This window comes from Artemia franciscana, chromosome 14 (assembly GCF_032884065.1).
Source record: "Artemia franciscana chromosome 14, ASM3288406v1, whole genome shotgun sequence".
Taxonomy (NCBI): Eukaryota; Metazoa; Arthropoda; class Branchiopoda; order Anostraca; family Artemiidae; genus Artemia; species Artemia franciscana.
Window position 1 is genome coordinate 39,822,216 of NC_088876.1, and position 416,426 is coordinate 40,238,641.

General features: G+C 35.7%; 6 protein-coding genes across 10 annotated transcripts in view; 2 read left to right on the plus strand and 4 right to left on the minus strand.

The window, feature by feature from the left end:
* LOC136035701 (lysine-specific demethylase 5D-like) overlaps positions 1-63,332 on the minus strand; it is a 122,858-nt gene extending 59,526 nt beyond the window's left edge. Inside the window, exons 1-12 of one of the 2 annotated variants that reach the window (XM_065717646.1) lie at positions 63,017-63,332; positions 53,519-53,735; positions 51,455-51,618; positions 47,404-47,544; positions 41,875-41,937; positions 38,933-39,059; positions 36,220-36,371; positions 27,780-27,935; positions 21,709-21,890; positions 16,890-17,044; positions 12,006-12,133; positions 10,442-10,636 (exon numbers count right to left, since the gene is read on the minus strand). In XM_065717646.1, the coding sequence (XP_065573718.1) occupies positions 10,442-10,636; positions 12,006-12,133; positions 16,890-17,044; positions 21,709-21,890; positions 27,780-27,935; positions 36,220-36,371; positions 38,933-39,059; positions 41,875-41,937; positions 47,404-47,544; positions 51,455-51,618; positions 53,519-53,735; positions 63,017-63,172 (1,836 nt within the window). In that variant the 5' untranslated portion in view covers positions 63,173-63,332. The remainder of the gene's footprint in view (positions 1-10,441; positions 10,637-12,005; positions 12,134-16,889; positions 17,045-21,708; positions 21,891-27,779; positions 27,936-36,219; positions 36,372-38,932; positions 39,060-41,874; positions 41,938-47,403; positions 47,545-51,454; positions 51,619-53,518; positions 53,736-63,016) is intronic. The other variant, XM_065717647.1, reaches the window with a different exon arrangement.
* LOC136035702 (lysine-specific demethylase 5B-like) lies at positions 878-10,147 on the minus strand. The gene is made up of 4 exons (XM_065717648.1): positions 10,088-10,147; positions 6,603-6,784; positions 5,196-5,317; positions 878-1,048 (listed from the first exon to the last, which is right to left on the minus strand). Exons 1-4 carry the CDS (start codon positions 10,130-10,132, stop codon positions 894-896), a joined length of 504 nt encoding a protein of 167 aa, XP_065573720.1. The 5' UTR covers positions 10,133-10,147; the 3' UTR covers positions 878-893.
* Positions 63,333-73,789: 10,457 nt separating the features above from the next.
* LOC136035703 (DNA polymerase zeta catalytic subunit-like) lies at positions 73,790-207,599 on the plus strand. Of its 2 annotated transcripts, none has more exons than XR_010619499.1 (21): positions 73,790-74,007; positions 91,702-92,109; positions 99,533-99,676; positions 103,874-103,969; positions 106,921-107,114; positions 112,339-112,534; positions 117,369-121,966; positions 128,626-128,791; positions 138,138-138,312; positions 141,201-141,342; positions 142,959-143,089; positions 144,806-144,919; positions 162,154-162,331; positions 165,745-165,888; positions 168,823-168,966; positions 170,373-170,591; positions 177,774-177,964; positions 183,383-183,610; positions 195,760-195,824; positions 204,338-204,518; positions 207,408-207,599. XR_010619499.1 is itself a non-coding variant. In XM_065717649.1 (21 exons), exons 1-21 carry the CDS (start codon positions 73,869-73,871, stop codon positions 207,546-207,548), a joined length of 7,998 nt encoding a protein of 2,665 aa, XP_065573721.1. In that variant the 5' UTR covers positions 73,790-73,868; the 3' UTR covers positions 207,549-207,599. The 2 variants fall into 2 exon arrangements, 1 of the variants encoding a protein (XP_065573721.1); XM_065717649.1 differs by having other exon boundaries at positions 204,334-204,518.
* A 10,657-nt stretch (positions 207,600-218,256) lies between these two features.
* Positions 218,257-306,863, plus strand: LOC136035705 (apoptosis-linked gene 2-interacting protein X 1-like). 3 transcript variants are annotated; one of them, XM_065717651.1, is made up of 16 exons: positions 218,257-218,560; positions 237,033-237,151; positions 240,342-240,469; positions 245,377-245,533; positions 252,255-252,379; positions 257,205-257,306; positions 258,324-258,561; positions 268,126-268,249; positions 272,068-272,245; positions 276,116-276,243; positions 284,234-284,606; positions 287,969-288,142; positions 292,685-292,876; positions 297,264-297,588; positions 297,631-297,762; positions 303,374-306,863. In XM_065717651.1, exons 1-16 carry the CDS (start codon positions 218,355-218,357, stop codon positions 303,433-303,435), a joined length of 2,763 nt encoding a protein of 920 aa, XP_065573723.1. In that variant the 5' UTR covers positions 218,257-218,354; the 3' UTR covers positions 303,436-306,863. The 3 variants fall into 3 exon arrangements, with proteins under 3 accessions (XP_065573723.1, XP_065573722.1, XP_065573724.1); XM_065717650.1 differs by having other exon boundaries at positions 297,264-297,762; XM_065717652.1 differs by having other exon boundaries at positions 218,258-218,560; positions 297,264-297,642.
* Positions 306,864-316,480: 9,617 nt separating this feature from the next.
* On the minus strand, positions 316,481-329,390 carry LOC136035706 (uncharacterized). Its single transcript, XM_065717654.1, has 3 exons — positions 328,948-329,390; positions 324,493-324,662; positions 316,481-316,736 (listed from the first exon to the last, which is right to left on the minus strand). The coding sequence occupies exons 1-3, from the start codon at positions 329,267-329,269 to the stop codon at positions 316,584-316,586; spliced, it is 645 nt and encodes a 214-aa protein (XP_065573726.1). The 5' UTR covers positions 329,270-329,390; the 3' UTR covers positions 316,481-316,583.
* A 9,527-nt stretch (positions 329,391-338,917) lies between these two features.
* On the minus strand, positions 338,918-409,014 carry LOC136035707 (UBX domain-containing protein 6-like). The gene is made up of 8 exons (XM_065717655.1): positions 408,918-409,014; positions 383,500-383,800; positions 379,947-380,113; positions 367,185-367,315; positions 358,574-358,822; positions 353,618-353,775; positions 346,060-346,189; positions 338,918-340,057 (listed from the first exon to the last, which is right to left on the minus strand). The coding sequence occupies exons 2-8, from the start codon at positions 383,715-383,717 to the stop codon at positions 339,812-339,814; spliced, it is 1,299 nt and encodes a 432-aa protein (XP_065573727.1). The 5' UTR covers positions 383,718-383,800; positions 408,918-409,014; the 3' UTR covers positions 338,918-339,811.
* Between the last annotated feature and the right edge of the window lie 7,412 nt (positions 409,015-416,426).

Here is a 416,426-nt window from a genome sequence, read left to right on the forward strand (position 1 = left end):
AGGACAAAGGTCAAACATACTATTTTTAAAAAATCGAGAAAAAAAAAATAAAGAAATAAGTAATAAAGGGGGGAGCAGGGAAGAAACAAAATTGAAAAGGCTCAAGTATCAAATAAACTACTAAACTGCACGGCTCAATCATACAGATTAAAAATTAGACGAGAAAAAGGGGCAACAGGACGGAAAAAAGGAAGAAACTAAATTTCGAAAGCTAAATAACCAGACTAAACCTTAAAAACTAGAATAGAAAAAGGGGCAATAGGATGGAAAAAAGGAGGATATTAAATTTAGAAAGCTAATCAAATAAACAGCATGTGCACAGAACGACTATCGATTTTCAAAACTAAACCGAATAAAAAAGGAAGGAGAACAAATGGGAAGAATAAAAGAAAGATAAGGGAGGATAGGATAAAAGATACCAGGACTGGAAATATTAAAGGAAGTTTATATGCACAGGTAAACCATATTGATCTTCAACAGAAAAAAAAGAATATAAAGAAATTAAGATAGAAATAGATTAGTTAGAGACGGTGGTACAGAAAGAATAAAACACTGGACTTTACGGTCCTTAAGGGAGGTACTGGTCACCGTTTCATGGCCCTTCAGGCAGGAAGTGCAATGGAGGTTTTGGGGGTCATTATTCCTATACTTCCCACACACCCTTCCTGTTTACCGAGCCCAGATTTCTTCAGGTGCCAATTTAGAGCTGAGTCAACTCTGGCTGGGCTTACAGACTCACGCCAGCGACCTTCATTCCAAACCAGATAACCAGCGTCACCAGGACTCGAACCCCTGTCCTCTCGGACAAACGATTTCGAATCGAGCGAGCAAGTCACTCGTGTTAATGTGACATGTTAATAAGCAGAGAAAGATTAAAATTTGAAACTGATAGCTTACGGTACGTTAGAGACTAATGTCGCTAATTGCTTGAAAACTTTAGCACATTTTTCCACTTGCAATAATTGTTGTCTGCAATTTTGTACATCTTCAGTTTCTGGAAATTTCTTAGCCTTTATCTCGTCAACAAGCGAAGTAAACTCCAACAGACCTAAAAAAAAAAAAAAAAAAAAAAAAAAAAAAAAAAAAAAAAAAAAAAAAAAAGACAAGATATCACACTCCTGCAAACTAAGAGGCAACAAATTTTCTCCAAAAAACGGAAGACATAGAAATAAAGGACTTAACTCTGAAAACATAAACGCCTAATTTAGGGTATTAGGGTGGGGAGGGGGCGAAGGAAGGATATTTCGATTAAATATCATAGTAGCAACTCTCTTCTCTATTTAATTAGTTTTTAGTAAACAGTTTGAAATTAATTAAACTATTTTAAAATAATTAATAAGCGAAACTTTCTGGAATTACCAATTCCATATTACAATCAAATTACAAATACCAGTTCCTAAACATCTTTGAAAGTAGTTTACTCAACTACTTTCTTAGTCTGGAAAGCATCTCCCTACGTTCCCTAGGCCCTTACAAAGGGATTTACAATTGAATAACTAACGTTTTATTCTTCTTGTCAGGGGACAATTTTTCTTTCCACTGATCAGTCAATATTTGCAAAGAAAACGATTTTTATCTACATGGAGCTTCGAACAACGAATCAAATGGACTGTCTATATCTCGTCGATCTCGTTATGGAACGTTATATATCATTTAATCAATACAAGTTTCACTGCGTCTAGTTGACAACCTTAAACTTTGTTTCTCGTCAGCTGCTCCTGAGAGCCTAGAATATTATTTTCAAATGGAAATACGGAATTACTATTTTTAAATGGCAAAATTTTCAAAGATTCGCACCTCAAACATCTATTATATAAATTCCAGCGATATTCAGCAAATTAAATTTAATTTAATTCAGCGATATTCAGCACAATATTAAATTCGGTGATATTAACATACTGTCTACACTATGTTCTTCACTCTAAAGCGGCCGAGTTATCTAAGCATAAAACCAATTTTTGCGAATAAAATTCTATACTTTACTGGGAAAGAATAAAATTTTTGCGAATATAATTCTATGAAAGAAAATTCGCCGAGTTTTTGCTCCTACTGACGCATCTTAGACATTATCTTTCGCAAAACCAAACGTGTAATTGCCAATTGATTTACTCGTAAAGTTGCCAAAAGGAACACCCAAAAAGATATTTGGCAGGATTTATGAATATAGAGACTCAATTAGGACTAGAGTAGAAGTCTTTGACGTCAAACGCCCAAAGCCCTAATTTTCCCTTTAAAAGATATGGCTGTGTCAAGGACATGCTTTTAGTAAACCATCCTACCGCAAATGCGGTTTCGCTTATGCTTTCTTTTCAGATCAGCCCTTCAAAATATATTTTTTTTCAAATAAGCAGTTCAAAATAGAAGAAACAAATATAAATAGAAAAAACAAAAATAGAAGAAATAGAAGAAACAAAATAGAAAGCAGTTTCGCTTATGCTTTCTTTTCAGGTCAGCCCTTCAAAATAGATTTTTTTTTCAAATCAGCGGTTCAAAATAGAAGAAACAAAAATAGAAGAAATAAAATAGAAAGCGGTTTCGCTTATGCTTTCTTTTCAGATCAGCCCTTTAAAATGGTTTTTTTTTTTTTTAAATCAGCAGTTCAAAATAGAAGAAATAATTGAAAATCAGAGCCGTATCTAGTTGGAGGGTTCATGATTTGAATCCACCCAATGTCTGACTCGTAAAAACGCAACAAAAATGCATATGAAAAATTTTTGGTCCAATACATAGTTCTTCTATGTATTGTATTCATAAAATGTTGCAATCATTCAAAAAATGTTGAAATGTTCAGTTAACAATGTTGAGTCTCCTCAAGTCTCGAGGCGTGTTTTCCCGAGTCTTCACCGAGGAAGGATGGCGACCAGTGAGTCAATTTTTTAGTTGCAGAAGGTATATAAAATAATCAAATCTGTAAAAAAAAAAAATGATAAAAACGTACGAAAAATACTGTTTGAAATACTCGAATATTTTACTTTAAATTGACCTAAAAATAGCCGTTTGTATAACGAATAGAACAAACTAAGGAAGTTAGAACTTCCTACCCTACACATTGCATTGATTCAGGACAACAGGCATATTACTGTTGAACTGATGGCTGAATATGTGGATGCAAGGGTTTGAATTTTCCTTTGCAATATTCAGAATAAGCTGCAGTACAAGAAAAGTTCCACCAGACAGGTTCCCAGATGACTTACAAACAAGAGGGATTCTGAGACGAATTAGCCTTAGCACTTCCACAAAAGAAACAAATCCGAAAAACAAAAACAATAAAAAGGAACCTGGTTTCAAATAAGTCAAGAACAAAATTCAGTCAACGAGATGTGCTCTGAGGATAGCCCACAAAAACAGACCAATCAGCCAATTTTAGACCAATCAACAGACCAATTTTAGACCAATCAACAGACCAATTTTAGACCAATCAACAGACCAATCAGCCAATCAGACCAATCAACAGACCAATTTTAGACCAATCAACAGACCAATCAGCCAATCAGACCAATCAACAGACCAATTTTAGACCAATCAACAGACCAATCAGCCAATCAGACCAATCAACAGACCAATTTTAGACCAATCAACAGACCAATCAGCCAATCAGACCAATCAACAGACCAATTTGACCAATCAACAGTCTGATTTGTAAAAAAGCAACCAAAAATGCATGTAAATAGATACTTAATATATTGCTGTTTTCTTTTGTATCCCCGCCCCAAAAAATCCTGAATACGCACTTGAAACCAGGTTTCAACAACCCCCAATGTTAATTATAATTATGAGGTAATTAGTCAATCCTCTTGCCATGTTTTTATTTTTAGTAATGAACAATTGATAATAGAACAGAATAAAACTGTTAATACCTTCTAAAGAAATTTTTGGGAAAGCTCCCATCATATATTATTTTTTGATATTAATTTAATTATGAATTTCAATCACTCTTACGGTAAATTCAGTCTTCGGCAATTGTGCAATATAAGCATAAAGTGTTATTATGTTGATTATTATAACAATTATCATTCTTCTTACAAAATTGCGTGCTGATTTTTTTGTTTTTTTCTTTTTTAGTTTTTTTCTTTTTTTTTTTAGTTGTTTTTTTTTGGTCTTTTTAGTTTTTATTAGTTTTTTTCCTTTTTTTTTCTTTTTAGTGTTTTTTTAGTTTTTTATCTTTTTTTTATCTTTTTTTATTTTTTTTTATTTTTTTCTATTTTTTTCCTTATTTTTTAATAGAAGATAGTGTAACAGACGGATAGACGGAGAGACTCTACATATATATATGTATATATATATATATATATATATATATATATATATATATATATATATATATATATATATATATATATATATATATACGAAGGGCATATCTTACACTTTTCCCAAACTCGTTCACAAGCTAGTAGAAACCGCAAATGAAAAATCAAAATAGAGCAAGTAACTATTGCTTTCACTACCACCAGATTGTTTGAGGGTTCCCTTAATTATTCAGTGTTTCCTCAAATTTTTTTATAAGACAATCCAGTTCTCCAAAATCTCGCCAAAAACTAACATGATTTACATTTTGTGGTAATTACGTTAATACGTTGTACGTTTTGATTTTCGCTAATTACGTTAAAATTAATTCATCCTTTTACGAAAGATTTTGATATAAATTCCGGAGAATCGAATTTTCTTATAGAGTTTTGGGGAAATTCTCCAATTTTCTTTTGGGGAAACATAGGAAGCCTCTGCGAAGAATTTGTTTGTGGTTTAATCCAGTTAAGAGTTTTTTTTTGTATTTAGTATTTTTTTTTCAATTTCAGCAGAAATCATGGTAAAAATTGAGGAAAATAGAATATTGTATAAAACTTAAAATTTTTCAGATTATCACCACTGTTTTCTAAATATGAAACGTCGGTGGAAATATCTGGGGCATGTACTTCGTATGGATGAATCCCGGATCCCAAAAGCGACGTTCCAGAGACGACCCGAAGGAAGAAGAAGAGGCAGGCCGCGCAATACACCCAGGCGTACTTATCAGACGGATCTGCGAAACATAAATGCTTCCCTTCAACCGACGTGGAAGATGTTCTTGCTGCGACGCAAGAGGGATGACTAGCGGTTGTAGATGTCCTGGGCTCCTCTGGAGGCACAGGAGGATCTAAGGTCTAACATAAGGTTTCTAAATATACCTTAAAACAGAAACGAAAAAAAAAACTAACTAAATTTTGGTATTTTCTTCTGACACAAATCCAGGTATTTTTGAGTCCAGACTGCAAAAGATTTGGCACGTTTTTCCACTTTTTCCATCATCTCCGGAAATTCATCTAACTTGTACCGGTATCTGTAAAAGAATTCAAAAAGTGAAAATGGAAGAAAAAAATCTGATAAAATATGCACCAAATAGATAAAAAAAAGGTGAAGAATACTGCATTGGACTTTACAGTCCCTACCGGCGGTGCTGATCTCCGTTTCTAGGCCCTTCAGCCAGGAAGTGCAATGGGGGGTTGGAGGCCACCAAATAGACACGTATATTAAAATTACACAAACGAGCATGAATAAAAAAAACAGAACGCCGAACCACTTTAAGATAACAATATAATTATATCATATTATATGGAATACAACCCAAATAAAATGTGTAAATTAAATAAAATTAAAAAAACTTAACTAATAAAACAAACTGGTACTCATAATTTACACTAACATGGACAAAACTCGGCGAGGACTCTATGGCTAATAGAAACACAATTTCTCTGTCGCTGTTAAACAGGCACGTACGGAAGGATTTTTCTCGGGAAGGAGGGAATAATAAAAAATATTTTATATGATAATTCAAGAACTCAGAAATGCAACCCCCGTCCCTTTCAACATGCGCACGTACCGGTTCCACAAGTCAAAACCTACTGTTTTCTTTACTCTTCGTTTAACAACAGTAATAAATGTCAAGGAAACAATTTAAAACTAACAGGGTCGCGACTCTAGGAAAATAAAAGAATTTGTAAAATTACGTAAACTACGGTAAACTTAACGTTTTAAACTTGAGTTTTGAATTACGAATAACAGCACAGGTGCATCTAATAAATTAGTTTGATTTCAAAAATAATAGTTTGGTACAACAACTGTTACATTGCACACAGGTCAAACCCTTCAATAGGGAGGGGGAGCGGGCAGAGGTTCTCTATATAATAGAAATTAACTATCAAAAACCTGCTTTCGATAATAAGTCAATCCATTGCCTGCTGAGAGGGGGGAGGGACTAAGAAAAGAGTAGTATTTTAGGGACATTTCTACTTGAAATTAAGTTTTATCGGACTAAGCACAGGGAGAATACCCTCAAAGTATTTTCAGACTAAGCACAGGGGGAATTTAACCCCCCCCCCCAAGTTCAGGCGTGATGACAGTAGACATAGAAAAATATGGCTTGAATATATGAAAAAACTTATGTTTCTCTTTCTAATAAATTCCAAGGATCATTAAATGTCAATGTTTATCCTTGAGGTTGTTTCTGTCTATGATCCGTGTTTTTTTTTGTTTTTTTTTTTTTTTTTTTTTTTTTTTTTTTTTGTAATTCACGTCAGTGGTTTTTGTCGCTAATTCTATAGTCCATTGTAGGAAAAGAAGCTTACTTGAGTCTATGATTATTAGAAGGACATTGGCAGAGTGATTTGAAATGCTTGAGGCAGGTAAGTTTGCAGGGGTCACACGAACAAGCCACAGCTGAGAGGTAGCAGGTAGTTTTGCAGACATCACACTGGCGTTCGTCATCAGGGAGCAGCTCAAATTGGACAAATTCACAATCCTTGACTCCCTACAAGAAAGCCAAATGAACTCGTTAAATTAAATAGCAGTCAAGCTATACTGCATCTAAATATGGATTGTTATTTATGACTTCACACTTTAATATGAAAGCCTGTCATAGAGCAGATACATTGTAGTAAATATAGCAGCTGCACTAACAAAAAGCAGTTACACATTTATATATGGACTTTTATTTATGACTTCACACTTTAATGTGAAATCCTGTCGTAGAGCAGACACATTGTAATAAATAGCAGCTGCACTAACAAAAAGCAGCCGCATATTTAAAAATGGATTGTTATTTATGACTTCACACTTTAATGCGAAATCCTGTCGTAGAGCAGATACACTGTAGTAATTATAGCAGATACACTAACAAAAAGCAGCTGCACATTTAAATATAGATTGTTATTTATGACTTTACACTTTAATGCTAAATCCTGTCGTAGAGCAGATATATTGTAGTAATTATAGCAGCTGCACTAACAAGAAGCAGCTGCACATCTAAATAAGGATTGTTATTTATGACTTTAATGCGAAATCATGTGGTAAGGCAGATACATTGTAGTAAATATAGCAGCTGCACTAACAAAAAGCAGCTGCACATCTAAATATGGATTGTTATTTATGACTTTAATGCGAAATCATGTCGTAAAGCAGATACATTGTAGTAAATACAGCAGCTCTACTAATAAAAGCTCGCAACAAATACTGAACAGCACTGGAAATCATATGAGAATAAAATTAAAGTACAGGGAAAGTAAAAAAAAAATTAATATTTCGAATACACAAAGCCTTAGTTCGCATGGGGGGAAATTGAAAAATAATTGCCAAAAAATTGAACTTTAGGCTTGCCCCAATTCAGGAAAAATCCTTTAGTCTAATCTAGGGTTTTAGCTTGATTTTATACAAATCAAAATACATGAAGTACCTCTAAAATTTACCCAAGTCATTGAAATGATAGCAATTGTACTAACAGAAGATGTACAAAAAAAATGATTCTCTTCCACCATTTAATATATAAACAAGAACGAGAAAGAGAATTTTTTTTTTTTTTTTTTTTTTTAACGAAAGCTCGTACTTTCGAAGGCAGTAAAGTGGATTTGTAATATTTAAGGCCTAAATATGTAAAGCTCCTTTACTTCCGTTATTTCAGCTTATTTAGACTGGGAGGAGGAGGGGGGTAGTGATTTGTGATCAAATAAGCGTTTTATACAAAATCAAGGGAATTGAAATAGGTTGGAAATTTAACCAAGTCATTGTTTAGAGTATGCAATAAATTCATGCCGGTTGAACAAAACATGTCATAACTTCTTTACTCTTCAATCAATCAACATTTTCAAACACTCATTGAGTTTTATTATAATTTTATAATTATATCATATTATATAGATACAACCAATATCAATTTTATGACTAGCATTATTATCATTTCACTACTATCACTACTATCATTAGGCACATACGTCAGTATAAGTTATTTAGTTAAAATGTAAGCACCATTATTTTTTACTTGATAAAATATGGTAAATTTTACGTGTGGGTAATTTTAAATATGGTAAATTTTACGCGTCTTTGCAGGGAGTTGACTTCAATATGAAGAAAAATGCTTCCGAAAGCCATCATATTTTAGTAAAAGTATAAAGTGATTATGCTTTGTCACATGCAGCTGTACCGACATAAGGGTGAGTGAGGAGGATGTTTTCCAGGGGTGTAATTTGCTATGGGACAGAGGGCTCTAACTTTACCCCCCCCCCACATCCATTCAAAAAAAACTGAATGGATGTGTTGAGAGTCGTTTGCACGGTTCAAAAGTAGCAATTCTAACATGCCAGAGCACTAAAAAAGTTTGAAGATGACGAATTGGAGTTTCTGCTTAATGAAGACGCATCATAAATACAAGAAGAACTTGAACAAACACTTGAAGTCACTTATAAAATGATTTCCCGTCGTTTAAAAGCAATGATTGTCAAAGATTGTCCTTTTTGGCCAACCATCTATGGCTAAACGGAAAGCAGGTCGTCCGCGGTTAGGGTGTGAGGATGTCGTAAAGAAATATTTGAAGGAAATAGGAAGTTCTTGGGTGGGTGTAGAGAGGGAGGCTTTGAACAGATCAGAATGGAGTGGGAGTGTGCGTAGTTGTGTTGGCCTTAGGTAGCTTGGTGCTGTGATTATCCTTTTTAGCCAACCATCTATGGCTAAAGGGAAGGCAGGACGTCCGCGTTTAGGGTGGGAGGATGTCGTAAAGAAATATTTAAAGGAAATAGGAAGTTCTTGGGTGGGTGTAGAGGGAAGCTTTGAACAGATCAGGATGGAGTGGGAGTGTGCGTAGTTGTGTTGGCCACAGGTAGCTTGGTGCTGCGATTATCCTTTTTGGCCAACCATCTATGGCTAAAGGGAAAGCAGGTCGTCCGCGGTTAGGGTGGGAGGATGCCGTAAAAAATGTTTAAGGAAAATATGAAGTTCTTGGGTGGGTGTAGAGAGGGAAGCTTTGAACAGATCAGGATGGAGTGGGAGTGTGCGTAGTTGTATTGGCCACAGGTAGCTTGGTGCTGCGATTATCCTTTTTGGCCAATCATCTATGGCTAAAGGGAAAGCAGGTCGTCCGCGGTTAGGGTGGGATGATGTCGTAAAGAAATATTTAAGGAAAATAGGAAGTTCTTGGGTGGGTGTACAGAGGGAGGCTTTGAACAGATCACGATGGAGTGGGAGTGTGCGTAGTTGTGTTGGCCTCAGGTAGCTTGGTGCTACCCACCCTTTTCTCTCTTTTCTTTACACCATTGAGAAAATAATATGAATTTTCGCTTTAGCAATTTCGAAAATCTGAATTATTATTATTCATTAACATTCCTAACAGAACAGGTGAATATTTAGAATAACAAATAAAAAATGTACCTACGCTTTCAACTGACAACGCGGAACGGCTTAAAAATTAACTGAACGGCTCAGAGATCCATATAAAAGATACATGCAAAAAATTGTATTTAAACAGAAAATGTAAGAATGTATGCGAAGAATAGCGAAAAGATTCGTTAAAAGCCTAAGAAAACACAACCAGGGAAAAACCATTTGGAGTTCAGAGATTTCGAGGAGGGGGAATGTCATAAGCAGGGTTGGCACCACGGTCACTTTCTAATGTGCTACAATTGCCCAAATTTGCGCGCTACACAGCGATTTTTGACTATACAGTCAAAAATTGACTGTAGCAGTGCTAAAATTGAACTTAGTTACTACAGGTGGGAACCCTGATCACAAGGCCCTTGCCTCCTCAAGAAACATACCCATCATACATACCCATATACCCAATACATACCCATTCTTCGAGAGATTTCCTCAGATCAGTTTCTGTCTCAATCATTCGTTTAATATCCTTAAAACAGCAGTTGCAAAAAAATAAGTCATGTCTGCTATATACACACAGAACCAAAACCTAATGAAACATTTGTGAGAACGAAAAATACATACATACATACCCATATACCCAATACATACCCATTCTTCGAGAGATTTCCTCAGATCAGTTTCTGTCTCAATCATTCGTTTAATATCCTTAAAACAGCAGTTGCAAAAAAATAAGTCATGTCTGCTATATACACACAGAACCAAAACCTAATGAAACATTTGTGAGAACGAAAAATACATACATACATACCCATACAATACATACCCATTCTTCGAGAGATTTCCTCAGATCAGTTTCTGTCTCAATCATTCGTTTAATATCCTTAAGACATGCTGAGGCCACTGACAAATCCAAATCATTAGCCTTTGCTGACATGTTGCATACTAGCTCATCATGGGAGAATACGCAATACCTTCGGACTGAGGAGTAATGCTCAATGGAATTTCGACCCCATTCAAGCTGCAGAACAAACAATCATTTACTAGGATGCCATAGTAACAGAAGTTAGTTATGAAATTGTTTAAAATACGAAAAAACAGGTTGCAAAAAAGGTTTTTTGAGGGGGGGAGGAGAAAGGGCTTACTCAGGATGTGTTGGGGGGGGGGGGGGGGGTTAAAAAGTTAAAAACGTTTTTATGAGTCAGACAAAATTTTCAGAGGGGGAAGAGGTTCAAGCCCTGAACCCCCCATACCCCCAGGATACGGCCTTGTGGAGGAGTCATGTAAATTTCTTCGGACTGAGGAGTAGTGAGAAATGAAATTTCGGCCTTATTCAAGCAACTGAACAGGCATAAATCATTTGCTGCAATGCTATAAGTATAATTTTTTCCTCAGTATCGTTAAATTTTAGCTTAAATAGATACAAGCCCTCTAGCATAAAAGACCTTATTCTGGGAAGGGGACATTTAATATTGATTAATAGAAGGGCAGGTAAGGTATACGAAACAACTTTTTGAAACTACGACTAAAAATACCAGATGGAATTTTCTTTCTTTTTTTTTTTTTTTTTTTTTTTTTGACTGTAAATTTCTACAGCCAGGTTAGAGCCTTTAGCCTAGTGTTTAAACTTGTAAGAGAAAATAATTCAATTCCAAAGAAAATTTATAGAAAAAAAGTTTAATAGAAAATTCGTTGAAAAGTTGTTTATTTGTCTGACAAAAATAGCGCAGGAAACCAAGTGATCTTTTTTTTTTATAATGGTTCATGGCAGTTGTCAGAAGACAGCTTGTCAGTTTTCATAATTTTGACATAATTTGTCAGCATGAAATAACTTGTCAGTACGATAGTTGTCCTAATTTTCTCTTGGTCCTAAGTTGTCCAGAAAGTCACCAGCAATTTTTTTTGATAAATCATAAAATTTCACGCTTTACAGAAAAGGGTTCATGCCCAGATGAAATAGGAAGCACCGTGAAGACAAGAGAAAAGAATACGGAGAACAAAAAGAGTCAAAGCATCTACACAAGTTCACTAAATTTCCAATAAATTATCAGCTAAATCAACCTGATTAAAATATATATATATATATATATATATATATATATATATATATATATATATATATATATATATATATATATATATATATAAACTATATGATATCTTTGACCGTGTGTTGATTTGTGCTACTGCTCGCTGTTCCAACTTTCTTTGCTGGACTTTTATTCTTGGAAGGAAGCAATGACGCAAATTACAGTAGAAATTGAAATGAGCATGGGGAGATAGGGCAATGAAAGGGTAGGAAGGGAAAGAAAAAGATTCGTAAACTTAAGACAAATAGTGCGAAAGCTTCGCATAGGAAAATGTTATGCTTAAAAGGAAAACATACTTACCCATTCTGGCAAGCAGAAATTCACAGCTTCAGCAAAATTATATCCTTGATTAAATCCAGAATGGTAAGACCTTGGAAATGTTATCACGAATTCTCCAGCCTGCTGATCAGTTCGGAAAATTGGCACACCTAAAAAGAACAAACAATTATGTCAAGGGGAATAAATATCATATGAAGCTAGACATCAGAAACCAATCAATCCATTCTTATTTGGAATTCTATTTCCCTACATTCTTCATTGTCTCTTCCGTAGCGATCTGTTTTGTTCTTTATTTTTTTCGGTTCTCTTCACATTTCTATCTTTGATGTTTTTTTGTTTTTTCTTTCGGATACACAAATTTTACTTGACCCAGCAAGCTAGGTCGATAACACTTCTCCTTTATGTGCGTTTGCGGGCAACTGCTTTTAGATTTGTAATGTCACAGAACTAAATTTCTAAAAAACAGAATATTTATAAGAAAAACAAATTCTAAAACAAGAGCTAAAAGGTCATATGGCACTTGTGACGAGGTCGGAAGAGCAAAGAGCTCATATGGCATGAGCTTTAGCAAAATTCTAAGAATCAATAGATTGCTTTGAAAGGAAAATCAGAGGCTTAATGCCGGTCGGGATTTAAAATAAGAGCTCTGAGTCACGAGGTCCTTCTAAATATCAAAATTCATTAAGACCCGATCACCCACTCGTAAGTTATAAATAACTCAATTTTTCTAACTTTTCCTCTCCCTTCAGCCCCCCCCCCCCACAGATGGTCGAATTGGGAAAAACGACTTTATCAAGTCAATTTGTGCAGTTCCCTGACACGCCAACCAATTATCATCGTCCTAGCACGTCCAGAAGCACCAAACTCGCTAAAGCACTGATGTCAGTCACCTATCTTGGACTTGTGCTTATTCTTTCCACCAAGTTTCATCCTGATCTCTCCACTTTAAGCGTATTCCAAGATTCCCCCCCCCCTAATGACACTGGATCCGATCGGTATTTAAAATAAGAGATCTGAGTTTCGAGGTCCTCCTAAATATGAAATTTCATTGAGATACGATTACTCTTTCGTAAGTTAAAAATACCTCGTTTTTTAGAATTAAAAAAGAGAGCAGATCCGTTCCGGTTATGTCAATCCCGTATCTAGGACTTGTGATTATTTTTCCCACCAAGTTTCATCCCGATCCCTCCACTCTAAGCGTTTTCCAAGATTTTAGGTTCCACCCCCCCCCACCTTCCCCTTCATCGGATCCGGTCGGGATTTAAAATTAGGCTCTGACACATGATATCCTTCCAAACATCAAATTTCATTAAGATGCGATCACTCCTTCGTAAGTTAAAAATACCTCATTTTTCTAATTTTTCAGAACTAACCCTCCCCTTCCCAACTCCCCCAAAGAGAGCGGATCCGTTCCGGTTATGTCAATCGCGCATCTGGGATTTTTGATTATTTTTCCCACCAAGTTTCATCCCGACTAATCCACTCTAAGCGTTTTCCAAGATTTTAGGTTCCCCTTCAATTCCCCCCAATGTCACCGGATCTAGTCGGGATTTGAAACAAGAGCTCTGAGACACGATATCCTTCCAAACTTCAAATTTTAATTAAGATCCGATCACTCCTTCGTAAGTTGAAAATACCTCATTTTTTCTAATTTTTCAGAATTAAAGCTCCCCCCAGCTCCCCAAAACAGAGCAGATCCGTTCCGGTTATGTCAATCATGTATCTAGGACTTCTGCTCATTTTTCCCACCAAGTTTTATCCCGATTCTCCACTCTAAGCGTTTTCCAAGATTTTAGGTTCCCCCCTCAATTCCCCCCAATGTCACCGGATCTGGTCGGGATTTAAAATAAGAGCTCTTAGACAAGATATCCTTCCAAACAACAAATTTCATTAATGACGAATCCACCTTTATTTCTTGGAATGAGAATAGCCCATAACGATGCATAGTCCATCTAGCGGTAACAATTTTACTTGTTCAAGCAGGTTTACATTATTTTCAACAGAAAAATTTAAAGCAATTTAAAAAATCTGGCATGGTGAGTAAATAGATCTGAAGCTAATGAACAATACGATAAAAATACCTTGTCTATTTGGTTGAAATAGTAGCTTCAGCAAAGTCGCAAAATTCTATGTTTTTAAAAAAACATTTTCTTTAAAAATAAAAACTGAAGCAAATTAAAAAAAAATCAATGCGGTGAATTTATAAAGCTTAATTTCAGCTATCGAATAATACCAAAATCTTCATCTTTCGTTGAAACATGAAGACGGTACACGATCTATTTAAAAACAATCAAAAACATGCATGGTAAGCATAAATCTTAATATAGGAATATGCTTAAGTATTACTTTGTAAAATACTTCTGGGCATTATTTGAATCAGTATAATAGACGTACTTATGGTCCTTCTTCTCTCAGTTCAACCCTATTTAATCCTCAACTTCACACTTCTCAGAATAACCCCTGAAAATTTTCGATCATGGCCTTCTTTTTATTCTTTGTCTTTTTCCTCTTCGCTCTACCGTATTTAAAGCTTCTTCTTAAAGAACTCAGGATAACCTACACACCATTTTAGGTAACTCCTAATTTCTTATGGTAATTCTCATGGTTGTCTTTTCATTCCTAGCCTCTTTCCTCCTCGTTCTATCCTAATTAAAGCCTCTCCTTAAAACACTCCTCAGGATAATCCCAATACGATTTTGGGTGATTCCTAAATTCTTATGGTAATTCTCATGGTGTTTCTTTTTCATTCTTAGCCTCTTTCTTCCTTGTTCTACCCTATTTAAGCGTTTATTCTAGTTTTTTCTCTATTCAGCCTTATTTAAAGACTCGCACTTCTTCTTAGAGCACTCCACAAAATAACCCCTGGAGTCTTTTTCAAACTCTTCTTGAGTTATCCCCTAACAATGCCGGGTGATTTCTATATTTTCGCGGTAATTCTCATGGTTGTTTTGTTCTTCTAAGTCTAGGCTATATCACAAAATCATTCTTTTTGATCCTTATCCACCAATTAGTGCATCTACATTTGTAAGATTAAATCCTTAATTATTTTGAGCGAACATCTAAGCTATTCAAGCCACTTCTTCAAACTTATGAGTAGTGGATTTTAAGGCCTTTGTTTTATCCTGAAATTGATAAGCATCGACTTAAGTTTTAAATTTGAAGGTAACTTTTCGTGGATGAGCTTTATCTTCTTTTTTCAACTTTTTTTTTTCCATTTAATACCTCTAGTAACTTAAGTAGAACTAGTCACAAACAGGAAGAATAGTGAATTCACGGTTGATTTGCGGGTTCGATCCAGACCATACACACGAGAATGGGGATACCCTTAGCGCTCACAATTTCTCTTCCTTGGAATCTTGAGATTTTTTTGGGATCTTCTGGAATTCCTTAAATCTCCTTGGAATCTTTTGGAATTTCCAAATGAGATACTAAGGCATAGAAAGGAGCTTCTTGCGCATGACTCCTCTCTCTTGGAGTCTTCAGATTCTTTTTTTTTAGGAATCTTCTGAAATTCCTGTAATTTCCTTAGAATCTTTCGGAATCTCCAAACCTGACATTTAAGCATGGGGAGTTTCTTTGTGCTCGCGACTCCTCTTTCTTGGTATCTTGAGACTTTCTTGGAATCTCCTGGAATTCCTATGTCATATCACATTTGTACCATACAAAAAAAAAAAAAAAAAAAAAAAAAAAAAAAAAAAAAAAAAATCGCAGAAAGAAATATATTTTCTTTCTTCACCAAAGAAATATTAAGAATCTTTCAAGGTTGCCAAAGATTTTCCTTGTCGGCCAACCGTCTAGGGCCAAACAAAAAGCAGGTCGTTCCCACACTGGGTTGGGGGTGCTTCCAAGAAAAATCTAAGGAAAATGGGAACTTCCTCCTCTGTGAATCTTGAACGTCTCCTCCGATCAAGCTCAAACCAATTTCTCGAACATCCTGGAAAGCCCACTTTCCTAGCCAATCCCCAATATTCACTTCTATCATGCTTTGGAATTCACTTCCCAAAACTTTAACAAATCTCGAGAGCTTCTCATTCCTTAAAATAAAATTCTTAAAACATTTTGAAATTTTTCGCCTGTACTAATTTCCAAATTTATTTTAATTGTTTTGGGTCTCTATGATTTATTCACTCTGTTTGTCTACTTTCGTTTTTAATAATATCCTTAAACGTTTATACCCTTTAAAGTTTTTACAATTTTCTTAAAATAATTTTGTTATTAATTTTTATTAATTATATTAATTTTTCATTAATTTAATAATTAAAACTAAAAAATTTTACAAAACAAATTGTGTAGTCCTCTTGTTTTTTTCTGTTTTGACAATCTACCCCCCCCCCCCTCATTTCCTCTATGCTGATGACTCTAGGAATTTTTTACCCTACACATCAAATTAGGGATTGGTGTATGTCAATTCATTAATTTATTACAAGACAGTCACCTTCTAAATTTTTTTTATGTTAAAGTATAAAAGGTGTGAGCAATGTACAATTATTAATTTTTTTTTAAATTGAATTGTATTAAATTTAATGCAGTTTTACGAGTTTCTCATCCCTTAAAATATAAACCTTACAACATATTGAACTTTCCCTCCCATATTAATTTTCACATTTATTTTGATTTAGTGTCTTTATGAATTATTAGTTGTGTTTGTTCACTTTCGTGTTATACGTTACCATCTATACATCCATCTTTTTTTATACATACTTGCTTTATCTGCTTGTTTTTTGTTTTTTTCAACTTTTTTTTCTCTTCTTTGTTTCGTTTTACGGCTTACACAAGCTATGCTTTTGAGTCGAAGCTAAGTAACTTGTTTTTTTTAAATTAATATATTGATTGAAATTGAATTTTAAATTAATAAATTGATTGAAATTGATTAATTTAACTTGAAAAATGAAAAGCTTGACTCACCTTTGTCAATCAAATTGTTAGGGTTAACTTGAGTCACAAGTTGGTGCAACAAGTCCGGCTGATTTGTAAACAGTTCTGGTGCCAATTTCTTCACGGATTCTTCAAAAAGCTCAGCTTCCCCACCAGGAACACCGTACCATGTTTTTGGCTCACCCCTAAAAAAAATAATATTGAGTGAACACAAATCAAATTCTATTGGAAAGGATAGAGCAAAACAAGGGGTAACGGCAGTTACCCCTTGTTTTGGCAGGGGTAACGGCAGGACTACGAAATAACACTGTTGTTGCTATGGAATGGAGTGAGGTTAGTAGTTGATTGAGTTGTAAAAAAAAAGTTCAAAGAATTATTAACAACCTCTTTAACAACCTCTTTTAGTCTTAGATAGAAAACTACGAAATAACACTGTTGTTGCTATGGAATGGAGTGAGGTTAGTAGTTGATTGAGTTATAAAAAAAAAGTTCAAAGAATTATTAACAACCTCTTTAACAACCTCTTTTAGTCTTAGATAGAAAACTACGAAATAACACTGTTGTTGCTATGGAATGGAGTGAGGTTAGTAGTTGATTGAGTTGTAAAAAAAAAGTTCAAAGAACATTGGAACTTTATGGAAGGGGTAGAAAAGGGGTTGAGCACGGCTGTGTAAGGTGCCTCAGGTGGCCTGGTGGTGCAGTTAGTAGTAATAGTAAGTCATAATCTTAGAAAGCCAAAATTCGACAGGAAGGGTGACAGTAATTAAAACATAGTCTAGTTAATTTGACGCAGAAACATCGTAGGGACATGACCAAAAAAAGAAAACAAAATGAAAATAAAATTATAAGATCCAATTTAAATTTTTGAACAAAACAATTAAAGCAATAAGAAACACAATTCAAAAACACTAATACAAACAAACAATGATTGGGCCGAAAAATCAAATATTAGTCATTTAAATGCTGTATAATCCCTCCCCCCCCCTCTTTATGTTGAACTTGATTTGATTTTTAAAGCCTCTTTCATATGAAGCCCATGCCTTTCTTTTGCAGACAGACCTAAGATACTTTAATATATAATTCTAAGATTCTATATCTAGGATATCATCGGAAACCAGACTAAAATCGCCCTGGCGCATGAGTATATATATATATATATATATAAATATATATATATATAAGCAGAACGTAAACACGTATTTAAGCAGAACGCAGAACGTACTTCATATTCATTTCAGCTTTAAGTGTTTCAATACTGAATATTAATCAATCAACCAAAAGAAATATATGAGCGTAAACAATTCCATACTAAAGATTCATTAATCACCTGAAACAAAACAAAAAAAAGTTAAAAAAAAGTAAAAAAAAAATAACAAGATTAAAATCTCAATATTAAAGATAATCAGTTGACTGGTAAGAAAAAAAAATACACAAAAACAGAAAAAAAGAGACTTAAAAAATAAGGATTTCTAGCCTTGTTATTTCAAAATGGAGCATTAAATACTGACTGAATATAAGAAAAAAGAAAAAAAGAAAAAGTAGGAAAGCCGTAAAATGAAAAAGTATCTTTACTGTTGTCAACATAAAAAATGGATAACTTGGCAAATGGCTTCAAAGAAATAAGAGCACAAATAATAACGTTAATATTCAGAATAGAAAGCTTCAAAAACAACACGAAGAAACAGTGTTATGCAAACAATAGGAGGAGAAGGACAAGAGCAGACCTAGGGTCTAAAAAGTGTAAGAACAGGGTAAGACTGTATTCTTGGTTGCTGAAGTAGAAGAGTAAATGAGACAGAAGATACTAATGATATGCTATTGGTTGACTAGTACGACTCAAAATGACATCATTTAATGGACTTAATGAATACGCTCCACTGATATGCAAAAAGAAATATCAAGAAACATACCAACATAATTGATATGCTCCATAGATGTTCCATTGATGTGACAACGAAACATCGAGAAACCACTGATGTACCAACGAAGCGTCAAAAAACATAACGACATAGTTGATATGCTCCACAGACATTCCACTACAGTGCCAACGAAGCACAGAGAAAACAAACCAACATAGTTGACATGCTCCACAGATGTTCCATTGATATGCCAACGAAGCGTCGAAAAACATACCCATATTAATTGATATGCTCCACAGGCATTCCATTGATGTACCAGCGAAGCGTCAAGAAACATACCAATATAGTTGTCATGCTCCACAAATATTCCATTAATGTGCCAACAAAACGTCGAGAAATATAACTACATGAGTGATATGGTCCTCAGGTATTCCATTGATGTAACCAACAGATTGTCAAGAAAGATACCAATGTAGTTGATATGCTCCACAGATGATCCATTATGTGCCAAGAAAACGTCGAGAAATATAACTACATAATTGACATGTTCCACAGGTGTTCCACAGATGTACCAACGAAACTCCAAGAAAGATAAGAGCATAGTTGATATGCTCCACAGATGCTCCATTATGTGCCAACGAAACGTCGAAAAACATACCCATATTAATTGATATGCTCCATAGGCATTCCATTGATGTACCAGCGAAGCGTCAAGAAACATACCAATATAGTTGATATGCTCCACAAATATTCCATTAATGTGCCCACGAAACGTCGAGAAATATAACTACATGATTGATATGCTCCACAGGTATCCCATTGATGTAACCAACGGATTGTCAAGAAAGATACCAACGTAGTTGATATGCTCCACAAATGCTCCATTATGTGCCAACAAAACGTCGAGAAATATAAGTACATAATTGACATGCTCCACAGGTGTTCCACAGATGTACCAACGAAACTCCAAGAAAGATAACAACATAGTTGATATGCTCCACAGATGCTCCATTATGTGCCAACGAAACGTCGAAAAACATACCCATATTAATTGATATGCTCCATAGGCATTCCATTGATGTACCAGCGAAGCGTCAAGAAACATACCAATATAGTTAATATGCTCCACAAATATTCCATTAATGTGCCAACGAAACGTCGAGAAATATAACTACATGATTGATATGCTCCACAGGTATTCCATTGATGTAACCAACGGATTGTCAAGAAATATACCAACGTAGTTAATATGCTCCACAGATGCTCCATTATTTGCCAACAAAACGTCGAGAAATATAAGTACATAATTGATATGCTCCACAGGTGTTCCACAAATTTACCAACGAAACGCCAAGAAAGATACCAACATAGTTGATAAGCTCTACAGATGCTCCATTATGTGCCAACAAAACGTCGAGAAATATAACTACATAATTGACATCCTCCACAGGTGTTCCATAGATGTACCAACGAAACGCCAAGAAAGATACCAACATAGTTGATAAGCTCTACAGATGCTCCATTATGTGCCAACAAAACGTCGAGAAATATAACTACATAATTGACATGCTCCACAGGTGTTCCATAGATGTACCAACGAAACGCCAAGAAAGATACCAACATAGTTGATATGCTCCACAGATGCTCAATTATGTGCCAACAAAACGTCGAGAAATATAACTACATAATTGATATGCTCTACAGGTGTTCCACAAATGTACCAACGAAACGCCAAGAAAGATACCAACATAGTTGATAAGCTCTACAGATGCTCCATTATGTGCCAACAAAACGTCGAGAAATATAACTACATAATTGACATGCTCCACAGGTGTTCCATAAATGTACCAACGAAACGCCAAGAAAGATACCAACATAGTTGATAAGCTCTACAGATGCTCCATTATGTGCCAACAAAACGTCGAGAAATATAACTACATAATTGACATGCTCCACAGGTGTTCCATAGATGTACCAACGAAACGCCAAGAAAGATACCAACATAGTTGATAAGCTCTACAGATGCTCAATTATGTGCCAACAAAACGTCGAGAAATATAACTACATAATTGATATGCTCCACAGGTGTTCCACAAATTTACCAACGAAACGCCAAGAAAGATACCAACATAGTTGATAAGCTCTACAGATGCTCCATTATGTGCCAACAAAACGTCGAGAAATATAACTACATAATTGACATGCTCCACAGGTGTTCCATAGATGTACCAACGAAACGCCAAGAAAGATACCAACATAGTTGATAAGCTCTACAGATGCTCCATTATGTGCCAACAAAACGTCGAGAAATATAACTACATAATTGATATGCTCTACAGGTGTTCCACAAATGTACCAACGAAACGCCAAGAAAGATACCAACATAGTTGATAAGCTCTACAGATGCTCCATTATGTGCCAACAAAACGTCGAGAAATATAACTACATAATTGACATCCTCCACAGGTGTTCCATAGATGTACCAACGAAACGCCAAGAAAGATACCAACATAGTTGATAAGCTCTACAGATGCTCCATTATGTGCCAACAAAACGTCGAGAAATATAACTACATAATTGACATCCTCCACGGGTGTTCCATAGATGTACCAACGAAACGCCAAGATACCAACATAGTTGATAAGCTCTACAGATGCTCCATTATGTGCCAACAAAACGTCGAGAAATATAACTACATAATTGACATGCTCCACAGGTGTTCCACAAATGTACCAACGAAACGCCAAGAAAGATACCAACATAGTTGATATGCTCCACAGATGCTCCATTATGTGCCAACGAAACGTCGAGAAATATAACTACACAATTAATATGCTCCATAGATATTCCACTGGTGTGTCAACGAAAACATCGAGAAACATACAACCATGCAACCATTGGACTTACATAGCAACATATCTCATGATACAAATATATCCAATGCATTCATGATTAAAAAAGTAGAAAAGATTAATGAAGACAGTACTTACCAATGCAAATAGTTAATTGAATAGCTCCAATGATCTTCATTGTGCCAGCAAAACGTGGAGAAGCACATACCGACGTACATCCACGGGACTTTCATACCCGATATATCTGCATCAATACAACTCAAAACCGAGCCATCTAACACTGGCATGTTGTTCAAATTCCAGCCAGATTTGACGTATTGCTAAGAGAGCAATGACTACATTAGACAAATTAGAAGGTAATAAAACTAAATATAAACAAATAAATTGAACATTATAATAAAACTAAATATAAATAATAATTAGAGTTGAAAGTGACAGGAACATGGCAACGACTCAATAGCTAATTAGATGTGTTCTGCTTAGACAAACTAAAAAAATTAAAAATAAATAAAAAAAAAGGATTAATCATCCTCTTTTTTTCTTCTTTTCTCAATTTTCTCCTTCCATTTTCATTTTACCTCTAATTATTTTATAACTAGTTATATTAGTAAGTTATATTATAATTGTCTAAAAATAAATTTATTCAACCTAAACACAGCGTGAATTTAGCAATGCAAGACAAAAGAATTTCGCTTTGATCTGAACTTAGCTTAATTCTAAAAAAAAAGACAACAAAAAAGAGCTGAGAAATGGAAAAAAGAAGATAAAGGCAGCATGAACAAAGACAACAAATTCTTTTCTTATTAGTGTAAATGGAAACTAAAAAATATCTTCAAGAAAATTAGAAACTGCCAAGAGACATTCTTTTTAGAGAGAATAAAACAGTCAACTTCTTTAACTAGATTAGCGATCAAAGAAGGGGTGGGATTTTTTATTTAAAATGGGTAAAAATAGGGATATCTATGTTTAAGACTAAACCTTGGAAGTGTAGCGTGGGCGCCATATCATCACAGCGAAAACCTTAAATTGCATCATAAAATTAGGTATCAACTGGTCACATTTCAAAAGGCCTAGTTGTTTTATAGGAGGTGAGGGTGACGTGTCATTATTAATGTCCCTAGATTAGGTTAACATTGATTCAACTTTAATTTAAATTTTAACTTTATTTTAATTTTGTGCACTGAGTGGGTTGGTGCGCTGGATTCGAGGTCCTTTGTCTGAGAGGACGCGGGTTCGAATCCCAGTGTACCCATTTCTTCAGTTTGGGACGGGGGTCAGTGGCGTGACTCTGTAAGCTTAGCCAGAGTCGACCCAGCTCTAAATGGGTACCTGGAGAATTCTGGGGAAGGTAAACAGGAAGGGTGTGCGAAAGCATAGGATTGCTGGCCCCCAAACCCCCATTGCACTTCCTGGCTGAAGGGCCAAGAAACGGAGATCAGCGCCGCCGGTAGGGACTGAAAAGTCTAATGCCGTATCCTTCACCTTTTTTTTACATTAAAATGAAGCTATATTATTCCGTTTGACTCAAATTCCCATTGAAACATCGTTCGTGCCACCATGACCTAAACATCAGCAAAGATAGATGGATAGATTCCAGATACCTTACAGAGTGTCGTCTCCAGTCGGCTGGATCTAATCCAGGGTCAGTCTATTTCGAGCATCATGATTAATGACATGACGGATTAATGTTAAAATCTTGTTTGATGTGTCTTGTTTTGCTTCTATTTGTGGTGGTAAGAACGGTCCGCAAGTACCAGCCACTAACGCCTGTAGATTTTTTCACTTCTTGTCCTGTTTTTTCTGTTTCAGAATCATAGATTACACTGATTCGTTTTGTTCAGCCTCATTAAACTGCCTTTTCCAGAGTAGGGAGATAAGGTAAGCGTAGGCTAGGGTTTGAGAGGAATTGAATTTTGTTCAAGTAACCACGGTTCAAATCACTCGATGAGATACAAGTATTCCTGGTTCTTTCTTGGTTCGTTCTTGAGTTGGATCAAAGTTGAAAAACAAGTTCCTCAAGCCACAAATTTGGTTCATCATTTTTATAGTTACGGATTTTCATAGACATACTGCAAATTCTGCAAGCATAACTGAGTCTGAAACATATACATAGCTACTAACAAGCCTATGACATTAATTTAGTAATTAAAGTAACTAATTAAATATTTTTTTTTTTACTTTAGGCCTTTTATTGCTAGGTGACCAGTGGCCCATGTAGCGCAGCCACCAATCTCCTGATTCTCTACCTTTGTTTGGTAACGCAATGCGTCCTTGGGAGCAAATCATCTGACGCTTCCGTGAATTTTATCAATTAAATTAACTAAAGCATTTTAGAAATTGATTATTGCTTGGAAAAAATCCAAGCTCAATTGCAAAATGTACAGGAATGATGGTCAGTTTTGTTTATATTTCTATTCTATATTTTTGATTTTTACTGCATAAAACGCACCATGTGTTCAGGGCTGTGGGCACGGACAGACTTAAATTTTCCTAAATTTCTGAACAATGCTTATTTCAATTGTAAAATAAAATTGCCCCCAATGAAGAAAGAAAAAGAAAGAAAAAAAAGAAAAAAAAGAAAAAAAGAAAAAAAAAGTGTACGTATCTGTCTGTCTTTAATCACTATTTCGAGCTATTCAATTTATGTGAAACAGCTAATTCTACAAAAAAAAACTATAAACGATCATTAGGCGTGCCTGTTGACTCCAGAAAGTCTTACTAAGAGAATCTTAGGTTTACCTCCCACGCGAGTAGCGATCCATTCGAAGTAATTATATTTAATTATTGTCAGCGCATATCTCATGATAGTCAACGTATAACAGAAATAAATCAACCACCAAGTATCTTCCTCCTGAAAAGTGACATGTTCCACTAAGTTAAGTACACTAAACATACTAATTAGTAACACCTAACAAAAACAATAAATAAACAGACTAGAAACTTTTACCATATCTTCTTCTGCATCATTTCTTGAATTTTCGATCACGTATTTAGTTTAGGATCTTCTTCATGTAAAAATGGGGGTGGTCCGGGATTCGAGCCTCAGACTTCTCGCACCCTAGGCGAGAATCATACCACTAAACAAGGAAGACACACTTAAGAACAACAATCATTTGGTTTATCAGCAAATAAAATTCTTCTCAACTATCTCGTTCGCTCGCCCCCCCCCCCCCAGATGGTCGAATCAGGGAAGCGACTATCTGGTCTGGCCCCTGGTACACTTGCCAAATTTCGTCGTCCTAGCTTATCAAAAAGTGCCCGAACTAGCAAAACTAGGACCGACAGACAGACAGACCGACGGACAGAATCGCGATTGGTAGGGGAGAGTCGGGTAAGACGGACCAGGGGGCAAGACGGACCTTTTGTCATTGCTCGACTTGAGCGTCACCTTTTTATCACTTGTAGAGCTAGAAACAACTGCCATCTAGTGGCAAGTTTCGGAGCGAAGTCTGAGAGTTGAAGCCAATCTTGTCTTCGAGAAAAATATTTTTATTCGTTTTCACATTCTCGAAACCGGCTTTTGAGGTAAATGTTTTTCTTTTCTGGTGTTTCTAATGTTCTGTTTTATACTGTGGTAATTTTTCTTACAAATATGGAGGTCTAGGAGAGTGTGTGAGACATTAATTTTTTTCATTGCAGCGCCATCTTATGTTATAATTTTTAACTATTCCGAAAAAGCAGGTTTAGGGTAAGATGGACCACAGAGACAGCGGGTAAGACGGACCGGTCCGTCTTGCCCCCTATCATCTGGGATCTTTTTCGAAGTTATTATTTTTTACGTATTTTGTGAATATTGTGTTGCATTTATTGTTCCCGCATGTCAATTAGAAATATATTAAGCTGTCTCTCTTTTGCAGAATGGGAAAGTATACTAGGAAAACCACCCGCGGTCTCCACGACCAGGACTTACTGAGAGCAGCTGCTATGCGAGTTAAATCTGGTTCGCCGCTTCGCAAAGTTTCGAAAGAGGTTGGTTTGCCACGAAGCACAGTGCGAAGAGCAGTTGCAAAACTCGACGCAGCAGAAGATCCCCAATCAGTGGAGTTGGCAACTATCTTCAACTTTAAAAGTGTGTTCTCAGCAAACGAAGATATACTTCTGAAGGACTATATGATCACGGCACAGCACATGCATCATGGACTTACGAAAAAGGAAGCAGGTCAGCTTGCATATGAATATGCCCAGGCCAAAGGGAAGAATATGCCGAAGAACTGGACTGAAAATAAGTGTGCAGGAAAAGACTGGATGAATAGCTTTATGAGTCGTGTTGGGCTTTCCCTAAGGTCCTCCGAAGTGACAAGCCTTGCCAGAGCCACCAGCTTCAACAGGACGAATGTCAGCGAATTCTTCAATAATTTAGAAGAGCTGCTTATAAAGCACAAGTATCCGCCGAATAGAATATATAATCTTGACGAGACTGGAGTAACCACCGTTCAGAAGACACCAAAGGTGGTTGCAGAAAAGGGATCAAAGCAAGTTGGACGCATTACTTCGGCTGAGCGAGGGACGCTGGTAACAGTCGTAGGGTGTATCAACGCAGCCGGCCAGTCGATAGCCCCTTTCTTTGTCTTTCCACGAGTGAACTGGCTTCAAAGTTTTCTCAATGGCACGCCCCCTGGAAGCACAGGAAAATGCCAGCCGTCTGGATGGATGACAGCCGAAATCTTCCCGGATATGATACGCCATCTGATCTCCCAAACCAGTTGCTCGCCCACAAATCGACTTCTGCTGATTATGGATAACCATGATTCGCACGTCTCATTGAGCGTGGTTAATCTTTGCAGAGAAAACGGCATTGACGTCTTAACGCTTCCGCCACATTGCAGTCACAAGCTGCAGCCTCTTGATGTTGCTGTTTATGGGCCATTCAAGCGATACTACAATGAAGCAGTTAACTCGTGGATGATTTCGAACCCAAACAGGAGGATTACCATTTATGAAATCGGAATATTCGTTGGAATCGCTTTTCCAAGAGCTTTCGTCATGGAAAACGTACTAAGCGGGTTCCAAAAAACAGGAATATACCCTTTCAATAGGAACGTTTTCCAAGATCACGACTTTCTCAGCGCCTTTGTGACAGACCGACCAGCACCAGAGACGTCTCCCATGACAGGCCAGTCTGCAGTTCCATCAACCAGCCCTGGTGACGAGAGCTTGAATAACGACGTGCTGCCAACTACCAGTAGCTCAGTGATTTCTGCGACTATGCCAGTGACTCCAGAGTCGGTTCGTCCTCACCCTAAGGCGAGTTTCTATGCAAGAGACGGAAAAACGTCTAGGAAAAGAACAAAGTCCAAAATTCTGACGAACACACCTGAAAAAAAACAGACTGGAAGAAGAATTTGAGTTGAAAAGAAAAAAAATCAGAAAAGAAAGCTGAAAGAAAACGGCCTGAAAAGAGAAACCTCTCCAAACAGCCTGGGAACGGGGAAGACAGCTTCGATGAACATGGATGATGAAAGTGATGACAGCTTGCATTTGGATGGGTCAGAGGAGGAGGAGTTTCTTGATGGAACCGAACCAAAAAGTGGGGATTTCTTGGTTGTGAAAGTGCCGACCAAGAAGAGCTTCAGGAATTATGTTGGAGTTGTGTGTGATTGTGAATCTGATGGTTTCCAAGTTCAGTTTTGGAAGCGATTAGCTCCATCGAGCAAATTCACGGCAACTGAAGAGATGAGCTTCGTGCGAAAAGAAGAGGTCATCATGAAGCTGCCAAAACCGACCCCTTCGGGCGGAACGACGAGACAGTCGGCTCAGTTCGTTTTTCACGTAGATTTGGCCTCGTACAGTGTTTAAATATAGTTATTTGCTAACTTTTTACTTTTTTACTTACTACTAGTATTTTAAGTATTCGAAATAAAATTGTTTAGAGACAATCAATCTTTTTGAGCAATTGGGTCCGTCTTGCCCAAAGGGCTGGTCCGTCTTATCCTATGGGGTGGGCAAGATGGACCTTTTGACCAACTTCAGTTTTTTTTTTTTATCTGGGCCCGGAAATACGGCTGATTTATGTGTGAAGAAGGTTTCTTTACGTAACTCAATGTTTTGGGGACAAGTTAGACACCTTTCGTCAGTCGTTGCTTGTTTCCAACCTCTTCCGCAGACGAAAAACCAAAATGGGGTCCGTCTTACCCGACTCTCCCCTATATGTCACTTGGTAAATACCAAGTGCCATAAAAACAATAATTAAACACACTAGAAACTTTTACCATATCTTCTTCTGCAAGATTTCTTGAATTTTTGGTCGGGAAACCTGATCCCATATCCATTGTGTGCAAGTCAGCTCCATATTCGACCACGACATCTTCATCAATTGATGAAACAAGTCTCCAATATTCCTTTTCAATAAATTCAGAGGGAACAACCTGATAGAATACAAAGGAAATAATATTATTATTACTAACCTCATATCTCAACCGTAATAGTTCCTTATAACACAGCACATACCATTTATATTAGCAAAAAAATCTCACTAATCTCAAAAATTCCGTCACTAAACTTGATTCATCCAACTGAAAAATCAATATTAATCTCACATCTCGACCAGTGGCGACTCTCTTCCGCCCAGGGTAAAATCGTGATTAGCACCCCCCCCTCCCCATCTCCCAGAAAATTTTTAGAAAAAGTCTGATCGAAATTTTGAGCCAGCCAGTTGGCTCAGCACAGTCGAAAGGTTCAATAGCTATGCCTTTAGTTATTACATGACCCCCACGGCCCCTGGAGAAGGGCTGTAAGTCATACAATTTGGCCATTGTTATCTATAGCCTAGTATTTGTTATCGGGAAATATAAGAAGATTTTCGGAGGGATTTTCTGCAAGGAGTATTTTCCAGAAGAAACTTTGCAGGAGAGGGGGTGGTGGATTTCCCGGTGTGACTTGAAATAATGATCTGAAGTTAAAAAAGATGACAAGTTTTTTTTTTTCAACTGAAATTAAGAAGCCATATGAAAACTTAAAACGGGAAGAAGTTATTATATTACACGAGGGAGCTGCCCCTTCCTCGCCCCTCGCTCTTTACACTAAGGTTATAAATTTTGTCACAATTCTTTAATGACGACGCGTAAAACATGACTCGTTGAATTTGAACGAGAAGTATTTTTAAAGAACTTTTAAGATTTTAGCGTTAAGAGCGAGGGGTTGAGGAAGAAGCAGCTCCTCTCATGCAAGGAATAATTTCTGTCCGTTTTAAGTTTTAATGCTACACCTTGTTTTCATTTGATAAAGCTTTTTTATTCAATCTCTGCTAAGACAGTGTTATCCAAACTGGATTCACCATTTAGTCAACCATTTAGTACTGTGAGCTTGATTTAATTAAAAAAGTATTGAATGATCTATTCATCAATACTTATCATCCAAAATGTGTAACAAATCTCACATCTCAAATAAAACAATGCGTCAGTCAACAATAACCCCTAATTTTTACCACCGACTAATACTCAACAACTAAAAATATTCAAAACCCAAAACAGAGAAAAACCGCTAATTTTTACCACCTACTAATACTCAACTACTAAAAATGTCCAATACCCAAAACCTTGAAAAACCTCTAATTTTTACCACCTGCTAATACCCAGCTACTAAAAATGTCCAAAACCCAAAACCCAAAACCTCGAAAACCCCTAATTTTTACCACCTACTAGTACCCAACTACAAAAATGTCCAAAACCCAAAACAAACCCAAAACATGGAGCACCTGACGTTCCTGTGCTAAAGTTTGGCATTTTGGCTAATAAAACACCTTATTCTTAAACCATAAAGTCCCTACCAGGATAGTTAAAAATTTGCATCGCCTGTAAAGTGTATACTAACGCCAAAAACCACCAAAATAGTGTGCCACGACACTCAAGCCACCATCCATATCTGATGAGCCACATTAATTACAAGCCTTGTCGGAATGCAGAGATTCCTACAAGTCACCAAGATGCATGGGGGGAGGGGGATCAATTATTCAGGAATCACATCAGGGAAAGGCAAGCATCAGAACTAAGCAAGTGATATATGCTAAACTCTATTTTGAAAAAATTAGGAGAATTAGCAAAAATAAGCTAAAAACACATGGCACTAAACAGCCTTATGTACCAAGGACAGTGCAAATCAAACCTGATTGTTGAATTGGTTAACTGGTAACTTAAACAACCCTAAATCTTAAAAGTAGGAGAGATAGGGAATTCAATTTTTAGCAGAAAGGCCAAATACAGTTATGGAGTTTTGGTAGTAGTTACTACAAAAAAAAGGAACGCGATTAAAAAATCCGTAAAAAAGTTATTTTTTCAAAATTTCAAAATAAACAGCTTCTAACACCCCAAAACACTGGGGAATCGAAATTTAAAAATGTACTTAAAACGTACTTGAAATTAAAATGTACTTTTTTATTATGAAAAATGTAATTACTTATTGGCACAATTATCGAAAACTATTATCACCCATACATCTGAAGGAAAAGTGGAATAAAAATAAAACTGAAAAAAAAACTGAAGAACTCCAAAGCCATCTGGAAACAGTGAAAAGTGTTACCCTGTCTGAAAACACTCCACAATGGTGATAAAGGTAAATTCATCAATCTTGGAAATCTTGCAAAAATCCAACGGCAAGGATACTAGTTATTTAAACAATGGAGAAATTTTAATCAAAAATAAAACGATATAACAGCTTCATAACCAAGGCAGAGTGACATCTACTAAGAAGCTTTTAGTTTAATAAGGATACAGATGGCAGTAGGCACTACCATTTTCCGCTAGATTTTAGAATACCCTTCATACCAACAATAGAAACTACTCAAGCCCTCTAGAAAATGTTAATTATTAAAGTTACGACCAAAGCTCAGCATGCCTTTCTCAGCTGAAAAAAAAAAATAGAAAAAGGAAGACAAATAGATGTAGAGACAGAGATAAAGGGAAGGAGGGCAAAAGCGAGAGGAGGGAGGGGGTAAATGGAGAAAGGTCTAGGGGGAGGAAAAGGGAGACACAGAGAGAAGGAAGGGCAGGGGGAGAAGAAAAGAGGAAAAGAGAAAGGGAGAGAGAGGAATTCTGCAAGTTTCAAAATGTGACCTCACACGTCTAGGCGTCACAAAGGTTCTTGAAAAGCCAGTCCGTACGGTTTACAGGGAAAAGTATATGAAAAGACTTTGCTTATTATTTTAATTAGTTTTATGTTTTGAATACTTTAAAAGTTGTGGAAAAACTAAGCTTTTCCTGTAAGCAACAAAAAAAAGAGGAATAATGATGCTTGGAGTTTATTAAATTACAGAAACTGTATTTATTATTTGATCATTGTTTGATTAATATTGAAATATATTATAGAAATTAATAAAAACATAAAATATAGTACATATTAATTTTGTGAAATGAACTGATACTAAAACCATAGGATTATAAAACCCATCTCTGTAATTATTACTTTTTTGTCAGAAACTAAGATCAGACACTTATTACTGCCTTAACTTCACCAATTCCACAAACCAATTTAATTATTCATTTTATTACACTGAAAAATTTCAAGTGTCACCAAATGTCAGATGGCGCTGATGGTTTTCGTTTGTTGACACTAACGCTAGTTCCCACTTTTATAAGTTACCCACATTCTTACCCAAAATTACCCAAAATGTTACACAAAATGCTCAGCTGGTCTTGTAGCTACAGGGCAACTCTAGAACACTAATTTTACCCTGTGTTTCCTGGGGATGGCTCAGTGTAAAAGTGTTCCAAGTTTAAAACTACCACAAATTTACGACCAATAAACAAAAGAAACTGAAAACATATAGAAATTACAATAAATAAGGAGGTTTTTTGGGAGGGACTACAAAAGAAGTTTTGTTTGGAGAGGGAGGGGGTACAAAAAACTTTTGCGAATGCATACAAAATTGTTTATATTCATTTTCGTTACGTTTTTTCGAGTCGGAAAAACATTGGGGAGGGGGGTTAAACCCCTAACCCGTTCTACTCTGGATACGGCCTTGCTCCTAGCTATAGCTCCTAGAGCGACCTTTTTCGTGCAACTTACTATTTGAAATAGGGTCAGTCAGACTCAAGAAACTGATATCGTCCATTTTTGTCGAGCCTTTCTCTTAAAGCTGAGTTAAAAATTCCATTCTATAACATAAATTATTTTCATTTTTTTATTCTTTAATTTAATCTATGCTATATATTGGCCGAAAAGAAAGACCTACTTTTGTCAAACACTTATTACTGCCGTAATGTCACCAATTACACTAACTAAATTAAATATTCCTTTTATTACAATAAAAATGCGAAGAGTCGCCAAATGTTAGATGGTGTAAATGGTTTTTGCTTATCAACGCTAACGCTAGTTCTCACTTTTACAAGTTATCCACATTCTTCCGGCCAACCTACAGACACAGCCTATATAGACACCAGTTGTGCTGAGTCGTATCTTGTCCATTGAAGGATTTCAACACACATCTTTTAGACTAGGCGTTAACCTCCGGCGCTCCCACAGCCAATCAGCGTGGAAAGATCTTGGCTCTATTCCGGGAGTGCCTCTATTCCGCAAATCAGGACGGACAGATCTTGGCTCTATTCCTATGTCGCGAAGATAGCTTTTCTTAGCTTGAGAAAGATGATGTTTAAATATATGCTAGTGAATATATCAAACTGTATTGTTTGTGAAAACCATACGACTTCTCATTCATCAGTAAATACAATTATAAAGTTGAAAACAATCATTTCTTTTTCGGTCACTTTGAATTCTGTAATATTATATACTGATTGTAATATATTTTAGAGTTTTAGGGAGGAGAAATTCAAAATTTCATTTAAAGATTATAGTAAATTGAAATCTTATTTTGAACAAAATGAAAATATGCTTAATATAAATAACGCATTTCAATGGCTGGGAGTTATATTGAGTCTAATGTTTCGAGAATATGACATTATTTTGCGCTTATAATTTGATAACGCTGTCAATTTGGGAATCCGCAAAACCTTCACAATCAATAAATTACGCGGAGAGTAAGAGGAAAATATATGGAAAGTCGTAAAATCTGAAAATTTTTAAATTTTTGGAAATGAAAATTTTTCAAATAAAAATTTTGGAATTTTTAGTGTTTTTCAATTGCAAATTGTGTATTGTATGTCACCGTTTTTGAAGTTTTTTATTCACACATATATTATTTAAATTAAATTATACTCGTTCGCTTAAAAGTCTTTTTTATTATTCTGGTTTCTTTCGTATATTTGCTTGTCTTGTATTTTGCGAAGTGTTTAATTGTTGGCTTTATTGTTTTATTATTATTTTTTCTTTTACTGCTCCGTCTTCTCGCTTTCGTATGACAGCTATGAAAATTCTTTTATCCTTGAATATCAATATATACTCTATTCAAACGATTTTCTCTTTCAAAATGCAAGTGGAAAGGGGCGGGGGGAGGCACCCCCATCCATCTCTCCTTATTGGCGCCGATACTTTTATCTGTCTTGACTATAACGTCACAAAAGTAAAGAATTCGAAGGGTTTTTCTGTTCTGAAGGGTTTCTAAAAATCTTAAAAATTCCAATGGCATGCACCCCATTTTATCAGTCCTTCAATTGCAAATTTTTATGGCACGCACTCCATTTTATCAGTTCTTCAATTGCAGATCTTTAATAGCATGCACCCCATTTTATTAGTCCTTCAATTGCAAATTTTTAATGCCATGCACCCCATTTTATCAGTCCAACGTATATCTACAGGGCACACCTGATATGATTGGTGTATTTTGAAGTAGGGAGTTTCCAACTCCGCTGGTCAATTTGAATAAATGGAGATGCTGGATTTTGCTGTCAAATCGTTACGAGGTCAAAATCAAGAATTAAAGTTTCAGTTTCTTAGTCTCAGCTGATGATAACTGCAATTTCTGGAATTTTTCCTTGCTCATATTTTGACAACGCTGTCAATTTGGGAATGCGTCAAGATCTTTACAAACAATGAACTACACGGAGTTATTGAAAAATCCCTCCCCCTCAGGAGGAGAGGAAAAATTATGATGACACACTTTTTAAAGACGATCTAAAAAAACGCTGTTCTCTTCCCTCCGATTAAAGTAACTTTGTTCTCTATTTTACAATGCGCAGTCAATAATTCTGGTGTCATTCCCGTACTCCCCCCCCCCTCGGAGAATTTTTCCCAGTTTTTTCACGTAAATACCCAAAAAAGGCATTTTACAATGAAAAGATATTTTTCAAATTTAGGAAGGGGGACATAGACCCATGCCTGCATAGGTGTTCTGAGTGAGAAAAAACTCAACAAATGACAATGTGACGCGAACGACATTTTTCTCATTCAGTCCAAAATCCAAATATATGGTTCATCTATAAAGTTAAACATGAGATTTTTTAAGTATTTAATTTTTAGTATTTAATTTTTTAAGTATTTTTTTATTGTTTATAATGCTGATTGACACTTTTTAGATTGCAGGCATTCATTAGATTTGATCGATTCCATTCGGCGGTTTGTAAAACCAACAAAGGTTCGTCAAGTCAATACCTCATCCCCTGTGGGATTGGTTCGACGTACTCAATCCCGAAATAAATTAAAAAATGTAGGGGATAAAATTATTTGCTCTAAAAAATGTATTGTCTTATAGACTTACTATTTTCTCTTCTTCGTGATTTAAATAATTCTAACAACTTGCGTTATTTAAACTAGTTTCAAACAAAGTATTTCTTTATATTTGGATTTGCCCCCCAACCACGCATTTCACTCCCGACCGAAGGCATCAAATCGGGAGATTGGCACTAGCACAACATAGACCATTGGTCAGCATGCGATAAAGATTTTTTTTTCAAAGTTTACGTTTCATGCTGTACAAATAATTAGCATATTAAGCAACAACTTTAGTTAGTGCGTTATTAAGCGGATTATTACTACTTACATTTTCCCTTGTGTGAAATGTCTGAATAAAGTAACTGTTATACCTTCAATCAAAAATTCAACTAATCCTACACATATGAATTTTACGCAAAAGGTGAATGCAATTTCATGAAACAGTTATCAAAAAATAAAACAAAAAAGAACAAGACCAATTTCAGATCACCAGGAAACCAAGATGATTTTTGAAAAAGGTCCATCTTCACCAATTCTTCATTAATCTCAGTAGGCTTAAATTTAATTTCTCAAAGTCAAAGGATTCCCGAACCTTTTTTCTTACGCCTCAAAAGTGCATTCCACAGTTTTACTACGTCAGGGCTGCTCCTAAAGTTCTATTACCGTCCTGGTAAGGACGGTAATAGAACTGCCCTTACAGAGCAAACTCTGCCCTTAGAGCGAACTGCCCTTACAGAGCAAAACTCTGCCCTTAGAGCGAACTGCCCTTACAGAGCAAAACTCTGACACCCCCTCCCATTCTTTAAGGTTTTATACTTCATTTTTCTGCCCTCATCTTAAATATACTGCTCTAGTTTGGTACCCTTGCATTTCCCAGAATTTAGATGAAACTGAATCCATCCGAATAAAATCCGTGCAAATAATTTTCAAAGAAAGTTAAGTTTCGAAACAAAGCTAAGTTAGAATTAATGAACCTAAGCAATTAATGAACCATGTTTGTACTTAAAAGCGAAATTTTCATAAATAGATTCACAGTACAAAGGAGATCCAAGGGAGGTGTTTTGAGCCTCACAACTTTGTTAACTTTTAGAGGTTTTAAAGAATTAAGAAATATTCGTCTAAAATTAGAAATATTTTTACCTAAAGTAAAAAAAAAACATGCGAACTCAAAGCAATTATAGGAAAAATCGATGGAGGGATTCTTTACTAAGTATGTTTCAAAAATATTAAGTCTTCGAGGAAAAGAAAATTCAGAACGACATTCCTTGCTCAAACAGATCTTAAAGCAGAAAATCACCCAGTGGTCACCGCATTTCCCACAAAACCCACAATAGCTGTTTTAACAGGTGAAAAAAGATCTCAAAGCTCAAATAGATCTTGAAACAGATAATGGCCCAGCGGTCATCGGATTTCCCATAAAACCCACAGCGGCAGTTTTAAAGTCTACTCTTAAGAGATGAAAAAATTAAACGTCTTAGTATTTAAAGTAAAATAGAAACCGCTCTAAATCATACAGCATAAAGCAAAAAAATATTCGTAGCATTTTCCTGAAATGACCACTTAAACTTAACAAGAATTATAGAAAACAAAATTTATGCTCGTTTTTTGAACTAGCAAAGGTTCTCACAACTTTAGAATACCCCTCAATATTATATTAAAAATATACAAGAAAAAAAACTTTACATTTCAGTATAAATGTCTAAGCATCAGTTTTTAATTAAACTCTGTGAACTCTTCTGTTTGAGGTGTTAGTTTGCAGGACATTTTAGAACTAACTTTATTTGGACCAATTTAAAAAATGTTTAATAAGTTAGAAATTGAAGCATCTAATAAAAATACGAATTAATAAATTATAAATTAGGATATTAATTTGTATTGCAGATATAAACCAATTAATGAAAATACTCAAAATTAAAATAAAAAAAAAAGCTTACTGGTAAGAAGAAAAAAATGCGTTTTTCTTTAACAACACACTACTTTTTCATGCAGTTTTTAAACACATTTTTGAAGCTCACAATCCTAAAGAATCAAGCCAAATATTCCATTAGTTTACTCTTTACTTTAAAACTCATCGTAGAGTGAAACATTATTTGAGGTAAAAATACCACTTACATGTACAGGCAGTCTGAAGAAATCAGCCTTAAATTGATCGGCCATCTGCCCAAAGGACTGGAGGGTGTACTCCTTTTGAGCCTGTTCAAAACCAAATGCTTCCGTAGGCTTGCTCACTTCTTCCTCAAGACATTTAGGACAACGCCAGTCACCTGGATAATAACCATAGAATAATAACGTGCTAGCCAAACTATCTAATTTTGGGAAGAACGGGAAGGTACAAAATATGATTTTCAAATGACGAGAATTATATAAAAGAAGAGATATTTACAACAATACACGACCAATAAAGCTAAAATGAACATTTTTTAAAACAATCCCAGCATCCTTACTTCAGCGAAGTTCAACCAGGATTGATAAATAAATTGAGATGAAACGAGGCAATTCATTGAAACGAAAGCGAATGATCCAAAACACGTTTTTAATGCCAGCCTTGCTTTTTTGGCTGCTGATTTCATAGGTCTATTTGTGATAGGCTCTATGTTAATATCTATTGATTTTTCATAATATTTTGTAAGACCGTTTTTAATCAAATGTGTGTAAAAAAACATTAAGTGAATATTCTCTCAAGTCCCTATTTAAGGAAATACTATTATTAATTTTAAGTCTGATTTCAATTGCTTCTTGAACTACTTGCTTTACGCCTAAATCATTGCTAATAAGGCGGAGTCTTCAAAAAGTATTTTGTGGCTGCTTTTTGTGGACTTTCAAACACATGGCTGCTTAAGCAGAATCAAAAACAAAAATGTTAGAATTTAGAGCTTTGATGACGTCATCTTTATGCTGTTATAGGCTGTTCTCTAAATTCTGGTATTTACGAAGGATAATTATTTAATAGACTGACTCCTGAAGATCCTTCAGCATAAACTATCAAATTGCTTCAGAAATTATAAAATACCACCACCACTTAATAGCCTGGCTGACAGGACCTAGTCTGAACTCGAAATATAAACCCGAATTATCCGGGTCCTGGAATCCAGATAGCTACCAGAGAGCATGACTGACATGCAAGAGCAGAAATTGGCACTAGTGTCGACCAAAAACAAACAATAGTTAAGAGCTCATATGGCACTTGTGACGAAATCAAAAAAGCCAAGAGCTCATATGGTATGAGCTCTAACAAAATTCTAAGAATCAATAGATTGACTTAAAAGGAAAATCAGAGGCTTAATGCCGGTCAGGATTTAAAATAAGAGCTCTGAGTCACGATGTCCTTCTAAATATCAAAATTCATTAAGATCCAATCACCCACTCGTAAGTTATAAATACCTAATTTTTCCTCTCCCTTTAGCCCCCAAATGGTTGAATCTGGGAAAACGACTTTATCAAGTCAATTTGTGCAGCTCCCTGACACGCCTACCAATTTCATCGTCCTAGTACGTCCAGAAGCACCGAACTCGCCAAAAAAATTAACTCCACCAAAGAGAGCGGATCCAGTCCGGTTACGTCAATCACGTATCTACGACATTTATAAGCGTTTTCCAAGATTTCCGGTTTCCCCCTCCTGCTCCCCCATCTGGTTGGGATTTGAAATAAGAGCTCTGAAACATGAGTTCCTTCTAAATATCAAATTTCATTAAGATAAGGTCACTCATTCTTAAGTTAAAAATACCTAAATTTTTCTGATTTTTCCAAATTATCAACCCCCAGCTGCCTCAGCGAGAACGATTCCGTACCAATTATGTCAATCTCGTATCTATAACTTGTACTTATTCTTCCCAATAAGTTTCATCCCGATCTTTCCAATCTAAAGGTTTTCCAAGATTTCTGTTTTCCCCCTCCAACCCTCTATGCCCCCGGATCCGATTCGAATTGAAAATGGAGCATCTGAGACATAAGATTCTTCTATATTTCAAGTTTCACTAGGAGTTGCCTAAACTTGCAAAACCGGGACTGACAGACAGACGGACAGAATTTGCGATTGCTATATGTCACTTGGTTAATACCAAGTGACATAAAAAAAAACGCCAATATTATCTTGCGTATAGCGTCTTTTGAAATATTTTATAATCTTTGCAATCGCTTCTCTGTCAGAGACTGAGATGAGTAAAACATGTCAGAGACTGAGATAAGAAAATAGACTAAAAATAGTCTAAAACAGTAGACTAGTTTTACTAATTCTACTGTTTAAATTAACTTTTACTATTACTACACTGAAGGAAGTACAAAGAAAACCGAAACACTCAATGGCGCTGGTGTTTGGTGGTTTACAATTGGAGGTTTACAATTTAAAAAAGGAAGTCCTAAGTCCACCTAAATAAATAGATTTTCAGACAAATAGCTAATCTTCAGGAATAATTCATTGAAGTATGTGATAGAAACTTGGATGGAGAAGCAGGGGGAAGAGATGAAGTATCCCATAAGCCTCTTCAACCTAGCTAATAGTCAAAGGTTTATTTCGCAACCCCTTCCGCTGTGAGTGGACATGGTCAATGAATTAGCAAAACTTGGGAAGAAGAGATGAGGACACACAAACTTAAAGACAATCTTGAGGTTTCCAATCTTAAAAATAATTCTGTCTAATTCTTTTATATTCTAGATAGAAGTCCGTAAGAGAAACTTGAATACAGAGGGAGGAGAGGGTGATCTCCTAAACCTCTTCTAAATGGCTAATATACCAAATATTTAGGTCCCAATCTCTTCCCCTGAGTGAAGATAGGCTATGAAAACTAGCGAGAAATGCCAGTAGAAAGATACAGTCACCTAAGTTTACCTTTGGGTATTTCGCTAAGGGGTGGCACCAAGCAAAAAGTGTGATACGAGTCATCACAGCCGTCGCAAAGCAGCATACTGGCTTCAGAATCTCCCCGACTGCAGTGTTGGCACACGTATTTCTCCAACTGAAAATAAATATTTGTATCAAGTATAGAGCAGGAAGTAGTTGATCCATTTTTGCTGCAACTTAAGTTTTGTGTACAGATTTTTTTATATATAATGAAAAAAAAATCAACAAAGCAACAGCACAAACACGTAAAAAAAAAGAAAGACAGAAGCAGAAAAGGAAGACTGTTTTCTTACATTAGTAATTAATTTAGATCAGTACTTGAATCAGGCCTTAACCCTACTCATCCATACAATCACATAGGTCAAACAGCATAGCCATACACAATCAACCATAAAGAATAATCCATGGACAGGCAGTCGTGTCGTAAGTAAGTATAAGTCGTCATTTACCAAATATTAAAAAAAAGACAAATAATTCAGGTAACAACCATATATGGTTTACAGCATTTTAATTTTTAATCAGAAAAAAATTGACAGATATTCCTAATAATAACTAATGTTATTGTGTTAACAAAAATTAACTATATAAACTAAAACGAACAGATTTTTTTTCTTTTTTTAACGTTACTTCCATTTCAGAACAAAGAACTTTCGCAATTCACGGACAAACTTTTCCTGTTTTTCAAAATTGTCCATTTGGCGAATAATTCTTTACCAGAATCAGTCAAAGGCCGGCTTAAAAAAGTTCGCTTGGTTCCTCTTCTCTTTTCCTCACTGGGACACGAGTGTACACAAAACGGTGTACTTTTACCAAGATTCGGCAGCCTTACTGGATAACTATAGAAATCAGAAATATCTATGAAGATGAGATCGATGACAGACTTCGAGTTGTCTTTATAATAATTCTTTTTTTTAATAAATTTTTTGCATAAAAGAAAAATCTACAGAAATACTCCATATTTATTCTTTCATACCTTTTTTTTTGTTTTTTTTTTACAGAAATCCTCAATATAAAATCTTAATTCTTTTTAAAGGAATAAATTGCCTGAATAAAAATTATAGCGACAAGTATTATTGCTTACCGTTTGACACATTAATAAATAAATAATTAAAAAAAAGAGGCAGAAATTGAATTTAATAAAGCAAGTTGTTTTCATGGAAATTATAAAAGCAGCAGAAGTATGAATAATAAAGATTTTTAGTACCGTAACGTGAGGGTACGGAGTCGTTTAGAATAGGGGAAATGTATCAGAGTACATTTTAGTATGGAAGGGAGTTTTCAGGTTAGTGATGGCGCCTGGGAAAAAAATTCATAATTTAAAAAAAAAAAGATTCTAATAAAACTTGATATAAAATCGAATATTTTCTTTTAAAGTGGTAGATTGCCTTGAATAAAAAAAGAGGCAGAGATTGAATTAAAGAAAGCAAGTTGTTTTCATGGAAGTTCTTAAAGCAACAGATGTTAATAAATATTTTTAGTAGCGTGACGTGGGGGCAGCACGGAGTCGTTTAGATCAGGCGAGATGTATCAGAGTGTATTTTAGGTAGGTAGGGAGTTTTCAGGTAGTTTTCAGGAGTTTTCAGGTAGTTTTCAGGGAGTTTTCTTAGGAAGGGAGTTTTCAGGTAGGTGATAGCGCCTGGGAAAAAAATTCCATTTCTTTTTTGTAAAAAGAATTCTAAAAAAAACTCAATATAAAATCGAACATTTTCTTTTAAAGCAGTAAATTGCCTGAATAAAAAAGAGGCAGAAATTGAATTTAAGAAAGCAAGTTGTTTTCATGGAAGTTGTAAAAGCAATAAATTTAGGAATATTAAGGCTTTTTAGTACCGCGACGGGGGGGGGAGAGGAAGTACTAGAGACACGGGACCACTTGGCAAGCATGAGAACTTCCAGGTGGGTAGAAGCCACTGTCTTTTAGAGCAGGGAAAATGTATCAAGAGTATGTTTTATTATGGAGTTATTCAAGTCTTTTTAATCGTTAGTATTATCTAATATCAAAGAAAAACATTATTCCCTTTTTTTTATGAATTTTACAGGATAAAAGGGGTAATTTCCAAGGATTTGCAGGGTAAAAATCTAAGGCACTTTTTTTGGTGCTACAATTTCAGCAAATATAAAAAATAGATTTAATTGATTTGGCCTTTGAATGGTACAATAATTAAACAAATCAATAGAAGATTGAAATGAAGTTTCAAGGAACAAAAAAGAAGGGCGGGTAGGTTTTTTTTTTTTTTTTTTTTTTTTTTTTTTTTTTTTTTTTTTTTTTTTTTTTTTTTTTTTTTTTTTTTTTAGCTTGAATCGATTATTTGGGCTTATCAAGTGAGAAAAAAAAAATAAGAAGTTTAAAGGCACCAAGAATATATAAAAAAAAAAAAAAATAACGATCAAACAGTACTAGAAGAAAAAATATATCATTTTCCGGTCTGCATTATCATTTTGCCTTAAAAAAGGACATTTTCTCTTTTTCAGCCTGCTACTATATGCGAAAGAGAGAGAAAAAAGAGAAGCTAGAGAGGGAAAGGAGGAGCGAAAAAGCAGGTATGCCAATTAACTAAAATATAGGGAGAATTCATTTTTCAAAATCTAAGTGAAGGGACAAAATTCCTTTATCTAAACCTAGTTGGGGGGGGGGAATAATTTTGTGTTCTTTTTTAACAAAAATGTGAAAAGAAAGGCATTTTCAATGAATATATCAAAAAAGGGTTATTTTTCAAAATCCGTCTGGGAAATAGAGGGAAGGTGGGAGAAACGTGAAGAGGTAAGTCTTACTTAAGGTAAGTTACTTTTTCTGACAGCTACTACATAAATGCAACTTGACAGAATCAACTTGACTGTGAAATAGGCATCCACAGTCATCAAATATTAAAAAAAATAATACGACTACAGATGTCTCAAAAAAGAATTACCACTAGATGGTAGCAGTTACTTACAGGATCATGAATCTCGAAGCCTTTGGAAGTCCGCAAACGGGCACCAAATATCCCCTCGTCTTCCTGCCAATAAAACATTGTGTCCAATAATTAGTGCAACACACAAGAAAAAAAAATAGAAAAACCAAGCTGTAAAAAAGCAAAAATAAAATACCAACAAAAGGTACAAAAGCAAAAGCTTTTCTAAAAGAAATACAAACTACAAGGACTTGTCAAAATAGGTGTTTTTTGCCAATCAAATGCTTGGAAGAAAATGTGCTTCTTATTTGGAAATCATCCCCTCTCCTTGAAGTGTGTCAATAAATATGCAAGAAACAGTGGTGTAGGCAGGGAAGAGGGAAGTAATCCATAAAATAAAACAAACTCTTTTCTTCAGAAGAGACTGCAAATTACATGTAACAACATAACCTTCTTTAAACCTGGGTTTTAAAGGGTTTTAAACCTGGGTTGACCTGGGTAATGATACTGAGCTGACTGTATCGGCAAAATTATTTTAAGCGTCGAATCATTTTTTTTTCTGGCGACCCACTAGGAAATTTGTTATCTAGTTAAACTAGGTATCAGTCAGGTTATCCTGAAAGTGGATAAAAAAACATGACAGTATTACCACATCAATTTTTTTTACTGGACTTAAAATATAAAGCATTTTAGAAAAATCAGTTACAGATTCGCCTCCCTCACTTCGTCCTCTAACCTGCGGTCGATATTTTAAAATATTTCTCTAATTTTTAAGTTTCTTGTCTTTTTCAAATTTAAATAGGTTAGCAGCTGGTTTTGTATTAAATCAGGAGTTGAGCGTTCTATCACCCTTTATATGGATAATTTTGATGGATTTTGTCTTGAGGAGCGCAGGAAAGGCAACGGGAGACCACGGAATCAACTGGAGGGGAAAAAACTCTCCTGGACTTAGATTATGTTGATGATTTAAGCATCCTAGATGAAAGTGTGAGCAAAACGAATGAAATTTAGGGGTTATGCGAGTTCAGGGTGCTTAAAAATTAATGTTAAGAAGATTCAATCACTAAGGCTAGGAATAAGTGAAGATGAAAATGTGAAGTTGTGTAACGAAAAGATTGATCAGGTGGGTAGCTTCACTTACCTTGGTAGTATTGTTAGTATAGATGGTGGGAGCAGTGAAGATGTTAAATGTAAAATAGCCAAAGATCAGGGTGTTTTTTCACAGTTTAAAAAAAGTTTGGAATAACAGAAAGATCAGTCTGCAAACCAAGATTAGAATAGTGGAAGGTACTGTGACGATATTGGTCAAATATGCCTCTGAAGCATGGGTGCTCCAAAAAGCGGATGAAGATCTGCTAGATGTTTTCCAGAGAAACTGCCTACGGATTGTTCTGGATACCCGGCTAACTGACCGTGTTTCAAACAGTAGGCTGTACGAAAAATGGGGTTCAATCCCGCTTTCTAGGGCTATAATGAAATAAAGGTTGCGATGGCCAGGGCACGTTCTGCAGATGAAGGATGACAGATTGCCAAAGATAATCCTTTTCAGCCAACCGTCTAGGGCTGAGCGGAAAGCCGGTCGTCCTCGTCCGGGTGGAAGGTTGTCATAAAGAAAGATTTAAAAGAAACGGGAACTTCCTGGGAGGGTGTGAAGAGGAAGGCTTTGAATAGATTGGTATGGAGGCTTGGTGCGGCGGTGAGTTGTTAGCAGTAGTAGTAGTAGCAGTAAAATACAATGAAATAGATACAATATCTTTAATATACATAATATACCTTCATTAATGTCCATAATTTTGTTATTTTTGCTTACCTCATAATTAACATTTATCCATTTTATATATTTGAATATAATATTTCAGGTTTCTCATTATTTTCCATTGTGTTCAATATCAACACTCCACAATTTTATTTATTAAAATATTAGTTGTTTGGGTTCAAATTTGACTTTAATCCCAAATAGATTTGAAATATAGAAGTCCCCTTAGTTCTAGCTTTAGCGTGCAGCTCCCGAACATTAGCGTATTTCAATGCATAGATTAGGTAAATCGAGTTTAAAAGGAGCCAAAGGCCACATACCCAGTCCCAAAAGGAATTGGAACTAGAAACCTGAACAGTTCATTTTAATGTTCATTCTTGGGAATCAGTGGCGTGTTGATTCCATTTTGAAAAAGGTTTATTTATTTTACTTATGGTATGCTATACATCTGAAAATATCAATTTTTTGACAAGCATGCAGCAGTAACTTGCGCCAAAAGGACAAGATGCTAAAACCGTTGGATTTATTAAGCCTCAGATCAACTCATCCACCGAACAAGAATTATAATATTATGTTGCTTATTATATAATATTACTTATTATATATAAGATTGAATTTTCAATCGAGGGAAATACAATCACATTGCCCTTGGTAAGCTTTATTCTACTTTTTCCGATCATTCTGTTCTTTACCTTTCTGGGCTTTACCCTATATTTAAGAAAAAAGATATTAGCGATATTCGATCCTCTTATTTCCGTTTCTGTAAATTTCTTCTCTATCTTCCTCTGTGGTATAGGAATCGAAAGATAATCAAAAAGTTCCATCTTCTGAACATTACTGAGAAGCTGACTGATCTACACAAAAAGCTCTCAGAAACGGCGTATCGGCGTTTGTCGCCTCACCACGGTCTGATCCGTTTGTATGATTAATGTCTATTGTTGACTCTCGTTTTTTTTGTATCACTTTTTTTTTTTTTTTTTTTTTTTTTTTTTTTTTTTTTTTTTTTTTTTTTTTCAAGTTTTTACTCCACTATTTATCTTTTTGATGTAAGTGGGTTAGAAATAAATATTATTATATATATATATATATATATATATATATATATATATATATATATATATATATATATATATATATATATATATGTATATATATATATATATATGTATATATATGATATTATTTGAACTTTTAAATTATTATTTACTTGGACTTTTTCTCACGGAAGGATCTAAACTTACATAAAATAAAGATAAATTGTCTGTTATTTCAACATTCAACAAAATTTTCAACAAAAGTTTTATTTTCAAAAACCATGTAGACCGAATTTAAAATTTTAATTCGATATGTGGATAGAACTGCCTATGGAGGGAGCAATAGTAAAATTTCCAAGTATATCCTAACTAAAAAATTCGGAATTTTTAACTAATCCTAATCAAAATCATAACACGGACTCTGAACTGACCAACTACTAATATTTACAACTAATTTGTCCAAGAAACATCACAGATGATTAGAAAAAGAATAAATAAAGAAGTAAAAATAGTAAATAAAAAGAGAAACAAAGGGAAGGTTTAAAAACGATATAGAATGTGACGTATGCAAAGACGGTGAAAATGAAATCGGATTTTTCGAATTGGCTACGTGAAAATCTAAATCAAATACAATTGATCAAAACTAGGAAAAATCTAAGATTCAATCTTAAAATGAAAAAAAAATCTATACGAGGCTATGAATTTTTGGAAAACTATATGTCTTTCCGTTCGCCTGCGAGTCCAAGGGACTTGTCGGTCATGTGTCAATCCTAAAACCCGCTAGTCCGCCTGAGACTCTAGGCGGCCGAGCCTTTTAGGCTTAGGTTCGCCCGTGGGTACAAGCAAATTCAGTCCCCCATTTTGAATACAAGTCCAGTGGATATTGTCTGTCATGAGTCAACCCAAAAATGTTTATAATCCCTTAGTTCTATGGCTAATCTATCTTAGTTCTGAACTAGGATGGATGATAGACTATCTATCGATAAGTGAAATGACATCATTTTTATACATTCCTGAAAAAGGCTTATGCCAGTTCTGCCTCTTACTCAGACTATCTGTCTTGGCAACTTGATTTTAAAACCCAAATTAAAAAAAAAACCCTAAACAAAAAAAAAACGAAAGGAAAACTCACATTTAAACAAAATCCAATATGGTAAAACACTAAAAATATTTTTTTTTCGGATTAAAAAGATTTTGTATTAGATAGACAAAATGTTTTATCTCAATATCCTTCATACTCTATGATATAAAAATAAGATATAAGATAAGATAAATAAAAAATAAATGTCATACAGAAAGGTATGAACAAGAAATACCTGAGAAGAAAAGTATGTTCAAGAAGCACCTAAGTAGAAAATTTGTAAAATTGTGTAACAATATGCTTATCGGATTTGTAACATACACAAAAATACAAAGTAATCAGACAGTTGCACAAAAAAAAGATAAATATTATTTTTAAAAATGTCAGAAAGAAAAGTATTTATAAGAGAACTTACATCAAAAATTGTCAGAAGTTCACATAATACATTTTTGGACATTTCTCATAGCAGAAAACACAGGTCAAACTTCAAAGCAATGGTAAACTAAGCTACCCCAACCCGTCAATAATAGTGATTCTACTAAAGGTCAATATTATGCAAAAATGATACATGTGATTTCTTTCTTTAATATATATATACATGCTAGATCTGCTCTCTTTGGGGGAGTTAGGGGGTGGGGTTCAGTGCTTTGGCGAGTTTGGTGCTTCTGGACGTTCTAGGACGATGAAAATTGGTAGGCGTGTCAAAGAACTGCACAAATTGACTTGATAAAGTCGTTTTCCCCGATTCGACCATCTGAGGGGCTGAAGGGAGAGGAAAACTTATAAAAATGAAGTATTTTTAACTTACGAGTGGGTGATCGGATCTCAATGAATTTTGATGATTAGAAGGACTTCGTGACTCTGAGCTCTTATTTTAAATCCCGACCGGCATTAAGCCTCTGATTTTCCTTTTAAAGCAATCTATTTATTCTTAGAATTTTGCTAGAGCTCAGACCATATGAGCTTTTGGCTCTTCCGACCACGTCACAACTGTCATGTGAGCTCTTAGCTGTTGTTTTAATGGTCATTGAACCTTGTAGGAGATACTACTTTAATGTTTTTTTTTATTAAAATTTTGAATTAAAATTGAATAGTTACAGACTCTACAACCAAACACTATATACAATTCTAGGGCTAGACGGAAAGCAGGTCGTCCCCGTCTGATTATATATATATATATATATATATATATATATATATATATATATATATATATATATATATATATACATAAATCAGTCACCCATCTCAAATATTCCCAAAACCAAAAGGTACACAGGGGAGTAGCCCATGACTTCGCCAACTCAAATAAACATCCAAACCAAATCCAGAGACATCAACTTTATGGGAAGCCAAAAAAAAGAACAAAATAAAAAAACTCAATTATTAGCTACAAATTCTTTAGCCTTTTTTGGGAGATACCAAACAAATTTCCTATTTTGACTTCCCAACCTCATTAGAAAAATATTCTGAGACCTATAGCCAACACCAATGAAGGGCAAAAAAACAACCAAAATAATACCACATTTTTGTTAGCAACAATCTTTATTTAGGCAAGAGCATAATATTCTTTAATTGTGATTGCAAGGACAAAGCTTGATGCTGTGCAAGGACAACTTTAAGGACAATGACCTATAAAGCAATAGTCACATATAGCAAACACCAATGAAGGGTAGAAAAAGACAAAACAAAATCAGTACCATGTCTTTTGCTGATATTCTGCTTCGCCTCTGAGGTTTAGACTGTGCAGGTGGTTTTACAGCCATTCGCGAGGGTATCCTGTGAGGCGTGTAGTCTTTTTCCTTCTTTGTTGGTGAACTAGTAGGTGTGTCATCCAGTTTCTGAAGAAAAATAAATAGTCACAAAATAGAACAAGGAAGTCAAATATTATTAAAATTAAACAATTATAGAATCAACTGATATAATTAGTAATTTGAACAGAACAAGGCAAAAGTCTTTCATGAGGCCAACTACATGGAATGTGCCTTATTTGGAAAATATATCTCATTAAAAATGTTAGTCAGTGGGTGATTGTATTAAACGAAAACACAAATAGTGAAGATGATCATTCAACAAGCACAAGGACTTAAAGGACATTTTCAGCAGCCAAAAAAAGATCCTAACTACTACCTGGGCCTTCTTTAAACACATACGGTAACAGCAGTGACCTGCTCACTGCCCTTGTCAAGATTCCCGTGCATTTCCAAGTCAATATTTAATCAACGCTGTATATTATATTTTGGACAAATGAAAAATAAATGACAAAAAACCTTTAAATTTTAGCAGCAACTTGAATCCTAATATTTACCAAAGGCAAACCCTCTTTATAAGAAAAAAAAGATTCCCGGGAATAGATTAAACCAATATATATTATCTTTACTTTTTTTTTGCTTGTCATTTTGCGCTTTGCTTTACTTCGCTTTACGTTTTTATTCGTTTTTTAACGTCTTTGTTTGTGGTTGCATTAAACAAAACATAAATAGTGTAAATAATGAAGATGGTCATTCAACGAGCACAAGCACTCAAAGGACACTTTCAGCAGCCAAAAAAAGATCCTAACTACTACCTGGGCCTTCTTTAAACACATAAGGTAACAGCAGTGACCTGCTCACTGCCCTTAACAAGATTCCCGTGCATTTCCGAGTCTTGACACTCTTACCAAGTAAAAAAAAAATCGTAGTGTGATGATTCATCTCAGTTTTGGGTGAGTTACTTCCTTTTTTTTACATTTTATTTCGTTGAAGACTGTTAGTAGTCATACAGCCAAAATATTTATTTAACGCTGTATGTTATATTTCGGACAAAGCAAACCTTTAAATTTTAGCGGCGATTTGAATCCTAACGTTTACCAGAGGCAAACCCCCTTAAAAAAAGATTCCCAGGAATAGATTAAACCAATATATATTATCTTTGCTTTTTTTTGCTTGTCATTTTGCGCTTTGCTTTACTTCGCTTAACATTTTTATTTGTTTTTTAACGTTTTTGCTTACGTGCGAATCTGCGATTCATGCATTGCTGTTCGGTTTATAATAGGATCAGCATATTAACAAAACTTTTCTTTCCAGAAAACAAGCTAACATTTAGAGAAAAATAAGAAGACTATAGAAAACGCCTTCTTAGGGCATAATGCTAACATTAGATTGGCAGTCAATTTCTAATGTAGGTGGTTATTAGCGCTGGGGGGGGGGAATAAATAAGTAAACTCAAGCAGAATTTCATTAAAGTTCATGCTGCCACTCTAAAATAGAATTCCTTTCGTAACCTGGAAATAATAGACTGTAGCAAAATAAAGACAAAGTTCCCCAAATGTATTCAGAGTCCCTCGAATGGGTTCATCTTCCTTTCCCTTGCAAAAGTGACAAGAAAAACAAACAATAAAATAACAGAGCTTTACAGTTGAAATTCTGTACAGAAGTTCAAATTGGAAATATACTTCAACAACTACAACCAAGGCAGGTGAAACCATGGTGGTTCACCCTTATTATATTACTCTTTGATCAGATAATTGCAGGTTCAGCTATTAGAGATCAGCTGATAAATCCCTGCTAAAATCTATGCTTATACTACCAGAAAAGGGGTCCCAAATGACAATGGATTGAATTTACAGCTGGTCAAACAGAAAAATCAGCTAACTGTAAGTTCAGTTGATGAATCCCTGTTATAATCTCTGCTTATACTACCAGAAAAGGGGTCCCAAATGGCAAAGGATTGAATTTACAGCTGGTCAAACAGAATAATCAGCTAACTGTAAGTTCAGTTATTATAGTTCAGTTGATGAATCCCTGTTATAATCTCTGCTTATACTACCAGAAAAGGGGTCCCAAATGGCAAAGGATTGAATTTACAGCTGGTCAAACAGAATAATCAGCTAACTGTAAGTTTAGTTATTATAGTTCAGTTGATGAATCCCTGTTATAATCTCTGCTTATACTACCAGAAAAGGGGTCCCAAATGGCAATGGACTGAATTTACAGCTGGTCAAACAGAATAATCAGCTAACTGTAAGTTCAGTTATTATAGTTCAGTTGATGAATCCCTGTTATAATCTCTGCTTATACTACCAGAAAAGGGGTCCCAAATGGCAAAGGATTGAATTTACAGCTGGTCAAACAGAATAATCAGCTAACTGTAAGTTCAGTTATTATAGTTCAGTTGATGAATTCCTGTTATAATCTCTGCTTATACTACCAGAAAAGGGGTCCCAAATGGCAAAGGATTGAATTTACAGCCGGTCAAACAGAATGATCAGCTGTTATAGATAAGCTGACAAACCCCTGCTATAATCTCTGCTTATACTACCAGAAAAGGGATCCCAAATGGCAATGGATTGAATTTGCAGCTGGTCAAAGATAATAGGAAACTCAAGAAAGTTGGACCTATAGCAATTTAGTATGAGAAGATAGGGGTTAAAACTACTTATGCAACTGACAGCTGATACCAACCTGAAGCCTACAGCCAGTAGTTGATGATTTTTTTTTTCTCAACAATATTGCAAAATTTCCCATTGTCTTTGAGCTAATCAAGGAATAACAAGGCTTTTATTGGAAATGGATGTATATGAGACAACATCAATCATGCAAACCAAAACTAATGCAATACACAAACATGTCAAAAGCCGAGTTTTCATTCACTTATCCAGTCTTAGTTTCTTTACATTTACTTTGTTTAGCTCATTTGCTCTAAAGGAGCATCCAGGAAAAAAGAAGAGGAGTAAGAAAGAGATGACAAAAAAGAGAAGAGAGGTATGAAGAGGAAATACTAAAAAAAGGAAATCAGGTAGAAGTTCATTCTTATCTTTTTCGAATAAAATTTAGAAAAAGCAAAAAAGAAAACAGTACATCTTATTATCTGAAGAAGATGACATAAATTTTGTCTTACTAATGTCACCATGCATTTTCACAAAACATGAAATTTAGGGATAATTATTCTTAGTTTTTAGCCTTTAAGAAAATGGTGATATATTCTCCAATTACTTTTCTTTCCAGGAGGACCAAAGATGAGGAAAGAATAAGAAGAATATTTCAGAAAGAAGAGAAAAGTAACAAAAAAGAAAAGATATATTTCAAATAAATTGGAGAAGATTGCAAAATCAGGAAAGAAGTAAGGGAAATGTGAAAGAAGAAATGACAAAAAGAGAAGAGGCGGATGCAGAATGAGAAGAAGAAGGAGCAAGAGAAGATAGAAAAACCTTATAACAATGATCTGGTAGAAACCTTAGATTGACCGACAAATAATAAATAATGTAAATGTTAAGAACAAGACAGTTCATAGAAAAAAAAAACATTATATCATAAAATATCAGATTAGGCTATTTTAAGCTATGATGAAATATAATATATTTCATCATATTTATTATGCTCCCTTGAATTAACCCTCTTGCCATTATGGATGAGATAGAAGACGTGAAAAAAGTTGCACTATCAAGATTTTTAATTCAGGTACACCACAAAGCTCAATCCTTCTAATGTGAGTGGTCTGAAGAGCATTCCCTTTCCTGGCAAAGGCGTGTGTCAGGGACGAGTTTCAGACCCGTTCAGCTTAACATGTGCAACAGATGAATTACAAGTTTAGCTGAAAAGAATTAATTGCTGAAAAGATGCAAGACTGATCCAAACCTTCTGATAGAGGTAAGAAAGTTTAAATAAGTCTTGAAAATTTACCATGAATTTGATACAAAAATATTCTCAGCAAACAAAACGGTGCTATACTGGAACCAAATAGTTATGGCTTACCATAATTCAGCTTACTTACCACATGCTTAGGAATATGCTTCCCACTCTTAAATATATCATAAGGGTAAAGTATCCTTTCATAGTGATGCTTTAGTACACTGCCCAGGCATCGACTGGTGACATACCCCATCTTATGACCAATGGCTGACCATTTCCTTTCTTTACTTATTACTTCCATTCCTCCTTTAAAGAAAATAAAAGCGTCATTATTATCATTATAAGAGCTCACAAAAGTGAGTGAAGGCTCATGCCACAAAGGCCAAATCTAAGAAAAAAACCACAAGCTGAGGACCAGTCCAACAAAAAATGATGGCATTAAAAACAGATACCACTAGTGAATATACCTGCAACAGCACAACAGTACATGGAGAATTTTGATTGGCAAGAATCCGACCTGACACCCTCCTCCCCGCCCAAAGATGTCATAGAGAAATTTGAAGAAAATTCGAAAATATTGTTAGGCATTGCCATATTTGTGGTTATTCAACTGTTAGTACCAAAACACAGTTTGTTTTGCATTTCTAAAAATCATTTCAGTAATCTGCAATTTGATTAAAATTGACACTAACATTTCAAGAAGTAGCAGAAAAAGACAAATGATGAAAGATATGAAGAGGAATGAAAACTAATACCAAAACAAATGTTTATAGTTAAAAAAAAGTCTGTGAAGATTAATCTTAGGAAAAAAGAAATAATTCACTTAGCTTTATCTTAATTTTACAAGACCATTTGATTTTGCATCTAATATAGCTACCTTCTTTTTTACTACCCCTCCCAACTTTAAGTTAAGCAAGTGTCTCTATACCCACAAGATTCATTGAACTTCCTCAGCAGACCAAAACCTGGTACTTCCATAATAAACTAAAAAAGATAAGCCTACAAGCATTTCATAACCATACAAACTCAATACAATTAATAATTTTTGTGTGTTGAATCCTAGTACTCTGCCACCTGTAATATGTCTCTTAAGATTCCAACAAGATTTGCCCAAAGGAAAAGAAACCCTGCTTAAGTATAGTGTAAAATATTTTTTACACTTTCCTTCTGCCAAAAAAGAAAAAAAAACATACAGTAAATACAAGAGAAGGTTGCCCTCTCCCCCTGTGACTTGGGTGCAGTTTTACTTATATTATCTGTTCTTAAACCATAGACTAACTTCTTTTTGGACCAAATTGTGAAGAGTATAAAAGTCCAATGCCTTTTTCTCCACAACTGGTATTTTCAATATACATCCTTGAAGCTCCCAGAATCTGTTAATTGTTCCTCTATATCCACAAGCCCAGGGTTGCCACCCCTAGTGATTTATCACAATTTTTAATCATTTCTGATATTACCTAAACAAAATAATCACTGAATCAGTAGATAAGTCATTAAATTATTGAAGAAAATCACTAAATGAACGAAAAAATCACTAAAATCTAATGATTTTTCATCAGATGGCAACCCTGCACAAGACTCATTGGACTTCCTCAGCAGACCAAAATCTGGTACTCATCATAATAAACTCAAAAAGATGAACCTGCAAGAATGTCATAACCATACAATCTCAATACAATTAATCATTTTTGGATGTAGAATCCTAACACTCTGCCACTTGTAGTATATAAGATTCCCTCAAGATTTGCAATCATTTTTCAGACTTGATTCTCAGCCACCTATAAAATATCTTTCAAGATGTCTTCAAGACTTACCCAAAGGAATAGACACCCTCCTAAAGTACAGGGTAAAATCTTTTATACATTTTTTATGCTCCCCTTCCTTCAATGGATTTTTTTAACCAAGTTGATTTTAATTCATACAAGTTGATTTAATTGATTTAATCTATATATGTGGTGATTCCAGGAGAAGGTTCCCTCTCCCCCTATGACTTATATGCAGTTTCACTTATATTTACACAAATTCTTTGAACAATAAGAGAAAAACCTTCCCCATGGTTTGGGTGCAGTATTAATGACATTTTCATAGATTCTTCCAGTAAAAAAGGTCAACAGGATCTTACTCATCCTTCCCTCACCACCACTCCAGATGCATGGATCAACCAATGTACATTTAAGACTTTCAATCACTAAAACTATAGACTAACCTTCCTTTTGGACCAATTTGTGAAGAGTATACAAGTCCAATGCCTTTTTCTCCACAACTGGTATTTTCAATGTAGACCCTTGAAGCTCCCAGAATCTGGCAATTTGATCAAGGAAATTCAATTTGACACGGGTTAGTGCCTCTAATTCATTGAGCCTTTGAATCCTAGGTGTAAATCTAAAACTATCCACATCAATTGCAAATGGTGGCTGCCATTCCTGAGAAAGAGCAAAATTTGAAGAGTCAAGGATATTAACAGACTATATTTAGGCTTAGTTCTGATAGAAGATGGTAAGCTTTGCCATATAAAAATAACAATCCAATGTTTCTATACAAATCCTGGCTGACATATCTTATTGAAAAAGACAGTCTCTAAAATCTTCTTCAAACCAAAATATCCCTTTGAAATTACCAACCTAACAATAGGACATAAATGAGAAACTTTGTATTATTTTCATGTCTATGTTTCTAGTGCATATTTTTGATGCTTTTTTTGCACTCTTGTGGTTTTAGTACTTCAATATAAAATGGCACCATTCCATTCATTTCATAATTGAGATTCAGCATCATCCATCTACTTAATAGCATTTTTTTTTCGCCTTTCTTTTTAGAATGAAAAATACATCGAAAATTGGTGGAAAACTATTTATCAACACAAGAGTGTTTTGCTGGATTAGGATAAGAAGAATAGAGTTTAACTCTCTTCTATTAATAAATTTAACTCTATTTTTATTAAAGAGCAGGGGACACTATAGAGGATGGAAACCTTAGGCTGGTATCACAGAAAAAAACATGTGATCTATACTAGCTTCTTTTTCTGTTTATTATTGAAAATGTCAGCTTTGAACTCTTTCATAGGACCAGGATTCTCCCCTCCCCAACCCCCTTTTTCTGGTGACATGAATTCAGCAGAGCATTCCAGGTTTGAAAAAAGTTACAAATCAACTTTTTTGTTCCAACTGATGTCCAATACTTGATTTGTTCCAATAGCTGATTAAAATATATGGAAAATAATATTATATATAAAAAAGCAAAGATGGATACAATTGAGTTATGAAGATTATGTCCTTAGGCTAATGAGGCTTTAATGACTTCAGAACCATTCTTGGTGGGTATGACCTCTAGGAAACTTATTAAAGTAAAGCTACTATGTTTTACAACCTAAAATTCACCCCAAATCAAAAAATAGTCATCAGAATTGTAATGAGAGAATGCCTTCAAAATATAAAAGCTGCACATAGCATCTATACTTATATAGATACAAAATATAAAACTCTGCACATAGAATCTATACTTTCTAAAAATTTACAGAAAAAACTTTAAGTGATGAGACTTTAATCTAACTCTGTGGTGATGGTACTGATTTAAGTACAACCACAGCTTTTGGCACTATTCTTCAAATGGTCAAAGCTATGTACATGGAAAGCATAAAACCTTCCAGTGTCTTTCTATTGCTCTGTAGAGCAACTTTTCTAATTTCCAGCATGTTAGACAGATATAAAATCTGTAGTTGAGCTATACAGGTCAGTAAATTAACTTTTTCATCATGGTGTCTGTTCTTTGTTTAAAAATGGCCAAGAAATGAGGTCATTGCACTCAAAATTACGCCAATCTGCAGATTGAAATCTTTGCTGACAATATGAAACTACTTGATCTAGTTCCATCACATCTTTGTGACACTCTTTTTTGTTTTTGCAAAAAAAGGGCATCCCTCCAGTGGACTTACCACAATAATAGACATACTAACTCCAAATTGCTTGCAAAATCTAACCATTTCCATGCAGTAAAAGTAGATGATACTGTCATTGTGAATGTAAACCTACTGATAGACCATAGAGACAAAAACTCTGAAACAAAGTTTGCTCTAACATTCAGAAATTAGGTGAATGTTTGAGTAAAATTAGAGCTTTGTACCTTTATTGTATTCAGCTGGGAGACTTTAATTTTAACTTTATGAAAAGTGATAATGGTTCTGCTTCTTAGTCTCATTCCAAATGAAAGTGGTTGTCTACCCAAATCTGCTGATTTCACATATGTACACCCCTCAGAATCAGTGTCTAACCTTGATCATGTGCTTGTTTCTGGTAATATTGCCTGTTTTGCAATAAGTATAATTGTACTTAATGATTTTGTAGTATCTGATCATTTACCTTTGGCTTTTAGTATTGTGGATCTATTTAACCATGCAAAGTAAATCCCAAGAATCTAAATGTGTACTGCAGTGGAATGGAATAAGGTTGATATACTCTAGTACCAGCATTGCATTGATAATCTTTTCACAAAGATAAAAATACCATTTGAGCTCCTCCACAATTTAGTTCCATATTCAATTAATGATTTTCTCTTAATTCAAATATACATGCATCACTTATATCACATGCCTTATGATAAGCAGAAAAATATTTTGTCCCTTGCACTGAAGTACAAGTTGGATCCAAAGTGAAGGGCTGCTATCATAATTCTTTACTTGTTGATGCTTGTAATAAGGCCTAATTTTGGCCTTATTATCCAAAAACTTAAATCTAGGTTATCAATACCTTTAATAATACAGAACATGTTGATTAGGTCACCATGACGCTGTCCACAATTTAATGACAGAATACCAGGCCTAAACAGTTGCTCTTTGTAGGGAAGATGCTGAAGGTAAGGAATCATCCTTGACACCCTCCTTTGTAGCTTTTCTATGCAACACTCATCCGTTGCATTCAGTGGAAAGCAGACAGTGTTATAAACTTAAAGTTTATCCAAGTATCTGGATAGACTGCAGCTGTCCCAGAACTGGTGTTGTAAATAAGATCTGTTTATCCATCAAACAGCATTTTCAAAAGAGCTGGAGAAACATAGAGCTACTATTTGTTCCAATTTTTCTGAAAAGATTATTAATAGCCCAGGATGTTTGTGAAAAAATTTAACATACAAACAAAAACAAATGTCCAACCAATCATCTAATATCCCTCCCAAACTATGGGGACAACATTTCATAATAGTTTTCAGAACCTGACCCACTAATAGAAAATCACACTTAAACAGGTACTTTTGAAAGGGGTCAAATCAATGTTTACTGTAACTGTTTCTGATATTCATGTCATAATCCATAAAATCAAAAAGTCTCTCTCAAGAGGTATATATCACATATGTGCTAAAGACCTCTTATATAGAACCCCTACACTTCTTTCCCACCTTGCTCTACTTTTCTAAATGGTGTTTGCAAAAGGAATAGTTTCTCCTTCATTTTTAAACAAAGAAATTAATATAGAGATAACAAATGCATCTATGGCCAGTAAAGGAAAACAAAGAGAACAAAAAATTCAACAAATATCTTGCCTGTATTCAAGGGATCTTCAACATACAGAAAAAAAAACTAGAAACTAAAACAATATAACTAAAAAATATGTATATAGCTAAAACAGACAAACTAAAAGCTGGCAAGTGTATATGTGAGTAATTGTAAATTTTAGTAGGTCTATTTTAGTTTTTCTCTAAACATTGAAGATGCCTTGTTAAATACAGGCTTAAAATTTGTTTGATTTTTTTGTTCTCTTTGTCTTCCTTTACTGGCCATAAATCCATTTATCATCTATATTCATTTCCTTGTCTTGTCATGTTATAAACAACAAGTAGAACAATAGAAATTTTTTTTTAAATAAGACAGAGGAATGCAACTTTAAATGAATCTTTTGACCCTATATCCAAGGGTCATCATCAACAAATAAATGAAAAAGAAAAATGAAGAATACAAAAGAGTTCATATTAAAATATGATGTTTAAAACTAAAATATTTTCTCAAAACAATCCTAGCATCATTACTTCAGGAAAGTTCAACCTGGACTGGTACATCAAGTGAAGTGAAAAAGACAATTCAATCTTAGAATTAAAAACCCTCTTCAAGACAGTTCATGAGAATTTTGGGAACATAAAAGACAAGCTTGTTCAAATAACTCCCCAAAGCAACACAAGATCACACAGTCTGCAATTGGAGCCTATGAAGATTGCAACATTTAATTCTTACCATCATTCATTCATACTGCAGCATTATGAACTAACCCGCTTGTTTATGCTTATATTGCTTGTGCTTATACATTGCTTGCTTGTGCTTATATTTATAACATTGCTTGCTTGTGCTTATATTTTGTATTTGTTCTAGGTGCTTGGGTTTATAATAAACTATAAATAGTCAAATGCTACATGGTGTCAGACGTCATGGAGATCACCCACCCGTCAATAAACTGGAATGCAGACAACCTCAACTCAGAATGGACCGCATTCAAAAACCATGCAAAGCTTATGTGCCAAGGCCCCCTTGCTGACAAGTCTGAGAATGTAGCATGTGCCTACCTCTTAATCTGGGTTGGTGCACAAGGCAGAGAAATCTTCAGCACTTTTGAGCTTGCGGATGAAGAGAAGGACAAAATCGAGATCTACTTCAAGAAGTTTAGAGACTATGCTGCCCCCAAAAAGAATCAAGTGTTCTCCCACTATGTTTTTCAGAAAAGAGACCAGAACAACACAGAAAGTACTGACAAATACATAACAGAGCTCAAGATTCTAGTTAAACCATGCGGATACTTAAGTGAAAGTGAGATGGTAAGAGACAAAATAGTTAGTGGAGTCAGAAATCCTAAACTACGTGAAAAACTATTAGCCGTCGGTGACAGCCTTACTCTGGCCCAAGCTGTCACAATATGTTGAGCTCACGAGTCAACCCAAGCACAACTAAAGACATTCGAACAAAAGGAAATAAAACAAGAAGTGGATGCTGTTGCAAAGAGTCGCTCCAGCTTCTCACTTAAAAAGACAGAGTGCTACTTTTGTGGCGGAAATTACTCACCCCAGCATGTGTGTCCTGCAAAAGGGAAAACATGTGCCAAGTGTAAAAAACAAAACCATTTTGCAAAAGTCTGCAAAAGTAAGGCGGTGAATATCGTTGGAAATGAGGCCACAAACACTCCAGCATTCACCAGTGACCTGTACAACCAGGAAGAAACAGAGGTGTTCCTGTATGCCATCAACAAGGACTCCAGCAAGGATGAAATCTTTGCTGAGATTTCTGTTTGTGGGCAGATCCACATTGATTTCAAGATCGATACGGGTGCTCAGGTCAACATCCTGCCTTCACAGTACCTGGACAAGCTGTCGCCAAAGCCAAAGCTGCTGAAAGCCACGCAACGCCTCACCAGCTACTGTGGATCGACAATACCCTATGTAGGAGTCTGCAATATTCCTTGTCACTACAAAAATGGGCCTACACAGCAACTCACCTTTTATGTGGTTGAGTCAAACACCACACCTATAATTGGGTTTAAAGCAAGCAAAGACATGAACCTGATCAAGCTTGTTCTGAACATTGAAAAATCACCAGTCAGTGAATATAGTGATGTTTTCAAGGGTATAGGCAAACTCGAAACAGAGTGTGAAATATACTTAAAAGACAATGCAACACCCACAGTACATCCAGCTAGGAAAATACCGCTAGCCTTAAAGCAGAAGCTCAAGACCGAGTTGGAGCGCCTAGAAAGTCTCGATATCATCAAAAAGGTCAGTGAGCCAACAGACTGGGTTAATGCCATGGTCATGGTGGAGAAAAAAGATGGTGGTGTGAGACTATGCATCGATCCTGTTGACCTGAACAAGGCGATAAAACGCCCCTACTATCCGGTCCCATCTTTCGACGATGCCGTTGCTGAACTGGATGGAGCGGCAGTATTCAGCAGGCTTGATGCCCGCTCAGGCTACTGGATACTCCCACTTTCCACGCGATCCTCCTACTATACAACCTTCAGCACTATCTACAGCCGATACAGATGGAAGAGATACCCATTCGGCCTAGTGTCTGCACAAGACGAGTTCCAGAGAAAAATGGAAGAGGCGTTTGAAGGATTGGAAGGTATCAGAATACTTGTAGATGATATTCTGGTATATGGAAAGAACCGCGAGGAGCACGACCAGAGACTATCCGCCGTTCTTAGAAGAGCCAGAAAAAAAGGAATCCGCTTCAACAGTGAAAAATGCGAATTTTCCAAAGACAAAGTCAAGTACTTTGGACATATCATTAGCAGAGACGGGATAAAACCAGACCCAGAAAAGATTAGGGCTATACAAGACATGCCAAGCCCACAGTCTAAAGAAGAGCTACAGACACTATTAGGAATGCTCAACTTCCTATCGAAATACATACCCGACCTATCCTCGAAAAATAAGCCACTGAGAGATCTTACTAAAGCCACCGATTTCAGATGGGAAACCGATCACGAAGCAAGTATGAAAGAGATCAAGAGCTGCATTTCAGAAAATCTAGCTTTCTTCGACCATAAATGCAAAGTAGTCGAACTCAAGGTTGACGCTTCAAAGCATGGACTTGGAGCTGAGCTCTCCTCAAATGGGAAGATCGTAGGATTTGCATCTAGGGCTCTTAGCACGACTGAACAGAACTATTCTCAACTAGAGAAGGAACTGTATGCGATCGTGTTTGGGTGCAAACACTTCCATCACTACATCTATGGAAGAAAATCCATCGTGACAACAGATCATCGCCCATTAGAGACCATCTTATCAAGACCACTCCATACGGCACCAGCACGACTACAGCGAATGATGATTCAGATCCAGCCATACGACATCAAAGTACACTATAGCCCGGGGTCAGATATCCCAGTCCCAGATGCACTCTCTCGACTACACCTGCCAGACGTTGATACCAAAATGCAGAATGACATCGAAGTTTTTGTGCATACAGTGATGAAATCCTTGCCAGTGAGCGAATCCAAACTAGACGAAATACGCCGCGAGACAGAAAAAGACACTCAACTCAAGGCAGTCAAAGAACTCATACTCAAAGGATGGCCCGGTACACGCCAGTCGTGCCGAACAGATGCCGTTCGATTCTGGAATATCAAAGACAAACTAGCAATCCACGATGGGTTAGTTTTGAAAGGTCAACGAATCATCGTACCCCATCCTCTCAGAACCAACATAATTCATCAGCTACACTCAGCACACCTTGGGATCGACAAAACCAAACAGCGCGCCCGGATGATTGTGTACTGGCCAGGGATGAACGCTGACATTGAGTCCTTCGTCCAAAAATGTGAAACATGTGCTAAATTTGCAGCAAATAATCAAAAGGAACCGTTGATTAGCAACCAGCCGCCCTCACTCCCATGGCAACACATTGGCATTGACCTTTTCGACTGGAACAAGACCTGCTATCTCATCACTGCCGACTATTATAGCAGATACTTTGAAATAGACAAATTGTCAAGTCAGACATCAACCGCAATCATCGACAAACTGAAAGCCAACTTTGCACGTTTCGGAATCCCTCAGCTGATAACTTCAGACAACGGCTCACAACTTTTCTCACAAGAGTTCTGAGATTTTGCGCAAGAGTGGGGAATTAGTCTGAAAACCTCCAGCCCCATCTATCCGAGATCAAACGGTCTGGTGGAGAAATCAGTACAAACCTGCAAACGGATACTAACCAAAGCGAAAGAAAGTGGAAACGACCCACATATTGCACTTCTAGAATATAGAAACAGCCCAGTTGACGGCCATGCCTCACCTGCTCAACTCCTCATGAGCCGCCAGCTACAGTCAGTCCTACCATCAACATACAACCAGCTAAAACCAAGAGTCACCCCCCTTCAGACCTTCCTACAACACAGATTGAAGGAACAGGAAAGACAGAAACGCTATCACGATAAGACTGCAAAACCGCTACGTGAACCTCAACTGGAAGACCAAGTTTTTATCCAGAAGAAAACAAACAGCCCCTGGACCAAAGCGAAAATCATATCATGCCATGAGAACCCCAGATCATACGTAGTGGAGACAGAAGACGGTTCCAGGCTGCGACGAAATAGAGTCCATATCTCCCGCCATTCCTTTCCCGTAGCCAAGGAAGAGGTCAGAATCCAGCCCACCACACAGGACAAAAGCAATGATATATCCCATCCCATCTTAACCGAATCATCCCAGCCAATCCGCACAGACATCGAAACCTCGCCAAGAGAAGAAGATGAACCTTCTGACCCACCCCTTGTCGCACCAACCATCGTTCCTACGCCTGAAAATGCTGCTCCCGACTGCCCAGCCACAGGGACTAAATCCCCTACCACTACATCAAAGGTGATGCCGCACACCCGCAGCGGCAGAGTGGTTAGGCCACCTAAAAGGCCGGATTTGTAGGCAGACTGCCTTTCATGAAAAGAAGGGAGATGCAGCATTATGAACTAACCCGCTTGTTTATGCTTATATTGCTTGTGCTTATACATTGCTTGCTTGTGCTTATATTTATAACATTGCTTGCTTGTGCTTATATTTTGTATTTGTTCTAGGTGCTTGGGTTTATAATAAACTATAAATAGTCAAATGCTAAACATACCCCAGGTCATCAGGATCTAGAACAAACTACCATTCCCAGTCAAAAAGATGAAATCACTGGAAGCCTTCTCTAATAGCCTAAACATACCATATCTCAATACTTTCAATGTAGGACAACTTTAAATGGCAATCATGCTGCAGTCAATCCACTCTTTGCCCTGCCATAACATTATTTTTTTAAAGGGTGTCAGTTATGTGAAAATTTTGTATTGAGAGGCATGATGAATAAAATTACTTATTTATTTTACAATTCATTGAAATGGAATAAAAAGAAAAACATTTACAAACAAGCTCTTAAAGCCAGCAGCCAGCTTAGCAGCCAGCAGCCTTTTTAGCAGCCAGCTTAGAAGGTCTGTCAATGACAGTGTTTCATTTGTTTTGCTGAGGATGGCCCTTGGATATAGGGTCAAAATATTTATTTGAAGTAGCCTTAAACTGTCTTATATTTAAAAAAAAAATTCCCTTTTGTTCTACTTGCTGTTTATGATGGAAAGGCAGTGTGGTCTTCATTGCTATTTTTGTCATGTCATGGCTGACTAGTTTGGCTTTAGCTCTTTTATCCTTCTTAATTGGCTATCTTATTCTAATCCCTAAAACCAATAAACCTTTAAATGAGTGTTCATCATACCAGCCAATAACAGTAGCTACAACATTTGTAAAATTTTTGAGCAGTTGATTGATAATTGTTATCCCCTCATACCAAGTTGGGCTCCAAAAAGGAATAGGGTGTGCTCATGCACTGTTATCCACTTTGATTGATGCTGATAGACTGGGAGAGCTATTTGTTCTAGGGAGCCATGATGTCAGTCATGCTTTTGATAATTCATGTGTATATCCTCATTGAACTGTATAAATGGAGGGTCAGTACTTGTATTATTTGTACTTTGTATGATATGTATGCCCATTTAACTCTTGATCTGCCTGACAGAACAATTATAGAGATCAAATCAAATTATAGTCCTATCAGTATTTTTTTATTCTAGGAATTCCATCAGAAGAGACCATAGGCCAGAATGTTGCCAACTATTTTTCAAAATCTATGGGGAATAACCCTCCCAATCAGTGCTCCTGACCTACTGGATTGAGTGAAACTAGTAAATGAGTAATAAATAAAACTTACAGCTGGTGGCTTTATTTTGCAAATTCCATATTTTTCAGCAACAGGCCTGATTTTGGTAATATAGGCCAAAGCATCCTTGAACTCTTCAGCAGAAGGTAAAAATACTGGAGCTTCTGGAGGAGGTTTGAAACCAAACTCAATAGACTGTGAAGCCATGTCAAACTAAAATCATCAAAAGAGGGCTAACAATTCCTTGATAAAAGAGGTTTTCTGGTCAGCTGTAGGAAAAAAATAAACAAATGAATAAAGTAAACAAACAACTATTTTCAATGGCCTATCGTTTCGTCTTTTCTTTCCTGAAACGCTGGCTGAAGACGAAAAGAAGATTTGGAGAGGTATTACACTGAATAATAAGACGAAGGAAATTGATTTACATAAGGGACGTAATCATATTTATGATTGGTGGACTTTGATTTCCCAGACTAATTGGCATACTCATATGATTCTTTCTAATGGAAAGTAGGGCCATAGAACTGTTGTATATAAATTACGTAAAAACATAAGTGTTGACGGTAATATGCTTGATTTTTTTTTTTTTTTTTTAATTGTCAAGTGGTCGGTTTTTTGTAGGTGTTTTATGGAAAAACCAAATAATGAAGTAAACAAAATTTGTTGGGATATATTAACAAAGATTTAAGGCATAATTGTCACGTTTTCCATTGATAACCAAAAATTATTGTTTTTGGTCATTCATCTGGGGGTCGAAAAAACAGCAGGTCGTCCCAAAGTTGGTTGGCTAGAGGTCACAAGAAAAGGATTTGAAATTAGTTAAAGCCAAGCTTGGCCATGTACCTTGAAATAATGATTCCAAAAAAGTCGATTCGTCTGGCATGAACTACCCCCACCAGCCCAGGGACTGTTAGATGCCTGAGATACCAGCCCTGTACAGAATGTAAGTAATAATATAGAATCATTTAAGTCACTAATTAGTTCCCATGAACCCGCTGAATCATCGTCCTATTAATCCCTCGCAATGAAATTCTGAACACAACATAAGATATTATATACCAAAGCACTTCCATATCCATAGTGGACAAGGTGGTTCTCAATGTGAATCACTTCCGTAAGGAAGCACTCAACCGAAGAAAGCATCAAGTAAGTCAAGATTTCTCCACTTTTATAACAAACGTTGACCCAATACCAAAACAAAAACAATGAGCTAAAAACTTTGATTAAAGTAAGTGATTATGATGTTATACTTTTGAATGAGGCGTGTCCCAATAATTTAAGGAACCAGTTCCTAGATTCAAATATCAGTTTACAAGGCTATCATACGGTATCCAACCTTTCATCTAATTATCACTGTCGTGGAACACTTGCACTGGTAAAAACTTTTACATTTTCACCCCAATTGACAACTTGCACTGGATTCCCCTATGCCGAAACTGTTTTCTTAAATATTTCATTTTCATTTACTGGGAATAAAAGCCACCCTCCCCTCGGAATTGTCTGTGTATATAGAAGTCCACCTCCGCTACAACCAGAGGAAACAATTGGAAAGCTAGCAAAGCTCGTCTCCAAGATAACAGACACCCAACAAGGTGATCTACTAAGAGCGGACAACTTCAACCTGCCTAACTTAACCTGAAAAGATAAATTTCCATTCGCCCCATCTGGTCCTACGAGCACAATCATTGACATTATTTATGATGCCTTTCTATACCAAGTCGTCGACCAGACGACGCGTTTCAAAGATGAACAACAGTCAATACTTCTCGACTTCGTATTTCGTGGGAGATCAGAAGCTCTCCAGTCCACCTAATACGTGCCCCCAATTGGGAAGAGTGATCATGTTGCGATATATATCAGAAAAAAATTCCTGAGGACAAGAAATTGCTACATAAGGAACACATTCACTAATTATGAGACGATTAGAATTGATCTTGGCAGCATCGCTTGGGACCATGTCTTCTCCGGCTTTTAACAGCAATGGCAGTGGTTTAAATGTTTACTTATAAACAAAGCAAATAAGTACACTTCAAGCAAAATTGTCACCAAACCAAACACTTCCAACAATGACAATAGAGACTAAGGGGAAAACCAACCGTAAAAGCAAATATTGAAAAAGGAAAATCCCCCTTAAATGGAGAGAGAGACTCCGAAAGGCAGAACTAAATTAAAAATTGACAGGGGCCTTGCAAATAAGCTTTGTCTCTAAACTTACTGATAAAGTAAAGCAAACCCAAAGAAGTCTCGGCAGTACCTCTCTAGCCAAGACCGTAAGAGACGCTGTAAGAACTGATAGCAGAGCAAGATGGAGAAGTTACAAACACTAACAGGCTCAGTAACTTAATGAACATGCAATTTTATATCTGAGTTTTCACCACTGAACTTGATATGCCCGTTACCATCCCCGCTAAACTATGATATAAAAGCCTCAATGGAAAGTAACACAACATTGTCTACAGATGTCCTTAAACGTTTCTGAAAGTTAAATACTAACAAGTCACAAGAACCTGATATTATACACCCCAGACTGCTAAAAGAAGTTGCAGCAGTGATAACAAAACCCCTCACGAGAATCTTCCAGGCATCACTTACCACTAAAGAGCTAACAGCAGACTGAAAAGTAGCCAACGTAACGTGTTCGAAAAAGTTGATCGTATCAAGTCTGATAATTATTGACCTATTGGCATAACTTCAGCTGTTTTTAAGATACTTGAACGCACATTCAATGATCAAATTCTTAAAAATTTAACCACCAAAAAGACTTGTCACCAAGTCACATGTATTTCAGTCAGAAAGTCAATCGAAATGAACCTATTACAATCATACAAAGTAATTACAAATCGGATTAACCAAAGCCGTCCAGTCGACCTACTACAACTAGATCCTGCCAAGGCCTTCGCAAAAGTAACCATAGTCGACTGCGCTCAAAATTATTTGTTGTCGTCATTCATCCATCCTTGATAGACTGGCTAATAAATTTTATTACCAACTGCATCTAAAAAATCCGTTTATTTGAGATAGTTAGCCAGCCAATCTACTCTCATGAGGCCATAGTGGGGTACCAAAGGAAACTGTACTAGGCCCAACCTTTTTTTTATGTACATCAACGATACTTTCAGTCATTGGATAATAATTAGCATTTGCTCTGCTCTTTGATGATGCCGAACGTTTTGACATTACAAACCCACATAACATCCAACACGACCTAAAGAGGCTACAGGATTGGACTCAAGATTCGCTTCTCCAGTTAAACCAAATGCTGTTTTTTGGATCTTCGCACCAACAACATAATGGCATGGCTACACGCTCAATTTCAAATCTTATCACTAAAACAAGGAAGCAACTAGAAAATAGATCAAAACTAAAGGACCTTGGTATTATAGTTGACGACAAGTTGAATTTTCACTGCGGCATACAGCAAGTTGTTTCCCAAGCAAATCTCATCCTTGACCTTTTGAAAAGGAAAATCAGTAGCCGAGAGGCATAATTATATTAAAAAATTTTTAAGAATCATGTTAGACCTTATCTCAATTTTTCATGTGTCTTGTTGGTCCGTCTTAACGTATAGATGCAAGGCTCATCAAAAATGTTCAGAGTTCAGCAAGGAAGTCCATCAAAAGCTTAAAATCGGCGTCATGTAATGCCAGCATGTCTGAGGCTTAAGATCAGCCTCAAGTAACTCTCTCTACCCGTCCTTGTCTTCAGAAACATGCTAATCAATGTTTCGATCTAATGTGATTGTATTACTTGTGTAAGACCGTTCGATTTCACTTTTATTACCGTTAATAATAATCAAAACTATTTATTAGAAAAATATTTTTCTTCATAAAATTCAAATTCTGAGATAGTTGTTGTAAATAGCATTATAGTCTTTTTTCTTAATAATTTATTTTGATTTATGAATCAAGCATGTCAATAGCTTCATTTCTCATTTCATTAGATAATTTCCAGCTGTTCTGCTACCTAGCAAAGCGCGTAATTTTTCAATCATATTGTTTGCATTCATGTAAATCTTGGTTCCTTTCTAAGGTTTTATAACATCAAAGTTATTTTTAATCACTTTTAACCTTCTTCTGTAGATTTTTACGAACTTAGACTTTTTTTCTGATTCACTAGATCTCACACCTTTCATCTTTTCTCCGTATCTTTGTTCAAGCGTTCCTGATTCAACTATTGCCCGTTTTAAATACTGATACTTGTCTAAATAAAAACTAGGCATTTCAAAATAGGATATCTTTGGAATATAGTCCTTATTGATTTCTCTCAAAAGTTCCTTATTTGTCCCAGAATTAACAAGAGCAATGAAATTTGGCTTATTCGGGGTAAAATAGATTGACCTGAGTAAACTTGATTGCTTGCTTGTAAAATTAATGAGTTGCTTTAATATTGACCGAGTCGTTCATTTATTGAGCGTTCATTTAAATGATTAGTATCATTTTCATACAATTTATCAGTAATCATATTTGTATTTTTACCTTCTGCTTCAACGATTGGAGCACCCAACATTTCAGCTTAGTTACGAAATCCAGCTTGCTCTAAGGACTGTTCGTGATCTATATTTCTTTGTGTTTGTCAACTTTCATTATACTTACTAATAAAATTAGTGACTATTCATTATACTCACTAAAAACTCAAATTACTCAACTCTATAGGATCCATGTACAAAATGAAAGTTTTTATTGAATAACTTTCGTGAGTTCTTTTTCGTAAACACCACCAATAACGAGTTTGCCAGTTTTACCGGACAGTTCATACGTTATAGGGGTTGTATATTTCACTGTAGCTATTTGAAATACTTCAGTTGTATAATTTGGTCGGCTGTATCAAAAGCACCCTTATTTAGAATTTCTAACCAAATCACCAGCATTGAATTTGCTTATGGATGGTTTTAGAACTTCTAAATCAGCAAATATCATGAAAAGAGAAATCACCAATGCAGCAGCACAAAAAAAAAGAAAAAAAAAAAAAAAAAAAAAAAAAAAAAAAAAAAAAAAAAAAAGAGAGACAGAAGGAGAAAAGGAAGACTGTTTTCCTAAATTAGTGATTAATATAGACCAGCACTTGAATGAGGCCTTAACCCTACTCATCCATACAATCACATAGGTCAAACAGCATAGCCACACACAATCAACCATAAAGAATAATCCATGGACAGGCAGTCATGTCGTCAATAAGTATAAGTCGTCATTTACCAAACAATAGAAAAAATAATATGGACAAATAATTCAGAGGCAACACCCAACATAAGGGCTCATCAGGAGAATACACTGGCCTATATAGGGTTTCGCCACTCTAAATTCTCTACCCAGCACAGTGTTGTGGCTACCACAGAATATCCATGGCATCCCCGCGTCAGGTATCACCCCCAAAATACATGCCTATGAAAAAAAAAACAGCAAATGTAAAACAACCAAGTAAAACCAAAACAAGCTTATCCTGTTAATATATCCCTCCCTTTAGCAACAATAGGTAAACTAAATATTATAAAATTTACCAAATCACAAATATTAACACATTGCAAAAAACCTGAATATATTAGTGTAGACATTTTTTCATTTTTTTTTACTCGCTTCTATTGGTTTCATTTTGATGGATCGATGATAAGAATAGTTATAATTGTCAACGAAAGAGGGTAATGCATCTATCCAATGTTTTGTGTTGTTATGAGTACTATATTTCCTTAATTATTTCTACTTTAGCATAAATGAGAATAGCATTAACGTGCAACTAATGTATTGTAATTGAAGCAAAAGATATCAATTATAACTGATAATTACTAGAAAAAAATATTTATAACAATATATTTATAAATTATTTTTATAATTTTTATAGCGTGTTCTTGATCATCATCTTCTTCTTATTGTTTGGATTAATATGGGGACGCATTTGCACAATCACATCACCAAAACCAGGTTCCAGGCCCTGGAGTGTGTTTCTACAGCTAGGCTCCCTCTCTGTATGCCGTATTACCAAGCTGAGGTCAAAACCACTGCGCCACTACGGAACATAAGAAAGTTTTCAAACATAGTTGCAAGACCTATCGTCGAATATGGATGCGGGCCGGCATTCATATTTAGCAATATATCTTGCGTAAGCTTATAAAATAGACTGATTGAACTGTATGTATGACATGGTTGAATATAAATACGGACATCTATTACCGCAAAGAGCTGTTTTTGATCGGAATTTCTATTAATCCTCTTTATATAGATAAACACCATGCGATCACTGCCCTCTATCTAAAATATGGTTGAACGTTGGAAAAAAATTAAAGCAAAATTTGTAGTGTTTAATCCTCTACAATATTTATTTAGTAGTAGTATTAATTTATTAACCAAAGGAAATAACACAGACAAAATCAATCGGTAGCACACCAAAAGCGTTGCTTGCGAGGGTGTGTTACTAACAAAAAAGAACAAAAATAGAAGAAAAAAAAGAAAAAGAAAAAAAACAAAAAAACAATGAGTTAATCTAAAATGAGCAGAAAGGTGAAACCGTGTACCGAGAAAAAAAAATTACATAAATAATTCATACACAATCAAACAACATAATATCATGATCCCGAAGCAAAAAAAAGAAAACAAAAAAAAACAAAAAAAACAATAAACAATTATTTTCAATACTAAATCGATCAATCTCAATCTATTTCAAAGGTATACCTACCAAGAAACCCCACACGCAGCACAGCTTTAAATTGATTAATGGGCAATTCTTTAATACTTGGAACAAGCTTATTCCATAGCCTAGCCCCTCTATAAATAATTGAAAAAGCAGTCCTACTTGAAACTAGGCGAGGAACCTCAATATCTCCACTTGTTCGAGTTCTGTGATCATGAATATTAGAACTATCCCGAAAAAATCCTGTAAAACATTCTGGAACGCACCCATAATGGTACTTATACATAAAAACCAGTGTATAAAAATCACGCAATCCGGCTGCAGGCATTATATTTATCATACTGTCCATTGACCTGACCGAATCCCGGTTCCCTATTCCACAAAGTGATCTAATGGCATTATTCTGCAGTACGCAGATTGGGCGAAGTATTGAGGGGAATGTCCCAAGCCATACAGACGAGCAATACAAAATATACGGATGAATCAGAGAAAAATATAATAACCGTATAACATTTGAAGGAAATAAATGTTTTAGTTTACGGATAATCCCTAAATTCCGCGATAATATTCTACTTATAGCTTTTACATGGCACTTAAATGATAAAATTTCGTCAATAATAATCCCAAGGTACTTAACGGAACTTGACCGCTTAACTATTCCCTTCGGTGTAGCTATTTCCATAATCCAAGGATAATAATTTGGAGACCGTGAAAAGATAACAAAATTTGACTTATTTATATTTAGGTCAAGCCGGTTTATCTTCAACCTAAGACATGTCATAGTCATTGCTGCATTAATTGTTGAGGTAAGTTGTTGTTCAGTTGAGGCAACACACATCAATGTCGCATCATCAGCAAATAAGGGTGTAGTGATCCTGGTTCCCGAAGGTGCGGGATCCACTATATCCCCTATTCTAGAAGTAGCTACAACAGCATTTGGCAGATCATTTATAAAAATCAAAAAAAGAGTAGGCCCTAACACAGAACCCTGGGGTATACCAAATTTAACAAGACTCTTACTTGAAGAAAATCCATTAATGTGAACATAATGCTCTCTGTTTTGGAGATAATCACAAAGCAAAGCTAAAGTAGCCCCTCTTAGTCCATAAAATTCACATTTTCGAAGTAGTAATTGGTGGTCAACAGTGTCAAATGCCTTAACCAAATCAAGAAACAGACCAGCTACTCTAAGCTGATTATCAAGAGCTCCATTGATTACCGAAGTTATATATGATAATGCCATCTCTGTGGTTCTCCCTTTCCTGAAGCCAAATCGAATTGGATTTAACAGATTATGCAGTTCCAAATGATCATAAACTCTAGCGTTAATACACTTTTCTAGAACAAGTGAAATAACATGTAAGACTGAGATAGGCCGACAATTTCCAAGATCATTCTTATTACTACCTTTAAAAACAAGGGTAATCTTAGCAATTTTCAAGAAATCAGGAAACGTTCCCCGTTTCAAGCACAAATTAATGAGAGAAGTAAGAACATCAGCAACAGAAGGAAACGCTATTTTTAACACCAGAAGATTGAGTGAATCACTACCTGTCGATGTATTTTTCATCCCAAAGATAATTTTCTCTACTTCATCACGAGAGAAGGGTCTCACATACATAGAAATATCAATTGGAGTCTGAAGAAAAAACTCCAAGGGAGGATCATTAGCAGAAGATACTATACGGGAAGATAAATCTACGCCAATATTAGCAAAATGTTTGGAAACAGCATTACATATCTCTTCGGGTTCCTTCGTTGGTAGCCATTCTGCATTACTACTTCATCGGGAATAATAGAGTTCTTTGTCGATATCACACTTTTAATTATTTTCCATATTTTTGAAGGGTTACCACAAGTCTCAGTGAATTTATTTACGAAATATTTTTTTTTACATATCTCAGTAATTTATTCAGGGCATTTCTATAATTTTTATAAATTCTTAAGCAAATCGGATCATTTCCATTATTTATGGAATTCTTATAAAGTTTATCTCTTTTACTAATACAGCGCAACAAGCTAGGCGACATCCATGGTTTCTTAGGATTTTTTTTTCCTTGATGACGAACGAACCATTATACATGTTTTCGTCACTAACAAAATTTGTTTATGGTAAAATCTTTGAAAACTCATATTTATATTATCCGTAAGGTCTATTAAATTATTCCAATCAACTTCTGCAATTGCCTGCTTAAATTTTTCAAGGTTACTCTGGCTAAACACGTGCATTGGACTCTTAGGAATTATTGGTGCTGGCTTTTGGGGAATACAGAGATCAAATCTTGTTGAAATCCCAAAATGATCGGATACATCTGTAATAATAACTCTTGGAGCTGAAAAAAACAAATTTGAAAAAATATTGTCAATTAGCTTTGATGATGAGGTGGTTACTCGTGTGCATATATTTATAGTTGGAATCAAACCATAGGACATACAAAGCTGCAAAAAATCCATAGAAACACTCGCATCAAGCTGATATAGGTCAATATTAAAATCCCGAGCATCATAAATGGATGTGAACTAGTTGCTAGTTTCTCCAGCTGCTTATCCAAAAGATCCATAAAGATTGGTATGGAGCCAGATGGCGGCCTATACAATATAATAACAAATGAATCTTTAGGTTTCAGCCTAAGTTGAAAAATAAATGGTTCAAAAACCATTTCCTGGTATACTACTAAGTCATTTCTTACCAAAACCTCAATATCGCTCCGAATATATGCACCGTTTCCTCCATGTTGTGGAAACTGTCGATTCCTATTGTAGAATTTATATCCTGGTATATTTAAAAGAGCGGAGTTGTGGTCATTCATCCAGGTTTCAGTATTGGAATGCGAATAGGAAACCTACAGAAACCAAGAAATTTACAAAAAAGTCCGAAGCATCAATTTTTGGGATCACGAACACTCAACGATATTGAAGGTTATTCTACGGCTGACTATCTCAAATTCTAGAGTTAAATCCTTAAAAATAATTGAACTATCTCTGCATTTGTTAAAAGTTTCAACTTGATAATCGAGGCCGTTTCTCAAATATTACTGATGCATCCTTTTGATAATTTGCATGCCCATAGCATGTTTTGATTTAGTTCAAAATTCCCCTCAACGTTCCTCAAAAATATTACTGACTTAATACCCTAGCCTGACCCTTATGCACTTTTTATAGCTTGCTTGCAAATAGTGTGTTTCTATTTAGTTCAATATCTCGCCTAGTATTCTTCAAAATCTTCAGGTTCTTAACTTGAGACCATTTGAAGACCAAGATTCAAAAATACGTCCTCCAGTTACGCATTCTACGTGTAAGCACAAGACCATTCGCATAGCTTCCAAATATTTCCCCAAGGACTGTGGGGGTCAAATCATCCCCAGAGGCACAACAATTTGACTTTTCAGTGACTTTTCTATTTATTGCTAACATGGAAGCAATGCCTTTAGCGTACCGCATTGTCATAACAAATAGCTTCAAGTCATGTCTAACGTCTAGACTTTTTTAGAGGCCTCTTACCCCTATGATGGACTTTCAGCTCATGTTTACCTCCATCCTTGTGAAATGTACCATTTATTAGGCAAAAAGGTATTTGTCTCTTCCATGTCTATTCTGGTCTCAAGGTAAAGTTAAACTAAAGCTTTTCGTCAAGTTCCACAGGAAATGCATTATGTTGGCTTTAAATTGATACTTTATGGCCTATAATACAGAGCTTTAGTAAACAGCTTTAACATTGAAACTTTAACTATTGCACTGACGCTTCCATGAACTCCGTGATGTAATAATGTCTATTACCAAGTAATTTAAAAATCCTTTTTCAACTCAAATTACTCAGATCTTTTCTGATTTTTAAGCTACGAATGCTATTAATATTAAATAGAATTTTTTCAACTTCGCAATTGGCTTGTGTTACGGAGTGAAATTGTTCTACGCTGCAGTGTTCGCAAGGCTTACTAACTTCATTGAACAAATGTGAAAGACATTCTTAGCCAATGTGAAATCGACATTCGATGATGATGGAAGCCAAAACATTCTTTCGTTGAGCAAATCGGGCTGAAATCACATGTTGGTGTACATATTTGATTTCATCTGCCTCTAGTCTTTGTGAGATTGGGCCACATTATTGGAATAAGTCAATTGGACGTTTGCATCTTATGGTTTTGACATGCCGAACGAATTTCGCTTAAAATTTGCCAGACTCAAAGAAGTTTGGCAGCATTCAGAGATTGCTATTTTAAAATCAAAACATGTGACTTTTGGACTTCTAGAATTTGATAGGATATAAAAAACAAGATTTAGCAACATGATATCTGTTAGAATAGTGAATGTGGACTATTATCTTGCCCGACCGCTACCTGATGTAGATTTATCGTATAATGTCTTCAGAGGCTTTGAAATTCCTCTTGTTCCAATTATTAGGATTTTTGGCGTGACATTGTCAGGTTTGTCTAATGCAGAATTTAATTAAATACAACAAAACTAATATAAATATTAAAAGTCTAGAAGTGCTTCTTTTGAAATAAACCTTGTAATGAAAAATGGCAGCCTAGTAGGGTACCATTCAATTCCCTAATTGGTACTCTTCTCAAAAATAATATTTGTTGCTCTTGAAATGTATCCTTCCAGGGGAAGGTTAGGGCTGTTCAGGAGAAAACATGAAATAACAGCAATATTATTTTCAAAAACTAAAGCCAATAAAAAAGTGGTTTTAAACTCAAAATTAAGGTATTAAAAAATTGAATGCATAAAAGGCCCTATACCTAGGCTATCTGAATTTTGCCAAAACACCAATTTACCTTAATTTTGGGTTGGAATTGCAGCTAGTATTACTTTAATATGACTTTAAGCCATAGCCCAGGTCAATTAAGTTTTTTTTTCTATATTAGGTGCACAAATTATTAAAATTCTATCAATCTGGATTGAGTAAACATTTGAGGCTGAAAGCATTTTTCTTACCTAACCTAACTTAAGCAGAAGATCTATTTTTCAAGGCTTCACATATGGATCACAAAGAATTAATAAGTCACCACAATATATTGACCCCTTGAAAAGGAAGAAAGAGATGTTTGGCACTTCAAAGTACATTGCTGTGGTAGGGATCTATTAGGATTGATTCACCCAACTTGACTACTATGTTTTCCAAGATAGCAAAAAGCCTCTAATCTAGAATTTACCAAAAGTTTCTTTAATAACAGGGTTAGAGAAGCTAGAAATACCAACGGGGAGTCATATTTTAATTTGTACTCCTCCCTCAACCATTTATTCTGTATTTGCTCCAGCACCCCACCCACTCCTGGTGTCCAAAATATGACCCAAAGCTGTGCAAAAAAAACTGAAAGAAAACACTAGAACTAGGATATTCTTAATTTGGGCTATATATTTGCACATTAATGGGGGTTGGGTGGTTAAGCATTGCAGAGCTGCATGCATAATATGACCTAACCTAGCCAAAATACCAACTAAATATTTTTTCAAATATAGCTACAATATACTTTTCCACTGAGTTGAAGCTAATTGTCTCTGTTCACAAGCAGCAATAAACCAGTTATTGTCTGATTTGATTGATGCAAATTCTCAAGTGTGTACTGGCTAACAGATAAGTACACATTTTTAGATAATACAAGGGTCAATTTTTTCAAATGTCAAGTCAGCTCTCAACAGATGTTATATGAGTGACAGAGAGCAAGGATGCAATTTGGGTGACTGCACAACTCTCATACTACACACTTTGCCTTTGTTTACATCCAGGCCTCAGTCAGCATTGTGCTGCAGCCAAATAATCATGCCCACCTTTATTGTTTCTCTCACCAAATGTTAACTTGGATTTGTTTCCTATAGGCTGTAGTGCTCCAGAAATCCACCAGAGAATGAATTGTGTGTATAAGGAAAACTTCATGAGCAATGGTAATGTGGTGAATGGTGTAAAAAGTTTAATGATAGCCAAAATAATGTGCAAAATGAAAGGGGCAAAGGATACAAGTCCACTGTGTCAGATGACCTTGTTGAATAAATTGAGATAATGGTTAAAGAGGTCCATGAATTCACCATAACCGCTTTCTCTAAGGAATTTCTGGAAGTTCATGGTTTATATTGCCCTGTATTGCTACTGTATGATTAGGTTACAGCAAACTTTGTCCACTTTTGGTCCCAAAAGATGGATTTTTCAAATGGCATCAGCAACAGAGATTTTTCAACATTATTATATTGTATCAGATTAACAACACTTTTTGACTACTGAGGTCCCTGCGTCAGCCCTGCAGTGCATTGCTGCAGCATGATTTGATATCTGGGTCCTGTATTACCAAGCTAAAGTCAAACCCACTGCACCATCACATGACTTCAACACTATTACCATGAAGGAGATATCTTTTTGAAGGCAATCATAACTGGATATGAAGCCTGGATTCAATACAACACACCAGAAACAAAACAACAATCACAGCAATGAATACATTCAAATTCACAAAACAAACGTTCAACAACAAAAAGTCCATGGCTACTGTTTTTTTGGGGCCAAAAAGTGTGCTGGTTATGAAACCTGGAACCACAATCACTCCAGCTGTTTATTGTGAAGTTTTGCATTAATTGCATTAAGTTACTCAAGACAAATAAAGAGGAAAGATGATAAATGGATTTGTTCTGATCCATGATGATGCTTGTCTAAACACTTCTGGTGGAACTCAATTCCACCATGTTTGTGAACATTTTCAGTGGGACATTTTGGGGATCAGCAATAGTACTAGCTTTGCACCCAACACAGAGCAATCAGTGCAAGTTAGGGACCATCTTTGATTTGTATGGGGTGTAAACTGATGCATCACACATGTATGGGAGTGTGAAATGCTGGGCTATGATTATGAATAAGGGGTTGAAGGAAGTTTTGTCCTGTGTTTTAGGGGGAAGGAAACCAGTCAGTCTGGTAGACTCACAGATGAGATTGGTGTTTCTGCTTGAGGGGTATCTCTGACTTGTTGATTTTTGGTGACTGAGGTTGGTTAAAGAATACCCTTTATGTGGTGCCTGTTCCTTCTGTAGGGGGCTTCTTTTTTCTCTAAACATGTAGTATCAACATGTAGCATCTCAACAAGTAGGATCTCTGGTTCACATATTGTCTCTTGATTATGTCTACCTGTTAGAATTTGCCATGGATTTGACCCTCAATTGATTGTCTAAATTTTCAGCTTCTTGTTTTCTATTTGTTTCAGCTGTCTCACTCAAAGTACTTGCTTTGTTGTGACATATTGTTTATTCATTTTTTTGGGGACTGACTGTGGCACACAATCTTTGGTTGTTGTTACTACTGACCTCAGATTTCTGCTCTTTAGTAAATTCAGATGGGTAGGCCAAACTGATAAAGGAGTGTCCTTGTATTCCGGTAGTGCTTACTCAATATCATTTGCCATGAAATTTGCTTTGTTAAGTAATTTTTGGCTGCCCATATAGATTTTTGTCAATTGGTTTGACTGGGGAAAACTTAGCAAGGAAGTGATCAGCAACATTTTTCAATCCAATATGAATTTCTGGAAAAGTGAGGATGTATATTGTTGCTAAAAGTCAATTAAAAGGACACAAGATATTCCATGGTATGTATATTAATTTTTCAAATAGGGTTCAAATTGATATGTATGCGCATCCCACTCTGTCAACTTCAAGTTATTGGCTGAGTTGGTTGAAAGTACTAAGAAAGTGTTTTTCTTCTTCATAAGAAATTTGTTGTGAAGATCTTAACCAATTTTCTGCCATGGTGGGCAAGGAACACCATTTGGTATTTATGGCTGTTTCTTTTGGAACTCTTGTATTTGGCACATTTCATAGCACTTAAGGTATGTTCCTTGGTATTCTTTGTCATTCCTGGCCAAGCTTGCTGATTGATCTTTTTAGTACCTGGATATGATGATTGTATGCATTTGAGGCTGTTCTTTCAGGAATGTTTGGGCATGACTAGGTGATCTCCTTTATGTATAATTTGGTCTATGACTGTTAGGAGGAGGGCCAACCACTTTGGATTGTTTTGGCAACGTCAGTTGTTGTCTCTTGTTGAAGTCTTTCAAGTATATCATTACTTACGGATGGGAACAAAATGATGGAATATGGCTATGATTCAATCTATTTTGGTTTTTTGCATCCTTTTCAATAATATACAAATGTGACAAAGTGTCAGCAATGGAAATATCCTTGCTAAGGCTGAACATTATTATAAGAATAGGCTGTTGGATACAGTAGCATGTATTGCAGTACTGAAGATGAGTTTCATATTGGGCCATGATGAGTTTCATATTAACCATGATTTTTGGCAGTGATGGTGCTAGTGCTATTGCATTCAGCTGAAAAGAATGATAGATAATTCCTTCTCAATCCGATTGAAGTTCTTTTTGGCAGTGTTCAATGAGTGTGATGTAAAAGAGATTGGTTTTCTGTTTTGAGTGAGAGTAACTGCAAGGGCAAATTTAAAATTGTCAACTTGTAGCTGAATTTTCCTTGTTGTCAAATCAAAAAATCACAGTGACCTGCAAAAAGGTTTCTTTGGTTCATTTTAAAGATGTACTGTGTGATTGTTATCACTTAAGCTGTCATTGTTTTGCCAAGTGGGGGAGTGGCTGATTCAATGATGATGGATTGGGAATGTATATTGCTGGGTAATTCAATGTTTCCAATATAGTAAAGAGTTCATCTTTGGTAGATAATTTTGTCATTTTTCTCAATGCACAAACCTTTTGTAAGTTTCGATGGATACCATTTTCCAATTTTATGTGTTCAGGGCATGGTGTACTGTTGCACCAAAAACGTAATTTTGAGGGTTGAATAAAACGTAATTTTGAGGCAGTAAACCCACTCAGTGATCGGATCTCCAACATTGAAAGAGACATGGCATCTAAGTGTTCTGTTGCTGATGTCGATAGCAGAATTTCTAAACTAGTCGCGGAGGGAAAGGTTGGTACTGACCTAGAGGACCAAGTCCTAAAAGTGATGAGGCAGGATAGGGACAGACAACGCAGGAAACTGAACCTCATCGCTTACGGTGTCTCACCTACAGACGATGATACAAACTTTGTGATCCAGCACCTAGCCTCAGATTATAGTCTCCCGGCGTCAAAATTCTGAACCTGAAAAGACTCGGTGCAAACAACCCACCCACCCAGCAAGTCCCAGACCGCCCTCCCCCGATTCTTTTTAGTGTTACGGACATTGCCACCAAGGTAAAGATCTTGAAAAAATCCGTCGAGCTGAAAGCAGACATACAGTTCCACAGCGATGAGTCCCGAGAGGACAGAGCTAAACGTAAGAGCGCTACAGAGGAACTTAAAAGACGGATTGCAAATGGTGAGACTGACCTCGGAGTACGGAACGGCAAAGTCGTTTCAAAAAACGGTCAGCGAGCTCCACCCCCAGCATTGGGGGCGATGGAGCACTAGATGCACAGCCAGACGAAAGACATGTAAATAGTAGTTTAGTGTCATTTAACAGTGTATTATATAGTAGTTCCATATCAGCTCAAGAACATGCCAAATCTGACACTAGCTGCGTTCTTTCTGTTGAATCGGAATACAACTCGCCAGATTCTTATTCAACTGACGCAGCATCTAGCGAAGCAGACGAAAGTCCGTCATCCAACGATGACGTGCTAGTTCCAGCGGGCTCAGGAAGAAGAAGAAGCAGACAGAAACAAGTGATGAAAGTGTTGTCAACAAACATTGACTCCTTGCCAAACAAGCTGAATGAGCTAAAAGTGTTGCTGGCTCACGAAGATATAGACGTTGTGTGCTTAAGTGAAATTTGCCCAAAAAACTCTCAAAATAGACTGGAGGATAGCCATATTCAGATACCAGGATACACAGTCATTTCGAATCTGGACAGACCCAATGTGAGGAGAGGAGTTGCCATATACATCAAGTCAGCCTTGAAGGTAAATAACATTGACCTTTTCACAAGTGCCAATTATTTTTGGGTAGAGTCTATCCTGGTTGAATTGACAGTAGGGTCTGAAAAGTTTAGAATTGGCGTGATTTACCGTAGCCCTTCCTCCCCCAGCTCCGAAGAATCATTTCAGTATGTGGCAAATATTATAAATGAAATGACAATATGTAACCCCAAAAATGTCATCATCGCAGGAGACTTTAACATGCCGGACACCAGGTGGGTCGATGGTTTAGGCTTTACTCTTCAAAACAACTATACCAATCCAACTCTTGAAGCCTTTGCTGATAACCTGCTGGTCCAGACAGTTGAGTTCCCTACCAGACATAGAGATCATCAAACTCCATCTCTCCTTGATCTCGTTCTGTCAAACAACCCCGAAAAAATTATGTCAACAGCAAACTTACCCCCCCTTGGAGCAAGCGACCATCTTTGTATCCTGAGTGCAATAATCTTGAATCAGATACCAACCAACAAAATCAAACGAACGTTTGTTGATTACAAGAAAATACGCCAGGACCTACAAGAGATTGAATGGGAAAACTCCTTGCAACAAGACACTGAAGCATCCTAGGAGCTTTTCAAGGACATACTACTGAGTCTTGAGTTGAAGCATACGAAAACTTACTTCTCAGAACGTCCCAGAACCCTTCCGTATATGTCACCACAGCTAAAAAAAGTCATTAATAAGAAAAAGAAAGCTTGGAAAAAGTATAAAAATTGTGAGAGTGCAGCCCATCTAGAGCAGTACAAAAAGGCCAGGAACAAACTGAGAAATGCGACCAGAAAAGCAACCATAAGATATGAGGAGTCGATAGCACTAGAGGCAAAAACCAATCCAAAAAAGTTTTGGAGATATGTCACTTCAAACAACCCAAGCCGCAGGTCGATCCATCATTTTACCTCCAGCGATGGAACCAAAATAACCGACCCATTGGTAATGGCAGATACCCTCAATCAATGCTTCTCGTCAAATTTCTCCAAAGACCCTGGATGCCCCCCACCGGATATGCCAACCACCCACATCAAACACCCTATGCCACCGATCCAGTTCACAGCTTGTGATACTTACAAGCGCCTAAAAACTTTGGACCCATCCAAGGCAAAGGGACCCGATGGCATCCATCCTAGGTTGCTGAAGGAGACCGCAGCTGAAATAGCGGAACCCCTGACAAGAATATTCCAGATGTCAATAGCTTCCAAAACTATTCCCTCTGACTGGAAAACAGCAAATGTCATGCCAGTTTTCAAAAAAGGACAGAAAGATAAACCACAGAATTACAGACCCATCAGCCTGACTTCTGTCCCATCAAAAGTCATGGAAGGCGTCTTAAATGATGCAATCGTTGCACATCTGGAAACTAACAGCCTGTTATATGATGGACAACATGGTTTCAGGAAGGGTCGCTCTGTGGAGACAAACCTAATTCAATCATATGACATAATCACCAAGATGATTGAGGAAGGCCTTCCAGTTGACGTACTCTTGCTGGACCAAGCCAAAGCTTTCGAGAAGGTAGTACACTCGTACCTGGAAAGGAAACTAGAGTTCTATCAACTCCACCAAGATGTAAGGGAATGGATTATCCAGTTTCTCAAGGATAGAATACAGAGGGTGATGATGTATGATGAGGAGGGGAATCAAATCATGTCAAACCCAACTCCAGTGCTCAGCGGAGTTCCGCAAGGAACTAAACTGGGACCTACCCTCTTCAACATGTTCATCAATGACTCAGCCCAGTCAGTGCAAAATGACCTTAAACTGTTTGCAGACGACTCGAAATTGTTTGGCCCAGTCGCAAACAACCAACAGTGCGCAGCTCTGCAGGCAGATCTGCACACCCTCAACAACTGGTCCTCTTCCTGGTCCCTCGAGTTTAATGCTGAAAAGTGCAAAGTCCTACATCTTGGCCCTAAGAACCCAGGAATGACATATACAATGACAGATCGTACTGGGAAGCTCATAACTTTGGAAACTGTCACCGAAGAAAGAGACCTTGGGGTCATTGTTGATGACAAAATGAAATTCCATAGTCAGAGCAAATACCTAGCTGCAAAAGGCAACAGGTCCCTTGGTCTCATCAGACGTAATATCACCAGTAGATCTCCCAGGACAATCAGGAAGCTATATACAGGACTGGTCAGACCGCAACTTGAGTACGGAGTCTCTCTTGCCGTTCCCCACTATGTCGTGGACAAGAAGATCCTTGAGAGCGTTCAGCGGAGGGCTACAAAACTACCAACCAAATGTAAGAACCTCTCGTACCCTGAACGCCTCAAGAAACTCAAGCTCCCAACCCTGACGTACAGGAGGAAACGCGGAGATGCAATCCTGACCCACAAGCTGCTGGAGAATGGTGTCACACCAGGGCTTTTTAATAAGTCGCTCTCTAGCCACACCCGGGGCCACACCAAGAAGCTCCAGCAACAAAGAAGCTCACGGAGAGAACGTTCCAACTTCTTCTCAACTCGTGCTGTTCCACTGTGGAATTCCCTTAGTGAAGAAACAGTTCAGTCCAAAACTGTTGACAACTTCAAAAAAGCAATTGACCGAGACTGGGCAGCGATGGAGTGGAAACTACACTGGGAGGCCAGTGGATCTACTCAACGGAACTAGACAACGCACTTCCACCTCCATCACTCAACCGGCGAATCTACAGGATGTTCACCCAACCTTATTCGCCGGCCAGTGCGATTTAAGGTAATTTAAGGATAAATAAAAAACATCAAAACTTTAAGGAATAAACATCAAGATATGTCAATTAAAGTGACAATACATGGTCATTTCTTTTTTTAGTGAAGCGCACATTATGTTCTGGTCTTGAGAAGGCATGGGAGTTATTTGTCCTGTGCATTTTAATTTTTGATCATTTTGAGTTTGTCTTGACTATTTATTGTAATTGCATAAGAGCAACACTTTGGTTTTGTTGTAGTTTTTTTTTGTTCCTAGTACTCCGATTTCAGCTTTGTCCTAGAAAGTGGTAAGGGTCTAGCCTCTGCGGTTTTTACAGAAAGTGTGGACCTTAGGCTGGATTGATGAATATGATTTTGCATTTTTGAAAGCTTCATAGAAATCTTGCCTTGGGCCAAAAAGGATGGTTTTTGCTTGTTTTTGAGCCAGAGCCTATAGTCTTTGAAGTGAAGTAGAGTTTTATAGCCTATGTCAGAGAGAACTATCTGAAGTTATAACCATAGAAAAGAGCTTGGTGAGTACCAAGAGGAGCGTTATCCTCTATAGTCCCTGTACTCCCTTTTGAAACTTTCTCTCTTCCACAGTGATAGGATCACTCCTGTGCGCCAGTCTTTTGGGAGGATCTCCGAGTCTCGTATTGCATTGAATCGCATTTGTAGCCATAACAGGGTAGTGCCACCACAGTTTATAAGCGGCTCCACAGAGATTCACAAATACAAGGAGGTTTATGGTTTTCTATTTATTCTCAGCATTTTGAGTTTCTACCACTGACATTAAGCAACTACGGCTTAATGTCAGCTTTAACGAGTTTATTATAGATCACAGGCTGAGGGATGGCAGGAGTTGCTACAGATGGAGAGGGAGGGTACGTATAAAGCAAAGATGAAAAGTTATTGTTTCACCTTGAAAGGTCGGACGCTATGTCTTTGCTTAACACCCTGTCCACAGATAGTAATTTTCCTATTAATTGAGCACACTAGCCCGAGAGGTTGTGTAAGTGTTTGTACAATGCTCCAACGTCCTTCTTTGTGGCAGCTTCTTGTAGCTCCTCAGCTTCTGTCTCGATAAGTCTTCATATACCCCTTCAGTCTGGCCTACCTTCGAAGTGTAACGATGTCGACAGCCTCCTGTGACAGCCAAAGCGTTTTGAACTGAACTTGCAAGCCGAGAGTTGTTCTAGCTGCGTTGGTGACTCCAGTTTTAAACGAGTCTCACATGGCTTCAATATCTTTATAACGGTTTTTAGTCTCAATTGTGTGTGTACTGCTCTTTGATCGCAGTAGTATTATGACTGTGGAGATTTAGCGTTGCAATGCGCTCGTCGACCTTCTGAAATTTCAGCTTAAGACGAATTTTTGCAACTACACATTGGCGGTCAATATTGCCTAGGCCAGCACCATGAAACGAGCGGCAATTAGAAACTGACATAGACCATGGCCAAGAGATGATGATCTGATCAATATTTTGTTTGTGACTCTGTTGTTGCTATGCCAAGTGTACTGATGAAGTCGCAGTCTTTCGAAAACTGTGTTGGAGATAAGCTAATGGGGGTTACACGTTGCATGGTGTCTTTTCGTATGCCTGTGGGATCACTAGTGATAACATTGAAGTCCCCAAGAAGAACATTGTCATCAGCCTCGTTTGTTGTTTCCTAGCATACGACAGCAACAAAATCTTACATAATGGTGTCTCAGGTGGCTGCGAAGAGACGCTCTGATATGGTGTTATGGGATATAAGTGCATTTCTAGCTCTCTTATGAAGAACCAGACCAACATTTCCTTGTTTTACCAGTACCCAACCGAATTAGACTGTAATAGTCACTGTTGCAGTTGTTCTCCTATAGAGGATCCTCCCACGATGGTGTTCTGCTTCACCATGCAATTTAACCCATTGCTGGGAGAAGGTTTGTGACTCGCCGGACTTGCCCACACGCCGGTGGGCCCTGCTGAGTGTACATTCGAGGGGTTTTCTTCCTCCTCCGTCTGTATTTACGACCCCGGGTGAGAGTGTTCCAGTTTCTATTATAGACCCCCAGAGACTAGGCCCTCCTTGGTCCGCGCCTCCTACTGTAGGTACCCAACATATCTGTTGGACATTCCCCTATTCGCCACCTGGGTAAGCGCTGAGTGGCCAGGGGGAGGCTTCTACTGAGAAGGTGACTCAGTAGGTACTTGTGTATGCCAAAGCTAACTAGCATGTTACAAATCACTTACTTAATATATATATATATATATATATATATATATATATATATATATATATATATATATATATATATATATATATATATATATATATATATAGAAAAAAAATATAGCTAACGGTAAAATTTAAACTTCACATAATCTCAGTCACATAAATAGGTGAAAACACAATCACAATCACATAAATAGGCGAGTCAGCATTGAATCGTACAGCTTGTTGAGAGATCGCATAGAAACTCTAATCGATAACTTTATTTGATGTAATTGGTAATCAGTGCTCTGTTATTTTTGACGCTCGACGGGAGATAACATTTCCCACTAGGGTGATGTATATCAGATTGTGGAGAAAACAGCATTGAAAAGTTTTGGAATAATAAAACGATTGAATGACCTCTTTTATTTGACAGTTTTCCCATGAGCCTATCGAATAGATCTACAGACTGAATTGGTCAACATCTAGTGGATATAAGCGTCTGGCTGTAAGTGATACCATGGTATTTAAGAGACTGGGACTGCTGGATTCTAATAATATCGACTTCCGGCAGATTAGCATCTGCCGGATTAGTGCTGTTAAAAAAAAAAAATTCTGTTTTTAAAACGTTGACCCGTAGTCCTATTCTTCTGTATTGGGTAACTAGGAGGTGAAAATTCTCTTGTAAACCCCTTAGCGTGCTGCTTTGGAGCAACGAACTGTCTGCATATGAAATAAAACTGAGATCCACGGCCTCTATAAATTTTTTTTCTCAAATAACTTTAGTTACGGAATAAATTGCAGAACTGCTAATGATGGGGCTTAGAGCAGACCCTTGTCTAACTCCCTTAGAAAGCTCAATTGGTTCAGAAAGCTTTTGCTCATGGTGTCCAGCTATTTTTTCCTGCCCCAAAACAAGACGGGTTTGTGTGTGGGAGTACCAATCACGGAGAGCTAGGACAATGCTGGGATCTACACTTGAATATAAGAGGCAGCACAGTTTTTATGAGTGGACGATTTAGTCCAAAACAGCAGTTTGACGCTGCAGATAAACAGTGTTTTTTGACCAGATATGTAGTTGTTATTATTCTCTTTAGTTGCTGATGGGCGTGTCCTCAGCCCAATCCATTCCTGAATCCAAGGTATTTGTCTCCCATTAGAGCATGTGAAATAATATGGGGCTGCAGCACTTTCTCAAAAACATTGCTGATAACCCACGAAACTGTGATTAGCCTGTAGCTTTTACAAAGCAGTGAATCTTACTTCTTTTTCAGAATATTCTATTTGTGGCCACCGATATTCTATTTGTGGAAAGTTGGCAGGTGTGTCGTTTTGTAAGTGCCTCGTAGTGATCCCATTGAGCCCTGGAGACTTGTTGTTTTTCAATGTTTCTATAATTGTTTCAACATGACTGCACTGTTGTATTAGAAATATTAGCCATTTAGAAATAATGACCGCAATGCATCGGGGTTTTGAGCTACCTGCTTTTCTTTCTAGCTTAGATCTGAAAGTGGAGTCCAGCTCTTTGGGTGGTGGCGCAAACATATGCTTGTAATGGTTTACCTAACTTTCATCGGAACTGAGAATTTGCACATCATCGTCAGCCCTTTTGATTGAAATTGCTTCCACAGGATGTTTGGGTAATTCTTTGGGTAATTCTAAATACAGTTGAATTCTTTTTTCGCATATCATAAGCACTGAAAAGGCAGTCCAGAGTGGGGCTTTTCACAATCCTTCCACAATTGGCACCAGAATTTGGATCTCTTCTTTATGAACTTGACAATTGGGATATCCCATCCCTTGCTGCGAGTGTTGAGATACATTTTTGCCACTGGTACTGGCTGATTCCGCCACTTCATCGGGTGTATGATTTCGGAGCAAAAGATAGTCAGAGGAAGCAGAGCAACCATGAGCAAGCAGGTGGAAAGGTACTTTAATCTTAGATAGAATCGAGTCAAGGACGTTTTTGTGCAAGGACTGATCTACTCTGTGCCAATCACTTTCAAACAGTTCGTGGTAACGAGCTGTAGTAAGGAGCGACCCGGTTCAATAGTAACTAAAACTCTAAAAACTGGAATTTGATACCAATAGCTGCATCAAAAGAATCACATTTTAATGCGGATCTTAAATATATAAGGTTCATAAAGTTTAGTCTTACCCATCAAAAGTTACGAGCCTGAGAAAATTTGCCTTATTTTAAAAAATAGGGGGAAACACCCGCTAAAAGTCATAGAATCTTAACGAAAATCACACCATCAGATTCAGCGTATCAGTGAACCCTATTATAGAAGTTTCAAGCTCCTATTTACAAAAATGTGGAATTTTGTATTTTTTGCCAGAAGGCAGATCACAGATGCGTGTTTATTTTTTTTTTCCAGGGGTGATCGTATCGACCCAGTGGTCCTAGAATGTTGCGAGAGGGCTCATTCTAACGGAAATGAAAAGTTCTAGTGGCCTTTTTAAGTGACCAAAAAATTGGTTGGGGTTAGGGGTTGACAAGAGGGGGATATATTGGGGGAACTTTCCATCAAGGAATTTGTCATGGGGAAGAAAATTTCCATGAAGGGAGCGCAGGATTTTCTAGCATTATTTAAAAAAAAACAAAGAAAAAATAAATATGAAAAAGTTTTTTCAACTGGAAATAAGGAGCAGCATTAAAACTTAAAACGAACAGAAATTATTATGCATATGAGCTCACCTCCTCCTAATACCTCGCTCTTTACGCTAAAGTATTTTTAGTAATTTCAACCATTTATTCTACGGCTTTTGTGATTCAGCGGCCATTCTTAATGAATTGGGACAAAATTTAAGCTTTAGCGTATAGAGCGAGGTACTTCTCTCTCGCTCGCTTTCTCTCTCTCTTTCGCTAATACATATCAGACAGTCAGACAGTCATCCCTACTAGCTTATGCCCACCGCTTAGAGTACGGATGCTTAAAGCCGTTGAATGGTTAGACTGTTTCCTTAGCGGCAATCAATTGCTAAACATATACCAACAATGTAGTTCCTTTCTTTTGCCCATGTTCACCGCTTGAGGTACGGATGCCTTCAAGCCGAGGCTAGTTAGACCCGTTGTTCTAGCGCTAGGCCATTGCTATAGGCACATACCAACACCATATTCCTCTTTCATGGGGTATTTCATTGAGCCTATGTTTGCCGCGCTTAAAGCACGAATCCTTAAAGCCGTCAATGGTTAGACCATTGCTCAAGTGGTAGTAACCATCCGCTTCACACATACCAACAATATACTCATTCTCATTTGGGGTTCCCATCTAGCCCATGTCTACTCGACTTTTTGTAGTCAATTACAGACAGTTGAAATTTTTGTTTCTGGCCCAAATCCCTTGGCTTATAAATGCAAGTTCACTTGCATAAGAGTCGAGGCAGATTGCAGGAGGCCTTTGTAGGCCTTGAATTGGACTCGTTATTTCCATTCATATTCATTTCTTTGGCGGGGTAATCAGTTGTAAATAGATTGCCAAATTTGTCAATATGCTGCTTCCCCCTTTCTGCGACCGTGAATTAACCTGAGAGAGAACCTCCAACAGGTTGAACCCAACCCACCGTGAATTAGCATGAGAGGGTTGACTCTAGTTCAGCGTTGTCGAGTGATAGCCATGAGAGGAAAATTTTCAAGTAATTTAACCCGTAGTCAACCTGCGTGTGTTCCCCAGCGAGAACCTCCAACAGGTACGACTCTAGTTTGGCATTTGTGAAGGGACACACATGCACGGAAAGGTGTAGCATAAATGGCAGACAGTAACAACGGCAATCAAAGGGATAAAATTAACCCTTGACTGGGCTGCCCACTTAATTCAACAATCTGTCTTGGCTTTTTTCTACAATTGACCATGACTTCCACTTTTCCCACAACTATTCCCTCTTTTTTAAATTCAAAAAATGGGGTTAACCCCGTCATATATGTAATAAAAACATGATAATACAAAAGTTCGTTACCTAAGCTAATTTATAAGTTACGTATATCTTTTACTAATAAAAACATTCGTAAAAAATTAAGAGTTCTAGCTGCCTTTTTAAGTAACCGAAATATCGGAGGGCAACTAGGCTTCCTCCCCCGCTCTTTTTTTCTCAAAATCATTCGATCAAAACTATGAAAAAGCCATTTAGCAAAAAAAAAAAAAAAAAAAAAAAAAAAAAAAAAAAAAAAAAAAAAATGCAAACTTCGTTTTAATTATTCTTCTGCGGAGAGCCAAAATCAAAACATGCATAGATTAAAAAACGTTCAGAAAATAGATAAACAAACAAGTTTTTTTCAAGTGAAAGTAAGGAGTGACATTAAAACTTAAAACGAACAGGAATTACTTCGCATGTGAAAGGGGCTGCTTCCTCATTAACGCCCCGCTCTTTACGCTAAAGTTTTTTACTGTTTTAGGAGAAGAGTTAGATGAGTTAGTAGAAAGAGTCAAACTTTAGCGTAAACAGCGGGGTGTTGATGAGAAAGCAGCCCTTTTCATATACAAAGTAATTTCTGTTCCTTCTAAGTTTTAAATTCGCTCATTACTTTCTTAAAAAAAACTTGTTTTTTTTATTAAATATGTACCTTGATCGAATGGGGAACACTTGGATCAAAAATGGTACTAATAAGCTAATTTCATCTACATTGGTGCTCAGAGTGCACAACTGCTTTTATCCCTGTCGGGGTTGAAAATTCACAAAAAAGCGAGTGATATCTGATGTGGCTCAGGATTCGCTCTGAATAAAAGTAAAGGACTGGAATTTTGGGACTGGAGTCATAGTGTCATGCAGGCAAACTTAAGTAAAGTGAAAAAACGGTGATCATCTAAAAGTTGACAATTAAAGTCTCCACAGATAACAACTTGTTATCTATGGGGAAAGCAAAGAAAGTAACATTTTTTATTAGTAACATTTATCTGTTTCTTAAAACAGAGGCCTTAAGGCCTCTGTTTTCTGCAAAACCTGCAATTTCTTGGCAAGCCCACAGCTGTAATTCTTCAATATGAAAGAACAAGATCTTTATTCCATTGAATTTTTTAGTCCAGATCTTCCATTCACTGGGTCAGAATTTATGATTTTTCTTCGGGAATGGTCTAAAAATTGGTTTAAAAATGGGAACATTTTGCTCTTTTGCTTATTTTTTTGCGGATTTTCAGCGTATTTTTCAAAAAACAAAAACAGCAACATTACAAAGCACAAATTTGGAAAATATAGTTCAGTATATGGGTAAAGCTAAATATCTCTTATGAAAGAACAGACAAATTGTCGTCCTACTTTGAAACATTCGAGGGGGCGCTGACTTCCAGACACCTGGTATACATCTTAGAAGTCCATGTATGCCGCACAGTTTCGCCACGCTTGGCACACTCCACTAAACGCTTGACACAGTTCTGCCACATTTGGCACCCGCTAGGTGATGTACATGACTTCCGAGAGAGAAAGAGAGCAACCCCTCTGAAACATTAAAACCATAAGACGTTAGAAAATGAACAAGTCAAAAACTTATACAGGATACCGCAGAAAATGAATGAGCCAAAAATTTATACAGGAAACATAAACCTTGAAATGCAAAAAGCACAAAAGTAGAATTTTGGAAAGACATGAAAAGTAGAACAGCAAATGCCAAAGGCACCTTTGCTGAACGTGGGAAATTCCTATGAGAAACACAGAACAGGAAATAGGCTAAAAATTATTTAATATTGATTCAAGATGACAGCAATAAGCATATATAAAAACATCGAGGAATTAAGAACAACAAAAGTAGAAGAATGTATGGAGTGTATTTCTCAGAGGCAATGTTTAAAAAGAAGGAAATGAGAAAATTAGGACTATTAGACTTCATTCTTAGACATCTTTGTTTCTCAGAGCTGTATTTCTTCTTGGGAGGCTACTTGTTAAAGGTGAAATTGTTTATTATTTTTTTTAAAAAAGTTTAATTCTATTAAAATTCAATTCATTAAAATGAGATGTTGCTATAAAATTTCTCGAAAGCTTTAGGAATTTCATTAGATGTGTGAAGCAAGAAACTTTAAACATATCAGGCTTAAAATTGATTCCCAAAATATCTTTCAAGTGTAAGTTTAACACAATGTTTGCTTATCCAAATAATTTTTACAATTGTGTAGACAAGAGGACGAAAGTTGGTATCAAATTGACGCTACACTTTGAAAAATTAAGCTTTAAGCCATTAATTTGTCCCTTCTGATAAGTACTTTATCCTTATTAGAAAGATTTATACATGAGAATGACAAAAAATATAAAAAATTATTTATTTTTTTTCATATATGAAAGGATTCATTGCTTAAAACAAGAATAGACTACCTTCAGTTTTCGCAGTGGTGTCATTTGCCCTCCCGCTCCCTGGAATGTCTATGCCCCTTCCGACCAGATTTTTAGAAATACATTTTTTCTACGTCTCCGTCGAAAAATACCATTTTTTGGTATTCGGTCTTTGAAAATTGTTTTTTGTATTTGCTCTTTGGTATTTGATTGTCTTTGAAAAATGCTCTGTACAGGGAGTGTGCAACAAATCCCAGGTGAACTCCATGAAATCAGGATGAATACCTTGAACCGATTGGCGGGGTCAGCCGACAGGTCTACTGTTAGGAATTTGAGCTCGAATATGCTGCCCGTTTGACCCTTCACTGGACGCAGCTGAATGCGATCATCTGCCACCTCCTATTGCCAGGGAAACTTACAAGGCTTTTGTCTTGACTCGAGTACAATTAATTACTTTGGTGGACTTCAGAGATGTTTTCGTCTGTTGTTGTAGGCTTAGGACGTCTCGTCTACAAGATTTACCGTATATCAAGCTGGTGTGGCTACGTTTAAATTAAGCTCCCCAAAGCAGTGGTAAACGATGGTGCAGAGTCCCAAGTCACCTTTAATTTGTGTTGGCGTAACGCCTTTCAAAACAATTATTCGATGGCAGAGTATCCAACTCATCTTTAATTTGTGTCGACGTAATGCCTAACAAAACAAATATTCGTTGGCAGTTTGATAATCGACTTTATCCATTTCATAAAAACTCTCACATCAGCTTATTGGAACAATTCTAATACAACCACTTATCATCCAAATTGGCTGAAATTTTTTGTAAGCTACTGTATTTTGGTACAGTGTCTGCTGGTGAGTAAATCACTTTGCTTGGCCTTTTTGATAAGTTCTGTCATCTTTGAATTAAGGCTAGTAACTTCTCAGACAAACCTTGTGACAAATTGTGTAAAATTTAGAGCCGGTTAAAAGAGCGAAAGGTTAAAATCTAGCTGATTCATTCTCATTTTTAAGCCAGTAGAAAGAACGAAAGTTTTTGATTGACAAGAATTTTAACATGTATTCTTTCTTTTGCTCTTTCATTAAACCATTTTTGTGTTGCAGGTCAAAAAGCATGCCTTCACGTTCATGGAGTGTTTCCATATTTTTACATCCCCTACGACCAGCGGCTAAAAGACTCAGTATCTGTAGCCAACTCTATAGACATCACTGTGAACAATGCAGTTGGGAAGAGACTAGCAAATACACAACATGTTCACAATATAACCACCGTATCTGGTATTCCCATGTATGGGTATTATGATTGTGAATATCAATTTTTGAAGGTTTTCTTCTATAACCCAGTCATGGCAAAGAAAGCAGGCGAATTGCTCTTAGGTGGCAATATTAATGGGATTGTGATCCAACCACACGAGGCACATGTACCTTATATTCTGCAATTTTTCATGGATTATAATTTGCAAGGGATGAACCTACTGCACCTCGCCCACTTCAAGTTTAGAAGAAAACCAGGTTTGTACATTAACTGTTGTTTTAATACGTAAGAAGCAGTTTAAATTCAGCAGGCAAGTTTTCACATTCAGGCACTTAAGCAAATATATATATATATATATATATATATATATATATATATATATATATATATATATATATATATACATATATACATATATGTATATATATATATATATATATATATATATATATATATATATATATATATGTATATATATATATATATATATATATATATATATATATATATATATATATGTATATATATATATATATATATATATATATACATATATATATATATATATATATATATATATATATATATATATACATATATGTATATATATATATATATATATATATATATATATATATATATATATATATATACATATATACATATATGTATATATATATATATATACATATATACATATATGTATATATATATATATATATATATATATATATACATATATATATATATATATATATATATATATATATATATATATATATACATATATGTATATATGTATATATATATATATATATATATATATATATATATATATATATATATATATATATATATATATATATATATATATATATATATATATATATATATATATATATATATATATATATATATATATATATATATATATATGTATATATATATATATATATATATATATATATATATATATATATATACATATATATATATATATATATTATATGTACTAGCCGTAGAAGCAGATTCAGATTAGTAAGAACCAGATTCAATATAAAGTTGGATTTTCAATGTATTTTATGCTATTAAGAAAGTAGAATTCCGAGAGAGAACAGTATGAATATATCTTTTTCATCAAGTTTTTATTTGACAAGACATACTAGAAAAAAATGAGTGGTGCATTTAAACTATTAAAAGTTGACTAGCAGCAATGATACAAAGACAAGAGCACCAAACATACCAGTAGGAATTAAAAGAAGATCTCGACTATGCCTTGAAGGGGATCAGATGTATGCAAGATATTAATTGAGCAAATTCAAATTGGAGGAGCAGTTATGTTTTGCTGTAAAACTTAATATAATTTATATACATAGACTTCAAGCAGCTTTAAATGGAATAATGAAATATGTTGAGGACAATAACTTGAACCAGTATGAGGAAAATTAGTGATATATTGTTGTAATTATGAAAGAAAATGCTTCCAAATCGAAAATATTTTTTTTTGTATTTTCAGTAGGCTACCGTTCCTCTCTTTAGGGATATTCCCGAAGTAGAAATAATCTTTGGATTTGTTACTTAGTCTGTAGTTAGCTGTGAGAGTGTTAGGACTGAAAATGAATGGGTTTATGAAAAGTAAAATCATGAAAAATCTTGTGATTATGGAAAAATGTCTGAATCTAAATGATCGTTATCAGCTATTTCTGCCAAAGAAAATAGTTTCTCAAAGAATGCTTGATGATATTATGAAAGATGAATCTGTGACTTCGAATTATTGTGTGATGATTATGAATCGTGGCCCCAACACATATACTCAATTTATTGTCATACTAATCGAAACAAAAATGATATTGTGTATTTTCTTTTGAACAACTACATTAAAATCCAATGAGGAACAATAATAAATCGACAATTTAGAACATCCTATTCAAACAGATGCAGTTAATTTGAGTTGTGATGTCACTCGATCACTTCTCCTCTTTCTCTAGGAAAGAACACTCTCTTTTTTGATCGTAAGTCAGTTTCGTTTCGGTGGTGATGGGATCAACACTGAAAAAATGTTCTGTACATGTTCACTATGCATATATATACTAGGCAGCTGGTCATCATGTGACAATTGTACAATTGTTGATGAGTACGATGAAAAGTGTAGATTATGCAATCCGTGTAAATTGCAGAGAGGAAATGCAGTACAAATTAAAGACTATAATCCCTGTCTTGGAGAGATTTGCGACTCTAGCACTAGAGGAGTCCTGTGCTCTAATTGTCACTATGATAAATGTGATCGGTGGGAGAATATCTATCCCGGTGTGATTGGAAAGAACCCTAAACGAGATTCTAGTTTATTTCTAAGAGATTGGCGTCGTTGTGGTTTTAAATTGCTTTGGAAAAAAGAATCAGGTCTACGCCTCAGCTACTGGAATAACAAGAAAATATGGTTTCTATGTCATCGCTATGAAGACAATAGTTGCCGTGATTATAAGCCTACTGATTTTTATTTGGCTGTTACAGAAAGTGATTCTCCATTTTAAAACACCGTTTATGATATTGCTTCAAATAAAAAATTGAAACACGTGAATTTTACAATATGAATGGAAAATTACCATTGTTTTAATTTAATTAAAAGAAAAACGCACACGGTTACAACACATCTTGGCTTATAAAAAATATTTGAGCAGTTAAGAAACTTGGTTTTAGTTTTTATAAAAAGGAACACAAATGGTTAAAATACATCTTACTTTATTAAAAATCTTTGAGCATTCAAGAAACCTGGGTTTAAACTTTCAGAAATAAGAACTCACACGTTTAAAATACATCTCATTTATAAACAATACTTGATCATTTAAGAAACTTGGAGTTTTGGTTGTGGTAGAAAAACGACCGCCAACGGTTAAAATACATCTTATTGCATTAAGAATATTTGACCATTTGAGAAACATGGGTTTTAGTTTTCAGAAATAACAACGCACATAGTTAAAAATACATTTGATTTTATTAATACTATTTGTGTAGCTAATAAACTTGGGTTTGAGTTTTGAAAAATAAAGACGCAGTTCAGGGTGCTAGAATAGGTTTGAAAATTATTTGTTAAGAAGACTAAGTCACTAAGCCTAGGAATAAGCCAAGGTGGACAGTTTCACCTACCTTGGTAGTATTATTAGTAAAGATGGTGGAAGCAGTGAAGATGTTAAAAGTAGAATAACCAAGGTTCAGGGTATTTTTTTCACAGTTAAAAAAAGTTTGAAAGAAAAGGAAGATAAGTCTGCAAACCAAGATTAGAATATTGGAAGGCACAGTTAAAATAAGAGAATATTGGAAGGTACAGTGGTGAAAGTGTTCAAATTCGCCTCTGAAGCATGGGCACTCTGAAAAGCGGAATTAGATATACTAGATGTTTTGCAGAGAAATTGCCTATAAATTGTTCTGGGTATCCAGCTGACTGATTGTATTTCAATTAGAAGGCTGTACGAAAAATGTGGTTAAGTCCCGCTTTCTTGGGCTATAATGAAAGAAACCTTGAGATAGCTAGGATACGTTCTGGGGATGAAGGAAAACAGATTGTCGAAGGTTGTCCTTTTCGGCCAACCGTCTAGGGCTAAATTGAAATCAGATCGTCCTTATCTGGGTGGGAGGATGTCATAAAGAAAGATTTAAAGGAAATGGGAACTTTCTGGGAGGTTGTAAACAGGTAGGCTTTGAATAGATTGAAATAGAGGAGGAACGTGCCTAGCTGTGTTGGCCTCGGGTGGTCTGGGACTGCGTTGAGTTTTTAGTAGTAGCAGTAGTATATGGTTAACGTACATTTTGATTTTATAAAAAATATTTTTTTTATTAAATATATTAATTTGTTAACGAACTACGGTTTTAGTTTTCATATAAAGCAACGCATACGGTTAAAAACATTCGATTCTATTAAGAATATTTGATCATTTAAAAAACTTGGGTTTTAGTTTTCAGGAATAAGAACGCACTTGATTGAAATACATAGGATTTTATTAATAATTTTCGATTATTAAGAACCTATGGGTTCTAGTTTTCGTATAAAAGAAATGCAATTTGCTAAAATATCTCATTGTATTAAAAATATTTGAGAATTTAAGAAACTTGGTTTTTAGTTTTCAGGAATATGAATACAAACGATTAAAATGCATCTCATTTCATTAAAAATATTTGAGTATGTAAGAAACTTGCGTTTTAGTTTTGAAAAATATTAACGCATATGGTAAAATACCTCTGATTTTATTAATAGTATTTGATCCATATGAGAAACTTGGGGCTTAGTTTTCATATAAAAACAACTCATATGATTAAAATACATATTTCTTATTAAAAATATTTCAATATTTTATAAACTTGTGTTTTAGATTTCAGAAATAAGAAAACACACGGTTAAAATACATCTGATTTTATAAAAAATGTTGTCGATCATTTAAGAAACTTGGTTTAGTTTGTCATTGTTTAGAATGTATTTTGCTTTTATAAGAATTATTATTTTTGTTTTGCAATAATTATTTTTTGTTTTGTAATAATAATTTGTAGTTTTTTACGATGCCTTTTTATTTTGTAAGAATTATTTTTTGTTTTGTAAGAAGTATTTTGAATATTGTAAAAAGAATTTGTTATCTCTTAGGATGTATTTGTCACACCAATATTAACCAATACTTTTCAATAGGCTTTATTCTATCATTTCCCTCATATGGGCTGTTGTATCATCACTTAAGATATATACACTTTATTTATTTCGACTTTATGTATATCCTATTACTAAGCAATCGTTTTCAAAAGGCTTTTTTGTATCATTTCCCTCATTGCGCTGTCGTATCAGCGCTTAAAATGTATTCAGCTTTATTAATATTGTCCTTATGAATAACCCCAATACTAAGTATGCAACTTTATTAGTTTCGACTGTATGCATTCTCCAATACTAAGCAATACTAAGTCCCAAAAAATCCTAAGTAAAAAGAGAAAACAATGTCACTATAAATATTATTTTTCTAATAGAAAAAATCATGACTAACATATTTATATAATTTTGTATTTCGAAAATATCACTATTATTTTTTTGTTTTAAGTACATTTTGTGTTGTTTTAAGTCATGAAAAAAAGCAGAAAAATTTCTAACTAAAGAAAATTTTGGGGAGAGTTGTGGGGGGGGATCAGAGCCCTGGAAGGGGACGTGGGGCACAGCAGGGGAACTCGGGGACCCAAAATTATGCGCAAGCCCGGTAATGCAAAACAGATATGCTCAGGACCATTATATTATAAAAGTGATACCTGACCGGTTGTAGCCATAATCAATTATCAGTAATCAATAATCGGCTCGACACCATTAAAATACAGTAAGATCTCATCCAATTGTTTATTTAATCTATATCAAAACTTCATTTATTAAAAATTACGTCTCTTTACGTATTGAACTACATACTTGGCAAACGAAACTCAGATAATAATTGTTCCCAAGTATTCTTGTCAACCGGAAGTTGTGATACACAAAATGTATCGTAGGAATGATGACAGTACATGGCACTTGTATCAATGTCATTGTTTCCTTGAGAAAATAGGCCTATATTGTTTCCGGAAAATTTTAAATATCCTAGAAGTTTTTAGCTGAATACAAGGGACTAGCAACTCCATATAGTTGGGAAGTACATGCCGCTCAAACTTTATAAGGGACCCCGGGTACATGGTGCTTAAACTGCATGTTTGTATCAGTTGAATTATTTCGTCGAGAAAATATGCATATGTTTTTACCAGAAAATGTTAAATCCCTCCTAGATTTTTTAGGTTTATACGAGGGACTAGCAACTCCGATAGCACATTGGGATAGGGCTAAAAACATAGCCCTCGTATCCCTTCCATTGAAGGGATACGAGGGGTTTTTGACTTCAATGGCACACCGGAACAGGGCTCCGGTTAAACCCATCGAAGGGATACTGCTAAAGCTGCTACCCATTCAGCTCAATGACCCGTGTGTTTAAGTCACATATTAGGCCTATTACAGAATGTTGATTGGTCGCTTTTTGCTGGGGCACATAAAGATCGTCTGGTCTATCCTAGGATCTAAAACAGTGCCTCAGGTGTGAGCTCTAGTACCAACTGGGTAGCGTTCAATATATCAGTGTGAGGTTTGATATGGCGCCAGTGGCTTTTTTCTACAAGCGTGTCCACGGTCCTCCCTCTGACGAGTTTTTTCTATTTGTGGTGTTGTTTGCCAATATAATATAATCACGCAGAAACATGCTTCAATCGGGTTACCTGGAAGAATAGACAGCCCGCACTGAGCACTTGAATAAGAGCTTAATAAGACGAGGCTCTTTCGTTTGGAATGGTATCACAAGGGATTTTATCCCTGAAAACCTGCATAAAGGGTTTGACGAGTGACATATTAGACCCTAGGTTGTTATAAGCCTGGCGTCATGAATTTTGTCATAAAAAGTCCATGTGAAGAGATAAGAGTGCCCCCTTACGTTCCACTTCAGATCCAGTACTGCATTGAAGTGCTGGACTCCCGTTTCATAGGAAGGGCTTATTAGCCTTCCAATTAATTCAATTAATGTAAGTTCCTCCGTTTATTATTAATATTTTCCGCTTTCGTTACTTGTTTTCCTCTTTTTTTTTCAAAAGCACCCAATCTTTTAGGATTTACAATTACCATCTTCATGTAACGACCACACACTTTTCTATCATCCTATTTTTCGAGCAGCTACCTCCGCCTTGGGTGCCTTTAACTTGAGAAACCATCTTACAGAATTATGATTTTGTTTGTGGAGAGTCTTTAGCTCATTATAATACAGTGCCCTCTGAAGGATTGCTATTCTATATTTTAGATGGGTTTCTGAAATGCATCATCATGTATATATTTCCAATCTTTTCATTTGTTTTAAATAAGAAGAGTTTGTGGGGTCCATGAAGGTTTTTGGTGAGGCGAACTGCTTCCTTGACGTAGTAATGACATAAATTTCTCTACTACAACATCTACGTGGCCAAGCTGGACATTTTCTTCGTATTCACTGCTAAATGCTTGAAGCAAGCTGTATAGCTTAAAGTATCTTTGCACAATGTACCCCCTTTGTTCTATCGTAGACCATTGGGAAAGAGGGAGACTAAGAAGTCGCTGAAGCAAGTGCTTCAATTAATTTTTTTTCTTTGTGGTCACATAAATTCTAGTCATAGGCCTATTTGTCGACCGTGTCCAACGGTCGACACGACCGTGTCGACACGGTCCCATTTGTGACCGTGCTTCCAGAAACCCACAACCGATTTGACATCATTTTCAAGTTATGCTGAGGTTTCTGGTCACCAGGTTTTTTATTCCATGAAGTAGGAGGGGGAGTTGGGATGCCATTAGTACCTGGCGTTTCAGGGTCTAGAGCATTTGAGAGTTTGACTTAGGAATATTAAATGCCTTTAACTGTGAACTTCAGCCCGCGGGAATGATATCGTAAGGCGTAAAGCTAGTGACAATTCACTCAAAATATGTTTTGCTATATTGAATTTGATATATTGGTTTGCCCCATCTACCAGGTTCGACAAATTTATAATGTACCCCCCTCCCAAAAAACACCTTATTCTTCTTTGAAAGACATAAACATCAAACAGTATGACCACAGACGGTCAAGTACTTCGTAATATTTATCTGCTTTCTAACCGTTAGAGGACCGTAAAATTATTCTTTTTTAGGTGAGTGTCAAGTAACGTCGTCCGCCCCGAACACTTCTTCGTCCGACGTAATCACAGAGCTAAAAAAGGGCATCGAAGAAGACACGGAGGAACTAGTTCTAACTCTTGACCCTACAACTGTATGGAACAAAGAAAATATTCCCGGTATGTCCTTCAGTTTTATTTCCATAGTATGTATGAAATGCAAGATGGTAGAAAATATTGTACTTGATTAACACGTACAGTCGTGATAGCGTTAAATAAGCTTATCTGATTCCTTGTGACTCTACGTGATTGTAAAGGAGACATGGGGTAAAGGACAGGGGCCGAGTCAGGGGCCCTTGCCTTCAAAATTGCATCCCCTCTCGGAAATATCAACTCTGTATCTGCTCGAAGTCAATTGGTCATCTCCTTTATCGTTTCCTGAAAGTTATAAATTATTATACTCATTCATTCCTTAGTCACGCCCTTTTGATAATACGTATTCACATAACGTGTTTTAATCTAGTTTAACACTCCGTCAACATTCTCTAAAAGGTCTAACGGAATGCCTTCGTCTTTTTGGAAAGTTAAGGTCATACATGTCCACCTTTTTCAATAACATATACTGTATATAAACAATGGACAAATTGCCCAACTTACAGCCCTTGCCCCGAGGGTTGTGGGGGAGCGTGTGAAATCTCTAAAGACATAGTTACTGAACCTTTCACCGGTGATTAACAAAAGAGCTGTCTCAAAATTTTGACGGATGTGTTTTGGGAAAAGATGGGCGTGGGGGGTAGGGGATATTGTTTCCCTTCAATCAATTTTGACTCTTAAAAAGGGCACTAGAATTACCGTCTTCCAATCGAATGAGACCCCTCTGAAGTGTATACGACCACAAATTCCATAAAATCCTTGTATGCCCCTGTGGCATAGCTTATAACCCTTGCCTCTGGGATCTCTGGGTTGTGTCCACCTCTGAATGTATTTTAAGCAGCCTAGACCAAAGGAACAAAATGTCCAAGTTTTCGTCTAATTAACATGAAGGTCACTTGAAGAAGTCCGTTGGCCGAGTAGACCCCGATGCAGAAAAAAATTGATTGCATCGACTCAGGGTTCCCTAAAAAAGGCCCAGGATTTTGTGTCTCTGTTTGGGTTGGTACTTACACGTCATATAGACTGGGACAACGGGATCTAAATGAGGTCACAAATTTGGATGTATTAATTTGCCATATCGAAAAAAGTGCTTTAACCCTTTCACTGCTCCGTTAAATATACGCAAAAGCAATTGATGCCCATACGCTCCGAGCTAGTATTTTCGTGGCTTGTTTTTGTATTTTACTGCTCAACTCGACTATTTGCGCCTTGTGATATAACATGTATGTTATATCATAGTAACATGTACGTTTAAACTGCTAAGTTAGCATTGCGGAAGAGAATCATTTACAGTTCACTGTTCTATATATTCGCTTAATTTCACACGAAAAGAAATTATTAATTTTATGTAAGGTGTTGTACGCACAAATTTTTGAAATAAATTTTCTGTGTATTTGTGTAATTATTCTTCATTTCACTCCCTTAGCGAATAATCTAATTAAAAAAAAGAAATTAATTGTTAACTACTAAACACGAACAAACTCGCCTCATGTTCATCAAACTGCTCTACACGAATATATTCGCACCACAGAAATTATTGCGCACAGCGAGCACGAAATATCAAATAGCTATGCGCAATCAAAGGGTTAAGAAAAAATAAATAGACAGAACTCTTTTTTTATAGGTGATGTGCAATTATTTACTTACTATGAATTACAAAAAAACAGAACATAAAAATAATTTTTCAGAGTCGAAGGCCTCGACCGAGTCCGTTGATTTTTGAATCAAAAAGGAATAGTTGTGGGCATCAAGTCATGGCTAATTGTAGAAAAAGCCAAGACAGTTAGTCCAATTGAGTGAGAAGCAAACCTGGCAATAATTCCCCCTTATTAGGATTGTATAAAAAGGAGGTTAGTTCATTTGTTAATAGATATGTCTATTGTACGTCCATGCATCATTGCTAGGACGTCAACTCCGAGTCAACTCTCATTCTGCGCTCAGTTGACATCAGAGTCAACTCTATTAGGCGTTGCCTATAGTAAAGAGGCATATTCTTTCAACGTACCTTTTTTTTACAAGTGTCATTTCTTAATGAAGGGGTGGCCGTAGGAACTTTGGAGGGGGTTCATACGATTGAAAATTCAAAGCTCTAGTTTTGTTTTTAAAAGTCAAAAGGGATTGCAGGTCAAAGAAAATTTAGGGAAATGTAGAGGGGGAATTTGAAATATTTAAAATAATACAAAGCCCATAAAGATTGTCAAAAGGGTGGACTACCAATATCTTAGGAATGGCGTATAAAGTTAAAGTATAAGTTTAAAGTAATTGTATAAATATTAAAGTAAGTGTATAAAGTTAAAACTTCCAGGGTATGATTATGTTAACGTTCAACAGATCAAAAGGCAATATGTGCATACTACTACTTCTATTGCTACTTTTACTACTACTACTAAGGCTAAGGGTATGAAGTTGAAAATTTCAGGAAATATTGACAGAAAAGTTGAACTAAATCAAAACATCCTCTGTGCATGCAGGTTGTCAATAGGCGTATCTCAAGAATTGTTAGCAGTACTACTAGTACTATACTACTACTACTACTAATACTACTATACTACTACTACTGCTACAACTGCTACTACTGCTACTACTACTACTACTAATGCTACTACTACTACTACTGCTACTACTACTACTACTACTACTACTACTACTACTGCTACTACTACTACTGCTACTACTACTACTACTACTAATACTACTACTACTACTACTACTACTTCTATTATCCTCAGCCTTAGTAGTAGCCGTAATACAAGTACCAGTTGTAGTAGCAGTGGTAATGTTGGTGGTGGTAGGAATTGTAGTAGCAGTATTAATGTTATTAGCAAGTATATATTGCCTTTTTGTCAGTTGGTCATCCCCCTCATCATTCATTGAAAGTTTCAGTTTAATACCGTATGTTATTCGCGAGATGCGCCCTTTTGACAACCCACCTGGACTTAGTGTTGATCTAGGTCAACACTACTTTGATCATTCCTTGAAAGCTTCATTTGAATACCCGTGGCGTCTTTGGACACCAAAGGTCAAACATTCCGCCCTTTCCTGATAATAAAAACTATATGTAAACAATGAGCGAATTACACAACTTACAACCCTTTCCCCAAAGGCTAGGGGGGCTCGCCCCAAGAGGTATCGTCATTGGACCTTTAAACTACGCTTAACCAAAAAGCAATCTCAGAATTTTGATTGGATGTGTTTGGGGGAAAAAAATTTTGTTGGAGGATGACTGGTTGTCCCTCAATTACTTATAATTCTTAAAAAGGGCACCAGAACTTTCACAACAGCGTTTTTGCGTTGCCTATGAAATAGCAAAATTAAAAAAAGACAACGAAACATTCAAAATATACTTTCGTTTAGATTTTTAAGTTTGGCTATGTGATTTTGCTCTGTAATGCTGGATGGCATCTATATATTTATATATATATATATATATATATATATATATATATATATATATATATATATATATATATATATATATATATATATATATATATATATATATATATATATATATATATATATATATATATACTGGAATTAAACCTCTGATAAGATTCCTTTACCCTTTGAGCCTGCCACGTTGCATAATATCCCATTTTTTTTTATACCGTTGAGTTCCCAAACGGGATTTTCAAAAATAAGTAATTTTTTAAATTAATAATTTTTTTATCAGTAAGTTGTTAGCAACTCCAGAGAGTCGTTCCCTTGACCCTCATTTGTTTTTTGTTTTTTTTTCATTTCAGATTTATTCCCTTTAAGTACGGGGATTCTATGAATGTTTCATTTTTCTGTTCGTTTAGCTCAGACATGACAAGATTGGACTGAGGATTTTGTTTATCTTTTTTTAGTTTAAGGTGTTTTGGCTTGCTTGCGAAGTTAGACGCCCAAAACTTCTGGATAGTATTTGAAACTTCCTTTTACAACTATTTGAAACTTTAACTATCCGTCATTTTCCATTATGAAAATAAAACTACTTATTTGGTGACGTACAAACAACTGAAAATTTAGGTCTTGTTTTCAAAACATTTCTTTGAGATGGTGGCTGATCTACTAAATATTATAGACCGTTTTAATGACACTGCTGATGTAACCTTTTACAAATTTGATCGGGCTGTATGTGTTAAGCCATCCCAAAAGAATCCTCTGAAATGTAAAACTGAGCTTATTTTTCTTTTGTCTATTTTTTATATCCAAACTATTATTTGTTTCTTTGCTCTTTTATAGAGTCAATGTATTTGGAAGGCGCAAAGTCAGCCTCTTCGTGTGATATTGAGATAGATGTCATCGCTTCAGACATCCTGAATCAGCTACAGTTGACAGGTAAAAGCTGTAACCGGTTTCCTTTTTTCTCATCAGTGTTTTAAATATGGTACGTACGTATTTACATATTATATATTTTTATTCACATTACAAGGACACTGATCTTCGCTAGGTCTCTGGTACTCGACATACAGCAGGCTTATACATAAGTGATTCTCGCTGTTGCTTGTTTTCTAACCGCAGATTAATATGAATTTTTCCAGTTTGTTCTCCAGTAATTATTTGCCTTTAATTATCTTGTTGCATAATTCAGTTTTTCGGTTGTAAAACATTGTGAATCTCGCTCGTTGCGTGTCTTATTTGTTTTCGATATGAACCTCGCTTTGGTTTGTATTTTAAACGCAGAATTCATTGTTTCTCATTTGCAACTTTTTGTGATCCTTTCTGTCGCGTGTCTTCTAACCGCAGATTTTGTTGTGCTTCATTTTCGTTCATCATTACCCGAGACAATTTTTAGATGCCAATATTGTTAATGACAATAATTAATTGGAAGTGGAATGGAAAAGGTGAAAAGAGAGTAAACAATGTAACGGGGTGAGGAAAAGGGAGGAAGTTTATCTTGTGAACATACTAAGAAAATTCAATAGGAAGAATAGAAAGGTAAGCCCAAAATTTAATAGACGCGCTGCTTCATGATTATAATATCAGAAAACGACACGGAAAGTGCCCCATTAGGTACAATAGCCCCGGCTGAGATCCCTAAACACGCCATAGAAAGAGTTGCTATGTAAACTAATTTTAGCAAAGCTAAAAAATACCAGTTAGTCAATTTACTCACGGAGTTCCCCGATGTGCTGGCAGATCGGATTGGAAAAACGGATGCGTCGTGCATAAATACCGGTAAAGTAAAGTAGACCTATAAAACCCATATCGAATCCTGAAGGCGAAACGACAAGCAATGAAAAAAGAATTAGGCCGAATACTAAATTCGGTCGTATCGGTCCCAAACTAACTGTATTTATCTGAAATTCTAATGTGCAAGTTTCACCTTAATGCCCTTAGTCGTTCTTTCGATACTGCTGATGCGCCCTTTTGGATGTTCTGATTTTATGCTAAAGTTTGACTCTTTCTATCAGTTCTACTTTCAAAAAAAATAATAATAAATAACCTTAGCGTAAAGAGCGGGACGTTGATGAAGGAACAGCCCCTTTCATACACAGAGTAATTTCTGTTCGTTTTAAATTTTAATGTCGCTCCTTACTTTCAGTTAAAAAAAACTAGTTTTTTTTTAATTTAATTTCTGAACGTTTTTGAATTAATGCATATTTGATTTTGGCTCTCTGCAAATAAATAATTAAAACAAAATTTGCGTATTAATTTTGTTGCTAAATGTTTAGTTTTGATCAGACGATTTTGAGAAAAAAGGTGGGAGAGGAGGCCTAGTTGCCCTCCAATTTTTCGGTTACTTAAAAAGGGAAGTTGAATTTTTAATTTTTAACGAACGTTTTTATTTGTAAAAAATATGCGTAACTTGCAAATTAACTTACGTAACGAAGTTTTATATTCGTATATTTTTATTATGTATATAAGGGGGTTTGCCCCCTCGTTAATACCTCGCTCTTTACACTAAAGCTTTAATTTTGTCCCAATTCTTTAAAATTGACCCCTGAATCACAAAGGCTGTAGAATAAATAGTTGAAATTACTAAAAATACTTTAGCGTAAAGAGCGAGGTATTTAGGAAGAGATGAACCCCCCATATGCATAATAATCTATGTTCGTCTTAATTTTTAATGCTGGTCCTTACTTTCAGTGGAATGAACTTTTTCATATTTATTTTTTCATTGTTTTTTTTTTAAATAATGCTAGAAAATCCTGGGCCCCCTTCATGGAATTTCTCTTCTCCCATGACAAATCCCTCCAAGGGAAGATCCTCCCACGTAGCCCCCTCCCCTCAACCCCCAACCAAAAAATCCCCCTGAAAAGGTCTATACAATTCCAAATAACCATTACTGTATGTAAACGCTGGTCAAAGTTTGTAACTTTCAGCCCCTCCCCCGGGGACTGTGGGGGAGTAAGTCAGCCCAAAAACATAGTTATTATGTTTTTCGACTATGCTGAACAAAATGGCTGTCTCAGAATTTTGATCCGTTGACATTGCGAAAAAATGAGCGTGGGAGGGGGACTAGGTGCCAATATATGTATTATTAATATATTATATATATACATATATTAATATATATATATATATATATATATATATATATATATATATATATATATATATATATATATATATAGCCTATATGTATATATATATATATATATATATATATATATATATATATATATATATATATATATATATATATATATATATATATATATATGTATATATATATATATATATATACATATATATATATATTAATATATATATATATATATATATATATATTAATATATATATATATATATTAATATATATATATATATATATATATATATATATATATATATATATATATATATATATTAATATATATATATATATATATATATATATATATATATATATATATATATAATATATATATAATATATATATTATATATATATATATATATATATATATATATATATATATATATATATATATATATATATATATATATATATATATATATATATATATATATATATATATATATATATATATATATATTATATAGTAGGATATTCATGCTACAGTCTTAATGATAGTCTCTTTTCTCTTAAGTCGATTGTACATTGATGGGTCTGAAATAATCATTCTGAATATGAGAAAATTTGAGAAAACATAAGAAATCTTTCGTCCAGTGCCTTGATTTTCATGACTTAAATCTCTGCTTTCCCAGCTTCAATAATTAATTGCATGACCCCGGAATACTTGCTCCCAACTTATGTCTTTGATTTAATACCTTACTTTATCATTTCCTTTATAAATTGCTAATTTTCATCTTTATTTTTCAGATGGGGTTGATATGAATCCAGGACTTTCTGTTCTATGGGAAGAAGAGACTAAGAGAAGAGAGAATCTAGGCTTAAGCAGCATTGTTCAATTACCTTCTTCTCCTGAACGGCCTATTGACCGATTTTTTAAAACTAAGAGCGATAAAGAATATCTTTTGCAACTTAAACAGAAGCTAGATGATCGTATAATCCCAGTAAGTACAATTTAGCTGTCCTGACAAATGAAAACGTCATAAAAAAATGAAACAATTGAAAAAGTCGAAAATTTTCAAGTACACTACAAAGGGGCAAAAACAACAATTAAAAGGGCAAAAATTAACCTTGACTTGATGCCCACTTAGTTGGACTATCTGCCTTGGCCTTTTCTACGATTAGCCATGACTTGACTTGCCCACAACTATTCCATTTTTAATTCAAAAAACTGAAAATTTTATTAAAAACTATTCCATTTTTCATTCAAAAAAGCGGAGATAGGGTTTTGTCAGAGGAGCAGTGTTTGATCAGGTCAATTTTTTTCCTGATATTTAACGTTATTTTACCCCTAAATTCTACCAGTTCAAGATTAGAATTTTAAGAAAAACTGGGTTTTGTTAGCTCCCTTCTCTCGCTCGGGCTTTTGAACTTAAAGAAATGACCTTCTTAGATTGTAAAAACGGCCTCTTAACCCAAGAATCTTCTTTTTGTTATTATTTTTGCGTATGGTTATTTCTTAGGTAGAGGCTACTTCCTTTCAAAATTTGCCACCGATGGGAAACGAAAAGCAACAAGCTTAAGGACTCATCTCCCAGGGATATCAATGCACGATTTTTTTTGGGGGGAGGGGTGTGAACATTTTTCGGACCCATCAATGTACAATCGACGACTTGAGAGAACAGAGAATTTCATTAAGACTGTAGCATGAATATACTGATATGTTTACACCTAAAAAGTAGCTTTTGCTTGTGCCCTCACTGGAAGGCGCCATTGAAGATCAACTCTATTTGTCACTATGATATATATGCGGACACAAGCTAAATTTCCAAGACAAATTTTTCAAGGTGTTGATACGTGGTGACGACACCTTGGAACTCACCCCTCTTCACCTTAAAACACCCCCTCTCCCCCTTAGTTGCGCCCGTGACTGGACTTTGGTAGAGGATGTACACTCTTGAAGTCACCATACATTTAAAACATTGGCGCACCATATGTATTGACAAGTGTTGACAACAAATATACTGTGAGTTCATTTTACTCACCTGTGCTGCTCTCTCCATGATGGACAGACCTAGCTGGTGACTTCGCCCCCAAAGACTGAACAAGCAAAAATTACTTGAGGAAATCTGATGCTATTGTCTGGACAAGTAGCGCATAAAATATATACATATATATATATATATGAATATATATATATATATATATACATATATATATATATATATATATATATATATATATATATATATATATATATATATATATATATATATATATATATATTGGCCGATAGATGATATTTTTCCCCATATCTGACAATGACACTGACCCTGATATCGACCCGATAATGTCCGTCGGCCGATATATCGGTTAGGCCCTACATTTAATCTTGTTTGGAGAAAAGGCTATCGGTATTTCCTCCTCCTTTACGGAATTCCATAAGACCTAGTAGATCATATCAAGCATATGTACTCTAAATTTAGGAGTCGTGTAATGACTAGTGAAGGTCGACAGCTTCTAAACATCCGCAGGAGTCCTTAAAGAATGCATCTTGTACCCAGAACTGTTTAACCTTTTCCTCACAGCGGTTTTATCCTTAGTAGAATAGACTTTTTTTCAGAAATTCTAAAAAAAATTAGCGTAAAGAGCGAGATTATTGAGGGGGGGAGCGACCCCTCTCATATACATAATAATTTCTGTTTGTTTCAAGTTTTGGAGTTGCTCCTTTCTTTTGTTTGGAAACTTTTTTTATTTAGTATTAATTAGAGTCCGGTTACGTGTCCAAGGAGGACTGAAAGGAAGAAACTAACAATATCTGAAATAATGACACCGGATTCTTTTTAAATCACTTTTTCCCACGATTGAGGAAATTCCTGCCGTGTATAGTACTGAATGATCCCACTAAGTAGTGCCAGCTCCCGTCTATTATTTTTTCCTTGATTGGGAACAATTTTTGAACATCCAAATCTGAGATAGTGCTCTGAAGAAAACTGGAAAGATTATTAGTAAAGGTTATGCCCAACCACCGCAAAGAATCAACGAAAGGCATAGAGAAAGTATCTAAAAGTAAAATAATTAAGAGGAGACGAAGAAGTTGAAGCGAAAGAAAGGAACTCGCACTTTTCTACGTTTAACGAAAGGCCAATCCCGAAAAAAGTATTAGAAACAGAAGATGTCATTTTGAAGGGACCAGTCCTTGTACGACTAATCAGGAGTAAATTATCAGAATACACAAGATAAGAAACATCTGAAACGTCAAAGAAATACTTAGACAAAAAGAAGATCTTACTTAGAGAAGAAACATTTAGAGAAGAAGAAGCTTAGAGAAGATTTTCGCAAGTACGATAGAACGGCAAATTTTAGAAAGTTTAGGTGACAAAAACGCCACCTTGTCTTACACCTCTTTTAACTTTAATAAAAGTAGTTGGAGAAGATTTCAAACTAAGGAAAGAACTAGAATACCATTACTGCAGAAGCAAAATAACTGAAAAATTAACATCTGAAATTTAAAGGGAATAAAAAGCTTGGAATAGATTACACTGCCAAATGCTTTTGAAAGATATAAAGCACAAATATAAATTACTTTACTCTTAGAACTATTCACGAGAAGAAAAAAAATTCTAGAACACGATGAAGATGCTGACAACTCACCCCAGGTCAAAATACCACACGGGAAACTCTCAGGAACACCGGATGTGCACTTTCCCTTTACATGTTTCGCTGTTTGTAGGGCTTTTAGGAATTTAAAGTCTGAAAAAATAACTGATACTAATTAAATAATGATAGTAATTAAAACAAATCTTTTCAAAACAGAAGATCTTAGTTTCCGGGTTTCATTTATGCATTGATGGTAATGTCTGGTCGTTTATAGTTTGAGGACTAAAGTTTGAGGTCATTTATATTCGTTTAGGGCTTTATTTCTACCTTACGCAGGTTTTGGCTCTTTACTTTGAAAAACATCCCTCTAAAAAACTTTTTTTTTTAAATTTCTGTTCGAATTTGATTGCCAAAATTCGATTACAGAAAAATGTTATAAATATGTTTTGTAGTTTTTGTTTCAGATTTTCTGCTTAAGAATTAAAAGAATCACGTTCTGATCTAATACTTCAGTTGAAAAGGGTTATCTGAGCGGTATTTTTTATTGTATTCAACAAAACTATTGCGTAATGTAGTTACGCAAGTACTTACTTGAACTTGTTTCAGTACACAAGCTCTTCTCTTCAGCTCTCCCTGGTGCTATGATATGGCAGACAGTTGAGTGCCTCAATCTATACAATCTATATTTACAATCTATATTAGTGGAATCAGACTTTAAATTCCTAAAAGTCCTACAAACAGCGGACCATTTAAAGGGAATTGCATGTTGCTACGAAATGCGGATAGAGAAAAAAGATTTTCAGACGAAAAAAAATAGAAGACAAGGCTTCTGCCAGATAGATGGTGGTATGGTATTACCAGAGGAATAATTATTCTCTAATTTTACGGAATTAATCAGTTTTCGCCATTCACTTTTATTAACAGGAAAATCCATGGTGCGGTACCTTACTGACGTAGGATACTTCTTGTAATCCGCTTTTTTGTTTGTTTCAAATGCACAACACACCCCGTTTGTGGGTGGCCACAATCGTTCTAAACTCTAAACCAGAATTTAACTTTGTTTTTCATTGCCTAAAAATTGGCAGTGAAAAATTGATTAATTCCGCAAAATTTGAGAATTATCATTCCTCTGGTGATCATTCCTCTGGAACTTCCTCTGGTGATACCATGATCTGGTTCAAACACCAAGTCGATTTTTGAATACCAACAGTGATAAATTCTGACGGGACAGATGTACATTCTGCTTCTTTCAGACAAGATGCTATTTCTTTAAAATACGAATTTAACTCAGACGTCCTGTCAGATCCCAACTATTGAAGCTGCAATAAATGATAGAGTATACGTTTAAGAGATAGCAGGGATGTAAGCTTTGATAATTATAAGGAGATATCTGATTTTCCAATTGTACCTCGAAAAAGATTTAAATTTCGTTTTGAATCTGAAATCTATTGGACCTCAAGAAAGAGAAAGAAGCACAGATATTGGTAGGTGGTTATTATCATTTTTATCATCATGGGTAGTTACAATCAAAGAAAAGATGTATAAAGAGCACACGTGTTTATATATGTGTTTTTATCTCTCTCTTCCTTTCTTTCACTATCTCTTTCTCTCTTCCTCTCTCTCTCTCTCTCTCTTTCTCTCTCTCTCTCCCTCTAAGCTTATGTGTCTGACCGGATGTTTACTTGTCCCCGTGACTGTCTTTGTGTGTCTGATTCTGTTTATTTGCATGTGTTTTTTTCTCTCTCTCTGTGTGTGCTTATGTGTTTGAGTGGTTGTTTACTTGTTTCTCTTTGTGTGTCTAACTGTGTGTGTTTGTATTTGGTCGTCTTTCTCATATTCCGTTATGGGGTCATACACGAGTTTTACATGGTTTCAGCTACAATTGCACCATCCATTTGATTATGGTTATTATTGGGTTCATTGACTGTGTCTGTTGGTATGCAATCAATAGTAGTAATAATGTCCGCATGTGCTTTGTTTTCCTTCAATTCGTCTTTATATTCCTTGGCGATATTGCCTACCATTTCTCTTTTCACTTTGCTTTTGATTCCGCTGTCTTTTTTTCCCGGCAAATCTTATCGACTTTGCAGAAAACGGCATTGTCGTTCCGATTTGCGCAGAAGAGAGCAGGATCGGATAAAAAATTTGCATCGATATTGGATGATCCTTAAATTGTTGGTTAAAGGTGCTATGAGCACCTGCATTTCCCACAAGTGTCCTGCTGCAATTCCTTCAGATTCTTACACAAAGCGTGCCTGTGCTCCGTTCTTCGCTAACCTGTTTGGGATCGGAAATGGCTAATGAATGGTATTGACAGTGGACACAATAGCAGCACGATTTTTCAACAAATCTTTTTCCTAACCCCCTACCCAAAGACTTATCAATAGGCGTTTCCTGTTGAGTCTCAAAATCGGACTCTTATCCCAGCTACGATTAATATGACGTATATCTTTTTTATGACGTCATATTTTTAATGACGTATAAACATATGACCTATATCTGGCATAAGATTTTTTTTAACCCCCTCCTCTTGAACAATTTTACAAAGGCTGATCTTTAATTTACTACAGTTTCTTCTTAAGAGTTATAAAGATGAAAAATTGTACTGAAAAAATTTTTCTTTTTCAGGATATTATACGCCCTCCAGTAGGCTTAAAAGGACAAGAAGTGGCATTTCCTGTTGAGTCTCAAAATCAGACTCTTACCCCAGCTACGATTGTAGACGTTCATATCGAAGGTGAACTGTCACGGTCCTTTGGGCTGATCGATACATCACAACCTTCACAGACAAGCAGTTTCTACAAGAAATCACAAGAAATATCCTGTAAGAGTTTTTACTATAAGTTTTCTATGCAATATACTTTACTTGTTAAATTGAGTACGGTTAGAGAACAAAAATGGTACACTTACTCCCGCCATTTAACCTTGCCAAATTAACCAAACACTTGAAAAACTATAGGTTCTATCACTATCTTAGCTCTATGATCTACCTTAGTTCTGCTGCCCTAGCAATGATGCATGGACGGATAATAGATAGACATATCTATTAACAAATGAACTAACATCATTTTTATACAATCCTAATAAGGTGGGGGAATTAATGCCAGGTTTGCTTCTCACTCAATTCGACTGTCTGTCTTGGCTTTTTCAATAATTAGCCATGACTTGATGGCCATAACTCTTCAATTTTAATTCAAAAATCAACGGCAAGCTTTTAGAACAAAAGTAGGCCTGGTTTATTTGGTGCATTGCACCAGAATCGTAAAATGGTTTTTAATCTCTGCTTGGAAGACCAAAGGGCATAACAAACCTTCAAAACCTCTCGTCCCTCCAATATTCAACCTTTTAACCATGTTCGTTCTTTTTTAAGCCGATCTATATAGTATTATTACCAGCACATCTTCCCGTCATTTTTTTTAAGTAAAAAAGTGAACTCGTTGCACCTTGTTTGGATCAGAATCATACGGGAATTCAATAATATATATGGTTGGTAGCAGAAAGAGGGATTGTGCCCACTCAACCCCCTCGACATATTAAAGATCCTGGTTTTGATTGGAATTCGGTAGATACCTAAAACGAAGGAGACCAATAATGTTTTTTTAGGATGTTTTCATGTAAGTGCTTATCTGGCAAATCACTCTTGATAGACAGGACCAAATTGTTTCTATCATAAATTGCATCGGGAAATAAAAATAGGTGGTATGTTTGGGGACAAAATAATGGAGACTTATTTTGCAAATTTGCTTTTTTTTTTAAAAATAACGAATATTGGGTTATTTGATATGTTCTTTGTTAGGCTATGAAGGTGATTTTTATCATAGAAAACTCTATTTTGCTACGAGGAATAGCGAAGTAAGTTTTTTTGAACCAGAAGGAACTGTCTATTTTTCAACGAACAATTTTTTTTTTGAAATTTGTAAACTGTTCAAGGGTACCATTTCAAAGGGTTACACAAGTATTTACAAAGATTACAGGTCGACAAGGGTTAGCCATTTTAAAATTGTTCAAGGGTCAACAACTGCGTTGTTTAATCGACGATAGAGAGAAAGATGGTTTTATTAATATAAATTAACAAAACAAGCAAATGGCCCGAAACAAAGCTTGTTTTGCGCTGACAACCCCAGTACACATACAAATAAAAACAATACGAAAAAGGATAGGGAAATGAAAAAAGGAAAGAAAAAAAAAAACTAAAGCCTTGATCTGGCAACACATTTGTCGCTGAGCAAATTTTCCTGCTACCCTTCAAATTGCTTGGGCAACTTATATCTAGTATATTTTTTGGACTTTCCGTATATGTAGTTCTGGGTATTGATAGATTTTTAAGCAGGTCTTTCTTTTTTTGTGAAAGATCGTGTCGATTAACTTAATGGTATTTATTAGAACTTTATAATATGTTTCTTTTAAATAATCTGTTTTTGGGCTTCACGCTGCATTTTGATGAGCTGCCTAGATGAGCAAGAAATCGTGAATCACATGGTAGAAGACGTGCTGAGGACGTGGGATCGAATCCCACTGATGTTAGATTTTTTCCAAGCTTCCATTATTGCTATGAAGTTCACAAGCCTAAGTACACTTTTGAGAACTTGATTGCTTATAAATAGACGGACGTTAACACAAAATGAAATTTTTTCTGATGGTGTTAATTTTTTGACAACATTTGGTGAACCCAGTTTTGTTCAAAGAAAATCTGGGAAACCTTAAAAACTTTTGGGATATTGGAAGTTCTGGTCTAATTTCTATAACTTCTGAATTACTTTTATTATTTTAAATCAGATTAACAATAATAAAGAAATAACTCACTTTCAATTTCCAACTATACTAACGAGTAGATTTTTTTCTGCTACCCTGAGAAATCGAGATTCTTTGATACTAAAAACTGAACCATTTCCAAGTGTACTATCGATTAATTTTTTTTTCTGCTACCCTGAGAATCTAGATTCGTTAATACTAAAAATTGAACAATTTCCAAGTGTACTAACGAGTAGATTTTTTTCTGCTACCCTGGGAAATCGAGATTTTTTAATGCTAAAAATTGAACCAAGGGATCGCCACGATTTTTTTTAATTAGGTCATTTTTAAAAGAACCTTATTAAATAATATGTTTTTAACATTTTTATTTTGCCTTTTTTTATGTATCGTTTTATTTACAACCCACCGTGCAACAAATAAAAAGTAGTAATACATTAGAACAAAGAAAAGTAGATCCTGGCGTCAAAAACAACGAGAAATTGTAAAAATCTAAAAAATGGCATTTTGCCACCCATTGCCAGATCGCTTACAGCATATATTGAGCATTAAGATGCTCGTTAATATGATAGACTATATTTTCTTATGGGGAACGCATTATTGAAAACTCTGTCCATTTTTAACAGTGTGGTTTACCTTTTCAAAATATTGATTATTAAGAAAAAAAATAAATCACTATAATAATCACGATGACTGGAAAGAACTAAGGTTAATATATTAACTATTTAATATATAATGCAATTAGTTCCTGGAAATAAGATATAACACTTCAACATCTTCAAGATACAAATCTATAAATAAATAAATAAGATATAAATAATCAGATATAAAATAACATATATAAATAAGATACAACATCTTCAAGATACAATACTGTTCATTGTACTCAAGATACAAAATTACAACACTTCTTTTTTATTTTTCAATCTTGTAAATATAGCAAAAGTGTTTACATATTTTGTTTTCAGTAAAGCGCAAGTGACTTTAGAACTTTTACGGTTAGGAGATAGGAAAGGGGGAGAATAGCTAAGGCTCAGGGTGTTTTATCACAGTTAAAAAAAGGTTGGAATAATAGGAAGATAAGTCTGTAGAACAAGATTAGAATATTGGAAGCTACAGTTATGACAATGGTCAAAGACGGCTCTGAAGCATGGGCGCTCTGAAAAGCGGATGATAATTTACTAGATGCTTTTCATGGAAATTGCCTACGGATTGTTCTGGGTACCCAGCTGACTGACCGTTTTTTAAACAGTAGGTTGTACGAAAAATGTGGTTCAATCTCGCTTTCTAGGGTTATAATGAAAGAATGGTTGAGATGGCTAGGCCACGTTCTGCGAACCTGCGATTGTCCTTTTTAGCCTACCGTGTGGGGCTACACGGAGAGCAGGTCGTTCTCGTCCTGGTTTGGAGGATGTCATAAATAAAGATTTAAAAGAAATGGGAACTTCCTGGGAGATGTTAAAGAGGTAGGCCTTGAACAGATTAGGTTGGAGGAGGAGCGTGCGTAGCTGTGTTGGCCTCAGGTAGCTTAGTGCTGCAGTGAGTTATTAGTAGTAGTAGTAGTAGTTATGTTTCCTCGTTCTAGGATTTATTTTTTCGTATACATCGGCATATGTACCTTAATGTTTGACATAATCATTTATTGTAATATCTGTCATTTATTCGTTAATAGTAGTTTCTGGTCGTCTTAAATTTTTTGTTCTTGTAAGAGTTTATTTCTGCTTTAGTATGGCTCTTTGCCTTTCTATGAAAACTTATTTTTTGATTTCTCTAAAATACCTTCTGTTCGTTTTTGATGGCAAATTTCTATTTTTAGTTAATATAATGAAGATTTATCTTGTTTTTCATGTCTTATTTTTAAGAACAAAGACATATGATTCGAATGTATTAGTGTCTTTTGATTCATCTCAACATTCTCCTCAATATTCCCTGTGTATTTCAACTTAAGGCCATTAGCCATTCTGGAGATATAGCAGATATTCCTTTTTGATAAGTGGAATGCACATAGTTGTATTTCGATTAAGTTCAACATTCCCCTCAATATTCTCTGAAAGTTTCAGCTTAATGCTCGGAAACTATTGCTTGGATATTGCAGACATGGAATTTTCACAACCCGTAGTCATTTCTGAGATCAGTATCGATGCTCCAAGATGTGCCCTTTTGACAACTTGGATGCACCTAGTGTCTGTTGATCCAGCGCAACATCCCCCTCAATATTCCTTAAAATTTTCAGCTTGATAAAATAGGTCATTCGTGAGATATTGCAGGGAAGCCTTTTTGACAACCTTGATGCAGTGTGCCATATCGATTTCCGATATGGATTTATCCATATCGATTGTAATAGTAGAATTATCTATTGTAATATCGATGTCTTTATCGATTGTAATAGTAGAAGTTGCAGCAGTACTTGCAGTCACAGTTGTAATCGCAGTAGTAGTAGCAGTAATAGTTCTAGTATTCACAGTCTTGACTAGTAGTAGATGTAGCTTTTAATTGTCGCATTTATAGTCTTAAGTTGTCGCACTCGCAGTCGCAAGCAGTCGCAGTCAGCTGTGACTCCGTATAAGAGACTTAATGGCATTTTACAAGAGAGCAGTGGCTTTTAAGGAATTATCGATATTTATAAGTGTGAAATTTATAGGTGAGAGAAACTGGATTTCCGTGGAACTTTTTATTTTTAGCGTGACCAGGTTTCTGCAGCAGCATAATAAAAGACACATCTACAAACATGTCAATTTTAAAATAAGACCGGTTGAACACTTATGTAAACTCTATCTGCTTTTACATGTCATTAACTTGCAGTTTGCGCTAAATAATGCAGTTCTATATGGTATAATATAAATATAAGGTATAACTTTAATATTTTTGTATAATAGTTTAAAGAATTATAAGCCTCTTTAAATTTTCAGTTGATCAGAGTGACCTTGATTGCATCGACTTACTTGAACAACTCCAAGAAGAAGCTACAGAAACACATTTAATGCCTCAAGCAAGCCAAAATAATGAAATTGATGATGATAGCATATTGAGATCACAAATTCCTGACTTGAAACCAAATAAAATTGAGCAAGATTCTTCTGATGATGAGGTCATCACTATGACCCAAACTCATTGGGCTGATGATAGTTTCATGGTTTCTCAGTTAGATAATTCTGAAATTACTTCAGGCCAGAGACAGGGTGAAATTGAGTCCGAAAGTGAGGATGAAATCTTTGGGCCCTCTGACGAAAGTGATGAAGATAAGGAATCAAAAGCCGCTGATGGGCATTCGAACAAGTATGAAGAACTTGATTTAGCTGAACAAAAAAGTGAAGAAATAGAAAACATGAATAAAGAATTTAAAGAAGAAGAAACATACATGTCGCCAAAATATCACTTTAACTCTGGAAGGCTTGACATTCAAGGCGGATCACATGTTGCCCATATCGATCCTGACCAAAGGCAGAACGAAATTATGTCCATAAGTGAGGATGAAATCATCAAATGCTCTGACGAAAGTGATGAAAATGAGAAATTATTTGCTCTTGATGGGCAATGGGACACTTCTGATGAGCCTGATTCAGTGGAACTAAAAACAGAAGAACATGATAAAAAGAGGAAGGAATTCAATGAAAAAGAACATTATCTTTCGCAACAAGCTGATTTGGACCCCGAAATGCTTAACACTGAATGTGATCCTTATCCTGTACACGGACCAAGAAAATGCAAACACAGCATTTCTTATCATTTTTCAAACGGCAAAGAAGTGTCTTGTAGAAGTCTACTGATCAAAAATGGGAGTCCTGGAAAACTCGAGACTCGATTTGTAAACTTGCGCTCATTGGATGGTTATTTCGATTCAAGTAGCTCAGATGATGACTATGATTCGGAAAAGGGCTCAGAAGCGCCATTTGTGCCTGGAATTTTGAGTCGATCTCGACTTTTTGTTAAAAAACGGACTGAAGACAGTTCGGTTGAAGAACTACTAGACACAAGTCCTGAAATATCTACAATGAAAAAGACTTCACTGAAGCACCCTTCTTTCAGGTCTAGAAAAAATGAAATTTATTCCTCTCAGACCTCTGATCCATCCAACATAAAATCTGCCAACGTATTAGCTAGTAAAAAGAGCTCTGAACGCGATTCTTGCTCGGGTGTTAGGTTAAGAGAAACGAGGAGATCCTATATGCCAATCAGCCTAGCAAATCCTACCAATAGGGAAGAAAGTACGAGTCCAGAAATGTCACCTTGCAAACGTAAATTTGCCCAAATAAAAAGAAGCAAAGGTGCTAGTCGGAACAAAAAGTTTGATAAGATTCCTTTAGTTGATATCAGTTTAAATGATGAAAGCTTGATGGCTGATGAAATGGCTGACGAAGAGGGTTTGAATTTAAACTATGATGCAGTGAACGAGATTGAAAGCTTATCAAGGTCTTACAGCTCTGGCGGACGTAGCCAGCTTACCAGAAGTGCAAATAATAGGAAATCGCTGAAAGGACCTCAAAATCAGTTCACCGCCATGAAGGGAGGCTCACTAATAAAAGGGAACAAGTGCATAAAAAGCCCTGCCACAAGATCTGAAGTGTTAGAATTAAGCTTTAGAGGGACACAATTGAAAAAAAGTAGGGGAAATGAATTGTCGTACACTTTTCCTCTTGACTCTTTTCCTATGGAAACAACATGTGAGAGCTGTGAAGATGGAACAAGTTCTTTAATAAAAGGGATGAAAGAAAGGAGTTTTGGCCCAGAATTGTCTCCTCATAAAACTTCTGAAGGTGGTTTGATCACTCGAAGGATTCTTAGAGAAAGGAAAAAGGTTTCACAGAGTTTTAGCACCACAAAGAAACATTATGAATTACGTTCAAGGGGGCCATTAGTCTCTGGTGCTGAAAAATCTCAGAATTCCACTGAAACAAAACAGGAAACTGTAAAAGGAAATCTTCGTTCGTGCTCTGTAATTTTGAATGACATTAAAAGTGAGCTACAACGTTACAATGCCGATAAAAAAGTTGTGGTGACACTACGGGATGACCGTGATGATTTCAAGAATTGTGAAGAATCTGTTGCAAAATTTAATCAGACTAGTCGTGTACCTGATACCAAAGAATCTGACAATAAGCCAGATGTTATACGTAATACTAATGTTTCTAAATTAAATGAAGTAACTTCTAACCTGAGTGTCTTTTCCTCAAGTTGCGAAGTAAATTCCACAGGCTCTGTTATTCATCCTTTACCCGGAATTTACAAAAGAATCGAAAGAACCGGATCGGAATCGAAATTAGAATCGGGATTTACAAAAGTAGAAAGGCACACGAATAACTTAACCAAAGATATCCAAATAGAGAATGTGAATGAATCCGAACGTAGATGGATGATATCACCTAGCTCATATAAAAATTTGTCTTTAGTTCCAAATTCGTCCCGAAAAAATTATATAAATGAGGAAAGCCCTATAGGTAGCTCTGAGATAATGGGATCAATAGCCCCAAAAATGGCTGGTTACAACATACAAAATGATATAGCTGAAGGTGTTTCTTGTGTAGATACAGAATTTTCAGAGGACACTAAAACATTTAAAAAATGCTCCCAACAAAGTGCATCAGAGTCAGCTAGTACAGACTTACCCTGTTCTCAAAACGCTATGATTGAAGTTGGTACCACACCATCCACCCCTTCAGTAGTAGATATACTTTCTGATGCTTTTATTTTTGAGGAAGGGGATAGTGAAGAACTCGAAGAGGGCATAGAAAATAAAAATAAAGCAGCTTTGTCCCCAGCATCTACTCAGCTAAGTGGTGGTTTTATACGTTATGACCCTTACTCATCGCCTCCCCTCCAACCAGAAAATATCACTTTTTCTATTAGCTCTGTTTCACAAAATTTATCCGACATTGCTGGAAGCTTCGATACGTATCCTAGTGATGATCTACCGGTAATACCCTGTGGACAGCAAATAGTTTCCTTTGATGGGCTAACACAATCTTCTGCCAAGTCTTTAAGTGATCCATCTAGTCAACGGGAAGAAGAAATCGAGGAAACAAGTAAAGATGGCAGCTCTTCAACCATAATTGGAACTGACACTGAATTCAGTGTCCGATCTGACGTTGAAGATGATTCTAGATGTATTGGTCTGAGCATTCCAAAGCAACGCCAAGATAGTCGTAGTATAAACGATCATGGTAATGAAGAGATGCGACAGAAAGTAACTTTGCAGTTGTCAAAGCCGCCATGCTATGCTGATGTAGAAGCGACGCTAAGGGATTTTCAGTTAGAAGAAGTAACCTACACTCGGCCGTTTTGGGGCAACCTTGATGATTCTAAAATTGAACCTACACGAGAGATCGCAGGAACGCTGCTGCGTGTTGATTCAAACGCGGTTGATCAATTGCCCAATTTTTCATCGAAATACAACGCCTTAGCTAAATTACGTGAACAGTATTTGCTAAATTTTGATAGTGAGAAAGAGAGGGATTTTGTACTAAGATCTTTAACCGAATCTGAAAGTGTTTTAATTACACCACTTAATTTACCTCCTGCTTATGAAGAGGTTAACAGTTGGCTTATAAACCTGAAACCCAGCACGAAAAAAGTGAATGATGATACTTTTAGTTATAATGAAAGTGAAGAAACAAAGAATGCCACTGCTTCAGTCGAAGACAGCTTGGCAGCTACACCGCTGGCAAATACACCAGTAGCACCGGAAAAACCTAACGCAGAATATCCACCAACTTTTCTAGCTTTCTCGCCGGATGTGCCGCAATACAGTGCAAGTCCGGCTGGTAAACGTCCTAAGTCCGATAAAATTTTTTTGCCAGAGATTAAGGGTAACCCTGCCTTGAATTTTTTGCGTAGAAGGAGTGACAGTCTCGAAGTGTCTGAACTACATGCACCCGGTACTATTCCAGAAGTTGGTTTGAGTGAAACAAGGGAGAGCACTCCGCAGGCAAGTAGAAAAAGACGATTGTCTAGAGATTATATGATAGGGAAGAATTCCATTCTCAAGCGGAAACGGTTAACTCTTCAGGGAATAAAAAGTTCAACAGACCTGACAATTAGTCCTATTCCTACACCTTCCAGCCCGTTGTCACCTGTTTTGCGACGTATGTTGTATAAACGAACAGCAAATGTTTCTCAATCACAAATACGTGATCCAGCGTTACAGAACTCTTTTGGATTCAAAGTTAAGTTTCAGAATCTACAAGATATCAAATCTGGTCGACAGTATTCGCATTTGACAACGATGGCCTTGGAAATATTTGTGTTGACACGCATTCATATGAAACCCAACCCTGAGGTTGATGAAGTGAGTGGTGTATTCTATTCGATATTGAACGATGTCCCATTCTCTTTCCAAAGACCCCAACGAGCGTCTGGATGCATACTTGTTTCAGGTTCTGGATCCCTACACTCCCTCGGGATTGATGATAAAGATTTAGAAGCTAGATATGCCAGCAATGAGTTGGAGTTAATGAATATGCTCGTCGAATGTGTCATGGAGTGGAATCCTGATATTGTCGTTGGCTATGAGGTAAAATAATCGAAATTTTATAATTTAAAGTTAATGCAAAGAGCCAGATTTGGTTTAGGATGGGTTTTACAATATGGAGTATTTATTCTCCTCCCCTAACTAAGAAAACCTCGAGGGAAATTTTTTTTGTGTTGTAAAAAAAACATACAGTTTAAATGCTATCTCTGTAATATCAGGCCCTTCCCCCATTTGTATGGAAATGCATGGGTTTTAGGTTGAAATCAAATTGAGGGTAAATTCATCTTAGGCATTCTTTATGGTCGTTATGAATAAAGGTGATAGACTTTTTTGTATTTACAAAATCTATAATTTATTGGCAACTATTCAACCCAGCCTATTTTAATTTATGAACTTATTTATTTTAATTTACTTAATTTAATTTATTTTAATTTGTTATTTAATTTATATTTTTTATTAATTAGTTGCTTGATTCTAACGCGAGAATGTTTTGGATGTTTTTTTTTCCAAGAGGCAAACTTGAGTTTGCCAAAATCTTAGCCGTATAGCTCTAAAGATTGTTCAAGGCACTTCTTTTCCAGCCCATATATATATATATATATATATTTATATATAATCCCCTCTTAGCGTGGAGGATTTAAGATCCAATTATTTTATGGTATAGGTTTTTATTCCTTGTACTGACTCTTATATTTATTTGTCATTGCTAACATGATTCTCTTTTCTTGAAATTGGAGCTAGTATAACCAGTGCCGATCTTTGGCCTGATTGAAGTGTTGTAAAATTTTTGAAAAATTAGATCTTAGCCATATACCTTAGCCTTATATATATATATATATATATATATATATATATATATATATATATATATATATATATATATATATATATATATAATCTCCTCTGAGCGTGGAGGATTTGAGATCCAATTATTTTATGGTACAGGTTTTTATTCCTTGTACTGGCTCTTATATTTATTTGTCTTTACTAACTTGATTCTCTATCGTTGAAATTAGAGCTAGTGTAACCAGTGCCGATCTTTGGCCTGATTGAAGTGTTGTAAAATTTTTGAAAAATCAGATCTTAAATGTTTCAAAATCAAGAAGCTAAACCTTTTTAGTATCCCATGGCTGTGACATTTGAAATAATTGTTGAAATTACATGGGGCAAAGGTGAATCTGCCCCTAGATTTTGGAAAATTCTTTTTTTGAATTGTGGAATTAGGAAAATTTGTTCCGATATTTCTAAGAACTTTCTACGGTTTCAAAACGGTTTGAAATCAATGATATTCAAACCGTTGAAATCAACGATGTTCAAACCGTTGAAATCAACGGTTTAAACATCATAATTTAACTCAAGGTTTCCAAATCATTTAATAAAGTATCTGTAACATGAATTAGAGCAAATTAAAGCCATTGGGAATTTGATGGACTGTTTTCTAGACGAATAACTTCTGACCTTCTTAACCATGGGGATAGATACTCAGAGATGTCTAATGTTCGAGATACCTTATCGAGTCTCCTTCGAGTCTGTTATTCTCTTTTTTCTAGTATCAGTGTCTCCATTTGAACTTTGCTGAGGTTCTGGATTTCCCGCCCGTGGTACATCTGGTTTTCAAAAATTTTTGATATCGTCTATTATGTCCTCAAAAGAATCAGCAAACTCGCTAAGACCAGTTCCAAGGGTGCCTTTGACATCACCTAATGTGGTGCCGATCATACCTGCCTCCTCGTCGAATTTAGTTTTCGCCCCATCCAAGTCTATCTCTTCACAACCTCACTTCGATGTCCTAATATATCATCGAGATGGATGCCTATTTGTTCTGAATATACAAAACACAAAAATAAATAGTGAATATTTCATTGTTTCAAGTTGCACTGCTAATCAACAGCAGGTTGCCGAAGATGATGTGTACCATTACATTTGGAGGAAGACGTGATATTTTGATGATGTGCCCAATTTTTGTTGCTAGACCGAAAACCTTGGTAAAAATACATGACTGCACCAGGTTTGGTATTCCCTAAGAGAGCTAGAATTAATTTTGCAAAACAGATCTTCCGTCCAAAAAAGTAAAACTATATTTCTTAATCTTAGCCTCAGAATTAGCCCCGATTACAAACTTTGGAATAGTAAGAGACGGACTCTTTGGAATAGTAAAAGACAGATTTCAAAGAACCGGGCAGCTAATTGAATGTTTTTTTTTTAGTGGGGGAGGTTTCGGGGGTGTCGACGACGTTATTTTTAGCTTTTTTTACATAAAGAGAAGATTGGAGTGGTGTCGACGAAATTTTTGTGATTTCCTCTATTCAAAGAAGTAAAGAAAAAAAAAACCTGCTTTATGAGTCTGCTGATTTTTTTTAAGTGGAGGGGGTTGCGGGAGTGTCGAAGACGTAATTTTTAGGGTTTTTTTTTTACATAAAAACAGAGAAGCTGGGAGTGGTGTCGTCGATATTCTTATGATTTCCTCTATTCAAAAAAAGAAAAAAAGGCTTCATGAGTCTGCTGCTCTTTAGGGGGCCTCCCCATGGCCGCTAAGCGTTTCCTCAGGTGGCGGTGGGGGAGTGCCTTACAGATATATAGGGTACCTCCATAGGATGTACGGACCAAGGGGGGACCTTGTCCCTGGGGATCCATAATAGAAACCTTGGCACCCTTGTCAGGGGCCATAAATACAGGTAGAGGAGAAGAATGCCCCTCAAATGTACACTTAACAGGGCCTAGCCGCGTGCACACACGTCTCTTGAGTTACAAGCCTTCTCCCTGTTATAAGTTAAATTGTATGGTGACGCAGAACACCATCGTGTTAGGATCCTCTATATGAGGGCAAATGTGGCAGGGCGTAAATTCCAGATCTGTGGATAACGACCCCTGTAAAGGGCTGCCTCGACCCTTTTGGGGTATCTGCAAGACTGGGGGCCTTGCGGTTAACTCTATTCTCACTTGAGTAGTGGCGCCCCTCGAGGAAATTATAGCCTAGAAAACGACACAGCATTCGCACATGATTCTGATCAATCGATAATTCTTCTGGGGTTGATTTGTTTTGACGGGCATTTTTGGGCTGAAAAACCTCTTCTTAGCTAATTTATCTACTATGGGTTGCCTCCCCATAGTAGCATAATATTTGTAGGCATGAATATATAATGAATTGGAGGTAATAGGCTTGAGACTGTCTGTGCAGCATTTCGACTCTTGTCGATAGAAGAACATCGCCAAGTGCTGAAGACCTTGTTGTGGCCAAGGGGCGCCCAGGATTGCACAAAGCTTCTGTTCATAATGGAGGTCCCAGGGACCTCTTTCTGTCCGGTTCTAAGCCGGCTTTAGCGCTTCAGTGTAGACTTTAGAAGATACGTTGACCCCCGCCCTGCACTGATATCCAGGATCATTGCTTTTCCAGAGGCCAACATAATTTCGATAATTTAAAGAAAATGAAATTGAAACTTCAAATGTAACGACGGTTAAAAATGACTATCGTATCGGCATTTTGACTGACGAATTCAGACGATTTGAACTGAACTTGTTAGGAGTTTCAGAAACTCATATCCCAGGGGCAGGAAGCATGAAATTAGGTGACATAGAATTTGTTTACTCAGGCAGGAAAACTGGGGTACGTAGACAGGGAGTAGGGCTCATGATAAATAAGGAAGCTGCTAAGTCTTGTTTAGGCTGGGAAGGTATTAATAAAAGAATGCTAATTGCTCATTTTATGACTAAAAAGTTCAGGGTATCAGCTATAGTAGTATACGCCCCTGTAGAACCGGTTGACAGAGATACTAGTGACTCAGAAGGATTTTTCTTAGACAGGGTCCTAAGTAGAAATATGGTGATTTTACTGGGAAATTTTAATGCCCAGGTCGGTAGAAATAGGGATAGATGGTATCCTAGCTTAGGTAAATTTGATGTAAGAAAAGAAAACAGCGGTGGCTACAGATTTTTGCAATTTTGCAGGTATTACAATTTAGTTATAATTCATACGTTGTTTGGTCATAAAATGACCCATAAGTTAATATGGGATTCACGTGATGGTAAAATAGCAAACTTTATTGATTATTTATAGTAAACCAAAGACTGGCAGGATCAATATAAGATACTAGGGTATATACGAGTGTTGTTATTGATGTTAAAAGTAAAGATCACCATCTAGGAGCGTCTAGGGCCAATTTTTAGCTGAAATTTCGGAAGGGTAATTACCTCTCGGGACGTTATGATGCTGGTAGCCTCCGGGATGAAACATTTAGGGAAACTTTCCAGGAACAGTTGAATGCTAAACGCGAGAGTTTAAAATTTGACAATATGGAAGGTGGTTGGAATAATTTTAGAGAAACAATTTGTGAAGTCGCTGATAGTGTCTTAGGGAAGAAACTTAGGACTGCCACTAGAAATATTAGTGAAAAAGCTTTATGTTTAGTAGAGAGGAGAAGGGGCTTGCACATTAATTATCTGAGGGATATATTATATGAAAATAATTAAAGATCATATGGAATGTAAAGAAAGTGAAGAAAGTATTAAAATATTAAATAAGGAGATGTGAACTGGAGGCCATGGATAAAATTGCTGAGGATCTCGAAGATGCCGCTAGACGCCATAATAGTAAAATATTGTACTGGCATGTTAATAAATTGAGAGGGAGTAGTCAATACCAGACAAATACATTAAAGCGATTAGTGCTATGTACGAGAATAACACTGCTACGGTTAAGGCAGGAAATGAGGTTAGCAACTGGTTTTGTATTAAATCAGGAATTAAGAAGGTTTGTGTTCTTTCCCCTTTTATATGGATTAAATAAAAAAAAAAAAAACTCAAGAGAGGATTACTTAATATCCTTTGTGAGTAAGCCAATACAGTGGTTGAGGGTGTTTCTAATAATATAGATAAGTCTTTTATAGTAACCCTTTATTCCTGTATGATATTTTTTTTAATATTTATTCTATATTGATTTGATATAATGAAATTTGTTTTTGTTACTTTGTATAGTGAATTTAAAAATGCTTAATTGCAATTGTTGATTTAATTGTTACAATTGCAAACTGTAATGTTAAATGATAGATATAGAAGATGTGCCAAGAATAAAAATTTCAGTAAATTTGACTTTAGTCATTGTTTTGTTGTAAAGTAGATAATTTTTGTCGATTTGTTGCTGAAATTTTTACTTTGTCAAGTCTTCATTTTTAACTTGATGTTATAGTTTGACATTAAGTCTTAATTAATGACTAATTTAGATTTTATCAGTTAGTTCAAATGTGAAAAAGAGGAAAAATTCAAAGGAATGGGGACGTAGCTTCTGTATTTTGAAATAGCTTTTTCGGTTTAGTATTCCTTTGACTTGCCTTAACAACACTAGGATGAAGTAAAATTGTTGTAGAATGAAGTAAAGTAATTGAATAAGTAAAAGTTGAATAAAGTAAAAAGTAAAATTGTGTATAGAATAAAGTAAAAGATGGCTTGTTCTTATTTACAACATTTAATTTGCTCTTCTCGATTGTAACGTAGACTTTTGTGCCAGGCTCAAAATTTTATCTGCCTTAGTAGTAACCCGAATTGGGAGAACATGAATTTTTCAGGTCATTGTCATTTTAACTTACCTTAACAACAATCAATTTAAATTAGTGTGTGATGGAGTATCCTGTAATATGCTCACCATCACAGTAACCTGGGTTGTTCGAACAATATTTATTTGTGTGTCAGTCCTTGTGGGGTTTCGGGCATTCTCAACCAATTATGATCATGGATAGAAACGCTTGTAGGATTTGACTTTGGGTGGGGCTGGTGGATGGAACTTCGATATATTAATGTAACAGAAAATCCAAAAAAGCATATAGAGAGAAAATGGTTAACATTCCCGGATCTCTCATTTGTGAGAAAGTTTTTTTTTTTTACTTTCCATAATACTAAGCTGAAGTCATATAATTTTAATGATGGAATACTGTTATTCTTGTATTTCAGACCGAAATGCTCAGCTGGGGATATATATTACAAAAGGGGGGAAATACTTGGCCTTTAAACTGTATAATTTTTTTTTTAATTCCATAATGCATATTCTGTGGATTACTTTTAATTTACTAATGGCTAGTAATATTATTACTACGACTCATTTTTTCAGTTTTTTTTAGCAACAAAGTTTTTTTTTTACTTTCCATAATCCTAAGCTAGAATCATGTAATTTTGATGACGGAACCCTTTTTTTCTTCTGTTTTAGATCGAAATGCTAAGCTGGGGATATATATTACAAAATGGGGGAAATGCTTGGCCTAAAACTGGATAAAAAAGTTAATAATTTAATAACGCCTATTTTGTTAATTAATTTCAGTTTAATAATGATTAGTAATATTATTTATTATAATAAAGTTACTGTGACTTATTTTTTTCAGGTTGTTTCTTCCTGAAAAGTTTTTTTTACTTTCCATCACCCTAAGCTGAAATCTTGTAATTTTAATGATGGAATACTGTTATTTTTCTATTTTAGACCGAAAAGCTAAGCTAGGGATATATATTACAAAGGGGGGAAATACTTGACCTTTAAACTGTATAAAAAAATTTCATAGAGCATATTCTGTGGATTAATTTTAATTTACTAATGGTTAGTAATATTATTACTACGAAAAATTTTTTCAGTTTTTTTTAGCAACAAAGTTTTTTACTTTTCCATAATCCTAAGCTAGAATCATGTAATTTTAATGATGGACTCTTTTATTCTTTTGTTTTAGATCGAAATGCTAAGCTGGGGATATATACTACAAAGAGGGAAAATACTTGGCCTAGAACTAGATAAAAAATTTTCCAGACTATCGGAAGAGCCTAGCAAGAGACCCAACGTTGAAAATACTGCTATGCACAATGAAAGACAGGAACCCGAATGGGAAAGCTATTCTGGTAATTCCCTAGTAATTGTAATAGTAATCTGGTAATTGGCATAGAACTAGATAAAAAAATTTCCAGACTAATTAAAGAGCCTAGCAAGAGACCTAACGTTGACAATACTGCTATGTACAAAGAAAGACAGGAACCCTAATGGGAAAGCTATTCTGGTAATCCCGTAGTAATTGTAATAGTAAGTTGGTAATTGGCCTAGAACTAGATAAAAGAATTTCCAGACTAATTGAAGAGCCTAGCAAGAGACCTAACGTTGACAATACTGCTATGTACAAAGAAAGACAGGAACCCGAATGGGAAAGTTATTCTGGTAATTCCCTAGTACTTGTAATAGTAATCTGGTAATTGGCCTAGAACTAGATAAAAAAAAATTTCCAGACTAATTGAAGAGCCTTAGCAAGAGACCTAACGTTGACAATACTGCTATGCACAAAGAAAGACAGGAACCCGAATGGGAAAGCTATTTTGGTAATTCCTTCACATAAAAAAAAAAAAAAAAAAAACAGTTTTCAGTTGCTATATCTATGGATAAGTTGGGGATTATATAGAATTTCAAATTATTCTAGAATTTCAGATATTCAAAGTCCCAAAGTCCATTTATTTTTGGTATCTCTCTGATAAAGCCTGATTGATGAGATAAATAACGACCTTTAGTAATTAAATAACTCTCCCTTAAGTAAATAAAAAAAATTTTTAAATACAGCATGCTTTCCTCATACTCTCTGAAGTAAATAATGATTTTGTTTTATTCATCTCACACGGTTTCTTTAACCTCGCAAATTAAATAATGATTCCTTCAATCCAGCACAACTTTCTCAACCTCTTAGAAGAAAATAACGATTTTTTTATTCAATCTCACACGATTTCCTTAACCTTCCAAATTAAATAACGATTTTTTTAATTTAGCACGATTTCCTCAAACTCTCAGAAGTAAATAACACATTTTTTCAATTCAGCAGGTCTTCTTCAACCTCTCTTAATCAAATTAAATAAAAAAAACTAATTTTTTTAGCTGAAAGTAAGGAGCGACATTAAAACTTAAAACGAACAGAAATTACTCCGTATATGAAATGGGTTGTCCCCTCCGCAATCCCTCGCTCTTTACGCTAAAGCTTTTAATTGTTTTAAAAAGTAGAATTGTGGCAAAGAGTCAAACTTTAGCGTAAAGAGCGAGGGATTGCGGAGGGGACAACCCATTTTATATACGGAGTAATTTCTGTTCGTTTTAAGTTTTAATGTCGCTCCTTACTTTCAGCTAAAAAAATTAGTTTTTTTTTTATTTAATTTCTGAACGTTTTTGAATTAATGCATGTTTGGTTTTGGCTCTCTGCACATAAATTATTAAAATGAAATTTGTATATTAATCCTTTTTTTGGCTAAATGGCTTTCTCTTAATTTTAATCAGACGATTTTGAGAAATAAGGGGTGGAGAAGGAGGCCTAGTTGCCCTCCAATTTTTCGGTTGCTTAAAAAGGCAACTAGAACTTTTAATTTTTAACGAACGTTTTTATTAGTAAAAAATATACGTAACTTATAAATTAGCAACTTACGTAACAAACTTTCATAATCTTATATTTTTATTATGTATACAAGGGGGTTTGTATCCTCGTTAATACCTCGCTCTTTTCACTAAATCTTAAGTTTTAGCCCAATTCTTTAAGAATGACCCCTGAATCAGAAAGGCCGTAGAATAAATAGTTGAAATTACTAAAAATACTTTAGCATAAAGAGCGAGGTATTTATCTCCTCCTAAATACCTCGCTCTTTATGCTAAAGTATTTTTAGAACCCCTCATATGCGTAATAATCTCTGTTCGTTTTAAGTTTCAATGCTACTCCTTCCTTTCATTTGAAAAAATGTTTTCATGTTTATTTTTCATTGTTTTCTTATAATAATGCTATAAAATCATGCGCCCTTTTCCTTGAATTTTTCTTCCCCCCATGACAGATTCCTCCAAGGAAAGATCCTCCAACATAGCCCCCTCCCCTCAGCCCCGCCCCCCAAACAAAATAAAATCCCCCTGAAAACGTCTGTACACTTCCCAATAACCATTGCTATATGTAAACACTGGTCAAAGTTTGTAACTTGCAGCCCCTCCCCCAGGGATTGTGGGGGAGTAAATCATCCCCAAATACATAGTTATTATGGTTTTCGACTATGCTGAACAAAATGGCTATCTCAAAATTTTGATCCGTTGACTTTGGGAAAAAAATGAGCGTGGGAGGGGGCCTAGATACTCTCCAATTTTTTTGGTCACTTAAAAAGGGCACTAGAACTTTTCATTTCCGTTAGAATGAGAACTCTTGCGAAATTCTAGGACCACTTTGTCGAAAATTTTATACGAATTCTTCTATCCATTGCAACCTTCTCAACTCAATTGCAACTGAACCACCGTGTAACTGAATTCGAAGCAACTGAACCCTCTTGCAACTGGACTCCCATGTAACTGAACCATTGTCCAACTGGATCCTCGTGTAACTGAACTCAATTGCAACTGAACCACCGTGTAACTGAATTCGAAGCAACTGAACTCTCTTGCAACTGAACTCCCATGTAACTGAACCATTGTCCAACTGAATCCTCGTGTAACTGAATTCGAAGCAACTGAACTCTCTTGCAACTGAACTCCCATGTAACTGAACCATTGTCCAACTGAATCCTCGTGTAACTGAACTCAATTGCAACTGAACCACCGTGTAACTGAATTCGAAGCAACTGAACCCTCTTGCAACTGGACTCCCATGTAACTGAACCATTGTCCAACTGAATCCTCGTGTAACTGAACTCAATTGCAACTGAACCACCGTGTAACTGAATTCAAAGCAACTGAACTCTCTTGCAACTGAACTCCCATGTATCTGAACCATTGTCCAACTGAATCCTCGAGTAACTGAACTCAATTGCAACTGAACCACCGTGTAACTGAATTCGAAGCAACTGAACCCTCTTGCAACTGAACTCCCATGTAACTGAACCATTGTCCAACTGAATCCTCGTGTAACTGAACTCAATTACAACTGAACCACCGTGTAACTGAATTCGAAGCAACTGAACCCTCTTGCAACTGAACTCCCATGTAACTGAACCATTGTCCAACTGAATCCTCGTGTAACTGAACTCAATTGCAACTGAACCACCGTGTAACTAAATTCGAAGCAACTGAACCCTCTTGCAACTGAACTCCCATGTAACTGAACCATTGTCCAACTGAATCCTCGTGTAACTGAAGTCAATTGCAACTGAACCACCGTGTAACTGAATTCGAAGCAACTGAACCCTCTTGCAACTGAACTCCCATGTAACTGAGCCATTGTCCAACTGAATCCTCGTGTAACTGAACTCTTGTGCAACTGAACTACCTTACTCAGTTTTTCAGTATTCTACAAGTACGATCCCATATCATAGGGTAAAACACATGTTAGAATCTTTACTTGTTCAACCTTGTTGGAATTGTTTGCTTTTTACAGGTATGATATAAATGCCTGTCAAGAACATACATAAAAAAGTTGAGTTTTTTGTTTCAATGAAGAAAATCAGACGTCACAAACCATTAAAGCCAGATTTATTTCTCCTTTTCATGCCTGTTATTGGGGTTCCCTTCAACATTTCACTGTCTACAGGCTTAGGCGTTTACCCACCCGTGCCCCGGATAACATCCCTCTCCCTGAAAATATCCTCTCGTTAAAAATACTTCCGTGGAAAATCCCCCCCACCCATCAGCTGGTTGGTTTCAATCAATTTTGACTTAAAAAAGAACTAGAACTCTCAATTTTTGATTGAAAGAGCATCCTCCAAAGTTTATATGACCATGAGGCGGAGGTAAGGCTGAGGGAAGGGCAGTCCCCCGCCTATACAGAATAAATTCTGCTCGTTTTGAGGTTTAATATTGATATTTACTTTCATAATAACAGCGTAGACCAGACATATTCGTAGAAATCAAGAGGGTTTAAATATCACTTACACATTTTCGATGTGTTTCTTAAAGTTTTTTGTCTTCCTCCCCCGGAGAAAATATTGTACCCCCATCCAAACAAAAGCCCTGAATACGGCCCTGGGGATTACACATCAATTTCTACCTCCACTCTCCTTTTTTCTCTTTCTAGGAACTAATTCTGTATTTACCTGAAGGCTCAATGAGAGTGGAGATGTTTTGGTGTGAAAATGCCCTCTTTAAGGCATCTTCCTCCCTCCCAAACTATCCAAAATATTTTTGAGGTCTATACAAATTTCACTGTCTAAGGTAAATATCTTGTTGTTTTACAATTCCAAACATTTGCATATAAGTGCTATAAAACTCTACAATGGGGTTTTCTATGATTGTTTTGTAGGTAGAGAGGGAGGGGGATACCTGAAACGGCTCATTTTCATACCAAAACGTCCCAACTCTCAATGAGCCTTCAGATAAAAGCATAATTAGTTTTAAGGGAGAAACGAGGGGAAGGTGGCGGTAGAAATTGACATAAAATTCCCAGGGACCTATCCAAGTCCAAAACTTTTGTTTGGGGGGGTTAATTCTTTTAGCTGGGTGGGGGCAAAAAAACTAACAAACATCAAAATGTGAAATTGATATTTAATCCCTGTTGATTTCTAGGGAGGTTTCTGGTCAGAAATTCGACTAGAAATGCAGGGTTCTAGTTGTTTTTATAAGTCAAAAGTGACTGGAAACCAACAAGCTGCGGGAGAGGTGGTCGTGGGTATTTTCCACGAGGAGAGGGTTTTGTTTTGGGGGGGGATTTTCCAACAGTGACAGGGTGGAAACACAAAACATAAACAGACATAAGAAAAGGAGGAATAGATCCGGCTTTAATGGTTTGTGAAATTTGATTTTCTTTGTCTTTGTGACAAGAAATAGAGCTTTTTTGTGAATCATCTTGACAGGCTTTTATGCCATGACTTGAAAAAACAAACAAATCCAACAAGGTTGAGCATGTAAAGATTCTAATTTGTATTTTACCCAATGATATACTGAAAAACCGAGTACGGTGGTTTAGCTGCACGAGGGTTCAGTTACACGAAAGTTTAGTTGAACGGGGGGTTCAGTTAAACGGAAAAGGGTAAAGGTAAAGAATACAGCATTGGAATTTACAGTCCCTACCTACCGGCGGTGTTGATCTCCGTTTCTTGGCCCTTCAGCCAGGAAATGCAATGGGGGGCTGGGGGCCAACCATCCTGTGCTTTTGCACACCCATCCTGTTTACCTTCCCCAGATTTCCCCAGGTACCCATTCAGAGCTGAGCTTACAGAGTCACGCCACTGACCCCCGTCCTAAACCAAATAATTGGGCAAACTAGGATTCGAACCCTCGCCCTCTCGGACATAGGATCCTAAATCCAGTCTGCCAATCCACTCGGCTAGGACGGCCTTTTTCAGTTAAACAAGGATTCAACTAATGGGGCTGAGTTGCACAGGGGTCAGTTAAAGGGGGCTTGAGTTGTACGATGGTTCAGTTGCATGGGGTGCAGTTCTACTGGGGTTAAGTTACATGGGGGTTCAGTGCACGGGGTTTAGTTTCACGATGGTTCAGTTGCAAGAGGTTCAGATACACGGTGGTTCACTTACACGCCCATCTTCTCAACTTTTCTTAAGTTACTAGCGATAAAGACCTGCAGTTGCATCATACAAACAAAAAGGAAGATAATGCAATGAAATAACAGAAGAGAACTAATCTATATATTATTACTAATAATTGTTATTATTACAATATTATTGCAATTAACACTAATAGTCATCTCCAGCGAAACAAAAAAGTAGAATAATGCTAAAATCTAAATGAAGACAAAAAATGAGCAAATTATACTGTTGCTTTTGTAGTCTCTAATAATTTTAGCTTTCTCGTTTTTATCGTAAGTCAGAGTTTTATTTTACTCCATTTTCTGTGTCACTTATGGCAGCTATTAACTATATAGCCAAAATATCCTAATAGTTCAATTCTGCAGTTCACTGTCTACCGCAAGTTTCATCACCGCATTACCATCTTAATTGTTTCTATCTTAAGTACACACATTTTCAAAACCACACTTAACCTCTGGCATTGCCATTGCTTCTTGTAATGTAATTAAATAAAAAAAAACTAGTTTTTTTTAACTGAAAGTAAGGAGCGACATTAAAACTCAAAACGAATATAAATTACTCCGTATATGAAATGGATTGTCCCCTCCGCAATCCCTCGCTCTTTACGCTAAAGCTTTTAATTGTTTTAAAAAGCAGAATTGTGGCACAGAGTCAAACTTTAGCGTAAAGTTTCCATAGGTCCTAGAATATTTTGATAGAGCTCATCCGAAAGGATATTAAAAGTTCTACTGCCATTTTTAAGTGACAAAAAAGATCGGAGGGCAACCTAGCCCCCTCCGCCGCCCCTTTTTTCCAAAGTCGTCCGATCAAAATTTTGAGATAGCTATTTTGCTCTTTATAGTTCATAGGACCAATAACTATGCCTTTTGGTATAACTTGACCCCCCCCCCCACAGCCCCAGGGGATGGTCTTTAAGTCTTAAAATTTGCCCATTTTTTACACATAGCATTTGTTATTGCAAAGTATGTATACATTTTCGTGTAGGGTGCTATTCCACGGGGAATTTTAAATGGGGAGGGAAATTTCCAGGGGGTGAAATTGTCAGGGGAAATTATACACATGATGAATTTGCCAGGATTCCCGTAAAAATTCTTTTAAATGTCTTGCTTTCTCTTTTCCGTCTCGATTTTACGCGTGGAGTTGTTAAGGGTAATAGTCCAAGATAAATTTTCACCGGGATTGAATTGTCCAGATGATATTTCCGTTGGGAGGGGGGTTTCTCCGTGGAGGTGAGGCCAGATTTTCTGGCATTATTAAGAACGATCAGACATTAAATTAAGAAAAACCAAAGTTTTTTCAACTGAAAGTAAAGAGGACCATTAAAACTTAAAACGAACAGGAATTACTACGTATATGAATGGAATTGCCCCCTTCTCAACACCTCGCTTTTACGCTAAATTTTGATTTCTGTACCAATTCTTTAAGAACGACTCCTGAAACACAAGGGTCGTAGAACAATAGAAGGCTTTTTTTAAAGCACTAAAAAACTTTATCATAAAGAGCGAGGTGTTGAGGAGGGGACAGTCCCCTTCATACGTGATTTTTAATTTAATCTAAGATTTAATCTCTTAGATTTTTAATCTAAGAGTAAAAATTGGTGGGTGCATCCTCTACTCTTCCTAAATCTATAGAATTAATTAGGGTAATAAAATTATCATGCTAAATAATTGGTTCCTATAGAAATTAAGCTAATACATCGTATTGCTGCACTCGCTCTCATCGATTTTCTAAGCGGGTTTAATTAAAGTTTTTTTTAAAACATTTGACACTTTTCCTTTTTCAAAGAGGGTGTTTTTCTAAGGTATTCTGCTTTTACACTTTCGCTGCGTATGACGTGCTTACTGTTAACCATATCTAGGTTAGTGAAGAATCTATTCTGAAGATCTTTTTGTTAGGATCACCTCTTCTTGAATCAGCTAGAAGAGGTGTTAGAATCACTTAGAAGAAGTGTTAGGATTACCTATAAGGAGATATTACGTCATATCTTCGTCCTCATTTATTTGTAATTTAAGTGTCCTAACATTCAAAGGAGAAATTCACGGTAATGCAAACAGGAAAATCATAAAATATTTAAATTTTACCTCTTCATCCTCTTTTCAAACGGTTCGTGGTAACGAACTGTTGCTAAGAAGCGACACAGCTCAATAGTAACCGAAACTCTAAAAAAATAGAATTTAATATCAATAGATATATCAAAAGAATTGGATTGTTATACTGATTTCAAATATACGACGTTCATTAAGTTAATTATTACCCACCAAAAGCTACGCACCTGAGAAAATTTGCCGATTTTCGAAAGGGGGTAGAAACGCCCCCTAAAAGTCAGGTGATCTTCATGAAAATCACATCATCAGATTCAGCGTATCTGAGAACCATATTTTAGAAGTTTCAAGGTCCCATCTTCAAAATATGGAATTTGGTATTTTTGCCGAAAGAGTGATCACGAATGCGTTTTTTTAAGGGTTATCGCATCGAACCAATAGCCCTAGAATATCGAAAAAAGGGCTCGTTTGAACGGAAATTGAAATTTCTAGTGCCCTTTTTAAGTGACCAAAAAGATTGGGACTATCCCCGTTCTCACCCCCTTTTTTCCTCAAAGTCGTCCAATCAAAATTTTGAGATAGCCATTTCGTTCAGCATAGCTGAAAGGCCCAATAAATATGCCTTTGGAGATAACATGATCCCCCACAGTCCCTGGGGAAAGGTCTTCAAGCTATAAATTTTGCCCATTGTTTACGTATAGTATAGTATTTGTAGGAGGCATGTATACTTTTTTCGGGTAAAGAGGGGGTGGCGAATTTTCTGCTTGGTGGATTTTCCAGTGTAAAATTTTCCATGGGGAGAGAATTATTTGGGGGTGAACTTTCCAGGGGAAGTTTTACATTGGGAGAATTTACCAGAATTCCTATATGAATTTCTTTTTATTAATCTTGCTCTCTCTTTGCCGACTTAATTTAGCATGTGAAGATGTTAAGGAGAATTGTCCGGGAGGGGGTTACCAGTCTGGAGTTTTCTAGAGTATCTTTCCAAAGGAGGGAGGATTTTTCACGGGCAAAAATTTGCCATAGGGGAGCTCTCCACGGGATGAATTCTCCAGGGGGAATTTTCGGCGGGAGCAATTTTCTACTGGGGCGTGGGTTATTTGCGGGAAAAATTTTCTACAGAGGAGGCGATCTTCGGAATGGTTTTACAAACAATCTCTTCAAATGATAGTTTTTTTCATATAACAATGCTCTAAGAAAAAAAAAATCCCCTGGAACGGCCGCAGGAAATTCTTTGGAAGGAATTCTTAGCTAGAATGGAATAGTCTGAGAGGAATATTTCTGGCGGGGGGGGGGGTTACGTGGAATTAGTCTCAATGATTGGATTGTTCCTGGTGAGATGGTATGTTCCTTAGAGGGGGAATCGGATTCCTTGGCATTATTTAAAAATGATTACAAATTGAATTAAAAGTTTTTTTCAACATTAAAGCTTAAAATTAGCAGAAGTTGTTACTGATATGAGGGGGCTGCCCTTTCCTTAATACCTTGCTCTTTTCGCTAAAGTTTGACTCTCTGTCCCATTTCTTTAAGAACGACTCCTGAAACACATGGGCCGCTAAATTGGAATAATAAGCTTTTTTAAATATTCTAAAAAAAAGATTCTGTGTGGAATTTAGGGCATTTAGAAGACACAGGGAAGGGAGTTCCTCTGCTAAGAGGGATTTCTTTCCTTGCACCCCTTTCTTCTGGCCATTCCTTAACAATTTGTTAAGTTGTTTACTGATTTCTTTTAGGAATACAAATTCAAGGTCGAATAGTTTTAAACTTGTGGCGACTGCTAAAGGATGAATTGCCAGTCCAGAGCTATACGTATGAAAATATGGCTTTTCACATACTGCACCAAAGAGTCCCTAGCTACTCGTTTAAACAGCTATCGGATTGGTGGAAGTCAGGATCAGCCAAGTTCAGGTGAGTCTCAGAAGTTTTATTGCCTTTCTCCCATGTAATGGGGGGGGGGGAGCGGGTAGGTTATTTATTTCGTTCTGTTGTTGTTAATTTATTTTATTATTAATAGATTTTAGTTAGTCTATTTTGTTTCATCTATTTTTTTCGGTGTAATTAATCTGTTGAGGCCTAAAAGCGAAATTTTTCAGTTTTGGAAGCTCACTTAAAAAAAATAAAAACGTGACTAAATGACGAAAAAACAAAAAAAAAAAAAACAAAAAAAAAAAAACTAAATGACGATTCCATTCTTTTGCTAAGGATGTCGCGTTTTTCACTTGTTCAAAGACTGAAAAATATCGGTTATGCTGAGGTGGTAGGAGGGGGTTAAAATTGCTTTTAAAGTCTGTTCTAAGTTGATCTTGGACGGCTATCAGCTTGGACTGCTATCAAACAAACCTACAATGATACTGCCTATGAAACGCTTGGTATGAAAAAGTCGCCAAAGGATTAATGAATCTCAGTCGAATTTTGGGATATGATCGAGAAGAGGGTTGACAGGAAGAAATCTCTTCTCAACACACTTTGCCCTAATGTGAGTTACCCCTTGAACTAGAGTATGCTATGCTTGATAAGACTGTAAAGAAGAGCGTCCGCGCTGATAAACGTGATAACCTTCGACAGAAAGCTCAGAAGTCTGAAGAAGCTGCTAGATGGGGAGGATCTCGGTCAGTGTGTTGCATCACCAATGAGATAACTGTGAAAACGTCCGAATATAGAGGGACCGTCAAAGAATATTCTGGACGACATCTTACTGACCCTGATAAAGTAAATGAAGCCTAGACGACCAAAAATTGCTAAATAGATCACCACCTGCTGATCCTCCGGATATGTTAGACACGCCATTTTCAAATCTAGTTGTCAATAACGAAGCACTCTCTGGTGGGGAGATATTAAAGGCGGTTAGTAAGCTGAAGTCTGAAAAGTTCCCTGGGGAAGACCGAATTGCAGCTGAAATGATTAAATGCTCAGTTGTTGTATGTGTCTGTGTGGACCACATCATTCTCTATAATTTGTAGAACGGTAAAAATTCACAAGGATTGGACAAAAAGCACTCTCGTCAAAACATTCAAAAAAAGGCGACGATTTAAAGTGCGAAAACTAGTGAAGTATCAGCCTTGTAAAATATTGGCAAACTATTGCAACGACCTAGCAAACTATTGGCGACTATACTCCTTAACAGAACCAAACCGGCCATCTCCGGGAAGAGCAGTGTGGACCGATCGTGCGCAGATCTTGCATTTACTCTCAGAAGGCTGCAAGAAGAAGCAAATGAATGAGCAATAAGCTGTATTTGGTCTTCATTGACTTTGAGAAAGCTTTCGAATCGGTAGATTGCCAAACGCTCTGGAAGGTTCTCTGATACTACAGTATTCCTTACAAGCTCATCCGAATCATTGAAGCCATAGGGACAGAATGCTGCATGAAGACAAGTGACGGGGGTACATGTTACTTTCGCATCATGACAGGAGTGAATCAAGGTTGGTTGCTTTCACCACTGCTATTTATCCTCATGGTTGATTATATTCTCCGAACCTGCGACGGACATTGAATCCAGTTCGATAGTAAGAGACACTGAGATGTTGATTTCGCTGATGATATCAGCCTCTTAGAATCCTGCAAACAAAAGCTCCATCATTACCTTAACCAAGTCAAAGACGCTGCCGAATTTTTAGGCCTTAATAAAAATGCCGACAAAACAAAAGTATGGCGAACATTGGATCTCAACTCTGCCTACGGTGTAATAACTAGACGATAGAGCACGTCGTGGAGTTCAAGTACTTAGGATTTACCATCTACACTTCTGGATCATGTCCTCAAGAAGTCAAGCTAAGAATCGGCCAGGCTAATGCACCTCTCGGGAAACTGTCTTAATTTTGGTGCAGCCAGAAGTACTCTCTCTGACTGAAGTTGAGGCTGTTCAACAGCAACGTCCTTTCAACATCTCAGCGTCCTTTCTCATAAAGCAAGAGAACGCTACTCTACGACAGAAGAAATGTCACCAACTGATAACCAAACTTATCAAAGATAGGAAGTGGCGATACCTTGGTCATATGGTCAGCATGCCCAAAACTGGACTACCAAAGATCGTCCTTCAGTGGTTGACACGTGGTACTAGAAGAAGAGGACGCCCCAAAAATATCCTACGACTCAGCTACTAGGCTGACCTCACAAATCTCAATGCCTCAGTACAAACCGGATGGGAAGATATCTGGGTGGACGCGAGTGATTAGTGATGACTGGCGATTCTTCTTGGATGTCCTAAGCGCCTGTGGAGGCACAGGAGGATCTAAGATCTAAGGTAAGATGATGAAGGTAAAATAACAATACATCTGATGAAACATCACTCACACAAAAAAAAATCTGGGAAATGATAGGTCAGTATTATAGAGGGAAAAAAATGGGTACAAATATTTGTTGGTTTGCCACTTTTATCCACTCATTGTCCCTCTTATCCCCCTCATTATTATCATTAGCCAACAGCTACAGCCAATTGAAACCACAGAAAAATCCCAGAGGTCCCACCGCTTGGAGTTAAATTGAAAGAAAATTATCAGAATGGAAAAATGATCTAATTGATACAGCTTCCAAGGAGCGAATATCCCTTCTTATTTAAAGGTAGTTACTGCCATGTCATCTATTTTATTGCTTGGATTTCCCAGGACACTAGACTTACGAGGCTGCTATCCTGACTTTAGGTGCTTTTAAGTCCCAAAGTGAACGAACTGCTACCCGATTTTAGATCCGAAGATTACTGAACCGATTACCAACGGACTCTATTTTTGCCGAAACCATTTTAATCGCAAAATATATCGTTTTCTTCCATTTCTGATGTAAATCTTTACATTTTTCAGGTATTATGTTATTGAGTATTTTGTAAGACGATCCAAGGGCTCTATAGATTTGATTGAGCAGTTAAATTTGATTGGTCGAACGAGTGAGCTTGCCCGCCTGTTTGGGATTCAATTTTACGAAGTATTTTCAAGAGGATCTCAGGTGAGCTCAAAGTTAAAGCTTTTCGTTTTTTTAGTAATATTTTTTAGATGGATCTTTGTTTTTTTTGCTTTTGTTTTTTCGGATGGATCAGTTGAACCCAAAGTCAAAGAGTTTTTTTTCTGGATGCCTCTCTTCTTTCTTTGCAAATGATTTTTATTAAAAATATATAGATTTAGTCCTTGATGTCTTCTAAAGATAAGATCCTTTGCTTTATATTTCCCTGTAATAGTTTCTAATCGTTGACAATATATGAAGAAGCCCGTATAGGTGACCGAATGCATGGTATGCCTATAAAATAGTATATTTTACAAAAAAAAAAAAAAAAAAAAAAAAAAAAAAAAAAAAAAAAAAAAAAAAAAAAAAAAAAAAAAAAAAAAAAAAAAAAAACGTGGGTCCATGGACACAAAATAAAAGCCAAAAGAAAACAAAACACAAAGACAATTTACAAAATCAATTAGGTAATTTAGTTAACGAATGAAAGAATAAAAAGCAACATTAAGACACTAATATAAACATAATCATCATGTAACATTCTCATAGTGGGCCGCTCGAATGCCTACACGGATAAACCATGCCAGATTCCTAATACTAACAAAACACCCTTTTCCCAACAATTTATTTCCACCCAAAATATAGGTGACCACCGCTTTTGAGGGACGTGTTAATCATTCCGTTCACGTTAAATTCATGTTATATGGGGTCCATTTCAAAGTGCTATTAGTCAGCACCTAGGAAGGGTTTGTTGGCTGTGTGAAAAAGATGTATCTGGTACTATTCATATGTCAGTTGAATAATAATAGCATGTCTTTTAGGGGTGATTATCTTCATTCATGGGGAACTGGCGTATCCGACATATTACCGGGAGACCAGTGGTTTTGCCACTGGTTTCTGGCACGTGCCAGGCTTTATAAATATAAATATAAAACGGTTTTATTTTCAAACGCCCTACAGGTTCATGTCGATCAGCGGCAGTTCTTGTCATAATAAGGCGCATATAAAACGTATGAAAATTAAAGCTATAGCCATCGTCGCACAAAATTTTACATCGATCGAAATATCACAGATTAAACTAAACAGTCAAACGAAGTCAAACGAATAATGAACTAAAGCCATAATATACAATTATTAACGAGTGGGTGCAGAATTAAAAATCTTGACGAACGAGGGAACAAAACTACTTGCGCACAGCATATGCCGTGCTGGTACGTTTTCTGAGCCGTCCAACAGATTTAATATTATATAAATAACTGATGTATTGGAAACTCAGAATTCTTATGTATGCTGTGCATGACATAATATAAGAAAATGATTATTTGATGCCAAACGTGACATCATATAAGAAAATGCTTATATGATGCCATTAGAAATGCTTATATGATGTGGTAATATAGTACATGACGTCATTTTCAAAAAAAAATAAGGCTCTTAACGAATTTTCTCAGACTTTTGGCCTATCTAGTTTAATTAATACGAGAATATCCCAAGATACCAATTTTCCCGAAACAATGTGGAGCAGTTTTCGAGAAATAGCACATAAATATATAAATACATATACAATTATTGCTCGTTAATAAAGATAACATTGTAGTGTTCAATAATCTTTTTTTTCTATTAAGTGGCGTGTAGAGTCATTAATGCTGCGTTTGGCTAAGGCTGCTAACATGATCTCAGTGTCTCCCAGTATAGAACAAAGGGCACGTATGAAAGCACCTGAATTTCTACCGCTGATATTAGAACCACAATCAAGGTAAGATTTTGCATATTTTAAACAAAAGAGAATGAAAGAATTACAAAAGTGGAAACTACCGCTACGCAGTTTCAAAAAAAAAGTTGACAAAAAGAAAAAAAAAAAGACGCGAACGCCGTCTAATGTTTGGCATTTCTTTGTTTCTTTAAGCTTTCCCAATCGTTTTTGTTATAGAAACCAAGACCAAAGACTTATTACTACTGCAGTTTTGCCAATTACACGAATTTTGCAAATTAAACTAACTTTTTTTGTACGCTAAATGGTGTTGATTTTTTCGTCGACACTACTACCAGTTTTTATTTTTGTACGTTAACCTTACTCTTTGATGGCTAAACAGTTACACATTCGTGCTTGCTCAACTATATCCCCTAAAAGACCTATATTCTAAACTGGCCCTACACCATTGGGTGCAGTCTCTCATCCTCTAAAAAAGTTGGGTTCTGCTGATGTCCCCTTCTCTACAACCGCTTTTTAATCTAGCCTTGAATTACTTTTGCACCTACTGGTGCAAAATCCTTGCATTACTGGCCCTACACCATGGGTGCAGTCTCTCATCCTCTAAAAAAGTTGGGTTCTACTGATGTCCCCTTCTCTACAACTGCTTATTAATCTAGCCTTGCATTACTTTCTGTCATCCCTATAAAATGTTCCGCATTCTTCTCCTTTATAGCATGAAACTCATTTATTGAGACTCTTACTTCATATTTTTCGTTTTATTTCTTAGACTTAATTTAAAATAATTTTTAGCGTAAGAATATTTTAACACCAAAAAACAAATAATAAAATAGAAAGTTGACTCAACAGCTAGGCACAAAAGCTCTTCGTACGTGATTTTTTTCACAGTTTTTCCTCATATTTTTTGAGGCATACTCCAACAAGCGTAGGAAACTGATAAGAGAGGGGTATTTGGCGTAACAAGATTTAAAAACTACTAGCGCCACTGACATTACAGCGTCACCATTCAAATACCGAACGTTCGTATTCGTCGTTTGTGTTGTGTGCATTTTCTTTGTCCTCTTTTTTGAACTATATTCTTTTTTATGGACTTCACCAGCTTTGCCTCTCTTAGACTTCCTCTTTTCCATTAGACCAAAGATTTTCGAGCGACAATCTGGACAGCACAGCCTCCTTATCAAGGCCTTTGTCGTCTGAACTTTCTGATGCCAGAAACAATCCAACAACACACATCGTGAGGAAGGTGGCTCTTGCCCATCCGCACCATGTGACCCCTCAGTGATCCCCATGTTACCGACCATGTGACGCCATCATTTACTTGTGATTGCCGTCCTGGCTGAGTGGTTGGCGCGCTGGCGAGGAAATTTTTTGTCCAAGGGGCACGGATTCAATCCCAGTTGTGACCAGTTATTTAGTTTGGGACGGGGGTCAGTGGCGTGACTCTGTAAGCTCAGCCAGAGTCGACCCAGCTATAGATGGGTACCTGGACAAATCTGGGGAAGGTAAGCAGGAAGGGTGTGTGAAAGCACAGGATGGTTGGCCCCTAACCCCCCATTGCACATCCTGGCTGAAGGGCCGCGAAACGGAGATCAGCACCGCTGTTTCGGACCTTAAGGGTCTAGTGCCGTCTTACTTACTTACTTTTTACTTACTTGTGATTGCCTGTCTGTGGTTTATATGTTCTAGTGCTACTTATATTTAATTGTTTCTTCTTTATTTTAAGACTATATATGATTTAACTTACAACCATTAATTTTATAGGTTTTACGTAGATCCTGTTCTTGTTCTGGATTTTCAGTCTTTGTACCCTTCTGTGATTATTGCACATAATTATTGTTTCTCAACTTGTATTGGCAGATTACAAAACCTTGGAGAGTAAGTTGTCTTCAATTTCTTGCATATATAATAACCTATGTCGCGTGACGTTATAAAATAGGTTCCTCAAGCGAAAAAACAAAGCTGCTTCCAGCATAAAGCAGCGTTGCCGACGTTTTGACATAAACAGTACCAGACAAATTTTGAAAAAGTAACTGAGTCAAAAAGGAGCCAGTAAATCGAAAGGTGGGGGGGGGTTACGTGGACCCCGAAGTTTTGTCATCTGATCGTTGGAATATTTTAAACAAAATGGTTATCTCAAAATTTTGATCGGATGTATTTGGAGAAAACAGAGTGGGCGGGTATATGCCCATTGATAACTTTTGATGACTCCCTTATATATATTATATTATTATATATATTATATTATATTATATTATCCCTTATATCTCCCTTATATATAAATTTCATACAAGGGCATAAATGGATGGAAAAATAATTTATATATAAATTTAGATATTTATATATAATAGCATTCGGTTTCACAAAAATAGTGAATTCTATAAAATATAAAATTGCATATAATGGCATAAATTTTGGCGAAAAAATGAATCAAATAGGAAGTTAACAACGATGTATATCTTATTTTAATAATTACTTAATTTAATTAACGAATTAACGATTAACGAATTTAATTAACGATGTAACTATCTGTAAAATTACATCGAGAAACCCGATACTATTCTGACTTCCATGAGGGGAATTTTTAGTCTTACTATTACTAAGCTTGAAGTCAAACTATTGCAGAAATTTGACTAAAAATTGTATTCTGTCCTCAAAAAAATCTTAATATATTGTTATTTAGTATCTACAGCATTCTAAAGTACTATGAAAGGAAATCAGTCCAATGTATTTTTGCTAAGCCCACCCTGTTTTATCTCGTGGCTGGAGGACCTAGTTAAAACTTGAAACTTTCAGGTTTTCTTTGCTTTCTTTTAAATAGGGGGGGGGATAAGGAGACATTGAATAAATTATATATTTGTTTCCTCGTGTCGTTATAAAATAGTTTATGTTTTGATTTTTTTTTCTTTTGTTTGCCTCTCGTCTATTAGGCTAATTATTAGCTCCATAAATGTGATTATTATTAGCTCTATTATTAGCTCTATAAGTGTGATTATTCTGTTGTCCTAACAATGGCCTATAATAGACCTGCTGTACGTTGATAAAAAAAAAATCCGAAAAAGAAGTTTTTCATAGAAAAGTAAAGGCCATTTTAAACTTTTCAAGTTAAAACTTCTTTGAAAAAGAAGTTTTTCAAAGAAAATTAAAGGCCATTTTAAACTTAAGATCAGATCAGCAGATACAAATACCTGTTAAAATTCAAACTCAAAGCGACCAAAAATAATTATTAAAGAATAAATGAAACCCAAAACGAAGAGAAATTAAATAATCAATCATAGCAAAAAACATACAAAAAGGAATAATATAAATGAATAAATAAATCTTATAGCGAGTAATGCTTAAATTGAATATGCAAGTCAAGCTTAAAAACCAAAAAAATATTTGCTATAGAAGCATAAATGAAATTCAAAAAGAACAGAAATTAAATAAACAATCAAAGCAAACAAACATACAATAGATACTAATGCAAATGAATAAATAAATCTTAAAACGAGTGAAACTTAAATTGAATATGCAAATCAAGCTTGAAACGAAAAGAAATCGTCTTGACAAAACCCACTTACGGATTCTATCACTATTTTCAGACATGATTTTTTGTCAAGTTTTTTTTTTTAGAGTAAAAGGCTCTTAAAAAATTGGAAGTTTTTCTGTCAACGTTATAAGATATTTCGAAAAACTTTTCTGCAGGAAGGAGTACAAAAACTCTTACACTGCTTTGTAAAATACCAAGTCTGATGTGTTATTGTCGTTGCCTCTTCAAAATAAGTTAGTTCCATCCGCTTTTTTGTATATAATACCTCACCCAGACACGTACCCAGGAAGGGGTATGCCATGCTCCCCACCTTCCCCCCAAAATATCCAGACTTTCAAGAGTTATTTTGATTTTTTGAAACATTTGTTGCTCACCTGTTTATTGGGTACTCGAAGAGCTCATAAACACCCCCCCCCCATAAATGTAATTCCCCATCCAATGAACATCTGTCTTGCGACAATAACGAAGAATGATTCCCCCATCCAATGTTTCTGTTAGGCTAATGTTTCATTAGTGTTCTGTATTTATATGTGTTGCTTCTAAATGCGAATCCAGTATTATACGAGGGGGTGCATGCTCTAGCTTCGGTGGTATATTAGCTAGCTCTCGATGGTTGATGGTCTATTAGCTATTAGCTAGCCAATTAGCTAGCCTTGTATCTGATATTTTCTCTATTGCCTTGCTTAGGGCAGGAACGAGCTCCATTAGCAGATATTTCTTAGGCTCTCCTTTCTGGATCTCCTTTCTTAAGAAGCTGTATTTCTTCCATTTTCTTTGCCATTGGCCTGTAGCCGATACCTTATTACACAGAAAAACTATTATCGAGTTAAAAAATTTATAAAAATTTTTGAATATGTCTATAGGAACATCGTCCTGCGACCCCTGCAACAGGGGCTTCTTTTAGATTTCCAAACTCTCATCTAATCTCCTCATAATTCGCCTTCTCCATTAAGTCATAATCTAGTTTCTTCATAGGATAAAGATCAGCTCCTGGAGTCTCACTAACTCTTGCATTCCTAAACATTTTCAAACAAGAGTTTGGGCTTTCTTCCTTTCTCACTGTAAAAGTCTAAAATCTAATGCGTCATTAGTGCTTTACTGAAAACTATATGTGTCTTGAACAGTCTTGGAAAGTATAAACAAGATCAAGTTGAATATTTGATATATAATGATATTGATTTTGAAAGATCCATCAGCTCAAGATTTTATTTTACTGTAATTTTATTTTCATTTTCAATGCTGTATGAACTGGAAAAGATAGCTGAAAGGTCATCAGCTCAAAATTTTACTTTAATTTTAATTTCTATTTTCAATATTAAGTGCAGAAGACAATATTTGTAATATAATTTGTTTTCAGTAAAGTGCCAATGACGCTGTAGGTTTTACACTTTCACGATGAGAGAAGGAGGCAACACCTAAACTTTTGTTTGTGGTTATTTTTGTTCGTTTCAAGCTTGATTTTCATATTCAATTTATGTTTTAATCTTTTTAAGATTTATTTATTCGTTTTGATTAGTATCTATTATATGTTTGTTTGCATTGATTGTTAATTTTATTTCTGTTAGTTTTGGGTTTAATTTATGCTTCAATAGCAGAATGTCTTTTTTCATTTGAAGCTTGGTTTGCATAATCAATTTAAGCATTACTCTCTTTAAGATTTACTTGTTCATTTATATTATTAACTGTTGTTAGTTTTTTGCTATGATTGTTTACTTAATTCTGTTCGTTTTGGGTTTCATTTATTCTTTAGTAGTAATTTCTGGTCGTTTTAAGTTTGAATTTTAACAGGTATTGGCTGATTTTAAGTTTAAAATGGCCATTACTTTTCTTTGGAAAACTTTTTTTTCCGAAAGTTTTTTTTTTTTAATTTATTCTTGTCCTTTTTGATTGCAAAAGGTTTCAAGTTTTTAAAAATTCCTTATTTCAAAACCAAACGTTTTTTACAGCATCAAATGGTCATCAAAGTATCAAAACTAGTATCAAAGTAACAATATCAAAGTAAAGAAACTATCAAAGTAAACAAGGTATCGTAGTAGTAACAAGGTAAAGTAATAATGCATTAAAATAATATTGCATTAAGTAATTTTTGGAAGTCGAATTGTCAGACTTTTACATACCTTGGAGGATGGCCAATTGAACTTGGAAAATATAAAGGTAATCGGTGCAGTACTGTCATCGGAAGAGGGCGAAAAACGTGTCCCACTAGATTTAGAACCTTTGTCAAATTAGGCCCTCCCCCGAAGATTTTGCTCACTGACGCCCTTGTCCTATTGGGCCTCCCCCAAGATTTTGCTCTAGATCCTCCCCTGTGCATCTTTCTTAGAACAAACTTCGCACAAACATTATTTTATGTTCAGTTCTGTTAACGCTTGATGTCGGTAACAGTACTTTGTTTGGTTGCACTCTTCCCCTATTATCGCAAAGATAATTGCACCTCTTTACATATACTTATTATATCACAGGCAACGCAATAGCACAACCCGAGTAAAAAGTGACGTGGGCACAATGTTCTGTTAATTTTTTTCGCCAAGGTACTTCGTATAGAAGGTGCTTTCGTAAAGACTTCAAAAGGAGCTCATTTGACTAGAAATTGAAAGTTCTAGTGCCCTTTTTAAGAGTCAAAAGTAATTGGAGGGTGACCAAGGGCAAACAAGGTAAAGTAATAATGATAGTAATAATGGTAAAGTAACTATAACTTTTAATTTCCAATCAAATGAGCCCTCTTTGAAGTCTATACAAGCATTCTTTCTACAAGAACCATATTTGCCCCAAGGGCATAACTTTTAACGCCCGTCTCCGGTCACCTGGGGGGTTGTGTAACCCTGGAGTTTGTGTTATACGGTTTTTGAGCTAGTTTAAAAAAATAGCTACCTCAAAATTTTTATCGTATGTATTTGGGAAAAGGGGCGTGGGTGGGGGGGGCTAGCTGCCCTCTGATCACTTTTGCATCTTAGAAAGTGAACTAAAACTTCAATTTCCAAGTAAATGAGCCCTCCCTGAAGTTTATTAAATACGAGTATCCCTTCCATAAGAACCTTATATGTACCCAGGCCATAACTTACATTGCCTTCCCGCGGGCCCTGGGTGGTTTTGTCGACACCATAGTTTTGTTATCTGGCCTTTCAACCATTTTTAACAAAATTAAATAAAAAAACAAGTTTTTTAAAATGAAAGTAAGAAGGAAAATTAAAACTTAAAACGAACAGAAATTACTCCGCACAAGAAAGGGGCTTTTCCTCCTCAACGCCCCACTTAAAAAGGGCACTAGAACTTTTAATTTCCGTCAGAATAAGCGAGCCCTCTTGCGACATTCTAGGACCACTCGGTCGATGCGATCACCCCTGGGGAAAAAAACAACAAATAAACACGGATTCGTGATCTGTCTTCTGGCAAAAAATGCGAAATTCCACATTTTTTTAGATAGGCGCTTGAAACTTCTACAGTAAGGTTCTGTGAGACGCTGAATATGATGGTGTGATTTTCGTTAAGATTGTATGAGTTTTAGGGGATGTTTCCCCCTATTTTCTAAAAAGAGGCAAATTTTTTCAGGCTCGTATCTTTTGATGGGTATAAATGATCTTGATGAAACTTATATATTTAAAATCAGCATTAAAATGCGATTCTTTTGATGTAACTATTGGTATCAAAATTCCATTTTTTGGAGTTTCGGTTACTATTGAGCCGGGTCGCTCCTTACTACGGTTCGTTACCACGAACTGTTTGAAAGTTTGACTCTTTCTCTTAACTCTACCTTTTAAAACAGTAAAAAACTTTAATGTAAAGAGCAGGGCGTTGAGGAGGAAAAGTCCCTTTCGTATACGGAGTAATTTCTGTTCCTTTTAAGTTTTATTGTCGCTCCTTACTTTCATTTAAAAAATTTGTTTTTTTGTTTAATTTCTGGACGTTCTTGAATTAATGCATGTTTTGATCTTGGCTCTACGCACATAAATAATTAAAACGAAATTTGCATATTAATTTTTTTCGCTAAATGGCTTTTTCATAGTTTTAATCGGAAGATCTTGATGAGAAAGGAGCGAGGGAGGAGGCCTAGTTGTCCTCCAATTTTTTGATTACTTAAAAAGGCATTAACTTTACATTTTTTACGAGCGTTTTCATAAGTAAAAAATATACGTAACTTTCGAATTAACTTACGTAGCGAACTTCTGTATTCGTATGTTCTTTTTGCGTATATGAGGGGGCTCGCCCCTCGTCGATACCTCGATCTTTACACTAAAGTTTAAATTTTGTCCAAATTCCTTACGTATGACCCCTGAATCACAAGGCCGTAGAAGAAGTAGTTGTACTTACTAAAAAAAAAATTAGCGTAAAGAGCGAGGTATTACAAGGAGGTAAACCCCTCATATGCGTTATAATGTCTGTTCGTTTTCAGTTTTGATGCTGCTCCTCACTTTCAGTAGAAAGAAAAAACTTTTCATATTTATTTTTCTTTTTTTTTAAATAATGCTAGAAAATCCTGCGCCCCCTCCATTGAACGTCTCTTCCCCCATGAGAAGTTCCTCCATGGAAAAATCCTCCCACGTAACCCCTCCCCTCAGCTCTCCCACCAACCTAAAATAGACTTGTCAATTGTCTCTTGACAATTATCTCTTGACAATCCCAAGCAAACTTGGTGGGTTGTAGCACCTTTCTCATATATGTAAATATTTTACCTTTAACACCTGACCTGACCTCTGTGTGAGAGAGAGGGAGGATAGGTGTTTCATAGTTATGTTAGATCAGCCTAATTATTATGTGAGCTTATGGAATTTGTACAATAAATCTGGTCAACAGCTATAGTTACTGTATTGGCTATACTTCGATTTCAGAGAGGGAAAGATATTTATCTTATTTTAGTAGACTCAAACTATCAGTAAAATTACATCGAGAAAACCGGTACTATTCTGACTCACATGGGGGGAATTTTTGGTCTTACTATTACTAAGCTTGAAGTCAAACAATTGCAGACATTTGACTAAAAAGTGTATTCTGTCCTCAAAGAATTCTAATATAGTGTCATTTAGGATCTACAGCATTGGAAAGTACTATGAAAGGAAATCAGTCCAATGTGTTTTTGCTAAGCCCACCCTGTTTTATCTCGTGGCTGGAGGACCTAGTTAAAACTTGAAACTTTCAGGTTTTTTCGCTTTCTTTTAAATGGGGGGGGGGGAGGAAAAGGAGACATTGAATAAATTATATGTTTATTTCCTTGTGTCGTTATAAAATAGTTTACGTTGTGATTTTTTTTCTTTTGTTTGCCTCTCGTCTATTAGTCCAATTATTAGCTCTATAAATGTCGTTATTATTAACTCTATTTTTAGCTCATAGATGTGAATATCATGTTGTCATAACAAAGGCCTATAATAGACCTGCTGTACATTGATGAAAAAAAATCCGAAAAAGAAGTTTTTCAAAGAAAAGTAAAGGCCATTTTAAACTTAAGATCAGCAGATACAAATACCTGTTAAAATTCAAACTCAAAGCGACCAGAAATTATTATTAAAGAATAAATGAAACCCAAAACGAAGAGAAATTAAATAATCAATCATAGCAAAAACATACAAAAAGGAATAATATAAATGAATAAATAAATCTTATAGCGAGTAATACTTAAATTGAATAGCAAATCAAGCTTAAAAACCAATAAAATATTTGCTATTGAAGCAGAAATGAAATCCAAAAAGAACAGAAATTAAATAAACAATCAAAGCAAACAAAACATACAATAGATACTAATGCAAATGAATAAATAAATCTTAAAACGAAACCTTAATTGAATTGCGGATCAAGTTTGAAATGAAAAGAAATCATCTTGACAAAACCTACTTACGGATTTTATCACTATTTTCAGACATAATTTTTTGTCAAGTTTTGTTTTAGAGCAAAAGGCTCTAAAAACGTCTGAAGTTTTTCTGTCAACATTATAAAAAACGTCCGAAAAAAAAATCCTGCAGGAAAGAGTACAAAAACTCTTACACTACTTTGTGAAATACCAAGTCTGATGTATTATTGTCGTTGCCTCTTCAAAATAGGTTAGTTCCATCCACTTTTTTTGTATATAATACATCACCCAGACACGTACCCAGGAAGGGGTATGCCATACTCCCCACGTTCCCCCCAAAATATCCACACTTTCAAGAGTTATTTTGATTGTTTGAAACATTTGCTGTTCACCTGTTTATTGGGTACTTGAAGAGCTCATAAACAACCCCCCTCCCACAATTGTGATTCCCCATCCAATGAGCATCTTTTTTGCGACAAAAACGAAGAATGATTCCCCCCTCCAATGTTTTTGTTTAGCTAATGTTTCGTCAGTTTTCGGAACCAGTATTATACCAGGGGATGCATGCTCTAACTTCGGAGGTGTATTAGCTAGCTCTCGATAGTTGATGGTCTATTAGCTATTAGCTAGCCAATTAGCTAGCCTTGTATCTGATATTTTCTCTATTGCCTTACTTAGGGCAGGAACGAGCTCCATTAGCAGATATTTCTTAGGTGCCTGTGGCTCTCCTTTCTTAAGAAGCTGTATAAATAGTGTGATTTCTTCCATTTTCTTTGCCATTGGCCTGAAGCTGATTCCTTATTACACAGAAAAACTATTATCGAGTTAAAAAATTTATATATTATATAAGTTAAATATTTATATATTTAATATTTATTAAATACAAATATTTATAGTTAAATAGTTAAAATATTTATATATATTTAAAATATTTATATATATATATATATATATATATGTATATATATATATATATATATATATATATATATATATATATATATATATATATATATATATATATATATACGAGTTAAAATATTTATATATTATATTATCGAGTTAAAAAATTTAAGATTTCTTGAATATGGCTATAGGAACATCTTCCTGCGACCCCTGCAATAGGGGCTTCTTTTATATTTCTAAACACCCACCCAATCTCCTCATAACTCACCTTCTCCATTAAGTCATAATCTAGTTTCTTCATAGGATAAAGAACAGCTCCTGGAGTCTCACTAACTCTTGCATTCCTAAACATTTTCAAACAAGAGTTTGGGCTTTCTTCCTTTCTCACTGTAAAAGTCTAAAATTAATGATGGATTTTGAAAGATCCATCAGCTCAAGATTTTATTTTACTGTAATTTTATTTTCATTTTCAATGCTGTATGAACTGGAAAAGATAGCTGAAAGCTCATCAGCTCAAAATTTTACTTTAATTTTAATTTCTATTTTCAATATTAAGTGCAGAAGACAATATTTAATTTGTTTTCAGTAAAGTGCCAATGACGCTGTAGGTTTTACACTTTTACGATGAGAGAAGGAGGCAACACCTAAACTTTTGTTTGTAGTTATTTTTGTTCGTTTCAAGCTTGATTTTCATATTCAATTTATGTTTTAATCGTTTTAAGATTTATTTATTCGTTTTGATTAGTATCTATTATATGTTTGTTTGCATTGATTGTTAATTTTATTTCTGTTAGTTTTGGGTTTAATTTATGCTTCAATAGCAGAATGTCTTTTTTCATTTGAAGCTTGGTTTGCATAATCAATTTAAGCATTACTCTCTTTAAGATTTATTTGTTCATTTATATTATCAACTGTTGCTAGTTTTTTGCTATGATTGTTTACTTAATTCTGTTCGTTTTGGGTTTCATTTATTCTTTAGTAGTTAATTTCTGGTCGTTTTAAGTTTGAATTTTAACAGGTATTGGCTGATTTTAAGTTTAAAATGGCCTTTACTTTTCTTTGGAAAACTTCTTTTTCCGAAAGTTTTTTTTTTAATTTATTCTTGTCCTTTTTGATTGCAAAAGGTTTCAAGTTTTTAAAAATTCCTTATTTCAAAACCAAACGTTTTTTTCAACATCAAATGGTCATCAAAGTATCAAAACTAGTATCAAAGTAACAATATCAAAGTAAAGAAACTATCAAAGTAAACAAGGTATCGTAGTAGTAACAAGGTAAAGTAGTAATGCATTAAAATAATATTGCATTAAGTAATTTTTGGAAGTCAAATTATCAGACTTTTACATACCTTGGAGGATGGCCAATTGAACTTGGAAAATATAAAGGTAATCGGTGCAGTACTGTCATCGGAAGAGGGCGAAAAACGTGTCCCACTAGATTTAGAACCTTTGTCAAATTAGGCCCTCCCCCGAAGATTTTGCTCACTGACGCCCTTGTCCTATTGGGCCTCCCCCAAGATTTTGCTCTAGATCCTCCCCTGTGCATCTTTCTTAGAACAAACTTCGCACAAACATTATGTTATATTCAATTCTGTTAACGCTTGATGTCGGTAATGGTACTTTGTTTAGTTTCACTCTTCCCCTATTATCGCAAAGATAATTGCACCTCTTTACATATACTTATTATATCACAGGCAAAGCAATAGCTCAACCCGAGTAACAAGCGACGTGGACAAAATGTTCTGTTAATTTTTTTCGCCAAGGTACTTCGTATAGAAGGTGCTGTCGTAAAGACTTCAAAAGGAACTCATTTGACTAGAAATTGAAAGTTCTAGTGCCCTTTTTAAGATTCAAAAGTAATTGGAGGGCAACCAAGGGCAAACAAGGTGAAGTAATAATGAGCAACTTGGATAAATTGCAGCCCTTGTACCGTAAATAGAAGTTACCACGTAAATCGCTAAATCCAAACATTGAAGTCAACGAAGTGTCAAAGTAACAATATATAAGTTCCACAACTCAGAGCCATTTCCCCGGGGTTTAGGCGGATGGTTCAACCCCGAAACCATAGTTATCTGGCCTTAGAACTTTTTTGAACAAAATGGCAATCCCAAAATTTTGCCCGAATGACCTTTGGAAATTTGGTCGGGCCCATTTGAGTAAAAAAGGTGTAAGAGGGGGAGGGGTCTCTAAATCAACTTGACTCTTAAAAGGGAATGACATTACTAGTCAAAATAGCTATTTCTAGAAAATGAGATATTGTTTGAAAAAGACCCAATTAAACATCAGAGTGAACTATAACTTTTAATTTCCAATCAAACGAGCCCTCTCTGAAGTCTATACAAGCATTCTTTCTATAAGAACCATATTTGCCCCCCAGGGCACAAATTCTAACGCCCGTCTCCGGGCCCTGGGGGGGTTATATAACCCTGGAGTTTTTGTTATACGGTCTTTGAGCTGTTTTAAAAAAAATAGCTACCTCAAAATTTTTGTCGGATGTATTTGGGAAAAAAGGCGTGGGTGGGGGGGGATAGCTGCCCTCTGATCAAGTGAACTAGAATCTTAAAAAGTGAACTAGAACTAGAATTTCTAGTCAAATGAGCACTCCCTGAAGTTTATATGAGCATCCCTTCCATAAGAACCTTATATGTACCCAGGCCATAACTTACAATGCCTGCCCCCGGGCCCTGGGTGGTTGTGTCGACACCGTAGTTTTGTTATCTGACCCTTGAACCTTTTTTAACAAAATATCTAGAGAGATAGAGAGAGAGAGAGAGAGAGAAAAGCGAGACGAAACTATATTTATTTTTTGAAGATAAATTAGGTAGCTTATCGTATTTAAGAAACGTCACTTTACTTTTAAAAAATTAAGTATCTTAATTTAAAGCTTAGATTTGCGGGTTTATTGAAAACATATAAGCTTACTAATATGAGTACTTGCCAAATGTTTATAAAGAAAATGAATATGAAATCCCCTCCTCCCTACCCTTCCAAAAAGATATTACAATATTCCAAAATAAGAAACTTAGTTATAATTTTTTTCATTGTATAATCAGGATTCATTCCACAAGTTGTTCAAATGTAACAATTCTTCATTTTATTTAATTATTTTAGCGACAAATCTTGACTTTACTTAGCTATCTTTCTCCTAAAAAGCATACATCGATAAGGTGGGGGGATAACAGATGGGGCTTGGGGTACTTTTGATTCCAGTTTGTTTTTACACTGAGTCAGGATTAATTGCTTTCTTCCATCGAATCAGGACTTGGCTAGTTCTTTGTGCAGCTCTTATCAAATATAATCCTCGATGCGTCAATAACAAAGATTTCAGCACATCTATATTTTCCCCGGTGTTTTGCATAATAACAAAGCTTTAAGCACCTCTATACTTTCCCCGGTGTGTTGTACAATAGCAAAGCTTTCAGCACCTCAATATTTTTCCCGGTGTTTTGCATAATAACAAAGCTTTAAGCACCTCTATACTTTCCCCGGTGTGTTGTACAATAGCAAAGCTTTCAGCACCTCAATATTTTTCCCGGTGTTTTGCATAATAACAAAGCTTTAAGCACGTCTATAGTTTCCCCGGTGTGTTGCGCAACAACAAAGCTTTCAGCGCTCTATATTTTTCTTCGGTGCACAATAACAAAGCTTTCAGCACCTCAATATTTTTCCAGGTGCGTTGCACAATAACAAAGCTTTAAGCACTTGTATACTTTCCCCGGTGCGTTGCACAATAACAAAGCTTTCAGCACATCTATATTTTCCCCGGTGCACAATAGCAAAGCTTTCAGCACCTCTTTATTTTCTCCACAGTGTTGTACAGTAACAAAGCTTCCAGCATCTCTGTGTTTCTCCCGGTGCATATAAACAAAACTTTAAACACATCCATATTTTCCCCGGTGCGTTGCACAATAACAAAGCTTTCAGCACATCTATATTTTCCCCGGTGCACAATAGCAAAGCTTTCAGCACCTACATATTTTTCCCAGTGCGTTACATAATGACAAAGCTTTAAGCACTTCTATACTTTCCCCGGTGTGTTGCACAAGAACAAAGCTTTCAGCACATCTACATTTTCCCCGGTGCACAATAGCAAAGCTTTCAGCACCTACATATTTTTCCCAGTGCGTTGCACAATGACAAAGCTTTAAACACCTCTATACTTTCCCCGGTGCGTTGCACAAGAACAAAGCTTTAAGCGTTCTATATTTTTCTTCGGTGCACAATAGCAAAGCTTTCAGCACCTACATATTTTTCCCAGTGCGTTGCACAATGACAAAGCTTTAAGCACCTCTATGTGTTCTATATTTTTCTTCGGTGCACAATAACAAAGCTTTCAGCACTTACATATTTTTCCCAGTGCGTTGCACAATGACAAAGCTTTAAACACCTCTATACTTTCCCCGGTGCGTTGCACAAGAACAAAGCTTTAAGCACCTCTATGTGTTCTATATTTTTCTTCGGTGCACAATAGCAAAGCTTTCAGCACCTACATATTTTTCCCAGTGCGTTGCACAATGACAAAGCTTTAAGCACCTCTATGTGTTCTATATTTTTCTTCGGTGCACAATAGCAAAGCTTTCAGCACCTACATATTTTTCCCAGTGCGTTGCACAATGACAAAGCTTTAAGCACCTCTATGTGTTCTATATTTTTCTTCGGTGCACAATAGCAAAGCTTTCAGCACCTACATATTTTTCCCAGTGCGTTGCACAATGACAAAGCTTTAAGCACCTCTATGTGTTCTATATTTTTCTTCGGTGCACAATAACAAAGCTTTCAGCACCTACATATTTTTCCCAGTGCGTTGCACAATGACAAAGCTTTAAGCACCTCTATGTGTTCTATATTTTTCTTCGGTGCACAATAGCAAAGCTTTCAGCACCTACATATTTTTCCCAGTGCGTTGCACAATGACAAAGCTTTAAGCACCTCTATGTGTTCTATATTTTTCTTCGGTGCACAATAGCAAAGCTTTCAGCACCTACATATTTTTCCCAGTGCGTTGCACAATGACAAAGCTTTAAGCACCTCTATGTGTTCTATATTTTTCTTCGGTGCACAATAGCAAAGCTTTCAGCACCTACATATTTTTCCCAGTGCGTTGCACAATGACAAAGCTTTAAGCACCTCTATGTGTTCTATATTTTTCTTCGGTGCACAATAACAAAGCTTTCAGCACCTACATATTTTTCCCAGTGCGTTGCACAATGACAAAGCTTTAAACACCTCTATACTTTCCCCGGTGCGTTGCACAAGAACAAAGCTTTAAGCACCTCTATGTGTTCTATATTTTTCTTCGGTGCACAATAGCAAAGCTTTCAGCACCTACATATTTTTCCCAGTGCGTTGCACAATGACAAAGCTTTAAGCACCTCTATGTGTTCTATATTTTTCTTCGGTGCACAATAGCAAAGCTTTCAGCACCTACATATTTTTCCCAGTGCGTTGCACAATGACAAAGCTTTAAGCACCTCTATGTGTTCTATATTTTTCTTCGGTGCACAATAACAAAGCTTTCAGCACCTACATATTTTTCCCAGTGCGTTGCACAATGACAAAGCTTTAAACACCTCTATACTTTCCCCGGTGCGTTGCACAAGAACAAAGCTTTAAGCACCTCTATGTGTTCTATATTTTTCTTCGGTGCACAATAGCAAAGCTTTCAGCACCTACATATTTTTCCCAGTGCGTTGCACAATGACAAAGCTTTAAGCACCTCTATGTGTTCTATATTTTTCTTCGGTGCACAATAGCAAAGCTTTCAGCACCTACATATTTTTCCCAGTGCGTTGCACAATGACAAAGCTTTAAGCACCTCTATGTGTTCTATATTTTTCTTCGGTGCACAATAGCAAAGCTTTCAGCACCTACATATTTTTCCCAGTGCGTTGCACAATGACAAAGCTTTAAGCACCTCTATGTGTTCTATATTTTTCTTCGGTGCACAATAACAAAGCTTTCAGCACTTCAATATTTTTCCCGGTGCGTTGCACAATAACAAAGCTTTTAGCACCTCTTATTTTTCAAATGATACATTACTTATTAACCAGTGGATTGTTTGAGTTAGTACTATAGGGCTACAGTTCCCACTGCTGCAAGGCTGGGCAACACGCTTTCTACCTTTACCTGTAAGGAAAGGACCCAGCAACTGAAGCGTTGATGCCATAAACTATGCACCACCAGCAGCTTTGGAGGATTTTTAATCTTTATCCTTGAACCTCGTTAATGAATATTTTTATAGACCTCCCTGTGTCATAATATTTTTATCATCTCTTTAAGAATTATTGATCATGGTAAAAAAAAATGTATCTGTCTTAAATTTAAAAGCGTATTTTCTTGCTTTCTAGTGCAATTAAAGAATGTTTTCCAAGAAAGAAGCAAAGGGTAAGCTGAAGTTTCTCTTGCAATTAAAGAACTATTAAAGTTAAAAAGACACGCAAGGTGCCATTCCTCTGCTTAAGAAACAAAGAAAATCTAATGACAACCAACATTACAAACAAAAAAGTTTTAGAACAAGTCGATGCTAAAACCCATGGAAAAGTACTCCTTTTTGGATATCTAAATTCTCCTCTCTTAATTTTGAAGGTTTTAAAATTGAAATAACGTCTTTATAACGATCTACGAATTTAATTCTTTTTTTTACTGATTATGCTTTGTAAATCTTCGATCGTTATCCAGATTTCATCCACGGTTTGATGATTTGAAATAACGTCTTTATAACGGTCTACAAATTTAATTCTTTTTTTTTTTACTGATTATGCTTTGTAAATCTTCGATCGTTATCCAGATTTCATCCACGGTTTGATGATCTTAGATGATGATGATGATGATTATAGTTTACGTCAGCCTAGTGTAAAAGGCTTGTTTAACTGTAAAAGGTTATGCTTAAAGTAACTTAACCACTTAGCATAGAAATTTACGTACGAATTCGAAAGCTGCTTAAATGTAATGACTAACGTAAGCATTCATAGTTAATTTCTTAGACCACGCTACTTTTTCATTTACGAAAAATTAAGAGAGAGAAATGGGTTTAATTTAAATAAAGTAGTGGAACAAAAAACAAAACTTTCGTTTTTTTATTAATTAGTGTTTGTTTTTTTTTTTTTCGGTTTTTGTTCTACTGCGTTATTTAAATTAAACCCACCTTTCTCTCTTAATTTTTCGTATGAAAGCATTATTCCTAAATTTATCGTATTTTGTGGTTACTAAATGGCGTGCAACTTTGTAGAAGCCATAGCTTAGATACCAATACAGTTATGAGAACTCCTGTCTTGCCTATGAGAAGCTTTCGGTACAGAGCTCTGAATTTGGCACCTCCTCCAAGCCCGCGCTCCGACGCGTAGATCGTACTGCAATACCATAGGTGGGAACGCAATTTTGTTTTGTTGCATACACAGCTTAGATACCAATACCAGTTTCCTGTTACCAATGAGATACCAATGCCAGTTTCCTGTCTCCAGCCGCTAGCATCGCTACCGCGCACTGTGTCCCAAAAATAAATCGAGTTTTCATAACTGTATATTGGTATCTAAGCTGTGGTAGAAGCCAAGGAATAATTAAGTAACGCACCTTATAATGGAATTTTATGCAATATTAAATTCGATCAACAACCTGGAGTACCCTGGGCCTTCTGTACTGAGCCACTTATTTAACTAAGTATGTGTTTCGTAATCATTTGATTTTATTCGATTATTGAAGTACCCTGGGTCCTGATACTAACCCGGAATTTTATTAAAGTATTTGCTGTGATTTTGACTCTTCTTTACGTTCTTTATATTTTCTTTTCTGTTTTTCTTTTTTTATTTTCTCACTTTTCTTTGCTTTACATGACCCATTTTAAAGTAAATAATTGAATAAAAAAAAGTTCGAAATAAAACTTCAAAAAACTTTTATGTATAGCGGAAAAAGGAACCTACACAGGGAATAGAAGGGCTATTCACCCTCCATATGAACGAAATCGATTTTTATTTATTTTTGTCGATAAAATATGACTTAAAAATAATTTTCATGTTTTATAAAAATGTATATAAGCCATACGAAATTGCATTGTATTTAGAATGAATTAATATTTTATTCACATTACTATAAGCGTGATGATATACTATATTGGACGAAGAGACATACTATATGACGATATACTATATTATCTAACTGGAAGAGACAGAAGAATTTGTGTTATCGCTTAAATATTGCCTAAATTAAGCGAACCCTTGAAAAAACATTTTTGTATTGTAGAGAAATGCACCTGCACAGGGAAGGAAGGGCTACTAATTCTTCTTATGTCACAAAATCACTTTCATTTTAGCTTTATTCTATCTATTTAATGACTTTTAAAAACATTTTTTATGTTTTGTACGTGAATTTCGACATTCACCGGTGAATGTCCGAAAAATCTTTTTTCCTTCTCCTTGTTTTTAGTTAGTGTTGCCAGTGAACTACATCAATCTAATCAACGCTTGACAATGACAGGTTAGATTATATTCGGTTAGGTTAGGTTGGCTTAGCTTTGATTTCTTACCCATTTCTAATATTAATTAGCAAATTGCCCCTAAACTAACATAATCTAACCTGACTTTTACCATCATAGCTTCCATAAAACTGAAAAAGCTGACTCGCAAAGTTAATTTATTTCAAACAGAGAAAATGAAATTTAGGACATTCCCTGTTGAATGTCGAAATTAACCAGATTTCGGACATTCGCGGTAACATATATAAACTAAACTGAATTGTATTATATATAGAATGAGTTAATACTTTATTCACATAACCACGAGCTAAACCACGATGGAAAATTTCGGATGTTTATCCTAACTTGATTCTTAACCTAGGGGTTTTAAGGTGGTTTGTTTGATCTAATGCTTGATTCTCTTTAGGTATCTTTTTTTCTCTTTTTTTCTAGATCTGATTATGTAGAATTTGGATGCACTTATTTGAAAATAAAGCCAGAAACATTGAAAAAGTTGTTTGATGAAGATATGATTACCTTTTCTCCAGCTGGAGTTGGTTTTGTAAGGTCAGAGGTCCGCAAAGGGATCTTACCGAGAATGCTCAAGGATATCTTGGAAACTAGATTAATGGTAAGTTATCTTGCATAGTTCTGTAAATAAGATACCGCTTGCAATGTTTCAAATCATATTAAAGGTTCTTTCACTTTGAAAAGCTGAAATTCTCATTGAGCAACATTGACGTAAAATATATGCCTTACATTGGAGCGTGGATTGACCTTGGAGCTGTGATTTGGAAAATACCCCCGTATGTCGCTTTATATGCGGCAAGTTTTGGAACTTTTCTATAATTCCTCTTTATCAAAATTATTCTTGAACGGGGGTTGGTTTTATAAGGCAGGGGTCCACAAAGGGATCTTATTGAAAATGGTTTAATACATCTTAAAAACTAGATCAATAACAAGCTAATAGACGTGAATATAAGAAGGAAATTATGACATAAACATTTGATGAAAGATTATTAAAACCAGGTGAGGACAGGACTTATCTGGAAGTTTATCAAAGGAGGAGAGGCACTCAAAGAGGTAACTTAAGAAGAGGCATTAGAAGGATCATTATGTGTATTAGTTTTCTTTACCTACAAAAGCGATTGTGCTTTTTAGGGGGTTTTATCTAACCAGGCGCTATAGTTTTCTGAAATGTTACAACAAAGATCATTATGTGTATTATTTTTCTTTACCTAAACCAAGCGATTGTGCGATTTAGGGGTTTTCTGTCTAACCAGGTGCTATAGTTTTCTTAACTGTTACAACAAAGATCATTATGTGTATTAGTTTTCTTTACCTAAAACAAGCGATTGTGCTTTTTAGGGGGTTTTTATCAAACCAGGTGCTATAGTTTTCTTAACTATTGCAAAAAAGATCTTTTCTTTACCTAAAACAAGTGATTGTGCTTTTTAGGGGTTTTATAAAGCCATGGGCGCCAGTTTGAAGGAGGGGAAGGGATAGGGCAGTTGCTCGATTGGGACATGCAGGGAAAAACGCAAGGTTAAAGAGCTGTAGATGAAAAAAAGTAATTGTACGTTAATGTTACAAAGGCTTCTGGCAGATACAGCTCGTTATAGGGATGTAACCAAAGTTGAAACTAAGGTTACGATTGTTAAAGGAATGCACGATGTGTTAAAGAAATTGAACTGTACGTCGCCCCCCCCCCCAAAAACTCCACAAGGGTCCAAAAGTGGTATATAGACGCTTTCCTTTAAAAATGACCTGATCTTCAAATACAGAGAAAAAAATGTCAAGATATAGTAATATCTTGAAGATCTCGAGTTGTTCGTATAGGGAAATTCCTGCTCATATTCTTACCCTAGGCTTGTCGAAGGTCTAAGCCATTAGAAAAACCTAAAAATTTTAAATACAGAACAAAATGAGCATTTTAAATTGAATTAAATGGGAAAGAAATCGTTAGAACTTGATATATTTTAAAATATAACCAGAAAGTATGTATTTAAAAAATGAAACTGTATGTCCCCCCCTCCCAAATAAACCATAGAAGGGGGTCCAAAGGTGGATATTGGCACCAGATGTGTATGAAAATGTAAAAGAAAAACAATGTTAAAGAGCTGTGAAATAGAAAAAGTCATTAAACATTAATATTACAAAACTACAGTTCCGTAGCATTTTGGGTCTCCAAATAAAAGCTCTGTAGGATGGGATCTGTGGCAAGATGCTCGTATATCCCACGATAAAACATAACACTCTTGAAAAATATAGGAAATAAAAGAAAGCTGAAAACGAACATATAATGCTCCCGTCTCAAAAATTCTGAAATTGAGTGAAAGGGAAGGAGGTTCGAAAATCCCAATGAAATGTTCTGGAAGTTCATTATAGTAAAAGGTTGAAAGTGTATTTTTTATTTCTCTGAAAAGCCCCCTTATGAGCTGGACGAAAAGGCGAGGCCCATCCTGGAGCGCTCCCCCCTGAAGCGCCCGGTAAAGCTTGGAATCTCTGCTAACATGACCGTATATCCCATGATAAAACATAAAGCTCTTGAAAAAAAAAAAATAGAGAATAAGAAAAAACTAAAACTAAACATAAAATGTATCTAGGATACGTACTTCGTCCTGGGAGAGTGAGAAGCACAATCTTTCCGTAAACTAAGTTTTCCATGTGGGAAAAATTCATTTTGTGGTGTCGCTGTTTATGCTGTAATAGAATGTTGCCTTGTTTCCAAGCAAGCTTCAACCTGCAATTCAACCCGATTATTTCTGCTGTGGGCAGTTTGAACTCTATGTGGGTTCGCTGGAACATCTTTGAATAAACAATATCTCTTAGCCTCGGCTTAGAATCAGGCCACATTCCGGCTAGCCTTAACCTGTCAGGCTAATAAAATACAAATGTTTGCGTACAAGAAAAAGTGCGTTCGCTGTAGGCCATATGGGAATATCCCGTATGAAAAAGAGAATGGACCTTCTCCATAGATTTAGGGTCGAAAAAATGGAATTGCACCTGCTCCAAAGCCAAAACGACTGGAAAGGAATATTTTTATTTTGGCTGTTTTTTCGTCTTTTCCTATCTTTTTTAATTTTGTTCAGTGTGCTTTCTATGTCCTTTTTTCTTTTCCCTTACTATATTTCTTGGTCACAGAGCCTTGGGCACAGGGGATAACAATGCGTTTTCTTTGTTTAATAATGAATAAATAATAAGACTAAAAAGCCATTTCTTCCATCTCCTGTTTGAACTTCTTTGGATCGAGAGTTGGGATAACAGCCTAATAATCTCGATACCCAGAAGTTCATCTGAAAATGTGATGCTTATTGCTGATTTGTCGAGAAAATCAATAAATATATTAGATGACGTGATAGTGCTTCCGGGCATACAGGTTGCCAGTGCGTTTATAACTCGATAAAGCTGTAACGTTATGAAAACAGAAGTCAATAGTATATATAGAAGAAAACTGGAGACAAATCCAGATTGATGTACTATCTCCGCACCCCCCCCAAAAGTAAAATTGTAAACTCACAAGAATTAAATATGTTTGCCTGGTTTATTTACAGGCCAAGACTTACCAATAGCCCCACTAGACCTGGGCCTAGAGCTCACAATGCCAGGTGACGCAGTAAATCATCACTGAAGTTTTTTTTCCTTAATAAAGACTGGACTGCTGTGAATTATTGCCAAAGTGCGTTATGCACTCTGCCACGGTGTTACTTGGCAGCCGAGAGTTTGGTATCAGCTCTCTCTTTCGTTACTTCTGGCCCATCAGTTCCGTTATGTTCAGTGCTTCCACTTTTCCCGAATTTTTGAGGATTTGCCCAAAAATCTCGCAAAAACGTAGCGGCAAAAACCCTTGGGCCTAGAAGCGTCAAAGCTTTAAATCCAGCCCTCTTTGTTTGCTTTAGATATCCAACTTAAGATACATTTGGGCCCCAAAATTTGCAAGCCGGTACTCTGAATTCAGATCCAGATAAGTTCCAACCCGTGTGCCGAAGGCTTGACTTTAGTATTAACTATGTATAGAATTTAACTGCGTTCTAATTTTCGTAGGTCAAACAGTCAATGAAATTGCATAAGGATGATTCAGTGCTCCAACGTGTTCTAGACTCTCGTCAACTTGGATTAAAGCTTATAGCAAATGTTACCTACGGATATACTTCTGCAAACTTTTCTGGTCGAATGCCATCTGTTGAGGTAGGTGCCATCTATAAGTGCCATCTTTGACAATATTTCAGACGGGTCTGGTGGCTCTTGCCTTTACTGTATTAGTCTTGAAGGTCTATTTTAGTTATTGGCTTTTTATTAGACATAATCAGTCGAGTCGAATAGCCCTTATCATCAGTGGCCAGTTAAATACTAAAAATTATATGTAAGATTGATGCTCATGAATCCTTAAAAGATTGAAAATGTTAACTTGTAGTGACTTGCACCCGGTAACTGAAAGAGCTAAACTTCTTTTAATGTCTTTGCTTCAAATTCCAGAATTTAAAAACCTGCCTGTCATATTAGACAAAAGGCTTTAAAAGCTAACTTTTTATTTATTTGAAAGGTTTGTAGGCGACACTTGCAATCCTTTGTCCCTTAGGACAGGGGATCAACTCCAGATGTCGTCAATTATTTGGTTTAGGGTAGCTTTAATTGTGTGATTATTCATGCTAAAACAGAGTTGAACCTGCTTTAAGTGGATACGCGGGAAATCTGAGAAAAGCAAACAGGATGGGTGTAAGAAAGAAGAGGATGGCTAGCCCCACAACCCCCATTGCACTTCCAGGGAAGTGCCAAGAAACAAGGATAGGAATTAATGCCACTGATAGGGACTGTGATGTCAAGTTTCACATTTTTTACCCTTTTACCTTATTTACAAAAAGTAACACATAAAATTTTCTGTTTGAAATTTGACAAAAAATAAACTTTTTAGACGATACTTGTCTCCAAGTGCACTATGTTTTGTTTTAAGTTCAAAGTCGATATTAAATACGGTACGTCTCACTTATAATGTAGAAATAATTATTATAAATTTTTTCATTATTGTTGTTATTATTGTCACTTATTATTAATATGGGCGGGACGTCGTAAAGGAAGATTTAAGGGAAATAGGAACTTCCTGGGAGGGTATGAAGAGTGAGGCTTTGAATAGATTAGGATGGAGGTAGGGCGTGCGTAGCCGTGTCGACCACATGCAGCTTGGTATTGCAGTTAGCTGTTAGTAGTAGTTCAGATAAGATCTACCTACCAAGGCAAAATTTAACTAGGTCTTAAGGTCTGAGTCTTAGGTCTTTAAGTCTTAAGGTCTTAAGTCTTAAGTTTTAGGTCTGAACCTAAGCTGAGTCTCTTGGTGTTTTAACCTCTTTTTCTCGTTTGGGCAGTCAATAAGGTTTTTCGAAAGGCTGGCATAGAGTTGGCAAAGGCCATAAAGAAATTGGGAGCAAAGGTCATTTACAGAGACACTAACCACGCACTAAGTTTCTTGGACACAATGATCTACAGACTCCAATATTTAACTGTTGCTATTTTAGTATTTTAGTATTTTTTTAGTATTTTCAGCTATTTTAGTAGCCTCTGCTGTCCAGTTGCAACACTTTTTGATTGTTTAAAATAGAAAATACCTTTTTGTCGACAAGGAAAGATTCTTTTCCGAAAATGAAAGCGAAAGTCCTTTTTATCTCTTCTGATACAAAAGTAAATCGTCCATATGAGGGTTTTCATACCTTGGCGTAAAGTCCGGGTGACATGGGCAATATTGTTGACGTGAAATTTGGTTGCCGAAGCAAGATTCGACTCCCTTCAGAACTTAATTTATGTCACTTTTTTTCATTTCTTGCTTTTATATAGTCGCTTTTACTGTTGTTGTGAAAGGTTGGGAAACATTACCGAGAACCTTGAGCTTAGTGGAGTGCGTAAAGAAATTGGGAACCGAAGGTCATTTATGGAGGCACTGACTGCAGACTAAGTTTCTTAAACAAAGTGATCCACGGACTCGAAAAGGTCATTTATTGAGCCACTGACGGCAGACTAAGTTTCTTAAACAAAGTGATCCACGGACTCGAAAAGGTCATTTATGGAGGCACTGACTGCAGACTATGTTTCTTAAACAAAGTGATCCACGGATTCGAAAAGGTCATTTATGGAGGCACTGACTGCAGACTAAGTTTCTTAAACAAAGTGATCCACGGACTCGAAAAGGTCATTTATTGAGCCACTGACTGCAGACTAAGTTTCTTAAACAAAGTGATCCACGGATTCGAAAAGGTCATTTATGGAGGCACTGACTGCAGACTAAGTTTCTTAAACAAAGTGATCCACGGACTTGAAAAAGGTCATTTATGGAGGCACTGACTGCAGACTAAGTTTCTTAAACAAAGTGATCCACGGACTTGAAAAAGGTCATTTATGGAGGCACTGACTGCAGACTAAGTTTCTTAAACAAAGTGATCCACGGACTTGAAAAAGGTCATTTATGGAGGCACTGACTGCAGACTAAGTTTCTTAAACAAAGTGATCCACGGACTTGAAAAAGGTCATTTATGGAGGCACTGACTGCAGACTAAGTTTCTTAAACAAAGTGATCCACGGATTTGAAAAAGGTCATTTATGGAGGCACTGACTGCAGACTAAGTTTCTTAAACAAAGTGATCCACGGACTTGAAAAAGGTCATTTATGGAGGCACTGACTGCAGACTAAGTTTCTTAAACAAAGTGATCCACGGACTCGAAAAGGTCATTTATGTAGGCAGTGACTGCAGACTAACTTTCTTAAACAAAGTGATCCACGGACTCGAAAAGGTCATTTATGGAGGCACTGACTGCAGACTAAGTTTCTTAAACAAAGTGATCCACGGACTCGAAAAGTTAACTTTAGCAATTTTCGCATCCTTTATAGTACTGTTAGGAGCATTTTCATCCAAAAGAGAATGGCAATAGCAAATCTGCGCTGTTTCACGAACAATTTTTCTATTCATTTAAAGTTTAGCTGACAAGATATCATTTTTAACTCTTGTTACACTGCAGTGACATCCTGACATCTGACGGCAAGATTGATATAGGCGGCGCAAAATTCAGTTTTGAAACAAAATTAGAATAACCTAAGTTATGTCACCTTTTTCTTTTACATTTCTTTTCAATTTTTAGGTTGCTGATAGTGTTGTTGCGAAGGGCAGGGAAACATTACAGAGAGCCATAAGTTTGGTGGAGAACACGAAGAAGTGGGGAGCAAAGGTTGTTTATGGTGACACTGACTCTATGTTTGTTCAGCTACCGGGGAAATCCAGAGAAGTGAGCATGCGTATTAGTTTAATTACTGATGTTTTATTGCAAAGAATATAATAAATTAATAGACAAACTCAGGCTTGTCGTTGAGATATAAATGAAAAATCTAAGCCATTTAAAGTTACTCAGCTATATCAAGATGTTAGATATTAGTTTAGTACTCCTACCTTCATAAAGTGGAGATGGGAGTATTTTCACCTCCCAATAACACTATAAAATCCTGGAAACTGCTTTAAAACATTCTATAACTAACCTTTATCATTCCTAAATGCGGACGATTAAACTTCATCCTACCCCCCAACCCCCTAATAAACATACATATAGCCCAAATCATGCATAATCAGAGGATTTAATTCCTTAAAAATCAGTTTTTGTGTGTCTGCGTCAGATGACCGTCTCAAAGACGAAGAGTCTATTATCAAATTCTCCCAGCTCAACAGGGACCTCCCATCGCAGTTTTTCTAAGAATCGGTAGAGGATCTTTAATGCATCCACAATTCAAAAAGCTAACGAGAGGCTGGTTTTGAATAAAGAAAACGTATAATCTCTTACTAGTTGTTCACCAAAGGTTTATGTTTTCAATATACATGCAGCATAAATAATATTTACAAAGGGGAATAACATGAAACATCTGCAAACTGGAATGAAAAAAAAAATATGAAATGTAAAAAAGAAAGTAATAAGCTAAATAACTTTGTCAAAGGTAAAAAAAAAATCGTCAAAGATGAAAAATAATCAACAACAAAAAACCTTGGATATGTGGTTAAACTAGAAAAGAACAATCTGGAGTGGAGTTATCCAATATGATTTTTCGCGAGTAAATATTTAAATTTTTTTGATTTATCGCGAGTAAGATATTATGAAATGGAAAAAAAAGTAATGAGCTAATAAACTTTGTCAAAGGTAAAAAAAAACAATGGTCAAAGGTAAAAAAAAGTCATCAATGACAAAAAAATATGGATATGTAGTTAAATCGAAAAAAGAACAATCTGAAAATAGTTAGCCATCATGATTTTTCTACGATTTCTACGCGTAAATATTTAAATTTCTACGATATTTTGGGAGTAAAATGTTACGAAATGTAAAAAAAGTAATGAGCTAGAGAATTTTGTAAAGGTAAAAAAAACAATGGTCAAAGATAACAAATCATCATCAACAACGAAAAAAATGGAAATGTGACTAAATCAAAAAAAGATTAACCTAAAAATGAATTAGCCATTAGGATTTTTCGATAAGGATGAATTTTGACTAGTCTTATTGTTCCAGAATTCAGTTATTTCGATAGAGAATTATTTAATGAAAAGAACTTATTTGAGATATTCTGTGAATTATATTTACCATAGACTGATGGTAAATAGATTTGATTTTTTTTTTTTTTTTTTTTAGAATTGTATTATTCTTTTTTTTTCTAGGATGCATTTCGAATTGGGGAAGAAATAGCAGAAGCTGTGACAAAAGATAATCCAAAGCCGATGAAACTCAAATTTGAGAAAGTCTATCATCCATGTATTCTACAAACAAAGAAAAGATATGTTGGCTATATGTTCGAAAAGCCAGAACAAAAAGAGCCTATATATGAAGCAAAGGGTATTGAAACTGTCAGAAGGGATGGATGTCCAGCAACTGTAAAGGTAATTTAATAAAAAAAAATAACGTTTATTCAATGTTAAAATTGGTTGATTTATTGCATAAAACAAAAGAAATTTATTTAATATGAAAAACAAAATAAAATAGAAGAACAAATTTCAATGTTAAAAAAAGAAAAAATTTAATAATTATAAAGGAGAAATAATTAATTCAATTAAATTATTAATTAATTTAATAATTAAGGAATTGATGCCCATCGACTGTAAAAATAGTTTAATAATTAGAAAAACTTGTATTTAATGTAAAAATTGGTTGATTTATTGTATAAAACAAAAGAAATTTATTTAATGTAAAAATCAAAATAATACTAAAATTGCAAGTAAGTCTAAACTTAATGTAAAAAACAAAATAAAACAGAAGAAAAAAATTTAATGTTAAAAAAAAAGAAAACCAAAACTCTCCACAGGAAAATTGAGGCTTGTTAATCCTAGACAGAAATGACTAAACACATTAAAACATCATAGATTTTGTGGCCTTTTCTGACGTGGCCTGTCATTTTGGCATTAATCAAGCGTATGAATCTGTTATCTGTTAACATTAATTTTAGAACTTAAAACAAAGGAATATTAGGGAAAACTTGATTTCCCAACCAGTATACACGTGTTTTAAGTGCAGTGTTGTGGCAGACTCGATATAGACGGAAATATATCAAGAAATACCAAAGCATTTCTTATGTAGCCTTTCTAATGTGGCCATTCATTTAAATATTTTGTGGCCCTTTCTTAACAGTGGCTAGGGAACAGAACATAGGAAAAAACAAAGCATAAAACACATTGAAGAAAAGACCAATAAATTAAGAAGCCATAAGCAGTCATACAAGACTGCCATCGGCAGAATTTACCTGGGATAGGGGGTCAGTTCTTCAAGGAGGGTGTTTTTACCGTGATTTACGTGGAAGTTTTTCTCATTACGGACCTTTTTTAAACATCTCCTCGTTTTCTAGGGAGAGGAGTTTCTCCCCCGGCTCTGTTCTTGCTGTACTCATAATACTGTGTTCTTAATACTAGCAAATCACAATTCAACAAAATTGTGGATTTGAATTAAACAGTCTTTTATGTAGCTTTTATAATGAAAGACAATCTCAAACAAAAACAACTCGATCGCTGAAATAAGTAATAAATGATTGAAATAATTTAAGTAAGAACAAAGAATAAATAATTTAAGTAAGCATTACAGGTATATATACAATACTTATTTATGTTGCAGTGGGGGGGGGGGGGCTGTGATCCGTTGTTTTGGGGAGACCTTATTCATGTCAGTAGCCAGCAATAGCCGAAACACTGAACACACAGCATGAACACAACATCCTAAACTCGATAAAAAACGGCCTACGACTCAAATACTGAGTCAGTCTCACTGAATTCAGGATATACTGAGTACTTACTGAATACTGAATACAAACTAAAAACTTAATACTGAATAACTGCTTGAATAAATTGATGCTACGAAAAAAATGTCTCCATTGCTTTATCCATGAGTACATGGGATTGTCAGAAATGACAATCTCGACTTCTGACATCAGAATTTTAATGTATCCTAAATGGTTGATCAATTATCAACAGTAGCTCTTCAGCAGTAAATTTTGTATAATTTATGGAAAAATTCGCGGAATAGTGCCTTTTATCTCTTATTTATTTTAGAATAGCCTTTAGAAAATATCTGCAGTTACATCTTTCGATTGACACACTAATTTTTGTCACTATTGCCAGATGTCGTTTCTTGGCATCAAACTTGGGCATACTTATGCACGTGTGAAAAGACGCTTTTAGTGAGATAAATTCTGTTTTGGGCTGTTGATTTCGCAGTTAAACTAATGACTCAATTTTGAAGTTTGTATTTGTACATTTTTTACTAAAAAAATCATTATGCTTAGCAAAAAATGTGTTTATGATAACACTGGCAAAACACTTCTGAATATTGTAGCTGCATCACATTTTTTTTGCAAAATTAATTCTAAACAAAAACTTTCCCACAAATGGAGTTCTTCAATAGAAAAGTAAAGTGTTACATGAAACAGAAAATGAGCAAAAATAAAGTCAAATAATATTTTGAAATAAATCAAGTGAGCAGATGTAGAAACAAAAATTATTTTCTGGTGTTTAGAAGGCATAGAGGCTCACAGCCCCTTTGTAGGGGCTGTGAGCCCTACTCATCTTGGTTTTTTCTCGTGTTGAGTTCGACTAGGTTATTTATTGTACCCTTCGTATTTTCGGAAAGTAGTAGTGAAACATGCATATTTTTTCATCGTAACATAAAATACGTAAACAGTGAACTAATTGCCTAAATTACATCCCTTGCCCTGAGGCCTCGGGTTGGAGGGGTTAACATCCCCAAACGCATAATTATTGAACCTCTTAACAATGCTGAAAAAAATACATGTCTAAACACTTTGTCCGGATGTTTGTTTCTGGAAAATGATGGGCGTGGAGGGGGGGATAATGGCTATAAAATCACTTTTGACTCTTAAAAACGGCAGTGTAACTTCCAATTTCAAATCAAATGAGCCCCATCTGAAGTTTATACGACAACCCATTCTATAAAAACTTACAGTCCTTGCCATAGGGCTCTGGGGGGTTGTGTCAATTCTGAAAGCATTGTTGTATTTTCTTTGGAGTATTTTGTTTTAGAATGAATATCTCAAAATTTCAATCAGATGCGTTTCATGAAAGAGGGTTAGTTTGGAGGGTTTAATTGACCTCCATTACTTTTGACTCTTAAAGGGAAACTCGAACTTCCATTTTACAATCAAATGAGCCACCGCTAAAGTTCATACAATCAGCTTTTCCACAAAAACCTTAAATACCCCCAGGGCATAACTTAAATCCCTTATCCCAGGCTCTGGTGGTTTGTAATAACCCCAAAAGCTTTGTTATAAGATCTTTGGACTATTTTGAATAAAATGACTATGTCAAAATTTCTATTGTCTGCATTTCGGGAAAAGAATACATGAGCGTGTGTGTTTGGGATCGGGGTAAATGCCCTTTGATCACTTGGACTCTTCGAAAAAAGAGCACTAAAACTTCAGATTACTTTTACAATGAGACCTCTTGGAGTATATACGACCACCCTTTCTATAAAAAAGTTATATGCCCCCACGGTATAACTTACTGCCCTTGCCCTAAGGGCTTTGGGCTATCATCAAAGACACAATTTCTAAACCCTTCAACTGTCTCTGCTTTTTCTTTCAAAAAGCTAAATTGTAATTATAAGAAATGTATTTACCGTTTTCCAGCTTCAAGGGGCCTCCCCCAGGCCACTCAGCGTGTCCCCAGGTGGCAATAGGGGAGCGTCCTACAGATATCTAGGGTACCTCCATAGGAGGCATGGACTAAGGGGGACCTTGTCCCTGTGGGTCCATATTATTCGCCAAGGGCCATAAATACAGATGGAGGAGGAAGAAGGCCGCTTCAAGTGTACACTCAACAGAGCCCACCGGCTTATCCACACGTCCCTTGAGTTACAAACCTCTCGCAGTAACGGGGTAAATTTCATGATGACGCAGAACATCGTCGTGGAAGGATCCTGCATAGGAGGACAACTGCACATAGGCAGGGCGTAAGATTCAGATCTATGAACCACGGCCTCTGCAAAGGGCTGCCTCGACCCTTTCGGGGATACCTGCAAGACTTGGGACCTTGCGATCAACTCTATTCCCGCTTCAGGAGTTTCGCCCCTCAGGGAAACTATAGACTAGTAAACGACACAGCATTCGTACATGATTCTAATTAGCAGATAATTCATCTGGGCTTTGTCTGTTTTGACGGGTGTTTTCGGGCTAAGCGGGTGACGGGTGACGGGGTGACGGGTGTTTTCGGGCTTCCTAATTTATATACAGTGTGCTGCCTCCTCATAGTAGCATGATATTTGTAGGTATGGATATATAATGAATCGAAGGTAATGGGCTTGAGACTGTCTGTGAAGGATTTTGACTCTTGTTCATTGAAGAGCATCGCCAAATGCTGAAAACCATGTTGTGACCAAGATGGGCCCAGGATTGCACAAAGCCTCAATTTATACTGGAGGTCCCAGGGACTTCTTGCTGTCCGGTTCTAAGGCGGCTGAAGTGCTTCGGTGTAGACTTGAGAAGATATGTTGATCTCCGTCCTGCACTGGTATCTGGGATCATTACTTTTCCTGGGGCCAAAATAATTTCAGTGATTTAAAGAGCATGAAAATTGAAATTGGGAATTACCACGTTAAAAATTCACTATCGTATCAATCTTGACCGACAAATTTAGACGGTTCGAAGCACACCTTAACGAGTTTACGAAACTCCAGGGGCATGAAGCATGAAATTTGTTGATATAGAATTTGTTTACTCAGGCAGGACGGATGGGGTGCAAAGACAAGGAGTAGGGCTCATGGTGAATAAGGAAGCTGCTAAGTTTTATTTAGGCTGGAAAGGTATTTAGGCTGGAAAACTTTCATCTTCTGGGACTCTTTAACTCGGAACGAAATTTCTTTGGAAAATTCTCCAGACAGCCATTGAAGATGTCTTTTAAACTTTTGATGTGGCACTTTCTTCTATCTTTTAAAGTTCGATTTCTGTGGAATATTGTTTCTTGGTTACAAATGACAATAACAAGGATGAGTAAATGGCGTACGCAGACGGCATCGGCTGCTAAATTACTGAATGCCTAGTTCTGTAGGTGGTTAAGGGTGAAGAATCACTCTTACGTAATTACATGTTTCGGTGTAATTTATTATATTACTAGCTGTTGGGGTGGCGCTTCGCGCCACCCCAACACCTAGTTGGTGGGGGCGCTTCGCGCCCCCCAAGCCCCCCTGCACGCGTAAGTCGTTACGCGCCATTGTAGTTGTGTCCCTATGTCCCACCTGTGAATATATATGTATATATATATATATATATATATATATATATATATATATATATATATATATATATATGTTTTTAACTACGTAGAACTTGTGAATATACAACATTCTTCGCTGTCCCATTGTCTGTGCATATAAATAGATTGTCAGGTTTACCGACTCTTGAACATGCAACATATAATGGTCCATGGGAAAACAATCCGTATTCAGATCTATGCCTCATGATTCTAATGATTGCCCTTGAGCTTTGTTGATGGTGATTGCTAATCGACCATTCCCTGTGTCGCCGTCGTCATTTATATATCCTCCTGTGCCCCCCGGCGTCCCCGTTGTAGTTGTGTCCCTGTGTCCAGGTCGTCATTTATATTCCCTGTGTCCCGGTCGTCATTTGTGTCCCGGTGTCCCAGTCTGTGATTTCTCTTTGAGTGTCCTGGGCGTCATTTATATTCCTTGTGTCCCGGTGTCCCGGTCGTCATTTGTGTCCCGGTGTCCCGGTCTGTATATACATTCGTTTTTGAATTGGTCTTTTTTTTTAGTTTTTAGTTTTTTACCTTTTTTTTAGTTTTTTTAGTGATACCTCATGATTCTAATGATTGCCCTTGAGTTTTGTTGATGGTGACTGCTGATCGAACGTTCCCTGTGTCCCCTTCGTCATTTATATATCCCCCTGTGCTCCCCGGCGTCCCCGTTGTAGTTGTGTCCCTGTGTCCCGTATGCATTCGTTTTTGAAATGGTATAAGATGAAGTAACTTTTTGTATTTTTCCCCTTTTTTTCTTTTTAGTTTTTTTTTGGTTTTTACTTTTTTTTAGTTTTTTTTTGTTTTTTTCTTTTTTCTTTTTAGTTTTTTTATTTTTATTTTTTTTTTAGTTTTGTTTTTCTCCTTTATTTTTCATTTTTTCCTTTTTTTCTTTTTTTTTAGTATTTTTAGTTTTTTAGCTTTTTTAGTTTTTATATTAGTTTTTAGTTTTTTTTTTCTTTTTAGTTTTTTTGTAGTTTTTATCTTTTTTTCAGGTATTTTAGTTTTTTTTACTTATGTCCTGGTCTATATTCCTTGTGTCCAGGTGTCCCGGTCGTCATTTGTGTCCCGGTGTCCCGGTCTGTATATACATTCGTTTTCGAATTGGTTTTTTTTTAGTTTTTAGTTTTTTACCTTTTTTTTAGTTTTTTTAGTTATACCTCATGATTCTAATGATTGCCCTTGAGCTTTGTTGATGGTGATTGCTAATCGAACATTCCCTGTGTCCCCGTCGTCATTTATATATCCCCCTATGCCCCCCGACGTCCCCGTTGTAGTTGTGTCCCTGTGTCCCGGTCGTCATTCATATTCCCTGTGTCCCGGTCGTCATTTGTATCCCGGTGTCCCGGTCTGTATATGCATTCGTTTTTGAAATGATATATGATGAAATAAATTTTTGTATTTTTCCCCTTTTTTTCTTTTTAGTTTTTTTTTATTTTTATTTTTTTTAGTTTTGTTTTTCTCCTTTATTTTTCATTTTTTTTTTCCTTTTTTTCTTTTTTTTTCTTTTTTAGTTATTTTAGTTTTTTAGCTTTTTTAGTTATTTTATTAGTTTTTAGTTTTTTTGTAGTTTTTACCTTTTTATAGTTTTTTTAGTTTTTTTACTTATGTCCTTGTCGTCATTTATACTCCCTGTGTCCCGGTCGTCATTTGTGTCCCGGTGCTTTGTTGATGGTGATTGCTAATCGAACATTCCTTGTGTCCCGGTCGCTTTCTCTTTGAGTGTCCCGGTCGTCATTTATATTCCCTATGTGCCGGTGTCCCGGTCGTCATTTGTGTCCCGATGTCCCGGTATGTAATTTCGTCAGTCGAAAACATGACGTCAGTCGACACACAAACATGACGTCACTCGACAGACACACACACAGACAACTTATTTTTATAACCGTAAATTCAAACAAAATACACAAATTCAACGTAAATTCAAACGAAATACTGACCGTATTTCAAACAATGGGTTGCACAAAAAATCTAGTTCAATCCCGCTTTCTAGGGCTATAATGAAAGAATGAGTGAGATGGCTAGGCCACGTTCTGCGGATGAAGGATGACAGATTGCAGAAGATTGTCACTTTTGGCCAACCGTCCGGGGCTAAACGGAAAGCAGGTCGTCCTCGATTGGGATAGTAGGATGTCATAAATAAAGATTTAAAGGAAGTGGGAACTTCCTGGGAGGGTGTAAAAAGAGAAGCCTTGAAAAGAATGGGCTGGAGGAGGAGTGTGCGTAGTTTTGTTGGCCTCAGTCGACTTGGTGCTGAGGTGAGTTATTAGTAGTTGTAGTAGTATTTACTTTTGTATCACTTATCTTTTTCAGATTCTTGAAAAGTCACTGAGGATACTCTTTGAAACGAAAGATGTGTCTTCAGTCAAACGTTATGTTCAAAGACAGTTCTCAAAGATATTGAGTGGTTCAGCTCAGCTGCAAGACTTTATATTTGCAAAAGAATATAGAGGGCGAAGGGGATATAAGCCCGGAGCGGCTGTCCCAGCTCTAGAGATTGCCAAGTAAGGAAAATTTGAAAACAAAAAATTGAGCAAAGAGAAAACGAGTTTTAGTTTCGACAAGCAGTGAACAAAAAATAAAATGTAAAAACCACCGAATATTTCGGCCCCACGTCCGGAAGCCTTTCTCAGCGGAAAAAAATACAAACAACAAAAAAGAAGAAAAAAATGTTTTTTTTTAAACATAACACAAAAAAAAACAGCAAAAATAAAAAACCACGACAACTAATCACACGAAAAAAAACAATAAATAAATAAGAAAGAACTCGCATTATAAATGATTTTGTTGTTTTTATTTTATTTTTGTTCACTGCTTTGTCGAAATTAGAACCCGTTTTCTCTTTGCTTAATTTTTCCTAAATGGAAAAGCAGTGTGGTCTAAGAAATTATTTAAATTTAAAAACAAAGATAAAGAAAAAGCTCAAGATGAAGAGAACTCTTCTCGCCATTTCTAACGATAGAGGCTTGAAAAAGAGAGCTTGGAAAGCAATCAAATAAAATAAACATATTCTTGCTCTCTTCAAGATGAAGAGAACTCTTCTCGCCATTTCTAACGATAGAGGCTTGAAAAAGAGGGCTTGGAAAGCAATCAAATAAAGTAAACATATTCTTGCTGATCTTTCAATAAATAGAGATACAGGTAATTTAAATATTGACTCGATTTACAACAAGCAAACCGACCAAAAATTGGTCGGTAATTAAGTTTAAATCTCTGAAAAATGAATTTTAGAATTGCTCAATGTTCAACATTAGTGCATGGTGAATGTCAAAAAATGCATAGTTGCTTGGAATTTTATTTTAAAATTTATTTTATTTTTTAAATAAATTTTTATTAATTTTTAAATTTTTATTTTAAATAGAATTTTATTTTTAAAATTTCTATCACAGCATGGTTGCCGAATTCGAATTTTACATCACAAATGGCACTAGCATGTGCCATTAGCATGGCACTAGCATGTGCCAGCATGATGGCATGTGCCATCAATCCATCATATATATATATATATATATATATATATATATATATATATATATATATATATATATATATACATATCAAAAGAAACTGAGTTCACGTCAAACATATTTCATTGTACAAAATACATAAAAAAGAGTCAACACTTAGTTGAAAAGTCAAAAATACACAGATAACAATAAAAATATGGGCTTGTATTCCTGGTTATTATAATATTCAACAAAACTCTTGCAATATCTTGTATCTTCGGGATGGCGATGGCATATTATATTCCGCATATAATATTCCGGCGAGGATGTTTAGTCAGTTTGGAGACTGTTCGGCATTTTATACGGGACGGTCTATAGCGGGAGGAATGGTAGGGCTTGGGAATGATGGAATATAATCGAGCAAAAGACAGGATCTTGGTACCGAAACGAAGTCACAGGAGGTCTCTTCTCTCAGCCAATGTGGTGACCTTGAACTTACTTAGCATATGAATGATATGGAACATTCCCCTCGTCATTTATGATTATAAGTGCTCGTTTTGACATTGTATAGATATGCTCTGAAGAAAGACCGAAATGTCACACTGGACAAGAACTCGATTATTGGTTGAATAAAAGAATAATAGAGTTGGAGAAGATCCTTAGGGGGGCAAAAAAATTTTATAAAATTTTTTAGAACGAAAATCGAAGGGGGAGCTTGTTTGAGGATGTTTTGAACATGGGCGTCCCACTTCAAGTCAATAGTACTTGTCATCCCAAGTAGTTTAATGCATTTGACAGAGGTTTTGAGAGGAATAGGGTTTGTTCAAGAATGGGATGATATAAAAAAAAAAAAAACTAACTGTCATAACTGACGATTTATTGGCGTTAACTTTCATCTTCGACAAAGAAGCCTCCTGAGTGACATCATAATTGATGGTAATAATTGATGATAATTGATGATAATTGATGATAATAATTGATAATAATTATAATAATTGATAATAATTGATAGTAATATACATAATTGATGATAAGTAATATCATAATTGAGCTTTTAATATTTCATCGACGCTTGGTGTATGTCCGAAATATTATATATATATATATATATATATATATATATATATATATATATATATATATATATATATATATATATATATATATATATATATATATATGTATATATACTAGCTGTTGGTGTGGCACTTCGCGCCCACCAACTAGCCCCAAGCCCCTTCCACGCGCGTAAGTCGTTGCGCGCCATTTTAGTTACGCGCTATTTTAGTTGTGTCGCCGTGTACCATCTGTGAATATAGATAGATATATATATATGTTTTTAACTGCGTAAAACTTAGCGAATATACAACATTATTCGCTGTTCCATTTTCTGTGCATATACAAAGCCTTATATACTTACAATGACGTCATATGCAAACCCTCTTTTTAGAAACAAACAAACGTGCATACATACAACTTATTCTTATATAGATAGATAGATAAATAGATATACATATACACTATAAATTAACTACGTAAAACTTGCGAATATATAACATTCTTCGCTGTCCCATTGTCTGTGTATATAAATAGATTGTCAGGTTTACCGACCCTCGAACATTCGACGTACAATTGTCCATGGGAAAAACAATGTGTATTAAGATCTATGCCGCATTTTTCTACTGATTGCCCTTTAGCTTTGTTGATGGTGATTGCAAATGCTAATCGAATTGGGAATTGCAATCTTTTAAATTGAAAAGGCAGATCCGTTGGAATCATGGGAATGCGAGGAATTATGATTCTCACCTGAGAATGGTAGAAGGCTCTATGATGAATTTGCCCTTTTACTTTGAAAGTAGGCATAAATTGATCTTGATTTTCGATTTGGGCACCAAACGACGTCATTTGAAAACATGAGTTATGTTTTCGGATGTTTGATAAAAAAAAAACGCTTAGATTCTGACGTAGTTCCAGTAAGCAAAGTCTTCAATGGCTCTGGTGGTGCAGCCAGTTGAGGAAGTTTAACTTTTCCTGAGGCGCAACACATTCCCATTGTTTCACCATTAAATTTCAAGGCCTTGCAATAGCGACAAATTTTAGACATAGTCCCGATTTGAACACATCTACTCAGGCAAGAATCATCGACTGGGCTGTACCTGAATGCCAGGCGATAATTTTCAGGTTGCTCTTGTGATTCCTCGGCACGCTTTCTTTTGGCATTATCTCTTTGAGCCTCAAGCCTGTTTTCACGTTGTTCTTGTGATTCCTCGGCACGCTTTCTTTTGGTAATTTCTCTTTGAGCCGCGAGCCTGTTTTCACGTTGTTCTTGTGATTCCTCAGCACGTTTTTTTTTGGTAATTTCTCTTTGAGCCGCGAGCCTGTTTTCACGTTGTTCTTGTGATCCCTCGGCACGATTTTTTTTGTAATTTCTCTTTGAGACGCAAACCTGTTTTCACGCTGTTCTTGTGATTCTTTGGCACGCTTTCTTTTCTTACTTTCTCTATTAGCCGCAAGCCTTTTGGCATTAACTCTTTGAGCAGCTTCCTCGGCTGTTTCTTCTGCCATTGTAGGATTTATACTAAAATTTCTCTTTGAATCGCCCCCTTATATACTTATAATGACGTCATATACAAAGCCTTATCTACTTATAATGACGTTTCTCTGTCTGGCTACTCACTTAGTCCCTACGATACCTTGAGATTCACTTAAAGATCACGGCATACACAAGCTACGTCACGCCACAGCTTGAATACGCCACTGTCATCTGGTCGCCATATCTCAAAAAGGATATTGACAGAATAGAACGAGTCCAGAAACGCTTTGTAAAAGGACTTCAAGGATTCAGAAACCTTCCGTATGACGAAGCTCTAAGAATGCTCACTCTCCATAAACTTGAGATAAGAAGAATGATCTTAGACTTAAAAACCCTCTTCAAGATAGTTCACGAGAATTTTGGGAACGTAAAAGACAAGCTTGTTCAAATAACTCCCCAAAGTAACACAAGATCACACAGTCTGCAATTGGAGCCTGTGAAGATGAAGATTGCAAAATCTAATTCTTACCATCATTCGTTCATACCCCGGGTCATCAGGATCTGGAACAAACTGCCATTCCCAGTCCAAAAGATGAAATCACTGGAGGCCTTCTCCAATAGCCTAAATATTAACATACCATATCTCGAGACTTTCAACGTAGGACGACTTTAAGTGACAATCGTGCTGCAGTCGATCCACTCTTCGCCCTGCCATAACATTTTTCTTTTAATAAGGTGTCAGTTATGTGGAAATTTTGTATTGAGAGGCGTGAGGAATATATTATTATTATTATTATTATTATTATATAAGGAGTTTCCGGAATTTTTTAGGACTTCTTTCAGAAGTGCCCCCTATTCCTAACGATTACTGAGTTAGGTAAATGAGGCTTTCAGGAATAGTATAGAATATACCATGAGAAAGTGTTGTGAAGCTACTACTTTGTCGTGTTTTCAAGGGCTTTGAAGATTGCATAGAAGATATATTTGCCTTTTGGTCAAAATAACTCTCACCACACATACTACACTAGAGATGATCAGCTAGAAACAGTATTGAAGTGAAGAATATTGGGATTATTCTTCCCACTGTAATTAGCCAAAATTTTTGTAGCTGCACAGAAGTCCAAGAAACAAAAACCTAGCCAAGCACTCTGGCTTATTAGGCACACTTTCATTACAAGAAACCCATGTGTACTAAAGAACCTTCGTGAAGCCCTTGTCGGCCCTCATATTGAGTTTGGATGGTGATAGCATCCCCGCAGTACAATATAGATGCTAACGTCCTATAGAGTGGTCAGAGAAGGGCTCCAAAACTTGTAACCTAGCCTGCAATGTACTCTTTATGAACAATGTCTACAAGCAGTTTTCCAACCTTGCATATTGATGAAAGAGATGTAATTATGCTAATTAAATAGAAAAAATATATATTGAAAAATAGAAATTCCAGTGCAACAATACAAACACAGAAACCAGCTCACATCATAAAACCAAATATAAAAAAAAGAAAAAAAAAAGAAGAAAGACAGAAGGAGAAAGGAAGACTGTTTTCCTACTTTAGTAATTTAAATAGATCAGTACTTGAACGATGCCCTAACCTTACTCATCCTTCCAATTACATAGATAAAAAAAACATAGCCGCACACAATCAACCACAAAGAATAAGGACAGGTAGTCGTGTCGTAAGTAAGTATAAGTCGTCGTATACCGAATATTAAAAACAATAAATACGACAATTAATTCAAAGGCGACCACCCAACACAAGGGCTCATCAGGAGAATACACACTTGCCTATAGGGTTTCGGCACTTTAAATTCCCAAAGAATTAAACACCCAGGTAAGTGGCGTAAGTGGCTATTTATATTTCTAATATATACACATATGTATTTATTGAAAAACATATATAAAACCATTAATTAGCTTATATAAGAAACCATTAATTTTTTTAGGAGGCAAACAATGGTAGATCCACGAGCAGAACCTCTGAGTGGTCAAAGAGTTCCTTATGTCATTGTTTATGGTTCACCAGGACTTCCACTAATTAAATTGGTTAAAACCCCACTCGAAGTTCTAAGTGATCCTTCCTTGAGGTTGAATGCAAACTACTACATTTCAAAGGTTATTCTCCCGCCTCTAAACCGTTGTTTCTCTCTCATTGGCGCAGATCCATTCAACTGGTAAGCTATGAGGTTATTACCCACGATCGATGATATTATAGTTTTGTAACTAATTATCTTATGTTTTGCAACTAATAATCTAATACTAATACTTTTATTCCCTTTTAATTACTTGAATTTTTCGAAATCAAGCTGGGGATAGTAAAAGTCAAATTTATATCTTCCTACTTGTTCAACCCGATTTGACTATCTTGGGGGGTGTGAAGGGAGAGTTAATTCGGAAAAATTAGAAAAAGTGAGGTATTTTTAACTTAAGAATGGGCGATCAGATCTAAATGGAATTTGATATTTAGAAGGATCTCGTGTCTCAGAACCCTTACTCTAACTGGATCCGGTGAGATTGGGGGAGTTCGAGGGGGAAACCGGGAATCTTGGAAAACGCTTAGAGGGGAGACATTTGGATGAAACTTGGTGAGAAGAATAACCATAAGTCTTAGATACGTGACTGACATAACCGGAATGGATCCGCTCTCTTTTGGGGAGTTGGGGGGGGGGGGTAATTTCGGAAAAATTAGAAACATGAGGTATTTTTATCGTATCTGAATGAAATTTAATATTTAGAAGGACCTCGTAACACAGAGCTCTTATTTTAAATCCCGACGGGATCTGGTGACGTTGGGGGGAGTTGGAGGGGGAAACAGGAAATCTTGGAAAACGTTTAGATTAGAGAGATCGGCATGATAATATTTTGAATCAAGTTGTGTAACTAATTATCTTGTGTTTTGTAACTAATAATCTAATACTAATACTTTTATTACCTTTTAATTACTTGAATTTTTCGAAATCAAGCTGGGGATAGCAAAAGTCAAATTAATATCTTCTTCCTCGTTCAATTGTAAGCAACTTCGTATTCTTATATCCATTTGGCATTTTTTGGAGGGAATAGATTCAAAGATGGGCTTATACCAGGAAATCAGGGGAAGGTGAAATTCTTTTCTCCGAATATCCGAACGAATATCCATATAAATTGTATTTTTAAAGTATAAGGGTTCTGGTATTTTTTTTTTTTACATAAAAGTAATTTTCAGAATCTATAGGGGGAAATTACCCTCTCTACCCCTTCTAATTGATGGCCCTTGCAGCACCAACGAAGGCTTTCTCAGCAATATGCCAAAACCAAAGTTTTCCTATAGTTTTACAACCCCTTAATAGAATTCGTCTCTCTTGTTTCGTCACTTCCCCCTCTTGCTATTATTTCCAACACACCCATGTTAGTGGAAAAGTCTTTGGAGTTAGTCGCCTCAAAAATGAGTATCTGGTAATTGTAGGGCATAGGCAACCTATGCTATATGCCTATATCCTATATGCCTATATGCTATATGCCTATATGCTATATGCCTATATATGAGGATATGCTATATCCTCTCCTTCCAGTTTTTTTTTTTTTTTATGGCACACCAATTATACTCAGTAGCATCGATTCACAAAAATTTAAGGAAGGGAGAATAATACTTTTTTTAAGATTTAGGACCTTAAAAATCTTAAAAAAGATTTAGGAAGATTAAGGAAGCTTAAGGCTCCAATTTTTGTGTGTTTAATGCCCTTTCCTCCCGCCTTTGAAAATCGCTTGGTATAAGTCAGCACTATAATCATTCTTACCGGGAGGTTATTTTATACTGGGGGGGGGGTATTTTTACAGGGAGTGGGTATTTTCTACGGTGGGTATTTTCCTCGGGAGGTAGGGGTATTTTCCAGGAGGGTTTTTTTCTGTAGGAGGACTATTTAATACTTTTTTTAGGACCCCAAACTTGTATTTTATTGTTTTTTCAGTGAAAATGACAAAATTAAAGAAAAATTACAAATTCTCCCTTAAAAAAGAGTATTTTTTAATTTAGGGTGGGGCATATAGGGGGTATGATGCTAGGAGTATTCCCTCATGATCCTTTCCCTACGGGAAAATCCAGGGAAAACACGCAGTTCCCACAAGGCTTGGCGTGGTACTGAAAAGCCTGAAAGACTTTCAGATTGCCATGCGTCAGCTGGTTTACATGATTTCTGGAATTCGGCGACTCCTTGGCACAAACTATCCGGCATGGAAGTTTTTCTGTTTTTTTAGGGTTGAATAGTTCGGGTGTTGACAAAGTGGAATGCTTGTAAATGTTCTTGTGTGGTAAAAATATTTCTGAATCTGACATAATTATTTTCTGGAAGAAGTCCAAGATCATTTTAGGGTGCTTTCAAAGGCAAAGACAGTTTCGTAGTTTAACAATGGAAAAGGCTATTATACAATCATGAAATTAAACGATTAATACAATCTTCTATATTAAGGGATGAGGAATCTGGACCCTTTCTTGAATAAAAAAAAAAAAAGAAATTCGTAAATAAGACATAGAGTAAGGACATTATAGACAAAATCATGATTTTTAAGAGGAAGGATGCCCTGGGGGCTCATTCCTTCCGTGAACTCTTTGCTTCTTGAACAGTCTTGGAAAGTACAAACAAAAATAAAACATGTATTTGACAAATAATGATAATTGTTGAAAGATAATCACTTTGTTATTTTATTTTGCTGTATTTTTTTTTTTTTATTTTCAATGCTTTCGTAAGCGGTAAAGATAATATTTGTCATATAATTCGTTTTTAGTGAAGTGCCAATGACGGAAGAGGCTTTAAAATTTTAAAGCTAAGGAAGAGGGCAGTATGCAAACTCTTGTTTGTAGTGAAACTGTATTTGTTTTGAACCGTTTTGGAAAGAAATTACAAAATAAAACTGAATATTTGATATATAATTGTATTAATTACTGAAAGCTCATCATTTCAAAATTTAACTCTACTCTAATTTTTTCCCAATGTTGTAATAAGTACAAAATGAAAATATATGAAATCTAATGCGTTTTCAGTATAGCGCCAATGACGCCGCAGGTTTGAAACTTTTACAGTGAGAGAAGGTAGCAAAACCCAAACTCTTGTTTGCAGAGATTTGTGTTCGTTTCAAGCTTGATTCGTATATTCAATGCAAGTTTCACTCGTTTTAAGATTTATTTATTCAATTATATTAGTACCTATTGTATGTTTGTTTGCTATCGTTGTTTATTTAATTTCTGCTCGTTTTGGGTTTCATTTATTCTTTATTATTAATTTCTTGTAATTTGTTTATATGTATTAGTATGATCTAGGCGTATACCCCCCGGAAAATAGCCCCCCCCCACGAAAAAAACCTTCTGTAAAATACTCCCCCCGAGGAAAATACCCACCGTAGAAAATACCCCCCCCCCCCGTGTACAATACCCCCTGGACCCCCCCCCCCTCGTGGAAAATAAGGCTTTCAAAATTTGAGAATTTTATTTGAGTTTTTTCCGTAGGGGGAAGGAATTTTGATACTTGTGTATTATGCGCCACTTACTGAAGTTTACGCTGCGTAAAACTCGAGAACAAACCGGTTTCTTCGTTAGTTTCTCTCAGCTTAGCGCGAGACAATGCAAAGACAAGTGATGAAATAGATAGGAAATATATATAATTTGGGCTATATATTTACACATAAGGAGGGGGTAGTAAATTATTTGAATACTTTGAAGTCAGAAAAAATGCTTACTTCATAATATGCAGAATAATTGTACATAGCACATTTTACATGCATACCTGCTATATTTTATCTCCCCACCCCCAAATGTGTTAATATATAGCCCGAATTTGTTTCAGAAGTAATGAAGAAACTAATGAAGAAGTCCGTTTGTTCCCGAGTTTTAAACATCGTAAACTTGAGTGAGTGGCGCAAAATACACAAGTACCGGAATTTTTCATGGAGAGAGAGCTGGGTTTCCCACTAAAATTTAATTTTTCAGAAATTAAATTTTTATCACAGATTAAATTTTTAAAAATAAGATTTTTCTGTTGAGGGTAAGGAGAACCCTCAGAAGTTAAAATGAAAAGAAATTATTACGTATATGAAAGGAGTTGTCTCTTCCAAGTATTGTTTTAAAATCTAAAAAAAAAATAGTGTAAAGAGCGAGATTTTGAGAAGGAGTCAATGCTTTTCATATACGTAATAATTTCTGTTTGTTTTCATGTTTGATGTTGCTCCTTACTTTCAATGGAAAAAAATTGTTGTTGTTTTTATTTAATTGCTTACAGATAGTGTTTTTCAATAGAAAATGTGCGGAATAAGTTTTTTTTAAAGAAAAGTAAAGAGTTTCATTAAACCAAAAATGAGCAGAAAAAAAGTCAACCAATTTTCAAAGTAAAAACTATGGAGTGTAGAAGAAAAAAAGATGACGTATTTTTTAATGAAAAAGACTATGTAAATAAAAATGAACAGAAATTACTTAGAAAAAAAAATAAATTAGACATAGTCGTTTCCACGATTCGACCATCTGGGGGGTGGGAGTGGGGGGACGGTTAATTTGAAAAAAAAAAGAAAAAATGAGTTATTTTTAACTTACGAACAGGTGATCGGATCTTAATGAAATTTGATATTTTGAAATATAGCGTGTCTCAGAGCTCTTATTTTAAATCCTGACCGGATCCGGTGACATTGGGGGGAGTTGGAGGGGGAAACCTAAAATCTTGGAAAACGCTTAAAGTGGAGGGGTCGGGATGAAACTTGGTGGGAAAAACAAGCACAAGTCCTAGATACGTGATTGACGTAATTGGAACGGATCCGCTCTCTTTGGGGGAGTTAGGGGGAGGGCTAATTCTGAAAAATTAGAAAAAATGAGGTATTTTTAACTTACGAAGGAGTGATCGGATCGTAATGAAATTCCATATTTAGAAAGACCTCATAACTTGGACCTCTTGTTTTAAATCCTGATCGATCGAGAGTCATTGAGGGGAGTTTGAGGGAGGGGGAACTGGAAATCTTCGAAAAGGATTAGAGTAGAGAGATCAGGATGAAACTTGGTGGGAAGAATAAGCACAAGTCCAAGATACGTGACTGACATAACTGGACCCGATCCGCTCTCTTTGGGGGAGTTGGGGGGGATAATTTGGGAAAATTAGAAAAAATGAGGTATTTGTAACTTACGAACGGGTGATCGGATCTTAATGAAATTTGATGTTTGAAAGGATATCGTGTCTCAGAGCTCTTATTTTAAATCCTGACCAGATCCGATGACATTGGGGGGAGTTGGAGGGAGAAACTGGAAATGTTGGAAAACATGAAAATTGGGGTATATTTATCTTACCAATAGGGGATCTTAATGAAACTTGATATATAGAAAGATCTTATGTCTCAGATGCTCTATTTTTAATATTGATTTGGATCCGGGGACATAGGGGGCTGGAGGGGGGAACAGATTTCTTTGAAACCGGAAATCTTGGAAAACGCTTAGAGTGGAAAGATCGGGTTGAAACCTGATGGGAAGAATAAGCACAAGTTCTAGATACGTGATTGACACAATTGGAACGGATCTCTTCGGGGGAGCTGGGGGGGATGTCAATTCGGAAAAATTATAAAAATTGAGGTATTTTTAACTTAAGAACAGGTGACCGGATCTTAATGAAATTTTATATTTAGAAGGAACTCATGTCTCAGAGCTTTTATTTTAAATCCCGACCAGATATGGTAACATTTTGGGGGAGTTGGAGGGGGAAACCGCAAATCTTGGAAGACGCTTAGAGTGGAGAGATCGGTGTCAAACTTGGTGGGTAGAATAAGCAAATGTAGATGCGTGATTGACGTAACCTGACTGGATTCGTTCTCTTTGGGGGAGTTAGGGGGGTCCATTGCTTTGGCGAGTTTGGTGCTTCTGGACGTGCTAGGACGATGAAAATTGGTAGGTGTGTTAGGGACCTGCACAAATTGACTTTATAAAATCGTTTACTTCGATTCGACCATCGGGGGGCTAAAGGGATAAGAAAAATTAGAAAAAAATGAGGTATATCTAACTTACGATGGGGTGATCGGATCTCAATGAATTTTGATATTTAGACGGAACTCGTGTCTCAGAGCTCTTACTTTAAATCCCGACCGGCATTAAGCCTCTAATTTTCCTTTTAAATCAATGTATTGATTCTTAGAATTTTGCTAGAGCTCATGTCATATGAGCTCTCGGCTCTTGGCTCTTCCGACCTCGTCACAAGTGCCATATGAGCTCTTAGCTCTTGTGTTTTTTGTTTTTTTTTTAGTAAAGCGCAAGTTATGTTCTAGTCTTGAGAAGATATGGGTGTTGTCAGCCCCACTCCTTTTAATTTTTGCTCGTTTTGAGTTTGACTGGGCTATCTATTGTAATTTCTGTTAGTTTTGGGAGTCATTTATTTATTAATGGTGATTTGTAGTAGTTTTATGCTTGGAATGTAAGAAAAACAAACTCGTAGAATTTGACAACACTGTCGTCCGTAAAAACTTAATTTGAATTTGTTGGCTCTCAATTGAATTGTTGGCTCTCAGAATTTGTTGGCTCTCAAAGCCAACTATCCTTTCAAAGGACAGCTAAACCCTCTTTAAATTTTGGTGTCATATATTTTAGCTTAATTTGTATTAATTTTTCGTCTATATTTTTTCTTCTTCATTTTTATGGCACTTGGTAGCGATCGCAGTTTCTGTCGGTCTGTCTATCGGTCGGTCCCAGTTTTGCTAGTTCGGGCACCTCCAGATAAACTGGGACGATGAAAATTGGCAGTCGTATCAGGGATCAGGCCAGATTTTAATTAGACTTAGTCGTTTTCCCGATTCGACTATCTTGGGGGGTGTGGAGGGACAGTTAATCCGGAAAAATTATAAAAAGTGAGGTATTTTTAACTTACGAACTGGTGATCAGGTCTTAATGAAATTTGATATTTAGAAGGATCTCGTGTCTTAGAGCTCTTACTCTAAATCCCGACTGGATCCGGTGAGATTCTGGAGTTGGTGGGGGGAAACCAGAAATCTTGGAAAACCCTTAGAGTTGAGACTTTGGGATGAAACTTGGTGAGAAGAATAACCACAAGTCCTAGATACGTGATTGACATAACTGGAATGGATCCGCTCTATTTGGGGGAGTTGGGGAGGGGGGTGTAATTCGGAAAAATTTGAAAAATGAGGTATTTTTAACTTACGAACGGACGATCAGATCTGAATGAAATTTGATATTTAGAAGGGCCTCGTAACACGGGATCTGGTGACTTTGGGGGGAGTTGGAGGGGAAACAGGAAATCTTGGAAAACGCTTAGAGTGGAGAGATCGGGCTGAAACTTGGTGGGAAGAATAAACACAAGTTTTAGATATATGATTGACATAACTGGACCGGATCTGCTCTCTTTTGGGGAGTTGGGGGACATTAGAAAAAGTGAGTTATTTTTAACTTACAAATGTGTGATTGGATCTTAATGAAATTTAATATTTACAAGGAACTCAGGTGTTTCAGAGCTCTTATTTTAAATCCAGACTGGATCCGGTGACAGTTGGGAGAGTTGGAGGGGAAAACCGGAAATCTTGTACGACGCTTACAGTGGAGATATCGGGATGATACTTGGTGGGAAGAATAAGCAGAAGTCCTATATACGTGATTGAAATAACCGGACTGGATCCATTGTCTATGGGGGAGTTGGAAGGGGGGTTGTAATTCAGAAAAATTAGAAAAATGAGGCATTTTTAGACTTCTTCCCCCTCCTCTTAGCATAGAATCCTTTTTAAGTTTACATACATTTACATCTAAATTTTCAATAAATAAAACCACTCATCCACTCCCCTTCTCTCTATAGTTATCAAATTTTGTCACAATATTATCAGTCCAGTCCAAAATACACCCTCGAAATTTTGCAAGTGCGGGTTAGGTGTTAGCATTTCAGTTTGCACATAGTGCTATACATTTCATCCGATTTTTCAATCTTGCCTGCATAGCAGTATACTATATCTATTGGATCTCTGATGATATCCCCCACAATAAGTGTTTTAAATACATACACCGCACCTCTACCACTGTGTCTTACTTCCACATCAGTTAGTGTAGGAGGGTTGGAGTGTGGAGTGAAATCACCCAAAATATTTGGCAATAGAGGGGGGATTGCAGGGTTTTCTTCTACCACAACACCACTATCAGCTGTTCCTGCTTCGCCATCAATGTGTGTAAGAGGGGAGGAGCACGGAGTGAAATTCTCCAGCTTATTAATAATTTTCTTGAGTGCTTCAAGAACTACGGGGTCAAACCAGTCATTGTCAATCTCTTGATCAATGGCCCCTGTATGAGCTGGGGTAATCTCCATTGAAAAATTGAGGTAGTCAAATTCGCCTCGCCAAAAATTTTTTCAAAATTTATCGATTTAATCGGAGTTGTTGTAATCAGAGGGCAAGTCGATATGGAGATTATCATGAACCCATTGGATGCTGTTGAAAGGAGCATATGCTGATGCTGCTATGCTGATGAGCAGATGCTGTTGAAAGGACCCCATATGGGTCCATAGATGGACCCATCTATGCTATAAGAATAAGAAGAATTCCAAATATGGAAAGCATACCAAAGAGAATTTAAACAAACTTACTTCTCGTGTTTCTTGTTGTTTGGGACTAGACTTCTCTAACTCCTTACCTAATGTATAATCTAAAGTCTTCATTTGAAGAGCATTTGTTGATTGCGGTATCTCCACACCACCAGTTGTTCTATATCTCTTTGCCGGTGATGGTGCTGCTGTTGCTGTGTCGGAGGTATCCTGGAATAAAGATATGAGAATTAAGTTAAAATAAAGATGGTCTATATCCTATAGTCTAAAAATTCACTAACTAGAAACTAAAAATTCATAAAATCGAGAAGGCAAACAAGTGTAGTATGTGTCAAAAAAGCTTTAACCGGCTAGGTTTTTTGTTATAGGTATACCCAATGTCATTTTAAGACATGAAAAGAATTTCAGAAATTTGCTATGTTAAAAAAACTTTGCCCAAAAATGGTGGGGGCATTTGGGGCGCTGTAGGGGACCTGGGGTACCCTTACGGATGCTCGCATGGGCCCTGTTATAACGTTAGTGTGGGATATAGTCATGGGATTTCTTAGTGAATAAATCTATACATCAAACAGAACACATTTCACATTTCCATAGATATGTATTTTGAATTTGTCAAACATATTGTCTGTTATTGTTTTACAAATTATCGAAACTTCAATATTAAGGTATTTCTTAAACGGTTTCTGCTCTGTAAACAAAATATAATTATCTCTTATTAGCTGTCAGAATAAAATTTAAAATTATAATCCTTGTATAGGTTATTTCGATTAGAGTTAACAGTGCACAGAGCAAACTGCGGAGAGACCTTAGTTTATGGATTTTTGTTGATCAATGAACTAGGATTGTGAATTTTTATACTTTGTGCTATTTAAAATTGGATTTTGTAGAAAAATATTTCATCCTTAGTGGAGAATCTAACGGAACGGTTTGTAAATACATTATCATAATAGAAAAGCTATGATAATTCTCCATTCTCCCTAGTTAACATGAAATAAGAATTTGAAAATACTTACATCTGAAGCAGAAGGCATATCTTGACTTCGTTTACTCATTATAATTCAAGTGCTAGACGAACACTGTTGATAATCCTGCATTCTCAATGCTCTTTTCAAACAGTTCGTCGTAACGAACTGTAGTAAGGAGCGACCCGGCTCAATAGTAACCGAAACTCTAAAAAATGGAATTTTGATACCAATAGTTACATCAAAAGAATCGCATTTTAATGCTGATTTTAAATATATAAGTTTCATCAAGATCAGTTATACCCATCAAAGGTTACGAGCCTGAGAATATTTGCCTCATTTTGGAATATAGGTGGAAACACCCCCTAAAATTCATACAGTCTTAACGAAAATCACACCATCAGATTCAGCGTATCGGAGAACCTTAATGTAGAAGTTTCAAGCTCATATCTATAAAAATATGGAATTTCGCATTTTTTGCCAGAAGACAGATCACGGATGCGTGTTTATTTGTTTGTTTTTTTGTTTTTTTGTTTTTTTTTCCAGGAATGACCATATCGACTGAGTGGTCCTAGAATGTTGCGAGAGGGCTCATTCAAACGAAAATTAAAAGTTCTAGTGCCCTTTTTAAGTGACCAAAAAAATTGGAGGGCACCTAGGCCCCCTCCCACGCTCAGTTTTTCCCAAAGTCACCGGATCAAAATTCTGAGATAGCCGTTTTATACACCATAGTCGAAAAACCCAATAACTATGTCCTTAGGGACGACTTACTCCCCCGCAGTCCCCGTGGGAGGGGCTACAAGTTACAAACTTTGACCTGTGTTTACATATAGTAATAGTTACTGGGCAGTGTACAGACGTTTTCAGGGGGATTTTTTTTAGGGGGGGGGAGAGTTGAGGAGGGGTTACATGGGAGGATATTTCCATGGAGAAACTTCTCATGGGGGTAGAGAATTTCAATGAAGGGGGGGCAGGTTTTTCTAGCATTTTCTAGCAATAAGTTCTAGTTGCCTTTTTAATTAACCAAAAAATCGGAGGGCAACTAGGCTTCCTCCCCCGCTCTTTTTTCTCAAAATCATTCGATCAATATTATGAGAAAGCCATTTAGAAAAAGAAAAAATGCAAATTCCGTGTTAATTATTCCTCTGCGGAGAGCCAAAATTTAATATTCATTGATTCAAAATCGTTCAGAAATTAGATTAAAAAAACACGTTGTTTTAGCTGAAAGTAAGGAGCGACATTAAAACTTAAAACGAACAGAAATTACTTCGTATATGAAAGGGGCTGCTTCCTCATCAACGCCCCGCTCTTTAGGCTAAAGTTTGACTCTTCTCTCATCTCTTCTTTTTAAAACAGTAAAAAACTGTGGACATCTGGATGGCTTAGACATTGTTTCACAGATCCCGACCTTGTTGAAAATCAACTAGTCGAGATAGATTCGGATACATTCGTATAATTTGCTCTTTGCTTAAACAGCAAAAATCCAAAACGAAAGTGCAGCATTGAAATCCGTCCATGTGAATCATCTTTCGATGTTTTATAATATTATTAAATATTGATTCGGTACACTTAGCCAAGTCGATCACTTATTCCCCTTTGCTGATGCTGTCTGCAAATTTTTTAATGAATCTCAGAAAATTTGACTTCTCGGTAACTTCCCTAGTAAGCTACCTAACCACTGAAGTTCTCACCTTTGCTTGAATTCTAAAAAGTCAGAACAACACTGTACGGATTGACATGCATGTGAAGTACTTGCAAGATTTTATAATATGACGACAATTTGACCCAGTACGCATGGCCAAGCCGGTCGCTTATTCACCTCCCATGATACTGTCAGCGACGTTTCGAATGAATCTTAAAAATGTCGACTTTGCGGTCCCTCCCTCAGCATACTACTTAACTACGGAAGTTGTCAATCTGAGGTGGTCAGTCATACATCAATCAATCAAAATTTATTTAAGTTTTGGCTCGTTTCTACTGTTCGTTAGCTCAACAGCTGTGCTACTTTGCAGTAGCACATACAGTAGCTTATACACAAATGAGTACAAAATAAGACATCAGACAATGAAATTGAGATGGAGAAGGGAAAATGCAGACATATATTTACTTATTTATAAACACAAAATGAAAGTTATGCCTAGGCAAGAGATAGAAAATTACAGGAGAAATAAAATGGCAAAGAATGGAATAAAAAAGAAGGAATATAACCAAAAACAGCAAGCAGTGAAGTTGACATGGAGAAGAGAGAATAATGGCATATTCTTACTTATTACTAAACACCGCATCAAACAGATGCATCGTATGTTTCATCATATGTTGGAACACATCATATATTTCACCTTTTGTTTCATCATATATTTAATTACTTCATATATTTCATATATGTTATATCATACATCACATATCATGATTAATCACACATAATATGTTTAATCAAACCACGTATTTCATCATATGTTTATTCACAATAAATGTTTAATTACACCATATATTCCATCAAATCTTTAATAACATCATGTATTTCATAATGTCACATCACATGTTTTATGATATGTTTCATAACATCATATGGTTTATAATATGTTTTAACATATGCCACATCATATGTTTAAACAATTCATATATTTCATAACATGTTTAGTTACATCACATGTTTCATCATATGTCAAATCGTATGTTTAATGACACTTTGATCCTCTTGATCTACTTAAGCCCAGTAGGCTAACAATATAATAAGCTGATCTACAAAAGGCGAAGTCTAGTTCAGTTTTTATATCCTGTTTCATACTGCTCTCTTTTCCCGTGTAAAACCATTAAATTTTGTTTTGTTTATAGGTATGCATCCATGCAGCGACCGGTTTATTCTGTGCCTTATCATGTAATGGCGTCAAGCACATATGGTAAGCATATCTAATTTTTTGTCGACTCTTTGCTTTTAAGATTCATATAAACATACCTTGATGATGGTAAAAGGCGGCAGACCCCTCCTCCAACATCTTGCCCATGATTGGCTCAAGGTTATTTTTACCTTCGCCTGTGAAACCCTTTTTTGTCAATTTAATGAAACTTCGAGCGACAAATTTTATGAACCTAAAAAAAAAAAAAAAAAAAAACATTAGAGGTTTAGCGTCGATTTAGATTGAATTGAAAATTGAAACCACCAATGACTGTGCGGTATCTAATAGAAATTAAAAAGTTTTGTTCGAGTTCATCTAAATTTTAGTTTGAGGTATAGATAATTTTTTTTATCCAGTCTGAAATCTTAAGAATATGGCAAAAAAAAATTTATTAAGACCCGGGCTAAGTTGGAACACAGAATAGTTTTAAGAAAAGAAAATGCCCTTTCTGGAAAACGATTCCTTTTATCTTCTGTCCGATGTAAAGCAAAAGAAAAATAAAAGAGAAATTTGCAGATATGCAAGTATTACTAATATTCTCTGCTAATGATTACCTTGTATATTATGCTAGGTAATCCTAGGTGGCATTGGTTGTCCTTCTTACTTTTTTTTTCTCAGAGATAGGACTCAGTTCGTTTTATATTGATTTGTTATTCTCACTACTTCTTCTAATGTTATTTGACATCATACCAAATATACGGTTTAGTATTGTCCTTACTTAGTTTTTAGAACTTCTGTATTGTTTTTTTTCATATAATTTTTTTTTAATATTCAGCATTAAGTTTCAGCGTTATTCCAGTCAGTTCAATTCAATACAAGTTTCTATCCAGCATCAGTACCAAAAGGACTTAGTTGTGTAATTGCTGATGTGACAAAGAAATGTGGGAAGGTACTAACCTGTGATTATGCCTGTTGGTTAACCCGACTAACCTAACCTCTTAATGTTGGGTGCCTCTTAAGGCTTAACCCATGAAACCATTTAACAGACAATAAAAATAGGTAATAAATTCGAAAGGATATCACAATTTTAATAGAAAAAAAGCTTAAAAAAATATACTGTAGGATTGTCTGGATTGTCAAGCATTAAGGAAAACAGTCAAAAGAGCCGCGATCTCCAAAAGATCAGTAAAATATTATTTTGATAATTTATTTTCTCAACCATTTCAATTTAGTCCATGAAAGCATGTTTAGTTTATATTAAGTAATTTGTGTAGTTTTTTTTATCGCGAGTTTTTATTATGTTTTTTATTGTGAAGAAATTGTCGTAATGAATATTTTTGTTGTCGTAAATTATAAGCCATGAACATTTTTTGAGGGGATGCTAAAAGAGTTTCATTTAGTGTTCATGTGCTAATGAAATAATCTTTTTTTATTAATCTTTTTTTTTTTGTTTAAATGAAATAATCTTGAGTCTAGTGGCCTTTTTCCTTGATACTGAGGAACACGATAGGGCACACCCGTATTCCGGTACATGTTTATTGTGGTATAGGCTGCGGTTAAATAATTTTGCCCAAACGTTGACGAATGACAGACTGACGGCAATAAAACCACTAAGTAACTAAAAAACTTCAGAAAGAAACATCTGTAATATGCAATTTGTTAATGATGGACAATGTGAAAACATTGTTTGTAATCCCCCCTCCCACAGATTTAAGAAAACGTCTTTTTAGGCATATTCATTGAGAAATATCCTTTTTTTGTATTTTCATAGGGAAAAATCAAGAAAAGGGCAAATTGGCGCCTTTTCAACATCTTTGAGAAATTGTGGCACTAGAGAAGAGAAAGAAATTTGTCAGAACGGAAAGACGAAAATATGTATTTTTTTCTCAATTTCAGTGAAAAGAGGGTGGTCGACTTTTAGACCTATCTAAGGGGGTAAGGCGGAAATGGGGATACATGAAAGCATTATCAACCAGTTTAGTCGTAACAGGAGTGCCGGGGAGATGAGCCTGATACCTATGAGTTTTATAAACAGTTTCATTAGGGTATGGAGGTAACATAGATCGGCAGAGTTTTACATCCAAATTATTAATGATCAAGTTACTTTGCTTTTCGACTTTAGGGCGCACAGTTTGACGCCTTGATTCACAATGACTGATTCGCCATGTTATTTTAGTACTTTTGTTTATTTAATGAGACAGCGAATTCGGCCATTTGAGTTTGTGAGTAGTCGTTTTGAGAGAAATGATTGACTCGTTCAATGTATTTTTCCATAATCTAGGATGGCGTGGGGGGGGAATCTTGTTGCTGTTTATAATATTTAATCAAAGATACTAAAAATAAGGATTTATAATGAAAATACTAAGAACAATATTTTCAAAACATTGGGGAGGATCCCTTCCCCCCACTGACGCCAATGGATGTACTCAAACATATAGTTTTTGTTTCAGGCCATTTCTGGTTTTTAAAATAATAAATTTAGTTTATTAAAAAAAATGCGTAATTACAACAATACTCAGAAGCAACAGCTTGTAAGGGACTAAACAAAAAGACAAATTAGTTCAATTAAAATAAGAAGAAAATACCAAAGAGAGAAATAAATAAAAAAAAAGAGTTTAACTTACATGGGCTCAGAGACCAAAACTGCGCAAAACATCGAAAACGAATTACAACCACACCTTCGGATTTCGGATTTTGGATTCTTCCTTTCTTTTCTTTTTCGGATTCTCCGTTCTCGTTATAATTATCTAGCTGTTTGATTTTATTTTTCAGTTTTATTTTCTGCTCCACATATTTTCGTCAGAACTTGACAAAGTAAAAGTGTTTTGTAAGCTATTAGCGCAATATCGAAGACTTATCGTGGTAATTATGTAAAATAGAAATTTACTGCCTACTTATTAAGAAAATGAAACAATCGATTGCGACAAAGAAGTAAAAGAAAAAAAAGACATAAGACAAAAAAGACAAAAAGCAACCTGACATGCAACGCTAGAACAATATGAAAAAAAAATATAATATTGTAATTTACAACCCACTTCTTGGGAAAATAATGAAACAATGGACTGTATCGAAGAAGAAGAAAAAAAAGGCATAACAAAAAAAAAGACATAAGACAAAAAAGACAAAAAGCAACCTGACATGCAACGCTAGTTAAATATAAAAAAACAAGTTTTTTGAAATGAAAGTAAGGAGCGACATTAAAACTTAAAACGAACAGAAATTACTCCGTATATGAAAGGGGCTTTTCTTCCTCAACGCCTCCCTCTGTACGCTAAAGTTTGACTCTTTCTCTTAGCTCTACTTTTTTAAAAAGGAAAAAAACTTTAGCGTAATGAGCTAAAGTTGAGGAAGAAAAGCCCCTTTCATATACGGAGTAATTTCTGTTCGTTTTAAGTTTTAATGTCGCTCCTTACTTTCATTTGCAAAAACTTGTTTTTTTTTATTTAATTTCTGGACGTTTTTTAATTCATATATGTTTTGATCTTGGCTCTCCGCACATAAATAATTAAAACAAAATTTGCATATTAATTTTCTTTTTGGCTAAATGACTTTCTCAAAGTTTTAATCGGAAGATTTTGAGAAAAAAGGAGAGAGGGAGGAAGCTTAGCTGCCCTCTAATTTTCTGATCACTTAAAAAGGAAACTAGAACTTTTAATTGTTTTACAAACATTTTCATTAGTAAAAAATATACGTAATTTACGAATTAACTTACGTAACGAACTTCTATATTCGTATATTTTTATTGCGTATATGAGGGAGTTCACCCCTCGTCGATACCTCGCTCTTTACATTAAAGCTTACATTCTGTCCCAATTCCTTAAGAATGAACCCTTGAATCACAAAGGCCGTAGAATAAATAGTTGAAACTACTAAAAATACTTTCGCGTAAAGAGCGAGGTATTACGAGGAGGTAAACCCCTCATATGCGCAATAATTTCTTCTCGTTTTAAGTTTTAATGCTGCTCCTCACTTTCAGCAGAAAAAACTTCTCATATTTATATTTTCCTTGTTTTTTTTTAAATAATGCAAAAAAATCCTGCGTCCCCTTCATTGAAAGTCTCTTTCCCCTGAGAAGTTTTTCCATGGAAAGATCCTCCCGCGTAACCCCCCCAGCTCAACTCTCCCTCCCAAATCAAAACAAAATCCCCCTGAAAACGTCCGTACACTTCCCAGTAACCATTACTATATGTAAACACAGGTCAAAGTTTGTAACTTACAACCCCTCCCAGGGAGACTGCGGGGTAGTAAGTCGTCCCCAAAGACATAGTTATTATGTTTTTTCACTATGGTGAATAAAATGGCTATCTCAGAATTTTGATCCGGTGACTTTTGGGAAAAATGAGCGTGGGAGGGGGCCTAGGTGCCCTCCAATTTTTTGGTCACTTAAAAAGGGCACTAGAACTTTTAATTTCCGTTAGAATGAGCCCTCCCGCGACATTCTAGGACGACTGGGTCGATACAATCAACCCTGGGAAAAAAAAAATAAATAAATAAACACGCATCCGTGATTTGTCTTCTGGCACAAAATGCGAAATTCCACATTCTTGTAGATAGGAGCTTGAAACTTCTACAATAAGGTTCTCTTATACGCTGAATCTGATGGTGTGATTTTCGTTAAGATTGTATGACTTTTAAAATGCGATTTTTTTTATGTAGCTATTGGTATCAAAATTTCATTTTTTAGAGTTTTGGTTACTATCTCTAAAAAAGATAGTAGAACCAAGAGTGAGTGCAGCAGATACCCAGAAAAGTCATATCCTCACTCTGGGTCCACAAAACTTTTCGTCCTCATACTCTCTTGGTTCTGCTGCACTCACTCATAGTAGAGAAGAAAGAGACCTAGGCATCTTAGTGGATTCTGAACTGAACTTCAGTAGCCACTATGTAGCTGTCGTCAAGAAGGCTTCCAAAGTTGCTGGTATGATCAGAAGAAATTTCTCGTGCGAGGACGACAAAATGCTTGCTACGCTCTATAAGTCCCTTGTCCGCCCGATTCTTGAGTATGGACATTGTTCTACAAGACCAGACTACAACAAGGACATAGATGCTCTCGAAAATGTTCAGAGGAGGATAACTAAATTCTCTCCCAGGTTACGCTTCCTTCCCTACGAAGAGCGGCTTAGAAAGCTTGAAATCCCAACCCTCGCCTATAGATTCCATCGTGGTGATCTTATTGAAATGTACAAGCTCTGCAATGGAGCCTATGATAACGTACCAGCCCAGAGAATCGTGCAGTTCAATAAAAATCATCTCCGAGGCCCATGTCCTTTTACAAGGACATGGGCCGATGGACTTTCGGCAACCGAGTTGTTCAGCATTGGAACAACTTACCAGAAAGAGTAATCTGCTCCACAAACCTACGGACATTCAAGAAGGAAGTTGATGAATATTATTCAAGTGACATTTTCTCCTTATGCAAATTTAGAAGAAATGCAAATTAAGATTTTTGTTTTGTAGAGGCTTAACGGCCTGCCATCAAATTTGCGAATATATTTTTATATTTTTTCTTTTTTTTATATATTCAACCGGGTCGCTCCTTACTACAGTTCGTTACCACGAACTGTTTGATAAACATGTAAATGACATTGTGATTTCCAACTACAGTAAAAGAAAGAGAATAGTAGAAAATGAAAATGACTTAACATGCAAAGAGCTAGATAATTTTAGAAAATGGAAATGACTTAACATACAAAGAGCTAGATTATTTTAATAGAAAAATACAAAAAATATAGAAAAAATAGTGAAAAATAATAGTGAAAAATAGAAAAAATACAAAAAATACAAAAAAGATAGTGCTGCTTTCTTTACTGATATTTTAATGAATGTTAACTTGAATGAGATTCCATCCTTGCTTACCCTAGAATTATCTAGGGTTCGAGACTTCTAGACTTTCGTGACTCTAGACTTTAATAATTATCATTTTGCAATTTTCAGTGAAAACTTCCATTTGAATCTTCTTTGGAAAAACGAAAAGAAATACCCCCTAGATTAAAATAAAATAGACATTTGCCAAAAACCCCCTCTCTCCTTATAATACAGATATTTTCGTTAACTGGCTCCCCAAGAGAAGAAATTCCTATGCACAAAAATACGAAGATAAATAGAGGGGAGATGACTGGTTTTTAGACCAATACAAGAGCGCGAGGTGACTCTATAGAAATATTAAATTTGTTGCAAATACTGTTTTTTGGTAAAGATTGAGCCCTGCTGCCTACGATTTTTATAGAAAAAAATAAAACTTTGGAGACAATGCAAAAAAAAGTTCAGATTAGCAGAATTTTGCCACCTTAAAAAATCAGTAGGTGAATGACATTTTCCGGAAAAGAATTTACAGCTAAAATTAGGGTCAAAAACACAAGTGTCAAAAACACAGCCACACACTATACGGTGTTTTGACTTGAAGGTTTTTACTTAAAGGTCAAAACACATAATATGCATGCAGGATATCAAAGGGGCATATAAGTACTATCTTAAGAACAGATTATAGAGTATTAAGGTTACTAAGGCTAAGGATATGATGGTGAAAAGCATAGGGGAAATTGAGGGAGATTTGAATTAAATGGAAACCCAATATTTGTAAGAAGGTTGTTAAAAGGACATACCAGCAATGTTCTAGGAATGGATTTGATTATTGATTTGAAAATTACTGGGCATGTTGCGTAGGGATGCGGGACTAACCAAAAGGCAATCTTTGCATGTTACAAGTGTTACTTTTATTGCATTTAATACTATTACTACTGCCACAACTCTTAAAGCTAAGGGTATGAGAGTGAATCCTTCAGTGAGTGTTTAGAGAAACATTGGACTAAATCAAAACACACTCTCTGCATGTAGGTTATCAGCAGGGCGTATCAGCAATATCCCAGAAATTTTCCAGGGTAATTTGAAAATTTAAAGACATGTTAAAGAGATGTTCAACTAAAAAAAAAACGACACTATGTGCATGCTACTGCTACTACTGTGACTACTGCTAATAGCAGAACCGGATCTAATGGTGCTACATTGAAACTTTTAGGGAATGTTGAGGAGGATGTTGAATTAAATCAAACCACACTATGTCCATGCATGCTATTAAAAGGGCATAACAGTTATACCCCAGGAACAGCTTAGAGTATTGAGTTGGAATGGAACATGACGAGACGTGTGTTGAAGTAATAAAAACGAAATATATGCATACTACTACTAGTAGTAGTAGCAGCACAACTTCTGCTACTCCTATTAGTACCACTATTACTAAGGCTAATGGTTATAGTGTGGAAATTCGTGGGGCTGTTAAGGGGGATGTTGGGGTGAATCAAAGCACATTATGTGAAAGCAGGCTATAAAAAGGGCTTACCAGCAATATCTCACAAACTGTTAAATTATTAAGGTTAAACTCTACATTTTTATATTTTTTCTTTTTTAAATTTAATGGATCCAAAATTATTAAGACTTTCTGGGATAAATATCAGCATACATATTAAACTGTCAACTTAGATTCATTGTTTTTTTTTGTACTTTTGTGATTTTTTTCGATACTACGATCGAAAACACTTAGTTCAAAATAAAGATTGTTTTCAGTAAAGTACAAATTATGTTATGGTTTTCAGAAGGCACGGGAGGTGTCAGCCCCGCTCTTCTTAATGTCTGCCAATTTTGAGTTTGACTTGGCTATTTATTTTAATTTCCTTTTGTTTTGGGTTTCATTTGTTTATTGATCGTGGTTTATGGTGCTTTTAAACTTGGATAATTAATTTACGATGTTTTGTTTAGTGTTGCTCTTTAATTTTCTTTGAAGGACTTCCTTTGTGGAAAAAGTTTTTAACATTAATATTTAAAAAATAAGGACTGCTAAACAGTCTTGAATCAGATTGAAATTCCTCAGTGTCTACCTTATTTAGAATCACTTGTTATTTGCTAAATCTCCACAAACAATCGTTTGATCAATATTTTGAGCTAGTGACGCCTAGGAATTAGAGACCTACTGGAGTTTACTGTATCACATATCGGTTTTTTCTCAAGGGGCAGTCCACGAAGAGTTAAATAATTTTGGTAACAGAAGAAGCATTTTAAAAAAGAATACATTAAATTATTTCCTATTGTTTTCAACAAAAATATTTCTGAATGAGACGGTATCCTTGCCAATATCAAGTACCAAATAGCAAGTGAAAATAGCTCAAAACAATAATTTTGTCGGTAGAATTGCCATATGGAGGATGTATAAAGAAAAAGAAGACATTTCACAGCTACCCGCACAAAAATATAATTTTATGTATTTTTCAATAGGGGGGGGGGTGCTCAACACTTTCAATTTAAAGTTTTCAACTATGAAGATTCAAATGGTGTATTCTTCATTTCGATCCACCGCCATTTCCATGGACATCTATGGATTTTTTCTTCATGGAATCTCTCTTTCGTGGATCTCTTCCATGGAAGCTCTCTTTCAACTCTCAGAAATTTATTTTGGCAATAAACTTCTACTATTAAGATAAGCCTGTATAATTTGGACTTATTTCTTAGGTTTGCTTATATTTTCTTCATCTGTTTTGTAACTTTAGTATTATTCAAGTTTTTATATAATTTAATTTTTAAGGTAGTGAGGGACGATTTGGGGAATCGTCAATAGCGTCTTTTTTCAAATCTGTGCACTGTGTCGTTTGTGAAGGAACATCTCAAACAGCTATTTGTCCGAGCTGTCGTTGTCAGCCAGATGTTAGCGTTACAGCTCTAAATGCTCGAATAAGACACTTGGAGAAGAGATATTCAGACTTACTGAAGGTAAGGTTCATTCACAATGAGATATACCTTGCGCTTAAATTTGAGGTTTTGGCTAAAGCTACACCCTGGCACGTACGCAGGGGGGGGCCTTCGGGCCCGCTCCCCCCTCCGAAATTTTGTGAAATGTTGAATTTCTCCATGGCTTCTTGGGATTTCTGGCAAAAGTAGGACATTTATTAAGAATCTAGATACATATGTGAAGCCTTTTTTGAGGGACTTTACAGCATGCAATTATCCGGTCAAGTCACTGCCGAATTATTAACCCATTTTCTGTCAAATTTTTTACCCTCTTTGAAGTAATTCGCAATTGTACTGTTAGTTTTTTTTGTAAAGAGAGTTTGATTTCCACAGCAAAATAGAATTATCCGTGATATTACGGCGTTTATCCCCCCTTTTCAGGATAAAGTGCAGCTTTTAATGGATCAATTTTGGAAACAATCATTTTTCATTAAAATCTACGTTTTTGCAATAGAAGAACTACCCCCAAAAGCACCCATATTGCACTGTTAACCCTAAAATTTCCCTTTCAGTGGGATATAATAGATTAATCACTGGTTCTAAATCGCTATGAACATAACCTGAGCCTAAAACGTACTTTTGAGGCTTCAGTCTTCTTCCCCCTATTCGCTACAATACTACAGATTAAAGTTATTCTGTATTTTCCGATATACGTGCTTTTTGCACTACTAAATAAAAAAAGTGCTACTTTATATCTGCTGTTTCGAAAAAAAATTCCTGCGTACGTGCCTGGCTACACCTATTCCTAATAAGATTTAGTTCAACTCTAGAGCTAGTTTGAGCTTGCTATTAAGTCTTTTTATTGAAAATTAAGACTACTCTTAAAGACTCATTTGAAAATTTATTCTTACTTAAACTTTAACTCGCGCCCATCCTCATATGTTGGAGCTAGCACGTGAATGTGAAAATCAATTAAACACCACCTCTGTCGGAACCAGTGTCCGTCTGTAGTCTTATTTATATGGATATTGCATTCTTTTCCCTGTTCCTCACCTATTTAGGTCCTTTTTTGATTAGTTTAAATTCTTATTACGAAATTTTGCATTTCCCCCTAATTTACCGCCACAACCCCTTTCCAAAAAACTGGTCAGCCTCTATCCCCATAAAGATAGACCAGTGTATGGCTATGATTTACATTACAAAGGTATTTTGTTTTGCCTTTTTTGTGTGTGTTTGTGGGCTATTTCTTGCTTGGGGAGGTCCGTTTTTGAAAATGCTTTTTAAGATATATTGGAAAAATCGGCGTTCTTCCCTACCTTATTCTCAAAAATCCTCTCCCTGAAATTATCAATCAATCCCACTACTCCCTTATGGATGCAGTCTTTCTCTCATAATAGCCCTAGAAAGCGGGATTGAACCACACTTTTTGTACAGCCTATTATTTGTAATACGGTTAGTCAGCCGGGTACCCAAAACAATCCTTGGGCAATTTCTCTAGAAAATGCCTAGTAAATCTTCGTACGCTTTTCGCAGCGCCCATGCTTCAGAGCCATATTTGACCACTGACATCACTGTTGCTTCCAAAATTCTAATCCTGGTTTGTAGACTTGTCTTCCTATTCTTCCAAACTTTTTTGTAACTGTGAAAAAACAGCTGAGCCTTGGCTATCCTACTTTAACGTCTTCACTACTCCCACCGTCTTTACTAAGAATACTACCAAGGTAAGCGAAGCTGTCCACCTGATCAATCTTTTCGTCCCCCAACATCACATTTTCATTTTCACTTATTCATAGCCTTAGTGACTTTGTCTTCTTAATATTAATTTTGAACCTATTCTAGCACTCTGAACTCACAAAATCTATAAAAGTTCATTCATTTACTCACACTTTCATCTGGAATACTTAGATCATCAACATAATCAAAGTCCAAGAGAGGTTTTCCTCCCCATTTGATTCCGTGACTTCCATTGCCTCTCCTGTGCTCCTTGAGACAAAATCCATCCAAATGATTCGTACAGAACCCAGGTTAACTCCTGATTAAATACGAAACCAGCTGCCAATCTAATTTCCTACCTTAACCGCAGCAGGGTTATTCCCGTACATAACACAAATCACTTTATTGTATTTGTCTCGTATACCTTTTTTACTGTTTTAAAAAGTAGAGTTAAGAGAAAGAGTCAAATTTTAGCGTAAAGAGCGAGGCGTTGGAGGAGGAAAAGCCACTTTCATATACGGAGTCATTTCTGTTCGTTTTAAGTTTTAGTGTTGCTCCTTACTTTCATTTTAAAAAAAACTTGTTTTTTTTTTTGTTTAATTCTCTTTAACAGTCGGTCAGAAGCAACATGATTCTGTGCATGCGTCTGCAGAATTTTGATTTTATTAGAGTGGCGCATAAAGTAAATTCAATGCTAGTTTTTTAGGGTATTTGTGTACTTTCACTTGATATTATGAGGTACATGCAGAAGAAAAGAGAAATTTATAATGTTCGTAGAAATGTGAGACTTTAATGAATTGGTCAAGTCCACCACAAAGCCAGCTTTGAAAAAAAAAGGAATAAATTCTAGCATTTTACTTTTTAGGATGGAAGAAATTAACATTATGTCCAGCTCAAACTCGCGACTCAAGATCAGGAGTTTAATGCTCTGCCTATATAGCTAGCGAAACTTGTAAATTATTTCTCATATTAGCAAATTGTATTCCCTCATTCATAATGGTAATTAACTCATACCGGTTTTTAGCTAGCATTAATTTAAAAAGTTTTTCTAAAATTTTTCAGCTAGTCCAAAAGTTTAATAAAAAATCTGGTTGACCCAATTCATTGTTATATCTTCGTATTATTCAAATCTCATTCTGAGTGGGCCTTATGTAAATTTTACAAAGCTTAAATCAAACCCAAAACAGCTTTTACTATTACAAATTTTTCCATTTCCAGATATGTGGAAATTGCAGTGGAGATTACGAAGTTGGAAGACGGTGCATCTCTCTTGATTGTCCTGTTATGTATAAAAGGAAATCATTCGAAGTTGGGCTCAAAGATGCAAAATTATTTTTTTACATTTTGGAAGATTTGTGATTTATTTAATTATTTTGGATTGAATTACTGTAAAGTAAATTATTTATGTCATTCGTGTTAATCTGAAATGTCTAGTGATATGCAAGCTTTCCCTTGATAATAGCTTTTGGCGATTAAACTTGAAGTTAATGCGTTTAATAATATATTATAATACGTATAATTATACATATAATAATAGTAATTATAATACGTAATAATAATAATAATAATATAATAAGTAATTATAATATAAGTAATAAAAAATAATAATAACATACTAAAAATAAAAATAAAAAAATAATAAAAAATAATAAAATAATAAAAAATAATAAAAAATAAAAAAATAATAAAAATAAAAAATGATAAAATAATAAAAATAATAAAAATAAAAAATAATAATAATATAAGTAATAATAATAATAATCATACGTATAATAATAATACGTATAACATATACCAGTAATAGACAATATTATAATATTATCGATAATAAACACCCATAGATAATACATTTTGATCAAAACTTAAATTTTTAGAGACTAAATCTAATGGGCGTTCTTTACTTACAGTTTCTTGCTACGAATTCCTTCTTACACTCTCTATTTTCTACGCCCAAGTTTAATATTCGTCTTGCAATGCTTCAAGATTGATTGAAATCCCTGAAAAGTGCACCCATCTTAGTATTTAATAGGAGGGGGGTCGTAAACATCAATAATTAATTTTATGGTTTTCATTTCCGCTGCTTGCACTGTAAGATGCCCCCGATGAATACAGACAGGAAGCTAGGGAGAATCACCCTTCCGGGAAACACCGAGGAATTTTTTTAGCAATAAGAAGGGTACCATCACCCTACAGTAACCAAATAAAAGACATAATTCAAAAGTATTTTTGGGGATAAATGAAATTTAGAAACTCAATTCTTCCCAGCTTCATCCCCTCCCCCAGCCCGAACTATTTTCTATATATATTTTTTTATTTGTTGAAAATTGATCACAAACAAAGAAAAACAGTTGACAAAATTGAAAAAAGAAAATAAAAGAAAAAAACACTGATAACACACAACTCAAATTACTAATAGAGATTGCAAAGTTCATATCGATAAACGTTACAGAGGCAGTAATAACAAAAGACACGTACATAATATAGTAAACGCTTGTGTAAAGAATCTTCAAAATTAAATACTAATAAAAGCAAAAAGGAGCTGAAAATTAATAAAAAAAATAGTCATTCCTTCGAAGAAAAAAAAGAAAGAAAAAAATTTCGCAGTTAATTGTAAATATGCATAAATCATTGCATTGGAAGTGTGTCTAAATCGTGACCAGCTACTTTTTGTTTTGTTTTCTACTTACCAGTGAGAAAGCTATCACAAGATCTGGAATTTTTATTTTATTTTTATTTTAATTTTATTGATTTAATTATATTGATTTATTATTAATTTAATTTTATTTTTAATTTTTATTTAATTTTATTTTATATGGAATTTTTATTTTATTTTATGGGGTCTTCTTTGTCAGCTAGGTAGACATTACAATATTTTGAGAAACGTAAAAACAACGGAGTGATTTTGATTGGTCAAATATTTCAAGGATTTTCCAAACTTAGGCGATATTTAAAACATGAAGGAGTGCTACTGCATTGTAAAGGCTAGCTTGTATATGATGGTTAAAACAGATGGTTAAGATGGCCGTCAAAAAGCAATAGATGTGTCACATGATCACAATGTGTCACAGGAATGACCTATGGAGAAGTCTAAGCGCACTACCCGATAGGCATGGTGAATAATCTGAGCTTTCGAGTTCTATTAAAGGTATGGAGGTAATCATTTCCAATTGAACACAGAAATTTCAGACTTATTCGAGTTAAACTGAAACTCCATCCGGACAGATTCATTTTGAAGGATTTCATAAAATTCCCTGATCCTCTACAGCGTTGGATTGAGATTGATTCCCTCTGGTGATCCTCTACAAGGGTAAAAACATATTAATGAACATATACTTTTAGTTTGACATAGTCTTATTTTTCCTTTGACTCTACTGTTTAAAATATTAATCAAGCCTCAAAACGAATTAAGTAAATTGAATTAAGACCAATCAAGTTAATTAATTGATAAATATTTACTAAATCCATGAAATTTTTATTGTCTTAATCTGGCCATTCCCCTCCAAGATTTTTATTCACGAACAAGAAATTCTTGTTTTGCTTTTGATTTAATTTTTATTAACCAGTCTTAATTTTCTTTAAATTCTGTTTTAAAAATTAATGATGCTCAATGTTTTATCTTTCAAAGTGTAATAAGTGACAATAATACTATCAACAACTAGGCAATAAACTCTTGTCCTACTAACAAGGTGAGTATACCGACGCGTAATGACTCCCCCTCCCACCTCCACTATTAATTTAGCACAATTTTTAAATATTTGTATTTCGGCACTCTACTATCCCATCTGATTCACTTTTTATTCACTTAATATCAAAAATTTCTAATCATTTACCTCTATCTTAAAACCAATCATAGCTCACTCCCCCGCCCCATCCATATCTTTCTGTTCAGTCAAATAATATTTCTATTTTTTGCTTTTCTTTATTTTTAAGTATAATTAAATAAAACAAGAGATAAGAGAAATACCTCAATTTTCAAAATTACCCCCCCCCCCAATTCCAACAAAGAGAGCAGATCCGGTCCGATTATGTTAGTCACGTATCTTAGACAGATTTCTATTCTTCCCATCCAGTTTCATCCTGATCTCACCGCTTTAAGTATTTTCTAAGATTTCCGGTCCCCCCAACTGTCCCCCCTCAATTACACTTGATCCGGTTGAGAATTGAAATAAGAGATCTGAGTTACGAGGTCCTTCTAAATATGAAGTTTCATGAAGGTCCGATCACTCCTTCGTAAGTTAAAAATACGTCATTTTTTCTTATTTTTCAGAATTAACCCCCCCCCCGCCCCCAACAGAGCGGATCCGTTCCAATTATGTAAATCACGTATGTAAGACTTCTGCTTATTTTTCCCACCAATTTTCATACCGATCCATACAATCTAAGTCCCCCAACTACCCCAAAGAGAGTGGATCCGTTCCGGTTATGTCAATCATGTATCTAGGACTTCTGCTTATTTTTCCCACCAAGTTTCATCCCGATCCCTCCACTCCAAGTGTTTTCCAAGTTTTAGGTTTCCCCCTCTCAACTCTCCCCAATGTCGCCAGATCCGGTCGGGTTTAAAATAAGAGCTTTGAAACACGATATCCTTCTAAATATTAAATTTCATTGAGATCCGATCACCCGTTCGTATACCTCATTTTTTCTAATTTTTTAGAAATAACCTACCCCCCAACTATTCCAAAGAGAGCGGATCCGTTGCGATTATTTCAATCATGTATCTAGGACTTGTTCTTATTTTTCCCATCAAGTTTTATCCCGATCCCTCCACTCTAAGTGTTTTCCAAGATTTTAGGTTTCCCCCCTCCAACTCCCCAAAGGTTTCCCTCCTCCTCCAAACATCAAATTTCATTAAGATCCCATCTCCCGCTCATAAGTTAAAAATACTTCATTTTTTTTATTTTTTCCGAATTAACCGGCCCCCCACTCCCCCCCCCCCCAGATAGTCAAATCGGGAAAACGACTATTTCTAATTTAATCTGGTCCGGTCCCTGATATGCTTGCCGAATTTCATCGTCCTAGCTTACCTGGAAGTGCCTAAAGTAGCAAAACCGGGACCGACAGACAGACCGACAGAATTTCCGATTGCTATATGTCACTTGGTTAATACCAAGTGCCATAAAAACTAGTTTTTTTTAACTGAAAGTAAGGAGCGACATTAAAACTTAAAACGAACAGGAATTACTCCGTATATGAAATGGGTTTTCCCCTCCGCAATCCCTCGCTCTTTACGCTAAAGTTTTCAATGAAAGTTCTTAAGCCGAACTGGCCGTTCATGACAATAAACAACAAAGAGAGATAAAACTCTACAAAAAAAAACCTCAAACGAGACGACGGCCAGTAGAGAGAAAAGACTAAAACAACGCGGATATTTCGCCTGTATCCAAACAAGGCGTCCTCAGCACAAGATAAAAAGAAAACTAAACTAAAAACAAATAAAAACCACCACCAATAATAATAAATACAATTGTCGCTACTTATCCACGTAGGGAAAAAAAGCTATTCGAGTTACTTCAATGAAAAGATCAAAGAGCAGCTGAGGAAAAATTATGAAAATTGAAACTTACTTAACTATTCTATTGCGAAATAATCGCAACAGAATAGTTACAAGATTATTAGCTGATAAGCTCACAAGAGGATTATTTCGCAACAGAATAGTTAGCTAAGTTTCAATTTTCACAATTTTTCCTCAGTTGCTCTTTGATGTTTTCATTTTCAATCGAAAATTTATATTTAAAAAGTACTCAAATATTCATTGGTGGAAGATACCGCTTTTAATATCAGGCCGTAGTTTCTTGAAGATGCTACAGAATGTTTGCTAGGATTTTGCTCTATTTGCTCTAATTGCTTAGCAATCTTAGAAAATGTCTCGCTCTTTTTCACGCGTATACTCTATGAAGGATACTGCTTTTAGAACAAAATCGGTACTATCATGAGGAGAAGACAATAACCTGTAAGACGATTGCAACCATTTTTCGATATTGTGCATAACATACGAGGATTGTGCATAACATAACATAACCATATTGTGCATAACAGACGAGGGTGGTTATCCATGAGGGTGGATAACAGACGAGGGTGATTATATCCAAGTATTCATTGACGGAAGATACCACTTTTAATATCAGACCGTATCTTCTTGAAGATGCTACAAAATGTTTGCTAGGATTTTGCTCTATTTCCTCTAATTGCTTAGAAATCTTGGAAAATGTCTAGCCCTTTTTCACAAGTTTAACCTATGAAGGATATTGCTTTTAGAACAAAATTGGTACTATCATGAGCAGAAGACAATAACCAGTAAGATGATTGCAATCATTTTCGATGTATTTTCCTGTTTTCGAACAGTCCCATAGAATATTTTTAGCTACCGGAAATTTTTAAAAGTGTTTTGCCAGAAAGAAATCGTTTCAGATCGCCCATAACACCCCTAGAGACCAGATTGACAAGCTGGTATAATTAGCCTGCTATTTTCACCAATAATTAAGTGCTATTTGAAGGGTTTTTGACTATCGTCGGTCGCTAGAGAATTGAGAGACAGCATGCTACCCTAACTTCCATTTTGAACCTCGATGTTTTCAAGTTCACTTAATCACGGGCTTAACAGAACTTAACTCCTTATTTTTAAGCAAAACGTAATTTTCACCATTTCAATGTTTCTTGAGAGTTTTCGTGCATTGTTTTTGTTTTTTGTTCACGTAATCTCGTCTTTTTCAAATCATTTTCCCTAAGAGTTTACCATTTTCAAAATTTTCTTCACATAGTTCTGCCTTTTTAATTTTTATCTCAAACTTTTTATGATTTTCATCGTTTTTTTAAAGGATTTTGTCTTTTTTCAAATTTTATCTAGGGAATTCACAAATCTATAATTTTTATAGGTAATTTTAAAATGTATTGTTTTTAGATGGAACTTTTCCAAAGATCAAACTTGTGTCAAGCAAAAACACAGATTTCCAACTGTCGAGTGAAAGCATCGATTATCAATTTCTGGTACATACATTTCAATGATTTTTAAATTTTTTGAGCTTATTTTGTTTTATCAATTGTTTTGCGAAGTTTCCACAAATTTTCATTTTTTCAAGGATCTTTACAGATTCTTAACCTTCTTGATTGTATTTTGTCTTTTTCGTTATTTTGTAATTTTTTCAAAGATTTCAGATTCTATTCAAGAATTTTTTTTATATTTTGATCTATTGTTTATGCCATTTTCAGTTTTGTTCAAGTAATTTGGTCTTTTCAAAATTTTATTCAAGTAATTTAGTCTTTTTCAAAAATTTGTTTCGACTAATTCTTTTTTTTCAGTTATTGTTGAAGCGTATTTTATCAATTTTGTATCAAATAGTTTTTTCTTTTTCAATTTTTGCCCAAAAGTAATCTTCATTTTAGTTATTTTATCCAAGTGATTTCACCTTTCAAATTTTTGTTCAAGCGATTTTTGTTCTATTAGGTTTCTTTAATGGATCCTGGTGTGTTAGTTTTCACTTTCTTTAAATGTGATGGGTTTAGTTACTAAAATATAAAAATTCAAAGGGTTAGAAGGCAGAATAGGCAAAATTCGCTAATATTCTTGCATTGGGAAGCATTGTGTTAAAGGAAATCAACACAAGAACTAACATTTTGAAAAAACTTGTAATTCTTGAAATGTAGTGGGTTTCTTAGTTGTCAAAGCATGAAACTAAAAGATTTGGAACTAAAAATGCTAAAAATGAAAATTCTTAGCATTTGAAGGTTTAGTTGGCAAAACCAAAAGATTAAAAAGTTTGAAGCTGTGCAAATACGAATAAAACTCGAGTTTTTCAAATGTGAAGTTGTCTTTTTTTCCAAGTTGGAAATTCAAAGAATTGATTTAAAAAAAAAATGAATTTTGTCTTAATTTGAAGGTGTCAAAATCTGAAGACTAAAAATCTTGGAACTCTAAAATTGGGGAAGACGTGCATTTCTTTGAATATGAGGCTTTTTGTCACAATGTAAAAAACAGAAGTCGTAGCACTCTGGAAACCTGAAAAATTATTTTTTTTTTTAAACGACATACTGATATACTGAATATACTGAACAGATTTATAAACGGTAGGATTTTGAGTGAATTTTCGAAAATTAATCAATATATAGGACACAAGAAAGAGCCACAGCATCGAAAAAAGCTATCTAGTGAATTAATATTTAAGCCAACTTTACATTTGATACTCGACAGGCATAAGATTCCAAAATTTGGTGGTTAAGAGGATGAATGAAAAGTGATTTTTTTTGTGTGTGGAAAGCCTGGTAAGAGTGGCAAAGTATACTACATGATCTGTAAGATAAACTAAAGAGCTTCTGAGTTCTACTACCGGGTAAGATCGTTTCCAAGTAAACTGAACCATTTTAGACTTCTTCTGGTTAAAATGAAGGCAAGCTTTAAGCTTTTGATTTGACTTGCTACGCTTATTTCCCATCCAGCCTTTTTGGCTGTACTGGGGCTACTTCTTTTCTCACTAGTCTTTGAATATGGCGACGGTATTTATTTCTATCAGGTTCTAGACGCAGGAGTTGGGGGAGGTTCTGACTATTGAAGCTATGGTACCATCTCATGCGGGGTCGGCCACGAGATCGTGTGCCATATACCCATCCTTCAAACGTGATTTTTAGAAGTTGATTTTGATGACATTCGTTAGGTATGACCAAGACAACGGAGTTGCTAACTTCTAATTCGGTCCATGATAGTGCATGAGCAGTGGAGGAGTTTACGGAGGTCTTCACTGGATACTCGGTCAATGAAGGTGATCCCTGCTATTCGACGGAGACCTTTTGTTTCAAATGCCGAGATTCGACGTTCGTCAACGCTTTAGTTGACCAAGTTTCACTTGCATTTACAGCAATGGGGATTATGAGAGTGTTAAAGAGTTGGACCTTGAGGGATTTTGGTAATAATTTACTTTTCAAAATTGATGATAGGCTCTTAAAATTACTCTTTGCAAGGCCCAGTCTATACCTGATCGATTTTGAGCAATCATTATTAGAGGTGAAAAGACTGCCGAGGTAGACCAAATATTCTGCATTTTCAATTTGCTCTGCTTTCATTGCTAGCGGTATGGCTCTGGGTGCAGAGTCTCTAGATCCCCGAATGACTTTTGTTTTTCCTGCGTTGACAACCATTCAAAGGGATTCGGTTCCTGAAACTATCTCGTGTATGTCTGTTTGGAGGAAATGTTGCAGACTGTTTATTTTCACGTTGTCGTCTGGGTACGCTAATTTGTCAACAAGTTTTCCTCTGTCGTCTGTGGTTTTAGCAAGCAATAAAGCTGTATTTAGAAGCAGATGAGGAGTTAGGAGGCAACCCTGGAGAACACCTGCTGATGTCTGGAACTCTTCTGTCAGTCCCTCAGGCATCTGAACCTTGCTAGAGAAATTCAAATACATATCTTTGATCGAAATTACTATGTTTTTGGGGACTGCATAATGTAGAAGTATGTATTCCCGTTGCGCCATATTGAATCGAAGACCTGTTTAAAGTCAATAAAAAGTAAAAGCAGCTCTTTTGCAACTTCTATATATTTCTCCGGCAGTTGCCGGGTGGAAAATATATGGCCGATAGTAGATCGATCTCTTTAGAAGCCGGCCTGATATTCCCCTAAAGTGAGGTCTGTCATGGATTTTAGTCAGTCAAGTAGGATTTTTGTTAGGATCTTCACCGGTTGGCTTGTCATGCCAATTGGTCTCCTCAGAATCTGTGATAAGTTGTCCATGCTTGTCTAACAGGTTTGTTGCTGCCGCAGGTTTCTTTTTTGACAGCTCCCGTACTTTTTTATACATCTAGTGGTTGTTACTTTATTTGAAAGCGTCTTCGCATTCATGGCACTTGTTGTCAACGTGTTGGCGCAGAGCCTGCCGTATTTTTTCTCTACTAAACTTTTTAGCCTCTTGTACTCATCCTGGCTTTTTTGTTCCTGTTTGTTGGCGTGAATACGTTTTTCAGCACTGATACAGATGATTTTGGGTGTGATCCACGGTTTATCAGAGCATGACTGTTCTCCTAAGATTTCATTCGCCGTTTCTCTGATGATTGAGGCGCTTTCATCAACCAGACGGTAAACTTTCTCTGTTGTTGGGACTCCCGTGAGTTGAATGCTTGAAAGCTTATTCGAGTGAGTGGTTTATACTTGTTTCTTGTTTTGATGTTTTTTGGCAGATCGACACTTACATACCAACGCTTACAGACCAGTATGAGATCAATGATATTTGAAGTTTGGCCGTCCGGAGATCTCCATGTGACTTTTCTGCGTTCTTTGTGTCGAAATGTTGTGTTGGTAACGAAAAGCTCGTTATCACTACAAAAATCTATTAGCATTTCCACCTATCATTTTATCGCCCATGTCCGGACTTGCTTATTACGTTTTCGAAACGTTCATTTGATTGTCTGATGATATCGTTCAAATCCCCAGTCACGAACAGAATATGCTTCTTGGGCACCTGGTCTACGGTGTGTTGGAGCTGGGCGAAGAAGTCTTCTGTATCTTGGTCTTTCCGGGAGGAGTTGGAGGCATAAACTAAGATGATGGAAATGTTAGCAATGGATCCTTTAAAATGGGCGGTGATCGATGATACGCTCTGAGAGTGGATTTATGACAAGCAGAGATTTCTTTGCACTTTTCTCGAGTAGAAAGCTAACACCTTGACAGTGAAAACTATCACCTCATGTTTATTTTGAAGGAGATCAAAGTTTTATTCACCCGTTTCAGTTTTTAACTGAGATTCAAGATTTCATCCGCCTAACAAACTATGAATATAATGAGAAATTTCAGTTTTGAGAGTAAGACATGATTCATGCGCTTCCTGTACAAAGTTGGTGAAGAATTCGGGTGAAGGAACTGCACCTTATGGTGCAGCCTTAAAGACATCTTTAAGCTTTCCCCGAAGAAAGTGGTGCATATTTTCGAATGACTGAAGCTACAGGTGGATTAATGACCGTAAATACTTAGCCATGAGTTTGTGAACAATATCTGGGTTGAAGCCACGTTTGCCAGTTATAAAAAGCATAGTAAAATGAATACGTGAAACAAACGTAGGTTTAACATCATGACCAGAGTTGTATTTTCAGGTTTGAAGCGTGTTTAAAGCAGGCTCGACAAAAATGGTTTTAAGATTCTCCGTGTTCAATCTAGCAAAACATCGAATTATTTTCATCTTACAGGTTCTAAGCGTGTTGGACAAGGGTTTCTCAAAATTGTATAGAACCAGAATAGCAAGGTTGAACACGGGTTCAGTGAGGACATTCGCCTGTCCTGAATAAGGCCCTCAAAACGTAAATCTGCTTAAACCCGTGTTGAATTCGGTGTTATGGGTAGCCTGATAACAAAGCCTTGTTTTTAGGCGACCTATATCTAACACAGAACTTGACACAGGTTTAGCAGATTATCATTTTGAGTGCCGTGTTCAACACGGCAAATGTCTCCTCAGAACCCGTCTTCAGCCATGCCATTCTAATGCATTACAGTTTTAAAGAAACCGTATCCAACAAGCTTGGAACATTGTAAGATGAAAACGGTTTAAAGTTTTCTGGGTTGAACACGGAGAACCTGTGAACGATTTTGTCGAACCCGCGCAATATACGCCTCAAAACCTGTGCCTGAAAACAAAACTTAAGGCTCGTTAAGAACTAAACCTTCGTCTGCTGATTCTGCCTGTTCTTCTTTTAAGTCAAATCGATAGCGCTATTTAGCTAATTTTTGGCAGCTAATCCTTAAAAAAAGCTCGAAATGTTTACAGAGAGAATTTTCTATCACCGTGGGTCCGAAACAGAAAACCTGGGATTCAATTTTCCCTTTTAGGAATCAGAGTAAGGTCCCCAAGGTAAAAAAGGATGCTAAATGTAAGAAATATTAGCAGTTCTGAACTCTTTATCAATGCTATGAGGATAGGGCTTCCTGCTTTATTTTATGATATCGTTTTTAAATATTTGACTTAAAATTCTCCTGTTAACTTACGGGTTTTGTTTGGACAGAGGAAATATATTTGCTAGGAAAATTTTTAGCTCAGTTTTGTTTGGACGTTGGAAAAACAGCCTAAAATCTCCTATCGAATCCTTTGTCAAATCGCAACGGTTTCTGCACTATCATCATTACATAAGAATTTTGAATCTATAAATTTTTTGAACTTCATAAGCTTTAAAACTTCTCAGGCATAGAATTTGACGGAATGGCTGAGTTTATAGAAGTGCCTCTGAAAAGATCTAGTGAAGTGGACCTGGTGCGCCCATTTAAAGCTTTGGTACAGTCAAGAAATGGTGATTCTGGGAAGCAAGAAAACCTAGATTCTGCATTTGCTGAATTTAACACTCTCAGACAAGCTGCCACAAACAGAAATGTAGAAAAACAACAAAGTTATATAGATGTAATGGTCAAGTAAGTGTCTTCCAAGTTTTCTGTTTTTTAAAGCTAGGCTTGGTGGTGAAGAAAATGAAACTGTCAGGGATGAGTCTGCAGACTAAAGCATGTCAGGGAAGGTATTTTGAAGTATCTAACTCTGCTCCTACTCCCACTAGAAACATTAACATTTGCAAAGTAAACCCACCCAAAATAGATTTCTGCTTTTACAAAGTAAGCCTAGAACAAAATTGTTTTCAGCTTCACAGCATTGCCTAGTCTGAGGTAAACATACCACTTGATGCCTTTTTCATGCTCTTTGTGAATATAATAGTTGCTTCCATTACAAATTCAAAATTAAGCGCTTTTTGACCTGCTTTAACTAGCCTATAAATAATTTTGGCACTAAGAAAACATAGCAATATTTTGTCAGAAAGGACTGAGAAAGTGTAGTATTATTTTATCAAAAACAACTAATAACTCAAACTTTAATTTAAAATTTGTCATTTTTAAGAGCTTAAAAAGTGCTTGAATTGGCAATAGAAGCAATTAGCCTACTGTATTTGTAAAGAACATAATAAAAGGGTAAAATTCTAGTTAATTGACTTCTTGCTATCTCAGAAAGTGTTTATGTAAGGAAAATGAAACTTTCAGGGATGAATCTACAGACTAAAGTATGTCCTAGGAAGGTATTTTGAAGCAACTACCTCCACTACTTCTCTCTCTAGAAGGCTCTGACCTTTCATGGCCTCTAAAAATATGTTTCTTATAAAAGTGAAACGTTGCAAAACAGATCTACTGCTTAATTGAAGTACAACAAAATTGTTTTCAGCTTCATAACTTTGCTCACTTCCATTTTATAAGGTTTTAAAGATACACAAATATATTTCATAAATTTCAAAAAAAAAACATTAATGTGGCTCAAAATTCTACTCAAATAACAGGAATTGCATTTTCAGAACTAAAGGCAGGGAAAAAGCAACTAGTAACTGAAAATTAAGGTTCATTATTTCAATAGATATAGACCTGTCATGTAGGCAATTTTCAGGGCCCTCTAGAGGGAGGAGGAGTGGAGATGGGTACTTTAAAATACCTTCCCAGGACATACTTTAGCCTGTAGACCCATCCCTGAAAGTTTCATTTTCCTAACCTAAACCCGTTCCAAGATAGCAGGAAGTCAATTAACTAGAATTTTACCAAAAAAGGCATCAATTGGTATGTTCACTTTATTGGCAAGTCAGCTATATGAACTGTGAAATATTACCCCATGAGGTTGTCAAAGATCTGCAAATACATTTCCTATACTTAGAAAAAAACTATTGATTTGGTTTAAAATTCTACTCATAGAACAGGAATTGCATTTTCAGAAGTAAAAACAACAAAAAAGAAAGGGAAATTTGAAAATAAAAATATAATCTTGTTTTATCAATCATTCAATAGCCTAAATATGCATCTGTCAAGTAGACACATTTATTCAAAGCTCTCTTGTGACCAGGTGCTGTTGCATCTCAGTTGAGTTTACACTCTCTGGAGGACCACCCAGCATTCATCCTTTGTTTGAAAACAAACTCAGCAGTAACTGTTTCATTAAATAGTTTGTTCCAACTGTGGACAATTCATAATGGAAAGAATTGAGTACAGGCTCTAGGTATTGTAGACTGCTTGACAAGTTTCAGGTGATGACCTCTGGCTATTGAGTTCAGACTAACAGTAGAGAATAATGCAGGGAGTGTATTAGCCTTCATTATCTCATCCCTTCTATTTCTCCTGTAAACAAGTGTAGAGAGATTCAGCTTCAATAGTTTTTCTGGGTAGGAAAGCTCTTGCATACCAGATATCATTTTAGTGGCATGTCTCTACACATTTTCAACAACTTTTATGTCTTTTTTTTTAAATATTGAGAGGCAAGAGACATGCCAAATTCAAGTTTAGGATGCACCAGTCCCTTATATAGAAGACTGATGACATTAGGGGGACAAGTAGAAAGAGTATGCTGAATCAGTCCTGTAGTTGAACTAGCACCATCAACTGGCCTCATAGCATGAGTACTGAATTTTAGTTCATTGTCAATAGTGACACCAAGATCTTGCTCATTATTTACAGAAGAGAATGGGTGGCAAAAAAAAAAACAGAACAAGAGTAACAAGGATTCAGTTTGTCAAAGGGAATGATATGGCACTTGGCAACATTGAATTCAAGAAGCTCAGCCCATTGGCCTAGTTGTAGAAGATTAATTTGTAGAAGGGCATGATCTATAAACAGTGTTCAGACATGCCTATAAATTCCTATGTTTTAATGCACTCCTATAAAATGCATATATTTTGGATAAAATCCTATTATTCCTATATTTTTGGCTGAAGAGCACTAAGAACATTGCTCATGATTTGCAATTTTCTTTCTTTTGGTGTAGATTGATAATTAATTACAACTGTTGAGCTTTTTGAACTTAACTAATGCTTTGTGTTGGGCTTAGTAAGCTGCTTCTGCCTGGGCTATGCTGTTGTGTTGACTTAGTAGCCTATGTTTTGTTTTTTGTCATGTTGGGCCTGTCCAAAATGAGCAAAGATCAGTATATAGGCTAGCAGTCTCTGCTTAATGAGACTGGAGTTCTTGCAACTTATGTGTTTCCTGGCTGAAAGCTGGCTGGCTGATGTGAATATGGCCCAGTTATTCAAATGGGCTATTCTAAGATAGTTGCTAGTCAAGGGAAGTATAATAGAGATGCTCTGGGTAGGCTATATGCTACATTCTGTGATCAATCTGTCCTTTATCTATCTGGTCTTTATCCCCACCTAAAGAGAAATGATGTTAATCAGATTTGGACTTTTTATTTCAGCTATTATAATTTTTACTTTATCTATCCCCTTGGTATAGCAATGGTAAGATAATTTGTAAGTTTGATGTTCCTGATATAAGTGCAAAGTTAGCCCTCCTGCATGGAAGATTGTCGGAATCAGCTTTTTATTGTTTATTGCCTCATCATCCTTTGGTCTGTCTGTTTGGTTAATCTCATTGTGGCATACTGTTTTTATGGCACTTGGTATTAACCAAATGACATATAGCAATTGCAAATTCTGTCTGTCTGTTGGTCCTGGTTTTGCAACTTCAGGCACTTCCAGGTAAGGTAGGATGATGAAATTTGGCAGGCGTATCAGGAACTGGACCAGATTAAATTAGAAATAGTTGTTTTCCCGATTTGACCATCTGGGGGGAATGGGGGCCCTGTTAATTCAGAAAAAATAGAAAAATGAAGTAGTTTTAACTTACGAACGGTTCATCAGATCTTAATGAAATTTGATGTTTGGAAGAATATTGTGTTTCAGAGCTGTTATTTTAAATCCCGACTGGATCTGGTGACATTGGGGGGAGTTTGGAGGGGAAACCTAAATCTCAAAAATAAGCACAAGTTCTAGATACATGATTGACATAACCAGAACGGATCCGCTCTCTTTGGGTTAGTTGGGAGGGGGGGGGGGGGTTGATTCTGAAAAATTAGAAAAAATGTGGTATTTTTAACTTACAAATGGGTGATCGGATCTCAATGAAATTTGATATTTAGAAGGATATCGTGTCTCAAAGCTCTTATTTTAAATCCCGACCGGATCCGGTGATATTGGGGGGAGTTTGGGGTGACCTAAAATCATGGAAAACACTTAGATTGGAGGGATTGGGCTGAAACTTGGTGGGAAAAATAAGCACAAGTCCTAGATACATGATTGACATAACCAGAACGGATTCGCTCTCTTTGGGGTAGTTTGGGGGTGGGGGTTGATTCTGAAAAATTAGAAAAAAATGAGGTATTTTTAACTTACAAATGGGTGATTGGATCTCAGTGAAATTTGATATTTAGAAGGATGTCGGGTCTCAAAGCTTTTATTTTAAATCCCAACCAGATCTGGTGACATTGGGGGGACCTAAAATCATGGAAAACGCTTAGATTGGGGGGATTGGGATGAAACTTGGTAGTTTATGTGACCAGGCATCCTACGCCATCTACCACAGATCTGATCCCGAGGACTTCCGAATCCTATAATTGGCCTATATTTGGGCCCAGGAAATCCTATAAAAATAGTACAGAGCCTATAATTTGAAACGAACCGACCTGTCCAAACCCTGTATAAAGGACAAGGCTGGTCCAAGAAGCTAATGTTATCTGCATAAAGAGGTGATTTACTGCTGACAATGGAAGGAGTATCATTGATGAAGATATTAAATAATTTAGGACCCAAAAACTTCCCTGAGGAACTCCTCTCAAAACATGTGTAGAGGAAGAACAAATGCAATTACCAGAGCCATCAAATAATTGAACACATTGAGATCACAAATAAAAATAATCAAGGATCCAGAGCAGAGATTTCTCTTCAAGCTTGACTGTAGATAATCTAATTGCAAGTTGCTTATAACAGACTTTGTCAAAGGCTTTAAAAAGTCAAGCAGAATCATATATGCAGAAATGCCCATATCAAGTAACTTGGTGTTGTGACCTTACAATTCAAGGAAATTGGTGTCAACAGACCTTCCCAAACAAAAGCCATGTTGTGAACTGTGCAAAACATTATTTTCTTCAAGATGTTTAACAGCTGCCAAATTGATTATTCTTTCAAAAACCTTAACAACTGCTGATGTGGTGCTAATGGGTCAGTAATTTTCAGTAAGGTCCTTTCCACCTTCTTAAAATATAGGAATGATATGTGCAGTTTTCCAATCCAGAGGTAGTCTGGTAAGATTTAATGATGGTTTGGACAGTAGAGAAAGAGGTTGACACAAAACTGTACATCATTCATGTAGGATATGTGGGTGAATCCTGTCTGGACTGGCAGATTTATTCAGTTTTGAGGGATGTAAGTTCCTTTAGAACTATTGTATCAGTAATCAGAATTGGTTCCATCTTATGTGACACATCATTTCAAGGAGGCATAAGATAAACAGTACTGGAGTTAAAGAAAAAAACAAATGAGGGTTAATGGGTTGAAGATTTCAGCTGAGGATCAGTAATTGATTGACTATTGTGCAGGATATCTGGGACTGTGCATCTGCTGCTACATTTTTGAGTGGCATTTTGCCAGAAAGATTTAGAGCTATTTTAATCATCAAACTAATTTTTCCCCATACCTTCTCTTCAACTCCTTTATGTGGTTAGTTGTCTGATCAGAAAAAGATTGGAAGACTTGTTAGTTTTCTGCACTCTTATTTTTTCTTTAGTAATATGCTTGGTGTTTTCTGTTGATTAGCTTACTTATTTTGGTGGTTCAAAAAAGTAAACTTTTTGCCTGAAAAATTCTGTTGCAAAACCCTTTTTGCCTGATATATCCACTTTCATTCTATCTAAAATGTGTTGTAAACTGCAAATTTACCAACATTACTTACAGCATAGGACAGAAATTGGATAGAACAAAGAGTAGGCTAAAGCTCTAGAATAGTGGTTCTTCAGATGGAGACATGCTAGAACCAAAAAATCAACACTTAAAAAGTACCAATTTTATGTTCATTTTTATAGTTTAATTTGTGTTTTTGACAATTCATCCACCCCCTAAGACTATATCTCAACCAATAAGCTGTACTAAAAATTCAGCTCCGTCCTGCATTGTAGGACTATAATGAAAAAGGTTGAGATGGCTAGGCACATTCAGCAGATAAAGATTGACAGATTAGAAAAGGTCATTCTTATTAGCCAAACAAAAAGCATGTTATCTTTGAGTAGGGTGGGAGGACGTTGTAAGGAAAGATTCAAGAGAAATGGAAGCTTCTTTGAAGGGTGAAAAACCGGAGGCTTTGAATGTATTGGTATGGAAGAGTACACAGTTGTGTTGACCTCAGGTAGGTTGTTGCTGCAGCAAGACCAGTAAAAGTACTTGAAAAAGACATGGTAGAACAAAAAGACAGACACTTTTAGATTGGTAATTGGTACAAAATTAAAATTCATTGCTTAACATTACCCATCACCTAAAAGCCTGAGAAAATTTGCCTGATTTTCAAGAAAATAAGAAAAACGCCCCAAAATAGACAAGTAACCTTAACGAAAATTATACCATTAGTTTCAGCAGATCTGAGAACCATAGTGTAGAGGTTTAAAGCTTTTATATACAAAAATGTAGAATATTTATTTGTTTTTCCAAGAGTTCCTCATACCTTTTCCTAATTTTTCCTCATACCTCCTCTTCAACTCCTTCATGGTGTTTGGTTGTCTGATCAAAAAAAGATTTGAAGACTTGCTAATTTTCTGCAGTCTTATTTTTGCTTTGGCAATTTCTTGCTTAGTGTTTCTGTTGATTAGCTTACTTTGTTTTGGTAGTTCAAAAAGGTAAACTTTTTACCTGAAAAATTCTGGTGCAAGACCCTTTTTGCCTGATATATTCACTTTCATTCTAGCTAAATTCTGTTGTAAACTGCAAAATATACCAAGATTACCTACAGCATAGGCCAGAGATCTAGAATAGTGGTTCTTAAGAAAGAGACATGCTAGAACCAAAAAATCAACATGTAAAGAATACCAATTTTATGTCCATTTTTATGGTTTTATTTGTATTTTTGGCAATTCATCCACCCCAACCTCTTAAGACCATATCTCAAACAATAAGCTGTATTAAAAATTTGGCTCAGTCCTGCTTTCTAGGACCATTGTGAGAAAAAGGTTGAGATGGCTAGAGCACTTTCTGCAGATAAACATTGACAGATTACCAAAGGTTATCCTTGTTGGCCAAACAATAAGCTGTATTAAAAAATTGGCTCAGTCCTGCTTTCTAGGACCATTGTGAGAAAAAGGTTGAGATGGCTAGAGCACTTTCTGCAGATAAACATTGACAGATTACCAAAGGTTATCCTTGTTGGCCAAACAATAAGCTGTATTAAAAATTTGGCTCAGTCCTGCTTTCTAGGACCATTGTGAGAAAAAGGTTGAGATGACTAGAGCACTTTCTGCAGATAAACATTGACAGATTACCAAAGGTTATCCTTGTTGGCCAAACAATAAGCTGTATTAAAAATTTGGCTCAGTCCTGCTTTCTAGGACCATTGTGAGAAAAAGGTTGAGATGGCTAGAGCACTTTCTGCAGATAAACATTGACAGATTACCAAAGGTTATCCTTGTTGGCCAAACAAAAAGCCTACTTATCCCTGAGTAGGGTGGGAGGATGTTGCAAGGAAAGATTCAAGAGAAATGGAAACTTCCTTGGAGGGTGTAAAAAGAGAGTGTTCAAATGCATTGGGATGGAAGAGTACACAGTTGTGTTGACCTCAGGTGGCTTGGTGCTGCAGTGAGTTGTTAGTAAAAGCAGTTGAAAAAGACATGCTAGAGCGAAAAGACAGACACTTTTAGGTTGGTAATTGGCACAAAATTAAAATTCGTCAAGTTTGATGTTACCCATCACCTACAAGCCTTAGAAAATTTGGCTGATTTTCAAGAAAATAAGAAAAACGCACTCAAATAGACAAGTGATCTCTTTACCATTAGTTTCAGCAGATCTGAAAGCTTTATTGCAGAGTTTTAAAGCTCTTATGTACACAAATGTAGAACTTTAACATTTTTACCCAAAAGCAAGGTCAGGGATTTATTTGTTTGCTTTTCCAAGAGTAACTATTTTAAACTGAGGGACCTAGAAGATTGGGAGAGGGTTCATTTGGATAGAAATAAAGTATACCTTTTGAGTTACCAAAAAGATTGTGCCATGGGAAAGAGGGATTTTGTTTTGTGGCACTAATCTAAGATTTGCTCCACAGAGGACCATGTTACTATCAACTAAAATTTCGAGACAGCCAATCAATTTAAAAGTAAAAAAGGATCTATATTGAATGTCTCAGTTGCAGATGAATTAATGCTTCATAGTGGCGCATTAATTCCTGAATAGCCACATACTCCACAGCCTATGAGATAAATGGTTTATACAGACTCGTATTTTAATCCTTAATTTATCTAAGTTGATTCATTGCATTTTTCATGAAAAAGGTCATTGATTTATAAGTGGGTAATGTGAAGGGGGCATGGGTAATATTGCCCCTCTGATTGGGACACCATTTTTCTCTGTAGTGTAGAAATAGTGCAATATTTCTTTTTGACAGCTTTATGTAATGTTTCAATGTAATTTGAACAAATGTATACAATGCATTTAAGCTTTAGAAGACCATCTTATTGAGGCTCCATCTACATAAATGTGGATTCATTATTTATTTTTTTCAGGAACAGGATCATGTATTTGCATTTATTTGTTTGTTTGTGTTTTTTTTTTTTTTTTTTTTTTTTTTTTTTTTTTTTTTTTTTTTTTTTTTTTTTTTTTTTACAGGGGATTTTGTATAACCTATAAATGTTCCTTCTATTGGAAATTACAAATTGTAGCGCTCTTTTTTTTAAGTAATTAACTTAAAAAACTTTTTTACAAAATGAGTTTTTCAAAGAAAAGTAAAGAGCTCCATTAAACCAAAAATGAGCAGAAGTAAAATCAAATATTTTTCAAAGCCTAAAACTCCCACAAATTGCCATAAAAAAAGAAAACCAAAAGGAAAAACAATTACAATAAATAACCAGGTCAGACTAAAATCAAGCAAAAATTGACTTGAGTTGGGCTGACACCCCCTGTGCCTTTTCAAGACCAGAACATAATTTGTACTTCGCTGAAAACAAAATGCCTTAAACATTTTTTCACTTTTTTGACTTTAATAAATAAAAAATATTGAAACTTTGAGGAACAAATATCAGTATATGTATATTAAACTGACAATCCATGGTCATTTTTTTTTTCAGTAAAAAAAATCCCCCCTCTATCCAAAATTTCTTGAAAGTTTCATCTTCATATCTTTAGGCATAGTTGTAACAGTAGCAATGTTTGTATTGCTAGTAGTAGCCTTTACAAGTAGTTGCAATTGAAGCAATAGTAGTAGTGGTAAATGTAGCAGTGATAGAAGTATTAGTAATAACATGTACATATTGCCTTTTGGTCAGATGATTTTCCCCTTTTAGCATTCTCTGAAAGTTTCAATTTAATGCTCAAAACAATTCTTGAGATGTACTCTTTTGACAGTGTACATGCACATAGCAGCTTAGGATTTAGTTCAAGTTTTCCCTCAATTTTGTAAATGGTGTAGGGTGGTAATAGTAGTAGTGATGGAAGCAGGATTAGTGTGGTAGCAGTAGTATTGATGGTAGTTGTAGTAGCAGTGGTAGCATGCAAATATTGCCTTTTTTATCATCTCCCTTGTCATTTCCTAAGAGTTCCAAACGAATTTACCCATTCATCTATGAGTTATGCCCTTTTGACACTCTGTATACACCTAAATTGTTTTGATTTAGTTCAACATTCTCTAAAAGGCTCACTTGAATGCCTTCATGTTTTTGGTAAGTAAAGTTCAGACATGCATACATTTCTCAATAACAGATACTATGTCTAAACAATGAATAAATTTTGCCTTGAGGACTCTGGGGATGTTGACATCCTCAAAGACATAACTATTGGACCTTGCAACAGTGCTGGACATAATAGCTCTCTTAAAACTTCAATTAGATGTGTTTTGGGGAGTGATAGGCTTTTGAGAGAGGAGCTGGTTGCCCTCCATTCACTTTTGACTCTTAAAAAAGGACCAGATCTATTGACTTCCAATCAAATGAGCCCCATTTGATCTGAAGTTTATGCAACAACCCATTCCATAAAAATCTTATAGGCTATGCCCTGGGGTATACTTATAACACTTAACCCTGGACTCTGGAGGGTTTTGTCCACCCTGGAGGCATTATTATATGCTCTTTGGGCTATTGTCAATAAAATGGCTATCTCACAATTTGGTTAGATGCGTTTGGGGAAAAGAGGGTGTCAGGGAGGGGAGGGGGGCTAGTTGCACTCCACCACTTTTGACTCTTAAAAGGGAACTAGAACTTAAAATTTCCTATTAAAAGGGCATATCAACAATATCATTGATATTTTAATGGAGCTAATTTGATTGGAAATTATAAGTTCTTGTGCCCTTTAGAGTAAAAAATGATAGGAGGGTAATCAGCTTTCCAATCGTGTTTCCCTGAAAAAGACTTTGTCAATATAAAACGAACAGAAAAATTAAAAAAAAAAACTTTCCACAAAAATAAGTTTTTCAAGGGAAAGTAAAGAACTCTATTAAACCAAAAATGACCAGAAACAAAATTAAATAATTTACCATGCATGTAAGTACCACAAATCAGCTTCAATAAATACGTGAAACCCAAAACGAACAGAAGATACAACAAATTCCCGAGTCAAACTCTAAACGAGCATAAATTAACATAATTAGGGCTCACAGCCCCTACGCTTTTTTAAGGTCAAAACATAATTTACACGTTACTAAAAAAAAGTTAATGAATCTGTATTGTCAGTTTAATATACATATGCTCATATTTATTCTTTAAAATCTTAACAATTTTTAAATTATTAAAGCTTTAAAAGTGAAAAAATTAAAATAAGCTTCAGTAGAGTGCAAATTAAGTCCTGGCCTTGAGAAGGTGTAGGGTATGTGGGCCCTATTCATGTTAATTTCTGCGCGTTTTGAGTTCGACTCGGCCATTTATTGTAACTTCTGTTTGTTTTGGGTTTCATGTATTTATTGATGCTGATTTGTGGTAGTTTTACGCTTGGTAGATTATTTGATTCCATTTTTGCTAATTTTTGGTTTAATGAAGTTCTTTACTTTTCCTTGAAAACTTTGTTTTGTGAAAGAAGTTTTTTTTAATTAATAAAAATGGTGGATCCGGTGAAGACGTTAAAACTAAAATAGCCAAGGCCCAGGGCATTTTTTTCAAGTTGAGAAAAATTCGGAAGAATAGGAAAATAAGTCTGCAAACTAAGACTGGAATTTTGGAAGCTTCAGTGATGATAGTGACAAGTATGGCTCCACAGCGTGGGCACTCAAAATGCCAAAGGAAGATTTGCTAGATGTTTTCTAGAGACATTGCCTACGGATTGTTTTAGGTACCCAACTAACTGATTGAACGTATCTCAAACAGTAAGCTGTACAAGGTTGAGATGGCTAGGGCACGTCCTGCGGATTAAGGATAACATATTGCAAAAATACTCCTTGACGGCCAACCATCTAGGGTCAAACGAAATGCAGATCGTCCCTGAAAGGGGTGGGAAGATGGGGTGTAAAGAGAGAGAGGCTTTAAATAGATTTAGATTGGGGAAGAGTGTGCATAGCTGTGTTGACCTCAGGCGGCTTGGTACTGCAGTGAGCTGTTAGTAGTAGTAGTAGCTGCCGTTGCGGATATTGCGGCAAATAACATTACTGCTTTAAATATAGATCATTTTTTTATAAAATGCAAATGACGATCTGGTCTCTGAAACTGTGAGCAGGCAGTTCCCCAGCTCCTATTGAAAATAATTACAGCACTTCCTTGTTAGCTAGAACAAACTCGAGAATTGAAGTTAGGCTAATCATAATGAAATATACCTAAGTAAGATAAAAATATAATACGTTACTAGTATATTATTCAGAACACACTCAATAAGTGAAGTTAGGTTCTTTCGTGAAACAAACTACGATACAGGTACATTTTATGAGAAAAACTGGTTTCATAGTCACAAAGACAAAACTCAATTTAGTTTGCTACGCATAATGATAGAAGATAGTGTCTGAACATGGATTTTGAAATGAAGATTTGGGATTTTCCAAAGACTGAAAAAGAGGCAATTATATTTTCCAGGATAAGGGGTTGTTGGCCACAGCAAAACAGTGCGTCAGTGGAGGCACTGGAATGTCACCCCTTACGAGAAGGAACATTTTTGTTGCTTCTGTTCCTATGTTTAACCTAACCTGAACCATAAAAATAATTTTGTCGACTGTGTTCTGTCTGCGTGCCTAATGTGTTAGGTACAATTATTTTACATATTATGAAGAAAGAATTGTTGAACCCGCTATGCTTTACCCCCCCCCCCCCAATGTGCAAATATATAGCCCAAATTTGTTTCTAAGTATTAATATTTAACTGAAATATAGCTATAATGCAGCTTTCCACCAAGCCAAAGCTAATTGTCTGGTATAAAGACTGTGGAAACCGGTTATTGTTTGACTACAAATTGTCAAGTCTGTTCTAGCTAACAACGAAGTACCAGAGGTACTGTTCGTTTTAACTATTTTAAATTTCTGTTCTTTTTTATTTATTCTTTGATAGTAATTTTTGTTCGTTTTATGTTGGAATTTCTGAAGCTCTTTATTGTCTGCTCATTTCAGGGTTTAATGCAGTTTTTGCTTTTCTTTGAAGGACTATTTTTTGGGATATTTTTTGGGGGGATTTGGATTTGTTTTTAATATGATTAAATAAATAAAATTAATTTGCTGAAAACCCACTTCTTGGACCGTAATCAATCATCAACGGCGTAGTCAGAATTTTTGTTCGGGGGATGGGAGTACAACAGTACATTGAAGAACGTATCAAACATTTGCTTATTTGTTTTGACGAGTCGCAAAAAATTGGAGGGATTCATCCCCGCCCTAGATACGGCCTCATCCATCATCAATTTTAGCCTAATCTAAACGTTCCCATTATTTCTATGCTGAAAATTTGCTTGTTGCTCATTTTTCTTCTTATGACGTGTTTCTTTTATGATGAACCGGCTAGGTTTGACTTATCTGCGGTTACATTTCAATGCATGGCTATTCTAAAAATGTGAATGACTCATTTAATTGTGTATTTTGTTTCTTCGATGTGGAGAAATTACTATGACGTCTGAAACCGGATCTATTTACATAGTTATCTTTGAGGGGTCACTCACTTTCCGCCAGTTGATGTTTACCCTGAAGAGCTATGTTTGCTGCACAGTATTATTGCTCATGGCACAACCGTTGCCAACTGACGGCATAAAAGAGAGTGCAAATTAAGGCCAAATAAGAGTGCAAATTGTTAAAAAAGAGCGCACTTTGTTAAAAAAGAGCGCACTTTGTTAAAAAAGAGTGCAAGCCGAAAAATGGGTAAAAAAACCCCTTTCATTGTTCTTACCACTCTTACGCTATTTACAAATAATTGTCAATTATCTCACGATCATTAAACATATTACCTTTTAATTTTTCAAGCGGATTTAAAATAAAGCTAGGAGGACTCCCTACTTAAACCAAACTCTAAATAATGGATTAGATGATAATTTTCATTCTTTTTTTGGCTTAGAAGATGGTTAGTTGGCTTTTGGCTCTCCTTGAAATTTGCTGGTGTTTATTTTGATCGCTTGGATCTTTAACTGAGCTATAGTCGACTTCATCAACTGTTTAGATGAAGTTTTGTCAGCGAAAAAAAAAATGCCGAAAACTTTCTTAGTCACACAAAATAATTCTTCTTCCTCTACTGGATTTCCCCCTTTTTTCTAAATTTATGTTCAATTTGTATATGAAATTAAATAAAAAAAAAACAAGTTTTTTAAATGAAAGTAAGGAGCGACATTAAAACTTAAAACGAACAGAAATTACTCCGTATATGAAAGGGGCTTTTCCTTCTCAACGCCTCGCTTTTTACGCTAAAGTTTGACTCTTTCTCTTAATTCTACATTTTAAAACAGTACTTTAAAAAATTAATGTACTTTGAGTACATTAATTCTTCGAGAACATTAATGAATATGAATAAATGCAAATGCGACAAGGTTTCCGCGAAAGGGAAATTTTAGGTGTGAATCAGAGAAAAAGGAGTGCGAATTTAGATTTTCTTTAAATGTACTGGTTTGCTTTGGGGACATTAAGTTTTAATACATTAGTGAAAGCACTAAAAGCAAGAAGAACAATAGGGAATTTCTCAAGACAGTGGAAACAAATTGGAATTAATACTTCGGCCCTATGTTTAAGGGCCGTCCTCAGCAATACAAAAATATATAAGAAGAAAAAGCTTACAACAGGATAAAATCGATAAAACTAAAATGAAAAATTCTTCAAAACAGTTCCAGCATCCTTACCTCAGCGAAGTTCACTGGAACTGTTTTGAAAAAAAAAAAAATTCTTTTAGTTTTATTGATTTTATCCTGTTCTAAGTTTTTTATTCTGTAAAACTTGCAGAAGTTGGTAAGTTTTTTTGTCGTAAGGCAGAAGTTCAACCTTGTAATAAGAAACGTACGCAGAATTTGACTTTGGAGCGGTCCAAAATTCCAAATAGAGCCCAAATTGAAAAAACAAGAGCTAAGAGCTCATATGGCACTTGTGACGAGGCGAGAAGAGCTAAGAGCCAAGAGATCATATGGTATGAGCTCTAACAAAATTCTATGAATCAATAGATTGATTTGAAAAGGAAAATAAGAGGCTTAATGCCGGTCAAGATTTAAAATAAGAGCTCTGAGTCACAAAGTCCTTCTAAATATCAAAATTCATTAAGATCCGATCACCCACTCGTAAGTTATAAATACCTAATTTTTTCTAATTTTTCCTCCCCCTTTTGCCCCCCAGATGGTCGAATCTGGGAAAACGACTTTATCAAGTCAAATTGTGCAGCTCACTGACACGCCTACCAATTTTCATCGCCCTAGCACGTCCAGAAGCACCGAACTCGCCAAATCACTGAACCCCTCCCCCCAACTCCCCCAAAGAGAGCGAATCCAGTACGATTCTGTCAATCACGTATCAAGGACATTTGTTTATTCTATCCACCAACCTTCATCCCGATTCCTACACTCCAAGTGTTTTTCCAAGATTTCCCCCTCCAAATCCCCACAATGTCAAAAGATCTGGTCGGGATTTGAAATAAGAGCTCTGAGACATGAATTCCTTCTAAAAATCAAATTTCATTACGATCCGATCATCTATTCGTAAGATATAAATACTCCAATTTTCATGTTTTCCAAGAATTCCGGTTCCCCCCTCCAACTCCCCCGAATGTCACAGGATCTGGTCGGAATTTGAAATTAGAACTTTAAAGCACAAGATCCTTCTAAATATCAAATTTCATTAAGATCTGGTCACCCTTTCGTAAGTTACAAATACCTCAATTTTCAATATTACCCCCCCCCCCCAATTCTACCAAAGAGAGCAGATCCGGTCCAGTTATGTCAGTCACGTATCTTAGACAGGTTTCTATTCTTCCCATCCAGTTTCATCCTGATCTCACCACTTTAAGTATTTTCTAAGATTTCCGGTCCCCCCAACTGCCCCCCCCCCCATTTACGCTTGATCCGGTTGAGATTTAAAATAAGATATCGGAGTTACGAGGTCCTTCTAAATATGAAGTTTCATGAAGATCCGATCACTCCTTTGTAAGTTAAAAATACGTTTTCTTATTTTTCAGAATTACCCCCCCCCGCAATTGAGCGGATCCGTTCCAATTATGTAAATCACGTATGCAAGACTTCTGCTTATTTTTCCAACCAAGTTTCATCCCAATCCCTCCAATCTAAGCGTTTCCCATCATTTTAGGTTTCCCCACCCCAAACTTCCCCCAATGTCACCAGATCCGGTCAGGATTTAAAATAAGAGCTTGGAGACACGATATCCTTCTAAAAATCAAATTTCATGGAGATCCGATCACCCGTTCGTAATTTAAAAATACCTCATTTTTTCTAATTTTTCAGAATTAACCCCCCCCCCCCCCAACTACCCCAAAGAGAGCGGATCCGTTCTGGTTATGTCAGTCATGTATCTAGGACTCGTGTTTTTTTTCCACCAAGTTTCATCCCAATCCCTCCACTCTAAGTGTTTTCCAATTTTTAGGTTTCTCCCTCCCAACTCCCCCCCCCAATGTCACCAGATCCGGTCGGGTTTAAAATAAGAGCTCTGAGCCACGATATCCTTCTAAATATCAAATTTCATTGAGATCCGATCACCCATTCGTAAGTTAAAAATACCTCATTTTTTTTTATTTTTCAGAAATACCCCCCCCCCCCCAAATACCCAAAAGAGAGCGGATCCGTTCCGTTTATGTCAATCATCTATCTAGGACTTGTGTTTATTTTTCCCACCATGTTTCATCCCGATCCCTCCACTCTAAGTGTTTTCCAAGTTTTAGGTTTCCCCCTCCCAACTCCCCGCCCCCGTCACCAGATCCGGTCGGGATTTAAAATAAGAGCTCTAAGACACGATATCCTTCTAAACATCAAATTTCATTGAGATCCGATCACCCGTTCGTAAGTTGAAAATACCTCATTTTTCTAATTTTTAAGAATTACTCCCCCCCGCAACTACCCCAAAGAGAGCAAATCAGTTCCGATTATGTCAATCATGTATCTGGGACTTGCGCTTATTTTTCCCATCAAGTTTCATCCCGATCCCTCCACTCTAAGTGTTTTCCAAGATTTTAGGTTTCCCCCCTCCAACTCCCCCCAATGTCATCAGACCCAGTCGGGATTTAAAATAAGAGCTCTGAGACACAATATCATTCCAAACATCAAATTTCATTAAGATCCAATCACCCGCTCATAAGTTAAAAATACTTCATTTTTCCTATTTCTTCCGAATTAACCGGCCCCCACTCCCTCCCCCAGATGGTCAAATCGGGAAAACGACTATTTCTAATTTAATCTGGTCCGGTCCCTGATACGCTTGCCAAATTTCATCGTCCTAGCTTACCTGGAAGTGCCTAAAGTAGCAAAACCGGGACTTTAGGTTTTCCCCCTCCAACTCCCCCCAATGTCATCAGATCCGGTCGGGATTTAAAATAAGAACTCTGAGACACAATATCATTCCAAACATCAAATTTCATTAAGATCCAATCACCCGCTGATAAGTTAAAAATACTTCATTTTTTCTATTTTTGCGAATTAACCGGGCCCCCACTCCCCCCAGATGGTCAAATCGGGAAAACGACTATTTCTAATTTAATCTGGTCCGGTCCCTGATACGCTTGCCAAATTTCATCGTCCTAGCTTACCTGGAAGTGCCTAAAGTAGCAAAACCGGGACCGACAGACAGACCGACAGACCAACAGAATTGGCGACTGCTATATGTCACTTGGTTAATACCAAGTGCCATAAAAAGAACATAGACAACGAAAAACCATAGGAAAAATCCCGAAAAATCTTGTGATTTTAAAAGAAGGAGGGGCATTAATATACCATGCTCCCACACTCTGTGTATGATTGTTCATAACTATCTCTAGTGAAGTTTCTTTAAGGAAGCAGAAGCAAAACAGATTTATACGTATTATACGTATTAATACGTATATTATATATAATACGTATATTGTATATTGTACATTACACGTATTTAAGATGCACAGCTACCAGCTCAGCCTCTGATAAAGAAAATTGTAAAGAATCTAACAGAAATTTAGATAATCTATAAAGAAAAGTAAAATAAATTTCTATGCAAAGAAACTAACAAACTCTGAAGGAAACCTGGCTAACGGATTTATCGTCCTTCAAAACAGAACACGAAATTCCGTTTAGATTCTAACTCGTATAGATAAATTAATAATTAAAACTAGCAATCAAATGAGTTACAAAATATATAAGAAATGGAATAGTCCCTTGTAAGCATAGTTTTTAAATAACAAATTGCAGAATCAGAAGTTCCATAACACCCTATAGAACAGTGATTTCCTAAGTGGTCCAGGTGGATCCCCATGGGTGCAAGGGAAGCTTGACGGGGGTCTACTTTGGTGTGACAAAAAAGTGGGGGTTCACAATCAGTAAAAGGGGGTCCACAGAATTTTAAATGCTGGCTTGACAAGACCTATTAATATAGGCAGATAATATTTAAAGAAGCTCAGCGACTGTTACTTTTTCTGCCTTCAAAAAATGAACAAATTTCTGAAACGTCGTTTTCATAAAATTCCTTTATTGATCTTAGCGATTAATTGCTTTTAAGATAAAGTATCAGTTTGCTGAAGGTTCTTTGTTTATAATTGATTTATTAATTTCATTGCTCCTTTTCTGTTTAAATACCATATCCTGATAAGTGAGACCACCATAAGTTTATTAAACAACGTTTTTTTAATGTATAAATTTGTAATTGATACGAAACATGGCTGAATCCAAGAAGAAAAGTCGACAATACAGTGTTGAAGATTTAAAATTTGGTTTTCTACCATCAAAAGCAGACAAGCGGTTGCCTATATGCCTTTTGCCGACAACATGGCCGATAGTGTATCTTACTCGTAGTTTGTTCAGGTGAACATTTGAAAAATTATGTGAGACGGAAGGTTCTGTAATTCAATTGTATATTTAGAATCAAGGAAAAGCTAATTTCATCTTGACTTTTTTCTATCAATCATTATATCAATTGGTTATAAGTTATTAATAGGTTATTATATAATATTATATCATTTTATCAGTATTTTCTATCATATTATATCAATCATTATATCAATTGGTTATAAGTTATTAATAGGTTATTATATAATATTATATCATTTTATCAATATTTTCTATCATATTATATCAATCATTATATCAATGACTTTTTTTCTGTCAATAGGTGTGACTTCTGTAACACTGGAATAAAGTCTAGTTTCCTGTTTTGGAACGAAACAGAAGCATTTAAAAAGGGTTTCCAACTTAGAAAAAATTTTAAGTTTGGAAGATTAGATTTGAATATTCATATTTAAGCTATAAAAAATGTTAAACTGTTTTTATTTAGATTTTTTTTTTTTTACTTTTAGGTATCATGATCAACTTTTAATGCTAGAATCGAAATTTCCACCTCAGGATATTACGATTCCTTTCAAGTGGAAGGATGCCTTTGATAAAGGCTCCATGTTTGGTGGAAAACCTTCTCTGAGTAAGTGAATCTGATTTTTTTTTTTTTTTTTTTTTTTTTTTTTTTTTTTTTTATAAAGGAATTTTATTAAACCACCGCTCAAGGTGTCTTCTCGCATAAAAATAAAGCCATGAGTTATTTCTTCCCTGGAAATCCCAGGTATTAGGAGGAGGTGAGCCCCTCATATGGGTAATAATTTCTGTTCGTTTTAAGTTTTAATGCTGCTGCTTACTTTCAGCTGAAAAAAAACTTCGTTGTAGATCCCTTCCCGGTGGAAATGAACGTGTAACGTTCATTTCCACCAGAAAAACTTCAATAATTAGAATCGGCCCCTAATAAAGAAGATCTTGCTTTAATTGCCTCTAAGTATTGTGAAACTGCTGAGAACACCTTTTGAAAAAAGATTCATTACACTTTTATTTTACACTTAGCTATGTTTCTTGTGTAATTTTGCCTGCATTGTAGACACTGAAAACGGTACTACCACTACTGAGGCAAATATGACGTATGGATAGATTCATTACACTTGTATGACGTATGTATAGGCAAATATGACGTATGTATAGATTCATTACACTTGTATTTTACACTTAGCTATGTTTCTTGTGTAATTATGCCTGCATTGTAGACACTGAAAACGGTACTACCACTACTGAGGCAAATATGACGTATGGATAGATTCATTACACTTGTATGACGTATGTATAGGCAAATATGACGTATGTATATATTCATTACACTTGTATTTTACACTTAGCTATGTTTCTTGTGTAATTTTGCCTGCATTGTAGACACTGAAAACGGTACTACCACTACTGAGGCAAATATGACGTATGTATAGATTCATTACACTTGTATGACGTATGTATAGGCAAATATGACGTATGTATAGGTTCATTACACTTGTATTTTACACTTAGCTATGTCTCTTGTGTAATTTTGCCTGCATTGTAGACACTGAAAACGGTACTACCACTACTGAGGCAAATATGACGTATGTATAGATTCATTACACTTGTATGACGTATGTATAGGCAAATATGACGTATGTATAGGTTCATTACACTTGTATTTTACACTTAGCTATGTCTCTTGTGTAATTTTGCCTGCATTGTAGACACTGAAAACGGTACTACCACTACTGGGGCAAATATGACGTATGTATACTCTTGAAGTGGGCACATAAATATGACGTCACTCGTTTGGATTTTTTTCCATAAATGAAGGCTCTTAACGAATTTTTTAAACTCTTTTTTAAACTTTTTTTAACTTTTTTTTTAACCTATATAGATCGTTTTTTTAGGCCAGAAAATCACAGGATGCCAATTTGCCACCAAAAATCTAGAGCTGTTTTCGAGAAAAGATACATAATACATACATATATACATACATACAAATAACAAAAATTTGTAAATTTTTAGTTTAAAGATTTTTAAGAAATTTTCGTTTAAAGATTTGCAAATCTTTAAACGAGCAAATATTGCTCGTTTAAAGATATAACATACATATTGTTTCTTGCATTTTATGTTTCACAGCCAAATATTAAATGCGGAAATTCGCAATCTAACGCTACACGTAGAAACTCCCAACCAAACAGGTCTTAACAAAAGATCACTATCAAACAAAACCAATAAGAATAGTTATGGTTCTTCCATACTGCGTTGTAGATCCATTTACACTTGCATAACATAAGTCTTTATGTTACGTTGTGTAATCTTACGATTTGAATTTTGTCCGTAACCTAGGAATTTCCATGTAGACTCAAATCGTACATTGAATGTTTTGTTGCGTAAGCTTATATAACGGTGTAGAAAATTTGACGTAGTAGCAATGAAATGGAATATCTGAATGATATATGAATGATATAAGTAATTTTGTTTAATATGGTATACAGCAGGTATAAAAAAAGTTCCAAAGCTGTCAGTAGCAGAATTCGACAGAATTCCAAAAGCTGCCAAATCTGACGCCAAATTTCACCATACAGCAGGTATAGAAAAAGTTCCAAAGCTGTCAGTAGCAGAATTCGACAGAATTCCAAAAGCTGCCAAATCTGACGCCAAATTTCACCATACAGCAGGTATAGAAAAAGTTCCAAAGTTGTCAGTAGCAGAATTCGACAGAATTCCAAAAGCTGCCCAATCTGCCACCAAATTTCACTTGGCCATGAAAACTGCCGAGTAGCATTGCTACTATGGTACCCCGCTTTTTCCACGGGGGGTTATGTGATATATAGATGATATATAAATGGAATAAATGAATAGGATGTATAATAAACCGATAATAAAAACTTGTTGATAATACATTTTAAATTAAATTGAATTTTTTTTTATAGGATTTGGGCCTTTAGACTTGATCAGAGGTTGAATCTCTGTCGTTGTTCCAAACTCTTAGTTCTGTTTTGGTTATGTCTGTTATGTTTGCTTATGACGGTTGTGATGATTTTTGACGATAGTTATGAAAGTTTCAAGGATTGTTTTTTTAACCTAGTATAGGACTTTAAGTGTGAAAAATTATACGTAATGTAAGGTAGTTTCATCACTTAGTATAGAAAACTAAATACGTTCTGTGAAGCTGCTTAAAACTAAAACGGGTTATTATATTACCTATTGTATATACAAAGTCAGTTCTTCATGCTTATTGTAAACAAAGGGTTGAATTAATAGAGGGAAATAAATCATTAATTGAAGGAAAATAAACAAAGAAAATTAATTAAGGCAGATGTTGGAGGAACTGTTTTTGGATTTGTCCTAATCGTCAACAAAGATGCTTTACAGCTATCCCTCTAACCTATCAGTATAGCTAGGGCTTAGATAGGGGTAAAACATTCAACATTCTAACAGAAGAAAGGTTTTGGATAAAAAAAAATACCCTGAAAAAATTATCTCCCTCTCACTCCCCGGAATCTGATGCCCATCTTGATGATTAATAGTAGTGAAGCCTGATAATACTAAGCGTTTTTTTAAGCTGTTACAGCACAAATTAGCCTTTTGCATATGTGGTTCAATTAGTTTTTTTTTACCAGTTATTATCGATCGCCGAAAATCTTATATCAGAAAAGACGAAGCCAAGTTTCAACGCCATCTAATCAGAAACATTGAGCTTTGATCATTTATCTCAGTTTAATATATCCGTGGCTTGATCGGAATTTCATTGCTTTGGCTATTATTTGGTATGGAGAGGGTATATTATGTTTATAATTTGATTCTTCTAGCAATTACGTCCTTATTGTGGGAACGATGCTGTGTCCTTTTTAATATTGGAGCACTGCAAAGCCAGATTGCCTGCACGCAAAGTGTTCACACAGATGACGGCCTCAAGACGGCATCGAAACTATTCCAGGTAACTTTTTTTGGGAAATTTCTATTTGGTAATATTTTTTTTATTTATGTTACAAAATAACCAAAATTTAGTATAGTATAATAATAATGTAATTACTAATTAGAAAAAAATGATGTAATTCAAAAATAAGTCATTCTAAAATTTGTGAAAATAAATTAAAAAAATAATTTAAAAAAAATTGGAGCACTGCAAAGCCAAATTGCCTGCACGCAAAGTGCTCATGCAGATGATGGCCTCGAGACGGCATCAAAACTATTCCAGGTAACTGTTGTTTTAGGAAATTGCAATTTGAAAATATTTTTTTTTATTTTATGTTAAAAGTTAATAAAAATTTAATATAACATAATAATAATGTAATTACAAATTAAAAATGATGTAGTTCGAAAATAAATAATTCTAAAATTCGTGAAAATTAATTAAAAAAATTAAAAAACAATTCAAAAAATATTGGAGCACTGCCACTGCAAAGCCAAATTGCCTGCACACAAAGTGTTAATACTGATCACGGCATCGAAACTATTCCAGGTATCTTTTTTTTTAGGAAATTGCAATTTGAAAATATTTTTATTTTATGTTACATATTAATAAAAATTTAGTATAATATAATAATAATGTAATTACTAATTTTAAAAAATGAGTAGTTCGAAAATAAATAATTATAAAATTCGTGAAAATAAATTAAAAAAAAAATTACAAAAAAAATTACAAAAATACTGGAGCACTGCAAAGCCAGACTGCCTGCACGCAGTGTTCACACTGATGACGGCATCAAAACTATTCCAGGTAACTTTTTTTTGGGAAATGTCTATTTGATATTATTTTTTTATTTTATGTTAAAAAAGTAATTATAATTTGGTATAATATAATAATAATGTAATTACTAATTTTAAAAAATGACGTAGTTCGAAAATAAATAATTATAAAATTCGTGAAAATAAATTTAAAAAAAAATTACTAAAATACTGGAGCACTGCAAAGCCAGACTGCCTGCACGCAGTGTTCACACTGATGACGGCCTCAAGACGGCATCAAAACTATTCCAGGTAACTTTTTTTGGGAAATTTCTATTTGATATTATTTTTTTATTTTATGTTAAAAAAGTAATTAAAATTTAGTATAATATAATAATAATGTAATTACTAATTAATGAAAAATCGAAATCAACAACAACCAACAATAAGTAATTCTAAAATTCGTGAACATAAATTAAAAAAAGAAAAGAACGAAAAGCTCAGCTTAAAAGTGTTTACAACACAAGCTCTCTTTCGTGCAACAGCACAAAAGGATGGTCACACGAAAATCGCCTTGGCATACAACATCATATTACTGAGAGAATTAAGATGAATAAGTTTTACAGTCGCCCCTTAGGCTTGGGATGGGAGCTATGAACCTGACTCCTTTGGATGGAAGTTATCACCTGTCACTTCTTTGGGTTCCTTCTTACCGCCCGCTTAATAACTCTGACCTTCTTTCCTTTAGCTTATGGCTGAGAACCGGATATTGCTTAAATATTTATAATTTAGAAAAAATTGCTACTTTCCATAAAAAGTTCTTTTTATTTATTTTCTAATTTTATTTAATTTCTTTCTAAAAAAAGTGCTCCAGTGATAAGCCCTATTTAATCAAACCATTGACACTTATCAGAAATAAACAAAGTTGTTCAGAAATGGTAAATTGGATGACGGTAATAAACTTCGAAAAAAAAAGAAATTCATAAACTGCTTGATTTTGTCAAAATACGGTCGAAGAATTGTTGGAAACAAACCAAAAACTGGTATTCGTTGGTAAAAAGTGGGTTTGCAGGAGACCAGCTAAAATTTCAACCTATCTGGGCCATCTAAGTTGCCACCAATATAACTTTAACAACATCCTTTTTCCATTATCCAAAGCCTTTTGGAATTTTCTTATCAATTACCAACTAATGATCTTTCCCGGTAATTTCTTCTCTTTTTCCTTTGAATAAATTGATTGATTGATTACCCTTTATTTCTCCTTTAGGGATTGAAAGAAGAATTGGGTGATTAAGAAAACACTATCTACCCACTAGATATCCCCTTATTATTGCCTTCAGCTTTTTTTTGCCATTCAGCTTTTGGTATATTGTTTTTGTTATTGTTATTTTATGGAATAAATGGAAGTGGATTTGAATTTCACATCCCCTTCAACTGCCCATTACCTTCTTCTTCTTGTTAACACCTTTGGGAGAACTCTAGAAAACCTAATACTTGACTAAATTTAACTTCTATTTATCTTCGAAAAGTGTTTGACCTTGTTAATTACAATATATCAGTTGAAAAGTTGTAACTGAAATTAATATTAGTACTTCCCAGGCGAATTTAGTTGCCTCTTTCTTATCAAATGGATCACAAGTAGCTAAGTATCTGAACCATCATTCCTTTCCTGTCTTCAACGGATTACCCCAAGGTATCATTCTAGGCCCCTTATTTTCTTAGTCATGATTAACACCTTGTTAAGGGATTTCCTGATAGATGGAAATTTGTCAATGACCTTGAAACTTGCAATGAGAACTTAAAGAGCAACCCAATAAAATTTCTCAAGCTGCCTCGATTTTGGACGTGAGAGCCCAAAACCTTGTAAATGATAATGCCAATTTTTTCCTTAAGTTTCAACCCTGTTTTTTCAATTTTATCCCCCCCCCCCTCCTGAAATTTTCATGTCCTCCTTTTGATTCCTTGACGTCACAATTTCTTGACGAAAGTAAAACAGTTTTTACTTTACAGTTTTTACAGATTTACAGCATTATCTATAAAACAGTAAAACAGTAGAAGTTATCTACACAATTTCTTATCACTTAAAGTGTGGTATCCATGTAAATTTTGACCCCCCTGCCGCAGGAAGGTCAGGCGACAAACTTGCTACTTGCTCCTGTAAAAAACACCCAGCAACTGAATCGTCGAATCGACACCCTATTCACCAGCAACAGTCAGGCGACAAACTTGCTACTTGCTCTTGTAAAAGAGACCCGGCAATTGAATCGCCGACTCGGCGCCCTATTCACCAGCAACAGTTTGGCGATAAACTTGCTACTTGCTCTTGTAAAAAAGATCCAGCAACTGAATCGCCGACTCGACGCCCTATTCACCAGCAACAGTCGGGCGAAAAACTTGCTACTTGCTCTTGTAAAAAAGACCCCAACCGAATCGCCGACTCGACGCCCTATTCACCAGCAACAGTTGGGCGCCAAACTTGCTACTTGCTTTTGTAAAAAGACCCAGTAACTGAATCGTCGACTCGACGTTTTATTAACCAGCAACAGTCGGGCGACAAACTTGCTACTTGCTCTTTTAAAAAAGACCCAGCAATTGAATCGTCGACTCGACGCCCTATTCATCAGCAACAGTTTGGCGACAAACTTGCTACTTGCTCTTGTAAAGAAGACCCACCAACTGAATCGCCGACTCGACGTCCTATTCACCAGCAATGGCTTTGGAGAATCCTTATCTTTTTATCCATGTAACTCCCTCCTTAAGCTGCTCAATAAATTTGTCAACCTCCTTCCCATTCTTTAAGGATTTATACCTCCTTTATCTGCCCTCATTCTGAATGTACTTATTTAGTTTGGCGCCCTGGCATTTCCAGGAAAGAATCAGATAAAATTGAATCCATCCAAAATAGAGTCTTGCGAATAATTTTCCAAGAAGGTAACGTCCTATGACTATCTACCTTAGTTCTTCTGCCCTAGGAATGACGCATGGACGGATGATAGATAGACTATCTATTAACAAATGAACTGACATCATTTTTGTACAATCCTAATAAGGGCTTATGCCAGATTTGCCTCTCACTCACTCGGACTATCTGCCTTGGCTTTTCTACAATTAACCATGGCTTGATGTTCACAACTACTTGATTTTAATTCAAAATCAACGGACTCGAGCGAGGTCAACTCAAAATCAATCCAATTCTTTCACCCCTTAGTTCGGCCCTAGTTATGACGCATGGACGGATGATAGATACACTTATTTAAACAAATGAACTGACATAATTTGTATAATATCCTAATAAGGGCTTATGCCAGATTTGCCTCTCACTGCCCACAACTACTTGCCTCCGTTAAAAAAAAAATGATATCGCAAACACTCGCAAGGAATACATTTTTCAGAAAAGTCCCATTCAGATCCCGCCTTCTCTTGCCGTTTCTAAGCCTGTTCTTGACTTGTCTCCCGTTCGCTGCTGTACTTCGCTGGATATGAAGAAATCTTTTGTCCCCGGTATTACGGAAGAAAAAAACAAAACATTCCGCTAGTTTTCCGCTTTTTATTAATTGGTACAGGTGCTGCTCATGTTTTTTACTTCTTCGCTTTTCCCCCTTTTTTAATCCCTTTTAGATTTTTTATTTTTATTTACTTTTGTTTGTTTTATTGATATCCGGTTTTACCTTTTTAGCTTGTTATTGCCAATCTCAGTATAATGACTAATGATTGGATTTCATTCTAATAATTTTAATTTTGGCAGTTTTTCTTGCAAGTTTTTTATTTTCGTTCCTTTTTTGTTTGTCCTGCTTTTTATCTACTTATTGACCCCGAAATCTGAATTAGGGGCTTGTGAAAAAAAAAAAATGAACTGAATATCTTAACCTGTCTTAAGAATTAAATACGTTTGAAGAAAGCAATTTATTTTCTTCTTTCTCTATTATTTTTGTGGGGGAAGAGGGCCAAAATAAAAGGGCTGTAAATTTGGAGGGGGCAGCAGTAAAAAAGGCCCCCTTAGACTATGAAAATACTCCTTTTTGGTGTTTCCATTGCAAGAAATGGTAAAAACTAAAACAACCGCCTCCTCCTTCCTAAATTTTAGCGAATTAGCGCCATCGGTATTTATTGTACTCTAATTATAATTTTGTACTTGTGTTCATAAATACTTTACTTATTACACAATTCTTTGTTTAGCAATCTTCGGGGATCTTTGACCATCTTAAGGAGTTGTTTCCTGCTGCTCTGGGACAAAATATGCCAACTCCGGACATTCAGAAGGACACATTAGCAGCGCTCTCAGCACTTATGTTGGCTCAGGGCCAAGAAGCTTTTGCTTTAAAAGGAATAAATGGTAAGTTGTGTTATTCCCGAGCTCTTTCTGATATTTCATCCGTGTAAGCAACAATGGTTCTTTGCTGTAAACACAAACACTGTGTTTAATCTACTTTTCTATTACCATTGTTGCTATTTATCTGCTATTTACTATTTACCATGTTTATTTACCATGTATATTTACCATATTACTATTTACTAATTACCATTTGCTATTTACCATGGTGGCTGTTTATCTTCTGTTTTATTGGTGTTTATGGGCTGTTTATTGCAATGCTTTTTTTTTACATTTTCTAATATCAATTCCAGTTATAAAGCTATGATCGAAATGAATAGCTCTTATAATGGTCGTCACAATACGTTATATCACAATCCTTTATTTCAAACTGGGCTTTTTCGTAGCCCAGATGAGCCTTTCTAGCCGAGTGATAAGCGCGCTAGATATGAAATCCTTTGTCCATGAGAATGGGGGTTCGAGTCCTGGTATCGCTGTTTTTTGGTTTGCAACGGGGGGTCAGTTTTGTAACAGTAAGCTCAGCCATAGTCGACCAAGTTCCTAATCGGTAACTGGGAAAAAAAGGAGGGGGGGGGAAGACGGCAAGCGTCGGATGATTTTGCCCCCAAGCATGCATTGCATTTTCGGCCTAAGAGAGTGAATCCATAGATCCAGTGAATCCGCAGGCCATTGGTCAGCATCCGAAAAAGTTTTTGTATTTTTTTTCTCAAAGATGTTAAGTTAAAACTTTTAACTTCAAATTGCGTTTTCTTGCAAAGGCTACCTTCTTTTGCAGTTGCTTTTTCCTGAATATATATGAAATTAAGGCCTTTAAGATAAGATTTATCCATCAAGAAATACGCATACAATATTACATTTTACTATTCCCCCAAAGGCTCTTTGGCCTGTCAAGAAGGGGGAAGACAAACGAGTCACTAACTCAGAGAAGAAAAAAAATATCACTTGCTCACGAAAACGAGAAGAAAGAAATACAAATAAAATAATAACTGTAGAACACAAAACTAAATAGACTAAATTAATTAAGGAGATTTAATAGACTCCAATAAAATAAAAATATGTAAGAAAAATAGATAAATAGATTAAAATAACCTCTAAGACGGCAAAGAATTTTTAATAATTTTTTGAACAAACCTAATGAGTGGCACCTTCGAGCTGATTCAGGCAGCTTATTCCGTACAATATAACTCGCAATTAAAGGATTAAAGTCTGACCTTACACAAGGAGTAAAAGGAACTTGAATATGATTTTCGGTATTGCGAAGCTTATAATTATTCTGATCAGAGGTGAAGGATGGCTGAACACTTAGGGGACGGGGGAAGTCACCATGAAGCTGAGAAAAAGTAAAACATGCACACGAAAGAATATACAGTGACTCGAGATCAAGTAATGGAATAACTCTTGAAAAGTTAGTTTCCTTAATGAGGTTTCTAGCTTTATTATAAACCTTAGAAAGTGGTTTTAACAGTGAAGGGATAAACCCTCAAGCAAGGTTTACCTAACTTATATTCCGAAAATTACTTCAAAACTGAAAAAAGTTTGTTTAAATTTTTTGAACAAACCTAATGAGTGGCACCTTCGAGCTGATTCAGGCAGCTTATTCCGTACAATATGACTCGCCTTTAAAGGATTGCAATCTGACCTTACGCAAGGAGTAAAAGGAACTTGAAGATGAATTTTCATATTGCGAAGGTTATAATTAATCTGATCAGAGGTTGGAGGAATAATGGGGTTATAATTAAAAGGTTATAATTAATCTGATCAGAGGTAAAAGATGTGTATCTAGTTAATTCACATCTAGTAGTATGGGTGTACATTTTCCCCTTGTTTGAAGGATTGCTGGTTCTCATTAATAATTAAAATTATTAATGAGTAATTAAAATAATTACTCGGCCCTTTATAATTTAAAATAATTAAAAATAATAATTATTAATTATTAATGAAATAAAATTATTCCCTGTTTTAAAATTATAATTAATTAATAATACATGCCTTAGAACATATATTTCATCACTTTGTCCAAAACCTCCCAGATTGACCTCGGTCTGGTCAAAGTGAAAAATCTTCGTCCACGGGCATATATTATTAATTAATACTGTTTTAAAAAGAAGAGTTGAGAGAAAGAGTCAAACTTTAGCGTAAAGAGCGGGGCGTTGATGAGGAAGCAGCCCCTTTCATATACGAAGTAATTTCTGTTCGTTTTAAGTTTTAATTTCGCTCCTTACTTTCAGTTGAAAAAACTTGTTTTTTTATTTAATCATTAAAAGAGACTAAAGTTATACGTAACTAAAATGAGAAATAAATGAATGTGTTTTTTAAATAAAATATAATGACATATTTACCATGGTACTCTAGTGATGACTAGTGGTATTCTGAAAATACGTTTAAGAACGCGATCCATTTAGAGAAAGTTTGCAATTATACTAAACTAGCATGAGGAATTTATAGATGTGATTTTCAAGAAACAATAAAAAATTGAAACATTATAATTAAAAAAAACATAAAATGGGGATTAATGGTGACACCTTTAAGGTAAAGGTGATTAAATATGTTTCAAAAACATGTTGTCTTTCAGAAAACACGGGCTCTAAATAATCGAAATTAAATTTATCCAAAAATTGAACTAAAGATAAACAAATGAAAGTTCTTAAGTCGAAGGTAAACAAAATTTTGACTTCAAAAACATACCCTGTATCTCGACAAAATGTGTTATTATAGAATAATTTGGACCAAAGTCTTATAAATTTAAAGTAACGATTCATCCACATAGTGAAAACATATATTTTCAGTGCAATTATGAACCATGATTTCAATCATAGTTATTACCACCCAGTAGCTTTTAGCTGGCATATTCATCGTAGAAACGTTATTTATGCTAATACGTAAAATGTAGTGCAAAATGAATATGTTGGTAAGTTCCCTAAGCCTGTTCCAAAAGGCCCTTATCCCCCCAGAAAAATTATATTGAACAATTTCTAAGACCACACTGATTTTATCCACTGAATGTTGAGAGGAGAGCGACCCATTGTTTTCACTATAGACATTCGCTTTGGTTTTATTCTTATGTAGTAACATCAGTGCCGGAAGTTCGTTTATAATGGGAGTTGCTCTTACTTTTTTTTTCTTTTCGTGTGTTTAGTTGTCGTTTTTTGTGTGTTATTAAAAAAAAAAATTCTCCTGAACTTAATAGTTCAGGAGAAATTTTTTTTTTTATATTTTCGTCTTTATTTTAGTATGTATTTTTTCGTCTTTTTTTCTTCCGTTGAAAAAGGTTCCCAGACATGGGGCCGAAATATTCGGAATTTAATTATTTTTTAAATTTAATCTATTAAAGTATTTTAATTTAATTTTTTATTCTTATTTTTTCACTACTTTGTTTCAATTAAAACCCGTTTTCTTGCTTAATTTTTTGCATTATTTTGAAAATATGCCTTGTCGCAGTTTTGATCCTTTCTCCCATGCTAGGGTATGTGTACTTACGCGTATGTAGTCTTACGCGAGGGAGGGATATATGCACTTGTTGTTTGGGGCAACGAAAGGAAAGTTTGATAATTTCAGCCTAATTGTAAAAGAGAATTGATAAAGAAGGAAAATGTGGTGCTAAGAACTGATAAAAAAGGAAAATGTGGTGCGTTAGCATTGCCTTGAATAAAAATTGTTAGTGTCGCCATCTATTTAGTTCTATTTTCCATAACTCGAACATTTCACCACAAGTACTACTGTAGTTTATCAGTGCTGGGATTTCACTTTTTGAATTTTTAATGAATCTCTTTTATATAACGTCATAATGCCATTAAAGATGATACTAAATTTGAGGGATGCTGCTATCCCCTACTCGCACACTACCCCAGTTATAAATTTTGTATAGTAGTACTTAAAAATTAAAAATAGCCCCTGGAAATAACTGCCCTGAAATCAACTATCACCTCTGAAAGTTGGTAGCTTTTTTGCCCTTTGGAATAGTTTACAGCTCGATCTTGACTAGTAGATAGTCTAAAATGATTAGTCTAGCTAAGTTCAGATTAGTCCACAGATTACAGTGTAGTTAAAGAAAAATGCACATATATACCCATTGTGCATTTCAAATATACTTTTTAAAGCATACTTTCTAACACAGATTTATTGGAAAGTAATCCCTCTTACTCTCTTTGTTTGCAGTTCCCTGTTTTTTTTCTTCTTTTTTATGCCTCTTTTTCTTTTGTTATTAATTCCTTCTTGTTTTCTTCTGTTTCTCTTTTTCTTTCTTGTTTCATCCCTCTCTTTCTCTTTTTTCTTTTTACTTGCTTTTCTTCTTACTATTTATTGTCTCATCACTTTTCTGTAATCTTTGAGTCTAGCTCATCAAACATAAAATTTTTTGAAATCTGTTAGTTTTTTGGCCTTAGCCTTTTTAGACTAGTCTACAGCATGGTCTGGACTAGGTAGTCTAAAGTAGCTTGTTTTAGCAAATAGCTACAAAAATCACACTGCCGTTCCATCACAAACATCAAAAACACGAATAACAGGGATTTCTTTTCTTAAAACAGTGGAATTCTGGTTTGAATGAAATTTCGGCCTTATATCCATGGTCTGTCCCTCGCAAAACATAAATAAAAAAAAAATTATTGTCAAAAATTTTTATTCACTAATATTAAAAATTAATAATGAATTTTTATTCATTAATATTAATAATATTAATTAATATCGAAAATTTTTATTCATTTTAGTTTTATTGGTCGTATTCTGTTGTAAGTCTTTTTTTTTATGTATTTCTGTTATACTGAGGACGGCCCTTGGACATACAGCCGAAATATTCATTCAAAATAAAATTCCACTATCTTACGAAAAGAATTAACTTTTTGTTCTTCTTAATGCTCTTTTTGTTTTTGATGTTAGCTAGTTTTAGACTAGTGAACAAAGTAAAGTTGAATAAAATATGTATCGCCGCCATTTTTTCTCAAAAATGCATATTCCTCTTGACCTACATTGCCATGCTGATTGGCCCTTTGAGAACAGCTTAACAAATTCTTATTGAACATTGCCTAAGACTTCTGAAGATGTAAGATACGACCTTTAAGCATAATAGTGTCGATCTATTACATATATATCTATTGTCTTTTTGGCAAAAATACTCGACTCGTTTTTGGCTTGATGTAAAGCGGAGGTAAAAAAAATTGTATATTTTGATTTATTAAAAAATTGGTTTTACATTAATTTATTGATTTAAGGTCGTTGGTCTCCCTGACTACTTGCGTGGGGTCTTTAACGGGGGCAATAATAGAGGCCTTTTCAATCAAAACGGAGTTGTCTTGGTCGTCTTAGATGTTTTGTCACACTTATCCAGTGTGGTCTCTGGAAATAATGGTTAATTTTAAGTTTAAGCCGTTTTCTATATACATGATTTTGAATCCTTTCACCTTTGGTGAATATAATTTTTTGCTTTTACATTATTAAGATTTCAGTTTTGATTGCTTATTGGGACAGCTGCTGGGCAATTTCTGGTATCAAAGCCTTAATTATAATTACTAATTAATTATAATTATTATATTTAATTATAATTTATATTGTATTAAATATAATTATAAATTATATCAAATATATTAAATATATATTATATGAAATAATTATATCAAAATTGAATTAAATCAAAATTAAATAATTATATTAAATATATAATTATAGATTATATTAGATATAATTTATATTTAATTATAATTATATTTAATTATAATTATTATAATCATAATTATAATCAAATAATAAGGAAAATTAATAATTTGTTGACTTCCTCTATACATGCATGAATGTATAAAAACGAGTAAATTAGAATGGTTAAATTCTAGAATGTATAAAAACAAGTATAGAATGCATAAAAACGAGAGTAGAATGTGTAAAAACGAATAAAGAATGTATAAAAACGATAAAAGTAGAATGTAAAAGTTTTAGAATGTACAAAACCAAGTATATTATAATATTTAAATTCTAGAATGTATAAAAACGAGTAAAGTTGCATAAAAACGAGAGTAGAATGTGTAAAAATGAATAAAGGATGTATAAGAACGAGTATAATAGAATGTATAAGTTTTAGAATGTATAAAAACGAGTATAGAATGTATAAAAACGAGAATAGAGTTTATGAAAGCGTGTATAGAGTGTAACGCAAAGGGAACTAAAGCTAATAAAACAACGATTCCGTGGAAAAGGACATTATCATCATCCACAAAAATAACTTTATTTTGCTAAAGATTTGCGACAACTCTATTTGTTCATCAAACGAAACAGTTGAGAGATAAATCTATTATATTATTCCTTGATCTCCTCAAAAATCGATCATATTGACGATCCATTTTCGCACTTCAAGGCAGTACCTTGGGGGCCTCCCCCCCCCCCCCGATGGTTTTGTCCAACTTGTAAAAAAGTAATAAATATCCACATAAACAAAAATTTTATGCGTTTTGTAATTATTCTAGCCATCCCCCTTCCCCCGTACAAAAATTCTGGGTACCATCTTGTCGTGGTTATACTAAATATCCATTTTTTAGGTACTTTACTTGTTTCTGAACTATTTTGGGATACCAAGAAAATATATGTCGCACAAAGGTGACCATTGACAGGGCTTGGAACACTTGTGAGTTTTCGGACCTATTTTTGTAAAATTCGTTTTTGTCAAAAATTCATTTTTTTAAGCCTTATCCAGATACCCCCATGAGAAAAAAAAATGGAAATTCATTTAGTTTTTTTTTTTCAGATAAAATGAAGGATGCAACCGTGGCGAAGCTGGTCAGCCAAACCCACGAATTATACTCGGGAGCTTATAAATTAATGCAAAAGGATCAGCTCCGAAATATTTGGGACAGGGACTGGCTCCCTCGAGTAAGTTTATTTATACACCCTTGGATAGGAGCAGAAGCATTTCCTACAAGCTTGAAACTTTAAAATGAGTCTCATTTATAGTAGTTTGATCACCATTTTTCCGCTGAACACTATTTTCTCCAGATGAAATCGGTGAAAAATAACAACAAATATTTGCCCAACAACTTATTGATTCAAACGCTGTGTACAGCTAGGCGAAAAACAAATAAGAGTTCCAAATAGGGACAGGTCCTTTTATTGGACAGTGAAACAAACATATACAAACACTCTAAATACTTCGGTGACATAGTCATCATCATCATCAGTACAATAACTAAATTATTAAAATTAAAACAGACTATATTTATATTGAACAAAATAATAACTTCCAGGTCACAGCAAGTTTACGGTCCATTGACTCTACTGATGATCCTGACTGGCTGTGTCATCAAAATGTCTAGAGCTTTTGTTTCAATGAATTGCCTTGTTTCATTTCACTTTATTTATCAGTCCTTTTTGAACTTCGCTTAAGTAAGGATGCTAAAGCTGTTATAAGAAAATTTTCATTTTAGTTTTATTGGTCGTATGTTGTTGTAAGTTTTTCTTATTTTATATATTTATGTTTTGCTGAGGAGGGCCCTTGGATATAGGGCCGAAATATTCATTCAAATTAGATTTCCAATGTCTTACGAAAAGAAATCCTTAATGTTTTTTTTGTTTTTGATGTTTGATTTTGTATATATTTGTTTCGTCATGAAAAAGCAGCGTAGTCTTGGAAAAAATACCGGGGCTAACAGCTGTAACTAAATCCAACAACTAATCCAGACCGTGTGATGTCGTTATCCTCCTAACCTCCGTCGTCATTATTGTCTGGTGAAATACTTCACAAAACTATTTGGGCTTGTTGGATAAGATTGCAAACCTTTTCAGTCTTTTTTTGCTTACTTGTTTTGTCTTTTGTTTGTTAGTCCTGTATTTGTCATCTCTATCTTTTTATTTTTTTATTTTTCTCCCTAGATTAATTTTTTTCTTTCTCTATATCTTTCATCCCTTGTTGTCTTTTTGTTGTTGATTATTATGCATTATCATTTTCGTTCCCTCTGTATTAAGAGACATCTTTTAGAAATGGTAGATATCCGAAACATTGAATTAAATGGGTTTTTCACGATTTTTCTGCCTATGCATAAAGAAAAGAATGAAGAATAACAAAAAAAGAAGAAAGAAGAATAACAAAGAAAAGAAGAATTTGTACATAAAGAAAAACAAAGAAAAGCACGATTTTTTGCCTATACATAAAGGAAAGACCAAAGAATCATGTTTGTAAATAGAATGTTTGTGCATCAACGTAGTTCTACTACTACTATTACTACTACTACTTCTACTTCTACTACTATTACTACTAATAACTCACTGCAGCACCAAGCCGCCTGAGGCAAACACAGCTACCCACGCTCCTCCTCCAACCTAATCTTTCTAAAGCCTCCCTCTTTACACCCTCCCAGGAAGTTCCCATTTCCTTTAAATCTTTATTTGCGACATCCTCCCAACCCAGACTAGGACGACCTGCTTTCCGTGTAGCCCCAGACGGTTGGTCAAAAGCTTCTAATGCCCAAATCACAGTACTAATATAGCAAGTATAATCACATTTGCTAATAAAAGGCCAAAACTTACGGCTATGGTTTTAATGTTTAATTTTAACGCCACACATGTACTACTACCACTCATCGTGTAACAACTCATCGCGGCTAAAACCGGCTAAACCAATCTATTTAAAGTATCCCTCTTCGCAGTACTACTACTACTACAATACTAGTACTACTACTACTACTAACAACTCATTGCGGTGAAGAATCATCTGGGGACCATCCAGCTGCGCTTGCTCCTCCTCCATCCCGATTCATTTAAAGCATCCCTCTTTGCAGTTTTGCGAAAAGTTTGAATTTCCTGTAAATCCTTTCTTACGACGTCTTCCCTACTATATTCGGGACAAACAGTTTAAGGTCCTAGATGAATGGAAGAAAAGGACGATCTTTGGCAATTTATCATCCTCCATTTGCAAAATATGTCCAAGTCATCTCAAAATTTCTCTTAATGTAGCCCTAGAATTCGGGGTCAAACTACCTACTGATTGAAATACACGCTAGCACTACAGATTTAGCAAAATCAGAATTTTACTACAGCAAATTGTGGAATACATCCTGATTTGGCATTACTGCTGAATGGACAAACAGTGGCAAAAACAAAAATTGCAGATTTTAAATTTTATTAACTTGTTAGATAGTAGATACGCTAATGGAAAAAAAAAATGAAAATCATTTATTCTTATACTAAACATACCAATATACAATAAACGATATATTTTATTTTTATTTTTATTTCATCTCTTTAACATCATCAGCTAGTGATTTCCTTGGATGCTATTTTATATATAAATTGTTGTGGTAAATGCCAGTATATTAAAAACCATTAGCATAGAAAAATGTTTGAACAGTCCACCCATCCATATTTAGTGGTGTCAATTTAAAAAAAAATTAGCGGTTGGAGGGATATATTTTTGAAGATCTAGCGGAGAGGGGGTGTAGACAATAATGTTTTTTTAATTTTTCTGTGATAACTTAAAAAAAAGTCATTTTTCAATTAAAATACCCGAAGAGACAGGCACTTTTCAAAGTCTAGGTGACGGGCACATGTTACAAATACACATGAAATATGTGTATTTCTGTCATAAACCCTAATATATCAGAAATGCACATTAAAAGTTTATATTTCTATCGCAAATCCTAAAATTGTATACCTCAAGTCTACATGAAAATATATGTTTTTCTTTGAAGGAATTTTTGGGGTTCAAAAAGAATTTCTTAATTAGGTTGAAAAAAAAATTCTTCAACAATTGCATGATTCTATTTCAAATGAAATCATATCATATTAAAACCACTATTTCTCAGGATACGGGGTTTATAATTAAAAGTTTGATGAATACCATTCTTTGGAATATCATCTTTCCATCTTTAGAATATTTCTATAGACATCTTATAATCAATTGAAAGATAATTAAATACGCTTAATTACATACAAATCAGTTACCGCACCAATACCAACCATACCGTATTAATCACGTATGCACCGTACGGTACGTAACATACGGACAGTACCAATCAGGCACGTACCCCGATAATGAAATATAAATTTTCTGGGAGAGGATAAAAAAAACACATTTTATCTCGTAATTTGAATAAAAGTTGCACTGAAAGTAAGGAAATTTAGGGATATTGGGAAGGAGGCTGAACCCTAAAGCGGCCCTTCCTGGATACGCCCACGACTCTAACACAAGACCTAGAATAAGCTTTAAAAAATTCTAAGCATTTGAAGTGAATGAAAAAAAAAGAGTACCTATAACTTTTTATTTGCAAAAACCGCACCTTATTATTTGAATTGACAATAATGTAAAATTAAGTAGCTTTTTTTATTTTAGCACGTTTGTGTTATAAAATAAGAAAAAATTGAAGATTCGGAAAAATAGTTGCCTAAATTGCAGTAGTCTTTTCTTACTTTTTGGGCCATTGCAATCTTCTTTCTTTTTCTTGTCCACCAAAGTCTCTTCAATAATAAAACCCTCTTGGGACCTCAGAAAAGCGTTAGCTGGAGAGGGTGCTATTACAGGGATGTTGATCAGGGAGTCTAGAAAGTCGACGTTCTTTATGTAAAAAACCTGATTTCAAAATTGTTTTATTTATTGTAATTCGCATGTAATTTGATATTTTAATATAAAAGAAAATCTTAAATCATACTTCTTTTTAGGAATAGGAATTTTTCGCCTATTGAAAACTGATTTTAAGTAACAAATGTATTAAAATACATGTATGAAGATAAATCGTTTTTTTTATTTGTATCTATTATTTAGCTAAAATTGTTTTCAAAATAAAATTTGCTTGGCAATGCCCCTCAGAATCCAGGTAAAGTGAAAAAAAAGAAAGGATTTTAAAGTGAAACAAGTGAAAATTAAAGTAAAAAAAAAAGAAAAGAAAGGATTAAGTGAAAAAAAGAAAGATTGATTCTGTACCCGTCTTGATCAAATTGAATAGTTATGCTGCTGCAGCTGCGTTTTTTTTTTTATTATAACGAAAATGTTTTTGAGCAACTTGGTTGTTTATCTGACCATGCTTAATTAAATTGATTAAATTCAACCCTGTTAGAATCCTTAATTGCATTCCAGGAGATAAATGCACAGAAGGTTAGTTTTCTGGCTTGATCCGAGGGCCAGTTGTCAAAATAAGTGCTGATCACAACAAAAATAGCCTATGACCTAGCCGTAACAAGAAACAAGAATGGTATCTTAGCCATCTCCATTTCGAATCGTTAGCTGGTTTGAGGTATCTTTTCTTATAGCAGGTTTTAAAGGAGTTAAGCTGTGTAGATTTTTAGTTGATTATTAACATTTTTCTAGTAACCTAGTAACTATAATTATACATATTATATCCTATATAGGCATGTATGCAGGGTCGTATCCATGGGGGGGTATTAGGTTTGCCCCGCCCCCTCCCTCGAAGTATTTCTTTGACTTGTTTACATTGGTCTTAAAATGCAGGTAAATCCCCTAACTTTTCTCCCCTAGAATAATAAGGCTTTTGGTACCCCCCCTTCCCCCCGATGAAAATTTCTGGATGTTGCCCTTGGTGGATGCAAAAAATGAAGATATGGGAAATATAGATTATCTACCTTTGCATGATTTTTATGATAATTCTGTTAGGATACTGACAGTTCGGGCTACAATAGCTTGAAGACCGGCGTGGGGCTACTAACCCGGTGTGCTGGGTTGGTTATAATTAATTTGCCTCATGTTTTCCAGGTATCCGCGCGAAGTGCGTTTTATGGAGGCGTGGCTCAATATTATGAAAGCTGCGTTTGTAATCGAGAGAAAAGGATTGGCGAGGAGATCGCAAGAGGCCAAGTAAATTATCTTTTTGTACTTGTATGACATAGCCCCGACTTAATATTCTTCATCTAAGTAGAACCTGTTTCTTTAACGCTCAATCCTAAGGAAATATACCTAAATATGATAAAAATATTATACTTTAGGAACAAATTTGTTTCAAATACACACACTGTATTTGAACAGTGTGAAGTTAAAAGACAATTCTTACTTCATAATATGCACTATAATTGTATCTAACACAATAGGCATGCATACCCTCTATACTCTACCCCCACCCCCCAAATGTGCAAATATATAGCCCAAATTATAAATTTCCCATCTATAATAATAATCTTATTCCTCACACCTCTCAATACGAAAATTCCATATAACTGACACCTTATTAAAAGAAAAATATTATGGTAGGGCTAAGAGCGGATCGACGAGCGTACCTTTTTCCTGCTGTTGACTGCGATTTTTAGCCGTTTTTTTAAGACTAAGTTTCATAATAAGTTGATTTCACAACTTTTCTCTTTCTGTCTTGTGTCTCTTCTCTATTCCCCTTACTCCTGACTTTTTAGCCCGTTTTTAAACATTAAATTTTTTTCTCTCGAAGTTTTTTCTCTTTAATTTTAAATAATTACTTAAATTAAATTAATTTAAATAAAATTTAAATTAATTTAAATTAAATTAATTCAATTTAATTAAATCTTTAATTTAATTTAACTTTTTTTTTATTTTAGACAGCAACAAAATTTTTTGTACTAAGACGTCTGTAGACTTCAGCTCTGGCTTTTCACTTGCATCTTTTATAAACGATTTTTCTAAACGAGTTTTTTTGTAATTTAGCCGCCTCCCTCTGAAATATCACCCCACTTTTTGCACACCGCTCTATTCTGAGTATACATTAAACGTATTCTAGTCTTAATTAAGAGAGTGTGTTGGAGACCTGAATGGACCAACCCCCTTACCCCCTAGTTGGGGGCAGCTTTTACTCATATTTATGAGAATCTGTAAAGTAAAAAAAAGGAGGCAACTAATTTTTTTTTTCAGACTGCCATTGATCAGCTCAAAACTGCTCAGAGCAGATTTACAATTGAGTCGGCAACCATGGCCAAGCTCTGCAACACTATAATAGAAAAGGCTACTGCAGCATTGGCCACTGCCAAGAAGGACAACGACTTTATTTATCATGATCGAATTCCTGAGTTGGATAGCCTACCGCCTATTCCAAAAGCAGCAATTGCTAAGCCGATCCCTGTCAAAGGAAAATTAAATGAAGCTACTAGAGGTATGAAAAATTGCAAATTAGATCTTGGAAAATTTTGCATACTATCTTTAAGTGAGCAATAATTGTGTATTTATGTATGTATTTTTTCTGGAAAACGGCTCCATATTTTTTCGGGAAAATTGATATCTTGGAATATTCTCTCATAAAAAAAAACAATCTAGATAGGTCAGAAGTGTGAGAAAATTCGTTAATAGCCTTAATTTAGGAAAGAATATTTATCTGAGTGACGTCAATTTTCTATACATCAGTATTGCAATGAAATCACACTTATATGGGAAAATTGAAAATTTTCATGTATGGAGAAGTTTATATTAAATTACTTCAAGAGCAAAAAACTGGTAATTGCAAAAATATTTGCATATATTTTACAAGGAATTTACAACCATTAAAAAACCTTAAAAAGGAAAAAAAAAGTTCGAAGTTAAATAATTAAATTATTTAATTGTATTGGTCTCCCAAGGTGTCTATCACAGAGGGGAACTCAAACCCATTGAAAATAATTGTATTGGTCGTTTCTTAATGGAGGATCTATGTGTAGAAGTTAGATTTGACAATGGAGCCTATTATGAGGCTGTTTTAACAGATGTTACTGATACAGAAATTGTAGTTACATTTGAAAATCTCAGGCAACCGGATTTGGCACCGAACAGATTTGCATTCGCAAGGTCGCGCCTACCTCCTCTCAAAGAAATTCATATTCCTTCATATGATGAAGGACAAAGAATTATGGGTTATAATAGGAAAAATGAGCTAGTGTCATGTGGATATTGGCTACCTCCTCCTCCTGTTGCTGCGCCTTCATATGCTGAAGGACAAGAAATTGAGGTATATTCCAGAAATAATGATCAAGAGTTATTTGGATGGTGGCGTGCTACCATTAAGAAGATGAAGGATGAATTCTTAATGAAGGATGAATTTGTTGTGGAGCACATTGACAGGGAAGTCACTGGGAACCGTACTGAAATTATAACAGTGTATAGAATCCGTGTACCAAATCCCAACCCCCCTTTAACAAAAGATGTGTTTGTCAAGTTTGGAGTTTCAGTCCCCATGGATTTGAGAGATTACGCAAAGAGAGATGTACATGAGAATTTTCAACTTCTTACTGGTGTTGCCATCTGTAAATTTGTACCAGAAAGTGGCTCTCTTGTTTGCATATCTCGAGCCAATTGGTCTAAGGAAGCGGCTGATGAGTTGAAAGATCCGCATTTCAATTCTCTACGTGAAAAGGTATTACTATTGAAGAGCATTGAAGAGTAGGCCATGCTGTTAGAACCCAAGCATTAGCTCAACAGCCGGATACCTTATAATCCTTGTTTTATGTTGCTTTCTCTAATAAACGGTTTGTAGGAAAAAAAAATCCATCCCTAACGTTGGAGCCAGAGTGATTGATAAAAAGCCTTTAGCTGTGGTCTGGGATATACCCCATAATTATTCAAGAGCTGATTTGGAGGCCCCAGAGGAAGGACTTATTAGTGCTAGTCAAATCGGCGACTCTCGTACTTTTCGCCTCGGGTTCGTCGACAAAACCGCTCTGAACGCGGTTCTGGAGTCAGGAATCCGTATTGGGTATGAAATTTTTCGTGCTAAGCCCTTTCAATCCATTCCGCGTCGATGCTTTCGCTGTCAAAGTACTGATCACCTGATTTGGAGCTTGTCCCAGCTCACCAGCACATCCCAAGTGTTCCAGATGTTCTGGCCCTCATGTGAATTCCAAGGAAAACCCTTGCCAAGCCTCACCAAAATGTGCAAATTGCACTATGGAACACGTAAGTTTTAGCCTGAAATGCAAAGTTCTCCGATCGGCTCTCAACAACGCTAATAAATGAATGCTCAAACCCCGTTTAGCTTTGTTTCCCTTAATATTAATGGTACAAAAGACAAGGATCTACTGATAAGTGAGCTACTTGAAAAGGATATTGTGTTTCTACAGGAGCACCTTCTCTCTAAAGTGAATGTTGATAGCCTAAAGCGTTCTCGGACCCATTATACCTTCTTGAGAGCCGCCCAAAAAACCCGCGGAAGACCATCAGGAGGTCTGGCCATCTATTTCAGACACAAGACTCAGCCGATATTATTGCAAAATGACGCTAACATCTTAGCGATAAAATGTGGTGATACCGCATTTATAAACATTTATTTCCCCTGTAATAAAAAGACTGCAGTCATTGTCTAGTTTTTCACAAGCATGTAATCACCTACGAACACTACTTAGCGACCTTTCAAAACAAAATACCAAATGGGTTCTCGCCGGCGACATGAACACTGACTTATTATCTAATTCCGACCGATCTGAAATCTTTCTCGATTCACTACCTGGAGGATTCCATCTTGCTGATAAAGATCTTCTATTTACTTATATTCAGGTACTCGCAATCCCTTTTGGAAAGTTGATCCTAAAGTGAAGATAGCTAAACAAAAAGCTAAGTTCTGGCTCCGTATGTGGATAGCCTGTAATCGTCCTTCTTCTGGTTCAGTACATCAAATAAAACAGAAAACCAAACGAGAGTACAAATATTCCCTGCGTAGAGCGAGACTGAATGCCTGGGATGGTCCTTGTGACAAGAAATCCTGGGATCGTGTTATAAACAGTGTTAAGTGTTCAACTCCAATTAATTCGTCTCTTCGGCTATGTGACTTCGTTTCTCATTATAAAAATATTTTGCTTTCGTTTAATATTAATCTCCAAAATCATTTTACAAAGCTTGTCAACTCAATCCTCCCAATTCGTATCAGCCAATCTCAAGTGTTGTCGGTGGAATCTGGTGTTATACTCCGAGCTCTTATGCAAGTGAATAAGTCTGAGTCTCTCGATAGTGATGGTCTTTGCTTCAAGTTTTTTGCTTATGATTGTCCTGAACTGCTGAAGCATTTGCAATTATTGTTTCAGATGTGTTTGGCACAGTCCGTTGTGCCAGATAGTTTTTTGTCCGGTTGTATATCTCCCATAGTCAAGAGGGGTAAGGACCCCAGTGCTTGCTCTAATTATCGTCCTATCACTGTGTCTTGTTTTGTTAGTAAGCTATTTGAATATGTACTGCTACCGGCCATTAACTCCAAGTGCAATTTTACACCCTTCCAGCTTGGTTTTAGAAAAGGTATGGGCTGCTTTCAAGCTCACCATATTGTGGGTCGGCTAATGAAACAAGCTGTTGCTCAAAAAAGTCCCCTGTATTGTTTGACTGTTGACTTTTGATAATGTAATTCATTCAAATGCTTTGTTTTCTCTAGCAGCCTCGGGTGTTAACCTTTCTATTGTTTCCGTGCTTAAGTATTGGTATGCTAATTCTTCAGTTAGGGTGAAGTGGAATGGTACGGTAGGGGAGTATATTCCTGTTAAAAAAGGCGTTAGGCAAGGTGCCGTGTTATCCCCGAGCATTTTTAAATGTGTTTTAGCTTCTTGTCTCCAACGTCTTCAACCGTCAATTTTTTATAATGATAATTTAGGCATTAGTCACGTTGCATAGGCTGATGATGTTCTGCTTCTTAGCCGGACAAAAAAATAGTCTAATTACCAACTTCTACCGGCTTTCAGCCGCACTATCCACAGTAGGCCTTTCAGTTAATGCCTCCAAATGTGAGTTTTTGTGTTTTGGGAGTCCTCCACCAGCATCACCTCTTTGCTTGGGTTCTTCAACTATACCATGTTCAGCAAGTATTAAATGGTTGGGTCTCTCTTTTTCCACGTCACTTTCGTCTACTTGCTCCGCTATTACGTCCAGAGTGCTGAAAAGTATGCGGGTTGGATACGCGAAAATTTCACCAAATCGTGGTCGGTATAACCGAAATGGACTATGCCGTCTTTATTCTAGTTTTTGTGCCCCTGCTGTTTTTTATCTTTCTGGTTTTGCTTTCCTCCTTCGCAAGAAGGATACAAAGAAAATACGCTCAGGATATTTTAAGTATTGCAAGTATTTGCTGCGTCTGCCTCGGTGGTATCGGAATCATACAGTCGTCTCTAAATTTGACATCGTTGATGCGCCCTCGCGACTGAAACATTTGTCTAAAGATATATGTCTTAAAACTCAGCAAATGATCGGTGTTTTTGACCCTCTTTGGCCATTTTTTGAATGGAGGTAATTTATTTATGTTGTATGTTGTTATGCTGCTATGTTATTTATGCTGTTATGTTTTTTGTCTTGTTTTTTCTTTTTTTGTGTGTTTACTCCACAGTTTAATGTACTTTGTGGGTTATAAATAAATTATTATTATTATTATTATTAGTAGAAATCGTTGTTAGAAATAGGACTTGCGGTACTAATAAAATATCTTTGAATTCGTCAGGATGAAAAGACATTAAATTGCGTAGAGAGCTAAAAACTTGTAATTGCATAAATATTTGTATATATTTTAACAAGGGATTACAACAATTCAAAAACCTTTAAAAAGAAAGCTAAAGATTTGAAGCTTAATAGAAATCGTTGTTGAAATGGGACTTGCTTTAATAATAAAATATCTTTGAAAAGAAAAAAGTATGAAAAACAATAAATTGCGTAAAGAGTAAAAACTGGTAGTTGCAAGAATATATTTATATATTTTAACAAGGGATTATAATACTTCAAAAGCCTTAAAAAAGGAAACCGAAAGTTTTAAGCTTAGTAGATATCGTTGTTGGAAATCGGATTTAATTTAATAATCAAATATCTTCGAAAGGACCACAGTATGAAATGGCAGCAAATTGTCTGCGGTTAGAAACAAGCGACAATGGGAATCTACATATAGAAGCCAAGTATCTACATATATAGCGTGCCAAGTGTTGGGGCCCGGTGCTAAAATATTTAAAACTAAAAATTGTTACAAACAAAAAAAGGGTGAAAAACTAAAAAAAACTAAAAAGAAAAAACTAAAAAAAACTAAAAAGAAAAAACTAAAAAAAAACTAAAAAGAAAAAACTAAAAAAAAAGAAAAAACTAAAAAAAAATTAAAAAAAGAAAAAACCTAAAAAGAAAAAATGTAAAAAAAAGAAAAAGGTAAAAAACTAAAAAGAAAAAAAACTAAAAAAAGCTAAAAAAAAAACTATGAAAAGAAAAAACTAAAAAAAACTGGGAATTGCACAAATATTTCAATATATTTTGACGAAAGATTAAGGTAATTCGAAAACCTTAAAACAGATACCCAAAATATTGAGGTTTATTATATGTTGTTGGAGCTTTAGTTTGCTTGGCACGTAAAGATTTTTCCAAGTGTCAATGTTAGAATGAACATTGACAAATTGAAGAAAACAAATCAATAAAAAGAAGAAACTTAAAAAAGAAAAACTAAAAAAGAAAAAAAACTAAGAAAAGAAAAAACTAAAAAAGAAAAAAATCTGAGAAGAAACTGTATATATATATATATATATATATATATATATATATATATATATATATATATATATATATATAAATATAAATAAGTTGTATATATGTAGGTTTGTTTGTTTGTGGGTTTGCATTTGACGTCATTATAAGTATATAAAGTTTTGTATATGACAACACCGGGACACAAATGACGACCGGGACAGAGGGAATATAAATGACGACCGGGACACTCAAAGAGAAATTACAGACTGGGATACCGGGACACAAATGGCGACCGGGACACAGGGAATATAAATGATGACCAGGACACAACTACAACGGGGACGCCGGGGGCACAGGGGGATATATAAATGACGACGGCGACACAGGGAATGGTCGATTAGCAATCACCATCAACAAAGCTCAAGGGCAATCATTAGAATCATGAGGTATAGATCTGAATACGGATTGTTCTCCCATGGACAATTATATGTTGCATGTTCAAGAGTTGGTAAACCTGACAATCTATTTATATGGACAGGCAATAGGACAGAAAAGAATGTTGTATATTCGCAAGTTATACGTAGTTAAATATATATATATATATATATATATATATATATATATATATATATATATATATATATATATATATATATATATATATATATAAAATAAGTTGTCTCTGTGTCGACTGACGTCATGTTTGTCGACTGACGAAATTACAGACTGGGACCTCGGGACGCAAATGACGACCGGGACACTCAAAGAGAAAGCGACCGGGACACAAGGAATGTTCGATTAGCAATCACCATCAACAAAGCACCGGGACACAGGGAATATAAATGACGACCAGGACACTCAAAGAGAAATTACAGACCGGGACACCGGAACACAAATGACGACAAGGACACCGCGACACAGGGAATATAAATGACGACCGCGACACTCAAAGAGAAATTACAGACTGGGACCCCGGGACACAAATGACGACTTGGACACAGGAAAACAACAACAACGGGGACGCCGGGGGGCACAGGGGGATATATAAACGACGACAGGGACACAGGGAATGTTCGATTAGCAATCACCATCACCAAGCTCAAGGACAATCATTAGAATAATGAGGTATAGATATGAATACAGATTGTTTTTCCCATGGACAATTTATGTTGCGTGTTCAAGATACGGTAAACCTGACAATATATTTATATGCACAGACAATGGGACAGCCAAGAATGTTGTACATTCGCAAGTTTTACGTAGTTAAAAATATATATCTATCTATATTCACAGGTGGGACACAGGGACACAACTACAATGGCGCGTAACGACTTGCGCGCGCGGGGGGGCTTGGGGGGGTGCGAAGCGTCCCCTCCAACTAGGTGTTGGGGTGGCGCGAAGTGCCACCCCAACAGCGAGTGTCCTATATTTACAATGTTTATGTTACAGTTATTTATTTATATTATCTATATATATAAAAATAAGTTGTGTGTGTGTCGAGTGACGTCATGTTTGTTGATTGACGAAATTACACACCGGGACATCGGGACACAAATGACGACCTGGACACTGGGACATCTATATATATAAAAATAAGTTGTCTGTGTGTCGAGTGACGTCATGTTTGTGTGTCGACTGACGTCATGTTTGTTGATTGACGAAATTACACACCGGGACATCGGGACACAAATGACGACCGGGACATAGGGAATATAAATGACGACCGGGACACAAGGAATGTTCGATTAGCAATCACCATCAACAAAGCACCGGGACACAAATGACGACCGGGACACAGGGAATATAAATGACGACCAGGACACTCAAAGAGAAATTACAGACCGGGACACCGGAACACAAATGACGACAAGGACACCGCGACACAGGGAATATAAATGACGACCGCGACACTCAAAGAGAAATTACAGACTGGGACCCCGGGACACAAATGACGACTTGGACACAGGAAAACAACAACAACGGGGACGCCGGGGGGCACAGGGGGATATATAAACGACGACAGGGACACAGGGAATGTTCGATTAGCAATCACCATCACAAAGCTCAAGGGCAATCATTAGAATAATGAGGTATAGATATGAATACAGATTGTTTTTCCCATGGACAATTTATGTTGCGTGTTCAAGATACGGTAAACCTGACAATATATTTATATGCACAGACAATGGGACAGCCAAGAATGTTGTACATTCGCAAGTTTTACGTCATTAAAATATATATATATATATCTATCTATATTCACAGGTGGGGCACAGGGACACAACTACAATGGCGCGTAACTAATATGGCGCGTAACGACTTGCGCGCGGGGGGGGGGGGTGAAAAGCCCCCACCAACTAGGTCCTGGTGTGTAATTTCGTCAATCAACAAACATGACGTCAGTCGACACACAAACATGACGTCACTCGACACACACACACAGACAACTTGTTTTTATATATATAGATGTTTGCCTGAAATCTCCCGCAATGCCAGGATCAGTTTTATCACAAACGTTTTACCAGTACCTCCTGGCACATCCAAAAAGAAAATTTCTCCAACGTTGTTATCGACACAATGCATTATCGTATCATAAATGTCTTTTTGTTCCGACGTTAACTTGGAAATGTTATTTTGCACATACGACAATAGATCACTCGTACTGACACACAAACATGACGTCACTCGACACACAGACAACTTATTTTTATATATATAGATGTCCCGGTCGTCATTTGTGTCCTGATGTCCCGGTGTGTAATTTTGTCAATCAACAAACATGACGTCAGTCGTCACACAAACATGACGTCACTCGAAACACCCACACACATTCAACTTATTTTATATATATAGATTGTAAATTAAATCCGATTTCCTCATTGGTTAAGTATAAACTTACACAACCAAAATAAGTCTTTAAATAAAAATATAATAAAATAAACAATAATGAACTGTAAACAGATAACTTTAATATAAACAAGTAAATAATATAAATAAAATAAACAATCTACACTTCACTTGAGAGCAGGGTCGTATCCAGGATTTTTTTTTCGGGGAGGGTTTTACAAAGAATTTTGTCAGGGGAGAGAAGGTCTACATAAAAACATCAAAAAAGCATTAAAATCAGTTTATATTCATTTTTGTTACGCTGTCACGAGTTGGACAACAATTTTGGGGGGCCTGGCTCAGACCCCCAAACCCCCACTCCCTGGATACGGCCTTCCTTCATAGCTGCAATTATCCTTCAAACAGGTTCAATGAATTATAATAGCTTTAAATGCCGATTTCGAGTAAAAATTGAGAGATCGCTGACCAATTTAAAATTACTAAAAACTGTATACTAAGCTATTTAGTTTCAGAGAAAGTGACGTCACATGGTGTCGCTTTTTTCCCTAAGGCTGGAGACGCACTTGGTGGTTTTTTACGGTACGCATTTTTTTGCCGAGTGTTTCTTAGAGGTGTATTTAAAATTACCAATTTAAAATTACCGAAACTTTATACTAAGCTATTCGGTTTCAGTAAGAGTGACGTCACACGGTGGCGCATTTGTCCCTAGGGCCCGAGACGCACTTTGCGTTTTTTACGGAAATTTTTGCCGAGTGTTTCTTAGAGGTGTATTTAAAATTACCAATTTAAAATTACCGAAACTGTATTATAAGCTATTCGGCTTCAGAGAGTGACGTCACACGGTGGCGCATTTAAGGCCGGAGACGCACTTGGCGTTTTTTACCGGAACGTATTTTTAGCCGAGCTTTTCTTAGAGGTATATTTAAAATTACCAATTTAAAATTACCGAAACTGTATACTAAGCTATTCGGTTTCAGAGAGAGTGACGTCACACGGTGACGCATTTTTCTCTAAGGCCCGAGACCCACTTGGCGTTTTTTTTTACGGAAAGTATTTTTTACCGAGCGTTTCTTAGAGGTGTATAGGATAGTATTGCAACGTACACATTGAGTGGTAAAAATCATTGAGTGGCATTTTTTACCGAGCGTTTCTTAGAGGTGTATAAGATAGTATTGTAACGTACACATTGAGTGATATTTCTTACCGAGCGTTTCTTAGAGGTCTATGGGATGGTTTTGCAACGCACACATTGGGCGGTAAAAACCTGCTTAATAAAATAAACGTTGACTGCAACAGTGCAGCCGTTCCTTGACACTACAATAAACGCTGAGATGTTAGCCACTGGGACTAAATGGAAACACACTCCGCGTGGAAATTTCAATATTGTTCAATTTAAGAGTGGGAACTTCCTTGCCTTTTATTACTTTATTTTCAGACCTATTCGAAGAACTGGCTCCTGCGTCAGTGCAAAACGCAATTCAGGGATATGAGACGAGGAAAGCAGGACTTATTAACTCGGAAATCGGACAATTGCGTGAAGCCACACAACTTCTGAATGGGTAAGGATCCTTTCAAAGCAATTGATGGGAAAGTCATTTGTCTTCTAACATTTAAGGGTAGTGGGTCAACCTGAATGTAATGATATCCACTCTTTCAATGTAATATATCATAATTATCATATGAAATGCCCGTTTTCGCTTGTTTGACAAATTTTGAAACTTAACTCAAGATCGCCCCTCTTCCCTTCCCCCCAAGAATAAATATGTCCGTTTCCAACTCTGTTGTTGAACAAGTAACTAGCTCTTAAATTTGCTCGACCGATCCGTTGCTAGTAAAGCCTATGCCTCAAGTGCTTAATTACATGTCCCAAGAATTATATAAGTTCGTAAAATAAACATTCATAGACCTAATTACATTAAAGACAATAAGGGAAAATTCTCTTCTCTCAAGCCTTTCTTCAGTATTTTTCCAAAGCATTTGGGGGTTAATTAGATTTCCGTTATGTCTTAATTTTTGTTATATTTTTAGATTAAATAGATTTCGCCTCCTCTCTGTTCGGTGCCATCATAAGACATAACATACTCTTAAGGGGTGCCCTATGATCCTTTCGTCATAGGGCACCCTTTCCACCCAGGGCCGATATAAAGTTTTGACGGTCCTAGGCCCAAGCCGTTTTGCCGCTCCATTTTTGCGAAATTTACGGGGAAATACCCGAAAATTTGGGGATAGTGGAGTGGAAGTACTAACAGAACGCAACTGATGATCCAAAAATGATGAAAGAGACTAAAGAGAGAGGTGTTAGCGAACTCTCAGCTGCCATTCATGAGGGACACTTGACAGTTTCTAAGTGGCAACGGAATTCCTGTGTTGTTTTAAAATCATTTTTCTGTGAATAGGCAGCTCGGCGGCAGAATGCTTCTGGAACTAACGATCAATCACGTCAGTCCATTTTTTGTTAAGAAAAAAAATCCCTTAGTGATAATTTATTGCACTCCTATGCCCAGGCCTAGATGGCGCATTCGCTGCACTAACTGGTAGTGAGATGTGCCGGTGCTGCGGTGAGGCAAGTAGTGTTTTCCCTAAACGGATAAATATTTAACTTGACTAGTTATGCTAGATCTTGTTGAAGTCAAAATCATACAAGAAAAAATATAATCTGCATTATCAAAGGGGTCACAGGTTGGTCACATGCCAAACATATGCCAAACCATGCCTTTAGTTGGATTCATCGATGTATGTTTTCTATAATGTACTTATGTCCTCATTGTTTTTTTATTCATTGTACTCACTGTATTTGAGAGGCCAGTTTGATTGACAGGCTAGGCCGCTGTAGGCAATGTTTTAATATTTCACTTATGTGCTTGTGTAGGCTAGCTGACTGAAGGCAACAAGTTTGGCAGTTTATGCAATTAAAGATATCGAATTTGACAAAAGCTAGTTGAATGAAAGTCAAAATACCAAATTATAAATGCTTTTATTCTATAAGTAAATATGTTGTGCAACCAAATCAGGATTGTATTGTTTTGTAGCCAAACGGAGAGAATTCAGATTTGATAACTCGATATTTAGACACAATGGACTTTTGTTTTACTTTAAGGCCGTGATTAAGTGAACTTGAAAACATCGAGGTTCAAAATTGTAGCTAGGGTAGCCTTCTGTCTCTTCTCAATTCTCTAGAGACCACGATTGTCAAAAACCCTTCAAATAGCACTTATTCATTGGCGGAAATAGCAGGTTAATTATACCAGCTTGTCATCTGGTCTCTAGGGGTGTTATCGGCGATCTGAAACGATTCTTTCTGGCAAAAAACTTGTAAAGTAGCTGAAAATATTCTATGGGACTGTTCGAAAACAGGAAAATACATCGAAAATGATTACAATCATCTTACTGGTTATTGTCTTCTGCTCATGATAGTACCAATTTTGTTCTAAAAGCAATATCCTTCATAGGTTAAACTTGTGAAAAAGGGCTAGACATTTTCCAAGATTTCTAAGCAATTAGAGGAAATAGAGCAAAATCCTAGCAAACATTTTGTAGCATCTTCAAGAAGATACGGTCTGATATTAAAAGTGGTATCTTCCGTCAATGAATACTCGGATATAATCACCCTCGTCTGTTATCCACCCTCATGGATAACCACCCTCGTCTGTTATGCACCCTCATGGATAAACACCCTCGTCTGTTATGCACCCTCATGGATAAGCACCCTCGTCTGTTATGCTACAGTCCTATCTATTTGATGAAAAGACGAAAGCTCAATATAAGATATTGTTAATGTTCATGAGCCCATGGAGCACGGATATAAAAACTTTCCTGAATTAACGGGTCCTACTAGTTTTAAGACAATTTAATATCTAATCCAACACGTTTCTTAGTTACCGTAGTTCAATAGAATTTTTAAATTTAGTATTTACGCCTATTTTTAAAAAACATTCTGAAAGAGGAAAAATTTATAATTCAATTTTATTAATTTGTGTTTTATCAATTTCCAAGTATTTCATTATTTTCCATTCTGTTCATCAAAAACTTAATTGGATGATTGAAAGGATAGAAAAAACTACACCGTTACGTACAACTATTCATTCAAACTTATTCTAGACCATTTAGATATTGTTAAGGCTAATTATATTTGTAAAGTAAGTTTCAAATACCAACACCTAACAGCGTAGTTTTCACTCTAGTTATAGACATACTTAAAGGTTACTTAAATTGGAGAAGTAATTGTAAAATAAAAGCATAGGAACTTAAAATTTTTTTAACTTCCAATTAAACAGTTTTGTCATCTAACTTATAATTGGGTAAAAGTAATATTTTCAGTGAATTATGTCTCAGGTTTCCCGAAACCGCTGAAAGCTTTGCGTTTCACTAAGTAAAGCTTAAATGTTCTCGTATTGGGTAACATAAGATAACATAAGCACTGGCAAGAAGAAGAAGAAGAAGACTAGTGCCATGGTTTTGGTTACTGGTGCATCACTTTATTTTGTGGGGGTGATAGTGAGGAAAAGAAGAACTCGAAAAGAAAATGCAGGTACAAACACGATTTCTTCCAAAAACGAAAAAAAAATCCCTAGTCTGTAAGTTGGTCTTTAAAATGCCGATAAAAAGAAAATCTTATCTAAGGCCGTTAGATAAAGTCTATCAAAGGTTAACCCCTTCATTTTCATTCTTTTGGTTAACACCCACTCCCCTAAGAAAAATCCCGAATACAGCCAATTTTTTTTTAAGTATTGTGTGGTTTGTGTATAAAATTATAACAAAAGCTATCTATATAAAGACGAAATATTACCAAGTGGGTTGTTTAAACTTTAAAATGATGTATTTTGCAACTATAAGGATCTTAATGAAAATTTCTCTCGATTTCTGCGTGCTCTTACTCTAGCTCTACTGAAATCTCATTGTCAGTTGGTGAAATAGTCGTTGAAATAGTAGATCTGGTAAGTCAAACCTTGTACTGTTTCCTCCTCTACAACATTTTGTATATGATGATTCTATATTTAGCAAAAAAAAAGTCAGTTTTCCTTGTAGTTACAGTCTAAAACTTACTTAAAGAGTTGTATATTTACGTTAATATGTTATACATTTAACTTTCTTTGGCTTCGGAATTAATATTTTGTACTTTATAATTTGCCACTCATATTTATAATTTCAAAGATTTCGCTGTGCAATAATACTAATTTTATGTTATTTTATAGACAGTATTGCTTGTAGTATTTTGTAGAATTTAGTAATTTTCATTTTTCAAATTTTCATTCCTCGCAGCGTTTAACAGAAGGGGGCAGTAACGTTTATACGTAATTTTTTTCAAACGTTATAAGTATTTGTGGCCGTTTTGTTCAGCCTACTGTACCACTTAAACAATTTGTTTGTCTTTTTGCAGGGTTCTTGCATCGCTAAATCTGCCAGCTGCATTAGAAGAAAGCCAGGGTCAAGCATTGCCACCATCATTAAAAGAAAGGGCCACATATGTTAGAACTAGCGGTGGCATAGAATCCATTGATCGTCAACTGAAAGAACTGCCAGACATGTTAACAAGAAATGACGAAATCCTTACCGAGGTAAATTTTATATCATACTTGGTAATGAGTAAATAATACGGGTATCTGTACGACGTGGATTGTATCACTCCGTTAGCCTAGTTTTTATCCAACCCCCTTTTGGATACTCTCCCTTTAATTTAGTTACTAAAAAGCCAAATTCGTTCTTAACACCCTCAGCTTTCATAATTTTGTCTTAAATGATATAATTATTAAATGTCTGTAACACCCAGCCAATCACTAATCTCAAACATTCGATGTTATAAAATAGGTAACTGAAGCGGATATTTCCGTACAGGAATTAGAAGAGGCAGTTGGGGGGCTGCCGCCCCCCAAACCCCCAGCTTTTAAAGACTCTTTTGGACAGTTTTTTTTTTGTGGGGGGACTTCATTGTTACTAATTACTAGTTTCGGCGCAATGGTTCTCCTGTCCTCTTGTGTTTAACATTTTTCGAAGTTATTCCATTATTCATTCATTTCAATTTTTTGTTAATTAAAAGAGGGCCTTTCCGAAGCCAAGAGCGGGGGGTTAGCAAAAAAACAAAAAACCTGTACAAAAGAGTCTTTAAAAGCTGGGGGTTTGGGGGGCGGCAGCCCCCCAACTGCCTCTTCTAATTCCTGTACGTTTTAAGGTTCGACTTTGGGACGCAGCCTCTTTAACTCTTTAAGAAAACGAAGTTTTTTTCATATTATTTCTGTACGTTTTTCTACAATCCATGGTGGATGTAATTTAATAATTCCTGTACTCCTCGTACAGGAGTACTCCTCGTACAGGAATTAGGAGAGGAACCCTCCCCCCTCCCCCCGCTTTTAAATCATTGTATAAAATAGAAAAAAAATAGATAGAATGACCGAAATGTTTCTTTTGCTCATAAGAAGCTAATATTCTTTTATCTCTCAAATGATAAGCTGTCCAGGTGTTATCAAAATTTTTTTGATTTTGTGAAAAAAAACCTCCCGTAAGGGACTTGAACCCTTGACCCGAGGATTAAAAGTCTCACGCTCTACCAACTGAGTGAATAACTTGCATGTGTGTAAATATAACTTCTCAATAGCTTTTAAAAATTTCAAATTAACATGGGCTCTTATGGAGAGAAATCCGTTAATTAAATAGCTAATGGGGGGTTTCTGGAAAACAGGGAAGGAGTTATCGGATCGAGCTGAAATTTCGCGGATAAGCTCCTGGGCCGTAGGGGACCTTAACTTGTGAATTTCAGCCCGATCGGACAACGTTAAAAGGGGTGGGGGGGGTTTGAGGGTCGAAACTTTCGGGGGGTTAAGATTTTCCTACGAAACTTTCATGGGCACTTACTCGGAGAATTCCGCATCGAATGAGTCTTCGTACACCCAGATCCGATGTCGGATGTGACCTGTAGGCGTCTAGGAAAAAAAAGTAAATGAATTTTAAGTGGCTATGCGTGGTTTCTGGAAAACAGGGAAGGAGTTATCGGATCAAGCTGAAATTTCGCGGATAAGCTCCTGGGCCCTAGGGGACCTTAACTTGTGAATTTCAGCCCGATCGGACAACGTTAAAGGGGGGCTTGGGTTGACAGGTCGAAACTTTCGGCCAGATTTTCCCCATGAAGAAAAAGTTGGAGGGGGATGAAATTTTGCAGGTTTCTTAGTTGGAGCTCGGGCTACGAAATGCATCCCTCCCCATCCGTCTGCGACCACTGGAACCGAAGATCGCTAAACATTGTCGTGTGTCGCCTCTTTATAGAGGCACGAGTGTGCCTCCCTGATATAGTCTCTATGTCGTTCTTTTGTAGACATTGTATACAAAATTCATCGTCGTTCTTCAAACGACGACGACTTTTATACCTGGTTCAGTAAATATGCCTTGTTTTGTTTCGTGGCTGGGGGAACGGGTTGAAAATTCCAGGAAGTAGCTTTTTATGGAGATGTATTGAAGAGACCTAAAGTTTTTTGTTTGGGGGAGGGGGCAAACTTTTTTCGTCGGTATTCACAAAAAGTAGCGATTTTGTTCAATTTTGCTTTCATCCGACATGCCCTTTTTACTAGTAACTTTCAGCCCAAGTTCTCACGATTATTGCACTTGATAATGATAAATCTCGTGAGCTAAGGTTTTCAACATCAGTAATGTCTTAGAAGGTGGTGTTTATTCTTTTCTTTCTTTATATTGATAGTGGTCGTTGGAGTTAGTGAGGTATTCCAATATAAAAAAAATGCCCTCTAAAATTTGTAATTTGAAACGCAATGCCTAACTAATATAGATAGCACTGTAATACAGACATGTTTTCAGCCAATGAAAACGGAAATTCATTTTTCTGCATGAACAAAGTTTTCATTGAAAAATTAAATTTCTCGTGATACTTCAGAATGTAAGAATTGTGGAACTTTTTCTTGTGCTGAAAACCAAAATGTGCCTGTTTTTGGAAAACTTGCTACCGCACGGGTTTGACTTACTGCTCGTATTACTAAAGTGTCTTCTACCATAGATGATTAATTTTAATTTTGTTTTAATCATTATAATACTAATTCTAATAATTTAATTCTAAGTAATTCTAATCACTCTACTTCTACTCTTGTGTTCATCACCAAATCTCATTAATATATTCAGCAATTTGTATCCATCTCCTGAGATATTTTTTTTGCCAAGTTTGGTTTCTTCTTTTTGCCTCTTTTTGATTATTTTCTCCTTGTTTCTGTTTTTCTTTTCTTTTTAGAAGTTACAGTTCCAATGCAATATTTCGCTGCCTGGTCCATGATCACAAAGAGTAGTCCTTGGGCTAGCCTAGGGTGCTCACTATACGCAGTGAACCTTAGCTTTGTTTTGGAGATTTGCCAGGAAGAAAATGATGCAAAAACACCCTTTTGAGTATGCTCCGAATAAACAAAAGCTTGTACGTGTAATGTATTATTAAATAAAACTAGAAATTATTTACTTCTCAGTTTGAAGATTCAGGCCTGATTTCTGGCTTTGTGATAACTGTTGAAGACTGTCAAGTCAATTAGGATTCAGCAAGAATTGTAGACACAACTTAGATAGATAGATAAACTTTTATTTTCACCAAAAATTTTATGATATTGCCAAATCTCTGTATAGTCACATTAAGAAGCGACACGGAAAAAAAACAACAAAAAACAAAGAAAACAAAATACTAATCAATCCTCATGATTTTCGTTAGACAGTTTTACAAAACTAGGTATACAATTCTTTGCTAACCGCTGGTGGGCACAACGTACCGGCTGAAGTTTCTCAACAGGCACTGCAACCCTGCGCGGGAGTCGTTTTGTTGTAGATTAAGGGGGGAAAGGGTTTTGTGGATTGGGGGATCAGAGATTTTCTTCTGAAATCCATGTAGAGTTTCTCTCCTCTTTTTTCCAGAGTTTATACTTCAAACTTTGTCAGCAGCTCTTCATACGACATTTCTGCCTGCTTTGAAACTCTCATTTCTTTCTTTTTACTTATTTATTATTATTTCTTATTCTTTATTATTTCTTTTTACTTCAAAGTAAAGTTTTCTTTGAATCTCAAGACAATCATGCACTGAATTTCATTTTGAAATATTTATTCGTTTAGGGTCTTACCGAGGATTTTGATTCATCGGAAGAAAGGGGGGGGGGCTCAACCATGGACATTTTTTTTGTAGTCATTTCTTTAGCCTGCTCCGAAGTTCTTATTTTATTTGTTATTTCCAAACTTTGGATGGAGAGACCAAACTGGTAATCCTCCCCTGGGTATGGGGTTGTATTTGGCTTTGTTTGGCATTATATCAAGTTATACGCACGCTCTTTTGGGCAAGATCGCACTTTTGACCTTATTCCGTATTTTGTTGTTTTCAAAGTCTCAAATTTGTTTTATTCATCTTGATATTGTCTTTTGAATATCAATTTATGTACACAACCCTCTAATGGATTCATTTTCAGACTGATCGAATGCTACGCGATGAGAAAGCATCTGATGATCAGCTTCGAGCTCAGTTCGGATCGAAGTGGACTCGAGCGACTTCCGACTCTCTAACGGAAAAGTTCAGAACTGATCTAGCCAAATACAGGTATTCACAACTTCTTTGTTTTCCATGCTTATAAAGTGATATAGACGCTTATATAGTGTTTTGACTAATTTTTTCTACAATTGTCAGCGTAGAGTTGTTGAAAACAAGAAAAATATTCAGTAATTTCACCCTTGTCTCCAACAATCTGTTTTTATTAGATCCTTTAAAAGAGACCATGCATATTCTATCATAAGCCTAATACCAGCTGTATTAAAACTACAAAATTTTGTTGCCTGGACCCATCTTGGATCTAGTCACTTCTGAAAACTAAGCCTTTTTAAGGACTTTCTTTGTTTCAAAATTATGAGATTTTTAGGGCAGTAATCATGTTGCCACGTTTAACTGTGAAACAGAATTAGCAAAATAAAATGGATAAATTTGACAACAGTCCTTGTCTGTAAAACCTTCAAAGAAATCCAAGCATTAATAATTTGTTGATTCTTCAACTTCAACCTTCAAAGAAAAGCTACTTCTTCAGGGATTTTTTGCTGATTTATTCATTTTTGTTATTCATTTTTATTTCAATCCCCCCCCTGGATACGGCCTTGTTTTTCACCCATCTTTCCTCCTTTTTTCTAATCTGGCAATCGCTAATACTAAAAGCTGTATAACCGCATATGGAGTTTTTTTTATTAAAGAATAAATTCCTGATTTTGCTAAGAAAAAGAAAATGTCCAAAAATGTTTTTGTACTAGGTACCACTTAACCCGATCAAGTGTCATTTGCACTGTCCTTGGGGTACGCCGCTTAAAGTATGGATATATGGACAATATCTTCCAATATATAGGCAAATTTGGCTAGATATATAGGCAAATTTGGACTATATATAAACAATTTGCCTTCGTCAGTTATAATCGACAATTGTCAATTTGGCAATTATAATTGCGAAAAAGGCAAGGTAGAACCTCCAACAGGTTGAACCCACCGTGAATTAGCATGAGAGGGTTGACTCTAGTTCAGCATTGTGGAGTGACATGCATGAGAGGAAAATTTTCAAGTAAGTCAACCCGTAGTCAACCTGCGTGTGTTCCCCAGGGAGAATCCTCCAACAGGTACGACTCTAGTTCGGCATTGTCAAGGGACACGCATGCACGGAGAGGTGTAGCATCAATGGGAGACACTAACAACAGCAATCAAAGGGCTAAAATTAACCTTGATTCGACTCCCCACTTAATTGGACAATCTATCTGGGCTTTTTTCTACAATTGGCCATGACTTTGACTTTTCAATGATTTCATGAATGACTTTTCATGATTTTGACTTTTAAATTAGAAATAGTCGTTTTCCCGATATTACCATCTGGGGGGGGGAGAGGGGGGCTCGTTAATTCAGAAAAAAATAGAAAAATGAAGTATTTTTGACTTACGAACGATTGATCAGATCTTAATGAAATTTGATGTTTGGAAGGATATCGTGTCTCATAGCTGTTATTTTAAATCCCGACCGGATCTGGTGACATTGGGGGAGTTTTGAGGGGGAAACCTAAAATCTTGGAAAACACTTAGAGCGGAGGGATTGGGCTGAAACTTGATGGGAAAAATAAGCACAAGTCCTAGATACATGATTGACATAACCAGAACGGATCCGCTCTCTTTGGGGTAGTTGGGAGGGGGGGGGGGTGATTCTGAAAAGTTAGAAAAAATGAGGTATTTATAATTTACGAACGGGTGATCGGATCTAAATGAAATTTGATATTTAGAAGGATATCGTGTCTCAAAGCTCTTATTTTAAATCCCGACCGGATCTGGGGACATTGGGGGGAGTTTGGGGTGACCTAAAATCATGGAAAACGCTTAGATTGGAGGGATTGGGCTGAAACTTGGTGGGAAAAATAAGCACAAGTCCTAGATACATGATTGACATAACCAGAACCGATTCGCTCTCTTTGGGGTAGTTGGGAGGGGGGGGGGGGTGATTCTGAAAATTAGAAAAAATGAGGTATTTTTAACTTACGAACGGGTGATCGGATCTCAATGAAATTTGATATTTAGAATTATATCGTGTCTCAAAGCTCTTATTTTAAACCCCGACCGGATCTGGGGACATTGGGGGGAGTTTGGGGTGTCCTAAAATCATGGAAAACGCTTAGATTGGAGGGATTGGGCTGAAACTTGGTGGGAAAAATAAGCACAAGTCCTAGATACATGATTGACATAACCAGAATGGATCCGCTCTCTTTGGGGTAGTTTGGGGGGGGGGTTGATTCTGAAAAATTAAAAAATGAGGGATTTTTAACTTACGAACGGGTGGTCGGATCTCAATGAAATTTGATATTTACCAGGATATCGTGTCTCAAAGCTCTTATTTTAAATCCCGACCGGATCTGGGGACATTGGGGGGAGTTTGGGGTGACCTAAAATCATGGAAAACGCTTAAATTGGAGGGATTGGGCTGAAACTTAGTGGGAATAATAAGCACAAGTCCTAGATACATGATTGACATAAACAGAACGGATCCGCTCTCTTTGGGGTAGTTGGGGGGGGGGGTTGATTCTGAAAAATTAAAAAATGAGGTATTTTTAACTTACGAACGGGTTATCGGATCTCACAAATTTGATATTTAGAAGGATATCGTGTCTAAAAGCTCTTATTTTAAATCCTGACCGGATCTGGGGAATTTGGGGGGGGACCTAAAATCATAGAAAACGCTTAGATTGGAGGGATCGGGATGAAACTTGGTAATCTATGTGACCAGGCATCCCACGCCATCTACCATAGATCTGATCCCGAGGACTTCCGAATCCTATATTTGGGCCCGGGAAATCCTATATAAGTAGGACAGAGCCTATAATTTGAAACGAACCGACCTGTCCGAACCCTGTCTAGTGTTTTAAGTTGTTTTTCAAACTTCACAATTTTTTTCGTTTTTTGTTTCTTTTTTTACAGAATCAAACTTCTATTTTTATTCTAATTCTATCAATTGCATTAACTATAGTAAATAGGACCACCAACATACTGGGAAGAGGCTGCTCTAGGGATAGAAAAAATATTCGGAAATAATTGCACGATAAGACTATATAGAGCTGTTAAACAAATAACGAAATAAAGTCACCTGTCGCATTGCATGAATTATAGTAAATAGGACCACCAACATACTGGGAAGAGCGTGCTCTAGGGATAGAAAAAACATTCGGAAATAATTGCACGATAAGACTATATAGAGCTGTTAAAGAAATAACGAAATAAAGTCGCCTGTCGCATTGCATGAATTATAGTAAATAGGACCACCAACATACTGGGAAGAGCGTGCTCTAGGGATAGAAAAAACATTCGGAAATAATTGCACGATAAGACTATATAGAGCTGTTAAACAAATAACGAAATAAAGTCACCTGTCGCTGGTTTCTTAAAAGACTCAAGGAAACTGAATCCCTGAATTACAAGTTAAATATGACAAGTGGAGGAGTCACTCCAAAGACCTGCTTAGCCCAAATTCAAGTGGGGAAGATACAATGCTGACGCTTAAACTACAGCGGAAAAACTACTTTATGAAACCGACCTGAATCACCTTCAGAGATCCTCATCGTAATCAAACTATTAAAACACAAGAAGTTGCCTGGTGAAGATGGTCTTCCTCCTGATGTTTCCCTCTGTGCCCTCGCCACATGTTGTAGCGGAATGGCAAAAACCTCTCATTATTCTTATAGGAAAAAGAAAAAATTTCCCGACTGATTGAAAGGTGTCAGTACTAGTCCCAGTATTTAAAGAGGGTGACAAAAAACATGACTGCCGTATCTATCGTGGGATATCACTGATGGATATTGCTACCATAGTATTCACGATGATTTTTCTGAAAAGATTCGAGGCAGCACGAGATAAATGGACATTTGAAAATTAGTGTGAAGATTTCGAAGAGGGAGAGGGTGCACTGACCAGATCTTCAATTTTCCCCTTATTCTTCTGAAACGGAACACCCCACGTCCATATAATCCAAATGATTTTTGATTCTGTTGCTGATTTTGGCTCCACAGAGAGTGAAAATCTTTGATGAATCATGGCGGAAGATGGGATCCCGGTTGAATTCATAGCACTCTTGAAGGCCTACTTGCATAGCAAATTGACTATAAGAATGCTCGATGAAGAGACGAAGCTCTTTGATGTAGAAAGCGGTGTAAAACAGAGGTTTATAGTGTTCCTGGTTTTGTTCAAATAGTACATATAGACGGTTCTAGAAAGAGCACTTTCATGTTTTGATGGTGTCGGAATATAATTGGAAATTAAAGTGCCTGAACAAGAGAAGAGCAAGAACTAGAGAAGGTTGATAGCTTTAATCACTCTGGCTCACTGTTAGACTCTCATGGAGGCTTTGGCCTTGACATACAGAATAAAGCCCGGGCCATCTTATCATAGTTATGTCACCATTTGTGGAACCGGTGGGAGATTAGCATGAAAACAAAGCATTTTGAGTTTATAAACCTTCAGTTAAATCTGTTCTCTTCTCTGTAATTGAGACTTGACCATTGAAGACACTTCCTGTCCATGATTTGTAAGTCTTGAATCATCACTATTTACTAAAACGCGAAATGTTGATGTAAACGATCCTGGCCAAGTCAGTAACTGACAGACTGACTCTGATGTCTCTTCAAGTGCGCCGCCGCTGCTGTAACACCAAACCCATTGCCACGATTGTCAAACGGAATCCTGCCTTGACTTGGCCATATACTGAAAGGACCCAATAACCTCATCATCCAACCAGTGCTTTTATCTGTTCTTTTGCCAGATTGGCGTAGACGACCAGGCTGGCAATTGAAAAGCTGGTGGACAGTTGTCAAAAATGACCTATTGGTGGATTTCAAAAGATTAGCAGAAGGTGCAGGAGCTGCTGGGGCCGGCTTGTAGAACAACTGGCACAAGATCGTCACAAATGGGCGTCAGCTTGCAGAGTTTTCAGGATACTGGTTGAGGCGTTTGCGTTTGGTCTCGTAAACAAGCACAAGTTAATGTTACATTAAACCAAATATCAAGACAACCCCCCTCCCCCTATTCAATAGTGTTAGTGATTTATTTTGGAAAATATCGCCAGTTTAAACTTATAAGTTGCCTTTACCCTTTTTGGCTAGCCCTGAGTATGCGGGTAATTTTGGGATAGCCTAAGGAAAAATGCTTCAAGAACCCTAATTATTTGTCCTGCGTTAACTATGAAATCTGAATAATTTTTCAGACAGGGTAGAAATTTGGTTATCCTTTTATTTTGCAGCCCAGATAGCGTTTGTAGTGCAGGCTTCAGTTAGATGAGGGCTTCTTGGGGTCATTCACCACTAACCTTTGAATACTAACATTGATAGGCACATTATTGATGAAATGAAAAAAATGATCGGATAGTCAACTTAATTATTTGTGGATAAAATAAAAATTTGAACTGTTTTCCTTTTCAGTTCAGCTTTCCTTTTCATTAGCCTTTTCAGTTGGGTTTGCTCAAAGACATTGTATTGCTAGATTTCCAAGGATCTGATTCCCCAGAACGTTGTATTGTGCTTCTTTTGAATAATAATAAGGTGTCTTGTCCACTCAAGGATTTCACTCTCAGGAGTGAGTTCGAGCATATTGAGTGGAAACTCTTATTTTTCTACACCAAATGCCTTTGAAAAGTATACTTTGAAAGTATACAACTGACTTTTAATATAAATAAAATGTTGATAAACAGTCTTTAAGACAAAACCAATTTATCTGCAATGTCTCATCAACTGTCATTGTAATCATTTCTTCAAGATTCATTTAAAAGAAATAGCTATCGTAGTTACGGCTTGGGCTGCAACTATTTGACACTACTTTTTAGAGCATAATAACCACTAAGTACAATTTATCACACTAGTAAACGAAGGTACGAATGAATTATTGCCCTGTAGTGCACTAGTTGAAGCTTGTTCTCGTGATGTGTTTTACTATTGACTGCAGCGGCAGGAGAGGGGGGGGGGGTTAGTAGGGAATGGTGTTTATCTCTAAAAAAAACAGAGTGTCGAAATTTACGAATCAGATGGTACCTACGTTCTTTGAGGGTTGGAATTCGTAGAGTTGCAAGGGAGATCCGTGAGTGCCATACTTGGTTCCTAGGATAATTTTTAATGCTCTTTTTTTTCCAATTTTTCAGTTTTTTCGTTGAGGTAGTCGAGGTTTGTAACAAGTGAGCTAAATGTACAATCGTCACTGAATGCCACACCAAGGATAACTAGAGTCGAAATAATAGGGTACCAGGGGTCAGGGCAAGCAGCGTCTCTTTTCAAAGGATTGAAGCGCATTATTTTGGTCTTATTAACGTTAATCTGATGCCCATTTGAACTGCACTGATCTAAGAATTTATCTTTTAGGTCAATAATCTAACTGGGGAATTGCTCGAGACCTCTCAATGGGGTTGTGTTCTTTAATGTTTAAATATCAGCCCCATAGATGAAATCTTGTATCGGATGTGGAGTAAATGCCGGGGAAGGGGTCATTTATAAAGAAAGCATAACTGATGGAAAAATACTGGGAAACACATTCTTTATTGTTTTCATTTTTTTTTACTGAGGGATTTTCATAAATACCCGTATTGCAGACAGTCTAGCATAAATATGTAGCTGCTACCCTGTAGATGTTCCCGACGTGCGCATTAGACCCATCGATCCAGTTCTATATCAGGTGAGGGGTACATTTCAGAGGGAAGTCAACGCAAAAAAATGACAATTTATGGAAAAATACAGAAATTTATTGTTAAATATTTATATAGACTTTTGGAAACAGGACTAAATATACTAAATTTTGCTATAAATTTGTGTGGTATTTACTTATTTAATTTTGGAAATTTGATGTTTTGTATTTAATTTGGAAATTTGATGCTTGGAAGGATATCGTGTCTCAGAGCTGTTATTTTAAATCCCGACCGGATCTGGTGACCTTGGGGGGGAGTTGGGAGGAGGAAACCTAAAATCTTGGAAAACACTTAGAGTGGAGGGATCGGGATGAAACTTGGTGTGAAAAATAAGCACAAGTCCTAGGTACATGATTGACATAACCGGAACGGATCCGCTCTCTTTGGGGTAGTCGGGGGAGGGGTGGTTAATTCTGAAAAATTAGAAAAAATAGGTATTTTGAAATTTGATGTTTGGAAAGATATCGTGTCTCAGTCCCGACCGGATCTGGTGACTTTGGGGGGGGGGAGTTGGGAGGGTGAAACCTAAAATCTTGGAAAACACTTAGAGTGGAGGGATCGGGATGAAACTTGGTGGGAAAAATAAGCACAAGTCCTAGGTACATGATTGACATAACCGGAACGGATCCGCTCTCTTTGGGGTAGTCATGGCAGGGTGGTTAATTCTGAAAAATTAGAAAAAATAGGTATTTTTAAAATGATAAATTTTAAAATGATAAAATTTAAAAATGATAAATTTAAAAAATGATAGAATTTATCTTTCAGGTCAATAATCTAACTGGGGAATTGCTCGAGACCTCTCAATGGGATTGTGTTCTCTAATGTTTAAATATCAGCCCGATAGATGAAATCTTATATCGGGTGTGGAGTAAATGCCGGGGGGGGTTTATTTATAAAGAAAGCACGACTCATGGAATAATATTGTGAACTACATTACTTATTATGTTCATGTTTTTTCTTTTTACTGAGGTATTATCATGAATACCCAGTACTGCAGACAATCTTGACTAAATATGTGATTGTTACCCTGTAGATGTTCCCGACGTGTTTATCAGATATCAATGAAATCAGTGGTTTTGAAGTGGATTCTTTGCCTCTAGAATTCAACAGCTTTTTGTAGTGAATTATGCGTCGTATTTTATTTCTGACGGTAATTTTTTTTTTACTACCTTGCACGTCAATAAAGTTTTATATCAGGTGAGGGTACATTTCAGAGGGAAGTCGATGCAAAAAAATTAACAATTTATGCAAAAATACAGAAATTTATTGTTAAATATTTATACAGACTTTTGGAAACAGGACTAAATATACTAAATTTTGTTATAAATATGTGTGGTACTTACTTATTTATTTTATTTCTTTACAGAGGGATTATCACGAATGCCCGTACTGCAGACAATCACGTTAAATCTAAATATGAGTCAGTTAAAAATGGCATTGAGCTATTGAGTTTGCCTGAAGAGCAACTTGCCAAACGACTCCCCACAGAATCAAGCAGCCTTAGTCCTGTTGGTCCGTCTGCAGACAAACTCCGAGAACTTATGAGTGTGGTGAGGGAGATTCAGCGTGAAAGGGAGGTGTTGGAAAAAGAATTTGTATCCAAAACCGTGGATATTAAAGCGGTTTTTACTAATGCTTTGGATGAAGGAAATATAGACGAGGAATTATTGTCTTCTAAGATCTTGGAGCAAGCTTATGGCCCGTTGCAAGCCAGGGCAATGGAAAATTTGACGAAGCAGGTACAGCTATTTCTCTCTTTGATTTTTAAATTCACTCATGTTTCACTTTGTGATACGCTCTTTTTGTTCCCTCCTTTTTTCGATGTTTACATAAGGATTTTTTTTTTCGGGAGGGGGGCGTACACGAAAAAAAACTCAAAAAAGCATAAAAATAAAACTCATCTGAATTAAAGCTGCAATGGCTGAAGCGGTTGATTTCTTAATGGGCTAGTAAACTAAAATTCAATTAAAATTCTACATATTTTAGGTAGCATCATTGTTTTATAGACAAAAGTTTGCGAGTCTGTAAATGTTTCTAAGATAAAATATAGTTTCAGAATCGAAAAAAAGCAAATAATTTATGGATTAACGACGCTTTTTGACCGCATAAATGAAAATTTAGTCCTTTTAAAAAAAGCTTCTTATTGTTCTAATTAAACGACCCTTGTGTTTCAGAGTTTTTCTTACAGAATTGGAACAAAAAGTCAAACTTCAGCGTAAAGAGTGAGGTGTCGAGGAGAGGGAAAACCCCCTTAATACAGAATAATTTAGTAATGTATATACTTCAAGTTAATTTGAGTATTTGAATGCACTACATTCGTTTTGGATTTTTTTTTATTTAAATTGTCCCTGAAAACCTTTCTGCTAATTCTTTCAAAGGAAATTCAGCAGAGATAATCCTTTGGAGAGAAGCTTGTTAATTGATTGACTAGTAGTAGTATCAGGTCCTAAATTTTAAATACTCTAGGTCCTAACTAATTTATCTGATAGGTCCTAACTAATTTAGGTCCTAAATTTTTAGCGGCATTACACCATGAATCTTTTTATTTAATAAAAGTAAATCTACAGTTCTCCCTGTGTAAGTATTTATCAGCTATTAATTACAGGCAAAATACCCAAGACATTTTTGTCTTCTGTCCGCCCGATCAATGACGTATTGATAAATGACGTATATTATATATATTAAATGACGTATTGATAAATGATGCCCGATAAATGACGTATATTATAAGGATATCACCCATCGTGTTTATGAAATCGGATTGACAAGTCCTGTCATAGATTTGAATCATGATATGTATAGGCTGGAATATGAAATCCCGATTTCAGTTGCTCAAGTTTAGTGCTACGATGCTTCAGTATGATTATCACTAAAAATTATTTCATCAAAAAACAAAAAATTCAAGTTATTTTCATACAAAGTTTTATTCGTTTATGTATGAATTCATGTGAGATTGTGACTGTATGTGGAATTAAAAAAACCTTTTCGATTCCTTTCAACTCTGAAAGTGTTGTTTGCTCTTGGAAGGTGGAGGGGGGGGGGTGTTGTTGTTGAACGAGTCACTCTCAAGTATTTTTTTCCTTGACGATTTTCATTAGTTTTTTTTTTAGCTTGTAAATTTAAAAGTTCATTTATTCCAAAAGCCATATTGCCCAATAATCTCTTATTTTTTTTTATCCATTTATGTCGCCTTTTCTTTTTTAGTGTTTTTTTTAAGGAAGGGAACAAATTTGCTCATGGGTTTCTAAAGCTTGAGGTGAGTCCACAGCTGGGGTAAATTACTTTAGACTGAGGGGTGTTTTCATTTTCTATCTTCTAAGTATCGTTACGTATTTTAACGATACTATTGTTTTAACTCTAGTACTGGGTTTAACCAAATTTTGAACCCGGAAATTTTGATGCTACCGGGCTCAAACCCGGTAGCATCATTGTTTTTTATTCCTGCGTCTATGGAACATTGGGGTTCAAATCATTAACTAGAAACACAGTTTGAAAGTAAAAGACTAACGTATAACGTTAACGTTAACGTGAAAGTAAAATTTTAATAGTTCAATTTCTTTTTCAGCTCTTAAATTTAAATTGATTTTGTATTTTGTTTTTGAATTGCTGTGTTGGTAAATATTTAGTGCCCAATATACCCAATAAATATTTAGTACCTTATGCCCAATATACCCAAAATTAACTCAGTCTTCATCAAAACTGTTGAGCGAACGGATAGAATTGTACAACATGGGTAGTCATGTAATTAATAAGAGGATTATGGTAAATTGTTTTGTTTATTTGACTATTATAATTAATTCGGTAATTGCTTAGTTTCGTTGCAAGCTGTCTGAAGTGGAAACTATGCTGCGAAGTAGCATAGTTTCCATACTATAGCACTTAGAAATGTTAATTCTAGAAGTGCATCCATTTCTGGTTGACCCTCCTCCATGGGGCAAACTAAAAATGCGTAAAGTGGGCTGGGTTTTGAAGCCGAGGGAAAAGTTGGGGTTGTACAATATGAATGAAATTATTTTTTAAATACAAAATCCAGTTATTACTGGTAGTTTCTATATAGTAGGAAGTCGAAAGATAATTAAAAAACTCATACATCCATTAATATTAATATCCGAGATGGTTCACTTTCACTTTCGAGTTTAAACTAGCTAGTTGTTTCAGAATAAAAAAACGTCCGATTTTGCTTACAGATAACACTACCTATAGAGCTAAGTGTATTAGTTCACTAGCCCCGCGGGCAGCGGGGGGGAGGGGAATATTATTCTATATTTATTTATAAATATAGAATACAGACCTTGCCCCTCTGCCTGCGGGGCTTATGGACCAATGTGCTTCGCTCTATAGGTAATGTTACCTGTAAGCAAGCCGACTTTACGCATTTTTAGTTTGCTAAATGGAGGAGGAGGGTCAACCAGAAATGGATGTGCTTCCAGAATTAGCAGTACTTAGTGTTATACTATGGAAACTATGCTGCTTCACAGCATGGTTTCAAATTTAAACAGCTTGTGACGAAACTAAACAATTACCGACGTGGTTCGTGTAGAAAGGAAGCCAATTAGAAGAGGGGATATAACTATCAGTCCTGATTTATAATTTATGTTTGGGATAGGGATTGCGAAAGTCCATTAATTTAACCTACAATTTAGTTTTTGAATATTTTTCACGAAAATTGACAAAAATTTAAGAAGTGGCGTAGGGATAGGGGAAACAGAAAGCTCATGAAAAAATAAGCAAAGACCCAAATCCCCTACATTTTGAAATATATCCTTTTTTCTAATTAAAAACAACTCGAAAAATCTCTTAGATTAAAAAAAATTTTTTAGCTTTATTTTATTCAAACTCCTTGCCCCCCCCCCCCCCCCCCCCCCGCCTTATTCTTTTAATTAGCCACACTTACCCGCCTCTACTACATTTTTTTAAGCATCAAAGATATATTGTTAGATAAGTAATTGTTTACTCTATTGAACTTTCTACTTTGGTATAATTCGTATTCTTGACTAATATAAAAGGTATGAGAGTAAGTTTTTGCCATTTATACTATGGGTGAACCCGGGACGCCCACAAAATTTTACGAAGAGTTTTCTAAATGTGCCTTTTTTCATAGAAAACTGTCCTGGCAGAAATTGAAGAAGTCGCTAATAAATGGATGAAGTCACGTGGCGATGGGGAAACAGAGAGAGAAAAGCTGATGAAAGAATTAGCAACAGCTTGTGACACCTACGAAGACCTCAAGAAAAATTTGAGTGAAGGTGGAAAGTTTTATAGTGACCTTACGCAGGTTAGCATGGTCTTCCACCTATATCTAATTGCTTTATTTTAGCCAGCTTAGTGTGATTTCTTAAGATTATCTAGAAATTTAACTTCTATAGTGATAATATAAATACCCGCCTTCTTGACAATCACTTTCAGAGTTTGAATTTGAGCTCTTACCTTCTCGTTAGGAATGCTTGACTCTGGCGTTAATTTCTGAAAACGAGGAAGACTCTTTCCTTCTAAATTTCCTTGTTTGTTCTATTTCCTTCTTCTTCTTTTTTTTCTTTTTGTCTTACTATTTCTCGGACTAGCTGGATACCTCGTGTCTTGGCAGAACATTTCAACATGTTTGTATCTATTGGCACTTAAGGGGGGCTCGTTTCGTTCAACGTGTCTGCGTCATATTATTTCCCAAAATTATATGACTAAAATGATCAAATCTCTTAGTCAAAACAAAAGAGTGTAAGATAGCCATAGATCATATACAAAGAGGGTTTTTACGACAAGCCGTGTTTTAGCGGCAAAGGAAGGCCGGTAACCCCGTCTAGAAGGGACAGTCTAGCAAAATTATGCCTGTTAATCGCAAATAGTGAGTGAAAAGGCAAGGTATTTAAAAATTGACCACGCTTCAATTTTTATAATAGTTTTTTTTTCTGTGTATACACCAGTATTAATAATTGGTCTCAGTCATTCTTCTGCAAGGTTTTTAAAAACATTATTCATTTTTTTGGAGTAATTGATAATAACATAAAGAAAAAAAGTCAAAAAATGACCTTTATTATTATTTAAGAATTAACGACGCTTCTTGACTACTAAGGTCCCTGCGTCGGCCCTGCAGTGCATTCCTGCAGCGTGATTCGATCTCTGGGTCCCGTATTACCAAGCTAAGGTCAAATCCACTGCGCCACCATAGGACAATGACCTTTATTAAAGTTATTAGTATAACAATTTGAAATTAACGCCAAAAACACTTTTCGCAAATAACGATCTGTAAGTTTTCCGCTAGTCGTCAATAATGGAAAGCTAATTCGGTTTTGCTTTCCAGATCGTGAATAAGGCCCAAAGTAGGAAAGGTGACAACCACACTGTCTTTATGTAATGCAAAAACAAGTAGTTACTTTTTCCATATAGTGTCAGTAAAACGAGTGTTGGTTAGTAATCTTCAAGTAACTGGTAATTCGCAACTTATTAGGAAGTCTAACTTTGAATTTGAGACCTCTGTCTAGCCTGTGTATTCCCTGGTCCTCTTTTTCGTGAATTGCAAAAATTTAATTGAAACAAGCATTTGCTTTCGGAAGTGCTCTTCCCTTTCAATTAAATCGCAATGGGATTACAATGCAAAAAAAAAAAAAAATCTGAACATGAAAATATTATAATCCAAGTTTCATGAACATGAAACTTTGGATTATGATAATTTGAAAAACAAATCTTTTTAGAATGTAATAATACACCCACGATAAAAATTTCATTGAGAAAAGAAGGAAGAGGTAGTAAAAAAAAATTACCGTCAAAAATAAAATACAGAACATAGTTCAGTGCAAAAAGCTTTTGAATTCAAAGAATCCACTTCAAAACCATTGATTTCATTGATATCAGATTTTTTCTTTGCACGTGTAACATCAATTTAAAAATTAAAACAAAATTAAAATTAGATTAAATTAAAATTTAAAAAATAATCTCAATATTTGCAGTAGGGTGTTGTTTTTGTATGATAAAGTGAATTGTGTGATAAGATCAAGATAATTTCCTTTAAAATTAACTTTAAACATTTTTTTAAGTTTTATCTTTTTACCGATGCTTTAGTAATCGTATCTGTTGGAAGGATGGATAAGGTTAAACAAGTCTTTAGACATTTTTTTCCAAGTTTATTAAAAAGAAGTAAAGAATTTTTTCGACATTCTAAATCCTCTTTGGAAGTGGTAAAAACAGAAATATTGCTTCTTTGGAATTGAGGAGGGTTTAATATTCTATTCCAATCAAGACATCAGATTTATCCTTACTTAAGTTGGCTCGTTAAACAATAAAAAAAATCAGAATTTTAATTACAATCTATAATTGGGTAAATATAGCTCAACCTGTGATGAAACTGGGGTTCTGTCCTGCGTCAGGGACGAACGCTGGGAAAGGGGTAGAATCCTAAGTTTTGCCAAATTCTTGGGAAATTCTTATTTAATTATCACACATTTCTCTTTATAATTACTCCCCTTCCCACTTCGCACCCCAGAAAAAAAATCCTTTGTACATACCCGTCGTTGGCTATTTCTTTCAATTATTTTTATTTATTTACTTTATTTATTCAATTATTTCTTTCATTATTTAACGGCAATGAAGTGATTTTAACAAAGAACAAGCAGTCTCCAAAAACCATTTCAGAATGCTCTTTTATACTCTTTTTATACTCTATATGTAGATATAGGTATATCTCTATGTTTTATGATAGAGTACAGACTGTTTTGTTTTTAGATTTTAATCAGAATGACTATTTGAGTGAATGATTTATTTCAGAGAGGAGTTCAATTAATTGAAATTGATGATCCTCAACCATAGATTTATTGCCTGAATGGATATAAAATAATAGATGTAAAATATAATATAGATAGCATAGATAATATAACAATACACCAGAAGGTAAACAGCACAACAAGAGTGGAAACTAAACTTATATTTCTAATACCACGGAAACCTTCACCCTGGGTGTATCTAAATAGTTCCAAGTGTATACTACCTCAAAAAATATTAGTTATATTCTTGCTGTAAAAAATAGTTTTTTTTCTTTATAATGAAGGTTATGAGTTTTGGAGAGCTTCAGGCCCTAATAAATTTAAAGTTTCAATGATTGTTAAAATTTCTTTTTCTATTTTAAACCATTCGCTTTAATCTCTGTATGCTTCGAAAATCGAAAAATTCAAAAATCTTTATCTTTTTCGAGACAATGGTCACGGACGTGTTTTGTTTCGTTTTTTTTTTTTTTCGTTGTTTTTTTTTTTGTTTTGTTTTTTTCACTGATGATCCTTTAAGGCCGTATGCAAAGGAAGATGCTCCCAGGTTTGAACCCCCCCCCCCCCCTGAAATTTATCCGACCCTTAAAAAAGTAGAAAATATATATATAAATAAATTTTTGATGAGTTTTGTAAAAGACAAAACCTACCAACTGCTACTAGGACCTTTGTTTTTAGCGATTTTATATGGCAATGTTTCTCTTTTCTAATTTATATACAAAATTTTAACGTATTTAAACCTGTGCATAATGTGCTTGAATATCAGAGAACCTTATCGTAGAGGTCGCAATGAATTCAGCCGCAAAGATGATTAAAAGTTGGGCCAGAATTTGCATTCATATGAATATTAATACCCTCTCGGTCCACCCTAATTCTCTAGTAAAAATAGTAACAAGAACTTAGTAGACAGAACTACTTTTCGTCGATAATTCTAATGAAATAGTCGAATTTTGTTCAAAATTGCGCATCCCTGATCCGTTGTCTACTATACATTAATAGTCTCAACAGTAAAGAGACTTACATACTACTTAAGTAATGCTCTCCATAACCTGACTTAAGATACTAATTAGTATTAGTAGTAGTAAGACGGCACTAGACCCTTAAGGTCCCAACTGGCTGTGCTGATCTCCGTTTCGTGGCCCTTCAGCCAGGAAGTGCAATGGGGGGTTGGGGTCCAACCATCCTGTGCTCTCACACACCCTTCCTGCTTACCTTTCCCCAGATTTCTCCAGGTACCCATTTAGAGCTGGGTTGACTCTGGCTGAGCTTACAGAGTCACGCCACTGACCCCCGTCCCAAACTAAATAACTGGTCTCAACTGGGATTGAACCTGTGCCCCTTGGACAAAGGATTACCACGCCAGCGCGCCAACCACTCAGCTAGGACGGCTATATAAGATTACTAATCTATAATAATAGATTATAATAGACATCTAGCTATATAATAATAACTATATAAGATAGTAATTAAGCTCGAGTCTTTTAGTTCTGCCTAGCTATGGACAAAATTTGCTCTGTAATATTAGTTAGCCTACATAATGTTACAAAGCGTTAGCCTCAAACTAGTATGAGAAAACAATAATTGAAATTAGTATCCGGAGAGATGTACATCATGTGGCATGGAGTCGGTGACCCCTCAGTTTGAACTAAAAGTATTTCAAGATGGAAAAATGCCAAAAAAAATTGAAAGGTGCATATGTCCATGGTTCTGCAATTTAAGAGGCCTAGTGCTTATATTTATTAGTATTATTAATTAATTGTAATTTTTACTTAAAAAAAATTATTACTATTAATTGCTTGTCCAGAAAATCGATTTTGTTGCTGCTATGTTTGAATTTTCCATCGTTCATTTCACATTATGCTTTTTAGCTTTTGTTTGCTTTCCAGTCCAAGGTTTCAGATTATTGTTTTGCTAAAAAAAAATTCAATAAAAAAAATATTTTTAATTAAAAATATATATATATATATTAATAAAAAAAAATTATTAATATTAATTGCTTGTCCAGGAATTCGATTTTGTTGCTGCTATGTTTGACTTTTCCATCACTCATTTCACATTATATTTTCTAGCTTTTGGTTGCCTTCCAATCTAAGGTTTCAGATTATTGTTTTGCAAGAAAAACGGAGAAAGAGGACACTCTAAAGGGATTAACGTCGTCTATTGCTGCATCTCAGCATGGATCTCCTCCAAGTGCACCCCGATACCACGAAGAGTTGAAGCAACCACCTCCACGCCCTCCACCACCTGCACCTACTCTCAAGGTACGATCGTGATTTACAGAATTTTTCTGCAAGTAGGATGAAGGAATAAAAAATTCCCTTTTTAGCTTTCGCCCCTCCTTTCAGTGATAAGTCATAATATTGCTAGTAATTATATCCGTGTCATATTACGAGCCTACAATTTCAAATGTGTTTAACTTATAAATTAAGACTGTGTTTGAATCGTTTTTTTTTTCAGTCTTTTATTATGTGTCTTTTTACAACTAACTATTTGATTTATAATACATAATTATATAATTAATTATATAATAATATATAACTATATAATACTTTAATTTTAAAATACAACTAATTATATAATCAGTCTTTTTAACCAATTATATTTAGATATTAGTCGACGAGAATATACCTTTCGATAATTCCAAATTTTTAATTACACTTGACCGTTTTCTTCAAGAAGAAGAAAAAATGGCAATTATTTAAAATTCTAATTGGAGCTTTTAATTGTTTACAAACAGAAAAATTCCCGAAAAAAAAGAAAATTCATTTTTTCTTCTTTTTTTTGTTTTTCTTTTTGTTTTTGTTTCTTTTCCATAAAAGGTTTGATTTTACATCAGACGTGTTTGTATTGGCACAAAATGCCAATTTAAATAATAATTTGTGGAATGGATAAAAAAAAAAAAAAAATGACGAAACCAGCGAGGCATTTTTTACAGCCCCCCAGTAACTGCCGGATCATCTTGGCTTGTACAACGAAATGGCTTGAACTTGCATCTTGGGCTTTTAGGAAATTCTTTACTCCAGTCATGTTGAAGTAGCAGCACTTTGAAAACACTTGGTCCGCTTGGATGATGAACCATTCAATTAAAAATTAGGAAATAAATATAAAATTCATTAATATTGATTGATTGATGTACAAAGACTCATTCGATCCGAATATTTTTTCAAGGTCCTTTAATAATTATTTTAAACTAATATCGACAGTGTAGGTGGTAAGCTACCTGATGTGTGTCTTCTGCCACTATAAATTCGTCACTATAAACTCTTAAAATATGTCGCTCCCTCGCAAGGAGCTCCCATTTCATAAAAAAATAAGTAACCTAAATAAGGACTTTTTCAATGTACTACATAGTATAGACTAAGCGATAAACGGATTCTTATTGTTCAACCGACGGGTCGGGTTTTCTGACGACCCTGTATCCCATCGTATTAATCAGAGATCAATCCGATCTGCTACAATATGATTATTAGCGAAGATCAATACTGGAAGTAGTAAGTTTCACGATCTATGTCCTCTGTTGCTACTAATTTATCGTAAAACACTTTATTTTTGCCCTTTGTTTCCTCCCATGAAATTCCCATTCCCTCATATTGTTTCTTATAAGCTCTCCCCAGACCCATTGGCCCCAGCTGAAAAGTCAGTAGCATAATCTTTGGCAGTCTAACATCATTCAATCGTAATATGGGTCCTAACCTGTCTTAGGGTATTGACCTAGACGATGCACACTTTAGTAGAGGTTAGGGTTTGATATACAGTCGCTCAAACGAGTGCCTAACAACATTCCTTGATAATTCTTTAAGATGGCATCTAACATGTATCACTCAAAGCTCTAGTTTTATGTTTCATATTCTAGTTTTATATTTTCTTGTATTTGTTATCATTTGTTTGTTCTATTTATTTATTTATTCATCCAAGCGTGTAAGCTAAAAGCTTGTAAGTATAAGATACAAAATACAAACAACATACACAAATAATATACAAAATGAAAACCAAAAAGTAGCAACTGCTGGAATATTTAACAAAAATCAATGGTAGACTTATGGTTGACAGTATACATCTCTGTAAAGAGAGGTGTTTACCAACTCAGTATTAAAACTAGAAACGGTACAAGCGGGGACACAACTATCAGGTTACGAGTTCCAAAGTTTTATTGATCTATTTACAAAAGACATCTTACCCATTTTGTATTTGGGGGGGGGGGTAAAATTTTCATGCGTTTCGCCTGGTTGATGTATAATGGCTTCTGAGTTTTTAACCACTTTAGTTATGCTATTAACATATGGAGATATCTTTGTAAGAAAAGCTTGGTTAATCTGTGATGCCAACTATAAGCTTTGATTATAGCCCTCGTTTATATAAACAGTATAAGGTCAAGGGTCTTGTCAGTGGCCTGGCCGAACTCGTAGTCTTGGCTGGTGGCAGGTTTGCTTGGGAGAGAGGGTGTATCATGAATGAAAGCGTATTAGTTCTGGTGTCCCGTGTTTGCAAATATTAATAATATTTATTTTTTAACTACTATTCCACAAAAGCGGAGTACATAAAATAAAAGAAAAAAAGCAATCAAAGCACAAATCATCAAGGAAACATCAGATGGAACAGAAACACAATAAAAGGGAGATAAAACGGTGGAGCGGATCAAGTCTTACAGACACATCATTTAGTAGTTTAGAATTTAGTGTCTAAGAACTGCCGAAAAACTGCTGCTCTTTAACTTTATGCTTATGCCTCATTTTTTATTTTATTTCAGTTGGAATACGAATTCTACTTCATTAGCCTTTTGTCAATAAAGTATTTTTTTTTCCTTTATCGTCTCGTAAAAATGATGTTACTTGTTTTGTTTTTCTTTGGTTTTTCCAGTATCTTTTCCACTACCACCATATGTGTATATCTTCTTTTTCCTTCTTTTATATTTTATTCTTTTATATTATATTTTATGTTTTAACTTTTTACAGGGTATCATTCTATTTTTTACCTCCTGTTGTCAACTCATTGTAGCACCAAACCTTCCGAGATAAGCATAGCTGCACAAGCTCCTACTTCACTCCAATGTATTCAAAGCTTTACTCTTTATCCCCTCCCATGAAGTTCAAAAATTCCCTTAAATCCTTTCTTACGACCTCGTCCCCACCCTTTCTGGGACAACCAGCGTTTTGTTCGGCCCTAAATAAATAGCTAAAAATGGACAATGAAAATGAATTTATTTTCTAGAAACACGGTAGTAGCTATGAGAATCTGCTGGCATTTCCTTCTTTTATATTGTTATATTCCTTCTTTTTTATATTTTCTTCTTTTATTTTTTATATTTTCTTCTATATTCTTCTTTTTCCTTCTTTTATATTTTATTCTTTTATATTATATTTTATATTTTAACTGTTTGCAAGGTATCATTCTATTTTTTACCTCCTGTTGTAAACTCATTGCAGCACCAAACCTTCTGAAACAAGCATAGCTGCACAAGCTCCTACTTCACGCCAATGTATTCAAAGCTTCACTCTATCCCCTCCCATGAAGTTCAAAAATTCCCTTAAATCCTTTCTTACGACCTGGTCCCCACCCTTTCTCGGACAACCATCGTTTTGTTTGGTGCTTGTGGCTATGAGTATCTGCTGGCATTTCCTTCTTTTATATTGTCATATTCCTTCTTTTATATTTCCTTCTTTTTTATATTTTCTTCTTTTATTTTTCTATATTTTCTTCTATATTCTTCTTTTTCCTTCTTTTATATTTTATTCTTTTATATTATATTTTATATTTTAAAATATTTTATATTCTTTTATATCCTTCTTTTATATTTCATTTCCTATTAAATAGATTGTAATTTATTGAATAAATTTTGACTGTTCGACAAATTGAAAATATCGTATCTATCCAAGAGTATGCACACGGACACAATGAAGTGCTCGGATTGGCCCACTACTTTAAGTTTTAGAACGTAGAATTGTCTTTTCCGAGGAAGGGGCAAAATTTAGGAGGGAGGGGTTAACTGAAAAAAAAACACAAGAACTGTAGAATTATACAAAAATTCCCAAAAGATAATAACCACCTTGAAATTTCTGAGGAGGGGTCAAGTGTGCAAGAGGAGGGGTCAATCAAAAATTTAGCCTAAAAAGTCAACAGTGTGCCAATCTTCCTTCTGTTATTCTGGATTTTTTTTTATTCATTTAATCATTTAACTTAGTTTATTAAATCTAATTCTTTTAATCCACTAATATTTCAGTGGCTAATTAAGGTTATTCTAATTCTTATTTAATCTTATTTCTTTTTATCTATTAATTTATCTGTGAACTTTTATAATTTAACTGCTATTAAGTTGTCAATTTTCTGGTGGAGTAGGGAGGAAAAGTTTCGAAAACAAGATATTTTGTGTCGATAAATGACATACCTTACTTTTGTTACCTTACTTTTGTGTACCATTAGTTGTTTCTGCAATTGATTCAGACAATTTAAAAGATAGTGAAAATTTTTGCTGCGGAGGAGGGAGCACAATAATTGTAGTTGATAGGGGAGGAAAATGTGGAAGTTCATAATTACTCAGGGCATACAGTTAAATTAGAACTTCCTTTTGCTCTTGTGTTTTCTTATGTGTCTTTCCGCTTGTACCTAACGATATTCCGAAAACAGTATTAAGGAGCGAGGTTTTTTTTTTAGGAGCAAATTTACACCCCTTCCTCTGCACCAATGGCAGAATCTGTACCGTCGTCGCAGCCACCGTCTTTGCCATATCCAGTTCAATCCAGTGGAATGCCTCTGCCAAGTTATCAGTCTTACCAAGGATACCCTGCACAGTATTCGCCATACACCCCGATGCCTGGTGGTTATAATCCCTATGGCAGTTTCCCTCCTCAGCCATTTCACCAGCCTTCACAAATGTATCCTCCCCAACAGGGCTATCCACCTCAGCAGGGTTACCCTCCTCAACAGGGTTTCCCTCCTCAACAGGCATATCAGCCCCAACCGAATCCGTCAAGTGGACCTCAACAGGCGTATCAGCCCCAACCGAATCCGTCAAGTGGACAAGGGTTTCCTGGTCAGTATTTAGTTGACAGAGTGTTCAACGTTATTTCTCATATTCCAGTGGCTGGACCACAAGTGAAAAAAATTTATGATGATACTTTGGCGAAGCAAGGTCAATCTAGCTCGCAGTCAGGTCAGCCTAAGTAGATCTTAGGTTGTAACTAATTTTGCGTTCTTGCTATTTCAAGTTTGAAAAATTAAAAACCAAACAAAGATAAAACAATTTGGTCTTGTGTTTATTTCTGCTTTTTTGATTTTTGGAAAATGTAGAAAGGAGGCATATGTTTGGAAACAAAAACTATAAATTTTAAGTTCTAGTAATAAAAAATGGCAATTCTCACTTTGATCCTGTTTAGTGAAAATAAAAACTCAGAAAGTTTATGTTGCTCTCCTTAGATTGTGTAGTAAAACTGAAAAAAGGAAAAGAGAAAAATGTGTTAATTTTTTCGAATATTAGTTGAAATGGAGAAGTGTTGCGATGTCGAATGACAGTTCTTCCTTTCGATTTTTTTTTCTTTTTTACTTTATCTTATTTCTTTTTCAACAGCTTTTTTAAGCGTCCTTTATTTGCTATCTTCTATTTTTTATTCGTTGCTTAGTATTTAGGCAATATTCAGGATCGTCCAAGCCCATCCTCCCTTTCTATACTTGGTCCTTTTCTCCCTTGACTTGTTGTGAGGTAGTTTCATTTTTTACGAATATAAAGCTTGTATAGTCCAAAAATATCACGGAGCCCTTATACAAGATGCTCATTATTGATTCCTCCTCCCCCCTATCGTTCCATGGAAGTTCTTGGATATAGTATTCTGTATGTAGTGTCTTTGTGTAGTTTAAGGCCCATTCTCAATGACATTTCCCTGATTGGCTGGAATTTCCTGATTGGTCTTGAAGTAACGCCAGCTAAATTTCGGTATTCAGGAAATTTCATTGTGAGTGGGCGTTTAGTGTGTTACTGCCTGTTCTTCTTCAAGCGCACTTGATTTAAATATATATACATATATATATATATATATATATATATATATATATATATATATATATATATATATATATATATATAAAGTATGTACTTTAGAGCTTCATTGGCTTGGATACTTTATGACGCTAGACAAATCAGAGATTTGCTTTATGTCGGCATACTTTGGCTATAAATTGAAATTTGACAAATTTTTTTAAAGTACTAAGAACATTAAAATATAACATATTTTGCGCCGTGGACCCATTTTAGATCGATTCATACATGAAAACTGCATTTTTCTACAAATCCTTTTTGATTTATTCCAAAATTTCAAAGTTTTTAGGGTAGTGTTTTAGTTTTGTCATTGTTACCCCGCTGAACAAACTTAAAGGAAACCAATTCCCTAAATGTAACAACGCTTTTCGCTGTAAAAATTCCAACATTGACAGTTGGGTTATTCCTAAAGACAACGTCCACCATCAGATGGAAGTTATACCTTTGGTGTAGTTGGCTTTTAGTTTATTCTTTACCAGGGTGTTCTCCCACATTTCCTTCTTTTTTTCTGATTTTCGTTAGAAGTCCTTATTCGGTATTTAGTCCTTATCTAAATACCGAGGTCTTTTCATTAAAAATCGAAGTACTTTTTTTTTAAACATAAACGGATTTGTAAGTTTTTATACATTTAATTCAAACAATTTAAATTTCACTTTCACTCTCCTTGGTACTATGAGTGTTTGTTGGCTTCATCGTATTATCATTAAAATATTTATAGCCAAATATGCTCAGAATTGATATGAAACTGTTCTTGGATTCCTCATGCTCTAAAGAACAGACTTTAATTTATCCATCTGTGTGGTTATATTTTTTGTTTAGTTTACTGTTTACTGTTTACTGTTCGGTGTACCACTAGCACGCTGCGGGTTTTAGTTCTGTAAAAGGAAGTCCATAAAATCTTAGTCGGTTCTTTACTCTAAAATTTAAATCCTAAATTATTTTCTATAACCTGGTTTGACTTAAATTTTAATGGAATTAAGTGAATTGACATTTACTTAAATTGCACGAATTTCTGTTTGTTTTATCTGGGTACCAAATATTTTGGCTTAGATATAGTTTTGATTTTTTGACGCTCGTAACAACCTGTAGTAGTTTTTTTATGTCCCCTCCCATCTTCGTCAAGGTTGAACCCAAGTTTGAATTGTAGAAACTTTATAAATCACGCGTTAATGCAATTCCTTATTATTTAATTCTTTGATTTAAACTTCAAATTTTTTCTTTAAACTGATTTAACTTTATTTGCTTAAATTGCACAAACTTTTTTATCGTTAGATTTTAATCTGTATACCGAATACAATGGCTTAAATTTAGTTTTGATTTTTCTTCTTTCTTTTTAAACTCCGGGATTACCAACCTGAATTAGTTTTTGTCGCCCCTCGCTTCGTCATGCTTGGACCCGAGTTCGAATTGTAGAAACGCTACAAATCGCATATTAGTGTACGATTCAATGTACGATTTCAAAATCGTACATTTCTAAAAGTTAGGTTTTCTTAATGATGGAATTTCAGCATATGATCCGTCTAGGGCCGAACAGAAAGCAAGTCGTCGCCGAATGGGTTGGGAAAGGACTTCAAGGAACTTAGACCTTCATGGGAGGGTGAAGTATTGAATATGGGGTGGAGGTGTAGTGTGCGCATCTCCGCTGACCTTAGGTGGCTTGGTACTTCAATTAACTTTTAGAAGTAATAGTAGAATAACCTAAAATTGCCTGAGCGCGCTGCTGATTTGTAATTGTCAGGAGTTTTAAATAATTTTAATGAAAAAATTGTAACATAGAAAAAGAGGAGGGTAATGGTAGCCACTGAAAACAAAAGAAAATATATCGCTTGAAGCCTCCGCTTAACTGTCTTCAGTGCAAAAATAAGAGTAAAAAATAAAACACATCTGCAAGTCCACAAGACAATATAAAAAGAAAAACTATAAAAATAAAAGAGGGCCTTTCCAAGCAATGGTAAAATAAATAATGTAGTTAAAAGTCTACGGTACTTTTTTTCTTTTTTTGGAAATTCTTTATGCAGAAATATTGTAATAAGTAATACTATACAACTTAAATTGCAACTATACAATTTATAATGAAAAGTACAAATTAGCTCCATAACAAATTAAAGTACAGGATTCTAGAAATCTGCTGTTTCATAACAACAGTTTCCTTGATTTGATTTTTTTTTTCCTCTTTTCTTTGACAATTTGCTGCATAATCGGAAGCCTAGTGGAGTCACAAAAAAAAAACTATTCCGTTCGGTCTTTCATTTCTGGGTATTTCATTTTCGTGTATTCTAATACTTTTTGAACTGGCTTGAGAGCGGACCTAAAAAGGTCGATAGTTAAACTTCTAAGTTTGGCTTGATCAACGTTTAAGCAAAATTGTCGACTTCAAGGAATTATTCGATTTAATTTTGACCTGGTAGGCAGAAGAGGTTGCGTGCTTAGCCTTTTCTACCTTGCGTCGTAGCTTTCGAATTGCAGGGTTGTCTACGAATGTCCCTTCCTTCTTCTTCTGTTATAATTTAATACAGTGCTTCAATTGCGACCAATGAAATGTTTAGTATCAAATACGGTGTTTTCAAGATTTGTGGTCTACTTATTGCTAACAGCACCGCCACTTAAGCGCCCTCTAGAAGGCAATACAAGATGGTATAACCCTATTACCTTGGTCATTAGGAACGGTTTCTATGTGGCCATTTTGAAGATACCAACACGTGGATCGAATGTTCCGAGATGAATGGTTGAAACAGTTCCTGTGGTTTTATTCTTTGTGTCGTCTTCTGCAAAACCCACAGCCGATAGTATAAGAACAGGACCAAGGGAGGCGTTACTGGGCTCGACCCTCCCTCCTCGAAATATTTATCCGACTTGTTAAAAACTTACAACAATAAACAAAACAAGTTTTTAATGCGTTTTGTGGAGTTCTTTTTGTAACACCCCCCACCCTTTCCCCCGAAAAAATACTGAATTTGAATAAAAAGCACCAACATTTTCATTGCTAATTAAACCACTTTTAAAATATATTTTCAAACCATAAAACTTTAATCTCAACTTTTGCTTTAAACTTTGATTGCAAATATGAACTTTTCATTAATTCAGTTAATGAAGTTTGTCTGTAGTTTCTTTTTTGATATCCCCCTTTTTACCGTGTGTCTTTTTAGTTGCCCGTGGACTTTCATTCGTATTTTTTAAATTTTTTTACTGTGCGCTAAGAGCCGTTGACCGGAAATTATCCTCCTTTCTTCTTTCTTACAATTTTTTCGTGTCAGCAGTTTGATCTGGTGCAAGTTCTATATTTGAGTTTTACTTTTTATTACGTTTCTTGGTTTTGAAATTTTTATTTTGTGCATTTTTGTTTGGTTTTCGTTTTTCGTTTTTAGCTTTTGTTTTACGTTGTATTGGTTGGCCATTTATTGTACTTTACCGCATATCATATACGGGATCTTTTGTTATTTTCCTTAGACCCTAAATGTGCTTTCTTTTTCTGTTATTGGCTTTCTAAAGATGAGAGTCGTTTGTGTAAAGTTTCATATTGCATCCATTATTTTTGAGTCTAACACAAGATTTTGTATATAATTTTATCTTATATCTTACGTTATATTTTTTTTATATACAACAAAAACGAAAGGTTGATAAAATGGGTTTTAGATTTTGCAGCTGAAAAGGTAGCATCGCACCCCAAAAACGGGCGTATCTGACATTTCGATAATTGGTAGGAATAAAGTAGTTTTTATTTTCCTTAGAAAACAAAATATTCATATAGTTAAAGTGGCGTCCATTGCGGAGGGGGGCATTGCCCCCCTATTACTGTCATCCCCCTCCCTTTCTTCCAGATTTTAAAAATTTCTGTTTCGGGTGTTTTTATCGAAACGTGGCTTTTTTTTAATTTTTGTTAAACAAATAGAAAAAAAATTTACCCACTCCCCCGTTGAATTTTTGAAGATGCATTTTCACCCTATATCTAATTTTCTTGAAGTGAAACAGCCGTTTTGTTGGCCTTTTTCCAGTTTCCTATTTAAGAAATCCAGTTTCCAGAAATCCAGTTTCCAGTTTCCTATTTAAGAAATATTCTGAACTTTCTTCTAAAGAAATAAGTTGAATCACATCAAGGTGCTTTGATTTTAAATGTTATTTGATTAATTGATTCTACCAAATCCAAAAAACCCTTTTTTCAAATATGAGAATGAACAGTGACTTTTGTAACAGTTATGAGATTCTAGAGGAGGGGCATGGGTGAAATCCCCCTCCCCTTCGTATAATACGTCCCTTGTCTTGACTATAAGGCTCTATATTATTCTTAGTAGTTTAAAACTGTGTATACCTATTCTCGGGAGCTCATTCAAGCTGAGGTACTGGTTTCTTAGAGGGGAATCAAGGGGGGAGTGTGACTACGTTATATATAACCATCAGATATTGATCTGTAATATCAATGGGGTTGGGGCCTGCTTGAACTTTTGGGCACCTCTTCATCAAATTATCCAGTAAAAAAAGATTTTATTATTGCCCGTCCCCAAAAAATATTTGTATAAATGTCTCCCTCCGAAAAAAAAATATGGGTACGGGCATAGTCTACAATGTTATCATGTCATTGTCAATACCTATTTACCAGTTATGAAATCTAGATTTCAAAAATCCGATGCCATTTGATCATTTTCATGATCTTGCAAATACGGCTCTTTCTCTTAGAAGGGCATTTTGCCTAACTGGGGTATCTTGGACGGGGGTTAAAATTAACCTCTTTTCTTAGTTCCAGGCTATCCGGCTTCTCAACCTAGCCAAATGCAACCACCTTATCACCGCCCTTGGTAACCTGTAACTGCGAAATTGTAGAAGTTATATCGTAGGATGTTTGTGCTTGGAGAAATTGAAGAGACGATGTTTGTAAAGTGTGTGATATCCATTTTTATGAGTGAATAGATACATTTTATAATCTTAGTATTTTTGTGTTCCCATGTTTGTTCCCATGTTCCCATGGTAATGCAATCGGCAATAATCGTTGGTGCAAAGACATAAAGGAGACCAAAACAACTCTTTTGGGGTTACGTCGCGTTTCTGTCCATCTTAAGGAATTCGAAAAAAGATAACATTTTTAATTATAAAGTATCCTCCAGTTAATTATTTATTAAAGCTGTTATGTTAGACTTCTTATTCTCTATTTGTGTTGTCTATATTTTACTAACTTCAATATAAATCTACATTATCTATATTACTTAGGCGTTAAACATTTACGAAAATTTTTGAATTTCCTTCAAAAGAAATAAAAGGACTAATTTGCTTTGAAAAAAATGGTGTTATCTTGATTAAATGGTGCTATCAAATCTAAAAAGAACTTTTTTTAAAGGAAATAAACAAAAAGTTGTTACCACTGAAAAGAAATTGCGATTATTGACATCTACTTTAAACAGTAATTCCAACAGCATCTATTCACTGACAACGCCAGCCTATTTAATAGTGTTAGTAAAATGGGGGGGGGGGCTTCGAAAAACGGAGGAAAGTGAATTATATATAATATGTAAATCCCGAAAATATATAAATTTTAAAATAAAAGCTGAAGAGCTAATTTTCTGAAATAAAATATTATTATTATTTTTATTACTATTATTGGATCCATAAGAAATTATTTGGCTAGTAGGATCGACTTAGGACATTGTCTTAAGACGTAATTTTTATTTTTACCTACAATTTTAAGAATTTCGACTCCAGTAATAATAAACCACTGAAGCCTTAATGTCGTATAAGTTTTGTAACTTGCCTAAGGTATAAATCATATTCTTTTCATCTGTAAGCTTCAAAGTTAAATGCCGCCTTAAGTTGGTACACTACTACCGTGAGTTTAATTTTTGTGACTTTTGATTTCCAATACGCAATTGCAAAGGTTTAACTGTGTTTAGAAGCACTTATTGAAGTTAATTGCAATTAATTTTGTATTTTATACTTCAGATAAGCTGCAATCTATCCTTTAACATATAGAAAATTCTTGGTTTATTTATCTATCAGGATAAGCTAACATTTTAGCTATTTCAATGTTTTTGTGGGTGTGCAAGGGTTTTCTCATTTTTTGCAACAAATCCAATTAATATTCTAACCGCATTTAATAGAGCAAAATAAATAGGTTTATTCATTAAGTTATTTTAATCAATAACTGTAAGCTCTATTCAATGTGTGGCAATGTTGACATCCTCAGTGAATTATCATTAACCCTGGTTGTGCTTGGAGCCAAATATGACCGGATCTCAATATTAAACCGACGCCTATGTCCACGCGATTGACCCAAAAAGACACATGTGTCTATCCAATACCAAGTATGTCCATCTTTGCCTACCCGTTAGTTTAAATTTCTTTCTTTGATATAGTAGTACCCACAAAGACCTTTTTCAGTACCTATTTAAATGCCTGGCTCTGTTTTCCGTGGTATAAGTCCCTGTTTTACGGAAGGAAAGATATTGTGCCTTTGTTTAAGTAAGTTGTGAGTGCTTTTGGAAATTAGACTGCTTTTTCATGATATTTTCATCCTTATCTTGTACACAATTTTGTATATATATATATTTTTAGTATTCTAAATATGTGAAAAATACACTGAAAAATTTAACTTCCTTGAATGTTTTTTCGCCTTTTCCTGCCTGGGCCCTAGTTTTATTTTATTACACTAATGCTAATAGATAGACATAACTGTAAAAAATCATGATCAGAAATTTTGCGAGGGGATGACGGTATGAGGAAATCATACCGTCTTCTCGGCAGGATCAGAGGAGAGATAGATGTCTCTCCTATCGTTAATCTACTATTTGAAACCTTCTGCCCTCTCTCAAAAAAGTTTCTGAAACGTTCTATGAACCTCTAGTTATGAAAATTCTGACTAAGGCGTGAATTTATTTTTTTAATTGATTTATAGCTTACCTACACAAGCGGGGGTAGGTGGGCGAATTCCTTTGGTTCTGACGGTTCTCCTGCAAAGACCCTCTGATGGTGCGAAAATATTGTTTGATGTGTTATAATTACACTCTTAAAGGCGAACTATAATAACATTTTGTTGACATTTTTTTAAACGTATTTCATTATCATACTGAACTCTCTTTATTTAATTGCTAATGTAATGAAAGCCTTAAGTTGACAAGTCGCTCTGATGGTTATTTAGTTTTTTTCTTTTTTTTTCGCTGATTTTGAGTTTGTCTTATCAATAGGCATGTTTTACTTGGCCCCTTGAAGTATGCATAATTTTGAAGCAATGAAATTAAATATTTTAGTTAATTTAAAATTAATTTAGCTTAGCCGTGTTCTGTCAAGAAAACTGGTAAAACGGGAACTGTCGAATTTAATTAATTGATTGAAGTATTTTGTATTTCTTATTATTTACACGGCTGTGACGAAAAGTAAAAAATTTACATATAGTAAACAATTTCTTCGCATGTAGAAAACATTGTTCAAAGTTAGATGACAAATATAAAAAGTAGGTACAAAGGTAAATTTGACTGGCTTATCTGAATTTTTTTTATAATTATAAAGCCGAACGTTTCTTGTTCTTCTTTGACTGTTTTTGCTGATCTTCACAAGCATAGCAACCCTTCGGTACTAATCGGTACAGTGCCAAACTTGTACCATTCAGGTTGAAGCTACCCATTAAATGTTTACAGCACAAGAAAATTCACATTATTGGGTGGCTATATGCCACCCAAAAAGTTTGGGTGGCTGCGTGGCTATATGAGAAAAGTTTTGCGCAACCCTTCAATACTAATCAGGTACAGTGCTAAATTTACTATAAAAGACATAGAATATGAAGTCATTAAAATGACAAAATCTTTGATAATCGTAATTTGCTAATTTTTGTTGATTTTATAATTAAAAACAAGGTTTTTGAAGAAATTTCAAATTCGACTTTGTAATACAAACACGGATTGATGTCACTGTTGTCAAATAACAGTCTTCAAAAAGTTTTGGGCGTTTGGGCTGGCTCAGATACTAAGTAAGCCACTCATGGAAACAAATTCAGTTTTAGATTGTAAATGACTTATTACATTCATTGTGAAACATGAAGTTTGTACTCTCATAGCAAAGTTACAGTAAGCACCTAGATACATTTATGTGACAACACTGGCTAAGTAGTTCTGAAAACTGCAAACGTTAAACCATTTACAATACAAGGGGCTAGGTTCGTTTATATCCGTTGAATCTAGTGTTTATTCTGTAATTTATGTTTCTTATATATTTAATTTTTCTTGGGAATAAATTATTAATGATCATGCTTATTATTAATTATTAGTATTGATAATCACGTTAATTACTAATAATCTCCTTATTGTTGATAGAACTATCGAACATATAGTTTATATGGTGGAGCGATTTATTTCTCATTATTAAAATGAGAAATTTATTAAAATGAGAATATTAAAAAGGTGCGATTATTAAAAGATTCAGTGTTAGAGTTTGCCAGGTCTATTTTCAGCCCAATCAGGAGCTACATTTAACTCCTGGATTGGCTGACATATTTCAGATTTGAGTAAAGGGCTCTAGGCTACATGACAAGAACAAAACAATTCCAGTGAATAAGCACTTTTTCAAGGCCGTCTGAAGAAGGGGGATACAGGGCTTGGAATTAGTCCCTAAAGTCTCTTTCTTGGCTTATATCGCTTTTTATGCAGAAAGTTCCTCGCCCAAAAGTCCGTTTTTGGGAGCATGATATATTTGAAAGTCCTTTCTTAGATATTATAGCTTCTCCTCAAATCTGGTTATAATTGTCTCTTGGTTATGTTGTCGCAGTTCAGAAAGAAGCAACAAAATAGCGGGAACTTTGCCTATGGCCAAAGTGTCTATTAATTGTTGTGAACACAGGATGCTTATAACGGCACAAACTTGGCCTATATTGTGGGCGGGGTACATAGGTGACATTGTAGAACTGTTTTAGAATAAAGAGGAACATTGACCTACAAGGTGTGTGGGATGGATTGGTCATATCGTTTTAAAGTTCAACGATAGATAATTTCCTGTAGCTTCATAAAATGAACCCTACTGGTATGAATTTGTTTGAATTGACTTGTATTCCAATGGAACAAATTATATATTCTTTCCCTTAGGTTAGTTAATAGACTAATATCGGGTTGAGTGAGAAGAGTACCATGAGTGGGATATTCAGATGGCAAAAATGTGAATGTTTTTCCTGCTGTGTCTGAACCTGCTTATCTTTCAGGTCTCCCAAGTGTATTTGAGAAAGACAATGGGCAGCTGCAAATTTTGTCGCTCAGCGACGTCACTAGGGTTAAGGCTGGGATTAGAAGGTATATAGTAATTATCAGGTAATAAAAAGAAAGGAAAGCATAGTAAACTAAAGACGACAGGAGCATCAGAAAGTTAAACAAATGATGCCGGATTGGTGATGATGAGTTTTCTTTTTACTGCAAAATATGCAGGAGTAATTTTAGTTGCCGAAAGACTTTTACACCTTGAATCAGCATAAAGCTAGACGATCATAATAAGTCAGACGAGCATAAAGTCATTAAGCGAGCCCAAGAAACAGAGTGCAATCTCAGTCCAGATTTATGGAGGAGCTACATTATCTAAGAAAGGACTTCCAAATATATCATGCTTCTGTTTTTAAATATACACTGCTCCGAAATAAGGACTTTTGGGCGATCTGAGCTGCCGAAAGGCTTTTACACCTTGAATCAGCATGCTTTGTCAGACGAGCCCAAGAAACAGAGTGCTATCCATCTCAATCTCTTACAGTTACTATTGTGTGAATCTCCTAGGCAACAGTTCTAATGAGGAGAGCAATCAGCCAGCAATGGAAGTATGACCCTTAAGATGCTTAGTGACGAAGATCCTGCATACAAAGCAGAAGTCATATGGGTACTCAAGTCTTTGCAAGCTTCTATGTCTGCAGTTTCATGTGATTTGAATCATTGATGTCTTTGAAGCCATATTCTTTGGTAAGCTACCGCCTGGGATGTTGATGAGTGCAAACAAAGCTATATACGTGATAACTGATGCACTTCATCTACACTGTAAACAGAATCTTATGAAGAACTTAGGTGAAGCTCAATCTGTTCTTGAATACAACAAAACTAGAAACAGTAAAGGAAAAAGAGAGCTACATATTAGAGTGCACTTTAGGTCCTCTTTAAGAAATCAAAGTGTGAGTCGCCATCTGGTGACGTGTTTCAATTGTAATGCAACTGGTGAGAAAATTGCAAAAAAGATGATGTCATTTGGGACGAGGATTTACCCCTTGAAAGATTATAAGTCAGCAAGGCTCCCAATATCAATAAAAAGGTATGGTCGCAAATAAGTGCATTGAACAGGGATCGGCTGCAGTCACTAAAATCACTTTTTGTAACTTTTATTTTAGCCTGTAATTTTTTTTCGAAATTGTCACTGAAGTCAATTTTTGTTTTGCCATTTCAAAATTCGATTTACTTAGTGCTTATTTCAGTGAGCTAGAAAGGTAACATAAGAACATATTGGATAACAGGCTGTTACCGGTTGAAAATTAGTAATGGTAATGTGACGCAGGAGTATGAAAAAAAAGAGTTAATTTAAAATTCCAAAGCAATATTTTTTAATGTTTACAGGTTAATTTTGGATAGGTTATGCATTTAATTTCATCACAAGCTTTTGATTATGCCCTTTACCCTTTTCAGTTGGGCTGGTGAATCCTGGGGGTTGGGGGATCCCTCTCCCTCCTGTTAGATCTTGCACCCTTCAAATCAATCACAACAAACCCTTATAGTTAAGTCTCAACATACAAATTCTCAGTCACACAGTATCAGTTTTTTTTTTTGTTATTGAAATGTCCCCACTTTGACAAATAAGTCCTATTTGTTTTTCCTTCATTTGATTTAATATATTCAATGAACTGAATTCGATGTAAAAACCGTCGCCGAGTCAATAAAATTATGTGGGTCGTAAAATCATATTGTAAAATTATATTTTAAAATTATACGGGACTTAAAATCATATGGTAAAATTATATGGGTCTTAAAATCATATGCTAAAATTATATGGGTCTTAAAATCATACGGTAAAATTATATGGATCTTAAAATCATATGGTAAAATTATGTGTGTCTTAAAATCATATGGTAGAATTATATGGGTCTTATTATCATATGGTAAAATTATATGGACCGAAACTTTCTGCATGTTTATTTTCCTTTGCCCCAATTAAGGCGTCCCGAGCTTAAGGTCATCGCTTAGGAGTGTAAGGGCCCTCCACCAAACTTTGAAAGAATTCTGTAAGCCTGGACCATCCAAAAAGAGAGTAAAAAGAAGAAAATGATAACCCTTAATGTTCAGAAAGTTAGCCTCTTTGTGGCGTAATAAAATGTAAATTCAGTTTTTAATATTATTTGCTTTTGCGAATGTGTTAAAAGAAGTGTATATAGTGAAAATACACATTGCGACGTAAGACAAATAAAAATATGTTTTTAAACCTTTTATTGACCTCAAAATTATTCAGTCTTAAAATGGACAAAATATAGACTGTCTTACAGATTTTTTGTCACTCCCCTCCCCCCTGTACTTTTGTCCTCCATATCTATCAGTGTTCAGTTGCTGAAGATTGGCAAACTGGCTTTTAAGAAATTGTTTTATGGAGAAAGAGAATTTAAAAAATTGTAGATTAAATTGTATGCTTATTTCAAACGTTACTTTTGAGTCGGGAGAGGGGGGGTTGCGAAACTGTATATCCAGGTTTTTAGCCTTGGATGATCAGTTGTACTATTTTTGAATCAGACCCATTTTCGAGGGATTCCAGGCTCTTTTCCGAAAATTCTGAAAGCTTATTTTTGTCGTTCTTAAACACTGTTTTGTGGAATGTGGCTAACAGTTACCACTCTTGAATTGGATTTTATTCTGAATAATATTTGATTTCAATCAGGAAAAAGAGTGTACTTAAACATATTTTTCATCTCGCTTATTGTGGGCCAGATTTTCCCTTTATTAGGTAATCATGATGTTTGAGGTTGTATTGTAGTAGTACAGTCTTGTTATTTTTGTTTCTTTCCTATTTGCTTCTTAATGAATGTAATAAAAATAACAAATGAATGAAAAATTAGGATTTTACCCTCCTCATCCACAGCCGAGCTGGTGGACTCCCCTGGAGGCAAAATATAAGAAAAAAGCAGTGACTAGGACCTGTGCAGTCCCTGTACCTCTATTCTGAATACCTTTGAATAGTCACTTTTTGCCACCTTTTATAAATGGAAAAGGCACTAAAATCACTTTTCTTGCGCATCTTGTTGCAGTCGACCCCTGATTGAAGAGGAAAAAGTTCAAAAGAGCTTGGGAACATTAGAATGCGTAAAATCCATGAAATGAAAGGGCTCCAGGAATTTTACGAGGAGTCATCCGACTTTGTTGTTATCTTGAGGTATTTTCTTTTTTCCTTAGCTGGCCTGAATGATGTGAGGATTTTTCTAGAAGGCCAGACAAAGAAAGGTGTCCTGTACAATGGTTTCATTCAGCACGTTCCAACAAGGTGGCTGACGCGGGTTCTGCTGTTTGCTGAGCGATTGATTTGTGGCCAGCACTCTTGGAGTATTTCTTGCATTGCGTGGCATAGAAGGAACATTTGAAGAATGTTGTGTCGTCTACGAAGTACCTCAAGATCGTAAGCTACCTAAAAATGAAAGATATGCTGGCAGAACTCGAATTCATGTATTCACGTAGCCGATTGAGAAATTATACAACTATTTGCAGGACACTGTTGAAGGTGAGCAGGCCGACTGAAGCTTACTTTTCAGGTGAGCTAAAAACTTACTTCTGATTGTTTTTGTCTCAGGACACTATATTAGGTGAGGAGTTTAAGCTTGCGTTAGATTCTCAGAAACTCACTGTGGCAGAAAGAAAAGGGTCCCATCAGAGGGTGCGAAGGCGGTTCAGTTCTGCCCAACAGCTGATCAAGAAGTGCCCCTTCTCTTCTAATAGTCTTGTTGAAGCACTTAGGTGCCTGGATCCCAGGGAAAGAAAAAGAGCAATAAATCTGTCAGATATGGATGTGCTTCCTCGAGAAATCCTTGTAGGAGTCATTTTCGACGATGTCAGAAGTGAGTGGATATGGCTGCAAGCCGAGAGTTCAGTAGAATCAACACCATCACAGGTCGACCATTACTGGCATCAAATCTTCTCAATAATGGATGCTTTTGGTGGGCAAAAGTGTATGCTTTTGTCGAAGGTTGTAAAAGCTGCGTTGACATTATCTTACAGCAGTACTGACGTAAAGAGGTTTTTTTTGTCGAAGGTTGTAAAAGCTGCGTTGACATTATCTTACAGCAGTACTGACGTAAAGAGGTTTTTTTTTGTCGAAGGTTGTAAAAGCTGCGTTGACATTATCTTACAGCAGTACTGACGTAAAGAGGTTTTTTTTGTCGAAGGTTGTAAAAGCTGCGTTGACATTATCTTACAGCAGTACTGACGTAAAGAGGTTTTTTTGTCGAAGGTTGTAAAAGCTGCGTTGACATTATCTTACAGCAGTACTGACGTAAAGAGGTTTTTTTTTTTGTCGAAGGTTGTAAAAGCTGCGTTGACATTATCTTACAGCAGTACTGACGTAAAGAGGTTTTTTTTGTCGAAGGTTGTAAAAGCTGCGTTGACATTATCTTACAGCAGTACTGACGTAAAGAGGTTTTTTTTTGTCGAAGGTTGTAAAAGCTGCGTTGACATTATTTTACAGCAGTACTGACGTAAAGAGGTTTTTTTGTCGAAGGTTGTAAAAGCTGCGTTGACATTATTTTACAGCAGTACTGACGTAAAGAGGTTTTTTTTTTTTGTCGAAGGTTGTAAAAGCTGCGTTGACATTATCTTACAGCAGTACTGACGTAAAGAGGTTTTTTTTTTGTCGAAGGTTGTAAAAGCTGCGTTGACATTATCTTACAGCAGTACTGACGTAAAGAGGTTTTTTTTTTGTCGAAGGTTGTAAAAGCTGCGTTGACATTATCTTACAGCAGTACTGACGTAAAGAGGTTTTTTTTTGCTCTCAGGAAGACTTCTTCCATTGGACAGAGCCCCCATGCCAGAAATCCTGATTTTGAAGCTGTGTGTCATTGACGAATGGAACATATATGGAGGCAAACTAGAAAGATTTCCTATTCTCAAAGAATTGTTGACTTTGGCTTGGTTGGCTTGGTCAAAATACCAAGACTATTTGGAGAGCAAAGCAGCACAACAAGATGCTAAATCAACCATTCAAGAAAGGGAGTCGAACCTAGTTGACATCTTTAGCAAAAAAAAGGTCTAGATTGACTTGAGGAATCATTGCAAGAAAAGCGGGCCTCTGAAAAACAAAAACGAGCAATTGTTGATGCCCTCTAGAAAGAGGCCACCGATCACTTTCACAGAGCAGTGGCTTTAAATGATTCCGTGGACATTGCCTTGGTCTATTTTCTACTAGAGAGTGCCATGAAAACGCGAGAAAACGAAAAAAGGAAACAGATAAAAAATAGTGGGCAGAAAAGGACATACAAAAGAGGAAGTTGGACCTGATAAGCAAGTTGACTAATCTCTCAAGCAAGTGAATGAGTTAACTTGTAAGCAGAAGGCTTATGGATTGTTTTTACTTATTACTTGTCTTGAAACTGCTTTTCCATTTTTGTCCTAAAAAACATAACTGAAGTTTGAAAAAAAGAAAATGGAAAAATAAATACAACCGCCCATCTGTAGGGAAAATGAGTTCCTTCCGAATTTCATATATATAATGATTCTTAGGGTGACATGGAGACCACTTCTGATTCATGAGAAGAGAAATATTTTGACCATAAATGACATTCAAAATCTATTCCAACTTTGGTCCTTTTTTTTATCCCTAGAAGTCCCTTGACAGTTCGTAAAGTCTCTTTTCTCATGAGCAGAAATCATCCCGAGCCCTGCAACTTGAGTTAGACTACTTCACTACAATTTTCTTTACTCGCTAAAAAATCTCAAAATTCAGCAATAAAATTGCACGAAAAATGTGACTAGGGAGTACTCAAAGAATTAAAACATAGTTCTGATATTAAGGAATAATCCTCGGTGTAAACAAGAAGGAATGGAACGGCAAAAAAGCTCTTTCTTCCATTGCTATTGTTATTACTTATTTTCCACGGACCCACTAAACTCATTCAAGACTCAGGCCACAAAGGATAATGGCCTCAACACCCCGACCCCCCCCCCCCAAAAAAAACTACAAATATTAAGAGGGTGAAATGAACTGTGGCATGATAATAACAAACTTCCTTTTTTAGTGTCCATTAAAAATTATTAAAAAAAGACGATGCTCTTGGGTTGAGATTGAACTTCGATGGCACTGAGGCTTTCAGAGGGGAGAGAATAGGGTGTCAATTGCCCCCCCCACTGTCAGGATGCCTGATTAGGATGGTGTCGTCAGTAAAAAGGGAAAAGATTTAATAAATCTTACATACCAACTGTAACATTCTGCTTTGTATTTAAAGTAGGGCTTGGTGTTGGGACTTGGTTGTTGGAATTTGTTTTACAAAGGAGGTGAGGCAGGGGACAAACTCATAAAGAAAATGCCTAAGAAAAGGTATTGCATGAAAATAAAAAAGAACTTATTGAGATAAAGCATTAAGAGTTGTAAAATTCGGAGCATCTTCCCTATGGGCCTGTATGTTTGTGTGTTTCAATTAATGGGTTTACGTTTCAAATTCAAGACGTAATTTTTAACGCCTTCATTTCTTTAATATATTTTTCAGAAGAAAGTATCGAATTCCCTATCCTGAAGCCCAACTTCAGGACCTTAAAGACTAAATTGTAGCTGTCCTGTTTTTGCAAATTGTGAATGAGTAACCTGGGGAATTGAAGATTTGTAAAAGGTGTTTATCAGCGTTTTAGTGCTGTCAGTGTTTAAAGTGTCAGGTTAAAATTTAGACTCGTATTAAAGATATTTTTTATCCATAATTAAAAAATTGTTTTCACTGATGAAAAAATATGAGAAGTTGAATTAAGTTATATAGGCCCAAGTGTTGTGACAGTTGTCTTATATGGGGCTCAGTAAAAAATAAACAGATCAAATTCTAAATGTTAGTAATAAATAATTACATATTTATAGTTGCAAAAACTATCCACAGCCTGCAGTTAATAAATCGCCAAAGCTTGAGGTTTTTAACGCCAAATAGGCTTCAGATTATTTCTCATATTTTGTGAAACAAGAAAGTCTGATCAAGTAACATTTTGTACTGTACAGCATAAACAGTTGCTCAACACGCATTCATAAATCTACTAATCGATGAAGGCTTTTGGCGTCATAGATTCTAGACTATGGTTTTGTCTACCCAGTTAAAAAAGCGCCTCGCTATTTAATCTTGTTATATTTTTCCTAAAGAGGTGCTACAAAACACCAAATAAAGGTACAATTTTGACAGTGTTGCCAAGTCAGCATACGTTTTACGTTGTAACGTTAAGGTAATTAAGCTGCTGCTAAGGGTTGTAAACAGCTTATCACGTAGAATCTATTTCCCGAGTCAAAATATCATGAATAGTTCGCTGGTCCCGTTGGTTAAGGCTCCTGTCTGGTCCTTGGCGAAATCACTGGCCTCATTTTCGATTCTTAAAGCGAACAAAAATCTTGAAGAAAAAACGCATTAATAGAAAAATACCTTGAAGAAAATGAAATCTTGAAGAAAAAATTACGTAAGACGCATTTGTGCACCGCCATTACGTAACACTCACTTGTGTTACGTTCTCAGTTACATACGGGGCTCCCCACGGGCCCTGAAAAAACTAGGTTTGCGAGAATGTGTCAGTCTCAGTAAATCTAACAAGTCACGTAAAATTACGTCATTTTCAGCATACGTAAACTTTCACTATCACGTTAAAAATATGTGTACTTTAATATTACGTGACATTGAGGTATACTATACCATGACAATCAAGTGTACTATATCATTACATAACAAAAAGTATTATTAGAGTATTTTGCAAGATCCAGGTGTGCGTAAAAACGTCTTGAGGGGTTAGTAGCTCCAACAATATACCTCATCTTTCTCTTTAAACCACTTGATGGGATACAACTCGTAATTCAAGCTTGAATCTTATATAAGAGAAATTTTTGTTTTAGAGAAAACTGAATAGTTTTCATTCTTAGAGAAGACTTCAAAAGTAATAAATGTAATTTTTCTAAACTTTTTTTTAGATGGACTAACAAGTAGAAATTTTTTCCCGTGAGTCTATGAATCTGAGTGAAAACGAAGGGTGCAGGACATTATTTTGAAGCTCGTTTTCCTCTTTTCGCCAACTTTTTTCATTTAATGATTAGATCAGTATGATATATACGTTATGCAAAGACCAATCCATTTAGCGCCTCTCGTTTACAATTTTTTTTTCATATACTCTTCAGAAAAAGAATCCATATTCTTCCATTCTTCTTTATCATTAGTCCATTTTGAAAGCGAACTTAAACTTTTTTCTTTTTCTGTATTCTCGTTTTTCTTTTTGTAGCTTAGTACGTTTAAATGTTTTTCATTGAAACCAATATTTCATCCCATGCTACCTTTGCTTTCCATAGGAAGAACTTAAAAGGTATATATCCTAGGCAGTTGCTAAGGAACTTACTCTCAAAGCACAAACACAGTGTTTTATTAAGAGAAAGAAATTAAGAAATTCTTAATTTCTCTAGATTAGTTTTTCAACAGTCTCTAGTCTCTAGATTAGTCTCTAGTCTCAGAGCCCTAGTCTCTAGATTAGTTTTTCAACAGTGATTCTTCTCATTAAAGACTTCATTTATATTCTCAAAGCACAAACACAGTGTTTTATTAAGAGAGAGAAATTAAGAAATTCTTAATTTCTCTAGATTAGTTTTTCAACAGTCTCTAGTCTCTAGATTAGTCTCTAGTCTCAGAGCCCTAGTCTCTAGATTAGTTTTTCAACAGTGATTCTTCTCATTAAAGACTTCATTTATATTCTCAAAGCACAAACACAGTGTTTTATTAAGAGAAAGAAATTAAGAAATTCTGCCCTAGTCTCTAGATTAGTTTTTCAACAGTGATTCTTCTTCTTCTCATTAAAGACTTCATTTATAATCTGTGGGGCATTGGGGCAGCGTTTGCAGCAAACGTCCATAAATCTAGATATCAAGTGTTCTCGGTCTAAAGTCAGCTGTTGTGCTTTATACACAAGCCATATCAGCTCCTGCAATAAACAAAATTATCTTGAAGACAAGAAATACCAATTGGGGTCAGTGTTGCCAGATGTTTGGCTTAAGTTTGCCACCATAAAAGTGAAAATGTGCCAAAAGCTCCATTTTTCGAGTGAAAATGTGCCAAATGAACGATTTACCCTCCCCCTCCCGTTTGCGGAGGGGTTTTATTCAATTCAAGGTTTTATTCACTCAAGGGAGGTTGTTTGGAAAATTGGAAATTTGTGAGTTCATTTATGTGTTCAACTCTATAACTGGAAAAAATGGATTTCTCAAAATTATCTTAAGATTAAATTAAAATCATAATATATATCATTGCTATCACACCATTTTATACCATCCATTAGTTTGAATTGTGATACCGGCTTATGAAGATGTACAAAGGTTGCTCGTTATGTGGACTCAATCAATTAATTAAATAATTTATTTATAACCCGCTACACAGAAAAAGAAACGGAGTAGCTCAAGAAAAGAGAGAGAAATAAAAAAAAACATTCAACACCAACGCAAAAAAATAAAGATTACACTCAATGCGCTATGGCTACCCGGATAAGTGGGTTGTTAACACCCAAGATGGCATAAATATTCTCTTGAAGACGGTTACTTTGTCTGACAAAACAACTTACAATATCTGGAGTACCAAAAATCCGCATAATCTATCTATTATTATATCTGCAAGGCAGACACAATACAAACTTGCAATACGGGAAATAGATAATTCAAATATCGCTAATATCCCCTGGTCGAAAATTGATATGAAGCCCAGCTGGGAACAAAACCGCATGGTCACAAAAACTCGAGGGCAATTTAGCCAGTGCTTTTCTGTTATATCTTCCCTTGTTGGGGAAAATTTTCGCGTGCACCATTTAAGTTGCTCTTTAATATCAGTCAATATCCGGAAACGAAATAACGCAAGCGATTTGTAAATATTGATCCCAAGCCATCGGAAAGGTTCGACTTATTTTACAGAAAATAAACCGCAATCAAGTAGCGTTGCAGAAGATTTTGAATTGAACACTAAACATTCGCATTTATCAGTGTTAAGCCTTAATCCAATTTCCCCATTCAGCCGCTATGCTAGTAACAAGACTTCATTAAAGTAAACTTACACCTGCTAATAAGCAGAAGATCATCCGCATATGTAACACAGAAGACATTTGACAACCCTGAAGAGTAAAAAAACGGTATCTTATTAAGAACGTTCAATAAACAAGCTTTAAAAATACGAAATGAAAGCCCACCACCCTGACGGACCCCGGATCTTACCGGGATTTAACCAAAGGCTCGGGGACCCTCCCTCAACGAATACTGGCACCAAAATCGAAGTACAGAAATAACTGAACCATTCACACTCAAACGTACCAGATAAAACCATGCTTGAGAGTAACAAACAGTATCGAAAGCTTTAGATAGGTCTAACGCACAAAGGTGAACTTCCTTTTTTAAACGATTTGCTTCTTGTAACGCTGTTGCAAGTATACGGTGGGCATGTTGGCTTCCTATACACGACTTAAAACGATTTACATCATAATCCACCTTATCTCGAATAAATGGGAGCAATATGTATTCAAATAGTTTACTTAATACGCTACACTGATAGGGTGATAGGATCCACAACTAAGCGGATTCTTCCCTCGCTTCAGAACAGAGGTAACGGTACCATATAAGAAAGAGTCGGGCACTAGTGAGCTACTAACACACATCTGAAAAAGTAGTTGCAGATGACCAATCGACTTGGGAGAATCAACTCTTAAATGTTCAATACAAATTCCATCCAAATTAATCGACTGAGATCTTAGTCTTTTAATGCTTTTCAGAACAGACTCAGCATTAATAAGGATAATATCTTTCTGGCGGAACCTACCCAAGCATAACTAAATCAAGCAGTCTAGAAAACCCGAAAGGGACTGCATAATTTACTATACTGAAAATTGCCGAATAATGACTAATCCGTGAATCTTCAGGAATTAAATTGGACGAAGCTTTCGGGTTTAGCTTACTAGAATTCACCACTTAACTCCATTGCCAAGAACTTTTCGGAAATTCCTTACCCTTATACCGGACACTTCGCAAATAAGATTTCAATTCATACTTAGTTTTACTTTTAATATTAAACACATGACCCAAAGTGGGGTGGCCACACGCATACTATATCCGAAACCACATTTTTGCCCGATTTTTAACACTTTAACTGAGGGTTCTCTTTCCATAAAGAACTTCTACTTTTCGAACGAATGCGCGAAACAGAGAAAACACTGGCCTCGACTTGTTTGAGGTAGGCAAGAATCCCAGAATTGTAAGAATTGAGTTGTGATCGAGCATTAGGCGAGAAGAAACAAAAAAAATGGTTTTTACATTACAAATGGTTACAAATGTAAATTTACATTACAAAATGGTTACAACCATTTACAAAAAAATGGTTGGTAACTGTCACACATGAGAGCAGAGTAGCCAAAGTACAGATATATAAAGTCCAGTTAGCTTTTTCCATTCACGCTTATTATACCATTTCGTGCCCCGTACAGAAGATTCACACTGATTCAGGCCAGAAGAATGCGGTAAAAGATAGGGGGAGGTGGTCAAAATCTCATTCTTCATCATGAACCTCGACACTCAAGCATATCACACCAGCCGAGCACACACAGTGGTCTATATCTGGCACATTTCCGCTAATATGAATATACGAAAAATCTGAACTCTTAACTACTATCTAATATCTACCTGGCAAAGACTAAAGCATAAGATCAGACCGAGTTGTCTCTCTATTTATGTTACAATTTAGGTCTCCCACTAAGATCCACTTATAGCTATGACTTTCAATATTTCGAAGGACATTCATCAGATACCATTTTTGGACACCTATAGGTGAATAGGGCGTCTGGGACACCTACTCTTACTTCCAAGAAAGTTTCACTGGCAACTGGCTTAGTCCCATTTTTGTCAAAATGAGGTCTGTACCTTACATCCCTAAAAAGATCCTGTTCGGTCAATTCGAAACAGAGTACGCTGCTGAAACTTGGTACTAATAACTGCTAAAATGGCTACAACTAGTATTTGAATCCCGGTTTTGGATTTATGGATCCCAGTCTGAGCCCCCTGGATGGCAACAAAACGCTTGTAAGGGAAGTTAATCCACTGAGATGAATCATTTATAGAAAGATAGCGGAATAGAGCACCGTTAAGTAAAGGAGTTGGCTTTGTTGAAACTATAGTTTTTCTATTAAGGATTTTCTTGGCTTTTGCCTTTTGGAATTAAGCAAATAAAAAGCTTTTTTCAAGTGAAAGAAATCAGCATCATTTAAATTTAAAACGATCGGAAATTGTTCCGTATATGGGGGGGGGGAGCTACCGCTTCTTCAACCATTGCCTTTACGTTCAAATACTAAAGTTTTATTTTTAATACTTCTGACTCAAATTCACTGGCCCTTGTGTTTGAACACCTATAATTTGTGCGTAAAGAGTGAGGGTTGAGAAAGCGATACAGAATAACTTCTGTTTGTATTAAGTTTTAATGTTGCTCCTTACTTTCAGTAAAAAAAAATTGTTATTTAATTTCTGACAATTTTCAAATCATGCTAGAAAATCCCTTCGAGGGGGACTAGTAGCCCTCTATTCTTTTTAGTCACGTACAAAAGACATTAACACTTTGGATTATCGGTACAATTAGCCCTGTCCCTATATTCTAGGACCATTGGTTCGATAAGTTCGTCCTTTGAATGAACGAGCATCCGTGATCTTTCTTCTGGCAATTTTTTTTTATAACATTTCACTTTTCTGTAGGAACGAGCTTGAAACCTCTACATTAGGATTGTCGGACATTTAGAATTTGTTGGTGACTTTTCATTAAGATCGCATGATTTTTGGGAGGAGGAGGGGGTAGGTTTCCCTTTTTTCAAAAATCAAACAAAGTTTCTCAGGCTCTTAGCTTCTGACTGGTAACATGAAACTTTAAGGAATTTTACATATTCAGAATCAGGATGAAAATTCGATTTCTTATGTATCTACTGTTCAAAAATCGGTAGTAGGAAGGCATTGTGGATAAACACATACCTTCGAATCCTGGCACCGGCACTTTTTTTTAAGCTATTGGATATTTGGCACAGTTACTTCAATTTAGTTCCTAAAACGCAGACGTTTTTGTTTATATTTTACACGCAAATGGTTGTTATGTTATAGTTTAGGAGAGTTAATTGTTTTCTTATGCAAATGTTTAAAAACCTACAGGGGCAGGTACGAAAAAAAACTCTCAGGGCCGCTAGTCAAGTGAGGAGCCCCTCCATGTAAAAAACTGTTCATAGTACCCCCTCAAGACATTTTTTTTTCTTCGAGACACTTCAAGATGTTTTTCTTCAAAACATTCTTCAAGACATTTTTCAAGAAATTTCTAGACCTTTTAAGACATTTTTCTTCATGAAGTTCTTCAATACGTTAGTCAAATATTTACATATGGAAACTCGAGCAACCTTGTCATGTAATTAAAAACTTGGTACGATACAATGACGTTTAACCGACGCCTTGAAGAAAACATTCCCTATTACATCATAATCAAAGAAATCCTGATACGGTGGGCCCTTAAGTTTTCTCCCTACACCCTTCGGGTTTTAAGTAATTAACACATGCTTCGTTTAGAAAAAATTCCTTATTACTTAACATGAACGTACATTTCTTAGAAAACAAATCCTACTACGTAATATGAACCTGCATCTCTTTATAGATAGCTTCAAAGACCACAATGCCTCTCCATGAAGAAAATATAACAGTTCAAAATAGGGATGAAACCTTTTAATTGGCAGTGAAACAAATATAAAATTTTTAACTGGATATTTTGGACACATATACAGTGTCCATCATCAGCAGTAAAACTAAAAGACATTAATAAAACAGACAAAATTTATAGCCAATAAACTAATAACATAGTTTATTGTTCTTTTTTTTAATGCAGCAGCAGGAGCAAGTCTCCTTGACCTTTTTGGTTCCGGCTCATTAGATTTATCTGACATACCGGGTGAACAGACGTCAAAGCTCTTAGGTGAAATGAGATTTACTTTATTTGACCTTAGTAAAAGATCATAAATTGAATCCAATCTAAATTCACCTGTATTGAATGCAATCCAATTTTATCCAAAATTTCTATTTATGGAATTATTCTTGAATATTTTTTTTATTTCGACTGTTTCCCTGAAAATTTGTTTTAAACCTTGGTCCCTAGAAATCAAAGAAACATTCTAAAAAAAAATGAAATGATTTGGATAATCGAAATATGTTCCGATAGATCCGACGTGAAATCATCGGGTTTGAAATCTTGCTTTAATGACGATGAAATAGAATTATGACGTTGTAGTAATCTCATTTTCAAATTGTGGTTAGTTCGTCCTACATAAGAGCTTCCACAAGTACTTGGGATTTTATAAACCCCACTTTGTTGTTCTACGGAAGTTCAATCCTTTTCAGAATTTATAAAAAAACTAGTCAAAGCATTACTACCTCTTAAAGCTACCTTTAAACCATTATTTTGTAAAATTATTTTTAAGTTTTTCACTCAGCCCCAGAATGTATGGTAAAAAACCAAAAGATCTTTCGTTTCTGTTATTACCAGGATATCGTTAGAAAATTCTAGAAATTTAGTCCTTCTTTTCAAAACAGTCTGATCTATTAACCAACCTGGGTAATTGTTACTTATTAAATTTCTTTTAACAACAATAATTCCTCCTTAATGAATTTTGAACTGTTATATTTCCTGCATCTCTTTGAAAACATCCCCTATTACGTAGCATGCACTTGCGTCTTGCCCTGTGGGGCTCTTTGTCAAACTATTTCGTCATCTTAAATTATTAAAGAAAGAAAAGAGTAGCAGTTATGGGCCTCTTATAAGTGCCTATGGCGTCACTACTAGCGCCATGTTATAGCGCCTATGTACATAAAAGATAAGTTGAACGTGTTTCTGTGACTAATCCTAATGAAATATCACAAAATATGATGAAAATATAATACTTTAGAAAAAAATTGGGTTATATATTTGTATATTAGGGGGGAGGGTAAAGTACAGCAGGTCTGTATGCAAAACGTGTAAGGTACAATTATTCTGGAATGCTTATGTTACGCTAGATTAGGCTTTATGCCCATTGGGGGGGGGGGTGAATTATAGCGGGTCTACACGCAAAATGCGTGAAGAACATTCATTTAGCATATTATAAAGTAAGAATTGTTTTCTAACTTCACATTGTTCAAATATTTTACCATTACCAACCCCACCCCTAGTTTGCAAATATATAGCCCAAATTATATATTTCCCATCTATTCTGCCTTTTGTCTTTGTTAGCTCACGCTAAGTTGAAAGAAACTAACGAAGAAACCGGTTCTACTTAGCCTCTATATACATAGGTGCTATAATATATGTGCTCTATCAGACAAGTACCATTTTTTGAATCTTGTGACGCATATAAAAAAGATTAAATCCTCCAAATCCATTACTGGCTCAAAGGGTGAAATTTTCTCTTAGGTAATGGGTACCAAAGAAAGGCCCAAATTCTGAATTTGGGCAAATATACACTCCCCCCAAAACAGAATACGTCCCAAAAAAAAACTTTAAACGCTTGTTTTTTGTTTGTTTTTTTGTTGACAAGTTTATATCCTTTGCCAAAAGCACCTGGAAGCCAACGCAACTAAGCGAAACTTGTTTGCTCGAAAAGGGGGGCCACAAAAAAAGAACTTTTGGAGACACAGGCCCAACAGATATGGGCCAAAACCCTTGGACCCTGAACATATGACTAAGTCCCTGGGCTGGGGAGACCAATTTAAAAATTAAAGAAATACTGGCTCACTCAAGCAAAAGATGAAAAGGGCCAAAAAATGTCCCAACGGCTTGAAATATATATCCATAAGCTCCAAGACCAAAGAAACCCAAGAGTCGAAACAACTTTTTGTCTTGTGATACGAATAAAAAGGAAACAAATCCTCCAGGGCCAATGCTGGCGTATTGCTCCTTATAAGGATAAAAAAGAGCGTTATGGGACCGAAGATGGGACCAAGTTGTAAATTCGGAGAAAAATATGACCCCCCAGCATTAGCAAGTCTGTCACCCAGCCTGATCGCAATGCGAATCTCTAGGCCATTCTTGCTAGGAAGAGTATCAATCCACTGTTCTATCCTAGGAACTGGACCAGAATGAGCTAAAAATTTTATATTCCGATCAGTTTGAAAGTTTCAAGGATCTGCGCGAATTGATCAAAAAGTTCAAATAGAAAAAAAAGAATAAAAGAGACCTGTGACTGATAAATAAACCAGGGGGCAGAACAAATGATTAAACATTCATTTGAGAAAATATTTAATGTAGGAGACTTAGGTGAGCTATTCTCTTGCCAAGATTTAAACTATCTAAAAATTAATTAAGTTCGTAAATAAATGACGTACACGGATATAACTGATTTTCTATTATAAGGATAATAAAAAACAAAGAATCAAGATCAATGGACGCTGTAAATGGGAATGTTTGCATTATTTTCCGGTACTTACTAGCTGAAAGTTCTTACCCCTTTATTTGCTTGATTTTTCAAAGCCATTTTTAACCGACATTGTCTTGTCGACATTGTCAAGGAGAATAGTTATTCAAAAGCAGAAATGATGTTTTGGCACCCTACTATATCACAAATGTACTACCTCTAAAATTGTTGATCCACAAAACGACCTTGTTTTTTTCTATAAACAAATATTAGGTGCAAGTATTTATGTTTCGATGACACATGAACTTACTTCTTTAGTTCTTCCACCGAGTCGTCGTTTCAAACCATCCGGTACATCACCCACTGATATGCTTTTACGTACTTTATCCTCGTCATTATCCCTTTCGGTAAGATCCATCTTCTTCTTTGTGTCTGTTTCGGGATTTGTCGGTATGTCCTCTTCGTCATCTGTCCTTGCATCTGATGAGACAAATCAATTAATCGGTTTAGAACCAAACCTCTGAGCTACACGATGGACATGTAAAAATAATACCGGAACACTTAAGCAAATTTCCCCCCTAAAAAATAGGAACATATCTGCTCTGTAATAAATGAGCAAAATAAGAAATAATAGAAACGGATGATAATAGTTTTCGGAAAATAGTTGGAAGAAGATGTTAGAAAGTCACGTATTCAAACTCACAAGCCAATAAAAGAGAATCCAACAACGGGAGGAGGGCAGTAAATCCGGCTAATACTCTCAAAGTAAGTACAATTGCAGGAAGTAAGTAAGATCCAAAACAGATGTAAAATCCAATAAATGATTGTCTTGTAGAATTGAGACTAAGTAGGACTTAGAGCCCGATGGACGGTAGTTATGCCTCGAAACTGTCAAGCTACTTTGCTCATATATATTCTTTAGTTTTAATTCCAAGGAATATACTGACTAGCAAGTTATGCTCTTCTCACAAAAAAGGCATTGAAAGAATGTCCATCCTTCAAAACACCTTTAAACCCCATCTGGGACACCCACTTTTACTTCCAAGAAACTGATTACCTCTTTCTACTTCCACTGGCAACCGATTAACTCTTTTTTCATTTTCTGTCTACAGGACCCTAGGAACTCATTTTCTTCCTCCTTCAGACATTCAGTCAGACATTGACCTTGAAATACTGCAACTAGGGCCCCTATTCTTACTTTTTATCATTTCTAAAACATATGGCAACTCATCCGGCTGGTGTCCCTATGAGAAGAGCTTAAGAGCTCCATATCCCCAATTCATCATCCAGACAAGTTGGTTTAATTTTTGATTTTTAAAGCTCGAAAAAAGAATTAGGTCTTATGCCTCTTAATACCAAGGTTGTTTGGTCGGAATCTGACTTTCTGTTTGATATATGTTGTGAAGACTAGTATGTAAGGATTCCTCCCTCGAAATATTCCTAGTAGAAGATAAATTGTTTCCAGACAAGCCCAAAGCCATATTTTGGATACTAGCTTCTACTTCATATCACAATTGGTTGACATGGAGAACTACTTCTTGTATGCATCCAGATAACGAAATTTCGGACCTTCTTCTCTTCCCAAGACTCTGAGGCACATTCCAGTTAGACTTGTTTCACAAACTCAATCCTTAAATACTTACCAAATTTCAGAAAATTCCATAAATATATTAAAAACTCATACTATAAAAAAAACATTTGAAATTTGGGATTTCCTAATTGACTATGAAACAGTATTTCCTACAAATCCAGAAGAAATGCGAATCTTTTGATCTCAGGGCTTTGATTACCCTCTGCACAAGTCTGTCGTTCAATTACTGCTACAAAGCTTACTTTTAGAGCCAGGGCAGTTTCGCCTGGCTTGTTGTTTGCACTATTTGTTAGACTAGAAAAAATTTATCAAGGTAATTGCCGGGAATTCTTGAAAACTTTCGAGGAAGTTTTTCCCGTTGCTTTTTTGTCTTTGCAAAAAAAAAGTTTTTGTCAACAAGAGCAAACAAAAAGTTAGGAATGTGGTAGCATTCTCCTGAACAGAACGAACATAAATGTTTTAGTACCATTCTTTCTCTCGGGATTCATAGAGGACGTTATATCTTAGGCATTATACGTATTATATAACGATATTGAAAGCGGTTTTCTTGTGAAATTTCTTTATGAATTGAGAGCAGAACACCATCTTTGTAGGTAAAATAAAAAAAAGTTTTGTTTTTTTCAACCTAAAGTGAGGAGGAACATTGAAACTTAAAATGAACAAAAACTATTTGTGTATATGGGGATTGCCCCTTACTCGACCCTTGCTCTTTACGCTAAAGTCTGAATACTCTTTAAAATTACGTCTAATTCAAATTGTTTTTACTAATCTTTCTTAAGAATCGTAACAAAAGTTAAAACTTCGGAATAAAGAACGGGGATTGAGGAAGGGATAGCCCCCTAATATAAGGTAAATATCTTTTGATCAGATATTTTTGTGAGAGAAAGGGCACAAAAGTGGGCTATTTGCCCTCCAATCCTTTCACCTAAAGAGAGCAGCTTTTGATCTCCATTTGAATGAGTCTTCTCCCGATGTTCTAGGACCAATCGTTCGACACAACCACCCATAGGAAAAAAAAAATAACAAAACAAAAAAAACTTGTATCCTTGATCTTGCTTCTGGAAAAATTCCACATTTGTGTAGATAAGAGATTGAAACCTCTACACTAGAGTTTAAAATCACTTGACTAATTGGGGTTCCCTCCACTTTTCCCCCGAAAATCAAGCAAATTTTCTCAGGCTTGTAGCTTTTATTGGGCAATATTGAACTTTGTGAATTTCATACATTTGTGGAAAGTATAAAAATCCAATTCGTTTGAGTATCAATTGTTATCAAAGTTTATTTTTTTAGAGTTTCGGTTACTAATGAGCTGAGTCACTCCTTACTTACAGTTCGTTACCACGAGCTAATTAATCAAGTATCTATTTGTTCTTTCGTTCGTGTTTGCGCTAAAAAAAAAAACTAAACTAATCAAGCTGGAAATGTGAAAATTGGAGAGAATATTCTTGGAGCAAAAAATATGAGAATATACGACAGAAATATCCCCCTCCAAAAAATCCATTTCTATTGCCCTTGCACTAAAGTGTTCATTTAATGATAATTGCGGAAAGACGTCCAAGGTTCAAGGTTCTTTTATTATAACCAATATATACAAAATATTAGGTAACTCAAGGCTGAGAGTATAGCTCGAATGCAATTGAGCTACCTTGGCAATTGAGCTTAAGCATTTCAAACTTAAGCATTTAGTGGGGTATAGAGGGATAGCAATCTTCTTCATATACAGAATGGTTTCTGTTTAATTAAAATTTTAATGTTTTTTTTTTACTTCCATTTGCAAAAAAAAGTTTTTGAAAATGTAATTTCTATTTGTTTTTGAGAAGACGCTGAGGGTATTTCAGGGTGTTTGATTTCATATCGTAATCTTTCATATTTCACTGTTTCTCATTGGGATAACTATTTTTACAGTCAATCTCACATCGTGTTTTAATAAGATGGGACCCATAACCACAAATCCAAGGAAGAGGCCTTGGCACCCACCAATTAAAACATTTCTTACCTCCCCCCACACAAGAAAAAATTAATTTAAGAAATTTTTATAACGAACTGTAAGGTTTTTTTCGAAAAAGAAGTCTTTAAATGAAAAGGAAAGAGCTCCTCTTTAAAAGGGTACTGGAACTTGTGACTTTCTTTTAAACCTGCGACACGGAAAATGCTGCAATCACTGGATCCATGTAATCAACCATGGTATGAAAAACAAACATCTGGAATGTCAAAAACACGAAAATTTACAGTTTCTTAGTGAGGAGCTTTGAATTTTTTTTTTTTTATTTCGTTCCTGTGAATTTAAAATTTAACAGTGTGATTTGCATCAAGATCAAATGAATTGGAAGGGTATTTCCTCCTTGATTTATAATTTTTGGGGTGAGCAATACATGGGTATGCTTTTGATGTATATAATGTTTGCAAACTTTCCTTTTAGAGGCTCAGTTACTACTGGCACGTAGGGTAACAATTGCTGAACCTGAAATATTTTACATCAGCTCAGACAATGGAAGCTTCTAGACTTTTTTGTCAACCCAGACCAAAAGGGATGACCAAACTTGAAATATTTTGATCATAACGTAAGAACTCAGACTTGGCATATTTTTAAAAAGTCTAATTGGAAAGTCTACCCGGTCTCCCAGGACCCAGAAAAAAAGTTTTCAGTAAAGAATAAATGACACATTTAGAAACTTTATGGCGAGATGAGTTTCTCTTTTATTTGAACCAATTTTTGCTCGTTTTACGCTTGACTTGATTTTTTAATTCAATTTATGTTAACTTTAGGCTTCATTGATTTATTCATATCCCTTTGGCTTGTTTTAAGTTTTTCATGTTGCTTCTGCTCGTTTTAGGTTTTAAAAACGCTTTTTACTTTTATTGAAAAATTTTTTTGTAACATTTTTTATTAATTTGTAAAAAGAAACAAAAGGCGTTAGTGCAGTGGGGCCAATTCGCAAAAATGTCGGTGACAAGGATTTTATTTTACTTTTAAAATAAATATAAAAAAAAGTTTTTCTTCAAAATCTAGGGGTAATTTGTATAAAGGGCCCTTGTCCCTTTGCACGTAAAAAGCGTTTATTCCAAGAATTGTGCTTTGGAACTGATATATAGCCTAGGCAAATTCATGTAGCCTATTCTTGGTGGGTTGAAAAAAAATATCTGTCCTTTCCCCCCTATTAAAACTTTACTCACCGCAACTAGAAAAATTTAGCTGGCTTCTTAATAACTCTCCTTGTTGTTCTAAGTCATCTTCGGAGTCTGTTGTAGAAAAGTCAAATAAAGCAGCAGAAATCCGTTTTCGGTATGTTACTGGAGTTAGAAAACCTTCCACTCTCTTGCGACCATTGTCATCAGAATTATCATCACTTTCCGAATCCGGCGATATATCAAACAAATTAAAATATTTGGCCGGTAATGGTGTGAAAAATTTCTCAGGTTTCGCACATTTTGGTGTGCCAAAAATCCCAGGTAAATCAAGATTTTCAGATTCTGATGTTTCCACTTCAGATGCCATTTCGCAACTGCTGTGCTATTCCTATCTCCTGCACATCGAAGACCATACATAAATATTTAAACTTCTTATTATGTGAAATAGTTAGGAGAAGTAATTGCATTCAATATGCTCCTTATTTCAACATCATGGATGAACTGACTTGATCTGATTCTATAGTTCAATGTTTTACTTAAAATTCTTGGTTATGCCTTGTTTAGCAACAGCAGTGGAAACAGGGTTGCCACCCGATGAAAAACTCATTAGATTTTAGTAATTTTTTTGTATGATTTAGTGTTTTTTCCAGTAATCTAGTGATTTATGTGCCGACTTATTGATTTTTTGTTAGGCAATATGAAAAATCACTAGAAATAGTGACAAATCACTAAGGGTTGCAAACCTGAGTGGAAAGGGTATGATCATTGACTAAACACTGTCTGATGATTTGCAAATCTTCAAAATCAGTAGTGTTTAAATAATACAGAGTATTTGTTTTGCGATGTTGGCTTCAAATAAATTTTCCACTTAGTAAAAAAGTGTTAAGAGTAGTTTAAAATATTTAACGTTCACCATAATTGGCGAAAGTCTGATAGAAAGAAAGAGGAATAAATAGGCAAATGTAATTTGCAGAAGCATTTAAAGGAATAGCGATCTTGAAATAAAGAAAACTATTGGTTCCTATCCAAAATCTAAAGCGAAAAGCCAGACTTATTGTTTATTACAGAACCGTAGCAGAATAGAGTGAAACCATAATTTCTTGGCTTTTTCTCCGTTAGGCATGCCCCAAGATAGAAAATTTCAACTCCTTGGCAATCCTTTTGCCACAAATGTCCCTCAAATCAAAAGCAAGACAGTAGGGTCAATTATGTATCCCATTAAAAATTAATCGGGTTGAAAGTTGTTCACTATCCATTTAAAGTAATTTGCCACCGCCAAGGATCACCCTGTGGTAGTACGGGGCTCTTGGAACTCAGCGGCAGCACCCGTGCACATAACCGGTTCCCCTCCTCAAGTCATTTAATAAGCTTCCAGTACACTGACAATGAAGTTTTGTATGAGTGACCCTGAGCCAATCTGAACACCAATGAATGACTCCTCCAACAACCATGAACCTTTTTGGAAACGATATTGAGCTGATTTAGCAAATAAACTCGATATTACTAAATTAGATTATTTGCAAGTTTGTGTTCCACGCCTGCCATTTTCATATCTTAGGATTGGGTGCTTAAGGGGTTGGAGATTACTTAAGGGGAAATTTTGAATTAGTTTCATTGATTTTTTTTGTTTAGTTCGGACATTCAAAAGAAAAGTAAATAGCACCTTTAAAGCCTTACTTTTTGTTGTAAAATTTCTTAAATTGTTTTTTTTGGCGAGGGGAGTTAAGAACTGTTTTGCTTGTTTCAGTGTTCATCCGAACTTCATCTGGTTAAGACCAGTGTTAAAAAAGGAGTATAGTTTGAATTATTCAGATAGTGATTTCAATGTTATGCAACAAAGAAAATTTACGTTTGTAAAAGTACTGAATTTAATTATTCAGTAATCAAGAAACTACATTTTTTCATGATACTTTTAAAGGATTTATTGGATTGCATCAAGATAGCTCTTTTGGATAAACTGTTTATTTTATAGATAACCGATAACTTGGGTTTTTGGCTTATTTGGGTCTTCAAATACCCCCTTGGCAGTAAGTCCCTTTGATATGGCTCTACGTAAATCGGGTGATCTTGCTTTTGCTAAATTTGCAGGGTATCCTCTATGACCCTTTAGAATCATAGATTCCACGAAGATTATATCAAGTGGTTGGAAATATTTGGTATATTGTTACGGGTCACAATATCAGCAAACGTAGCAAAGATTAGCCTACTTAATTTCGAATCTAATAAGAATGAAGCTTCGAAAAAAGCTACGAAGAATGTTAAAAAAGCTTTTGTCGTACCTAATCCCTGATATCTACTGATATCTATTACACGAATCTAATGCCTAATATCTAACTTGAAAAATTTAAGAAGAGAAAAAAGATTGATCAGTCCATTTCCATAGTTCCATAACTGTAGCCTGTAGCCTCCAAACTGAAGCCGCTCAGAGCGGAGGTGCTGTTAGTGAGACTAATGAAGTAATTACACGATTACCGGCGACAGAATTAGAAATAGTTCAAATTAAGGATAACTTGAGAAAGGACACTGAAACAGAGGTGTTATCTCGCTTAGCTGCGATAGATAAAACAAAATTCTCGGTTGAAAACATCGTTTCGGAAGTTTATCAATCTATTAAGTTTTTTTCAACTGAAAGTAAGGAGCGATATTAAAACTTAAAACGAACAGAAATTACTCCGTATATGAAAGTCGCTGTTCCCTCCTTATACTATTAAATAAAAAAACAAGTTTTTTTAACTAAAAGTGAGGAGCGATATTAAAACTTAAAACGAACAGAAATTACTCCGTATATGAAAGACGCTGTTCCCTCCTCAACACCCCGCTTTTTACGCTAAAGTTTGACTTTTTATCTCAACTCTACTTTTTAAAACAGTAAAAAACTTTAGAGTAAAGAGCGAGGCGTGGATGAGGAAGCAGCCCCTTTCATATACGGAGTAATTTCTGTTCGTTTTAAGTTTCAATATCGCTCCTCACTTTTAGTTAAAAAAAAACTTGTTTTTTTATTTAATAGCATAAAGAACGGGGTGTTGAGGAGTCTTTCATATACGGAGTAATTTCTGTTCGTTTTAAGTTTTAATGTCGCTCCTTACTTTCAGTTAAATTGTTTTGTTTTATTTAATTTCTGAACGTTTTTGAATCAATGCATGTTTTGATTTAGGCTCTCCGCACATGAATAATTAAAACGAAATTTGCGTAATAATTTATTTTGGCTAAATGGCTTTCTCATAGTTTTGATCAGACAGTTTTGAGAAAAAAGGAGCGGGGGAGGCGGCCTAGTTGCCCTCCAATTTTTTGGCTACTTAAAAAGGCAACTATAATTTTTGATTTTTTATGAACGTTTCTATTAGTAAAAAATATACGTAACTTACGAATTAACTTACGTAACGAACTTCTATATTCGTATGTTTTAATACGTATATGAGAGGTTTCGCCCCCTCGTAAATATCTTGCTCTTTACACTAAAGCTTAAATTTTGTCCCAATTCCTTAAGAATGACCCCTGAATCCCGAAGGTCGTGGAATAAATAGTTGAAATTACTAAAAATACTTTAGCGTAAAGAGCGAGGTATTAGGAAGAGGTGAACCCCTCATATATGTAATAATTTATGTTTGTTTTAAGTCTTAATACGGCTCCTTCCTTTCAATTGAAAAAAAATTTTTCGTATTTATTTTTTCATGTTTTTTTTCAAATAATGCTAGAAAATCCTGCGCCATGACAGATTCCTCCATGGAAAGATTTTCCACATAACCCCCTCCCCTCATCTCCCCAACCAAAAAATCCCTCTTAAAACGTCTGTACACTTCCTAGTAACCATTATTGTATGTAAACACTGGTCAAAGTTTGTAACTTGCAGCCCCTCCCATGGGGACTGTGGGGGAGTAAGTCGTCCTCAAAGACATAGTTATTAGGTTTTTCGACTATGTTGAATAAAATGGTTATCTCAGAATCTTGATCTGGTGACTTTGGGAAAAATGAGCACGGGAGAGGGGGCCTAGGTGCCCTCCATTTTTTGGGTCACTTAAAAAGGGCACTAGAACTTTTAATTTCTGTAAGAATGAGCTTTCTTGCGACATTCAAGGACCACTGGGTCAATAAAATCACCCCTGGGGAAAAAAAACGAACAAATAAACACGCATCCGTGATCTGTCTTCTGGCAAAAAAACACAAAATTCCACATTTTTGTAGATAGGAGCTTGAAACTTCTACAGTAGTGTTTTCCAATACGCTGAATCTGATGGTGCGATTTTCGTTAAGATTTTATGATAATTAGAGGTTGTTTCTCCCTACTTTCTAAAATGAGGCAAATATTCTCAGCCTCTTAACTTTTGATGGGTAAGACGAAACTTTAAAATCAGAATTAAAATGCAATTCTTTTGATGTAACTATTGGTATTAAAATTCTGTTTTTTAGAGTTTCGGTTGTTATTGAGCCGGGTCGCTCCTTACTACAGTTCGTTACCACGAACTGTTTGATATACCCCAAAATTGACTGAAATTGAAAAACACCTAAAGTCTATGAAAAGTCATCTTGGATCTCTAGGCGATAGAATACTTTGGATTGAGTGTCGTATAGATGATATCGTTCATTCTATCGTTCAAGTGGTATTTTTGTTTCGGAAAATCTAACCCACCAGCTGCGGGTTATTCTTAATACAGCTCGTGAGAAATATGGCAATAAGTGTGTTTGGTCTGATCAAGGGCGTATTTTTGTCCACATTCCCAATGAGAAAACTCCACGTAGACTGTGGTCAATCGAGGAAGAAGAAAAAGTTTATTATTATTCAATACAATACAATTCAATACAATGGAATTAAATTCAATACAATAGAATTACAATACACTTATTCCCCCTCGAAAGGCTCCATGGTCAGGGATACAAGAAGGGTACAAAAAAAATACGAATAACAGCTACAATAAAAGCAATGTATATAAGTGGTATACCATATAAGCAACAACTACAAAAAAAGAAAGAAAAAAAAAGAGAACAATAGAACATACCTGAGGCCTGGGGGTCAAAGCGCAGAGAAGAGAATCATACACCGTTAACAGAACTCAGGGGACATCAACTCCTCAGAAAAAAAGTTATTCTATTTGATTCTTTATTAAATGATCCTTAAGAATCCTTTTAAAAGTCCCAAATGAGTGGCATCTCTGTACTGAAGAAGGTAGTGAATTCCAGACCTGTTGACAATCAATGAAGGGATTGACGTCTTTTTCTCTTCCCCCCCCCTTTTCCTGTCTATATTAATGTCATTAAATTTGAAGAGTTTTCGTTTATGAATTATTTTATCATACAGTTGTACTTCCTAAATGAAAACTTTTTTCCTTTGTTATTTTGAAGAGATTTATGCGTAATCTGCTATGTATTTTTGTTACTGACCTGATTTCGCAAGTCATTGCGTCAGTTTCGAATCTCTCATGGGTACATTAATGCAATGGAGTCTAAGCGTTATACTTTTTTTATTTATATATTTTTATTTCAAAAACTGTATAGTAAGATTAATGATTTAAGGAAGCCACTAACAAATTCAATAATACAATATATATATATATATATATATATATATATATATATATATATATATATATATATATATATATATATATATATATATATATATATGATCATATATATATATGATATATATGATTGTTGTGAGTTTAGCTTTTTTGTTGACTTATAGCCTCTTAGTTTTTTTTTTTTTTGGCGCAGGTTTGATACACCATTTTTCTTTAAGTTTTATGAATTTCTAAGTCAGACTCTGGGGATTTTTACTTCCTTGACGGGCGTTTACTTCAGTTGCAAAGTAACCCATGATATGTTTTGAGTATTGTTAATAGTTCTATTGGTCAAATTAAAAGAAATTCCATAATTATTTCCCGATCAATTGCTAGTAAGTATGTTTCCGATTTAAATTGGGTTACTAGACGGGATGATAATTTTTTGGTCCTTCGGCTTAATATTCAGGGTCTAGATTCATCGAAAGACTAGTTGAGGCATAGTTTGTGATGGGCGATCCGATGTTATCGGATCATGTGAGACTTTTGTTAATTCTAGCAATGAAATGCTTTTAGATATCCCCGTTGTTAGTCCGTTGATTTTGAATTAAAATCAAGTAGTTGTGGACATCAAGTCATGGCGAATTGAGTCCAATTGAGTGAGAGGCAAATCTGGCATTAACCCCTTTATCAGGATTGTATAAAAATGATATTAGTTCATTTGTTAATAGATAAGTCTATCTATTATCCGTCCATGCGTCATTCTTAGGGCAGAAGAACCAAGGTAGATACTCGTTGGACTAAGATAGGCACAGATCCTATAGTTTTCCAAGTGTTTGGTTAAATAGCACGGGCAACCATTAGTTAGCGAAAAAAGTATGATCTTACTGATGAAATACCCAATATATATGTCTACTACGAGTACTGTGACCTTTCGTTAGCAGAGAATTGTGGCCTTTCGGTAGCAGAGAATGGCCTTTCGTTATCGCGGAATGTATATTTCCCTCAACATTCTAGCGAAAGAATTGCCTAATATCTGTAACTCCAGAAGAACCCCACTTATAGGAGACTCATATATTTTATAAACTCCAATTCTCGTGGGTTGTAGCTCGATGCTTAGCATTTTGTCCCTCGGTAGCAAGCAGAATATCAAGAGTATATTCCTTTCCGGGTGAAGTTGCTTTTGTAGAGCAAAAATAAAGATATTTTACTATTTTACTCCTACAGATGGGTAAGAATTCGAATTAAGGGAAGATGGACCAAGAATATTTTTCTCTTCTTAAATCGATATTTCTAAAATTCGAATAAAAAGGAGAGGGATAAGGGATATTTTCTCTTCTTAAATCAGTATTTCTGAAATTCGAATAAAGGGGAGAGGGATCAGGGATATTTTATCTTCTTAAATCAGTATTTCTGAAGTTCGAATAAAAGGGAGAGGGATCAGGGATATTTTCTCTTCTTAAATCAGTGTTTCCGAAGTTGCAGTAAGTCACCCGATTGTTTTCTGATAATCGGGGGTCAGGTTGAAATAGGGAGGGAAAATTAATTTCAAATTTTGTGTCGATGAGGGGTACTCACTTGAGAAACTGAGGAGGGTTTCAGTCTGGACCAGTCCGAGTCTAAGGAAGGACAAGGGTCTCAAAATAATTACAAACAACAATATGTGGAGATGGATAGAACATTTTAAGAATGTGCCAAATCGTGACATAACAGCGGGAAATTATACAGATAATAATGGGTTACTTAAGGGTAGTTCCTTCTACGCTACGAGGCACGCAGGGCAGGAACAGTAGCTCGCCTTAACGACCTGTACTCAACTTTGGACTAGAGCTTCCCTATTGAAGTACTCGCCAACTTTGCTTTCCTATCCAACAGGCTACTGAGGATTATTTCGGGTCCTTATGACTTGTGGAAACCATGGGATATCCAGCAACATACGTCGTGAGTGATCCTCCCATCCCTCATTCGTACCCCGTGTCCCCTAAACACCAATTACGAATTTCTAGTGTCATCGATAATGGGATTAGGATTTACAGATTATAGTGATAATATTTCTGATAACTTAGAAGTGAAAGAAGAACCATTTAGTAAGGAAGAGTTGCAGATTGTATTAAAGGATTACAAATTACATGTCTGAAGCTCGGGATAACATGATAAATGGTTTTATGCAATAGTATAGTTATCAATTAATGGATAAAATATTGAAATACCAATTTTTGATAAAGGAAAAGCCCATAGGTTTTTACGGAAGTTTTAAATAAACCCCCCTTTTTAAAAAAAGTGACAAGAATGGGTAAAGTAATTATCGAGGCATTGGGTAGAATAGGAAAGAGGCATTGGGTAGTAGTGAATTTCTTAACTCACTGCTTCCTATTGGACAAAGATGATGTACATCTAATTTTGAGAGAAGAATTGTTCGGTTTTAGGAAAGGGAGAGAGGATACTTTGACCGAATTTTAAGCTTAGATTAATAATGGATAAGCCATCAGAGACCCTTTCGTCTCGAGTTTTATAGGGTATTGATTCAACAAACGAGAGACCTAGCCTTGTGTAGTATATCATATAAGTATGTTAAAATGATTATTCTCATGCGTGAGAACAGTATTGTTGTAGTTGTGGTAGGAAGCGACGTTAGCAACTAGTTTGAAGTGGATTGCAGTGTGGTGCCTTACCCCCGCTTATGAACATTATTTTGATACTCTGTGCTTAGGAGCACATATGAGCGAACATGGTATAAAATGAGAAGACAAAACTTCGATTATGTAGATAAGTCGACTGTCCTTTACGACAAGTCGTTAAATTGAATTTATTTTGGAGGTTTCGAGAGTTAGGGGTGCAAGGTTACATTGGCAAAGTAATTTTACAGAGCCTAAGTCGCTTAGATTAGGAGCAAACAAGGTATAGAGGTTATGTCAGGTAACGACGATACCTAGTGAGTGGAACTTGACTTAGCCAGTTAGCAAGGAATGAAGGAAAGGAGAAAAAATAAAGATATGAAAAGCAGGACAGTTAAGGCACAATGTGCTTTTTCCCAGTTGAGGACAAAGATGTTTTCCAATTGGGCCACAACAAGTCAAGCTTCTTGGGCCAAATAACAGTTTTACGTTTGTAGTAGTGTATCAACATGAATAAAATGAATAAAAATGGAAGAGTAATAATAAAACAAGAAGAGAAAAGAGAAGAGGAAAGAGGAAGATTGAATAAAAACTAGATGAGGAGGCGTCACTGTAGTCACAGCGGCCAATTATGACCCTGAAACATGGAGGCTTTGAAAGGTTGAAGAAGATATACGAGGTGTTCTCAAGAGGAATCGCCTAAGGATAATTCTAAATTCTATTTGTATGACGTTACATTATAACGCTATTCGATCCCACTTTTTAGGGTTATTAAGAAGGTCCAAGACACTTTGGAAATGATAGGTTTTCCGAGTAATACTTTTTGGCCAATTCATCGAGTATAAAGTGAAAAGCATGACGCCCTTGAATGGCAAGACAGAAGGCATAAGAAAGGATTCAAAATTATATAGGAAATTCAAAAGATGAACTAAAGAATGAAGCTTTGAAATGACAGGGGGCGGAAGTTTGTGCAGCTGCGTTGACTTCAGGTGGCTCAGTGCTGCGACGAGTCGTGAGCAGTAGCGGCAGTAGTTGCAGATCTGGCCTCATCAAAAAGTAACGCAGACTTCATATGGAGTCTATTCTCATTGTCTTCTTCCTCAGTGTAGGCACAAAGCCAACGCTTTCTAGACTTTATTTCCTGAGGAATTCCAAATTACTTTCCAGGGAAACAGGAACAAAATTTATTTTAAGATTCAAAATTTCCGACCGAGGGAGAAATTCAGATCTTGAATTTTCATTACATAAGTATGAAAGAAAGACATATTCTATAACAAATATATTATCATATAACACAAAAAAAAGTATTTGACTAACAGTTCATTTTGAAAAAAATGGAAACATTAAATTTTACTAGGCCAAAAACACAATGAGACACATGGACTAGCATAAAATTTATTCACAAGTTTTAGAATAGCGCAAAAAAAGCACAGGACACTCCCTCGAACGTAAACTCCTCTTATTTTGAAGAACATGTTGTACATAAAGTTCTTTTACAGTTAATTTATCAATTTGGTTGTTATTGAAAAAACTGCTTGCAAAATATTTTACAATAATTTACTGCATCTTCAATAATTCTACCGACAGTATTTCGAAAACTACCTGCATAACATATTGGTTTGATTTTAAAGGGACTCTACAGACAGCCTATACAAGTGCATCCCAAGAGGAGAAGGGCTTTGTCCTCCATAAGACCCTCCCACCCGAAATCCTAAATTTTCCCAAATTACTATGCACTTTTCAAATATCCTTTTTTTGTTCTTGAGCCCCCCCTATCACAGAACTCCTTTTTACGTACCTGACTTTGTATATTCTGCTGCTGCCCTAACATTGCTCATCCATATTTTCAGACTAGGAAAGGAATTCATAACTTGAGATTATATATACGAAGAATAAAACAAAATATCCTTTCTGACTTATATATTTTCATAAGCAACACAAAAAAGCCGTACTTCCTATTAACAGTAGATTGTGGAGAACACTGAAACGTAAAATGCTATCAAGCAAGGCTGCATCCAGGGGGAGTTAGGGGGCTTGAACCCCCTCCCAAAAATGTTTGTCGGACTCGTAAAAACGTAACAAAATGCATATAAACAAATTTCGATGCGTTTTTATCCTGGATACGACTCTGCTATCAAGACACAAGAAACGTAATACAACGAAATTCTTTACATATAAGACTCGAACTGTGGACAGAATATTTTCAAAATCGCAATTATATTTTCCGTAGGCTATTATAAGATTTTATATTTCCTGTAGAGAATAATAAGATGTCAACCCGTAGTCTACATAAACGTGATAATTCGCTGTTCTTTCGCTACTAAGATTCATCAATATAAGGTGTTCTACCTACAACGAAAAGACGCATGGAGATCGATGATATAACCGTTATATAACGTCTATTGCATTCTATGTTTTTGGATACAATAAACTAGATCTTCATTCGTAACGTTTTTAACTGTATCGAGTCCCCTAAGATATTTTAGAGCACTCTTTTATTAAACAAATTATACTTTTATAATTTTTAAAATTTAATTCTAACATTTTATACAAATTATCTTTTATTAAACAAATTTTATTAAACAGCCTGAACCAAATTATCGGTTTTATTTTTCAGAGCCTAATTTTAAATTTATCTTTACTTCATTGTTCAAAATTTTATTTTTGTAATTCTATGTATATTTCATTGAAATAAGCTAACTACTAAATAAAAGCTGTCCATACGTAAGAATTCAGTTTTTTTTCTAACCCACTGCAAACCTCCTTACTGAGAAATAATGAACAGAGTTAATAAATAATTTAAACATTTTCCAATAACGCTAAAATAGTCTCTTTCAAAAAACTTGTTTCAGATTCAGCACAAGGTTGGTCCCAATTGAAGTGGAGAGTCACACTAGGAATGAGTTCAAGATCGAGGAGACTCACATCTTGGTCCACTAACTTCTTTCCTGAGAACGAGAGGACAAAAGGTCTCAAGGGCTCTTCCAAAGCTTCCTGAATGAACGAAGTGACGTCCCTCAGTTTCTCATTAACTTTGAAGGTGCCCTAAAAACCGAATCAAATTAACTGATGGAATACACAGCAAAAAGCACGGTTAGAGGGGGAGGAGACTAAACTAACTAATTACAATACACAGCAAAAGCACAGTTAGCGGAGAGGAGACTAATACTAACTAATCACAATACACAGCAAAAGCACGGTTAGAGGGGAGGAGACTAAACTAACTAATCACAATACACAGCAAAAGCACAGTTAGAGGGGAGGAGACTAAAACTAACTAATCACAATACACAGCAAAAGCACGGTTATAGGGGAGGAGACTAAAACTAACTAATCACAATAAACAGCAAAAGCACGGTTAGAGGGAAGGAGACTAAACTAACTAATCACAATATACAGCAAAAGCACAGTTAGAGGGGAGGAGACTAAAACTAACTAATCACAATACAGAGCAAAAGCACGGTTAGAGGGGAGGAGACTAAACTAACTAATCACAATACACAGCAAAAGCACAGTTAGAGGGGGAGGAGACTAAAACTAACTAATCACAATACACAGCAAAAGCACGGTTAGAGGGGAGAGACTAAACTAACTAATCACAATACATAGCAAAAAGCACGGTTAGAGGGGGAGGAGACTAAAACTAACTAATCACAATACACAGCAAAAGCACAGTCAGAGGGGAGAGACTAAACTAACTAATCACAATACACAGCAAAAGCACGGTTAGAGGAGAGGAGACTAAACTAACTAATCACAATACACAGCAAAAAGCACGGTTAGAGGGGGAGGAGACTAAAACTAACTAATCACAATACACAGCAAAAGCACGGTTAGAGGGGAGGAGACTAAACTAACTGATCACAATACACAGCAAAAGCACAGTTAGAGGGGAGGAGACTAAAATTAACTGAATGCAACAAATAGCAAAAGCAGAGTGAGAGGGGGAAGAGACTAAAAATAACTAATCGCAGTATATAGCAAAACTACGGTTAGAGGGGGAGGAGACTAGAATTTAGAAACAGGTTTTCCAGAAAAGAATATTATGTTCTTTTAACCTTAGAAATCGCACACTTTTTTTTATTTTTTGCTTTCTTGAAGAGGGGAGGATGGGGGAATGGGTCAAAGTACACTTCATAGAAGGGTCGTGCTCCACGGCCCCACAAGCATTTCACTGAACACAGTGAAAAGGCAAATGATAGGGACTAACTTCGGAAGCATTTGCTAAATATTGTAGTTAAATACACAAAGCCCTGTATAGGATATTCTTTTTAATACAAATTTTCAACCTAACTATGGAAGAAACCCATACCTGAAGAAACCATAAGTTTGAATAGAAGAAGGTAAATTTGTCATATATTTATATATACAGACTGCACTTATTTATATATGAATAATTATATATACTTATTCATATACACATATCAAACAGTTCGTGGTAACGAACTGTAGTAAGGAGCGACCCGGCTCAATAGTAACCAAAACTCTAAAAAATGGAATTTTGATACCAATAGCTACATCAAAAGAATCGCATTTTAATGCTGATTTTAAATATATAAGTTTCTTCTAGTTTAGTCTTACCCATCAAAAGCTACGAGAATGAGAAAAGTTGCCTTATTTTAGAAAATAGGGGGAAACAACCCCTAAAAGTCGTAGCTTCTTAACGAAAATCACAATATCAGGTTCAGAGTATCAGAGAACCCTATTGTAGAAGTTTCAAGCTCCTATCTACAAAAATGTGGAATTTTGTATTTTTTGCCAGAAGGAAGATCACGGATGCGTGTTTATTTGTTTGTTTGTTTTTTTTTCCCAGGGGTAATCGTATCGAAGGGACTGCTTCCTCATCAACGCCCCGCTTTTTATGCTAAAGTTGTTTACTGTTTTAAAACCCAGAGTTAAGAGAAAGAGTCAAACATTAGCGTAAAGAGCGGGGCGTTGATGAGGAAGCAGCCCCTTTCACATACGAAGTAATTTCTGTTCGTTTTAATTTTTAATGTCGCTCCGTACTTTCCGCTAAAAAACTTATTTTTTTATTTAATTTATATATAAAACGATATAATTATATATACTTATTACGCGACGAAAATATAAATCTGACAATTCAGGACTGAGACTTTAATGTTAAATAGGAAATAGAGAATGCAGAAATGTTATATATTTCATATGTTTTATATATTATATTATATATTGTATATATAATGTTATATATTTCCTTTAAGGTTTATGTTCCTCTAAAAAACAAGCGATTTTGCGACAAGCTTGTAGCTGTGATGCTCCGAAAGGTCAGGATGATTACATCCTTGGCTCTCAATAGGCCCATATTTACCGATAGGCTTACTAGGCCCGGGCCTAGGGGCCCACAAAACTAGGGGACAATAAATTATCATTGAGGATTCTTTTCTTAGCAAAAACTGTATTGGTGCGATTTATCGTCAAATTGCCAAGCGCACTAAGCCATCGCGCTGCCTATTCATAGAAAAGTGATTTTAAAACAACGCAGGAATTCTGCGGCCACTTGTAAACTGTCAGATTTCTCCCAAGAGTGGCAGCTGAGAGTTCAGTTTCACCTCACTTTTTTATTACTTTTGGCTCATCAGTTGCTTTCAGTTCAGTGCTTCCAGTACTCCAAGATTCTTGGGGATTTCCCCGAAATCTCGCTTTCCCTAGTTCAAAGACTTTGAATAGTGGATATTCTATACTCTCTAATGAGAACCATATTTGAATTTTTTTTTACTAAACCCATAACATGGGCTTTGAAGCTATTGACAATTAGGGAAAAGTATATACTCTGGGCTGATTAAAAAAAAAATTGAAGTCATTTTGAACTCTCCCCCCCCAAAAAAAAAATTCCTAATGTAACACATTTTTTTAATATAACTTTGCGACTGATAACTTAGAATTAATTTAATAAGTAGGATTTACGTTTACTTAATGAGAATTATAAGGCCTTGATCCAAAGAAAATCTCCTCTTCGAAATTATCCTAGTGTCATCACAAAGAGACCTATCAAGATCCCCAGAGCAGAAGCATTCAGTAAAATACACACTAAAACACTGAAACTTTTGGATATCCTTGTAAAAAAAACGTACACTATCGCTTAAACCACCTTTAAAACACCATTAACTTCTACACATCTGGAAACTCTTGAGCACAGATTTTAAACCTCCATCTATTGAATAGGAAATTTTGCATTTTTCTCGAAAGGATGGGCTGAGATACATACTTATTTCTTATTATTTTTCAAATTTATTATAGCCGGAGATGACTAGAGAGAATTTGTAAATTGTATATTGAACCGTGAATTGTGGATATTCTATGTTCTCTAATGAGAACCAAATTCAAATTTCTTCACTAAACCTTTTCTAAGGCTATTATGAAAGAAAGATTGAAATGGCTAGGCCACGTTCTTCAGATGAAGGATGACACTGCCGATAATTGTCCTTTCTGGCCAATCAACTGGGGCTACACGGAAAGCAGGTCGTCCTCGTCTAGGGTGGGAGGAAAATGTCATAAATAAAGATTTAAAGGAAATGGGAACTTCCTGGGATGGTGTAAAGAGGAGGGCCTTGAATAGATTAGGTTGGAGGAGGAGCGTGCGTAGCTGTACTGGCCTCAGGTGGCTTGGTGCTACAGTGAGTTATTAGTAGTAGCAGTAGTAATATACTGAACCAAATAAGATTCCTTTTACATACTAATCTAGAAAGAATTGCAAGCAAGCTCTGTCACTAGAAGATATGGATGAAGCTTACTTGTTCTATGCATAATTTAGCTGGCTGGGGAAGTGAAATCGATGCAGAAATGAACCAAAAATTCGTCCCCATCTTTATCCACGTAAATTGCAGCTACAGAAGCAAAACTGATCCCATGCAAAATAAAACCGAATATTCACCCCCTCCTTCTTTGTCATTGCGAAACCAAACTGTTGAAGCAAAATCCTGGTTGGCAAAAATCCCCCCTCCCCAAAAAAAAACAAGCAAACCAAATTTCACCCAGTTTGCGTTTTATGAAACCCAACTGTCCAAGGAGAACTCAGATCTGATAAAGAAGCAAGCCAAATATTCACTCCATTTTCGTAACCATATGACGAAAAACCCAGGTGCAGATCAGGAGCAGAATGTGACCCCAGTCAGTACACAGCTAAAATCTAAAATTTGCAAATTCCCGTCAAGTAATTTAGATTGGAAAAATGTGGTAAATTCAAATAAAATCGATGACTCTTCGTCAACAAGTAGCCCAATTAGTCCTGCTGCTTGGTGCAAATATTACGACCAGATTTTCCACACTATAAACCATTTTGTTCATGCTACTTTTATGAGCTTTCTTATTTCTGCGCTTCCCATATCACTACGCCAGAACCAGATCCTCCCAGTTAATTTAGTTTCGGTGGCACAAGCTATAAAGAAGCTTAAGTCTAGCTCTATTGATTGTGATGGTACAAGTGCCAAACACCTAAGTGTTGATTGTCCAGCTCTAGTCCATCATTTACAACTTCTGTTTCAAATGTGCTTATGCAACTCGGTTGTGCCTAAAAGTTTTTTGTGCGGAACAGTTACTTCGATCCTGAAAAGAGGAAAGATTCCGACTGAGTGTGCATCTTACAGGCCAATAACGGTTTCCTGCAATATAAGCAAAATTTTTGAGTATCTTCTCCTCCCATCAGTTAATTCTTCGGCATATTTTGGTGAAAATCAGATTGGGTTTTCAGCTGGGGTAGGTTGCCAGCAGGCTCATCGAGTTTTGGCTAATGTTCTTACTGAGGCTACTAAAAAGGGATTCGAGTTACATTTATGTGCTTTGGATCTCTCCAAAGCCTTTGATACTGTTACGCATTCCCAAACTATCTTTTCCCTTTTTAGTCACGGTATCAACATATCGGTAATTTTTCTTCTTAGATATTGGTATTCAGATTCCTTTTTGCGGATTAAAACGAATATGAGGGTTTCAGATAGTAAAATTCCAATACGACGTGGGGTCCAGCAAGGTGCTGTCCTCTCCCCCTCTATTTTCAAACTTTGTATATCATCTGTCCTTTCCTCTATCCCACCTACTTGCATCCTTAATTCTGTAAATATTTCTTATCTTGCCTATGCGGATGATATTCTTTTGATCAGTAGGACTAAAAAAGGGCTCTCTTTGTCTGTTTCAACAGAGCATCTAAACTTCATGCGGTTGGACTTTCTCTTAATCTTTCAAAGTGTGAATATCTTTCATTTAATAGTAATATCACTACTCCTCTAATCTGTGGATCTTTTTCTGTCCTGTCGGTTTCTTCATTTCGGTGGCTGGGAATTAACGTTAGTAAAACACTAAAATCCTTACAGACTCTTGCTGTTGCTGGTTGCAAGAAGAAAATTCAATTAAGTTACTCTAAGATTGTTGCTAACCGAGGTAGATACAATAGAAAGTCTCTTACTAAATTATACTTGGTTTTTACAGATCATTCGGTTTTGTTTCTTTCTGGTATTTACCCTATTTTTCACAAAAAAGATATCAGTTCAATTCGTTCTTATTATTTCCGGTTTTCCGGTTTTCTATTGTATCTGCCTCCATGGTATAGGAATAGGAGCCTCATATCTGTTTATAGTTTCCCGGATATTGGGTCAAAGCTCACGGAGCTTGCTGGCAAAATACCCCAGTCTACTTATAAGTATCTGCCCGCCCACAGAGGCCTTACTCGTTTGCTTTAGTTTCTTGTTTTTTCTATTTTGTGCAGTGTTTGTTTTGTTTCTTTTATTAATACTCCGCTTTGATTTTTTGTAGCGGGTCAAAAATAAATTAGTATTATTATAGCTTAACTGATGTGACAAAAAAACCTACTATTAAAATAAAAGACGCACAGAAAACGCTTATAAGTTATACAAATAAATGATATATCTACCAACTTTCGTCGTCCTAGCTTATCTGGAAGTGCCCGAGCTATCAAAACGAGGACCGACGGACAGAAATTGCGATCGCTATATGTTACTTGGGAAATGCCAAGTACCATAAAAAAAAGACACAGAAAAAGTTTATATGTTATACAAATAAATGATTAGGAGGAAAATTACCTGCAAAATAATTTCATCAGGGAAACGGATGCGAATAAGTGTATATCGATATTTTCGCTTTTCCCTCTGGGCTTCTCTTTCCCTCATTGCTTTCGTCCTTAGCATTAGTTCTTGCTCCACTACATGTTTCCTACGGTAATAAATGTTTATTTTTAAGGTAATTTACGCTGAGCTGAGAAGATAAATACATAGAATGAGCTGTCTGCCTTCAGACAATAAACAATGTAACTTTTTTTGTAGGTCCCAACTTTCTTCTAAGTAGGGTCCTCAAATGATCTGTATTTTCAACTTACCTTTCACTTTTACTATTATCATTCAATACATGTTAGTAGTTAGGCATTAGATTGCTACCCATGAACATTTCCAAATAGCAAAGTTGGTGAGAATTAACTCGGTTGAATACATTCCGTCGTTTAAATGAGAAAATATCCTTTGAGAAGTTCAGACCGTGCTCTGTCATTATTTTATTCTCCTCGGAGGAATAAGGTATGCCTGAACAGGACACACACACAGGAGGGGGACCTCAGACTTCCTCTGAAATCCAAAATTTTTTCAAGATTTGCAAAGATTTTTAATTCAAATCACCATTTTCTTTAGTTTCCCATCCCCCCCCAAAAAAAATCAGGCAACTCAAACTTAAAAATTGAAAAATTTTGACCAAAATATTCCCCACCCTCTTAAAAAAATCCAAATCCCCTACCCCTATGTCTCATATTTATGCTACAATGCTTCATCTAAACTCAATACCGACATAGTTGAGGGATATCGCTTAAAAATTCTACTTTCAAGGTTCAAAATATCCAGATTTACACATTCGCAAAAAACAAAAACAAACAGGTAACACTATAAAGTTTGTTGATTGGTATAATTAAAGGCAAAACCAACAATGTCTTTTTTTCTTGTTTCTCCCGTTGTTTCTTTTATGGAATAATTCGATATGGATTCGGAACTTTCGGAATTACAGCAAAAAAAAAAAAAAAAAAAACAATGACTACGCACATTTTTATAGTGAAAATTAATAGTGAAACAAAATGAGGCCAAAAATGGTGGAGCTTCAACCCTTTCCCCTAAATGTTTCTGAATGTATTGGCTGATAAAACGTAGAAAAACATTGAGACAAAAACATGGATAATAAGATTTTTAGACGGCCAATTAAGCCGGGACCTTAGTGAATCGCTTTCATCAACTTTAGCGTCAAAGATTATGGATGGTTAAAAGTAATCTAATTGTATAGGTAACCAGAAATCTTTTCCTTAAAGAAAAATAAAATCGATTCTCAAAGCTGGCTAAGAAGAGACCGCCTGTTTTAGCTATGGCCCAGTTATAAAATCAATAAATTAGTACAAATTATCAAGAAAATCGCGTCATCAAAAAAAAAAAAAAAAAAAACACACGGAGAAAATCTTTTTGACAATGGAAAACATCAGAGAAAATGCTAAGAATAATCAAGCAAATCTAATAGGAAAAAGACGAGAACAAAGCATAGCACAAAGTGGAGAAAACGGTTGAATTATAAATATGTTCGACTTTTAATGGCAAGTTTTTTTTCAGCACCAGGAGTAAACCAACAATTTCTTTCTTATGCTTAAATCACAACATAGCACCACCTTCTAACAAAAAAAAAAACAGCAAAAAAAGTCATGATTTATGAGCGTCATATATTTCCCGTATATGACGTCACACTTGCACTATAGATATGGGAAACTAAAGTAACAAGAAGCTGGTCTGGATGGCTTCCTTGGTAGTTCAGTCAAACAGTTCGTGGTAACGAACTGTAAGTAAGGAGTGTCTCGGTCAAATAGTAACCATAACTATAACAGACTTTAAATACTTGATAGATATATATGAAAAGAGATACATAAAAAGAGCTGGCTTTTTATGCTAATTTCAAATATTTAAAATTTATTAAGTTTAAAGTTACAAAATAGCCAAGCAAATCTGGGTAACATTAAAAGGAATTATTCGAATATAAACCCTAGGTGATTTCCATTATTTTGATGATAGGTTACATACAGTCTGGGCTTCCAAGGGCTCCATGCCCTTCGCCAATGTGTAAAAGAAAGAATGGCAAATTCATACTCATAATATACAGTCTATAGATAAGAACTTTTACCCGGCTAACATTTTTGACTTTTTAACATTATTGAAATTATTCGCCCAGGAAATCAAATTGTCTGAATATAAATAAGTCACAAATTATTACGAGTGTTGAGAACTGTCACGAACAAGGTGGACTTACGAAGGAGTGACATAAGGATATCTCTTAATATAACGTTTTTAGTATCTATTGTAAAGCATTTCAAAGTCTTCGGTTTCCAACAAAGACCTTGGATTACTGAACACTTGATGGTGACAAAATTACCCTAAGAAACCCATAGCTGCTGCTGATTTACTATAGGCAGAAATATTTGGTCTTCCTACTTTGAGCTGAGTCAGCGAGTTTTGTTGAGAATTGCGTCGTGCAGGCTTATGTTCCTCGCGCACATTTTTGATATGCTGATTTCTGCAGTGTTGTGGCTTTAGTTGATATGTTGTTTATATATTTTGATATATTATATGTATCATATATATATTATATGTATTTTATATATTATATAACATATGTACATATAAACATATGTTTATATGTTGTAGATATATGTTGTTTTTGATATGTTGATATGTTGTTGTCGCACATTTTTGATATGTTGATTTCTGCAGTGTCGTGGCTTTAGTTTTCCAACGTAAGAAAAACAATTTGTGATCATTGATAGCTGAGATCGAGTTTAATCCACCTTTAGAATAACACTTTCGAAATTTGCTATACGTCCTTTTAAATTCAAAAATGCGTCAAAAACCTTCCTTTGTCATTTTTAAAAAAATGAGTCGAAAAAAGGAAATTTTCCTATTTTTAAGCAAGTTTAGATCCCTCCCAAAGTAGAACTTGAATTGACATCATAATTCTCGCTCGGTGAATGAACAGATCTGAAACAAGAGATTTTAATGATTCAAGTACCTTGTCCTTTCATTGAGAGCTACAACTGTAGGCTTGTCACAAATCCTACATTTCAGAGGGAAGATAAGCCATAAACAGTACCTATCCACAGTATAGCCACAACTACCCACATAAATTACCAAAAAGAAACCAAAAGTTCGAATTTTGTTCCAATTCTTTAAGAATGAAACAAGAATTACGAAGGGTTTAACTAAAATAAATAGCTCTTTTGAAACTATTAAATAAAAAAGTTTTTTAAAATGAAATTAAGAAGCAACATTAAAACTTAAAACGAACAGAAATTACTCCGTATATGAAAGCGGCTTTTCCTCCTCAACGCCCCGCTCTTTACGCTAAAGTTTGACTCTTTCTCTTGACTCTATCTTCATATATGGAGTTATTTCTGTTCGTTTTAAGTTTTAATGTTACTCCTTTCTTTCATTTAAAAAAACTTTCGTTTTTTTTTTAATTTAATTTCTGGACGTTTTTGAATTAATGCATGTTTTGATCTTGGCTCTCCGCACATAAATAATTAAAACGAAATTTACATATTAATTAATTGCAATTAATCGGAAGATTTTGAGAAAAAAGGAGCGAGGGAGGAGGCCTAGTTGCCCTCCAATTTTTTGATTACTTTAAAAAGCAACTAGAACTTTCAATTTTTTACAAACGCTTTCATTGGTAAAAAATATACGTAACTTACGAATTAATTTACGTAACGAACTTCTATATTCGTATGTTTTTATTGCGTGTATGAGGGGGTTCAACCCTCGTCGATACCTCGCTCTTTACCCTAAAGTTTAAATTTTGTCAAAATTCCTTAGGAATGAGCTCTAAATCACAAAAGTCGTAGAATAAATAGTTGAAATTACTAAAAATACTATAGCGTAAAGAGTGAGGTTTAACGAGGAGGTAAATCCCTCATATGCGTAATAATTTAATTCGTTTTAAGTTTTAATGCTGCTCCTTACTTTCAGTAGAAAAAACTTTTCATATTTATTTTTTCATTGTTTTTTCAAATAATGCTAGAAAATCCTGCGCCCCCTTCATTTAAATTCTCTTCCCCCATGACAAGTTTCTCCATGGAAATATCCTCCCACTTTACCTCCCCCCTAAACAAAAAAATACCCCTGAAAACGTCTATACACTTCCCAGTAACCATTACTATATGTAGACACAGGTAAAAGTTTGCAACTGGCAGCCCCTCCCACGGGGACTGCGGGGGAGTAAGTCGTCCCTAAAGACATAGTTATTAGGTATTTCGATTATGGTGAATAAAATGGCTATCTCAGAATTTTGATCCGGTGACTTTTGGGAAAAAATGAGCGTGGGAGGGGGCCTAGGTGCCCTCCAATTTTTTTGGTCACTTAAATAGGGCACTAGAACTTTTAATTTTTGTTAAAATGAGTCCTCTCGCGACATTCTAGGACCACTCAGTCGGTACGATCACCCCTGGAAAAGAAAACAATAAAAAAAAAACAAATAAACACACATCCGTGATCTGTATTCTGGCAAAAAAATTTTTGTAGATAGGAGCTTGAAACTTCTACAATAAGGTTCTCTGATACGCTGAATCTGACGGTGTGATTTTCGTTAAGATTGTATGACTTTTAGGGGGTGTTTCCCCCTATTTTCTGAAACGAGGCAAATTTTCTCAGGCTCGTGACTTTTGATGGGTATAACTGATCTTGATGAAACTTATATATTTAAAATCAGTATTAAAATGCGATTCTTTTGATGTAACTATTGGTATTCCATTTTTTAGAGTTTCGGTTACTATTGAGCCGGGTCGCTCCTTACTACAGTTCGTTACCACGAACTGTTTGACTAAAAAAACTTTAGTGTAAAGAGCGAGGCATAGACAAGGGTGCGAACTCTCTCATGTACGGAATAATTTCTGTTCGTTTTAAGTTTTAATGTTGCAACTTACTTTCAATTGAAAAAACTTGTTTTTTTTATTTGATTTCTGATCGTTTTTTAAACAGTGCTTAAAAATCCCGCACCCCCGTCATGGAAAATTCCCTTACCCAATGAAAAATACCTCAATGGAAAGATCCTTCCACGTAACTTTTTCTCCCTGACACCCCCCACCAGAAAAAATCCCCCTGAAAACGTCTGTATACTTTTCAATAACCAATACTACGTGTAAACAATGGGTAAAGTTCACGGCTTACAGCCCTTCCCCGGGGGCTTTGAGGGATTAAGTTATCCTAAAAGATATATTTATAAGTTTTTTTTACTATGCTGAACAAAATGGCTATCTCAGAATTTTGATCCGGTGACTTTTGGGAAAAAATGAGCGTGGGAGGGGGCCTAGGTGCCCTCCAATTTTTTTGGTCACTTAAATAGGGCACTAGAACTTTTAATTTTTGTTAAAATGAGTCCTCTCGCGACATTCTAGGACCACTCAGTCGATACGACCACCCCTGGAAAAGAAAACAAACAAAAAAAAAACAAATAGACACGCATCCGTGATCTGTCTTCTGGCAAAAAAATTTTTGTAGATAGGAGCTTGAAACTTCTACAATAAGGTTCTCTGATACGCTGAATCTGACGGTGTGATTTTCGTTAAGATTGTATGACTTTTAGAGGGTGTTTCCCCCTATTTTCTAAAATGAGGCAAATTTTCTCAGGCTCGTGACTTTTGATGGGTATAACTGATCTTGATGAAACTTATATATTTAAAATCAGTATTAAAATGCGATTCTTTTGATGTAACTATTGGTATTCCATTTTTTAGAGTTTCGGTTACTATCGGTTATTCTTTTAGTCCCATCTCTCATAGCCTGCGCTAGCTGTATCTCGACCATGTCCTTCTTTTCAATGCTTTTTTAAGCCGGTAAAGAGCTTCCTTCAGTAACTCGTCTGTGGCCTGTTCCTTGAAACCATTTCTTTTTTTCTTTGAGAGAATTTTTCAAGAGTCTCTATTGTCTGTCTTTTCAAAGAGTTTTTAGCGAGCTGCTGCTCTCTCAGCCTTTCTTTTGCTTCCAAATTCTACCGCTCTTTCTCAGTTTTTTCTTTCAAGGCTTTTTCCTGCTGTAGGTACAAACCATAACTCTCACGTCACTCGTACGTCACTCTCACGACGTTTATTTCAATGTCATAGAAAGACAAAAATTTCGTTACTGACAGCTGAATTGAAAGCTGGAATCCGCTTTCCAAATGGAATACATCTGGAATGTAGGTACAACATTTTGCGCACGTCCTCCAAATCTGCCCAACTCTATCACTTACAGTTATGCATTCAAAGTTCACTCATTCATCGAAGCGCTTTCTTTGCTGAGAACTCACCCAGAAAGGGAAAACCTTGCTCAATGCTGGCGGACCAAAATGAAATGGTCAAAGCGTTTTTTACGGCTTCAGACAAGTTTTGACAATTTCCTCCCTGGATCACGCTGTTCCACTTGTCGTCAATCCTTCCTGGCTCCGATGGAAGTCTTGATAACTGGACTAGCTTAAATGCGTCAACTAACATGTCTCTTTGAGTTGCGACGGGTAACTTCCTGTTAACATATGATAAACTGTGAGCAGAAACTGGCTTTGAACTTCATTGGGATACAGAAAAATTTAACACTCTCACTAACTGATTTCTGCCAACTTCATCAAGGGTCATCTTCCGGATATAGGGTCCAAGAGCTTCAGTTAAAAAATAAGCAAACTTGGTTTGCTTGAAAGAAAAGTATTTGATCACTGTATACTGGAACATTTTTCCATATATATCTGTTATCTCGTCCGCAGATTTTCCAGAAACGACTCAATCATCTTCAGAGCCCATGTAATTAATATAACCCATATAACAGTAATATATACCCATATAACAGTAGAAAGAGAACAGATCTCCTGGAACAGTTGTACACCACTCTTTCATTTGATGTCCCGTCGCATCTGTCTCTTCCATCCAAATATCCCAAAGTTTGCACTTTCCCATTCTAATTCAAACTAAAACTTCAAAACCTAACTTTAAAAAATGAAAAGAAGTTAGTAGAAAAATATATAGGCTATTACGAGAAACATATTCAAATAAAAAGGGCGCTAGGAAGTAGTCTAATAGTTCAAGAAGTGTATGTAAGCACAAAATCGCAAAAGAAACCTGATTTTAACATCACTTCTTCGTATTTTGTACTTTAAACAATTCTTTATTTTTTTTCCTCTGTCTGGAACAGAGTGACACCCAGAAAAAAGTTTTCTAAGTAATTAACAAAGCCAACCAAATCAAGCCACCTCCTAGCCTATTGCCTCAAGAGACAAAGGGGGTCACTCTTTTTCGCGACTAGTCTGTCTGCTCTGTCCAGACAATAACGCTGTAGCCTATGTAAGCCAAGTTTTGTCTTTCCTAGACAAGCCAAAACGGGTTCGAAGAATCTTAATCAAAACAAAAGTATTGAAAACCCTATACTCATAGGTATTGGGAACCTTCAGGATACACAGCTTTAAAACAAAGCAAGAAAATGCACTTTAGGGACCTTTATCAATTGAAGGGACCAATAGAGACCTTCACTCGATATTAGGAACTTTGTGGCAGCCCTGATATTGCCTGCAGCAGGAGATTGGACGGAGGAATACGAGCAATTATTGGTCAATTACCTCAGTTCTTGCTCTTTTTTCAATTCTTCAGCTGTCAAGTTATAGAATTCATCTGGCAGTTCAGTTTTCCGACGAGCGTCTGCAGGGAAAAGTACTCGTAAGCTCCTGTCTAACTCAGGTCGAATGGCCTCAGCATCATTCAAAGCTTCCCGTAGCATCTAAAACGAAATGACTTTTACAGGGCGCATTATACTGAATTTACTGGGAGTTAATACTAATTATAAATTTATTATTTTAAATTACAGGAACAAAATTACTAATTAGAATATAAAAATTAAAACTATTATATAAATTAAAACAACAGACTGTAACGAATGAAGTTCCAAATTACTTTAGTATTATTTTAAATGTTTATATAATCTTCATAATACAAACATTTTTATTATAAATAAAATTATAATGATAACAATTAAGATTATAAAAAAAACTAAAGAATAACGATTAAGATTATGATAGTAATTATACTAAATTTACTAGTACTAAATTGCTCTTAAACATGAGCAAATTCTAATTATATTTTTTTTTTATAGGATGCAATATTTATACCCTATACATAAAGGGGCATTCATACCCACAAAGAAAATACACATAGTGATTGTGAAATATGGTGTTATGTGAAGTATACAGTATTCACGAGTATTTGGAAACAATAGACTAGGTGCAGGACACTCATCAATCTTTTTTAGGGTCCCAACCCCTCAATGCCTCACGACCCCCATTGTATTAACGAGCAATATGAGCATTATTACTCGTTTTATTTGTGGAGCCTAATTTCAACTTTAATTACTGATTTTTACATAAATCTTCATTTTCATAAGTTTGATTTTGGCATTTGTACGTATATTTCTAGTGAAATATATGATAAATAACGGGTTGTTTATACACTAGAATTTAGTTTTTTCTAACCCACTACGTCCTCTAGTTTGAGAAACAATGGATGAGACTAACAAATAATTTGCACATTTGCCGATAGCACTACAATTTCTTTAAAAACTCGTCTCAGACTCACTGCTAGGACAGACGAATCAAAGTGAAGCGTCATACTAGGAAGAGGTTAAAGGTCAGATACACTTGGGTTAAGATACAAGGTCAAGCAACAAACAAAGGTAGCTTAAACCTGATTGGCAGTAAATGCTATAGGTTTAACTTTTTATGTGTTTGTGAACTGTCTCATTTTCCGCTTAGTGCGCCACCTTTTTTTTTTTTGAGTGAAGACAGTCCATCTGTATACTCCATCATCCCTCACACAACAACAACAATCTATTTTTTGTAGCCTTCACAATTCTATTAAACCTGTTCCCCACATCCCAAAGGTAACAGAGGGGGTTTATTCTCTGAATCATGGAATGCCTCAACAAAACAATTTTTTTTTTTGTATAAAAAATTATTAAGGAGATAGGATCTTTCCTCTCTTGTACGCAGTTTCACTGCGACTCAGTTGGGTACGACCAACAGAACTGAAATTAAATTACTTAAATTATATTTTCTTTTATGTTATATAAATAGAGAATCGCAGAAAACCTTCAAAGTCAGGTAATTTTTGGTATTAACCACTCAATTTATAATATATTAAGTGGGCGTTACTGACGAGGATAGGCTGGGTATAAAATGCCTGAGCTGTTCCGGTGGTGTAAGATGGTTTGGGGCCCTCGCTCCGTCATAAGCTCCAATTTTCGTTCCTATCAGGACGAAGGGACGATGCTTTTTTGGGGGATGTCCTCAAAGTAGCATTAGGGTTGACCTTTCACAAGTTTTCCTAACTAAAACTGTGACTGCTAACAGCACTGCAAGGTGACCTTGAGGAGTGGCCCCCTCGAAGAAATTATGACCCAATAAACGAGACAGCATTGGCAGTGGATTCTTATTAATGGATAATTCTTCTGGGTTTAGTTAGGGTGGAGGAGGAGCTTGCATAGCTATGTTGACCCCGGGCGACTTGCTACTGCAGTGAGTTGCTAGTAGCAGTAGTTACTGAGGAGCCCCCTTAGGCATCTAGGACCATCGGATAATGAACTGCATAAGAAAATTTTTAGACAACAATGGGTGATGTTTTGAGCACTGATGTGGAAGTTTGGTAGTATGAAAAAAGAGAAAAAATATAAATAATGTGTTTAGGACATTTCAAGAGGCTATTAGGCTTAAAGAGAGCTTACCAAATACTGGGTTAGTAGATACAAGATTTCTGGGAGTGTCGAAACTTAGAAAAAGAGCTCATGGGCGAAAAGCTCCACTACAATCTCCACTACAATTTGCACACTCGGGGGTGTTACTGCACCCCCCCCCCCTTTTTAAGAGAAGGTAACCAAAACCGCGTGGAAGAATTTGGTATTAAGAAGTTAATACTAAATGACTGGTTTTCAAAGATCAGTAGATCTATAGCAATTGCAAACGAATATTATCCTTCACCACCCAGCAAGGGTTCTTAAATCGATGCCAACAATTTTAATTTAATTTAAATGAAGTGTTTCGATTTCCACTTGCAATTTCATTTATGTATTAATTATATTCCTCGATTTTGAGGGAAATAAAAAAAATAAATGATAACAGAGTTGAAATTAAACAATAAACTTGGCATTCCCTCGCAAAAGTGAGCCAAAAATTTAGTTTTGCGCATCAATATTCAATAGTTCAAACAAACCAGCAACGTGTGGAAATCCGACTTCTTTATCTGACGTAAACTTAAAGAATGCGATTGACTTACTGAAGTATAGACCAATAGCACTGGAGCTCATTTTCCAACATGGGAGCATAAGATTATAATCTGTCCAGCTTCACTGACACGAGAATAGACTACAAGTACTTGCTCGCTTTTTTCACTTGGCAGCTAGCTCCATCTTCAACTCTAAAAACACTTTTCTTTCTTCACTACTAATGCAGAAACTCTTTTTATTATTTTCTTTACTCTTTTAATTATTTTATTTAAATTAGCTCTATACGAGAGATGGAGTCTGCCAAGAAAAGTAAAAACCACGTTTCTGATTCCTTTCTTTATTTTCAAATTTAGCTAATTTTTAATACAGAAATTTCATTTTGAGACAGAGAAGGGGGTTTGCTAAGAAAAAAAGAAACCATAAATTTAGTTATTCTGTTCGGTATTATAAAAAATATTAGCTGCGTGTAGTTGAGTTTGGCATGTTATACCATTTTTTAGGAGTTTGAATATTACAAAGTTAAAACATGGCCTTTGTGGGTGCAGGTGTGCAATGGAGGTATACCTGTCAGCCTCCCCCCACTTTCAGACTAAAAAACCACAGTAGCTTTAAAGTCTCAATATACTGACCTGCAAGAACTTTGAGAAAAAACTGTCACACTGCCCTATCCGCAAGGGGTTTCCTGAAAACCATGACACGAAAAACGCAGAATAGTTGGACCTAATCATGGAATTAGGCCTATGTTTCATCAAATTTATCTAAACATCACCCCAATAGACACTGTGATTCCCCTCCACCCTATAGCATCAGCTTTACTAATAAAAAGTAGAATTAAAAGTAAGAGGTAGACATTTATATTATTTGGGTGTTTCTTCCGAAAAATTGTAAGTATTTTAACAGTGTTCAGTGTTATAACAGGAGCCCGGATTCAAAAATTATTTTTACGTAGGAAATTAAATTTTAATAACACGTAGAAGATTAAACCTCTGTGTTATATCAGCTTAATTATACAAAAAGAACTAAGTAAATCCGTGGATCAAGAAGGACTTTCAGAAAATGAAAACTAGTGTTCCAAAAATACTAGGTAATCTCATTGGTCTCTAGGAATCCCTCTAGGTCTTTAGGTCTTTAGGTCTGTTAAGAGCCCCAAGAATAGAAAAAGGAAAAGAGAGAAAAAAGTTAATTTAGTCACCGCTGTAACACTGGGTTTTTCTAACTTAAGAAACAATCTTTTATGCCACCATGCTACAGGATATATATATGGCTGATATTCTTTAATCTCATTGAATTTTGTTTTGATTATTTGATTGTTTAGTATTTTTATCATAGTATTATCAGTCGCCAGTACCTTTACCATTTGAATAATCTTCAGCTACGACTATATGCTAACATTAATTGTTTGTTGTTTTCCTTTGTTAAAATCAATTTTAAAAATTCGCGATACACAACGCTATATTCATTTACTCTTATTTTGCGCGAATTAAGAAATAGTATTCTTTTAATAATCTTCCTCGACTTGTAAGAACACTCCGCCTCAAGAAGGAGTGGAAGAAATGTTTTCCTTCGTTTTCATTTACTCTTATTTTGTGTAAATTAAGAAATAGTATTCTTTTAATAGTCTTCCTCGACTCGTAAGAACACTCCGCCTGAAAGAAGGAGTGGAAGAAATGTTTTCCTTCGTTTTCATTTACTCTTATTTTGTGTAAATTAAGAAATAGTATTCTTTTAATAATCTTCCTCGACTCGTACGAACACTCCGCCTCAAGAAGGAGTGGAAGAAATGTTTTCCTTCGTCAAAATCCATCTTAAAAAAAGACAAAAAAGCACTGAGCATAAAGCGTAATTTTCATTTTTGTTAATTACTGGGTCTTGAGTCACTCCACAACCACCACCAAAAAGCTTCTAATCAAATTTGGATAATACATTCTAAGAGGCTCAAAACAAAGGTGTATCCCCCCCCCCCAAACGCACTCCTGAACGCCCTCACCAGAGGACAGAACAAGTGGAATCAGTTTACTGCAACCTAACGCAATGTCGGCATTCTTTTGTTCCCCTTTTGAAGGATCTGTATAACAGCACAAAGCAACCATAGTTTGTTTTTTTGTGCAATTTTTATGTATCATGTAAACAACTCAGTTTTAGCGCTTCTTAGTGCTATGTCGCGTGTGTCAGTAAATATGTCTGTGTCTCCACTCTTGGTACGACCGTCTCATTTAAAAGAGGAAGGAAAAGACAAAAAGAAGTAATGTAATCGCTACTAGCATTTATCTTTTGAATGATGTCGTGGCATTGGCTATATGATTACCATAATATTTTCTTTTTTCCCTTCATCAAAGTCCATCAGAACATAATAATCTTCTTCGTTTCCGTCTGGTCCAGGAAGTTGGACCAACTGGAATCCGGCAGCCATGAGGAATTCTTTACTCCCTTCCATGTAGTACACCTTCTCTTGAAACGTTTTATTCATGACACGAATCTTGCGGTATTTTTCTTCAGTTGGATGTTGAATTACATTTTCTAAAATGCGATTTATCGTGTCAACACAGTTTTGAACCTGCAATGGAGGGTTTTTTATAAAACATGTTGTTTAAATATGTTATATAAATGCATATTTTGGTCCCTTGAATATATATCTAGGACAACAACTGTTAGAAAAATAATAATTAAAATATAATAAAATATAAAATATAATGAAAAAAGTATAATAATTATTCGTTTGCACTCTTTAGTGCACACAAATGCACTAAAGAAGAGTATAAAAAAAAGAAAAGAAAGACAAAAGGAAAAGAAAAACACACACAATTCTTGACAAATTCAAACACTTTAAACCCCTTTTTTATTTGAAATAAAATATCCTCAAACCAATGAGTTATCCTTATGAAATTACGTAATTCTAATGAAGTGTTGTGCCAAGTGCAGGTACTTAAGCTACCTGTCCCCAGCAGTTTATGGCCTACAGGCCGGCCGGTACCAACACGGCTCTTCAAACTCACTCCCGCTCCCTTCTGGAAATCCGATCATCCTCTCTTGCTCCGAAACTTCCGAATATTAATGATCATCTCGAAGTCAATAAATCTAATACCTCATGTAAAACAGAAATTACTACTTGTGGCACTTGTTGTTCCAACCTAAGTCGTCCAAGTCTAAGTGAAATCCAATCAAAGTCGTCCAAGTGAAATGAATCATTTTTATACAATTCTGAAAAAGATTTTACAGTCCTATTATTTCGATTTTATCGAAATAATAAATGTCACGGTGAGCTGGGTTAGACAGCAGCATTCTGCGAAACCTCAGAACAAGGTCACCCAAACGGAGTTCCGAGCTTTCGAGCTCAATGAATGCTAATCATCGAATGCTAATGCTCATCGAATGGTAATGAATGCAAACATGCTCAAATTAAAATGCTCAAAATGTTCAAATGCTTAAAATGCTCATCAAATGCTAATGAATGCGAACTAAAGGTGAAGACTATTAAGATAAGCAGTCATGAATTGACTACAAATAAATGTATTTGCGAATATGCCTGGTATGCTATTTGTAAAAAAGGGAAAAAATGTGAATATCTGCATGTTTACAAAAGTTTTAATACTGAGGGTGAATGTAAGGTCCCTGACTGCCAAATATTACACCAAAAAGCTTGTAGCAAGCTTGTAAGTGGTCGTTGCTTTAGTTGTGACCGGATTCATTTGAATCATGTTAATGGCGCATTCAAAAGACTTTTTAATATTACCCGAAAGAATTCCCATCAACTGTCAAACTCTGTCCCGAGTATTATCACAATGAACATTGATCAGCCAAAAAACGAAGTTCGCCAAACCAGCCCACTGTTCCCACCAGCCATAAAAAGCAACATGAATCAGAGTGTTCAACAGCACTGAACAAACCCAATCAGAAGACCTCCATGTTACGTTCCCGCTGCCTCCCATTTCAATTGCCGAGTCAGTCCACCTCCTCAGTTTCATTATTTGCATCAAATACAAGAATCTACAACACGTATCCAATAGCAAATCAAGAAACCCTGGTGTAATACATCACTCCCCCTCCTACTCATTTCCTAGAATCCTTCTTGCAAAGGTGAGGTCACTGGTAAATATAACGGATGAACCACAAATTATTCTTGACAAAAACCAGATTGATATTGCTTGCCTTACCGAAACGTGATTAGCCAAAAAATGAAGTTTGCCAAACCAGCCCACTTCTGCCACAGAAGATTTTTGTCTTGATTCATAATTATGACTCCCATTTTAAGCCCAGATTGGACAAAGAAGATTTTCCTCTATCTCATGGTGGAGGAGTGGTTTTTTTTGTTGGTGTACCCTCCCAAATCGGATTCTTTCTTTTCCTGAAATAGAAAACAACTCCAAAACCGAAGTTCTATGACTCTAAACCAGACCAAAAACCTCCCAAAAGAAGCATCTTGCATGATTTTTTGTATTATTTATTATTCTCTTCGCAGTGGATTTAAGAAGGAGCTGACAGCACATCTGCTACTTTATACTGACAGACTTTGCTGCAAGTACCCTTATGCTGCAATTACATTATGTGGTGATTTTGATGAGCTAGACCAAAAGTGGCTTAGCGCTGCTCTTAGTCTTGACCAGGTGGTCAAGACGTCTACACGCAGTGATAAAACCCTAGACTTATTTTTACCAATATTGAAGATTACTACTGTGCCCCGAAAATAGCCCCTCCATTAGGGACAAGTGACCATCTATGCATTTTTTGAACCCCTTTATCATCCTTTTCCCCAAAACTATTTATCAGGTATTCATATAGACCAATCTCTGACGAGAAGATATCCCATTTCAAAGTAAAATTTAGCTCAAAATTTTGACAACTTGGATCATAAGAAAGTTATTGATAATGCAAGGGCTTTAGGTGCCAGAGATTTTGTTTTACTTACGGTAGCTAGTTTTTTGTCTGGTCGTGAGCAATGCGTAGTCCTCCCAAACGGATATTCATCAGGTTCTACCTCGATTTCCTGTGGAGCACCCCAAGGGACTAAATGAGGTCCTTCAGCATTTTTAATTGTTTTTAACTATGTTTTACCAGGTTTTGACAATGCTTTTAAATTTGCGGATGATTTGACATTACTTAACCTTTGTCAAACCTCTAATACTTCGCACATTAAACTTGACTCACTCATTAACAACTTAAAGATTGATCTTGACAATATTAAACTCAGCCTAAGCCTACCCAAAGCAGTTTAATGATATTATCCTTTTAAAAAAAAATACCCTCTATCAATAATTACATTTGCATACCAAATTTAAATACGGTTAAACTGCTTGGTGTGCAGTTGGACAATAACCTTAAATGGAATTCCCACACTTCTCACTTATTTATATCTGATAATTTTCTCCTTAAATCTTTCTCCTTTCTCTAACGGTTCCCCATATCAATCCCAAACCTTAAAATAATATATTGTTCATATATAAGACCCTCTTTTGAATATGCTTGCACTGTCGGACACCCGGGGTTGACCAAAGACCAATATTCTAAAATTGAAAGCATTCAAAAAAGAGCAATAAAAATTATACTTGGGACGTCCTATACTACATACGATGAAGATTTAGCTAGACTTGAACTTACTAAATTGGAATCACGACGTCACATCCTTAACATGAACTTTGGTCACAAGTGCCTTAGTTCTGACTAACATCGACATCTTCTTCCCCCCTTCAAAAAAAAAAATAAATACCCCAATCCTTCCTAATACAAGACTTAATGCTCGTTGAGCTCCAAGTACCCCACTTGACTTGTGTCCCTAAATGTTGGCCATGAGGTACAAAAATTCATTTGTTCCCTGTTTTGCTCCGCATTTTAATAATTGATTTTACTTTTGTTTTATATTTATCCCCTAACATCTGTTTTATCATTGTAACTGTTCTCAAGTGCTTATGCTAGCTTGTGTGCGTTTGAGCCAATAAATCATTTTCTATCCTATCCCTCCTTTCGCCTAGGACAAACAGTTGAACCAAACACAATCAACCAAACAGAAAAATTCATGAACATTCAAAATATAAGCGTCGTAGACCCAAAAAGTTAAAACGCCTCAAATTTAATAAATCCCAAGTTATTTCCATTTCATGATAATATAGATGGAATACAGGTGTCAATAGTGTAGAAAAGGAAATAGAGGACATATATGTGTTGCTGTGTTATTTCAAAACATCCAAGTTGAATGTAGAATTACACTTTCTAAAATACAGTTATACCAAAATAAATACACCTATACCAAAATAACCAAAAACAGGCGTTTATAAGTGTGTTTTTGGGTCATGTCATATCCAAGGGGAGGGAGCTAAGAGTTTGACCGCTCCCCCCTCCCCGAAGCATCTCTTCGATTCGTAACTGGTCATAAATACAGGTGAAAAGACTATTCCTTCTCAAATCTGAATAACATTTCTCCAAATCGTAAACCGGTCTTAAAGCAAGAGCTTGAGAGAAGAAATTAGGGCCAGACCGATCGATATTATCAGGTCAATATAAGGATCAGTTTCATTGCCAGATATCGGAAAAAAAATATCGGTTATCGGCCGATATATTTTTTTTTATGTACAAGTTGTCCAGAAGATGGCACCGGATTTCCTCAGGTAATTTTGGTTGTCAAGTCATTGGGGATGGAGCCACCAGCTAAGTCTGATCATGGTAGAAGAGATGAGTCAAAGGACATTTGTTGTTAATACTTGTCAATCCACACCTGGTGCAGCAATGTTCTATGTGTATGGTGACTTCAAGAACGTATATCTTCTACTAAAACAACTAAAAAGAATACAATTAACCGTACGGTTCCTATTCAGTGAATGTCCAGTTGCGTGGGTGAAAGTTCCAAGATTAAATCGGTTAAATAACCATTACCCAGGTGGGTTAATTGACCAGACTTTTTCGAAAAGAAGGAAAAAAATTCTAGAATTTTCTAACGATATTCTAGAAATAACAGAAAATGAAGATGTTTTTTGTTCTTTACTATATGTTCCAGGGCTGAGTGAAAGACTTAAAAGAATTTTACAAAATAATCGTTTAAAGGTAGCTTTAAAAGTAAATCTCATTTCACCTAAGATCTTTGACCTTGTCCACCTGACATGTCAGATAAATCTAATGAATCGGAACCGAAAAGGTCAAAGAGATTTGCTTACGCTGTTGCATTGAAAAAAATAAGAGCAATAAACTATATGTAATTAGTTTATTGGGTATAAATATTGTTTATTTTTATTAATGTATTTTAGTTTTACTGCTGACGATGGACATTGTATATGCGTTCGAAATATCCAGTTAAAAAAATTTATATTTGTTTCCCTGTCAATTAAAAGGTTTCATCCCTATTTTGAACTGTTATAATTTTTAATCGATTAAAACAATGATATCTAGTTAGGGGCGCAGCGAAGGGGGAGACAGGGACGGAGTGTTGTAAGGTGGGGATGGGGGGCTGATTCCTATGTGTTGCCGCTCGTGCCAACGCCTTGGAATATTTACCTATTTACCTTGAAAGTTTAGCTATAGTGTCTGGATTTATCGACATACTGGATGATTTTGTCGACACGTTCTTTAAATCTCTCCTTCAAACTTAAAAATATAGCTGCACCCCTCTACCCAATGTCACTGGATTCGACACCATGCTACAATCTTACGTAGCTTTCAATGACGTAGCATGGATTCGTCAGCAAGAGACCGGATCATATGAATGTCGTCAGCGATCCGAGATCGGATCGAGATCGGATCCGATCCGAGATCCGATCTCGGATCGGATCCGATATATATATATATCTATCTATATATATATATATAAAATTAAGTTGTCTGTGTGTGTGTCGAGTGAAGTCATGTTTGTCGACTGACGTCATGTTTGTCGACTGACGTCATATAAGGATTGAGCTGTATGCGTCATGAAGTTGTTTGTCGAGTGATGAAATTACATACCGGGACACAAATGACGACCGGGACACAGGGAATATAAATGACGACCGGGAACCTCAAAGAGAAATTACAGACTGGGACACCCGGACACAAATCACGACCGGGACACAGGGAATATAAATGACGACCGGGACATAGGGACACAACTACAACGGGGACACTGGGGGCACAGGCGGGATATATAAATGACGACCGGGACACAGGGATTGTTCGAATAGAAATTACAGACCGGGACACAAATGACGACCGGGACACCGGGACACAGGGAATATAAACGACGACCGGGACACTCAAAGAGAAATTACAAACTGGGATACCGGGACACAAATGGCGACCGGGACACAGGGAATATAAATGACGACCGGGACACAGGGACACATCATTAGAATAATGAGGTATAGATCTGAATACGGATTGTTTTTCCCATGGACAATTATATGTTGCATGTTCAAGAGTCAGTAAACCTGACAATCTATTTATATGCACAGACAATGGGACAGCGAAGAATGTTGTATATTCGCATGTTTTACGTAGTTAAAAACATGGCGAAGCTCCACCCCAACAGCTAGTATATATATAAAAATAAGTTGTTTGTTTGTGTGTCTGTCTGTCTGTCCGCATATGACGTCTGAATTATTTCATCATATACCAATTCAAAAACGAATGTATTCAAGCCGAAATAGCTGAGTTGGTAAAGCGTTATGTTTCAGGTTTTAGGTCCGAGAGGTTCCAGGTTCGAACCTTGGCTTTAGAATTAATACAAAAGAAGAAAAAAAACTAAAAAAGGTAAAAACTACAAAAAATACTAAAAAGAAAATACTAAAAATACCCAAAAAAACTAAAAAAGCTAAAAAACTAAAGAAAAACTAAAAAAAGGTAAAAAACTAAAAAAGAAAAAAAAAACTAAAAAAAGGTAAAAACTACAAAAAAAAAACAAAAAAAAACAAAAAACTAATAAAAAAACTAAAAAAACTAAAAAAAGGAAAAAAAACTGAAAAATAAAGGAGAAAAAGAAAACAAAAAACCGGGACACAGGGAATGTAAATGACGACCGGGACACTCAAAGAGAAATTACAGACTGGGACACTGGGACACAAATAGCGACCGGGACATATAAATGACGACAGGGACACTCAAAGATAAATCACAGACCGGGACACCAGGACACAAATGACAACCGGGACACCGGGACACAGGGAATATAAATGACGACCGGGACGCTCAAAGAGAAATTACAGACTGGGACACTGGGACACAACTACAACGGGGACGCCGGGGGCACAGGGGGAAATATAAATGACGACGGGGACACAGGGAATGTTCGATTAGCAATCACCATCAACAAAGCTCAAGGGCAATCATTAGAATAATGAGGTATAGATCTGAATACAGATTGTTTTTCCCATGGACAATTTTATGTTGCATGTTCAAGAGTCGGTAAACCTGACAATCTATTTATATGCACAGACAATGAGTCATCGAAGAATGTTGTATATTCGCAAGTTTTACGTAGTTAAAAACATATATATATATCAATCTATATTCACAGGTGGGACACAGGGACACAACTACAATGGCGCGTAGCTAATATGGCGCGTAACGACTTACGCACGCGGGGGGGGGGGGCTTAGGGGGCGCGAAGCGCCCCCACCAACTAGGTGTTGGAGTGGCGCAAAGCGCCACCCCAACAGCTAGTATATATATATATATATATATATATATATATATATATATATATATATATATATATATATATATATATATATATATATATATATATATATGTATTTATTTTTTCTCGAAAACGGTTTCATATTTGTTGGGAATGGAATATTCTCGCATAAATAAACGATCTAGATAAATCGGAAGTCCGAGATAATCCGTTAAGAGCCTTAATTCTGGTTTTTGCAAATGATGCTATGTACTATGTTAATACATCATATAAGCATTTCTCATGACATCATACAAGCCATTTCTTATATCATGTCATACATAACATAAATAATACAATCAAAATAAATAAATTGCGACAACACCAATATGGGCAGCTAAAGCAAAGGTTCATAGCTAAATTTTCTAAAATAATCAAAATCCGAAAACTTGTCAAAAATGAATGTGAAGAGCAAAGACACTGGTGGTAAGAAGATAACGAAAACGACAATTAGAGCGTGTCAAAAATGAAAATGAAGAGCAAAGAAACAAGCGGTTAGAAAACATACAACACCAAGCATATGTGCGAGTCAAAAATGAAAATGAAGAGCAAAGATACACGCGGTTAGAAGAAAAGCGACGGCGTGTCAATAATGAAAATAAAGAGTAAATACAGATGCGGTTAGAAGAACAGCGGCCACGTGTCAAAAATGAAAATACAGAGCAAAGGCAAGCGCAGTTAGAAGACATGCTACACCGAGCATGCATGCAAGTCAATGAAAATCAACCTGGACAGCGAGAACCAAAACGGGCCAAAATTCAAATGATAGTTATGATGACGGGTTTGGGATTTTAACATGGATAAGGTCATCAATGCCTACCATACCTCTTTAAAAAAAAAACAAAGGTTTTTCGGTATACACTTCATAATGACGAAAGACAAGCCAAAGTAGAACGAACCAAACAAATTGAGAATTATAGCAATGATGATTGGGTTTAGGATTTTGACACGGATAAAGTCATCAATGCGACCATACCTTTGAAAATCAAGAACCTTGACTAGATAATTCGTTGGAAGACGTATGTATGCCGGATAAACGTAAATCCTAAAATATCATACCAACCTCCTCAAAAAATAGAACACAAACAGGTTTCTAAAAGACGCTTAAAAGATCTAGATTATAGAAACATGTTAGAATAGATTACTGAAAATACCAAAGAAACAAGAGCTATCATCCTTGACTCATTAATACAATTACTTTTGATAAGCCATGTGAGAGGATATCAGTAGCGCCGGTTTTGGCTACAAAACAATCGAAACGTAGGAAGAAAATAATCAGAGTTAATACCTTTTCTTTGTTTTTGTTTAAAGTATGAATAACCACACAAGCGGTAAGTCCGGCATCTTCACCCTGCAGTTGCTCACGAAGATAGTCTCTAATGAGTTGATCAATTTCTTTTCTGGGCAGTACTTGAGGTCCTAAAAAATTCAGATCGTTAGATTTATTACCGCATAGATTCAAATTTATCGGGTACAATTGCTACCCGGTTAAGATGCATGAGTATTGAACAAAGAGATAGTCTTTATTGAGTTGAACAATTTCTTTTCTAGGCAGCACTTGGGGTCCTAAAAGACTCAGAGCGTTAGATCTACCACCAGGTGAATTCAAATCACCTGGTACATTTGCTACCTGGTTCAGATGCATGGGTAGTAGATAAAGAGCTAGTCTCTAATGAGTCGATCAATTTCTTTTCTAGACAGCACTTGAGGTCACAACACTGGATAGATTCAAATTCACCGGGCAAATTTGCTACTCGATTCAGATGCATGGGTAGTAAACAAAGAGCTAGTCTCTAATTCATTGATCAATTTCTTTCCCTTACAGTGCGACGAAGTCCTTAAATATTCACACTGTAGATTTACTAGCGGGTATATACTCACTGAATAGATGCAAGAATGAAGCGTCAAAAATATTGCAAAACGGCGTAAATATTGTCAAATTTCAAAAGATTTCACGTGTAAAGATTGTAAAACAAATTTTCTCTTTTTTTCAGTTCATATGACATCAAGAACTAGCGAGCAAAACCATTCAAATTCGTAAGAGCCATAATTTTTTAGATCTGCCATCAAGGTCGTACCACAAAGGGGGCAAGGGAGTTTGAAATCCTCCACCAAAACGTATGGCCGACTCGTAAAAACGCAACAAAAATCCATATAAACAAATTTTTCATTCGTTTTTTGAAGCTTGTGTTTAAAAAACAAAACAAAAAAAAGGATACGGCTCTGTCTGCCCTTTTGCATAGTCTTTTCCTCTCTTTCGAATGGTCTGTTTCGGGATTCTTTGCAGCACTCTGGTGCTAAGCAGCAAAAGCCAAGCTAGTTATTACGTCAGCGCTTTACCAGAAAGTGAAATTATCGAGAGAGCGAAATTATTCTATCCCGCTTTTGTGTTTCCACTATCAGTAACGGCCGAATAAAAAATTAAGACAACACAGTTTTATTTTATTAGAGAATTTCTTTGAACGCTTGCATAGAGTACAGTCGTATTTAGTAATTAACTCGTTTTCCTTAATCCAGCACCTTGTATTTTGTCACTTTTTTGTTTATTGGATCAATTTTAAATGCGGGAGCCACTTTTCAATCACCTCAAATTTTTTCAGTATATGCACTTCGGATTGTGGTGCAGTAATAGCCTACAACACCCAAATTCTCCCCTTCTTGTGCACTACCCCTTTTATAAATAAAACAACAAAACCAATAGGCCACCGCCCTTCCGGTGGCCTAGCAATTTTTTTCCGTTCCCCATCAAAGCCCTCTGTGATTCATTGTGATGATAACATCTTAGCGATTCAATGTGACAGTACCGCCTTTATCAACGTTTACTTACCTTGCAATCGACGTTCTATAGCATCGTTCACATCTTTCGCTAAATGTTGCTCTAGTTTAAAGTCTCTACTCGAAAGTCTACGTTTAAAAGACCTAAATTGGGTTTTAGCTGGTGACCATAACTGTGACATTCTTGGTATCTCCGATAAATCAATCCTCTTGCTAGAATCACTTCCTAGCATATATCACGTCGCAGTTAAGAGCCTCCCATTCACGTATATTCATAACAGAGGCTGTTCAAAATCGAACCTGGATCACGTGATCTCTTCCAGTTCCAGCTTAATATCATCGATTGTCAGGGTGGACGAAGAGAAGATTGATGACGATCACCTTATTCTTAGCTGTAATTTGTCCTGTGAGCTATCTGGCAAAACACTTTCGGCTCAGCCGAAGTGGCATACGAAGTTGAATTGGGATCGTTCTAATGTCCCACTATATCTTGCTACGCTAACTGCTTTACTGTCAACCATAAAAGTGCCATATCACCTGCTGCAAACGTCAGTTTCCTCGCCTTCAAGTACAGTTGACCTAAATTTCTATTATTGTCAAATCGTCCATTGCCTTAAATCAGCTTCCAAAGCTGCAGTGCCTGTGGATAAAGTTCGGATTGGTACAAGAAAGCCTAATTGGAACGTTGATCCTGAAGTAAAACGTGCTAAGCAAAAAGCCAAATTTTGGCTACGTATGTGGATATCATGTGACCGACCATCTTCCGGAGCTGTTTTCTCTGTGAAACAAAAGTGTAAACTGGAATATAAGGCCAGTTTGAAGAGGGCACGCTTGAATGCATGGCCAGGTCCCACCGATAAGGCCTCCTGGATTAAGCTTATTAATAGTGAGAAATGTTCCCCATCTACCCTATCTTGTCTCCAGCTAGCTAATTTTGTTGATCATTATAAGCGTGTGTTCAGTGTATTTAATAGTTTTCTTCAGTCTTTTTATTATAAGTTGCTTAAACCGCTTTTACCATACCGTCTCCTGCAGGCTCATGTCCAGCCTGTAGCAATATCTGAAATTCACCGGGCTTGAAGAAAAATTAAGCGTTCAAATAGCCTTGATGGTGACGGCCTTTCTTACCGATTTTTTGCTTATGATTGTCCTGTTTTACTTAACAATCTACAAATATTTTTCAAGTCTTGCTTAGCAGAGTCGCTTGTTCCTGATAGTTTCCTTTGTGGCCGTGTAACGTCTATTCAAAAGCGAGGCAAGGGCCCCACGTCATGTGTGAATTATCGTCCCATTACAGTATCGTGTTTCTTAAGTAAGTTGCTTGAACATTTGTTACTACCAGAAATTGAGTCGAATTGTGATTTTACGCCTTTTCAATTTGGTTTTCGGAAAAGTTTCGGTTGCTCCCATGCACATCATGTTTTAAACCGACTCATGAAAGATGCCGTAAAAGCTAAAATGTCTTTATACTGTCTTACTGTTGATATTTCTGGAGCTTTCGACAATATTGTGCACTCTCAGGCTCTATTTTCCCTTGCGTCTTCAGGGGTTAATCCTTCCGTACTAAGTTTATTGTCTTCTTGGTATTCAAAGTCTAAAATTCAAGTTACCTGGAATGACCAAATATCTGAACCGGTAAAAACTAATAAGGGAGTTCGGCAAGGTGCCGTATTGTCTCCTAGTATATTTAAATGCGTGCTTGCATCGTGCCTGCGTCCCCTTAGAAGTTCTGTTTTTTTACGGTAATACTGGTTTGTCTTCTATTGTATATGCAGATGACGTTCTTCTTGTTGCCCGGACTCGCCGTGGATTGCTTTCTAATTTTACTATATTAACCAATGAACTATCTAAGATTGGACTGTCAGTTAATGCGTCTAAATGCGAGTTTATTTGTTTTAATAGCCCTTATGCGGTCGCTCCATTCGTTGCTGGGACTGCAGTTCTACCATGTTCTTCTTTAGTTAGTTGGCTTGGTCTGTGCTTCGGCCCAACACTTTCCACTACCTGTTCATCCCTAGTGAATCAAGCCGTGAAAAACCTACGCGTCGCTTACGGAAAAATATCCCCAAACAAAAGCCGTTACAACCGCAACGGTTTTTGCATGATTTATAACGCTTATTGCGCCCCTGTGCTTTTGTTTTTATCAGGCATGGCTCATCTGTTTCGTAAGAAAGATCGACATACTCTACGTACGGCTTATTTCAGATATTGCAAATTCCTCCTCCGGCTTCCTAGATGGCACCGAAACAAAAAAATAATTGCTTGATTTGGTTTAATTGATGTGCCTTCTCGGATTCGGTCTTCCAGTGATGATTTATGTAAAAAGACTATCAACTTCATTCACGTTTATGACCCTCTGCAGCCTTTTTTCCATATTGATACTGGTTAATTAGTCGATGTTGTCTTTTGTTAGTTTGAATTTTTTTATTCTTCGCTGTTTATCGTTTTTGTTTATTTATAATACTCCGTACTTTGTGTTTTTTATACTTTTACGGGTAATAAAGTTCATTCATTCATTCATACAGCGATTGGGCACAGCAAAAGTGTAAAAAAAACCCACTATTAAACAAAATTCGATAGGGCAGGAATAACAAGACTTGCCCCTAGCCGTGGTAACTTAGGTTCGAATCTTTGGTAAGACAAATATTTGTCTTAGAGAAGAAAAAAGACTTTTTAGTCTTAGAGAAGACTAAGTTGTCAAAAATAACATATTTAATAACAAAAAAAAACTTGTTCTCAAAATAGACAAAAAAGTGATGACGAAAGACTTTTTAGTCTTAGAGAAAACTAAGTAGTCAAAATTAACATATTTAATAACAAAAAAAACTTATTCTCAAAATAGACAAAAAAGTGATTTTTTTTTCGAAAACGCATGAATATAAGAGAAAACGAGGGACGAAAAATGGATTAGGCTTTACACAACTTTTTTTTAAATCGGTGACTTTTGACATTTCTGCAGTCATTTGTAGAACCTCAAAAAAATTAGAGTTTGACTTGGTAAGACTAGGTAGGGCAAGATTGCTAAGACTACCTTATGAAAGGCTCATATCCGAGGGGGAAAAGGTTGGGTTTTGCTTATACATCAAAGAGTCTTATTTTCAACTATACTTACATACAGAGTAGCAGGGGATAGATTGTTCTAATTACGGCAAAGGGAATAAGACCTTCCGATGCAAATAATCAGAACAGCGGATTAGGATTTTAGTCTTTTCTAACAAGATTAAAAAATATTAATATCAAACGTCCAAAGACGAATTTTCCCTTAAAAGAAAATGACGGACCCTTACTTAAAAACGACTTAACTGGTAATATGTACTTAGCAAAATTATCTAACCCCTCTCCTCAGTTTTGGAAGAATGTTTTATAATTCTTGCTTACATGTCAATATCCGTTATAGAGATAAAAACGAGTATTAGCTTTAAATGCAAGCAGCATCAAACAATAGATACAGCGACCAGACCGGGTTGCCGAGTATTAGCTTTAAATGCAAGCAGCATCAAACAATAGATACAGCGACCAGACCGGGTTGCCAGAAGGATTGCCAGACATGAGCCGCTGATGCTTGCAAAATCGATTCATCTACCAATTAATGCTCACACGTCTCACCATTGTCTTCTGTTTTGTAGAATATTTATTTATGAAGATGTCATCCCCTCTAAATTGTTAAAATGGCGCATCTCACGAAGCAATTATTTTGTACAAAATTAGCAGTATATCTTCTACCCTCGTTGATGACCGTGGTCTAATAGTCGATTCTTATTTCATTCTACTGATTAAATTCTCCACTTCTTCTTATCAAATAAAAGCTCTACTAATTCTACAAGTTGCAATTCTAACCCCTCACCTCAGAATTTACCCGTGCTCAACCAATATATGCTCGGATGAACGTTCGTGACAGATAATGAACCGAAACTTTCTTAACCTCAAACGTATTGGACAAAATTATTGCTATGGGGGTCTAATTATACCAGATTCATTACATCTTACTTCGAACTGTGCAGCTGTACAACTCATTTTTTAAGGTACAAAGGACAGTGGAGCTGGAATGCGATTATTTAAACTGCTCAAGCGGAAATTCATGCGACAAAATATGCCTTAAAAACTTAGGACAAATAATAATAATAATTTATTTTGAACCCACTAAAATGCAAGACAAGTGGAGTAAATAAAAGATAATGAAAAAAAAAATACACACCTATACGAGAGATAAAACATACAGATCACAACCATAACTCAACAAACGAAAGAACCTCCAAAAAATAACACTAATATAAAACGAAAATAGGTGACAGCTAACAAATAAAAACCACCACCAATAATAATAAATACAATTGTATTTATTATTATTGGTGGTGGTTTTTATATGTATTTTTTATGTAATACAATTGTATTTATTATTATTGGTGGTGGTTTTTATTTGTTTTTCGATTAGTTTTTCTTTTAATTTTCTATCTTGTGCTGAAGACGCCTTGTTTGGATACAGGCGAAATATCCGCGTTGTTTTATTCTTTCAATTCTACTGGCCGTCGTCTCGTTTGAAGTTTTCTTTTTGTAGAGTTTTATCTCTCTTGGTTGTTTATTGTCATGTCTGGCCAGTTCGGCTTAAGAACTTTCATTCATTAAAGACTAGGTACTCACACTTATCAATATTCAATCGGAGGCCAACACTTTGGAAATGTTTTAAAATAGATGATACAAGAGGCTAGATCTAGAACGGCTTAAAGGAAGTATATCATCCGCATATGCAATGTAAGAGACATTTACCAAATTGCAAAAAAGGAGCATAATTCTGGATAGCATACTGTGGATACAAATACTGAATAGATACGGTGAAAGAACACCATCTTGACGCACTCACGAACGGATTGGAATATTCCCATAAATATTAGAGCGACGCTTTAACCGAACATAGGAATTACTACACCAAAACTCAAGAACCCGAAACCCGAACGACAGAAACGTTGACTCCAGTACTGACAAGGGAAAACATAACTTGAGCATGAGAAACACTGTCAAAAGCTTTAGAAAGGCCAAGGGCACAAAAACGGACCTCAGAGCCACCCTTTAAAAGGACACTGAATCCAAACTGATTTTGACTGTTATCCATAATTTCTGTTACAAAAGGTAACACAACATACTCAAAAACTTTGTTAAAGTTACAGGCCACAGTTATGGGTCTAAAAGAATCACAACTTAAAGGATCCTTTCCACGCTTTAGCACCGAGGTTACTGCACCGCTTAGAAAGGAGTCAAGCAACAGAGAGGATGCCAAGCACATTTGGAAAAGCCGTTGCAGGTGGAACACTAAAAGTCTCGGGACTCTGTTCGAAGGTGGAAGACATCAATACCATCATGATCAACAGATTTCAATTTAAATATTTAATACTTTTAAGCATTTGTTCGTAGGAGATTCGGATTATATGCTTCTGCTTCAGCTTCAAGGGAATTAAATCACTAAGGAGATACGAGAAACGAGAGTGCACAGCATAGTTAATGCCAGTAAAAATACTATAATAGTGCTTAATCCAAGAAGCCACAGGAATAACATCACTAGAAGTAGAGGGTTCCAGCTTATAGGAATGGATCACTTGTCTCCATTGAGAAGCAGTTTTGGGAAATCCGAAGCCATTATACCGTACACTACACAGATACCACTTAAATTCTTCTTTTATCTTCTTTTTAGTATCAAAAACATGGCCTACATTTGGGCGACCACAGGGAATCCAGATACGAAGCCAGAACTACGCAGATACCGCTTGAATTCTTCTTTTGTCTTCTTTCTAATATCAAAAACATGGCCAACATTTGGGCGACCGCAAGTGATCCAGATACGAAGCCAGAACTTCGCTCTATTTTTAATGCCTTTTAATTCGGGGACATCTTTCCACATGGAACAACGAGTTTTTGAACAAACTCGGACACGAGGGACCGCAGCAGCTTCTGCTTGTTTCACAGGCAACGATTTGAAGGTAATATGTCTTTAACAGGGAGCAAGCATTTGGTAAATAAACACTAGTGCACAACAAGCTGAACGGGATTTGAATATTTGAGAGGAGAGCAGCAAGGGTAGAAACGCATAATGGAAGGTCAATTCTCCTCTATTCACTTTTATAACACCACTTCTTATCAAGCTTACTGCCTGTTACGGGTAACCGGGATTGCAAAAAATAAATAGAGACGCTTCAGGATATCGGAAGATCGTCGTAATCACGCTCATCCTCGTCCACATGTACATCCGAGGAAGACACTGTAGCAGAGCATACACAATGTTAAATGTTGTGCAGATTTTCCCTGTTATGAATGTACGTGTGTCTACACTCTTTTGGAACAATACGAAAACCAGCAGGTAAAGACTCTAAAATAAGTTCATCGCGGCTTGAATTATTGAATAAATCACAGTTGAAGTCGTCCATTAGAACCCAATCGTATCCATGACTTTCAATATTTTTGATCAGACTACTGATGGAGGAGCACACAGTTGCAAATTTCGTCACGGATGACAGTGATTGCTGATCATGAGGAAGGTAAATAGTGCACTAATTCTAATAGCCAAAAAATTATCAGCCGAGTGATACAATACAGGAGTGAGGAACAAGGAATCGTTTAACTAGGCAAGCAAGGCCACCCGAGGGTCTGCCTCTGGTTTTACGAGCGTTTGTTGTATAAACAATGTCATCGTTACATTTACGGAGCGAATGGAAACTGATTTGAGGTAGAACATGCTCTTTGAGAAAAAAGACATAAAAATCGTCTAATTTTTGGCTAATTTAATGATCTTTGTCCTTTGTGCCATTGATGTTGAATGAACATATGGTTAAGTCGAAATTGGCAGTCATTTCTTTGTCTCTTGGCTCTTTGAGAACATCCTGAGTAACGCGACACTTAAGACTGAAAGCAAAATGAGCATCCCAGCATTTAGGACACTTCGGGATGCCTTGGCATGGAGTGTCTTTTGTAGACACATGGGAACTTGCACATCTAGGGCATTTTATAGCTTGGTCGCATTTTGCTGCTAGGTGATGCGGTGATTGACACTTGCGGCAGCAACGAGAATGCCATTATGTATTCAAAAATTCGGAATATTTTATATCCCATTTTTAAGCCCAACCGGCAAGCATTAGAGAGCGCAATAGCGTCTTGGAAAGACACTTTCACTGATGTTAAGTTGCCAATCCAATCAAGTTCCACTGAATAGCTTAAGAAAATGTAGCTTTTTTTGACGGTATAGTTTGTCTTCAAGAAACAGCAGACCGTTCTAGTTTGAATTTTTACAGACCGAAAGCAAATCCAAATTTATCTAACTTGTTTCCGCTATTTATTTCCATGGTTCAATTTGGCATTACTAACGAAAATGTGGTACTACCCCAAAACTCCAAAATTCTGAAATAACCAAAGAACAAAAATCTTGGAAAATCGAACTTTTCAAATATGATGGACCTAAAGGGGGTTAAAAGGACATAATTTATTTCGACTTTCTTGGTACTTCATTAGGAATTCAGTACAATTTTGCCTAACTGGTACAAATTTAGTATATTTGGTCTATATTCAGCTATTTACTCCACTGTATACTGTTTCAAAAAGTTTGCGTCTGATTCAAAATTTCTAAAAACGTGGTCAGTTTAGTTCCATCCTTAAATTAGCCCTGCTGGAGATTACTTAAGATTTGATTTGATAATAATACTTGAATATGTACTCAGCTGATTATTTATATGTTGCTTTTGATCAGGTGACGAATATTTCATAGGTAAGGCATAGGAAAACATCGCACAAACCACTACGCAACATTCGACAGTTCTTTTCAAATTCATGGAGACCATAGTTCCAGAGTTTAGTTCCATCCTATAATTAGCCCTGTTGGAGATTACTTAAGATTTGGTTTGATAATAATACTTGAATATGTACTCAGCTGATTATTTATATGTTACTTTTGATCAGATGACGAATATTTCATAGGTAAGGCATAGGAAAACATCGCACCAACCGCTACGCAACATTCGACAGTTCTTTTCAAATTCATGGAGACGAATTTATCCGTTTAGCCATTCGGCCGAACTGTGAGGTTTCCACATAGAGAAAAGAAGTTGTAAATGAAAAGATTAATCATCCTAAAAAAGTGATTGTATAAACTTGATATCTATCGAAAATCGAAGATGCATTCAAACAGAGATGAAAAAAAAAATCATTCGAGTAGATTTGAAAATCAAATCACACCAGCTTTCAGGTGAACGAAAGTCCACGTGTTAGATGAATAAAATAACGTTTAGGAAACAATGAGTTAGAACTTACGATCTGTATTGAGCTCTGATGCATCACAGATTTGACTGTGAATTATTTCTTATAAGTGAAAGGTAAAACTTAAATAATAAAGAGGAGGTACATAAAATGTACCTATATAAATAAAGAGGATATATAATTAAAATATATAATAAATATATAGTAAAGAGGAATATAATAAAGAGGAGGTACATAAATACATAAAATGTCACGGTAGAAATATTCTAAAAGACAATTGCATGGGGTTTGGATCGGATAATGTCTTTGTAAGTATGATGGTTGAAGGTTCTTGTGAAACTTGATAATTCGCACGTTGTTTTTGTCGGTTGAGACTGCCCTTGCCTCTCTCTGTTCACGTCTAATACCTTCAATGTTGTCCCTCTAAAACTTGGTGTCATCCGGGTTATATACAATATTCATTAAGACAGATCGCAATTTACAGTTTTAGGGGATAACAAGCACGAAAAACATGAGTTGCTCAAAGTCTGTGATGCCCAACGACTGTCCTTTACCTCTTTAATGTTGCGTATTTCAAAACAGAGAGAGTACAATTTTACGTGAACTTAAAGCTCTGAAAGTATACTTTTATGTGATTTCAAAGCCAGAAATTTGCATTTGCAGAAAACATACTGAAAATGACCAAAAAAAACGAGTGTACCAAACTGTAGATTTAGACTGGGCTTCATTCTTCCACAAGTCAACAAGTTGAAAGTTTTGCACAGCCCTGCCTTTGGGAAGATATTTTCTCAGCATTTGAAAACACTAAAGAATTTTCGCATACCCAGGGGTAGTCAAGAACAAGCCTTTACGTACGTATGACCCATTCAATCGTGAATAGTTATTTCTTTCGAAAGACTCTAGGGGGACGAACGTGAAAGGTGATGTGACAGAGAATAAATACTCCTGCCCAAACATATGTCAGAAGTTAAAGAGGTGTTGGACAGAGGGTGTCAGAAGTTTGATGTGAAGTTAGCAATACGATGTTGTATTAACTTCTATCGCAATTAATACTTTAAACCTCTACAATAGTAAAAATGATTGATTGAGTTGTGTGTGCCACCGGCAAAAGTCGAGCTGGTACCAATACCAGTCATGTTTTCGAAAATAGTCAATCGACAACACATAGAAGAACTGAGCCCTAAGTGGATGTCAATCCCCGCTGAATTTATGTTTAGCAGGCATTTCCTTCCCCTGCACTTTAAACGTGCCGAACCTTTTTGGAGGGAACTAAACCAGCTTCTAAATGGTATTGGCTCCATGATATATTCAGAAATACCAAATTCCATTATCAACTTATCAAATTTCAATATCAACTTTCAAATGTCATTCATATTTTTTACCATGTCTCATGTCTTTTTTTTCCTAGGAAGTAAATTTTTAGAGCTCTGTGTCAGGTAAAAATCATAACTTTAACATGGCTACACTGCATGCGATTCCAATTTTCAGTCTTAAACCTAAGCAAAAAACTAGCGATATCGGTCAGCAGCACTAGAACTTTCATTTCTGGGTCAACTTTTGAACCAAGACAGATAAACAAAACGTTCAGCACCACCCTTTAGTCCTTGGTGAGCTGTTTAAATTCAATAGCGTTTTCTTCTTTAAAATTCATTCGTGAGACACAATACTGTGAAAATTTTGACGGGTTGACAAATTTAGTGTTGGTGTAAATATTCAACAAAGAATCGTAAACGAATTTTGTGAAAAGGGAGGAAATCAAGACAAATCTGTGCATGAAAAAGAGCATAAGCGATATTAAGCAGTGTTGCAAAAAATGCACTTGTCTTGGTTCAAAGTTCATCTTGTTGCTGTGCATGTCACTAAGAAGCAACAAAGGGTAAGCTCGTATTTCTTTAACACCGAGAGAACTTTTAAATTCCTCTGCCATGGTCCCAAACACGGAAAACAAACTAACAAACTCAACTAAAATCCCGAGCAGAAGGAATGATGAAAGTAGATGGTGCTCAATTCAGAACAAGGGAAAAATACTCCTTTAACAGCTCTCTAAATTCTTCTAATCATATATTCTTAGAATATATCTAACGATGGAGAGAGATATGATTACAAATATTAAACACTTTCAGACTTAATTTCCAGCTTCAAATTGAGACTGATGCCTTCCTGCTGCAATAGAACTTTTTATTAAAAAGCTATAAACAAGCAATTAGAAAGCTATAAGCTGGTCTGGCCCGATCAGCCAGAAGATCGGCAGAACAAGTCCAGACTGTTGTCTCTGACATGGAATATATTACTCTAGTTCAAATCACAAACTATAGGCACTGGCATAGGGACAGAAGACAAAAAATCCCTTTTAACCTCAGATAAGAATTATAAGTAAATATTGAAAATACAGCATCATATTCAGTAATCAGGCATAAATCCTACTTTCCGCATGACTGCAAGGGTTAGATCAGTGATTCCCGAAGTACCACCGCCTAATAGGCGGTGACGCGATTCAGGGGGGGGGCGAAGCTGTGAAGAGGTTCATTACAGTGATTGAAAACAATGCATAATAGATGCATAGCAAATAGTGAGACGCAGTAATTTAAGATTCGGCTGACAGAAATACGGCCAAAAAGGCCAAAAGTAAGGCCACTAAAATTTCAACAACACACCAAGTTCATTATATTTTCAATAAGAAAGTTTTTTATTGAACTTTGTGAGCCTTTCTATTCTGGTATTTTAACAGTTTTAAAAATCAATGCTTCTAATTGCACATCTTTCTTTACGAAGAACAAAGAAACGCTAGTTAATATTTCTTTCTATTCAACTGTTATAATATTCTAAAAGAAACAATCTCCATGGGGCACAGAATAATACTTTTTCTTGAAAGGGGGGGGCGGTAGAAAAAATTAATTTGGGAGCTACTGAATGAGATCCTTACCAATTTCCTACAATAAACCAAAAACGATGCCTAAGGAAACAAAAAGGAGCCCAACGATAAATAAGAAAAATTCAGACCTTAAGGACACCCTCTTAAATTTGAAAATAATCAGAGCCTTACCAATCATAGGGCATGTGTAGAAAACTCCAGATGTTGCGAGCTGGGATGGAAGAGCAGCCTTAACAGATTGCAAATTACCTACAGCGCCTTCACTAGAAGGTTCACTCAACTGTTTCCGCTCTTCTTCGATCTCTTTTCTTGCTTGAGCTCGAATAGCATTAAGTGATCTAAAAAGAAAATTAGAATAATCCTTCTTAAAAAACATATGGGTAGTTTTTGATACAACTGCATAACAAACACTAAAGCTGTAAATAGAGTTATAATTTTATAGTTTATTTTGACATACGAAATCTCTAAAATTAAGTTTAGAGCTTAGTTTCGTTTTTTAATTAGGTCTTCAGGCTACATAGCGAATTTTAAAGCAATCATTTGCTAGTAAATCTAGGAAAATATATGGTCTAGTAGTTGCAGTAAAGCTAAATATAATCATCATATCCTAGCTAGGAAGTATATAGGGGCTAGACTTAAATCTTGAGCGTCCCTAGGCCCAAGCGTTTTCACCACTCCGTTTTTGCAAGATTTTTTTTTGGAAAATCTCCAAAAATTCGGAGATTTTATCAAACTTCTAGAATATCGTTTTTCTGTGAATAGGCAGCGCAACAGCAAAGGGCACTGGCACTTTGACGATGGATTACATCAGTCCAGTTTTTGTTAAGAAAAAACAATGCTCAGAGCTTTTTTTGCACCCCTCAGCATCCTAGATCCGGGCCTACTGAGCCTATACGTAAATCCTGGCTTGGATACATTTGTTGTCCATATTTCTTCACCTTTGGACTAATAATAATTATTTGCCAATATTATTTCGAGTTGCAAATCCTGTGATCCAGGTGCAAAAAAAAAAAAAAAAATAACAGGCGCCAGAAGCAGTTTAATAATTAAAGTACCTTTGAAAATATTCTATACTGATTGTACCTTTTTTTCTCTTTTTTTCTATATATATTTTGTTAGATCGATTGTACTTGATTCACGTTTTTTCTTTATTTCTATTGATTACTCCATCTGTGTTGTATTTTCACATTTATGAGGGTCAGTAAAATTAAATATACACAGCTATTCAGAAGGCTAAAAAAAGAAACATTTTACATAATTTTTTCTACATTTCCCGCAGATGTGTTGGCCTTAGGCAGCCAGAGCTACGCACCCCCTAATCCATTAAAATCTATTCAGAGCCTCCCTCTTTACAACCTTCCAAGGAGTCCTAATTTCTCTTCTTACGACCTACTCTAACCCAATTTCGGGACGACCTGCATTCCGTATGGCCCTAGATGGTTGGCCGAAAAGGACAATATTTGGCAATTTGTCGTCTTTCATCCGCAGAACGGGTCATGCAACAATAATTCTCTGTAGATATTCGACAAAAGTTTTAAATTATATCTCTTGCCGCTTCTGGACTGTTGATTGCTTATCAAGAGATTTTTTTAAGGGCTATTCTCGCTTCAAATCACAACCTCAATAGAAACAAATTGTATCAGTTTAAGATGAACAACAATCGATTTCAATTGAAAAAAAAAACTATGACAAATGTAATTTATAAAGTTTACAAAAACGAAAAAAAGTTACAAATAAAAACCTTTTAAAAAAAGTTCCAAAAACGTGTACAAAGAAGTACTATAGTGTTCCAAAAGGCAAAAATACTGCAATCCATAAACTCCACTTATGCTGCACCAGTTCAATTTAAAGTTTCACTTGAATCAGAAAGATGGCAGAGATGGCAGGGAGATTATATTATCCCAAAATAAGAGTGGCACATGTTTGTTCAAATTGTACATTTACCAAAGCTTACAAAAATTCATCTTATCTAAAAGCACATTTAAGGACTCGTCCAACGAGGAGTTCCTTTCCTATATCTCTATAGCCCCTTCGAATCACAACCATTGACTGTAACAAACTATGCATAAAACCGTCTTATCTAAAAGCACATTTAAGGGCTCGTATAACGAGAAGTTCCCTTCCAATATCTCTATAGCCCCTTCGAATCACAACCATTGATTGTAACAAACTATACATAAAATCATCTTATCTAAAAGCACATTTAAGGACTCGTACAACGAGGAGTTCCTTTCCTATATCTCTATAGCCCCTTTGAATCACAACCATTGACTGTAACAAACTATACATAAAATCATCTTATCTAAAACCACATTTATGGACTCATACAACGAAGAATTCCTTTCCACTAGCTCTAGAGCCCCTTAAAATCACGTCCACTGGCTGTAATAAAGCTTACATTAAATCATCTTTTCTAAAAGCTCATACAAAGGGGGACTACTTTACCTCCTATACCTCTAGAGCCACTTAAAATCACGTCCACTGACTGTAAATTTTCCTACAGCTCCATAGCCCCTTCTTATAGCCCTCTGGGTAAAATATACAGTTTAAATCTGTTTGTTTATGTCGGTGACGTATTGTCTCCAAACCCAATCTTATCATTTCCAGATTTTTTTTTTTTTTTTGCAAGGCAATCCCACTAAGAAAGTAATGCAAACTGACGCTTCATTTCTAAAATATGATTGGTTCTCCTATATTCCAGTGAGAAATTTTTAGGCAATAAGATGAAATAGAAGATATATTCCACCTGATTAGTTGTCCAGTTTGATATTTTAAGCCAAAAGAGAGGAACAATGATTCTCTGTTGGTCAAAATGTTCAGGGTAGCAAGCATACCATCATCTCGGAATCACATTCTTTTCCTTTTTGCTACAAACAAGTGTGTTTTCAGTTGCCTTTAATAATAAATTAGTACTGAAGCGTAGGAGTATTGGCTATCCCGGGGAGGGCGTGGAGTTACCACGAACTGTTTGACTAAGTATGTGAGCCTCTTCCTGGCTAATTTATCTACAATAGGATGCCTCCACGAAGGGTCTTTTCTTCAAAAAGTTTAAATCTCTTATATATAATTAGTTGTTTCAAAAGCCTTCAATACCAACATATAATGAAGTCAAATACCATATGCGAAATATGAACGAATCATACCTGTGAGAAACCATGTCCATGCCACTGGAAGAAATTTAGCAGGTTAGACAAACTTAATCGTTCATTCAACTTTATTTGTTCATGAGCTTAGTTCAATCAACATAAAAATGATTTTGAGACCAAAGTGGCAGGACTTATTGGTTCATTCAACTCTCAGGCGTAATTTAATACCCCTAATCTCTCTTCATTTCGATGGGTTAGGTCGAGCTAATTTAGTTTGAACAAACTCATCCAATTGAGACAAATTACCATGAGAGTTAGTTCAACTAAGTGCCCAATATGGGTGTCAACGGGGTGACAGCTAGCCTCTTATTACGGAAATGAAATTTTTAACTAAAAAGGTAGTGCTTGAAAATCAAATCAACGTGATTTTTAATCACAGTACCCTGCATGCACTAAAAAGTTCAAAATTAATCAAATTCCTGTCACTGGGAAAAATTAGAAATTTTTAAAACTTGGAAAATGAAAGGATGGGGCAACCATAGCACGTAAAGTCGCCCTCGAGTATTTATAATATACATAAAATAGCTTAATGAACAGGGTTAAAACTCGTAAAAAAACAATTACAAAATAATACCAACCTATTATAGTCCTGTTTGTTCAGCTTTTCCAGTCTAGCTAGTGCAGCACTACCAGCTGCTATTTGGGCATCTGATGGCCCACTTGCTTCACGCTTCACTGGTTCTGTCCTAGCTGGGACAGGCCTCGACCTAGCTTCAGTAAGCTTATGAGCTGCACCAGCAGATTTAAATCTGATATCTGCAGCTTTCTTCTTGAAAAATTCTTTGATTGAAGGCATTTTTCAAATTCTTGGAGTGTGTTCTTGTGACAACTTCAGATCGGATATCCCACTCTGGAGCTCTTCCCGCACAGCAGAGGCATCTATAAAAAAAAAAAAAAAAAAAAAAAAAAAAAAAAAAAAAAAAAAAAAAAAAAAAAAAAAAAAAAAAAAAAAAAAAAAAAACGCTACAATACAGAAACCTCACAAAATCAAATAAAACACCTATTTAAGGTAATTTTTTCTCTCAGTTTTAGCAATGTTGTGTTTTGTATTACGCACGTTTTCAATCATATTAGTCAAAAGTGAATCAATGGATCCTCCAAGAGAACTTTATAAAAGCACTCTACTATCGAGACTATGCAGGTACACACCCAGGGGCGTATCAATCAATCAATATTTATTAATTCCAATTAAAAATATACAAAAAAAATATTATGCCCCAACAGAGAGCAGAGCTCGTAAGCCTGGGGCAGTACAAATGCACAGAAAAAAAACACAACGTCTCGTCATACTAATAATTCCAAAAAGAGAAAAAAAACTAAGACAAAAAAAACATACAAGGTAGGAGATCATAGAGGAGGCCACCCCAGCGTGAGAACACCACAGCAAAATACATACTAAAATCTATTATTAATCAATCCCGACATCCATGCAAAGAAATATTTTTGAAATATGTTTTCTCAAAGAAAATCACTTGTGAAACTTCGGGACATTTCTACTAAGTTAAGTTTATTTATAATATGAGGAATCTGGTATCTGATTGAGAATCTAGCTTTTTCTGATTTGATTGGCGGAAGGCGATACTTCTTGGAGCGGATGCAGTGGGTAGGAGAAGTGGGAGTCCCAATTATACCCAAATCATGGAAATAATTTGCTGAGGATTGGATATCATAATACCACATTGCTGTATGCGCGTCCTTCAATTGTTTGAGATTAAGTATATTGAGAAAAATATATAAAGTTTGGGTTTCTGACAGATTTTTAAGTCTCGCAGGGCGATGAACAAAAGCACCCTGAATTCTAATTGCCTTATTTGGAATTATCTGAAGAGGTTGCAGATGGACCATGGATGTGTTGAGATAAACTAAGGGGCAATAATTAAGATATGATTCAATTAGAGAATGGTATAAAATTTGAAGGATGGAGAAAGGAAACGCCTGTTCCAATCTATGAGGAAAACCATCACAACAAGTGAAGGGCATCACAACAATCATCACAACAAGTGATGGCCAAGTTTCAATCTCAAATAATCAGAATGCTTACGGAAAGATAAAAGTTCATCAAGAACAATCCTAAGGTAATGAATTCGGCTATGGAAAAGTTCGGAGCTAGGCAGTTACACGCAAACCATTTATTCAAAGATGATCACTTCAGGGTGTGATGTATTAGTATTGTTTCCAATTTTTTTCCTTTATTAATTTCCATGTAGTCCAAGGTAAATCCAATTTTTTAAATGAATTTTCATAATAAATTTGTTCACTTGTTCTATGAATTTTAACCAGCAACTTTTTATAATTTTTGAATCGCTGTACATTATGAGCTGAGGGGTATTTCATTTTTATCTTATAGAGTCGATTTTTTTCCTTGACAGATTTTTAAAGCGATAGACTTATCCAAGGTTTTTTGGGTGAGTTTCTTTTCCGGTACGTATTTCTAAATGGGCGATGAAGATTCAGTTTTTCTGCGTAGGGACAAGGATTTCCTAAATCTTGTAATTTTCAAAAGTATTCCCAAAGGTTTTTTGTAATTCCTATGCATTTCACCCTTTTTTAACATTCTGACAACATTTTTTTCCATGAAAATACCAAAAATGGATATTTTTCAAGACTAGCGGAAGGGCCAAAACTTAGGAGGTATGTATTTAGTATCTTTTACTTTTTTGTGGCATTTTCATTGAAAATGTCGTTTTTATGATTTGAACCGAAATCGAAAAACAACAAAATCGACAAAAAAATGACAAATATATTCCCCAAAACCACATTTTTAGTTTCTATCCTCGGTAGAATTTTTCAGAAATTTTTTTTTGATAGATGAAAATTCTCGAATTCTTGGAGTGCATCCTTGTGACAACTTAAGATTGTAAATCAGTCTCTGGAGCTCTTCCCGTACAGCAGAGGCCAAAGGCATATCCTGGATTTTGCTCAGTGTTCACAGGGCGAGGGGGGAGGAGGAGGAGAGGTTTACAAAAAACTTTAAAACACGCATCAAAATTGATTCGTGACATTTTTGCTACTTTTAAGAGTTGGACAGATATTTCGATGGGAGGGAGGGCCAAATCCGGTAACTCCCTACTCTGGGTAAAGCCTCTTTTAAGAGGCCACTAAAAAAAGAAAAAAAGTGGGGTTGCAGGGAGTATGTGTAAGTTACTTGTGTCATAGAATAAGCAATATGACCTCACTGTTCCAAGCAAGCAGAATCAATCGAGATTAACCCTCAATACTAAAAAATTACTATATAATTATAACTAGCTTGTGCGGTGCTGCGACTAAAAAAGAAAAGAAACTCAAGGAAAATATTTTCCTGGAAAATTCCCTCAGCAGAAAATTTTCCCCAGAGGAATGTCTTGTATTTCCCCCTTCTTGTGTGTTAAAAATGATCGTATTTTTAAATTAAAAAGTATTTGAAAAATTTCTTCAGCGGAAAATTCTCACCTGGAATATCCAACCCCCGACGATTCCCCTTTATTGGGGGGACCTAGTCAATAAATTGAAAAACACAACAACGTATTGAATGGATAAATATGAACATCAATTTTTTATTTCAAACGTGAATTATCTTCGTGATAATGTGAGCTATCCCATAGTAGAATTATTCCCAGACTGAATAAAATTGTCATTTACCCTAGATTTATAAACATTACCTAATCAATTTTATTAAATTACATACGCAAAGAGTCGGAAAAAGATGTGCAAATCAAATTCATTGTCGCATGGAACTCCATCCTCCCCGTCAGTATCCCCCGGAAAGTTTTCCCCTTGTCTAAAATAATAATTGTGTTTTCAAACTTGAAAAGTATTGAATTGAATATGTTGAATAGCAGATGCGGATAATCTGTTGAAAAAGATTTTTATAATTCCAGAAACGTGTTAGATCTCAGAAGTAATTGACTAAACCAGATTAACAGAAAATGTGCATAATTTGACCAGAAGGAACTGTCAATAATTTGTGTTGAGGGGTCTCTAGTTAACGTCTGCGGGAAAAGTATTGGGAGGGACTCTAATCAGCTGAGAATATAAAGACTTTCTCCAATTCATGTAAGGAGTAAAAAGATGGAAATAAGTATAGTTCACAAGGGTCCATGAATAAATAATGTACACCAGAGGGTGCCATTGGGCGGGTAATATATATATATATATATATATATATATATATATATATATATATATATATATATATATATATATATATATATATATATATATATATATATATATATATATATATATATATATATATATATATATACCCCAACACCTAGTTGGTGAGGGCGCTTCGCGCCCAAGCAAGCCCCCCGCCCACGTAAGTCGTTACGCGCCATTGTAGTTGTGTCCCTGTGTCCCACCTGTGAATATAGATATTCACAGGTGATGTGAATATCTATATATGGTGATGTGCATAATTTGCACATATAAATGTGCATAATTTGACCAGAAGGAAAGTTCACAAGGGTCCATGAATAAATAATGTACACCAGAGGGTGTCATATATACATGTATGTAAATATACTAGCTACTGGGGTGGCGCTTCGCGCCACCCCAACACCTAGTTGGTGGGGGCGCTTCGCGCCCAAGCAAGACCCCCCGCCCGCGTAAGTCGTTACGCGCCATTGTAGTTGTGTCCCTGTGTCCCACCTGTGAATATAGATATTCACAGGTGATGTAAATATCTATATATGGTGATGTGAATATATATCTATTTATATATAAATACTAGCTGTTGGGGTGGCGCGAAGCGCCACCCCAACACCTAGTTGGTGGGGCGCTTCGCGCCCCCCAAAGCCCCCCCGCGCGCGTAAGTCGTTACGCGCCATATTAGTTTCGCGCCATTGTAGTTGTGTCCCTGTGTCCCATCTGTGAATATAGATAGATTTATATATGTGTTTCAAACTACGTAAAAATTGCGAATATACAACATTCTTGGCTTTCCCATTGTCTGTGCATATACAAAGCCGTATGTACTAATAATGACGTCATATGCAAACGCTCTTTTTACAAACAAACAAACATGCATACACACAACTTGTTTTTATATAGATAGATAGATAGATACAATACAAATTGACTGCGTAAAACTTACGAATATACAACATTCTTCGCTGTCCAATTGTCGCTGCATATACATAGATTGTCAGGTTTACCGACCCTCGAACATGCAACGTACAATTTTCCATGGGAAAAACAATCAGTATTAAGATCTATACCACATTTTTCTAATGATTGACCTTGAGCTTTGTTAATGGTGATTGTAAATGCTAATCGAATTGGGAATTGCAATCTTTTAAATTGAAAAGGCAGATCCGTTGGAATCATGGGAATGCGAGGAATGAGAACAGCCTAACCCTCAAAAGGCCCTGTCAAGATTGTGGCCTCTATTAGGTTTGCCATTGTTTTTTTTACGGCAAGTCGCGTGCCATTGCAAAGCTTTGGTGGGTTGATATTTCTTAAAAGTATTATTGGTACGCCTATTTGTTAGTTGTAGCACGTGTGGTGGAAACCCTGAAAGATCCACGGAATTTAAAAATTCAGATGGATAATTAACCGCTTCATTTGGTTCTAAAACTGTGTCGACTGACTTGTAAAGGACTGCCTGGTCTCGAATTTTGGTCAAAACAATATTGTTGATTTCGTGGACGTCTATATTTTTGGGTGCGAGAATCGCTCTATCACTTAGCCATTTATTATTTTTATAATTTTTTAGAATATTCGGATATACTTTTTCAATCAATTCATTTTTGGACGTCACTAAATTACAGAAATCAGCAGGTAGTTGTATACGTCCTGAAATTGAGTCTACTGGGAGCTTTCCGTTTCCAATTGCCAGCAATTGATCTGAAAATGTTTGACCAGAGTCATCGTTTTGCAATCGGACACGCATATTTGTAGTTAATTTTAATGTTTTTACGTGTACCCATAAATTAGAATTTTTCAGGCAAGCATTCATTTCGTCTGCAGGAGTTGATCTAGGTATTATAGGTAATGTTTGCCTGAAATCTTCCGCAAGCAATATTAATGTGCTGCCAAAGGGTTTCGACTTCCCTCGCAAATCTTTCAAGCATTGATCCAGAGCCTCAACCGATTTTTTGTGTGCCATTGTGCACTCATCCCAAATAATAAGTTTGCATTGCTGCATACTTTACCCATCCCAGATGATTTGGAAATATTGCACGTGGGAGTTTCTGTAGAATGCAAATTCAGAGGCAATTTCAAAGCGGAATGAGCAGTTCTTCCACCAGGCATCAATGTTGCGGCTATTCCGGACGACGCAATTGCCAACGCTATATCATTTTTTGATCGAATTGATGCCAGAATCAGTTTTATCACAAACGTTTTACCAGTACCTCCTGGCGCATCCAAAAAGAAAATTTCTCCAACGTTGTTATCGACACAATCCATTATCGTATCATAAATGTCTTTTTGTTCCGACGTTAACTTGGAAATGTTATTTTGTACATACGACAATAGATCACTCGTACTGTGACTTTGTTCACGATCCAATTCTACACATGTCGAAACAGCAGCGATACGGTTAGGTGAAGGCATTCCCAAATCCTGAAGAGGTTTGTTTGCCATACGTACGCACAAATCTTCTATAATAACTAAAGTGTAGTTATAAATTTCTGATGTAAAATCAAAAGTCATATCTGACGTCTCTAACTGTTTTCGATGGAGTATATCTTCGGACATTTTTGACTTATATTTTTCCCATAACTCTGTAGGAGCTGATGGAGAGCAAGTTGTTAAAATGATGCCAAACAATGCACGAATTTGACTTGGGGTTGACGTTTCGCACGCGTCATTGATGCAGTTATCCCAGTGTTGGTCATTCTCCAATAAATTCAGAGCTTGGCATGCCCTACGGTAAGTGTCATGTATAGTACCGTTTACAGTTCTCAAATACTCAAAGGATAATAATAAATAAATCTGGACGACCATAGAGACGAACATACGCAATAGCATCTTGAGCATATTCATGCATATGACGGGGACTGCCAGCATATGACGAAGGTAAAATTGTTAATCTTCCAACGTTTGTGGTATTACCGTCATTTATAGCTGCATCTCGCAAGTGAATGTATTGTTCAGAGCGGAGCTTGGTCTGATTCAGGCGGATATATAGCAAACGTTCTGATTCAATTTTAGCATACATATCAACGACGAATTGATGAAACAATTCACGGCATTTTAAAATATAACTTTCTTCATCCTGCCGAATCATTAGTCTATAGGAATAATAATGCATTGCACTACATTTCTTATTCATTTCTTTGTTAGTGGCTGGATTCATCAATTTAATATTAAAGTGATAGCCGTCGGCTCCATCCCAAAAAATGATAGGATATTGTAGGGCATCGTAGCATCGATGAGTTTCAGCAATTCTTAACAACTGAGCGTTTCGCTTATGAAGAATAATATCTCGAGGTAAAAACTGATCACCGACCATAACGATTGGCACTTCGTCGATAGTTGGAGCATTGTATCTACGCACATGTTGGCCAGGAGGCGTTTTGTCAGCGGAAATAACAATTTTATGCGTATCAGTAGGCATCAAATCGATGGCTGTTTTGAACAGACGCACTAAATTATTATTTTCGTGGAAAAGATGTTGCAATTGGGAAACGATTGTCCTTTCAACGTTGGGAGAAATTTCGCAACGTGCATTCAATTCAGAATTTCTATCACTGATGAAGTACAATAGTAAAAATTTATTATTCTCGCCTGAGAATGGAAGAAGGAACCCTGCTCTATGATAAATTTGCCCTTTTACTTTGAAAGTAGACACAAATTGATCTGGATTTTCGATTTGGGCTCCAAACGACGTCATTTGGAAACATGAGTTATATTTTCTGATTTGTGACAAAAAACGCTTAGATTCTGACGTAGTTCCAGTAAGGAAAGTCTTCAATGGCTCTGGTGGTGCAGCCAATAGAGGAAGTTAAACTTTTCCTGAGGCGCAACACATTCCCATTGTTTCACCATTGAATTTCAAGGCCTTGCAATAGGGACAAATTTTAGACATAGTCCCGATTTGAACACATCTACTCAATCTATAATCATCGACTGGGCTGTACCTGAATGCCAGGCGATAACTTTCAGGTTGCTCTGATTCCTCGGCACGCTATCTTTTCTTACTTTCTCTATCAGCAGCAAGCCTGATTTCTTGCTGTTCATGTGATTCCTCGTCACGCCTTCTTTTTTCACTTTCTCTTTTAGCAGCAAGTCTGGTTTCATGGTGCTCTGGTAGTTCTTCGGCACGCCTTCTTTTTTCACTTTCTCTTTTAGCAGCAAGTCTGCTTTCGCGTTGCTCTGGTAGTTCCTCAGCACGCTTTCTGTTCTTTCTTTCTCTATCAGCCTCAAGCCCGTTTCTTTGCTGTTTGATTCCTCGGCACGCTTTCTTTTCTGACTTTCTCTGTCAGCAGCAAGTTTTTTGGCATAGACTCTCTGAGCATCTTCCTTGGCTGTTGCCATTGTAAGTTCATCAGTTATTTTAAAGTTAAACATTAATAGATTTCTACGTGAACGCATGTCTTAAATATCATTAATGACGTCACCGTCATAACAAAAATGACGACAACTAACTTCATGACGTCAGTCAACACACAAACATGACGTCACCTGACAGACTCATCCACAGACAACTTATTTATATATATATATATATATATATATATATATATATATATATATATATATATATATATATATATATATATATATATATATATATATATATATATATATATATATACATACTTATATACATATATATGTTTTTAACTACGTAAAACTTGCGAATATACAACATTCTTCGCTGTCCAATTGTCTGTGCATATAAATAGATTGTAAGGTTTACTGACTCTTGAACATGCAACATATAATTGTCCATGGGAAAAATAATCCGTATTGAGATCTATACCTCATTATTCTAATGATTGCCCTTGAGCTTTGTTGATGGCGATTGCTAATCGAACATTCTCTGTGTCCCCGTCGTCATTTATATATCCCCCTTGTGCCCCCGGCGTCCCCGTTGTAGTTGTGTCCCTGTGTCCCGGTCGTCATTTATATTCCCTGTGTCCCGGTCGTTATGTGTGTCCCGGTGTCCCAGTCTGTAATTTCTCTTTGAGTGTCCCGGTCGTCATTGATAATCCCCGTGTCCCGGTCTGTCATTTCGTCAGTCGACAAACATGACTTCAGTCAACACACAACGCACAAACAACTTATTTTTATACGAACACTAGTTTGTCCCACCTGTGAAACTGTTATCAAGAAATCTTTCCTCTTATCTAGTAAAAGGTTTTTAAAAATAGACACTTATAATAATTGTTGCATTGTTGCACATAGACACACTGTTGCAGCGCCATTTATTTTGAATTGTCTTTCTAATTGAGCGGATTTTTTTAAGAATTAGCCACATGGTAAAGATGAATTCTATAATTGTTTAGTTCATTCAGGTTTTTTGCAATGTGTTAGTATTTGTGATTTAGTAAAATTTATTATATTTAGTTTACCTATTGTTGCTAAAAAGAGGGATATATATCCCTCTTTATATATATATATATATATATATATATATATATATATATATATATATATATGTTTTTAACTACATAAAACTTGCGAATGTACAACATTCTTTGCTGTCCCATTGTCTGTGTATACAAATAGATTGTCAGGTTTACCGACTCTTGAGCATTCAACATATAATTGTCCATGGGAAAAACAATCCGTATTCAGATCTATACCTCATGATTCTAATGATTGCCCTTGAGCTTTGTTGATGGTGATTGCTAATTGAACATTCCCTGTGTCATTCCATGGAACATTGGAACATTCCATTGTGCATATCACAATACATATCGCCGAACCTTTGTTTTTTTTTAACTAAAATCTGGTAGGCATTGATGACCTTATCTAAGTCAAAATCCCAAACTCAATCATCATCGCTATCATTTTCAGTTTTGATATGTTTTGACTCTCGCTGTCCAGGTGGATTTGCATCTAACTGCGCGGTTTTGCGTTCTTTAGCCGCAAGCCTGTTTTCTTGCTGTTCTTGTGATTCCTCGGCACGCTTTCTTTTCTTACTTTCTCTATCAGCCGCAAGCCTGTTTTGTTGCTGTTCTTGTGATTCCTCGGCACGCTTTCTTTTCTTACTTTCCCTATCAGCCGCAAGTTTTTTGGCATAGACTCTTTGACCAGCTTCCTCGGCTGTTGCCATTGTAGGTTCCTCAGTCATTTTACAATTAAACATTTTTCCGTCCACGATCTTCTTACAATTAAAAATTTGTCTTTGAACGATTTTCTTAAATACTTTTAATGACGTCACCGTCATAACAAACATGACGACAACTAACTTCATGACGACATGACTTAACTCGATAGATAGTAAGACAGACAGACAACTTATTTTTATATATATAGATTCCCTGTGTACCTGTCGTTATTTATATATCCCCCCTGTGCCCCCGGCGTCCCCGTTGCAGTTGTGTCCCTGTGTCCCGGTCGTCATTTATATTCCCTGTGTCCCGGTCGTTATTTGTGTTCCGGTGTCCCAGTCTGTAATTCAATGTCTCAAAGCTGTTATTTTAAATCCCGACCGGATCTGGTGACATTGGGGGGGAGTTGGGAGGGGGAAACCTAAAATCTTGGAAATACTTAGAGTGGAGGGATCGGGATGAAACTTGATGGGAAAAATAAGCACAAGTCCTACGGACTACCGGAACGGATCCGCTCTCTTTGGGGTAGTTGGGGGAGGGGGGGTTAATTAAAAAAAAAGAAAAATGGGGTATTTTCAACTTATGAACGGGTGATCGGATCTCAATGAAATATGATATTTAGAAGGATATCGTGTCTCAGAGCTCTTATTTTAAATCCCGACCGGATCTGGTAAAATTGGGGGGATGGGGAGGGGGAGGGGGATATCTAAAACTTGGAATACACTTAGAGTGGAGGAATCGGGATGAAGCTTGGTGGGAAAAATAAACACAAGTCCTAGAAACATGACTGACATAACCGGAACGGATTCGCTCTCTTTGGGGTAGTTGGGGGGGGGTTAATTCTGAAAAATTAGAAAAAATGAGGTATTTTTTAACTTACGAACGGGTAACCAGATCTCAATTAAATTTGATATTTAGAAGGATATCGTGTCTGAGAGCTCTTATTTTAAATCCCTACCAGATCTGGTGACATTGGGGGGGGGGGGGGTTGGGAGGGGGAAACCTAAAACTTTGAAAACACTTAGAGTAGAGGGATCGGGATGAAGCTTCGTGGGAAAAATAAGAACAAGTCCTAGATACATGATTGACATAACCGTAACGGATCCTCTCGCTTTGGGGTAGTTGGGGGAGGGGGTTAATTCTGAAAATTAGAAAAAAAACGAGGTATTTTTAACTTAAGAACGGGTGATCGGATCCCAATGAAATTTGATATTTAGATGGATATCGTGTCTCAAAGCTAATATTTTAAATCCCGACCGGATCTGATGATATTGGGGGAGTTTGGGGTGGGAAAACCTAAAATCATAGAAAACGCACGGGGTCAGTTGGGGGGGAGGGCGGAAATCTTAGAAAATACTCAAAGCAGAGCGATCAGGATGAAACTGGATGGGAAGAATAAAACCCCGTCTAAGATACGTGACTGACATAACCAGACCGGATCTGCTCTCTTTGGTGGAGTTGGGGGGGGGGGGCATTTGGAAAATGAGGAATTTGTAACTTACGAAAGGGTGACCAGATCTTAATGAAAATTGATATTTAGAAGGATATTGTGCTTTAAAGCTCTAATTTTTAATTCCGACCAGATCCTGTGACATTGGAGGGAGTTGGAGGGGGATACCAGAATTCTTGGAAAAAGTGAAAATTGGGGTATTTTTATCTTACGAATAGGTGATCGGACCTTAATGAAATTTGATATTTACAAGGAATTCATGTCTCAGAGCTCTTATTTCAAATCCCGACCAGATCTTTTGACATTGGGGGGAGTTGGAGGGGAAAATCTTTAAAGAACTTGGAGTGGAGGAATCGGGATGAAGCTTGGTGGATAGAATAAGTAAATGTCCTTGATACGAGATTGACCTAACCGTACCAGATTCGCTCTCTTTGGGGGAGTTGGGGGGAGGAGATCAGTGATTTGGCGAGTTTGGTGCTTCTGGACGTGCTAGGAAGATGAAAATTGGTAGGTGTGTCAGGGAGCTGCACAAATTGACTTGATAAAGTGATTTTTTTCCAGATTCGACCATCTGGGGGGCTAAAGGGAGAGGAAAAATTAGAAAAATTAGGTATTTATAACTTACGAGTGGGTGATCGGATCTTAATGAATTAAATAAAAAAAACTAATTTTTTTAGCTGAAAGTAAGGAGCGACATTAAAACTTAAAACGAACAGAAATTACTCCGTATATGAAATGAGTTGTCCCCTCCGCAATCCCTCGCTCTTTACGCTAAAGCTTTAAATTGTTTTAAAAAGTAGAATTGTGGCAAAGAGTCAAACTTTAGCGTAAAGAGCGAGGGATTGCGGAGGGGACAACTCATTTCATATACGGAGTAATTTCTGTTCGTTTTAAGTTTTAATGTCGCTCCTTACTTTCAGCTAAAAAAATTAGTTTTTTTATTTAATTTCTGAACGTTTTTGAATTAATGCATGTTTGGTTTTGGCTCTCCGCACATAAATTATTAAAATGAAATTTGTATATTAATTCTTTTTTTTTGGCTAAATGGCTTTCTATTAGTTTTGATCAGACGATTTTGAGAAATAAGGGGTGGAGAAGGAGGCCTAGTTGCCCTCCAATTTTTCGGTTACTTAAAAAGGCAACTAGAACTTTTAATTTTTAACGAACGTTTTTATTAGTAAAAAAATACGTAACTTAAGAATTAACTTACGTAACAAACTTTCATAACCTTATATTTTTATTATGTATACGAGGGGATTTGTACCCTCGTTAATACCTCGCTCTTTACACTAAATCGTAAGTTTCGCCCCAATTCTTTAAGAATGACCCCTGAATCAGAAAGGCCGTAGAATAAATAGTTGAAATTACTAAAAATACTTTAGCATAAAGAGCAAGGTATTTATCTCCTCCTAAATACCTCGCTCTTTATGCTAAAGTATTTTTAGAACCCCTCATATGCGTAATAATCTCTGTTCGTTTTAAGTTTCAATGCTACTTCTTCCTTTCATTTGAAAAAACGTTTTCATTGTTTTCTTATAGTAATGCTAGAGAATCCTGTGCCCTTGCCATTGAATTTTTCTTCCCCCATGACAGATTCCTCCAAGGAAAGATCCTCCAACATAGCCCTCTCTCCTCAGCCCCACCCCCAAACAAAATAAAATCCCCCTGAAAACGTCTGTACACTTCCCAATAACCATTACTATATGTAAACACTGGTCAAAGTTTGTAACTTGCAGCCTCTCCCCCAGGGATTGTGGGGGAGTAAGTCATCCCCAAAGACATAGTTATTATGGTTTTCGACTATGCTGAACAAAATGGCTATCTCAAAATTTTGATCCGTTGACTTTGGGAAAAAAATGAGCGTGGGAGGGGGCCTAGATGCCCTCCAATTTTTTTGGTCACTTAAAAAGGGCACTAGAACTTTTCATTTCCGTTAGAATGAGCCATCTTGCGACATTCTAGGACCACTTGGTCGATACAATGACTCCTGGGAAAAAAAACAAAAAAAAACAAACAAATAAATAAATAAACACGCACCCGTGATATGTCTTCTGGCAAAAAATACAAAATTCCACATTTTTGTAGATAGGAGCTTGAAACTTCTACAGTATGGTTCTCTCATACGCTGAATCTGATGGTGTCATTTTCGTTAAGATCCTACGACTTTTAGGGTGTGTTTCCCCCTATTTTCCTAAATAAGGCAAATTTTCTCAGGCTCGTAACTTTTGATGGGTAAGACCAAACTTGATGAAACTTATATATTTAGAATCAACATTAAAATGCGATTCTTTTGATGTAGCTATTGATATCAAAATTCAATTTTTTAGAGTTTTAGTTACTATTGAGCCGGGTCGCTCTTTACTACAGTTCGTTACCACGAACTGTTTGATTTTGATATTTAGAAGGACATCGTGACTCAGAGCTCTTATTTTAAATTCTGACCGGCATTAAGCATCTGATTTTCCTTTTAAATCAATCAATTGATTCTTAGAATTTTGTCAGAGCTCGTACCATATGAGCTCTTGGCTCTTAGCTCTTCTTGCCTAGTCACAAGTGCCATATGAGCTCTTAGCTCTAGTTTATTCTAATTTTATAGCTTGTGAAGTTGACCTAAAAAAAAAAACAACCTAATATCACCCCCAAAAGATTCGATCTACACTCTTTGACAACCTGGATACACTTAGACTCTTTTTATTTATTAAATTGTAAGAGCAGAAGCAGTAATAGTAGTATCCCCAAACGTTTCGACTTATTACCCCAGTCGATCTCAATATATTACTGAGGTGTCTTAGTGGCAACCATAAACACAATGCCTTTTGATTTATTTTGAAGTAATATTTAGTTTTAAAGCATAATGGGCCAATTGCATAATTGTGGGGGTCGATATGCCTAATACCCCTAAAGACATAGTTGCTGGGCCGTTCTACTATGCTGAACAAAATGGCTGTCTCAACATTTTGACTGGATGTGATTGGAAAATGAAGGGGCTTAAGATAAGGGCTGCTTGCCCTCCAATCTCTTCTTGCTCTTGAAAAGGGCACCGGAACTTTTAATTTTGAATTGATTTAGCTGCTTTAAAAGTTTCAATGATATTTCTATCTAATATAGAGTGGTGCTGCCTAGGATATTGCTTATATGCCCTTTTGAAAACCTGCATCCCTACAGCTTTTTTATTTAATTGAAACTCCCAAATGTTCCCTAAAAGTTCCATCTTAATGCCTTTAGCATCATTAGTTACATTAAGTGTAGCGGTAGTATTAGAAGTATACATGAAGTGCCTTCTGGCTAGTTCAAAATCTCCCTAAACTTACCATTAAAGGTCTAAATTTATAATATAAGTTGTTCTTCAGATATTGCTTTGTCACCTTCTTGAAATTCCACGTTCTCATAGTTTTTTTTATTTTTTTATTTAGTTCAACATCCGCCTAAATATTCCTTAAAAGCTTCACCTTAATACCCTTAGCTTGCGTAGTATCAATAGTTATATCAGCATTAGTAACAGTATGGGCAGAGCACCTTTGGTTTCTTCAACATCCCCTTCAGCACATGCTGAAAGTTTCAGCTTAATACGCACCATTAACCATTTCTGATGGATTCGCTTGACAACCTGTGTGAACATAGCATGTTTCGACTTAGGTTCCTACAGTTCCTATATATCCCAAACTTATCGCCTTAATATCCATAGTATTAATAGCAGTAGCAGTAGCTGTAGAATTAATAGTAGTAGCCTAAGCTTTAGTGGCAGTAGCAGTAATAAAGGTAGTAATAATAGTAAGTAGCAGATGTATCAGTAGAAGCAGAAGCACTATGATGCAAATATGTTCTATTGGTAAATATGTAAATATGGTAAATATGTTCTAATTATGTAAATATTGGTAAATATGTAAATATGGTAAATATGTTCTAATTATGTAAATATTGGTAAATATGTAAATATGGTAAAAATGTTCTATTTATGTAAATATGTTCTAAATATGTTCTAATTATGTAAATATTGGTAAATATGTTCTATGTAGTTCTAACCAGAAATATGTTCTGGTTAGTTCAACATCCAACACAACAAGCCCTGTTAGCTTCAACTTCACACACTTAACTGTTCCTAAGATATTGCTGTTACACCCTTTTGACAACCTGCATACAGAGGGTGTGTTATGATTCAGTTCATTCCCCTCAAAATTTCATGAAATTTTCACCTTCATGCCATTGAGCATAGTAGTCGTAATAGTAGTCACAGTTGTAGTTACCTGTTGTATGTAACTACACATAGTTGTAGGTGTAGTACAAATGTGTATATTACAACTGTCTAACACAGTTGTAGTTGTATGTTACTAGTGATAATATTCAATAGCGGTAGTCATACTAGCAGCAGCAGTATTAACCTATTGCTTTTTGGTTAGCTGAAAATCCATCTCATCATGTCCTAGAAGTTTCAACTTAATACAATTAGCCATTGATGTGACATCGTTAATATGTCCTTTTGATAACCTGTATGTTCATATACTTCTAGAAATTTTCATCTCAATGCTCTTAGCCCTAAAATAAGTTGCAATAGAAAGAGTAGTAGTAGTAGTAAATGTAGCAGTAATAATATTATTAGTTATAAGGTGAACATAATGCCTTTTGGTAACATGGTCTTCCCCTTTAAGTATTCTCTGAAACTTTCAAGTTAATACCAAAATAGACTCTTGAAATACGCTAGTTTGACAATGTGCATGCACATAGCGTCTTTTGATTTAGTACAAATTTGCCCTTCATACTGTAAATGCAGTAGTGTGGTAGTAGTAGTGGAAATAATTATAGCAGTATTGATAGCATGCAAATATTGCCGTTTTGATCACATCCCTTATCATTTCCTGAATTTTCCAAATTAATATACTCAGTTTTTCCTATATTGTATCCTTTGACAATCCTTAGGCACATAACATGTTTTGATTTAGTTCAATACTCCCTTCAACATTTTTTGAAAGGCTCATCTGAATACCCTTCGCCTTCTTGGAAAGTAAAGGTCAAACATACATACTTTTCTCAATAACATATGCTATGTGTAAACACTGAACAAGTTGCCTAACTTACAGACCCTGTCTTGAGGGATGGCTCAGGATCTACTCGGTATGTATTCGTTCAATTTTGTTATGTCCACCTTAAAGCTACTAAAATCCTACCTCAAGAATTGGACAGGAGAGTCCAGATTAAACAGACTTGCATATGTCACTAAAATTCGGAATTTTATGGTGGATGCTGATGATATTACACGTAAATCAAACAGTTCGTGGTAACGAACTGTAGTAAGGAGCGACCCGGCTCAATTGTAAACGAAACTCTAAAAAAATGAGTTTTGATGCTAAAAGATATATCAAAAGAATCGAATTTTCACGCTGATTCTAAATATATAAGTTTCATTAAGTTAGTCTTTGTCATCAAAAGTTACGAGCCTGAGAAAATTTGCCTTATTTTGGAAAATAGGGGGAAACATCCCCTAAAAGTAAAATAGAATCTTAACGAAAATCACACCTTCGCATTCGGCGTATCAGAGAACTCTAAAGCAAAAATTTCAAGCTCCTATCTAAAAAAATGTGGAATTTCGTATTTTTTCCCAGAAGACAAATCACGGGTGCGTGTTTATTTGTTTGTTGTTTTTTTTTCCCAGGGGTCATCGTATCGACCAAGTGGTCCTAGAGTGTTGCAAGAAGGCTCATTCTTACGGAAATGAAAAGTTCTAGTGCCCTTTTTAAGTAATCAAAAAATTGGAGGGCACCTAGGCCCCCTCCCACGCAAAAGTCAACGGATTAAAATTTTGAGATAGCCATTTTGTTCCGCATAGTTGAAAACCATAATAACTATGTCTTTGGGAATGACTTACTCCCCCACAATCCCTGGGGGAGGGGCTGCAAGTTACAAACTTTGACCAGTGTTTACATATAGTAATGGTTATTGGGAAGTGTACAGACGTTTTCATGGGGATTTTTTTGGTTTGGGGGGGGGGGGGTGGGGTTGATGGGAGGGGGCTACGTGGGAGGATCTTTCCTTGGAGGAATATGTCATGGGGGAAGAAAAATTAAATGAAAAGGGCGCACGATTTTCTAGCATTACTATAAAAAAAACAATGAAAAAATAAACATGAAAACGTTTTTTCAATTGAAAGTAAGGAATAGCATTTAAATTTAAAACGAAAGGAGATTATTACGCATATGAGGGGTTCTAAAAATACTTTAGCATAAAGAGCGAGGTATTTAGGAGGAGATAAATACCTCGCTCAATATGCTAAAGTATTTTTAGTAATTTCAACTATTTATTCTACGGCCTTCTTGATTCAGGGGTCATTCTTAAAGAATTGGGACAAAACTTACGATTTAGTGTAAAGAGCGAGGTATTAACGAGGGTAAAAACCGCCTCGTACACATAATAAAATATAAGAATATAAAAGTTTGTTACGTAAGTTAATTCTTAAGTTACGCATATTTTTTACTAATAAAAACGTTCGTTAAAAATTAAAAGTTCTAGTAGCCTTTTTAAGTAACTGAAAAATTGGAGGGCAGCTAGGCCTCTTTCCCCACCCCTCATTTTCTCAAAATCGTCTGATCAAAACTAAGAGAAAGCCAATTAGCCAAAAAAATAATATACAAATTTCAATTCAATAATTTATGTGCGGAGAGTCAAAATCAAACATCCATTAATTCAAAAACGTTCAGAAATTAAATAAAAAAAACTAGTTTTTTAACTGAAAGTAAGGAGTGACATTAAAACTTAAAACGAACAGAAATTATTCCGTATATGAAATGGGTTGTCCCCTCCGCAATCCCTCGCTCTTTACGCTAAAATTTGACTCTTTGCCACAATTCTACTTTTTAAAACAATTAAAAGCTTTAGCGTAAAGAGGGAGGGATTGCGGAGGGGACAACCCATTTCATATACGGAATAATTTTTGTTCGTTTTAAGTTTTAATGTGACTCCTTACTTTCAGTTAAAAAAACTAGTTTTTTCTATTTAATTCGAAAAGAAATAAAAACATCAGAACATAAGGAAAATAAACAGTGTTTTTCTAATGTTGAATCTGATCCAAAGTTTAGCAAGTCTGGGACTATATAAAGAGTATATAATATAAAAGTATATAAAATAAAAATAGAGTATATAATAAAATTAAAGTAAAGTATATAGTATATAAAGTATATAGTAAAGTATAAAATAAAGGATAATATAATAAAAATAAGTATATAAAAAATATATAATATAAAAGTGTATATTTATAATATAAAAATATAATATAATAAGAGTATATGTGTAAAAAACTATAGAAAAATCTGGGACTATATATAAAGGGCTCTTTTATAGCATAACAATAAATTAACTCAGAAATAAACGTTATGAACTTGTTGTGGATGTTAGCTGGAGGACCCCCTCCAACCCAAGATCCTAAATGCTCCCTTACTTAGAAAATAAATTTGTGTTTCTTGGAAGCTAAAAGTCTCTGTCCAGCATAAACACCTGAAATTGTTGAATCAATATGTAAAAATTAATATAAATAATTTCGCCATTACCTTGCAACATAGGAACATCTTTTAGAAAATTACTAAAAAACTTAAAAATAAAAGGAAAATTGGCCAGAACTGATTTACTTATAGGGCACTTAAACAGTGGAACAGTCAGCCAGCAGCAGTAGTAGGATTGACGGATTTTAGTTATTCAAGTATAAAATTGTAAAATATGTGTGTAATTTTTCTCATTTCTTTTTTTATCTCATTGTTTTTTTCCCCTTTAACTTAATTTGGTGTTCTATTAGTTCTTGACATGTTATTTTAAATGTTTCTACTTTTCTGAGCAACAGACACTGATGCTCCACCCAATTTGCAAATATGAATAAATAATTTCACAGCATAACCTGGTCAAACTAAGATGACGACAATTGTACATGTGATTGAAATATCCAGCATATTTTTGGATATTTTTTTTTCACTGCTAATAAAAGGATTTATCCCTATTTGAGCTGTTATTTATCGTTGCAAAAATCTACTCACCTCCCTTATTCAAAAACTTTTCGTGGATTCGACTACCGTAATACTGCCAAGCCAAATAAGTCAAAAATACGTTGGTAGCAGCAATTCCAATAAATGAATATACAAGCTTCTTTTGAACACTAGTCAATGAAATAAAGGTGTCTACAAGGTCAACCAAATCTTGGACCTCAACTGATATATATTCAGTGATATGCAGGTAACTTGAATTGGCAAGGTCCAGGAGAAGGCTGATCATAACTTTGATTCTAAAATAAACACAGATGTTTAAAGCAAGGGTGGATTCAGAGAGGGGAGAGGTAAAACAATTAATGTACACTAAATCCACAACAGTTACAGTATAACGGACTTTTAAGTTGAATTTTTAGCCACTAGCCCACAGTCATCACAAAGATTCAGTCAATTTTATCACAAACAATTTGACCACAACGTTTTAACTACAAACTACATGAAGTAGATAATTTGGAAGACCACACTGCCTTTCCACAACGATAAATAAAAGTTCAAATAGGGATAAAATCCTTTTAATAGACAATGATAAAAAATACGTGAAAATTCAAAATACAGCTCCTGCTAGTAACCACAACTAAACTAGTTCCATAAAACTTTATTCTAGACTGTTAATTCAAACACTGTCAATAGCCAAACTAATCACTTTTTCGTAGACCTCGGCTAAACTCGCATTTTCATAACCCCTAAAAAATCCCGTTTAAGAAGGAGTACAAGTATGCAAAGACTCTCAATAAAAGCCCATAGACCTAGGTATTTAAATCTTTAAATTCCCTAAATCCACCTCTCAACATTTATTTAGGAAGGAGTACAGGTATAAAAGTATTTTGAACAAAGACCCGTAAACCATGAAATATTAATAATGGGATTTATTTGCCACTAATTTGAGCCAATAAAAATTTACGTAAAATTTTCATAGAGCTTCTCAGTCAATGAGAAAACTTCATGAAAAATCTAATTGGCTCACATTAGCAATAGCTAAATCCAGTGTTGGTGAAATCTCATTATGAATGGGGCTTGAGTATAGAAAGAAAACTAAACACATATTCTCTAATCAATGCATATGGTCTATTTGCCATTAATACTGGCTGTAAGCAACTATTACTAAACACAATGTTCCTTGAAATACTGGACTAAACAAATTGCGCAACTGTCTGTGTATAGTCCCAGTGCCTTTAAAATACAGATTACCAGCACTTATGTGCAGGTATTGAAGGTGACTTACAGCAGTTGATTACATCTTTGTGGGCTTTATGCCTACTATAGACGTCAATATATAAATTACATTAGCCAATATAGTCCACCCATATAAATTACATACAGTCCATTTACATAATGAACAATTCCAGGACCCCAAAAACTGGGACCCAGTGAGTGAAAAGGTTAGCTTGCACCTCACAAACACACAGGCTAAATATGATTCTGGAAAGGAGCTCACATTATTTTTTAATGGATCACTGGGAAGCAATAAAAACCGCTAGAGCATTTAGAGAGACTTGTATCACAACTTGTACTTTTAGTCAACAATAATTAATTGCGTTAATGAGTACACAAAGGATACATTTTTCTCATTGGAAATATTTTGCTTTATTTTGATAAAAATTCCCACTGCTATAATATTATCAGAGCATCCTATAGGACCTTGTCTTATCTTCCCATCTTTTGTTTAAATGACTCTTAAATGGGTCACATGACTTTACACTGATAGTATTTCTGAACAGTTCATTCCAATCATTAACTGCTACATCAGAGACAAAGATTTTCCTGTCATATACATACCCATATAAAACACAATAAAACCCCAGTTCCTCACCAAAGACAGGTTTATCAAATATCATGTGACTAGGGCAACTATAATGTTGGTAGAACCCATCAAAATTACATTTTTGTCCATGGAACTATTTTGCAACCTTTTGACAAAAATTTCCACTGCCATAATGTTATCAGAGCATCCTACATAAATTTTCTTGACGTATATTCACAGTTTTTACTTAAATTATTCTTAAATGGAACATATTGACTTAAATGGACTCTGCATCGATAGTATTTCTGGACAGTTCAATCTAATCATTAACAGCCGCATTAGAGATAAAGCTATTCTTGTCATATACATACCCCAACAAAACCCCAGTTACTTGCCAAAGAGGGGTTTATCAAACACCATGTGACTGGAGCAACTACAACATTGGTAGAGCACATCAAAATTTGGAAAAAACACCTACAACAGCACAAAAATGATTTAACTAATGCTTTAAATTCTGATAGTACAAATATTCCTTTTGACCCTATTTTAAGCAGCCATTTTTTGATAACCCTATCCATAAAACGCTTTTTGAAGAAACGTCTCTTATTAGAAATGATTTAGGCACAAAACAGGTTGCTCGATTTGGGGTAAAACTCACTTATGCCTTATATAAAAATTTAACTAAACATGATTTAATAAATGGTATTAACAAAACAGTAAACAATACCACTCAACATGTTACAAATAGACCTTCTAGGCTGGCTGCCAAAACGGCAAGATTAGTTTTGAGAGCTTGTCTTTATTTTTAAATGCTTTTATTCCACTTGAATGAATTGCTTTTTCCCCTCCACTTGATGTACCAGTTCTGGTTGAACTTTCCTGAAGTACTAGTGCTCGGACTGTTTTGAAAAGATTTTAGTTCTTTTATATTCTTTTTACATTTGTTTTAGATATAGGATCGAAATATTCATTTAAAGTTGCATTCCACTGTCTTATAAAAAAAAAAAAAAATCCCAATTTTTCTACTTCTTGATTATGATGGAAAGGTAGTATGGTCTTTGTCACTATGTGAATTCTTCTGTTTACAGGAATAGTGAAAATGTCCTCCTGTTGCAGCTACTGATCAAATGAAACTCATTACCTTGTGATGTCACATGACAGATTTGAACTAATAAGAAAGTTTTTGCCTTTCAATGACAATGTATTGCAGAAACCTCAGCAAGACCCTGATTATGACAAGATCCATAAAATTCATCCCTTGACATAGAAATTTTGAGTCAACTTTATTAAGGTACACCTGCAAAAACGTCAGGTTATTAAGATAAGGTTTTTCAAAAAATTACTATTACAAGCCCCAAATCGCCAAGCTCAAATTTCGGAGTCATTGAGGATGCTCATAGGGTTACTTATTAAATTTCTATAGCAAATCTCAACCACTGTTAGGTCATTGACAAATTTTCATTTGTCAGAAAATCCTTTAACGATATTCAAAATTCATAACTGAAAAAAGTAGGGGATATAGGCGAGTACCTTGGACTACTCCACTGTGGACAGGAAAGAGATTGGAACAATGGTTCTGATATTGACTGCCTGTGAACTATTTGATATTAAGGAGGCAACCAATTTTGCCAGGAAAAGATTAATTTAGAGCTCCATGACAAGTTTCTCAACTAATACATTGTAGTTACCAAGATCAAATACTTTTTGAAGGTTAACTCAAAACAGTCAGCAATTAACGTGAGTTGGGCTCACAACCAAATGCCTTCTCAAGACCAGAACATAATTTGCACTTCACTGAAAAAAAAAACATTTTAAATGTTTTCACTTTTTAACTTTAATAAATCAGAAGTTACTAAGACTTTATAGGAGTTAGAGGAATAGGACAAACGCCTTCAAAATCATGCTTTCTGTCTTTCTTTCTTAAGCAGGTTATGAAACCCTGTTTCCATATTTATAAAAAGTGTTCAGAATCACCAATCTTGCTGAAAAGGAAACCTAACGGCTTTGAAAGGAAGTCACTAAAAGCACAAACAAGAAGAAACGGGATTTCCAAGATGAAAAACGCTTTTTTCTTAGTTTCCCAATTCTCTTCTTGATCTCAGATGGAGAAATAGAGGGCAGAGAAGAGGAAATATCATCCATTGGTAATTGATAAGACAATGCTGGAAGGCACTGGATAATGGAAGCAAGGAATCAGTCAAGATTATTGGAAATAGTTTCAGGTAGGTTGAAGTCAAACTCCTGCCACACAGCTTTTTAAACTCAGAATACTAATTTTTTGCTTATTAGTAAACAGTTCCTCAACCATATTTTTGTAGTAGGAATGAACAGACTTGTGAATTTCCCTTTTGAGTGTTTCTTAGCTTATTAGCTTCATCTAGTTTAGAATGTCTGAAAAGATTTAATTTGCTTCTAATTAGTGTTTGAAACAGGTATAACATCAATCAGATTTAATTATGATAGATCTTTTTAGACTTGTCAAAATAAGACTTAAAGCTTTAGTAACAGAAATTTAAAATGATTTGGGAGACACAAAAGTCAATGAGTTTGAGTAATTATTGGGTAGGCTGAAACTGGGTCAGGGGCAGACTTATCTTGGGAATTGAAAGGTAAAGGAAAGGACAAGGATATAAATGAAACATGATCAGGAGACAACAAGGGAGAGCAATTAAAATATATTGCAGGAAACATTTCACATGATAGAACTCTCAAACAATAATCATATTGATAGGGTAGCCATAAGGGATGATGAGAGGGCAAGATGGTGCTGGAGGAGGGAAATAAGATGGAGGACTTTTGGGACAGGGGCTAGGTTTACTTTGGCAAATGAAGGACAGAGGTCCAAAAAAGTTATCGCCTTCTTGGACACATAGAGAGGATTGAAAGAGTTGAAAGGGTGTGTATATTTCATAGGAATGCAATTAAGAAGGAGCTTGGGGAGGGTGTCAAAGGAGTATAGTGAAGCAGCTATAATATCTTGGAAATGGTTTAGTTTAGGAACATGAAACTTTCAGGGATGGGTCTATAGGATAAAGTATGTCCTGGGGAGGTATTTTAAAGTGCCCATCTCCACTCCTTCTCTCTCTAGAGGGCCCTGAAATTTGCCTGCATGACAGGTCTGTGCCTATTGAAATTTTGACAAAACAACATTTTACCCTAATTTTCAGTTACTAGTTGCTTTTTCTCTGCCTTTAGATCTGAAAATGCAATTCCTGTTATTTGAGTAGAATTTTGAGCCATATCAATGTTTTTTTTTTCAAAATTTAGGAAGTGTATTTGCATATCTTTAAAACCTTATAAAATAGAATTAAGCAAAGTTATGAAGCTGTAAATAATTTTGGGTAAAATTCTAGTTAATTGACTTCTTGCTATCTCAGAAAGGGGTTAGGTTAGGAAAATGAAACTTTCAGGGATCAATCTACAGACTAAAGTATGTCCTGGGAAGGTATTTTGAAGCAATTACCACCACTCCTTCTCCCTCTAGAGGGCCCTGACCTTTGATGACCTTTAAAAACATGTGTGTTATAAAAGTGAAATCTTGCAAAGTATATCTCCTGCTTAATTGAAGTACAACAAAATTGTTTTCAGCTTCATAACTTTACTCAATTCCATTTTATAAGGTTTTAGAGATATGCAAATACATTTCCTAAATTTTGAAAAAAAACATTGATATGGCTCTAAATTCTACTCAAATAACAGGAATTGAATTTTCAGAACTAAAGGCAGAGAAAAAGCAACTAGAAACTGAAAATTAAGGTAAAATGTTGTTTTGTCACAATTTCAATAGGTATAGACCTGTCATTTAGGCAAATTTTAGGGCCCTCTAGAGGGAGAAGGAGTGGAGGTGGGTACTTTAAAATACCTTCCCAGGATATACTTTAGCCTGTAGATCCATCCCTGAAAGTTTCATTTTCCTAGCCTAAACCCTTTCTGAGATAGCAAGAAGTCAATTAACTAGAATTTTACCTAATTTTGTTGTACTTCAATTAAGCAGAAGATCTATTTTTCAAGGTTTCACTTTTATAACACACATATTTTTGAAGGTCATCAAAGGTCAGGGCCCTCTAGAGGGAGAAGGAGTGGAGGTAGTTACTTCAAAATACCTTCTTGGGACATACTTTTGTCTGTAGATTCATCCCTGAAAGTTTCATTTTCCTAACCTAAACCCTTTCTGAGGTAGCAAGAAGTCAATTAACTAGAATTTTACCATCAATCTGATTTAATTATGAACAGACCAGCCATGACAACAAACAACAAAGAGAGATAAACTTAACAAAAAAACCTTAAATGAGACTACAGCCTACCAATTCAGGTTATAGGCTATATTTGCACTTTATGGGGGATGGTGGTAAAGTTCATTTCCAACACACATAAACAATAATTTTGGATTCGGGATGCAATTCTGACTATAGAGGTAAGTTTCAACTTACCCCACCCACCCCTAATGAGCAAATTTTGTCCTAGCATAGCAGTTGATTTGCCAACATCAAAAATAAAAGACATGAAATTACTTTGATGTCAACTTAGATATGTTACCAAAAAAACTTAGATATGTTACTTAGTTAGTAGCACTTACTGGTTCAATGGGTGATTATAACCTCGGGTATAATCATTAATAAGCCTATTTTTTATTTGTACTTTCAACTGGAACTCATATAGAAATTGATGCTTTGCCTTTGATAATGTTATCTATATCTATAGAATATTGAAAAAAGAGATGGCACTGAACTTCAAATATCTTCCCAAAGTCTAGTTGACTTTTCTTGACTACTGCACTGAGCATATTCATACGGTATACCTAATTCATACAATTGTGAAAACCTATGGTTTTCATAAAATCCGTTTGTTTTTCTATAGGTACGATGGATTTTCTTGTTTGACTTTTGTTCTAGAGCTAAAAAAAAAATTCAAAGAAAATTAAAGGCCTCAGCAAACTTGAGATCAGCAGAAACAAAGCCTTTAATAATTCAAACTGAAAAAGAACTGAAAAACATTTTTTGGGGTTGGAGGGAGGGTTGGGGTGGCAAAGCTTTACTTATTTGTGACAATTTTCGTTTATTTAAGTTTGATAGCATACTTACATTCATTTATGCTTGTCCTAAGTTTTGAATTTGATTTCTGCAGGGAAACTTTGTTTTGTAATTTTAATAATAATAAAGCCCTGACCATTGGCTATGGTCGCTTTGTTTTCATGTACTTTGTGTTGTAATGCTTATTATTTCCCTGACCAAAAACAAGAGTTAAAGAGAGACACTTTTGTTATATATATCATCAATATACAAAAGAACCACGTCAGCCACTTTAGAAAGTCAAAGACTTGTTAATAGTGGCTGATAAACCTTCAATCAACAACAATACCGACAACATAACAAAACAAAAAAATGAAATGAAATGAGATTAAAAAGTGGGAAAAGATGACAAAAGGAAAATAAAGAAGAATTAGAGAGAGAGAAAAAAATCCTACTTAAAAAACAAAACGAAAAGTGATTAAGAAGAAAAGTGACTAAGAAGGTGTACATAAGTATATATTTCAGAAGAGAATCAGAACGATTGTGCCTTGGGTTGGACTCTCATACATTGAAAATGTTGTTTTTGATCTAATTCTATGATAAAGGGTTTGATAGGGGGGGGGGGGGGTCGTCAAATGATGTTGTTCTTAAACTCGTGTTTATGCAATTGTCAGTTTGCATTTAGGATTTATTTCATTTATTCCTAGCGTCCTATTTCTTTTTTCCAGCTGGGTGCTTAAATATATGAATGAATCAACAGATACGCGCCCCCCTCAATCCCCCCCGCGCGTAAGTCGTTACGCGCCATATTAGTTACGCGCCATTGTAGTTGTGTCACTCTGTCCCACTTGTGAATATAGAAAGATATATATATATATATATATATATATATATATATATATATATATATATATATATATATATATATATATATATATATATATATGTGTGTGTGTGTGTGTGTGTTTAACTATGCAAAACTTGCGAATATACAATATTCTTCGATGTCCCATTGTCTGTGCATATAAATAGATTGTCAGGTTTACCGACTCTTGAACATGCAACATAAAATTGTCCATGGGAAAAACAATCCGTATTCAGATCTATACCTGATTATTCTAATGATTGCCCTTGAGCTTTGTTGACGGTGATTGCTAATCGAACATTCCCTGTGTCCCCGTCGTCATTTTTATATCCCCCTCTGCCCCCGGCATCCCCCTTGTAGTTGTGTCCCTCTGTCCTGGTCGTCATTTATATTCCCAGTATCCCGGTCGTCATTTGTGTCCCAGTGTCGCAGTCTGTAATTTCTCTTTGAGCGTCCCGGTCGTCATTTATATTCCCTGTGTCCCGGTGTCCCGGTCGTCATTTGTGTCCCGGTGTCCCGGTCTGTAATTTATCTTTGAGTGTCCCGGTCGCCATTTATATCTCCCGGTCGTTATTTGTGTCCCAGTATCCCAGTCTGTAATTTCTCTTTGAGTGTCCCGGTCGTCATTTATATTCCCTGTGTCCCGGTATTTAGTTTTCTTTTTCTCCTTTATTTTTCAGTTTTTTTCCTTTTTTTAGTTTTTTGCTTTTTCAGTTTTTAGTTTTTTTAGTCTTATTATTAGTTTTTAGTTTGTTTTTTTTTAGTTTTTTTTTGTGGTTTTTACCTTTTTTTAGTTTTTTGTTAGTTTTTTTTCTTTTTTAGTGTTTTTTACCTTTTTTTTATTTTTTTAGTTTTTTAGCTTTTTTAGTTTTTTTAGTATTTTATTTTTATTTTTTTTGTAGTTTTTACCTTTTTTAGTTTTTTTTTCTTCTTTTGTATTAATGCTAAAGCCAAGGTTCGAACCTGGAACCTCTCGGACCTGGAACCTGGAACATAACGCTTTACCAATTCAGCTACTTCGGCTTGAACACATTCGTTTTTGAATTGGTATATGATGAAATAATTCAGACGTCATACAATGACGTCACTCGACAGACAGACAGACAGACAACTTATTTATATATATATATAGATTGTTAGGAACATACTCGTGCAAGAACTGAGTGATTTCTTCTTTGAAAATTTCTAAAATTGCAGCCAAACATGTTTCCCCTATAAAATAGGAAATAACTGAAAACCTCATAAGTGACCGAAACTAAAAGAAACAAAGTCTTAATAACAATGATCATATCAAAGAATCGAATTTTGAAGATTATTTGATATATATATACATATATATATATATATATATATATATATATATATATATATATATATATATATATATATATATATATATATATATATATATATATATATATATATATATATACTTTATATATATAAAAATAAGTTGTCTGTGGGTGTGTCTGTCTGGTGACGTCATGTTTGTGTGTTGACTGACGTCATGAAGTTAGTTGTCGTCATTTTTGTTATGACGGTGACGTCATTAAAGATATATAAGACATGCGTTCACGTAGAAATCTATTAATGTTTAACTTTAAAATAACTGATGAGCTTACAATAGCAACAGCCGAGGAAGATGCTCAAAGAGTCTATGCCAAAAAACTTGCTGCTCATAGAGAAAGTCAGAAAAGAAAGCGTGCCGAGGAATCAAAAGAACAGCAAGGAAACAGGCTTGAGGCTGATAGAGAAAGAAAGAACAGAAAGCGTGCCGAGGAACTACCAGAGCAACGCGAAAGCAGACGTGCACTGAACGAAAATTCACCATGCATGGCCAAAGGAAGGTGCACAAAGCAATATCCTCGACTTTTAGTATCCAACACAATTACTGGCAATGATGGTTACCCACAATATAGAAGAAGATCTACTGAAGATGGCGGTAAAACAGCAATAATAAAGAAGCGTAATCTTACCACCATCGAAGTAGATAACCAGTGGGTTGTTCCATATTCCCCATTATTATCAAAAACATTTAATGCACACATAAACGTTGAATACTGTAACTCCGTAAAGGCAATCAAATACATATGTAAATACGTCAACAAAGGCAGTGACATGGCAGTTTTTGGCTTGCAGCCCGAAATCAAAGATATCGACGAAATCGTACAATATCAGGCTGGAAGATACATAAGCAGTAATGAAGCTGTTTGGCGAATTGTTTCATTTCCGATACATGAACGTAGTCCAGCTGTTGTTCACTTAGCGGTACATTTACAGAATGGTTTACGTGTTTATTTCTCGGAAACCAACGTGCAACAAAGAGCAACCTCTTCAGGATTTGGGAATGCCTTCACCTAACCGTATCGCTGCTGTTTCGACAAGTGTAGAATTGGATCGTGAACAAAGTTACAGTATGAGTGATCTATTGTCGTATGTACAAAATAACATTTCCAAGTTAACGTCGGAACAAAAAGACATTTATGATACGATAATGCATTGTGTCGATAACAACGTTGGATAAATTTTCTTTTTGGATGCGCCAGGAGGTACTCGTAAAACGTTTGTGATAAAACTGATTCTGGCATCAATTCGATCAAAAAATGATATAGCGTTGGCAATTGCGTCATCCGGAATAGCCGCAACATTGCTGCCTGGTGGAAGAACTGCTCATTCCGCTTTGAAATTGCCACTGAATTTGCATTCTACAGAAACTCCCACGTGCAATATTTCCATATCATCTGGGATGGGTAAAGTATTGCAGCAATGCAAACTTATTATTTGGGATGAGTGCACAATGGCACACAAAAAATCGCTCGAGGCTCTGGATCAATGCTTGAAAGATTTGCGAGGGAAGTCGAAACCCTTTGGTAGCACATTAATATTGCTTGCGGGAGATTTCAGGCAAACATTACCTATAATACCTAGATCAACTCCTGCAGACGAAATGAATGCTTGCCTGAAAAATTCTAATTTATGGGCACACGTAAAAACATTAAAATTAACTACAAATATGCGTGTCCGATTGCAAAACGATGACCCTGGTCGAACATTTTCAGATCAATTGCTGGCAATTGGAAACGGAAAGCTCCCAGTAGACTCAATTTCAGGACGTATACAACTACCTGCTGATTTCTGTAATTTAGTGACGTCCAAAAATGAATTGATTGAAAAAGTATTTCCGAATATTCTAAAAAATTATAAAAATAATAAATGGCTAAGTGAAAGAGCGATTCTCGCACCCAAAAATATAGACGTCCACGAAATCAACAATATTGTTTTGACCAAGATTCGAGACCAGGCAGTCCTTTACAAGTCAGTCGACACAGTTTTGGAACCAAATGAAGCGGTTAATTATCCATCTGAATTTTTAAATTCCGTGGATCTTTCAGGGTTTCCACCACACGTGCTACAACTAAAAATAGGCGTACCAATAATACTTTTAAGAAATATCAACCCACCAAAGCTTTGCAATGGCACGCGACTTGCCGTAAAAAAAAACAATGGAAAACGTAATAGAGGCCACAATCTTGACAGGGCGTTTTGAGGGTGAGGCTGTTCTTATTCCTCGCATTCCCATGATTCCAACGGATCTGCCTTTTCAATTTAAAATATTGCAATTCCCAATTCGATTAGCATTTGCAATCACCATTAACAAAGCTCAAGGTCAATTATTAGAAAAATGTGGTATAGATCTTAATACTGATTGTTTTTCCCATGGACAATTGTACGTTGCATGTTCGAGGGTCGGTAAACCTGACAATCTATTTATATGCAGCGACAATTGGACAGCGAAGAATGTTGTATATTCGCAAGTTTTACGCAGTTAATTTGTATTGTATCTATCTATCTATCTATCTATATAAAAACGAGTTGTGTGTATGCATGTTTGTTTGTTTGTAAAAAGAGCGTTTGCATATGACGTCATTATTAGTACATACGGCTTTGTATATGCACAGACAATGGGAAAGCCAAGAATGTTGTATATTCGAAATTTTTACGTAGTTTGAAACACATATATAAATCTATCTATATTCACAGGTGGGACACAGGGACACAACTACAATGGCGCGTAAGTAATATGGCGCGTAACGACTTACGCGCGCGGGGGGGCTTTGGGGGGGGGGCGAAGCGCCCCACCAACTAGGTGTTGAGGTGGCGCGACACTCAAAGAGAAAGCGACCGGGACACAAGGAATGTTCGATTAGCAATCACCATCAACAAAGCACCGGGAAACAAATGACGACCGGGTTACAGGGAGTATAAATGACGACCAGGACATGAGTAAAAAAACTAAAAAAAAACTAAAAAAAAAGGTAAAAACTACAAAAAAACTTAAAAGAAAAAAAACTAAAAACTAATAAAAAAACTAAAAAAGCTAAAAAACTAAAAAAACTAAAAAAGAAAAAAATAAAAAAAGGTAAAAAATGAAAAATAAAGGAGAAAAACCAAACTAAAAAAAAATAAAAATAAAAAAACTAAAAAGAAAAAAGGGGAAAAATACAAACATTTATTTCATCATATACCATTTCAAAAACGAATGTATATACAGACCGGGACACCGGGATACAAATGACGACCGGGACACAGGGAATATAAATGACGACCGGGACACAGGGTCACAACTACAACGGGGACGCCGGGGGGCACAGGGGGATATATAAATGACGACGGGGACACAGGGAATGTTCGATTAGCAATCACCATCAACAAAGCTCAAGGACAATCATTAGAATCATGAGGTATAACTAAAAAAAACTAAAAAAAACGTAAAAAACTAAAAAAAGAAGAATTCAAAAACGAATGTATATACAGACCGGGACACCGGGAAACAAATGACGACCGGGACACAAGGAATATAAATGACGCCCGGGACACTCAAAAAGAAATCACAGACTGGGACACCGGGACACAAATGACGACCGGGACACAGGGAATATAAATGACGACCAGGACACAGGGACACAACTACAACGGGGACGCCGGGGGGCACAGGGGGATATATAAATGACGACGGGGACACAGGGAATGTTCGATTAGCAATCACCATCAACAAAGCTCAAGGACAATCATTAGAATCATGAGGTATAACTAAAAAAAAACTAAAAAAAGGTAAAAAAGTAAAAACTAAAAAAAAGAAAAATTCAAAAACGAATGTATATACAGACCGGGACACCGGGAAACAAATGACGACCGGGACACAAGGAATATAAATGACGCCCGGGACACTCAAAGAGGAATCACAGACTGGGACACCGGGACACAAATGACTACCGGGACACAGGGAATATAAATGACGACCGGGACACAGGGACACAACTACAACGGGGACGCCGGGGGGCACAGGGGGATATATAAATGACAACGGCGACACAGGGAATGGTCGATTAGCAATCACCATCAACAAAGCTCAAGGTCAATCATTAGAATCATGAGGTATAGACCTGAATACGGATTGTTTTCCCATGGACCATTATATGTTGCATGTTCAAGAGTCGGTAAACCTGACAATCTGTTTATATGCACAGACAATGGGACAGCAAAGAATGTTGTATATTCGCAAGTTTTACGTAGTTAAAAACATATATATATATATATATATATATATATATATATATATATATATATATATATATATATATATATATATATATATATATATCACAGGTGGGACATAGGGACACAACTACAATGGCGCGTAACTAATATGGCACGTAACGACTTACGCGCGCGTGGGGGCTTGGGGGGGGGGGGTTCGGTTGGGTGGCGCTTCGCACCACCCAACACCAACTAGGTGTTGGGTGGTGCGAAGCGCCACCCCAACAGCTAGTATATATATATATAAATAAGTTGTCTGTGTGTGTGTGTGTTTCGACTGACGTCATGTTTGTCGACTGACGTCATTATAAGGATTGAGCTGTTTGCGTCATGAAGTTATTTGTCGACTGACGTCACGTTTGTCAACTGATGAAATTACATACCGGGTCACCGGGACACAAATGATCTGGTGACCCGGTATGTAATACCTCTGTGCTCCCCGGCATCCCAACAATGGGGACGCCGGGGAGCACAGGGGGATATATAAATGACGACGGGGACACAGGGAATGTTCGATTAGCAATCACCATCAACAAAGCTCAAGGGCAATCATTAGATTAATGAGGTATAGATCTGAATACAGTTGTTTTTCCCATGGACAATTATATGTTGC

Excerpts from the sequence above, each read along its gene's own strand:
- LOC136035707 (XM_065717655.1), bottom strand. The coding sequence starts at position 383,717 with ATGCCTTCAATCAAAGAATTTTTCAAGAAGAAAGCTGCAGATATCAGA. Across the intron at positions 358,823-367,184 it reads TAAACAAAAACAAAGAAAAG|GTTCAAAACTGTGTTGACAC; the intron begins GTATTAACTCTG and ends CCTCCATTGCAG. Across the intron at positions 340,058-346,059 it reads CTGATGAAATTATTTTGCAG|GGCACCTTCAAAGTTAATGA; the intron begins GTAATTTTCCTC and ends TTCGGTTTTTAG.
- LOC136035702 (XM_065717648.1), bottom strand. The coding sequence starts at position 10,132 with ATGATTGAGACAGAAACTGATCTGAGGAAATCTCTCGAAGAATGG. Across the intron at positions 6,785-10,087 it reads GGAAATCTCTCGAAGAATGG|GGAGTCAAGGATTGTGAATT; the intron begins GTATGTATTGGG and ends GCTTTCTTGTAG. Across the intron at positions 1,049-5,195 it reads GAAGAAAATACCAAAATTTA|GTCTGTTGGAGTTTACTTCG; the intron begins GTTAGTTTTTTT and ends TTTTTTTTTTAG.
- LOC136035703 (XM_065717649.1), top strand. The coding sequence starts at position 73,869 with ATGATATCTGTTAGAATAGTGAATGTGGACTATTATCTTGCCCGACCG. Across the intron at positions 112,535-117,368 it reads GAAATCACAAGAAATATCCT|TTGATCAGAGTGACCTTGAT; the intron begins GTAAGAGTTTTT and ends TTAAATTTTCAG. Across the intron at positions 195,825-204,333 it reads AATGGCGTCAAGCACATATG|GTAGTGAGGGACGATTTGGG; the intron begins GTAAGCATATCT and ends TTAATTTTTAAG.
- LOC136035706 (XM_065717654.1), bottom strand. The coding sequence starts at position 329,269 with ATGGCATCTGAAGTGGAAACATCAGAATCTGAAAATCTTGATTTACCT. Across the intron at positions 324,663-328,947 it reads GCTAAATTTTTCTAGTTGCG|ATGCAAGGACAGATGACGAA; the intron begins GTGAGTAAAGTT and ends TTGTCTCATCAG. Across the intron at positions 316,737-324,492 it reads TCGGTGGAAGAACTAAAGAA|GAGCTGATATGGCTTGTGTA; the intron begins GTAAGTTCATGT and ends TGTTTATTGCAG.
- LOC136035705 (XM_065717650.1), top strand. The coding sequence starts at position 218,355 with ATGGCTGAGTTTATAGAAGTGCCTCTGAAAAGATCTAGTGAAGTGGAC. Across the intron at positions 252,380-257,204 it reads ACAGGGACTGGCTCCCTCGA|GTATCCGCGCGAAGTGCGTT; the intron begins GTAAGTTTATTT and ends CATGTTTTCCAG. Across the intron at positions 268,250-272,067 it reads GCCACACAACTTCTGAATGG|GGTTCTTGCATCGCTAAATC; the intron begins GTAAGGATCCTT and ends GTCTTTTTGCAG.